This window comes from Melospiza melodia, chromosome 5, assembly GCF_035770615.1.
Source record: "Melospiza melodia melodia isolate bMelMel2 chromosome 5, bMelMel2.pri, whole genome shotgun sequence".
Taxonomy (NCBI): domain Eukaryota; kingdom Metazoa; phylum Chordata; class Aves; order Passeriformes; family Passerellidae; genus Melospiza; species Melospiza melodia.
The window spans coordinates 32,194,396-32,711,824 of record NC_086198.1 but is presented as its reverse complement, the minus strand read 5'-3'; the positions used below and the strand labels follow the sequence as shown (position 1 = coordinate 32,711,824).

The window sequence follows — 517,429 nt, the reverse complement described above, 5'->3', positions numbered from 1 at the left end:
GGAATAAACCTGTGGGTTACGCACAAGGCATTGTGGCGGGATCCGAGGAGGAGATACAAGGCAAGCAGGTGAAACCTTGCTTTCAGATGGTTTTGGAGAAGTGTCCTCTACACCTGCAGCGTTCCACAAGTGAGGAATACCGGTGCTTTCCCTTCCCACAGCCGGTGGCTCCTGTTCAGCCAAAGACATGCCAGGTGTTACAAAAGGCTGCCAAGGCGTCAGCAGGGGATGGATGTAGGGACACGGAGCCGGAGGTGGGACTTAAAGGTATTGGCTAAATCCCCACGCAAACGCTACTAAGTCGTTGTTAAAGTAATTAGCAGGTTGGAATAAATTTAGCATCTCCCTAATGCGCTGGAAATCATGGTGACTTTGGAGCCTGAACTTCCCAGGACTACTTTGAGCTGATGGCACCGGGATCCGGGAAGGCTGATGGGATGACAGGCTGGGACAGGGCATCCGTACCACTTTTGCAGAGGAATAAATGTTGATTAGCAGCTTTCCAACACCTCGTGCTAAAGAACGAGCTATTTTTGGAAAGGAACTTGAGTGAAGCAGCAAATTCATTCTCTGCTGAATAAGGGGATCATTTGTTTTAATAGCAGATTGCTCTGTTAAGGAGACAGGGATTTTGTTGAGGATTTATGACACGGTGCCACATTTAAATGTGAGTGAGTGAAGGTTTTCTCGGGCAAAAAGGAAGGCAGGAGTGTAGTGAGCTCCCGTGGTTAAAATTTGGGGCTAAATTAGTGTCCTTAGTCATTGGAACCACTTGCCTAGGGATAGTGAATTTGTCTTAACTTTGTTATTTTAAATCGCTTTCCTGATGTGCATATTGTAGCTTCACCAGCTGTTCGGGGTTTGTTTTCGAGGGAAATTGTCTTCCCAGAAATTCTTGTCATATGTGGGAGATAAGGCTCTCTGATTATAGGGTTCCCCCTGGCCTTAAAAGATTTGAATGTAGGCAACAGGGAAGAATTCCCCCTCGTTCATTATCCTCCAGATGACGTCCGAAGGGCACTCGGGGATTTAAAACCCTGCGAGCGGAGGGTGGGATATGAGGACAAGCACAGCTGTGGGATACCCGCGTTTCTCTAGACCCGGGTGTATCCCTGCGTTTTGACACTTGGAGCCGAAGGGGGAAAGTGCAGCACTCCGCTGTCATTTAAAACAAAAGCCCCCCGGGTTCAGCACGGGAGGGGTGCCGTGCAGGAGCCTTGTGTGTGTGGGGTGTGATCGCGGGTGGGGTGTACCGGGGGTGTGTGTGTGTGTGTCGGGGGAGGGGGGGGGACGAGGCGGGTCCTCCGCCCGCGCCGCCCGCCGGCAGCCGCCGATGTGTCCGTGAGCTCATCCATCGGCAGCGCGGCCGCTGCCTCCCGCACCCCCCGCGCCCCCACCCACGGCTGCAGCGGCCGCCAAGGTCACCCGCGGGTCCCCGGCATGGTGGCGGCCGCGGGGGGCTGAGAGGAGGCGGGCGGCGGCGGGAAGGAGCCGAAGATGGCTTCGCCCGCGCCCCCCGCGCCGGGAGGCGGCCCCTCGCCCCCCGCCGGCCCGCCTCGCCTTCGCCAGGTGGGTGCTCCCCGGCGGGCAGGGCGGGGGGCGAGTCCCCGAGCGGAGCGGGGAAAGGGAGGGGACGGAGCCCGCGGCATGCGGAGGGGCGCGGGAGGCAGGGATGCGAGCGGCCCGCAAGTGCATCGGCAGTTTGAGGTGGGCAGGTGGATGGTGCAGCCGGGGATGGTTTCTGTTCTGTTCAATAAAAAAACCACTTCCATAACAAAACCACAAATGCCATCCCTATCCCGAAAGCATCGCAGGCAGCACCTGCCCAGGTGTGCCCGCACCGTCACACGCAGAGGGGAGCGCAGGCACGCGTGTGTAACTTCACAGTGGTGCAGCGCGGTGCGTGTCGTGCTGCATCACCGCCGTGGCAGCGCGGCTCCGAAGGCATGAATAAAATCTTAATTAATGTAATGCTGCAGCTTCCCAGAGGCTGCTCCCGCTCCAGCTGCATGCAACGCTTTTCCGCTGGCATCTGTCTCCGCGCAAGGCGGGAGCTCCGCTCTTAGCGGCGGCTGCTGCATTAATTTACATTTGGAATGGGGAAGTTGGTCGCTGGAGTTGTTTGACGTTCTTGGCCCCGGCTGGGTCGGTGAGGCCGAGCTGCTGCTGGGTGTCTGCGGGGTTCGTTCCGTGAGCCCCATGGAAATGGGAGAGGCAGGAATGGAGGGACGCGGTGCCCGTGTGTTCAGTTTGCATGTTCCTGCTAAGGCTCTAATGCTACGGCGGTTATTAATAAAGAAAATAAGGTCAGTAAAAGAAAAGCTGCTGTAAAGGAGGATTCCCCGTGCGTAATCAGATTAGTGTAGTATGTATGTACTCAAACATAAATCCAAAAAGAAATCCTATCCTACTGTTTTTTCCCCCTCCCATTTTCCTTGGCGGTAGCGTTGATGAGGAAATCTCAGGAGTCTGGAGTTGGGACAGACATCTGAGAGTTTGGGGGAATATTTAAACTTGTCAGTCCCTTACACGCAGGAAGTTTGGGCTGGGCAGCTCCAGCAAAAAGGCCTTTGTGTGGGTGTGCTGATGACTGGCTGCAAATGGCACAAGAACAGCTGCCCCCTCGACCCGAGTATTTTGGCACTTCCTGTTCTGTTCCCTGCTGCAAACCAGAAGAAAAAGTGATTTTAGTTCTGAAGTTTGGTTTTAGGAGGGTGAATGACCAGTCAGGATCACTCCAGTTTATTGAAACCTGTAGTAGGTGTGATCAGCAGGATGAGAAGTGCTGAGGATGGAAAAGAAGTTCCAGGTAGGGAAGGAAAGAGTTGGGGATGAGGACCCCAAGCACTGGGGATCCTTATTGAACCTGGCTTCTATTTGCCTCTAACTTGGTGTGTGTGCTCACTGAGTCCAGGTAAGCAGCATCCTTCCAAGCAGTGACCAGGTCCTTTGGAGACAGCTCTTTTTCTGTGATCCTCTTTGTTTCAGTTGTTTCAGACCTTTGGTTTGCTCCTCAGCAGCTGGGAAACACAAGGTTACCAATTATTTATTGCTGCATGTCCAGCAGCAAACTCAGACTGCTGCGTTCTCCGGAGCGTTCTGAATTGGCCTCTCACGGGGTTATTCATTTTGCATGAGGAAGAAACGAGCGTCCTGAACTAGTAGGCAGAAATTACTCATTAAAAAATTGGCTACTGTGGTTGTTTTACTGTCTTCCTCTGCATTTTGTCCACTCTATGTTTAAAATTATTTTTAATTGCATTTAAAAAGGAATGACTCATCGCTCATGTTTCTCTGAACTACGGCTGGGGTACAGTCTGGTGTTCATTTATTTATTTCTTTATTTAAATTTCTGCTGCCCTTCAATAAGACATCATACACACAGCTTACTGGGTGACCTTCACAGGACTGGGAAACTCCGTAAATAAATTCCCAAAGCCGCTTCAAACTGAGGTAAAGAACACAACACTGGCAGAAGTCAATCTGTTTTCCTATAAATCATTACCAGCCTCCCACTTTACCAAGCATTTCTTGCATCCTTAGGAAGGGAGAAGAGTACAAACAGAAGGGAAGTGAACATGTCTGTCTGAAGCTGTTGTACTGACTTTTGTTATCACATTGCACTTGTTGTGATAATGCTGAATGGAAATTGATATTAGCAATGTGCCGAGTTCCCGTTACACGGGTACCTTTGGGAGATCCTTGAGGTTAGTCCTGGCTTGCAGCCTGAGAGTAAGACTCACTGAAGGAGTTGTTTGAAACAAATTGGTATTTGTGGAGTTTTTACCATGTCTCTCAGTCCATCTAAGACATCTTTAAATGTGCCTTTTATTTGAAATATGTATTGAGGGCTTTTGCAGAACTGAGGATAATGTTTACATCTGAGAACCTGTTTTAGCAAGAACTGCATTTTGCCTGAAACACCTGTGTTATTACATATTAATTGGGCTAAAGGTACTGCAGTCAAGGTACCAGTGGCATTTGTGATATAAATCTTGATCAAGAGTGTACCGTATAAAAGACCAAGCTGTTGTAAATTACATGATGGAGACCCTTGTATTTGGAATAGGATGGAGGTTGTGTCTCTTAGCAGTAGGCAAGTGAATTATTTCTACTGTTTTTCCTTTTAGTTGTCAGTGCTGCACTTGTCAAAAAGAAATTTAAACACTTCTCACAATAAAAAATGCACTCACTTGAATAAAATTTGCAAACTAAATAGTGTCTTGCATGGGAATGTGGTAACTCTTGGGTACTGCTCTCCCACTGCACTTCTGAGCATGCAGGGGTAAATCAATGATCCTAATCCATTTTCTGATATGGAAAGAAAGTGTGCAGGAGTGTCTTCCAGAGTAATTTAACTGATCTCTGGTGAAGTTCCTTATCATGGAGCAATGTACATGGTAATTGTCCTGTGGTCTTTATTGATCCCTTAAATCCCTTTATTCTGTCTAATTTTCTTTTGGTATGACATCTGTCTGCCTGCATGTCCTTTTCCTGTTCCAGCTTTTTTTTTCTTTTTTTCTTTTTTATTTTTCTTTGTTCTTTTTTTATTTTTTTCCCCTCCCTGAAATATGGTTTGAAGTATTTGTAAATCCAAAAGGAGGTGGATATTTTGGGGATTCCAAACTTGGAGTTTGGACTAAGAATTTAAACTGGAGACAGAACACCATGGTGTCCAGATGAAGAGTGCTGGAGTGGATGTGGGAAGATGCAGAACAGAGCTCCTGGCATTCTGCTTCTCCAGGGGTGTTCATGTGGCAAAAGGGCCCTGTGTTGTGAATCCATCCAATTCATCTCAAATCCTACAATTTTCTAGCCTGTCAGCTTATATGAGCTCTTAATAGATGTGTGTTAGTCAGTATGAAATCTGCTCCTAGACCTTGACAAAAATCTCTTCCTCAATCAGTGTGGGACTGCAGGAACCAGTTTTCTTATTTTTATTTTCTTTTCTCAAGGAGTTTCTCTGTAACTCTGCTGAATTTTGCTTCTTTTATGCTGTCTTTGATACTTTTTTTTTTTTTTTTGCTGAAAGCTACTACAGTCTTAGAGGCTGTTCACACCACAATGACTGTTCATCTGCTACTGTTTCTGCCTTTTCTAATCCACTGCCCAGGTTTTTCCCTACTGCGGGATGTACTTTGTCCCCTACTAACATTTGGCAAGACTTGAGGATATTTTAAGCTTCTCTTTCATGGGTGATTTAGGCCAATGCCTCTCCCAGCCTCTTTGCTTTGGACAGCATGTTGTTCACCTCCACGTCTTTGCTAGTGCTGATTCTACTTCCATAATTTCAAAAATTTGCTTTGTTTGAAATCCACATTTTCAAGGCTCCTTTGAACTTCAATTTGATTTAAGCTTATTTTTTGTTTTACCTTCTGCCACCCTAAAGAATTAGAAGTAATTTTTTGGCAACTAGAATGGCTTGAAAAATCAGCCTAGTGAAGCACTTGCTTAGTAAAGCCAACATCCATCAAACTGAACATTTCTATTCCACCCATCCCTGCCTGCCATATCCAAGGGAAAAGGCTGCTAGAAAATTTCTTCCCCTTGAACTGAACTGATGAAATATAAAACATAATGAACCTGCTGCATAATGGATGTGGCCTAATGTAGGAAAAAGTAATTACAGTTAGGACACAAATGACTACGTGTGTTGAGACAGCATATAAAAATTAGTGTGCTACGGTGTTATTTGGGTTGCAAAACCAAGCACCAAGTAGTTATAAACTAATAGAATTTAGGCATATGAAGCTTTACCACTTCCATGAAAACCCTGTTAGCTACCAGCAGTGAAAGAGAGAAATTAAAAGTTTTCAATTCGTATTCCCATTAGGTCTTCTGTGGGTTTTGCTGAAAAACAGTGGAAAAGCAAAATAAAAAAGGGGGAAAGAAAAGCAGGTTCAGGTGGGTTTGCAGACTAAGTTAATTTAGTAAACAGCTTCAGCTGCTCTGCTGTTTGTGCCAGATCAGCCCAGGTGGGACGGGAAACAGGCAAGCTCCTGCAATTACAATTGCTCCCTGGCTTTCTAAGAGGAGCAATGGATGGGCTGGGCAGTTTCAAAGGGGCTCCATGAGCTTGGGCAGCTGCTGCTCCTTGGGTAGGGCCTTTTCACCCAGATTGGCAGCACCTGGAGCTGGAATGTTCCAGAAGCCAGCACCGCCTCAGTCGGGTTGCTGGGCTCCTGCGAAGCACAGGTAGGGGCTTGCTCTGGCCTTTAATGCTTTATTTTTATTTATTTTCCATATTTATTTGTTGTAGAAGTGCTGAGGGAGCAGGTTGAAGTGAGGGTTGTAATTTGGTGCTGATTTGTGTGTTAGTTCTACTTTCTTTCTGCGTGAGGGGTGTTGAGGTTGTTGGTAGGTGTTCTGTTTTAGATGGATTGTGCCCTCAGGGAAGAGTAGAGGGTTTGACTGTTGGGTTGTTTGGTTATTTTCTCTTTTGTGTGGGTGGTTTTCTATTTTTAAAATACTTTAAATTTCTTTATTTTTTTTAAATTTTCCCCACTTTTTCTTGGTTTTGTTTTTCTTCTGTTTTTTCTTTAGTTTCTTTTTTCTGATTTTTTCCTTCCTTTTTTTCCTCCTTTTTCCTCAAAAATTTTTCCCCTTCAATTTATTTTTTTCCCTCAATTTCTTTTTTTTTTTTCCCTCAATTTATTTCTTTTTTCTTTTTTTTCCCCTCAATTTCTTTTCTATTTTCCCCTCAATTTGTGTTGGGGGGCAGGAGGGGGCTGGCCGCCATTTTGTGTGCGAGGCCCTGTCTGCCATTTGTTGTGTGGAGAGGGGGCTTCCCATAATTTTTTGTGTGGAGTGGGGCTGTTCATCATTAGGTTGTGGTGGAGGGGCCTGCTGACCGTGTTGTGTAGGGTGAGAGCTGCTCACCATGTCGTGCAGGGAGGGGGCTGCCCGCCATGTTGTGGGAGCTGTAGTGAAGCTGCAGCCACTGCTTCTGATTGGGGTGCACTGGGGTGTGAGAGCGAACAAGCAGCAAAGGTTGCTTTGACAAAAAGCAGTGACTTGCCCACCTCCTATTCTAGAGGATTTGCTTATTAAGCTGTTAAATATTGAAGGAGTAGTACTTCTGAGTAAATGAAAAGCTGGAAAACATGCAAAAATGCCCACACTGTCCAAAAAGCCTCAAAATACTTGGTGAGTGTTTCCGTGCTGGACACTGTGCGTGTCTGCTGGAAACACAGCCTGTTGCTCTTCATGTCTGTAGCATTGTTGCCTGTAGAGGCGAGACCTTTGTGAAGTTACTGTAGGGCTTTTTGCAGTCCTATTGTTCAATGAACGTTATACTGTGCTTGTATTTGGTGTCTTATTATGAAGTATTTATTGCAAAGTTGTTTTTGCAGAGGGCTACAGAAACTACAAGAGGTTGTTCTCTGTCTGTAAATGCTGCCTGGGAAATGGGTTGTAGAATCCTTCTGGCTGAGTGTTAATAAGGAATTGACTAACAGAGTTGGGAAAACACAATATGTTCTGTTCTGTCTGTCCTTTCCCTTTTATCCTTCTTTCTCAAGTACCTGATTGTCCTTACTGGCATGGTGAGTCAGCTGGGAACACAGAAACAACTGTGGTATCCAGCAGGATGCAGACTTCAAGATGTAACTGTATTCAAAAAATAAAAGCATTTAGGGAAAGGAGAGGGGAATGTGAGCTAGAAATGGTTGTTCATTGCCCACTGGAGATTTAAGAACTTGGGTGGGCGAAGCAGGTTGTATCCCACATCCATTGTTGATGCACAGATAGCTCAAGGTTTGCTATTGTGCATCTGATTGAAACGGTCTGATAAAATTTCTTCTTAAGAGCTTCAGGACCAAAAGTTGCATCTTGCTCACTGCAAGCGTCAGAAGTAATCCTGGATGGAAAAAAGGTTTCAGGGGTATTATTTGTTGTCTCTGCGTATGCAGTTTGGTTATTTACTTTGTCTTTTTTTTTTTGCTTGGTTTGGCCACCTGGTCTGGAAGCATTTTGATTTATCTGCAGAACTTGACTGATCCTGAAGAGAAGTAGGAGCACAGGATATCATGGGGCAGTTCAGACTTCCTATAGTAAAGGAATCTTTGTTTATGAACAAGGATTCATTCAGCAACATTGCCCTACACTAAATGTTGGGTGTTTGCCATATTAATGCTTTGGGTTTAGCTCTGCTGGTGCAAATGAAGGTGCAGCTGCAGGAGATGAAACTGCTGACCTGTCTGCAGGTTCTCTTTGAGTGCTGCTTTGACCAATTGTGTGTTTCCTTCAGCATTAAAGCTGTGCTTGCTGAAAACTGGTGAGAAGCTTTATGAAATGCATCCCTTGCTTTATTTAAGATGATCTGGGTGTTTGAGGGTCGTGTTTCTGGGGTAGAAAACAGGCTTTGCCACAAGCAGCATGTGTGTGAGGAAATGGTGTGCAACCAAAAGTCCTGTCAATCTTCCAAAAGTTGTGAGAGGTCCTGGCATAAGTTGTAAGCCCTGCTGGAGAACTTGAAGCTGATGGGATGCTTACAGCCATCTGATGGATGGGAATGCATTTCAAGCATTCACACTGGCTGGCTTTGAGCGGGTGACACGGTGCTGTAAATACCCTTGTCGTTTATCGTAGGTCAGAGGGCGAAGTGTTGTTTTATGAGCTTATCTCTGAAAAGATGGAGGATGTCCAGACCTCATTCATCTTCTGCACTGTTTCTAAATGTTGTGGTTCCTGTTTTTCTTAAGGGGAAAAAAAAAGTAATTATAGATTCTTTGTGTATCTATATGTGTATATTCAGAAAATAGCCAACTGAGGGCAGTTAGTGTTTTACAGCTCCTCCATACCATCACAAATAGCTTGTACCTAAAATGTTTGAGTTAAAAACAGCACAACCGCCCCCTCTCCCTGAATGCGCTCCCACACATGCAACTCTGAGGGGAAAAAATAAACTTTGCTATTAATTGCAGAGTGCTTGCTACGTGATCCAAGCCAGTAACGGCTCTCGGATCCCACGAGCAGAACCCTTCTGAAGTATCCTTTGTAGGCTCTGTGAGTGTACTCAGAGACGTTTTTGTTTGTAGTTCTATCTTCCCAAAATCTGGCTTTCCCTCTCCTCTGGGTGTGGGACGGCTGCCAGCAGTCAGTGACCCGCGGCCCCCGCTGCTGCTGGGCCCGGAACGCGCTCCGGGCTGCAGCGGCACCGGGCGATGGAGGCTGCCCTGCCCTCGGATCTGCGCCCGGCGAGGGTGGCGGGAGCTGGCGGGCCTTGGCCAGCAGTGCACCTCTCGTGGCGGCTCTCAGGAGCTCTCTGGGAACTGGAAAACTCGGGCTTGCTGGATGTGAATAGCCTGGCCTCGGTTCAGGGCAGTTTTAGTTCCTGCCGGGAGCAGCAGCTGCTCGGTGCACTGGAGCCAAAGCCTGTGGGCTTGTGCTCAGGGGCATCACGTGCTGCATGTACAGCTCCTGTAACACTGCAAACTCTGGGAATTTTTAGATCCGGAGCGTGTCACTAATAATTTAGTCTTAGATTGATTATAAATAGCTCCTTGTATCTGAACCTGCCCTTTAATGAGGCTATTTCTGTCACAGTTGGAGGCTTGCACTGGAAATGCTTTACCTGGCATCCCTGCTGGGCTCTTTGTTGTCTTGGTGTGTGCATTTTCTGTTCTCTCCTGGCTGGCTAGTATTTGACAAGGAGGATGTTCGAAATAATTTTAAGCTTTTTTTTTTTGTGTGTGTGAACACTGTTGGGATGTACCTGGAAACCAGAATGTAGAGCTGATGCTGCTTAATCTTGCTTGAATTTTTCTGACTGTGGTTCTTTATCAGGGACCAAGAGCACACATGATTTGTCAGATGACAATAATTGATGAAAAGATGCCATTGCAGTCCTATTTTTACCCCCTATGCCAAGCAAGTGTCAGCACAACCTTCTTCAGGCTTTACTGAGGGCAAGAACAGGCTGTTCCCAGGGGTCACAGAGTGCTGAAAGCGATGGATAATAGACTTTCTACCTGCTGGGTGCGAGCCTTGCATAAGCAATGTGCAAATTTGAGGCTGTAAGTTTCACAATGGCCTGTTTTGAGTTGATAGATTTCATGTGTATTTGTTTGCAAACAGTCAGCATGGTTTAGGAAGGTGCTTGGAGCGGGAGCCCAGGCTTCTGCTATTTGAGCACTCATCCCATTCCTGTTACAGGAATAGTAAGCTGTTATGTGTGTCACTTCACCATTAGAGGGGGAATTTCATATTCAGCAAACCTTGGCTTTATTTTAATCATCCCAATGGATCACTTGCTGAAGCAAGCAGAAGCCCCAAACAAGAAACTTGATTTTTAAGTTCTTTATTGTAAGGATGCAATTGGAGAAAATTATTTATTTTAAAAAAAGGATGAAAAGAACAGATGATCTTAAGTTTCTGTGACACTAAAATGACAAAGGGTGAAGCCTTATGGTTCTCAGAATGACAGGTGGGTAAGTCAGAGCAAGCAGGGAGCCAGAAGAGTTGGGTATAAATATATAGAAGTAAAATTACCTCTGCTAAACTCCTTTTGGCTCCAGTTGCTGCCAGTTCCCCTTCTGTTTGTTCAGCTCGAAGAAGGGAGTCTATATTTAGTAAGGCAAATGTGTATGAAATCTATATCAAAGTGTTTTGTGTGACAGGTTTTGGAGGTGGTGGTGGTGAGATTTGGTACAAGGTGCAGGCATTGCAGAAAATCAATTGGTGCTCTATTTTTATAACATGGAACTACTTAATCAATGACATACTCAGCATGGGCTAATGAGTGATGACCTCTCATCCCCCAGTCTAACCCTGCTCTTGGCACTCATGTTTGAACTAAGCTGTTGCTGCTCCCTTGAGGAAACCCTTCACCACTGGACAAACCATTGGCAATGGTATTTTTAAAAACACCTGATTGGTGATGATTCAGTGCAGAGGTAAGGGGAAAACCTTGGCATCTCCAAGAGTGGTGCTGGGGGTGAAAGAGAGCTCTGATTATCTGTCATGTGACCTGACACAGCCTTTGCTGCAACTAAACTTAGTTTGGTATTCTGTGCACCTGTCAGCCTGCTTCTGGCTGTGCCTGTTTGGGAAGGTGCACACAGACCTAGACCTTTACCTGGAGCTGCCTCCCACACGTCTGAAGGGCAGCTGCTCACCTCTTTGTGTTCTGCTGAGGGAAGTTATCCAAACCTCTCTAAGGAGCTGTCCTTTGGGGCATTGGGAAGCTCAGCAAAGCCAGTCTCCACTGCTGCTGTCCCATGGAGCTTTAATTTGAGTGGTGTCTGTGGGGGCTTTGGCACTGAGCTTTGTGGGGTGTGTAAGTGCAGTCTGCCTCTCTTCCCTGCAACAATTCCCACTCAGAGTATGGCTGTATTGCATCTGTGATTTCTCTTTCCCTTTTCATCAAGGTTTTGCAGACTGGAGAAAATTGCTGAGCAACATTGTAGGTTTTGTTTTGTTTAAAAGTGAGTAATAGAATGTCATGATGACCGTGATCCTAATTATGATCTATCACTCAGAAATCCTGGAAATGCCATGTTTTGTGAAAACAAGCTCCTAGTGAACCCTCCAGCAGTGTTGCTATGACAAACCAAGCCCAGAGCATAAAGCAGTTGTCTGCCCAGTCCTGCTGCTATTCAACAAAGGTTTGAGCTGGTCACCTTCGTTTCAGCTACAGCTTGAAATCCTTTATTTAGGCTTTGCTGCTTCTGCAGAAGTAACAAAATCTGTATTCACTTAGGGACAGCCAACTTCAGGTCTGTGAAAAGAACAGATTTTTAATACTTTTCAGTTAAGTTCTACTTCTGAAATTCACTGCCAAGGATTATTTAGAGTAAGTGAGTTGATGTTGCAACACAAGGTCTTGATGTGAACTGAATGCATGTAAGGGGTTGGAGAGGTAATACTGTATCAATATCCATCATCTTGGTTTTTAGTTCAGATGGATTTTAAATAAGGTTTCTAAGGCTTGTACATGCAACCTGAGGAATTAATCTGCAAGTGCCTGGTGGCTCATTGTTGCAGAATATATGCTATCTTTGTTCAACCATTTCCAAGAGAAATTATTTTGTACTTGACACAGCTGCTCACTTGTAGAATGTCCAGTGTTGTAAAAAAAGGCTATTTCATGTCTTATTCCAAAGAGAAACTGCCTTTTGTTGAAAGATAGTTGAAGGTTTCCATGCTGTCCTTTTGCTGTGGCAATATGTGTTTTTCAAGATCTACTAGGCAGCATATCTATCATAGACTTTGTAAAGAAATTGTGGTGACCCCTCCTGACTTTTATTTTTCCAGTGAGATAGCAAGAATAGCACATCATGACACACTTTACTGGAAGCAAAAAATAGGAAAATAGTGGCTTAAGGTAGGTACATTCAGAAGAAACATTTTCATATTGTAGGAAACTGAAAGGGTTAGAGCATGAAAAGTAGGTACTGAGAAATCAAATACAATAAAAATTCCTTACTAGGTATGGGTGGTTTCTAGAATGTTTCTTAAGTTCTTGATATCTGTAATTGGTATATTGACTGTACTTGTCATAAAATAACCCTGACCTAAATGCAGTTACCAATATAGATGTGTTTTCTTTGATATAGGAGTGAAAAATAACATCATCTTCTTTAGAGATGACACAAATGTGTATTCTTGGTCCCTGTTTGTAGGCAGATGGAATTATGTATGGCAGAACACTTTCCATGGTAACATAGATTATGACAGCTGAGCCATTGACTTTTTTATACTTAAGATCGAGTGGAAGCCACGGAATAATCATAAAAGGTAACACTTCTCCTGCATTTTTAATTCTGTTAATGATTATGTATTTCACTCAGAACACATTTAATGTATAATTTATACAATTTATGCACTACAAGTAGCACGTTTAGGTGAACATAAACATGCATATAGAAACCAGTGCACATTTGGAGAAATCCTTCTCTTCTAACGTGAACACACTGGACAAGGATTTGCTCTTGGCATTTTGTGCTGATTTTCCATCCCTCCTGTGGCTGGAAAACCTGTGCAAGTGTAATTGTATCTCTTGCTTGTAACTAAATATCTCTGTTAAGGATTCTGGCAATAGTGAAAGCACTGTTGCATCTTGATGCATTGGTTACATTACACTGCTCATTGGACTGAGAAATTTTTCTGCTGTGAAGCTGGAAAACACATGTCAAAATTTTACTCTGGTGGCTACAACAGTTGGAAACAAGGTATTGGGCAAGATGGGTATCCTCTGTTCTCTAAGTGGAAGCTGCAGGTAAAGTTACTTTTGTCTTGATTTAGGCAGCTTTTTATTTGTCTGTGTCACCCACAGGAGATAGAACACAAGTCAGCTTTTAAAGGGCAGATCAGCATCTATGTCAGTTTAAAATAATAATAAAAAAAATTTAGAAGCCTGTCTCAGGTTTTTTGAGATGAGTTGTCATCAGTCATGATTCCCTGCCATGAGCACTCATGTCTTGCCTTCTTGAGGAGGGAACATCCAGTAATCCTGTTTTACCTGACAAGTGCCCTGCTCAGCTGGCATTGAGCTCTGGTTCCAAAGAAAACAGCCTCAAACCAGCTCTGAAACGTGGTGTGGAGTCACAGCTACACCATCTGTGACCCCAAATGTGGACTCCACAGAGCTGCCTTGTTTGGGTTTGCTTGACTTTCAGAGTGCAGGGATTAAAGACCAGTTGGTGTTACCCTGAATATGAGGGGAAAACCCCTACAACTATTAAAATAAACAGACCCCCAGCCTGGGTGCTGCCATCAGAGCCCACTCTTTGGCTGTGTTGCCAGACAAACACTTTGCTGTTGTGTGTTAGTAGATATGACAAATATTTCACTTCCAACTCCAAATTTACATTGTTGGGATTGCTGATGAGGAATTTGGACACCAGCAGACATGGGAAATGCTTGTGTTTACCCAGATGCACGAACTTGAGAAGAAAAGTCATGGAACTAGCCAAACATTTGAACAGTGTACACATTTCAGATATCCTGTGTACAAACATGTTTGTGTATCATGCTGTCCTCAGGTTTTTAAATGCCCTTGCAAAGGAAGTACTGTAGTTAAACACCTGCACTGGGTCAAGAGCCCTGGGCAAGATTGCCTGGCTTGTGTAGCTGGGCAGTCTCTGAAGAGATAACCCAGTAGGAAAAAGCCCACCATGTTCAGTCACTGAGCTGCAGAATTATTACATTGGGCCCTAAGTGCTTTTTAATTCAATTTGGTTTGTATTTCTTAAGCTTTTTCATATGTTGGGTATTGTAAGTCTTTGTTTACTGTATGTTTGCCAAAGCCAGCAAAGTTTGGACCTGTTAATAGACCTGTATGCTAAGAACTCTTAGATACTGAGATCTTAAAATTAGCAATGTGTTCTTCATTGTTGATAATTTTTTTTTTATCTTGTGAGAGGATGAATTTATACCTATTGGAGACCAGATCTGGATTTCCCATGTCTCTGCAAAAGCTTGTCAGGCAGCCTGCTGTTCACTCACATAGAGAAATTTGCTAGAGCTGAGGTAAGGGTGTAGGTTTTGCTTTCAAACAGCTGCATGGCAGTTTGTATCCTCACTTCTGGAATTGCCCTGCTGGATTATCAACTGCTTGCAGGCACAGTTGTGTTGGAAGTGTGGTTAACTTCAAGGTGCTGCTGGTGAGATGGAGAGGTAAGATCAAAAAAATGAGCCTTTCATCCTGGTTTCACATGTATTAATGCATCAATAACTGAGATACTGGGGCAGCTTTAAGTCAGTTTTTTATAGCTTTTTAAGAAAAATAAATATACAGCTTCCAAAATGTCAGTAGCGCCATTTTCATACTGATTGCACTGTTGGGGGTATTGCTGATTCTACAGCTTTTGTGTATTTTCTAGACATAACTGTGCTATTGGCTGTATTGCTTGATGATTACAAAACCTCAGCATTCAATTACTCTTAAAAAGAAAAATCAGGCAGTGACTGAGAATTTCAGCAGCAAGTCCCAAGCAATATTATTTTGAATGACTGGTCTCCCCCACAGTGGGAGAAATAAACAGGATGCTTGGCTTAAAGGGCCTTAAACTCAGACCTGACTGTGTCAGCTCTTCAGCCTTGTGTTTTGGGTGACTGTGGTTGCCTGTTTGTTCCATTTCCTACATATTTTGGGCCAGTGTTAGTGGCTGTTATGTAAATGTGTCCAGAGGCTGAGTTCTATTTAACCAAAGATATTTCCAGTAATAGGGTTGTTTTCTTGAAAGTGCCTGGCTGGCTGTGTTTTTATAGAATGGTCTACCAGATAAATGAAAATAGTTTTTGAAAAATGCACTTGAGCGGTAGGCCAGCCCTCCATACATGTGTTCCTTCTTTCAGCCAAAATGTCAGCAGAGAAGCTTGATCAAAGCATTTTCCTCTGGGCACATTGAAAATTGTCAAAGATGAGATACACTATCAGAAATTTTATATTATTATCAACCAGCAAGAATTGTTGAGAGAATGGAGCATATCTGGAGCTGTTGACCTTGGTCTAATGGGAATCCATGGGAATAAGAGCATCTAGACACAACTTGTTATGGAAAGCATTTTACTCAGAGCTTTCTCTTCATTAGTCACCTAAGAATTCACTGCAGACAGACATTTCCCATACACATTTTCCTAAGATGCCACTTGTGTTGCAACTTTAATGTTCAAATAATTCGGGCATCTCCTAGAGCAATTTTGATGGCTCCAAAGCTGCATTTCTTCCTCTTATTTCCTTCTAATGCTTTAGCAGTGTGGTTTGGAAGGTGTTTTTGTCAGGGCACAGCCTTGAGTCATGCCAGGCCAAGATGCTGACAGATTCTGATAGTCTTTAAAACTGAGACTAAAACAAACCTGGGTTTTGTGAGCATCAGCACTGGAAACTCAGATGGAAAGGTTAGGGTTTTAAAAAAATGATGCCTTTGAGGTGACAGCCAGTTAACTTGCTCACCATAAGCATAAGACAGAAATCTGGGACTTGAAGGCCTCAGAAAACTGTTTTGGTGCTATCTGTAACTTATCTGCTTTCAAGTCCAAAACCTATGAAACTCTTCTTTAAAAAGTAACTGGTAAAATTTTCTCTAAAATAAATGTGTTCTGGTTACTGTTTTTTGCACAAACCACTTGTTAAGAGATAAATTACAAGCATTGAGTGAGGCAATACTCTTCACAGAGGGGGCCCTCTGTGAAAACTGCATTTAACTTAGAGCAACAGCAAAAGGGGATAATTTTTGTACCTTGGGGAAGGCCCCTTTTATGGGAAATTGAAAGACAGACAGGAGAGAGGTAAACAAAACTGACAGTGGGAAAGAAGCAAAGAAAAAACAATGGAAGGCATCAAAGCAATTGGAAATGAAAGCAGAACACTTTGAGCTTTGTCCAACTGTTGACAAATTGCAGCCCAAAATATCTTGCTCATACATGAAAGTGTAAACATTTTAAATGTACTCTTCTTTTATTAAACATGTGTATGAAGGGGTTAGTTTTTAATGAGCAAATATCTGAGAACAAAAGTGGCTGACTTCAGTCAAAAAACCCAATTCCTTTAATTATTTTTTTCATGGGATGAGTGAAAATGAAACTGGTATTTTATGTGTGTTCTGTGCAAAGTATTTTTTTGAGATTTTGGGATGAGTTGCAGAATAAAAATTGTCTGCTCATCACCTCACTGCTGTAGGTATCTTAGAGGCAGCAGAGCATGGGCTGTTTTGGCTGAGATTGCCAGGTTAGTACCTCTGCAGTGTATCTGATTCCCAGGGAGGGCATTTGGTATCAAATGACACAGCAGATAGCAATTCCTCAGTTTTGTTTCTTCTCAGGTATTATTTCAGGCTACAACTATGTAAGATCTGATTTTCTCAGTCTAAAATCTGTACTCTCAATGCATACTGGTAACATGCATACCTTGCAAATTTTGTGGGGGGAAAAAAAGAAGCACAAGTATTGAATTTAGTGGGAAATCTTGTCCTAAGGCTGTCCTACTCCACCTTCATAGGCCAAATGGAGATTGTTCAGGAGCAAGTGAGAATGGTGGGGAAGTCATGGATTGCCAGCCAGTTTATTTCCTCAGTGTAAATAGAGCACGTGTTTTCCATCTTTGCTGTTGCTTAGTATAGATTCTCTGCCTGGGAATACAGAAGTCAAAATGTCTGATGTGTGAAGTGTTTGCTGATTTTCCCAGGGATATGCAGAGCTGGCTCTGGGTGACTGCTTGCCCTCCCTGCCAGACTCCTCCATGGATGGCTTTGAGCTCATCCCTGTTTCCAGCCTGTAAATGCTCGCTCTCAGTGCTGCACTTGGCCTTTAGGAGACACTTGAGCCCTGCTGTGTGTGCTCCCCCTGCCTCGCTCCATGCCCTTGGACAATTACAGCCCAACAGCAAGTGCAGCAGAAAGGGGAAATATTCCAGATTTATTGTGGAGTCTGAGCTTGTGTTTTCCTGAAACAGGAGCTTTCTTCCAGTGGTATTCAGCAAGTGGCCTTTCTCACAGGAACTGTGCCAGAAGATGGCATTGCTGTACGCAGAGCACTCATCTCCATTGCAACAAGTCATTAGGAGGAGTGGAAAAACTGCAGCCTCCAGCCCATTAGACTGAGTCAGGCTGTCAGGAAATGAGTTCGCCTTCATACTGCACGTCAAGGACGGTTCCATTAAAATATATAATGTGCAAAGGTTGTTTTTGTTTCTAATTGTTACTGTTTAACAAGAAGCTTTTGTTTCGAAGTTCAGATTCATCTATAGGTTGAGGGGGTGTATCTCAATACACTGAACTCTTTTTATTTTCAAGTGGGAGAAGGAGACACTATAAAAATCCTCCCTGTTCACACTGCCTCCTGCCAGCGTCTTACTCTTTGACTTCAGGCTCTCCTCATTTTCCTCAACACAGTTTTTCCCAGCTATCCCTCAGGTGCAGTGGGAAAAGTATTTTCAATGAATTTTGTTTGAGAATGGCCTATGAGCAAGAGTAAGTAGCTCTTGGTGCACTCTGCAGTGTGTTTAATCCCAGAAGATAGTAAGCATCCCTTGTGGGTAGGTGAAAGCCTGAGGAAAAGTTGTACTCAATTAGGGAAAATGTGATTTTTCCAAGTTTGTGCTTTATAGCATATTTTATCTCAGTGAGTGAACACTGTAGCTCTGATTTCCACAGGCCATAGGATGAATTGATGTGATGAGACTACAGTTTGTCTTGGGGGAAAAATCAGAATCTAAGTTTTTCTGGATACTGTAGAGTAGATGCAGTCTGTGGATCTGTGCTGGTGTAAGGATTACAGTGTGGTGATCTCTGGGAATGCTGATGGATCTCCCTGTTGTGGTTCAAGCTCTGCAGGGAATTGCTAGATTTGTTGGAAAGCTGCTTGTTCCTGCTGAGAGCTTTGGAAAAAGACTTAGGTTAGCTCATGTTGGTGGCTGAACTGCAGGAGACACCTCCTTCACTTGTGGCCCTAATGCTGAACAGAAATGCACAGAAATTTAATTAGGAAGACATAATGCTGGAAATGAACCAATACCAGAGAGCTTCCTTTTGCCTGCTCTCTAAATGAAGTTAGATTCCTTTACCAGTAAGGCTTTGAGGGGAAGGAAAGGGAAAGCAAAAAACAGTGGAAAAACAAATTGATAGAGTGTAGAGCAATTGTTTGAAGTCATCCTTTGAAACAAAAAATGACTCCCCAGCATCCTTCACGTGCTAATTTGGCTGTGTGAGGTTTCCTGATGGTTTTCCATTCAAAACTGGTAGATTTTAGAAGCAGAAGTCAAGTACATAAGCACTCTCCTTTTTCTTTGCTTTTCCCATTACTTGGTCAAAGTGATTCTGTGGGATTTGCTTTGGGGTTAGTGATAGATCGCTAAGGTGGAGACCCAAATCTGTGGGTAGATGTTATCTAGTCCTCCCTGCAGGTGGAGCCTCCCCTGGGAGCAATATGGATCTGCTTCTATAGAATTTCTGGTCCATCCGTTCAGGAGCAGTTCCTTTTGGGAAGCATCTCCTGGCTCACTGCTGCCCTTGCCTTTGTGAAGTAACTGTCATGGAAAGTGCAACTTAAAACCCCCCAAATGTACCATGTTGCCTTTGAAACACACAAGGCTCTGGTCTCCAGTCATCCAAAGCTGTGCTGTAGCCCTGGGCTAATTGCACTTGGCTCTGCCTGGAAGGTGTCAATTGTCCTTCCTTCAGTGGTTTAGGAGATGGCCCACAAAGGGCTTTTCTCACAGCTGGCCTTTGTGAACTTCGATCTGAAGAGATCGATGCTGGAGAGAATATTTTTCTTCAGTAGCCTGTTGCTGTGCAGACAACTTATTTAATGGTGAAACATTCCTAGCAGGAGAAAACCTGTCATGAAACAGCAGAACAAGGAGCTGTTTTGGCCACTCCTTTTTGTTAGCTAGGTAAGAAAGACAGTTTAACTCCATATTGGACAAGGCATTCTGACGCTCAGTGGATATGGATGCATCTTTGGGCAGTAAGGTGTCACTTTAGCTTTTTATTGTGGATTTTTAATTTGAGCTGAGTCACAAGTGATCAGCCTCTGGCTTGAGCTCAGTTCTGTTCTGCCTGTGGCAAGGCAACTGGACTGCTCAAATGTCAGAAAATGAAACATGGAAGAACAGCTTTCATTAGTGAAATGACCTGCTCCCTCTAAGAGCTGCTTTGACACCCAATTTACTAAGCAGCACTGAAATATTGCTGCTCTCCTCCTCCTTCCCAAAGCTCCAATGCATGTGTATATAGATGTATTTCCTTAGTAAAAAACTCTCCTCTTTGGCTGTGCTGGGCCTGCTCCAGAGTTTCTTTTGCACTTGGGATTTGCTCCTATGTAATTCCAGAAGGGGTTAGATTTGAAGTGGGTGCAGTATTATGCTGAACTCTTTATGCAGTTGGAGCTAAAAGCACTATTGATTGCATTTGCTATGAATGAAACAACTTAGATGTATCTGGAAAATGAGAGAAGGAGGAATGGAGAAAAACAAATGAACGTTTCATGCCACATATTTCAATGCAGCAATTTCCTAGCTTTCATCATTCCTGAGTTCCTTGGTGTTGCACTTGGTGTGTGTTTTGTGCTGCAGGGTTCAGAATGGCCAGCCCCATCAGGCTGTGCATACAGCCACTGCTTGCTTTGGTCTCAGAATGATCTTGTAGGTCACATTAGTCATTTTATGTCAGATGTGAAAACATAATGTAATTAATTTGAAGGGGGAGGGAATGTACAGAAAAAGATCTGTTAAGGTAGTGTTGCTGGATTTTATTTTTTAAACTTCATTTACAGTTTTAATGGGAGTATTGGGAACTGTTGAATCTCAGTGTTGGTTCCAGACAGCACTGACAAGAGCTGTGTACAGCTTCACAGAATGGCTTCTTTCTATTTTTGCATTTCTCCATATTTCCTGTTCTCTTTAACCCTGATCTCCTGATGTTTTGCAGCACATCAAAGACTATCTTGTGTTTCTTCTTGATGTGTGGGTTAATATTTTCTTACTAAAATTATCAAACCTTACATGGCCGAAACAATTGAGGCTTCAATGTGTTTGCACGATAAGATTTTTATATGCTTAATTATTGAGCTTTTTTTAGCACAGAGCACAGCTATGGAAAATATCTGGTGCCCTTCTTTGTAGGTTCCCCTTACTGCACTGAGGAAGCCCTAATATTGTAAAAGCATGACACTTGGTCTGTTCCATGTCTAAGTGATGGTAGAATAGGAGGAGAATGAGGTGTTAGCTGTGATCTTGGAACCAGCTGGTATTTTCTGAATGCCACTGTCCTCATGCAGCTGAACATGTCAGACCACATGAGTCAGCACATGGAGCTGTTGCAGGAGGGGTCTGTGTTGTGCTGCATCTCCCTGAGGTGCTGACATGCTGCTTGCTCTCTGCCAGCCCTGTGCCATGACATGCCTTTCTTTCTGTCCCTAGTTCTCTTAGCCTCTCCTTTTCCAGGATTTTGCCTTTGGATGTCCCTTGGAGTACTGGCTCAGACTTAATTTCTCACTCCAGCTTTGCACCTCAAACAGGTTGATCAGCCATGAGAAGATCTGGGGAGACCTTCCAGTACCTAAAGGAGCTCCAAGAGAGATGGAGAGAGACTTGTCATGAGGGCATGGAGTGAGCAGAGAGAGGCCAGACTTATGCTGGATATTAGGAAGAAATTATTGTCTGTGAGGGTGGTGTGGCCCTGGGTGGAGCTAGAGGCAGGACCAGGTTGCTTCCCAGAGAAGCTGTGGCTGCCCCATCCCTGGCAGTGTCCAAGGCCAGGTTGGACAGGGCTTGGGGAAGCCTGGTCCAGTGACAGCTGTCCTTGCCCTTGTCAGGGGTGCTGAAAGGAGATGATCTATAAGATCCCTTCCAACCCAAGCCGTTTGGTGATGCTATGATTATTTGAGCATAGCTGTACTCCCAGAAGTATATGATCATGCAGCAGTAAAGCACAATTAGCACTGTTTGCTGCCCCCAGTGTGGCTCAGCAAAGCTGTCTTGAAGCAGCTGCTTTGCTTAGTTTCCCCTTTTCCAGGCACAGCTCGGTGCTTGGTTTATCCATAACTGGCCAGTCCCAGATATCCCCTCTGTCCATTCCTGGGGGAAGCGGGAGAGCGAGCACAGCGCTGTGTGTGCGCAGTCTGGCTCCCCATTCCGCCCCGCTGAGAGCCGAGCGCGGAGGGTGCCCACGCAGGTTCCTCCCCCGCCGCGGGCGGAGGGGCGGCGCGGGGCCGGGGCCGCCTCCCCGGGAGCCGCGGAGGGCCGGGAGCCTCCGCCCCGCCGCTCTCGAGTGGGCGGCCGGTCCCGCCCGTGGCCGCCGCCCGGCGGGGGCAGCAGCGGGCTCCGTGCCGTCCTGCGTGCTCCTGTGCCAGATCTGGCGTGAGCGGGCTCGGACGTACCGAGGGAGGGGACAGGGAGGGCTCCCTGCTCGGCGCTGTCACGGGCGGGGGGCGGCCGGCAGCGCCCGCGGCTTGCGGCAGCACCGGCGCTCGGACGGGCGGCTCGCTGGGACGCGGAGCCGAGGGAGGAATACACCCGTAAGTCACCCGGGGTCCCTGGCCATCCAAGAGCCCGTGCGAGGGTGTCGTGTTTCGTGCCTGTGGTTTGGGTGGTGGGGTTTTGTGGGTTTTCTGTTTCCCATCGGTGTTTGTCGATGGCAACCGCAGAGCTTGTCCCGCGTATGGAACTGTGAAAATGTAAATATCAGGCAGAGATTATAGAAATTTGTGTTTTCCATCAGAAGCAGGAAGTCTGCCTTTTGCCAAAATAACATGTCAGGCAGACGAGGGGATGGGCTGGGAAGCCCCCGTTCGTATTGCTGGGTGCAGAGAGAATTGTCTGTGCCATCCTACAGCCGGGTAGTGCTGGTAGGCACAGGTGCTCTTGCTGCATCTGTGGAAGAGCTGCATGGAAGGGGGGCTTGCCTCAGCTGTGCAAACTCTGCCTTTCTGCAGTCATCAGGTGAGAAACAGCAGAGGGAGATTGGTCAATTTTTTCTGTATCCTCTGTAAAGAGCTGTCCAGAAAAAAATTCCCTTCAATGTTATGGGAGGGGATTGCTAGAGGAGATGGTCAGGGTTTCTGGTTCTTGTCTTGGAATGAATGAGGGCTCAGGGGAAGGCAAATGTCCCCAGTTCCTGAGGTTTTCTCCCTTCCCTTTCTTTCTCCTTGAGAAGCCTGACTATCAGACATGCATGCTAAATCCTTGTTTCCTATTTAATTTTCTCTCATGATATAATCAAGCAACACTAGTGAGCATTTCTGATACTAAACATCTGAATGTAGAAGCTGTTCATGTCTGCTGCTCCACCAAAGGATTTCCAGGCTCCATTGGCAGCAGTGCACAGATTGTGACTGTGCAGGAGCCAAGGATGGAGCCTAGACTAAGGCCCTTGGGTGTGTCACCTCTTGAAAAGACAGATTGATTTAACCTTTGCTTTTCTTCCCACCTTCCTATCATTTTGTACAGATGAGGAAAAAAGGTGATACCAGAGATGTTAATTAATCTTTCCCATTTTACTCTTAGTTATGTTCCTCTATTTTTGTTTTTGTTGGGGTGTTGAGGAGGGACAATCCATCCTAAGAACATGCTTCAGCAGCCATGAGTCACTGTACATGGATGGGGTCGTGTCTGTGAAATTCCCCTGTTGCTGTTTGCTTTCTTCATTTTTCTGCAAAGCGGGCTTGAGCTTTGAGGAGGTGTTACTGGAGAGTAGGATGTTGTAGCTGCTGGAAAATGTGTGTGTGAATCTGTTGCACTTTTCACTCCAAATCCTTTCCTTTTTTTTGGTAGCACAAGATGGGAGAGTGGGCTGGTGTGGAAGAGCAAGGAAACACTTTTAATAAGTTCTTCTGCCTTTCTGTTTGACTTTGGTGCATTGTGCATCGATGTTACTTCCAGAGTCTGTGCTCACAGAAGGGCAGAGCCGTGCAGAGGCTGGCACTGGAGGCTGGTTATTGCTTGAGTTAAAGGCTAGGCTAGTACTGGTACTAGTCAGGTTAGCACTGGTGTTCCAGGGCTTCACCTGGTGGCTGCTGTGATTGATAAAAAACACTCTGCTGACCTGGATAGATTTTTGGATCAGCTTCCCAACTGCCCATCTGGATAATTAGGGACTCTGGATTTCAGCAGGCTCTCCCATTCCCAAAATTGTTTCTAAATGTTTAAATAGGAAAATCAAGTCTTACCTTTCTGTTATTTTGCTAAAACCCAGTAAAAAGCTAAGTATGGTTCTATTATAAATCTTGTTTAGGGTTTTGCCAGATTATTTGGTTGGCTTGCATCATTCTGCCTACCGTGGCAAACTGTGGGCATTTCAGTGGTGTGGACACAATTCTTGACTTGTCTTTTCATTCTGTGCACTAAGCTATACTGACATGGTCAATAAATTATCACTTCCAATGCTTCTTGGGTGTTCTCAGAGTAATTAGACCCCTCCTGGCCCTGCTACATTGGTACCTCTGAGGAAATAAGAAAAGCCTCTTGTGACTGGTGATGTCCTCTCCCATGGAGTGATTTACTCTGGTACCTATATGACCCTGTGGACTCTGTAATGAATGGGTTTAAAGAGCTGAAAGCAGTATTCTGTTGTGCTCTCCAACAGCTTAAATCAGGGGTGGCTTCACTGTAATTTGTAGTCTTGTGGATCCAAGGCTGGAGTCATGTTAATCCATTTCGGAAGCAGTGGGACGGGAGCCAGTTCCCAAAGCTTTTTGGGGAAGGTTCTGAATGTAAATCATGACAAGTCCATGACTAGAAAAGAAAAATGTGGCTGTCAGATCATAATGCTTTGGAGGAATAAATGCCATTTAAAGTTTAGTAAATTTTGTGTTCATGAGTAGCTCTAGTCTTGCACTGCTCTGCAAGCTCTGTATTTGGGTCTCTTTAATTGGTGTCGCTCGGGCATAGAGCACGAGCAGATATCTTGTATAGTAAACAAAGCAACAGATTTAAGTTAATGCTAATGTGTTTGCAGGCTGAGCCAAAAGCTTTTCAGGGTTATTATAACGTGCTGGGCATACAGCCCATCGATCTAAGTGTCTGGAGGAGACAAAAGTTATGGATTGACTCATTGTACGAATCAGCTCATCTGAAAGTCAGATTCTGCTATTTGTTGCCATCAGTAATTTAGTCGTATTAAGTACGGCTGAGGACGGGTGGCAGTGTGGCCGGAATATTGAGATGGGATTTCAGAGATCCCAGGAGAGCCATTCCCTGCTTTGCCTCCACAGATTTCCTGTGTGACCTGGGGCAAGTCATTAAATGTTTCAGTAGAGTAGGGTGGTACCGACTGCTTTTTCACAGGGTGTGTGAAGATTATTGGGTTAGATCCATTTGTGAGGGGATCATATAAATCAAAATACAATATCAAGCAGCACATCTGAACAGTGTGTGCCTCGTACATAACTACACAATACCTGGGTCTGTAAGCCAGCCTGTGTATGTACTTCATACTATAATATACTTACATGCCTATGTTTTAATTTTGGCAATAAATCCTGTGGGGCAACTATGAGAAAAGCCTTTGTTCATTGTCAATTCCAACCTAGTGTTCTGAGACTGTTCCGGTTGTTAAACGCAACATTGAAGTTCGTTGTGTACTGACAATGACAAGATAATGCAGGCTCTGATGAGGACTTAAATATGTAATTCCCATGTGCTGGGGATAACGGCATGGAAACCTCTCCTGCAGCAACTGCTGCTGATGGCAGTCCAAAATTATTTGTGTATTTCACTTTGGAAGATTTAACTCCTGAAAGTGGCGCAGTCCCATTCATTGGGAATGCTAGGCCAAGTGTAAAGAGTCTGGGCATCTTAAATTATGTAAACTCTGATCCTTCAAATTAACACCTATATACAAACTTAGATTTTAAGCTTCACAACCTCAGCCCTACCTTAGAATAAACCAACAAGATAGTGGGATCTTTGGACACCTGTCGTCTTGGATGCCAAATATTTGTGTTCCATGAACAACTTCATCAAGGCTGGTTTAACTACACAGAACAAAGTTCTTAAACTCTGGTACAGCAGTTTTAATTGTGTTAGCCATCCTAAATGGATGATGATGTATAGCAACTGGTCAGAGGCTGCTAAAGGTGTTTTTTCATATTATATAACAGTTATAAATTAGGGTTTTACAATCATAAACAATGCATACTGGTCATGTAAATATGTTTCCTCACTTTTTTATTGTATCCATTGCTTTTCAGCACGTATTCCCACTTTGTCACAAAGCTCAGCCTTGTTGGCTATGGGCTGCCGCAGAGGGAAACCTTCCACTTGGAATGGGCATTTTGAGCAGGAGGTGGGATGGGTGTGGGTCTGTCTGAGTGCCAGGCCCCCAAAAGCCCAAGGGGTGTGCAGTGTTGAGGCTCCCCCAGCTTCCTCAGCAGCACCAGCTCTGTGGTGTTTTCCCCTTGTGACAGGCATGAGCTGTGTCTCCCTTCAGATGAGTCTGCTGTAACCATTGTTCAGAATTAGTTTATTTTTTGATAGGGCCTGTTTGGAAGAACATCAGAAATGCATGTTTGGTGCTCCATGTTTTTCTTGGCTAAGTTTCCAGCTCTGTGTTTTTCTTGGTTAAGTTTCCTGCAGAACACCTGTTCCACCTCCAGACTCACATTTTGCCTTCCCACCCCAACCAGCACCTCTTCTGCATCCCTTCTTCAACCTTTGCAGTGAAAGTGGATGATGGAACTTGTCAATTGACCACCTTCCTGTGCTGTTTCTTTGGCTTTCATCTGGGCCCACGGGTTAAATTCCAAAGACTCTCATATCATTTGCTTCAATTTAGGTTGAGGAAGTCTTTTCTTATTAAATGATTGACCTGAAAATTATTTCCAAGTTGCTTCTAAAACTTAATTTCAATGTCTTTTAGAATATCTTCATCCTCCCCCACTCTTTTGATTTTTCCTGAAAGAGGCTTTCATTTTAATTTTTCCCCAACTTTGTAACAAGGTTTGGAGAGAAGAAGCAAATAAGTTATAAAAATACCTATTTATATTTAAGAAATTTATGCATACACATGTACATACATCAGTAAAATAGAAAAATAGAAAATTTGACTCACCACCTCTTAGCTCACTCTAAAAATTCCTTTTGGAAAGTAAGGGAGGGAGAACTTTTTAAAACAAGCAACATACATCATTATTTTAAAAAAGGTAGTTAATCAAAAATGTTTTCTACCATGTTCTGGAGTCTTGAAAACTGTTTATCAAGATGACTATTTTGAATGTAAAGCCATTTTTCACATGATAAGCAAAAAATAACGATCCCTTGGGTTTCTTTTTACTTACAGTGCACTGATGCACCACTCACTGTTAACAATAATTGAACTCTATTGGGATTTTTATTTTGTGGCTCAGCACAGTTTTGAGGCTGTAGCAGTCCTACAGCTGTGTTCCAGTTCCTGAGCTCATAGATGGCAGTATATGTTTTTACTTGTGTAAAAAAGTAGGTATAGTCCCATCTGCTGTTTGAAGCTGTGGAGAGAATACCTAATGCTGTTTCTTTGGTTTTCTCTGGGAAAGGATGTAGGGCAGTGGTGAGATTTTAGCACATGGAGATGACTTAAGTCACTTGTGGCTTCACAGTTATAATCTACCTAGAGGGAAACTACAAAATCAGCTGCAAAGGAATTTAATGTATTGCACCTTGTACACAAAGTGCGGTTCTTAGCATGGTTTTGATCTTAAACAGGAAGAACCTATTTATGAGACCTTCAATTTCTATTTATGTCTTCAACAGAAAGTTGATGACTACTAGAAATAAGTATTTATCCATTTTTAACAAGATTAATTGATTCAGGAATTTGTTTGTAAGCAAATAAATCAATGTTATGCTTTGAGCTGAAGCAAACATGTCATCATGAGCTCTTTTGATTTCTCAGTCATTTAAAATAGTGACAGTGACTTAGAATCTTAATTGTGGGCAGTTAGAGCCCTGAGCAGCACAGCAGCCAGGCTCATTTCACACCACACTTTGCTTTGTGGATGTGATACTCAGAAACACAAAACCATGCAGCCTCTTGCCTGCCTCTGTGGAATTCTCAGCCCTGCTGGATGCTCTGTGTGCTTCCCCCCATCACCTGGGGGAGTGAAGGGTGCGGGGTGGAACTGCTGAGGGCGTGCTGCAAGGACTGGGCTCGGGTAAATGTCTGGAAAGGAAGGTGGCACTGAAGATGTGTTCCATGGTGCTCCTCAGATTTCATCAGCATGCTGCTCTTATTCAGAGTGACAGCAGATATCTTTATAAATGCAGTTAAACCCATTAATCCAAGTTTTCTTGGTGAGACTTGTTTCAGTGAGGCACCTTCCTTGCCTCTTCCCCTGCTGTAGGTGCTCACCACTCCCAGGTGTCACACATTCATTGGCTTCCTACAGCTGGCACATCAGGTTCTTGACTAGATATTATTCAGGAAGATAAAGCATTCCAGGTCTGTCTTTTCTTACATAAAACAGGTTTTGAACAATTGATTGAAAGGCAATAGGTGGAGTGCACACATGGATGAAACAATTATTATGTATTATAGAAGAAATTATTGGTTTAATTTTGAAAAAAGAGGGTTTTTTCCTGGGAGATTAGCAGTGTTCAGCTGTCAGTGTTCCGTAATAATATTGGGTAATTGTGTACAAGCACTTAAAAGGTTTCTATTTCTAATCTCTGAAATGACTCACTGATAGTACAGAGCTGAGGTACTGGAATTCCTATGCCGCAGTGTGTGCCTCTGCAGGAGATGGCTCCATTTGTCCCAAGGCATATGAAAATATCCCATCTTTTCTGCTGCGATTTCCATGCAGTGCTGTAACTGTGAGGGAGAGTATAATGGGGGATCCCCTCTTAAATTACCTTCAGGCCTCCTGCTGTCAGCCCAGCACAAAGCACATGGGCTGAGGGGTGTCCAGCAGAGAAGTGTGTGCAAGCCAGGAATGGCTTTCAGGGCCTTCCTGCTGTTCCTTGCCTCTTTTTCTATCCCAAGAGAATGGTCATGGTGTAGCAAGTAAAAATATCTTTGACACCATTGAATTTCACAGACCTTATCTATTGTTTGTGAGGAGTTTTTGCACTGCTAATTAACACAAGGAATTACATTGACTGTGAAAGTGTTATTGGAGGATAAAGCAGGGAAAAGGTGATGTGCACGTGTGGCCTCTCTGTCTGATGGAAGATGTGCAAAAAAGGGAGGTGAATCTTCCTGTGTCAGATTAGTGCTGGCACCAACCCTGTGCTCTAATGGTGGCCACAGCACTTTGCACTCAATGCAGTTGTTTGCAAATTGTCCATTTCCAATAGCTGTCTGGATTTAAAAGGAACTTTTTGAAATCCAGGATGAAATGTGAGGAAAAACATCTTAGCCATGGTTCTCTTGACCTCCATCTCTTTTATGGAAGCTAAACTTGATTATGTCTGTGCACAGTTGCTGTCTAAAGCATTTTAGTCCCTGGCCAGCCCCCTGTTTGTTGTCCTGTGGCTGGAAGCCTCTCATCTTATTGTCCTGGGCCTTGAGCCCTGGTTGCTGCAGCATCACCAGAAGGAAGGATGGCTGCAAGTTTTTACATGCCATGTATCCATCAGATTGGGTTCCTTTTTTTGTAATCATGTAGTTAGGTGGTTTGACTGGTAGTCTAAAGCCAGAGTTTAATTTTGCTTTGTTTTTATTTAAAGGCAAAAATACATTTGGACAGATTGGTTATAAAATCCTGTGGGAAAAAAAGTTTAGAAACATCTTAAGACTGACTTCAAGAATTACTGAATTGTAAAGCCGCTGGATCTTAGGTGATGTGAGTTCTCATCCTATGAGTTCTCATCTCATGAGTTCTCATCCCATTTATAGGATGGTCAGCAGAGAGAGGGAAGGGATGGCAAACCTGTTCTGTGAGAGTTTTCGAGGTTTCAAAATTAGGTTTATTTTGTTTTCACTTCTTGCTGGTAACTCAGCACTAAGCTGTGTGCTTGGGAGTGTGTTTGCTCTTACCCCTTAAGGAGTTTAAATACAGTGCCTCTACTTAATTCTCAAAATGAAGACCTAGATTTAGATATATCTGTGTGTATATGAAGATAAAAGACAAATATCAATACAAGAAATTATATGGGGAAAAAAACCTTATCAAATGATGCTGGAATCACCTCTCTCTTCAAGTGTTCATGGCCACTACCCTCATGTGACCTACTTTTTGGAAATCACAGCATTCTTCTGTGTGCAGCCTGTGAGATACAGCCAAACATTTGTGTTGTGCATACAATAAATATTGATAAAAAATTGCCTTGTACTAAAAAATGTAATGGTGTTGTGGTGACCTTCCCTTTTAAGGAAATGAAGGAGAGAAAATCTGAATATAATAGGGAATGATACAGTGCTATCAGTCCATCTTCTGAGATTGTCCCTGGTCTGAGTGACAGGCAGTAATTGATGTGCTCTTGTTGCTTTGTCACCTCAGCTTATTTTCATTCTAATTATTGCCACCTGCCTGCTCTGACTGAGCCTTTGGTGTGGGTGTTGGGATAGCTCCCGAAGGCTGTGCAGGCTTCATGGCATGAAATACCCTGCCATGGATGAGAGGGACCTGCAGAATTCTGAGTTACTATGGAATATCTGAGCTCTGCAGTGGAAGTCAATATATGGATGTGCTGCAAACTATTTAGGGCATAACTATTGAAAATGTGTTTTTGATCGTAATGCTGTGGTCACTTTGGCATGAGAATGCTCTATTCCCTGAAGACCTGAACTGTAATATTTTCCAGGTCCTTAAATATTACATTTTAGCAAAGATCTAATTGAAAGTAATTTGAAAATGTTTCTGCTAAACATTAGAATTACTTCTGTAAAACTGAGTCTAGTATTCTGATTGAATTGCTGCCTGGATTTGATCATTGATGTAATTAGTGCCCAACACAAGCAGTACCAAATAGCAGGTGAGCGTGAAATGGTAACATTTTTTTGTTTCTTTGTTTTTGTTAGTTGAATTTAGTTAAAAACCAAAACACTGCAACACAACATTGGAATTTACATGTGATAAACAGAATTTGCTTTTGTTAGTTGAATTACTGGCAAATAACAGTAATTTCTTACATTTTCACAGCATCATCTGCTGTTAATTTACATCCTGGTATTTCATGTCCATGTTAATTTAATGCTAACGAGCATGTTGGTAATGATGGCTGTGGCACAGCATATTCAAGTGCTTTATTCTAACCACAGTGTTCAGTTTCTGAAAAAAATCATAGTTTTCTGTGCTTAATTCTACCCCTCTATTTGGGTGCTTGTCATTTGCCTTTTTACCCATTTTAGGACTACAAAATGTAAGAATATCCTTAATATAGGCAACTTTTTAGTCTTTCCTGAGAACAAAGGAAAGCGAGTATCAGTGTTCTGCATTAGCTAAAAGATTTTAGCTCCTGTTTTTGATATTTCTTCAGGCAGAATTAGCATAGGAACCACTGAAGTCTGGAATCCCACCCACCTGATGCAAAGATTCTGCTACTGACTGACAAAGTTTTTTGAAGGGGCAATATATTTGCAAGGCATTTTGTAAATTAATATATTGATTTCTATGTATGCTAAGCTGCTGTTACAACTTTAACTTTTGGTTTTTTGATGTAACTTTTGTTTTCAAGTGCCTGTTCTCTGGCCCATTGTACACCTGGCTACTAGAATTATAGATATTTACAACCTTCTGTGGCAATAGGAAAAGTTGTTTTAAACTAAGTATAAAAACAGGTGGATTTTTTTCAATACTCAGGGTTGTTTGTGTGTGAACAGCCAACACTGACTGCACTGATTGTTTCAACATCAGGGAAAGGACTTGCACCTGCCTTGCCTTTGCTGCCCCAGCTGTTTATGGCCCCAAATTCCTTAAGTCAGTCTGACCCACCACAGTGCTCTTCCTCAGTTGCATCTCCAGCAGCTTTAAAAGGCCTCTCAAAAAACCAAAAAGGCAGAAAAATGGGAAATTGAAAGGGAAGACAGGCATTCTGCAGAAGTGAGGCAGCTGGTTTCCAACAGGTTGGTGGTCCCATGTTTGTAGAGCTTTTGTGGTCAATTTTAGCATCTTAAGATACCGACTCGTGCTGTGAGAATCAGGTGAAGTGTTTTCAATTAATTACTCCCAACCTACTGCTCTTAACTGGGAGAATCTTTTATAGACCAATGAAATATTCAGAATTGCTCAAAAGATTGAGACATGCAGTTGCTACTCATGTAAATGGGAGCTGTGTGGGCTCCCTAATCACTTAAGTAGCTTTGAAAAATACTTGTCCTTGATGTTTTTATTTCTCTGCTGTAGCCAGTGTTTATAGTGTGCTTTGAACAAGATGAAAAATTGCTTTTCACTGTTCTGAGAGCATATCTGAGAGTGTAGAATTGCCATTTTGAATTAAGAGAAACCTTATGTTTCTCTACAATAAAAATGTTCTCTATTCTTTAAAATCAGCATGAAATATTAATTTAAACTGTCAATAAATATTTAAAGGTGATGTGAAATTTTCATGCATTTTAAAGGATAAAATTAATTAAAACATTGTAAGGACTAAAACATTGTACTGAATAGAAGAGTTGTATTAAAATCTGTTAAATTCAGATTTTAGGTACTTGGTTTAATTTAGTGAAAAAAGCAGGAAAACAGGGGGATTTCTTATTAACCCTTTGATTTCTGTAACCTGGGATTGGGACATTGGTTTAAGATGCAGAAGACTCAGAATTGCTGTGATCTCTTGGGAAAGAATGGAAACTTTGTGGTCATTCTGTCAGGACTCTCTTCTTGAACTAAAGTCTCCTATTTTGGTGCCTTGTGTCCTCAGAAGGACACACAAGTACTTGTGATCTTTGCATGTATTAAGATTATCCTGTATGTTCTGTGCTTTTATTGCCTGCTGGAATCAATCACCTTTTGGCCCTCAGAATGAGGGAGGTGCTCAGGACTTGGGAATGAAACTCCTATAAGATTTCTGAGTATCAAGAGTTATTAAACAAAGAGCAACTGTTAATTTTAAATTAAAATGAATGTTGTTTTTAAGAAAAGGAATTCAAAGAAAGATGTCTTATATGACAGACATACAGTCATTTGTGTTTTTTTTTTACATTGCAGAAAGATGAGATTTGATTATTTGGGTGGGTTTTTGTGTCAATACAGATGAGTAATTAAAATTTTGAAACACTATGGAAAGCAGCTGTACTTCAAAGTCTCAGCTGTTTCCACAGTGCTGAAAAAAATATGTAAAAATAACTGAAGGATAAATATTGGGAAAATGGGGAATGTGTTGTAGAAGAATATCCTCCATTCTCATTTTTTTATAGCGGCTCTGAAATTGTGTTCTCAGTTGTATTTTTGTCTGCAGTGTTAGTGTAAGAGGAGATTCTTTTAGATTTATTCTGTATGGATGCTTGAAAGATTTTGAAAGTGTGAAGTAAATAGTGTATTTTTGGGAAGGGGGAGTGGAAAATAAACACTGAATGCAAGTGAGTTTGGAGGTGTGCCTGCCTTGGTCAGGTTGGTTGGTGCAGCTGGTGACTTAGGTGGAACTGCTCCTGGTTTCTGTTTTTCAAGGGAAATAAAATACTGCAGCTTTATTCCCTCTGGGGTTTATTTGGCACAGTGCTGTTCATACTTCCTGGCCTCCTTTGCCCTTAGTTGCCATCTTTGCTTTCAGTCTCCCCTCACATCACTTTCCACTGAGATTCCCCAGTGTTTGGCCATGGGATTTTGGCTTCCATTCTGAAGAGGCTCCTGAAATTCTACAAAACCTGACCTGACTGCAAATATTTATAATAGGGACAGGAGGAAAATAAAATGCTTCCTGTATGCAAAGGAGACATGTGGTTGCAGTTGTCAGTACCTTACTGAGCCAAGTCCTGCTCTCATGGATTCTCCCATCCCATATCTCAGTTCATGTCTTGCCTGGAAGATGTTTAGAGGGGAGCCTACTGCATTTTTGGGTATTGATGCCAATTTACTATTAACATCTGGAGGAAATTCAGCTTTCAGCTTCAGTTCTTCTCCCCACTAAGCTGACCACTATTATCTTCTAGAAAAAATCTTCTAGAAAAAAAATTTCAGGAACTTCAAAGTGGTTGATAAAATTTTAGAAAGATCTTACATTATTAAGTTGAAAGAGGCTTACAAATTACTATTGTTTAGTACTGCAACAGAAGTGAAGTCTACTGTTCAAACACCAGGTCAGGCACCTGAGCCATGATAAATAATCTCAGTCAAATGGTTTGTGTTAATTTTTCTGCATGTTATGTAAAAATTCGTAGTGCTAATTTTATTGACTAGTTATTATTTCTATGTCTTAATATTCAGGTAAAGCATCACATTTAACTTAGAGAAACATCAATGCAAGCCAACAGAGAAACTTTAAATTTTTGTCATAATGCACTTTATTGTTGTTGTTGCAAGGGTAAAAATAAGTGGGAAATTTGGCTGCTTTTCAGTCTGAAAGCCTCGAAATAAATCAGTATTATGATTATCATACTTTGAGTATCCTGAATGTGTGTTGTGGTTGATGTGCTCTGCTCATTCCTGAGAGTGCTGCTTAATGCAAACTGCACAGCCAGGAGCAGAGGAGCAGCAGGGCCTGCTTCTGCTGACAGGACAGCGTTTGCTGAGCACTGCTGGGAGGTTTCACCTGCTTTGGCAGGAGATTTCCAGTGGCAGCAGGATCACACCCTCAGCCCTGTGCTGCTGATCCCCTGACTCACCTGCTGCACAGCTGAAATCAGAGATGTGCCACTGCACGCCTGAAGCACAGCAGGTGTTAGCCTTGGATGCAAGTGAAGCGTGGAGGCAGTGTCACACGAGAATACAGGCATCTGTTTTCAACTTCTTTGAAGTTACATTAAAATTATCAGCTCTTCAGTGATTTTCTGTCTATCTGGGATACATTAAATGACAAAGCATTTCTGAGGCAGTTCTGGTATCTCTTAAGATTCAGTATCTCCAGCTGGAAATCAAGAATAAGCATGTAAGAGTTGCTGAGCCTGTTGCGTTATAAATGTGAGCACTGTTTTGGTGGACCAGGGTTCAGAAGCAGGACAGTCTGCAGGTGCAGTGAGATTGCAGGCACCTGAATGCTGCATCAAGTCTTTATAACAGATTTTTTACACACATGTTTTCTACAAGTCACTTCTGCGGAGTTGCTTCAGGTGTGGAGGCAGATATCTACTGAAATGAGTTAAGTCTATCAAAATCTGTACAATCACCAGCTCCTGTTGCTGCCTTATCTTCTGGATTAAGGATTAAATAAGTCTAGATGGATGTTGGTGCCTATAGGTGGTAAATCTTAGCTAACATTTATAGCTACTGTCCTGCTTGCAGCCTCATTTAGGGAGTTGAAGGTTATCTTCCTGAGTTGATCAAAATATCCCCCCCCCCTCCTGACTCAGCAGAATTTGAGGGCCTGCTGCACTCTGACAAGGCCCTGTTGTGTCCCAGTGGCTCTCTAATTAGCGGAAAAAAGCAAGTGGGAAATTCCTTTAGCACAGTTGGAGTGAGTGTTGGAACACTTCATGCAAGGCTGAGCTCCAATTCATGGGTGCACTGCAGGCAGCTCTCCCTCCCCATAGGAATGCCCAGGCCAGGCTGTGCCATGCTGGAGAGCCTGGCTATACCAGCACACCCTGTGTGAAATACAGACACCTCTTCCTCTGACCCCTGGCAGCTGCTCAGGCACATTAAAGCTGCCCCTTTAAAATAATGAAGGGAATATCAAGGCAGCATGATCAGTGCTCACTCTCTTGGTAACTTAGAGTATTTTGTTTCCTGCTCTCTCTCTGGAAAGCACCAGCATCCTCTTTGCAAGGCTTCATGATGAGACCGTCCTCGGGTGCTGTAAATTGGCGAAGCCTCTAAGATGGGGCTGCTGTTTTTGCACTCACTGTTGGAGGTTGGAGATGCTGCAAGCCTCTGAGCTGATTTTTGCATATATGGCTTCATTCTTTTTCTTCTGAGCTTAAGTTACCTGTGGAAATCTTCTGGAAAGGCTTGATCATTCGAAAGGATAAAAAGAGTATAAAATATTATCTTGGTGGCTATGTAAAATGATGAAGACTTTCTTTTAATAGTTTGTTTTTTATAGGCTTTTTTTTTTTAGTGTGACATTATCTAGGAGAGGCATATGCTTTGTAAGACTATGTTGGAGGATTTTCACTGCAGTTTGAGAACAGTCATCCATTGTAAATAGTATCTGTTCACATTCAGCAATCAACTTGCAAAAAAATTAAGTGATGCCTATTATTCTGGAAATGGAATTATGTAGGGATAGAGCACAGAAGGCATGATCCTCTGTGTTAGTGACATTTGAAAGATTTACATGGAGATTCACTTTATGTTGTCAAAATTTTCACAGCAGTGCTCTTGGCTGGAAGGAGCATCCTGCTGGTCACTCAGGAACAGTTATTTTTTGGCTGAACTGCACTGAAAATATTCTCTTGGGTTCATTTTCTTCTTCTCTTGAGATGGCCCCTTGTGCATTCACAAAGATGCACTGCTGCTACCCACACAGACTCTCAGAGAGATAAATCCAGCTTTTGTCCTGCAGAATTCTTTCAGCCTGGCACTGACAACGCTCCTGGCCGCATCTGATTAAATCTACTTCCCTGCCATGCAACATGACAAATGCTTTTGGTTCAAGTTGAACGGTAAAGCTTTTGCAAACAGGAAAAACAGTTGTCAGCTGTCACTGTTGTGGGACCAAACACACTTTGTGCTACAACAAGCAGACAAAAAAGCCTCTGAGCCGTACAGCAGATCAAATGGGAAACCCACTCAGGGTACATCCAGTTCTATTAACACACGAGTGTGTTTTTATCAAGACTTGTTTAACAACACAGGGGAGAACATCTGTTAGCAGTTGGCAATAAGGAAAAATACTGTCTTTTGCTCTCAAGAAAGCCTAGACAATGCCATGTTACAGGATGCTGTATCATTTGCAAGATGGGATATTTTGAATTTTGATGCTTTGCTTACAAGTGTAGCTTTTCACTTAATTTTTTGCAAAAATAATTAAGTATCTTTAGAAGAAAAGCTGTATTGAGGGGCTTTGACGAAAGCTCTTTGGTGGCTCTGCTTCAGAAACAAAAATATGAGTGTGAACTGAGGTTGAAAATGACACCTGGGTCTTTGGCATGGTCCTGGCTATTGAGTTTCTTGTGCTCTCTGAGTTTTATTCTACCACTGAGAAATTGGGATATTTCTGAGTCTATGCTTCTAAAATTTTATTCCTTGTTTTCTTTGAATACATGAAGAAAGGAGTGTAATATACTAGCTCTTTGTTTTTCTTAAATGACTGTGTAGGAATACATGGCTTTTGAATTGGAGTTTGTTTGGGACTCTTTAATCTGGAATATTGTAGGTCAGCCTCAAAGCTATGCCCAATTTATGCTTAATCTCAAACCCAATGGGCATCTTATACTTCACACAGAAAGTGCCATGCCCACTGCAGTGCGTTCTGGCATTTCCTTTTGGGGCTGTTCTTAGTCACTGAATCAGTTTTTAACTAGATACAAGCGAAGTCTGACTGCTAATACAAGCCTCTGTTTTAAAACCAAGTCAAGCAGAAAAGAATTTCTCTGTGTGTTTTCCATCCCATTCCCCATTCAGATGTTTCATGTCTGGAGGGTGGAGAGGGAGCAGCCCCATTTTTGAGTTGTGGCCACCAGTCTGAAGTTTGCTTCCAATTGCCATCAGTGCTTCTGCACCATGGCCCTCACCCTTTACACCTCCCCAGACTGTAAGGGAGCTCTCCTTCATCAGGCTTTTCATACTGAACAGGGAAATGTTCATCCAAAGTGGCTTCATCCTCCAACTGTGGTGTGGAGCCTTCCTCAGGGATGTATTTTTATAACACATTAATGGCTCAGTAACTGGTGAGAGGAATGAAAAGCTTAGGCCTGTCAGCTAAAAGGGCATTACAAGGCCTCTTTGGTCCTTAATATAGCAAGGGCATCTTAATGGCTGGCATTTCTTCTCAGCTTTGTGACTTTCCATTCTGTTTATTTTGAGCTACAGCTGTTCAGGAATTGTTAGAACTACCACTTTTGGGGGAATAATGTAAATGAAATAAAAAAGTTGTTTCTGCTATCACCCCCTCTGCTTTGTGAGGTGCTATCCCTCCCTGCTCCCCTAAAATCTCTTGTCACAGGCCAGGAAGGAACTTGCAAGTCTAGCAAGGCTCAGTAATGAAGACAAATTTTTTCCCCCCCCGAGCCACATTTACAATCTGCTTTCTTTTAAAAAAAATTAGATCCGTATCTTAAAATTAATTAAGTAAAAGTCTGTTAGCTAAAGCCTCTTGAACACGTAGCACGAAAAATAGGAAGGACGCCAAGGAGTTATGACTGCTGAGATAATTTCATCTCTCAAGTTGGGGCTCCAGCCGTGTGTCCTTCAGCTCAGTTTCCAGCCCGTCTATTGACGTCGGAAGCAGCTTGGCACCCGGTGAATGTCACGGTAAGCCGTGCTGTCACTCTGTCCCTTGTGATGCTGGGAGCACGGTCAGCAGAGGTCGTCTGTCCTGGGAGAGACGGTAACAAGATCTTCTTGGGTCACGGAGCAAGGAAGCGCTGAGGTGTCTCAGAAAATGTGTCAAAACTCATAAGTGCTATAAACTACCTAATCAATAACTGGGAATTGAGTTAGCGGTCATGGCTGTTAGGAGTTGTTTGAAATGCTCTCAGTGTGTGTATTTATGGAGGACAATTATCTAATTACTGGCCATTAATGAGTATCTGTAGTCTCTAAACCTGCTCAGGGAAGTGAGGAGTGTCAGATTGATTGATTGTTCCCTCAGTTCTTTGTCTCTCCTTTCTCTCTTGTTGAGGATCACAGGCCAAACTCTGCACTCTGTATCGTAGGCAAAGAAAAGCTGTGTTGCACTACCTGTTGCTCTCTGTGTGGGATTTGTGTTGTGACCCGACAGCCAGCTGCTGCTTCCCCCTCAGCCTGGAAGCCAGATTGTGGGAGGGATCGGGGCTGCAGCAGGGCAGCAAGGCAGATGGAGTTTTTTGCTATTACACATTTTTACTGCCCCATCTTCTATGACTGGGTAGCTTTGTGGAGATCTCCCTTTGGTTGTATTTCCATTACTTATTAGCTATCTCCCTTTCCCTAAGGGATTTAATAGATTACTTTGCTGCGAACGCCTAGATTGACTTCAGAGGTAGCTTGGATTCAGATATTAGTCTTGCACTTTAGTGCTTTTAAGAAGATTGCTGTAATGGCAGTAAATGAAGCCAATACAAAATACTGCATTATAGCTTTATGTAGGTAGTGTGCATATGTATAAAAAGGTATATTGAGTTGCCACTGCACCCTCAAGATTTAACTGGCATTTGCAAGACCATGAGTTTGCTGTTAACATAGAACAGCTGCAAGAGCACAGTGGATTTAAACTGTTCAAAACCTATTAAAATCTCTTTAGTGGTCCTTAGGCTTAGGAGGAAGAGAGAATAAATTACTGTTTTGACAGAGTTGCTAGTCTTAGAAATAGCCCTGATGGCTTCAAAGAGTTTGCAGAAGTGGGCTCTGAAATGTTAAAGCTCCAGTTAGATGTGAACAGTTTTTGGGAGGATGTTTTAAACTGATAATCTCGAGATGCACTTTGCACTTAGCCTGTCACAGTGAAGGGTCAGTGCTGTCAGTGCTTTAGTGGTTGGGCACACTGGGACTGGCACCGTCCCTGCTGGTATTGCATCTGTGACCGAGCTCTCGCTGCTGTCCGGGGAATGTGCACAAAGGCAGCTTTGTTCCCTTCTCCTTGACCCCAGGGAATCGGTGCATGGCCAGTGTGCCCAGACCATTTGCTGCAGATCAGGAGCTCACTGTGCCGCTCTTGAAGAGCAGGATGCAGGGGCAGCCAGTTTGCAAGTGCATGAGCACACAAATACATTAATATTGTTTAAGTTTTAGGCAATGTATAATGGTCTCAGGATACAAATGGAGATTTATATTCCATGTTTACTGCTCTGCAGGATTTAATATTTTACTTTTTATGTTAGAAGTGGTAACCAGGTGTGGATTTGAACCACTGCAAATGCTTTAAAAACTGAGCTGTGCTCAGTTAAATCTCCCTGGCTATGGCTTTGTCTGGAAATATGAAGCAAAGGTTCTGTCAGCTAATGCATCCCTACTCCTATGCATCTGATGCCAATAAGAAAAGTCCTCCATACAGCTCCACCAAGGACCATCCATTCAGTCTCTAAATAAAATTACTCTCTCTTCTGGTAGGCTGTTGGTTTGGCTTTCAGCCTGCTCTGGGTTAATGGCTTTTTGAAGTGACTTTTGAAAAGCAAACCACAGTGTTGGCTTCTTGCATGAGGCTCCCTAAGCAGATGCAAGGGCCTGGCATGGAAATCAAAGAAAGCAGTTATTTGGTGGATGTGGGATGAGCCAAAGCACTTATCAGGCATCAGTGGAAGACAGCAGAACTTGACCAGTCCCTGCTGACTCTTGGAATGAGCACTGTGAAGACAAGGCAACTTCTTCATCTAATTTGGGGGACACAGATCCTGAAGGAAGGAGATTTGTCAGCGTTTTGCAGAGCAGATGGCTGTATATTGATTTGGAGGAACTATTTTCATTTCAAGTCCTCTGCAGCAGCAGGAAAAATGTGATTTCAGTCTCCTAGCTATATTTATATCTGTAACTGGTTGTTAATACAATTCTGGTCAGAGTTTGCAGGATCATTTCTTTTGTTAGGCAGACGGGAGACAGCTTCATCCATTAGTGCTAATCCTATTTCACGGGAAGCTCGATGTTTAAATGTTAGACAGATTTGCTCTCTGATTGACAGTAACTATTGCATCTTTGTCCCCCTCTAAAACTGGAGGATAAGCATGGATAAAGGTGGTGGTATGGCACCTGCTACTGGGTATTTCTGGAAGGAATTGTTTGGGATGCCGAATGAAGTCTGAACAGCTTTTACTTTGTGGTTCCTGACTCTGTACAGCCTGAGATGCCTTGGGTTGCACAAAATGAAGGCTGTTATGTGGGAGAAGTGGAATGGGATTCATTATCTGCCAATGAGTCACCTCTTTTGAAGTCTGTCTAGTCATTGTTTTCACTGATGAAAGAGAAACATACATGTCAGTTGAAGGCTGTGATCCCATCTAGATTGGCAAAGGACAGCAGAAGGATGGGTGTTCCTGCTGGTTGATCTTAAGGAATGCCAAGGAGTGCTGGACTTCTTCATTTTGTCCTTTCTAAAAGCCCTGGGCAAATGGCTCAGTGTAACTCTTGCCAAACGGCAAAGCACAAAGGTATTTTTCCTCAGAACTAAGTTTTAAATGTAGCACTTGAAGTTTAACATGTACTTGTTGTGGACCCTCACAACTTTTTAAATTCCAAAGCAGGCACTGAAAAAAAGTCAAGTGTTGATTATAACTCAAAATTCCCTGTGGAAGGGGTATGTGGATAATCATTACAAACTACTGTAGGAAAACTAGCCATGGGAGTGCCTATGATCAACAGAATCAATTTTTCTCTTTTACCATGAAAATTATGCTTCCCCTTAAAAGAGAAAGGGAGGAAAATGAGCCAAACCTGACAACTGGCATGACTCATCAGATAATTCTAGTCAGATGGCAATTATACCTTGAGTTGTCATTTTAAGGACAAGAATCTATAGTAGCACATGTTAAACCCAGCTCAGTAACTCCTGTAGCTGAAGCACAATGGTGTTATGTATTCTGAAATGGGTTCATATCCTGGAGAGCTCTGAACTGTAGCTGGAGCTTAGGCTGCCCTTGAAAAAGGCTAAACTTGCACTTGCATAGGGACTAGAGGAGCAAATTGTGCTGCTTTGAAAGAGGAGGATAATAAGAGATTTGCCAGGTTGAAAAAAACAAATGTTCATTCAGAGGCATCACAGAGTAGGCTGACAGAAGGTAGAAGCAGCAGAACTTGTTCAGGAGATGTCTGAATTTGGCAGGGATTTAAAATTCAGTCTAAAATAAAGTTAGTTGCATGCAGGCAGAGAGAATGTTGAGCCTGTACACTCTGTTCAGTGTGAGCACATTATGGGAATAAATGGTATTTCCATCTGAAATTCGTCAGAAAGCCTGGGCAAGCTTAATGCTGGAAAATAAGGAGTTTAAAGAAATTCCCATGAGTTCTTCACTGAATATGAAAGGTATTTGATTGTTACAAGTTTTACCTGCATTTTTATAATTTTCAACTTGCGTTGGTTAAGAAATCATCTAAAAAACTGGCATATGGCAAAAGTGTTGGTATGGATGAAATGTGAAATGGTTTTCTTCTCTTTTGGGATATAGTTTTGATAGCTGAGGACCATTTCAGTCTGTCATACTATTTATAGGATGTATTGTAAACTGTTACAATTATCTGGAGTATAGAAAGGCAATAATGATAAATGCAGTTCAGTCATAGAAGGGTGCTGGAAGGTGTGTGGGTGAGAGAAACAGGAGCTGAGGTTCCCTTGAGATTGGCAGATCCTGGCACGTGTGCTTGCAGCCCAGCCTCCTGTGCGGGCTATGGGGGAGGGCAGTGCCACCACCCAGACTGGGCTCTGGGTGCTCAAGGAGCCTGCAGGGTCCTGCTGCCAGGCTGAGCCACAGGTTTTTCCATCTGCTCAGATCCTAGGCAGGAGCTTGGGGGTGAACAGGAGAGGACAGGACCTCTAGCAAGTTCTGAACTCACACCTGCCTGTTTTTTCAGGTTTGGCAAGATTTTACAGAAAAGAGATGCAGTGTATAATGGTGTAAACCCCATGTTTCTGTGCAAGTGAATGGTGAGCCTGCTGTGCCTATGTTGCCCTTGCTGTTCCCAACTGGAAGATGCACTTCTGTTATGGTTTGGGATATAGCACTGTCCAGGGTGTGCTATCCTGGGCTCCATCTGCCCAAAATATGTTTTGCCAGTAGCTGCTAAGAAGTTGCACAAATGTCTGTACTGAAGACTGCATTTGGGTTCTTCTGCTGAATGTTTTATGTTTTCATTATTGTGACTGCAATTATGAATTTTTCCAGCGTAAATGCACAGAATATGAAAATCAAATTGTTGAGGGCATCAAGTAGCTTTTATTTAGAAATCACGTACGATGGAGGAAAAAAAGCAAAAAAGATCTTGAATTCAATTACGGGATGCTTAGCTGAGGCCAAGTGGGAACATGTCATCTAAACTAATAAAACAACCAAAACCCATTATCCTAGTTGTCTTACCTAAGTTAGAAGCACTGAAAATTTACTGGGGAGCAGTGGAGAGGAAGATTTATATTCATGATACATCTGAGAACATGGAAAATTAATGTATTTTTTCCTGTTTGTTTTTTTTTTTTTTTTTTTTTTTTTTTTAGGTAAGTAACTGAAGGGGACATGAAGAATTGACATTTAAATGGCCAGCATGTTGCAAAAGGTATTTCCATTCAGATTCAATAAGAAATGTGCAAATAATTAATCTGAGTACATATTTTATGAGTATTTTCCTCCTTTTTTCTTTTCTTTTGCTCTATTGAGACTGTCTTGGCAGAGGAATTAATGAACCTGGGTCCAGCTAATTGACTGAAATTATTTTACTTGCTATAAAAGTAGTAATAATAATAATGGGATGGTGATGATGAATGAAATATTTGTCATTCTTGAAATCTCTTTTTGCACTTGTGACCACTGGAAAGTCTGCTTTACATGCTGATTATAAAGTGATAGATGCATTGCATCTGATTTCTTAGACATGATAGCACTAAGTAACTGTAAGGAAGCAAAACCTGGATTTGATCCCTAAACAGCTCCTTGCTTGACAGCCAGATGGATATGGAGGTATGTGAAGCCTTATCTTGCATTGGGAAATAATCTACATCTGTAAATATGCTGTGAACAAAATGCTGGAGTTTCTGCTGGTGCCACCCCCACAGAAGCACCAAAGAAAACCCAGCTCTATTTCATTTGCAGTGACTCTCCTGCTGATGATTTTTTCACATGGCTGATAATTGATTATAATTCTGTGGAATGCTTGTTGTCATGTTGCTCTCTGTGAAATCCCTCAGGAGGGTGGAGGTTGATGGGAGAGCCATGGTTACAGAGAGCAATTCCTGTTAATTCCAATTAGGGATGGTAACGCAAAGCTCTTTGGAAGAATACTCACAGAGGTTAAAGGAAGAGGATTCTGGCTTACAAAAATGTCAGTGTTTCCTAATTATTTCCATTAGAGTGAAAGTTATACTTAATCTTTTTGACAAAAGGGTGCCAAGAGGAAGATAGACCTATTGATTAGGAAATGTCTGGGGACAGATGCAAGTTCTGATTTCAGTGAGGCAGAACAGAGATTTATCCCTGAATTTCCTGCTTCTGAAAAGATTATGGAGTCTAATGGATTCTTATCTGTGCTCCTTCCATCAATTTTGAGTTTAAAATCCCAGACTATATTGGACACAAAAATTAAGTATTCTCTGACAAGATTTTTGGCTGAAAAATGCTGGTTTTGCCTTTTAAAGACTTTTCACTGTTGGCTGCATGGAACTACTTTATCTTTCTCTGCTGTTCTTCCTGGTTTTCCTTTGTCTGGTCTTGGATTTAGTTGACAAAGAAACATCTGGGAGAAACAAAGGCTCACCTGTAGCTGAGTTAGTGACCTGAATTAGGGAAAATTTTGGTTTAAGAGCAAATGTGTCCAACTCAAACTTTGTGCTAAATTATTCTGATTTGCATTTTAAATAAGAAGTATTTTGAAAGATGGGGTACAAACATGTTGCAGCTGAGCAAGAAAATAAATCAATTTGTTTCTTTCCTGAAGCTTGCTGCAGTTATACTGTCTCACAGGTCTTTGTGAACAGAAGCCCAGATATATCAATGTGCACAAGTTCTGCTTTTTATCAGTGAGTAAGTGCCTTTGTGGGAACTAAAAGGTCTTTTCTATTCCCCAGAGAGTTCCAAAACATCATTTTAGCCTTTGAAAAGAGAAAGTTCTTGGCTGACGTTAAAACAAAATGCTGCTTGCTGCTTGTGGCCACTCTGTATTTTTTTTTTTTTTTTTTTTTTTTTTTGAGGAGCCAGACTTTTAAAAAACCCTTCAGTTATGAAGGGGAGGCAAACCTTGCAGAAATTTGGGAATGAAGGAGAAGCCCACAGTGCAGTACAGTCATTGCTTTCTGCACATGGTGTTCTGAGCACCAAGAACCCCTGGTTACTTGGAACTGATAAAAATTTATATAAAATCAGCAGTAACTACTTGTGCACTAGTTTTATATAGCAAGCAACAGTACCAGATCTGGTGCAAGGCTTACTAAGTGCCTCATGTATTTGCCAAGTGTAAAATGAGTTCAAGTTGGTCCTGGCTACATTTATGTCCCATGGGCTACACTAGGATACATTGTAGGGAAACAGATATAATGGTATGAGAAGATGGAATTAGAGTGATTTGTTTCAGGCAATTTAGTTTATTACATTTGACATCTTATCAGGTCTCTGAAACATAACTAGAAGCTTTCTCTTGGAAACATGTCATGTCCTGTCTATCTTAATGACCATCAGTAGCTGCTGTAATTATCTACCTTCTATCAGAAGCCAGCAGAGACTCTGCTGCTGAGGAATACAAAATTCCTTTATTTTTTTCATGGGAATATGAATATTATGCCTTGGTAAGTTTTCAGAGGTCATCTCAGTAAACCAGGCATTGCTCTGTGGGCTACCTCATCACTATCTCGAGCAATATTGATTCTTGAAGTATAGATTCATTTTTGTTTCTCTGTTTTTAGTTGGGACATTACATTTTAGTCTGTTGAGCCATATGTGCGAGTGTGAGCTGTCAATAAAGGACTTTACCATCTCAGTGTCATGTTGTCACTTAATTCAGATAAAGGCCAAACAACATGCTAGGGTCAGGGATTCACAAAGGTAGGTCAGAATCCTCTAAGCTTCCAGGTTCTCTAGGAATCGTGCCTTGCCTTTAACATCACAGTTTCTAGCCTGCATGATCATGGAGGTACCAGTGGAAACGTGGACCGTGTCCACACGGATTTCTTAAGAGGTAGGTGTTCTCTTTTTTCCAATGTACTAAGGAGCTGTTAATCAAACTTCTTTGTGTGTGTATCTGTTTTTATATCCCAGATGAAAATGTGTTTATTTGCCTTTGGTGGGTAACAAGTTCTGTGCTATGCAGCAGGGAAATGCTGCTTTGTTTTTTATTCTGCAAACTTTTGATGAAAGGCACTTGTGCATTTTTGGCACCTGGTCTCCCCAGCTTTCCATGGAGCTGGGCTGCAGGACAGGTGTTCATCCATCCTTTACTTTTTGGTCTCTGGCTCCTCTGTAAATAGCCACATTTTTTTTTTAGCAGTGATCCTGAACCGGGGAATTGCTCAGCCCCTGATAAAATGCTGAGAGAAGCAGTATTTTTTCCTGGGAAAACTGAGGTGACTGGATTGGGGGGTTTAACGTCCAACTTCACCAGAGAACTTACTGGGGGTCTCTTAATATCATTTTTAGTACTGGAGAACCGAAATCTCTGTGAATAGTAACTGACTGGCTGGGATCTGCTGACTGGGAGATATTTATTGTGTCTTATGATTTACATTGTGTGTTTGCTGTGACTTTTTGGTTTTTGAAACATCTGACACATTCTATAGCTTGCCAATATACTACTCATATTGATGCCAGTAAGCATCTGAAAAGTGATTTTATTTTTGTAAGGACAGGTAGTGGTGACATGTAGGTAAAGAAGTTGTCCCAAGAAAGGAAACTTGTTTTTCCAGACACTGAAGAGCTGATCTGTTTACCAAATATTCTTGAGCCTGAGTTGTTGTTTAACCCAAACTGATTCTGAGTCATTGGCTGTTTGATTGTGTCCCACACTCTGGTAGTGGCATTTTTTCCTTTAGGTAACTCCTTTGTCATAGTAATGAAAAAGGCTGTAAGTGGAGGATGTGTGTTTGTGTTAAGATTTTTATTTTTCCAGTGAGCAATGGAAATTTAAGAACTGTTAGAAGGCTCTTATGTTGCAGCTTTATAATATTTTTCTGCTTTAAAAAAATAGATGCAGCACTCAAAGATTTTTTCTTTGCACACATTGAAAGTGAAGCTGCATCCTTATGTGAAATGTCAGAAATGCTTGTATGTGCAAACATATTTTTAAGTTCTCTCTAGATATATAATCATTTATAGTTGTGGCTCTTGTCTGCCTGTTTGGATTTTCTAAGGAACAGATATCTACATCTGGAAAAAAAAGCAGGATTGCATTTCACATTAAGTGGTGTTTTTGTTGGCAGCCTAAGAGGACATGAAAATTTAAATGGGCATAATGAATAAATTGCCCTTTGACTTTAGGCTGTTCCTTCAAAACAAGAGTGGAATGGTGTGTGGTACGTTTGCACTGCTTTTTGCCTTTGTGTATTTCTTTGTAAGGGGCTCCGTGATTTTCTCAGTGATTAATTTAATCCATCATGATCTCCCCTGTACTACAAAAAATGAGGAAAAGCTTTATTTTTATGGCAACCAAAATGAGCAGAGAGAAATCAGGATTGTTTACTTTTTGCCTTCTTGAGATCTGTGAGTACAAAATGGGAGAAATTCCAGAGTCTCTATGAAGACCTGAAACAATTTCAGGTTTGCTATTGATTTTCCCATGGAATGAGCTGAGATGCTGGGACAATTAGCAGCTGAGCTGAATCCAGCTGAGGACAGCCTCTGCTCCAGCAGCAATTGAAGCTAATGGGCCGTGAAGGCAGGAGGATAATTCCAGTGTCCAGCACCAGTGTGCAGCTAGAGCCGCACCAGAAGGAGCCGAGGGCTGAACGCCGCTCGCTCACTGACTCAGAGCTCGCTGCTCCACAGGCTTGTGTAGCCAGGCTTGAAAACTGCTTCCACTTTAGTGCCTGGGAAGGAAATGAGGGTGGAAAGCAGCTTTTGCTCAGAGCAGTTACGGTTTAAGAAGCAGATTGTGTGTGGCTCTTTGGTGGCTTGTTCTCTTCTGATTGGGGTTTTTTCCTTTTCTTTTTCTCTGGGCGTGAAAATAGAAGGAAGAAGTCACTTAAAATAGGCTAAAATCTCCCAAGGTGACTTTGTTTAAAAAAGAACCCAGAGTCTAAATCCTGTCAAAGTGTCTCACATGGTCCTGAGTTTTCCCACAGCCTGTTTTCCAGACAAAAAGTAAAACCTGACGTGTGAAGCGTTGACTGCAAAGAGCAACAGGTTGGCTGCCAAAATTTTTAATCTATATTAGCCTTTCTGCCAAAATCTTATTTATTTTCTTTTACCACAAGCATGGCAGACAAAAGGATTTTGTTTTTCCAGTGAGAGAATGGGTAGTTTTTTATCAGTCAGACAAATTTCTTACATTCTGTTTATAAACATTTGTTGAGAAAACATTCCATTCTGATGCAGCATTTGCAGTTTCTTTATTGTGCCAGAAGAGATGAAAGTGTAGGCCTGGCCACTTTGCAGAGCTGCTTTTAAAGATATTCTCCTGATTTTAATGTTTCAGACAATCTCAGATAAGACACAATGCAGAATATTGTTGCTTTTGCTTTTCTCCATCCGTGTTCCGGTGCTATTTCTGGCACAGGTAGAGGTTGAAGATGGGCCAAGGTACACATCCTTGCCAGGGTTTCAAGCAGCACCAAAGATTTGGGAGTGTCAAATGTCATCCTTTTGAGCCTGTGCCTGCTTCTAAGTGTGTTTGCGCACGGCAGAATTTTCACTTAAGTCTTTAAGTGCCTCTTAAAAATGTACATCTAATCTTGTGGCAGTCTGAGTGTTTCATGCATGCTCTGCTCTCTCTGAAGATTAGTTTCATTGGCTCCATTTCAGGAGTCAATGAGAAATCCATTGGAAGTGAGATTTGCGTTGAATACAAGTGTTAATGGTAGAAAGTTTTCCACAGACACCATTGAGGGCAAATGAGGTCAATCTCATCACTCTTTTTGCTGTAATGGATAGGCCTGGGTTTTTTTCCTTCCTAAAGTATCAGTGGCATGTAGTTAATACATCTGTTCTCATAAATCATTTGCTTCTTTAAGCTATTCTACAATGGCATGAAATAATAATTAAAACATTATAATACCCCAAATTTTTCTATTAAAAGTGAACCGAAGTCTTCCCTCCAGTTATACTTTAGGTTAGGAATGCAAAGCTTTTCATGAACTGTCCAGGTAAGCCTTTTGTGTACTCCTCCACCAAATCCATTGTCCTGGTTTCTCTGGGAAGGAGGAGAAGGGCTGGTGTGTATTGTATATATTTAAAAAACACTGTAAACCTGCTCTGTAGTTGTCACAGCCACCAATGTCTCTAACACCTCTAGTAAGAACCCTGCATGGCTGCAGAGGTGGGAACCCAAAGGTAGAGGAAGGGAATTTGATTTCCTTTCTGTGCTTGAGCCTTTCAGCTGAAGAAGCTGGTGGAAGCTGGGCTGCTTTGCTGCCTGCTCTTGTTTTGATCAGGCTGTAGCATCACAGCAGTTTGTCTCATGAATCTGTAGCCATGAGAACAAATTAGTATCTGCTGTAATGGTAATTATGTTAACTGAAATGGTCACAAAATGATAGGGAGGAAGCTGCATGTATCAAAGCTGTGCAATCAGTATTCTCCCCAAACATTTCTAATGAAAAGAAAATATCAGTGTGTGTGTATAAGTATATCTGCATGTGAGTGGGTGTAGAGTGTGTAAGTGTATGTTAAATAAAACAAAGTCCATATTCATGATTTGAGATTAGCAAATGCTAATGAACTAAGAAATTCTCTGAGGGGAGTCAGCTGATGTAGCTGAGTTAAAAACTCAAGGCCCTTGGATAAAACCCTGCCTGGGTAGATAATAGACACTTTCTGCTACATTTAGCTTTTTCTCCTTAGACATAAACAGCCATTTTTTAGATGGGCATTTGGTACAGACTCTAAAGAGTCTGTTTGCAGTTTGTTGTAGAAGAGATTTTTAATCAAATGCAAATTGTGGACTGAAATCAGAACTGCTCAGGGCCTTTGGAATGCTGTAAAGCTGAGGTTGGTGGTTATGGAATTTCAGAGAGCCTTCAGCTGCACCTTCTGACTGAGGACTTCCTTGGGGGTAAATGTGAGGCAAAGTGCAGTGGAAGGGGCTGCTGGGATCCACATTTAATACCTGTTCAAGAACAGCAGTTCATGGTTTCTGGACTGATCCACTAGTCTTCCAAAAGCTGAAATGTATTAGCAGCTGGAAAACCTGAATTTTGCTCAAGAATTTGAAAAATACTGAAGCAAGACAGTGTTGTGGGATCCTCTATAAATAATAGTCAAGGTTGGACACATATTCTAAAATGTATCAGAAACAGAACAGAGACTTCCCAAGGAAGGCCTGCACTGTCCAGCAGAACACTGGGGGTGTTTGCAGGGGAGGAAGAGAGGATCCTCCTGTTAAGAAAAAGGTTAATAATGTTTATTTATATCCTCCTGTTAGAAAAGTTAGCTGGGAGCTGTCACTTGCTCCATATCTTCTCATAACTCTGCACCAATTTTTCTGGCTGAATATTGAGCTCTATGGTGGCCAAAATATTATGTAACACTTCATTCTCAATCCTCTTTCAATGTTGTTGAATGCTGTTTTAAAGATTACTTTGGTGATAGTATTGAAACCATAAATATGCCATTAATTATTGACCTGTTGCCTGCTTTGTTCTTCAGACAGGCTGAAAACCTGCAATGAAATAAATTTTGTCTGGCCATTCAGATCCAAACCACATTTATCATGCATAAAAGCTGCATTTCAGGATCAGACCTGAGGGTCTGTTTCTCAGTGTTATCTCCTCAACAATATCCACGGCCTGGTTCTTGGGGAAGATCAGCAACAGGGGGAGCATATCTGATACTTGCCCTAAATAATCTCCTGGCCTCCAGCTGGTATTGTCTCACGATTTCCTGAGCTGGTATTGCCTCTGTGATTTAATCACCCTCAGTGGTTTTCTCTTTCACTAATTTGTCCCTCCTTGAGGTGAGATAACTCCTTACCCTGGGAAAATTCCTGCCACCACCTGTTCTGGCCACTGGGCTGGGACATGCGAAGTCTGCTCTCCTAAAATATAGGATGTGTTCTTAGGTTAAGGGAGAAGAAATACAAAGCTTAAAGAGGAGAGTAATCATATTACAGAATATGAATAGTTATTGCTGCAGCTGAAATATTATTTTGACTGCAGGCATATGGTCAAGAACAAACCCAAAGCATTTTAAAAAGAGAGTACAATGTACCAAAGACAGGAATCCTTATCCAAATGACGAAGCATTTTTGTCTTGGCAGTATTTGACTGTTTGTCTTGTCAGTTCTCTTGCTCTCCTAAGTATGGCTTTATTTATAAAATATTAGATTTCCAAAGGAAGCCATCAGGAAATGAATAACTGTAGTCACAGCTGGGTTTAAAAAGGGAGGATAAAATAGGAAGCTCCATCCATTTTGTGTGCTGAGTGATGCAGGACTTTTGTAAAAAAAATGCTATTGATTTCATAACACAAGACTTTAACGTACTTGATTTTTTTTTTTTTTGGCATTACTTGTTTCTGTCTTTCATTTCAGATGTTGCAGATGATTTTTTCCCACTATTTTTGGGCACCTTCCTGATTTTAAAGTAGCTTTGTTAAAGTACAGAAACTTAGAAAATTAATAAAAAATGGGGGATTTGGCCTTATTCCATGGAGTCACTTCCCTTTGGGTAGGTCCCTGGTGAGGCAGGGCTGCTCAGTAGAACATTCCATCCTATTTCCCTCCTCACAGTACACCCAGGAACACCAGGACACATCTGGGCTTTAGGATACTGTAGCATTTAATGTAAACTGGGGTTATAGAGGCCTGTGACTTGTTCAGTTTTGGATGAATTCTCTTGGGCATAGCACAAAACCTATTTATCCCTGATATGGCAGCCAGATTTTTAAGGCTGTGCTCCAAAGCATGAATATTCTACAAGTTTTCAGTGAAAGGGTGATGAGAATTTTCTTAAAATAAGCTGTTCTGCACATGCAGTTTTTTTATAGGCGTAGACTCTCAGCCTGAGATAGATGCCAAGCACTGGGAGGGTTTTAAATTTGGTATAATAAGAAGCACAATGCCTGATGCTGTAAGTCACTGGACAGTCTGCAAGTGTTGCTGTTTGCACCACAGCAGTTGCTGGTCTAAGAATTTATTCTGGTTTGTCCAGTCCCTAGTCAGGGACTTCTAAGAAAATGTTTTTCTGTTCTTTAAACAATTTCTACTTTAATTGCCGGTGGGTGGAATTATGAAAATGCAGAGAGCTGAATTGATGTTGGAGTAGTTCAGCACATCATAGTATTAAATTGCTGTTAAAATAAATACTGCCAAAAGCATCTGTATATTAAGAGGAATTGAATTTGAGTCATAAGTGACAGTATCTTTGCTTTAAATACAAGTCCAGATATTTAAGTAGCATAGTGATTCTTCCATCACTTAGTATTCCTTTAAAACTCATGCTACTTGTCTTTGGGATATTCTCTCAAAGCTGAGCTGCTCTCTCCAAACATTATATGTATCAGTTAGGGGGTTATTTTGGTTACATTGTTGGGATAGAATCAGCTTGAAAATTAGGGCTTTTCAAGGTTTGGGGGGTGTGTGGTTGATGACTGTTAAGCTTATTTTCGGCTCTATGACTGTTTTCATGACCTGTCAGTCACTTATAACATATTAAGAGGTGTGGACACAAAGAATTAAGAAAAACAGTAGTTAGGAGTTATTAATCTTTATTTTTTCTTAAACCAAATGTCCTTTGTACCTGTCTTTAAACAAAATAAAAAAGCTTAATTAGTTTGTGCTGTTTAATGTACTTTATACTTGCCAACCACCAAAGAACAAACTCTTATTCCTTATTTCCCTCACCTAAAGTCCCATATTCATGTAGTTGCAGTGTGTAAGAAGCAGTTAAGGTCCAAAGCATGCCCAAATTGCAGTTTCCAGGGGAAGCAGGGTTATTTCAATGGGACTGAAGGGCAGCATTTCTCTAACAAAGGCCAGTGTTCTGGAATGAAGGTTATAATGGCAATGGTGGTGCCCTGCCAGCCTCCTGGAGAGTGGGGGCATGTACTCTTGTCACTAAGCCAGGCAACAAGCCAGGGCAAGAAATAACATTGAAATAATTTTCTTTCTCTGTGAACCAGTCAGGAAGCTGTAGCTGGGACAGCAGTGAAGCAAAGTTATTTAAAAACACTGATAATGAAGACATTTTAAGTGTTGATTGCTCTGTTATGTAGCTTACCCTGTAACATTGTTTTAAAAGAATAGCCAATACGTATTTAACAGTTTATTTCCTGTTACACTTGAATTGCTTCTTTTTGCTCAGTAATAAAAAGTGATTAGTATTTAAGCAAAGTAGACTCTTACATTCAGAAAGTGTCTAGTAATAATTTTATTAATTGCTGCTGAGGGGATCATTGTGCCATGATTTATTTTTTTTTAATTCCTTAATCTCAGTGGAGGAAGAGTGTTTATCAGACAATTTCTATGCTAAAACCCCTGAAATTATAGCTCCTGAGAGAGATTTCTTTACTATTTTGGCAGAAAATGAGTACCTTATGGTGGCATTTTTTTATATGTTCATTTTCCCTCTGCTGCTTGTTCTGTGTGTCTTTTCATGGCATTTAAAGGGTCAGTTGATAAAATCTTTGTTTAATGACTGCTCTCAGGTACATGAGGCAGCTTCACATGATGCACTGGAATGTTAAATAATTTGAAATCCCAGTTTGGTTCTCTTTGCTGCTTGAGTAACTTTGGATGATCTATATAAGTCGGGAAAGCTTTTTAGGCTGTCAGATAGCTTGACTATTTCAATTTGCTTCATTCTCTTGGTATTTTAAAGCCTGATCTTTTGCAGTGCTGGAGAAAATGATGAGTCTAGCAAGAAGTTTGCTCCTAGGATCCGTTTAGTGGTGGGTGAGCAGCGACCAAATCCGAGGCTGTATTTATAGCTTGATGTTTGCTCCGCTCCCCAGCCAGCAGTACAGGCCAGGAATAACAAAATTATTATAAATATAATTATTTTATATATAACCAAATAATTTCCAGTCAGCATGGTTCTGTGGGCTTTAATTTTGTGTGGTTTATTAGGGCAGATTGGGGTAGTTTCAAACCCTGAAGGGCTGGCACTGGTGTTCAGCTGTGGGCAGTGTCTTGGTGCAGGTACTGTTGCTTGCTGGGCTCCAGCAGGGAAAGGCAGGGCAGGAAAAAATCTGTTGTACTGCCATGGTCATGCTAAGAAATGCGTTTATTTCAAGAGATTTGAAAACAGGAAAATCCATGCAGAGCTTGAAGGTAATAATAATGCCAAGTCAAATTTGAGAAAAATTGCTTTCTGTGATGCAGGAAGATCAGTCATTGCTTCTCATGTTAAATGTGGCAACTTGGGAATATTGCACATGTGACACCAGTGAAATTTTTTCCCTCCTCGTTGTTTCATCCTGTTTTATTTGTCTCTGTCAGAAATGTGGGGGAATAAGTCCAATCCTATTTGCCTTAAAATCTCTTATCAAGGCACTGTGTGCCTGCTTCACCTCCCTTTGGCCGAAAGAGGGAGGTCTCTGCCTTCCTCAGTGCCTCCTACATGCTTATAATGGAAAAGAGCATTTCAGAGAATCCCTATGCATTTGGGAAGTCTCTACAAACCTGTATGGAATGGCTCTTTCTGACTGAAACTTAAAGGCTTGGCTACAAACTTGGCATGAGCCAGATTTCTCTGTGGTTACCTGGTTAACAGTCAAGTGCTACACCCAAGTATTCTTAGTCTTGGAAAGAGTAGGAGGAAGTTTTCCATACAGGGGAATATTATTGTATAAAATGTAATGACACTTTTCCACTCTAGCTTTAAGATAAGTGCTTATAATTTAGCTTTTCAGCTGGAGGAGGTACATAGGTTTATAATAACTTTTTATGGACAAGCTACACAACCCCTCTGTTCCCTGTAATTTTCTGATAGATGCAAGGAGCCACGTAGGCAGCACACTGAAGTGCTTGTGGAAGTCTTGTAATTATGTCACCTACCTGAGGAGAAGTGGAGACTTTTTACATCTGCTTTTACCCAGGAGTGATGCAGCTGTAAGAAATGACACCTATATCATGCTGGGTTTTCAGCGGAGGTACACAGCTCACACACAGGGTGTGTGCGGTGGTGAGAGCGAGCATTAATTGGGAATCAAGTATCTATGGATTTAGAGGAATAAAAAGAATAAAGGGGATGAAGTGTATAGGGGCTTGGGTCTGGTGCTCTATTGCCACCTTCTGCTCATCCATCTTGCCACTGTGCTCGTGATGCAGCACGTGTTGCACCTGGGAACTTGCATTAGGCATGACATTTGATTTTTGTGTTTGAGGGAAGCTGTGCCAAAAGGAAATGTCAGTTTCTCTTCTGGATTCCTGAATGCAAAGCCCTGCTGAGATAAGGCAAGGAAAATATCTTCCATAGCAAAATGAATGATAGTTTTCATCAATTTAAAAACTAACATATAAGCCTTTTCTCTGGCACAGGGCAGCTCAGTCTGATTTCCATTACCTTAAAAGCTCAAATCACAAACTGAAGCATCAATATTTGCTTATTGCATTGTGAATTGCAGAATCTGGGAGTAATTTTTAGCCTTTGGATGCTTTAATAGGGAATAGAAGCAATTGTAGAATCAGAATTGATTACTTAAAGTGCATTGATTTGTTCTGAAGATTTCTACTTGGTCTCTGGGAAGTGTTCCCCTGAATGTTTACCCTTTTGGCATTTATGACTTATTCCATCGCCTAAACACTGACTTTACAGCCTACTGTTCCACTAGAAACTCAGGAAGAGAGAAATAGAAAATATCAGCTCCCTTGTGATGCTGCTGGTAAAACTCTGTCCATTTTAGAATGCTGGACATAACGTGCTGTTTAAATGATAGCTGAAAGGCATATTCATTCTCTAGTAAAATTCAGGGTACAGAGGGAGCAGAGGAAACTTGATGATGTTCCTAACAGGTAATTTTAGCCAGAAGAACTGGATAGGAAGGGAATCAGCCTTGAAACTTGCCAGACTGAGATCCACAGAAGGAAGCAGGTGTATCATCATACACTTGTTGTTTCTTCTTCTTCCCCTCTTTCTTAGAAGCTATAAATGGCAGGTTCCTTTTGTCTGCTCAACACTAACTCGTGTCTGCAGTTCATGAGGATAGAGAATTTGAAGTCAGAGTTGTGGGACAAATAAGTCCAGCCAGCTATCAGGGAGTATGTGATATAGGGCAGAATGGCAGATTCCCAAATGCATTGTGTTTTACCTTTGTTTATAAATAGTGCAAAATAACACAATCAGAAATTGTGATTACACATCCACTTGTTGGGGTTATTGTATTAGTTTTCATACTATGACAGTAGCATTTTTTTCAGGAGTTCCTCCTTTAGTTTTCATTGTTTTCCTTCTTGGGAAATTTAAGTTTGGCATTTCTTGGATGTCAACTTCTATTGTTTTATTTTGATTTATAGTTCACTAGATAACAGCCTCATCAGCATCTAGTTGGTAATTTGAAATGATCTTCTTAAGGCGTAAGAATTGCAAATTGGATTGAGGCCAGTGTAAAATAACTAGGGGATCACAAAGTGTCATTTCAAATTTTGTCACTATCTGTATTTTAGTACCATTAAAAAATTCTGTTGTTTTCCAGCTTAGTATCAATAAATGTATTTAAAACTTTGATCTGACTTGCAACTATTCTTCAGTAAGTGGTTGTTGCAGAGTGTAATGATATCTTGACATTTAGTCAAGCTTTGACATTTTCTGTTAGAGCATATTAAACCTTCCTTCATGCAGGTGCATTTCAATAGAGCGCAGCATGACAGAGGGTCACCTTTGCTTCTGATGTAACGTCTGCCTTTTAGGCAAGAAAATAGCAGGATGGAACTTGGGCTCTGTCTGGAGCTACAGCACGTGTCAGATGCTTCCAGGGACTGGAACTCCCAAATGCCCTGTTACTTTTTGGGTTTTGTGTAACACTAGTTTTGTGCACTCCAATGGAGCCAGTGCAATTCAGCAGAAGCAGGAGAGTTTGTTAGTTATTGTCTGCTTGATGTGTTGTGGTGATTTCTGTGGGCACATTGATGTCAAGTTGTTTCATCCAAGTTGTCAGAAAACTGCATTGAGGCCTCCTGTCTTTGATTGTCTGCTTGGGCACTTCCACAGGGCGTATCTGAGTGATTCTGGAAAACTTCCTTGTGATTATCTAGGCAGAACAAATGGGGATTTCAAGTTGCAGAATCTTTTTGCATCATATGAAAAAAACCAAACCTGTACATAATGAAATTCTGCGAACTACTTTGGGAAAAAGTTTTTGTCGAGGAAGTAGAGGAGATAGAGCATCAAAAGCTCATCAGTACTTTGGCTGTTTCTGGGAAGCTGAGTGCTAGCTGATGTATAGAAAATTTGCATATAACTTGTCTGTTTCAATGTGTGGGGCATTCTTTTGTATTGAATTTGCTGTACAGATGCACAGAACTGGATTCTGCTGTTTTGTTTCCATAAGGAGCTGGTGAGGATGGTTTTTCCCCTCTTTATGTCATAGAGGCTGATCCCAGCTGCAATTTTGTGCATGGAGAAATCAAAGGTCAGATGAGGGCGTGGTCTGTTTTTGCCAAAGAAGTGTCTGTGATCTGCAGAACAAGATGGTGGCTTATAATGGGAACTGGAGTGAGGAGCTGGCTGCTCAGTGTCCTGGTAGGCAACAAAGGAAAAAGCAGACAAGTGGAGGATTTAGCAAGTTCAGGGGCTGAACTTGCCTGGAACTTTAGACTGAGTGCCTTAATCCAATTGCTGTGCAGATTCTTAGGGTTAAAATTGAAGGATGTTCAAATGGCCTGCTGAGATTAAATTAATCACTCTTGATGTTCAGATGGATTTAAACTGCAAGGATTTAAGCCTGCCTGGAGCTCTGTGTGTAGCTCTGCCTTCCCTCTGGTTTCCTTCAGGACACACTCTACCCCGAGCACTGTAGCAGCAGCAGTCACATGTGTTGTTCCTGTGCTAGTTTACACTGGATGATGCTCTTGCACTGAGGCTTGGAAAAGATGTGGTTTTTCTTGGTTTGGCTAATAATGTTAACTTCTAGTCTATCCAACAGAATAGAAATGTCCTCAGGATACTGGTCAGGGATAGCAGCCTTTTAGGTTGAATCAAGGTCCTTGTGGAGTGAGGGACAGAGCTGTTGTGTATCAGCTGCAGAATGGAACATCTGCTTGGAGTTTTTGGATCAGCCGGGGCCAAAATGCAGCAAGTTTTCACCATTTATCCAGGTTTTATTTCAGTGAGCACTGAGGTAACATTTCCCTTCGGTGGAAATGGTGGAATGTCTTTTGCTGCTGATAAGAAACACTGCCAGAAAGCTTTAAAGGACTGTGTGTGTCTGATGGGGGAAGCTCTGGCAGTGGAGGAGTCTGAACTGCACCTCAGGTCTTGTCACATGTGCACCAGGTTCCTCAACAAGTCATGGTTGTGTTGGGAGTTAAATGGCCATTCCTGCCCAGGCTGTGTCCTTCAGTCTCCTCCTGTGCTTGACTCTTCTGGAGCTATTTCCAAGTGCAGGGAAGAACAGGCTTCCTTCAGTCATCTTTGGACAAAACAAGCTGTGACAAATGGGTAGATGCATTAGAGCTGTGTTTGACTTAGGAGCATGGAGCTGGGAATTGAATTAATCAAGGAAAAGGGAGAAACACCAGAAATGGAGGAGGGAAAAAAGGTAGGAAAAGGGTGAGGAAGAGTGAGGCAAGATAAGAGAAAACAAAGGAATAAAAAAGGTGTAGGGAAAGGTTGACCAAGGTTTGTCCTGCTTGCCAGTGCATTGTGGCAGGAGTTGAAGGTGCCTGGGATAACTGTGTACCATATCCTTACATAAAAGGCAAAGGCAAATTTACACTTTGGAATAATTTGAGGTTTGCTGTGGTATTGGAATCTTTTCCCAAGCTTTAGAATGTTCCCTCAGGTGAAGGTCAGTGCATCCTGGTTAAGTGATAAACAGTAAACTTCCAACTTAATCTGTATCTTTGGGAAATGTGCTTTATGGATAATGAATGAAAGAAGGTCAGCAGGAAAGTGACCATGGCAACTCAACTGCCATCAGCTGTTAGAACACAAACCTATTCCCTGGTGTTTTAGCACGAGCACTCTTCATTCTGTGTGAGGGAAGGTCAAGGAAATGGCTCCCCAGTTTCACAGATGTGACTCCTGACTTGATTGGCAGCGTGGAAAATCATGTTGCAAGCTCTTCTGGGCAAGTAGAGAAATCCATTAGGAGACCCTGTGTGTAATGGGGCTGTGTACAAGTGCTCATCTTTTTATTGTGTCCCAGTGGCCATTCTATGTCTATAGCTGTGAGTTTGGCATTCTTTCCAGATGTTCAGGTACCACAGCTAATGGCCAGTATTAGCCTCTGTTAGAAATAAGTCAGTGTTTGCTCTTGTACAGATCCAGTGTCTCTTCAGCCACAGAGCTGGCATGTTCTAGCGCAACATTCCAGGCCCTAGGTGGATTCCCAGCTGTCAAAAGCACTGATAATGAGTCTGCAGGATCTGCTGAGGGCAGGGGAAGAATGGAGCTCCATGATTTCATTGCTCTTTTTACTCACAGAGAGCACGTGCTTTATAACCTCCTCTCATCGATACTAATGCCTGTGGAATCCCTTTGCTGCATTAAACCCCAGCCAGCTGAGGAATGTCCCTTTGAGGCTGCAGTAGCTCAATTCACAGCCTGGCATTAAGCTGTACATAGTTTCAGGGGTCATAATCCCAACATATCTCTGCTTTTCAATTTCTGTGCAGTTCTAGTCTTTAATTGAAAAGGAAATGTTTTATCCTTAATTGTATTATTGCTCCTTCTTTCCTGTCCAAATCTCCTGCTGTTCTTTCTTAAGTGTCAGCTTTTAGAATTGAAAATGCTGGACTTTTCATTCCAGTAAGTGAATTTGTAATGATCTTGTAGTTGTTCCTTACATGATAACTTCAGTTGTGTAAGCCAGGAACATTGTTTTCTGGGAAGTTGATGGCTTCCCATTCCGTTCTCTCTGCACCATCACTCAAATAGATGTAAGGAATCTGGTGAGATGATGTCTTACCTTGTTCTGTGGAGCCTTTTCCACAAAAAATATGGGGTCTGCTCCCACTCTGTTTAAGTTGGTAGTAAATCTGTGATAACCCAAGAATGTATATGGCCAGTGACACTGTGTTAAACAACTTTGTGGTATGAAGTGATGCCATCCAAGAATGGCATCTTTCCCCTTGCTTTTTAAATTATGAATAGGCAGTACTGCTGGATTTGAAAGGAAATTTCTGTGAATTTATTTAATTAAAGATACCGGAGGCTTACAGAAATGCAAAACATTTTATATATGTTAATTTGTAATTAATTAATTATTAATGAAGTACTTATATTAACAAACCACAACTTCATAATTTTTTAATAGGATTTATTTTATTGGAGGCTTATGAATTTCTGGGTAAACCTTATGGTCAGGAGCTTGCTTGCTTGCTTTCATATCTTTATTACATTAATTTTCCTCTAATAAAGATTTTTCTTCCCCTCTCCTTTGGCAGCATCTCAAGTCCTTCTGGGTAAGCCAAGATCTGCTTATTTGGGTTATTTGAGAGCAATGTAGGCCTCATTTTTCTTGGTTGCTGGTTGGGAGGGAGCAGGAGATGGCTGAGTCATTTTTCAAGAGGAGTCCTTTTGTGTATACACTGATCCTTTATGTTGCTGTCAGACATTTGATAGAAGAATTGACTCATAATATTTTGCACTATTAAGGCTCCTGACACATTTTAGAAACATTATCTTAGTGTTGTTGAAAGCTGCCTGCCAGCCAGTCCAGTTAGCAGGTCTGTATAGAATTAGCATATTGGGTGAAAATACAATAACTTTAATCTGTTAGAATTAGTTTCACCACAGCAGTGATGCCAGTCTTTTTCTCTCTATACTCACACAAATCTAAAATTTGAATGTGTTTTTTCCCATTTTCTCAATAACATATGACCTGACATGGCTGCAAATTATGGATCAGCGAATCATTTGGTTTGCATTTCAGAAGTGTTTCACTAGTCATGTTTTACATGGGTAAGATTTGCACACAGCTAAGAGTAATGTCCTAAACCCAGATATTATTTGCTTTCTGGTTGTGCAGAGGGGATCCTCTGAGGAGAAATATTTTTAAGGTGCTGGAATTCATTTGTCTTATTCACTGTTTTGTCAGGCTAGATGTAGATCTCTGAAAATCGTGAACATGTGGCCATAGGAATGACTTTTTTTGCCTTAATTATATTTTTGAAAGGTGTAAGTGCATCTCAAATTTATGAGAAGGTATCAGTGGTGATCAATATTTGCCAAGAAGAAAAACACATGCTTTTTTTTCTGTGGCAGCTGAGCTGAAGTCAGTGCTGACGTTCTTGTTTACAGCATGTCATCCTAGAAACAGACTATTAAGAAGATTCCTTGTTTTCTTTCAAGTCATTTGAGGTGTTAATTGTCATGTACTCCTGATTTTCTTGTCTTGAGATAATGGAATTTAATCCTAACATGAGGCTATGGCAAGTACAACCCTGAGATGCTAATGATGCCATATTCTGTCATTACTGCTTGGAAAATTATCTGCAGAGTTGTCCTGACCAGAGAAGTCTGATGTATCTGTTGTTTTGAAGAGTGACTATTTTTGTTACGTTCTTCTTCAATTTTTCTTTTTGCTTTAGATTTGTGTTTTTCAGCCCCCCTCGGTTTGGATGTGAGACGTGCTTGGTGGGAGGAGGCAATGAGAGGAGACAATGGCATCTGCGTTCCTTGCTAATTTTAACCTCCAGCTATCTTCCCTCTCAGGATGCTCCGTGCACACAGCAGAGCTCGTGGGCGAATAGGGAGCAAATGATTTTCCCCAAGCAAACTAATTATACGCCAGACAGAAGCGATGATGCCAAAATGACTGATCTCCCTCCAAAATCATTCCAGAAGCTTTTTTCCAGCTTCCAAGGCAGAGTAGGAGTCTCATAGGTAGTAGCTGTGTTAATGGAAGCTCTGGCAGAATCCAAATAAGTATGACAGGCCTGAGCCTTTAGTGGGTGTGTGCTGTGTTAGCGCTGCAGTTCATTACTTGAGATTGCATGTTCTGTGGTACTCATTCCACACACCACGTTCCTAAATTAGATGTGCATTTTGAGACAAGCAGATAAAAGCAGGAATCGGTTCTAGGACTCTCATACCTCTGTTTGCAAGTGCTCTGGGTATGTAAGTGATTATAGCTGAGGAGGACAATTTTCAGTAACAATTTGCTTGATGAATGAGCCTCCTTTCTTGATTGCAGATTGTCTGCAAACAGATTGCAATTTTAAGAAACTTGTTTGTTATTAATCATAATTTTGTGTGTAATAATGCCCCCTGCTCCCATGAAAATTGCTGTTGATAGTGAGATTTACTTTGTGGTCCTAGGAGGATGCTGAGAGCAAACTCCTCAAAATATTGAGTCCATGATAATCCAACAGCAAATGTGGGGAACACAGTTGGAGCAGAATCATACAGAAGTCATGGTGGGGATGTTTGCATGTAATTTTTTTCATTATTTGTTCAGCTGTAACAGTGAGGGAAAACTGACACCATCTAATAGCTGTCCTAATAGGCAGTGTAAAATGAGCCTGAGGGGCTCTGGGGAGCCGCAGCAGCCGGATCCTGTGTCTGGGATCACCTCCACAGCTCACAGTAATTGACAAGCCCTGCACAAGCCCTGCTCCCTGCACAGACCCAGCAGAGCAAGGCTCTGGACTCTGAGCTGTGTTTTCGTGCAGGGCTTGGTTCTTCTCAGAGTTCCCTGGGGGAAGTGCTGCTCAAACAGCACACAGAGCTGTATGATGCCACTTCTACTGCGCCTGCTGTTATGTTCCTAAAAATGTTCTGTACTTCTTGGGTATTGGTATGGTGTCCTTTCTTCTTAGCCAGCTCTCCACAGGCACTGTGATTCTATTTTGCTACTTTCCAGACAGAACAGGACCAGTGTCTTTTCTGTTCCATTTGTTTGGTGGGGCTGGGAGAAAATGCCTGTGATTAGGGTCAGCTGAACAGCCTGGAAGGTTTCTGTTTACTGGGACAGCAGATAGCTCTGGTACAAGCTTCCAGGCTGGCTTTGACTTGGCCAAGCTGTTACAGAAGTGAACAGGCCCTTCAGTTCTGGTCTGATCTTCCTGCTAGGGCTGCTGACAAAGGCTGTGTTTGTACGTGTATTTCTTATGACAGCTCCTTGTCTTGGAGGAATTAGAGAGAGATCCCAGCTTGTCATGGAATAACAGCCCTGTCTCTGCAGTGCTGAACGAGCTCTGATCCAGCTCTCCTTGTTTGGGCAATCCTATAGCCAGCTAGCAATTTACTGAGCCTTTGTGCCTCTTCCTGAAAACATGAAAAAATCCTATTCACATATCAGAATGGGTGCTGTCCAAAGGTAGATCAGGAAATGCTTTATTTTAGTTCTTTCCTTCACAGTTTGGTTTGCCACAATAGACAACATGAAGTGTAGACTGGAAAGAGGCCAGGAGACCCATCTGCTAAGAAAGAGGAATCTTTATAATTAAAATCCAGTCGGCAGAGCCTAGGGATAATGGCATACCTTTCCTCCTATGAATATTTTCATGAACTTTGCCCATCTGGAGAGATTCCCTCAGTGCCCTGCTAAATTGTTTGTGTGGACACAAAGGAAAGAAGAAAACATTGAAGGATTGCTGAAGGTCAAGGCATTTTTGTTCTATGCAGGTATGTGATTTAATGCCCTGCAAGTTGCATCTGAGAGGAAATTTCTTGCTTTGGTTGCTGTTTTCAAGTTTTTGGCAACTTTATATAGAATCAAAAAGAGCATTGAAACTCTCCTCCTGTGGTGACTACTGTTGTGTCCATCCCCCCTTTCTACATTTCCAATGTGCTGGCTCAGTGTTATCCCTTTGTTGCTCTTTAGTTTTGATTTTTACCTTCAAGCAATTTTGTGGGTAAAACCGAGGTGCATTGGAGCAGTGGAGTCTTTGTGTGTGTGTTGGGAAACTGGTGCAAATGGAGATAGTTATTAAAAGAAATAAAAATGGGTATTGCCATGCATATATCCAGGTCATATACAGACAAATTCACAGCAATGCCTTCTTTTTTTATTCAGGACAATTAAATATCTGTGAAGAGGGATGTTGCACAAATTCAGTGAGAAACAAACATAAAGAAAAACCCAACTGATATAACCTTGCAATCCTACCCTCTGTGACCTCTCTTTGTTGTAATTCTGACTGCCCTGATTCCCAGTGCTCATAAATATTCCATTACATCAGCAGCACAAAAGAAATTCCCTTGTAGCATTTCACAGAGAGACCAAGTTTCTTATTAATTTTGCATAAATAATATTTCTCCTGATGCTGAAACCTAAATGCAATAACTCCTGAGCATTGTTGTTTGGATTGGCTTTGTTGGTTTCCTTAATTTGTAGGTGGACTAAGGGGTCTGTTAACTCCTGGGGTTCCTCCGTGTGTCCCTGTGTTATTAGAGCAATTCTCTTTTTATTGCTTTGCCTTTTCACTTGCAGCTGAGGACTCAGGGATCAGCTAGAACTTAACCTGAAGTTTAAAAATAATAATTTTTTTTAAAAAGGGGGAATAGAACCACAGCTGTAGCAGAGTGATTTCTAATCTCCTCATGCTAAGGGATCAGATCCTGTCGCTGGAGAATGAAAACAGCTAATCAGCCCCCAGCTTGTGTCCTCTTGACACTTGCTCTGTTCCAGGGCTCTTTTATGTTCATATCTAGTCCTGCAAGATTGCTTATGAACAGGGCTCTGACAGGTCTCTGCTATTTCACTCATCATGTGGAGAGTAATTACACCATTAGAGGAGAAATAAAATAAACAAGTGATTAAAAACCCATTTCAGAGACCTACCCTGAACATTTTATCACTTGAATGTTTGATAGAAGATTTGAAAGAGTTTCTATTTCACTTTGGTCTGATTCTGTTTTCATCTTTGTTCTCTATGTGAAATAATGCTGTCACTTTATGACCTTTTAACTACCATTTGCTTTGGTATTTTATCATATGGTTTCCCCTTATGTTTTTGTCTCATTTCATCATCACACTGGATGAAAAGAAGGTACTTAGGAAGAGTTCTAAACTATTTTTAGCTCTGGTATTTTGAGGAAGTAACATTTATTTCAAACTTGAAAGTTGAATAAAAGAAATCTGTATTATATTCAGTAGCATGCTTCCACTCAGAGAAATTATGAAAGTTAAAAAAAAAGAAATAAATGATTGAAAGTGTTTTTTGAAAAAAGTTCATTAAAAATGTTCTTTCTAGGTTATGTTTGTGAAGAAAACAAAGGAGTAGAAATAACTTTGATTAATTCATTGTGTATCACCATTTTCCAACTGTTTGGTGAGCAGGCTTGAGGCAAACTTTAAATGTGGTGTAGATTTGTGCTGAATTACCAAGGAGTGACTTAAAAGACAAGTTAATTGAAGATGACATTGGTTTGAACTCTGTGTTACCACTTTAGCAGAATTGTAGGGTTTTTAAAAAAAACTGGTGTATCCAGTAAGTAAATGTATGTATTGAAATGGATATACAGACCAAACAATTGTGTATTTGGGAGAGGGTACTTAGAACATGACTTACCTCTTCTTGCCCACCTTGTGAGCTTTTCAGGTGCCTGAAGAACAAAGCAATATGATACTTTTAAATGTCAGCAGAAAAAAATCTGATATGTTAAGCAGTCTTTCCACCCTGGGAAAAATTAATTTATCATAGAGCACTTAGATTTGCTCCATTTCACTGGATTTTAATCCACACACTTTCCACTCTACACTGAGCTGTGCCGTGAGCTGACTGGAGAAAAGTCATGGAGCTCATAATTTGTTTTAATTTGGAGCATTAGCACAGGCCAGTATGTGAAAGTTGACCCCGAGTTTGACAGCTGAGAGAAACAGATGTGTTAAAAGCAATATGGAATAACAAGATTGAAGAATGTCAACTCTGACTACACCACAACATGCTGTGCTGACCATTATTTGTGTTCATGTTGACGTACATGCTCCAATAGGAATGTGTAAAACCAATATAAATTTGCTTTTTGCTATTTGGTCTTTACACTTGTGTAAGATAAATGAAGAATTTGAGAACACAGTTTAATAGATGTGCCTTTCTATTAGAGCTCTCAATCTCAGTATGATAAAGCATCTCGCTGTGCTGCTGGAGTTGGGTTTTTGAGTTTATTTAAGCTCCTGGCTGCCATTCATTTCACCTGTCAATACAGTTTGTGCACTGGCATATGCCCAGTGAGTAGAGAGACAAGGCATTGAATTCCAGCCCAGCAGTTTCTAACGATTTTGGAGCTGAGAGCCCCTACCCTGAGGGATTTATAACAATGCACCACCTAAAGATTAGGTCTGAGAGGTGGAGTAGACCCAGTATTAGGGCTGCCTCTGAGTAATACAGGTGTCCCTGAATTCCCATTGTGGCATATTGTTTGGGACACATGATTATTAGAATTAATTAAATTAGAATTAGTATTATTACAATTAAAAATTAAATAAAAAGCATTTTCTGAGAACAGATTTATGTATATTAACTCTGCAAGGCTGTGTGTACTGGCTGCCTCAACCCAGCAATGTAAACAACTATAAAAACAGGGGGAAGAAAAGTAATACAGCTTTAGTTCAGTACAAGATCATTCCAGAGGGGCTTGAGAAAGCTTAACCTGTTAAGTTTTTTTTTGTCTTACATTTAGGAGATTTGAGCCCAGGCCTCCAGCCTTAACCTAGTGGAATAACCATCTTGTCACACATAGTAGACCTTGTTTCTGCATGGAAGAGCAATGCTTTCTAAGTTTTGCTCCTCAGATTTTAGCAGAGCTTAGAGGAGGGGATTGAGTTTCTCTCTTTGGCTCTCTCTAACACATTGAGCCTGTGGAGGGCACAGGGGTGCAGCTGTCAGGAGGAGCTGGGTGATTTACCCACCACCCACCACAGCCTTTTCTCTGCCCTCAATCTTTTCCTCTGCTCTGTTGATGCTCCCACTCAGCAGTATTAGATGCTATGTAGTGGCATTGTATAAAAACTCTTCTTTTTTTGCAATTTGAAATGTTGTTAATCTACTTACATTTTCCTATGCGGTATATTTTTATTTTGTGTGTTGCTATTTTATAGGTTTATTGTCACTACAAACAAACCCCTGTTGTTCTCTTTTTATTTTCTCTGCAAAATTAACGTGGGCTTGCCTGGCTTCTGACAAGTCATTGAATTTTGTTATTAGCTGTGCATTATTGATATCTCCTAGGCTTTTGTTGTTCTGGATTTTTTTAATGTGACCTTACACACTTTATATTGATGTTCATCACTCCACTTTTTTTTCCTTGAGAGTTCTTAAGGTTGTGAACTTCTTGAAGTAAGGATAGTAGAAGAGAAGAGAGGGTCTCTTCATGCTTGCAGGATAGTTACATTATTGTTTTCATATAGATATATTTTATATAAAACTCTGAAATTAATACTTATAAATTCATAAACTTCCAATAATATAAAAATTGTAACAATGTGGTGTGTTATTATGAGTATTTTATTCATAATGAACTAATTAATTACAAATTAATATAGAAAATATTCTGTATCTCTCACTGTCATGTCATTGGCCAAAGAAACATCAGAATGAGATTTGCTGAATTTGAGGAATAAGTGGTTGGAATTTGTGTATTTTTATGCCATATCTTATGCCGTGCTGGTTTTAACATGAATAAAAAGTAGCTTGCACACGGCCCTCCCCTTAGGAGGAAGAGCCATGGCAAAGCTTGGAGCATTCCACAGTGTAGCCAATTTGGACAATGCTTTAATATTTGGAAATGGAATTAATTTTAGCTGGTTACTCCTTTTGGCAGAATTAATGAACTGTTCAAAAGGCTTGTGGATGTGGCACTTGGGAACATGATTTAGCAGTGGCCTTGGCAGTGCTCAGTGAAAGTTTGTCTTGTTCATCCTAAAGGGTTGTAGGATTCTATCACCAGAGGGTAAATCAGTAGCTATTGATTATGGCATGTACCATGGGTGGATAACAAGCCCAATAATTAGAGGTGCTCTCTGTTTGCAGGAGGGATCATTATAGCAGTGCTTGTTCTCACGATCTCAGCTTAGGTTTCTGTTTTCCAAGCACCTTGGCTTTGGACTTGGATGGGAATTCCAAAGTTCAGTTAACACCAGACTAGAATGGCTAAAATAATGTTGCCTCATAGACATATTTCAAGTAAAAAGTTTTGCAGGAAGATTTTTTATCAATGTAATGGACTAATTAGAAACGAGTAAATTGCATCCTTGACCTAGTTCTGTGGAGCAGTGCAAATTTAAGTTACACATCACAGAACATGCTGGCAAACTTGGCTGTTGAAGTTTTAGCTGGAAATTGTTGAAGTACAGCCTGATCAGCCTTCAGGTTATTTATGTATAACTAAAGGAGCCGTCCTTTGACAACTGACATGGCTCAGGATCAGTTCAGTCTGCAGTGAGTGGAGTACTGGAAAATAGCTGCATTTTTCTCAGGAGTTACTCTGTGTTTCTGTGATAGCAAAATTTCCCCCTGCTTTTAAACAGCATTTTCTTCCCTGAGTTCCCTGCTGCAACTCAGTGGAAAGAGTACATCAAAAATAAAAGGAATAACATTAATGTGAATCTCTCTCATCTTAAAACCACCAGGAGTTCCCCATTAATATGTACATCTCACTGCAAGGAAAATGAAAATTTACTGAAGGAGTCTTTTGACCCAGTCAAATCTCATGTGAACCAAACCTGGATATACTATATCACCCACTCAGCTGTATTTTCAATGAGCCTTTTCAATGTCTTGAGGGAAATTCGAGTGGGAAGAGGAAGCTGGGGGGAGGGTGACCAGGGCCTAACACACTGGATGAATTTTTTTTTTTTTTTCCCCTGCACAGTTCCTTAAAAGAGCTCCATCTTAGGGCAGGGTAGGAAGGGAGTTCCGCCCTGTGGCAGAGATGTGATCCCTGTAATCACAGTTAATACCCACAAATTAAGTATTGTCACCTTTATTGGCTTACTGTATTGAGTTATTAGAGTCAATGAGCCCTGGAAAGTCAATGGGTAAGCAGAGGGAGATTTGGTGAGACTCTGGCTTAGTATGGATCTAGGAGGGAAAAAGGCTGGAAGTGCTGGGACAGGAGGCCTCAGATCCTCTCTCCTTCCTCACTATCTGAGGGGTGCAGCAATGGGGTCTCTGCTGACCTGGATTGCAGTGGCTCTGCTGTCTCTGTGTCTGAGCTACCCCTGCCACGAGCTGGCAGCTCAGCAGGTCCTGCCTGCAGGGCATCCATGGTAAAATAAAACCAACATTCATTGGCCTGGTGACAGGTTTTATTCATTTTCTACTTAAGTTCCAAGCAGAGCAGCAGGCAGCTTCCTAGGCACAGTAATAGACACTTATATGATTCCTGTGACCACATGATTAGCTGTATAATTTATTACCAAATTTTCCTAAATATAGTATTGCCAGTAGTAACCAATTAAAATAATCAGAAACAGTGGCCTGGTATGAGGAAACAACAAATCCATCATGAGGACTGAATTGCTGTTAGGATTTATGCTGTCTGAGTTATAGCTTGTTGATGTTGATAATAGAACTAGTGAATATTCTCATTACCAAGTATTTTATGGAATAGCAGTTATGTGGCTTTTGCTTGCCTGGTGGGATTTCCCATATAAAGAAAATGAAAGGCAAGACACTTTTTTCCCTTGAATGTATTTTATTAGTAGTTGGAAGTTTTAAAAATATTGCAGAAGTGCTGAGTTGTCTTTCAGATGTTTATATGTGGTTTAATAAGCATATAGCCAGTCTCCTGAGAATTCATTTCATACCTCCTCTCTTCAGGGTTAGTCTTTCAACTTCTTTTTTAGCTTTGTAAACCTCTAATTGTTCCATACAATTATTGTTATTGTCTGATTTTCTTTGTCCTTCTGACAAGTGTTTCCATTTCTTACTTCTTCCCCACTCCTCCTGTCATGGCCTCAATGCTTTGGTTTCTCCTTGGAACCTGCCTGCTCCATTGTGCCATGGCCATGAGCCTCCCCAGTGCCTAGGCCAGCACTGCATCTCTGTTATCTAGGAGATTTTAGGGTAACTCATCTACATATGGGTAAAATCTTGGCCTCTCTCAGCTATGTAGGGCATATCCCAAAAGGGTTTTCATAAAAACCTTCCTGTATTTGTATATTTATTTATTGACTTTAGGTTAGAGCTCAAGGCTTAACGGCTCCTGAAAAACTGACATCTTGAAAATTAAGATGCACAGAAAAAATACCATGTAAAAGCCTGGAGATAACCCTGTTATTTCCCTTTAGTTTTCTGGGAAGCATAGTCTGAAAATAAGTGTTAATCAGGTGCTACAGGATAGGATTTTGATTTGGTTCCTTTTCTTTTAACTGAAGCACTCTACACTTGCATCACCATCCCCAGCTGCCTGCACAAAATCCAATAACTAGGTCACTTACTGTCTTTTTACAAACATGGAATGTCCAGGGAATAAATTTCAGCCTTCTGTCCAGTTTTAAATATTGATTCCAAGTTATAAGTCTATGGAGAAATTCTTATGAGCTCTATACCTCTTATTTTATTACAGCTTAAGGTTTGTGATAGTAGGGATAAAACTTAACAACCCGAGTCTGTTTCTTTGCTAACTAATAACAGATGGAGCTACATTTGGAAGTGTGTGTGTCTTCCAAGGCAAAGCATGAAGCTGTGCAGGTTTGCAGGATCACACTCTGAACATGGTCCTAGAACCAGGCACTGATTTTCATGTGTGAAATGTTAAGGTAGAGAAGGAGCTGGGATTGCTGGATTCATATTCAAAAAATTCCAAATAACCTTTGATAGGAACAGCATTGTCTCGCTGTGTCACGCATGAATTGCTGAAGGTTTGAGAATCTTCCCTTCCTGGTTCTTCTCTTTTGCATGAATGAAATATGCTCTAAAACCCCTGGGGTGAGTGGTAGGCCTGATGTTGCCATCCTTTGGTGGGTGGAGCTGGGAGAGGGACAGTGGTCTGGGCATTCTGAGCCAGCAGTGGGTGAGGAGAGAGCAGGCACACATGGGCTGGGTGAGGAGCAGTAGCAGCTCTGACACAGGACAAAGGCGCTTTGTTAGGAAAAAACCCAACAGAAAACAACAGATAAAGAGAAAGAACAAGGCCAAAAATAGAGCCAGGGAATGGTGATTGGATGAGGCATCCCCTAATTACTATTGGATCTTATGGAAAAAAGACTCTGTTCTATAGTATTGTGATAAACAATGTTGCTATATACAAAAGGGCAGATTTAAACTGTGTAATTCTGGCTTTCCTACTGCATGAGTTTAGGGAATTGCAGTCATGATGTTCTTTTAGCACCGTTTCTTTCAGTGTGACATGAGCAAATTTGTTTAATGCACCATATGCTACTGATGGAGATCTCCTAACATTTTCTCACCTTGAAAAACAGAGATTTTTAAGGAGGTTATTGAAAGTTAAGAGGATAACATTACATTGGGTAGACTGTGGTATAATCAGACTTCTTTTTATTTACTAAAAGCACTTAAAAAAGGTTAAAAAAGGGAAATTTTCTGTCTTCAAGGTAGGATCTTTAAAAGATTTCTTTTCACCTATTCAAAATGAAAATGACCAGAATAAATTATGTAAGGGTTCCTCACATGGGGGTTCTGGCTCAGCACCATCAAAGTGACATAACTGTGAAAAGCTGTCAATTGGCATTTCTTTGGTCTTAAGGAAAAATAAAGGCTTGTGTGTATAAATTGGATACTTCAATATATGCAGCCTTATCTTTGATTCCAGAATACATTAAGCCCAGTGGCTAATATGATATTCTCTGTGGAATCTGTTTGATGGCTGCATTAAATTGCAAATACAATAAATAGGTAACTGACCTGAAGCACTGGTATTTCTAACATTTCCCTTTTGTTATCTGTGCTTAATTCTGGGGCAGAAAACAACATCAGTAGATGTCCAGTGTATGCTCAGAGCACCTGCAACTGCAGGACTCTGCTGCTTGTTCTGTGCTGTGGGAGGAGATCTGCAGCCTGGGCTGGCAGGCAACTGCTGAGAAGAAATCTGTGTCAGCTGTGATTTTCCTTTTCTGGACTAGAAAGCAAAATAATCAGCTATATATAGCACACTTGAAAGAGACTGCAAAATCTGTCCAAGTAAATACAACATTGTTGGGCACTTTGCAATGCTAGGTCTTGCCTCTTCCCAGGATCCCTCTGAGAAGAAAAATGCAGGAAATGGAGACATTAAACATTAACTGATATTTAGCAAATTGCCTGTGTGTTAGATAAGCATCTGGCAGAATTCTGTTTATCTCGCACTTGATAAAAAGTAGCAAAACTGAAATGTCCAGGCTAGTCTCCATTTTATACCGGTATTTTGAGGGCAAGCCAGTGTGGTTCTGGAAAATTGTCCTTGGTACATGTTGGTATGGGGTCAAGATCAGGAGGTTTGCCAAGCAGCTGTTGTCCTCCTGCAATGTTTCTCACAAACTGTAGATTTTGTGTGTCAAACTAGGGATGCTTCATTATTACAGCAGGGAACACTCAGAATTCTGTTTAGGAAGGGAGCCAAAAATTTATCACGAGCTTTCTAGTCTAGGAACACAGAATAACCTCATTTAGTGACAGTCTTTTATTCCACATTTGTGGTGTGAATGTTTTAGAGGCCTTAATCTTAGTTGAAACTTGTAATTTACCACAGTGCTAGAAAAAAATGTAATCTGACACTGAGAACATAACTGAAAAATGCCATTCTTTGGCTTTTGGAAAGAGAGTCAACAAAGACCTAAATGATGTTTCTTTGTAGTTTGGTGTTCTTACTTCAGAATGTGCCATTACATAGTATTTTCTGTTTGTTTGCCTGCTGCTTTAAAACCTTCCCTTTGGAAAGACCTTCCTGGAGCTCTGTGTCATAGAATCATTTAGGTTGGAAAAGACCTTTAAGATCAGAGCCCAAACATTAAGACATGTATTAAAACTTGCAAAATCTTTTCTCTCATTTCTTGGGCACGTGGTTAATGTTTTGTAGTGGATTATTTGTTTCAAGCAGATTTTTTATTTTTTGTTGCAGATCTTAGGAGTGTTATGTTTAGTGAGTAGCAGTCCAGAACAGAGCAGCTGGGTCATCAGGCTTTGTGGCCACATCAAATTCATTGCTCTTGGCACTACTGAGTGCTTCTCTTGGTAGCACATCTGGGCTTGGTACTGGCTAGCAGGCCCAAACCTGTGTTTAATCAGCAGCTGCTCTATCCATTGCACTTCCTCCTCCACCTCCACTAGAGTGGTAGCTTCTACTATTCCTTTTTGCACTCCCAGGTGAAATCCGTATACCTTTACTCGCATGAGGAGCTGTAAGTCACTTGGTCCTGCACAGATCAGTGTGAGAACTCAGGCTTTGTTTTGGCTCTGGCGGAGGGAAGCCCAGCCCCAGGCAGCAGTGGCAGCACGCAGCCTCCAGCAGGAAGTGAGGGCGGTTGCCAAACACAGCGTGTGGAGCTGGAGTAACGCAGGTGTTGTGGTTTGCTAGCTCCTGATTTATCTTCAGCTGGCTCTGAAGCCTGTTGGGGTATGGTGTGCCTGGTTTTGTGCAACAGAGGCACTTGTTAATAGTGTAATAATTAACTGCTCCGTTGCTGTGTGCTGTAAAACCTCAGGTGATGTCTTAGATGTGTCCTCTTGTGGTTTCAATTACACAACTTCAGACTGACTTTATCAAATACTATTTTAGCCCAGAGGAAGGATGGTGAACTAGGTATGTGTGTGAAATAATAAGGTGGATTTTTGTAGTCTTGGAACATCACAGACCCTCACTGCTTTCCTGTTTGTGTCCCCAGGATCTGAAAGCATTAGCAGAATAGGTCCAGCATGACCCTGTCCCCTGCTCAGGATCCTGAGGGCAAGTGTGCTTCCCACATCCTCTCATGAGCAAAGCTTGTTGTACTGGTGTATCAGGTACACACCTATGGGCACGGCACTCCACTTCGTGAGCTCATGCTGCTCTGGTGGTTCTGCTGATGGTCAGGGGGTTTTGGAAATGAGGTTACACAGCTCAGCCTTGGAGGAAAGCAAAGAGTGCTGGGGATGGAGAGTTAGGAGCGGTTGCTAAGAATATCGAATCAGCCTGGGTCTCTATGGCAACAGTGTTGCCAGGATGAGAAACTTTGCCTGCAATCAGTCTGAATTCATAAGTACCAGGGTCTACCTGTGACGCACTGGGAAGTCAACCTCAATTTTCTGATCCAAAGGGTATCTTTTATTAAATCCTTAAGGATTCATATTCTCTATGTGCTAAGTAGTCTGGTACAGAGACAAAAGAAAGCATCTGTGTGAAGTCAGGGAATGCTTGAGGGGCCAGGTTAGAGACACATGTGCGAAAACAAGCATGTGAATAATTAGGTTGCATTTGTGTTACTCCTTGGCTGGATGTATAAGTTTTTCATTCCAGGTGATAAGATGAAGGAAGTCCCTCTTGGTTTTGGGCCAAGGCTTGTTTCCAGCTACAGATTCCTTTGGGTCCTTTTTATGTTCAGTCTCCTTTACTAGTTTATCACTGAGAGATTTGGGTTGTGAGTAGGGTGTGACAATAAGCACACAAACTGTAAGAAATTGTGTTGCTTCACTGCAGATAACTATTCATACTGCAATTTAATTTCACAGACAAAATATGAATGTTTAAATCTGTGATGAATATGAAGCATGTCTAAATCTGTGTCTGTGAAAGTTAACTTGCTTTTTTTTTATTATATGACACTGTAGGCTAAATTTAATCATAGCTGGTATGAATTAGTGAGTGTCCTGTAGATTAAGCAATTACCTAACTGGTCAAGTATTTCACATCTTGTGATCAATGCACTCTGCTATGTTATGCCAGTGACCTTTCATTGTTTACTGGTACATATTCTCAAAACAGAGGATGCAGATGCATCTCTCACCCTTTTTACACATAGTTTTTCTTTCTGTGTCTCTTTTTGCTTGTTGGGGATGGCCACCTTTCTAAGACACATCTGTCTGATCTGTCAAGATCTGGTTGGTCAAGTCTGTGTGGTGCTGCAGTTGTGAGCTGAACAGCAGGGAACAACTGTGAGCAGCCCAGTGCCTTGTGGTGGGCCTTTTCTGTGCCAGCTCTCTGGCTTTGCTCTGTGCCAGGCTCTTGTGTCACCCACAAGAACTGACACTTGTTTAGTCTAAAAAAGTAGCCCAGGATTTATGGAGGGTCCTGTTGAAAGCTCTTATAGCAAATCACAGTTGAGTGCATTGCAACCTTTGGTCAGGAATGGCTTGCAGGTGGTTTGATGAATGCACAGGTCAAGACAAAGACTGACTGCAGGCAAACAGCTCATGGTGGCAGAGCCTTTCATGAAGTTAGCTTATTTACAGGTGACAGATGGAAACTGCTGCCCAGGCTTGGTGAGAGATTGGTGTAATTCCCTCTCAGGTTTCAGGATGACCATAAATAAGAGCATGGCATCTAACCTGAAATTTAAAATTATTGCTATTAGTTCTCTAAAGGCCCTGTGTTATTTGAGGTATAAAAAATAGCTTTTAAATCCAAGTGGATTTTCTTTGCCTGGTGATAGGGGAAGTAGGTGAAGTAATGACTTTGCCTTGGCTTGGTGCTGTTGGGTACACTTAGCTCTTTGAAGCAGCATGTGCTGTGGAAATAGTAAAACAGAGGTGGAAGGGCTTGTGGGAGGAATCACATTTACAGCCTGCTGTTGAAAATCACTAGTACAACTTATTTGTTACTAATAAAACACAAATTTTCCTTAATTTAGAGCTTCCCAGTCTTCAGTACAGGATTACCCAGTTAAGGGTAAATATGTGCTCATGTTCTCAAATCTATATTACTTTGGGTTACATGGGAGTTTCTCAAAAAGGAATTAATCACAGGCCCATGTATAGAAAGATCTTTGGTAAAAAAAAAGTTTTTCTTAATTAAATGCAAGGGGAAAAACCATCCAAGGCTGGTGCAACTGCCTTTTCCCTTATTAATTTTATTCCTATTCACAAATAATTCCTGTCGGCACATTAAAGGCAGCTGTTGGACACAGCCTTGATGATGAAATTTTCTTTTTTTGTGTGTGATGAAGGGCCAGTGTTAAAATATTTTCTTTGCAATATATAGAGCTGGTGGTGGTTTTCGCTTGGAAGCCTTGGGGCTAATAGGGGGATGGGGAAAAAAAAGGGGTATGGTGATTGCTTTGGTGGAGAGATGCCCAGGTTTATTGTAACTAATACTGTAGGAGCAGAGAGGGTTTCTGCTGTGTTTTTGTTTCTTCATTAGATGAGTCATTATTAGAAGGTGCCCTAATGATAAATTAATAGAGAGTGTAGATTAAACACTCCCAGGAATTCTTAGTTAACTGTCATTTGACCAGCCCTGCAGAAAGCTTGTTTTCACTGAAATCCTGAAACTGAAGAAGCAATGATGTAAGCCCTTCAAAGGCTAGAGAATAAAAGGGGATTTTTTCCACCCTTTAATGAAAAGAAGCTTTTGTTAGGGAAGGCAGTGCTCAGAGTGTCCTACAGTGTCTGGGAGCAGGAACATGTCATTCCTTCCTCTCACTGCTGCCCCTGTGCCAGGCTGCATTTCAGTAGGTCATGCCTGAGTGCAAAGGGCTTAATTTTGCACAGTGCAAAGTGCATGTGAAATTGGTGTGGATGTTCACAGGGACTGTGCATTTCTCTAGGAAGAGAGGCTCTGCTGGGAGCTGTGGATGATGCTCTGTGCAGGGAGAGTGGGCAGGACCTGTTTTGGCCACTGCCAAAGTTTCCATGTCAAACACAAAGCTTTGCTGTGTCACATGTGCTATTCTTTCTGTAGTTTTTCTCTTAAGGGTTTGTTAGAGAAGTGAAGGCACACAAAGCAAGCATCCAGCGTTCTAGAAGTGAGGAAACCAAAAGCACTGGTGCAGTTATTATAATAAATAAGAATGGGGCTGTATGTGCTAGGCACTGTATGGATTTAGAACAACAAGCGCTCCTTTTCCTGAAGAATTTTGTGCCTAAATGGATGATTCATACACGAGACAACAGAAGGCCTAGAACAAATAAATTGCAGGAGGCTTGGTAAACACTCACAGTGTGTTATTATTAATAAACATACATATATATACCCACACACATATATATTTTGATACAGTTTAGCTAAAAGGGGAATTGTGAAAAGAAAACACAAGAGAATGGAATGAGGGAAAGAAGGGAAGAATTTGTAGGGGGAAAAATTATATGTAGGACAGGAGGAGCTAGATATAAGTCAAAACACTTGAAATTACAAGCCAAGGGAGGAATTGCAGCAGACAACTATACAACTGTTTAGAAACAGGGTGCTATAATGTGGGAAGGAAATATCAAGGCAGTTTTCCATCTTCTTGAAGGAATTAAACTTTTTCCTGTGTCCCTGCAAACCCTGACCTCTACAGCCTTTTTTCTGAAAGAATTTGTTGGGTTTGTGTGTCCCATACTTTTCTGGAGGCTATGTTTTTAAAGTGTATGATGCTCATGGAAATGTGCTGGAGAACAGCACCAGTTCTAGGCTGGCCCTGCTGAGTCTCTGCATGTCAGTGTGAGCCACGGCTGTTCAATGCCCCAGCAGAGCTTGGGCTTCCTCTGCCTTCAGTGGAGCCAGGCCTACTGCAAGTGGATTTTCTTTCAGGAGCTCATCCTTTTCTCCAATGTCAAAATCCCTGGATCCATTCTTCCTTAAAACACTGATCTTCTGATCAGCTTGACCTTTGCAGCTGTGGGCACGGAGGCAGACCTGGTTTATGATCTGAAGTGCTATTGATTGGAGAGAGCAGCAACAGAAAGCAGCTCTGGAGGGAGATCCTGTTAGAATATAGAGCTGGATATGGGAGAACTGACCTGACAGTGGTTTTTGTGTGAGTTCATTCCAGGCCTCTAATAACAGCAGTTTGTATCTCAGTCTTTGGTGTGGTTAAACTCTGTGTATTAACATGAGATAAAAATATGTAGTGATAATCATTTTATCTGTATTTGGGATCCTTCTCCTTAGTGAAAGGACTTGAAGTTTAATTTTCCTCTTGTGTTAAACATCAGTCCTTGACTTCACTTTTAATAAGTCATATAACTTATGAAATCATAGACAACAATATAAAAATGTAAAGTTTGCCTTCACGTATGGTTGATTCAACAGATTACACTAAGCTGTAGGGATGGCTGAAAAAGAAGAAATAAAAGCCTTCACCAAGTCATTGTTTAGTTTTGTTTAACTTAATATATGCTTTTTAAAGTGAACACTTTTACTTCTGTATTAGAAGCCCTGTGTGAGATTAATGGGTTTTTCTTGTTGATGGTAATATGCAGCTGGAGTAATGCAGTCATATGTGTTAAAGCCCAAGCTAGTTTTACATTTTAAAAGTAAAATAAGCCCAATTCTATACTAAGAGATGGTGTTTACCAGTTACTTTTCACAATTTTTCACCATAGCCTTTATTCCATTCTGACACATTACCTAGGTTTCATGCCAATGTCAGCAGTGCAAATATTTCCATTAAAAATGAAAACTAGAAAGAGTCACAAAATTGAGTTTTTGTGTTTCTCAAATGTTATCAAAATACAGTGTGTTTTTCTAACATTACAAATACTGCAGGGAAGGAACAAAAACTCATTATCAAGTGAAAAATTAATGAAAGCTTTTCTACTGGAACAAAGTCTGCATATTTGACATTAGCTTTTTTAATGTCTTCATATTTCAAATACAATTCTCTGTCTCTGTGCTGAGAATCTGCAAGCAGTTGTGGGCATACATATCTGAATAATGTTTGTCTTCTTTGGTAGGTAGCAAACCTGTCTTTTGACAACCAATGAGGCTTATTTGCTGTGTACTTGTTTTTGTGGAATTGAAAGTCCTCTTCTTGTACCAGGTTTTGATTCCCATCCTGCGCAGTAAAAAGCGAGGATGTGTTTGTGGAAACAAAGAGTGAAAAAGCAGTGTGAGACAAGATGTACATCTGCTGCAGGAGGAAATTCATCCAGCAGATGAACAAACTGGTTCTGGCTCTGCTGGAATCAAGAAGCCAGTCAGTAAAAAGATGCCTAGAGTGAGTGCTGTGACTGTGGGCCAAGCCTGGGCTCCCTGGTTGTTTTTGTGCTCCCTCATGGCTAGGGATCCTTTTGATCCCTTGCACGGTGGTTTTCAGGTTGTTTTGACTATTGTGCTTTCAAGTCTGCTTTAGACCCTTCAAATAAGAGCTTATGAAATTCATAGTAGGTTTCAAAGTATGGCAGGGAAAAATACTGCTGAGTTTTCTCCCTCTGAAAGGCTTATCAAAAAGGAAATGAAAACCTATGGTTGCCACTCTGTGCACTGATTTCTGAAATGACTGCAAACCAGACTGGTTCTCCTGTAGCTAACTGTTCCCAGCTGTTGTTTCACATTCCAAATTTTATGAGTATTTTTGCTGGCAACAGGAAAGATTTTCAAGTCTTTGCAGGATAAGGCATCCATTTATTTTACATAAAATGTTTTGTTTATCTTTCCTTATTATTCTGCATGTGGAAGTCTTGCCTGTGTTTCCAGAATGAAAATTTGTGATTGCAGTTACAGAGAGGTAAAAATAATCAGTTTCCTAAATGTTCTATTCCCTCTGATGTTTTAAATCAGATTGGGTTTCAAAATTCTGTGCTATTGTAGCTGGAGAGAAATGCTAAAGCCACTCTGTACTCTGTCTGTGCTCATTAAGAATCCTGACTTTAGTGCAGAAGAGAAAGAAGCCATTATTATTACATGTCTGTTATAAAAATACAGCAAAACAGATACCAAATGTATACTGTCTATTTCAGTGAGAACTACTCTGTGGTATTATAATCCAAATTTATTTGCTGCCTGTTGTGTCCTCCTGTTGCTGGACTCCAAACGTTTCAGGCTTTTTCCCAGATAATTGCATACGTTAATTGCGGATCTGGAAATAGTCTTTATAACCCACAGTTTACAGATAAAAGATCTTTGTACAGAGTTTTCTGGATCCACCCTGAAGTTGGGTGCAGTTCATTTATTTCACCAGCTTCATGGTGTCTTATCAATTATGTATGAGGGTAGACAGCCTTCCTTGGGTTTATTTGCTTTCCTCTCTATTTTCTTTGTTTCTTTGCACCAGTAGAAAAATTCCTGTTGTGCTTGGACTGAGCCCAGAATTTTTCCCTTGTGTCTCAAGGTCAAGTGTAGCAGAGATTCTTGTGGCTGCAGCAGCACTGTCCCTGTGCCATGAGGCTCTTCAGGTGGCCTTGTTCCTTCCCGGATTTTATTTCTAGAGACTTTCAAGTTGGACTTTTCACTCTGCTCTAATACCACCAGAAATGTGGCAAGACAGTTACTATCCCATAGTCATGTTTAAAGAAAAGTTGACAATACTTCACAAGACAGAGGTGTTCTAGAGGTTTTTTTTTCTAATTGACAAAGACATGTATGATTTAGTAAAACATTTTTGGTGATAAATAGTTTGTTACCCAAAAATGTGATTTTTTTTTTTTGAAAGCTATTTATAATGAATAAGTTTAGCAAATGGTTTGGAAGCAAAGAACATATTTGCAAAATGATGAACAAAAATAGGAAAGGAGAGGTCACTGTCCCTGCTCTTGAGTTAATGTAGGTGTCAGCAGAATAATGCTTTTGTGGGCAGATGAACTCTTTTTGGATGAAGGATGGCCTCAGCAAACCAAAGGTGTGTTTGAAAGAATATTTTGATAACATTTTCTTCCCCAAGTCTGTTTTGTTGTTACCACTGTGTAGTGAAAGGGTTTTCATCACACAAACCAATAACTTCTGGGAAGCTTTTCAATCCTACTGTCTGAGAACCAACCCAGGTTTGTGCTCTGTTCCTCTATCTCCCAGAGCAGGTGTCTCAAAGCACAGCAATTGTGAACTTCTTTATGGGCAAATTTATCCTACATCATGTACACATTTTCTAGATGACCTTCATCTTCCAGAGCTGGGCAGATGAACATTTCTCCAGCACTGTATTTGTGTTACTTTAAAAATTATTATTATTTTCTAAACTGCAGTGAGCTTGTGGTTCTCAGCAGAGGTGTTGCTCTTCCCTGTGATCCGCCTTCCTATTTTACACAAGATGATTTCCCCAGTAGCTGAAATGATCACATAGAGTAGGTTAGGTAATCTCCAGCACCTGTGTGGGCAGCAGTGACACCATCACAGCTTCTGGGGAGAGCATTCATGGAGGAAGATGATGTGAAAATCATCTCTGGTTGCTGTGGGCTGTGGCTCCAGACATGGCAGTCTCCCAAAGCTGGGGTCCCACACCACCCCCAGGCTTGGCTCTGGAATAAACAGTAGTCCAGAGACTGTCCTTGCTCTTCACTGTCAGAGTTTCCTATTGAGACAGAGTTAAAAATGAAGGCATTCATTGCTTTGGCTTAGGGTGCTGTAAACAGCAAAGTGATTCTAAGATCAAATGTGCCAAGGCTGTTCACAGTAGAGTGTGTGAAGGAAGGACCTGTTGGAAAGCAGAATAGACAGTGTAGCCATTTCCCTTGAAAAATTTGGGGCTTTTTGCTTTTGTTGGAGTGATTCATCCTGTTACTCACTGTGGGAGTGTTAATTGCCACATGGTAAGAGCAATGTCACCTTCTTAAGGTGAATCTGAGAGAGGCTGGTAAGTGCAGCAATTTTTGTTGAAGGAAGTGTCAGCTATGAAATATGGTCTCTTCCAGCATGTTTCCATAATGGAGCTCACTATTGGGCAGCATGTTCTGATGCTAAGCTGATGTTTTTATTTAGGACTCATCATTGGTTTGATTATTAAATATAATTTACTTGTAAATTGTTCAAGATCTTGAGGAAGTTCTGCCTATCCAATGTAACTTTGAAAGCAGGAACAGCATTTGTTTCATGCTGTTTAAGAATTTGGACCTAAAAACATTTATGGTTTAAAGATGATTCCATCAAGGTAAAAAAACTACAAAGAAATGATGTGCCATTGTTATACGCTGTAATTTGCAGGACAGATAAACTTAGAGGCTGCTGTGGGAGGTTATTTTATAATTACCCCCTCCAGCATGCATTTTAAGGACATGGTGATATGTAAAAGCACTTAAATGTGATGAAATGCTTCACTGAATTGAAAGATCACTGAACGTGATGCTTGGCTGAGGACAGAGCAAAAGGGTCATCTCAAACTCAATTTCTCCTGTGTCATTTGCCAGAGCAGCCTCAGGACTGGGAGAGATCTCTTGATGGCCTTGGATGGCCAAGGCACATCCACAGAAAATCCCAGCACAGCCTGGGCCTGAGCTTGTCTTCCGTCCAGCACTGAGGGCCTAAACAGTTCTGCGCACTGAGTGTCTTATTTGAACACAAAGAGAGCATCTTCTAGCTCCTTTTTATTTTTTTTTCTAATATTGTGAAAGTGGTTATTTTAAAAATAGTTTTTACAAACTACAACACCTGTGGGTGAAAATAAAAAGGAAGCGACTCCTATTTTTTAAATGTGTATTTCATTAAGTACATATTGGTACAGTTCCAAAGAGAATATTTTCTAACAAGATGGATTTTCAGTAGAAGAATGTCAGCCTGATGAGCTGAAATGCTCTTTTACAGTAAGGGAAGAACAAATTCTTTGTTAAACGATACTCCAGTTTTTGTTGCTAAATATATAGACATGCAGTTTTTCTCTGGAAGTTGGAGGAAGTGTTTTTTCACTCAAGGCAAGAAACTGTCCCAGATATTTAACTATGACACTTCAAAATGGAACATTGTGGCAGGAAAAAATGGGGTGCAGGGAGATGCCAGTATAGTGAGGCACAGAATTTGCAGGTTTTAGGGGGCAAGCATCATTCAAGGTCACAGTACTTTGTGATTTCTCCTTGGGCCTGAAGAAACAGGACTATGGAACAGCTTGAAGGAATGTGTGATGTAATAATGATAATAATTAAAAATAAAACCTTGTGAAAAGTAATAAAATCTTCTAAGAGATTGTGACTTAGCAGAAGGTCCCCACTGCTGCACAGAGCTCTGTGCTGTCAGTGACCACTGTGTGGATCATTTCCTTGTCTTGTGGGTGGACTCAAACTGCTGCTGTGTTCTGTGCTCATCCTCCTCTCTCGCCTTCACAAAATCAGGTTGTAGTGACTTGCACTCGGCTATGGGTATATGACACTGCTGGAGTGCTAGGGATTGGTTCTGGTGATGCTTGCTAACAGCCAAAGGAGCTGGTGTCAGTGCTGGATGAAGTTAGAAGAGCTTGTGATTCGTCTTGCCTGTGGAATATATATTTTCAGTTAATTAACCTTTTCTTTTGCTTCTGAAGTAATTCTTGCGAGCCCTTTCCTGTTTTGAACAGCTTCCTGATGATGGCTTTGGCATTTGCTACCTGAGAGATGAGATCACTGAAATGGCAGGGGCTGTCAAATCAGGAAACCTCACTCTGATCCTATCCCATATTTGAGTCCTTACTCATTGTACATATATACCTGTACACACACACTTCAGAACTACACTGGAAGGAGTTAAGGCAGAGTGCAGAGTTAGGAGAGGCTTTTGCAGCCTCTGTTTGACCCAGTCATGTCCCAACATAACCATACAGGCCTCAACTGCACATGCCCCTAATACTTTTTCCACAGGTCCTGCTGCATTCGATGAACAAACTAATGATACACATTTAATGAGCAGCTACTCCACAGCTTGTTTCCCACTCATTGCTCAATTTGTGGCCCCAGGCCTTATTTAGAACATGTTGTTTAAACATCCCTTTGAAGACAGAATTATTAGTCCCTTGGGGCTCATCTATCGTGCTCATCAAAGTCCTATGCAGTGTGTGGAAAAGAATTCATTTTCATTATGTTTCTGTTAGGTGAAGAGACACAGTTATTCCTGTTCAGTGGATGGAATGCTGAAAGACAGGGAGATAAATACTCAAAAGTTTTGAGTGTTTGGGCCCTTAGTTGGAGAAAACAGGGATCTGGGTTTTTTTCAAGTTAGTGTATTTCATCTCATTGATCTGATGTCGGAACTGTCCTTTTGGCTGTGATTATCTCTGAGCCTTTTTAACCCTTGGAGGAAAAGATCACAAGGCGGATGAGGAGTGTCCAACAAAATGAGAAACTTTGTGTGAACAGCTTGTTTTTAAGCACCTGTCTTGCATGAAGCATGAGGAGGGGACAGATGGAGCAGCATGGGTGCTGTTACCTGCTGTGCTGATGGGTTGCTCTGGCTGTGAAGACAATGTCCCATTGCTTGTCCTACACCATGTATGCCAATTTCTCTGAATCCATCTGCAAATCAGGCAACAGATGCCCTTGCTCTGAATCTCCTGTGGATTCCTTAGTGTGGCCATCTCAGCCCTGAGAGCCAGGTGGCTCTGGTGAAGGAACTGATATGAAATGATATGATTAGAGTATATAAATCAATACAGGTGCAACTAAAGTTACATGGGTGCCTTTGCTGCTTAGTGTTCCTTGCTTCTGGAACAGTAGACAACCATCTGTTGACCTTTTCCTGCCTGGTTTAGTAAAATGTTAGCTTTAGGAAGCGCTGACTCTTCTGTCCATCTCCCTTTTTCCATCCTCCAGGGTAATTACTCTTCCTGTGCCACCAGTACCATTCCTAGACTCAGTCCTGGTTCTTCTTCTTTCCAACAGTGTTGGCAATCCTGTTACCCTCTTGGTGTCTTTTTGATCCAAAACATGTGGATATAAAGCCTTTAATAGCTCAAGTCTTTCAGGTGAGCATTTCAAATTCATCTTGAGACAGTATCAAAAACCTTAAATTCAAGAAATGAAAATTTGATCAGAATATTTCACAAGAACAGGAAAACTTTACCTAGTGAGAGAAGGTTCTGTATAGGAATCATAACTAACAGCCACACCTATAGTGATGGCAACCTTAGAGGCTCTATTGAGTACTTGGCAAAAAAAAAAAAAGAAATTATGAATTTTGTTACATTCTGCTAAAAATGTTGCATTTCTCTTGTAATTTGTGTATGCTAAATAATACAAATGCTGTATTTTATCAACCCATGACACAAAGCTCTTTTCTAATTTTCCTTTCTGTTGTAACTGATTTCAGATTTTGTTTCTGGTAGTCTTTTCTTTAGCAGATGAACACAGGAATAAATTGTCAATTCCTTTACTCAAAAAAAAAAATATTAACAGTTATCAGAAGAAAAATAATTGAAGGCATAAAAGAAGAATGCTTTGAGCTAGAAAGTCTCCCTGCAAGTGTCTGGTTACTATAGCAATCGCCACGGAGCACGTGACCAGCATGGCAATTGCAGGGGACTTTAGAGCCTTTTCTCTTGCCCAGGTTTGGTGTCCTCTCAGCAGAGGTGCTATGTGAGGTCACATCCCCACAATCCTGACTCCCAGATGGATGGACAATGCAAAAGATCAATTTGCGGCTCCCACTGGGCAGAAAATGGCGCGTTCAGTTGATGGATTTTCATTTGTTTGATCTGCAGAACGCCACAGCTGAGGGCAGGATTTTCTCCTCCGTGGTTCAGCACGTTTTAAATCTACTTTTTGGCCATTGTTTGTGTAGCACTGATTGCTGTGTATGGGTTTTGTGGAGCATTTTGTGCTAAGCGGGCAGCCCTACTTCTGCAGAATTTGGCTGATAATTTTAATGTGGGAGTACAGCAGAGTCCCAGCAACTCAGAGGTGTTAATATTGAGGGACAAAGTCATTTAGTGTTTCATTAAAATAACCCATTGTTTTAAAGTTAATTTTTTATTTTCACATTTGCTCCCTGTGTCTAGTGAATGTAGGAGCTTGGCTTCAATGGGGAGAAAAAAATAGAGGACACTCTTTCTGGAAAGGATGTCCAATTTGCATTCTGCATGACTTAATTTTTTATTGGATATTGCGAAAGGTAGCCTCTGATTCCTTGCAGCATATAGCACTGCTGACATGACTTTCACCAGTGTTTAAAGGCTGTTGAGAATCCCTCTAAAACATGTTAAATATTGATAGTTCCTTGCTGCTTTCATGGAATGATGCTTTGCTAGAGGACAGAAGCAACAAGGAATAGAGCCAAGTCATTAAATATACATATTTTAAACACATATACAAGTAGCTAACAGTATTAAACTCAGATGTTAAATTTTCATTATTTGGAATTATTTAGCTTTGAAAGAAGAACCTTTTCTGTAATCCACACTTTTTCAGTATGACTGTATGTTGTCATCTGTGTCAGATGTGACTGATGATGACAGGGTACTACTCCCTCTTGTCCTTTACACAAGGATGCAGAGACATCCTCTTTGTTTTGAGGTTGCTATCAGCAACAGATACTCCTGCGAGGAAATGAGTCACCCAAGTGTGTGTGGCACAGAAATGTTTGCTCTCCCTGTGCTGTGTGGGAGCCAGTGACGTCAGGTGTTTGTGCTGTGCAGGTGTCAGGGGTTCATCCCCTGAGACCCTCTCCAGCCTGGCACAGGCAGAGGGGCTCAGCTCCTGCTGTCCAAGCACAGGTGCTGAACTGGAGACTTCTGAGGAACTACTTTCTTCAGAAATAAGGAGTAAAATGGGGCTGGGATTCCTCATTTATTGTATTCCTACTGGTTTTCCTTTTCAAACATGATTTGTTGAAACATTGGAAGGACATATCAGATGTATTTCCTAGAAGTTGGCTGCCTGTTTTTTGGCTCTTCTGCTGTCCTATTACACAGTCATGGCTGTGTAATAGAAATCCAGATTAAATAAACATCACCTTGTTTTGTGTTTTTGATTCAAAGTCTGTAGCATTCCAGTACTTAAACACTTTTTCTATAAGGACAAGGAATAGGAGAAATGGCTTCAAACTGATGGAGTGCAGGGTTAGATTGGCTGTTAGTAAGAAATTGTTCCCTCTGAGGGTGGTGAGGCTCTGGCTCAGGAGGTTGCCCAGAGAAGGTGTGGTTACCCCATCCTTGGAAGTGTCCAAGGCCAGGTTGGATGGGGCTTGGAGCAAACTGATCTAGTTGAAGGCGTCCGTGCCCAAGACTGGGGGATTGGAACAAGGTGGTCTGTAAGAATTCTGTGATTTTTAATGGAAAGCTATCATGGGGTTGGCGGAATCTGCTTATTAGCAATTTGTGTTTGTCCTTTATATATTGAGGAGGGGAAAAAAAAAAGGAGCACTTACATAGCCATGTGTTAGGATGCTTATTTGGGTGATGTAAAATGTTATTTTACTTCTTCATCAGAATAATAATTGTTCAGATTTTTAAATATAATTAAATAGATGCATAGTTTATCTCTTTGCTGTTACAGCTCAGTTTAATGACTCAGTGGTAAACCATAGGCAGCTTTTTCACCCTCCTGTGCTTTACCGTGTTGCTGCTCTCTTATCAGGGTGGGCCAGATGGCAGCTGAGGTTCACCTCAAGGTAACCAGCAGAAACTCCTGCCGTGGTGGGTCGATAAAATCCCACGTGATTTTCTGTGGTGCACTGCTGAGTAGACACAGAGCACTTAGCACATGTGGTATTTAGAGGGGGCTTTATTATAAGCATTGAAGGGACTGAGAGAATATAGGTGTCACCATTTTAACAATTGCAGTATCTGCAATTACTCAGCTGGAATAGCTGAGTATTTTAATGCTTTTAACAACTACTATCATGTGACAGATGCAGAGGGTTTGCTTTTAGGATAGGCCGAGTGGAGATGGGTCTCTGGAGATCACAGTCCACTCCTTGTCTTGGGCCATGCCATGTAAAATGTTGAGTTTCTCTAAGGATTAAGAATTCCTAGTCTGGCTAGGTAATATATTTGTTTACTTAAAAAGTGTTTCTTTACTTGCATTTCAATTTGTGCCTGTTGCTGGCTACCACTGAGAAGAGCCTGTCTTGGTCTTTACTCTCTCCCATTTGTATATGACACACTGATAAGATACCCCTGGTCTTCAGTTTCCAAAATGTGAGTGTGGCAGTGTCCTGACTTGCTGACAACAGTCTTTCAATGGTTTTTATATGTAGGTAGTACAGGTGCAGAATATGAAGTAGAATCTGGACCTAGAAAGAGTGTGTGGTTCAATTAGAATATAAAGTTCTAATTTTCGTTGTGTAAATTCTGACCATTACAACAAACATCTTAATGGATCTGCTGCTATTAAATTCATCTGGAATTGAGCTGGTCTTGTAGGATTACATTTTTAATTGCAGAAGCCACCTGGAATGCTGATATAGGGAATGACTCTGGGAAATCATGTCAGACTGATGGTATAGACACGGCTGAGGTAGTGATAAGCCTGCTATCTTGCCCAGCAGCAGTGACCCAGCTGCAGCATCACACTGCTTGGTGCAGGCTGGAGCCACCTGTCAGCAGCTCTGACAGGGACACTCTCCTTTGCCTTGGGTTTACATGGCAATAGCAATGAGTTTGGGAGCGAGGCTTTGGAAAATACTCAAGCAAAACTGGGCAAGGAAGCCCCTCTGACTGCACTTAGTGAGTTAAGGGGATTCCTGTGGTACCACTGCCCTGAATGCTCACGTACTGCAGTAAGCTTCTGGCAGTGCTTCAGAGAGAACGGCCAGCACGCTGCTCAAGGACCTTGAGGGAGCTGCTTCACACCTCTGCATCATTTATTTTCAGCTTTGTACAGTAAATTTAAGCTGGGGTGAAATTCCATTGATGAAAGTTGTCTGAAGAGAGGTAATTGTGTGTTTTTAAACTGTTACATGAGGCTGGGGTTCAAATGTGGGGTGGATTAAGGTGAGCTAAGCAGCTGGACTTAGGTGAAATGAATACAGACTGGAAACAACAGAACTGATGGGATATATCCATGGGAAGTCTCCACACACAAATCCATTTGCTCACCTAAACCCTCATTCATGGGCACTGTCCTGTCATAAATCACCAGCCCTTGCTCCTGGTTCTTTGGGTGCACAGATATGGTTTGGACATCTGATATCCTCTTTCTAAACTGTTGAAGGCTGATCAGGTATGTGACTGCAGCCCTGTTTCAAGGAAGTTAAAAATTGCTTTCTGTGTAATTCCCTGGGTTGGAAGTTTATGTCTACATATTTTTTTTCAGCTAATAAATTTTGTGAAGGAAATAGGGCACACATGCTATAATTTTTTTCCTAACTTCTTTAAAAGAGCATGAATGCCTTCAGCATTTCTGACTATTTAGGAATTGCTTGACTGTTTGGGCATTTCGGAGGCAGTTTGTGTGGTTCTTAGGGCTGATTTTGTGTTATTAGACCTGTTGTCAGTTGACAACTGCTGTCACTCCCTGGCTGGTTAGGTTGGTTTGGTTTCGTGCTGGATTTCTGGGATCATGGGAAATGAAGTGTACTGATGTGTTGTTACTGAGCCAAGAGCATTTGTTGTCTTTGTCTACACCTAAAGCTGTACTGCCAAAGGTGAATGCCCAGGATCTGGGGAGAGGAGCTAAGAGTAGTTCAGGTTAATAAGGCTGTCATCCTTCAGCCAACTTGTACCTGTGAATTTGGGGTGGATTTGTAGCTGGAATACTTGCCACAACAGGCTTTTCCAGTATTTTGTTTGTGGGCACTGTCACACTGTACCCTTGATTCATCAGGGAGCTGTGTGACAGTGCAACTCCCATGCCCTCACAGAAAAGATGGAAAGGTCAGGTGAGAAATGTGGAAGGAAATTGCAAATCCTCAAACTGTGTGTGTCTCACTCCTCCCTCACACCTTCCAGCCTGCACTTAGCACTGGCTGCCTCCCTGGAGTGCAGCCCTTTTGCTCCTCACAGTGACTCCCAGAGAATTCTTCCTTTCAACAGACATCAAGCCTTCCATCATTTAAGTCTCTCTGGAAAATCTGCTCATTTCCTGGCTATCATGGAAGTCTCTGGCAATACTGTTTCCTTATTTTTTCAGTTTGAAGACTGAAAGTAAATAGAGAAATAAAAATATAATAAAAAGGCCCATCTCTAGGGACAGAGGGACAAGTGATGGATTTGGCAGAGTGAGATAGTTTATTTTTCATCCCCTTCACATCACTGCAATATCACGCCATCTTTGGGTTTTCAGAACCATCATGCATGATTGTTAGTGACGAGAACCATCAGGTATAATTGGCATTCACATCATCTTTACTCTCAGAAATAGCAGTGATTTAATTTTTTAATACTGCAAGAAACATTGTAAGAAGAAAATAGATAATACATAATTGCCACATACCCCAAGAATCACTAATTGGGAATAAACAAATGTCAGGCAAAGATTGTAAATGGCATAGTTTGGTACGAGAAAGGGCTGGGCAGGGGGATTAATCTGTGCAAAAATTTGATTAAAATGAGAAATGGGAGATGACCGCTCTCTTTAAAATGAACATCTGTGTTTCTAAATTAGAAGAATAGCTGCTTCTCTACAGGTTCCCCAAATGAATTCTGTGGATGTCTGACACTGATAACAAATGACTGTTGTACGTCTTCCCCAAAATCCTTGCTGTGACTGTGATTGCAGCTCTAATTATGGCACAACAGATGCAGTGTTGTATAGCACCCGCCTTCTTCAAGATCTGTAGCTCCCCTTACTTCTACATGAGTTTTCTCATTTTAGTCTAGAATTTACTACTGCTCACAGTAACAATGCAGTCGCTCTCAAAGTGAGGAAAAGAAGAAAAGGTTTTGATGTTGTTACACTGCTCACATTGTTGTTGTGCTGCAGATGTTCGTTGTGTTTGCAGACAGCACGATTGTGGGAGAGTGAATTCATGCCTCACTGCGTCCTTTCCACTTTCTCCAGCCTCTCCTCTGCTGAGTAAGCAGTTAAAGGGAGTTTTTTCTTTTGTTTGGGAAGGAGGGCGACTTACTTGGGCTGGTTTTTTCAGTTGGAAGTGGAACAGTGTAAATCTTTTTTTTTATTTAAAGCGTTCATCAGAAGAAATAGAAGAATACATTTGCATGTGAATGTTGCTGTGTTGTTCTTCCAACACAAGGAGGAGGTGATTTAATTTAGTAGTACAAACTAACGCCTTGTGTGCTGTGTCAACTCGGCTGCCATTGTCTGCTTTGGTAGTGACAGTGAATCATCTCTTGGATGTTACAGTTGTGGTAAATGGGCTTGGGGACAAGGAAGGTGTGTGAGCATCATCTTGTGCCGCAAGGCTACCCCATCCCTGGAAGTGTCCAAAGCCAGACGGGGCAGGTTGTCCTAAGCTACTGGAGGGTGTCCCTACCCATGGCAGGGGGCTGGAACTAGGAGATGAGCTCTGAGAGTCTTTTCCGACCCCAGGCACTGTGTGATTCCAGCAGCGTTTCTCCCCCGAGGATCTCCCCCTCGCCGGGCGCGCCGTCCCCGCCCCGCCGCCGCCACGGCAACGCCGCCGCCGTGTGTGTGCCCGCCCCCGGCCCTGCCCCGGCGGTGCCACCCTCGGCTGGGGCTGGGCGCGGAGCCTGCATGGCACGGCACGGCGCCGGCAGTGCCGCTCGCTAGGATGAACGAGGAGGCGGCCCAGAAGAGCGACGGCGGCGAGAAGTGCAACGGCGGCAGCCAGCGGAGGAAGAGACCCAAGAAGGTGGGAGCGGGACCGGCGGCGCAGCCGGGCGGGGCGCGGTGCCGGGGCTCCTGCAGCCCGCGGGGATGCTCCTGCCCTGCCTCCGCGGGCGGGGGGCTCTCCCCGTCTGTTTCTATGCCGAGTCGAAAGCGTTGCGATAAGCTAGGCGGATGGCTGAGCCGAGGCGGTTTTCTGTGCTTTTTGTTCTGTTGAAGTTGGTGTCGTTCGGCGGTGGATGCTGCTCAGCGCAGGTTTCCCTCGGCTGCCCTTTAACAGAGCGGGTGGTTTGTTTTGGCAGAAGGTGGTATTGGCTCGTGTGCTGCCACACATCCCTTTTCCTTCGAGCTAGAGAGATGGAGGTTTATGAACCTTTGGTTTATTTTCTGGAGACGTGTCTTAAGGTCATATTGTAAACAGTATAGAGAGATCCATTGCTGGCCATCGTAGCATCCGTGGTAATTCGGTGATGCTAATGACAAATACCTGGGTAAAAATGTGAGTTAGTCCAGCCACACCCAATTGCCAGGGCACTTTCTCTGTGTGTCCAGTCTCTGTCACAAATGGTTGATTTTCAAGGTGTAGCCTGCCATACCCACTGCTTCGACCCCACGCTTGAGGTAATCTCTTTTTAACGGCTTTGTGGCTTTAATTGCAGGCAGCTATTTATTTCTGTTTGGGCTTTCTCTCCCCTTTAGGAGGAGAGATGCCTGTGGTGCTGCATAATTATGACATAAATGGGTTTACCCTTAGTCTGCCTTCCCCTTCTTTTTTGTCAATTGCTATAACCTGAGTTATCACACTGAAATGTGACGGACTGCTTACAGGATGAAGAAGAATTGTTTAATCCATACACAGCATACACTGATGAATTCTTCAGTCCCTCATTTTGCATAGAATTTGCATTTTAACCAACACTGTTCATGAGCAAGACAAATTGTTACAGATCATAATAACACGCAGACATGTGTTCGGGGACTTGTGTATGGGGTTGGACCTGGTAAGTAAAAGCTCTTTTGCAAGAGGTGATGCTGTTAGGGCCCTTTTTATCACAGAGGGGAGATTCTGTACCTACAACCACAAGGGAATGAGGGAAACCAGTCTAAACGAGAATTGGAACAAAAACACCCTTACCCCACCCCGTTGCGCTTGGAGTATCGCCTGGATCCCCACACAGTGGGAGATTTTATATAGCATCTTGGCCTTATATTTGAGCAGAATCTAGGAGGAAAGAGGATATCTGCTTTGTGTCACCTCTGAATTTGAAAGGTGTATTTGTGGGGGTATGGAAATCCATATAAGGAAGCAAGAATCAAAAGATGAAGTGCCTAGCCAATGTTTTAATTGCACTGTTGGGTTATCTGGAAACAATATCGTATTAGGAGAGAGGTTTTGAAGCTTGAAGGAGTCAAAGTGGGAGTTTGGATTGCTTCTTTTTTAATATCTGTGTTTGTGCTTTCTTTTTTTCCTGTTGTTTTTCAAGTAAAGTAGTGCACAGCCTTTCAAGGTTGCGACAACTGCCAGATGAATGCTTGGAAAGCATCTCTTACATTGAGTTTCCATATTCAGAGTCTTCCAACAGCTGATTCATCTTCATTTTTCAAAAGCATAATAAATCCTTGGATATCTTCTCTTACAACTGTCAGTCTTTTACAACTAGAAAATACTAATGGGGCATTTTCAGTTGACAAGTATTAAGCCAAAAATATTGTTAATCTCTGAGGTTGGATGCACTAGGTGTTGGTGGCTCAGATCTTATTTTAGATAAGCTCTCACCAGTCTTCACCCTTAGTGACTTCATGAGGAAATACAGCTAGCTGGGTTTGGTATTTCTTTTAAAATTCTACAAATTTTTCTGAAAACCTCAAAATTGGTAACTTTCTTGATGAGGGAGATAGACCCTGGAATAGCCAAGAGTACAAGAATTCCAGGTTGAATTCCTCTGTGTTTTGACGAGGTAGGCACAATTTATTTTGGGAAGGGAGACAGAAGTGCCATGTGCAAGAGCTCCAAAATCCCAAGTAATGTAGCCTGTTTTCAGGTCCTGAACTACTTTTGCTGAACAAAGCTGCATTGCACCAGCCAATATGCCCTCTATCTGTTCTGCGGAAGTTGATCCCTTTTGTGTGGATAATTAAATATTAATTGAGCTAGATGAGTTTGATCTATGTATTGGGGGAGATGGAGAGTGGCTCTTCTTGGATTCAGCATTGAGCTGGATCTTCTGTGTTCCAGGAGGGTGTCCTGGCCAGGAAGCCAAGGGTGATTTTCTCTAATTTTGACCTGTACCCCTTTAAAAAAAAAAAAAAAGTGTGCGCACTTTAAAATAAGAAGGCTTCAGCTTTGTCCTTGTTCAGGATGGGAAAAATCAATTTTTTTGGTTTGCTTTTGATTCTATGAAAATCAAAATTTTCATGGAGTGGGGAAAATTGCTACTTATGCAGAGCCAAATTTAATCCTTGTGCTGATGGTTGTGGCTTTGTGTGTTCTTGTAAGTGGGCTGCCTCAATAGGTTGGTTAATCCAATGGTAGGGTTGTGTCCAGTTTTCCTGTGTGTTTTGCCCCTGTGATAACTGAGAAATGATCAGATTTGTGCTTCTGGAAAGAAAGTCCATGTTCACTCAGTTCTAGTATTGGAGAGCAGAGGATGCAGTCATGGACAGAACTTGTTCTGTGGTTGGTGTAACTTGATGGAGATTGGTGTTGAAGGGGTAATGCAAGTGAGTGCCCTGGAGTTTGTAATACATTCGTGTTTTCCTTCTGTCTTTTTGCCAAGTCTATGGCAAAGGGGTCAAGTACTAAATTCCTAGAATTCCTTTCAAGGATGCTTTTTTCATTCTAGAGTGTTTCAGGTGAAAACCAGCTAATGTTGGTCATCATGTGAAAAAGGAAGCATGTTCCTATATCTAGTACTGAAAGCACTGAAGGTAAAGAGACTTCTCGGAGCCAGAAGTTCTTCCTGAGCTTACAGGTTGTTCATGAATCTCACTGATGGATCAATGCAGAAATAATCCATTTTGGCTTTTTGCAGAATTCTAATCTTGTTACTTATATTGCTCATTCTTTAAGGAAAATTAAAATCTTGGAATCAGACCCATAGTGGAAAAGACTTGCAGGAAGTTGTAATCTTGATTTAAAGGAACAGAAATGAGACTTCCTTTTCTAACCTAATTGTAATTTCCTCTTTTAAATAAAATTGGCTGCATTATGTGAAGTACTTCCAGTGGAAGCTGTATGCTTGCTAATGGAATCATTACAGTGTACAAGCTAATCCTTTTAATTAATTTCAATTACTTAAGACTTTTTATTCCATGCATAAGGTAATTAAGACATAAGGTATTTTGGAATACAAGTATCATGCTGGTCACTTAGGTTCAAGAACAAGAATCCCAATGTACACAAAACATGCAGAGAGGGATTGCCAGGAGAATGAGCCTACCCTACAAAGAATCCAGAGGAGCTTGTCTTTAGTGTGCTCAAGCCAAGGCAACCTGAGGGGAAAAGGAAATGAGGCTTCTCTGCAGCCTTCTAATAGGTTTAATCAGATAAAAAGCCAAGAGAAACTTAATTATGTATGAGATATGATTTCTCTAAAGTACCACTGGACTGGATTCAACTCCTTCGAGGAGGTCCCTCTTGCTTCCATGTTTCTGTGCTTTCCTCTGTGTCATTTACAGTGTCATAATAGTATTACACAGCACTCTACTTGGTGGTAAATGTAGCTACTTAAGTATTTTTAAATACGTGTTTACCTAGTTATTTCACTCTTGCAACTACCAAATTTAGTGGAAAATTGAATGCCATCAAAAGAAGGATTTGAAGCAGTGACTATCTCTCCTGAAATTGGTGTGGGGACTGGTAGGACAGCAGTTTCAGTCCTCTGGGTGGTGTTTGCCTGAACTGCCCTCATTCCACACTTACAAAGTCCCACTGTGCCTTCCCTTGTTGCTGCTCATTGCCCCACTCTGCTGTGATTACTGGTGACAGAAAAATAGCTGTGGCTCATCTGCTCTTGGCTGTTCTGTTTGGTGATCCAACCAGAATGAAGCCAGTGTGCCACCTGAGAGAGAGCACATCCTCTAGCTTTAGAGGAAAGAAGGTTTTCCTGTGGTCAATAAGCAGTAAATTGAACAGGCAGAGAAGAGCTAATGAGGAAAACCACAGGCTTTTCTTTCTTTCAGCAGTAGATATCTAAAAGACTTTGTCACAAAGGAAAACTGGTAGTTTGAAGTTAACCCAACTCACTGGTGTTCAATCTTGCTAATTTTACTGGTAGCACAGCTGCTGGAAGGTCTTATTCTTCTTTCAGCTGTGGGAGAGAACTGGAACTGCTTTGCTTTCAAAAAAGCTGTAATCCAATTTACATTTAAGTAAACAGGCAGATAGATGGTTCTAGAATTTGCTCTGTAAAGAAGAAACTACATAGAGAGGAAAAAACCAACTTTTTTTTAAGTCAAGGACAGGTTTGTTACGAGTGTTAAGAGTCAAACCTGCTGTATTGCTCAATGTCTACCCTGTGCTTTAACATGGTTTGCACTATCATGCATCTGATGCAACTCCACTGCTATTCTTGCGTTATTGAAATCAGGATTTGCTTGTTCCCTTTGCCTTTTATTCCTATCACGAGTCTTCCAGCACATTTTGTGCCAGGTGTAAAACTAAGATTGTAGCTGCAAATGCTTTGCTGTATTTAGCGCTAGTTGCCATGTGTGGTGGTAACAACCCAAAAATGATGTGTATTTCTCCCACTATGGGATAGAATGCCCCACCTCTGTGTCTTTGGTTGCATCAGCAAACACTCTGTGCTCCCATCACAACAGCTCCATGGTGAGTGACACTCTGGAGAAATAATTTCCATTTACTTAGAGCAATGAGACAGGGAAAATAATTGTGTGCTAGAGCTGAATATACGAACTCTAGAGCATTTTGTGGCTTTGTGGTTGTTTTTTAGCATCATAGAGTGTGTAAGACAGAGTGCACACGGTCTGGGCCCCATGGCTGAGCCTGGCTTTTCTAGGTCTGTATGTTCCAGTGTAAGCAGGTCATTTCAGCCATTACTCTGCTCTACAGTATCAATGCAATCAACAATGAACAAGTCTTAGGTCTAACACAACCACTTGGAAGGCTAACTTTGTTAATTATGGCCTTGAAAGGTAAATTATATATATTGTTTTAAAAATGTTCTTGTTTTTGTAACAGAGTAATGGGAGTCTGCAAAGGGAGGGAGTTGTTGTAGTGTACCAGCAGATTTGTGCCAGTGCTGGGTTTCACAGGTGAAGTCTGTGGGGGTAACAAGGAGGAAATGATCTGGATCAGTGGTGGCTGTTACAGGGAACGGTGTGGCTGGTTGAGCCTGCATCCGCCTGCTCCCGATTTATCCTTCTCAGCTCTTGCTCATTTTCACCAATGTTTGGCAAACATCAAGTGAGTCAGAGAAGCCAAGTCCCTTCTTCCCCAGCCAGCTTCCCTTTCTCCCTGCAGGGTGCCTGGGGCCGGCAAGTATTGCACAGATTGCATCGCACCCGCGCATCTCGTAGCCTTGTCACGCGTTCCTGCAGTGACAGGGGCTGAGCTGGGCTTAGACCCGCCTGTCCTGCCTCTCTGGGGATGTGGGGGCAGCTATGTGTTCTCTCTGCCCTCATGGCATCCACCTGTCTTACCTGGCTGTCCCTGTCAGAGCTGCCGTGGTTTTGTGGTGCCGTGTCCCTGCCTGCACTGGCCGTGCTGTATTGATGCTTTTGATGACATCTCTGGCTAGGGATGTTTTTTCTCTCTACAAATTGAGACTGACATATGTAGCACGTAGATATTTAGGTTAGGCACTGGGAGCCCTGGAGCTCTGAAATGCAAGGAACAGAGGGAGGCCAAAAAATACTAAGATAGCCAGAGGCTGTTCCATTCTCATTTATTTTCAGGAATTAATTATATCAGAATCTTTCCTAGCTGATTAAGTAGGCTTCTTTTGTCTTAGTGACAGAAATTGCTGAGCTGAAAATTTGAACTTCCTGTCATTATGCCTCCACTGTGTAGGAATAATCCAGTATTTCTGTTTTCAGTAGAAAGTTGCAGTACTCTTATTCATTCAGTGGGATCCTAATAGTTTTTCATTTTCTCATTTATTTCTACTTCATTTAATTGTTCTCTGGCACCAAATATAGAAGGGAAAAATATTTTAAAAGTAGACGGAGATGGACCAATGTTTAAGGCTCCCTCAGAGCAGTTTATAAAATTGTGTGGGAGACAGTGAATTACTTCAGGTCAGTTTTGATAAAAAATCATAGTTGAAAGGCCATGCAACTGATTGTGAAATTCATCTTTCTCTATTTTAAATATTAATTTGGGGGATGGAAAATGTAAAAGGTAAAGACGTAATACTACACAAAAAAGGCAGTGTATCGTTTTGGGCATTGCGAGTCAGTTTGGGAATTGGTTTGTCTTCTTCAAGCTTTCTTGAAATAAAATGTTCCTTGGGCATGCAGCAGTCTAGGGAGAGCAAAGGTAGGCACCAACACACATTATCACCTCTTCTGTGCTCCTTCCAGCTGGCTGCACTTGGGTTACAAGCAGGTGCACAATTCGTAACCTACTTCTGTTTTCTCTGGATTTAGCTTACACACTCATACACACACACACACTAATTTAGCCCATGAATGAAGTGCTCTCTGGGGAGTAGGATCAGCTCTGAAGGAAAGGATAGAGTAAATGGCAGTAATTGCAGTTGGAAGTGATTTTCTAGGTTAAACAGTGTACAAGTTTCTGCCACAAGCTGAGTGGTTCAGAAGGGGTTGGTTGATGTTATTTGTTCCATTCAGGCTTGGCTGCTGTGCATTTATGTTACACTATTACTGGATCTCAGCAAGCAGAGCCTATGGATTTCAACTGGCACCCGGAATGCACAGATTCCTGTAACACTACAGCCTCATGATCAATTAAATCTGATAATTGCTCCACTCCTAGGGGTCCTTTATAAGGCAGGGCTTGAAGTGTGTGTCAGAGTAGTGGAGGCAGCAAAGAGCATTTATGATAGTTTTGAAGAACGTGGATGGAAGTGGGAACCGGTGTTTATAAACAATTTGCACCCTTCTATAGAATCTCTTCCTATATTAAAAATTGTGCTGCTTTCCTCTGATCGAAAGACTGCTAGTCTTCCTTTTACAAACCTTTTAGAAGTCTAATACATCTGGCAGCTTTCAGTATCAGAGAGCAGATGTCAACCTAGAAATGTCAAGAAACAGTGGTACTTATTCATGGCGTGAGCTATTAGAAACCTTGTCTGCCTGTGCTGGTGGGGACATGGGTATGATCTAATCAGAAAGTGAATGAATGGGCATAAACACCAGGACAAGGAGGCCCTGGGATGTGTGTGTGCACACTTGGGTGTGTGGTGTGGTGCTGTGTCCCAGCCTGTTTGTGTTTTTTCCCTGAGCATGGCAACAGAACACACTGAGCTCCAGTCTGTGCTGGAGGTCACCCTGGGTTGGGTACGGCCAGCGGGGCCCTGCTAGCTGGGGAGCTGAGCTCTTCTTGCTGTGCACCTCTGACAGAGCAGAGAGGGGTGAACATGAGAAACAGTAACTCTGGAATGGGCACAGATTTTCCAATCAATCTGTGATTCATGCTCATTAGCTTTGAAACACTGAAGAAAGGCGCTTTATGAGCTGGCATTTCCATTTGTGCTTTAACTGCTTTGCCCAGGCTGAAGATAGAATGGTGACTGCAGCACTCATGAAAATAAGGGGAAGAGAAAGAAGAAAACATGTTCTGTGCCTTGTCTAAAGGTCACTGCCCTGGTTAGAGAGCACGGCCTCCCACTCAGCCCTTGGATCTGGATCTGCTGTTAGCCTCCTATTTGGTATGAAATACAGGTTAGACGGGTCAAGTGTAGAATAATTTCCTTTGGTAACTGTAGGCACACAGCTGATGGTAATTTGGGGTGGGGCTGTGGTTGAGCCCATCCCTAATGGGCTGCAGCTGTGCAGGACAGGTGAATAATATTAAAAGTAACGAGCCATGGAGTGCCCAGGGGCACTGACCAATCACCACAGGGAACAGAGGGCACACAGGTGCAGTGCATGAACAAGAGGGCATAAAAGGTTGGGCTAAAGAGCAAGAAGGAGCAGATACTTGCAGCCTTCTGAAGTGGCATGATGTTGCTCTGTATGGGCGGATGCTGGAAACCTTTGGAAACTTTATCTTGATATTCCCTGTATCATGGCCATCCCCACTGTGACATGTGTTGTACCAGGTAACAGTTACCCTCAGAGTTGGGGGGGGGGGGGGGGGAAGGTGTGAATAGTCCTTCCTGTACTTTGTATTCCCCACCTGAAAGACTAGCCAGCCTTTTGTTGTTGCATTCATTTCCAATTAATGTCTTGTAAAGTGCAGGAGGTGTTTCTCAAGGAAGGCAAGGCCCTTGCAGAGCTTGCAGCCACTGCAGTTGTGTTTGGTGGTGTAAGTGTGTGCAGGCTCGTGGTTAATTATACGTGATGCCGTGTGTTGGTAAATGCCTCTCTCCCCCCTGCTCATCAGCAGAACTGCTTTTTTCACAGCCACATCCCCAACAGAAGCAGCAGGCGATGGCTTTCAGTTGGAAAACAGCTGCCAGGAGCTCATTATGCTCTAACATACACTTTAAGAGTCAAGATTGCTCCTTTGCAGAAGGAACTTACGAGTGTGGCCCATTCCAAATGTGGCTGACAGCAATTAGGATAGTGATGTACAGCAGGCCTTTCCTAGAAATCATTGTAAAGCCCAGGTAATATCTCTGAACAGAAATAATATGGTCTGGATTGTACTTATACAGCACTTCTGTATATGGTATCCCAATTTCTTTTAGTGATTGAGGAAAAAAGTCCAGCTGCAAGTCTCTCGTGCACATTGTAGTTTCATCTAAATGGGAACCGGATGCATTTCAAAAACCCAAACCAAACAATTGCTGAATGTGAGTGGTAAATAGAGTTAAAGAAATTCACCTTTTTGATATAACCTAAGTGATGGAGATATGGTTACAAACTGGTTTGGTATGAGTTGGAGTAAGGGAAGCTTCATGTGTTGGATGTTGATGCTGGAACCCATAGTTAAGGGTGATTCACATGAAAAGGCACATTTGAACTGGGATCTTCTTTTCTTTTGTCCTACCTGTCCTCTTGGGAGGAATAATGTGATTCTGAATTTTATTTTATTTTGTTTTTCCTGAAGGAGGGAACAAACATTTAAGCTTTTACTGAAAATTTCTGAGAAAATGGATGTAGTTGATCACCATGAAATAAAAGCTGTAGTTAATACAGAGGAGACCGAATGCCTCAGATTGCAGTCTTAGAAGCCTCTGAAGTCTTATAGTCTCCAAAGGCCATAACGCAGCTGTGGCATTTGTAATTTTGTTTAAAAATAAGTTCTGAAGGTGATCAGGTTATGGGTTTGGGTCTTAGTGTTCCAAGCCTGAGGCCACAGTTAGACAAATAGTGTGAGGCAGCTCTGCCACCAGGTGAATGCTCTTCCTTGGAAGAAGGGTCAGAAATTCATCTGGGTTTGAGCTCCACTCTTCTGCCCTGTACAGCATATTTGGGGGGGGGGGGGGGAGGGAGGGAGGAAGGGATGGAAATGGGCAGCAGAGAGTATAGAGAAAGGTGAAGCTGATTTTTTTGTGAGGGTTTCAGTGCTTGACTAGATCATCAGGGAGAGGTTTTTTCACTATTATGTGCTTATAAAACCCCTTTATTGGTACAACTTGAAAAGCAGGTAATGATTTAGTGCTTTTTTTCTGAAAATGTCTAAAATGTAATTTGCAGAGTGTGATTTACACTGCTGTAGTGCTTGGTTTGACCATGTGAGATTGGGCTGCCATTCTGATGGTGGTGATATTAATATGAACTCATTTTCTCAAACAGCATTTTTCATTGTTGCAGCTAATGTGCTTTACAGGAGAAAGTTGGTATCACTGCAGGCAGTTACTTTGCAGTGGTTTGCCTGAGGCAGCCTCAGGTGCAAGTGCCAAAACAAGGCTGAGGATCCGATGAGGATCCTTCTTTTTAAAACCCTGCCTCTTCTCTGTGCTCTTCCTGCCCTTTAGTTGTCACCCAAAGACCTCCTGAGCCCAAAGTCTTTTCTCAGGGATTACTCAAAGTATTCAGGAACTCATTTGGGTTGGATGTGCCATAGACCCTTACCTTAGCTGTGTTCAGATAAAACCCACAGTTTATTTTTAGAACCTGAATCAAAGGTTGCTGAACTTTATGGAAGGATTTTATTAACTTCAGTAATTTTGACTGCTTTTTAGTGGCTTTGGGATTCATAACATCAGAAACAAGTTGAGTATTTTCTTGTTTACCTTTGATGTTTATGGCTACATGAATAACAGAATTAGGACTGATTTTCAATATACTTAGAATTTAGAATGATAAATTCTGAGTCCAGGTGTTTAATCCTTCTCTGGAAAATTTTTCCTTGTAACCTAATAAAATTACTGGCTGGTTTTATTGTTCTAGTAATGACAGCCATTAGTCTATATTGGTGGTTGTGGAAAAGATCTAGTACTACCAGTCTGTGTCCCAGTGTCTGCCATAAAATCCAGCAGATACCTGTGAAAACATGCAGCTTCTTCTCTTCCTGAAACATTTCAATTCACCTTTAAATTCTAAAGGCAGTTCTCAGCTATGACCTACTGCATCTCAGCAGTGAGGGTTGGGTAAGTCCGTCCCATACTGCTTTCAGGTGGTGAAATGTATAGGTGGATTATTCCAGGTAGCATTACAAGAGTTTCTTCTGGAGAGAGTTATTTTCACTGATTTTTATTTTATTTTTAAATTGTTTTTTCTAACCTTCAGAGTTCTGTTTCTCTGGTTTCCTACAAGCCTCCCAGTACTGTTGGAAATCAGGATGAGTTTCTGGCAAATCAGTTTGCGTCATTGTTTCCAAAATGTGAAGTTCCTCTTTATTGTGCTTTAATCTGAACACCCTGGCATTGCCCTGTTAGATCAGACAGAGCCCCCATGCTGTGGCAGGTTTGGAAGGTGATTTCACTCGGGCTGTTGCGCTGGTCTGCACTGCTGGAAGCCTTCCCCAGAGTTTTGCTGTGCAGGCAATGCAGCCTTGAGGGTGATCGCCGAGGCGGCACATCCACACAGTGCTCCAAGGACAGAGGGAGGGGACATGAATTGTGAGATTGTTGGGAACAGTGGCACTTGGGACAGATTTCTCTCAGTGCAGGAGTCATGTCCAGGGGTAAGGACGATGTCATTGGATGCATGTGCTGACAGAGAATACAGTTAAGATTTACTTACTGTCACATGTTTTTGGTGTCCAGAATTTCAATCTCCTGTTGGCTGTGGTTCAGAGCAGTGGGGTGGGCAATGCAGGCAGTTATTAGTATGAAATGAGTGTGGAGAGGATGAGCTGCTGATAGAGGAGAACTACAAACAAAATTCTGGGTGCAGAAAGCCCTTACAAACAACAGCAAGGATTATTAGGGGTTTATTCTGTTTTCATTACTTTTTGTATTACAAAGTATTTTGGGAGAGAGGTGAAAGAAACATAATTTCTTTACATAGATCTCACTCAATCTCCATTAAAGTTGATCTGAATCTTAAGTTTGGCCTTAAAGGTTCAAATGGTTGCTGAAGCCCTTTGTCTACTCCAGCCACTGTCACTTCATGCAGTGCTCAGGGGATTTTTTTCTTAGGTTGTTAAATGCCTTCCATGTATCTGTCTCCTCAAAAAAAGAACTATTTCTTCAGCTGTTCTAAATCAAGAAATATTTCTGTAGCCTCTGGGAACTTATTAACTGCAGGGGTTTCACAACTGGATTGCTGGCACGTAATATTGTTGTAGTGAAATAAAATGGAGGCTCAGAAAATTATGGAAAGGTTTTAGAGAAAGTAATTGGAAACCCAAAAAGGAATAACTTTTGGAAAAAGAATTGTGTTTTGATTCTAGTAAATACAGGGGGTTTATCAGCATCTCTCTACTGTATAGATATCATGTTGAAAATGCTCTTTATCACCCCTTTCCTTCATTTCTTCTTTTGATATTTTTACAGAATATGCCTAAAACTTCTGTCTCACTGGCCTTGGCTGCCAGCCAAGCATTTTGTTCAGAGTTTATTCAAGCTCCTGTCCTTATGCCATTGGCATTGTCACCCCTGTGCAGGTGCTGGGCTCTCTAAGAGGGAGTGTGACAGCAGGCAGTGGCAGCCTGGGCATGGCCAAGATTAATGAGAGCAGCTTCCTTCCCCACCACCTTCCCTGTCTTCAGCAGAAAAGGTGCATTCCCACACCTTGTCTCCTTGAAAAAAGATCTCATTTTGGTTTAGAATATAAAGAAATGATCCCTCAATGACCTGTGCAGTACGTTTTCACAAAACTTTCAGTGTGGGAGCTCGACTCGTGTGTCCTCCTGGCACTGGTGACAGGAGTTTCAGCTCCTCCACAATAAGTGCTATATTTTCAATCATTCTTTATTAAGCCAGGTGATGTTGTATTTTGAGGCATGCCAAAGAGGGCAAAAAACATTGGACTTAATTTAGACTGCTGCTTTTAAAAAGTGGAAGGCTCTAAAGCAGCATGGTATTTTAGCTCTTTTGGTGTTTAATGAGTAGATAGTTTGAGATATATCTAATTCTCTCTCAGGTTCACTAGTTTTTTTCTATTTCTGTGTTGGAGCTCTCAAGGTGTTATTGTTCAGAGTAGCTTGGGCATGACACTTGAGCTTCATGACATCTACTCTGTATTTGCATTTGTTTATTAATTTGAAACCCTATACATATTTATTTCTTGTAGTTTACATTTTAAAAAAGTAATTAATATTTAAAAGCCTGAAAGAGTGTTTTCAGAAGGGTTTGTATCAGTTTGGCTGCATTTATTTAAACATTCCTAGGTCAGTATGAGCTTGTGTCACCTCAGAAAAGTTTAGTTGAAGGTGCTAAGAATGTTCAGAGTAACCTGCTAATCACAGCCAGTTTAAAAGGATGTTATGTCCCTGAGACTTTCTTAAATCCCAGGCTGCAATCTTATAATTCCCTTTGGTAAAAGGCATTTCAGGGCTTTTACTGTGCCATTTTAGTATGAGTAGTGCTGCTTTTAAAGTGAATCTTGGAGATAAACTCTGTTCTTCATTAATGACTTTTGGAGTGAAGGAAGAATGTACCCATTTTAGTAATTATTTGTAGACAAGAGGTGGAGGGGTTGACTTCAGATGGTTGTAATGGAAGATACAAATGAGGAAGGCTGAGAAATGTTAAGACATAATCAACAGTTTTTCTAAAAAACATGTTTAGTGTGGGGATGGTGTGTGTCTGCTTTTTTCCTGTAGGTGCATATGTGCATCTCACAGTGGGGAATTTCAGCTTTAAATAAGCATTTCTCTCTGTGCAGTACTTTAATGAACATTAAGACTATCAGCTCCGTGGTTTACTGAGATAAATTTTAGTAATTTGAATAACATGTACAGAATTAGCAGGAAATAATTTCATATAATTTGATCCAAGCTCTCATGTTTCAGACTAGAAAGACCTACTTTCTCACTAGGCTTTTAAAAGCATAACTGGTTGAAAATTAATGAACCTCTGCTACTGTCTTTGATCTTTAAGGTCCCTTCCAATCCAAACCATTCTATAATTCTGTGACTTGGTTACACCCTCTGTGTGTCAACAAAGGAGTGGGAGTAGGTTAACAAAGGGATGGTTGATTTTTATGCTGGAGGACAAAGACCACTTGAGATTGTACCAAAATTCACCTGACAAATTAGTAGCTGGTGTTTGAAAGGTACCAATCCCTGTTTTTACTGAAATAAAGTAGAAAAAAACCAAAATGCAGTGATTTTAAAATTAATTTCATACTTTATCTTATCTATGACAATTTCTGGTTTGTATGTTAATTTCTTGAAACAAGTGTCCAAATCAAAGACAAATCTTCATGACTCAGATGTACGTTGGAATTAGCATTATCTGCAGCAGGCTTGGAATTTTTTCCTCTGATTATTTTCCTCTGAAGATTTTTTTTTGCACAACCAGGCAATGCTTTTGAAGAGACAAATGGAGTAAGGAGATATCTCTGTTTGTATTGGAAATAACAAGTAATGTAATTAGTAAATGACTGCATGAACAGTAGCAATTAGAACAGAAGAACGTACGAAATGTGTGAGTGCAGAGCTGTATTTCTGTGTCATCTGCACTGGCAGAAAACCAGAAAAACTTCACTCAGATGGGTAGAATTGTTGACTGATCTGTTTTAAATTTTTGGTCTAATTTTACCCAGCTTTGATTTTTGGAGTTTAAACCAGCTTTTGGGCAGTGTGATAAATAGGGAAAATCGGAGTCCGTCTCCTCCTCTTCTCATTGAGGGTGCTTCCCAAATGTGTTTTACCTTCCAAGCTGTGGAAATTTCTGCAAATCCAGTATCTCATCTCCAGCACTTACAATTCAGAGATGCATAGCAAACAATAGGAAATAACCTTATTTTTGTAGTTTTATCTCCCTCTATTCCATACCAGTTTGCTTATGCAGGTCTGTTTGAAAGACCTTATTAAAAAAAACCAAAACACCCACCCCAGAAATTGTAATCTATTTGACATGATAAGGTTCTTAACAAATTGACTTTGTCTGCTCCTTGTGGTCATTATTCCCTTTATGTCAGGGCTACTCCATTGTTCTGGAAGCCCTCAGTGTAGCTCTGTGAAGGTTATCCAGTTTTCCCTGTGATGCAGTCACAGGAGCCATTTGCAGTTGCAGTCCCGGTGCTGCTGAGCCACGCAGATGTCACCAGGGCCACACAGCCAGAGCAGGGCTTGTGGGAGCGTGACAGTCACTGGGTACTTGGGATCTCAAAGGGCAGAAACAGTCCTGGCCAGGGCAGCAGGGTCTTGCTCAAAACCTTTACCCTTTGACTGGTTAAATTAAAAAAAAAATTGAAGTCTTTTTCTAGGTATCAAAATTTTGGTGGATCAGCCAGGAACTCTTATTTCACTGGTGTCTTCTGGATAGAATCATGGAGTTATTTAGGGTGGAAAACCCTCTAATATCATTGAGTCCATCTGTTCCCCTAGCACTGTCCAAGCACAGTCCAGCACTGTCCCCCACTGCTAAACCATGTCCCAAATGCCATGTCTGCACATCTTTTAAATCTTTCTATGAACTCTCTACCACTGCCCTGGGCATCCTGTTCCAAAACTTAACTTTTCCTTTTTTTCCCCCTCTCCTTTTCCTTTTTTCCTAAACTTTGGTAGCAATCACAAAATGCAACCTTTTGCTGCTTTTAAATTTTAACTGTTTTCCACGGTTTGGTTAGCAACCCCTTGACTGCTATTGTTACTTATACCTTCTGAATAGAAGAAAAAGAAAGGAAAACAAAGGCAATCAATATTAGTAGCAACTGCTGGTACTGAGCACAGCCAGTTTTTCAGTATAGGAACTTTGTCCCTAAGCCTATTGTCACTCCATCATCAGCAGTTCCAGTCTCTTGAGATTTTGTCACCTCAGTGACACGGCAGGGGATTATAGTAATTAGCCCAGTCTTTCAGAGACAGCTATTGAGACTCCTGGAACAGCGTGGCCAGCTTTTGGATCAGTGATGTCACCACCCTGGGGTGGAAGACAATTGATAAGATGCTGTATTGTAAGTGATCAAATGGGTCTGAGAGAGGATGGAAATGATATGGAAAGGAACTGTCCTAATTACCACATTCCTGCTTCTGTAGGACCATTTCCAAGGACAGGTCCTCACCAAGCTCTCATCAGCATGATTTCTTTGGCTTGTCCACCTAATAGACATCAGGTGATAACAGAGGGCTGACCTTTGGTGCAGTGTGATTTTAAAGTAAAGCAAAAATACGTCACACCAGTGACAGCCACTCAGGCTGTGACATTTACAAATGAGTTCCTGCTCTGGAGCTAACTAGAGATGTACCTTCACCTTGGAATTTAATTTGGAATGTCATGTACATGTATGTAAATCATATATATGTATTTGTAGATATGTTAATTGTGTGATAAATACAAAAAATAGCTGGATTATGCACCTTACATCTCGTGGTGTCTCAGCATGTTTACTGCAGCCAGAGGCATCATTGTCCATGATGTGACATGGTAGTTCAGTGGAAAAGTGTGGGAATGGTTTTTACACTTTTTTATAGAGATGTACTGAGTCGAATCAAGGTAGAACATCACAGCAGGTGATCTAGATCAGGTTCATCAGCCTGCAGGTGAGCTGACTCCCAGGTTGGGTGGCTGTTTACACCCCAGTGCAGACTGCTCTCTTGAGTGCTGCCTGGTGCTTAGCATCCAAAAATAGTTTTCGCTTGGGGATTTTTTTTTCCCATCCCCAGGTTCCTCATTAATTTTGAGTCCTGAGTGACAGTGATTGTTGTTTTAAATGAGAGTTTTTTCTGCAGAAGTGTTTCAGCAGGGTGGAAGTTATTTCTTGTGTTTTTCTCTCTCTTTTTCCTTTGCTCCCCATCTATAATAAGCAAAGGCAACTTTTGCAGTGGAATCTAGATATTTTTATGATCTGCTAAGATGCCTCATCAAGAGTGTTGTACTGACAAGCTATTATGCACCCAAAAAAGTTTCTCTTAGAAGTTTTTTGTAACCACAGACAGATGTTTTCAGTGCAAGTTACCAAAAACTCTGCTGAGATTCTATGGGGAGTTCTTTGATCTAGTTCCACACAGGCTGCAAATCCCCATTGCACGCACCCACAATTTGCTTCTCCTTCAGCACCAAAAGCCTCACACTCAGATTGGTTTTCTGGCTTACCTGGGAGTGTCAGGCTGGAGGCAGGGGTAGGAAACCAATGATTTGGGGTTCTGTTCTGAGAAGTGCTTGTTTCTCTCTGTGTTTGGAAGAGCTGTCAGTTTGTTGTGCTGCTGGAGCCTTGGACAGGCAGCAAGAGGTTGTTTACTGTAATGAATGACTTGCTGTTTTTATAATATTTACCCTTGATATTGGAGAATCAGTATGTTTAATTGTTGCTAGATGGAATAAATAAGTTGAGTGCAATTCAGGCTAAAAGCAGATAGGGTCTTTAGTTATCTGACTTTCCATTAAATTATGTTCATTGCAGGGAAATTGGACCAGGTGACCTTTCAAGTCCCTTCCAACCCAAACTGTTCTGTGATTCTGTGGTTTTTGTAGGATTTTCTAGAGCTGTTGAGTCCCAAGGGAAGAACCCAGGACCCAGCAGTGAACTGGGTCCCTAGGTAGGGACATGTATTTTGAGCATCACAGAGTCTCTTCTCCACCTCCATGGGGCTGACAGCTCAGTACCCCGATGCTGACTGCTACAAAACATTCCTGTAAATTAGAGGGGTTATCTGTTAATCAGATAAATTAACTGAAGTGATCCCACACCTGTTGCTAGAGATACAATACAAAATCCATGTGGAATACTGTTATTAAAAGAGATGTCTAAGTTTCAAAAACAGCTCTGGGTGGTTCCTTCAAAAAGTGTAAGAAGAGTCAGAAGATGCATGCATTTAGTTTTTAATTTTACTTTTCGATACTATATGTGTGTTTCTGAGAAATTTTAAAAAAAATAATATTGGCTTAAAAACAGAACTAAACTGACTTTGTGTCCAGTCACACCACAGAAATCCTGCAGAGACTGAGCAATGATACTTTTGGTAGATCCTGGTCAGCAGTTCCACTGCTGGGCCATGCAGTATATCACAGTTAGAAAAAGTGGTTATCATGGTAAAAAAGATTAATTTGATTTCATTTGCAAAATGTGAGGCTTGCTCTTTCTCTCCTGAAGAACTGGGCCACGCTGAGGTCACTGGAGTGCGTGTGGGTGTCCTGCCATTCATGGTTAAGGTAAATGGGCTTAGGCAATGTGTGTGTTAGGAAGCACTTACCGTAAGCCAGCTCTTCTGGGCAGGTTGTTTATTCCAGGTGAGTGATACGGCTGTGCACAGCCTGTGCTTGACCTGCCTGCTTTGGGACTGGCTTTAATTGAGCTCTCTGAGCTCCCATGTCCCTGATTACTGGGAAATAGAGTTTTCTCCTTGCTTTTTGCCGTGAGACAAAACTGTCTCTCTTCCCCACACTCTCCTGGTTTACAAAATGGTGCTCACCCAGAACTCCCCACTTGTAGGGAAAAAACACTGGGTCATTTTCACTTGGCAAAATATTAGCTTCTTATTTTTCCTTTACAAACAGGATTCCTGCTACCATCAGTGAAAATTGTAAGGAGATTCTCCAAAGACTTCTAGGTCAATGGAAGCCTTTCTTTGCCTTAGTTGGATTTTAATTTATAAGCATGTAAAAGAGATAAGAAATCCCTAATTATAATTTACTAATGCGTTTTAAGACTCTTGTTACCGGAGGCTTCTGTAGAAATAGAGTTTAATAAGAATGGTAGGGCTGCAAGAACTCATTTTCTTCTGCACTGAGCCCTGGGTCAATTAGAAATAAGCCTACTTATCTATTGTACTTTACAACAGCCCTGTACACCAACTGTCTTGTTCTTTAAACTCTTTCAAGATGCCACTCTTTGATGGATCATCATCCATCCCAACATTTGCAGAATTGGGTATTTCAGCCTTCGGTGGGTCCATGACAGGACAAGCAAACTCCCTGTTAAGAACAGGGGAGGCAACATCCTTCAGAAATTTCTGCATCTCTCTAATGCATTTTTTCACTCTGATCAGTGATTAATTCAGCAGAGGTTTTAGGTCAATGTGAATACTGATGTCTGTGTGTATAGACAGACAGAAAGTGGCTTCTATGAGTAAAGAAAGAAGAATATTTAAGACAAGAGAATCCAGACTGCAACAGAAGTCTAAATCAGTATGTAGTATCCAGGAGGGTTTCCAGGAATTGCATGCCTTTTGTTAGGGGGGAAAAATAAAAAAATGTTGTGTTACTCCGTCTCAATGTAGCAATGTGTTTTATGATGTTTCCATAGCTTAGGCTCAGATAGCTCAGGCTGCTGGTAAGCAAGTGGGCAAAGCCAAGGGAGAAAAGAAATGTAGCCAGTTTATTGTACTGTATAGGTGTTGCAGTAAGTACTGTAATGCCTTGGAATGTGTGGATGGAGGGGAAACCCACTTTGTTCCCCCACTTTGAGAGCAAGGGGGAAAAAAGGGTGGTGGGAAGTGGAGGTTACTGCTAAAAAATTCATCTACATGATGGTAGGTGTGTGAAACTTTGGTTTTCTATTTTTATCTGTGTGCATTAATACAGTAACATATCTGGTGTCAGAGGTTTCTTACTTTTGTAGGCATATTTATCTGCTCAGGTTGTCAGAGTGCTTGGCAAAACCACAGAGAATGTACCGCTCTACACATTTTTACAGAATTTCAATATGTTTTGCTTGAAGAAAAATAGAAAATCAGCAGATGAGCCAGAAAAACCCTGCAAGAGTCTGCTCCCTCTCGTCTTCTGGACTGCTGTGTTTACTCCTTATCCTATACTGGTGTTTGTTGCGGGAGGCAGGTTTGCAAAATTTGTAGGTGTGGCACACTGACGTGGGAAAGCGTTTGGTGCGCAGGTCCTTGGAGTCTGGGAATCCTGCGAGCCTCTGTGGCACATCCCGTGTCAATCCCGCAGCATCGCAGGCTGTGTTGCCATGGGGACCGGGGCTCTCCGCAGTGGCAGTGACGATCCGCCCTAACGCTGCCATCCTATCGCGGGCCCGGAATGAGCCCCGCCGCTGATCCCTGCCGGCCCGGCCGTGCCCTGGGCTCGCAGGCTCCTCCTGCCTTTTGTCCTGCCTTTGCTTTGCAGCCGAGCTTCTGGATGGTCTGCAAAACACCAAGAGCTGCCTGGAGACATCTGTCAAAAAGCCAAGGGGAGGGTGGGACAGGGACACCCTGGGGGGAATAGGGCTGGGAGAAGGGCAATGGGGAAATATTGCTGTGGGGCAAGGGCAAAGCACTGAGGAAGAGAGATGGTGAAGACTGCTGCCAAAAGGCATAAGGAGATGTCAGTAGATGACCCTTGAGTCCAGGAGCTGATTTGGAAGGCAGATGCCAAGCTGGCCTTACATACAGCTCTTGCTGATGGGAGGTTATTCCCTTCCTGTATGTTTTTTAAACTGTCTTATCTAAGGCACATTGTGTATTTCACCGTTCCTGGATGCAGCCTGGTGCAGGCACAAATGGTGACACTGCTGATGCTGGCTGGTGACACAGTTGTACAACAGCATTTCTGAGCATCCAGACATTCCCAGGAGTAAGTCTGAGGACAGTTGTGCATAAGGATGAAAAAGTGCCAGAAATAAGGGTGTGTTCTCATGCAGACCTCTGGTGGTGACACTGTGCTCTATTTTTCCATGATAAATATGACTTTTACAGCGCACAGCTAGACCTGAGTTACACGTGAGTTTAATCAGCAGCGAAGGGCAGTGTTCTTGTTGGGCTGGTTTGGAAATGGGATGTCCAAGATGAGGCATCATGAGGAACAGAGCAAAACTGCACATTTAGGCAACTGAGCACTGCCCTGGAATTGTGGATTCTGACTTTGTTCTACTCAGAGGTCCTGTACTGCTGCTCACATCAAAAACTTGGCTTATCAAGGACAGCCAGCAGTTATGTGTTCCCTCCAATTACAGCTTGGCTTGTGATTCATGGTCTACCTGGACAAATTCTGAGCATCCATGGTGGCAAATGAAGCCCATAGAAGTGTCACTTTTGCAGTACAAATGCTGCATATAACGAATGTATTGCGGAAAATAATGTTCAAAGTGTTTCTGGTTAATGCAGACAAAATCAGAGAGTACGTTTGGCCTTATAAATTGAAGATGAAGTGCCTTTCATGTCCCAAAGCTGTGCTTGAAAATAAATGCATTAGTAGTTATTACAGATGTACATATATATATATATATATAAAAGAGGGAGAACTACAGAAAGACCTATAAGGGAATTAATAATTTAATAATCAGAAATCAGATTTATCATTCTGAATGGAAGCCATTCTGCCCCCATTGGGCATCAAGGAGAAAATAACTGCTCAAAGCTGTTTTTTAAGTGTGTGCTGCCTGGGCCTACTCACTGAAGGGGGCAGAGGTCACACGAATATGTAGTGAGTGATCCTTAATTACAGGCTGTCTCACAGGACGGAGTGTAATGGGGCTGAATAAAGATTATGGTATTAATTAGGAGTTTTTTAGGTTTTGAGAGCTTGTCTTTGCAACCTAAATGTTCTTACACTGTGCACTGTTTTATGCACATGTATGCATGCCATGATTGTAAAAGTGTGAGTCTTCTAAGTGCCTGTATTAATCTGTAAGAAATAGTTATTAATAACAAGCTGTTCTAGCAATACCCTTTGCAGTGAAGAGGTGCATGTGTTCTTTGGATCTGATATTCACCAAGATTTTTTGTGGTGCAATTGACTCCCTGCACTTGCTGAAAAGCTCCCAAGAAGGAACAGCCAAGAGCAGCTTGAGGGGTCTCACCAAGGAGCTTCGTGGCTCCTCATGGCATCATTTTGCACAGTGAGCACTGAGTGTTCAGCTCCCAGATCACAGGGGTTAATTTCCTATTTGAGCCTGTCCTGATGAGGAGATTGTTGGAACTCAGTACATCCCCCTGGGTGTTCAGAGTTGCTGGAACCCCTGCTGGGGGCTCGAAGACCCTGGCACTCAGCCCAGAACACCTGTGGGTTCGATTATGACCACGGAGCAAGTTGCCAGCTTTGTACGAAGACCTGAAAGCCACAGAAGTTTAAGTAGTGTAATAATAAAATTATCACTGGGTGAAAAAGTAGGTTTTGGGGATTTTTAGAATAGTGGTTTTGGGGACAAGATGGAGGGACTTGGGCGTGTCCAGCCTATCTCCATCTTCTGCTGTGATGCTGGCACTTTGGGATTGGTTTAGAATAGAAGTTCACTGTCTAACATAGGTGATAGCTATTGGAAAGTGATTGTAAACATGTTATACGTAGTTTGTAGTATAAAGAGAACAACACTGCCCCAAGGGCAGTCAGAGTGCCGCTGGCTGTCCTGCTGAGCAGACCTCGGCTGGACAGGAGAAAAACTTTTATAGATAAGATAAAATAAACAACTTTGAGACTGAAAACTGAAGAAATCCAGTTCATTCTTCGGATGTGTGGGATGAAACAGTTTTCACGTATCTCGGGGCTGCAATAACCGGCAAACTCCTGAGAGGAGATCAGAGAAGAGAAATGGTGCTAGGTGTGCTTCTGTGCTTCTCAAAAGGACAAGGATTTAGTGTTGTTTCTCATCTGGTAGCATTTTCTTGCACAGCCCCCTCATGCTTCTCCTAGGCTACAGGTGCATCTTCCCCCACATGTCTCACCTTGAGTGCATTTCTGTGTGGTGCAAGGTTAAGTACCTATCTCACCATTTAGGATGTTGTGGGAGGTGAGACCACACGTAGAATCCTGCCAAACACATTTTTGTTGCACAAATTCCATTTCCCAGCATAAGAACAGGTTAAAGCAGCAAGAGTGAATCAATCTGTGAGAAGAAATAACAGGACAGAATGGCAATAATCAGGTTTCTTGTACTCTCTTGTACAGACTGGCAGCTGAAGTCACCATTCCTGCACGCACATGCAACAGTCCCCTTACACATGGCTGCACAGCAGCAGCTATCTGAGATCATACGGAGCAAAAGCCAGCAGGAGACTTTGCAAAGGTTACTTACTTCTCTGTCCTCGCTGGGTACAGTTTTCTCTCTGCCTCTGGGGGACGATGAGCTTGTGGAAAACACTGTTCTCCAAGGCACCTGTGTTTATGGCAAAAACCAACTTGTTTTGCATTTGAAAGATTTGTCCTTCCTGTGTGTCAAAAGGGATTGCTAAATCCCAAAGGCATTTCTGCGGAGGGCTGGTGAGAAATCCTGTGTTGTTCTCTCCCATGGGGAAACTCTGTGCACTGTGTGCAGTTACACCATAGATTGTATGATGTAACCTCCTCCTATGTTGAACCACATCAGAGCAGCAAGTTTGGAGAAATTAGAAAGGTATCATGGTACAAAAAACCAAGAGGCACTGTGCTCTGTCCTGGGTACTGCAGAGAGTGGTGGAAGCAGAGAGGTTAATCTTAAATGCAATGTAAAATCACATATGTCAAGGTCATAGGAGCTGTTTGTGTCTGTGTGCACCTCTCACACTACAATTAACACTTTAGGGTCACTGTAAGGGATGGCTGCTGTTTCTGGTTGTTGTAGTGGGAATTGTTTGGACAGGAAAAGCACCTGTGGAGCCCTGGGTGGCTGTTGCCAGGCAGAGAGAACTCTGGGCAGTAGGCAGGAAGAACAGCACCACCATTCTAATACCAGGGAGTCAGGGCAGATTTTCCTTAAAATTAGTTGTTAAAATACTTTGGGTATCATTGTAGAATCATGGAATAATTTTGGTTTGGAAGGGACTTGAAAGGCCTCTTAGTTCAAACCCCCTGACATGAGTAGGGATGTTGTCAACTACATCAGGTTCATCATCAGGTCTTCTCCTTAGTTTTACAGTAGTATTTCTGTAAGGAGGCACTCAGGATGGTTTGCTGTTCTGTTTTCCTCTTCCTGCTTGCTCCAAAGTGGCAGAACACAAACTGGTGGCACCTGTCTGCCAGGGTTATGGTAAGAGGAGAATGGGATCAGTGGTTGTGGCAGTTTCAGGACAGCAGAATTGCCATTTCACTGCTCTGGAAGAGATAAAACATGGAGGGCACCCTTCTCAAGAAAAGCTTAAAATTAGTGGCAAAGTAGTTGATTTTTTATTTGAAGCAGTAAAAACCAGTTGCCCAGTGGACAGCTCTTTATTCCTCCCAACTGCATTGAAGTATTAAACAGTATTGCCTGTGTCAGAGCCTGAGAACACAGCTCAAGGCAGAGTGAAGTGCTGGCGCCCGGAGATCAGGCGCCTGCTTTTCCTTAGACGGGCAGAGCCGAGGCGGCTGGGGACAGACAGGGCTGGAGTGCCACCGTGTGGTGCTCAGCACCAGCGTTGCCAATACACTCGGGGAAAACATTTATTGGTGGGGAAAAAAACCCCAAGTATTAAGGAAACCTTTCCTTTCTCCTTGCTTGGCTCTTTCACTCCTGGCTCCTCTGCACTCCTGCAGTAGTGCAGGGGATGCCGAGCTGTTACAGTGTTAGTGGTTCCTCTCTGCCACACCTTCCCTCTCCTCAGATGTTGAATTAAAGACTGATTTTTGTTAAGAAAGCCCTCTGTTGTGTATCCTTGTGTCCTCAAGGAAGAGAAAAGATGCCTAAAGGAGGGGAAGGGACTTGTAAATCCTGTCTGCTGGCTGGTTGCCATTACAGAGGGGTGAATCCTAGGGATTGTGTTGTTCTACTTAGGATTTTGAAAAGTTTGCAAATGTTTCTCTTCAGATTGGAAAAGATGATGTCTCAGGCTATCTCTGCAATGTGGAATGATGGACAATGCAGTGACCTTGAAGCCAGCACCAACAAAGACCAGATAAGCATGAGACCACAAGGCTACAACTGAACCCAGCGGAAAGATGAGGCACAAAGTGCTGAGGTGCCTTTGCTGCTTTTACACCTGACCAGTGAGCTCTGCCATGGGGATGTGTTGGCTGACTCAGTGCTCTGGGAGCCTGCTCCATTGCACAGTGTCAAATCTCTGTCAAAAGACTGGTGGTTGTGGCTTTACTTGGAGATTTTGGATTCAGAGAGGTTTCTGAGGTCCCAGATGAGTATATTAGTGCTTGACTAGTCTGTTCCTTCTTTTTTGGGAGCTGTTCTACTTTACATAAATAAGTGTTTTAATTGGGCCATTAATTCATTGAGGTGATAGGACACCTGGGATTTTAAATCTAGGTTTCTCACATCCTTGGCAATGTGTTAAATGTTAGCTAGTGTGTGTCTGTGTTATCTCTCACTGCAAAGTCCAGCTTCTGCCTTTTCCATACAGGCCAGTTAACTCCTACAGTGAAAACTCATTGTGGGCAATTGTGCCAGCAGCTTGTCTTGAAAAAAATCCTCTGTCTTGAAAGGAGTTCTCAGTCTGGCAGCTCTGTGAGCTAGGAGGGAGGATCACCTCTATTACACACTCTGCTCTCAGGTGCATGAAGAGGGCAGAGTAGAATTGAAATGCTGTTGTAATGCAGTACTGGCTGTTGTGGAGATAGAAGCTTCTTTGCTCTTTGCAAGAGCTTGATGATGATAAACTGAGGGAAAGCCAGGGATGAAGCATGTCTTTGGTCTAGATTGAGATGTTTTTGTCTGTCTTTGTAATATTAAGTCTCCACTTGCTGCCTTTAACCCTTTCCAATGCAGAGCTCAGCCTTAACCCATGTGAATGAATCATTTGCCCTTTTGCCACGTATGTACAAATGGTATATCCAGCTCAGATCTGGACCTCTGGCAGCTGAGGGCCTGCTTTACTTAGATTTGTGCAGAAGTATTTCCAGCCCAGGTCCACCTCAGTACACAACCAATTTAGCTCCAGTCAGGCAGATGTCTGATTTCCAAATGAGAGCATCTCTTTTGTGACTTCCAGAGTAAGGACAAGGAAATGGGTAAATTGCCAGAGTCTTTATTCATCATTTTCAGTGCTGTTGTCTTGGTGAAATGTGAAGTCACTGAGTGTTGTAGGAATAGTGATGAACACAGCTGAGTTCCAGCGAGGCTCCCAGTTACATCAGGTCTGTCAGATTACAGCGTGCTTTTGCAAGGAGGTGTTTTTGGTAATGTTCTCTGCAGTGCATTTTCATGTCTTCATAATAGTAAGAGGTTGTTTGGAATAGTGGTTCAGATAGCTCCCTTTTTGTAAGGTCTTTATTCCCAAGGCTCCTGAGAAGTCACTGAGTGTTTTTCAGAAATTGTTCTTGTTAGAAAGATACTACTTTTCAAAAGTGAAGGTGATTAATCTCAACAGAACACTGCCTCTGTTCTGTGAATTGGGAGCCATTCCTGTTAGTTGTTTGAAAAGACATATTCTTCATCCTCATCTTCCCCAGGAAGGAATGGAAATGGAAGGCACTTGAGGAAAGGTTCATGGTAATACATACTTTGTGTGAGATGTATCTGCTGATTCTGGGTAGTGCTTTGTTTCACACAGCTGAAGGTGTACTGGCATGGACAAGCTCTTAAACCTGATGAGTTCACAATGAAAGAAAATACTGTGCATCAAATACATATTTCTGTGTGTGTGTCTTTGAGGAGTTTTTCAGTCTATGATGCCATAAACACAGACCTGGAAGCCAAAACCTAAAAATTATACTGCAGTATTACTTTTAAGAAGGACAAGGAAAAAGCCAGTATTTGAAAGTGAGATTTGCATTACACTTTTAAATCATAGAAGGATAACAAGTTACATCCTCTGTGATTTCTGAGGAATCTGTGTATTTAGCTGACTCAAAAATTCCTTTTAAAATTTGTACTACTTAGGAAAGTTATTTGTAATAGGTTATGAAATGCTTTGAAAAGGTCACCTGGCAGGTGCTTGCTGAAGAAGGTAAAGGATGGCTCAGAGACCCACAGAAGCTCAGGAAGGACGCAGGGCCCTTCAGCAGTGCCCTGTACCCTGGTCAGAGGCCCAGGTGTCTTGGTGGATTTGCTGTTGAGATCTGACTTTCTGGCTTTTTTCTGTCATGCAGGGAAAAATGTCTTCAGTTCTGCTGCCTTGGGTGTTTGGATCTTCTCAGGTGCTTCCTCTAGAAATTCCCCAGTAGTCTGTTTGTTTGGACTTCACAGAAATACCAAGGATTTCACAGTAGTTGTGCTACAGGGAGTGTCTTGTTCTGTCTCACCCTAAACCAGGGCTGTGTTTCAGCTATCCTAAAACTTTGTGCTTGGGCTGCTTTGAAGCTGAAATATCTGTCATAGGGCATGTCAGAATCGTGGCCAGCAGTCAATGCAGATGGCTGTTCCCCTCTGCTCCTCTCCTGTGAGACCCCAGCTGGATCCTCCAGCCCTGAGGGGCCGGGCACAGGAGAGACTTGGATTTGTTGGGGCAGGCACAGAGGAGGCCATGAAGATGCTCAGTGATGGAGCAGCGCTGCTCTGGAGCCAGGCTGGGAGACTTGGGGGTGTTCAGCCCAAAGGGGCTACAGGACTGCTGGAGGGGGGCATGCAGGGCTACAGTAACTGAGAAAAGGGTGGTTTTGGAGTGAATATCCAGGAGAAATTCTTCCCTGTGGGGGTGCTGAGGCCCTGGCACGGGGTGCCCAGAGAAGCTGTGACTGCCCCAATCCCTGGAAATGTCCAAGGCTGGGTTGGACGGGGCTAGTGGAACGGACTGGGGTAGTGGAAGTTGTCCCTACCCATGGCAGGGCATGGGGCTGGATGAGCTCTAAGGTGCCTCCGACACAAATCGCTCTGTAGCTGTAGGAAGTGTGAATCCAAGGCTGCTTTAGCCTGGCTTGGCCAGGAGAGGGGGATCGTTTGCCATCCATTCCTCGGGCACTCCTGGTGGGAAGCACAACGCGGATGTGCTTCCCGTGCCTCCATGTTTCCAGCAGAAACCAGCCCGTGCCGCCGGAAACACATCTGCCTTGCTTAGATGTACAAATCTGACTTTTCAGTGGCTGCAGGGGGGACCAGGATGGGTCCCTAGCGGTTCCTGACCCCTCGGCTTTGCGCTCCTGATGTTTCCCTCCGCTCCTGGTGCATCCCCCCCCTCCAGGCGCTCTCCAGGGTCCTGGGCTCTCTCCAGGGTGCTGCACCAAAGGCCCGAGGGGAGCACACAGCGCTCGGCCTTGGGATTCACTCTGTAGCAAATTCCGTTCGTTCTTTTACGTCCTTTCCAAAGAAATGCCTGCTAAAGGCGCCGTTTGGCTGTGTAAATGGAATTCAGTATTCCATAGGCAATAATGCTGTGTCTGTACTGGTTTGGTCACACACTGGGACCACTGAAATTATTTGGTGGGGGAAGAGACTCCAAAAGTAAAGGAATCTCACCCTCTTTGCTTGGTGAGGTAAAGTGGAAACCATCTGGCTTAGAAAAAATGTTCTATGCATTACTGTGTTTACTGTGGCTGATATTTGGGGTGTGTTTTAGATAGTGTCTGGGATCTTTTGAGAATCCTTAGTGCAAAATGTTATCCTCTGGTTTTATAAACAACTAGCAGACAGGTCTTCTCTTGTTAGAAACAGTGGGAAAATCCATTTCTGTACATACTAAATAATAATTGTGTAAGTGGCAATCAGTCAAGCTTTTGATTTGGTCGCTGTGGGTGGGTAACCTTTGAATTCGAGGCAGGCAGAGCCCGTTCAAACATGAACTTGTGTTGCCTGGTCCAACACTGAAGTGCAGGCACACTACTACACATAACAGCAAGGTTGCTTAAGCAGAGCTGATTATGTGCAGCAGCAAGGTTGCAACTGAAAGGATTTAAAGTGGATGAGATGTGGGTCACACTGGCTTAAGGCTTCCGGGGGCAAACAAGTCAGTTTTCCTGCTACAAGCTCTTGCTGCCCTGGTGTAATTATTTTTTCATATATTTCTAGTTGATAAAATTATATTTATTTACATCACCCTCTTGGCTTTGAGAGAATAGAATTCTGTTTACAACAGATCAACAGATGTTTCTGTTAACCTCTTTATAATACACCCAGCACTGTAGTTCAGCCGCATTATTGTAACAGGATGATTTGTGAATGAAATAAGCTACTTCATCAGGGAGGTCAATTGGGTTAGAATGGGGAGCCCTCCTTTTCACTCCTCAGGTTGGTCGTTGGCAATATTCCCCTTGTTTTTGGGAAAACAAGGTAATAGAAACTTTTAAATTACAAGTGGTAGGATTGATCTGTCGGGGACACAAGTGACATATATGCAGGTATCTTTCAGCGTGAAACTTGCTTTTTGTCGCTCTTTCCCAGATAATTGCCTTTAAGCTTGAAAGTGTGTTGTATCAGGATGCAGGGTTAGAGAAGGAGCATTCCCTCAGGCTGTTGGAGTACTTGTCTGTGGCACCAGGTGGCACAGGGGGAGCAGCAGGCTGGAAGCAGAGCCCAGCAAGCTCCCCTGCTCTGTGGTGGTGGCTGTGGTGACATTCCAGGTGCTGTGAGTGCAGCAGGCACCAGGCTGGGAAGCCGCTCCTGCAGCAGCTGGAGCCCTGCCCCTTTGCAGCAGGTCCAGCCAGGTAACTGCAGGGGTGAGGGAATGCCAGGAGTGAGCCTGGGGAGTACAGTCTGCCCTTTGGGAATCACACCCAGCAGGTCTGAAGAACCTTCACAATGGTCCCTTGGATCCTTTTTGTGTTGCCAGCAGCTTCTGCCCTCACAGGGCCAGAACCAAACACAGTAAGCAAAGGTGAAAGCAGGTAGGGCAGGGAGGAAGATGGGAAGGCACATTGCAATGTTGGATTAAATGATCAAGGTCCTGTTCCCAAACCCGTTGAAACCAATAAAATGTCTGCTGTTGCCCTTAGTGAGCCATTGCAGGAGGCCCTGTTTGACTTAGTTAGAATGTGACATCAATATTTTCAATCAATATGAAAACAAATACAAGCGGAGCAATAGTTGGATGCAACTTAGGGATCATTGGAAAAGCACAGGATGGGTGTGCTTGCTAGAAATACCTATCTGTATTTTATTTAGGATTCTGATGAAACAAACGTGCTTCTTGAATTGCCAACTTGGATGCAGGTGGGATACCTCTACCTCATAATTGGGGTATTTCTTTAAACCAGAGACATCAGCCTCTGCAGGGCCTTTCTACATCATTTTCTTGGTGTCAGGGAAGTTGTTGGTGTATGCAAAGCCTTTCTTTGCCATAGCACAACTGGGGCAGTAACAAAGGCTGACTGTAAGGATTTTCATGATTCTATAATGGGAATTGTCTTATCTTGGCTCCTTGCTGGTCTGTAAGCACTCACCTGTGGCAGTGGTACTTTGGATAATTAGTTGAGCAGCAGAACTTGGCCTTCCTATGTTGTGGGTGCTGGAAATTCAGGAAGGTTCAGAGAGAGGCTGCACAAGTTCCTGGAAAACAGCTGGTGTGGATGGCTGTGTAACTGGAAATGCCTGGCACAGATGCTTAGGAGTCTGAAACAACCAGAACCTGCTGGAGTGCTTGAAATTATCATCCATGTTTGTCCTTTTCTACTCTTTGTTAGGTACCCAATTTTGACCCCTATTGGAGCCAGAAGGCTTTGGTCTTATCCCACAGTGACTGCTCTTATTTTACTAGAAACATATTATCTCATTTTATTTGTCTATGATATAGGAAAAATAATTTTATAAGAGCAGATGACCATTTTCAGTAACTCTCCCAAGATGAAGGGAGCTAAGCAGTGTCTCTTTTTCTCCCCGGGGTTAATTATTAGTTGCATTTAACGTTTGTCACTATTGAACTGAAGACCTTCAAGACAGAAACCTGCTCTCTGTGTGTCGGTGGTATTTGAAATGTTGCTGTATCATCTGTGATATATTCTTGGTGATGACCACTAAAGGTGGCAGTGCTGTGATCTATACTCTGGTGGTCTGACAGAAAAGAAGGGAAAGATGTTAAAATTGGTCTGATTTAGGTCCAATCCTACCTCAACTTGCCTTTTTTCATTTCTTTGGTATTGCTTGCTTTTCATTTAATAAGATAGATATACTCATGGTACAGAACAAGTCAGGACATAGTTTTATATATCATCTTCTCTGTTCTAGTTCAGTGTCACTAATTTCCAGCACAGAACTTTGAGAAGACCACATTGGTTTTGCGTATCGAGTAAAATAAGAATGAGAGAATGTCGAGCTTTTTTTTTAAACCTTAGTATATTTTCTCTCAGGAAATATGAGGAAATATAAAATGAAACCTATACAGCATGGATATGTGCTTGCTAACTTACTTCCAGTGTTATTGTACCCTTAGAACTACATACCTATAGGATAACTAGTATGTGACTAGTAACTAAGGGTCTAGGTTTAAAGAGTGAGTGAGACAGGAGGCAATTTATAACTGTAGCCTGTGCTTCCATAGTTAGCTTTGTGCTTTTACTTTCTGCAAGGATTACTTTGCTGCTTTTCTAGGAAAACATAGTCCTGTAAGTACTGAAATGGCTGGGTATGCTAATACACACAATCCCTAGGAATACTTTTAAATAGTTGCAGAGGGAAGGTCTTTACCTGTGCTTGTGGGTGGAGGTGAGCTAATTCAGTGAGCCAGGGCTCTCTGGTTTCCAGGCCACTCAGAGCTGTGTGCCCACCTCCAAGCCTGGCCTAACCTGTCCTGCCTCTCAGCAAGGAGCAGAAGTTTAAATAGGTGCACAGTTCGTAGGAACAGGGATGATGGTTGCTGCAGATTTTGTGAAATACCTTGTGCGTGCACCTGTGCAGTATTGGCAGTATTGTGTACAACTTACACAGGGCATTGCTTTGGAGGGAGCCTAGTTCCCTTAGAGAATTATAGCCTGCCTTGTCCAAATGGGTTTGCCATGACAATAGACAAAATACTGAGTTGTCCAGTTTTCATCCTGGCCAACTATTGCCTAGGACAGCCTTTTCCAACTTTTAGCTGTTTGAAACTGGTTTTGATTTCCAGGCAGTTTCCTGAATATTCTAGATCTTAGAACTGGAAACAGCAGTCTCCATTCTGGCTATGAAGCTTTCCCCACTCCATCAATGCCTCCCTTTTTTTCTGCATGTTTGGGAACAACTTGGAGTCACACTTCCTCAGCATGGCTCCCAGGCTTGGTTTTGTTTTTGCACTACCCACATGATTTATGTGGAGAGAAGCTCATTTTTGTGAGCTGGACCCCTGACAGTAGATATGCTTCAGGGGAGAGAATCACTTGTGTACATCCTCTCTTTTTGTACTCAATTACTGCTGGGTTTCACCCACTAGGTTTTTATAGACTGCAAATACTGATTTGCTCAGCAAACCAAGTCTGTCTGCCTGAAAGCTGGCAGGTGAAGCCTAGTGCTGGTCACAGCTGTGGCCATTGCAGCCCTGCAGTGCCAGCCCTGAGTGTCTCAGCTGGTGGGGCAGGCCAGAGAGCAGAACCTGAGGACTGTGAAATCAGCACATCAGGTCAGGAAGCTGATGCTTAATGCCAGCTTGGGAACAGGCAGACAGGAGCTGGAACCCCAGTGCAGCATCCCCATCTTGGTGTCTCAAGAAGGGGGAGATCTCTTAGTGAGGTTCATCACTTGGAGGCTGCTCCCAGATCACACAGGGCTCTGGACATGCTGAAACCTTATGGGCTTTGTTATCCCAAATGGGAATTTGTTGAATCTCACGAGTTCTGTATTTCTACATCCTGAGCTGAGGATGACACATGCATTTCAGAGAAAACCCACCCTTTTTCTGGAGCTGTGTTCTTCTGTTATTGTGCATCTGCCCACTCTCCCACTCCCCTCCCACACATGGTTTGTGACAGCATCGCTGTATGTTCTGCTCTTCTCATGTAGCACCTCCACAATACGTTTTCTATGTTTAGGGGAAATTGCTCAGTCTCCATTTTTACTTGAAAATGTAATCTTCAGACTGATGTCTGCAGAAGAATTTGTTTATCTTAGGATCTCTATCCATAATGCGATGATAAGCCGGTTCCTTTTTTTTTTTTTTTTTTTTTTTTTCAGGAAAATATGTCTAAGAATATTTCTTTCCTGCAGCAGGGACATAAGCTGTGTCAAATATTGATACTTTATGTTCTTCTCCCCAGACAAGATATACTCTTTCCAAAATAATCTATCAAAAGTAACTTTTTTTTTTCTTTCCTTCCATATTTTTATGTCTCTTTAAGGTTAGGGAGGAAATGTTTGTGGTACATAGTAGTGAACTCATAGAGCTGCCCTGAAGTTGTTCTTTGCCAGTAATCCTAAAAGAATATTTGCTATCTTATTTCATTTTACTGGGCACCAGTTGTTCAGTTCCAGTGTCTGATGTTTTTCTCTTGTGTGGCCTGGGTTAGAAGGTACATCAAGTCCTTGGTTAACTTGTAAGCAAGTTTTCTGAAAGAATAATAATTTGATACTGAGGTGATGAGCCTGTGTGTATCAATCATCAAAAGATGACAAATTGTTTGATAATAATGACTGCCATAAACCCTCCTGTGTATCAAACCCTACTGTGTGGACTATGTTGCAGGATTTAAACTTTTAGTGGCTTAGACACCTTGAACCATGGTCTGGGGAAATCCTAATCTGGGGTTTTTAAGTGTGGTGGCTTGTGATTTGGTCTTATTTTTAAACTTATTGTTTAAGATCCCATTAAGAGGTTGGAAAGATATGAGGAAAGTTCAGTTCTACACTACCAGTTGTTAATTTCTGGTTTAAAAGTGATGGTACCTGTGAGGTTCATACAATGTGAAGAGGACAAGGCATGCCAGAGTCCTATCAGGGATCCCAATCTTCCCCCTTATTCTATACCCACGGCTGCCTCCACCTGTCTCAGTGCTGTGGTGGCTGTTACTGCAGCCACTTGTGTTTTAGCCATAGCTTTGTGTAGCCTAGTTTTCTACAAATGGAACTACTGGGAGAAAGCCTGTACAAACAGAGGAGCCAGAAAAAGCTTGGCTGACACTTCCTGCCCTATCCCATGCCTCCTTCCACTAGGGAAATGTGTTTTGGATTGAACGCACAGATCACTGGCTCAAATGCAAAATAGATCCCTGTTTTAAAGATGCTTTTATACTGCTCTGTAGTTTTCATATGTAATCCTTTGTGAAAATTTTGTCTGTGATATTTTTAAAATGAAGCCTTATAGTAACTATAGAACTCATCAATGAGAATTAGTTCCATGGTGACAATCAGTGATCCTGCTTCACATGAACTGGGGACCACCAAGTTCTGTGGGGTAGTAGAGGGCAGTGTGAGGCGGGAGTTCAGGCTGATCTATGAGCTGCTGTCACATGAGGAGCTCTCAGGATGTCTGTCACTTGTGGTGGGACTATGTTACAGAGGAATTCATGGTGCATGGCTCTAGGGACCATTCAGTACAGTACCCTGAAGTCAGGGGATGTATTGCAGGGGGGAGCTTGACTCAGGGAATTGTTTCTTTGGTTTGGTGGGGTTTAGTGCTGGTGTCAGTGAGCTGCTGCATCCCTGTGGCTCTGGGGTGGTGACTAAGCCAGGGATGCAGACGGCTCTGCTGCATTGGGGAGTCCCATCCTGCCTCCCCCTCAGCACCTGCCTGAAGAGGCTGGAGCAGTGGTGCTGGAGGGAGTGGAGTGGGATCGGTTGTCTGCTAGCAACCAATGCAAAGCCTCTTTTGATCTACCCGGGGCCTGTTTTGATGAATAAAAGCTTGATGCTGATAGTGATAAGAGTTACCCGAGCAGGTGGGGGCAGAACTTTGATGTGCTGGTTTAGCTGGGCGTTAAGCAATGAGGAAATGACAGACCCATCTGTCTTGGATATTAGTGCCAGTAATTGGTGTTCCATACCCGAATGATATTTGGGGAACGGGAGTGACTAAGTAGAGACATATTGTCACTGTCTCTCTTGGTCGCTGCTGGTCTGCAGGTACAAGCAGTGTCCATCTTCAAGGCAGGCCGTCAGAAGCTGTTTAAGGAAGTGCCTGAGAGCAGCTTTTGGGGTTGAAAAACAACAAGCAGCGCCCCTGGCATTATTTTTCCTTTAGTGGGGTTGAGCCGAGCGGGGCAGGCTGAGCCCAGATTACGCTGCGTGCTCTGTCTGTCCCTCCTCGCTGCTGAATGCAGCTCTCTTGATGCAGCCTCACGTGGCTGCAGAGAGGCACAATGAGGATTTGAGCACTGCCAGCCCTTTCCAGGCGTCTCTCCCACTGCCTGCAGGTGAGCAGGCTGAGCCTGGGCTCTCCCAGCCCCGCGCATTTCCCTCCCGGCTTCCTACGGACCGCCTCGGCAGTGAGGGAGGATCGTGAGGAGGAGGAGGGGAGCAGCAAGGCGTGTGCCGGGCTCCGGCACAGCCGGTGGCAGCAGCAGCAAGTCAGTAAGTCAGACTGCACCATTTTCTTCTCACCCTGCGTGAAGGCGATGTGAGAAGCTGACGGGAGCTGCCCCCTCCCCCTCTCGCTGGGGATGCTGAAGTGAAGCCCTCCTCCCAGACAGAAGACGCAGTCTCTCTGGAGGAATCCCAAAAGACCTTCCCAATTTGGTGATGTGTGTTTAAAGGCCGATTTTCCTTTTCCTTTTTTTTTTTTTCCCCTCCCTGTTTTTTTTTTTTTTTTCTTCCTTCCCAGCTGAGTCTGAAGCCCGCCTTCTCTTGCAGGCACCGCCAAGCTGAAGGGCTTGCAGCCTGCTAGGAGGGATTTTCTGGCTGCTCGCGTGTGTGTGGCTGCGGGCACTTTGGCACCCTGCGTGCTGGCCACGGCTCTGCTGCTCCCCAGCCATGGGTGCTGCAGGGGCTGGGGCAGAGCCGTGACCTTTCCTGGGCTGCTCGAGGAGGAAGAGTGGATTACGCCGTGAACTTGTGGCTCGCAGCCAGTGCCCTTGCGGAAAAAATAAATCACCTGGATAGCCGCGTGTGCTGGGGACAGCTTCCTTGGGGCTGGGCTTCTCCTCGCCAAAATGGCTCATGCGGCCGCTTCCATTAAAAAAGTTCGGGAGTCTGAAATCGAAGAGAGGGAGAGAAACCTTGAGAAGGAAAGGAAAAGGCAGCGGAAAATCTCTAGGGCTGATCGGAAACGCAAGGTATGAGGGGGAAACCAGCCCCCTTCTCCCTTTCCCCCCACCCTTCCTCTGTCTGTGCAGCACTTGACAGGTGTTCACTGCCATGAGCAATGCTCTCCCCTTCATTTTCCAGACCTTTCCCATCACATTTCCCTTTTGCATCCCTTCCCATCTCCTCGGAACCCTGCTGTGGTCTTAGCCCATCTGCAGCGAGATTAAAGTGCCGCCAGCCATGGCAGCCCACAGTCATGCAGGGAACATGCACATAAAGATGGCACGCTGGTATCTCCACTTTCACCTTCATCCCAGAAGGCCTGGAGCTCCCTGCCATCGTTCCCAGCCAGGTGCTCCAAGCCCCTGGCTAATCTGGAGAAGTTCTCCAGGCAGGGAGGTGGCTGTGCTTGTGCTTTGCAGTGCCAAGGTGCATTTCTCTGCTTCACAACAGCATTTCTCCCCCATTTCCCATTTTTAGTTCCACTTCCCACCTCCTCAGCAGTGCTCAGTGCTCTGTGTAGGACCCGCCTTGGGGTGCTGGGAGCATCAGCTGAGCTGTGTTGCAGTTTTTGGGTGTCAGAAAAAGGATTCTGGGCTTGCCGCTGTGATTCAGTGTATTTACACTGCACATTGCAGGTATATTTGTCTAGGCAGGGCCTGGCACACAAGTCTGCAATTTGACGGGTTTGCCTCTGTTACTGATGGCAATTTCTAGTTTTCTTAAGGTATAGCTCTTTAGATGGTTCTGATTTTGGAGAGGTTTCTCATGTTTTATAATTAATTGTTGTTTTCCTTCTGTGTTAGAGGGAATATCTCTCATTGTCTTGGGATGAAAAAATAGAGAACAATAAGAAAATCAATAGAGATTATTTGTTTGCCCAATCACTCTATAGTTTCCAAGGACACAAAAAATACAATAGTGGTGAAAATACTAAAATGAAGGTTCTGTTAATCTCAGCTTTAGGAGTGTGATACATGGGGAGTGCCTGTGTTAATGCTTTCTCATTGCTGTTTCTTTCCTTCCATCTCTGGATTCTGTGGCTTGTGATATGCATTAACCCATTCCCTGACACTGCGTTTTTATCCATTCTTTGTGAATTTCTCTGGAAGGGAAAATATCAAGAGGCAATTCCCCCCCTCCCCTCTCCCCTTTCTGCTACATTGCATGTAAACACAGATATCTGTAAGAATAAATGCCTAGAATTCAGCCATGTAATGTTTGAATTTACAGATTCTTTTGGCAGATCTCTAGAATTCAGAAGCCATCTGCTCCCTTGGCATACCTGGGCAGTTTTGAATTTGTTTTGCATTCAGTCTTAAGGTTTTTTTATATTCTGAACTGCATGGCTTAAATAAAATGACAAAGGCCATTTGATGCCTTTGGGACCTCTGGATGTGATCTCCATGACTTTTCAAATGCTCACTTTGAGTTCATTAAGTCACATCCAAATTGTCTTTATGAAAACCAGGAATGTCATTTCTCATGGATGCAGTGTCTGGATGCTGGGCAGGGCTGCTTGGAGCAGATTGTGATTACTCTCCTAATCCCTTAAATGGGGCACTGCAGCATAAGGTAGTTTTTGTGATTACATTTTTGATTGTGGAATCCTCTGCAAAACAGCCTTTTTAAAAAATGTGCTTAATGTGTAGATGTCCTTGCTGGAAGGGCTTTTTTTCCTGTCTGCCCAGCACCCATCTCAGTTACTTAATTGCAGCGTGCGTTGTTTTTCCCGATTGTCACAAGTCCTATTTCCTCAACGTGTTTGATTGCAATGCCTGTTGGACTGCTTTAATTAAAACTGGATGGAATTAATGCTGCCCCTCCTGTTCCCAGAGTGCAGCATATCCTTGGCTGCCAGCAGGCAGGCTCAGGCCGCATCCCTTTTGGTAACCGTGTGTGCTGATGCAGGCTCCTCACCAGATTGCTGGATCCAGGGATCACCAGCAGGCTTTGCTTAGGAAACACAGGGAACACTCCAGTGCTCTGTGCCTTTCCTCCTTTTTAATATTCCACCCCTGCTCCTGGCTGCCTTCTACTGCGGCTGTACCTTGCTGTTACATAAACAAGTGCCTGGCTGCACCCTAAACTTGCCTTCAGTCAGATGGTCGGGGGTGGGTCAGCCTGGGCTTTTCCATCCTGCTGCTGCTGCTGCTGCAGGAGGCACACAGCAGCACAGCCATGAGTTGTTTATGTTTGTATCTGTACATGCCCGTGCTGTGCAGGGTGTAGAGCAGAAATGTGGGTTTGTATGCACACCCATCACACATACCAACCCACATAGAGAATATTTGCTACGTACAGTCTTTTTATTTAATCATCAGTTGAAGTGAGGTACGTATCTGTGAGATATTTATGTGTCTGTCACTTTAATTCCTGAAGAGCAATAAATGGTTTTACTGTGAAATGGGATTATCTCCTAGTAAGGGCCCTCCCAGTTCTTGTTGACTTTCTTGGAAAATGGAGGCTAGGAACAAATTAGGTGTGCAGGTCCGTGAGAGGCAAAATGCAAATGAATATATTTTTGATTGCTCTCAGCGCTTGCAGTGTTTCTGGTTGGGGAATCTGGTTCCAACTTTGTGATTTGTTTGAAAGGCCTTACACTGCAGTGAGTGGATTTTCTCTACAATGGAGATCCATTTTGTTTGTGGAGGGATCATTGGAGTGGGGGAATGTGTCAGGTGCTGTGGGCTGTCTTTCCCAACCCTCACTTGGATACGTGCTGAGTGCACGAAGCGCTCGTTTGGCCTCATGATAGAAACTTTTCCTGTGTCCCTGGAACATCCTGATTATGCAAAAGAGGATAAATGAAGGGCCATGGCTTTAGCTCTTCCACTCTGGCAGGATGCTGGGCATCTGTTAGTACCATGCCACGCTTCTCTAGGCTCCCAGGGATGCTGCAGGGCGTGGGCTCGATATTCCTCTGCCTCTTGAATGTTTTGCCATGTGACCATCACCTGTCTGGGAGCAGCACTGCAAACTGGCTGCAGCTGGCTGGGACCAGAACGTTCTGAGATGTTGTCACAGCTGCTGCCTGATGTAGCCCCGGGCCCTCACAGGCCCCTGGCCAGCAGGAGCATCAAGCTGCTCACATCCTCTCTTGGCCAGCCTTAGTGGTTCTTTAAGGATGAACAGAATAATTCCATGCTCAAAAACTGGGAAAAGGAGTTTGCACACTGAAGACTTTCTCTTGTGTTCTTTTTGAGATTGACTCATTTGATTTTAAAAACCAGTTGACAAGAGATAGCTCTACTTATCTTGCATCCAAGTTGGAAATTTTCCCTTCTATGCAGGTCTGACCTTTTCTTGCAGTGTGTAAGGGTCCTGGTGCAAATGTGTATGTAAACAGCCCCCCACCTTCTGAATAATTATATGGGTACCCAAATATGTCAAGAACATTAAAAACCAGGTAATAGCACAGCAGGTGAGCAGCTTCAAATATATGGATTTTATGGCAATTTAATTCCATTTTGCCTAAATCCAGGATACATAAGGCCCAGCTCCACTGGCCTCTTCATGCCTTTGGAAAGAGCTGCCTGTGGCTCACCTTTTGCAGAGTGAGGCAAGGGAACCGGGGTGGTTCTGTGACGGTCACTCACTGAGTCAGCAGCCAAGCTGGAATTACAGCCTGGGAATCCAGCTGCCTAGCCCCTGGCTCTATGTAACACATGCTTGCTTCTCCCTGTCTAAAGTACTTCTCAAAGCAGACACAGCTTCCTGTTTCTGCATGTGACAAGTGTGGAAAAGATTTTTGAAAACCCACATAAATCCCAAAGAAAAAGCCTGTTATAAAAATGGATTCTACTGCCAAATGAAACTGGTTTTTGAATGTTATAGATGTGGTTAGCTTATGACTGCTACCATTTTGCCATCAGTCATGAGGACAGTTTGACATCTGGTCTGTACTGGCAGTAGTTGGGTCTCTATTTAGTATTTTAAAAAGGTTTAAATAACTTTTATACCTTTTTTCAGGCCAGATTCATGAGTGCAGCCTTCTTAGCATAAAATGTTCCACAGCATCTGGAATATCCATCACTGTTTGCTAAAAGAGATTGAGAACCAATGGCATCAGGTGAATTTTGTCCTTCCCTTGACACCCTAAGCACAGCTGAAGCTCACAGAGAGCTACTGCTGGACAATACCTGCAGAAAGACAAGGATGGAGGGATTCTGCTGCTTGCAGAATTCCAGTGTGTGTGGGGAAGAGTCAACATCCACTAAGTGCTTTCCATTATGAAGATGCAGGAGACAGGAAATGAGTTTGCTTTGTTTTACCTCAACAGCAGACATTGTTTCATATTACCATCTCCTTTTTCACAAAAGAAGAAAATAAGAGACTTCTCACATTCTAGAAAATGTTGTCAGATTTGTCTTAAATCCAGGCCCACTTGAATTTCAAGCACATCTTTGGCAGGGAGGGTGGGTGTTTGTTATTGGGTACATGGGCTCTGCACCGAGGCCAGCAGCCCCACAGTTCATCCCTTTGGAAAGGGCCAGAGTTCAGTGAGGAAAGAGGATGTGGAGCACTAAGGAGTGCTTGGTGTGCTAGAAAAAGGCATTCTGAGGAGGAGGAAGTCATGCAGAGAGCCAGTTCTTTGCTCTTGGACACTCTTGTGTGGTTCATGGATGCCAGCCACTATCTCACCTGGTGTGAACCTGCTGTGGGATCCCTGTGGAGTTCGTGTCAGGATAAGGAAGGGAAAGAGTTTCTCACTGCTTGACCTCTGTGTGCTGGAGCTTTCAAGGTTCACTGCAGCTTTAACCCGCTGTTCTTTCCTTAGCACTGAATATGTCTTGTCTGTTCAGTTTTGTGTTCGTTGCCTTGGCAAACGTCTCTGTGATTCACTGGAGTTTCTAGATGTTTCAAATGCCTCTCCAGCCATGAAAAAAAACCTTTTTGGTGTTTTGTAATGGAGTGATGGAGTGTTTGCGTAGGAGGTGCCTATTCCTGATGCCCTTTGAGCATTTTCCTTCTGTATCTCAAGCTAATATTTTCCTTGTGGAGCTATTTCTGGGCATGAAAATAATACCTTGCTGGTTTGCTTCCTTGTGAAGTGGAGCTTCTTTGGATGACATTGCACTTCAGAATAGATTGGGACTTGCTGCTTCATTTTCTCCATATCCTGTTTGAGGGGTGTGATGTGCATGGGCACAAATACACGGTGTTCTGAAGAGAAGCAAGATTGATGATCTCCAATTCCCTCGCTTCTGATGGGAAATGAGCAATTTTCAAGTTTAAATTTGCTAACCTTTATGTTGTTGTCTAATCATTCCTTGATTTATATGTGGTATTTCAGTTAATTTCCTTGGTAATTTTTGAAACACAAGATTTATTCAATCTTAATAAATCATATGTAGGCAGTATTTCAAAACACAGATAATTTATCTCAATGTGGTTTTGGTATTGTGGGTGACTGTGCCTCTTCAGAAGTTTAAGTTGAATTCATCCATATCTGGAGTACTGGGGAAAAGATTAACAGGGTCTGTCAGCTCTATTGTGTGAGACACTGGATGCAGGAGGAGGAAAATGTGTTCCTGGAATGCTAAATCCCTTTGCATTGTAAAGCTTGTGGGTGCAGTCCAGTGTCATGGCAGACGCTTTGGATTTTATAGGAGCATTAACTCATTATGTGATTGTTTCTAAAAAGTTATGAAAGTGTCCAAAATGCCCAAGTTTCCATCTCTCCCTTTGTCTTTATCAGTGAAAAGAACTTCTGCTGAGCTTTTAAAAGAGCAACCGAGAGAGAGGAGAAATGTCACCACCTGCCTACAGTAACTGTCCACCTATCCTGTCTCTGCAAATTTAACTTAGCATGAATGATTAAAAGAAGTTGAGAGAGCATTTGCACTGTAGGAAATTGTAGGAAAGCATTTGCGTTGTAGGAAATCATCCATGATAAACTTTTCTCGCTTTGGGAATGGATTTGTTGACCTCCTTGTGAAATGTTTTGTGTCCTTTAAATTCATTACTTTTCCTGCACCACTGGAAGAATTATTATGTGATGTTTGGGCAGCTTTGTGTTAAACAATTAAAAAAATGTTTAATGAGGATGTCAGATGTTAAACTGTGAAGTGTCAAGTTTTTGAAATCTGGCTTCTGTAATTTAGTCCCTCAGGCTTTTCCACTGAACTCCTGGGGAAAGTTTGGCACCTGAAGTGAGAGCAGCATATGAGCTCTGGGTTGATAGTTTAATGGGGAAAGCTGGAGCCATGCCTGGGGGATGTATTGCCAATCTATAGTGCATGCAGAGGGTGGGAGCAGGAGTGCTGCCATTCAGGCACCACCTCCTTCCTGAGATGGTGCCACACACTACAGCTGGCAGGCTGATGGATTGTCACACTTTATGACCTGGCTCTGCTCACAAAACATCTTCTGGGTTACTTTTTGGGAATGAAGGTGCTACTCTCAGGTTGTGTAAAAAAGAATTCCTGTTCTCTGGGTGCAGCTCCTTTGTGCACTCATGGTACTGGTAGTTTTGTTTGAACATCTGATGAGCTCTTCCATACATCCTGATGAATGTGCCTGTTAGCAACCTGTCTTTTTAGCCTTAGACAGCAAAAATCAACTTTTTTCCCCTGCTCACTCCATGGAGCTGTCCAGGTAGGTTTAGATATTCCCCATTGTGACACAGTTATATGTAGTATTGGAGCATATAATAGGAATTACTGAAATCTGGGGAATGTAATTAAGTGAATTTCAGGTGGTTCACACAGGTGGTGCTGTTCAAGGGTTTTCCCTTGGGAATTGTTTGTGGAAGTCCCATATATTGTAAATATATTTAGTGTGTTGCTTATAGTTTTTCAGAGTTGCTTCAAAACCATGTTAATGCTCATTTCTATGCTAAGGCCTTCCACGTACGGATCGATACAGATTAATTGCTAGCTGCCTTTTTATAAGTGACTGAAAACAAAGGCTGCAATTAAAAAAATGTCTGTAATTACCTTCTATTGTTTATGCTAATGAAGTATTTAGCATGTTAACCTCCCCAAAATCTAACAGGTTCATTAGCTGCTTAGGGCTTTGGAAAAGAGACATTTTGGGGGTGAGCCTAAGTAGACTTCAGAGTACACATTTCTGTTTAAGGTCAGTTTTTTGTCCTCCAGCAGAATCCTTTTCTGATGAAGATAGGATAAGAATGAGCAGAAGGAGGAAGGGGAGAGAAGTAACACAAGATTTTAAGTTACCCTGTTTGCCTGTGCTCTCAAATAGCCCAGTGAAACTGATTGTCTGGGTCAGGAAAAACTCACAGTGCTTCATATTTAGCAAATAGTAATGGGATGCTGCTCTTGTACATGACCTAAAGAGGGGTGTGGCTTTCTTTTGCCCTGGTAATTTAGATCTGCCTTCTCTTTATTCCTGTATGTGAAATAAGGCAGCATTGACTAGTGGTGTTCACCCAAAATGAGTGTAACTCCTATTTCCCCAGGCTGGTAGAAGATTATTTCAGCCAATAGAACCATAATTACAAGCCTTTCTAAGCTGTTTTAGGTTGAATAATTTAAGCTTATTTTAAATTATTTACTATTTCTGGCCTGTGCTATGGCAGGATGTCTAACAGAGACATGTCACTGCTCAAAACCAGTGAGGCTGGTCCAAAAGGAGACTGGAGCAGACAAAAGCCACTTTGTGCCTCGCTGCTCAGGCCATGATTTACTGGGGACTGCCTGGACCCACTGGGGCCTTCTTGTTCCCTGGCTTCATTTCTTTTTAAAGGCACCAGTGCAGCAGAGAGGATGAAATCACATGCATTGTGTTGATTTTAGTCTCACTGCTGGAGCAAGAGGAGGCAGTAACTAAGATATGCCAAAAGGCCCCCATACATCAGTGGAGAATAGTTAAGCTCAGCAAACCTTTTCTATTTTTGCTGATGAACAGGGTGCTGGACATCAAAGCTACCCAAAGAAAAATATTTGTTGCTGCCATCCATATTCCTAGGCCAGGGAGACTCAGTTCTGCTTAGTTAATTCAGGTAACAGTGCAAGTTATCTCTGTTTTAGCCTCTCCACAGGGTGTCCATGGATTTAATATCAGCTCTATTTAGTTACTGCTGGGAGTCAGGGAATCACAGAAGGGTTTGGGTCAGAAGGGTCCTTAAAGCCCATCTCATTCCACTCCCTGCCATGAGCAGGGGCACCTTCCACTGGACCAGGGTGCTCAGGGCCCCATTCAACCTGGCCTTGGACACTGCCAGGGATAGGGCAGCCACAGCTTCTCTGGGTGACCTGTGCCAGAACCTCCCCACCCTCATAGGAGAGGATTTCTCCCAGTTATTCCATCTGGTCCTGCCCTCATTCAGTGTGAAGCTGTTTCCCCTTGCTATTGAAATAACACTCTTGCATGATATACATTAAAACCTCAAAACTTTATATAACAGCAAAAGGAAAATCAGTAGTTTTCCAAATTATACCTATTTATCTTGTTTGTGGAAAAGCTTATGTGGAAAGTGTTTTGGTGGTGTGGAATGACTTAGCAGGATGAATTGAACAAAATCTAAAATGCTGATGTGAGCCTTAAATTGCCAAGGCAAGCTGCTATGTGCAGAGCAGGGTGGCTTTCATGAGCATGGATTTGTTTTGCAAAATTTGACATTTGCTGGAGACAAAAAGTGATACAGATTAAAAAAATATTTTGACTGGTCAGTGCAACTGCTGTATCATAGTTAAATTTTCCTGGGGAAATGCAAGGAGACTCCATAGCAACTAGATGAGATGTGTGCTATATTCTCCATGCTGCTGCTGTTTTTCTTGGGAGAATCCAGCCATCCCCCACTGCCCCCACAGCCCAGCTGGGCTTGGCAAATGGCAGCTGCAGCCACTGGCCACTGTCTGCACCAGGGGTATTTTTAGGATCATGAAAAATCCCCCAGGTTGTATTTTTTTCCTTTCTTTTCTGGGTGAGGACAGCACAAAGCCTGCAGTACTGTCTGAATGGTAGACAAACCACTCAGGCACTCCTTTGGTAATAATTGATGTACTAACCTCTCCTTTCCTGGGATGCAGGTGTTAGCTGGGTGCTTCAACACAGCTCTGTGCACCCTCAAGTGGCGCAGGCTGTTAGCCTGGTGAGTGATGAGGCCCCTGAAAAGCTTTCCCAAAGAAGTGAAAGCAGAAATAATTAATAGCTGTGCCCAGAGCCAGCTCTGCATTGCAGCACGAGTTCTCCCAAGCCTAAGGAAGTACGTGCTTGGCTGCCTTCCCCGGGTTTCTAAGGAAGCCCAGCACTGGACCTGTGTGGTTCGGGGGTTGCTGGTGCTCCCGGTGCCTGCGGGGTGGCACTGCAGTGCCGGTGGGAGGGCAGGTGGGATGCATTGCCCTGCAGAGCCAGCACAGGGCTCCGTGTCCCTCCCAGTTCCATTTGTCCCTGCAGCCCTGGAACAGAGCCCTGCCACCAGCCTTGGTGGGTTTGCTCTGAGCAGTGCTTGGGAATTCATTAAAGCAGAGAAGTGAAGGAAATTGTCTGAGGGCAGCTTAGGAGGAACCAGTCGTGCTACAGCTGCTGAATATGCAGGTAGTTGTAAAGGTTAATTAACACCGGTTTTCTCTTTATAGCCATCATCTGGCTGGGTTTAGCAACACACATTCCATTATTTTGGGCAATAAACCATCATTATGTTGTAGTCTCTGCATAGTTGTAATAATGATCATTTACCCAGAAGTGTGAAAGACAGGAAGGAGTATTTTATCCTTTTTAAACCAACTTCAATGTGCAAGCTTAATGATACAAAAGCAGAAGGCTTGAGAGGAAGCAGCCTCCTTCAGGAAGAGTTGTTTGAGATGGAGAAGGATAATTTATAGATAGGGAACTGTAATTAAAGGTTATAAAGGAGCACTTGGTTTTATAACACCATATATTATAACCTTAACTCTTAATATAAGTTAACCCTGAAAGATTTGCCAATCATTTCAGGAGATTTAGGTTTTTTCCAGATGATTTCAGCCAGGAGATAATTCACCTCCTATTACATAACCATCTTAGTGATTTATATTTTCCAATGTAATTTTTAAACATGTGTGCACTTTCTGTAATACAGCTCTGTGATTGAAGGACAGATTATGTATGGTGGGAAATAATGTCACGCAAATGTACCTTGAGGTCCAAAATGTTCTTTACGTAATTCTTAGGTTCTGTGACCCCTCCTGTTCAAATCACCCCGTTGTTGGCACGAGGAGAACCTTGGTGTTCTGGCACTATTTATAAATTTAATACCCATCTAAAAATAATGATTAAAATAAATAGAGAAGCAGAAAGCACTGGAAAATCCCAAATGGAATTGGAGACAAATCTGCAAAGGCAGAGGGGTAAAATGAAGGTGGTTTTTCCCAACAGCTGGAACTCAAGATGTCCATGTGCCCTTTGCAGAGCAAGCATGCTTCCTTGCAAAGCATCTAGTGCATTCTAGCCCATCTGAACAGAAGTTCTAAATATTCTTCTCTGGTTTAACTTTTGACAGTCATTTGCAGCAATTGAGGTTGTTCCAATCTATGATCCTTTCAGTTCTGTAAGGACTATCTGCAATATGTTTTGCTGTCTATTTTATCCTGTAATCTCCCATTACTTCTTAATATATGGGACTAGGAGTAATGCCTTGAGATTATTAATACAGAAGCTTGGTGGAACTTTAATCTCCTCAGAGATTGTGGAGGTAGGAGACCCCTGTTAGTGAAAAACAGGGTCAGAGAATGAACAAAAGTCTTCCCTTCCCAAGTGTTGCTTCAGGGCATCAGTGTCTTTGTCTTGGATATTTGTGAAAGTGTTAAAAAATTAAAAATAAGTGCTTTCCTGCTGTGCAAAGACAGTGCAGCATCAGGTGGTGGTTGCTGATCAGGCCAGAAAGAGTCCAAGTTTTGCCATGTAGGAGTTGTCAGACCCTGGAACAGACTGCCAGGGCAGTGGTGGTGTCACCATCCCTGGAGGGGTTTGAAAAATGTGTGGATGTGGCACTTGGGAACATGGATTAGTGGTGCCTTGGCAGTGCTGGGGGAACACTTGGATCTTGTCCATCCTAAATTACTCCATGATTCTGTGGCTGATCAATGAGGCTGTGGCTTGTAGAAAATCTGGCTGACAGATCTGCCATGGGGTTTATTTACTTGGATTTTCATCCTTGACTGTTCTTTAGTGCTGGAGGGAGTTGGAGCAGTGAGGGAGGACCTCCTGGCCTGGGATAAACTGATCCTACTGTGATCCAAAGGCCAAGGCCAGGCTCACTTCAGTGGGTGCTAGAGCAGCCTCATGGAGAATGGATAAGAATAGACAAATACTCATCTAATCAGACAGCTGCTTCCCCTGGGGTGTTGATATCTCCCCACAAATGAGTCATCTCTGCAGTAATAAAGAATTTAGTTTGTCACTGTGAGTGCAGCAGGACTTTTGGAGCTCCCACATAGGACCTGAGGTCTTTCACTTAATATTCATTTGGCCCGGGAAATGGTAGCCTCTTCAAGTATTTTATTATACAAAATTGCTTTACTTTAGAGCATCATTGCTTAATAGATGTGCTTTTACTTATCTTGGGAGTTTGACTATTGTTTAGCTTACAAATTCCTTTCCCCTCCCCGCCATTATTTTTACTCATTCTGAGTGTAAATTGCAAATTCAGATTATTTTTACTCAATCTGATGAAGTCCTGAGATGTGGGGCTTGATCAGTGGCTGCCTTCATGATTTCAGGCTGAAATTTTGCATGTACTCTTTCACTTCATCAGTGTTGGATTGCATTGTCATATGACTGCTTTAAAGGCACTTGTATCTCAAATACAGAGCTTACTTTGCTGTTGTTCTGACAGATCATCTGGATTGAGTTCTGAAGCTACAAGTTGGTAGGAAAGAATAAGTACAGTGCTGCATTCTACAAAATAGGGAGTTGATTCCAATGAGATGGGAATCTTGGTTCCTCTTCCCTGTTTTTAAAAAATACTTATTTACTGTAGTACAGACTGAGGAGCAGTATAGAGTTATTTTTTCTGTTGATGAGCACTTAAAGAAGTCCATGGGACTTCCCAGCCCAGGCAGGTTGTAGGAGAAGGTGCTGCTCTGACAAAGGAAGGGTAACAGGAGGCAGGTTGGGATAGATTGGAATCTATTTCTGATCTTGCCTATAACCTAATAGGAAGTAAATGAATTTTCCATTCCATGTCATTGAAATTTTACATATTTCTGTCCAGTTGGTCTTGGGAAGATGCTGTCAGAGAGGAAAGATGGAAATCCAGTATTGAGAGAAGGTGTTGGAGAAGGGAGTGATTTGTGGAGGTTCTGACCTATTTTCCATCTTGTCACTGCCTTGGGGCCAATTTTTGATGTGGGGCCATGGAGGCCAAATAAATGAGCTGTAACAGAGACAGAGTGGGACTGGCAAGAGGTAATGCAGATGGGAAAAGGTACTCCCAGCTGGAAGAGGCTGGATGGCCTGAGGGATGTCATTCTCTGCTGCTTACTTGAGTTCTCCTGCCTGTCTTGGGCACAAAGTCCTGAGACTTTGTTAAGGATGGGTGGGGAAGTGGTCATGGCCAAGGGTTCTCTCTCAGTGCCTGGGACATTGTAGGGTATATAGGAGAATTCAGTAGCATAATGTATTTGGTAATGATCAAATGTTACAGTTATAATTTAGCATAAAATTTCCAATAAATGCTGTAGCCCTTTTCTTGCCATTGAAAATTTGGAAAGAATATTTAGTACATTTTTGATGCAAGTAAATGCAAGATTATTTAGTAAATTTTTGTGTTTCTTGCTGGCAGTAAATCTGTGGGTTTATGTATGTTTGGGATTTTTGCTGGTTTGTCTGTTTTAACTGAGCTCCTTTAGTGGACCTTACTCACACCTAATTTTGGTTCTTATGTAATTATGCTTTTCTTAAAATTGCATTGTTGGGTTTTGAGAGAAACCAGTTTTTCTGTGTGGATCTGTTCACGCAGCATGTTCCTTTCCATACTTATGACTTGCAGGCAAGCCAGATGAGTGTTGTTCGTTAGTTGTCAGTTCAGAGGTACCAGATTGAGAAGGGATAACTCCTGTTTGCAGTGCAGTTTAAATCTGGGCTTGTGTCCCTGAGGGCAGTTGTTGTGTGAATCCCATCTGCTGGCTGCTACTGAGAACTGCAGACAACATGTGAAGGTCCTCCTCTTTGACTTCAAAAGTTTGTGGTTTTTTTTTTTTTTTTTGGTGAAAGGTGTTGTTCTGTTCCATGCTTCCCTGAATTTTCCAATATTTTATCTACAAAGCTAATGTTTATTTGATTATCTCTTTCTTATGTGTTTATTTCTCATAAGAATGTGAAGTTATTAAAACCTTGGTTACTTTGCCTCATGTTTAGCAGCCATAGGATGTGCACCATTATTGTGCATCTGGCAATATTATGACTTAGGAATGGCAGCTGGAGAAAGTTTTACAGCATTCTTAGGATTTCTCTGCAGATAAATGGCTCAGTTTTGTCATTGTGCCTTTCTTGGGTCTCTCTAATTTTTAGGCACTGCCGGTTTTAACAACCCTGAGAGACTACAGTGCCCAAGCACTTGCTTTGTCAATTGGTCATAATCTCCCAATTCCTAATTTATTCGTTATTCAGAACTACAGCAGAATTTGATGCAGATTTGTTTGCAGACTATGTGCTCTTCCCGATGACCTTTGGTGCTTCTATCAACTTTATGGAGGTGATTTGGTTTTTTCCCCAGGGTGGCAGGCCTTAAGTAGTTGATAACAGATGTGAAGGTGTGTTTTCAATCACTAGATCTCAAATTGTCTATTTAGAACTGTGTGTGTGGCTGTGATAATGAAGTTCAGTCTCTTGCTCAGCAGACTTATTTGTTTTTCATGCTATTCTGGCCCTCGTTTGGATGATGTATGTCACTATAAGGCACAAATTGCTTGCTTACAGAAACAAAAATTCTTGATTGTACTCTGTTAGAACCCTTTTGATCAGAGGGAATTGCTTTTGGAAGATCGGAATCTTTTATTTATCATCTACTGCAACTCTGTCAGTGCGGGAAAAGGCAAAATATTAGACAGGAGTGATACAAACCCAAGCTTTCAAGTACTGTTTGTTGACATGTGACGAATAGAGCAGATAATTTTTTCCTTTCATGGCTCACTCTTTCTTCAAAAATTGGGCAGATGAAGCCTTTGGAGCTTGCTCCAAAGTGGATGTGTGTTCATCTGTACCAGAGCCTTGTTAAAGGCAGAGACTTGGAGTCAGTAATGCTGCATTCTGTTTTGTTTTACCAAGTAGCTGACAGTGCCATTAGCTGAGCACATAAAACATGGATATGATATTGAATAATAGAAAAATTGCAGTTTTATGGCTGCATTTCAACTAAATGTGGGTGCACTAGGCATGGCCAGGTTGTTTTAAGCATTGGTACAGGTATATTCAGTGTGTGTGTGCACCTGTACCTAGATCAGTATGCATTAACTCAGATTGGTATGGGAATTGGGGCATTTGGTTTAGTTTATTTTCAGTGGCACAAATATTCTCTTTATGTTTCTAGTTTAACCATCAAGAGCAAGTCATTAAAGCAAATATTCAAGATATAATGATTTTCTAATGTGAATTATAGCAACTCTCATTTCTAACAGATGTGTTTAATGGGCCCCAAGATAACAGACAGGCACAAGGTGCAAAATAACACAGAAACCAAGTAAATGAACTCTGGCTTTTTGCTAAAGAACCTGTGAAGAACCACGTTGTATCATTTACCATCAATGATGCACCATGACAACAGCCATTGGTACAATGGGTGAGGAAAAGCTCAAGTCGGGGCGCAATACTAACCAAAAGTACGCAATTCTTTGAGAATTCCTGAGAATGTGCTCTTTAGCAAAGGAAAAAATTACATATTTAACATTGATATTTCATTCCTCATTGAATTAATTGATTCTGTTAAGCTTCAGTAAAGGAAAAGTTGCAACACATGGCAAACTTGATACATTGTATTCTTATGTATATGAGGCTAACTGTCTTTTATATGTTATACATGAAATATGTGGTCCCCCCACAAACTGATTGTATATTAAAATAGGCAATATTTAATTTTGAAAGTTGTGTCAAACTCATAAGAAGTCCAACAGAAGTGAGAACTTCAGAAGCCTCTGCATTTCAGCAACAAGAGCTTGGTAGACTTGGGTTTTTCAGAATCAGCAGTGAGCTCCTGCTGATGTATTGAGAAGAGAAAACTGAGTTACTTTCTTGGAAAATTGAGGCTTTACTTGATATTCCAAATTCAGAATGTGATAGCTTCGCAATATCCTACAAGATGGTTAGAGGCAGAATTAGTATCTGGTCTGTGTTAAGGAAGAAAAATCAGAGCTAATAAAGGGCCAGAGATTTGGTTTAGATTTAGACTGATACAAATAGCCACCAATTATAGCTTAGTGCCACAGGAGGGTATAACAACCATGAAATATTCAAAGAATGCCTTAGTTCTGTTGAAATGAGCAAAAAAGCTATTTTGGGCATGAGAAGCAATAATTTACTTTATACCTATGTTGACATGTGTGGCCCAGAACTGCATCTTAACCCTTTACTCTCAGGCTAATGTTGAATGTTTCTCTGTGCATTGATTTTTAGTGATTAGGCAACAATGCCTGTAAGATTTCCCTTGTGTTGCTCAGTGTTTTGTGTTAACGTGTGCCTTTCATTGCCCGTGAGGTGGAACGAAGGCTGAGAGAGAAAATAAATATCAGCTGCAATTTTTGTCAGAAAAATAGGTGATACGTAAACTCCTGCGAGGGCATCTCTGTGAAATCTGGGGTTGTTTTTGCCTTCTTGTGCCACACCTGTCATCCAAAAGCTCCTGTATCTGTAAAGTAAGGATGTGTTTTATCTGTGCAGTGCTGGAGGCTCAGGTGCCTTTTTGTATTTATTTCATACTTTCCTATCCATGAAAGATTTTTTTCAGGAACTGTAAGTTCCAGTGTCAACAGGATCTGTAGCTGCAGTGATTAAATCTCAGGTTATCTCATTCCTTTTTTTCATAGTGGCTAAAATATATATGGTGCCACTTGGATTAAGAGCTGTCCAGAGAGGATCATTAGGCTTAATGTGTCAAATGATTCACCATCAACAGCAGAGCAAGTCTTCTATAAATGGCACAAAATAGATTTTTGCAATTGATTGTACTCAAAATATTTAAGTCAAAGAGGATTTTTTTTTTTGCTAGGTTCTCTGGAGCAGACAATGGCCCCTTTGTAAAGGCTGCTTAGGCTTTGGGAATTGCTTATTGTGGTCTCTGTAACCAGAGGAAGAAAAGGCTGAATTTTTGGGAAATAGTGATCTCATCAGTGACATTGTTGTAAAGCATAAAGATGGACATAAATGATATGAAGTCATGATTCATCAGAGTTTGTCTACATGAGCTCAAGATCTGACCCCAAATAATTGCTAGAAGCAAGTGAGCTGTGTTGTACTTGACCTTCCCATAGAAAAATCCCCAGGAGTGAAAGACTTCAAATAATTTCAAAGTTCAGGGGATCTAGAAGTATATAGGTCCCAGTGCAGTCTCTTTTCTCTGTCTCTCTCTCTCTTTTTTTTTTTTTTTTTTTTAATTACTATATTTAACCATACAAGTGTCATGGGGAATGGCTCTCTGGGGAGAGATTTAACAATAATAAAAGTGGGGATTTATGTTGCTAACAATTGTTATTTGCCTTGATACTTGAAACTCTTCTCTCTACATTTTTGCTGGGTTTTTTTTTTTTTTCCTCCCTTTTACTAGTAATGGTAAAAAAAAAAAAAAAAAAAAAAAGATAAAGAAACATTTATCCTGACAGCAGAGCAGTTTATCTTCTGTTGCTGCCTACCTGGCTGTGTGTGACTGTCCTTAGTCATGTTTTATCTTAGAATACTTAAGCTGTGCCATTCCTGGCATGTGGAATGGTATCCCAACAAATGAAGTCTCCCTCTGGAGATGAGCTTGCAGCTTGGATTTCACTTGTTGGTCTTTGGGGTCTTGGCTGGGATTCTGCAAGTCACTGCAAAGCAGCGGGTTTGTAGCACACTGCTTTTTTTTGATGGCCAGTAGTAACAAACTGAGAGTATCAAGCCATTGCAACATTTACTGTGAGAATCTTCGGGAAAGTTGCAATTCCCAAAAGTTTGCTGAGGGCTTTATTGGTTTGTGTTGCCCTAAAGCTGACAATCATAAATGCTGCAGGCTTAGAAACACTCAGAGCAGAATGTTTTCCCCATTTGGGGGGAAAAGAGGGACCCTGCCTTAGCACCAGTTCTTCAATACGTGGGATACTCTGCTCTCTTTCTTGCAGACCCTTTAAATTCAATTTCTGAAGGTTTCCTAGGTCAGGGAGTAATTGAGGTTTGGAGTTAGTGCTGTGAAAAGGTCTCTTGGGGTGCTGAGGAGGGCTGGGTTTGGTTTCCTCACTGCTGCTGCCTGGGGTGGGTTTGCAGCCCTACCAAGACAGCAAGGAGCATGGGAATGCAGAGATACAGCACCATGTTCCCCCCCACAGGCTTCCCTCCAACATGCACTGTGTTAGGATACCATGCTCTGGGTCTGGCAGGACATGAACGTGTTTGCTTTCTGAGCAATTTGCCCTACAGTCTTGGGGCACTTGGACAAACAACAGTAATATTGTTGAAAGACTCTGGCAGAAAGCTTCTCCACTGTTCTCCCTCTGATGGCTTCACAGATTGTTGCTTTCCACAAGCAGCATTTCCCAGGAATGCCTCTTACTCAAGTTTTCCACCTTCTCCCTGGAGTGGTGCCTTATGTTTTCCAGTAAGTTATTTGCATATTAAATAGCTTGCTCTATCCAGAGATTTGTAGTTCCAGTTTATGTTGGAACCTTGGTTAGATGAACTTTGGTCCAGTCAAGCATTTAGTGGGACTCCTTCTTCCATCCTTTTATTTTGATGACTAAATTAAGAAGTTCTGGCAGTGTGTACACACCTTTTTATTGTCACGGGTGGTGATTTGGAAGAGCTGAAGGGACTTGTTACCAGCTAATTATGGGCAAGTGAGCCTTGCACAAACATTCTGGAACAGTTGCCAAGTGCTGGCAAACATGTCAAAAGGGCAAAAGCAACAATTTAACTATTCTGTGCAAGTGTCTATCCAGCATGTATCCATCACTGCACCTGAGGTGATCCTTCCTGGAGCATTCATCAGCAAGAGACAATTACAGAGCCCCTTAAAATCTACTCAGGATAATTAACAAAAAGGAGAACCCCATCAATAGTGGGGGGCTGGGGGGAGCTGGGTCTCTTGAATCATAACTGGTGCTGCTGTGGAGGGAAACTGAGTGGGAATCAATTGGCTGCCATGGAGAGCTGCCTGCTGATGTGGGCTGCCATACTGGCTACGGATTGAAACTCAAAGGGAAAAGAGTTGGCTGGTTGTTGCAATTCTTTGAGGATCTCTCTGTTTCTGAGGAATTTGGGGCTTAAGGTTTTTAAACAGATGCCCAGCTCTGCTAGGCTTGGGTGTGCAGGGTGGTATATTCTACAGGGCTTTGGTATCTGCAGACGCTTTGTCCCTTCTGCCTCTGCTGTCCCCAGCTGGTCATGTTTGAAAATTGATTCTCAACTATATTTTCCCTTTTGTTTTGTTTGGGTTTTGGTTGTGTGGTGTCAGTGTTTTTTAATTCTGCTCTGAGCTTCTTCTGGATAAGAGGTAGATTCCAACATGCAATCCTGAGCATTGCTTTTAGCCTAATGGGTGCAAGCATGATAAGTAATAAGCGAGATTGTTCTTATTTTCCTTTGGGTTGGTTTGTTTGTTTGTTTGCATTTTTCCTTGGTTTTAAATCATAACTATTCTAAAAGATTAACACCAACCTTAAACCAAATTGACAATAAAAATCCCAAATGTGGCATAGATGGGAGCAAAAGTGATGTAACAACAGATATTGTCCTTTTTGGATACATTTGAGCTCATTTGAAATCATACCCAGGGGACATATCAATCCAAAGCAAGCTCATCACAGTTATAGGCTACATCAACATGAAATACTGTGTGAATCACTGAAATTAAATGGTCATGAAATCTATGCTCATCCACTTTGTCTTGGTTGGTAAATATCAAGTAGATGTTGAATAATAGACTTGAATAAATCATATTTTTGAGTTAGAAACTCAGAAGGCATTGGCGACATTCTGAAATTCAGTGCTTTATGTAAGCACAGTGAGACCAAGCAGGGCAGGGAAAAATCAAACCATTGAAAGGCACGCAGCTGGGTAACTCAATAACCCGTGTGTGCAGAGCATTCCACCCAGCGGGACTTTAACTCTGCGAGCTGGGCCGGCCGGCTCCGTGCTGGAGAGCCGGCCCCCGGCCCACCCCACGCCATTGACATGCATAGCTGGCCTGGTAGGTGTAAAAATAGCCGAGCAGCGCCTGAATTGGAAATGGTCACCGAGCGCTGCCCGCAGTCGCTGGGGTTTCGGGTTCTGCGGGACTCGCCTCGGCTCGGGGGGCCCGGGAGCAGCGGCCGAGGAGCGGAGCACGGGCGGGACCCCCCTCCCGGCCGGTGCCCCGTCCTCCGGGAGTGCCGGGCACCCGCTGCGGGGCCAGAGCCGTCCCCCTGCTCCGAGGGAGCAGAAGAACTGATATGGGCAATGCACCCATTTGCCAGGCTTGTCATTCAGAGAAGGGCTTAAGGACACAGGGGAACATACAGGACTTGGATAGAACTCCCGATTATTATGGATACAACAGTGAAGAAAGTAAAGAGCCTGAAGCCCTGGTAAGTTTGGCTGAAGAAAACAGGAATCACATGCAAAAATTCAGATCAGGGTTGTGCATGTTGCATTTGCAAAGGATGGCTTTGCTCACAACCTTACTGGATAGCTTGCAGTACTGAGGGGTCTGCTAAACTTGTCCATGCAGAAGCTTTGCTTCACTGCCCTGACTGTGATTAAAAAGCAGCTGTTGCTGAGCTGTGCAGTGGCTTCAAAGCATTGTCAGCTACCAGGAGGTTGAGGTATGTGAAGAGAGAACCCTGTGGGTTAAACAAGCCCTGCAATGAATGGGTGTTATCTAGTTATCCTGGTTTGCACAACTGTTAGGAATGATCCTTTGTTGATATTTCTCCAAACTTGAAGTCAGTAGTTTACTTTTGAGCTGCTGCCTGCCCACTGCATATTGTTTTCTGTGTGCAATCGAGACAGAGCCACACAGATCCTCATGTAGATGAGGGTTACAGTGAGTGGGACCAGGCACAGACAAGGGATCCCACTTATGCCACTAATGTCAGCATTTGTGCAGCAAACCAGAAGAAAATCATTAAGATGTGAATGCTTGTGGGTATCTATGGTGAATGAAGTGTCTCTTCTCTCTTTTCCCCTTTATTTCTCATTCTGTTTGAGAAATTCATTAAGGGGCTATTTCTTTCAAAATTGGCAATGGAATTATATTGTGTCAGAACTTCTGGCAGCACAGAAAGATCAGTAAACCTTCAGTGTCAGTGTATCCAAATCTCATGTGGTCTGCAGCTGATGTATACTAGAATTGTTCTGTCTGACCTGGTGGTTTGCACATGCCTCAGTTAGTGCAGTGCAGCTCAGAAGAGCAGGTGAGCTGAGTTCCAGCATTTGTAGGGGAAGAGGAGACCCAAGGCACTCCCAGCAGCAGCTCACAAGGAGTTTTGCATGTCCCAGAAAACACTTTTGATGATGTATTGGATTTCTGGTAGCATATTTTTTTGGCTGGATTTTTCTGAACAGTTTTATGTTGTATTTCACTGACAACACAGCTGGACCCATTCTTCATAGAATCACAAAATGGTTTGGGTTGGAAGGAACCTTAAAGATCATCTAGTTCCAAACCCTCTGAAATAAAACTTTCTTCAAGCTAAAACATGAAAGTAACCTACTTCTTTGGATACAGAGGATACAGACAGGCTTTTTTTCCTCCTACCAAGCAGTTTTTGGTTGAATTAACAAATAATCTCCAGTGTTTGTGATGGGAAACATGCAGTCAGGGGGAGGGCCAGTGGGATTCCTTGGGCTGTGGGGGAGGATGGGCCTGCTTCCACTGCTGAGGGTGGTTTCAGTGTTCAGTGGGCATGAGAGGATCTCCCTGAAGCTGTTAGCAAAGGTATGGAAGACCCTGTGACATAAACAAGCAAACTGAAACAGCTCTCCTGGCACGTCCAGCCTCTGAGCTGCCCTTCGGCATAAGGTCAGCCCTCAGAGGAGGCAGGAGTGAGCAGCATGTGATCTTTGAGGCTTCTTTTCCTTTTCAGTTTTCTGGATACTTTTCATTCAGCCTACGCAGCTTTTCAGAGCAGGCAGAGATCAGGCACTTTGATAATGTCTTTGATGTGTTCAATCATAAGATCTTGGCTTTATGTGACCCTGGTAGGGACTGGACAAGTTTCTTTAGAATGTCTGTCTTGATTCAGGTTTACAGTTCTTGGGGGATTACAAAAGAAAGTTCCTGTATTTCCCTAAGAATGTTTCAGTCTCTTATCATCTTTATGATTCTGTACCAAAAGAGTTAAAAGAAGAAGAGGTGTCTCTAAATTAGAAATGTCAGTAAAGCTTTGTTCTGCAGGGAGAAATTGTGTATCTATTTTTTCCCCTGAACAGGAATATGGTATCCAGCACAGTACCCTGTTGGCTATTATAGATTTCCACTGCTTTTATGTAACTGTAGCCACGCTCCCTGTCTTGGCTCATTAAAAAGAGTTGCCACATCAAGCTGAATATGATGGTTCCAGGAGCCTTGTAGCAGATACGAGGTTCAGAACAATTCAGCTGATATTCAGCCAACTCAGATGGCAAAATTGCTTTGCTAATCTAATCTTGTCTAACCTAAGAATCAAATGCAATCTGCTGCTTCAGAACCAGGTATCCCAGATTGCCTGGGACAGACTGCTCTCTGAGTTGCAGCACAGGATTTTCTTACTGCAGCATTCATAGGAGTTTTTCCTCCCTGCTCAAGATAGAAGTGGTGACAAGGTGGATTTTAACATCATTGTTGCTTTTCTGCAGGTGAGGTTAGGTGAAACTGGTGCCTCTCTCTGCTAGTCGGAGCTGAGTTGTTTAAGGTTTAGGCCTAGGATTACAAGGTTCTTCATTTACCACTTGAGTGTTCCTTTTACCTCTCTGTACAAGTAAGATCTGTGCGATGAGTCTTGCTGAATTAGCAACTGTGGTAACACCATTTATTTACAGCTATTTTAGCCCATCTCAAAGCAGCATGAAATGTTTTTTACTGTTTTATGGAACCAGTACATTTGAATCGATGGGCGATCGGTTAATGGTGTTTGGGTGGGTAGAGCAGTTTGACCCTTTAGCACAGACGGTATTCACACATTTCTTTATTAGGAAATGTCACTTTGGCCATAGGGAATGAAAAATTGAGAGTGATAGGATTATCTGTCAACAGTCTGTCTTAAACTTCACTTACAACCTGGATTTTTGTTAAGCCTGGTTATTATCCTGCTAGATAAGGTTTGAAATGGCATCCTAATTCTATCTAGAGGTGTTCTAGCATTATTACCTCTGTTTAGGAACACCATCAGTGATGGAAACTTGCCATGGAAACCATTTAGATGCCTGCCAAGTTCTACAGTTGTTACCAGCACCTCAACATCTCAATATATGGTATCCAGAGACTGCTAAATATTTGTCCTTCCTTTAATATTATTCAGTTCCCCTAGAGGAGATCTTGGTTTCCTATCAGTATTTAAGAGACTTGAGTAAATGTGTGTGTCAACTAGGAGAACCAAGACTAATCCTGGGGCTCATCTGAAGGTATCCCAAATCCTTACCATTTCAGGATATGACTAAATGATACTTTGTCTCAAATTTCAGCACAAGAAATGTTCCCATTAAACAACAGGATTATACATTTCTGCTTTTTAGAGTAATGAAGAGATTTCTAGCTTTTATTATTAATCAAACTAGAAAATCTTTGATTCTCAAAGCCCAAATCCTGTGATGTGCTTGGTTTGTTGTTTTTCAGGGTGGTTTGTTTTTGTTGGTTTTTTTTCTCTTTATTCTTTTTTAAATGCAAAGATTGTTTCCCAGGTACATTTGAGAGTCTGTTTTTTAGACTTGTGCCGATGATAATTCAGACACCCACACGGGATTTCCAAGCTGGGATTTATAGCAGAAAGTTTGTTTTGGAGAAGATGAATAGCCCAAGGGAAGGACAGGGATTACACATGCCTCAAGTTCAGCTAGTACTGATGCACTGTCCCTTGTTAGAACCCTGCTAACTGAGGTTGCTTTTACTGTAAAATCAGCATGGATTAAAATAACATCTGTCATTTCAAGTACTGCCTTTGGAAGGGACATGCAGCTGGGCAAAAGATTTTATTCCATTCTTTTCCATAGAAAGCTATGCAGTTTTTCCTCAGTTCTCACAAATCCTTCATTTACACAGTACAATCAGCAGCCAGGCCAGTATGGCAAGTTAATGAACGGAGTGGGAGGACTCCTACAGAAGTCTGAGGCAGCTAAGGATCATAAAAGGTTTATAGAAGGCATTTGCTTCTTGGCTTGAGGAAGGGGTGATTTTACATTAGTTTTCTCTTCCTCTCCTGTTGCTACTGTATTTGCCAATGTTGGCCAAATTCAGGAACAAGCTTAAGTGTGCATTTAAACCTTCCCTTTAGCAAATAACTTAAATCTGTTTAGTTTGAGATCAATTAGACCTAAAGATGTGGTAAAAATTAAGCATGGTTTGAAGTGGCTTTCCAAAATATCCCTTTATTCTTTTCCTGGTTAAAAACAAAGCCAAACTGATCAGGCATTTGTGCATTCCAGCAGAGAGAAAAGAGTGGCTGGATGGTATCCTGCAAGCTCTGGAATTTCACAGAGTTGGCAAGAGAGTCAAAGGTGTCAAAATTTAACAAGCAGCCTAAAATTAAAGTAATTCCCTATGAATAATTAAGATTTTTCCTATCAATAACAAGAGATGGAATAGCTGAAGCCTGGCTTTTCCACTAGTAAAAATTAGAAGTGTCTATCAGCATTACCAATTGTTCAGTTGTGTCTGTTTGGAGCAATCTTGGTGCAGGAACTGGTGTTCAGACGGGGTTACCTGGGCAGTTTCCTCCTTCTCCTTATGTTGCTCAGAAATATGTTTGTTGGTATTGTGTAGCAGCAATAAAAATTTTCTTAAATTTCAAATGCATCTTTCTGAGAACAGTCTCCTAAAAAGATATGAAACTGCCGCAGAACTGTTTTACGCAAATCTTGAAACCCCCAGAAGTTGATGAATATATATATGTTGGACTTGTAATATATTTTTTATTTATAATGTGCATAAATCATAAATCACTTAACCTAGTTTATTTTCTCAGCTTCTTTTTTTGCCATAGTTCTTTCCATCTCCAGTCATACCAATGAAAGTAATTTTTTGAGGACACTCTAAATCTTGAATCTTGCTGCATGCAGTGTCTCCTTTGGGTTGCAGCCTCTTTGTCTGACACAAGAAAGCTCTTACCAAGATGTATAATAAATGCAAACAGCATTACCCTTCCCACCTGTTCTGGCAGTGCGTGATTTGGGCTCCCACACATCCCTTAGCAGAGCTAATGAGACAATATTCATTCTGAGGAATGCAGCCTATACTGGAAGGAATCTGGTCAATGCCATCCCAGGTTTCTGGGCCAGGGAATAATTTTCCATGTTTAAAAATGTTTTGATTTGAAATCAAGTATTGTTTGAATCAAGCATTCTTTCTTCTTGTACCTCTTTTACCCACTTGTTATTACAAAATATTTTTTGCTGAAAATATCCACAATCTTCATGGCAAAGTGTGGGGTCACATCTGAAATGTCTGCAACAGCATGGTGAGGGCAACTCCAGCCACAGCTCCAGCTCAGTGCCAGAAAAAGTAGCAACAGTGCCAGCTTTTCCATATCCTTCATGATGTTCTACGATTAATTTGCCTAAGTAGTCCAAGCACCTTAAATTATTCAGGTTCATGATATGTGCTTTAAAAAATATTTTTATTTTTCTGATTTATAACCATCAATATCAACCTAGGGAGACAGACCTTTGACATTTTAAAATAATTAATTACTAGATGCTATTAGCTCCATCTTGGCAGAGAATATTTACTTTGTTAGAGATCTCTTACCTCTGAAATCTTATCTTCCTCTTCACATCTCACAAATCCTGGGATTCTTCTTAACAAATATTAGTTTCTTGTAAGGCCAGTTGTGTCTTTTTCCTGGATAAGAACTTGCTCTAGATTATGAGAACATGATGTTTGTTCAGTGAAAGCTACTATTTTACATTTGTGGGATTTTCAGTTCAAGTATTTATGAAAAAATTCCATACAAACAAAGGTGCACAGCAGGATGAATCTGATCTGAAGTGCCTGTACATGGTTGAATCGCAAAAGCTGAGTGATAAAAATTCTTGTTTTCATATTGAAATAAGAAAATTTGGCCCATTGTTTATCCAGGAATTTAGACACTGAAATTTCTTTAGGATCTGTGATTTAATCTGTCTTCCTTCATCGTTCCCAGTAAATGAAATGAATGAAAACATACATTTTTATGGGCAAAGGAAGTGGCTTTGAAAGCAAAGCACTGTTGTATTTCTTTTCTTTCAGAAGATGAATGTTATTTCATTAAGGGCTGGGAAAATATGTGTCCATTATAGCTGTTATTATCTAATTTAAGTCATTTATCAGTGTTAGATTACTGAGCCTGTGCCGTCACAAGTGGAATATTTAGCTCTCATTATGGCATGTATATCAGAACTGCAGGCTCAGACTCTGCTCTGGGGGTTTAATTAAAAGCTAAACATGTAAGAAACCCTTTGCCTCTTTGCAGTTATTGCTCCTTATTCTGGTGTGATGCCCTTTGGAGATCAGCAGCACTTTCAGCTGAATTTAAAAAAAAAATTCAGCGTACAGTAGATAAAATGTGAGCAACTGATAAACTTGCTGGCAAGTTTTACAGAAAATATTCCATGAGGAAAAGCATTTTATTTGAATTCCCATCTTTGCATCTGAATGCTGGTATGGAGGAAGATTCCTTAATGAGCAAAAATCTGTATGTGAGGAGTGAGTTGGGTAACGGTAACACCTGGTCTGTGCCACTTCTAGAGCTGCACCCAATTAAATGATGGCTGGTTGGAACAGATGGTTCCTGAAATCAGAGAATAGCCAAGCCAACTGGGACAAAATGTAGTGGTTGTCTCAAGGATGGGAGCTTAAACTGACACATTAGAAAGGAGGGAATAAAAAAAAGAAAAATATGTGCTCGCATACCTGCTATTTTTCCATTTGCGTCTTTAAGTACTAAATAGCATCAAGAAACCATGAAAATGTGAGTTTAGAAGGTGCAGCTTTCCTTCTGCCATGAGCTGAATTCTCAACTCCAGGCATTCCCTGGATATACTAACATGATGAGCCAGCACTCAGGAGCTTCTTAATGAGGAAGAGTTCACAAGCTATCAGCATTTTGCTAATTATAGAAACAGCTGTTGTACAAACAGTGCCTCACAACTCTGAAGTTTTTAAATGGCATTAACACCATCACCTACCCCTGCCATATTGATTAATTGTGGCTTAATGCTGGCTTTACCTGCAGTGATAGCACAGGATTCACTTGAACATCAAAGGTTTTTTAACCAATAACAATTTGAGGTTTTTTATTTATGTAAAGCAGGTTTTACTCATGTCCTGATCAGGGACAATACCTTCAAAAGTTAGAGCTGAGTAAATTTTTCTCCATAAAATCAAAGCAGTGCATTCCCAAGCCCATGCTTGAAATGTAAGGCAGAAAGGGTTATTGCCACTCAGATACACATTGTAATATACAAACAATGCACCTTAATTTAACCTATTTGGACATTGGGCTGGAGTTTTGAATTATCTTTATGCCAGCATTCCATCAACAAACTGTGTTTAGTAGATGAGAATTGTTCGGATGCCCATAGTGCTGGACTCTGTTCTCTCACAGAGATATTTCAGATTTTGGACAGACTGGGGTCATTCAACTTACTTGCAGGGAAAAAAACCCAAATGCTACCTGTGGGAATAGGTTTTCTACAGAAACAATTTAAAACAAATATTTGTTGGATAATGTTATGATGAAAGCTATCCTTTGAAAACTGAAGGCTTCTACTCCCCCAGTCTTTCCTTCTTATGCATGAAGCTGGTTTTCACTAGCAAATTTGAATATTTTATGGATTTGGTACAGCATATGATTTCAGGATTTATTTTTGCACTTCTCTCTAAAATGTCTTTGAGAAACAGGCCGTGTGCAGTAAGTGATGTGGTACATTATGCAAAATAGGAAGGGCAGCTGGAGTGGGGACAGAGGAACAAGAAGGGAAGGTCTATTTGATTAAAATACTAATTTCTATATATGATTTATTTGCTGAGATTGCCTGAAATATATGTTTCGAATTCAGGTTAAATTGCAGCAATGTAATTAGCAAGAAAGAGGGAGAACCCACAATCGTATATTCATATAGCCACTTGATAATTTCTTGTATTTCCTTATGCAGTATCTGACAGCTAGGTAGTTATAAAGAAATGTTTGTGTCCATGCTGTGAGTGTACTTATATTGATGTTTTTCACATTGCAGTTTATTTGTTCCTAGTGATCTGACAATTCTTATTTATAGCTGGAATTACCTATCCTCAGTCAAAAGTTCATAAGAAAAGTTAAAATATAGGAGATGTCTACAAGGTCCAATAAAACCAAATATTCCCAAAAGTCATAGGTTTAGGAATGCACCTTTAGTGTCATCTAGTTCCACCTCCTGTCATAGGGCAGGGACACCTTCCACTGTCCCAGGTTGCTCCAAGCCCTGTCAAACTGGCTTTGCACATTTCCAGGGATGGGGCAGGCTCAGCTTCTTCAGGCAACCTGTGCCAGGGCCTCACCACCCTAACAGGGAACAATTTCTTATGTTATCTAATATAAATTTACCTTTGTATCTATATTGTGTACTAGAACTGCATTGCAAACATAATTTCTTTTTAAAAAAGTAGTTAGTGAGGACTTGTCATGCTCTGTCACTGTCTATGTATTGAGAGCAGCGCATTAGAAAAAGCTGGTTAAATCCACAGGTGATGATTTCAACCCATACTATAAAATACCATCTCAGTATTTTCTAATTCCTCACACCATATTCTTATATCATGTCTATAATGTATAGATTTGACTGACCTTAGGGCCTGCATGTACACAGCGTGAAGCTTAATTCTGGCTGCCTGGGCTGAGGCTGGAGGGCAGAGCTGCCAGCTGGGACTTTGCACATTACCATGTTGGCTTTGGGGCTTCCCAAATTACAGGGCACTCATGTTCTCGTGCTCACATGCTGCTGCTGCTTACGGTGAGCTCTTCTCCTGTAAACCTTTCCTTTCCTCACTGGCAGAGTGTTTGCTTTCAAGCATGATCTACTTGTAAAACTGTGTAAAACTCTCAAGAAAACCACTCAGGGGTGTGTGCTTAGGAGGAGGGGATGTGATAAATACCATATGGTGCACGGGACGCTGGGCCTGTGTTTTTGTCTTCTTTCTTGTAAAGAAAGTGCCTTCAAATGACAGTTTGTTGACAGCTTTTCTTCACCGGTCACCAAACTATAAAGATGGATATTGGTGGTTTCAGTGAGAAACATTATGAGGGACTGTGAAGGGGCTATGGGGCATGAGGGCTGTGAGGGGCCATGAGGGGTTATAAAGGGCCATGAGGGCTCTAAAGCACTGTGAGGGGCTCTGAAGGGCCATGAGGGTCTCTGACAGACTTTAAGAGGCTTTAAAGGGGCTGTGAGGGGCTCTGAGGATCTCTGAGGGGCTGAGTGGCTGTCAGGGGCTCAGAGGGTCAGTGAGGGGCCATGAGGGGTTCTAAAGGGCCATGAGGGGATGTGATGGACTGTGAGGGATTCTGAGAGGCTCTTAAGAGACTGTGAGGAGCTCTAAGGGATTGTGAGGGTCTCTGAGGAACTTTGAGAGGCTCTGAAGGGCCATGATGGGCTGTGAGGGACTCGAAGGGGCCATGAGGGATTATGAGGGGCAGTGAGGAGTTCTGAGGGGCTCTGAGAGACTGTGAGGGATCTAAAGCTCTGTGAGTGGTTCTGAGGGGCTCTAAAGGGATTGGTGAGGGGCTGTAAGGGATTGTGAGTGTCTCTGAGGGACTTTGAGAGGCTCTAAAGGGCCATGATGGACTGTGAGAGGTTCTGAGGGGCAGTGAGGAGTTGTGAGGGATCATGAGGGGTTCTAAAGTGCCATGAGGGACTCTGAGAGACTTTTAGGTGTTCTAAAGAGCCATGATGGACTGTGAGGGGTTCTGAGGATCTGCGAGGGTCCATGAGGTGTTCCAAAGGGCTGTGAAGGGGCCATGAGGGGCTCTGAGGGACTTTGAGAGGCACTAAAGGGTTGTTATGGACTTTGAGGGGCTCTAAAGTGCTTTGAGGGGTTCTGAGGGGCTCCGTAAAGGGGCTGTGAGGGGCTACAAGGGGCTCTGAAGGGCCATGAGGGACTTTGGGAGGCTCTAAAGGGCAGTGGTGGACTGTGAGGGGTTCTGAGGAGCCATAATGAGTTCTAAAGGGCCATGAGGGGCTGTGATGGACTATGAGGGGTCTAAAGTACTGTGAGGGCTTCTGAGGGGCTCTGAAGGGCTATGAGGGTCTCAGAGGGACTTTGGGAGGCTTGTAAAAGACCATGATGGACTGTGAGGGATTCTGAGGGGACATGAGGGGCTCTGAGAAGCTGCAAGTGGTTCTGGAGGCCATGAGGGACCTTGAGGGCCATGAGGAGCTCCTAAGACTGTGAGGGGCTGTGTAACAAAATATTTCAAGAGATTACGGAATCTGTTGGAAAAGCTGACAGATCCAGATTCATTGTCTTCTCTGACGTGGTAAGACTACAGGAAACTTCTGCTGTTGTTTACTAGGGGGATTTTGTCAAAATGCGTTTGAATTTGAAGTGTGCTAAAGTGAATAAATGTTTGAGACTGTAGTGCTGACAAAAATGCTTTTAAAAAGCATTAAAAGAATGGGACAAAGGAGAAACTAATGACAACCTATTGAAAAATTAGATTTGGCCAACTGGGAAGGAAAATCTGAGTATTCTCAATTTCTAAGTCTTCTAATCCTTGTAACATGTTGCAAAATATTTTCAATGTTTTGTGGCTAGTCTCTTGTACTTGTATGGGAATTTATATATGAAGCATATGGACTGCTGAAATATTCTTTATGCAGACAAGAAGTTAATGTTCTGAATTGTGATAATTATTCTAGTGTATGGAAAGTGTTTTGAAGTGACTGGAAGTGATGCACACTGCAGTAATTTGATTTTGAGGTAATAAAATTATGATTCAAGGATATGAGAATCTGCTTGGAAAGCATTGCTTGTGTCTTGTTAGCCAGAAACAAATGACATAGAGTTGTGTGGGCTTAGCTATAATCTGAGGTTCCAGCAATAATTGAGATGTCAGCACTTTTAGCTTTTTATGTTATTCTGTGTGAAAGAAAAAAAAGCAATGATTGATTCATCCCTAAGAAGCCTAAGTTGTAGATGGTAATTTGTTGCATCATTCTTTCTTAACCTTTTAAAAGTATAAAGCTGATGATTGTAGTTTTGCTATGGTAAATGATTGTTGTAGTAGTAAAGCAGGAAAAAATGGGGAGAAAGAATTGTCCATTATTGAGGGCAAAGGTGCTTTTTCCAACCAGTGTGTCCAGTTTTACCCCTCATGCACTCAGATATTTGTGGTTTGTTAATGTTTTTACCAAGACATGATTTTTTTCAAAGATACTTAAATATTAAAACATAATTTGATGTCTTTATGAGCATATCCTGATCCCAGGAAAGGATGTGCTCCCATAGACATATTTTTGTCTTGGCATGTAGCACAGTTGTAAGGAGGCTGATTTTGATGACATCCATCTGTTGCAGATTAAAATAGGTTGGAATCGGGGATTGTGAAGTGAGTGATAAACAGGGTGGCTGAAAAAAGTATTGGAATGGATTGGGCAAGTGAAATAAGTGGCTGGAAGCGGGAGGGGTTTAGGATATTCTCATGATGAGAAGGAGCGAGTCCCAGCCCAAGGGAGTGCGGGCTGTCCTCTACCTCTGGGCTCTGTTTTGTGTCACAGACAAAGGCAAGAGGGCTGAGGTGTTCCACGTTCTGTTGCTTAACAGTACGTCCCACAACCTGGCTGAAAAATGAAAGTTTTTTTTCATAGGATTTCTAAATTTTTTTTTTTTTTTTTTTTTTTTTTTTTAATGAGAGTAGGCAGTTTAGGGGTGGAAATGTTTGCAGCATGATCCTGGATTTGGATACTCAGCCTTGAGTACTTCATCCGCTTTGTTCTAAGGTTAGCTACATGTGCAGTGCTGCCCACTTTGAGCATAGGTATCTAAAAATAATAGATCTAAATCTGTAAATAACATTTATACACATCTATAAACAACATGCATAAATACATAAATAATACAGAAAAAAATATATATAAAGAGATTATATATTTATATGTAATTCTCCAGAAAACTACAATGAGCAAGTTGATGCATTTATGTTTCTCTTGTTGACAATATCAGTTACTATGATTTATGGTTGTTTGGGGTTTTGGGGTTTGTTTGTTTCGTTGGTTGGTTTTTTGGTTCTTGCTAAATTTTGAATGTCAGCAATTATTGCTCTGTTTTGCTCACTCTGACAGGTCTGCAGTTCTTTTGTGCCATTATAGTCTAATTTAAATATGCTAATTAATGCAGATACAATTCAAATTCGGTTGTTTCACGGCTTTATTCTCCTGCAGCATAAAATGTGGAAACCTTACACCACTGATGAGGTTCTGCTCTGGTTTAAGCAGGGGCTAATTGGAGAATTTTTTTCTTCTCTTTTTACAGTCTGACAGCAATGCAAGCTTTCTCCGAGCTGCCAGAGCTGGCAATTTGGACAAAGTCGTGGAATACCTGAAAAGTGGAATAGACATTAACACCTGTAATCAGGTAAGATATTTAATGGACACAAGCTTGCAAGAGTGAATTGCAAAACACCTGGGCACTGTAGAGATGTGATTTAGCTCTTTATCCTGCTAAATGTGACATGCTCAGCCCATGGATTTTCCTTAGCCGTCCCACGTGAAGCCCCTGATCCCCTGAGAGCTGAGGTGTGGGAGTCTGAGGCTTCCCCTGTTGTTTTTGTGAGGTCTCAGAGGGTAGGTAAGCACTTGAGTGGATGTAGTTGTAGCTGCCCAGATAATTTGTGCCCAAGCAGATTAAAACCTTGGCAATCACCTGCACTGGCAGTGCAGTTCTGGGTACTCTCAGATGGCTGAAGGGGTAGCCATGGGCTGTCACCTTGTTCCACAAAACTAAATGTGTTGTTATCACTGGTCAGTAATATCTACAATATAGCATAAAAGATACTTAAATGTTGTACTTAACATGCTGTCTCTCCTTTCAAGAAAGTTATAACTGCTGTAAAAGTACACTGTTGAAGTTTCACCATTGATGTGACTGTAATGTGACACAATGTTTTGGCTTGGCTCTTTTGTAGCTCTGTCATATAAATCCAATTACTTTGGCTTCATAGCTTAGGGACCTACGTTTGCAGCGTTTATTTAAGTGACTAGAACCATCAAGTTTAATAAGACTCTAACTGTGACTTAAATATGCAAGTAAGTGTCTGCATCAGTTCTGGGAAGTGTCTTGGCTTTCTAGTGAAACAACTGCAGTTTCTTTGATGGGGAATTTGACAGCTCAGGCTTTTATGGTGCCCAGCTTTCCCCTAACGCTTAGCCAGATTTGATCAGAGTAACCACTAACTGGACAGTGGTTATGCCATTTGGAAGTAAAATCCCAGAATTGCGACCACTGTTTCTTTTTTTTTTTTTTTTTTTTTTTTTTGGTGGGGGAAGGGGGGTGTGGAGAAAAAAAAACCAAAAAACTAACTGGGGAAATCAGGAGTGAAATAATCTAAAATGTTTGGTGCTCTCACCTTCCCTGCTGAAGCTGCAGATGATTAAAGAAAGCATGTGTCAAATGGAAGCTGGGGCACAGGAGTGAGAGCAGATCTGTTGGCTGTGCCAAGGAATTTAATGATGAGGAGAATAAGAGCTGGGGCTTTTCATGTTCTGCTTGTTGAAAACATACAGGAATATTCTCATGTTACTGTCTAGGAGAAAGTTTCCTTTAAAATACTTACTGTAAAGGAAAACTTGTTGAGTTTTATGGGATGTGACCTGGCAAACTTCAAGTTTCCCAGTTAGAAGAGAGTAAAGCTAGACTCAAGTTCTTGTGTTCAAATAGATCCCGCAAGTTTTCCATCTTTGTTATAAGCACCAATATTGACAAAGAGATTTACCCCCAAGACAGAGCACAGTTAATATGATAATTACTTAGGAACATTACAAGGTTTTTTTCCCAGTGTTCATATTCTCTTGCTGACTATGGGAGGAATATGGCAAAAGTTGCTGCACATTTATCCTCTGTGGAAAGTGCTTCCCACCTGCAGCTGGTGACAAAGCTCCACTTGTGCCATGTAGGGGAGATGAAAGCTTTCACCATCCGCTGAGCACAACCAAGCACTTCAGCTTCTGGCAGACTCCAGTTCTGGTGCCATATTAAATTGCTTACAGAGGTTTTTGTAACCAAGACCCTCAGTGCTTCCAGTGATTAAGCATCACTGGTGTGTTGTAAATTTTATTGGGAGTGGGAGCAGACTCCCTCTGCTAGAGGTCAGGGAATATTGAGTAAGCCATGGTAGCCTTGAAGTTATTCCTCCTCCTTTGTCTCCTGCTCAGGGTTTGGAAGGGGTGTCCGCGTCATTGTGTTCCAGCTGTCTGAGGGGAGAAGCAAACAGTCTGTGCAAAATGCAGGGGTGTGTTTTATTTTTAGCAGTGAGATATCTCAAGGCTCTTTTAAAAATGGAGCTTTGCATGTGCAGGGTATTTTTCCTCAGTAAAATGCTATTTTTAGATTAGATCTCATACAAGAAAACCATGCATAATGTTAAAGATAAGCTTCCCTGAATGGAGAGAACACCAGGAGATTCTTTCTTCAGTTTCAATGTTTTTTTCTCACATCCTGAGTTTTCAGAGCAATATATCTTTATAGATAATCCAAGTATTTTCCCAGTGTAGCTGTTGCCAAAATATGATGGAGCTTAATGTTTCTGGATATACTGAACACAGAGTAGTTAATAAAACAATTATATAGTTAACAATTAGACATGACTTAAATATGCTTTGTTGAATGCTACCGTCGTAACAAGTTCACCTATTATAGTATTGCCTACTTGAATCTGAATTCAAACACTGTCGTCTCTTCTGAAAATCATAAATCAACTCTGTTTATTTCTGGAGAGAGTTGAAAACATTAGGGGACAAAATTCCCCAATTTTATGAGGGGTCCCTTAAAAAAATCCAATTCCTGGTGTTTTATAGGATGTATAACCAATAGCAATTGTAAATATGTTTCCTTTAAAGCTGCATTTCTATGCTACAAATGTAGTTTTTTAGGATATGGTTACTGTTTCTAGTTAACATAGCAAGAGAAAGCTACTTGGTACTGCATCTTGTTCAAAATGTTCTTAGCAAAACAAATGTTACACTGTGCATTTGTGCAGCCCAAGGTTCCAGTGGAAGTTAGACCCCAGACTGACTCTTCTGAGTTCATCAGCTGCCTGCTGATTTTTGAAACTGAATTGGGAATCCAAAGGCAGCATAAAGTAACTTTTCTCCATCTTGTCTCGGGAGACCTGTCAGTTTTCAGGGTGAGGTCTTGGAAGGAAAAATGTGATGGGCGTTGGCATTAGCTTTGAACAAGTCTTCTGTGCTCCTCTGTGAAGTCTAATGCCTTGAACAGATCAGGGTTCAACTATGAGATTGTTCTGGGGGCCTCCATCTCCAAGGCTTTTTGAATCTCTGTCAGTTTGGCTTTTGCTCTTGCTTTGTTGGCTTCCTTTTAATTCAGCTGGTCTCTATTCCTTCGGTGACAGAGAGGCAGAGCACATCTGTTCATTACTCCCTCCCTCCCTCCCTCCCTCCCTCCTTCCAAGGGGAAAGGCACTGCCTCTCCCAGCAGTGCCAGTTATGGTCTGAAGGAGCACTGCAGCATAATGAGGTCAGCAGCACCACATTTGATGTCACTCTCTAGGTTAATTCAGTTTCTTGACTTCCTAGACTATAAAGCAACATAAAGGGAGAATTTTCATAACCTGATTATGTTTTTCTTTTTTTTCCCCACTGTCCACTTAATTTCTTTGTGATATTTTTAGGAAGAACTTCGACAAACATTAGGACTTCAGAAAGCCATGCCCAGCTCTCTAATGTACCCTTTCCCAAATCTCTCTTGAAAAGAGGTTGCCACATGCACATTTTACTTCCCTGAGAGATTTATTCAGAGGAGAGACTTTGCAGAGCCGTCTGTTAAAGAGAGAAAAGTATTTGAGTTTAACAAAGACTGTGGTACTTCTTTCTAGTTTCTGCTTCTGCTGGTAAAAGGAGTTAGTGCCACCATACAGTGTTAATCACAAAAGCTTTTTAATTTTCATTGTGTTTTGAAGTTATGCTTTGCGATTGGGTGTTATCATAGAACCTTTTCCCCACTTCCTTCAAATACTTTCTTTGCCCTATTTCTATGTTTCAAGTTCTTTATCATTCTCACTAATTCTCATCAGCAGAAGGTGACTTGAGCTTTCTAGGACTGCCAGGTTATTGTCTGTACCTGTCAGTTAGAGCTGAGCTTAGAGGGAAGGGTGTAAAAGCCCACAGAACACTGATTTGGTTGATTTAGAACGTCCTGTGAACTGCAGGTCGATCTGATGCACTGCCAAGACACAGCTTTTCCATGGTGTCAATTGGCTTTGGCACAATAGGGTTAGGTGGGAATGGGAGAAGCTATGGGATCTGGGTGATGTTCCAGAAGGAATAAATGGCACAGCAGGATTGGTGCTGAACCAGGCAGTGATGGAAGAGCTTCCATTGCATGAGGACTGCTCTGTGAGGCAACTGAACACAAAGGCAGAGGTAGCAGGGAATTTTTCTGGGTGATTTCCAGACAAGAGCAGTGTCAGTGACTGTCTTATGGGGAATAGGTGTAGGCTGGTGATTTTTAGGATGTCCAAGAAACCCCTGGAGTTTTCCAGTGCAGTGAAAATACCAAGGGTGGCTCTGCAGGAAGTGGTGTGAGCAGTTAGTGGTACATGCACATTTGTAGCACTCCATGGGACAGAGAGCATTGACGTCTCTGCCTTGGTGGTAGAGGAGAAAGGGAATTGAGGGAATCAGGCACAGCAGGGAAAAAACACTTGTAAAGAACCACCAGCTTGGAAGGCTTAGTATTAGGTTGTTTTATGGGAGTTAATATCACCAAGGAGTCTCCAAAAGAATGGCAGTTGTGGCATATGCAGGCTTTGTCCTTATGTGGCACAGTTTTGCTTAGCAGACAACTAATTTCACCCTCCCCAACTTTTTGGTGGGCAGGGGAGAGAAAAAGGGACGTGTCAGAAACCTTTGTTGTTCTGAACTACAAAAATCCAGTTGACAGGAACGGAGGAGTTGCATTGATTAAATCTGAGATTCCATCATCAGAAGTAGCAGGGATCAGCCACGTGGGCTGGGAAATAATTGCAGCGTTGGTTCTGATTAGGGAGAAAGAGAACAAAAGTTGCTTTAAGGCTTTGGTTGTGCTGGTCCTCAGCATTTAAAGTGCAGGCCTTGCTACTGCTTACCCCAGCTTGCTTTATTTAAGGAATTATGGAGTTTGAATGTCTATAGTTCTATTTTTAAGCTAGAGTTTGTTCCTGTAAGCTTTTTCTGGACCTCAACTATACCTTTTTCTCATGTCTTAATGCATTAAAAACAAGTACTGTGTTGTGAAGAAACTCAATGGATGCAGCAATATCAACTTTCAGGTGCTTAACGTGACATCAACAGATATGTGGCTCAGAGGTAGGAATACAAGTATTTTCAGAGATTAAGCACAGGGACAAGCCTTGCTCTCTCCATATTTTGGCACATAGTAGACTAAAACAGAGGCTTATCCTCATCCTTTTGTATTCAGAGGCATTTATGGGCCATGAATTTTGCAGTTTCTCTGCTGTTTGTTCCTAAAGAGCGAAGAAGTTTAATGACATGTTGCAGCAATACATCAGCTGTGTACACTGTGAGGAGGACAAGCTGCCCTTCAGCTTCCCATGGGAAGTGCTGATGAGAGAATCTGTGAGATCAGATACAGAACAGGTCTTTGTTCTTAAACAGTGAGGAGAACACTGTGTTTTCCCACAAAATACTAGCTCAAAGCTCTCAGCCACTGTAGGTAGCAATTATGGTTTGTTGATACTCAGCTGAGATTAAAAACCAAGAAAGACCAGAGTTTTCTGAAACATGTTCAGCCTGCAAAATATTCCCTGCCACAGACTGTATTCCTCATCTGTGATTATGGTCAGCCTCATTGCATATTTTTGGCTAAGGATTTATCCTTGACCAGGGCATGGCACTACTGCTATCCCTGGGCTCTGCAGCTCCATGGTAAGAGTGTTTCCTCTGGAATAAGGATTTCTGGCTGCTGTAGCTTTTCCCATGCATTGGGGTTTGAAACCACATTTCTCATTAACATTTCCTGACTACCAGGCTGCAGAAGGGTGTTCCTCTGCTTTTGGCAGCCTGTGACCATGGCCTTCCTTTAGTTCCTTTGCTTTTCTACTAGTTCCACTTCTGAATTTGACCACAAAATCTGCCTGTGCTGCTCACGTGGATGCAGAACCAAATGGAGTTCATGCTGAAATGTGTTTGCATTGCTGTGTCTGAAGCTATTGGACAAACTGCCATCAAATACCTCCTGTGAAGTGCTAAGTGCTTTAAAATCCCACTGGAAATTACAGGCTCCAGCTGCCTCTGTGAATGGGCGAATAAAAGCCAGAATGTTGCCTGTTTATTTCACAACTGAAATGATTCTGAACTGCTCAGAGACAAACAAAGTGATAAAAATTCCACAGTGCTGAATTTGCTGCTGGTTACTCAAACACCTGAGTATTGCTCCTGATGCCTGCAATATGGAAACCAGGAGAATGCTGGAGGGAATGGCAGTGTTTGTTGCTGTCACCTGCCTGATGTGGCATGAAAAATACCTCAGGATTGTGAAAAACAGGCTGGCAATTCAGCTACAATAGACTGTAATTTAATTTTTGACTTGGGTGGAAGGGGGATACTAGGAAGAAGGAGATCAAGTTTCCATGGCAGGAATTTATATGAGGTAAAGTATCCTGTTCGTGTTTAATGTGGAGAGGATTTAGATGCTGACTTTCTTAGATTACCTTTTCAATAATCCTCGCATTTATTTAATTAATTTTCTTTTCCTTTTTGAGATTAGAAAACCTTGAAGTTTAGTGAAGACTTGCTCATCAAATATGAGCAGAAGTCCCAGATCAAGGATCAGTTTGCAAGTCAAAGTGATCAACAGCCATTTGGGCCTGTTTGTGCTTGTGGGTTTTCATTTGATACCAGTTATCCCAGAGGAGATAGCAAGGTTCAGGATGGTTACATCAGCATGGAGTAACTCTGATTGAGTAGACACATCCCATGTAAATTTGGCTAAGTCCTGTGATTTCTCAGTATTGATAAAATCTCAGCAGGGCTGGATAAGGTTACAGCAAAGTGAAGCAGAAAAATCAAGGTTTGAAATACTTGGCTCCATGGAGATGCCCAAGGTAGTAGTCTGTGGTAATAAGAAGTTATTAGAAAATAAGCAATCTTTTTGGATACTCACAAAATGCAGTTTGGTTTGATGTATTTGTTACTATGAGAAAAATGTTATGGGAGAAGTTTGTCCCACAGAGCCTCAGCCTAAATAGCCATGTCCAAAGTATCTGACTTATGCAGACAGTCAGCTCAGAGATGTAATAGCATTCCAGCTCCTGAGCTTCTCCTGAGCCCAGGGTGAGGTAGGAATGTGTATCTGATATTTGTAATGGATCTGGCCCTTGTGCTTACAGAATGGGCTCAATGCTCTGCACCTGGCAGCCAAGGAAGGCCACGTGGGACTGGTACAGGAATTGCTGGAAAGAGGCTCGGCTGTGGATTCTGCCACTAAGGTAATTGATGCACATCTCTAGGTTTATCCAATACATATGGCAAATACAGACAAAACCCCAAAAAGTACAAAATAAGAGAATAATGTAAATACTGCATGGATATTTAAACTATTGTTTTTGTTATGGCCTGAGAATTGGCTTTGCTGAAGCTCATTGGTAGTAAATGAAGAGGAAAATATAATTTGTGGTGTAACACAGGGGAAGCATTAGAAGTTTTTAGCAATGTCAGGTTTTCATTATTTCCAGTGGCATGTCCTCCTTATTTTAAGGAGAATTAGTATAGCTCCAAGCAGTAGATTTTTTCAAATCTGTGAAAATCAGTAATTGACTTTATAATATCCAGTGTCTTTTACCCATGGGCACAATGGAAAAAACACCAGTGGGATAAATTGTTTTCCCTTTAGCCTTTCCACAGCCAGGCACACGCACATGAATGCTATAAAAAAACCCTGCTAATTGAAATGATTCCTGAAAAAGGGTAATTATAACTTGTATTTTCCCCTTCCCTCTAACAGAAAGGGAATACAGCCCTGCACATTGCATCCTTAGCAGGACAAGCTGAAGTTGTCAAAGTTCTGGTGAAGGAGGGAGCCAATATCAATGCACAATCTCAGGTATGATGCTCTTTTCCTTTCTCACTTCTAAAAGTTATTTGGTGAGCTCTTGTAAGATCTGAGATATTAGACACTGCTTCTAAACATCCAAGCCTGACAAATCAAGCAAAATGAGGCATTCTCTCATAAGTAGAATAAAAGTAAATATTCAATTGAAGTCATAATGTTCTCATTGTGTGATACAGGAACTCCTGTGGTTGGTGATAGAAAAATTTCTGAAACAATTTCTGGAAGAAAGCTAGGAATTACTAAAAGATTCCAAAGGGTATAAATATTTGAGTGGAATTTGGTGAGCAGTAACAAAGAAAATAATTTCTCAAGGGCTTGATTTTTACCATTGCTTTTTATGGTTACTTTTTGGCTAAAAGTTTGCAGATAACTTACTCTAGGCTTCTGAATTCCTTCCAAATCAGAGAGAATTTCAATCAAAAGTTTGTGATGTACATTTGAACTGGGGAAAATCCCCTTGTCCTGGCAGGAAAATCAACTGTTAAAACTGCCCTCTTATTTGCACTGGCATGAAACTTGTCTGGTGTTCTAAAACACTCCATAGGACAGGGTGGTGTCCCTTACCTATGATTTCCTTTGATTAGGATTAAGAACCATTTATCAAATGAATAATTTGATCAATGTTCATAAATGCTGCCTTAATTATAGCAACTGTCTGTAACTATAAAGGGCTGAACAGGTGGTATAGATGATAAAGAAACTGCATCTTTGTGAAGCACTTGGCTGGTGACATCTTCAAAAAAAAAAAAATTTCCTAGCACTAGCTCCACACCTTGCTTGCCCAGACCTGGGAAACTGGGACCTGGAGCGTTTCCTCTTGCTTGGTGTTACAAATTCACCATGGACAGGGTAAGGTAAGTGGAGAGCAGGAGATTAATAAAATGCTTTACAGAATGAATGTTTGTCTGTTCCTTTAGTACATTTTAAAACAAGAGAAAAAAACTGAAAAATCCTTAAAGTTGCCCAACTCCAAGATTTTAAAAATATTTTCTTTATTATGCTTTTTGCCCCAAAATGATGGAACAACTCTCTCAGGACAGCTGATGGTCAGTTGCTCCCCATGCTCTGTTCCCATTAAAGATGAGAAATGTAGTTCCTTTGTTCAAAAATTTAGCAAACTCCTTTCATAATGAACAAGCTGGATGATTTCTTCATATATTTACCAGCCTTCTTATGTATATTAGAAGAAAAAGTCTTTAATGTTTTGAGCATGGTAAGAGAAATAATTGTTAAAAATAATACTGTCATGAAGCACTATTCCTCAAAAAGTCTAAAAAGTCTTCCCAGATAGCTTTTCCTTATGCTGAAAAAATAAATGAGGTTTTCTAAATTAAAAAAAAAAGAAAAAAAAAGAAAATCCAATTAGCACTGGAATATGTGTTTGTGGATATTACATTTTGTAGTATTCTAGTTTTGAAGACATTTTATTGTTAGCACTGGATGGTTTGTGTAAGGTGCTCAGAGCTGTTAACAGGCATTTGCTACTTGACTTAATGGAATTAATCTGATGGAGGACATTTTCCCCATTACTGCTCACTGGTTTCCTCCAGGCAGGACAGATTGGAACTGCTGGCTTGCAGATGTCCTGCCTTTGTGCCTTGCTGTCTCAATTAAACAAGTCCTGTTGACTTGGCTGGGAGCAGGAGTCCTTAATGTGGTGTCATCCAGCTTTGGGGCCTTTGGGTTGTGTCTTTCTGCCTTGCTGTGCTTTTCCAGAAGAGATGGATGACATGGGTAAAAGCTGCTTCAGGCAGATATTCAGAGGCTCTTGTTGCCACTGCCAAGGGAAACATTCCAGTGGAAGGTGTCCCTTAATTACAAAGTAACTTTTTAATGCTCCATGAATGTAATGAAGCTGATGAATGCTGCCTTTCTGCTCTTGATGTGTCAAGAATAACATGGCATAGAAAATAAAAGTTACAGAGAAAAAACCAGAAACTCTGAAATTGATAAAGAATAGACATGTGGTTTGATAACAGATGAAGCAAGGTTTAAACTACAGCTGGTCAAAAAAAAAAAAAATGAAGTTAGATAGGAAAAAAGGAAAAAGAATGACTGAACAGAATGTGTTTGAGTTCTCAAAAACTTGAGTTTTCTTGTCTGAAAAGATGTCACTGATAAAAAAAGGTGAAGAAAAATGTATCAGGAAAGAGCTCAATTGAGAAAGTGAGAAATGAACAAAAATACACATTATAGGTAAAATAGAACACGAAAGTGAGAAATTATAACTGAAATGCTCAACTTCTAATTTTTACATTTTCCCTCAATTCCATTTTTAAAAATAGGTGCCCTGTTGTCACCCTCAAATCTTTTAGCAGCAGTTGTTGCTATTAAGGGTATACTGCATCTTCTCCTTGGTATCTCTGTTATTTCACACTTTGTATTTTTTAGGCCCCTGTGAAATGCCCTTTGCTGGTAGTGATTTAGTGCCAGCAGAGTAACTCTGGTTGCAGCATCACTTTTTCTTTAAAGAATTCAGTATCTGTCAAAGCCATTCTCATTTTCAGTGATGACAATTTCCCATAGTGACAGAATTTCTTCTTTGAGGGTGAACAGGTAGATAAAGGAGTAGTTGCAACTTGAGCTTGTTCAGTTTGTTGTTTTTTCTTTAGTTTTCTCGATGAAATGGCATAAAAACACTGGCCTTCATCAAAACTTACAAGCAATGACATCTGAAACACCACACTCATTTTCCAGTTCCTTGCAACAGCAAAATAACAGAATTATCTCAGGAAATGCTATTAAACCCACTGAAACCACTGGGTTTACAAACCCCATCTGTGCTATCTGAGGCTGTTAAGCATTCTGGGCTCTGATTTTATAGATTTTGGGTTTCTATTAGATTACTTTGCTTTGCCCTTCAGTTTTATGTTGGCCTTCAGGGATGTTATTTTGTTCATCTTCCTCTTTTAAAAACTCTGTTCCTTTTGAGCTAACATGTCATCACTGCTATTTTTAGAGAAGTAATTTCTATTTTGATGCAAAGCCTAATTGCACAGTGATTACTAATTGAGTGACTCCACTTCCAGTTGCGTGCGTGCCGTTTGGGAGCTCACATCTTCCTGTAGCATGTTTCAGGCAGAGGCTGGCACGAGGGCACACCCACAATGGCCAAAGATCTACAAGATGCTGCTCTTTGTTGGCATATCTCCACCTAGAACTGGACAAGAGTGGAATTTTTTTGGCTCAGTTAGAAGTGCCTCTTGCTACAAATATTAAATAGTAAATATATTTATATAATGAGTATCTATAAGCCCCTGTGGTTGACTCCATACATAGTTCAGTGGGCGGATCTAGACAGGTATCATCAGGTGAAAACTCAATTTTTGTAATTTCTCTCATTGATTTGACCATTATTTTGGTCCTTTGTAGATCTGACCAGGCTGCACTTGTTGATAATACAGGGATGGTGTGAAGGAGAAAACACAGTAGGTAATGAATCCACTGGGGTGTTCCAGGTGTTCCTTTGAGCTTTGTGTTTCCTTGAGCAACAGATGAGGGTCTATCCCATGGACTGATGATTGATGCCATACATGGTGAACTATGTATTCACTTGGGTGAGTGATCCTCTAGGTACTTAGGAATTTCAGTGGGACATTCAGGCGAAGTTTTCAGAGAGCATTGGAATGTTCTGTCTGGCAGACCCATGGAAGTGGAATTGGCCACTCACTTCTGTCACATCCACCCACACTCATGCCCCCATCACACACCTTCACTGAGTCCAGTGTTACCCTTCTTCCACAGCTGCATCATCTCTTCCCCTCAAACCTAGTACTAGTTGTTGCTTGTGCATTAGAAAAGTAACTACTTTTTGTGCTCTTCCTCTCAATGAGATTACATTTCAACATATTGGGAATTCTTACACGACTTCTTGAATTTTTTCCAGGTGGAAGAAATATCACCATATTTAATCAGTCCAACCCTTTCCTTTGACAAATTACTCTTTGTTCCTGTTGCTTTCTCTTTAAGTCATCCTGGACCATCTGACTCATGCAGAGGCATCAGAGATGTCCAAACACTGGGAATCATCCTTCCAAATGTGCTGATAGCCTGACTGCAGCAATCCTTATAACTGAGTGTACCTGCAGACTGTCCCTGCAGCAGTGATGCTGAGCTGTCCAGACCATGCCTTCCTTAGGGAATGGGTCCATACTGACATTGCCAGGATGAGGCACTTTGACAAATGACGAGTGATTGAGGTATAAAGCTGAAAAGTAGAAGGCAAAATGAAGAAATACAATCTGCTCCTGTTTGGGAATGGTAAGGGAACTGTCACACCTTGGAGATACCTAAGAAAGAGGTGATACTCTTCAATGTTAAAATTCCTGCCACTGAGTTTACAAGGGAATGTGTTCCCCATTAGTGCAGTTATGTTTTGACCACTGTTTTGTATAGGGGCCCTCTTGAAAGGAGGAGGAGCTACCCTTTAATCATTAGATTATTTAAAGCGACCCAGATACAGAGAGCAAGGATTAGATAAATCTGATTTTGTTGTTTAAAAGCCCTCCGGTTTCCTTTCCTCGACATCCTGCTCTAAGCGCATTGGCAACACATTAGCCAAGAAATTGTTGCTTAAGTTTTGCCCCTGTTATGGCCACTACTTCCTAGGTCAATATACATGAGAGGCTGTTCTGACTGCTTGAGCTCTTATCCAGACTTCTTATCAGATGGAAGCAATCCTTAGGGCAGCACATTTCCAGCCCTAATGCGTGCTCCCAAAAGAAGATATGAGGGCTCTGTGAGCATCCACGTTCTGTGTTACTACAAAAGCAAAGGGGGGATTTAGGTGATTCTCAGATAAGTGATCGGCTTGTCTCTGTCAGGATGCCCTAGGATTTGCTTTACCAGGGATTGCTCCCCCCATGGGTTGTGAGGATAATCTAACCTTTGGAATGGAGCACAATTTGCTACTCCATTATGACAAAAGGCTTTAATTCCACCAATGGTGCTTTCTGCTTTTATATCAATATATTTAGAGAGGCAGATTTTTAGCTGCTGTGTATCAAGAGGAGTCTTTTAGCCACAGCTGGTCATGGCAAATGTAATAAAGGTACAGACCCATTATTTTTTCACTGGAAGAGAAAAAAGGGAAGAAATGCCTTCTGGAGGATTATATGGATTTTGAGAGATGTAAACAAAAGTAATGCATGAAGAAAAATGAAAAAACCCAAATATTTCAACAAAGACTGAAAACAAACTGGAAATACTTACAGTATATGTCTTAGCCAATTCTTTGACTTTACTGCTATGAAAAGATAAATAGTCCAGATGAAAATATTCTGATTGAAACAAGAAGTGCTTTTTTTCAGTCAATAATACTTATTCTGAGAACATGTTAGCTTTAGGAGGCTGCAGGAACTCAACATGCCATTGGGAAGGGTAAGGGCTCAGCAGACCATCACACCATATTCCTCCCCAGCTGGTGACTGTGAGAACCAGGCAGTGCAAGTGTTGGCCATGTATGTTTATGAGTGTGAGGATGACTGAGCCACAATCAAATAAATAGACACATCTTATTTTTGGTTTTACTTCATTATTGTCCTCCTTCCAGCCCTCAGCCACACAAAATAAATGGATGCTTTCAGGACTGCTTTTCCCTTGCCATGCTTCAGAAGGCAAACCCCAAATGCAGTTTCAGATGGGCACCCTGATTAAAATCTGAGACACTTCCCTGACTAAGCCTTTGGGCCCTCACCTATGCCCAGCATCAGGGTAGTGTTTTCTTGTACATGACCAATCTGTTCTCATCCCATTATTTTCCATCAGTTCCATTTCTATTACAGGCTCCCGTGGTGTAAAAATGCTATTTCCAGAGCATAGAGCATCTTGATTTCTGACTGGCTGTGTTTCAGGCCCTGTTATTACTTTGCTGTTCTTGAGGAAAAAACTGTGATATTTGAAGCTACTGAAATAGAATATCTGTGCTCTTTACATTCAGCATCTGGGCTCAGAAGTGACTTCAACTCACACTTCCCTAGAGAGGGGCCTTGCAGTGGGGAGGCAGCAGGTGTCATATGTGTAGTGCTTCTCTTGGAGTCCTGGGTGGTTCCTCATGAATGAACTTGCCAAGTTTTTCACAGCCCAGGCAGCATAATTTATCCATAGGCTTTGTCATTATTGCTGTGGTGTAAGTATAGAGTGGCAAACACTATTTATATTACTAGGGAATTAGTGGGACAGCTGAAGGGGTGGTGCTATTTTCCATGTAGGCATCTGTGTCACTACATTTAAAAAAGAAATATTTATTACAAATCACTTTATAATGTGTTTTCTCAAACCAGTAAATAATCTTTTAGGGATTTTTTTGGCTGTTGTTTTTTTGGGTTTTTTGTTTAACTGTTTGAACCAGTTTCGGGACGAGCCTCCCTAAATCAAATAATTCTTATCGTGTTCCTGACTACTTGTCTCATCTTGAATCTATGGGACTCTGCAGGCCTCAGCATCTGCCATGTGTCATGGATGCAAGAATTGTCACCTAAATTATTGGCTGACGCTGGCTGGGGGATTTTACAGCAGGTCAGAATAGAGCAGCTTGCTTTCCCCCTAGGGATGTGCCACCCTACATCCAGCACCTCTGTGTGCACAGATACTTACATCTAATCTCTGTGACATCCTCACTAGCACTTTCCAGCTTTGTTATAAAAGAAAATGATAGCTCAGGTGAGTGAATATATAAGGTACTGCTCACTGGGAAGCATGGAGGAAAATTTCTGCTCTGAAAGCATGCAATGTTTTCATCAGAAATCCACAGCATTTCAATTGTTTGTGGATGTATATAAAAGGTGTTTTTACTGAGTCCCTCTTATAATGTGGATATAGGAGTTCTTGATTTGAATATGCCCAGTCTTTCTTCAGAGTAGACCGCTTTCTGTTGACAGTATGGCAAAGTGATATCCATTAGGCACCTTATAATTAAATTATATTAATTTCCCTTTATCTTATCCCTTTATCTATACCCTGATCTTCACAAATTTCCCAGTTGCTGTTAGATTGAATGTAAATATAGATGTCATAGTTCAATTATTTATGAGATTTTAATGAAAGAGTTTATTTTTCATTAAAAAACATCTGTTTTATGGAAAATATATTTTAATGGGAAAAAAAATATGGAGGTGAATAATTGTTCAAGTTACTGCTACATTAAAATGCTGGATTTTGATGTAAGCTAAGAGCAACAAAAAAAGAGACTTCAGAAAATTAACATAGTACCATAATCTATCCTTAATTCACCCTTTTATACACAGAATCTCTCCTGCTCAGATATAATCCTCTTATGAAGTGTTTATTTATAGATTGACTGAAAATAATGCTCTGAGCATAATGCACTGAGCAAAGTTTCCAGAATTGTGAAATTGATGGTTCTATCAAGATGTGTACTTTGAATTTAGTTTGCAGATTGTGTTTGTCACCCTCATGTTTCATTGATTACAATTAGTTTATTGCTTGGATTGTTGGAGGATTTTTCACTGAGTAACAGAAGGGCTGAGGATGGAAGACACCCGTGGGGCTCATCTTGTCCCCTCCTGTGCTCGAACAGATCACCCACAGTTGGCTGCCCAGGAACATCTCCTGGGTTTTGAGTATTTCCAAGGAAGGAGACTCCAAAGCCTCTCTGGGTAACTGGTGCCAGTGCTTGGTGCCCCTCAAAGTAAAAAAGTGATGCCCAAAAGTTTGTTCCCACTTCTTCTGTTATTCTCCTTCCCTGCATAACATTCTCCCCTTTGAGACAGAATAACCTGCTGGAGATATTTCCTCTCCTGTAGAGATTCTGGCAGCTGGGATGAGGGAAGCAGTGCCTAAAGGTAGAACTATTAGGGTGAGGCATAGAAGTCACTGGTTTAGACTGGTGCTGGTGGAAAATGGGGAAAACAGGAAGATTGTCTGTTGTTGAACAAAGATTCAGATCAGGATCTTTCTGTTCTTGTTGAAGTTGAGCAACATTCTGAAGAACAGATAACACTTTCAAACAGGTCTTGAACTTGAAGGTCCCCAAATGATCACGATCTTACTGCATAAAGCACTATTTTAGCACAGGACCATGACACACAGATATGCTAATATGTGTGAGCTGTTTGATGAATAATCTAAGCTTGTCTCGCTCTTGTCTCATCCTTCATGTCAATATCTGTTTTTATTGAGTAGAACTAAGCAGATATCAGCACTTGATTGTAAACCATTGCATGAGATGCCAGTTTTTCTTCTCTTTCCTGATAATCACTGTCATCCAATACAGTCTTAAACAGTTCCTGGAGGCCTATAAAATAATACAAAATAGTTATGTTCATGTGGGTTTATGCTAACTATTTAGTCAAAGGATATGTTGCTAACCCTCATGAATCCTCTTCAAATAGGTAAAAACTAGAGATTATATACCTCTGTTTTCTCTCTTTTCTGTATCAGTATTAAAAAAATATATGGATATATGGATAAAGTATATGGATACAATATGAATATTGACACTGAAGTCCACAGCTAACAACTCAGTACTGCCTGCGAAGAGGAGCCTTAGTTCCTTGAAAGCCTGCCGTGAAATAAAGCTCCACCAAGCTATAGAATTGTGTGATTTTCTCAATACCCTAATAATCCCTCTGCTTCTTCAGCCTGTGTTCTTCATTAGGGCTCGGGGACAATTTAATGATACAAATTCTGAGTCATATATAGACTTGCCAATTTACATTAATAGCTTGAAAAATCATTTGAGAGCTACTCATTTTCTCCAATTAGCCAGTAAATCAGTGAATTTAGTAGAAAGAACAGAGTATGAAATATAATCTGTTTAGTGATAATTTCTCATTCTGACTTTATATTATAGCAGTAAACATCCTGCAGTACACATTTGTGGGGGTAATGAAATTGGAATATTCTGTTCTCACCATGAATACTCTGATGAAACCATTGTTTGGAAATGAATGTTATATATCATTACACAATTAATTTCGATATTTCAGATGATGCACCAAATCTAAACATGCAGACAGAGTATGATTGCACAGCTGAGCTTAACAGGAAAGAAAAATGTAGTTCATTTCTCCTTTTCCAGGTCACAGTCAGTATTCTTTCTTTAATTCTGGACAGTATGGGATCATAAACTGAATGGAAATTTATTGAAATAAACAGTGCTCACCAGTGGCCCAATAAACTTGCAGAGTCCCATTCCACGTGCCAAGGGGAGAGGTCAGTCTCCCTTGCAGTATGGCCATAGAGAATCATTTCCCATGGGTACAGCAGGAGACATTTGGGGACAGTGAAACGAAAGTCAAGGGAAAATGTTTCCTTTAGTTTGGGAAGCTATGGGACTTGAGATTTGACATATCTCTAGAAGCAGAGTAGAGAGCCGCTCATCTAAAAGATGAGAAACTGGGAAGGGGATTTTAGGTGGACAAAAGGAAAGGAAGTGAAGGGAAGGGTCTGGTTTTTGTGGGCGTTTCCATTCAGGAAGTGCAGGACTGGCTGAGAGAGAGAAACTCACTATGGAGGAGACAGATCACAGAAACCATGTGGGGCTGGGAGGAAGATGGAACACCTGGGCTCCAGTGGCCAGGGGAGAAGGAAGAGCTCCAGGAGGGCTAGCGCTTAATCCCACTGGGCACAGCTCTTCCAAGGAGAGCAGGCATATTGGGAATCCTAAAATAGGAGTTTCCTGGCCAAGGGCCAGGACTGTTGCAGTTGGGGACACTGCAATTAGAAGCTCTGAAACCAGAGCTTCACTGAAAGCACACTGAGAAAGCAGACTTCTCCCTGCCAGCAGACAAAGTCAGGCTTGACCTTGCCAGGGGGAGAAATTCAGAGGAATGTTTTCCAGCATGTCTGGTAAAGGCAGTTTTGCACGTAGCTCTTAGCATGTTGTAATTCCCAAAATGAGCCAGATTTCAACAAAATACATACAGTAGTTTCTGACTATAAATGAAGCTTGAAGGAAAACAAAGATACTATGTCTTTCTGTGTGAGAATTTTCTTTCTCCTAATTTCTGTAATTTCAGGGGTGATTATAGCACAAGTGTGATAGAATGGGCACACTCTTCTGGATCTCTGTGTAGAAAAACATTAAGTATTTCATGGTATTAAAAGGTCATGAAGTCATGTACGTGTTGTTTATAGTCTCCTAATCCAGGATTTATTGTCCTAGTTCTGTTCCAGAACCAGGGACTTGAGTTGATTAAAAAAATTAGATTCTTCAAAGCTTTTAAACAAATTGATTTACTGTGGCTGGAAAATTGTCATATTCACCCAATTCAGTCAGTGTGATCCTTGTAATATTCCAAGCTAGAAGGATTTTACAAGTGGCATGTATTACATTTGAAGGATTAGACTTTGCCATGAAAATGCTGATAAGGCGAGTGGAAAATTACTATGAGTTATCCCTCGTAGTTTGCCACATTGGTTCTTTCCGGAGTGGGAATGAGCTGGAACAGTGAGCCAGCTTGGTTACCTGCAGGCTTCTCTGTGCTGTTCCCTACAACTGCAATGGAAAAGAAGCCAATCTGTTCCTAATTCCCTCTGCCAGCTCTTGCCTCTGCCTCTTGTTCACCTTCCCAGTTACTCAGTGAACAGCCTTCCATTATTTTATGCTATGATGGGATCCCTTATCCCCTCCCTGTTAAGAGCTGTCTGAGGAGCAGCTGGGAGACCAGAGCTCCCTGACTCCCCACCTCCTGCCCCAGGAGGGGACATGGGAGAGGCTGGCTCTGTGAGCTTCCAGTTTGCTGCCTGGTCTTTGCAGTGATTTGGGAAGAGGAAGCTTCCCATCAGCCTGACCTTATTGTTAAGAGGCTTTTCTTGGTGTCTTACCTGAATTTTCCCTCCAGCAGCCTTGTAAACTTTGCTTTTTTGTTTTAGTTGTCATGGATATGCAGAACAGAGCTCTTCCCTTTAAAGACTGTTTTCCTTCACTTTGACCTTTCCAGCCAGAACACCACCATTTATTAGCCTGTTCTCAAGGAAAGATGGCTTCCCTAAGGAGATACATTTTTATGCCTGTGCAAGGGTTTTCTTTATTACAGCAGAATGAGCTCCTTGACCAGTGACCAGTCTCTGGAAGACATTTGTGACCTCTAGGGCCTTTTTTGCAGAATTCTTGTCTTACTTATCATTCTCTTTGTGGACAGTTTATTTTCCCAGCTGTAGAGAGATGCTTGTGTTTGTCCCTACTAAATTACCTTTCCAGGTCTGTTGACCATGGTTTCAAATGATGATCCTGTGATGTGATGGACTTGCAGACTATGTTGGTCATATTATCTGTGACTATAAGACTCCATAATTTGAATAATTTCTGAGAATATTGGATAATAACTGACTCCTGTGCAAAGCCACTCAAAATACTTCCCCCCGGTTTTGGCACTGAACTGCTGTTAAGTGTTCTCTGGGTGCCATTTTTTAATTCTGTGTCCCAAGATTGTCAGTGGAAATGCCAGGATATTATGCAAAGCAGCATTCAAATATTTGCTACAACTTTTATGGCAGATATCATATAACATCCACAACATAAATTAGGTTTATTGCTTGAAAAGTCCTCTACATTTGTAAACACAGAGGGAGGTTGTAAAGACATCAGTTCTACAATCTTTGTGTTATCTAGTGACTGAAAAATGAGATTTTATTTCATTAGAAAATTATTAGAATGCCTCCACAGCAGGTTTCCTAGAAAGAATAATATTGGCTTCCCTGAAACAAGGTTTTTGATTATCATTGTATTTGTTTTGATTCTGATTGCTTGTGTGAATGCACAGCCCTGTCATTCAGTGTGACAGCACACAAGATAATAAAAAATCAAATAAATTGCATGTTTGAAGTCTGGTTTATGGTTTATTTTCTAGCTTAAAGTGACATTTCAAGCCAGAAGATTTTGTCCTCTTATGTTACATAGTAATGTACAGAATATTGAAGAATTTTCTAAGGTCTTCTTAGAAATCCTAAAAATTCTTATAAATTATTGATCAGGCAGACAGAATTCCATGCCTCTCTTTCATCAAGATTTTGTAGGTAATTAATTACAATTGTTTTCATTAAATTACTTTATTGCAGAGAAAGATTTTCTACTGTAGGCTGATAGATTTAGAATAAATTTTTAAAATTACATTTTATTCAGAGCAAATTATTTTAATAAATTTAGGTCATTTTAATTTAAGTTTTTAATTAAATGATAACTGAACCTGCTGTATGGTCAGAAATGCAGCTGTTCCTTAGCAAGGCTGAGTTCCTTTATGTTGGATGCTTTGTAATGTTTTATGTATTAGAAGTTTTTCGTAGTATGCCAAGCCTTTGCCATTTCTACTGAGCTTGTCAGAAGGTATGGGCTTCATGGTCTCCAGGGGATGATGTCTTTGCTTAAGTAAATGTAATAAATGGAGGAAACTCTTGCTTTCCTGTCAGCTTTCATAAAACTTTATTGCCAGCTTTACATTCCTGAGCATTATCAGCAAGGAATAGCTGTATTAATAATTTGTGTGTCCATTGCTTCCTTAAAATATGTCAGAAGAAAATGAGTGTGAAAGCCTGGAGAGTTCTCTGGATTTAAATGGCATTGAACATGATTATATTAAGGGAAAAATACAAGGTTGTTCTTTTTACATTCAGTTACAAGAACACAAATGCATTTTTAGCTGTGTATCCACTTGTGGTTCATTATTGTTGGTACCTATCATTTCAACATGACATTATTTTCTCCTGTGTCCCTCCTAGAATGGCTTTACTCCTTTGTACATGGCAGCTCAAGAGAACCACATTGAGGTGGTGAAATATCTCCTGGAGAATGGAGCCAACCAAAGCACAGCTACCGAGGTGAGGGGGTTTTCTCACATTTTTCTTTGCCTGTGTATTCGGATCACTTGAAGTCAGAACTGTGTAGGCTGTCTCCAGAGGGCTTGTCTGTGTCAATTGGCACCAACAGGTCATTGTTAGCAAGCTTTGTTTTCGAATCACAGATTTGTTTAGGTTGAAAAAGATCTCTAGATGGAGTCCCACCATGAACCCATCACCTGAGTCTTGGGATTTCAGTTGAATTCAGAAGAGGTGAGGCCCTCTGTGGTGCTGGGTTCACAGAACCATTTGGGAGGTCACCTACTCCAGCCTCTTGCTGCTGTTCCCTTAAGTTACTCTGAGGCTCTCCTGTGACATGGTGTAACTTGTGAGTGTTCATTATTGGCTCTGACTGGTGTAAACTGGAAACCAAATGACTAACAAGGATTGCATCAGTGAGCTTGGCAGGCTGTTGTTTTGATGGACACTTTATTTCTACTGCTGGGCCTCGTGGGTGTAAATAGGCAGAAGGATGATATTTACTGGGGGTATGGATTGTGAACCTGCAGTAACTCCTGTGCAAGCAGGAGAGACGCCTAAGTTGGAGAGAGGAGACTCCATCTCCAGAGGAACTGAATCCAACAAGCTTCCTTCCACATATGAGGGGGTTTAGGGGCAGTGGAGAAAACTCCTTGGTCATTAGGACTATGCTCATTTTGTTTCCTCTTTCTGCCAAATATTCTTTATTCCAGCCAAGAGAGTGAGTGAATAGGCTCTGTGCTGCAAAGTGTGTCATCTTCCTGTTTGTTCTATGTGTGTGACATGTGAAGTAGCTATAGCAAAATTTCTCTCTGGCCAGAGCTTTTGTTCCTGCTTGTTTTCTCTAGTCTGTTCAGAAACATTCCCTTTCTGGATTGTCTTCACAATCCAGATCAATTTGATTGGATCAATTTGAAATGCTGGTGCATTTATGCTCCCTCTCCTTCCCTTCAAACCTGTTAGCGTTAACAGCTGTCTTACTGTCCTTCCTCTCAGTGGGTACTGTACTATTTGATGACAGCTCATAAAATAATCCCTTCATAGATGTGGTGATCACATTACATGTCAGCTTTCTGAAACACAAAATCCCAAATGATTGCCAGGCAACGAGGCAGAAACACACTCCTTGTGAAGGAGCCAGGTGGAACTGGGGCTCGCCATGAGCCCAGCCCTGCTGCCGCCCACAGTCACCTGCTGGCAGCCAGCTTCCAGCAGCTTCTGCTGGCTAGGAATTCATTCAGTTTACAGGAATTGAGAGGGTGAGATGGTTATAATTCATGTGGCCTCTGAGTGCAGACATTGACAGAACGCACACTGTAGTGCCACTTTGTAGAAGAGGCAGAGAGGAGAAAAAATAAAATATATTCCTACTCCGACCCTGACTCCAAATTTATCTTGTGCCTTTAGAAAGATCAGTTTTCACTCTGTAGCTTGTAAAGTAAAGGCTGTTGATCTCTTTGCTGCTTAACTAGGTCAGTTTTAGGTTCAGGTCCTGCTGAGGGGATGGTTTCCATGATTGCGTGAGTGTTCCTGAAGGAAGGCCTGAGCCACCATCACTTTCATAGGTGCCCAGAGTTCACCTCATGAATAGGATGAAGAAATGGTACATTCGTAAGGTGGGATGACAGCCTGAACTGTGGATGTCACTCAAATACAGGGAGAAGATCCTTCTGTTTAGCATCAAAGAGTGGCCCTCCTCATGGGAGGTGAGGACATGAAAAGCTGTCTCCAACCTTTGGTCAGCCATGCTTTCCAGAGGCAACAGGGGGGGAATGCAGAAAGAGTTGTGTCCTTCTAGAGGAGGGTACATGAGGAAATGGTGCAAATCAAATGGATGAACTTATCTTTGAAGCCTTGAAATTTGCCCTGCCTTTGGATGCATTTCATTTCCTCTCACACTTCTATATGTGCAGATAAAAAAGGAGAGTAAGGGTGAGCTCAGTTTCAGAGTCTCTAATCCAGGATTTGTTCTCATGTTCCCAGAGGCAAAAGGCAAATGCATTAAGCCATTTCAACACCTTATGTAGCCCCAATCTCAGAATAATCTTTACAGTTCAGCTGTTTTGTCAGCTGTTGCCCCCTTTTTAATTCACTGTACAGAATTTAATCTCTATTACAGGCAGAACCCACAGCCGTATCGCTGTTACAATGCACCTACCCACAGCTCGACGCAAAAGGGAGAGAAAGTTATTAGATTACTGAGGGGAAAAATTGCCTTGGCAATTCTTCAGATGTTTCTTTCAACATATGTTAGCTCTCATTCCTTCCTAACTTGGCCTTTATTCTTCTCTCATCTTTCTGTATTTCTATTCCAAAGCAAAGCTGTCCCATCTCTCATGTAATTACAGAGCACCTGTGCTTGGGGAGGATGCATGACCAGAGCAAGGGTTCACTTTGAAATCAGAATGAAATATCTGGTAGCCTGTACTACTTAAACCAGGAGAGCAAGCTGCTATCTTGTTATCATGGATTTTAAAGCCCTGGCCATCTGAGGCACGTGTGGAGGAACAAGACAATTTTAAACTAATTTAGAAACAAACCTAAAACTATGACAAGCAAAGATTGATTTTCTGATATTCTTTTTACAAGAAACATAAATAATGTGAAGTTTTCCTCCCTCAAATCATGTTCCTAAACATGATCTGGATTTCTTGACTCATGATTCATTTGTAACTTTGAACGGGAACAGCAGCAAACACATTTGATACACTTCCTTTTTGCAGATATGTGAGATGTTCATAAACATATTCTGTCTATATTTTTCACATTGACACTGTTCAGTGCTCAGTGAATTTACCAAAAATTTGCTAAAGATAGGCTTTGTAGCCCATTTTAAGATGAGAAGTAATTAAGAGAGATGCTGTAGAATGATTCTTTTCTTGCACTTGACTTAAAAAAAGATTACTTTGAAGTGTGAAAGATCTTTCAAAGCATTTCAAATATTGGAAAGCCTTTTGAAGGTGTTTGAAAGAGTTAAAATATGTTGTGTCTCCAATCTCATGTCCCTGGAGATGGAGTGCAGAGGTGGAAAACAGCTGGGAACATGCTCCCCGGGTCGGTGTGCACGAAGGGTGCGGTGCAGCTCCCCACGGCTGTCCGGCCGTGCTGAGCACCCCTTATTTGCTGCCCCCAGGACGGTTTCACCCCTCTGGCTGTGGCACTGCAGCAGGGGCACAACCAGGCTGTGGCCATCCTGCTGGAGAACGACACCAAGGGCAAGGTGCGGCTGCCCGCGCTGCACATCGCTGCCAGGAAGGATGACACCAAGTCGGCGGCGCTGCTGCTGCAGAACGACCACAATGCTGACGTGCAGTCCAAGGTAACGGGGCGGGCTCCGGGCCCGGGGACAGCACCTCGAATCTCTGCATCCTAACGGGGAAACGGAACTGCTCTGGCGGGGAAGGACAACTTGCTCCACCAGTATTGCCAGTAATACCCATAAGTTTGCGGTGTTAAGCTGCACAGTAATTACAAAGTGCTCATTTTTTCACTTTTTGGTTTGCCTCCTATTTCTTTGGTAACCAGATTTTTCTCATTATTTGCAAACCAGAAGCCACTGGAACGGAAGCAGAATCACTGCTTCCCTATGAAGTAGGATATTGGTTCATTGCCCACGGGAGCATAGATTGTGTTTAAAGTTAATGCATGCTTGAATGGCTTTTCTCATAATTAACAGCATAACTCATTTCAGAAAAAGCAACATAGTTCTTCGTTTTGCGGCCAGTCTTTAATATTGTTCCTCTTTTTCCCAAACCATGCTGCATCAGATGATGGTGAATAGGACGACTGAGGTACCGACATCAACAATTTTTAATTACTCTTTCTGTTACTTATGATTATTTTCACTGCTCTTTGCCAATATTTCCTTATTAGTTAGCAATAGAAGTGAAGATATTATTCTTTTTTTAATACATAGAAAATTCTCGCTCAAAACCTATTTTTATTCATCCTTTGTCTTAGAATTTCTTTTTACTTTTGCCAGTATTGAAGGACTTTTTTGAGAATTTACATCTGTCCAAAGGAGTCTGAAGCAAGTAATGGAGCTAAGAGGATAAAGATGCTTTTTAGCTCAATTTCATTAATTATGAAAATGCACTCACTTGGCATAAGTACATCTGGGTGTCTGGCTTGGTCAGAATAATGGTAAAATTAATTTTCTGTCTCTTACAATAATAAACATAATCAAATTCCCCAGGGTAAAAACTTGTTCAGGGCATCTGCTTCTTTTTACCATTCTTCCTATTACAATCTTTTCCATAAAGTTTTGCAAAGCCCTCATGGACAGTATATATTCAGAATTTACCTGCACTAAATAACACGTTTCTTATATGGATTTTACTTCCACTAAAAATCATGAGGTTGATTGGCTTGGACTGGGATTTTCCCAAAAGATCATTGCCACTTTTAGGAGAAAGAAAAAGTTCCGAGGATGAGATTGTTGTTTCAATACCTGCTTTTGAATAATGGAGTTTCTCTGCTGGTGGAGGGAATGAATTATGGATGCACATGCCCACGGGAAGGTGCTTCCCTCTTGGTGTGTGCACACATGAGCAGGCTGCCAGGAGGCAGCAGTGATGTGAACTGAAGGGTGGCAGCTTCCCTGGGCACCTGCTCCATGGGGCATGCTCTTCCCTGAGGGAAAGGGCAAGGGCTACTGCAGTGCCTGTGGAAGGAGAGCAGCACGTGCTCACATTCCTTTGTTCCAGGAGTAGCTTAAAATGGTGGTTTGGATACCGAGAGGCAGGAAACCCAGCTGAGAGCATGCTGTAGTCAAGAAGCCAGAAGTATTCCTCCCTTTCTATAACTATCAGCAAGATCCAGTCAAATCAGTGTAAAACTCTTCAGGGAAACCTCAAAAGCAAGGCCCTTTCTACTTGAATTACTTATGAGAAGAAAAGCTTGCTCTCTGTCCTAGTTTCTGAAAATTTAATCTTTTTTCATGTTGTTGTCAAGAGATTGTACATCTCATAGCTGGAGCAGGTTTCACCTTCTAGTATTCAAAACAGAACAAATAAAGTGTGGGGTTTTTTATTTATGGGTTGCAAGGTTTCTTCAGCTCCTTTGCAATCCAAATTGTATATAAATAATTATGATTCTTTTACTATGCTACTAAGGAGTTTCTCATGTAAACCAAACTCTTTAATTGCATTTTGAATAATTACTGCTTTTGAAAAACAAAAACAAACAAACAAAAGCCCAATATGAAATATGTTGTCCATATTTCTATTTCTAAGAGGAGTAAAATAAGAGTCCAGCAACTTTTGTGATCATTTTTTGAACCCCAATAAATATACCCAGCCTAAAAGACCCATGTTGCTTCCAAATGGTAATAAGGAACTTGCTTTATTTTCTTTAAGGATGGCTAATACATTAATATTTTCTGTGATGAAAACTGATCTTATTGGCCACTGATGCAGGGGGCTGAGTTGGGGAATGAAAGAATGAAGCACTTTTGATAATCTCCCACCTGTAAACTGACTTCTCTGCCCAAAGGCTGTGCTCTAGAATAGCTATTCACAGTCTGGATAAAATTGCCACAATGTGTTAGTTGGGCAGCATTTTGGACTCAGGCTCTAGTTCAGTAGCTGACCTTGTGTGAGAAGATGTGTGTAACGAGGGCTGTTTCCCTTTGTAGAGCGGCTTCACCCCTCTGCACATCGCCGCGCACTACGGCAACGTCAACGTGGCCACGCTGCTGCTCAACCGCGGAGCTGCCGTCGACTTCACCGCCAGGGTACGGACTCACCCCTTCACCTGCCTGCTTCTAGTGGCCTGCAGAAATGGGGGGGTTTCTTTGGGCAACTCTGAGGCAAGAGCTGAGTGAAGAAAGGAGCAAAGTAATGCTGAAGTTCTGTTGGGATCAAAGTTGTCTTTTTTGCAGTAATTCTGAAAGGTTGTCTCTGTGCAATGTCCTGGAGGCCTTGGGAGTTGTGTAACAGCCAGTATTCCCAGCTGGAGGGAGCACGATCCTTTGGCAGCTCCAGAAAGCTGATGCTCTTATAATGTGTCAGTTCCCTGTGGCTTTTCTGTTTGTTAGATGTACTCTGGAAATTGATGTAGGATTGATTGGCTTTTTTGGTATTCAATATTTGCTATACTGATTGAATTCCATGTTTTCACGTGTTAATCTTTTTCAAAACCAGAAATTAAAGTATATGGCTGTTATGCAAATTCAACAGTAAAAGAACTAATTAATCATGACTACTCTTTTATGGTAAACAACTGCAGAGTTACATGGTCCAGTCCCTTTGCTGTTGCACATTATGTAGTTTGACATGAAAACCTCTGGTAATCTCAACCCAGCTTCCAGGTCACAAGTTTGCTGTTTGATTTTGCCAGACACGCTTTGAATTACCTCAGGGTTCTGCCTTCCAGACTGACTCCCTCCTGCTTCCAATCTGGAGTAGCTGCTAATGTTACCTCTTGCCTCACCCAAAGTGTTTTCAAGGACTTTCAGCCTACACAGCCTACCACTCCTTTATGCTCTTGGCACTACACAAGAAGGTTCCTTTGTGTAGGAGTGACGCATTTGTGTCCTCTGTGTACGTTGCAGTGATTGAAATGCTTCAGTGTTTTGTGACTATTGGCTCATTGGGACTCTGATACATGTTTGTGTATTTGTCTGGCCCTGGGGCTGCGATGTTTGCTGCTTGGGCAGATGCACTGCTTCCTTCATTCAAGGACCCCAAAACAATGGAGAAGGACTCTTGCTTAGGAAGGAATTACTAACTCTAGCTTATATGGTGTGTGCTTAGCTCTGATGCTCTAGCACATTCTTGTTTATTCTCTACTATGTGATGGTCTCATTTTTTGTGATCTGAACCCAAATTCACCCCCATTGCACACCTTCAGATCCATCCAGCTCATCGTTTGTTCTTTTCATGGTGTAGAATGGAATCACCCCACTGCATGTGGCTTCCAAAAGGGGAAACACAAACATGGTGAAGCTCTTGTTGGATCGCGGAGGGCAGATCGATGCCAAAACCAGGGTGAGTCTTTCTATTCCCTGAATATGATTTTGTCCCTTCTGGGGAAGGGACTGGGATTTTCTCCTTGCTTGCTTTTGGGGATTCATTGTGTTTTAATTTTATGTAGACTGTTTTCTAGGGTATCAGACTCAAGAACAGCTGGTATTAGTGACAGTAGGAGGCAGAAATGCTATTTCCTTTAGTCTCCTGCATAACCTGCCTACATCATACAAGAAAAAGCTGATGAAACTGATGGTTTTCAGGGAATAAGCCTGTTATTTGGTCCAACTTGACATGACACAGCACATGTGATGCACAGCAAAAGGAAATGGAAGGTCTGGACTCATCCAAGCCTTTCAGTCCCCTGACCCCTAAATGTCTATGCTAGTTGCAGTATGCCCTGTGGAAGCTCTACTGAGAGAGATACAGAGAGAGCTGATACAGAGGCAAGCAACCTCCTCAGAGCCACATATCTCTTCCCCAGACAAAGTATGGGGTAGTAATTAGGTGACTCTCACTGGTTTCCTTCTCCCTGTTGTCCTATTGAAATGTCACATCATCTCTCTGCCCTTTATTTATGGGTGATTTCACAGTCATTCAGGGCAAAAAAAAATCCCCATCATTTTATATGGGCAGGGTTAAATATTTCAAATGGGATTTTGGAATCATCTGGGAAAACATTGTCACTTATTCAGACTGAGCTGCACAGGGCTCCTTCTTAGGAGCTGCTGGTATTTAGGTAGCTGGTCTGCAAAATTACATGTCCAAGAGATCAAGAGTGTTTTGGAACACAAAATTTAGAGCTGGACATGAGAGTTTTTGTTTAACCTGATAGGAAGGTAGAAGATATTACAGTCAGCTACCCTTGGGGTTGATTCAACCTCTGCAGTTACTTGGATTTTAATTGCATCAACCATTTGTTGCTTCATAAACTTTGAAGACCAGTCATGATTATTGTGAACTCTCTTTGTGACTGTGATTTGGTTTCTGATTATGAAATGATATCTCACTATTTTTCTTTTATTTTTTAAAAACTCCTGCTGATGGAAAAAGCTATCTCCCAGGCAGATGTACAGCAAATCACCCCTGCTCACATTTTCCACAATAAACACCTAAATCTCATGGAGAAGAGGCATGAAATGCTAATAATACCCTTCAGTCAGGATATTCCACATGCCCCTGAGCATGTCATACAGAAATAGTTCATCTGGCCTTTGGAATGGCAGCATTGAATTCACCTATTTCCTGTTGAGTATTTAGATATTCTTCTAGACAAGTTTACACAGATGATTGTGAGGGATGTTTTGGGTTTTATGAGGTCAAAGTGTTTTCCCATCCCTGCTCACCCGCAAACGTTGAGCGCAGTTGTGAATGAATGTGAGAGAACAGGATTTGCCCAACGTAGGTGGGAGGGACCAATTTTAGATTTGTCTCGTTGTCTCTGCTCCCTGCCCTGTGTCAGCTGCTACATGGGCTCAAAATGTCAGTACAGAGATGTCCCTGAAAACCCATACAGGTATCCTAAGGCACACATATTCCAGCTTGCACAGGCTCCCTCTTCCTGTCACCTTCACCTTCTGCCTCTTCCCTGCTCCGGGGCTCGCGGTGGCAGCCGATGGCGTGCGCCTCATGGTGGGGAAGATTCCAGAGCTTTGGTTTTGCTGTCCATGCTTTGTGTCAGCTGTTGATGTTATCTGGGTGTGTCTCTCTTCTCCCTGTGCTCTGTCCACTCACCTCGAGTGCCTGGCTCTGGCTGTGAGTCCGCGCGGCGTGAGGAGGCGGGATGTGCTCTGTCCGTGGCACAGACCCCGCCTGCCCCGCTGCAGTACTAACACACCTCGCCTTCCCTGCTGCCTTCTCTCGGCTCCCCAGGAACTCCTGCCGCCTTCCAGCAGGTCACAGTCACTGCAGAACAGAGGAATTAAAACACTGCGATGTTTCACCGCCAAGTTCTCGTGCTCCACACCGCATCAAAATACACCCTTTAGTTAAAGCAGCCCTGGCTGCTTTCGTTCTGTTTATTTTTAGCTTGCTTTGTTACATGAAATCTGACGCTGCATAAATTAAGATGCAAAAGCTTATTTTAGGGGATTGCAGATGATCTTCAGTACTTCAGGTTTGCAAAGTTAATCTATGAAAGCTTTCTATGTTTGAAAATCTTCCATTAGAGTGATTCTTTAGGAGCCCCTGTGTTGCCTAAAAATATAAATTAAAATGTCTATTCCTCAAAAGGAGTAAATGATGCATTTGTCCTGCTGTTCCATAGTTAATGCAGCATGTCAAAGGAAAACTCTGCTTTCTGCAGAAATTAGTATTTTTATTTTCTATACATTTCAGAATGTGTTTGCTGAAATTTTATCGCATTTCTCACAAAGCCATAAAAATGTAGACATAGTGGTAAATCTCTTGACATGGTACATATTTTAAAATAATATTTTACTTTTTTTTTTGCAAGTCATACCATTTTTCTCAATCAGGTCCTAAGTTTTTAAAATGTGAAATTTAATTTCTTTTATATTACATCCAAAGCAGAAATGGAAACTCCATTCTTAAAATAATAGGATACTTTTATTACTACTATGTGTTAGAAATATTATTATAATATTATATAATAACAAAATATCATCTGTAACAGTAGATAATTATTATATTATCATAAAATACTAAAATATTATTTTAACATATATTATTATATAATATCTGTTATATGTTTTGCAACTTCCATTTACATACAAGCCTTCTCTGGACTTTTGCTCATGAAATAATTAATGAGTAAAATTACCTATCCTAAAATATTTCATATTCAAAATTTTACTCAATCCTATGTTATCTTTACATTTTCTTACATTAGTAACAATTTAAGTGGCATCATTTTATTTAAAATTTTAGTATTTGGCCAAAATTCTAACTCATGCAGATCCTGATGATTAGAGTTAGGGAGTCAGAGAAATTGTGCAGAAATGTGTTCTCTGAAAGATGGTGGAAAGTTTAATTTATGCTTAATTCACTGTCAGGTGGTCAAGGGTAGCATGGCAATTCCCGGTTCTCACTTTGAGGGAAGGAAGCACAGTGCCAGGGGCACGGCATTTACAGTCTTCCTGGAACACACTAAGGATTCTTACAGGGAATTATTGTCAGAATTTAAAAGCAATTTTAGCATGGCCAAAATTCATGTATTTCTATAAAAAGGAGTCTTCATATAATAGAATCATAAGAGTGTGCACCTTCAGAATGTGGAAATGTTGCTGGCTATTACAAGGTTTTAGGAATATCCTTTCTGAATGCAGCTTTTGTGTTATCTATATCATTTCTCTCTATAGATTACATGGGGAAAAAAACAAGAATATGAGATTGTTTTGGTTTTGCATGCTTTTTTTCTTTTAAAATGCTGTTTAATTCACAGGCTTTTATCGTCTTACTGGAATTTCCATTTTTGTGGGAGTAAGGAAACACCCTTCAGAGGGGGAGGAACACTCTCACCTGTCTCAACCACTGAAGCTGTCACACACACACTTTGTCATCTTCCTATTCAATCTTGCCAACATTGAAATTAGATTTTTGTTGCTCTGGGACTTTTCTTAAGTCTCCTCCTGCAGGTTTTCATCCTGAATATTTACAGTTGAATAAAATCCATGGAATGAAGGAGAGCATCCGGTCTTGGAAGGGCAAAATTATTGTGTGGGGCAGTAAGCGTGCTGTGTGCCCGCAGCGTGGCAGCTGGAGCAGGGATAGGCATGGCAGTGGTGGGACAAGGTCTGGTGCACCATTGTGGTTGGAGAAGGGCCACAGAAAGGAGGAGCTCAGCTGGAGCTCAGAGGAGTGGCAGGTCACTCATGTGAATAGGAAAACAAAAGGAAGAAACTGGGCAGCACAACTCAGATTTGGTTGATTTGGGGTTTTTTTTTGTGGGAAATGTGCTTCAGACACCCCTTAACACTCCTTCTGGAAACCTACTGAGATATTATTACTAATAAATCTTCTTTTGTACATCTGTGTCCTGACAAAATAGGCTTGGCTCTGCTATTTCCACATGGGAGTGGATCCTGGATCCAGGATCCAGCAGGATCCTGGCCCTGCCCTGGCACTGTGCTCTGTACAGTGTTTGTTCCTGCAGTAATGCTGCTGTGACATTTTCTCCTCATCTTCTTACATGCACAGAGCACTAATAATTCATTGTCAGCTTTTGCTGTTCCTAAAGCTCTGTCAGATTATAAATATCTAATCACAATGCAGATATTTCCTATAAAAAATTTAGTGGCTCCATATAATGTTTACAAGGGAGTGGGAAGGTATATTGTATGAATTGTCTAAGCAAGTTATCTAGAAAATGACTGTTATTTGGAGTTACTTATGTTACTATCTTAATATTCAAGCAAGCACATGGTATATTTTTTGCTGTATTTTTCAAGTTTGTGCTGTGAATGGTGACCTGGAGGAATACTTTACAGCATGTTTAATTATGGCAAGAGCTTAAAGCAAGAGGGAGGCTCGCCTTGTTCATTTTTAAAGAGATTAGGTTTAGTCATAATGAAAAATGAACAAATTAAATTCCCTTTATTTGTCAGGAAAATTTAGACAATTTTGCATGTTTGACATATGAAATACTAAAACTTTACTTCACCCTTATGAAAATGAGAACATGCAACTGCAGTTTAGAATAATTCGTTGATAATTTGGCCTTTGATGCTCATTTCTATCATTAGTTTTTGGTTGAATGAGCGCTGAATGTGAGCAACTGTCCTGTGAATCTGCCGCCCACATCATTTCCCATTAAAAATCCCTCATAAGCACAGCTTCTTTTTGTCTCTGTGTCTCTGCTAAGCTGAAAGAAAACATTTGTGAAATGACCAAATAATTCATCTTTGGAAGCCCTACAGTTAGGAGTCATGCACAGCATTCAGAATTAATTCTGCAGGTTAAAAATGACCAGTGATTTCAAGGAAAAAAAAAAAGCACAAGTTTTCCTCATATTTTGAGAAGTATTTGAGAGAGAATTAGCATTGATGGAATTTCCTGCCTTCCATGCGCACAGAGGGGATTGCATTGCCATTTCTCAGGGTGACCCAGCTGTTGGTTACATCACAGAGTGAGTTAGGAGAGTACCACATTTGGGAACAGCAGAGCACCAGGTGTGGGATGTCAGTGGGAAGATACAAACATTTAACTCTTCATTCCACACAATCCAGGGCAAGGAGATAATTGTTAAACTTCTCTAAACATCAAATTTCTGAATTTCTTGTCTCCTGACATGGCAGCCTTTGTGTTGATGGGATATCCATTATTTGTGCTTCAAAGTCTGTGTCCCTCTGATCCAGAGCTGGATGTCCAGTCAAGTGATGTGCCTGATGTGTTGGTCACTCTGTGTTCTTCAATTAGCAAAGGAATGACTGACAAAGTACTTAGGCCAGCTCCTGAAGCCACTTTGAGAGCACTGAGGCTCATGGCAAATAGGTAATGGTGCAAAAAAGGATTTATTTGGTACGCCAGTGTGTCTCTTCATGTTGGCTGATGTCAGCTTGTCTGCATTGTTTTCTTTACTGATTCTGCTACTACAACAGCTTTCTCTTTGAAATCTCCCTCATTTTTAAACAAAAGATATTAGCAAAAGAATTAGAAGCATTAAATATACAATAATTTTTAAATATACATTGTAGGGGGATAGAATATAAGTAAATAAAGGTAGTATAGAAAGTAATCTTATCCCCTAAAGAGTTGCAGCCGGGTTAATTATTAAAGATTAGGAGCAGGCCTGACTTTAACAGGCCATAGCTGTAGCCAATAATAAGAAGAGTGTTATAAAAGAGTGGGTTGGTTGAGAGGACCTGGAGTCAGTTGGTTGCTGTAAAAAGAAGGAAGAGTCAGTGCTGAGAGGAGCTGCCTACCAGAAACATCAAGGAGGTACCAAACTCTAGCAATGTGGAACCTTTGCAATATAGTGACAATAGAATTCTTGCAATATAATGGCAACAATACATTATGTTTTCCTCACAGCAGAAAGAGGAAAGGGAAGAGGATTCTGTAGGAGGTCCTCAAAACACCTATGGCAGAGTAGACTAGGATAGCAAAATTCTATCTCTGCTTTGAAAGAGAATTGTAGATAAGAACAAAGAAGAAATCATTGTTTGAAGTTATATAGAGGGTTTTTTTTGTTTTAGCCAGACATTCTTGATGAGTTGATGCACTTCTTAGCTTATATTTTTCTTCTTTTTCTCCCTCTTGGGATTTGTCCTGCTTTTGTTCAAGGATTCATGCAATTTTTCTTTTTTTGTTGTTTTACTAAATAGAGTAACATCAAAGCCACCACGCAGATAAAGAAAGTGAACCTCCCACATTGATTAAAAATGTAGAGCACAAGAGGCCAGAAACTGGAAAGAAAACAGATAAATACCTTCCCTAGAAATGCATTTGGGATATATTCTTACCTTTGTAATGCCAGTGGGAGTTATCTGTAGGAATCCCTCTGGTAATGAGATAGCTCAGTTGGTCATAAAAAGACTGGGCTCAGAGGGCTCTGAAGTTTCAGTGCATAAAAAAAAGTACATTAGTTCCACACAATTCTTCTCACTGACCCCATCTATCAGTGCTGAAGGCCATGAATTCTGTTTTTGGGTTTGATCTTTCACCTGTGTAATTTCAGTGCAACCCTTCTGTGGGATTTAGGAATGCCTCTGACACAGTGAGCACCCAGGCACACTGAACCCTGTCAGTGTGTCACAAAAGCCTCTGGAAAAAGGAGATAGTAAGGGAGAAAAATTCTTCCTGCAGACTTCAGCCCCTTGCAGCTGTGGAGCTTTGTGGTGCTGCTCACTTGGAAAAGGCTTTGTGCTTTGGAAACTGGGCATGAGAGACGCTCTGCTTCTTGGAACTGCCTTTTGTAGGGTGTTATAGGGAAGGGTTTGCCACAATGAGCTTGCAGTTGCAATGGCACTGTGTAGTCTAGAGCTACTTTTAATTTAAAAGTGTAGTAATGCTGGTTTCCTCCAAACCCCCAACAAGGTAAACAGTCCATCTGTGTATGAAGCAGGGTCACCAACTCATCCTTAGTGCCATGTTTTGGCAGTTTTGCTACTTTTTTAGCCTCTGTGGAATTCAGACCTGCATATTGTCCTTTTAATCAAGCTGTTTCTGGATTCCTCGATGGGATCCTTGGAATAACAACGTAGATGTCACACAAGATGAGTGGCATGTCTCAAATGGAGAAGGCTTTTCTTGCAATTAAAAACATTGCTGTTTCACCTTGGTAAAGCCACCTCTGTTGAGTGAATGCTGATGACATCTCTGAGTGTGTGCTTGAACAATTCTGAGGGCTGAGGAGATGAAAACTTGGATTTTCATATCCTATGTGTTACCTTTTTTCTGTCGTTCAGCACTAATATTCTTTCACAACCATTTTTCCAGCCTCATACTTATTTTTCTGCATTAAGTCCAAACTATACAAAAGCTACCTAGAATTCATTCTCCCATCCAAATAGTTCATGAACATATCTTTTGCTACTACTGCTGTGATCATTAATAGTATCCTGAGCGAGTCTTTTGATACAGAATGGTGTTCTCCAATGGAAAAAACTCTTGTGGATTTGGTGGTCTGACAGCAATTTTAGAAAATAATTTTTAGCTCTGTGTTCACCCCTAAATCTCAGAAGTGAAAGATTTGGTTATGTTTCTCTCTTTTTCTCTTGTTTTAAAATCTTCTTTATATTGATGCCTGTTTAAAAGCAAAAGAAAATTCTGGAGCAAATTTTCTGGTATGAACATCACCTGTTTCATCCCTGCATCAAAAGCAATCCAAGGACATGGGTTGGTTCATGGAGCACCCTCAACCCAGGGAGAGGCAATGCTGTATCAAAGCCACGCAGTGGCCAGGGAGGGGAGGAGGCAGTGCACCCTCACATTATCCTTTGAGAAGAGATTTCAGCACACAATGAGCTTTCTCCCTCAAACAGTAACCTCAGAGTGTCCTTTACTGGTGCAAGCAAGAACAGGGATGAAACTTCACACTGTGGAGCCAGCTGCAGTTAGGAGTCAAAAAAGGAGCTTTTTCTCATGTGTGGGGCTGTATTCCTGGCAGGCTGTTCCCCAGAGTGCCAGGACAAACAACTGAGTATGTGTTCATTTGTTTTCTCTCCTTTTCCTTGAAGGATGGACTCACCCCACTGCACTGTGCAGCACGAAGTGGCCACGACCAGGTTGTGGAGCTGCTCCTGGAGCGAGGTGCCCCCCTGCTCGCACGGACCAAGGTGTGTATGGGCTCTGTCAGAGTATGGGACACCTCTGTAACCTTCCACAGAGCTTACAGTGTCCCTGAGAGGACAAGGAAGAAGACAGCAATGTTACTGTCCTCCCAAAGGAGATGTATTAATGGGAAGAATGATCCAAAATAAGGTTTGCTTACATAATCCTTTCCAAATGCATGAAAACCATACACTTGCTTGCCCGTCTCTCTAGTATCAGACTAAACACAAGATGTGGAGTGCTACTGCCAGCACTTCCCTTGTGCTGCTTCCTGAGTCTGTAGTACACAGAGATGTGAAAGCTGGGTCAGTCACTCCTGAGAGGTGATTCCTGGTACATATTTTCTGACCCGTCACATAGAATAATGAGGACAGTTTCTCCTAATTATTTTTTCCAACTATTTCAGAGTTGGAAAATTATTTCAGTGTCTTCTTCCTCACATCTGGAAAACATACATCTAAAATAAATGCATTTCCAACAAGTTCTGTCTCTTTGGTGAAACTAATGATGGGAAGATATTTGTATAATAGCAGAGCCCACTGAGCAGCACCTCACAACAACAAATGTCCTTCTTACATGTACCACAGTCTAAGTGGGGATTACTGAAGCTGCTGTTCTGTTCTGTCACAGAATGGACTCTCCCCACTCCACATGGCAGCCCAGGGGGACCATGTGGAATGTGTCAAGCACCTGCTGCAGCACAAGGCTCCTGTGGATGATGTGACACTGGACTACCTGACTGCTCTGCACGTGGCCGCTCACTGCGGTCACTACCGTGTCACCAAGCTCCTGCTGGACAAGAGAGCCAACCCCAACGCCCGTGCCCTGGTAAAGCTGTCCCACATGGGTCATGGAACAAAGCTGCCTGGTAGCTCTTGCCAGGAAAGTTGTGAGAACTGTCAGCAAACTCCACAGCCTTAAGTAGATGCAGTAGCCACAGGGGTGTCACACTTGCTGGTTACCAGTCCTGTGCCTTGTGTGCTTAGGCCTGGTCATGGAACACACCCCTTGGCAAGTGGCTGTATGGTATGGTATGTCAGGTATGGAAGCTCTGCAGAGTCCCTAAAATCAGAGCAGGTTCTGGCTGATGTTGATGTATACATTGGTGTTTTAATGAATTAATGGCTCAGTTTTCCATACTGGGTGATAGAATACACAATTTCTGGACTTTCAACTGGATTAGTAAGTTAATTGGCATAGGCAAAACATATTGAAAAGCTAATATTTCTGCATTTATCAAATGATGACAGTTTCCTCTATTAGGTGCCATTTTTCTTTCCAAAAAACAGTTCTTATGCTTACAGGACAGCAGGTATGATTCCTTTTACTCACTGATCAAACCATTGCCCCTAACAGTGAGGAAAACATCACATTTGACTCTGGAAACATTTGGAGTCTTTAATGTATCCAAAGCCAGACAAGATTACAATTTTCTCTACTAGGCACTGTTAGCTGGCTGGGAGTTCATGTACCAACATATTGCACTCTGTCAGGAAGAGAAGGAGTCTGTGAACACTTGAGGTTCTCCTGTGTGGCCAGAGTTCTGCCATGGCCAGCTGCACGGGGGGCTTCTACAGAACCCCACTGCAGGGCACTCAACCTTCCCCAGCTTCCTGCCCACGCTAGGACCCACTGTTTTTCTGTGTAGGCTCTCCCTGTCCTTTGCTTCCTTGGAACTGACACTGTCTTCTTCTGCCCCCTCATTTTTCTTGGCTTTTCCATACCCACAAATCCCATAGCTCCTTTGACTTCCTCCTCTTACACTTCCTTTGCTTTGCTTTTTTCAGTGCAGTGCTCACTTGGGTGATCTTTGTTGACGCTGTTTTTGTCCTTGCTTGTTTTTCTTGCCAGTCTTCTGATTACCTGCACTTTGCCCAGCTACTCACAAATACCCCCTACGTCTTCTTTCTTTCTTTCCATGACCAGAAATATATCTTCTGTTCCCCTCCCTCCATGCCTCCCTCCCTGTGAAACATCTGAAACAAAAGGAGAACACCCTCAGGCTGCTGCCTCTGCTCCCTTCCCACCAAACTCATTTTCTCTCCCCACTACCCCCCTCATTTTCTCTCTCCCATCAGGGACTTGTCACCTTTGGCTTGTTGATAGTGTTTAATATATTAAATGAAGCTCATAATTTCTGTTAGTGATTGATTTTTTTTCTGCCTTCTCCCCTCCCCCGTCAAACTGTTCCTCACTTAAATAGAAGAAGCAAAATTAAATCAACTGAGGCAATGAAATTCAGTGAAAAATATGGAAACTTCTGAAACAGTAAAACTCCCTGTGAAATATATTGAGAGATGTGTGGGAGGTAAAATATCAAATGGTTTTGATTATTTCTTTAGAAATCAGAGAAACAGTAATCATATTCAGCAGAGTTCAGCAATGGAATAAATATTATAAAGAATGCTTTTTCAGCTACTTAAAAAAATTGTTAATGTTTGCAAAATGCTTTGGGGATACAAGCACTATGTGAGTTCTCAGCTTTTTTAATGTCTTTATGCTTTAAAGCACCTTCAAATGAACTAGTGATTAACATTTCCTTTAACAGAAGCAGCCTGTAGAACAATTGTTACATGATTATCTTTTCCCATAAACTAAGATCTCACTTCAAGGTTCTGGTTACTACTGGTTGATTGTTTGACAATACTGATGCTCTTCATTAGAAAATTTACCAATTTTTCAACATTATCTAAAAAATGTTACTTGTGCTTTTCACTAAAATGTTCACGTGTGGTAAATAATGTGTTGGTTCAGCTTCAGAGACACACTTAACCTGCATTAACTGTCATCAGACTATCATGATACCACAGCTCAAGGGGTAGTTCTTTATTTAAGGTACATCAGAACGTACACACACATGGATATTATAGCTTAGGGTATAAATGTAAAAATAAATACACACAGGTCCTTAGATTTCAAGTAAAATGACAGATTAAGGGGGAACCTGTAATAAGCACTCTGTTCCTCTCTTTTTCTCAGTTGAAGTGGCTTCAAACTGAAAGAGAGTAGATTTGGGTTAGAGATTAGGGAGAAATTCTCCCTTCTGAGGATGGGGAGGGCCTGGCACAGGTTGCTCAGCGAATCTGTGGCGGCCCCATCAGTAGAAATATCCAAGGACAGGTTGGATGGGGCTTGGAGCAACCTGGCATAGTGGAAGGTGTCCCTGCACATGGCAGGAGGTGGAACAAGATGGACTTTTCCAACCCAAACCTTCCACGATTCTCCTAGGGAGGAACAGGAAATGCTTTGTAAAGGTGCTGATTCTGAAGTGTTCACTGTAATTTCTTCCATTTCCCTTGTGTTAGGCAGTCTTGGGAAGCACTGGGAGTGCTCCTCACAGACGTGTGTGCAGCCCCAGGAAGCACACACGCACACACATACATACGTGCAGTTGGCAGGCAGTACAGATGTGTCTGTATGTGAAGTCTGGAGGTGGAGGGTTCCTTTCTCTCCCAGGCCTGGGAAGAAAGCAGCAGCACTGCTTTGTTGTGCCTCAGATAGTGGAAGATGTCTGTTATCCATAACCTGTTGTGCTTAAAGAACAGCTACTTGTGGTAGCCTAACCCTTGTGCTCCCGGTGTGGCAGCATGGAGCTGCGTGGGAAGTGTAGCTGCATGTTTCTGACTAACACCACTGTCTTTTGCACAGAATGGTTTTACTCCACTGCACATTGCCTGCAAGAAAAATCGCATCAAAGTCATGGAACTCCTGGTGAAATATGGGGCTTCAATCCAGGCTATAACAGAGGTAGCAAAATGTTTCATGTCCTGCAGAAACACTCCTTCTCTGTGTCTCCTTTTTTGCTTTCTTCCTCCTGTCTCTCCTGTCCCACCTCACTTTCCTACATGTTTGATTTGAATGAAGAAGCCCATCCCTTGAGCCGTGCAGAGGAGTAAAACTGCTCTTGCTTTGTTTCGCAGTCGGGCCTCACACCAATACACGTGGCTGCATTTATGGGCCACTTGAACATAGTCCTCCTCCTGCTGCAGAACGGAGCCTCTCCTGATGTCACTAACATTGTGAGTACGGCTTTCACTAGAACCTTCTGCTCAGGACCCTCAGAAAGTCCCTGGTTACCCTGTAGCTCAGCCCAAGGGTCACATTTTAATGGTACATTGTTGAATATTAGTGCAAGTTATTGTAGCACTTTTAGTGAAGAGGGGAAAGCGATGACTGCATGTGTAACAAGCCATCTCTGGTTTCATGTGATCTGCAACAATGCTTAAGTAGGTAAAGTTTTCCTTAGAAACAGACAAAGCACACCAAAACCATCCAAAATGGATTATAAGCCAAATCCCACGAAGTCTGTGTTTCTGTTCTGAAGGATGAAATTCAAGTCCAAATGGCTCTAATTTCTGCCTGCATGACTTCGCTGGCTGCCATGAAATTGTGTCATTTCTGTCAGTGAAAGAGTATGAAATGCTTAAAACCCCAATGATTAAACAAAACACAAACCTGGGAAACTCAGGATGTTCTTCTTAGACAGGAAATTCCAGGAATCGGTGATTAAATCTGAAAAATGTGACCTTTGGGAAGTAACACAAAATGCAGAACCTGACTTACCATAGAAATCAGTGTTTGTATACCAACAGCCTAGTTACCAAAAATAGGGGGGAAAAAAATGAACTAACAAAAACAACATTATCGTTTTCTGAGATGTATTTAGTAAGATATTTTACTGTTTGAATTTGTCAGTGTAAACAAATATTCAACTTAGGATCACCTTGTTATTCAACTTAGGACCTTGCTGTACTTGGGAAGCAGCTTTTTTCAGTACATAAGGTTATAGGTAAGTGTTCCCAGCAGCAAAAACAACAAAAATTTAGTAATCCTGGTACTCATTATTTTTTCTCAGCTAGAAAAATCTTAGATGCAACCCAGTGAAATGGTTAGCGTGCAGAATTGTTAATGTGAATCATTTAAATAGACTTTCCATACTTTGTTATGGAAGCAATCCTTATGTAAGAACTTTATTGATAATAAAAAACCAACACAAAATCCTTGTGGAAGCAGTTAAAAATACTGTGTTACCAGGCATTTGTGTGCAAAGTTTAACACTTTCCAATTTCTGCTACACAGGTGTTTTGGCTTTCACTTGGTAAGCTGAGTTTCCCTGTTGAATTACTGTTTCCAAAACCTAAATTGCTTTGCTAATTCAACCAAAAAGGGTCATTGCAGAAATTTGATCTTTAGAGTATTTTCACACATAATAAACAGCTTATTCTTCAGGTAATAAACTTTATATATAGATGGAATGATTAAGATTTTTAGCTAGAGCTGTGGGATTTTTTTTTCTTGCATACCTACTAATCACAGCTGGTAATACAATGTTAATTTAAGAATGACAAGATAAGTCAACTCCTAGTGAAGAGGGTTTGCTGTAAGTAAAAATCCCTATTAGCAGGCAAGCTAAAGCTACTTCTTTCCCTACGTCTAGATGAGGACAAGAGGACATGATTCCCCATTCTGATGTAAAAGGTCTTGACTAGGGTGCTCATTTTAGCAGTTGCAGTTTAAGTGGTAGTCAAGGGGAGAAAGGCCTTACAACAGAATATTCTCCAGCTCTGGTGTTAGAATTATGAACAAATAACACAAAGAAATGATGGGTCCTGCTGTGTTCTCATTATATAACTTGAGATGAATAGAGCTTCAGGTTGCAGAGCTGTCCCAAGACCTGATGCACCAGATGCTGGTGAGCTGCCCAGGGACTGTTTCAGTCCACTTTGGGACCCTGCACTCAAAGGGCAGAGCCCAATTAAACTAGGAATGCTGTCCTCAAGGAATCCTTATTTCAGTGTTTTTTTTGAAGACCTATGCAAAAAGTAAATGCGTTGAATATTCCTGATCTGAAAATGCTTTCCAATATTTCTTATCCTTCAAATTCTGAGAGCTACAAAAGGCTTGAAACAAGATCGATTCCACAGCCTGGAGACAGAGCCACACTGCTGAGTACAGATTTTACACATTCCGTGTGCTGGCTGAGTTGTGCTCAGCCGTTGCAAGGCCTCTTAATGCTGCCAGCTCCACACAGTGTGCAGGAGGGGACCATCTGGAAAATTATCCCCTTCCATCTTGAGTCTCCTGTGCTGTGCAATCCCTAGAGAGACACAGCTCAGTGTAGTCTCATCTCCCGTGCAGCACACGAGCTGATGCTCTGTTACGTAGAAAGCTGAGGGGCATATGTGACCAGGGCAAGTCTATCTGACAGAATTTTTCCTAAGCCAGGATTTTCATTCTGTCTCTTAGTGCTTGAGTCTTGGATTGTCCAGATGGCAAACCAAGGCATTCCAGGTACAGCCACATGTATTTACACCCTGCCCTGTGGCAGAAGCTGTAGTCTCAGCTGGCAGAAGGATGGGTCTCAGCACCAGCTGTCATGGCTGGGACTGACTCTGGCAACGATCTTTCTTCATGGAAGTTTAGGACATTGAAATGCTTTTGCTTTCCTGCAGCGTGGAGAAACTGCATTGCACATGGCAGCACGTGCCGGGCAGGTGGAAGTGGTTCGCTGCCTCCTGAGGAATGGGGCCCTGGTGGATGCCCGAGCCAGGGTAGGTGTTCTGCTTATAGTGTTTTCTTTTTCTTTTAAAACCATGGCTGAAGGAATCATTCACCACCCTCTTCTCCTCCATGACTCCATTTTTTCTGCTATCACTTCCTATGACTCTGCAAGAGAAATGCATAGGAAGGTGTGTGGGGACCCAGGAGGATGCTGGGCTCAGGGTGGCTCGCTAGCACTAACGACCCACTCGATTTGAGTTGTAGGAAGAACAGACCCCGCTGCACATCGCCTCCCGCCTGGGCAAGACGGAGATCGTGCAGCTGCTGCTGCAGCACATGGCGCACCCCGACGCCGCCACCACCAACGGCTACACCCCGCTGCACATCTCTGCCCGCGAGGGGCAGCTCGACGTCGCCTCCGTGCTCCTTGAGGCCGGCGCCTCGCACTCCATGTCCACCAAGGTAAGGCTAAACTGAGGAACTGAAGCACTTTGGGCCCTTTTGTTGTCTTCTTATTTGATCGGCAACAATCCAGTAGGCTGGAGTGACGTATCGCAAGCTAATCAAATTTCAACTTTGCTGTAATCTAAAATTGGGTTTGGTTGCCACTGAAGCCAAAGGCAGGTTTAAAATGTCCTTGTTTCTCCCTTTCCCTTAAAGGCACAGCTTTTTTTTTGGCAGAATTTCCAAAAAAGAAACGGGAATGGCAATAATACATTTTTTTATGAACAGGTCTCCTTTTATTCTTCAATACCTTATTTACTTAAATAGCAGAATAATTCTGCCCTGTTCTAGCTGAAAGGAATGTTCCTAAAACACAGAAGTCAGCATCTGCCCAGTCTCGTCGAATGCTGGATCTATTTTCAGTGGTTCTAAAATGAGATGTCATGTGACACAACAGGCCATTTTGTCTGGAATTGTGAAATAATTGCTCTCCAGAATCACTAGTGAGTTTTTTAGCCAAAAATGGTACCAATAGATTACTAACAGAGAGATGAATATGTAAGATAGTAGATAGCTGTGAAGAGAATGATGTATCAAGATATCTTTTCCAAATTTAAAACATTTGATAAGTGAGAATCACGTAATTTTCGCTATTTATGATAGTACCCTTGGTTTTACAGCTGGAGCTTAAAGCATGTTTATGAACAATGATGTGTCTTCCAGGGTTTAAAAGACTAAACCAGCAATTTTCAAATTATGATCCATGGATTACTGGAAGGGCTTGCTGTTCTCCTTTTATCCAGCTGTTAAATCAAATTAGAATGGCTAAAAATACACTAAATACTTTCCTAATTTCCCATATTGCTTGATGGCAATTAGTATTGCAGGAACATTCTATAATTATGAATAGGAGAAGATGGAGCCCACTAGAAAATATCTTTATAGACTTGTGATTTGTGAACTGAAAATGTTTGACATTACCCCATATAAACTCTGAGGTGGGATTAATGGAACTAAATGATAATGATAATAAACATTAAACATGACTTATGTGCCAGGCAAATAGGTCATTGCAGCTTCCCAAAATTACTGTCAGGCAGTGGTGCAGGCTGCCACCTACTGTCATACATCCATGAGCTTTCCTTACCAAATTTTTAATTAAAACAGGCAAAGCGAAGGGCTCGTTTTAGCTTCAGTAGAACTTTGTGACTGTATGAATACACAAATGCAAGTACAAAATATTTTTCACCCAACCCTTCTGGAGGAAGGGAATTAGAGTTTGGAGGATTTATCTAATCAATTTTATTGGTGTTTCATTGTTACTGACAACTACTAATGCAGGAAATACTTGTAAAGCTGTCATCATGGAATGAAAAAAGATGCAGCTGGTTTGGGGTGTAAATTTGAAGAAGTGCCTTCATTGCCCCCAACGCAGTGTGTGTTGCTAGTACAGTCTATATCAGATAAAATGTCTGCCAGCCTGAGAGCACATAAGTAGGGAAGAATAATAAAAGGAAAAGTATTTTCTTGTATTTTGCACTTCTCGAAGTGCTTTCAAGAGAGGCTGCTCTTTCTAGGTTCAGTTATCAATTCTGAGGTTGAAGAGTAGGTGCTTAACACATAGTTCTTAGACACGAGATATCAGCATGACCTTTAACACAAACATCTGTGTTTTATCTCCTGGAATTTTTCAGAAGGGATTCACACCGTTGCATGTGGCAGCCAAATATGGGAGCCTAGAAGTGGCAAAGCTCCTGCTGCAGCGCCGTGCCTGTCCTGATTCTGCTGGCAAGGTACTGCTGGGGAAGAAAAAGTCAGAAGCCTTTCCTTAAGGAAGAACTGTGTGAACTATGCACCCTAAGAAGGCTGCAGCTTCTTTTGCATGGTGGCTGTGGCTTTGTTGGGATTGTGTCTCCCCTGGGTGGTGGCTGACTGCTGCTACCCAGCACGCTGAGTTTGGGTCCATGGCAGGAGGGTGCATGGCTGCTCTCAGGGCAGGTGTGTGTCTTTGGCTCAGGAAGCACGGGTTCCATCAAGCTACCTAAATTCCCAATGGATAAACATAGGGACAAAGCCCTACATCCCTTGGTGTGGGTGATGAAAGCCAGCGGCTGCCACTGTGGTTTGCCTGGTGCGCTGCTTCTCCCCACTAACAGTCACCTGCTTGCCATGCCCTTGCTGTCCATGCCCACTGCCTCTCCCCCGTCCCCTCTGTCCCTTGCTCGCCCCAACCCTTCCGTCCCACCGCCCCCGTGTCCCGTAACGCGCTAACGCCGTCGCCGCCCTTGCAGAACGGCCTGACCCCGCTGCACGTGGCGGCGCACTACGACAACCAGAAGGTGGCGCTGCTGCTGCTGGAGAAGGGCGCCTCGCCTCACGCCACCGCCAAGGTGAGCCCGCCCGCCCGCCATGAGGGGAGCCCGGGGGGAGCCGGCCCCGACGAGGCCGCCGGGCCATTTATTACTGCGCAGCGGTAGCAACGGCGTAAAAAATGTATATTCTGACCAGGCAGACGGGGAATGAGCACAAGGGGAGTTAATTTCGAATTAATTTCAGTGGTGTCGTGATATCGCTGCGTCGGTGAGGGCAGCCCTGAGGGGAGCCCTGGCGCTGAGGGGAGTCAGTCCCACCAGAGTTTTAGTCACAGCTGGAAGTTACTTCACTATTGTGCAATGTTAGCAATGACATTAAGCATTTTATTCCGGGGTTAGGAGTGGTGGTGTGGTATCACTGTGCAGGTGAGGGGAGCTCTGAAGGGACACTGGGGAGCTCTGAGGGGACTCAGCTCTGTCAGAGCTTTGGTTGCAGTTGGAAGTCACCTCACTATTACATAATATTAGCAAGAACTTTAGAAATGTGCATTCTGACCATGCACACAGATCATTCCAGGGTTAGGAGGGGTGTTGTGCTATTGCTGTGTAAAGCAAAAGCTGCTATAAGGGGAAAATGGTGACCAGATAGGTGCAACACCAGATAGAGTCCTGCCCTGTGCAAAGCTGCTGATCTACAGGCTTTCGGGAAGTGCTCAGGGATTGTATTGGGAATGTGGTTTCCATGGCAGTGCATGGGAAGCAGGATAGTTTGGGAAACTTAAAAAAATACAGCAAAAGAGCCACAGGACAACCCAAGCAAGCATCCCCCACAGTACCTGTGTGCTAGCACCTGGGATTTTTCCCTCACAATGTGTTATAAAGCAATTAGGAAGTTGTCTTATTGCCAGAAAAGTGCCATTCTTCTGTGCTTAAATGATTGAATTAATCACAAAACCATTCCACTCCATTGCTGTTTCCAGCCTGTGACTGACATGTGTATCAAAATTTCATATGCAAACACATCTCTACTCATGTGCTCTAGAAAAGCATAATGTGATGAAGGGTGTGCACCCATCAGTCATCATGGGCAATGTCACTCACTGTTCAAAAGGGATTATTTGCAACATTGGTTGTACAAAATGTAGGTGTCGAACTCGGACTAATTTGAAGGTATTGGTGGAACAGTCCTGCCCATCCTGGTGAGGGCTGGCTTTGTTCTGGTTTAGGCAGCGAAAATAACAGATGGACAAAGCAACACAACAGCAGGGCCATGTGGGACATGTCTGGCCTTGAAAATTTAATGAACTCTCATCTCTAATAACAGGCATAGCATCAAATAATACTGGTTTATGGTGCCTGACTTCTTAGGCTTTCATGGCTGTTGTGGTAACTTTATTTTCCCTTTTTTTCCTGCCTGGTGTCAGAATGGATACACCCCTCTCCATATCGCTGCCAAGAAAAACCAGATGCAGATAGCTACCACTCTGTTGAACTACGGGGCTGAGACCAACATTTTGACCAAGCAGGGAGTCACCCCACTTCATTTGGCCTCCCAGGAAGGTCACACTGACATGGTGACTTTACTTTTGGAGAAAGGATCCAATATCCATGTGGCAACAAAGGTAACTCACTATTGGAAACAAAGTACTATGGGTGGGAGTATCCAGTAAGATGGAACGTTTGTGTCCGTGGGTGGGTTTAACAACCTGTACTAGAAACCCGAGAGCTCTGGTCTGAAATAATTCAGTTCTCTTACCTGCAAAGGCTCTTTTCTGCATGTTGTTATCCTTCAGTGGTAAGTGAAGTAATTTACTTTCTCTGGCAAATAAGAAAACAATCATATTACTGGAGTAGACTAAGAAAAATTCTATGGGAGACCTTTCCAAATTTTTTTCAATTATTGTGCCTAACAGCTTTTGTACAGAAAACAAGGTCATAAAAAAAAAAACCCAAACCATTACTATAAATCTTCATGGGTCACTGGTTTATCTAGGGATATTTGCAAATCTTACTTATGCAGGTGAAAAGCCTACAGCTTCTGCTCAAGTTAGAATAGAAGACTCTGGTATCTCCTTGCATGGAGTAACTATATTCTGCTAATAGAAACAAGGAGATTTTAATTTCTTCTACAAAATTTGTTCAGTGCTTTGTTCACAGGAAAGCACTGCATGTGATCACAGTGAGCTGTCAGTTAAAGGCTGCATCATTTTCCCTGGCATTTGAATGGGATCTATTTCTGGAGTTAGTGTCTTCATCTGGCTTGTGCCTGCAGCTGTCAAGGTTCCTCTTTCTGTCTGAAGAGTGGGAAGCACTTTTTATTAATGTGATTCTCAGCTTCCCATATTACATTATTGTAGCAAATCTTGAGCATTCATGCCTTAAAATTTTCCTCTATGGTTATGGTGATGTAATTGGTTTGGAGCTGTTTGTCAGCTGGAACAGGAGCAACATTGAATCTACTTTGTTTAAAACCACCACCCATACTCAAAAGCTACAGTCAGGATCTGATCATGTTTTAAAGATGAAGAGGTGGGGAAGTCTAGATTTTTCCTTATGTAAAGTAGGGTTTTATTCTTACTTTTATCTGTTAGTTTACTTACCTGTTATATTCCATCTCCAGGCTGGACTGACATCCTTACACCTTGCAGCTCAAGAGGATAAAGTGAATGTAGCCGAGATACTCACCAAACACGGTGCAAACCAGGATGCTCAGACAAAGGTAAATCACAGAGTGGCTGCTGTCTCCAGTGTGCCAAAGGGTGCTTACCCTTGTCCAAGGAATGTTCCACTGAGCTTGCAGTTTTACTTCTTTGTTCTCCTCCTGTAGCTTGGTTATACACCTTTAATTGTGGCCTGTCACTATGGAAACATCAAAATGGTGAATTTTCTCCTCAAGCACGGAGCAAATGTCAATGCTAAAACGAAGGTAAAGAATTTTCCATTGCTTTGCTTTTGCTCTTTATTCTGAACATGGTAACACAGCACTCCTACATGACATACGTGCTTTAACCCTTGGGAGCTCAAACCATGGCATGGGAGGTATCAACGTGTAGTAGCTGTAATGGAATGCCCTCTGTCTGCTCCATCTCATGGTGTGGTGTTCAGGAAAGAAAAGCCAGATAACTCTGTTAAAACAACACAGATAATCCATTTCATTGGTTTTTCTTTTTCTTATTACTTGCAAACTAACAAATTAAAGTTGGTTCCTGATCTCATTTTAAACCACATGGTTTACACCACTGTAATACCACTGTACTGCCAAATAGCAGGTAACAATACAGACACTTTCAGGGTGATGCCAGTTCTCTCCAATATGCTGGGAGAAGAGTGGGAAGAGTTACCGCTGTTCAGTGTGTGGGTGGGATGACTCTGGGAGAGGAAGCAGCTGTGGTAAGGGAATGTGGTTTACTCAAGGAAAGTTTGGGGTTTTCTGAGGGGAATCTGGCTATGCTGAAATCTGACCAGATACACTGAAATGGGCCTGACTGCCTAAAGCCAAAGTCAGAACAAAGCCCATTGACTTCAACAGTTTCTCCAGGGATAAACTGGCATTTTGTAGTAAAAGCTGTATAATTGCTGAGAATACAAAGAAAGGTTCTGATGGCAGCAACGGTGTGTTGCATCCCAGAAATCATCACGTCACCCTTATCAGAAAGAAAAGGCTAACTCAGGAACTGTAGGGCTCCAGCTTGGTTAATGCTGACTTCAGGCAATTTCTGGCTGCTGGATTCAAGGGGAATGTCTTGGGAACAACAGGAAGCAGCCCACTGAGAGTGTCTTTAAAATCCCATCCAAATCACTGGTTTGTAGTTTGCTTGTTCCTCTGGTCAGCTCCCCTGTCCCCAGCTGGGACCTATGGGATTATTCATTTCTCAAAGTAGCATTGTTTTGTCACTGTGGTCACAACTCAATGTGGTAAGAAAAATCCAAGTAAATAAATTAAAGATTCTGGCCCATCCCTCATGGGATCACCCAAAATCAATGGGCTAAACTCAGGAATTCCAAAAGGACAGGCAACACTGCTAGAAAAACAGCTAGTGAGAGAATTAACAAAGCAGACACTAGTGGGATCCAAACTGTAGCTGCCAAGACATTCAGCTGAGGTATTTGGAGGCTAACTCAAGGGAGAGACAAAATTGTGTCTTTAGGATTAGGTCTCTCTTTTTGTTTAAAGGACTGCTGGGACAGACTATGAATCCATTCACCCAGGTATTTTACTGATTTAGAATAGTTTCATTTAGTCAGCAAGTTTGTATCAGGAAGCAGTTCTCCACAATCTCACACCTAGGGACCACTAAAAATACTGGCAATCTGTCAGCTGGTGTTGTGGACTCAGTTTAAAGAATAAATCCTGGATTCAGGATAGGCATGTTAACGAATGAATAACGCCTGTTGCAGCTTGGGCTTTCACTAGAGAAAGCCTGCAAAATGCTTGGTGCAAGGAACACATGGCTTCTCTTTTTGAAGGACTACACTATTCAAGCAAAGGTGGTGAATCTGCTTTCCACTAGAACCTACAGGAAGCAGTAGTTTTAGCAGTCCACACATATAAGAACTGTATGCGTTGTCAGTATAAGAACTGTAACAGTTCTGGATGATCACCTTCTAATCAGCAGTGCAAAGCATTACTGGCATCTGTTGGTTTGCAGCAGAGATAACTCTCAGAGCATGTTTTCAGAGCCTGCCCCAGGCTTTACCTAAGTGTACAGTGTGATCAACCCAAGGTTTTCTTCCAGTTCCTTCTCTGCCTGCTTTCAAAGCCAATTGCGAATAATTTTGTAAATCAGTTGCCTGACTGGACTCACACAATACCATCTCAGATCAGCCAGCTTAAGCACACTTTGGTTATGTTTCTGTATTGTGTGACACGAGAACAAACCACTGGAGCAGATGAGTATCTTGAACTAAGCCTGTTGATTAAGGCAGACATGCGGTACAAATTCCTAAGTGTAATTACATCTTGGTCCAGCCTCTTGGAGGCAAAGTGAAGCTAAACTTGATTGACATCTGTAATAGGTATATGTTTTTAGCCTTTTTAAAAGCAAACAGGCTTTAATCACTGCTGTTAAAAATGAGGTGTTTTTTTAATAGACTCAGATATTTTAAAGGCAAACCTTGGGCCCTCTGTTGAAAACTAGGATGTGAGAGGAAGAGGAATGTTCTCTGCCTCAGCAATGATTCTATGCCCTCAACCTGCCCCTTTTAACTTTTTTGTTCCTCATTGCTCCTTCCTCCGGTTTAGAAAATATGGGAGAAATGTCTTTTCATGGATTTCCTTTATTGTGAGAGAAAATATTTTTGAAAAAGAATATTACCTTCCTTGATATTTCCATTATTCTGGAGAAGGAGAATTATTATTACTGAAGGTTTATTATTTTTGGGTCAATTGTGTCACAATTTATGTTTGAAATATCTCAAAAGGAGCAGAACGGAGCAAAGTGAAATGTCTGAGCTAATGATTGGCTCTTGTTCTTTGTTTGCTTTTGCTGTGACCGCCGTGGATAACAGAATGGGTACACCCCTCTGCACCAGGCTGCTCAGCAAGGCCACACTCACATCATCAACGTTCTGCTGCAGCACGGGGCCAAGCCCAACGCCATCACCACGGTAAGGCTGACCTGCCACTGCAAACTTGCTTCCCTGGACAGTTCTTTTCTTGCCTTCCTTAGGGCTCGAGAGCAGGCTGTTATTTTGGTGAAAGTATTCCTCACACAGCTGGTTGTCATATGTGGAAATGTAATTTCCTCTGCTCTTCCCTATCCTCTTAAAGTAGTCACATCTGACCTAGCTGTGCCCTAAACTAAACATGAGGCAGAGAAGCAGATTGCTGAGCTGCAGGATCTGGCTGGCCATAGCTTCTGTGCCAGGCTTGTTCACTTTCCCTTTGCCTCAACACTTCTCTCTGGAAATTGGTATCTCCTGGAGTTTTCCTTAAAAATCAAGGGGAGTTCAGAACCTGGTGGTGTTTTTTTGAGGTTTGGTTTAGTTTTGTTGGTTTTCTTTTTTGTTTATTTAGACCCAGATTTCTGTCCCTCTGTCCACTGAATTGATTTCAGGTTCTTAGTGAGTTCACCTCAGTGAACTCAGTGAAGTTAATACCTCCTCAAAGAGTATCAATAGCTCCTGGCACAGCTCATTCTCTGCAGTCAGCCAGCCAGGAACGCGACTGTCCTATTTCATGTTGATGTTGTTACTAGTCACCTCTAATTGGGTAATCATTAGAACACTCCCAGAGTGTCCAAAACTCTTGTCATTCCCTAGAGTGGATCAGTTTTCCCTGTGCCTTTAGTGTGTGTGCTTAAATCAGCACTGGCACCATGTTTGATTCTGGAACAATCATGTGGAGTAATCTTGTGTGAAAGTTATCCAAAATCCCAGTTTGTGCACTGGATCATCAAGTGAGAGACCACTGCAGTCAACTTCTGGGGCTGCTCAGTTAAACACTCCCACTGCTTGGGGTGTTTACCTGAGGGTCTCTGGACTTGATTTCAGTCCTCACACTGGGGCTGTCATGCCAAGGCCTAATCCAAGTCCAAGCAGCCTTAGGGATGTGTCTTTGCTGCACAGTTGGCTGCTTCCTCAGCTACTTGAGCTGTCCTTGTCCACACAGAGCAACTTCTGGCTTGAGATAAAAGAGAATTTCAACCTGAGACATATGGCAGGGAGATATGGGAGTGGTGGATGAGCAACTAATGTGCAAGTGAAGTAACAGTCAAATTATTTGTGCTGTGAAGATGCTAATCTGTTCATTTTGTGTTCATTTGTGCTAATCCACAAACTCAGTGTTGCTTCAGGGTGGCTGAGCTGGACTAATACAGAAGAGTTTAAATTATAGATAACTGAAGTTGTTGCTGAAGAAGAGAGAGCCCTCAGGCTGATAAATCCTGCACATGGTGCAGTGGGTCACAAGAGCAATCACTTCTGTGCAAAGAGTGGTACAGTGACAGTCCATGATTCCACAGGAGACCAGCCTGTTGTCCCTTGGTTCAGTGCAAAAGAGCGTGGAGCAATTCTGTGTAAAACTCTTTACAAAGAACCATGGAACACATTCCTTCCTCCCCTCCCCAAGCTCAGTGACATGGGACTGTGGACTGCCAGTGTTCCAGGAGATGAAATGGGGATAAATAGGTTTAAACTCTTGCTAAATTATTTTAACGTCCTTTTGATGAATGACATGTTATGAATAGTCAAACTGCAAATAAATGTATTTAAATGGAACTATATTCTTCACCCCCAAGCCTTTTGTGGCTTGTATTTGTTAAATCATTAACTTTTGTGAACTGTTAATAGAAGTACATTCTTGTCGTGTGAAGGAATAGGAGTATATGTGGACATCGCAGCTGGAATTTTGTATTCCCCAGATAAGCAATTATACCTGGTCAAGGTGTAACAGTTTCAACTGGGAAGTGAAACTGTAAAAAGCTGAAATACTTTTTACTTTCTAGAAGAGTATTTCTGCAAAATAACCCCCAGACTTATGCAGGCAAGCAGGCTGCATAGTGCAATGTGAGCCCTGAAGGGTTAAACCATACAGCGCTGTAGTATTTGGAATCGCTGGCAGATGTGAGTGTGTTGTGTTACCATGGCAATTGGGGCTATAGTCTTAAAGAAGTTACAAAGACAGAGTCAGATGTAACGGTAAAAAGCCGTGATTTTCCTAGGCTGTGCCTTGTTTTGGATGGAAATGCTGGCTCATGCAGCGTGGAGAGTGATCTCATTGGTTCACATCACAATCCTCCCTCTCTCTCAGCGCTCTCCCCCTCTCTGTTCCCTGCAGAATGGTAACACAGCCTTAGCCATCGCCAGGCGCCTGGGATACATCTCTGTGGTCGATACGCTGAAGGTTGTCACAGAGGAGATCACCACCACCACAACTGTGAGTTGCACATGCATTCAGATGTGGCTCTTCTTTACTCAGAGTGTTGTCTTTCTGCTCTTCCCTCAGGCTCTTTGTGCACCTCTTTCCTTTTCTGTTTTGTTTGGGGAGTTTTAGCTCCCCCCCTCCCCTTCCCTTTCTGTTGCATTTTTGCTACAGTGCTTTGAGCGTATCTTATGAGCATGTGGAAGTGTGTGCACGGCAATGGGCTCCCCTGAGCTAGCGAGCAAAATCTGTGTGCACACCGATGGAAAATAACAATTCAGAGTGAAACTTGTTTCTAGACCTGGGTCTGAGCTGCAAACCCAAACTTTCCTGAAGTTTTTGTGCTGTTGTTTAGATCCTGCCATTTCTCTGTTGGGCTTTTCACCTCTCCTTTCCCATCTGGCCTTACATCTCCACACTTTTGACACTTCCTGAGACTCAATCCTTGCAACATCTCTACGTTTGGACCGCACCAGCCATGGTCTGGAGCCGAACCATGGATGCTCACTGGATGGCTGTGAATCACATCCATCATCTTCTTACTTAAGTCACTTCCAGTTCAAACAGATCCTGTTTTCCAAAATGCATAGGAATCTTTCCTTATGGGCTCAGTTCTCTCAGTGCTCCACACTCTTGGAGTCTGTATTTTGACATCAGGGCTGGTCAACGGTGTGTGCTGAACATCAGCAAGGTGGTACTGCAGCTTTAAGCCAGGAAAAGCTGATCTCTTTGGACACCCTGAGAGGAGAAGGTTTTCTCTTCTTGCACTTTTACCTCCCATCTACAAATGTCATAGTGGGTAGTAAGGGAGAACATTAGAAATTGTGCATAATTTAAGAAATTAGATTTTATTTGTCTTGATTACTGCATTTATCTTGAAACACTGCTGTAAGGTGATGCTTTTTCATTTTATTTGATTTGGTGCTTTTTATGTTAATGCAAGATTAACAGTCTAGAAACCCCATCAGCTCTAGATGACATTTAGGGGCTCAGAGCTGTAAAAATCTGTAGATTACTAAAAAGATGCCACTACTCAGTCATGGAGAGGATTAGAAGAGGAGAAGTCCAAAATCACTTGTAAAGAAATAGAAATATAATTTTGATTTTATTGCATGCTGACAGCAAATCCCACTTGATATGAACGAAGAAAGATGCAATAAAAGATAACATGGCATAAGGTTACAAATAGAATAAGTCATAATTTTTTAATGACCTGCAAAGATCAGGCTGAGTCAGGTTTGGAAGAGGAATTCCGGCGTAATTCCAGAAGTCTCTTAATAAAGACTGTGTGTCTCTGTTGTTATTACTTCACATTCTTGTTTAATCATACAGCACATCACATATGTACGTGCATAAACACATGGGTATCTAACCAGAAGTTTAGGAAAATAAAACCTAGGGAAATTTTTTTGAGAAACTTTAGTTCTTATATTTTTAAGCTTGAGAGGATACCTTTGTCACATATTCTGTGTTGTGTCCTAGCACAGGTTTTTAATTTATTGTTCTTTTCCACTATGTTTCACTGTGCAGCCTTGGACCTTGTCTTATGTAGGTGTTAGATATTTGAAATAATAGGAATTGCACAACAAAAGGACACGTGAGCTATTAACTTTGGATAAATATTTCTTTAAACATTGAGGATCAATGTTATTTTCTACCAGGTCCCTGATGTCTGGGGTTTAGGACTGAATCAAGTACTGAAACGTACTTGCAGGGTTGGCCTTTAGTGCTCGCACAGAAGAGAAATCCGAAATCTTGATCTGTGTCTGCACACTTGGAAAGTCAGGTGGGAGCCCTCCATAACTCACATTCTCCAGCTAGGAACACATCTAACCCTTGTACCTTAGGGGGATGTATGGAATGGTGGTTTTTTGGGGGGGATGTTGATTAAACACAACATAGAACAAGTCCTGCAAAGGAAGGCTGATAGCAGGTGCTCCCTGCAGTCAGGTTCCCCAGATGGTGGGGTTGGTGTGGCCAGGGCTGAGGGCAGTGCTGAGCCTGAGAGAAGGTGCTGTCACCATGGCTACCTCATCCTGTGAGGCTGGGCTGAGCCCTGCATGAGGATGGTACACAGCCCCATGTGTGATTGATATGCAAGTCACTGCCACTCGAGATGAGGAAAAGATCTCCAGTGCCAAAGCCTTTCTTTGCTCTATCTTGGAACAAACCTTCCTCTTACTTGCATTAATGCTGTTATTAGTGGAGCCACATGAATATGTAGCAATAGGGAGAATAAAGTGCACATTTTTTACTTAAAGATTAAAGGGCAATAGGAAATGAGAATAAACTGGGTTTTCAGAGGTTTGCTATGCAATTAAGTTTGGGGCCATTTATACAAACAAGCACAGCCTTCCTGTGGACAGATGAATATATGAGGAGCTTTCAGGTTGTTTGCAGTATGCTGCTCTGACTAAGTCATTCCTGAAAGCATATATGGGTTTACATACCTGAATTATATATTGGAATTATTCTATGCCACCCAGTGAAATCTGGCCTTACAATGAAAGGCTCAAATACAGAAGCCTTAAGTAAACTCTATCATGGTATTCCCACTAAACATAGGGAGTTTGAGAAATACACACTGAGCAAACTTCCATGTGGACCATTCATGGGGCTAGATATAGATTTTACATTTTGAGAGAATTTGATGTGCTATTAATTAAAAAAATTCTAATGTCACACTAGAAGTTCCTTTAAAAACATTAATTCCCAACAGAAGTTGTTGGGATTAGAATTAATGTTTCTTACTGAGTTCAGTGTTCCAAAATTGGCAATGAATACTTTTTGTTCTGTAATGTGCATATGCGTGCACACTCTTTTGAATCGCTTTTCCAAATTTTGTTTCAATTGTCAAATTATGAAGAATTTTTTTTTTCTTACTGCTGAGAAAGCCAGGAAGTTAGTAAAGTATCCTCGCTTTTATGTAAATAGATAATAATATCTGCAAGTCTTAGAGACCAGATTTTTATATGGAGGCCTATAAAGTCCTGAGTGAAAAATAGATGGATGTAGTAGTCCATAAACCTTGATTACCTGGGAGATAAAAAGGTGGACAGTGATCCTCTCTACCTGCAGTTTGTGCTTTTACTTAGCTGATTGTTCAACTCAGTTGTTAACTCTGGTGTCAAGGAGACAAAGTCAGTGCCACCTGAATGACAGCACCTCCCCATCTGTCATCACTGGCCTTGTCACCCTACTGCTGCCTGACTTTTCTCTCCCAGGAAAGCCATGGGGAAAAGTCAGTCCTGGTGGTGGAGCCATTCGGTGAATATAAACTAATTTGCAAACCTGAACATGTGTTCTGCTGCAACAGAAATAATGAGTTGTTTTTACTCATGGGGAAGAGTGAATTTAGGAGCCTAATTAGGATTGCCAGTTGAGGCAAAGGGCATTGTTCTTTCCCTGTACCTCAGGAGGGTAAACTGGAACTGCTGTCAGAGTTAAATAGATTTCAGAAACGTAAAGCAGACTTTGAAAACTAATTTCCGAAGTAATTACACAGTTGGTAACTTAGTTATTTATTAAAGTGCAGTATTTTACAATAAACGAGAAAGCTTTTTCAGTTTGTTAGAAACAGAGAAGGACATAACAAGATCAGGAAATAACTAGTAAGTTTTGTGCAACAAAAGCTGCTATTGACTTCAGTGCTTGATATCAGCAGGCATTTTCCCAAAAGAATATTGCATAAGGGACTCAGGGTTTGGCTGGTTTCATGATTCCTCCCATGAAACGTTTGGCTCCTTTGCACGTGATGTTAGTGTATGCCCGATAGGCGGTGTGTGCAGCAGGGAGGCAGCGCTGCCTCAGCGGGGTTGCTCAGGGGGACACGTGGCCTCCTGGCACTGCTCTCCGTGCCACAGGGACGCTGTGCTCCCGCACTTCCTGAAGGGCCGTGTGCCAGCTGCCCTCCGCAGCTCCCCAGCTCGCTGGGAGGAGCCAGGGAAATGGCTACCTTTTGGTTGTGACCAAGGCAGTTCTGAGCACTGCTCCTTTTGAAGCCCTTGGCATTTTGTCCCCTGTATTCTAGCACACTGAAGAGTTCCCTCCAGACAACTTGCACTTCCTGTGCACTTCCTGTAGTTCCTCTTGTTATGTTCTTCATCTCCTTCTGCAGTACGAATCTGGATGCTAAAAAGATCCATTCTTAATTCAGCACCCTAGCCTGAACCTCACTCATCCTCCTCCTTACCCTAGGACTAGTCTACAAATGAATTCAAGGTGGATTAGAATGAGCAGAATAACAGAAAGTTAGTCTAACTAAGATGGTTGATTTTGACTCCACAAATTATAGCTCCCACCCTACAACTTTCTTCGTCCTACCTCTGCCTAAGCTTCTACTCAGCCTTCACCCTAAGTAGCCCAGGCCTAACCTTCCACTGAACCCACCTAATCTCAGCCCTGCTATGTCTAGAAAGCATAATACTATCCATGTACATTCCCTAGCCATATGGCCTGTCCAAATACAGTTATCAGCCTCCACCATCCTACCTATCCTTATGCTCACATAAGATAAAATTATATTTTAAAAACCCCAACAAACTTCCACTGTTTTCCTACCCTTATGTCTAACCAGAATCCTCCCACTATTCCTCAGTCCATACTTGCTTTGATTCACAATATTTTGTACTTTTAGGTGCACAAGATGTTTCAGAATCTTCAAGCAACTTTTTTTTTTTCCCTCTGATGTGTACGTGCTTGGGGGAATATACATGATTTATGAAAAGGATATAATTAATATGCACTGTAGTCACCTTTTTCTGGAGAGGGGGAAGAAATGTTTCAAGTGATCTGTGTAAATCCTTCACATCTTTTTTTAGTTGAGGAATTTCACATCATAACTTCATTTCCAAATGTTTTACAATTTAATAATTTCCATATGCCCCATACAACTTTCTCAAGCTCTTCTGTAGACATTACCTAATTCATTTTAAAATCATCTTGGAAACATTGAGCTGAATTGTTCTACATGCACCACTTATAAATAAATTTTATTTCTCTGACCAGCTCATTATCTTATGTTTTTGTACTTTTCTACCAGAAGAAATGTTACCTTATGCAGCACTGAGAATAGGAGTTTCTGGAACAAAGATGAAAAAGCAAGTTAGGAGAAGGGGAAACATGTGATGAAATGCTTCAGCATGTCCCACTACTGTCTGTTGAAAATGTCCTGCTGTAGACTTTGCTCCCCTGACTGATGATTCTATCTTTGCAGACTGTAACAGAGAAGCACAAGCTAAATGTACCCGAGACAATGACTGAGGTCCTGGATGTGTCAGATGAAGAAGGTGAGTGATTTGGTAAATTCCTCTTCCATATCATCTATGTAACCTGTTCTATAGGCTCAAGAAGCTGCTTGAATACTCTCACATCTTCATTTTGCTGTGCCTGTAATGAACCTCTCTTTTAAATGATGTAATCATAATGGTATTTTTAAATAAAAGATGCCAAAATTTGAAACCAAGTAAAATCCTGGACCCCTATGTATATTCCAGAAAAAGCTTATCTGAACCAAATTGGCAAATGAGACCATTTCCCAGCTGCAGGCTTTACAATTTCACTGTAGAGCTGTCCCAAAGTTGGCTTTGACCCTCCCATAAAGAGGAGTCCGAGCAGTAAATATTTTGGATCTGTGCCACTTGTATCAGATAGAAATATCCAAGAGTTCTGCCTAATGGGAAACATTTGTGGAAGATGCATAAGGTGGAGGGTGAGGAGAGCATTCCCTGGAGGGAGCTTTTGGCGCAGGGGAGCTCAGGGATACACAGGGTGTGATACAAAGTGACAACACACAATAAGCTCAGCCCTTGGGTTTCAGAGGCCTTTGCACACACAGATAGGAGGTGCATCCCACCACTTAGCTTAAGAATTTCTCTGACCTTCTGGGAGCAGTGATAAGGTATCACACTTTTATACAGCTCAGAATTGCAGAAATGGACTTTTCTAAGGGTTGGCAAGTGACTTCTTAGAAATTTTAGTCACTTGCAAACCCTTAGAAAAGGTTGGGTTTACTCCATTTAGAAATTTTTGCAATATTAATCAATATAAATGCAGTTGGGAGGATTTTCTATGTTCCTTTTTACACCTGAGAGTGTCAATATTACAATAATCCATGTGTGCCATTTTATGGCGATTGTTATTATTTCACACAAATAATTTGTGGAGTGAGTAGTTTCCAGAAGTCCTGGGAATTTGGAAACTCAGCCCACAGGGTTGGTACTTTTCTTTTACAAAGAAAACAGATGCACTTGTGGTTCTAAATGGTGCATGAAGTTAATGGCATCCATTAATTATAAGTGCTTGTATTGCTTTTAGAAATGGGAATTATGCTGATAAATGAGTTACACTCTTGAGAAAATATGATGCTTAGGCTCCAGATGCAACTTTTTGTTTTAAAATGCAAAAACAAACAAGTGTGATTCAAAATAAATTATTTTCTGCTGCATCATGACCAGTGAAATTATTTTGCTACTTTGTCTCTGATTAAGAAGCATTCAACTGCTTGTGTAATTATTATATTTAATCACCTTTAAACAGCTTATTGCCTTATGTTCACCTTGTTTACTTTTCTCCCAGTCTTTTGATCTACCATTGAATCATCTTTAAATCCACTAAGCCTAGTATGTCTTACTGCTTCTACTGGATCAATCCAGTGTGCTCCTTTTTCTCAAACCAATTTGTGTGTTGTACAGCCTTTAAACACTCTGATGAGGAACCCTTCAGTGATGGGGAAGCATGTAGTGGCACAGGTGCTGTTAGCAGGAGTTCATGGAGTAAGACCTACAGACTTTCTCTTTTTGTCTGACTCAGACTGTTATTTTTTCGTGTAGTAACTACACGTTTGCAGAATTTGGGTATCTAACACTGCTTCTCTCTGTTACTTTTGAAGTGTGGTTGACTGTGTGTTTCATGAAGGTGGGAGGAAGAAGGGAAGCCAGAAAATCTCAGATTTATTACCTATATCTTGAGTGTGTTGGCAGAACTTGAAGGGGCTGTCCTGCATGACTAATGCTCTCCTGTGCTTTGAATTAACATTCATTGCAAGCACTCCTAATGTGGATGGTGCTTGTCACAGTAACTTTAAATAGCTGGGGACAGGAAAGCTCCAGAACTTGTTTTATAGTGAGGATGAACCATTTAAGGGTGGGGTAGCTTCACAAGAGGCTAATAGTAAGGTTTCTGTGGTACTGTGTTCTTTGAAGTGACACAATATGTTCTGAAATAAATCCATGTGCTGCTGCAAACCTGCCAGCTGTATTAATATAATTATCAAGTTGAACACAAGAGTACTTGAGCAAAGTATTTCAGATCCCATAGTGGAGCATGTTCATCACTGATGATAAGTACTTTGCATTTTGCTTGGAAAATTGTTATGTTGCATAATTGTACGCTGTCATGTTGTTAATATAGCATTTGTATTCCTAAAACAAAGTTAACATACAGTCTGAGCAGTATAAAATAAAAGACAGTTATCTGTCAGATAGCTCAGCTTGGTGTGGAAGGTCCTGCTCTGGGTAACCTATTTTAAAATATCTTGAATGGACAGAGTGCCACTAATTCATCTTCAATTTTCTTGCACCCTTTTTTGTTTATCTACTGAAGTTTTATTCAGAATTCTTTACTTTTTATGTTACCTGCAAAACAAAATCTTTCTTTTTGAACAGAATCACAGTATATTTTTTATTTAAACTGGCATTGAATCTCTGCATATGGGGATTGCACTACAGATGTGGTTTGTGCAACATGTACCCCTGCCAGCAGAAGTGCTCAGTGTGGATAAAGTTGCACTAAAAACTCTGTAGGTTTTTATCTTTGCATCAGCATTGGCTGTATTGCTGCTGAGTTCAGTTGCTTTAAACCTGTCACCACAAAAGAAGCATTTTGCACCTGAGAGATCCTTTGTGCAGTAAAGGGAAATTACTGCAAAGCCTCTTGGGAAATGTATTTTAATGAAGTCTACAGAATTAGTGAAGTTAAGTGCAAGCAAATATTTTATTAGGGCTGAGTCTGTGTAAACACAGAAGAAAATATAGAAAAGGCAGGAGCCTGGTTTCTTTCTTATTTCCCCATATATTAATATGCACCTCTGTATCCATTCCATGCCTCATTTTTGTGCCAGAAGAGCTGCACAAACCAACCGTGGTTCATCTTTGAGACTCCCATGGGAGATAGTACAGTAAGTGTAGTGCTATAGAGAGAGAATACAACCAGTAAAGCAGGATGGTCAAGAGGTCTCGCTTGTTTCTTTTTGAGCCTCCTCATCACCAATTAATTTTCAAAAGTTGTTGTTTCAGTGTCTGCTTGAGACAAAGTTCTGGCTGCTGCAGAAGTTGTCAAGCTCCAGCCATGCTAGCCCACATCCTCCATGCTTGCAGCACAAACGTTTCACCATGTGGTGACCCAGCCCAGAGAACTGATCTGTCTGAAAATGAATCTGTTTGTCCTGACAAGTTATTTTCTAGCCAGACAACTTTTGCAGGCAGAAGAGAATAGAAAGGCAGAAGTACAGGGTGAAACACCACTGTCAGGAGCAGCATGGCCTGAAATGGCAACCAGAAAAGTTGACTTACACCAAACTGTAATTAGTGCTGACACTGCAATTGCAGAGAAGGGACAGACAAAGGTTGTCATGTGCAAAGAGCTCATGGACAAGGTGTCGGTAAACTACTGCATCGTAGTGACCTTGGATTCCAGGAAGCAGTTCATAGCTGATCCTATATCTGGCTGCATCAGATTTCTAATAAGAAAGAAAATCCCTCACAGTGCTGAAATACAACAGCAAATTTCCTGAGTGCCCCCACACATGGCCTTGGAGTAGCTAATGCTGCTGCATATGTGTGAGAAATGAGCAGCTAAGTCTAGGCAGAATCTACTGTTGTTATGCACACACATAATTCCTCTGAAGAAGCACCTGAATTAGTGGAAAATTTAATTCCCTTTATTAAACCTGGAAGTTAAAGTTGCAGACAGGAATTGTTCTTAATAGACTTAGGTTGCTGTTGCTGCACATTGAAACACAGTAAATTTAGAATAGCACCGCTGAGTTAATTCACTGTCTAAATAAAGCACTCTGTATCCAGTAGTATAAAATGTAGCCACAGAATGCTGATTTACACAAGCAAAGCCTTGGTGGCTTAAGGATGTAGGGGTAGTTTGTTATTTTATTGTTTCTTACCTAGATCCAACTTAGCAACTTCCTAAATACCAAGGTCAAGAACTGGAATTCTTTTTGCAATGGGTTAATAGGCAAGAAAACAAAATCAAGGTGTCTCTCCCTCCCCTGAGGTCCTTGGGAGTAGAAATGCGCTTCTTTGGAAATTTGCTTCACTTTATGCCATTCTGAGTGCTGCCCTGAGCTCCCAACAGCTGGCATGATGATAAATTTTAAGTCATGTATCAATACCTGAAACCATATGTGAAACCCCACTTTCCTGGCTGCCTAAAAAGAAACAAAGTTAAAACATTAGTCAAGCTGTAATCCAGGGAAGCTTCTAGTGTGGGCCACTAAACAGAGGATTGACTCGGGGAGTTGAAAGTGTCCAAACAAAGTGTCAGAGAAACTCTGCAGTTATGGAACATATATTCCATAAAAATTGTTTTTGCCATAGTTGTCCTTTCTCCATCTGCAGCGCTTCTGTGGTGAGCTTTAGACTTATCTGCGTGCTGCAGAGAAAACAATAATTTTGGCAAACCATTATAACTGTATCTGGCTTTAAAAACATCTATTAAAAGCCATTTCTGGCAGTGTGACACAGCTCCCTTTCCTTTATTATTTTATTTTAAAGTTTTCTCTGTATTTTCTCTATATTTTGTGAGAAAAAAATTCCAAAACAGTTCTCATGCAGCAGTTGTATTTTGCAATTTTGCAAATTCATAGATGGCCACTGCAAACCACGGAGCATGCAAACCATCGATGTCAAGGGTTATATTTGTCACAAAGTGGTTAGTAAGTGGTGGAAATGTTCCTGGCACTAATTTGATGGGGAATGAGATGGCAGACGGATTGTTTCTGGCATGATGAAAAAGGGCAGCTCCTGTATTGCCACAAAGCAACCATCTGGTGAGATCTGCTGTGTCAGGAAGCCCTTGGTCAGCTGAACATGCAATCATTTAGAGTTCAACACCTATTTTTTCTCTCCATATGCTAGGAGGTGCTGTGGTTTTGGGGTATTCATCTCAGGACAGGAAGATGGAGGGCACAGGCTGTGGGGGGAGTTCCCTCAGTCCCTGCTGGCTGTTCTGAGATATCTGTGCATGGTCTGGTTACTGTTTGCAGATGTCCCATCACATCAAACACGGTGACTTAGCCCCACTATTGACATCTCTCAGATGAGAGGCCAAAGCTGAAATCAGAGTAGACTTTGGATTTGTTTTTGTTTTTTTTTTTTTTTTTAAGTTGTGGGCATGATGGAACTAGTAAACGTTTTGCCTTTGTTTCTATTATAAATGGAATGTCTGGTATGATTATCATTATCTAGTTTATTTGAAATATAACTTGAAATTCTCTTTACTGTTTGATTAACAGCATTGCCTTAATATCTTCCAAGTTTTCACTAAGCCCTGTGCTTTTTAATGTGACATTCCCAGGAAACAGGAGGCATCGTCTGTCAGAAGACAGGAAACATGAAGTGATTAAATGCATTTTATTGTTTTCTGTGAAACTGTGCCCAGTTTCTCCCTCTTAATGTGGGTTGATGGAATTTTCAAGAGTTTTTGTTGTTATACTGAAAAGATTCGAGACTCATTTTTATATATAATATTTGTGTGTGCATAAAAATCTTAAACCCTCCAAAGTTTACTTAGTTTTAGATGATAAATAATAAAATATTTATTTCTTAGCTGAAAAGTCATCTAGAAAAAAATAGCTTGATTTGCTTTGTGAAAATAAGTATCAAGATGAGCCTCAGTTTGCCCACACAGCCCAGCAAATGAGAAGGCATGAAGCTCTTGGTGGCCTGGGGTCGTGTGGTGTGGCTCTGTGGGTCACACCAAGCCTCTGGCAGGCTCACACTGCAGTGATTTACCAGAGGGAAAATGACGGAAATATCCAGGCAGAAACTGTGGAGAGGAAGTGTCTTGCAAGTGGGAATGAAAAGAAACATCTACACGTTGCTTGGCAATGGAATCTGTTTTGTTAATCTGCTGGGGAAAAGCAAACTGTGACTTCATATAGACAGAATTTCCTGGGGAAAAGAATGGTGGACCTAAAAAAAAAGTATTAAATTTCATTATTCAGAGTATATGGATAAAGGTTACTGTGTCAGATAACAAATGATCACTTAGCCTGGGATTCATTATGAATTATGATCATTCCCATCTATGCAAGTGAGCTTATTTCCAGTTGCTGGATGTTGCCATGTTCTAGAAACATGGATTTTGTTGCTGATTACAGAGAGATCTTGGAATATGGGTGACAGAGCCTTGTATGATGTGAAGATTGGATAGAAGAGAGTTTAAGTTAACCTTTGCAACTGTAAGGCATAATGCAGTTTTTGTCTGAATACATGTAGATTACAATCAAATAGGTGGTGATATTTAACATAAACTGTCAGGCTGGGATGCAGCATAGCTGTGCCCAGAAAACTGAAATGGATTAAAGAACAGAAAGACCACACTTTAGAGCATAGCAAAGAAGCGTGATCCTTGCCAGTGTGTGCAACAGCAAGAAATGTATGAAATCTAATTGATTAATCACCTTGATTTTAATTTTACTTTTCAAAATATCTTGCTTGATGTGCCAGTTTGATTAAATACATTAATTGCTTGTGGTTTGCAGTGTTTCTTGAGTGGAAAATGCCTTCCTGTTCATTGTGCCATCGAGCTGTTAGATCCTGAGGTGCCAATGGAATCAAACCCGTGTGTGTACTTATGGCTTGTGGGTTGATTTGCAGGTGATGACACAATGACAGGAGATGGAGGGGAGTACCTTAGGCCAGAAGACCTCCGGGAGCTGGGAGATGACTCTTTGCCAAGCAGCCAGTTCTTAGATGGAATGAACTACCTGAGGTACAGCTTGGAAGGAGGACGCTCAGACAGGTACTTGCCTGGATATGGAACTTTTCTCATGCTACTTCTGCATGAGAACTTGTTTTGCTCTAAGTGTGTGAAATCCCTCTGTGGGGTATTTCTCTGCTTGGTATGCTGCTCAGAATTTGTTCACTCAGTGTAGCAGCGTCGCAGTCACCACTTGGCAGGAGGAAGGGGTGGTCACCCCCATCTCCTGCTGCCACAAGCAGGGGATGGGTGGACAGGGGCTTTGAGCATCAGGTGAGCTGACATTTTGGAGTGCTTTACTGGCTCAAACTACTAGGAAAGGAGCAATGGAATGAGTCATTCTGCACTGGGCTGGCAGTGAGTGTATTGTCTGCAAGAACCTCCACTCTTTCTGGTTCCTCATGGTTGAATTAGCAGGACACAGAATACTTGTCCTTCTACTGACACAACTATAATAATAAATAATAATAGAAACATTAGTTTGTTCAGTCCAGACAACGTAATGATTTGCCTATATCTAAAAAGTTGAACTTAAGCCTAGATCTCTTTGTGGAATAATAATGCATGCAGCTTTGATTTAAGTTTCTTTTTCTTTTTTTTTTCTTTTTTTTTTTTGAGTGTTGTTATATTCTACAAAAAATATGGAATTCCCTTCCCAAAAGGAAAGACTTCATTAGTGAGCATAAGTGCATAAGTGTAGGCTCAAGCTGGCAGATTAACCCCCACAGTTCTAGTTCAGAATAGCCACCCAGGCATTCCTGGGTGAAATCAGCAATGTCTCCAAACTCACTGCCTTTAGAACTGGGGTGCACTAAAGGGAAGAAAAGGAAAAAAGTTGAAACCTTGGCAACAGAGTTTTGAAGCTACCTCATTTTCCAGTCTTGGTTGTTATCCTGGCAGCATTTCTGAAGCTCAGTGGAATCAGTAGGATCCGTTCTGTTTACTTGAGTAGGCTGGGAATTGCTCCTGGAACAAAAGATGTCAGGAAACAGTTTGGTTTGCTTCACAGCATGTGTAAATCCCATCATTCAGGTCCTGCAAGCCTGGAATCTCTGTTGGTTTTTAGACAGTGAGTCCACTGAAGACAAAGTGACTGTGTGGCTTTTTGACTCTCAGAGGAAGTCTATGCACTACATCAGAATGCCTAAAATCAAAAGCTTTCATTCTCTCAATGGTAGCAATGTTTGGGAATTTTTTAGGTTTTAAGATGTTGTATAGAAATGATTGTGCAGGCAAGTGTTACCCCAGTTTAAGTTAGGCTACCATTTAGAATATTTTATCTTTTAAGTCTTGTCAGTGGATTTCAGTAGATTCTCACTGACATGTCACTGATACGGTTTCATTTATATTGTATGAAAATTATTTCAAGTCCTGTGTCAAGCAAAATTATACTGAAATGCAGCAAAATTCTAAAGGGAGAAATAATGAAAGAAGGACATCTTTCTAACTCCATGATCTCATTTTCTGTCACCTTCAGGTTACTGATTTTAAGAATTTTCACCGAGGCCGCTTCAGTTGTTTTGCATTTCCTTTGAATGTGGTTTTCATTGCATTATAATGACTTAGGTTTTTCAGAAATTTCAGTAAAGCAAGATGGTATTAGCACTCCAGACTCATATGATCTTATACATTAAACAGTTTGATTTACAAACATGTATTTTTCATTTGTAACCATCTTCCCTATTTATTTTATTTCTCTCTCCCCTTCATTTTTCTTTTCCATATGCTTTCATTAGCATCATGCCCAGGTAGGTATTACATAGCATGAACACCTCTTGTCTCTATCTCCTCCTATGGCACCTGTCTCTGTTCATCCACTTTGGAGGCCTGCTGTATGTAGAAAATTGAGTTGGAGAACCAAAGGAACCATGCTGCTGTTGAGAAACATTTTTGAGGTCCATTTTTACAGTGTTCAGTGACCCCAGGGTTTTTTCTCAGCTTCTGAAAGAACATATGCAAATATAGACTGGGATCTAAACAAGAGATATGCTGAACTGGTCTGGAGCTCATTAGGTTTCTGTCTAGGCTGGGAAGTGAGTGTGCATTGCAAGTCTCTCAGTGAGGCAGAGTAGAAACTTGGCATTGGGGATGCTAGTCTTAATTTCTGGATACCACCAGGGCCCTGTTTGGGGCTTAAGGTGAGTGATGTGTGCCTGTGCACACAGGCAAGGCACAGTCTTAGGTTCAGGAGCTTTGCAGCATTCCTGGGTTCCACAGTTCTGTCTCTGGGCCTGAGTGCTTTTGGTCCCACAAGCCTTCAGACATGAGATTTATCAAACACATTAAAGAAGGATCTGCATTTAAGTGTTGGTCTTGTGTCTGCTTTAGGTAGGCTTTTTTATGTTTCATAGAATTCCAGAATACTTATGGCAATAATAAACAATAAATCCCTTGCTCAAGGCGACTGTCATTTCAATCAATACCTTTATTCCTAAGTCTGAGCAGCACATACCTTTTAACTCCTGGTTTGCTCTTCATTGAGCTGGCCCCATGGGGCAGTGCCATCTGAGCTCTACTTTTGAAATTGAGTGTAGCAGGGAATTTAAATATAATTATATATTATATCAGAATATGCAATTTTATTGTAGCTACCTGCAGAACTCAGTAATGAATGTGCCTATCTTGTCTCCAGATAACGCCCAGCTCCCTTTTGTATTTATTAGAGCTGATGTACAGGTACCACACTGTGGTTAGCACTGGGGTACTTGTAGTGGTGGTAGTAGCAGTGAGGATGGACAGGATCACCATAGGGATAACCAGCCAAATGCAGTTCAGGCTTCCTTTCACTCGGTGTCTATCCAGAACGTGGTGTTAGCTGAATAGCAGAACCTACAACTTGGATGGTGACTCTCTCACGAGCATTGCATGGCTCAGCAGAGTGGTTCTGGAAGTGTCAAATATGGAAATGAACACAGGATAATGATGGCAAATGGGGTCTGCTACTGAGGCTTGTTCCTCAATCAAAGAAAAAGTGTTACATTTTGGTTTGCTTTTTTCTCAAGGCTTTCTGAAGTCTGTCTTTGCTTCCAGTTTTGTACAGTCCACCTGGGATGCTGAACAGGCCGCTGGTATAAGCTAATGATAAACAGCACTGATTGTTCTTCAATGTCATACATTTCTAATAAAAATAAGATAACCATTTGCTTCTATAAATGGATCAAAAATTACTGAGTGCACGTAACTATTGTTAAAAAAGGCTGTGGTCTGAATCAGATGATATGCACTTAAAACATTTGAAACTCATGTCTGTAATGACTTTTATTGCTAACTGCTGAAAATGAATTATCCCTTAGAACTCAGTGCATCTGGATAAATGGCCCATTGTTCTGATCCAGCATGTTAGTCATTATGAGCACTGCTCACGGATGTGTAAGCCAGGAACGCAAAACTGCTTCCTTCAGTTAGAGATGTGATATTCCTCAAGGTCTACATCAACATCACAGAGTACATGCACAACATCTGAAGGTGGATGATCTGATTTTAAAAATCACTGTTGTCATAATGCAGCTAGTGAACATAACAAGGAGAAAACTCATGCTATTTGGTAGCAGAAACCCCATTTACCTCAATATGTCCTTCTGTGGTGTTGTATTTGTCGATTTTTTTTTTGCTTTTTGCTGCTGGATACTGCGGCTACATTCTGAGCCAGTGCTTGGAAGCAGCTTATTTACTGCCTTGCACCTCTCATTGCTACAGCAACCAGTGCTCTGTAGAGCTGCGTGTACTTACAGCGAGGTCGGTGCTCATACTGGGGCTGTCTCCCTGCAGATGCTGTTGGCATTCAGAGGAAGGTTCTGTTTTACACGGGAGCTTGTGGCTGGTCACATTTTGCCTTGCTGTGTGTACCTTCCAGGGGACAATGTCAGGCTTACTGCTTGAAGGGGAGGGAGTAGGTCCCAACAAAGCTTCAGAAAGAGTCATTCCAGCTTTTCTTAAGGATGGTAGCATACTGGTTTTCCACAGTTGTTTGCTTGTGTGATGCAGCAGCGAAGTTCTCCAAAGAGCCTTAACAGAAATGAATGCTCTTTGTTATGAGGAAACCATCATGCCACAAAGCCAAATCGAAAGGATTTGTGAGTATATCTAGATTAATCTCTAGGTTTTGCATTTGGAAGCAAATAGGTCAGTGCAAAGGCTTTGTGGCCTGTGGTCAGACAACAACACAGGTGTGCAAAGCTGTGTTTCCCTTGACTGTGCTCTGCTGCCCCTGGAAGCTGCATGGTGTTGCTAATAGCATGCTTTTCTCATTCTCCCACTCGATCTGTCATGGCACCTTTGCAACATCCTGTGTGCTGCTGATGCATTGTTCTGGCACCCTACCAACCTCCCAGCCTGCGGTCCTTCAGTTCTGACAGGTCGCACACGCTGAGCCACGCCTCCTACCTGCGCGACAGCGCCATGATCGATGACACCGTGCTCATCCCCAACCAGCAGGTGAGTTGTCCTGGTTCAGGGCAAATTTGGAAGAGAACCCCTAAAGGGGCTCCTCTAGGAAAGCAGATTCAATCGGCCCCTCCCCCCAACTGGTCTGGGAGAAAATACCTCCTTGGAGAAAAGTGGAAAAAAACTGTTTATTAAACAATAAAACCTAAACAATATTAATCAATAAAACCCCTGGCTGCTCCAAAAGAGATGACCAATTGAGAAAGTCCCCTCCCCAGGTTACAGCTCAGCTCGCTCAGTCTCTGATCAGTCCCTCTGGTGCTGCAAATGTCGTGGCCCAGGCCTGCCCCGGTGGGCCACAGGTGCAGCTGCCGGTGCTCTGCTGGTGTTCAGTCCAGAGCAGGTTTGAACAGGTCCAAAGGAAAAGGAAATAAAAACCCTACAGTCCAGGGAACTTCTTTGCCTCAGCTAGCTAAACTAACTAAAAGCAAAGGAGACCTCCGTCCCGCTGTCTGTCCATCTGCAGGCGACACAGTCCAGGAGCAGGAATGTGGAGGAGTGAGTGCAGTGTCTGAAAACAAACTGCTGCTTCTTCTCTCCCCCCTTCACTCTCTGGAACAAGTCTTAAAGGTGCAAAACTTATTATCCAGCATAAACAGAACAAGACGATTGGAGATAAAAGCATCGTATAGTCAACCCAGGTTTACATGACTAAAACTCATGAAAACCTAGGTTTACATGAGTAAACCTCTCTGAGCCCCTCCTTGCCTGCGGAGATCAGAGAACAGAGAAAGGCTGCTCTGCAAATTGTTCTGATGAGACTGGGTGGTGTAGACTGCTTGGTTCATTTGTATACAAATATCTCTATTTTCTAGGCATATTTAATGGCGTACTGCAATGTGCAGTATTGAAGTCTATTCCAAAAAAGATGAATACACTGTGTGAATGTAGCACAGGGACTGTGTTGTTAATGTTCTCTGTTTTAACTGATGTTTGAATGTTGCTAATAGACATTGTGCTACACATTCAGGGGATGTAATGAACTCATAGCCATTGTCCTAAAAACTACTGTCTTGAAACATGCTTGTAGTTAAAAAAGAAGAGATTTAGGAAATGCCTTCTTAGTGAAATCACAGCATTCTTTCACTGAGACCACTAACATAGGATTACTTTAGGGAAATATTAAGTGTTACCATAAAGGTTTCTAGTATCTTAATGCTATTAGTACTCCTTTGTTTTAAAAAGAAAATGTTTAAATGCTTTAGGCACTACTATGCAAAATACTTTTTTTTTTTTTTTTGTTCAATAATGGATTTCATTGTAGTAAAATGGGGTTATTTTTCTTCCCAAGGTAACAACTCTGGCCAAAGAAGCTGAAAGGAATTCATATCGCTTAAGCTTGGGCCCTGAAATCTTGGACAATGTGGCTCTTTCTTCCAGCCCTATTCATTCAGGGTGAGTGCATCAATTAGCATTACACTACAAAATGAGAAACAGAGTACCTGCAGTGGCACAAGCTTCAACTAATGCTTAACTAGGAGCTGTATTTTAATTCATTGCCTCCTGGAGCTGCCAATAAATTGTTATGATCTTTTAAACTGACAACCAAGCAAGGCCGAGTACCAAGACTATTCACTGAAATCACTGCAAGTCAGTGGGCCCTCAGTCAAGCTCAAGGGGAATGAATGTGATAAATGACAATACACACAGGCATTTGTGTGCATTTTATTGAGACATAAGTACAATGCCTTTCAGTGTTAATAATAATTGACACCAAGTGCCTAATAACTCCAGATGGTCAGCACTTACTGTGCTGGTGGAGTAGTGGAGGTGAGCACCAGCTCCAGTGTTTGCCTTCTAAATTACATGAATAGACAAGCAACATAAACATCACGTGCTTTGCACATATTTGAGCACTGTCCTCATGTCCAACTGACTCCTTGTAAGCATTTGCATTTAGACAAACTCACTGTCATGGCATAACACAGGTCAAAATGCAGGCCCAGCCAAGATCATATTTACAAACCTTATCCCAGCTGGCCTTAAAGTCTGTGACTGCATTTGTTTTAAATGCTCTTCCTTACTGTGTTTTAAGTAATTTCAGTCTTCACACTGAATTCTACATTTGTGTCCTGCCATCAGATTGGATGGGGAAGGTGCAGATGCATTCAGAAGAAACTGGAGTAATCAAAAAGCATTTAATCTCTGTGGGCTGTGTACACAGTATGTCTGAACAGCACAAGGGGAAAGATTATTTTTGTCAATCTCAAATGAGTTTGCTACTATCTTACAGTCTGTATTTTTTAAAACTAGCACTGGAGTCCCATTTAGAATGACAGGCAGTCCTGATCTAGAGGAGGTACAACATTGCCAGATTGACTCATGTGACATAGATGAGAATATTGTCTGTTAGCTGATTGTAGGATAGTTATCTGTGACCAGCACTCCTTGGATTTGCTTCTCATGAGCTCCAAAACTAACAGATGACATGAAAATGCCTAATATGTAAAGTGTGTGTCTGTTTATATATATTTTGGTATGAAAGCTTTAAAATTGCTTTGGTGCTTTATTCTAACCCTAGAGAGCTTACAGATTTTTCCAAAGGATGTATTAATTTGCCCTTTCTGAAAGGTCGGTCTTTCCTGTGATTGCTGAGGGTGAACTAAGTACTTTCTAGAAGAGTGGCACTTATTTATTGGATGTGCAATTATTTTGTTGTTTTCTTTTAAAAAGTGTGAGTGATATTCCCATCTTTTGAGATGACCAGGATGCTAGTGGTAGGATAAAATATCTGATTTTGATAGGAGCAACACTCTCTGCAGCCTTGCATGAAATAGTGAATTTTAAGTCAAATTATGTTCTTCTTTTATATATAGGCACTAAACTGACACTAAATATCGTAAGAAAGAAAGCTTTAATAACAATTTCTCAGCCTTTGAAAAAGACTGTACAACACTTCATTTTTATCTTGTTTAGATTGGTCTGAGTCATAAACTGTTGGGGTGCATATGTTTTCTTAGAAAAGTACATTGACTACTAGAGTTTTGCTTCTAAGACCTTCCTTTAAATCGGAACAGTTGTAGAAGTTCATGATTGCCTCACTCACTCTGCTGGAACAACAAATGTATTTGTGATTCAGAGCCCTGTTGTCAGCCACACTCCTCTCCACATGCAGACACACACTGTTAGCGACTTCTTATGACTCAGCAGCAGGCTGACATTTAGGGCATGCAGTGAAATAGTAGTTATCTATCACGAAAGGAAACTAGTAGAATTTTGAAAGAAATCCTAGATAAACACTATCAGTGGTCCTATGCAAGGGTGTGGCCTTGGTTTTGCTCAAGACACTGAAAATGTATTGAGTTCAGATGGTGTTTTTGAGAAATAACACATCAGCGCAGTATTGGGTGGTAATTTATTTGTCACAGGTGTGGTAAGTTAGTGTTTGTACAATCTGAGGAGACAAATTGCACTTTTCTCCCTGCACCACTCCAGTGGTGAAGCCCAAATTGCTGTAGGGTTCTTACAGATCTCCCATTGTAGGGAAGTGCTCCTGTAGATCACAGTGTAACACCCCCAGGCAAAGGGATAAATTCATAGGGAATGGTTCTCTCAATGTGGAACTTCACACGCACATATTACAACCTTTGCATAACTACCTGAATCTTCTTCCATGTCTGAAGTTTCAGAAGGGAAAAGTTTTTAACCATCCATTTAACTTTTAAATATAACTGTTCGTTCAATATGTTGGTAATTTCATCAGGAAGGACATAAAAGTAAGTTCTTTGGTCAGAGTTTTTTGCAAACATTTTGAAACCCAAAAATATTTCTCTCCTAAGAGATAACACTCTTGTGGGGCTCAAAATCTCAACATAAAAGTCTCCTGGTCATTTTATGCAGCTGACAGTTTCCAGATATTTTCCAACTTCAGCTGAAGAAAAAAGTATTAATTCCTGCACTTAAACTCCCTTTCAAGCAAATCAGATTTTCTTCTTCTCATAGAACTACTTGATCTTAAGTGTTGAACAAAGTTAAGGATCTCTGAGTATGCCAAAAAGTTTGGGTGCTGAACATCCAATAAGATAGAGTTGTATGACTTTACTGCTGAAGTTATGGGATGTCATTTATAATTTCCTGCTGTAATGTGAGAGACAGAACTAGTGCCTACATAAATGCAAATATGCTTCACAGTTTTAGTCTCATACCACACAATATCCTATTATGGAAGAACCTGTGTATTTTTATTATGCAAAAAAAAAAATCACTGAAGTGAAAGATTTGCAGCATTTAGATATTGCTCGTCAGTACCATATTTTTATCTTCCATAAGAATATACATGAATGGTGAAGATAAGAGTGACTGTAAGATTTTTAAAATATCAGTGGTATGCAAAACTATGTTGTTTTCTTAGCTGTGTTCTGGTGATACAGTGGAATTATTTGTATAGATTATATTTCTAAGAATTTTCCTGACAGTTGTGTAGAGTCACAGTAGATAAGAGAGCAAATCTGATGTGTTGTCAGGATCATGGCACTGTGAGGAAGGAGCTTTGGGTCCATGCTATGATATGAACTTGGTATTGTGTTCTAGAGCAAATACACAGCAGCTCTGCAGGTTTTCCAACTCTGACTCACTGTAATGCTCCTGTTTCATGAAAAATCCTGATTTCTTTTATATAATTTGCTGAAGAAGTCCCTGTTTGACTAATGGATGAACACAGTGTGTCATTACTTATATCTTGAAATAAATGACACAGTTGGGATACTATTAGTGAGTTTATCTTGCTGGAAGTCATTGTTTCCATCTATGAAAAGATGAGGGATTGGACAGCTCGTACTGTGATAAATAATGTGAATTATCATTCTTAGCTGCATGTCTGCAAAAAAGGAGGCTGGATCCTTGCTAACAAGGTAAACAAAATATCTTTCAAGTGTTGTATTTTGAATCCATAATATATTTTTCCCAATGTGAGGTTGATTTCCTGGAAATCGTTATGGAAACAGGACCTGGCAGCGACCAGCTGATAGTCATTTCTTAAATCTGAAAGTCTAAGTGATTTCAAATTACGCTGCAGCTTTATGGCCTTTGTTCAGAAAGTTACAATGAGGAAAAAGAGTGAGAGTGTTTCATTAATAGCAAAGCGTGTTAATGGAAGAAAATGGCAATGGAGATCCATAAAATAAAAAGGGAAGTTGGAAAACTAATTGTCCATGTGACATTAAGTGATTACTGAGGGCCTAAACAGGTCAAAATGAGAGTTTGAAATTTGTCATTTTGTAGAACAAAAGGAGGACAAGAAACATGTTGAAATGGAAGGAAGTAGAGGACAATATATTGATAGAGGATTTTAAGGAAAGACAAACATGATTTATTGTGCTATCAGGAATGCTGGCTGGAATTACCTTGGGTGCCTTAGCCTTTGGTATCCCACAGTCCACATTTTAGATGTGGATACCTTAACCAAGCAGTATCTCCCCTTCTCTGCCTCTGAGAGTTTTACTTGGAATCCAACTGTGCATTTTAGGTGTCTGGCTTGAAGTGTCAGGGTGTCCATAGAGAAAGCAGATCCCTCCAGTTTCACTGCTGTACAGGTAGTGGTCTCTTGGAACTGAGGCTGTTTACTTAGGCTTATTTTCCATACTCACTTCAACCTTCCCACCTGTGAGGAATATGCATATATATGTATATGTTCATGTGTTTGCTTTAGAAATCTGTTTCATTTTTCCAGTATTTCAGTATTTCATTTAACTCATTCTTTTTTTTTCCCCCCTTTCTGTTCCTTTTTGATGTTAAACCATCTATTCTATTGCAGATGCTCTTCTCCATGTCTTGATCTTGACAACAGCAGGTGAACTTCTGCATAATTTCTTTCTTTATTACATTGCACTTCTCACCCACCCTATTTGTCCTCCCCTCTTACCTCACTTCAGGATGCTTGAGTGTTTTGTTAGTGCCCATTAGCCAAGAGAAAAAAAAAAATCTAACCAGCAGTAATAGTTATATATAGCATGACTTCTCTTTTACAGTAAGTGTCCACTTTCTCCCATCTGCTTTGGCATCTATAACAAAACAATTCTGGAATTGTTAATAAGCCCACTGCAAAAAGTCTTAACAAAGTTCCTTATACCATCCTAGCTTGTTTTAACCATTGATGTATTTAACCATAGCTTTTCTTTGTGGGTGGCATGGTTTAATATTCATATTTAAAGAAGTAGTCCCTCTCCAGATAATTCAACACAAACCACTGTAATTATTAAATTATTATATTAGTAAGTGGGCTTTTTATCTCGCTTGTCTGTGTAAAAAATTTTGCAGAGCCACTCTCTTAGCCGCATTTTCCAAACTGTACCACTGTATTTGAACTAGTAGATTAACAGCCCACCTTAGTATATCTTATTTTTCATACTACCCATATTTTTTCTGTGATGGTCAGTCAGTGCTTGAACCACTGGCACAGGACACCTGAAGCTGAACCATCCCAAAGGAGGTTATCTTCCCTTGGCAAAATAAATGTTAATTGGCACAGTACCTGTTTACTGCCTTCAGCCTAACCCTAGAAAGGTGAAAATTGCCTTAAATATTAAGCTCTGCAAAATTGTAAAGTGGCCAATTAAACCCCCAAACTACAGACTCATCCTTTTAGGTCATGTCACTGAATTTCTCAGCAGCTGACTAATGCAGTGAAGAGTGATGTCAGAAGTTAATATAGTAGAGGTTTCCTATGTTAGGATCATGTTTTTTGTCCTCCTGGAATGTGAATTTTGCCTTGTTTCTGGATGGCATAGTTACAGCCTGCTGGAAAGCACTCTGAGGTAGTTGAATGACTTTGCTGTTGACTTCAGTGGGAGCTGGATCAAGGCCTTTTTTCTGAGTTTCAGCCTCTCTCCGGCTTCCTTCTCCTGCTGAACACTTTCCGATGGCTGAAGCACCCTGATTGTTTGTTTCTGCTTCTTCACACTGCGACTAACACTGAATGCTGCTATCTCCTTGTTTCCCAGTTTCTTTGATAAATGGACATAATGTGTGCTGAGAAGTTTTTCACTGTGTCTACACTGGGTGTGCTCTGGTTGGAGCTTTGTTCCCTGCTACCTGCCGAGCGCATGTGTGCCTGCCCAGCTGCTTGGGAAGAGAACCCTACCCGAGCCCAGCGTATGAGAGTGGTGCTGGAGACTTTGTCTAGTTTGGTTCTGTGTGTTCCAAGAGCTGTTGCCTGTCCTAGAAAGCCCCTGACCTGCTGGGTTTGCATGGCTCTCCTGGTGACTCTGCAGAATGAGTGCCCCCGTGCTTGCGGTCACGGCCACCTGAAACTCTGCCTCTGCCAAGCCCTTGATGCAACAGGGACTCCTCACAAAGCACACAAGTGGCTTCCTTCACCCCCTCCAGCACTGACACATCCAGTTTCCAGTCTTTGTTCATCCTGCTGTTATCTTTCACATGAGGATAGGTACAGAAAAAACCCAAGTTATTTCCATATTAATAAAAGCAGCAAAGGGAATAACTCAGGCTCCGATCAAAAATACAAATATTTAATGAAAATACAGCCTACCTTTTTGCCCATTCTATCCAATGCATATATTTTTTCTGTTTTTTGATCAAGTAGAAGCCCCAAGAGCTTCCTGCTCTGCTCCCTGTAGAAGGTGTGGAAACAGCCTGAAGGATTTAGGACTAGCGGCCTTCTGTGTGTGTACTCCACCACAAGGCCACGACAGCCAGTGTTATTCGATATATCTTTCGTATGGCAAGCATGTAGCTCTTAATTGCTCTAAAATTGAAGAGGATGACATGGCCTCTCTAATTTATGACTAAGGTTGCTAAATTGAGAAAGAATGGATGATGCTTGAGCTGACTGCTTTGTGTTTAACTGAAGCATGTATAGACTCCCCTGCAGTCTGTAACTGATTCCTATGAGAGAATTGCTTTTGTACTTTATTTTTTCTTTACAAAAAATAAATTTGATTTTCCCTTCATTCTCTTTAAAAGAGAGAAGGTGATGATTTCCCCAAACCTGATTTGTTTCCCTGATCTGGCTTTTATATTGTACTACCATCTCAGTATTGATCCAACTTTCAAGACTGCCTGGGTCACATGTTTGTGTCATGCCTCATTTCTAACAGAACTTTTAAAACTAAAAATGAACCTTACTCAAAGGCTGTCTTAGTACTGAGAAAGATGCAGCTTTAACCTGCAATCTGCTTTGACTTTGAGTCATCACTTAATTTTAAGTTAAAGTTCATTTAAACCCTTTTAGTAACTGGGTTTTTCCTTCTCCCCCCCCTTTGAACTCTTCTCTGCCATCTGTGTTTCTCTTTAATGATCCCTCTCCCCTTTATTCCCTCTATGTATGTGGCTGATAGTGCTGTAGTAGTGTTCCATGCAGCTAGAACATGGAGTAAGGTCCAAGTTTGTTCCTTAGCTTTGGGGAGTATATAGAATGTTAGGGTTATTCATGGGCTAGTGTTAAGCACTAGCTTCTTTTTGGCCATGGGAATTTAGTATGATAAAGTATCACTTCCCAGAGTGATGGCTTCATCTGCCGTTTATCCCTGCTAATCTTTTTTTGTTGAGCGCAATCTCTTCCTCTCTCAGTCACGTCACTTAACAACACTTGGTAACAGAGGTGGAAGAGGAAAAATAATATCTGTGTGCGTGGGCAACAAAATAATTAGTTTGAATTTTACATTTACTCTATATTAGTCATACAATTTTTTCACTTTCCTAAATGCACACTTCAGAAAGCATGTTTTATGTCACGCAGTAGTTTTGTGTGAATTATTTGTGTATTGATAGACACACTCCTTCAAAAGGCAAAGGCTTTTCCGGTCCTGGAACAGCAGTGGCCCCATCCAGATGCCCTATTATGTAGCAAATAGGCAAAATAAGAGGCTGCTGTGATTCAGGAAAAGCTTTCTTATGAATTATTTGCTTCACTCTCTTGTATAGCCAAAATTATGTGAAATGTGCTGATTTAAAAAAGATGAAAAAAAATTGGATTAAATAAGTGGATGAAAAAATAAATGTAGTAAAAAGGTGGGAAAGAAGCAGAGTGGTATAGTGGAAAAAGATGTATTTTTACATTCAGTGTTTGCAAAGCCTGTGTTGGTGCTCTGTCCTTCCAGGATTTTATGGTACTGACTTAAAGCTCAGAAATGTTCCCCTTCAGTTTCTTTCCTTTGCACTTATATTCATGCTAGTTCTCCAAAATCCCTTTTTCCAGCAATTCCATAGAATTCTATGGCTGGGTTTGGGAACTGGCTCTTCCATAGTTAATGCGATAATTGGCACTAATCTTTCTGTGCTGTCTGAATAACAACCTTAGTTCTTCTTTATGATAGAAACAGCTCTTTTTACAGATAATCTTGATAATATCCTACTGGTTTTATCCTACCACTGTTTCTTTGTTATCTTTGTGTCCACCTCCCAGTGAGATTTACCTCTGCGTGTTTTTCCACTCCTTGGAGCTGTGGTTGTTCCGGTGGAGAGGGCTGAAGTGACATAGACTTTGTGATGGATTTACTGACCCACCAGGCACATTCAGTAAACTCAAACTGAAAGAAGGAGTTGCAACCATACTAAAAAAAGAACCTACAAGGTCCAGAAGGGAGATCACTGGGTTTGGATGCTCCCCTTTGGTTTGTATGTGTTGTAGCAGTGAACAGTGGGTTTGACATTACCGAGGCAAGCAGGGAGATAAGCTAAGGAGAACCTGGGACAGCAGGTGACCCAGCACTAATATTTTAGTGATGGACAGCAAAAAAAGGTGATCCTGGTGTTAAAGAATGCAATCCTGAGTATTATGTCGATAATGAAAACAACTTAATCCTAAATAGTGTGTTTATGACAGCTTGCACAATGAGGAATGTGAATGCTGCTGTAATTCAGTCAGAGCTCTCATTAGCTTCTGGGAGTTGTGGGGGAGTGTTTGTGTTGCTCTTAGCAGTAGCTTTAAAATGAGAAACTCTTCTTCCAGCAGTGTCATTGACTGCCTCAAACACATCCATTGTACTGGAGACTTGGACACATTCTCTGAAACATCACACAGAACTGTTTTGATAACACTGCTTCGTGTACTTCAGGGGCAATTGCAGCACAAGCCAAGAGCGTTAGTGCAACAATTGAGCATTTAGTGTTTCTTAAGCTCTTCTTTCATCTGTGCTCTAATATGTACAAAGAATGTATTTTGTGAAGGAAGCTCCCATTTTTCTCAACAAATCCCCAGACAATCGAAGCTGTAAAATGTTTTCATTTTCTTTTTTTCCCCCTTGTTAAAACCACAGAAACACCAACCTCTAAGGAATGAGCTAATGGTTGTACTACCCAGAGTTTTACCCTAAGCAAAGCCTAGAGGTATCTGAATGGCAGTAGACTAGGAGCCTGCATGTGTGAGACAGACTGGCATCCGTGGTGCATGGTGTGCTTCCGACTGGCGCTTGTGGCTCCTTCCCATCGTCCATCTCTGACCTGCACGGTGTGTCGAGTGTTGTGTTTTTACAGCATGTGGAATTCTTGTAGCTGTGTGGACAATGAATGGATGCAATGTTTGTTGCACAGAATGGTCAAGGGGGCAGTGAAAAAATCCCTGTGTTTGTTACTCCTGTTATAAGGGCTTTTCTCTATTGCAGGTCCTTCAGTAGCATTTCTGCGAGTCCCCATTGTGCTGGTTCTTTATTAGTGACTAGAAGTAGGCCTGACACCGTTCTGTCTCATCTACTCTTATTTTCACTTCCAGCAACCTGACATTACCATCTCACACCAGGCATGATCCTGTAATCAGACCGTAAAAAAAAAAAAAATAAAATTGGAAGTAGTTCTACACCTTTCCCAGGTGCAGAAGAATGTCCCCAGTATCAACCTGTTGGTGTATGTGGAGCTACAAAGAATTCAGCACAAGAGAAGTTCCAAACAAAATGAAATGTTTTTATCCCTCTTAAAAAATTAGGAATCAATTATTTACCTTGTGCTAGAAGTAAGCTCCCTGTAGATGGCTTTCTGCATCTCTAGGTTTTCCCAATGCAAGGTAACACAGAAAACCCAAAATCCATAAATAAACCTTTTATATAGTGACCCTCGCTCTTCTCATCTGACCAAACCCCAAATTTGCCTTCAAACCATAACAACATGCTGGGGTTTGTTTATATAAATTGGTGATAACCCCACTGATGGACTATGAATTCCAGAATGAAATTTGATTATTTTTTTAATATCCAAACCCATTTTTCTAAGAAATTATAGTTTATCAAATACCTAGAAAATTATATTGAGAATCTTAAAAAAACCCAAAAAACTAAAAAACCTGAGCCATCCAATTAGAATTGACTTTTTATTTTTGACTCATAAATAATATTTACTTGTGAAGTATTTAAAGAGTGCCAACTTTAAATACAGCTTCTCGCAGGTACAGAGTAGTGACATTTGCACTTTGCAATAGGTACACGTGTTCACATTTATTAATGTCTGCTGGTGTTTTACCAACAGCAGCCCTGTGACATAAGACTTTCTGTCAAGAACTGTTGGATAGCAGTTGCCAGTTTAATTAATAGTGAACTCAGCATGATGTGGTGCTTCCCATGGGAGAAAGGCTTTTTCTCATTGTACCTCTTGAGCAAGAGCTCTATTAACATACGTTTGTACGTATGTGGGACGTAACCGAGGGAGCTGGTGGTGTGCTCTGGGTCTCACTGTCTGCCCTGATTTTGCAGCTTCCTGGTGAGTTTCATGGTGGACGCTCGCGGCGGCGCCATGCGGGGCTGCCGGCACAACGGGCTGCGCATCATCATCCCCCCGCGCAAGTGCACGGCGCCGACACGCGTGACGTGCCGCCTGGTGAAGCGCCACAGGCTGGCCACCATGCCGCCCATGGTGGAGGGAGAAGGGCTGGCCAGCCGCCTCATCGAAGTGGGACCCTCTGGGGCTCAGTTCCTTGGGTAAGGGGGGCCGCGTGGCCCGAAGGGAAACCTTCAGCCTCTTTGTGTTTGCCTTGCACTGAAATGGTTCCTTTGGCAAAGCTGAGCTGGACAGGATCTCTGTAGCACATGGTAACAAACAGCAGTTGTGTGAAATGCAGGGCAGCTGGCAGGGAATGAGTCTCAAAGTTTTTACACCTTTTTTCTTCAACACAGGTATTTCAAACATGGTTAATGTGCTTCCTTGGATATAATTGTTGCTCAGTGTCGTGATATTGGAGTGGGAAAAGACTTTTGCAGCCAAAAATGGCAGCTCATGCTATACTTAAAAAATTAATAGCACTGTGCTGATCTAACCCCTAAATGTGAAGCCTGCTACCTACACAACACAAGGTCCAGGAGTTTATTTTAGTCTTGTGTTGTGATACCAGAAATTTGGACTATAATGGAAGCACAGTGCTGTTGATTTTTCTGGTGTTGAAATTGCTAGATTAAACAGTAGGACAACTCTGGATTTTCTTGGCCATTTCTTCCTTCCCACCCTGAAAAGCCCATAGAAAGATCAGATTTGTGTCTGCTGCTGAGCTCACTTTAGCAATATTTGGCTGAAAGCGGCAGTTTTCTGCACTTTTGAAAATTTGTTTCACCAGCTATTCTGCCCTATCAACTGTGACATCCAAAAGTGGATGACTGAAGGAACCCCTTCTAATGCAGTAGAAAACTTCATTCAGAACCTGTAAAAAAAGTGGCTGGACACACCAATAGTTTAAATCCATTTGGAAACAACTCAGTTGCTTTAAAATCCATTTATAACAGGCAGTCATCAGAGTCACCATCTTTGTTAGTGCTACCACTTATTCTTTTCACATCTTGGTCATTTCTAAAAAGAAGGAGAAAGAAATCTAAAAAGCAGAAGAAATACTGTGCTGTCACATTCAGTCTTCCCATTATCTTTGTCACATACAAATGGATTTTAAGTATGTCTCCCATTCTTTTTTAATGGTTTTCCTATCTGATGAGAGTATCTCCCCTGCAACACAGGCATGTAGTGTAGTTTACTCATTCTCAGATCTTTGTGCCCTTCCTGGAAGCCTTTTCCAAGGTGTTGTGCTGGCAGTGAGATCAAAAATTCACTGTACTGTTTGCAGGGGTGCATTCTAAGGTCCAGATCCTGCTCTCATTGAGTACACGGCCAAAACCCCCATGAGAAAGAAAAGATCCTAAATTAACAAATCTGATTTTCTGATTTGGGTCACCAAATTGTCGTGGCTAGGACGGAACCTTATTCAGTGTACAGCCTAATTCCACTCTGTGGACCAGACAGTGGCACTGGCGTTCTGGCACAAAAAATACATAAAGTTTATTTATGTTCTTTCTTTCACTGCTGCTTTGGATGTACTCAGTAAACTTCATCTGCCTACGGCTCCTCCCCCACTTAATGAGGGAGAAAGCTTGGTCAGCCGAATCCTTCAGCTGGGGCCTCCTGGGACCAAATTCCTTGGGTAGGAGAGACTTGAAACAAATTGATGGATGCTGACCTCCCCATTCTTCTCCTCCTTCTGCAATATGATTTTTTTATGTCATTATGCCCATGATATTGTCCCTTTCTATCATTTGAAATTTTGTACACTTAACCCTTAGTGGACCATTTTCCAACCTTTGTGGTTTGTGGTTTTGTTTTGGTGGTATGTTTGTATCTTTTTCTTCAAGTACTGTGGCCTTCATTTTTGTTTTGGCATGAAATCTTCCTAGTTCTGTGCTTGATGTCTGTAGCAAAGCAACCTGGATTGGGACCACAAAAAAAAAAAAAAGAATCTACTGTAAATTTTAAACTCTTTTTTTTATATCAAGGACTGATCAATCAATAAATTTTATGTTGGATACCACCAGTGTGATAGAACACATGGCATTTACTACATACCTGGTAACCTGTGTGAGTTGTCTAATTAGAGAAGTGTATCTACAAATATCTTTATATATTCTCTCTTATTTCTAAGAGTATGTATGTATATGTATATCTCAATACAGATATATTATATGTACACATATGTGTTGTATATGTGTGTGTGTATATATATATATATATATATACGTGAGTGCATATGCTGGTGCAGATGTTGACTTGTAAGGCAACAAGGCAAATTCTTATCTCTTATACTGCAATAGTAACCCAATCAATTTCCTCAGACTTCCTATATCTCTCCCAGAGTGTGAATCAGGAATAAATTCATTGGAATATATAGAATTACAAAGTGAAATTGGCACAGGACACAATTGCCTCTGAATTGCAATGAAATTATTCTGATTTGCACCAGTATAAGTGAGACCAGAATTTGTCCCACTGTTCCTATACATTACAGTAGATTCTCTTTGAAATGAAGTTGCACAGGTTAACCCAGACAGTAGTGACAAATAAAATGAGCATGAGTTTTTGATGGATTTGCAAAAACAATCACCAAATTTCCAGATAAGCACTATTATCTTACCAAATCTCATTCACACTGTGGAAAGAGGTGAATGCACTTTCTCATCTGTCCTTCAGCACTTACTGGGTCCCTGTAACAATCTAGTCTGTGTTAGTGACCTACTAGTTTAGGATTTTGCCAAAGTATTCCAGCTAAATAGGTAGAATTCCAGGTCACTTTGTAGCAGACTGAATAGAGTTGCTGTTAATCCTGTTTTTCCTCTCTCCCGTGTGCATTTAATGCGCTGTGTTGCTGTGCCAGGCCCGTGATTGTGGAGATTCCCCATTTTGCTGCCCTGCGTGGCAAAGAGAGAGAGCTGGTGATCCTGCGCAGCGAGAACGGGGACAGCTGGAAGGAGCATTTCTGTGAATACACCGAGGATGAACTGAATGAAATCCTGAATGGGATGGATGAAGGTATCCAGTGGCACTTGGTTCCTTACCCTGCTCCTGTGTTCCTTCTGTACCCTGGGTGTAGCAGCTTTTACCATGGTGCTCACTTCCCTTGCTGAAGCAGTGGGGCAGGATGTCTCCCTTCATGAAGCTGACAATAGACTCCAGACTTGTGTTTTCTCCTGTACCTTCTCAAAGTGTTAAACAAAAAGCTTCCACAGCAAGCAACTTTCCAAAACAAGGCAATTATCATACTGATCCTTTCGGAGCAGCTCCATGTGTGGGAGGAAATGTCAGTCATGGGTACTCTTGCTTTTTGAGAGAACAGAATGGCCTTGGGCTGTCTAGGAGCTGCAAAAGTTGTTATTAATTTGTTTTGGGTTTTTTTGCAAAAAACTTCACAAATCCCAAAGTAAACAAGACAACTCACAGCATTAAAACTGAACTCATATTTTGATAGTGTTTTGAAGTTTTGTTTCATTGATGCTACTTCAGGACATAGGTGAGAGAGAAGGGGCTGGAACCAATCCTTTTGCTTGTTTGGCTGATGATTTTGGAGGTGTTGCCAATGTCTTCTGTTTGCTGCCTTCGTCTATCTGTCTGTTCTGTCTTGATTGCTCTGGTTTAGCTGAACACAGGGGTGTGTTTCCTTTTCCCATTATTTCTAGACAAAATTCTTTGCCTAAGTTGCCCAAAACTGTGAAAAGCTTGAGTGCATTTTGAAGGTGGCTGTATTGTTTTTGTGAAATTCTGCTCTTCTGCCCTCAGTGCTTGACACTCCAGAGGAGCTTGAGAAGAAGCGGATCTGCCGCATCATCACGCGGGATTTCCCCCAGTACTTCGCAGTGGTGTCCCGCATCAAGCAGGACAGCAACCTCATCGGGCCCGAGGGAGGTGTGCTCAGCAGCACTGTGGTACCACAGGTGCAGGCTGTCTTCCCAGAAGGGGCACTCACCAAGCGAATTCGCGTTGGCCTCCAGGTACACTGAAGCATGCACAGAGTTTTGGTTTTATTTTTAGTGACAAATCACCTTTTTTGGATGGACAACCAGCACATCCAGCTTGTCGTGTTGTGCCTTACCTACAACACTTACAGTAAAAGTAATAAAAGAAAAAATTCCATGCAGAATCAAAGCAAGTGGTAAAGCTTTGGGTTTTCCAGTTAGTTCAGAGTCTTGTCTATTAACTGTCTATATAACTTTGGGAAGAAATTTTGGTGATTATGCTGTTATTAGTGTCAGGTCATAGAATTTCCTAAATACTTGTTATGAAAGGCATCAGAGAAGTACAAAGTGCTGCAATAATTAAACATGCTAAACTATTATTAAATGTACAGATTTTCAGTATGAATGAACCAGTATAACAATTCACTTCCCACAGAGAGGGAAGTCTTTCCTCTATCTCCATCCTGTCCTGCTGCTGCATGCATCCATGATTTACTTCTTCCGGGAAACTGTGGTTGTTTAAATCCTGGGACTAGCTGAATAGCACCATAAAACAGCCGGAGTAACCAGGTTATCATTTGCTAGTGAATTTAAATTAATGCTGTAAAAATCTGATAAGCAAAAAGAAAAGAGATCGGAAGAAGAGGCAGGCATGGGAAAGTTAAAAAAGTGAGGTCTCCCCTTCTCACTGGCCGTCAGTTCTTCTGTCTGCAGATTTTCATAGGAAATTGTGCTGTTTGAAAAGGTAAGGGGTTTGTGGGCAATATACAGACCCAGTTCTCTACACATCATTAAACTGTTTTCAAGTAACTGTTCTGTTATCTCCTGTTGCTTTGGAAAGGCACAACCTATGCACACTGAACTTACCAAGAAGATTTTGGGCAACAAGGCTACCTTCAGTCCCATAGTCACGCTGGAGCCCAGGAGAAGGAAGTTCCACAAGCCCATCACGATGACAATTCCTGTGCCCAAGGCCTCCAGCGAGGGGCTCATGAACGGCTACGGAGGCGACACGCCCACGCTGAGGTTACTGTGCAGCATAACAGGTGGGATACCAGTCCTGGAGCCCTGCTTGATCTTCCTGAAACTGTCAGGCCCTGGGGCTGCAAAGGCTGAACTGATAACACCCAGGGGAAGCTGGATGGGGCGAGAAGCTATGAAAATATGCTACTTTCCAAACAATTCCTTTATACCAGAAATAACAGTTGTTGTTTGCACTAACAAGACATGTGTAATATAATCACAGACTTGGGGTTTGGTGATTTTTTTGCATTTTCCTTACACTTTGCTTCTTGAGAACCAACATACCTCTGCCTGGCAAAGTAAGAGTAGTGCAGGCTTACTGTTGCAGCTTAGGAGGAAAATACTGGAGTTAAATACTTGACATGGCTCCCAAGTGATTAGCATCTCCTTCAGTCTCCCTTAAGAGACAGAAATGAGCTGCAAGTGTTTAATTTAATTAATTTAATTTAATTTAATGCTGTGCTACAGGGCTCAGCACTTAAAAATCATTTGGATACTTGGTATTTTCAGGGTAAGCCTATCCAGTCCTGCTAGCATTAGTGGAAGACTGTAGATCCAAGGAGAAAGTATATCTGGGATTATTACTTTTTTCACAGCAATTAAAAACTGTAAAGAATTTCTTAGAAGCCAAAAAGTTGCAGATGTGCATGGTTTTGATTTTAGTTTCAAACTTTTATCATTTCAGGAGGAACTACTCCTGCCCAATGGGAAGACATCACTGGGACAACACCACTGACCTTTGTTAACGAATGTGTTTCCTTCACGACAAATGTGTCTGCCAGGTACCTACACAACCAAACAGGACTTTTACAGGAATACTCTCAAATACATGCCTTTGTTCCACAAATATTTTTGTTAAATGATTTTGGTTTGGAGAGTAGAACGAACAGAGAGATTGATTATTATTCAAATTTCCATGTAAACAGAAATCCCTTATTTGGGTACCTCACACATACATCTTGTAAGAGATATTACTTCTGGAATATCCAAAACTGAGAAGTCAGGCAGAAAGGGACTTTAGGTGTGCCAAACTGGGGTCTAGAAGCCTCTCTTCCATACATCTGTTCTTGTAATGAGATTTAACTGCTCTCTTACTGAAAACAGATTTTCATTAAAAAAAAAGAGTAATATAAATGAATGTAGGTATGTATTTTAGTTTGTGTTCATGATGCCTATCACAGAAATGCCCCAAAATCTCCTCCTCTGTAACAGGAGATGCAAACTGTGACACCTGGAAAATATTTTGTCCAGGCTGTGTATTCCAGCAAACAGTTAAAAAAATCATGGATAACTTGCTCATGAAATTCAATGCAAACATTCAGTATCTGGGGCAGTTATTGCTGTTAATTAGGTTTGTTATTTATTGAAATAGTGTATTCAGTGTTAAAATGCAGTCCAACCTCCAGATTAACATTAGGTGAAATACAGTATTAGTTTTTTTATCCTTTCTCAGTTCAGAACGGGCTGTTTTTCCCCTGCTGTTTGCTGATGCACATTTCTGTTGGGGGTAACTGAGCTTTCCACTGTAGCAGCAGTAGCCACAAGAGGAGGATCTTACAGTGCATTCTGCTCAGTGCTGCTGCAGAGGTCTATGCAAAGGCAGGAATTAAAGGCTGATTTAAAAACCACCTGTGGAAACAAGACAGAGTTTGATAGGTCCAGATCCCTAAAACTGTCAAGTCCCCAACAGCAGGGGACTACATGTGATAGCCAGACACTGTATAGTCTTACAATTCATATTTCTAGTAGATCTTTCTTAATCCTGATGATGACAGGAAAATTGATCACTGTTGTTCATGTTCTGTGATACAGGCAGGATTCCATGTAGAGATTTTAATGGGTTCTGCCTCTTCTTTTTAATCCAAATGAATGTTCAAGTATCTACTTTGCCCCAAACATGATTTGAAATGCTGGTACAGTTTAAAAAGGGAATTTTTCATCTGATTTCTGATTCTTTGCTATTCACAGTAATTTTTTTATGTCTAGTTAAGCATTAATGATGGACAACAATTTTACCGTTCATAAAACTAATTCTGTCCAAGATGAGCTTGGGAAAGAGATATACTTGCCATGTGAATTACACTGAAGACTTGGAGGCACAATGTTTGTTTTCCATTTCCTGAGCTGCAGCTTTTAAAAGACTTAATATCTGTTGGGGCCTTTTAGCCCCTGGTGTTTGACAGCAAATCACTGAGGCATCTGGTGGTTTCTCAGAGGATGTGGCCTCTCCAGCTGTAGCCCAGCACAGCATAGTTCTCCCACACAGGAAAAGGAAAGGATCAGTGTGCAGAGCCTTTCTGTGGCACACATGCTTTCCCTCCTGCGAATGTCAGCAGCCTGGGGTTTTGGGCAGTGTGTTTGTTAAGCATTCTTAAGATGAGCACAGCATGGAATTTGCTGCTATTCAGCTGCAGATGAGTAAGCCACACTCCAAAGGTGTGCTTTGGGGTTCTAATGCCATGTAATCCACCGTGAGGAATAACATCCCTACGGATCAGAGCAGCTTTTGAGCTGTCTCTGACCCCTCCTGACTTCCGCCTTCATCCGCCAGCTGGGAAACTTGAGCTTTCCACCCACACAGTGGATTTTATTGAATAGAAATGGCATCAGCTCCAGAGAAACTCAAGTGGTAGCTGGGAAAGAAGGCAGGACGTGTTACTCCTTGGAAAATGCTTGGTGACTAAATTCACATAGGAATAGTTTCTGATTTTGCATGCAGCTTTGCACAGTGGACAAAGTAATTTATGTTCACCTGAAGACCTCAGGTTTTGCTGTTGTATGTAAGGAATTGGCTGCTATTTCCTTTAAGTTGGGTGGGAGACAAAAACCAAAAGTGACAATTCTTTTTTTCTCCTCTGACTTGTTATCTCCCATTGCTCTGGTTGCCAGCTAGTGCTGCCAGGATGGGAAAACACAGAATTTCCTTTCTTAAAACCTTCTCTGCTGATGGCTCAACTCTTCATTTTCTTTTACAGATTTTGGTTGATAGACTGTCGTCAGACACAAGAATCTGTTACTTTTGCTTCCCAAGTATACAGAGAAATTATCTGTGTCCCCTACATGGCCAAATTTGTGGTGTTTGCCAAATCTCATGATCCCATTGAAGCACGGTTAAGATGTTTCTGCATGACAGATGACAAGGTTGATAAAACTCTAGAACAACAAGAAAACTTTGCTGAAGTTGCCAGAAGCAGGGATGTAGAGGTACTGTACAAGACTTTAAGTTTTCTCCATTTTCTACTGTCTGCTTTTGAACCAGTATTTTCCACCTTCTATCTGCCACAAGGACTGAAAAATAATCTGTCAACAAATACTGTCATGATGCAGTATCAGCAGCCATGATAAGATGGAAACTTGGACTTTTGTCAGGTGTAAGGAAAAAGTAGTGAGGAAATCCTATTCCCAGAGGGCAAAGACAAACTCAGCCCACAAGGCTAAAGGGAGAGGGATGGAGCCAAAAATGGTGTCTAAATCCTGACTTCCAGCAACCCCATCAATGCACATCACTAACCAGAAAGGCAGCTGACAGAGATCACTGTTTGTGAGCACATTCACTTACCAAGAAGTTCAAGTAGCAGGTTTGATTAATATTCTGCTTTATGAAAATAAAATTACATTAAAACTGTTGCTGAGCAGGCAAAAGCTTTCCTATGTGGAATTCAGCAAACTGCCTGCTACATGCAGTTTTTCTGACTCTGTCAGCTTCCTTCGAAGGGATGACAAATTGAAGGTGCTTTAACTTACGTGGCACATTCTGCTTAGTTCTGTCTCTTTTCCATGAGAATCCCACCTTTAAAAGAACTGTCCTCGCTGCTTCTGAAGCTCTGACAGGTATCTCTTGTGCAAATCAGCAAGATAAAATATGAGCTTATCAAACTGAATGACAAGGCTGAATTTCTGGGAAGTAAGGATGAGCCACAAATCGATTTGCAGTTTGAATGGAACATTTCCCAAACTGCTGATCTGATATTCAACCATGTGGAGGGGCCGTAACAACAGTGATCTGAAGATACAAGCAGTGCCATTATAGAGAGATTTCAGAGAGATATTTACCTGAAGTCTGCCTTTCAAAAGCTCTTAGGCCTCTGCATATCCAGCTGAAATAAATGGACTCAGTAGGCACATACTCTGAGTTCTGACAGCTGAAGAGAATAATTGACTGTGGTGATGAGGCCAGGTTAGCAAAGTATGCTAAAATTGGAGTCAATCAAAAATCAAAATTAAAATCTAGATTTAAAAGTTTCCCTGGATTTATGACACTGAGTAATATACTGTTGTCATTTAAAGTACTGCACTATTGTTACTAAATTAGCAATCTGGTTGCTTTGGAATTTAATAATCTGATATGTTTCCACACATTCTAGGTCCCTGTACATAACAAATTTTGCAAACGCTGACAAGACCCAACAATTCCAGAAACTGATTTGTACTGTTGTAGAGCAAGAAGCAATTCCAATCACCTCCCAAGGATTAATTAACTGTTTGCTTTTTTTCCTTTCCAACAGGTGTTAGAAGGAAAACCCATCTACGTTGACTGCTTTGGCAATCTAGTGCCACTCACAAAGAGTGGGCAGCACCATATATTCAGTTTCTTTGCCTTCAAAGAAAATAGACTTCCTCTGTTTGTTAAGGTAATGTTGCTGGCTCCTTTTTGGTTATTTCAAGTTATCGCTTCACCATATTTTTTGTGAACAAAAGAAAGCCAAACTACTTAATTTATATAAATTCGCAACTGGAACCTAATTTTATCCCTGTACTATTCCACTTAAAAAAAACTTTTTTTATGAGTAGGAAAATTTGTAAAATAAAAACCAAAGTAAAAACCCTTCATTCCTCTCAAATTAAGTAATGTAGTAACCCACTGTGGTCAGAAGGGCTGCTGTCACTGAGGCACCATCACCACATCTTCTGAGAGGTAGATTAGAGAGCACTGGAAAACTGTTCCACAGACTTTTCCTTCTACCCAGGAATTCCCACTACAAAGAAGAAAACTATTACTGTTATATAAATAACACTCATAGAGAAATGATTTATGAATGGAAACTTCCAGTAAGTGGAGAAAATCAACCCACTGTCACTGTGTTGTTTTTGCTGTGTGCTGCTAGACAAATTTTAAACTTTCTCCCTTCTTACCAGCAATATTTTGTAAGCTTATTTTAATTTACACCTTTATCTGTGCCACTGCCTTCCTTTGGCTTTGCAGATTGCTCACCCTGCTGAATTTTCTACCAACAACATTCAATATATATTGAATACACAAACACATCCATATGTGCATTTACAAACAACAGAGGGGGAAAAGTGAAAACACATTATTTTTGCCTCAGTGGACTTTTTCTCCCCATCTGGTCCCTCCTGCTGAACAGTTTTTGGGAAACACAAGTAGGTCACACAACAGAGCAGCAGGTTAAATGTGTTTCTTTTTCCTGTGCCAGGTCCGAGATAGCACTCAAGAGCCCTGCGGACGATTATCGTTCATGAAGGAGCCAAAATCTACCAGAGGCCTCGTTCATCAAGCCATATGTAATTTAAACATCACTTTACCCATTTACACAAAGGTACTGTGAAATTATACCCAGCTGCAGACATCAGCATTATCATGCAAACAAGAAACGAGGAGGAGGGCAAAACAGGGTTAAAGCTTTGTGGGCAGGGGCTTGAAAAAGGAAAAAATTCCATGCAAGGGCTTTTGGTGTCTTGAGTTTGGTACTCCTTATGCCAGTGTTGGGAGACATCATCAGGTATTTCCTGAGGTCTCAGAAGAGATGAGTGGGAGTGCCCTCAGAGAGTAAACGCTTGTTTCCTTAGAAAGTGTCGGTTTATGTTTATTCTCTGAAAACACTAGGGGTTTTTTCCTTTCCTGGTTGGATTAGAAGCTGCATGCCTTTTAGAGATGTATTTGCCCAAAATGTTGATCATTTTCTTCTCAGCACTTTTAGAATATAGTAAATCTTTATTATAGCATTTTAGCATAATTTTTAAGCAAAGCATCTCAACATTTTTGTGACTTGAAATGGTAATAGTTCTTGAATATTTTAAGTGTTTATATATGCTAATTTATAGGTAAAAAAGCATGTATACATTTAAAGTTTTGGTACAAAAAAGGATCACTAGACATCTAACTTTTCAGTTTGTATTTTGCTTGGTTCTGTAGCCTTTTGTGTTTAAATTGACAGTTCAGTTTTGCTGCTTTTTGTCATAAGAAATCAACTGCAGAAATGTGCTGCATTTTCCTCTTTTCTGTTAAATGTTGTGGGAAGTTACTTTTTCCTATTCTCTTCTGAAAAAAATTGCCTTTTGCCTGCTCTGTTTCCCCCTTCTCTTTTTGCATGGCACTTTGGGACCAAAAGGAATCAGATTCAGATCCAGAACCAGAAGAGGTAATGTTGCTAAATCAGCATGTTCTTGCCTACACACGTTGCTCAAACACAACTAACAGGCACAACTCAGAACTGACCTTAGCTCAGTGCTACAGACACAGCAAAAAGGGCCTTGCACAGACTCACTTTGGGAATGGGCAGACTTGAATTTTGCCTGTGTTAAGATGGCCAGTCTTCTCCATTTATAATATCCAGTAGATGGATATTACGCTTTACTGAGCTGGGTGATGGACATCCAGTACAAAATCAGTGTTAACCCAGAAGTAACAAGTAAAGGTTTAGAATGTTCATCTTTAGCACTAACTAAATTGTATCAGCTGCCCCCTGAGCTCCCAGCCCGGTCTGGCGCTTAGAGATGTTCCTTAAGCTCTGACCCCTACACGGATGAGGAATGTTAGAAAAGCGCCCTCACATTTTGATGGTGTTCAGCTGTTGGGAACACTGTGAGATTAGCCAGCTCCCCAAAGACGATGGACATCTTTCCCATGCACTACACAACAGATTCAGAAGCTCTGTGGCATGGCTTGCAGTTCTCTATTATCATTACAAAAATATTTACCACTCCTATGGTAAATATGACTTCTATTTTTATAGGAAACTAAAGCACAAAAAGACGAGCTCATTGATGGCTATAAGCTTTTTAAACTATTTTTGTTGACTTCATTAATTTATATGTTAATAATATTAATTAGTATGCTGACATAAATCTGGACTGATCTGGAAGAACTGAAAGTGAGGGAAGCTAGGACATGTTAGGGATGCAGGGTAGGCAATGTAGGACAATGTGTGCATCAGAGCAATTCAGGCTATTACAGATCTGTTACACACACTGCTAGCTGTGAGTTGTAATTATGTGAGCCTAAAGGATTGCCAGGCATGTATGAACACGCACGTATGGCCAGGGATTTCCTTCTGTTCAGTGTCAGCTCATGGAAAGGCAAGGGTTTCTAACATCTTGACTGAGACAGCATATTGTATTTATCTTTATAAAGAATAGTTTGAACTCTGTAAACCTTTTCAGCACTTACTAAAACCTTGGGGGTTTTACCATGTATGGTATCTTGTACCAGCAGTACTGCACAGCTGATTTGCATTCTTCACAGTTGTCCTATTCCTACCACAAGTTTGTATAGGAAATTAAAGCTTTAATGCTACTTCTGAGTTTGCAAATTTTTCCAGAGCCAAATTTAAACAACATGTACTGGTGTGGACAAATGCTAGCAGAACTGAAATAAACTGAAATTACAAAGCTACCTCAAAAATTTGCTTCTTCAATTTTCCTGGTCTGAGATTGTGTTCTGTTCAATTCTTTTTTGACAAAGACTGTGTTATCTTTTGAATAACAGAAAAATTGTATAGGTTTTTTGATGTACCCACATAACTCTGAAAAATCAAAAAAGAGGCCTGTGAGGGCCATCACAGCTTCCATTAAAGGTATCAATAGCCATTAGTGGCATCCAGCCCCATGTCATGCCTTGGACAGTTCTGCCATCATTGGTGCACCTGCATTTCATCATCACTGAGCACAGAGGCAAAAATGCAGTTCATGCTCTCAGAATGAATGTGTCCAAGGAAACGCAATGCATGAAACCTCCTGATTGCCTTCCAGATGGACCAAATGCCTTCACTATTTTACTTTAGACAGAAAGAAATAAATTAAGAGCAATGTAACCACACACCTGGTAATGCACAAGTTTAGGTCCTCTATGATTGCTAAGAGCATTTAAAGAAAATACATTGCAACATTTTGCATCTACTGTTGACCATAACTATAGTGAAGTAACCATTTTCTTGGTACTAGAGACCCAAAATAAATTAACTTTTACTCTTATTTTGACTGTTATTTTACTGCTTTTATTGTTATTTATATGCATTCTTGGTTCCATTTAAGTCCATGCATCTCTATACAACTAGCATTTCACCTGTGGCTTCTGTATGGCAATTGTATTTGAAGTTTTAAATCTCCTGATTTTTCCTCTTCCAGGTTGATATGACTTCAGAAAAAAGTAAGATTTTTTTTTTCTTTGAGAATGTTATAATGCAATTTGTATGAGAGATGTTAAGAGAAAAGATAAGCATGAAAAAGCTAAGTTTTAACTGCTATTGCTAATAACATCAATACTTTAAATACATAATGAAAACCAATTTAATATCTCAGCAGCTATCCAATTCAATACAATTAACATGTAAATTAACAAGTAATACAGTTAAAAACCGTTCATCTAAGCCTTTACTTTCCTTTGACATCCCTAGTGAACCTGCTATTGCTATTTTGCTCGTATGAATGCTCATCCCTCCGTTTTTTTTTGTTTTCTCCGTTTGTTGACACACATTCTTGCCTCATATTTGAGACAAATGACAGTATCACTTTTAATGAAAACCTAATGAGGACTCCAATCTCTTTCGTTAATCTCATGAAATACAGCCATGCCAAAAAGTGATACTGTCCAAAGGAATCAGCCTGTTTAACCCTCCCTCCCTTGCCCCATCCTTTACTGTGGTGAAATATGGCTGGAAATCTGACCTGACGGATTGGCACAGCACCAACACCCTCTGTACACACCCAATCAGACTGTGACCATGAGAGACCTTGGGCGAGGGGTTCACAAGTATCTCCTTTATGGGAGAGGCAAATCAAATTAATCTCAACACACACAGGAGTGTCTCTAATGAGAGCTGCTTCCAAATGCAGCCATTTATTGGATCTGTTCAGGAAAAGCATGACATCTGCCTTGTTTCCAGTTTGGAGTGCAACATCTTGCCTCCTCTGCAGTTAAAGTGCAGTGTCTTGCATTGTCCTCCTGCCACTTCCTCACTGCCCACTCTGCCAGGGAGTGTTCCTGCTCCAGCCACACACTGTCTGGATAGCACTTGCAGTTTATTTCCCACTGGAGTTGCATTGCTTCAGGCTGATTAACTCAATTATTGGCCAGTGAAAGAGTCATACATTTGATATTTATGAAAGTACATATTAAAAATTTACAAAATTACTGGCTGGCATTTCAGCATGCACCAGACCATTCATTGTAAAGCAGCAGCACCAAAAGACCACATTTTCAGCACCACAATACCCTGCAGCAATCTGGCTCTAATTAATGTGCAGCACAAATATTTAACGTTTGTTACACTCAGGAGAACAGCGTAGCAAAATGGATCTTTTTTTACAAATAAAGACAGCTAATTATGTGTTGCTTAAGGTCTCTTTATTTGCATTAGTTCTTTGACTTTCACTGGGGTGCTGAAATGTGCAGTTCCATGTGACATGCTACCTTTAAAGGGAAAATGTCCATCTGTGATTCCTAAGTATTGTGTTCTGTTTGTAACTTGCTTCAGTTCTCCAGTGTTTTGTTCTGTTCAAAATCCATTTTCTGCTAGTCCTTGCTGAAATGAAATACTACCAACAGGCAGCTATGGCATAATGAGAATTATCTGCAGCCACCTTCCTGTATATTGATTGCCAGATTAGACAAATATTTCACCACAGTATGTTTACAGTATTTTCATGTACCTTTAATTTATATGAATAATTTTTAGAGCTCTTGTTAATAACCTAAGCTACATACCCAGCAGCATTTGCAACACCTTTGCTTTGCATGGAAATAACTTGCCTTACATGAATTGTACGTATGTGTCTAGTGTGACTGTCTGTGACTTTGGGTTGCCATACATTACATTTTTTAAAACTCTGAAATCACTTCTAAGTTGATTCACAGTTTTTTCTTATTATCTCTCCTTTTCTTCTCTGTCTTCTCTTTTCTCAGTCAGTTCATTAGTTGTCAATGAGGATGTTCCAAGGAAAGGACCATGCCTCTTAAAACAAAAGCCTGTTTGTTTCATTGTGTAGGTGTGAAATCCCCTTAGATGAAATGCCGGTTTGCAGCTGATTCAGATCTCCACATATTTGATCCTATTTTAGATTACTGCAGAATTACTTCTTGCTTTATATTTTGGTCATTAAGAAAAACAAAACTGTTAACCCAATGTTATTCTGACAGTTTGCTAACACTGGCTTTCTCTTAGAGGAAATCGACTTTGAATCAGTTCTAATGCTTTCCCCTTTTTTTCTTGTTTTTCTTTTTATTTAAACATTGATCTGTAACATCTGAACAATCTTGAGATGCCTCTCTTTGTGTAACTTCACTGTGTTTCTTCTGGTTTTGATTTGAAATTTTGTTGTTGTTGTTTTGGGTTTGTTTTAGTGGTGTCCTGGTTTGGTTTGTTCCAGCTTTGATACTGTATGTGTGGTTGTGCTCTAGAGATAAAGTGAAGCAAGTTATTTCCTGCCATTTTCCTTTTCAGTTTTTTTTTTTCCACCCCCTGTTAGCTTTGCTTTGCTCTTGTACCCTCAGATCTTGTGGATCCACCATTCCCAGCCCATTTTGTTGACCTTCCCACCACTACAGCCAAAGACTGTCATTTTCAGTCCTGATTACATTTTCCAATCTCTATTTTTGATTTCCATTTTACTTTCAATGTTTTTCATTCGCATCAAAGATGACGAGACAGAATCTACAGAAACATCTGTCCTGAAAAGCCATCTGGTTAATGAAGTCCCTGTACTAGCCAGTCCAGACCTGTTGTCTGAAGTTTCTGAGATGAAACAAGATCTGATCAAAATGACTGCCATCCTGACAAGTGACCCTTCTGATAAATCAGGCTCCATTAAGGTGAAAGATCTTGAAAAGTCCGCTGAAGAAGAGCCAGGAGAACCTTTTGAAATAGTTGAAAGAGTGAAAGAGGACTTAGAAAAAGTAAATGAAATTCTGAGAGGTGGATCCTACACCAGAGAAGAACATGTTTTGCAGAAGTCCCTTTCCAGACAAGAACCCCTAGAAGAAGAATGGATCATTGTCAGTGATGAAGAAATTGAAGAGGCCAGGAGAAATGCTCCATCAGAAGTCACAGAGCCAAGCCACGGAGAAGTCGGGGTAGACAAAAGGACAACAAAAAAAGGGGAGCCAGACATGACAGGAGCGGTGGATTACCTAGCTGAGGATTTGAAAACAGACGTTTCTCTTCATGAGGGACAGCCACAGGCCTTACAAAAGGAGGTAGTAGAAGAGAAAATGAAAGCTGTAACAGTAAGTAGGGATTCTGAAAAAAAAGGAAAAGAATCTCCAAAAACTGGGAAACCAACCTCGCAAGAGCAACAGAAGGCAGCCTCAGAAGTTAAAAAGCCCCTTAGGCCAAAACTACGAGAAAAGCCAAAGCCGAAGGAAGGCAAGGTACACAGCAGCGGAGAGAAACTGAGATTGCCTAAGCTCACTGCAGATGAGGCACCGGCTGGGGAGCCTGGCCTAAAGGTTACAGGCACTCCAGAGCCTAAAGCTGTGTCCCCTGTTATTGAGGAAACTCCCATTGGCTCAATAAAGGATAAAGTGAAAGCTCTTCAGAAACGAGTGGAAGATGAGCAAAAAGTACGCTCAAAACTGCCTGTCAGAGTTCAGGCAAAAGAAGGCCCTGCCGAAAAGGCACCTAAAAAATCAGTGCAAGTCAAAAAGCCAGTAGCACAAAAAGCCCAGCCACCTGTCTCACCTTCTTCTAAGACAGAGAGACTTGAAGAGACCATGTCAGTTCGGGAACTAATGAAAGCCTTCCAGTCAGGGCAAGACCCGTCCAAGAATATTTCCGGACTCTTTGAACACAAATCTGTCAAGCAGAAGCAACAGGCCCCTGAGAAGGAAACTCCCCGCAAGAAAACAATTCCTTTGCAGAGTGAAACTAAGCGAGTGTCAAATCTCAAGACAGACAAACAGAAGGACAAACCAAGCTTGGTGTCAAAAGCAGAGAAAGAGCCACAATCAAAGAAAGGAAAAACTCAAGTTTCCACCATCGAAACTGCCAAAAAAGCTAGTGGCAAAGACCAAGTAAAAGAGCAGAGCAGCAAAAAGCCAACCCAAACTCTCCCTCCGGTAATGATTGCTGAAAGTGCCAAAGAAACGGCGGCTGGGAAAGGCAGGACTTCTGATGATCAGGGGGATCTTGACTTCCAGATCAGCCCTGACAGGAAAACCTCAACAGACTTTTCTGATGTCATTAAAGAAGAACTGGAGGATAATGACAAATACCAACAGTTCCGACATCTCTCAGTGACAGAGGAGGGAGAGGTTAACTTGGAGCAAGTACTGACCAGTCCTTTTGGTGCTGCTTTTCCCACAGAGTATGGGAAAGATGGATTCCTTCCTGCTCTTTCTCTGCAAAGTGCTGCTCTCGATGGGAGCTCAGAGAGCCTTAAACACGAAGGTGTGGCTGACTCTCCAGGCAGCCTACTTGATGGAACCCCTCAGATCAGCTCAGAGGAAAGCTACAAGCATGAGGGTCTGGCAGAGACTCCCGAAACGAGCCCAGAGAGCCTTTCATTCTCACCAAAGAAAACTGATGGGCAAATTGAAGATGCTAAAGGAGCAGCTCAAGTACACACAACAGCAGAAACGTGTTCTACGAAGGAGGTCTCCTCAAAGGAAGATGAAAAAGGTATTACCGAGAGGCAGCTAGATGCTGTTACTGAGACTTGTGAGTCTCATTCTGACCATTTATCAGAAGAGCATGTACCTCCAGCCTCTGAAGAAGAGGCTGATAAACTTAAAGAAAGTAGCTCAGCTTCCATTGTGAAAGATATTAGCAGGGATAAAGAATCCAGAACCACTGCACATTTCACTAAGTCTTCTGAAACACATGACACTGCTTTAGAGAAAGAAAAAGATGTAGCCTGTGAACGCCGTCTTACAGTTAGAAGTCCCCAGAAATTGGAACTTGCACTTGCTAGCCATGATAGTGAAGGCTTTAGCCCAGTTGCAGATGACTCTTTGACTATAAGTCATAAAGACTCCCTGGAAGCAAGCCCGGTGCTAGAAGATAACTCATCACACAAAACGCCCGACTCTTTGGAGCCCAGTCCTATGAAAGAGTCCCCCTGCCGCGATTCCCTTGAAAGCAGCCCCGTAGAACCAACAGTGAAGGCTTGTATTTTGGGGCAGGGTCCTCTTCCGTCTGCTCATAGCAAAGCAGAAGCCTGCCCAGAGCTGGCATCGGTGCGTTCCAGGATTCTCCGTGACCCTGAGGGAAGTGCCGATGATGACAGTCTGGAGCAAACATCCCTCATGGAGAGTTCAGGGAAAAGCCCTGTTTCCCCCGAAACTCCTAGTTCAGAAGAAATTAGCTATGAAATCACACCTAAAATGGCAGACATACCAAAGTCAGCCACCATCCCTGAAGTCAATGAAGAACCAGAGGAGGATTCGGAAAGTGAACCAAAGAAGAGATTCACCCCTGAAGAAGAGATGTTTAAAATGGTGACCAAAATAAAAATGTTTGATGAATTGGAGCAAGAAGCAAAACAGAAGAGAGATTATAAAAGGAGTTGTAAACAAGATGAATCTTCTGTGGTTGCCAATTCAGAAGCCTCACGGGAGGCTGAAGCATCAGAGCAGACTACTGTAGTAGAAAAAGGCATACCCATGGTGGTGACACCTGCTGCTGAATCTAGAAAGAATTCTTCCTCTTCAGAAAGCGAGCCAGAATTGACTCGGCTCAAAAAAGAAGCCGACTCTGGCCTCTTAATGGAGCCTGTGATCCGAGTGCAGCCACCCTCACCATTACCACCTAGTATTGACTCCAGCTCTAGCCCTGACGAAGCAGGTTTCCAACCCATTGATTCCCAGCCATGCTCTGTCGGGATAGGTGAGGTTAAAGCACCGGGCAATGGTGACAAAGAGGAGCTGCTTATCCTTGGGCGCAGCTGTAAGCCTTCCATGGGCACTTGTCCTTCCAATGGTTGTGCGTCAGCAGAAAGTGCAGAATCCAAATGTTGTGATGGTACAGGTGACTGTGAGATGGTCAGTCCCGACGGCCCTGTCACACGATCTGGGTCTACTCCCTGTCACTCTGTCAGTGGCAGTTGTCAAGAAGAGGTTTACACTGAGTCTTCACTAACAATGGGGCAGTGTGATGCTACTGACAAAGGTGTCAAGCCCGCGGCTCTGTTACCACGCAGTGATCTCATTTCTATGGAAGCTGTGTCAGAAGAGGCAGATGGTCTTTCTCATGGACACAGTACCACAGAGTACTCTGTCCCATGTGATGGCAAACTGGCCGAAGGTTACACCACTGACCATTGTGCTTCGGCAAGGGATTTGGGAAAAACAGATACAGGTTGTGAGACATCTCACAGGGCTGCTCATGCTGAGGAGCCCTTGCCAGAGTATTCATCCCTAACCACTGACACAGGGGAACTCAACAGCTGTGCAGCAGATGCTGCTGACGGTAGTGCTCCGTATATAGTGAGCCCTTACGAAAATGTGTCTTCTGGACATTTCTTCATTGACACTGAAAGTGAAGTAGGATCTGGTAGAAGTCTGCTATCTAGGGAAACCTATTCTATTGCAGAAGAGAAAGATCAGACTGGTGAAGTTCTACTTAGCAGAGACATAGGCAGTGAATATTGCTCTTCAGAGGAAGTGTACATGGAAATAGAGCCCAAACCAGAGGATGGATTTCAGACAATATCACAAGGGTCTCCAACCTCAGAATCAACAAAAATATCTGAATCTGCTCTTGAGGATATAAGAGATGAAACAGAGAAATTTGTGGGTCAGGTTGTCATCACCAGAACCGATGTGGATTCTGACATGTGGAGTGAAATACGTGAAGATGATGAAGCTTTTGAAGCTCGGGTGAAAGAAGAGGAACAGAAGATATTTGGGTTGATGGTAGACAGGCGATCCCAAGGCACAACCCCTGACACGACACCGGCCAGGACACCCACCGAAGAAGGGACACCACTCAGTGAACAAAATCCTTTTCTTTTTCAGGAAGGCAAGTTGTTTGAGATGACTAGAAGTGGAGCCATTGACATGACCAAAAGAAACTACCCGGATGAAAGCTTTCACTTCTTCCAGGTGGGGCAGGAGCCTCAGGAAGAAGTTTCTTTATGTGAAGAAGTGAAAGAAGCAGCAGAGGTGGAATCTTCAAAGCTGAAGGGGTCAGTGGACCCATTTGCACCGTCAGAGTCAGAGGAGTCAGATATACAAGAACAAGATGCATTGAGATATTCACCCCCATCACCTGAGTCTAGTGATAGATCTGAAGAAATGATGGGTGAAGGTGCCAGCACAGGCACTGCAAAAGCAGATCTTAAATCCAGAATTCCAATTAAAATGGGTATTTCAGCTTCTTCAAAATCACCAAAGAAAGAAATTGCTGCCTCTGAAGCTGAGCCCCTCTCCAGAATGGAGACTGACACAGTTGATAGCAGTCAGGTGCCTTGCCCCATCTCTCCTGAGCAGTGTGCGGTAGAAGATGAATTAGATTTTTCTAAAGTCACTCGATTGGTTAGTTCTGAACAGGGTGAGGAATCCCCAGACTCTTCCCCAGAGGAACAGAGATCTGTGATTGAAATCCCCACTGCTCTAATGGAGAGTGTGCCTTCTTGTGAAAGCAAATCCAAAATCCCTGTAAGAACAGCTGCTGCCGCATTGCAATCCTCGCAACAATCGGAAAATGAGAGCCTTTTCCCAGATGACTTCCTGGACAGTTCGCAGTGTGAAGGAAAAGATGACCAAGCAAAACCAAAGTCTAAAATTCCTGTGAAATCCGCTTTCCCAAAAGCTGAACCACAACACTCACACGCGGACATGTCCGTCCGCAAGCCAGAGTCACCCAAGGTGCTCGACGTGACGAGTGCAGTCCCTGCAAAGCCAGACAGCCGCAGTAAATCCGAATCTGATGCCACTAGTCCCATGGACACAAAGACCAAACGTTCCATCAAAGCTAGGAGTTATGCTGAGGCAGAGGCAGAGGCCAGGGAGAGGGAGAGTGAGATGAAGTTTGAGCTAGACTCAGATGAGGCAACAACAGCAAGATCGAAGGTATTTTCTTCACGATTGCCAGTTAAAAGCAGAAGCACTACAGGCTCCCGCAGTGCTTTTAGTCCCACAAAAGAGAGTAAGGACAATTTTTTTGATCTTTACAAAAACTCCATAGAGTTTTTTGAAGAAATTAGTGATGAAGCGTCTAAATTAGTGGAAAGACTCACGCAGTCAGAGAGAGAACAAGAATTAGTTTCAGATGATGAAAGCAGTAGTGCCCTAGAAGTTTCAGTTATTGAAAATGTGCCATCCAGTGAGAATCAGCAGTCAGTTCCTGAAGACATCTTTGACATCAGACCCATTTGGGATGAGTCTGTAGAGACTCAGATTGAACGTATCCCTGATGAAAATGTCCATGACCGTGCTGAAGGTATTTGCCAACGACTGGGATTCCCTGTGCAACGCATGTCATGAATTAAAATCTTTTGTTCTTTGTTTTCTTTGGGGTGTGTGTGTGTGTGCGTTTGTGCACTGGTGTAATGCGTGTGGCATTTTCTTTTCAGCTTTTGGTGGTTAGTTGTGCTTTTTTTTCCCTTGTGAGCTGTATTTGGTTTTTTTTGTCTTGTGTCTGTGTTCTTGTCTGTGAAACGATCTCAAGATTGCAAACCATAAATGCTTACGGGAAGTGTTATCTTAATAAGCAAAAACACTTCTAGAAATATGTATGGTTTTGTCATTAAACTGATTGCTTAGGTCATGCACGTTTTGGCTTTTGACTTTCCCTGGCCCTATTAACCCTACTAGCTATTAACTTCTACTAATAATGAAATGCTTCGGCATCAATTGAAAGTGAGACAGGCAAATTTATAGACTTTTGAGTTGGTACACAATGAGAACTGCAGGAGTTTTAAATAATGAAGTTTTTTATATTCCTTTTTGTTGACAGTCTGTGAGGAAAACTCTGAGTCACCAATAACTCTTTTAGTACACATTCTCTGGTGCTTGGTTTTCCTCTCGCCTACTTGTGTGCTAGTAGTGAGTAGCCCTAATGGAAATCAGGAGCCGGAATGACATGTGCATATCTCGAACCCTAAGCAATTTCCTGATTCAGAGGTGTCACAGTTCACATGTGCATTCAGGGAAAATCAAAACTCAAATTCCACCATCCTAAAATTGGCTTTGAGGATGGGAGGAGCTGTCATTCTCACCATTAGTGAAGTGAATGAGGACTGACGAATGACCATCTGATTTTTCCTTGCCTTCGTTGTTGGTATTTTGTCTCACTCCCCGTCCAAAGGGTCAAAGACACTAAAATTAACAGTTTCGCAAATACAGACCATAATCTGACATGCTGTATGGACTGTTTGAGCTAAACTTGCCTTACAACACAAAGAACATGATCAGAAGCACTGGTCCCGATGAATTCTTCAACCCTGGCATTTACTAAGGAGGCATGGAAAACTATGGCTCTTGACTTAGTCAAAGTCTTCAGCTGGACTTTACAAAGATGTTTTAGAGTAAAATGCCCGGCCAAAATAGGCATAGTAGGTACTTCAGTCCTAGATTAGGTTTTCACATGAACATCTGATTTCCAAATAGAAAAACTAGATAGTCCTATGCTTTTCAAAAAACCAAGCTTTTTGCCTTCATTTTGAACCTAGGGATTTACAAGCTTCACTTGAGATACGCAGCCTGTCCGCATTTAGGCACAGCAGCTAGGAAAAAGCAGTGCTTTCCCTTCTTGGGCTCTCTCTCCTATGGAAATGTTTTTTTAACTTGCAAAAGGCAACTTTCAGCTCTCTTTGACCTTTAGATCAACAGGATGATCAGGAAAAAACAGAGGAAAGACTGGCCCACATTGCGGATCATCTTGGATTCAGCTGGACAGGTAAAGTGCACACTTTCTGCTCCAGAGAGAAAGGAGGGGAATGGTCCACACTCCTCTCATGTTTATTTTGGATGATTTTCTGATTAACTAAAGATGTTTTAGAAAAATATTTCAGAAGCTTATTTTGTTTGGGATACCAAGAGTCCTAAATGGACACCAAAGGAACCTGCTCTGAACAGTCACTTTAATATGGTGCATTTAATAGACTTGAGGCAGCAAATGGTAGCGGGGACAAGTGAAAGTAACATGGAACAAGATGGAAATGTTTTCTCAGGTTTTGGGATTAAACTGTACTTCACAGGCTTTTACTTTTCTTTGAATGAAGTTAGACCAGGGGAGTAGTAGTGGTATTAGCAGACCTCTTTACAGAGATGGATTTCTTTTTCAGAGCTAGCAAGAGAACTGGACTTCACAGAGGAGCAAATTCACCAGATCCGAATTGAAAATCCCAATTCTCTTCAAGACCAAAGCCATGCACTCCTCAAATACTGGCTTGAAAGGGATGGGAAACATGCAACAGGTTTGTCTCGTTATTGTGTGTAACTGTCTCCAGTCTGCTAGCTGAGGTGACAGGTGTGTTGTAATCACAAAGAAAATTTGGGGAAAATTTAGGCTACAGAAAGGATGACCATGGATTGTACTCAATGTTGTTTCTAGTCTTGTCTGTATAACACAGTAACTCAACAAATTTGTTAAAAGGAAAAAACCCAAAGTGCTAGTTTTTATAGGCTGCCATTTGGTTCTTTTTAGATTTTACATAGCACTGCTTCTAAATGTATCTATAATTTATATATGACACCGGGCAGTCTCCTGTATATGTCCTTCCTATGGAGAAGGGAGGGAGTGTTCTTGATTCTTAACTGAGCTGCATGGTGTCCTTCCAATGACACAGATACCAACCTGACCCAATGCCTCACAAAAATCAACCGCATGGACATTGTTCACCTGATGGAGACCAGCGGCATAGACCCCGTGCAGGGCCACGGCACACGCACCTACGCGGACACGGAGCAGTCCTTGGCTTTGGACCACAGTGAAGGTAAGTGGCCCCTGACCCAAACTGCCTAGGGTACCTCTCCAAGCAGCGCTCTGCTCTGAAGTGTTGGCCCAGGCTTATCTGTCTGCTCTCATGACAGAGCACTGGAATCCCATTTTGAAGGCATGGACAGTGTAGATGGATGCAAGCATGGCATCACAAGGGCCACATTTCACTGGGTAGAAGACCTGAGCTTTCTTCAGAAGTAAACACTGTGGCCAGCAACGTTTGCCCAGTTTACCTTGGGGTTTAGTTTTTTGCTTATACGAGTGCTTTCATGAAAGTTCAGAAGGTTGCATTAGAATTTGACCAAGATATTAAAAATGGAAACTACTCTGTGCTTTGATAGAAAATCCCTTTGGATTTGAGTATCCAGGATATTGTAATTCTGTTAGGATGCTATTGCATTTCTTAAGTTTGGAAGTTCAGTGGATTAGATCCAGTGGTTGCAAACTAAAGAAACACCTCCAAATTATTTGGTTTAAGATCCTCTTTTCCAGAAGTGACACTTTTGGGTGCCTAACTCAATACTGAAGCATATTAGACAGCTGCAAACGTCCCAGTCTTGAAGAGAATGTAGGACTAGAGGGCTGTTTGTTACAATTAGCATTCTCATATCACTGCCAAGTAGTTTTAGAATATTAACCTCTCTGTCCTGCTCAAATTCCATACAAGCTTTGTAATTTCCCCCCAATTTGTTCTTCAGAGTTCACTAGGTTTCCAGTGACTATTGTACATAAATGAGCTGCTTCTTCCACCTAGCCCTCTATGAAGCATTTTCATCTTTTTTTGTACAGTTAATTTTTCCAGAAGCAGATAAATAACGGATATGGAGGGAAAAGTCACTAAAATCTGGGTAAATTGAGGTAAATTCCTGAGTAAATGTTATTTTGCCTGTTTCTGTCCAAATCTGGGTATAGTAGTGGCAATCTGGCATGCCTTGGGCTACTCCAAGAGGCCAGGTGGCCCCCAACTCAAGGTGTTCAGGAACTTCAGGTCACGTGTTGTGTCTGGGAATTTCCAATGCACATGGAGGACGGGAAGGACCTCTGCATTCTGGTCAGACTTGTAAGGATATTTCTCATCTCTCTGTCTTGGCAAGGGTTTTCAGCACTGCAAGAGGAAGTGTACAGCTCAAGACACAAGCAGGAGCAGCAGAGACTATCTAGGGATGGCGAGCCAACCGAGCACCCCCCTCTGGTCTCCGAGGAAGACGTGTCTGTCAGTTATTCCCCATTCCAGGACAGTACTCCCAGGAGTGAGGCCGAAGTGTCCATGGCTGAGCTTCTGAGGCAAGCACACAAGGAACAAGTAGAAGCTGAATTCTCAGGGAAACCCCAAGATGTGCCAGGGAAACCATCTGCTTCACAACAGGAATATTTGTAAGTGCCAAAAGAGCAGGATGAAGCCATAGGGAACAGGTTCTCTTTTCTCTGTGTAATGAGAGGATTTTACAGTTGCCTTTGAAACTTACAAACACACTAGAATTTTCCTCCAATTGTGGTTTTCACTTTTTAATCCATGAGGAGGAAGCCTTAAGGCTGAGGGGAGAAAGTCAGTCTGTCACTGTGAGCACAAAGCAATAACTGTGTCTGGTACATAGGAAAAAATTCAGGTTAGTAGAGAAGTGAAGGGGGTTTTATGTATATGTTCAGTACTCATGTCTTGGATGATAAGTGATGACATATTTTGAAAGTAATCGAAATCTTTCTTCAGATTCTGGATGGCTTTTTCAATGGAGGCAATTTTTTTCAATTTAATCATTACTTACAAAACTCATAACTACCTCTTAAGAACTGGACTTCTAAAAGTGCATTTCAGATGGCCAAAGGAGCAGAAACAAAGTGTTACAGAGGCAAGACACAAGTACTTACAGGAATAACACATGATAGAGTACACATAGAAGACCTGTGCAGCAAAAACTTGAATTCTGAGGTGGGGCTGTCAGTGGGGTTGGTGTCATTTGGAATGGAATTTGAAATAGATCATGTTTATTTCTCCACAGCTTCCCTGATTATGTGCCCATGCTGAGACCTCTTTGCAGGGTAGAGTCAGGTATTAATAAGCCAGCAAAATACCAAGAATCCCTACTCAAAGAAGTGATTTTCCTGGAGGTGATTAGCTTTGATGCGGAGATGCAGCTCCCAGCACTCAAAGGACAGCTGAGTCCACCAAATGGACTTAGGGGGATTCCTTTGCTCAGGATGCGCTGGGAGAGATTGTGGGAGAAAATACCATCTAGGAAATCTTCTGTTGCAGTGTTAGGCAAAAATACCAATGCTCCCTAAGGATTTGCATCAGGAAATTAATTTCTTTGAGGAACAGAGAATACTTTGAGACAATAGTGCCAACACTACATGAGAGTAATGAAGACAGGGAAAATTCACTACACTGCAGGTCTGATTATAACTAGGTGGAAAATCAGGGTAGATTTAAATAGGAACATGTAAGGAACATGCTCCAAGAGTAAATATACAATATTGAATGTACATTTGCTGGAATTAGATGTATTTCCTTTATAAATGTGTTACATAGGAACTAATATAATAATAAGTTCAACTAACTTGGAGCAGCGATTAACCATGAATCAGGCTCAACCATAAAAATGCCATTACAAAGAAAACCTGAACCTCTACTAAATTTCTGCTTGCTAAAGCTTCAGAATTCTACATGAAAGTTGTTTTTTCCACTTTGCAGCTGCACAGCTTGTGCTCAGTGTTGTAGGTGCCTCACATCCTTCTCTAGCAATCCAGGCTCTCCCACAAAAAAACCTAAATGGTAGTATGTAGAGATGTGAGGGCACAAGTGAAAGCAAAGCTCTCTGAAATACTTTACAAATACCAGGTTTTGCAGACTTGCATGGAAGGGTTGGATATCCATTTGGAGATTTGCTCAGGAAGATGGGTGGCATTCCCAGACAGACTGCTCTGTAGTTCCTGTCAAGGAATATCAGTTATTTCTAGACTTTGCCGAACAACAGACAGCATAACAATATGAAGTCACTGCCTAATGTTCCATTGCTGGAAATTATGAAGCACTGCACAGTAATAACTCACTTGGACCTGTAATTCACAGTGCCACAACTCCAGGAACAGAGCAGTCCGTGGGAGCTGGAAAAGCAGCGAGCGGAAAATCTGCGCACTCAAGCACAGCCAAGGGAGATGCTCAGAGAGGCCCCCCTCAGCCTCCCTCCCCAGTGCAGAGAGGGGACTCCCCCATCATCCAAGAGCCTGAGGACCCCCAGCTCCACCAGGAAAGCCTCTCTCCAAGGAGATCTAGTCTCGTGATTGTGGAGTCCACTGAGGAGCAAATGGAGAAGTCTGGAAGGGGCTTTGAAGAGGAATCTTTAGAAAAGGTAAGTCAACAACTTTGCCTCAATGTAATTGATCCAATAAACTAATTTTTATGACTCGCTGATTCTTTAAGATAAGAATATTTGTAATTAATTTGCGTCTGGCACGAGTTTTTCCTCCTTCCCTCTGTGGTTTAAGGTTCAGGTAAAAGCTTTTCTCCTGAGGTTTTCAAAGTTGAAGCAAACCCCAGATCCCAAAGTCTAGGCTGGTAATTCTGGTTCTGCTCTACCCTTCTTTGTCCTTTGGCCTATGACAGTTCCATCAGTGCCTGAGAGAGTGTCAGTAACAGGGGCAGAAACAAAAAAAACAGATGTAATGCGAACAAAGTGATACCAGTAAAGCTCATAAAGAAAGGCAAGGCTAGCCCAGAGCAGCATCAGAAATGGTGTGAAAGGTCTCTAAAGTCGGTGAGACAGAAAAGAGACAGCAGCTGTGCATTGCAGAGTACTAAGGATGTACTGGAAGAATGGTGTTTGTGTAGCACACAGGAAGTAAAGAGATACAGAGACAGAAGAGTGAAGAGGATATCAAAAACTGTACAGGGTAGGTCTTGGGTTGTATGAGACAAGGGACTTCATGGCAGCATTCAGAGAGGGGAAGACATCCACCAGCAAGGAAAGAAGGAAACCATATGACTTTTAGTGGAGAACTAAAGTTCCCTGGCAGATGAAGATTTAAGAATAAACAACTTGCTTTGCCCGTTCTAAGTGGAAGAAAAGGAGAAGGCATCCTTGGGTAGGAAATTAGCTTTATAAGCCAAGTTAGAGCAGAGAAGGCGCAGCTGTACTGAAGTAGAAATTGTTTCACCTTTGTGTTTGTTAGAAACAAGGCCTTCTCTCTTGGCTACTATGTGACCAAAAGTATCACCTCTAGAATGAAGGGTTTCATTGCTCTGCCTCTGGGATCTCAGGGAAAGGTGGAATTTCAAGTGTATCAGATGATTGAAAGGGTATCTACAGCAGGGCTCAGTACAGCTGGAGGAAAGCTGTCCTCAAAATAATGTACTGCTTTTTCCTTCTGATTCTTTCACTGAAGTGAAACAACAACAGCAGCTGGTACCACCACCTCCCCTTATTTATTTTCCCTTTTATATTTTTATACTACAGCTATTTCCCAGCAGATTCTTTCCTGCCTCTCTTTGCCATCCAAGGTGTTTGTTTAAACTTCTAATTCTTCCTTATGCAGGATAGACAAGTTCAGCACTTGTTACTAATTCTTCCTGATCTTTCTGAGGCTACTGCTACACTGTCCTCTTGTCAAAACTGTTCAGTCCTGCTGTCTGTACCCTGCCCTCTGTACTTCCCCCTCAGGATTAAAAGGCTTTTGTATATTTTTCTGTGTAATTAACCCACCAAGCATATGCAAAATGTAGGAATTGCAGAGCTGGTGTAGGAAGATAGAAGCTGTAGCCACTGCTAGTGCCACAGACAGATCTTGCTTCCATGCTTCCCCTAGGAGTTAGCAGAGGAGTTAGGTGGGCTGGAGCTCAGCTCGGATGAGGACGAGATGGTCACTACCAGAGTCATTCGGCGCCGAGTGATCATTCAGGTACCGAGTGTTCGAGGACTGCACTGAATGTGCCTGTGCTGCCTTAGGCCTGAGTTTGTGTTGCACCTCAAGCTGGGATGCTCCCAAATAATGCATCTCCACTGGATAAACCTTATGATTACAGTAACACTGCTAACCCCTCTCTAAACTCCCTAGATGCCTCGGTAAGAGGAAGATAAGATGAAGGCTTGTCAGCCCCGAAAACAACAAGGCTGTTATAACAATATAATTTATCTTTGTGATGCTGTGGCATCACTTTTCTGTGCATGCCTTTCTAAGGATTTATTTGCAGAATAGTTTTTTTTCCCTAACATTGCTGGGTTTTTTTCCATTCCCTAACCAATTAACTGATGTTGAAGTGACTTATTTCAAACCCACATGAAGGCCTTGCTTCACAGAGCTTTTTTCTTTGTCATACAGGCTGATAGTATGCCTGAAATGCCACCAGAAACAGTCACAGAAGAGCAGTACACAGATGAACATGGCCACACAGTGGTAAAGAAGGTATTGTCAGTTGTGCCCCCTGCTAGCTTCTTTCTTCCCTGTAAAAGGAAGAAAAAAACATCTACAGAAATGCCGGACTTTCTGCTATGAAGGGGCATGATTCGAAGAGTAGAGAGTGGAAGGAATGAGAATTTCATCTCATGAGAGATACCAAAGTTTGAACAATAATTTAGATTCTCAAAATTGTTCTGTTACAGTGTACAACCTAACAGGATGTATTTTAACTTTCATTTAAAGCCAAGGAAAATTCTGCATAGATCCACATATTTTAGGAAGAAGTTGTTTATTTCTTTTTTTAAAACCCCACCAAAAATCCACTCCACTGCAGTCTTATCTGAGATGTTTGTTTGTTTGCTTGTCTTGATGAAAGCAATGGAAGGCTGGGTCTGTAAAAGTCAGATAAACCCAGAGTCTAGATCTTCAAAATCAGATCATGCTTAGAAGAACAAATTCTGCACAGCATGAAAGTGAAAGGGGAACTTCTGTGCTCTTTTCTTTACCTGACAACTTGGTGCTCCAGGTCTAGGACTTGGCTGAGCTGGGATGGTGGCAAACCCCATCTTCTGTCTTCTGGGAAGACATCACACCCCTTCAGCTGGATAGGCTGTCTCTGGAACCTGTTTAATTCCTGGTAGAATAATAAACCACCCCAGCCAAAGATTCCTTGGTCTCATTGCACAGAGGCGAGTGTGACGATTCTTACGGATAGGTCTGTGCCTTGAACTGTGCCACACAGAGGTTTGGGTCATCCGCAGAGGGATGCACACCCATTCTCCTGAGCAATTTCACACCTTGACCCTGTAATTCTCTTCTTGCTTTGGCCAGCCAGTGCCTCGAGAGCTTTAGCACCAGATGAGTCTCTTGAGTAGGAGATGAGTAATAGAACACAGAGCCATCTACGCAGGTTCTTTGTCACGCAGGACAAAATGCCCTTTGAGTAGCATTTTGACGAATGCTACTCAAATGAGTAGAACAAAGAGGAATATTTTACTGCTACATCTTTGGGGACTAAACTCCATTCCTTCAGGTGACTCGGAAGATCATCCGGCGGTACGTTGCTCCAGATGGCATGGAAAAAGAGGAAGTGCTAATGCAGGGAGCACCGCAAGCCCCTGTCCCTGTGGAAGAGGGAGATGGTTATTCCAAAGTGGTGAAGCGAGTTGTGCTGAAGAGTGACAGTGAGCACTCAGAGGTAGGGTGTGCTTTGCCTGCCGTGGCACAGAGCAGCACCACCCCAGCAGGGTTCTTAACCGCTGCAGCTTAGCGTGCTCATTCTGCCACTCAGTCCTAGAACCCCATAGCTGCAGTAAGTTTACCTTGCTGGCCTGTTCTTTCTTTGAAGAGGCTAAAAACATCTGTGATTTAAAGAAAAACTGTTTTAGAGCCAGGTAATTACATACAGTCTGAAAAGGTAAGTGCCTTCCTGCTGTACTTCACTGTCTGGCCCTACAGGCAATTGGATCAGCACAACCAAGTTGTGAGGGAGGACCACAAGCTGGCAATGGGTGTGCTTTCAGCAATGCTGGGCCAAAAGCAAGGTGCAGCAAGCAGTTATTGGAATTGTAAAAAACATCACGGATACTTTTGCTTGCAGGAATTACTCATCAGAAGTAATTCTTTAGGAGTAAAGTAACAAGAAAGAAAAGCCTTGATTTTTCCCCCCTTTTTTCTATTTTCCGTTTTCTTTTTTAAGATTTTTTTCTTATGTATTTTTTTCCTTTTTTACTCTTTTCCCTTTTTTAATTTTTCTTTTTCTTTTTTCCGATTTTTCCTTTTTCTTTTCCCCTCTTTTCATTTTTTTATTTTTCCTTTTTTTATATTTTGCTTTTTTCCTGTTTTCTTTTCTTGTTTTATTTAATTCTTTTTATTGTTTTCCTTCTTCTAGTTACCTTTTTTCTTTTTTCCTATTTTCTTCTTACATTACTTCCTTTTTATTTTTTATTTTTTCCTTTTTTCTCTTTTTCATTTTTTCTTTTCTTTATTCTTTTTTCCTATTCTTTTGTTATTTTTCTTTTTTCCTGTTTTCTATTTTCCTTTTTCATTTTCCCCCCTTTTTTCCTTTTTTTCTTTTTCCTGTTTTTTTTTTTTTCTTTTTCTTTCCAGTAAGCTGACCTTAGCAGATCTACACTTTACCCTGTGGAGCCCCTAGACACAGCAGTTACTTTGGCCAGTGCACATCATGAAGTGTGGAATTCATCTCCATCTCACTTGTGTTTTCTAACCTTGCAGGTGACCCTGTCTGAACCTGCCATTCTCTCTAGTGCCTCCAAATTCCAGTCCGAGCCAGTGGAGGGCCGGAAAGTCAGCAAGGTCATAAAGACCACTGTAGTGCATGGAGAGAGGACGGAGAAACACCTGGGGGATGCCAGCCTGGCTTCTGATCTTCCATCAGCCAAAGAGGACTTTGAAAAGGTAAAAGCAACTTTTATATATTACAGCAGTACAGCAAGTGTGGCCACAGCCCCAGGGACAAAGTCTGTTCTCCTGGAAGGACCACAGCCAGTGGCCCAGCAGCCCTAAGCTGAGGGTAACTCTGTTCTTATACTCAGCAGTGTTATAAAAATATGCATCTATAAACAATGTTTAGTGAAAGCTGGCATTGCAGAATTAGCAAAGGCACTTGCTAAGACAAAAAGAAAACATCATGCAGGCTTTGTGTGACATTCTTAGAAGTCTTGGGTGTGAGTGCAGTTAAAGTTCATTCCTGTGGAGGTTATTGCAGAAGTGGCTACAGTTAAGCCCCCACCCTGGGTAAATGGATGTGTTCCTCCCCTCCATCCTGTCTCTTGTCCCCTTTATTAGCGTGTCTTAGAAGTTGAAATAAATACTTAAAAACAGATAAATAGATAAAAGCTGTGCAGCAATAGGTGACGTGGGTATGCATTTTTGGGTTTTGTGACCAGGAATCCAGACCAGCAGCCTGGTCCCCTTTTTCTCACAGAGGCCAAACAAGGGGCAAGAGCTGTCTGGTAAAAGTTCAAAGAGACTGCTTGGGAAGGAGCACTTAGCGCCCAGCAACTGTCTCAGTAAATCCACACGTCTGGAGCAACTACTGCAACATGCTTTGGTACAATCATTACTGAAATGAAACTGCCCCCTAGGAGACACTGTCTGTCATGTGTCCACAGGAGGGAGGGATGCTTGAAAGGATGCAGTTACTTCTTACAGGTGCCTGTTCAGCATTTTCTCAGCATTGGGCTGTGTGAATATGAAGGACTAAGGTAGGAAGAGCTCCAGGTGTTTTGGGGGTGTTTTAATTTAAGGTTTATGTTTTCATTGGAGGCTTTGAGCTATACAGGTCACCACATGACAGTGCAAGTCCCTGCTTTGGTAGAGAAAGAAATCAAGAAAGATGATGGATCAGTAATTAAAAGGTTTGGCTTGGCAAGCTGATGAAGTATTACTGCAAACAAATTAACCCAATCACAGGAGTGGATTGCAGTGAGTGCCTGCTAAGCTTTACTTGCAGTGGTACTAAAGCAACGACTAACCTGGCAGTGGCAACGGCATACAGAACACTGAAATAAAGCACTTTGCACACAACATGGGTACAGGGGTTAATACAAAGGCTGGCCTTTATTTTCTACAGTTTCTAAGTTTAGCAAAGTAGCATAATTCTAATTGAATGGAGAATGAACGAATGGCTGGAGAATAGCTAGAGATCAATAAATATCATCATGCACTCTCCATTCATCATCCACCCTCCATCCATCCAACCTTCATTCCTCATTCATCATCCACTGTCCATACATCCTTTCAATCATCATCCAACTCTCCATACATCCATTCCTCATTCATTCGTCATCCAGTCTCCATACATGCATCCAATCATGCTCCAACTCTCCATCCATCCATCCATCCATCCATCCATCCATCCATCCATCCATCCATCCATCCATCCATCCATCCATCCATCCATCCATCCATCCTCCATCCATCCACCCACCCACCCACCCACCCACCCACCCACCCGTTCTCCATGCACTTGGAGGCCTTTCTCTCTAGTTCTAGAAATAAGAGGCAGACACAGGGTGGTAAACAGGGGTACCTTTATGTAAGGATCCTTAAGTGCACTTTCCCTCAGGTAGAAAATGCCAATGATGCGCACCCAGAACAACACATGTACAATCTTTATTGATTTGCTAATTTTAATTAGCATTCATCCATCTATACATACATTGCTCATCCACTCTCCATCCACTCCCTCTCCAATCATCATTCTTCAGTCTCCTTTCATTCATCAACCTTTCTCCAATTGTCATCCATGCTTCATACATCCACCCTTCATTCTCCATGCATCTATCCTTCACTCTGCATCCATCATCCGTTCTCCATGCACTTGGATGCCTTTCTCTCTGGTTCTAGAAATAAGAGGCAGACACAAGGTGGTAAACAGGGTTACCTTTATATAGGGATCCTCAGCTGGAAAATGCTGAGGATGCACACCCTGCATGATGCATGTTTTTATTGATTTTGCAAATTACCGTACCTGACAAGAGTCCCCAACTAAAAGCACACCCAATGAAGTAATGCCCCAGCTCTAGTACCTTCTAAATCCACCCCTCCTTGGATGAGGACTCAGCTTTGTTGATAAAAAGGTATCTCAAAGATCTGATTTCAACCTTGGTTTCTAAGGAATACCAAGATAGCATAGGGGTCCTGGAATTTGTTTTTTCTTTCTGCCGAAGAAAATACTGAAGCTAGGTTATAATAATAGGCTACAAACAGATGTGTAAAGAATACAGAGAATATATAAAATAAAAAGGATGAAAATCCATAGGAGTTGACTATTGCATCATAATTACACCTTGCTGTGCCTTCTCTCCAGCATGTGTAACTCTGCCTTGGAAAAGCCTGAAAACCACGATTCTCTCAGACCTCCAGAACCGTGGCCTTTCTAAGTCAGGTCTCATTTTTTTTGGTTCCAGGACAATACTAAGTAAAGCCAGCACACAGAAGAGGACTGTGATGAAGGACCGCTATGGAAAACATGTTCACATAGAAGAGCTGGAAGACACCCCAGAAGCACTCCCCAGGGATGACCTCCAGCATGACCTCCAGCAGCTTCTTAGGCACTTCTGCCAAGAGGACTGGACACAGGAGGCCAAGTGAGAAGCTGCCGCCCCTGCACAGCGCCACGTGACCCCTCCCATATGCAGCCGTCACCGTCCCTGGGTAGCAGAGCCATCACTGCCGCTCCTACCTCTGCAGCTGCAGTGAATACATTTCTCCCCATCCCAAGTTGCGTTTTGTGCTGTTATGATTTTTCACCCTGTAAGCTAATTTGTGACCAAAGATAGCATCCTTCAGGCAGGATGATTTATCCGCCATGCTGGCGCCCTGTCAGTGTCGCCACTTGTCCCTGTCCCTTTGCTCTGGCGCTCGCTTACCGACACGGCCCTTGCCAAGCAGACTTCATCGACAGGCCTCTTCCACTGACTGTGTACATGCACCGTACAAAGGAGTTGATGTGTAAACTGTAAATAGCAGAGTATTTGAACTCACGAGACTGCAGAACACTCACTGCCCATGGGTATCGTGGGTTTTGAGGTGCAGTGACCCTGCGGAATGGCAACAGATCACGGAATGGCACCACCCGGACCACAGACGCTGACTGGCCCAGGAGGAAGCGCTGCAGAGCTACCGAGTACTAAGAGTTACTGTTTAGAGATCCGGTCTAGGCAAAGGCTGTGTGAGTCAGGCAAAAAGCAGCTGTTCACGTGAATCACAGCTGACTGTGGCCATTAATTGTGCAGTCACCTTCACACAGCCACTGCAACATTTCCAAAAGAAAAAGAAAGAAAACTTCCCCACTAGGTACCCAAGTTGCTAGCAGCTCTACCTGCGGCATGTTCACATATGGTATTCAAGCCTATAGATCTGGACCTGTGGCAGGGTGTATTAAACAATCCTAACTCCGATAGTTTCCCGTTTCCATCGCTGCTTAGCCGACCTCACCGACCAACTGGGGGTGCTTCCTGCTGGCCACTGCACTGTAGATAACTACGGGACAAAGACTTACCCACTATACAAGGAGAATAATTAATTCACCGTGTTTTATCGAGATTGCCTCTTAGCCAATACACGCATGTGGCATTTGAAGGTCAAAACCAAACCCTCCTAGAACCATGTCAGCTTCTTGGCCCTCTTAGCACTGAGCGAGCAGTTTTTATCTTCTAAGTGTTTTTTAAAGAACAAGTGCTCACAATCCTCAGCAGCCGGTTTCTGTTCATATTTTGTTATGTGACTATATATTATATATATATATTTCTAAATTGACCCTCTGAAAACCACATTAGCATGTCTGCACTTTTATTTTCCACACAGGGAACGTAAGGATCTGATATTTTGGGTGTTCTATACCTTAATATTTAGTGGAGGAAGCTCTGTAGGGTTTTAGCATAACACACATACACACAAACATACCAACTTAATGCTTTTAAACAGCTATCTTATTTTTTTAATAGTAGACTCAGCACCAGAGTAAAACCAACCCTCTCTTCTAGGAGCAATCCTTTGTCCAAGCTTATCTGGCCTTCTACAATTATAGGGTTCTTTGGTTTTAGTTTTTTTTTCAATGACTCACTCAGTGCTCAGAACAAGGGCACTTCCTCATTAAGGTAATAATGCCAAAAGCATGGAAACACCTCTGGGGTTCTGGCTTCCCGTGGGCAGAACCAATAGGTGCCGTGCTGACACTTTTTGGGCAGGCAAGAAAAGAAACTTAAAGAAAAAAGTGTTTTGGCAGCCAAATCGAATGAGACCCCTGATGAAACATCTCACAGCGCATCATGGCTTCCTGACTGTCAGAGACAGCACAGGAGGGTCTTCAAGGATGGGGTTCTCAAGAAATGCATTTCTGTTGTGTTATTTGCGGTGCAGATGATGTTCTGTGTAACAGCATAATGGTTATTCACCTCTTATTTTGATTTTTTGCTGTGTTATCAGAGAACTTGAATACTGTGAGAAGAAGTGAATTTTAAGTTGACGAATCAGCATCTTGTTCCCATGGTGATAACACTAATTGAATATATCTATGAGGGCATGTATTAGTTAAAAATTAAAAAGATACAACACTAACAATACATAGCTGCAATGTGTACAATGGCTGATTTAACTAAATAAAAATGTACAAGTGTTAAATGTAGCAATGGTGGCTTGCTTGCTTTTACTGCTGGCATGGTGGGATGAGGGATGGTGCCCGCGCGGGGACCTCAGTGGCACCATCAGAGTCACAGTCCCTCTGTGCCCAGTTTGCTTGCTCGTCACAGACCCAGTTACGCCTCGTCAAGGGCACCACCTAAGCCAAAAGATGCTCTTTCCTCTCTTCCTCCTCCTTTTGCAATGACAGACAACTGTGTATAAACAAGTTCTGACTGTCAGAGACAGCACAGGAGGGTCTTCAAGGATGGGGTTCTCAAGAAATGCATTTCTGTTGTGTTATTTGCCGTGTAGATGATGTTCTGTGCAACAGCATAGTGGTTATTCACCTCTTATTTTGATTTTTTGCTGTGTTATCAGAGAACTTGAATACTGTGAGAAGAAGTGAACTTTAAGTTGACGAATCAGCTGGAAAACAAAGACAGACTGAATTCTCTGCTGACAGGTCATGCCATGGATTACCTGTGGATTTTGTAGCTATAAGCCATATACTCCACACAGTACAGCCTATAACTTCAGGCCTTTGATAGCGGGCAACTTCCAAATCCAGGAGATTTCCCTAAGGAAATAAATCCAAATGGCTTCACCTGCACCTTAAAACCTTCACCATATCCCAGGTCTGACTCTGCAATTGGCACAAGAAGCAGCATTTGAGAACCACCTGAAGCTACAACAGTTGTCAGGTCTCAAAATATCTGGTAAAGAGGTCACTGGCTGTGATTGTCAGTGCAGTGACAACGCCAGAAAGAGCAGCTTTTGCTCTCAGCGTTTGCCGTGTTTTCCAGTCCCCTACAAAGAGCTGGCTTGTCTTGCCAGGCCCAACCCTGTCCTCAGCTGTGGCAGCACCCATAGCACAGTCCCATTCTGCTCTGCTCCCCCTGCCAGCTCTGGTTCCCACCTCTGCCATCAGGAGAGGATTATACATCGAGGAGCCCATCGAGCATGGGGGGAGTTATTTGGGCCTCTGCAGGTAAAGGGAGTAAGGTGGGCTATGAGCAAACACATTTCTGATGTACTGGAAGGGGGTGAGGAGTAACCTTCATTCTATGTGCACACTGCAGGGCTGTGGATACACAGCACTGAACCCACAGCTCATTGCTTCACCTGTTAGAGTCGGCCATTCTCAGCTCGCTTCGTGTTTCTGCAGCAACTTAGGCATAACATTTCATGCCTGAAACTGTCTGCTCCTGCCCTGGTTAGAACCTGTGCACTGTGCACAGACCAGGGCGAGCACAGCTTCCAGGTAACAACAGTCCTACAGACAATCTGCAGCTTTTTAGCTGACTGACCATCCTCTTGTTGGAGATGGGCTCTGTCAGCCAGCATCCTGCGGTTTCTTAAAAGCTAGGGCAGCATCAACTCAGAGGCTGACTCTGCATTCCCAGTACGTTCAGATTCTTCACTTGTAAGGACATGTGTACTGGCTAGGATCAAGGTTTTGCACATGAGGCTGAGAATGACAGTTTCAGACAGATCAAATTCCAAATTAGAAAACACACCTTCCAAGAAACTGCACAGGGAAGAATCTTTCCAGAATTTCAGCATCTCCCAAACAGCTATTGACTTGTTTATATTGCCTTACACAGGCACAGGCAGAGCTCATAGTCCAAATCAGATAGCGGTTTGATACTCCATCACGTTCCATGGCCCTCTCATCTGGATTCGTTTTTCCAAAGCCCTTCTATGCCAGAAAGACATTCAGATGTCCTCGACAATCAAATGAAAGTTTAGCCCCCTTAATTCCCGTTAAGCCTAGCATAGTTTGGTAAATGTGTGAGCCAAGCATGAAAGAGGGTTTGGCCCTTCAAATCAGAGACTCTATTGTTTCCTCCAATGCTGCTGAAATGCCACCGCCTCTGCCCTGGAGGGGACATATAAATGCCACCATAAGCTCTAGGACCCTAAGAATTTGGGCCTTGAGTATCTGAATGAGAAGAAAAATGTGATCCATACAATCAGACACTTAGGAGAAGGATAAGAATTTGATGTAGTAAGTATATAAATGAATTGATTCTTGGTGAAATGTGCTCAACAGCACAATGCTCCAAGGGGTTATTTGATCCTGCAAGGGAAAAGCAGCATTATGGAAGGCCAGGAGTGACACAGAGCAGGCAACTGCAGTGTCTGCAGGGTGTTTTCCAGTGAGAAGACTGAACTGAGTCAAGGAGTGTCTGTGTGAGAGCATCAGCTTGCTCAGAGAGGAGTCACAGTGGTCCCCTCAAGACAGCCAGCTCAGGGCAGAACCTCGGTGAGTCAGCCTGATCTGTTCTGCTTTGCACTTTCTCCTGCCCAGTGCTCTCTGGGCTCATGGTTTCAAGACCAAATTAATGAATAAGTGCCATGGATGCTTCTGGGTCATCTGCTCTACTGTCTGTATGGATCTCCAATGCACACATATTACACAGTTCTCTCTGTGAAGAATTTTTCTAATGCTTCAGGGCTGTTGCTTGCCAATATTCACTACAGGGACATTTTCAGGTGTCAGATGTGGCTGGTTTCACAGCTTCCCAGCAGTCTGAGGTGTCAGTGGGGAGATCTGTGCTCAGCAGCACACAGTGCAGAGCTGTGTGCCCTGCAGAAATGTGAAGAATGCCTGCAGAGCACAGGGGCCGTGAGGGCAGGAGCGTGGGCTGCTCAGGCACACTGCCACTGCTGCCATTGCCCAGTGCCCACCAGCCTCTGATCCCCTGCTGCTCAGGCAGAGCTACAAGAGACAGCTGTTTCTCACCCTTTTATTGCACTAATTGGTACAAATTTAAGGATTACTGATGCTTATTTCAGCATGTTTTGCTGCAGGGACAAACTGTCCTCTTGTCTGTACAGGAGAAGTTTTGATGTATAACACCTTTCACATTGAAAATGCATATTTATACCTCATCTGAATGGAAGTATCAGGAAAAATGACAGGCTATTTTGGAAGGATGCCCCAGCTGTAGCAGGTGAGTCTGCCCTTCCAGGAATGAAGGTAACAATTTCAGTTCAGGATTAAGATCTGAATCTTCCCCAGAACTCTAGGAAGTGACTGCTCAATCGAGGGGAGCTCTGGACATTTTTAAAAGAAATAGAAAATAGGAGACAGTCTACATGACTCACCTGCTTTAAGGAACAATTGAAGAAAAGTCATTGTAAATGGGAAAAAGGAGTCAGGGGATACAGTCACATGGCCTCAACTGGTCAGAGGAGTGACTGAGCATAAAAGGATCCTGTAATGCATTGATGGGTGGTTGTTGTGTGGGGATTGGGAGGGTCTTGATAGCACCTGCCAAAAGTAAGGGAGACTGAGGGTTTTGTATTTTGAAGACAGAAAAATCCATATATATATAGCATGACCTACAGAGAAAGAAAATAGACAAATTATGTTTTATGGACTTAAGAAAAATGCACATCTGAAAACCTTGATTGTTGCCAAGTCACAGTTTTTAAGGGCTGTACAAGGTGGCTGGGTGTGATGTGGTGATTTTACTCTTGCCTGAGCTCTAGTGGGAGTGACAAGCTGTATTGCTGTAGCTCTTTGGGACAGGGCAGTCCCCTCTGGGTCTGCCCTCTAGGATATTTTGTGGCTCCAGGCAGTAAGAATCTGGGTGTACCTCTATGAAGTCCTGTACTATTAAATGGGTGACTTCATGGGTGTGGGTAGGCAGTGACAGCCACGAGGCATGACTAAAGGTGCTGCAGATACTTAGGTCAGACCTGCCCATCCAGCAGTGCCTCATGAGGATAATGACAGTGACACCTGCAAGCTGCTCTCCATGCAGGCAAAGGTCAGCATTTGGTAAGCTCCAGCTCTTGATGTGATATTTAAAAACATAAACTTTAGTGGGTGTGCTGCTGCCAACTTCCGCTCTACTTCTTTTCTCTTCCTTAAAAGCTCATGGCCCAAATGGTGGGTGTGAGGGATTATGGCCTATGGCAGAGCACAAGCCTTTGTGCGATTTTCATTTCTGTGATATATTTCAGTGTCTGAGCTAGTATCTGTTACCCAGTTTCTGCTTTCTGTGCTTATCAGTCGTGGCTCCAGAAGATGTCCTGGCACACAAGTACTGCTGTTGGCACTTGGTTCTGATGACAGAAAATAATCTTGCTAAAGAGTGGGAGGCCCTATGTAGCCTAAATTCAGGTTTGAATTCCTTGATTTGTTCCTATGATCACGCCACCCCTCGGGTAGCATTTGTAATGAGAATGAAAGGATTGATCACTTGTTTTTTGAGTTAAATTCATGTCTTTTCAGATGAGGCTCTCCTTTTGCATTGGAGCAGCTAGCTCAGAAAATCCTGGAAGAATTTTCTGTGCTTGAAGCTAATGAATTGTCTAGAAAGAGGTGTTTGCAAACAGGATTAGGGGTTTTCCTTCTCACTGTGAAACAAAGGAATACTTTGTGTTTATCAAAGTCCTTCCACTGAAGTGCAGCACGTGTGTGTGATGCTGCCATGGCAGCCTGCTTATTGTGATTGTCTACTACAAAAATAGAACAGGAATCTCTGTTTTTCCCGTTAGAGGTTCTCTTCTATCTTCAGCAGTGTGTTTGTTGATGGTTGGAGGCCAAGTCATGAAGTAGCTCAACTGCAACTTCCAATTATTAACCTAAAATTACTTAGTTATTAATCATGCAAGGAGCAGAAGTTTAACAAAGTCTGTAAAGACTCCAGGATCATCACATTCCCTGCCTGCTCTAAAGAAATTATTGTTACCCTTTCACTCAAAAGGTGAAACATTATTACCAAGCTGTGACTTGTTCATAGATTTTCAGGGCATGCAAACTATGCTGATTATGAAAGAGGGAAAAATAATTGTCTCTGTGCATTGATGATTGAATTTCTATGAAAGAGATCAAGGATTTCTGTTTCTTGTAGTTGACAGTAAAGTAGTTCCTGCTCTGTGGCCCTGAGGACTTGTTTCCCCTCCCCACACCTGCTCCCAGCCTGCGGTGACCAGTCCTTCCCAAGTACTCACCAGGGATAGAGCACAGAGCTGGTGCTGTTGGCCAGGATTTCAGGGTGAGGGCAATGGTGCTGTGACTCCTGCGGGGCTGGTTCTTTGTGAGTGCTGTGCTGTCTAAATGAACCATTTCTGACAAAAGCAGGCAGGAGCAGGGGAAGAATCTCTTCCAAGGTATTCTGGGACACTCAAGGAAACACAGCAAGGACACCCAGGTGACAGAGGAGAGGGAGGTCACTCAGGTTCGAACATGAACCATTAACCACAGAAACAGTGATTACAGTCCATATCTTACCTGAATTTGTGCATTTGATCTCATTTGCACTTACACTTCATAAGCTTAGGATTTAAGAGGCCTTTATTTGTTTTGTTCTGTGACTATTTGGGATAATATGATAACATTTCATACCAGAAGGTGGTGGCCACAGCCAAACTCCGAATTTCCATCACTTAACTTATTGTTTCAGTGGATTTCCTTATGGGGATTCAACCTCTCTCTGACCTAAAGGTGGCTTTTTGTCATTTGGTTTGCTTTAAATGCTTCCTGTGTCCTTTGTGTCACTTGTCCAGCGAGGACCTTCCCAATAACTGTGCGGCTCCTTATGCTGACAGCATTTTCTCACTCCTTTGGGTGAGTTCTGGACCCTGGAAAAAGAAAAATCCCTGGGAGCATCAGTGTCAGGAGGGTGGCTGGTGTGTCTGTGACACGTTCAGTGCTCATTAGGCTGTGGCTGCACTCGCGCTAATTAATGGGCACGAGAGCAGCAGGCCGGGTTCGGCCGAGCTCGGCTCGGTTCGGCTGAACTCGGAGCCGCTCGCTGCATTCGGAGCTCAGCTCGGTTCGGTTCGACCGACCCCGTAATGTTCAGGATGGTTCGGCTGATCTCGCCTTGGTTCGGCTTATCTAGTTCGGTTCGGCTGAACGCGGTTCCGTCCCGTTCCGTCCAGTTCACCTCAGCTAAACTGGGATCGATTCGGCAAATCGCGGCCAGAGTCGGCCCTTCGGGTACCATCGGCTCTTCTCGGCCACACTCGGCTGTTGTCGGCTCCACTCGGCCGCACTCGGCTCTTCGGCCGTCCCTGACTCTGCTCCGCGGTGCAATGGCGGCCCGTGGCGGGGCGCCGCTCCCCGGCCTGAGCCCGTGAGGGGACAGAGCGCTGGCACAGCCGCCTCAGCCCGGGTCACCCTGTCCCTGCCCGGGCCCGCGTCCCCCGGAGCGCGCCCTGCAGCGCAGAACGCGGCCTCGGAGCCAGGAGCGGGGCCAATGCCCTCGGCTCGGCAGCGGCGCCGGGAGGCGGCGGGCGGTGCCCTCAGGTGAGCGGCCGGAGCGGAGGGAGCGGGGCCGGGGGCACCGGGGCCGGGCACCGACAGCGGGACGGGGCTGCTTCGGGCGCTGCTGCTGCGGGGGACCCGCTGTGGGTGGGACGGGGCTGTCCCGGCCCTGCGGCTCTCTGGGATCGCGTTCCGTGGAATAAAGCTGGGGCTCGTCCCGGCTGCGGGGGCAGCGCTTTGTTGTGTGAGAAACAAAGTTCACTCTTTAGAATTTTTACACGTTTGTTAAGGGACAAAAGGCAGCGCTGGGGTGCTGGGCTGTTTGCCAGGAGCACCCGGTCACCTTAAACCGTGTTCTCTAGGTTCTGTTCCATTGCAGTGGTGTGTGCATATTCATTAGAGTTTATACAAGTTCAAACAGTCCTTGGAGTTTAGATGTTCTTTTGCTTGGTTTTAACCTTCGTGCCATCTTGTGGATTAAACCAATATACTTTATTTCTTCCTGTGGTGCCATCCTGTTTTATTTTCACTCCCTCGTTATTTGATAACGAGGATCAATAATATTTTCCTTTTTTCTCGGTGCTCTGGTTTCTGTTTCTGTTATCTTGTGTTTCAGATAAGATTGTCCCCAAATGTGGGAAATCACCTAATTACCTTACACCATTTTCTGAGTTCTTTACATGTAAAAGCATTTTAACATTTCACAGTCTCTATTATGCTACAGTCTAAAATAGTATCTCTTACACTGCTATTTACAAAAGCTCTGCAGTGCATACACGAACTGCCAGATGATACTTTATCAGAAGCAGTAGTTACAGATTGTATTCTCTCAGGAGTTCTGTGGTCAATAACACTGTGCCACAGCTAATACAGGAATGGCAGAGGCAATAACTGCATTTGTTATGTTTCATTGTGGGCTGGGCTGGGCTCTGTGTCCCGGGAAGCAGCGGGATGGGGGTCCCTGTGCCCCCCCTGGGTCCCAGAGAGAAGCTGCTCCTGTGGCTGCAGCTGAGGGGCAGTGGGAACCCTGAGCAGTCCTGGTGGAAACCGATGGCAAACCAGGTTTGGTTGGGTTTGGGACTTGCCATTTCCCCTGCTCCGTGTGTTTTGCCTTAGGAAACAGGAGCTGGGCACCGAGACATTTTGTTACCCTAGAAGGGACGAGTTTATTTGTATTTATTTCCTGAGGCACTGGAACGATTTGGGTCTCAGCTGGCACCTGAGAGCCTCCTCCTGTGTCCTGGGTGGGGTGGTGGCGATCAAGGGGTGAAAGCTGGGGCAGGAGGGTGGGCAGAGAGGAGAGCAGTGGCTCTTTGAGTATTGCATCTGGAAAGGGCCCTCAGGTTCCTGCTGGGAGTCCTGGGAACAGAGCTGAGAGTGGCTGAGCAGCGAGGATGGTGCAGCCGGAGTGCTGAGAGTGCAGAGGCTGCAGTGGGTGTTGTCTGCTGCTCTCCTGGTGTCCCATAACCAGTGCTGGGCTGGCACCCGGGCACCTCCCAGGGCTGGACACCCTCGGGGCAGGGGTGGCTTTTAAATGTTTAAATGCTGCAGCACTCCCTCAGATTGGATGGGTGTGAGGATATCCAGCTCTTCCTTAGGGCTGGGAGCGTGGCAAAGGTGCAGAGCTCATGGTCAGTCTTGTTTAAACACCTGGAATAGCAAAATACATTAAAACAGAGACTTTGAGGAAATAACATAGGCGAGTCTGTTGCAAGGATAAGTACAAGCTGTCTTTGTTACAGATCCACACTGCTGGATGTTTTGTCAAACCCCTCTGGGGACAGACGTGTCCCCAAAGGTTCCTGAACCCCTTGTTCCCTGCTGCAGGGCAGGGTGTGAGCCCGGTCTCGGGGCTGTGTGGCTCCTCCTGCCTGGAGCAGGGACAGCCTGAGCTGGGCACAGAGGTTCAGTTGTTGGAGCAGCTGGGGACCTCTCTGTGCCTGGGAATTGTTGTTGCTGCGTTGCTGTCACAGCTGCAGGGCTCCCTCAGAGCCTGGGCCTGCAGCAGCACTTGGAGCTGCTGTGCTGGGCAGGGAGAAGCAGCTCTGGGCTGGGGCTCTCAGTGCCATCAGTGCCCATGGAAATGCAGCGTTGGTTTCACTTCCAGCAGCCTCTGTGCTGTGCCACCCTGGGTGCCAGGGCACAGAGCTGTGGGAAGGCTCCATCCCATCTGTGCCAGGGGCTGCCAGCGCTTCCAGCAGCAGTGCTGGGGCACCAGGGGCTGCCTTTGGAGCCTGGCTTTCACACAGGGTCACACACTCTGCCCTGCAGCATCCAGCTGGATCCTACAGCTGCACAGTTCAGCCAGCAGGGATTGGAGTCAGCTCTGGGGCCCAGAGCAGGTTTGTCCCACAGAGAGGGACTGAGCTCCCTGGGACAGCTCAGAGATGGACACTGCCTTTGGGGCTGATGGTGAGTGCTGCCAGGTGATTGTGGTAAGGGGGAACTGAAGCTTTCTTAGAAAAGCCATCAGCTGTGAGGAGAATCTGTGGAAAACAGGTGCTTGGTGCACTGGCTGGTAGCAGGTCCTGGGCTTTTCTTCTTCTTTCCTTTAACCTGTTCTTAAGAGGACCCCAAAACTGCAAAATCTAAAGGAAGGGGGATGTGGGGTGAAAGTTGCTTTTCATTTTTTGAAGTGTTGCTGTGGATTTTGGTGTGTCAAGTGGCACTACCAAAACAGCATTGGAATAACCAAACTTCAGGACTCTGCACTTCATTCCTTTAATGTGTTTGTGTGGGTGCAGGAAATGCCAAATCCCAAAGCAATTCCATGTCTGTAACTTCAAGTGCAACATCTTTAAAACCAAGTGCTCAGTGTGGGCTTTGCACGTGGATGCAAATGGTCAAAGGCCTTTCTTGTGTCCCAAAAGCAAAAACCCTTTCTCTGTGAGGTTTTGGAGGGGATTCTCTTTGGGATTTCTTGTGATGCAGCATCCCAGGTGTCCCTGCCTTTGTGCCAAGTCCAGTGGTAAAGGATGGAATGGCTGACACGTGGGGTCTGGGATAAAAATGGTTCTGTTCAAATTAGGCAGAGAATGCAATATGGAAAATGAGCATCCTTTTATTGTCTGAAATAGTCAGGAATAAAAATGCTGGGAAAGGACACGTTGATGTTTGAATTGGTGTCACCTCTCATGATAAAACCCCATAGGGACCAATCAGAGCAGAAGTCTGAGAGCTGGGATCCTTTGACTTCCACAGTGGACTTAATTTTCTTTTTCTCCTCTCTTTCAGGGCAGGAAAAATCATCAAACTCCTCCCATCTTTGCCAAAAGCTTTGGTGTTTGGGCAGCCAAAGGCAAGAGGCCTCAGCACCAGGGCTCTGCTGGAGGGCTCTGGTCCTGCCCACGCTGTGGGGTAAGTCAGAGGGACACAGGGCTCCTCTTTTCCTCTCTGCTGGGACTGACTGCCATGGGAATGCCATTCCTGCCAGCCCAGCCCCAGCTGTGTCTGCTGGACAAGGGCAGAGGTGAAGGGACAAATGCCAGAGTTCCCTGGGGCTGAGGGAGCTGTGGTGTTGGCTGTGCCCTGAGGGGCAGCTTGGGCACTGCCTGTGCCCCCAGGACTGCTCTGGGGTCAGGAGCTCTCGGTGCATTCCCAGCCCTGCCAGGGGGGGCAGCTGCTGCAGGGCTGGGTGACAGCCTCTGCTGGGGCTGGGGCAGGGCCTGGCACAGGGGCAGGGCTGGGAGGGTTTGGGAGCACTGGGAGGAGAATGAGGGATGGTGCGGGCACAGAGCTCAGCCTGTGCTCTGTCAGCACAGCCCTGCAGGGCACTGGGATCTGGGAACAGCTCCAGCTCTCCTGGTGCCAGGGATGGGCTCTGAGGGACTGGGCTCACCTGTGGCCTCCCAGGTCAGCAGGGACAAGGGGAATGTGGTGCCAGAGCTGGGCCCATCAGGCTCTGTTTCCCTCTGGGAAAGCACAACAGTCTCTGGGCTCAGGTGAGTTTCCTGCAAGTGCTTAGAAGAGCAATCCAGGGAAAAGGGAGTTCAGGAATTGCATCTGCTGCTGGGAACAATGCCTCAGGCTTGTTAGTTTGTGTCTGTGAGAAGTGGGCTTTGGGCTGGAGACTGAGTGGGAGGGAAGGGGAGTATTTAGAAATGATATCAGCATTTCTCCCAGAACTGGGGTGCAGCAGTGATGGGGGTGGTTGGGTTTGCTCTGGGCCTTGTTATTCCTTGTGCAGTTTTTCAATTCTGTTGCATGATTTACTGTCCAGTATCTTTCTACCAAAAACTGACAGGAATTTAGGTTCAGGGTTAGAACTTAGCTCCATTCACTGCAAATCTTGCCAAGGCTGGGGGACTGGGGTGATGGCTGCTCTCAGCAAAGGTTATTTATAATGCTGTGTCAGATTTCCCTCAGTGCTGGGCAGGAAAGGTGAGGGTTTGGAGCAGGAATTCTGCAAACAAGGCCTGTGTGATGGTTGATTTGTTTTGTTTTTCAGTGAGCCAGGGCTGGCACAGGGAATGGTGCAGGTGCTGGTCTGGCAGTGGAGCTGCTGCCCTTTGGAGCCGTTTTAAAGGTGTGATCATGGAACATTTTGGGGGCTGTTTTCAGCAATCTGGGTTTAGAGCTCCTGTCCCCAGCCCATTGCTAACCCTGACACATCTGCTCTGGTTTCAGGCTGTCCTTGCTGGAGCACCCTGGTCCCTGCCATCCCCTGGGACACAGAGGGAGCCCTGTCCCAAGTGGCTTTGGCACCTTGGCAGGAATGTGGCAGCAGCCCCAGAGCAGCTGGAGGTGAGAGCTGGGTGTGTGAAACCGAGCAGGGCTTACCTGGGGCTGGGGGAAGGGGAGGAGTTTCCATCCCCCCTGGAGCTTTCCTGCTGGGATGGGGCAGCACAGGGAGCAGAATTCATTGTGCCCCTCCCTGGGCACTGCTGCCCTTGGTGTCTCTGCTGTGCCACCAGACCGTGGCACTTTGCTGCTGTCACTGCCACTGCCACCCCACTGGGGCTGTGCCCTCCTGCCAGCCCCACCCAGGAGCTCCAGGGGGGCCTCTGTGCTCTGTTGGGAGCGTTGGCTGGGAATGTGCCTCATCCCTGGCAGGGTCCCTTTGTCCCTGGGCTGCCAGCCAGAGCTTTGGGCTGCTCAGGCTCAGGGCTGGATTGCCCAGGGCACTGAGAGGGAGCAGCACAGGGAGGGTGACAGAGAGGGGCTGGCAGAGCCCAGCTGGCAGCCTGTGCTGGTGCTGCAGGTGGGCTGGGGGCACTGCAGGGAGTGAATGTCCCTTCCCTAAGCAGCCCTGCAGATCCCAAGGGCTCCTGGAGCAGGATTTTATTCCTTACTTCCCTTTGTGCAGATTGAGTCTCCAAAGTGCCATGAGCAATTCTTTGATTTCTCTAGGAGAAAACCTCCCAGCAGAGACAGATTGCAACGGAGGCCAGAGTTGTGTTTGGAGCAGGGAGTGCTGAGAGCTGCATCTGCCTGTGCTGCCACAGCCTGAGCACAGCCTGGGAACAGCCTGGGAAAGGGACTGGGGCAATTTCTGATGCCCCAGTGAGAAGAACACAAACTCAGCCATTCAGCCTGACAGGCCCCTCCACCCAGAGCTCAGCACACATCCTCAGAGCTAAGTCCAGCATCCAAAGGGAAAAAACCCAGAAGAAAAAGGTGATTTATTTTGATTTAAATTTATTTCAAGTTCTTAAAGCCCAATCAACATTTGCTCTTGATTTTGGTTGGGTGAATAACGAGCAGTGGGCACAGATGATGCCATTCATGTAGCTGCAAACCTGGTGTAACCTAGAGGGGATACAAGAACTGTTTGTGTAGGAAAATGCAATGTGAGGGGATGTCAGGGGGAGTGAGGTGGCATTTGTGAGGGAATTGCTGAGGTCATTGAAGGGAGCCCAGCAGACAATTCCCCTGGGAAATCCGAGGGCCCACAGCCAGGACTCTCCAGGGCTGAGGGGCAGCCCTGGGACTCACTGTGTCCTCCTTCCTTGGCAGCACCAGCAGGGAAGGGACAAGAGGATCCCTGTGGGATGAGGCTGGAGAGAGCGAGCAGAGGAGCAGCCTCGGGCTGGAGAAGGGCAAAGGGACCAACATGGTGTCACCAGGGCACCTGTGAGGAGCAGAATGGACACCTGGAGGCCACATGGAGGTGAGGAATGGATGGTTTGGGGCAAAGTCTGAGTTAATCTACAGGGAAATAAGTAGGGGATATTTAGGAGGGAAAAGCTGAGGTGAGGAGTTCACCCACCCTGGCACAAGGTGTGTTTGCACAGGCTGGGGCCAGAGGTGAAGGTCAATCCAAAGCCAGCCCTGCGCAACCTCTAAATCCCAGGATAAGTTGTACAGGCTGCCCACTGAGGGATTAAAACTACATAAAAATGAAACCAAGAGCATTGATGAGATTGCTGGGAATCCCATTAACTTGTTGTCAGAACTCCTAACACAGTTTTGAGCTTTGATGACAAGAATGCATTTCTTTATTTGGATTATCACTGTGTGGGATATGGGGTTTATTTGGATTTTAAAGCTCTCATGGTGGCCCTGACACTGCTCAGGAGCTGGTAGGAAAAGCAGTCAGAGCTCCTGGCAGGCACAGGGTGTTTTCCCCCATAGTGGATTGTGGAGGAATTGTCTAGGACCTGGATTGTCCCTCTGCGTGATGCCACTTGCTGTGATTTGTATAATTCCATACATTTAATTCCCAAAACTTCCCAGCCCAGGGGGTTGAGCTGACAGGGCAGGACAAAGATTGTTCTCTGTGTGGTGCCCAGATTTGGGGTTCCCTGTCAGCTGTGCTGGTTCTGATGAATTATACCCAGAGCCCCAAATTCCCTGCTCCATTCCCACTGCAGTAACCTCCCAGTGCCCCATGGAGTGTGAGCATTCCCATGCAGAGCTGCTGCCTTGGACAGCAGCTGTGTCAGGAGCCAGCAGAGCTTCCAAGGAAGCTCAGCAGCAGCACAGGGACAAGGACAGGGTTACATTCCATAGAACTGGCTGTTTATAACCCTCACCCCAATGGTGTCCCTGGGGTCACTGGACAGAGCTGCCTGGAACTGAGCTGATTTCAGCCCCTGAGCTCCAGGATGGAGAACATCCAGTTGATGTCTAAAGCAGGAGAAGGCAGTGGCCAGATGTGCTCCCAGCCTGTGCTGGGGCAGCCCCTGTGCCCAGGGGGGGACATCTCTCCCTGCAGAAGCTCAGCTCCTTTCAGAGCCTCAGCAGTGGCCTCTACAGATTCTTTTCCCTCAGGAAAGCGATGCACATCCCTGTCTTCAGCACACCTCCAGTGGGACCTACCTGTGAAAGCTTTCCACCACTTGTGCACTTGCAGCTGGATCCTGAAAAACTCCAAACTCCATCCCACTGATTTTCAGCTATCTCTGAGGGCTACTGCCTGGGATTCAGTATCTGTGGGGAAAGATTGCCTTGGCTTCAATGGTGCTGATGGATGGTGGCCTCAGGCTGGGCAGGAGGGAAGGGATTTGGGGTGGCTGGGACATAGCTGGCAGCTGTGGGGGAGCTCTGAACCAGGAATTGCTGCGTGAGCCCCTGTGCAAACGGGCCGTGCCTCCATTCCCAGGTAATGCCAGCTGCTCCTTGGGCTCCTTCCGGGCTCTTGGTGCTCTGTGTGGGCTGGAGCATTTCCACGTGCCTGCTCAGAGCAGCCCCTGGCCCAGGAGCCACGGTGCAGGCACAGCTCCTCCTGCAGATCCCACAGACACGAGGGGCTGCTGCCTTCAGGAGCTTCTGGCTCCTCCTGCCCTGCGCTCCCAGCCCACTGGGACACCCTGAGGGAACACCAAGGAGCACGGCTGGCAGCGAGCAGGAGACACCGAGGCCTCTGGGCCCAGAAACAGCCCCGGCCCCAGCAGCCACCGTCACTTTGAGCTGGCAACGCTCACCTGCAGGAAACGCCCCCTGCCACTCTCCAGAGGAACTTCCCCACGGAGCAGGGTAACCCTCAGGACTTGTCTTGTTCGCTTCTTCCTGGGGAAACAACGGGACATTGTGTGAGCACATTTACAGCTGCTGGGTAAGTCCTGGAAAGGGCAGAAGAATCAGGGTCATGGGGAAGAGTTTGGTGCTGACATGCTGAGTGCCAGCCAGTTCTGCCCTAGAGCCATTGCAGGGGCTGGTGTGTAAAGCAGCATTAGCAGAAGGGAAGGAGCTGCATTTGTAGAGGAGGTCTCTTACTGGCAGCACTCACTCCCATCCCACACAGGACCTTTGGAACAACCCTGGGATTGGCTCAGGTGATTGGAGCAGGGTGCTGAGAAGACCAAAATTCTGTGTTCGATGTGCAGCTGGGCTGGTCACTTCTCAGCATTTGACTCGGTGATCCTCACGGCTCTGGAAATAAAGAACAAACAATTGTCACTGGTTTTTTAACACTGGGGTTTTTTTCCCTCGCGTTTCCCTGGGGCTCCAGTCCCACACCAGGCACAACGGGAGCGGGAGCAGCAACGCCCCGGCCCCAGCGGCCGTCCCAGAGCGGCTGCTCCCGGCCGGGGCGCTGCAGCCCCGGGGGTGCGGGCACGGAGAAGGGGCTGCGGGCGCTGTGGCTCGCAGGGGAGCGCGGTGCTCGTGGGGTTACCGGGCCGGGGGCGCTGCGGGGCGGCGCCGAGTGAGCGGCGATACCGATGGGGTCCCGGGGCCGGTACGGGCGGTGTCCGCGTCCTTCCCGCTTCCAGCCGCGATCCAGAGGCTGCTCCCAGCAAGCGTCGTCCTCCTGGCGGGCATGGCACTGGCACAGCACCGGTTCCTTGCTGCCGCAGCCGGAGCATGCCTGGAGCCCCGGCAGGACTCAGCCCTGCGCCGGCCGCAGCCGGAGCGGCAGCGCCTGTCCCGGAGTGGCTTTTGCCGCCCGCGGCGATGCCGGCCCCGATCCCAGCCCCAAGCCCACCTTGATCCTCCCCCCTTTTCCCTGCTCCGCTTTCCCCCACCCCCCTCCCCCATCGTCTCTCCCCACCTGCCCTCAGTCCTGCTCCTTCCTCCACCCTGCCTTCCCCCCAGCCCCGTTCCCTGCTGCCCTGCGCACCCCGACCTCTCCCCACCTGCCCTAACCTACCCCTCCGCTCCCCTATTCTCGTTCTCCTTCCCTCGCAACCGCGGGGCTCGGGGTGCCGGGCAATAATAAAGCCCTGAGGGCCGGAGCCCGGCGCCCCCGCCCTCGCTGGGGTCCCCCCATTGCAGTGCAACACAGCGCCCCACAGCGCCGGGGCTCCGGCTGTCCCTACATCACACTGGGGGGGTCCTGGGGTGGGGGGTCCGAGTAACAGGGGCCCCTCACTAGGAGGGGATCCCGGGGGGAGGGGGGATGCAGGTCTTGTCCAGTGTTTCTGGGACTCAGACAAATGACCAAGGGGCACTTCCCAGAAACCTGGAAACAGCAGCTCAGCTGGCTGCTTTCAGCCCCCAGAGCAGAGGCTGGGGAGGGCCTTTGGGGGGGAGGGCTGGGGATGAGGCTCCTTCTCCGGAGGAGGGGTCCGATCGCCTTGGTCCCCAAACGTAGGGACACCGGCACGGCCCAGGCTGTTTCAGGGGTCTGAGACAGTCTCAGGAAAGAAAAGCACTTTTCAGCCCCTTTTCCATGTCCAACTGTTTATTGTGCACAGCCACTACAACAGTTATGACTTCTATTTAAACAATAACTTTATGACAATAAATAGTTAACAGTTATAACAAAGTTAATAGTTATATGTAATTGATGACAGTGAGTCATGGACAACTTGGCCAAAAGCCCAGATAACTGCAATTAGCTGGAGCTTTAAAGTGGCTTGTAACAAAAAGCAGCAGTTATTAGGGCAGAGCTGGAAGGAACTGGAGCAGCCATCAACTGCAGCATCTCAGTTCCAGAGCTGGAATGAAGAACACGCCACAGCCAGAGCTGGAGGTTCAGCAAGCTGCACTGGGTAACACCTGCAATTGAAACAAGCAGAAGGAACAGACATCACCTGGGCCCTCAGATATCCTGACCAATAAGTCAGCAGGGGTCCATCAGCAGGAGCTGTGAGCACCAGGAACAGCTCTCGTCCGGTGTCCATCAGCTGGAGCTGTCACAGGCACAGGTGTCCCTGAGGGAGAGCTGAGCTCACCTGCAGCTGCAGCAGGAACCTCTCGTGGCTGGGTCTGGAACTGGTGCACCCCGGATTCCCAGCCAGGTGCAGGCGTGGATGTCCCTGATCAGGAGCTCTGAGCAGCCTCTTCCCTCGGGGAGTGAAGCCAGACCAGGGGCCGCTCTCTGTCTGCACGGAGGTGGCTCCCAGTCCCACCCCTGAGAGCAGAAGGGAGGGGGGGCTCTGCAGGGACGTGGTGCAGCAGCGTCTCCTCTGTCTGTGCACAAAGGGGGTCAGTCAGCACCCCCGGGGTGCACAGCACAGCCCCACACGAGATGCCTGTCCCCCCTCCCAGGCAGGGGCAGCCCTTCCCTCCCTGCTGCCCCTGCTTTGGGCACAGACCGTGCACCGAGGACAGGGAGGCAGAAATCTCAACGGGAGAGCTCAGGGCTCAGCCCCAAAAATGCACGTTTCTGCCCAGAAGAGCAGAGGAGGAGGCACAGATTGCTGCAAGCCCTCTGCTCAGTGAGGGGCACTGTGGGAACCAGCCACCAAACAACACTGGGGCTGAGCCTGGCCTGGCCCAGCACCTTCCCCCAGCCACTCTCACCCTGCCCCAGAGCAGGACTGGGGAGCCACAGACCGTGCTGCCCATCCTGACAAACACCACTGGGCCAGGCCCAGCACAACCCTGATCCCAGCCTGAACACGCCACAGGGCACGTCCCTCAAACAACGCCGAGCCAAGGCCAGCACTAAGGAGCAAATGCCACCGGCCACGAGGGGCCCAGAACAACCAGAAGCCCCCCGGGAGGGGGAGCGGGGCAGGATCGTCCCCAGCCCGTCTGGGACCAGAAGCCAAAGCAGCAGCAGCCCTGATGGCTGCTGATGGTGTGAGGAGAAGCCGCCCCCGGGCAGCTCTGGTGCAGCCCCTTCTCCCAGCTCCCTTCGCAGTGACGGCTCCCACCACTGTCAGGCACAGCTGAATCCCAGCCCCAGTTCCTGTCCCAGCCCCGCTGCAGCCAGGGCCCTGTCCAGGAGCACTGCCAGTGCAGCCCCAAACCACGGCAGGACAGGACAGGCCACACAACCAGAAACCACAGCACAACCATGTTCTTCCCAAGGAACAGCCAAGCACAGTGCAGAGGCACAGCCGTGACCCTGGCCCTGCTGCAGCCTGCTGCCAGCCCCAAAGGGGCCCCCGGCAGGGCCAGCACCAGAACCAGCACAGCGCGTTCCCCTCAGCCATAGCCCGGCACAACTTCCTCAGGTCATGTGCATCGGGGCATTCCTTCCTTCCTGCCTGATCCCGCAACCTTCCCCAAAGCTGCCCAGGTCAGAGCACTCACCTGGCCTCATCCTCCTGTGCCAGCCTCTCTTGGTGCCACGCTGGGGCCGTGCTCCTCACCTGGGCTCATCCTCCTGTGCCAGTGTGCCCAGGGCTGCTCCTGCTGGGGCCGTGCCCAGGCTGAGCCCCTCGGCCAGTCCCCTGTGCTGCTTCCTGTGTGGAGGCAGTCCCTGGTGAGGAAGAGGCTGCAGCTTTGCCCATTGGAAGACAAAGCTTTTGCCCCAGCAGGAGCTCCCAATGCACACCACAGGTCCCTGCAGGCAGCACAACGCAGTGGTGAAAGCAGACCCTGCTTCGAAGGACTGCAGCCGACCCCTGTGCACCCTCACCTGCCCCCTTTCCTTTCCCCGGGGCACTCCCCTGAGCCTCCCTGGAGCTCCTGAGCTTTCTGGACAAACACGAGCCCCCGCTGCCTCTCAGAAGCTTCTCCTGGGCCCAGGGCGGGTGCAGAGGCTTTGCCTCCTCTCCCTCCTCCTGCCGTGGCTGCAGGCCCCATCTGCCCCTTCCTTTGGTGGCTCTGCCTCCCTCCGGTGAGCCTGGGAGCAGGGACCCAGCTGTGCCGAGCCGGGCTGCCCAGGCACGGCCGCTGGACAAGGCACAGCTGGCTCGGAGACAGGGACAGTCAGGAAAGCCTTCCCCAGACTGACCGAATTTCACAGCAATGACCCGGTGGCTGCAATTGCTCCATCTTCTGCGAGACCCCATTCGGGGAGGGTCCATTTTGGGGAGCAGTGCCGGGCAGCCTTCTCTGCAGCTTCCTCGCAGCTGAACCCCTGCGAGTACGTTTGGAAAACACTGGTGTAGGTTCCAAGTTCCAGAGCACCCTTGACTCCCTTCTCTGCCATGTCACACTTTGCCGCGGGATAGGCCCCAGGCCGGGGCAGCCCTGAGCTCCCGGCACAGCCCCGGCACGGCTGCTCCTGCCCCCGGCTGGGAACCGCAGTTCGGGACAGCCCCGAGGTGGGAGAGCACGTACTCACCCTGGGCCCGAGCTCCGGAACGCCTCGTCCATGTCCGCAGACACCCAAAGGTCTCCCCAAGCGCACAGCGCAGCCCGGAAAGGGCGGGGACCCCGGCCCCTTTGCCAGCAGCCAGCCCCGACCTCACGGCCGGGCAGCGTCCGGCTCCCCGTTACAGCCCAGTCACGGCCGCGGGGACCGTGCCCGTCTCCCCGAGGCGCTGCCAAACCACAGCCCCGCCAGGGCCCCGCCGCCCTCCCAGAAAAGGCCGCGGGGCGCGCACGGCTCCGGCCCCGGGCGGGCGCTCCGCCCCGGCCCCGCCCCGCAGCCCCGGCCGAGGCGCCCCCTGCGGGACGCGCCCCGGTACTGCAGGCAGCGGCCCCCGAGCGCATCCCAACGCAGCCGAGCCGGTGCTGCGGCCCCACGGCGGCGCTTCCCGAGCTACGGCTCCCTGTGTCCCTGTAGGGCCCTGCCCGCTCCCGGAACGGGACCCGTGTCACCCACCAGGCAGCCAGGTTTGGTCCCTGATCATTCCCGGTGAGAAGCGATCCCAGCTCTTCCCCGTTCCCGAACGGCCGCTGCTGTCAGAGGCCCGGCGTGGAGAGGGGGCAGCCGAGCCGCATTTCACACCAGACCAGTTCCTATCCGGAACCCAGCAGCAACACACGGGTGTCACACCCTGCAGCCCGCTGTGATGAAGAGGCTCATTCTGCAGCATGTTTTATTGCACAGGAACACGATCCTTGGTCGATGCTTACCTGCAGAATCTTTATTCCTTCCTGTAAGCAGGTCGATGGAGCCAGAGGCCTGGGGCAGCACGGGGGCACTGAGCCAGCTTTGCACAGAGCAGCCTCCTCTGCCCCCAGCACAGCAATGCCTGCCGGCAGATCAGCAGAGGCCGACATGCCAGGCAAAGTCCAAGTGCTCCTTCTCGGGGAAACATCAGCAGCTCTTGCTGCCCCTGTGATGCTCCAGAAGAGGCTCTGGCAGAGCTGCTGTGCTCTGCACATGCCCTGACAGGCTCGTGTTTTTCCTCTTTGCTGAGGAGTGGTCTGAGCCAGTGAAGGGACTTGGTCCTGATCCCACAATGACCCACTCTATCCCAGACAGACACCCCTCATATGTGCTCCAGGCAAAGCACACCCACTCCTTACTGGCTTCTGGCAGGGCACAGTGACCAGGAGGTCACACAACAGCCAAATGTGTGTCCTTGGTCCCTTAGGACAAATGTGACCACACACTGCCCAGAGCAGCCCTTGTGTAGCTGCACTTTGGGACTTGCTGGCTGTGAGGGCTGCAGGGCAATATGGGCTCCTGAGGGCAGGGAACTCCCACTCCTTGGTGTCCCGCTGGACCAGTTCTGGATTAACGACTCAGTGTCACCTCTCAGGGCACTCAGGGACTCCAGAGTAAGGGACAGGCATGCAATGAAGCCCCTACTGCAACAAGGCAGCCAAGAGGAACATTGTGTCTGCAAGAGCTGCTCTCAGCTTTAATTCCTACACACACACAATGCACTTCCCACAGTTCCCACCCTTCCCAGGGAACAGCAAGCGCTGCACCACTGTCACCAAGATGTCTCCTTTCAGCTCAGGCCCGGGGAACAGCAGGCAGAGCACAAGCCAAAGGGAAAATGACTTCCTAATCTGCTTTTCTTCTCCTTGCAAGAAGCCAAGCTTGAAGTAGACATCAACTGGCTTTCCCAAGGATTATCAGGCAGCCTGTTATCTTCCTTTACCATGTCCAAAAAATCACCATTCCAAGCTGGAGTTCTCCATGACATGTAAAAGCCCAGCAGTCACTGTACTGCAAAGGCTGCTGTGCAAGCACTGGGCTTTGTAAAGGTACCGGAGCCTGGGCACTGCCAGGGAATGGGTGAGGCCTGTGCAGCACCCAGCAGGTCACTGCTGTGTGACAGAGTGACAGAGGCCTGTGCAGCACCCAGTAGGTCACTGCTGTGACATCCCTCAGCTGGCCTGGCATTTCCTCTCTTACCTGCACTAAGGCCATCACGCCACCTCCGATGCTGATGGAAGGTGCTCTTGAACAATCTGAAATACACAAGACTTCGTGGCACGAAAGCAGGTCCTGGCTGACCCTGTGGAGTTTGAGACATCATTATCTCCTGCCCTTGCCCTCAGCCCCAGATAACATGAACTAGCACAATTTATCTCACAACTCAAGGCACCAAGGTCTGAAAGCTGCAGGCCCTCATTGCTGGCACAGGGGATCATGTTTCTCTGGAGATCTCTGGAGATCAGCACATCTTGTAGCTGTGGAGAGTGCTCCTCTGAGTTTTTGGCGACTCTGGGACTTATACAGGATCCAGGTTTTTCATTCCAGCATTCCAGCTCACAAGACTGTATTACTTTTCAGTCACTTCCTAACTGCCTTTCATCAGGAAATATTACAGGCAAGACATGCTTTTAACAAGACACAGCCAACAGCAACTACCAGGAACTTTAGAGATTCCATGATTCAGCCACACCTTATCTATGAGCAGTGCAAGAATAACCCTTTTACCAAGCTTTTTGGGTAACTGCCAACAAACACAAGAAGTAAAAAAACAGGAAACTGGGGGCAATCACTTCTGCACCATCAAAACTCAATGACACTACAGTGGAGAGTAAGCAACTCTAGTCTGTTTTTTTAAAGACAGCTCAGCTCACATTCCTCCCAGCACCACTGCAGTAACCGTTTAAGCTGTATCCTGCAGCCAGATGCTGCAGCCTGGCAGGGTGTGGAGGAATCCTGGCTGGGACACGTCTGGGAGGAGTCCCAGAGGAGTTCACAGCCTCCCTGGGCCACACACACACACCCCAAGGTGAAAGAAACCACCAAAGTCAAACACTTGAAAGCACACGGTGCTGGGCTGCTGCAGCTTGCCACTGTCCCTGGCCAGGTCAGCAACGATGCTCTTACAATCTTTTCTGTGAGTGAGGGGTGCCAGGGCTCTACAGCCACCTGCATGCAAGAGAATTAGGGACATGGATAAATGCTGCAGACATCAGTAGTTTATTGGCATGTTTAGTCAAAACACATTCAGAATGGAAACTTAAAAGTAAAAATACTTTCCACCTGCAACAATGAAACTAGAATCTACTAGCATATAATGCTTGACAAGTTACAGCAATAAAGATGGTAATCCACTGTCTTGAATACCTACTAAAGTCAAGATGGTCAGCCAAGTTTGTTGAAGTAGAACCGTAATGACAAAATACTCCCACCATTCACAAATCAGCGACTAACATTTATGGTCAGTGAATCCCTTCCTTTGCTCTAAGAGGTACATTTACTATTGAGAGGGTCAAGAACACGTAAGAGTCCACAGTACAGCAGGTGAGCTATCACCATGTAAACTTCTCTGGATGATGTTCCAAGGGTTCGTGTCACTCAAACAAGAAGCAAGCCAAAAAGCAGAATGGCTCAGGAGCTCTTTTTACTACTCAGTTTCTGTTGTCAATTATTTCCAGTGCCATTTGCCATACAAATGAATTAGGTGGCAGCAGAACACCACAGCATTACAAAAGGAAAAAAGAACCTCCAGGCTACACAAACCACACTGGTGGCAAACTGCTAACTGATGACAGCAATTTGTCCGAGGGCTTCAAACCTAAGGAGTGGAGCTGTGTGGCAAGCAGTTCAAGTACTACAGATTTCCAGGTAACAGCTGAAATGGCAAGACCTTCAACAAAAAAACTGAAATATGAAAATGCCAATTGCTAGAAATGTGTCCCAGAAAGGAAAGTGTATGAAAATAGTGCAAGACTTACCATGGAACACAGAAGACCTCAAGTCTGGGAGAGAACAGACACAGATGCCACTTCCCCTTGCCTAGCATATCAGAAAAGATGAGCAAAATCCTCCACATTACTCCAAACCAGCAAATGATTGCATAATCCAGAGCCAGACTGCCAGGATGTCCTCCCTGCTTTTGCTGAAATTGCCTCTCTTCTTTAGCTTGAAGCCTTCCACGTTCAGCAGCAGCTGTTGGCGGTCCCACCTTTGCCCGGTCGCACGCACAGACACGCGATTGCTCTGAGCCCGGAGCCATGGCTCAGCACAGGGCCCGCACTGGGCCTGCCCGCACTGCCTGCTGCAGCGGCGGCTTGTGGCAACGTGGGACATCAGCCACCCACACCTCTCCACAGAGAACCCATCGGTCACACTGCACAAGAGCCTCCTTTCTATCCATAGGGCCAGAGCCACGTCAGCGTCAACATCAGCTGAGTTACGTGCAAAATGAGTACAAGTTTTTAAAAAAGTGCAACTGGAAAATGCAAGAACGTAAGAGCTGCTGTTTAGTTCTCTGAAATTGCAGTATCCCCGTTTGATAAGCTCACCCTCACAAAGGATGCTTAGGTCTACCCATTATGAGCTGGCCAGAAGCGTCCACCATTCTCAACTGACTTCTGAAATTCAGGTCCAAGAGAGATTAGAACTCCACTTGCTTTAACTCTGACACTGATTAAAGAAAAGAGACAACCTGAAAGACAAATTGGATGCCTTCATCCTCCCTTCCCCCCCCACTGCAAAAAAACCAGGCAAACTTGTTAATTGAAGAGCAAGGTGGATGATCATTTTAGCAACATTTACTCATTGAAAGATACTGCAATTTTTTAAATACAATTTTCCAATTATTTAAATGCTTTGCAGCCGCTTGGCTTTGCAGCACAGTACTTCATACACTATACTGTACAAAATCACCAGCAAGACTGGAATGATGTATTCATAGAAGGCACCATCATGCTTATTACATTACCAGAGAACTCAAATACAGTCAAGACAAGTTTCACTGTACAACGCTTCTCGAAGGGGGAAGGGGAAGGAGGAGTGTGTTGAGCAGCCATCCCTGCACTGAAGAGGGGCAGATAGAAAAATCTGATGTGAGCTATCAAACTTGTTGCATACTCAGGGCTACGACTTGGAAACTCTTGGGTTCTGGTTACAGCTAACTGGACTCCTTCTGGAACAAAGGTGTAGTCTTATTAAGGTTTGTGTGTGTACAGAGGTTGGTCACAGCAAGCAGAGCAGATGCCCGCATCGTTCCCCAAGCTATTCTGAGTAAGAGGATGAAGGTTTTCCCTCCGATGCCTCCTGCAGCTGTCAGTATAAATGAGTTCAGAGGACCCATTAGTGCATTTTGATGAGTGCGTAAACACGAGTTTGTTTGGAGCCGAGTGTTCTAAGAAGGAAAAAAAAAGGCAAGCTTCTCCAATTGCACAAATTGCACTATTTGTGTTTCCAACAGTAGTAGGCAGAAACGGTAACACTTACACAAAATGTGCAGCAGAGGGTTTTTGACTGAAAGGACCTGAATTCTACTGGGCATGTCCTTTAGTTCAAATTCTGTTGCAGATAGTTAACTGGTCTTTTCTTTTCTTTTCTTTTCTTTTGTTTCTTTTTCTTTTTTCTTTATTTTTTAGTCTTCAATTCTCCACGTATACATTTATAAATTAAGAGTGTGATTCCTGTTGTGAAACTGGGGAAAAAATGTCCACCTCAATTTAAACTGGAAACCAAAGGATGTTTTCACATCAAAGAAATGATCAGAAGGGCTGTGTCACATTCCAAAGCTAAAAAAAAAATTAACAAGAATGCAAACACGATGGGTAATGTACCACTGCCAAGACTGTCTGCCCACAGTGGAGACTTCAGCGACGCTGTCCAGTGAAACGGCCTTCCATCTGCCCGGTTCCTCGTCCAGAGCCAAGTTTCTGTGCCATGCCACCCCGTGGAGGAGGTCCTCTTCCGTCCCGGTCCCGCATCATGCCGCCACCCACTATCCCGCGGGGCCCCCCCGGGCCTCTCTCATTGCGGCGGAGATCCCTGCGCTCGTCGCCGCCGCCACGCGTCTCCCGCTCGCGAGCGGCTCTGGTTTTTTTCTCTTCCACGTTCAGGCGCACCTCCCCGCGGAACATTATGGGCTTGTGGGGAAAAGCGGTCAGGCACACGTTAGTCACCATGGCACTAAGCCCCTTCCATGCAAGGCACACGAACGCTCTGCACTGGCTGTGGGCACCAGCCCTCCTGCACGTGCATGCCCAACTCAAACATGACCCGTTCGGGGTTCCCTACAGCATGCAGCCTTAGCCCTGTGGAATGCCATTCTTACATTCACTTGGGCAGCCAAAGAATTAAAGTGCTAGTCTCAAGCAGAAGCAGCGTTGTCTTTAGCCTCTTCACTGCCAGCTTTAGTCTTTCCACTTCAGGGTCCAAGTTCCTGAAAAATTGCTCTACTGGGTCTCACTCCCACACCATAGAAATGAAAACCACTGCTTTCTCCCCTCCAGCTCGTCAAAGCAAAACTGCAAGTAACCCTGCTCCCTCCTCTCAACCCCAGGGTGCAGAATTCAGAGAGCCATGTGATGCTCTTTGAAAGGTCACCTGTTCCAATTTCAGCTAAAGGTTCTCTAAAAGTAAGTTCTGAGCTCTGTATGGAGCACTTGTGTAGAGGTAAAAACACCAAATTCCACATGGTGCAGTTTGAGAAACACTGGCAAAGTTTTTAAAGCTACACAGCACTCCTGACAGAATGGCTATGCCAAAACTGTTTTTCTTTGATCTGTTTTTGAATGCCAGAGCCAATGGTAATGCAAACTAGGATGGCCCAGAATACTTGTTTAGGTTTAGGCCTTTTGGTCCATCCCTGGAAGGGGATACGCAGTACCCAATGCCAATACTTACTTTTGCAACTAAAATTCGCTGGACTGGCTCAGAATCGTCAAACACCACGAAACCAAAATTAGGCAGTTTTCCTCCCACTCCCTTAGTATTTATGCGAAGTTCTACCACATTTCCAAAGCCTGGAGAAACACAAGGGAAGAGACACTTTATGAAAACCCACAGTGCCAGCTCTACCCTCTGCTCGTTCCAGACATCTGTAGTGTGGCTCTATGTCACAGCTTACCCATGTAGTCCAAATCAGTGTTACCTGACTTTTTAACCCAGCTTTCCATTCTAGTCCCTGCAGCTGGAATCGCTACTTACTCATGAAGAACTCTTTCAGTTCACTCTCATCAATATCATGTGGCAAGTTCCCAACAAAGAGCTGGTGGCTGTCTGGATAGCGAATTATCCGACGATTATCCGACTCGTTCTGCTCCATGTCTCCCCTTCCTACCATCAACACAAAGAAGAAGGTAAAACCACTGAGGTTAAAAGATGTGTGTAAACCTGAATGAACACATCTAGGGGCAGCAACAAGCATATTCCCTCCAGCCAGCCTGGACTCCAAATCATGGTCCCTCATTTCTGGCTGAAGGCAGCAGGCACAGGCAGTTCACGATCAGCCAGGCAGACACAGGTACACACAAGGCCTCAGCAGACACCTCTCCTTCACTCTTCCCAAGCAGTCACACAAGCTCATCCACGTTACCTGGCCGAGGTCCTCGTGGTGGAAAGCCCGGTCTTTCCCTGGGACGCTGCTCACGAACGCGAGGAGGCTGAGACTGAGCTTCAGGTTTAGTTTCCACTCTTGGCTAAAAGAGGAGAATGTGCATTATTTAACACCGAGCTGGTAAAAAAAAAAAAAAAACAACAAAAACCCCAAACTCACAAAAACCCCCACAACACAAGACATGGGTAAGTGGCATGCACAAAACAAACTCTGGAAGATAGACATCGGTGTCAATGTGTTTGGGAGTGTTTTTTTCACCTGTCTAAATTCCTCTGTACCAATCCAGGACTGCAGTGTTCATTTATCACTGTTAAAAGGTGCAAAGCAAACATCTCTCAATCAGAGCATCTCCCCAAAACATGGCTAAGGGGAATTTTCCATGTTTGACAGGGCATTGAGACCCCACTGTTCCATTATTCACAAATCCCTCAGCCTGACTTAAATTGTAGAGGGCATTAAGCTTCCTCAAGCCAAGCTCAAACTTCATGGATTAGGAAGTAGTCCAAGATGAACACAAAGAGACAGACATATCAAAGTTCTGTCCAAGTCCCCAAGGAATTATTTCCCTCCAGTGCAGAACAGCTGTATGAAAACTACCAAAAAGAAGGAGGAGAACAAAAGCCCCTGGAAATATTTCCTGAAATTAGTTTCTACAGACTACCTCTTAGGATCTGATTCACCTTTCCTGATGTCAGGACCATGATGCTCAAAGTACACCCTTCATATTCAGGTACTAGAACACCCATTCCCATTTTTTGCAAGCTAAAAATTTACTTTATGAGAAATAGACAGAACAATAAAAATGTTTCTATGCAGACTACTGGTCACTGAAGCAATTCCCAACATTTTTTAAATTCCATTTTTGTACAACAGTTAAGCAGCTGCTGGTTTGCTGGGTTCTTATCTCAAAAAACAAAATTATCCTCAGGAGCACAAAAATACACAAGTAGCCTGCAAGTAAGATTAAACACAAGGTGAACAGCTATAGGCCCAGACTGCTGGGGAGAAGTAGTTTATATTAAACATCTCCCTTATTTTCCTTTAAGGACTCAGGACAGCTGGCAGCTCCAGACAGAGCACTTCCCAGGGGAAAAAAACCTGGATTTCATGTGCAACATGCAAGTGTTACACACCCGACAAATGTCTTAGCCCTCCTGTCACTTGTGCTCCATGCAGGTAGGCATTAGTCTGTCCTTACAACACTTCTAGAATCACTTTTTAAAAACAAGCTTGGAAAATCAGTCTTCCTGTTAAATCTAGCTCCCTTCTATTTTGAGAGTCACTGGAGCTCCTCTGCCATCTTTCACTTACATATCCTGAGAACATCATAAATTACACCTCAAGAGCAAAACTTGATACCTTCAGACCCCCATTTCTTGGATACTCATGGCTATCAGGCTTAAACTCCTGCTAAGTCACTGATGTCCTGCTGTTAAATCCCAAGTATAACAGCAACCTTGAACCTGCCTGCTTTGTGTGCCACTGATCTTCTCAGCCAGCACACAAACAGCTGATCTCTCTGGTTGTTTTCTAAGGAGTCCCATCCTTTTCCACAGAAAAAGGCTGCCTCAGTGCCTCAAGAGGAAAGCCCTTGCACAGAACTCTGCTCCCCAAAACACTGCCACAACTGGCAGCACCACAAAATCAGGGCTGCCATTTGCAGCCCAAGCAGCAGCTCGTTGCAACTTACATCTTCCAGCATGTCCCAGCAAGCAGAGTGGATGGAAGGACACTGAGTAAGGAGTTCAAGAAACCCCAATTACCACAGGAGCCAAGAATGCCACAAACCTCAGCCTAGCAGAGCTTTGACAGCCATTAAAGAAAGGTGGCTCTGTCTCTTCTCTTCAGGAGCTCACATGGGGAGGGGAAGGGACTCTCCCCAAAAGACAAGAATCAGGCCCTACCTACCCCTGCCCCTCTGCAGCTCTATGACAAACAATGCAGTAATAAAAATGGGAAGTAAAAGTAACTGAAAATGCTATAAGCAAAAGTCCTAGTTTATCAATGTAGGCAGGCTGATTTCTAATAATCTACAATTAGAAAAAGAGCAAGAAATGCTGACCTGTTTCGCTCCACAGCTGTAAGGAAACAGCCCTGAACCAGTTTGTATCCAGAACAGCCCATGTGCAGTCCTTTGAGGAGTTAACACTACAGGGGCTGTATTTTTAACTTAATAGTGGGGAGGGGGGGAAACTGGAGTGATGCAGAGAAAAGAGTGAGCAGAGCAGTTATTTCTCTGTAACACCACTGACACCAGCTACAACAGCATCTCAAAGGAGCCACTCACCCACCCACCAGGGCATCTTCTGTCCTTGTTTACATGCACAGTGTCTGGCACTAATGGATCCCTGAAAATAGGAAAAAGCTGCTACTGATTTGAAGCTCCTTGTTCAGGTGCCTTTTCTACCCCACTTCTACACACTGTGTCTAAAATATTTTCAAGAAAAGGAGCTCAGAACTGACTAATTCCAGCTACAGAAGAGCTGAAATTCCTGCCCTGTCAGTATTGTTCAGAAACTTCCACACACCATTACTTAAAACACAAAGTCAAAGATACAGAAATCAAAAGGCAAAAAGCCCAACAAGCAACAGAGGCAACACAGAGGAGTTTAAGGGGACATATATAAACTATCTCCTGCTCTCTTGGACAGATCACTTGAAATTATTTTTGCAGCCATATTACAACCATCCACCTTTTCTGTGGCAAATAAATTAAAACCAATTTTGGCTTTTTGTAAGGAAAATCTATCCTGCACTAGAAAACCCAGTTTTTACAGGTTAAATACCACCTAGGTATTCAAAGCTGATGAAGACAGCAGACTTCCCAAATCATTCCATAGCCTTTATTTGATGTCCTTGATAGTCCCAGCAGACCAGAAGCAACACCACATAGGGTGTTGGGTTTTTTTGGTTAATTTTCTTACATTTTTCTCTTTTTCTTCCCTGTTTCCTTTTTAACATGCATTTAAAGCGTGAAGGCTAGTCCTAGACAGAGATCTCTGTTACCACAAAATTGAGAAGAAACCAGAGGAACAGCTGTAGCAACACAGCTATTCTACTGAAGATTGCAGCCTCACACAAAGGCTGGACAGGAGCAACTCAAGATACAGCACTCCGGCACACCCTGTCAATGCACGGGGTCAAGGACATATTTTCTGGTTTGAGCACTTTCATACAGATGGAGGAAGCTGAATTGAGAGTCTCAGAAGGTCTCACACCACCTTGGCATGAGCAGGACATGAGTTGCCACCGGGTCAAACTCGCCCTCCTCACCCAGTGAACCTAGGAATGGGAAGATAGCATTGTCCACTCAAGGAAATGAGAATCCTTCCATTCCTCACACAGTCATAAGTTGGTACAGGGTTCTGTGATAAGCTGATTATCCATGGATAATGAAATCCAGCATAGTCCTGTGGATGTTAGCCTTACAAGGCAATCTTGCACCTCAGAAATGATACACTCTCTTTTTACTGCTGGGCCACTTCCACCAATGCCCTTTTCAAACACACTTCAGAAAAGTAACATTTTGTTGGGAAATGGTGTTTCCCCTTTAAACCAAGCCATTAAGTTACATTAAGTTAAGAGTGATTTCCTGTTTCCACAAGGCCAGATTTTAACATTACCATCACCCAAAGTTCCACCAGTTACACGTTCGTGGCTTTGTGACAAGGAGGTGAGTGCATTAACATTTAACACACAATTAATTTGTGCATTTTAAGTCAAACAAGTTGATCTGTTAATTTAAAAAACTGAAGCAGTTTGCAGAAGTAATGAGACAATCCAAGGTGTTCACAGATGGGTTACCTGTGAGACTGGTGCTTTAACATGGGGTGGAATTCCAGAGGAAGAAACAGTACCACTAGGAGGCAGGTTTTTACTGGTCACTGAAGCCCAAGAGAAAGCCTGCAGGAAATGCAACAAACCTAGGCTACTAATCACGGCAAACCACTGACATTCCTACAGGGAAACTTGGCTGCTAAAGACACACTTTTGGTTCATATCTGACTATTAAATAATGGTTGTGCAAGCATACAATGGAGGTACAGAAGGGTCTGCAGTCCCAGCTGTCTGTGGATTCCAATGGCATGGAACAAGTGTGTACTGTGCCCACTATCGCTACTTGAGTGAGCCCCGTGCCCTCAGCATTCCCAGACAACTGCTTTCCATCACGTAACCAAACCTAGGGCTGAAAACCCCGTAGTGTTCAGTGTCTTTTGCATGAAGAAAGGGAGCGGATGCCTGAAGTTACAATCAAAAATGGAGAAGAGAAAAAGGACTGGAAAAAAATATGGGAGACATGCTGGAGCTAGAAAATGACCTGTCTCCAGCTCTCCCTGGCTGCTCCCAGCACTCTGCAAGCCCGCTGGGTTAACCACACCAGAGACCAAAGGATGCACCGTGTGCACTCTGGTTTCTAAGATTAGGCATCCTGCCTCCAGGAGACACTCAGTGCCCCCACATTGGTTTTGAACCTAGGCTGCAGCAATTCCACAAGCATCAGTGTGTTCCATGTATTTTCAAGGAAAGAGCAGCGGTTCCCATTGTATGAGATTTTTGGCAGTGGTAGCCACAAGTCTTTTCTTAACATGTTAACTGCACAATTAAAAATGTCTACACATGCATATACCCACGCACACACTTTACAAGAAGAGCTTAACATCTACCATAGGTGATGAGCAGCACTTAAAAATAACATTTCTATTTTAGTGAAACTTCACATTTTTACAAGTTCAAAGGTCAAGCCCAGTTGTTCATACAGCATGACACTAAAGAGAGGTACCAGTTTAGGCACCCAAAAAGGCAAAGTTTAAAGGCCCATCCAGTTTTCATCTGCACTTAGTAGCACAGATGTGACCTGTAACTAACCTTTGGTGGTTCTTGCGGTAGCGAAACAGGTTCTACAGGAGGTGGAGATGGAGATTTCTCTTCTAGTTCCTCAAGGGTCTTTTCTTCCACTTCAGCTTTCAGCTCCTCAGCTTTTGTTTCAGATTCCAATTCTGGCTCAGGTTCATGAGAAGATTCTTCCAGTGCCTCCTCTATCCCATTGCTACAACAGCCAAATGCATTTGATGAGCTTATCAATTGTTTTGCATTTTGGCACATTTTGTAAGCTGTGCTATGGCAACAGCCCTGCTATGAAAAAGATCGCTGTGTCTCCATTTGCTACAACGGGGTCTGTACGTATACAATACAGTGGGAAGTGAAGCTGTACTCCCCTGCTGGGTACAAAACCAAATTTTACTTCCACTGAAGCAAAGACATTTCTACAGTTCTCTGCAGAGAATCACACAGCCTTTTAATATTGGAGAAGAGGTGCTCAACTCAAGCACCACTGCTTCTAAAAGAACACGAACACAGTGAGGACCAACGGACGATTAAGCTACACACATAACCAAAGCCAATTCTGGAATGAAACCTACTGTTCCTTTACCAAAATGCTACACAGCTTCCTTACCAAAGCAGCTGTGAGTCCCATTTACAGAAAATCATATGCAACAACTTCTGTGCTCTGCGTGGTTGAAAGGTAGGGGATCTGTACATCTCTCTCCAGCCACCCAGAATGCTACCTTATCTCCAGTCACCTCTGTCTATGCAGCTCCAGCTGCAGGCCACCACTGCCCAAGTGACTCTATGATGATCAATGCCTTTACAGCCCTTTTCCAAATGACACAGTAACCCCAAAACAAGACCTGACTTTGTGCTCTCAGGCACCCAAAACTGACTGCATTATCCTGAGCAAACCCCTGCCAGAATCCCACCACTTTTCCATCATATTTCTCATGAGAAGCATTAAATGACTTGTGTTTAGTATTACCACTGATGCACTCAGCAGTATTGTCTAGTGATGCCATATATGTTTTTTTAGTAGGGGAACCAGAAAGTCAGATCTGGCCATCCTTACACCACTCCTATGTTTCATAAAAAGCACAGGGTTTGGTGTTGTTTGTTTCTTTGTATTTGTGGGCAGTTATTTGGTTGTATTTTTCTTACAAAACCATAAATATGTTTTTTTCTTTGATCTGGCTTAGATTTGCACACACTCAGAACGAAGACCCATTTTTCCAAGAAAGATGAACAGCAGGCTTTCAAAAAGTACATCCTTCTCTTAGCTCCAAGTGATCCCCAAATCTGAGTAACATATCAAAATATCCCTGCTCAGTTCAAGGAGTTGGACTAGATGACCTTTAAAAGGTCCCTTCCAACTCAAACTAGTCTGTGTTTCATCAACCATCCTTTTGTTAACGTACCTGTGACCTAAGTCACATCATACCAAACCTTCTGTTCCAAGTCTGGATTACAAAGATTCCATTAAGTTTGTACATGCATGGGGGTGGCTCCCTTTTCATCTCACTTTTGAGACCAGAAGTGAAAATAGCTAACAAACATTAAAGAATACCCCATTTCTTCTCTTCAATAAAGAAGGAATGTCTCAAAATGATGTAATGTTAACACAGATCCCTAGTAAAGCTAAGTGAATTTTCCTAAACAACCAGTTAAATCACATACAGAACCTAAAGCCAAAGCAATTCTGTCTGTGGTTTTTATTAAGAAAGCAACTTCATATAATAAAAAGGACTTCTTACGTTACAGGATGGTTTTCATAATAAGTACTGCTTGCATTCTCTTGCACAGGTTCAGGTGATGGTTGTCTTTCCTCCTGCTCTTCTTCCACCTCTTCCTCAGATTCTGACACAAAAAAATCAACCTGTCATCTCTTATGGATCTCCACATGCATACACAAGCCGCAGCAAAATAAAAGCATATTAAGTTAGCAGCAATCAAAATAAAGCTTCACCAAAAAAACATGGTAAAGTGAGCTGCAAAAAAAGAATGGAAGAGGCTTCCTCTCAGTCAAGAGGCTGGGCTGTTTATGATTTACACAAAAAGAGGAAGCCAGAGGCATATTACTGCTAGGAAGTTCAGGGAAGAGGTTTGGGGCTCTTTTAAAGCAGCAGGTGCTTTTCATATGGTGGCAGTGAAAGAGAAAAATTGCACTATTACCTCATAAATCTCAGTGCCTCAGACTAAGAAGATGAAGCTCAAATACAAGGATGATTGCCTAAAATGCTTTGTTCCACAGAAATGAGATAAACAAACTCGAGAAACCACCTGTACACATGTTCTGGCTACACTGTAATTTGCTGTGTCTCATTGAACAGAGGGGAAAAAGCCCAACTCGGGTCCATTTCAGCCCAAAAGTAGCAATGAATTACTGAGTGGGAGGATGACATGAAAATGAACTATGTGTCATACCTGAAAACCAGTAAAGACTTTTCTTCAAATTGCACACAAATTTGACTGACCACAGAACACAAGTGTGCCTGCTGCAGCTATGGCAGCAGAAGTCCTGCTGCTCACTGCTTCCATTCTCTGTCAAGCCTCACCCTCTGTGAGCCATTTCAGCCCTTCAGGGAACACAGCACTACTACAGGACTTCATTTTCCAGAACATTTTGGACCACAGAACTTCAGTAACACCACCTCTGTGCTCCACAGCAGGCAACACAGTTTGCATTCCAACATCTCCACAAACACTTCTGGCAGCTCTGCACACAGAGAGAGGAACAAGAATGACACAAACCCCACACACGAGTCCTTCTCACCTTCATCAAGTTCTCCTTCTGAATCCCCAAATACTTCATCTTCGTATCTGAAGATATCATTATGGACATAGAACTTGTTTGGAACAGATCCCTGTAAAAGAGGAACATGCAGTGGTTAGCATACATGGAGTATCAGCAGACAACCCAAGGACGGACCACAGACCTAAGTTTTGGGGTAGACACTGACACTATGCAATAGGACTATGTCACTGAAGTTATTTTCTGAGCTGTTTTCTTTTTCTCTAGGCACACAATTGAACAATAGCTTCTGCCCAACTGAAAAAGGAAGTCTGAAGCAGAATAAAATCTGCTAATTCTGCTAAGTCACAGCAATCATAGATTTTAACTAAGTGTACAGCCCCTGAATTTCATTGAGGAATTTCAATTGTCTCTACTACAAAAACTTTGCAATGAAAACCCTGAACTTCCACAGGGTGGCCATACGCTTACAGCACTGTGCAGGGAAACAATGAAGAAATTCAACATGAACCTAAAACATTACTCTCCAACCACACATTAGTTCGTGATGCAGCAGGGGGAAAGAAGCAGAAAGAACACAAGACACCTTCTACCTGTGCACAGCTTTGCTCTCACCAAGAGCTAAATGTGAGCAGTAACTTGTGCATCCCATACTCCCCTTTGCCATTAGACATGAAACTACACCACTACAGCAGAGATTTGATCTACAGAGCTGAATCTTGTTTTTCAAAGAAATTATTAGTGCCAATGGCAGCTCCCAAATGCAAGCTTCAATTTTCTTTGTATTACTGCTGTAACATTTCAAGTCCAAGGAAATAAAACAGCTCAGGATGGGTCCAATACACTAGTTTCTCTGCACTCACACACTGTGACACATTTAATGGTACTCTCCAGACCAAGTTTGAAAGCCAGATCCTATTTTTTTTAGATCCAGATCCTATTTATTTTTTAAAGCCTATCCTATTTTCTGTCCCAGTATGACAAATGGTAGCTACAGGTGAGGTCAGATTTTTCCACCATTATCTGAAGTGTGACACAATCTCACATATCCTTACTTCTGGAGCAAGCACAAAAGTCTGCATGAACTTCCTCATGGGCTGCCCGTTGTTGGACAGCTCTCCCATGACCTGCACGACCACGCCATCGCTCAGAGTGGCGTGGGCATCCACGTGACGGATCTTGGTGTGGCACTCACTGAACTGCAGGGACATCACCTTCTTGTGGATCTCCTACAAACAGACAGACACAGTTCAGCTGCACTGAATTCTGTACAGAGCTTTACACCTTCTACCTCGCTGAGTCTCAACTAACCCCAAAAGAGCACTTCTCTGAGGCTCAAAACATACATACAGGAATCAACAAGTGAGAACAAGTGAAAGAGTGTTCTCTTTCACTGAGAACAGTCTTCCTGAGCTCTCTCAACTTCAAATCTGAACTTTTTCACTAGGATTCAACTGTTTCTCAGAGTAGTCAAACCATTCATTTCTTCACATAGTTATGTTCCACTTCAACAAAACTCTGCTCACACAAGAACAAATGAAACTCACAAAGATCAGTCCTTTCCTGAGGAACTACTGCTAACTGAAACAAGATACATTTGTAGCCCAAATCTATCAGGACCTCTCAATGTTGTTTCCCATTCTAAAGGTATATTCTGCAGCCCAGATGCAAAGCTGAAGAATCAAACACAACTGCCACTGAAGGCAGAAATAAGCAAACAAAACCCCTCAAGCTAACGAATTCCTATCTGTCTCTAAACAGGAAACAGTATCACAATCCATTACTCACCAGGCAAGAAAGTCAAAGTCACTGGTGAAGAAAAAACCTTGTTTATTCTGAACATTAACAAGGATTACAGGACAAATTTTAATACTCACAGCTTGACCATACACTGCTTCTTGTGGTTTCCCACTGGCATCCAGTCCTCCATGAACATAAGAAGAATTCCTGCCATAAAACCTGCAAGCAAAGAGATGTAAAAATCACAGAAGTGAAAAGATAGAGCCAAATCCAAAAAGAATTTTAGCCAAAAGTTGTAGAGCTCAGTACTTCACAAATTTCACAGATTCAAGAGGCTCCAGAACAAACAAACTTAACAGGTGTAGCTGCAAACTCCTACATCAACCTCAAACTTTGGCTTGCTTCCTTTAAGGAAGGTGGCCTCTTTGGCTGGAAGGTTCCTCACCCTCAGAAGCCCCTGCCTTGCCCAGCGAGGTACCACCCTCCTGCCACTCCTCTGAACGCTCTTCTCTGCACAGCCTTGGCCAGCAGTGAGAGAGTGGTTTTGACATTTAACTCTGTACACTCACTCCCAGTATTTTTCAGATATTTCAGAGATCCTTTGGCACTTTCATTCCATTTCCAAATTTTGAGCCTACAATTTTCTGATTTGATTTGGATTATTACTGTCAGCTTATAAAGCAGGCGACAAATGTTTTATATTTTCAGTACATTTATATTAATAGAAAGAAACATTGTATCACCCTGTGTTTTTATTTAGGAGCATGCTTTGCCTTGGGGGTGGTAGCCGTGAGGTACTGATGCTAATATGCACCTTTATTATCCACCCTTGTATGGCTTATAGGAAATAAAGCTGTCATGAAGTACCTTGATGAACTCAGTGTCACACAAGAGTGGCAACAATGGTTTGTTCTACTGAACTTAGAAACTCTTTTTAGTCCTACTATTGTGGAAATAAAAGCCCGAGACTTTTACTCCCTTGACTATGTCCAGGAAAGATTCTGGGAAATATTAGATTGTTTTCTTTGGTACCAACCACAAAATCATGACTTTGAGCATGGTCCAGCACTTCTTAACAGCAAGGAAATACAGAAACTTAGCTGAAGCAGAGCACAAGCAGATAGGAAAACATCTTTCCTCTAAAACATTTCCCTCTAAATGCCACAGCAATCTCTCTGAAAGTCAGCAGCTCTTACCAAGGGCCTTCACAGGGGACCAAGAGTTTCAACTTGTTTTTAAGGAACTGCTCAAAGTCTCTGGGTGGCAGAGCCCCCAATTAAATGGAATTAAAGACTTCTGGTCAAGGGGCCAGAAAAGCCCTACAAATTCAACTGAAATGCAACAGGCTTTCACACATCGAGTAACACCCCTCCAGAGGGCCAATTGATCTGTGCTGCTCCTGAGGCCTGTGCAAGCTTTAAATAATGACCAGCAACAGGATCCTCTGTGCTCTTCTCAAGCTTTTAGTAGGATGAAACAATAGCACTTGTTGCCCTAACTCCCTCACTGCTGCAAAGAGCACATCAAGCACCAGGACACCAGGGAAACCCAAATCTTTCTGTGGCAGAGAGCAAGCTACTGTTGAGACTAACAGCAAGATAAAGAGGAAGCATAGGACGCCCTCCCTGGAGAATATAACTCAGAAGAAAGGTGCAGCCAAAAAACACAAAGGCAAATATCCATATCTGAGCCTGAACAGAAGAAAGGGGCAGCGGTGGCAGGGACTGCAAGGGGCTAGAAAACATTTCACACAAGCAGCTCCAGAACTGAGTAAGATTAAACCAAACCAAATCAAAACCTCTTGGACTCTTCTCTGCAGAGGTAGTTAAGAGAAATTCCACAGCTGCTGTTGTGAGCGACACTTGTGCCACCTCTCAAGTGGACAGAGAATGTCCCTGAGCAAAGAGTAACACCTGCAGCACCAGGGCACATGCTCAAGAGTATCTATCCATCCTCCGCAGGCATTTCTGCCATCTGTCCACATTACCATTTTATCCCCTCAGAAGCAGCACACTTTTCCACAAAAGAAATAACCTGATAACATGCCCCACATCCACATGATCTGACTTGGTTCTAGAGCCTAGGGAGTTAGCAGTAAGATGAAAAAGTTTTCCAACAGCCCAGAAGTTAGCCAGGTTCCTTTTCTCCCATCCTCAGAAACAAATGTGTGATTCACATCAATCAGGACACGCTTTTGTTCCCAAACATTATCATTTGGTGAGTGCAAGTGTTACCTGTGCAAGAAGTCAGGAGCTTTGTTTAGCAGGGTGTAGTACTGTCTCACAAACTCCCGCCCTACGAGCAGGGGACTTGGCTTCTCCATCACCATTTCTTTGGTACTCAGTGTCAAACGCTGGAAGTGAAAACATTCATGTTACTTGGAAGGCACCCCCATGAATCACAACTTCCCCATAAAAGGATGAACATTGTGATATTAGGATTGAAACAGTTATACATACAGGGCCTTAATTCACTAGAAAATACTCAACCAATTCAGGACAGCTTCTCCCACCTCTTTTGGAAAAACAATAAAATTTCAGTCTATTCATATATTACCTTGATGAAAAGGGAACAATGGGTAAAAAGTCCCTTACAGAACAGGTGCTTTGAAAAACATAAAAAACCACCCTGAAATGAACAAACAAAAACCCTGTTAAAATCTCCTGCACCATTTACTTATCCCTTTGGCTGATGAATGTTTTCAAAGCCCAGTTCAACAGCCCTGCAAAGCAAACAGGAACACACTCACTAAAGGCAGCTGGTAGCTCTGCTTCAGAAGGTTACTGTCACATCTGTGAGATGAAGCCAGAGTACCACTATGAAGTAACCATGTGGGCTGGCTCACACTCCATGAGGACAGGGAAGGAAACTTCAGTGCCCCAGAGATGACCAAAGCCTCAGGTACTGGTTGTCCAACCCAACTGCATTTCACTTTTGTCATAGCATCTCCTAAGTTGGAAAGGACTTCCAGGGGGCCACGTGCTTCCACCTGCTATGCTCCTACTCATCCATACTGTCCTACAGATCATCCATGTCATAAAATAATCCTCAGTACTCTAAAACACTTTTTAATGGCTTGCCAGTACCCAACATGTTGCTTTTGCCAGCTCACTTAAGACTATCACTGTCTGTGATCACAAAATTCCCTCCAGTTCTCACACAGATGCTTAATCTACTTTCTCTCTCCAAAAATTACTGTGTATGCAAGGAAACAGGCAAAGAAGACCAAGTCAAAAATCCAAGTTTCCAACTTGGGAGGTAATCCTAGAGTAAGATTTTTGCCTTTTAACCAAAATAACCTTGACCCATCAATCTGAACCAAGGGCCAAACAAAAGACTGTTTGCAATTACAGGCAGACAGCACATAAAGCACATGAAGTGAAACTGGGAGAAGAACCTCAGCTTAGGAAGGGCCTCTAATAAAGGCAGAAGACACACAGGAACAATGCCATGAACAAGTCAGATCCTGCATCATAACTGAACTCTGGAGAAAAAAGCCCACATACTTGGCTCCAATAGTTTACACTTCATGGACAACCCAAATTACCTCAAGCCAGTAATCCAAGCCACAAGACAATACCAAGAAACGGCCCCAAATACAGTTAGTCAGGAATCACAGCTGAAACAAGTCTCAAAAACATGCAGGTAATGCACAAGGCAAGGCCTGAAACACAAGTCTTGAACCTCCAGATGACAGGGTTATCCAAAATCCTACCATAATACAGGGGTTTTAAACAAACCCTTAGATATAAGTCACCAAGACTCTGGAACACAGCATTAGTTTTGCCTCACAGGAAGCCCCAGAGGAAGTAATTATGCTAATGAGACACAGAACCAAATGTCAACGTGCATGGATACAAATCCCTTACAGAACAGGTGCTTTGAAAAGATAAAAAACCACCCTGAAATGAACTAACCAAAACACTGGAGTTCGGTTTTTTTTCAAAGCAGGAGGAAAGGAAAGAAAGCAAAATATGAATTCTAGGAATTCTACTTAGAAACCAGCCTTAAAAAACAAGGACATCTCCCACATTCTACAGGTGAGAGTATCCTTTTTTTTGTTCCTTGTCTCACAGGCAGATGATGAACACAAAACTGGTGACAGGATCTACACCCTGAGCACCTGGGAGAATACACAAAGATGGAGCCTCATCAGGATATTCTGAAGAACCTGTCGAAAAGCAGATGATGGCCACCACACGTTCTTATGAATATAGCAAGAAGCAAAGCATACTTGTTAACAAATTTCTGGCATTCCTCAATGAAGACTGAAAATGTCTCAGGGTACAAAACATAATAATCTGTGACAAGCCATTCCACTACAGGAGATCTGTATCCCACTGCATCTTGGCTTCATTGGAAGCTGTCCTATTTCCTCGCCCAGCACCTCTTCCACATTTCACGTGACAGCACCACGGTGCTTGACACACGTGACACCATCACTCAGTTTTAGAGGATGTCTCAGTACGATCCTTCACTGGTCTCAGTGTTATTTCCTCTCATTATTTCCTGAAAGATCTGAATAGGGATAGCAGAGCCTTAACGAACTCTTTGGGTCTCCCAGGTCATTAAAAGGCAGTGAAATAAAATCAGAGGTACTCCTTGCTAGCAACATGGGTGCCATGAAACCAGGCTTTCCAAAGATTAAAATCTCCACATGTCCCAGTTAGTACAGCACCTCCCTGAAGTCAAGGACCCAAGCCTTAGCAGGCCCAAAGGGTTTGGAGGTAAACACACCAGTGAAATTTAAGCCCAAAGTCAGGGCATGAGCATCAGCAATTCAAACAGGCCAGATTTCCAAGGAACAGTATGTCCATGGATTGCCAGGTACCAAGGGAAGTCCCACTGATAGCAACACTATAAAAGCTCCACTTCCAGTTTCCACCAGCACACACTCAAGAGTCAGCGAACAACAAACTAAGAAAGAAAACTCAGAGTGCTCTTCTCAGCTGAATGTCATGAGCCACACTCTTATATCAGCCTGAGCAGCCATTGAGAGATGAGAACTTATGGCTCAAGGCACTCAGGTACATACTAGCCAGAAACAAAATACTGTTCTTAGTCTGAGATCCCAGCACTGAGGTGGCACCCACCAGAAATCAAATACACTCATCTGCTGGCTCCCTTATGGTACAACTGTCCTGTTAAAATAATCCCTGCACAATGGCCAAAACCCAAAAGCCAACTGGACAGGGTACCAGGAACAGCCAGGCAGCTGCTGCTCAGCCACAGGCACTCCTACCTACATCCAGCTGACGTAATAACTCATGGACAAGGTTTCATTTCCACCTCAGGCACTACTTCTGGTTCCTCTGTTACCAGGAAGGCACACTGGATTTCCAGTGCTTTCCTCAACCAAGGAGAATCAGGAGCCACACAAAATATTTTGCAGTACACTCACGAGCTGAAAGGCACAATGCAACATGGAATCTCTTTCTTCCCAAGGCTCAGAGGTGAGGAACTTGATTCCAAAACTAAAGAACACACACACACATGCCAGTGAAGCACTCCTTGCCACTTCAACTGGTGTGACTCAAGTTTATAACAATAACTTCAGCCTACAGGCAGGATTTCTTTCAGGAGAACAAAAACAATGAGAGAACTGGCACAGAAAGGAATTATTTGCTATGTGCAGGCAAAAATAAGCAAACAAACAGAAGCAGAAAAGATAATTTCCTCCAAAGAGCAACTGCACAGTACTGAAATTCACCTAACACCTTCCAATGGCCATGACAAATAAAGCAAGGAATCAGCCTTTGCAACAAGGTGAAACTGCTGAGGGCTGACGAGATGAGGTACAGCCCACACGGAGACAATTGTGTTGGAGCACGTGAGAATCAACTACAATCATTTCTCAAGTCCACACTCCAGCAAGAGCATGCAAAATCATTCAACCTGTAATCAGCTTTATACACAAAATTTTATTAAGCTGTGTTTGTCTCTTGTTTAACTGAATGAAAAAAAACAAGGAGAAACCAAACTCAAATCGTCATCCATTAGTTTGCACTTGGGCAAAAGAAACAGAAAACAAACCAGAACAAAGCTGAACTGAATTTTAACAGTAGCTGAAGAAAGCATCACCTCAACTTGAACATAACCTCCATCCAGATAAACTTCTAAGCTTTGCCAGAGAGCTTTAGGCTTCACCAGTTGTTTAAAAAAAAAAAAAACTATAAGCAAATAAAATTTTGTTTTATTGGCAAGCAAACTTCATCTTCTGAACTAGTCATCCATAGATCAATTTGTTCATAACTACAGGCACACAGACACCAAGCTATCATTTTACAGAAATCAGCAACAGCATGGCTTGTTTGTACATCTATAAGCTTGCAACTCTTGTCCAAGTCGTTAATCAGGTTTGAATACACCACTTAAAATGAAAATAAATTTGAGAAAAATGTTCTTGCAAATCAGGAAGATGTTCCCCACACAGCGGGCACACTAAGCAAAGCCACAAGGGACTCGGTGCCACCTGGCACACCTCTGGAGCTGAAGGACAACAGAAGGGAAGGGGACAGCAGCTTTCACAATCCTGGACACGTTTGTCCTGAACCCAGATCAGCAGTTTCAATCTGCATTTCTTACAAGCAGACAAGCAAAATCTAATGCCATGCAGGGCGCGCTTGCTCCTGCAATCCATAAGCGCACCTCTGAGAAGCCATGGGTGCCACGCCTGGAACAAAGCTGAAATTCCAAACCCATGGCCCAGGAGGCCCAAGGCAGGGCATCCCACACACTGCCCTGGCAGGTGCCCATGGACAGGCAAAGCAGCACAAACTGCAAGGGAAATATCCTGCAAGGGCAATGAGAAGTCCCAGAGCACACCCCAGTACTGCCAGTACCACCCCTGTACCATGCTCTGCAAGTCAGCACCCAGAGCATCCTCCATCTGCAGCAAGGACCAGGAGCCCTGTGTCACCTACCAGAGTCCCTTTGCTTCATGATCTCCTTTGCCTCTGTGCTGCATCCTGAACTGGCTGAGCTGAAGGCACAGCACACAGCTCTCTCCAAGCAAGCTCTCCTCAGAGGCTGCTTTAGTTTTGGTTTGTGCTTGGGCTTTTGGGAGGAGTTTAACAGCACCCTGTACCTTAGGCACACAGCTGTCACAGGGCACCATCCTCTGGGCAATTTAGCTGTGCAATATTGGCCCAAAAGGGCCAAGCCCCACCCAAAGAGCAATAACAACAGTGATCTGCTCTGGGGGAGCCTTTCCACTTCTGTGTCATCACCCAAGACCAGGCTCAGTGCCTTTCTCCTAGTGTCTCATCAGATACATCTATTAGTCTGACATACCCATCTTCTCATGCTACTTGAGTTGCAACACATTCTTTATTTGTTAAACGCTCTCAAAAGCAGCGGCATGCAGCGCTACAACTACCACAGCAGAAGATTCAAATGCAACACTGTGCTTTAAGGTACGGTGGTTCCTCACTGTATTTTCAGTGCTGTGAAATAACCTTAAGCATGGGAATAGATGCTGAATTTGAAACCTCAGTTCCATATTCCTTTACATTCAGAAACACTCATATTGACATCAGCAGTTACATGGTTGATGGACATTTGGTTTTCTCTTCAGTTAAAGCCAGTTTTCAGAGAAAAGATTTATGAAAAAATCACCAAATACAGATCATAATCTCACACAGCAACCCCACATCTGCCAAGCAGACGATTCTAAGAACACTTCCAAAGGCAAACCAAGATGATGTTTCTGACATCCAGGCAACCAGGGTTCACAAGAAGGAGGAATCCTTCAGAATGACAAGCTTTCTAGGGGAGGCATGGCCCTGTACCCACACCCACAATGGATGCAGAAATGCCTCCCGCACGAGAAGTCAAGGCCAGAAGTAAAGCAACACCAGTTTGTCAGCAACCACTTCTCAGCTCCTAATCCAAGCTGACAAATCCTATGCTCGCTTGCAGTGCTACAGTAACAGAGCCATGTTACATTCAGAACTTGGGTATAGAGCGATATAACTTCCACTACTTCTCAACTCTTCCCAAGTACCTTGGGCATCTTTACACTTCTTTCTGCAGGAAGGAATGCAGATCATTTGTGCACTCAACTGAAGACCACAGAGAAAGGCTTCGGAGCTGCCAAACCAGCACGGAAGGCCACAAAAACAACATCCATACAACTGACTGAGACTGTCTGGTTGAAACTAACAATAATGTCATATGCTCTCCTTCCCTCCTGTGATAGTCCTCTTATGCAGTGGTAGCTGGAACCAAGATCAAGATCCAGGCTCACCCAGCTACCCAAGGGATTTAAAAAATTTGTTGTGGAGATGCTGCTGGGCACCCACACTGCAACTGCGGTGACCTCCGAGGTGGGCGGCAGAAGCCTGAGAACCCAATGAGCTCAACTCAGGTGACAAATGAGAGCAGCTCAGAAAAGATCTACTCAAGGTATCCAGCTCTGCAGAATAAAAGGAGCTCACAACAACTTCTGCAGTATCACTCCATGTGCAAACAGAGCAGCCCGGGTTACGACTGAGGAAAGGGGAAGCGCAGAAAGGTGAGGTCTGCAGAGCTGGGGCAGCCCTCACAACCAGGTTGCCACGGCTGGGCTAACTTGTAGAACTGAGGGGCCCGCTGAACCGAGGGTGGGGAGCTAAGGGAGCTTCAGCAGCACGACCGAGGCCGGCGCAGCAGCACCCTGCCTATGCCAAATCCCGCGTACCTCTGGAGGCCCCTGCACAGGGATCGATCCATGAAATGAGACAGGAAGCGGCGCCCGCAGGGCCCAACATCACAGCCAGCATCGCGTAACGCGGGGCTTGGGGGCGCTTTTCCCCGGCCTCCCCGCGCCGCCCGGGGCGAGGCGGAAGAGCCGCCAAGGTGACGGCGAACAAAAGCCGCCTCCCCTCCGCTCCGAGCCCAGCCGGGAGCCCGCGGCCGGGGCGGGCAGCGAAGGGCAAAGCCGGGCCCCAGGGCGCTGCCCGCCTCAGCGCCCCAGCGCCGTTCCCGCCGCTGCCCTCAGCCCGGCGCGCGACGCTCCCGCCGCTGCCCTCAGCCCCTCACGCGCCGCTCCCTCAGGGCCGCTGAACGGCCGCCCCCGCCCCGCACACAAACACAGCCCGCGCCGGGGCCTACCCTGCCCCCCGCCCCCCACGCCGCTCACCTAAGGGACAAAAGTCTCGGGGCGCGGGGCCGGAGCGCGTTTTCGCCCACGCCGCCGGGAGCAGCGCGGAGCCGGGCGCGGCGAGCGTGTCCCTCGGGCGGCGCGTCCCGCGGCGCGGGCAGCACAGGGCGAGCGGGGCGCGGCGGCGGCGGGGGTGTCACAGCCGGGCGGGCGGGCTGGGGAGGGCGGGCGACCGCGGCTCCCGTGCGTGCCTGCGTGCGCGCGCGCGCCTGCGCAGATCCGGGAGGCGGGCGGGGTAGCCACGGGAAGGGCGGGGCGTGCCCCGGCGCTCTCCGCCAATCAGCGGCGGGCTGGCGCGGTGACGTCAGGGGCTCGCGCGTATTTACCATGGCCGGGATGGAGGCGCGATCCCAAAGTGCGCGAGCAGGGCTGGCTCCGCTCTTTGCTCCTGCCGTGCCTGTTCTCGAGCGTCCTTCAGTTAGAACTTTACAGCTTCTCATGGAAATAGAAACGCTTCCGAGTTGTGCTGGAATAAAGAACTATCCGTGGTTGCAGGTTGAATACCAGATAACTCCTTTACTGGGTGGCAGAATTTGTCCCTTGGAGTGTATTGCATCTCCAAGAGGACAGTTTGAGTGTGTCAGACATCGCTTTTGGAAGCAGCTCACTTTGTTTCTTGGGGTTGTGTATGTGAGGATGCAAATACTGAAATAAATTCTGGCTTGTGGAGGAACCTGGTGTTGGTTGTTTCCTGTTTTCTTGCCAAGGACCAGAATCTTGCTATGGCAACTTGAACATATCAGGTGAGTTCTGCTGTGTGTCTGCCCAGAATGGGCCTGGAATCCTCACTGTGGGGAAGGGGAGGAGGAACCATTCCTAACCTCTGAATATCTCAACACCTTCAGTTTAGGAGGAAGACTTTTTTTCTTTTCTCTGCCTTGTTTTGCAGCTGGTGGGCAATGAGGTGTAGGAGCATCTGGGCCTTTACAAGGGCTGTTGTGAGTGAGCTCCAGCTGGGCTTTGTAGCACTGGCGTGCTGCTGGGCAGGCAAGCAGTCGGGGATGCACAGCTCGGGCATGCGTGACTGTGGTCAGTGAAGCTGGGGCTCTGTGGTGACTGCAGACTGGAGCTTCCCTCCTTTGCATCTGGAAACTGCTGACATGGCTATGGTTGCTATAGGTGCCTTGTTATTTGGTGACCAAAGCCGACTGAAGGGCTATTTGTTGCCCAACAAATTAAAATCTCTCCGGACCACGTGCTGGGTGGTTAATTTCATTCTGTAGTTGATAAGGAAAATGAAATCCTCAAAGCTCTTGATTTAAACTGTCATGTGAGAGAGCTTGTCTCCCTGGAATGAAATGAATTGATCGTATTGGCACTTTCTGTGCCCATGTGCTGTGGGTGCAAGTAAAATTGCTTTGGCTGGATATGTAGAATAAGCCAAGCACTGCCAAACCCTACCAGAAACTATGAGGAGGGTACCGTCAGACTGGCAGCTGGTATGTGGGTGCAGTGCCTGAAGGGTTTGAGGTTCTGGTCCTTGGCTGTTGCTCCTCAGCAGGAATTCCAAATATGTTGCAGTAGCATCCCATGGGGGCATTCAGCATCTGGAAGCAATTTAAGAACTTCCTGGTGCTCTTGGACTTGAAACATCAGTCTTATTTAGGTAAGCTTCTGATTCTCACTGAGGTGACTCAGTTTGAGTAGTGCTTGGACCTTCTCTTCTTATAGTTAAGGGTAGCTATCCCCTTGCTGTTTCTTCATTAGAAATGAAAGCAATTTCGGAGTTCCAAGCCGGAGCGTTTGCTTAGGGGTTGTTGTGGATGCACAGACGCAGGGGGAGCTGTGTTAAAGTTGTGTGCTTTTTTTATTCTCGGTCTGCTTAACGCCCCCAGCCCGTGCGGATGTACTGTCCGCCGCGCGCTGCCCCGCGATTCGGGGCTGTTCGGGCCTGAGGAGGAAGGCGAGCGGCGCCGTGGGCCCCATCCCGGTCGCGCGGAACGCGGCGGGCCCGGCTCGCGTGCCCCCGAAGCGGGCCCCGCCCCGGCCCGGCCGCGCCACGTGGCAGCGCAGGCGCGGCGGCCGCTTCCTTCGGCGGGGGGAGCGGCAGCGCCGGCCGCCGGAGCCGCCATGAACTTCTTGCGGGGCGTCATGGGCGGCCCCAGCGCCGGCCCGCAGCCCTCGGGAGCCGACACGGTGAGTGGGGGACGCGGCCGGGCTGGGGCAGGGCCGGGCGGCCGCGACAGCCCCGGCCGGGGCCGCCCTGTGGCCGGCGCCTGCGGTGCTGCCGCTGACAGGCCCGGGTGGTGCCTGGTGCCGGTCGGGGCCGGAGCCGCTCTGCCGTGCGGCCCGGGCCGCAGGCGGGTGCCGGGGGGCTCCCCTGCACCCCCCCCCCCCCCCCGGCTTATCCCGTGTGTGTGTTATGCCTATCCTTCCAGATCCAGAAGCTCTGTGACCGAGTCGCTTCGTCCACGTTGCTGGATGACCGGAGGGATGCCGTACGTGCTCTCAAGTCTTTATCCAAGGTACGTGGCCAACTTCCTGAGCAGCAGCGTGAATTTGAATTAGCTTTGTCAGGTGCTGTTAAAAAGGCTTTGTTCGGTGTTTGGGCTCGACCATTAAGCGTTTGTCTGTTTTCCAAACAGAAATACCGGCTGGAGGTGGGCATCCAGGCTATGGAACACCTGATCCACGTTCTCCAGACAGACCGGTAAGCATCCTGCAGCTGCTCTGCGCTGCTGGCCTGACCCTGCTGTGCTGCTGACGCAGCATATGCACACCTGCTGCCCTGTACTGACAGAGCTGGGAGGGAGCTGGCTTTCTGACAACTCCTCTGCCACCTTGGCTTTTTATGCTGGTCCATGTCCTCAGAGATTGTTTGGAGGTAAAAAGAACAGAATTCCAGGAACCAGGATGAAGGACAGAAAGTGAAGGTACTACCAAAGTGTGTCCTAATGCTTCTTAGGGCTATGTTTGCACTACACCAGAGAGGCGAGTCCAAACAGATCCTGTTAACTAAATGCACTGTTTGGAATAACCCAGATCAAGCTGTTGTTGGGCAAAAGGTGAGCTAGACAGAATTAAGAGAAAAAGAGTCAAGTCAACAGGGGTGTGGTTTTGCTCATGAGTGTTAAAAAACAAGTTGGGTTGAGGCAAATGGGAGAGCAGGACTCTGAGGCTGGGGCAGATGGCATGAGTCTGAGTGTGATGTGTGGACTGGAATTTAATACTTAGACAGTCCAGTGCTTGGAATGTCTTTGTCATCCATCCTTGCAATCACTGCTGTACCTGACAGTGCCCACATGTTGTACTGTAGAACCTGTTTGCAGTCCTTGGATTTAAGCCTCAAATACTGCACATACTTGGTATATAGGTAGGCAGATGTATGGGGATAATCATTCAGTGTGGATTTGAACATCAGGCTGGTCAGTTTGTATGAGCCACTTGTGAGCCTGTGAATACCTAGCTGTGCATCCACTGGAAGGAGGAGCATGTCCTTTGATGGCAGTGCTGAGGAGAATTAGGAAAGCTGCAGTTCAGTGTCTGCAAGGCCTCCTGCCCCAGTTATGGATCTAGGATGTGAAACTCCACTGATGGAGGCCTTTCTTGCCTGGCCAGTTATGCCAGCTAGGAGGAAGGTCTGAGGCTGCTGTCTAGGCAAGTCCCTGTTATTGCTTTCCTGTGGGCTGGCTAGTTAAAATTGAATGTCTCACCTGGTGTAAACAGTGAAAGGAAAGGTTATAGGAGTAGCTGTCATGGATGTGGAGGGAAAGCCCTTAAAGAAACTAGGTTAAGGAGCCTACTTTCATCCACTTATCTGCTCTGAGGGCAGATTTGAACTTTGAGAGGGGAGGTGGGGCTGTACTGATCCTGTTGAGAAGGACAGGAACTTGAGGCTTTTCAGTGCTTTTGGGGCTCCAATTGATACTTTAGAAATTGTGTGCTGGGGTTCTGTGCACATTTTGTGTGACTCAGGCTGCAGTTGAAAGGAAATAATTAAATAGATGGGGGTTTTTTTTTGAGTTTTCAGCTGAAGAAATGCTGGCTTTGGGGTATTGCTGGAGTCATTTGCTATTGCGTGTTTGGTGGGGCGGCACAGGAGCTGGGACAGTTTTTGGTTGCTGTGGCTGCTTGGAGACAGAGTTGTAGTCTCTGTGTGTGATCAGTGCAGTGTTACTTGTTGGAGTTCCTGGTACTGTTTGCTGTCAGTAATGGTAGAGGCGAGGTTTCCTGGACTCTCTCAATGGAAATCCAGACCAGTTGAATTGATTGTGGTTAATAAGTGAGTTACAGGCTCAGCTGTCCCTCAGCTGTCACCTAGTGTGGGAGGCTGCTGGTGTGACAGAGGCTGCTGTTTTGGTGTGTACCCATAGGTCTGATCTTTGAACCTTTCCAATGTCCACCTGAAATGCCCTGAAGTTTACTGCAGAAGGGGAAAATGCTCTTTTCAGCCTGTTGTGTTTTTTGGATTTTGCCCTGCAGCTGCTTAGGAAGAGAGGTGCCTTGTGCTGGAATGTTGCCTTGCACAAAGGCTGCCTCTCATGGATGCCTGGGAAGTCTTGTTTCTTGAATGGTTTTTACTGTACAGTAAGAGCTGGGCAGTTCAGCATTAACAGAATAATCAATGGGATGTGGGATGTGCTGAACAGCAGATGGTGGCAAGGCAGTGAACAGCAGAGGTGGGATGCTGCTGTCCTCATTTTGTGCTGTCTTTCAAGCAGAGAAACAAGGCCTGCTTTTAATCATGTGTATGTTAAATGTGCTTATTCTTTTGGAGCTGCTGTCATTTCCCTATCCAGAGATGTTAACCCACCAAGCTGCAGCCTTGCTTTTCAGCTTTCCAAGGAAGGCTTTCTGTGTGTTTTCAGGTGTGATCTGTTTAATTTCTATGAAAAGGGAAGTGTAGACTTTGTGGTAGTGTGTTGAAGAACAAAAAGGGCAGTGAAGGGAAAGCATGAGCAGGCTGGAGGTGTGGTCATACCTGCTGGATGAGGCTGCTTCCATGGACTAAGAGGGTAGGTGGTTGTTCAGGCCTCTGCTGTAAACCAGCCTAGCAGCCTCATGAAATGCTCATACACCTCTGCTGTGGAGGCCTTACTTGGAATGCCTTGGAGATCAGTGTGAGTAAGTACTTAGAAGCTGGAGTGAGAGACTTTTTTTTGCAGTCTTCTTTTCAGATGCTTGATAGAGTCATGAAAATGCTGTGAGGTGTGTCCTTCTGCACTTGGATACACCTTTCTCTGTGGTTTTAGCCTTGATTTTTCCTTTTTTTTTAAATCAACTGATTTCATTTTCTTTTGTTTTAAGAGCAAGAAAGCAAGTAGCAGAAATGTTGATATAGTTATATTTTGTATTGTCTTGGTTGTAGCGTAGGGTTTAGAGATGGTTCAGCCTTGGTAATGCAGAAGGAACAGGTATTTCCTGAGAGACATCTGGGTGTGAGCAGGTGAACTAATGCTTTGGGCTGCCCTGCACTCCTGGGCATGCTGGAGCTCAAAACCCTGTAATAATTAGCTTTAGTGGGTTTGGTGACACAGAGGCCGCCTGTTTGTCAGAATTCACAGCTGCATTCCCTGCAGCTCTGAGGTCTGACTCTGGTTCTGTCTGACAGTGTAGCCGGGAGGGTCCCACCTGGGAAATGATGAAGCTTGTCTGCATCTTCACTGGGTGTTCTTGTGGCAAGTTTGAAGTATTCCTAGGGGTTTCTGCTGGAACAGGAGCAGGCTGGAGGGAGTGACTTGGAAAATTAAAGATGCACCTACAGTGAAGAGTCCTGTGGTCATTTGTTTTCACCAGACTTCTGAGACTCACCTGAGGGAATGGAACTGGTAAAAGGAGCTTGACCCTGTTCAGGGAGCAGGTAGCTCATGGTTATATGGTGCTGCAATAAATCTGTGCTGCTTACTTGGCCCAGTGCTGCAAGGGGAACTGCCTGGCAGGAGAGCAGTGTTGTAAGAGCAGATGGAAGTAAGTCATTAAAGACAAGTGGTTCTTTCATTTGCAGTTCAGATTCTGAAATAATTGGCTATGCTTTGGACACACTCTACAATGTCATATCCAATGACCTAGAAGAGGAGGAGCAAGGTAAGCCCTTGTAGTAATAGTTGTATTTAACTGTGGCACTGCTTTCTTTGGTGCTTTGTTCAAGCTATCAGCTGTAAAACTGATTTACTAATGCTCACCTAGACCTGCTGTGTTATTGTATATAGCTCTTAAGTTAACACTAAAGATCTTGTAAGCAGCTTGCATTAAAGTAACACTGGATCTCTTGCTTATAAATTAAAAAAGACTTTGTTCTCTGAATAGCCAGGTTAGAGTGGGGTAACTTTTTTTCTAGTTTGTAAATCAAGAATCAAATCCTCTGCTGTTGGGAAAGGACAGTTCTGGCTGTTACTGCCAAATGAGACATTACCATCTCCTGACTTAACAAGGATTTTGAGATGTGAAATCTCAGGTACCTGCAGTAAGGTGCCACATATAAGTGTGAAAAACTTTTTCAACCCTGCTATGGCAGTGGATAAAAAGACTTAAAAAGATTCTACTTGTCTTTGTACTGCTGGGCTGTGAAAATCCATGCCACTCCTACCTGTTTGATTTTTTTGAAGGCCATTAAACTGGTCTCCAAGGCCAATGAATGTTATTTTAAGCCATGTTTCAAATTGTGCTTGGCTTTCTTTTCCATGTTCCTCCAGTTCCCCGTCTTGATTTAAAAGTTTTAGAACAAGATCAGGGTTTCATAGCACTGGTGAATTCATGTTTGTGGTAGAGGCCTTGATCGTGGACTGGAGGAAAGTGTTGGCAGGTTTTTCCAAAGAGCTCAAACTTGTCCAGTTGGAGTTGTGTGAGAGATGACCAGGGTTGTGAGGGTTATTGGGGTGCCTCAGTTTGACCCCTTCCCTAAGAACTTCCCACAGGAGTCCAGCTGCTGTAGGAAGCTGGGATGGCTGCTTTGCAAACCTGAGCTTATGCTGTAATTGGTTGTGCTGTGTGGAAAGCTGTTCAACTGGTAAACCTGTCTCTTGTTTCTTTTTATTTTATCTGCACTGCCAGATGACTCTGAAGGTAAAAGAACCTTTACTTGTATAATATGGCACTTAGTTTTAGCCCTAGTCACTGCTCCTGCTGGTAACACTTGCTGCTGTTTAAAAAGGACACTGTAGGAGCTTGCACTGGAGCTCAGGGAAGGAAGGCATTTGCCTTCTGCTCTATCCTTACTCTTCGGAGCTCAAGTGTGTTTCCAATTTGACTTCTCCTGTGGTTTGGCATGTTGAATGCCAGCAGATCCCCAGAGACTGCAGTGATGGTAAATTCCTGGTAAGGATGTGGAAGGTGTGCAGCCCCAGACTGGTAGGATTCTAAGAGACGTAAGTTGGTGAACAGAGTTTGTTTGCCCTGGAGCTGGACACCAGTGCATCAGCTGTATGGGAGCATCCTTCACAGTGTCTCTTTTAAGCAATGCATGTTAAAATATTCACAATATTCACTTCCACCCTAGGTTACCACTAATGCTTTGCATGTTCTCTTTTTGAAACTGATTTTATTTTTTAAACTAAATTCTAGTCTGCGCTGCTTGGTAGTGAATTGATCTGATCTTACTAGATGGAAGCTGCTGGCTTCATTGGAGATAGCCCTGGGATTGTATAGATATAAGGAACAATTAGGGGTAGAAGGCTGGTTGCAAGATCTCTGGTGTAAGTGGACAATAGTTTGCCTTTGCTATTTAGTTTTTTATTAAACCTACTAGAAGAAATACTTGAACAGAGGAAATGTGATTTGGCCCTTTCATAGAAGAATCCTGAGCTGGAGTAAGGGAAACCAACTACAGCCTGAGAGAGGCTGTGCAAGTTGTGTGTGCTGCTCAGGGGTTGCCTTAGCACTGGAGCTTGTGCAAGGGCAGCAGCTGGCAGCAAGATTGAAACACTTGCTGTTTGCAGCTGAGGGTGGGACAAGGTTGTTCAGCTCATGGAAAAGTCAAAGTCAAGTATTTTGGCTGAATTTTGATGTCAAAATGTTTAGGTTTTCTGGACTCTCCTTGGCCTGCATCCAGCTACAGGATGTGCAATCCTTGTGTGATTCCCGGCTGAGTTGCCTCTTATTCTACAGCAGCAAGTACAGGAGCTGAACTTGTGTGGAGTTGTTAACCTTAATTTCTGTAAATGAATGTGTTAGTTCAGGAATGGCCTAGAGTTAAGACCCTCAGCTTCAGGCAGGTCACAATAGGACTTAGGTCCTGTTAGGTGCTGGCAGCCTGGGCTAGAGCTATTCTTGCACACAGTCAATCTTCCCTTTTAACTGTTTTTGTAATATATTGTAATTTCTACAGCTAGAAATTTAAAGCAGAGTGGGTTTTGCAGGAGAAAATCCCAAGTCAGAAATTGAATTGCTTTACTGTTTTTTTCTTTCTATTAAAACCAACACTTTCCCTTTGAGTTAGAATTGCTCCTGCTCAGTTTTTCAGCTTAATTATGTCAACCAGTAGTACCTACATGCCCCTATTTTGTGGAGCAGTTATGTAAATTGTCACTCAGCCTAGAAAAATAGCAGTGGTACAGAGATGTTGCTTGCATGGGGTTTGTTGATTTTGTGGATACTTTAGGCTTTGTTTTTTGTTCATGCAAGTGATGCATGAAAGAAATGCGTAAGACGACTCATGTGCTAGCCCAATTCTATGTAACTGGAGGGTGAAGAATGGGATGGCACTCAATTCCGGCACATTCAAAATCAATTCAGATTCCTAGACTGAGAGGCTGTGATGCTTGGGTGACTCTTCTTTTCCCTTCCTGATGTTCAGGTCTTTTTCTATTGCTAAACGCAATAGAGAAGGATGTTTGGGCCAGTTAGCTTTAGATATTTATGTTCCTTACCCTTCAAGGCTCTTGGTGTGACATGGACTTTGCTTTTGCCTATCAGTGTAGGTACTCATGAAGGGCTGCTGTCTTGGCTTAGTGGAGCTATATGGGAATGTAACTGCTGAGATTCAAAAGCTACATTTAGAATAATGTAGGGGTTTTGTGAAAAGCTTATTTTGGTGTTTGTTTTGAGAATAATTCAATTAACATTTATAACAGTGACTGAAAATTTTCTGGTCACCCATGGCCTTATTTTAGTAAGAATAAAAATCAAAGCTGCTGATGTTGTTCTAGTTGTGTTGCAATATGTTGTTTTTTACTGTTACAGAAGAAAACTCAGCAAAACAAGTGGATGATTTGGGAAGTCAGTTCACAGAGATTTTCATTAAACAGCAAGAAAATGTCACTCTGCTGTTGACTCTGGTGGAGGTGAGTAACTGAGTCTTGTTGAGGCTGCTAATGTAGAGAGCCATGGTTTTGTCCTGGTGAAGCTGGTGTCAGGGGTGAGGTGTGCCAGCATTCAGTCAAGGTGGGGCTGGAGGTGAGTCAGGAGTGACCTGGATGAACACCACTGGTGTAGCTTTTAAAGCAGGGGGTCATGGAGGACAATCACAGAACCATTTAGGTTGGAAAATGCCTCCAGGATCATAGTCTAACTGGTAACCCAGCATCACTATGTTCACTGCTAAGCTGTGTCCCAAAGTGCCACATTCACGATTCCTTAACACTTCCAGGGATGACTCCACTGCTGCTCTGGTCAGTCTTTTGAAATTTCCTTGAATAGCTAATCTAAACTTGCCCTGGTGCACCTTGTGGCCATGCTCTCTCATACTGTTACTTGAGAAGAGGGTTTAGTTACTTAATTAGAAGGAATAAAAGTTATTGCTCTTCAAACAGCAGTGGTTGTCCCTTGCACAACAACTACTTTTCAGATGATGATTAAAGCATCAAGACACAGTTATGTCTGAGATGCAGTTCAAGTGGAAAGGATAACTGCTTTCCAGCAGCATGATATTTGACTTATTTTCCACTGGGTTTGTCCTGATGGACTGCTTTTTACTTGGAGCTGTTAAAATTTTTGTTCCCAAACTAAGAATATGATTGTGTTTGAGAGAGAACAATACAATACTCTCTTCTTTTTTTCCCTTTGCTTTGTAGTCCAACTTCAGTAAGAAACATGATATTCTACTTTTCCTGTGTGGAACCCATGTCATGCTTTGAGCAGTATGAAGGAAGTGCCAGTGTATCTGAGTTAAATACTGAGGAGTTGGTTACCTAATGTGCTCCTTCCTATCCTTTCAGGAATTTGATTTCCATGTTCGCTGGCCTGGAGTGAAGCTGCTGACATCTCTGTTAAAGCAGCAGGGGCCTCAAGTGCAGCAGATAATTCTGGTCAGCCCCATGGGTGAGTGCTTGAATCCACTGCTGATTGATTCAGAGCTTGATGCTCAGCAGGCATGGCAGAGGCCTGGAGGAGTCTCAAGCAAGGTGTCCTGAAGACCTCAGCCTGGAAAAGCTGCACCCTTTCCTGTGTATATTTAGAAATGGTTCCTTGCAGGTGTGTCCCGCCTGATGGATTTGCTGGCAGACTCCAGGGAGGTGATCCGCAATGATGTGAGTACAGGGGCTCTGCAGGGCCCTGGCATCCTCAGTGTCAGTGCCTGAGGAGCTGCTGCCCATGGGGGGTGTCCCTCTGATCCTGGCTGAGGATGATGCTGCTGATTCAGCATCCTCACAGCAGCTGGGACTTGTGAAAAGCAATGGAGTTCTATTAAAACCCAGCTTTGATTTCTTTTCTCCTCCACCTGTCAAGGGAGTCCTGTTGTTACAGCAGTTGACCAAAAGCAATGCGGCCATACAGAAGATTGTTGCCTTTGAAAATGCCTTTGAGAGGCTTCTGGATATCATAACAGAGGAAGGAAACAGCGATGGAGGTACAGCGGAATCTAAGACTTAATCTTGTCTTTCTGCAACTGTGAGCTGATGTTGCCAGGCTTATCTTAGGGGTGGTTGGAGCTTGGTCAGTGGGTAAAAGGATCACAATTTACAGACTGCTTGTAACAAAATAAGCAAGACCAGATTGACCAGGTAGCTGTGTTTCAGTGTCTTTTGAAAAGCTAGTGTACTTGTTTAAAACACCAGGTCACTCCTCTGAGGGTGCAGGAGTTAGTGGCTCTTGCTTGACCTGGGCTTGTTCTTGTATCTGCCTGGAATGGCAGTGTCACATGTGTGTGCTGCATTTGTCACTTACCCAGTTAAGCATCTGCATTCTTCCCACGAGATCCTTGGATGCTTGGAGTGGCTGGAAGTAACAGCTTGCTCAGTTCCTTCAGCTGCACCAACAACTTCAGTTTTCTGGTCAGCTTTTTGAGGAGTCAGTCACCTGTTGGGAGGAGAAAAGAATTTTAAAAAGGAGAAAAAAACATTTCAGCACCTGAGGACTTGGTTTTTTCACTAGCAATATGTGATGCATTTACTACAGTCTATTTCAGTAGCATGACAGGTTGCTGTTCTATGACCTTTCTGTGGGCTGCAGGAGCAGTTACTGCTTCTCTCCCAGCTGTATTATTCTAGGTATGTTGGCATGGGAGTGTTCAGAAAACTTTTGATTTCAAGCTGCTATTTTTAGGCAGGTAATATTTTTAGGAGACTTGTTATGTAAATTCCTGTGTGCTAAGACTTCTCTGCTTTCCCCCTGCCACTTGTGTTCCTCTGATGGGAGGAGCCTTCATCTGAGTGTAATTTGAAAAATAAAAAGTAGATTAGAAATAAGTTGAAGATGGTAGCCAGTAATTGTAGAGAATGAATATGTGAGCCTGAAGGAGGTGCTGCCTTGGAATCACAATGGAGTTCAGGACAAACTTTGAGTACATTTCATAGGGGCAGTGTAGTCCGATTCTAGAACAGGTGAACTTGGGCACACACAATGATGGTGAGGTTTTGTTGGCAGTTGTTCCCATTTACCCACTTAACTGATATGAGCTGTACATGCTTTGGGAATTTACTTTGGACTTGGGGAAGAAAAACAGGTATGGGTTCACAAGGTTCATAGTTATTGATCTAAGCCTAATGTGTGTTAAGAGTGAAGAGTTCAGAAATGTGTGCTCTGTTCTGTCTAGAACATCCTCAGTGTATGGACAAACTAATTTGTTTCCATGTGGTGTATTTTGATTCACCATGTGATACTTTGTCTCCTCAGGCATTGTAGTAGAAGACTGTCTCCTCCTGTTGCAAAACTTGTTGAAGAACAATAATTCCAATCAGAATTTCTTCAAGGAAGGTTCCTACATCCAGCGTATGAAGCCTTGGTTTGAGGTTGGAGATGACAACTGTGGGTGGTCTGCACAGAAGGTCACTAATCTTCACCTGATGCTGCAGGTAAGGTGCTGTTACAGCTTCTAATTACCACTGTCAGCTCTTGTGCAGTGCAAAGTGTCATGTCACCACTGTGAGATCCAGGTGTTCAGCTCAGAATTAGCTACCAGTGCTCTGGAGCTGTGCTGCTTTCAGCACAAGCCCTGTCACAGGTGAGTGTGTGATGGCTGGCATGCCGCATAACTTGATGTCACTTGCAATGTAACAGATTTAAATTAAGAACATAATTAGGGGTGTTCTATGTAAAGAATTCCCTGGTATAAAGCTGAAAGCCAAGCAGCCATAGGTAGCAATAAAATAAACATTCTGTTCATTGTCTCCAGTGTCCATTTTTAGAAGCAATTCTGTTTGACAGTGAAACCCCAAATAAGTTGGGTTTTGCCTTCAGAAGGTGCCAGGCTCTGTTCACATGGCCCTGACATGTTTCCTCCTCTGCAGCTGGTGCGGGTCCTGGTGTCCCCCACGAACCCTCCTGGTGCCACCAGCAGCTGCCAGAAGGCCATGTTCCACTGTGGGCTCCTGCAGCAGCTCTGCACCATCCTCATGGCCACCGGTGTTCCTGCTGACATCCTCACGGAAGTAAGGGGACTGGAGGGGAGGGAGGGATCAGCAGCTGCTGCAGAGGCTCACTCAGTATTTGCTAAGCACCTCTTTCATATGCCAGAGGTGTCAGCTTCCTCTGTGGGCAGCTTAAATGAAGAGTCATTTACGTTGAATTTCTGGTGTCCTGCAACCAGGAAGGATTTGGGTTTGCCTTTTTTTTCTTTAGATTTCAGCATTTCCCAGAGCAGCTGAATTGATGAATGACTTTTCCTGGTTTGGGGGTGGGTTTATTGCTGTTTTAATTTTTTGGGAGAGTCTACAGATATTCTAATTTGATAGGTTACCAGTAATGAGGGATTTTAGCTTCTAGAAAGCCCTGCTAGCAATGTAGGTGAGGGATTTTTCCCTTGATAAAACCACGTGCTTCGATTGAGTGTGGAGTGTGGACGCCTCTATTGCAGTTGATAATTTCTTAAAAGGCTTCAGCTTTTCACTTGTTAGAGATATGCAGTTTAGCTGTTATTTTGCTGTCATAGAGAAACTGATCTGGCATACAAAGTTAAGCTGGAGGCGACTGAGCTTTGTGTCCCTTAAGCTTTGCTCAGCATCTCTTACAGCTATTAAATGCCTTGATTTTGTGCACACTGGTTTTACTTAAGTCTCTGAGCTGAGACTTTGTATGTGCTTTTCAGTACTGAACTGTCAGGGTAAACTGGAGTAGTGTTGTAAACTCTAGGTGGTAGACCATGGCTCAGATTAAACATGAATTTACCTTTCTTCTCTGCCCTTTCCCCAGACCATTAATACTGTGTCAGAGGTCATCCGAGGATGCCAGACAAATCAAGACTACTTTGCCTCTGTAAATGCACCTTCTAATCCACCAAGGTAGAGGAAGAAAAGTGTTTTAACTTTGTTAGAGGATAAGGTAGTGGTATGGGATTCCAAAAGATTTCTTTAATTCCACACTTGGAATTATGATCTGGAGTAATGGCCTCAGGTTCATATAAGGTGTGTTGGCTACAGCATTAAGGTGTTGGGTGTGTTTGCAGAGAGATGAGGCCCCCAACTGATGTTGTGTGGCACCTGAAAAACAAATTAACAATGACCGAAAAATCCTTCATCAGGATGAGCTGCTGTTGCTGTCAGCCAGAGGACAGCCTAAAGAAAGGGAAAGGAATAATCACTTATTTTGTGTATAAATAATTGAAAACATATAACACCTTGGGTTTTAATATCCTTGTTTGAAATAGTAATAAGTGTAGTGGTAGGCCCCAGTAGCTTTCCTTATCCATGAAGTAGATCCATATTATGTACCTGCAGCTGTTTTCATTCTCAGTGCAGTTCTCAGCTTTTCCTTGCTGTCCCACAGGCCTGCCATAGTAGTGCTGCTGATGTCCATGGTGAATGAGAGGCAGCCCTTCGTGCTGCGCTGTGCTGTTCTCTACTGCTTCCAGTGCTTTCTGTACAAAAACCAAAAAGGACAAGGAGAAATCGTCTCCACGCTCCTGCCATCCACTATTGACGGTAGGCCAGGGCAGCATCTCTGCACGGGGTTCTGAGCTAGCACCTGTTCATTCACCACCTGGTGTCTCGTGAGGGATTATTTATCTGCTGTTCAGTGACTGGTCTGAGCAAGGTGACTTGGCTTAGATTTGTCTAAAATGTAACTAGTTAGGTTTTTCTGTGTTTTAGCTGTATTGTCTGAAATATTTTCTGTGGCTTGTGTTAACCCCCCTTGTTCCTCTTGGCCATTCTGGTAGCTACAGGTAACTCTGTGTCAGCGGGCCAGCTGCTGTGCGGGGGCCTCTTCTCCACGGACTCGCTGTCCAACTGGTGCGCAGCCGTGGCGCTGGCCCACGCCCTGCAGGAGAACGGCACGCTCAAGGAGCAGCTGCTGCGCGTGCAGCTGGCCACCAGCATCGGCAACCCGCCCGTGTCGCTGCTGCAGCAGTGCACCAACATCCTCTCGCAGGTACTGCCCCGCTGCGGCTCCGGGGACAGGCACAGGGGCACTCATGGGCAGGGCATGGCATGGCAGGCACACAGCTAGCAGCAAATCTTACTTTTCCATCACATTACTCCTTGATGCTGCCCGTTCTCAGGTGGTGCCAAAGCATCCAGGTCTTAGCCTTGTCCTTCAAACCAAGTTTAACTGGCAGAATCCCCACTCATGTTTTTTGCTGAAGTAGTGCCTGTTTGGTGTTTACCCTGAACCTGCTAATTGGAAACATCATGAAAAAAACAGGCTGTCGTGCATTGATGGTTGGCTTTGCTATGCAAAGATAAAACTTTTCTGAGCTTGTTCAGTATGTTAATACCTGGCTTGGGAAATGTTAAGTGAGTGAAGTTCACCTCCTGGCCCGTGCCTCCTTGTGACATTAACCTGTGTTAGAACCACTCAGGGAGAAAACCAGCTCCCTGCTAGCAGGCTAACGCTGGTGGCAATTAGACTTCTTTGCAGGTGAAAGTAACACTGGAGTTTTGAACTTGATCCTATGACTTTTCTCCTGCTGTAGCTAAAAATAGCCAGTATTCATTTTTATCCTGTTCCTGGAATTTTTGTGTAAGGTAAATTTGAGTCAGTAGAAATGCTTGTGATTCTTCAGCACTACATGACAAAAGGGACTTGGATATGGGGGGATGTGTCTGAAATGTTGCACTGGAAGGTTCTCAAGTAATCTGTGTGTAACTTGCAGGGTGATAAGATCGACAGACGGGTATGTATTTTTTGGCACAGCTTGTGCATTTTCCTGCCAAAAGCAGGCCTTTCCCTCTTGTCTGGGGTCTGCTGGGGAGAATTTCTTTAACTGCTTTTTGATGTGTTTCCACTTACAGCTTTGTGTTGCAGTGGTTTGGGTTTTCCCTGGCATAACAAACTCTTGGTGCCTCCAGGGGAATCTCTGGGGGTGCTCCCAAAACTATGGGATGTGTACCTTGGGCAGCACTGGTGCTTTCTTTCCTGGGGGGTCACACTAATGGACCATCTGCTCATATAATAGGTGGGGTTCCTTCTAAGGAAAACTAAAACTGTTAGAAACAGTGTTTCCTGAAGGGCCTGTAGTAAACAAGGGTACCATCAGAAGTGGGCATATGCTGCTGATGTCCTTATGCTGGAGGAAAAACCATTTAGCCTGCCTAATTGTGAATAGCAGGGATCTCGTTATGAGCACGTGATCCCTGCAGAGCTGTTTGGTTTCCAGGCTGTTTATTAAAACACAGCTGAGTTAGTTATTGGCAGCACAAAAAGCAAGTATTTCTGCTGTGGAAATGTTATTTTACCGTGTTGGTCACAGGTCAGTGTTGTTACTAGCTCTGAACTGTGGAACAGCAACCATGGGGGGCTGTCATCTGTCAGAGTAGGTGTTATTATCATGGTATGTCTAGAACACAGCTGATTTTTAGAGAGGATGTTTAGGACTCTGTGAAAATCCTTGGCAGAGCACATCAGTTTGACCTCTGAACAGCAGGCAGGCTGTAGAATAAATGTGATTTGCAGCTGCTTCCAGCATATGGGTGTGCTGAAGTGGGGGGCTGCAGAAACAAAGCTCTGTGTTTCTCAAGAAGGAAGGGCCACAGGTAGCAAGGCTGGAGAAGGTTGAGGTACAGCCATGTGCCATAGGGCCACTGCCAGTTACAGGGGTTATTCCCAGTGTGCATGGGCTGGCAAATCCTGCTGGGACAGCTAGAGCCGGTGTGTGTAAGTGGGGGAGGGAACACTTTCCTTGGTTGCCATCTGAATGTTGACTGTTGGAAGAAATGGGTGCTTGTCTGAGCTCAGCTGGGCCCAAATACCTGCTGCTGAGACACAATTGGTAACAGCTGATTTGGAGATGAAAACTAATTTTGTCTGTCTAGGATAAATAAAAGGCTGCAGTTAGTGTTTGCTGTGCTGGCTTAATGTACATATAGTCTGAACCAAAGGCCATTACAGGACTATTGTTCTTGTATTCAAAATAATACTAGGAACACCTGGCAGTTTTAAAGTCAGCAGGCTAGGTCTTGATGATGCAGGGAATCCTTGTATGACTAAATGTGCACCTTGTTCCTTCATGTCACCCCTGTATTAAAAATGCAAAACTAACAGGTTATGGTTTTATATTGGTGCTGATGTGCATTGAGTAATATTTCACACCTGTGTGGCTTGCTGGTTTGCTCTGAGAACAGTTCAATGTGACTGGTTTGATCCTTGTTTTATCCAAGCATTAAAGCTGTTCAGTATAACTAACAAACAGGTGTTTAGAAAGGCATGACTTGGACTTTATGAAAAAATAAGGTGGAAGTAGGTGAGTTCTGATCCAATACAGCTTGGTTTGTATTTTAGTCCTCTCTGTGGAAAGGTAATGACAGGGGTGTTTATTCTTCACAGGGCAGCAAAGTACAGACCAGAGTTGGACTGCTGATGTTGCTTTGTACATGGCTGAGCAACTGCTCCATTGCTGTCACCCACTTCCTTCACAACCCAGCCAATGTGCCTTTTGTATCCTTTGGCCTGCTGGCAGAGTGGAACCCCTGCTTAGCCAGAGCTGGGTTATTCATGGTCAGCTTAAAGGTTTGTCTAGGTCACTTTGTGGGGGTTCTGCAAAACAGAAAATGCCCTGGGCCAAGAGACCAAATCAGCCTTTAGCTGCCAGTGCTCTGTGTACACTGACTTGTGTGTAAGATGCACATACCAAAGCAGTGTGGAAAAGAGTCTCAGTCTGCCAGCTAAGCAAGTTCTCAGTGCAACAAGCCTGTTGGTGTTATTAGTGTGAATTAAACTTACACTCAAGAGGCAAGGAGAATGCTTTGTACTTCCATGAACTTCCCTACTTACTTTTCAGGGAAAAACTAGTCAAGTGCATGAGCACATAAGGCTAAACTGCCACCTTTATCTGCACTGCAAGTGTGCTCTGGAACAAGTAAATCTCTCAGGCTAAACAGACAGCTACTGAGAAATTTATGGGAAACCACTGGTCACCGGAGTCCTTCAAAAGAGGAGTTAACTTTGCAAGGATTTTGTCAGCTCTTTTGTCTTGCTTCCTAACAAAGCTTGGGTTGGTGTGTAAATAAAAGGGAGTGTGTACAGGGAGAAGTGTTACATGTGTTGTGATTATGAACTATCTCCAATATCCTTATCAAGAGTTCCAGCTCACAGGGCAGATAGCTGAAAACCTTGGGGAAGAGGAGCAGCTTGTCCAAGGCCTGTGTGCACTTTTGCTTGGCATTTCCATCTACTACAATGACAATTCCCTTGAGAATTACAGGAAGTAAGTATGATGGAGAAGTAACAGGACTGCAGGTAAAGGTTCTGTGAAAGGCACATAGTGGTTCAAGAGGCTTTGAAGGGTGACAGCAGGGGGATTAAGACTTGAGACAGATGAGTTCTTTGCAGAACTCACCTTGATACAATGATGGATTCTCTTCTTGTCTTGTTGCACTGGGATTGATTTGTCTGTTCCTTGTAGAGAGAAACTGAAGCAGCTGATTGAGAAGAGGATTGGCAGGGAGAACTTCATTGAGAAGCTTGGCTTCATTAGCAAGCATGAACTTTATTCCAGAGCTGCTCAGAAACCACAGCCTAGTTTCTCTAGTCCAGACCACATGATGTTTGACCATGAATTTACAAAGCTGGTGAAGGAATTGGAAGGTGAGATGTTATCCTCATTTCTCTAGGTTTTATCATGTACTGATGGATGAGCTACCCACCATGTTGTGTTACTCCTGAAAGTAGTGTGATAACACCAGAGGTTGTGGTAATAGCTGTAAGTAATCATATAACCAAGTTGCAGTTAAAGTGTTAAGTGAAAATACTGTAACTGGATTACCTGATTCACCATTCAGTGAAATGATGATCAATAGATTGGGTGAGTTAGCACACTGGCCTAAAGGTGTTGACCAGTGCTCACACAGAAACTAAAGTACTGAGCACGTTCCATAGTCATAGGAGCTTCATTTGTTGAAGTACATAATCCAAACAGTTGCTGTTTCTAATTAATAAATCAATGCTGAAATTCTTGGCTTGTTAGGAAATGGACACTTGCTTTAGTGTGTGCTTCACGATTGTCATCAATCTAACATGTCACTTGTGTCCTGTTTATTAATATTCATCTCAACTTAAATCAGTCTAGAGAAAGAAAAATCCTTAAAGCAGCAATGGTCAAGATGGATTTGCCCAAGCAATTTCATCCACATGTTGCTCTTGCAGACTAAGTCTTTAACTTACTTGCAGAATGATTTGGGCTGCAGCTGTAGTGGAGCCATAGTGCAAGTAGAGCACAGCTTTTTTTCTTAGGAATTACTCAAAACACCCATTTACTTATATGGGACAGAGAAAAGCAGTAAATGTGCACACTGCAATAAAGTCACCATTTCTATTAAGCCTTTGTGACAATCCCTGTTTCAATGTGCAGGCTGAGTTTGTAATGCAGTGACCTCAAACTCTGAGACTGGTTTGAGGACAAAGATGTGAACTGAGCTCTAGTTGAAAGAAACTGTTTTTGACAGGTGTCATAAGTAAAGCAATTTACAAGTCCAGTGAGGAAGACAAAAAGGAAGAGGAGGTCAAGAAGACATTGGAACAGCATGACAACATTGTGACTCACTACAAAAAAGTCATTAGAGAACAGGTAAGAGGGAGCACAGACATGTGCCTCTAAAAGCTGTTGGTTTTGTCTTCTGGAGGCACTGCAGTGCACTGCAATCCCCCTTGTTCCAAAACAAGTAACAGGGATTCTAGCAATGCAGAAATGCTTCTAACAACACTCTTGTCAAGATTGAGCTGAAATGTCAGTGTTTGGAACACTGGTTAAGGTCCTTTTTTTTGCCCTTGCACCACATGCTCTTACCCATGTTGGGGTGTTCTCATTTCATATGAGGAATTGGAGAACTTGCAGCTCTTCAGAGATGCAATTCTGACTTCTGGGCTCTTACTTGGACAGATGAAATGGGGCTGAATGAAAAAATGGTTTGTTAGTTAAGTTTGGCTATACCTGCTGGGATTGGACTCTCAAAACCTTTTTCCAGGGGTAGCTAACTTGTGTGGTTGCTGCAGCTTAGATGGAGAAGTAGAGGAACAAAGCTAATTAATTTAAACTGCAAATGGGAAACTGAAGCAGGTGCTCTGTGTTCAGAGATAAGAGCATGGGGTACATGAGGCATTAAGGATGCTTTGGAACTACCAGAGGCTTTACTAAACATGTCATGTGTAGTTACCATGATTTCTTTCAAGACTCCTGAAGTAGTAGACAAAACAAATGCAGGCTTTGGTATGCTAGATAAAAATTACAATCAGCCACCTTCCCACCTCTCCATTTTTCCTGCTGTTATTGGTGTGATAGGCTGCTGCTGTCTTTGCCAGGTGTTTTTTCTAGCATAGTTTGCTAGGTTTGCAGGGGGCTTTTCTGGGCAGTACTGGGTGGTGGAACTCAGGTTTTGGTGTTTTCCTTCACCTTCCTGACAGAATTGTATTCAAGAGTTACTAGTATAACTATGTATATGATTACTGTATGTATCTAGTATGGTGCCTCTTTTCTTTCACAGGACCAGGAGCTTGAAGAACTAAAGCAGCGAATCAGCACTTTAACATCTCAGAATGAACAGCTCCAGGCTACAGTCACACAGCAAGTGTCCCAGATCCAACAGCATAAGGACCAGTACAATCTCCTCAAAGTACAGCTAGGTGGGCTGCATGAGTGACAATATAAAATCATGCTTGTGCAGAGATGTGGCTTCTGGCAAACTGCAGCAGAGCTCCAGCAGAGACAGCCTTGCAGTTGTATGAGCTGACCCTTGCTGTGAGAACTGCTGGCTGCCAGGGAGCTGCTGGCAGAGGCTGCCTCTGCCTCGGGGCAAGTCAATCCAAAGCAGTTACTGCCTGTCCACGTTCAGAACATGACCAGATGGGCCCTGGAGTGGGCTGAAGTTTGGGTCTGGAATGCAAGCGTGAGCTGGGGAAGATGGTCTGGCTGATGTGCAAGATGAAGCCTGTTACTGTCACTAGAGAAATTGCTAATTTAGTGTGTAAATCAGGGCAGTATGTTCTCCTTATCCCAGGGTCAAAATGCCTGATAAGGTATACATGACATGATTAAAAATACCCAAACAGCCTTCATCATTACTTATGATGAAAAACATGAATCAGTCACCTTCAGAGTTTGTCCATGCCATTATTTTTGATGAACAGAATGGCTGAAGCAGCAAGGTGACACACATAGCTGAAGGAATGGCAAGAAGGGCTTGTGGGGCAGGAGCAGGATGGGTAACAACTACTTTGATTGGTCTCCTGGAAACCAAGTTAAGGAACTGCTTGTCTGACTTTGGTTGTAACCTCTTGCTGTTTAGGAAAGGACACCCAGCATCATAATTCCCATGGTGACAAATTGCAAATGAATGGCATTCAGACAGAAGAAGTGAGCAAGTTGAAAGAGGAACTGGAAGAGTGGAAAAACAAGCATGAGCTGCTGCAAGGGCAGTTAAAGGAAAAGGATTCTGTGATAGAAAAATTGGTAAGTGCTGCATTTGCACTGGTGAGAGCTCCTTCCGCACTCACCTCAGAGGACACAACCAGCTCCTCTCAGTAGAGAGCTTTGATGTGCATTGCTCAGCCTGCTTGTAGTTCCTCTGCTGGGAGTTTGGTAATACAAGAACAGCTATGACTTTTTGCCAACACGACTACATTTAGAATTCTAGTACTAAAGCTGATTTTTTCCCCATCTTTCTTTCAGAATTCTTCCCAGTTAGAGATGGGAGCTACAGAGCAGTCTTTACAGACCAGCAGATTTGGTGGCTTGGAGCACAGTAATGAGCTACAGAAGGTGAACTTGTGGTATTTCAGTGCAGCTGAACAGGGGTGGTGGCTTGGGTTGGGAAGAGAGCTCTAGTCTTCAGGGAAGAACATTGATTCCTGAATGTGTTCCTGTTTTTCATCAGACATCTTTGTGATGATCCTAATCTTGAAGCATCAAGTTTATGCCTCTAAAAATTAATTGGTTGTTTTCACTAACCAGGTTTGAGCCAGCAGAAGACACTTGCACTGACTTGCAAAATGGTTTTAACCAGTACAGAATGTATGTTTTAATGTTGATATGAGGTTAGATGTATTAGATGTACAGCACAGAATAAAGAACTGGACCTTCAGTTCTTTAAGGTAGCTGTTGCTCAAGAAATACCTGTTGGAGTTCCTCTGTTTGGAGAACTAATGGTGCCTGGATTACCCAGGCACCATGGGTTTGTGCACTGAGAGGGGCACTGCAGAGGACACCAGTGGCAGTGCAAGTGGTATGAAACACCTTTACAGAAGTGACTGAGGCTCAGACAGTGCCTTGCTGGCCATTCCACAGAAGAGGGGCTGGAAAAGCAGGGTGGACAGTGCTGTGTGTTGCTGTCCAGCCTTGTCAATTAAGGGAAAAGCTGTTGTGGTCTCACTGAGGCACCTTTCCTGTTACATTTCCTGGTGTGAAGCAGTTAGTCTGGGAGCATTTCACCTTAGGAAAATTTCATGTGAATATGTTGTTTTATCAAATTAACTGAGAAGTTTTGTCTCTGTTTCCCAAAGGAGTTAGAAATGCTCAGGAGTCAGTTACAGCTACAGGCTGCGGAAATATCCAAGCTTCAGATGGAGAATCAAAAGCTACAAGTGATGGTACTGGTGAATTAGTTCTTTCTTGTGTCTATGGGACCTAAATCTTCAAGACTTGCCTTCCTGCTACTGTCTGTAGCTACTTTCCTAAACAAAGCTCCTTTTAAGTGCACACATCAGCAAGTGATTCCAACAGTGTTTCAAATTAATTTATGAGTTACCCAGACAAATCCTTCATGAGCATAGAGAGCACTTTTAGTTTAGTTAGTTCTCTCTGGCACTAGTTTAAACAGTTATAAACTACTGGCTGTTCCAAGCTTAAGCTCTAATTAAAGTAATAGCCTTTGTGAGACATGACTGTGATACCATACACATGAGAGAGATCATTATTCTTACAAGCAGTTGAGGATAGTAATATGAAGGTTGATGTCTAGTTGAAGGGCAAATGATAGGGACATCTGTCTGTGCAGGCCTCCAAATGCTGCCGAGGTTTTTTGGCTGTGAACTGAACTGATGAGGCAGTAAAGCCTTGTGGCGATGTAAATCTGTCTTCAAAACTAATAAACTGCTTTAGAAAGGGAATGTTGGGCTGCAGAGCCTGAACAAGTTGTCTGAAGGTGTTCCCCAGACAGTTCCACAGCAGAGCTAACAGCTAAATCAGGCTGCAGGAAGAGGGGCCTAGAAGCAGCTGACAAACAAGTGTTCAATGTACACAGGGTCTGGGAGAGGCAGACTGAGCTGCTGGGAGGGAAGATGCCATTGCTCATGTGCTGCCCATGTGTGCTTGTGACAGTGCCTTTGGAGCCAGAGGTGTGTCCTGGTGTCCCTCCAGCTGTCAGGCCACCTTATGGCCATCCTACATCCTACTGCTGCCTTCCTTAGAGGACTGGCTTAAGTGTGCTCCAACTGGGAGGCATTGGTCTCAAATTTGTGCCATATGGCAGTTGTAGCTGACAGGCAGCTGCCGCATTTTGGAAATGACTTTGTGTAGGGCTGGCTGAGATGAAACTTGCTATTTTTAGTAGCCTTATACAAAGAACTGCAACTTCAGCCTAATAAATTGGATGTTTAGCCTAATAAAAAGACTTCTGTGGCACTAAAACTCCCAAGTCTATCAAGTGCAGCTACTAGGAAATAAAGGTTTTGCTTTGTCTTCTTGTTTGGGTGTACATGTGTGTATGAGTGTGAGACCCAAGGAAGCACAGATCTGTTTGCTGATGCCTTGCAGCATGGGGTGTATGTCATCACCATACCTTGGCTATGCTGTAAAAAGAGAATATGCTTCTAAGAAACTGACTCTGTGATGTCCCAGCTTGCTGTCTTAGTATATGCAACACTGAGAGAGAACTCCTTGTCCACAGAACACAGCTGCAGATCCCATGTTAGGAGACAGTGGTGCACCAGCAGCTATGAGCTCAGAATTGGAGGCACGACTGGAGCAAGAAATCAAAGAGCTGAAGGTGGGTAATGGGTGAACACCAAACCCGGCCATTGGATACTCAGCCTTGCATTAGGAGGCCTCTGCAGTAGCCAGGGCTGGGGCAAGTGGTTTGTTTCATCAGCATCCTCAGGCTCTGGTAGGGAAGCTGGATGTCTCCATTTTTCATATGGGAAATCAAAATTTGTCTGTCTTTAAGGCCTTGATAAGGACAGTCTAGGGTGTAGCTTTACTGTGACAGAGACAGTTCAGTAACCACTGTTAATATTTGTTCCTGCTTTATCCAAGCTATAGTAGCTTGTGTAAGGATGTGTGTGTGTGGGAACAAGGCCACAGGAACCAATGGTCAGCTGGAGCTGCTGAAGGTTGTGTACAGGATGTGTTTGAAGGATACAGGGCTTCAGCTTTACCTGTGCTTGTATTGTGATGTGATGTGGGATTTCCCCTGTTGCCAGAGTCAAGTCAAGGCCCTTTCTGAGGAGAAGGAATCACTGAAGCAGCAGCTGGACTCATCCACTAGCACAGTTGCTATATTGCAAGACAAGAACAGTAGGCTGGAGCGAGAAGTTGCAGAATCCAAAAAAGAACAGGATGATCTCCTGGTGCTGTTGGCTGACCAGGATCAGAAAATATCTGCACAGAAGATGAAACTGAAGGACTTTGGTGTAGCGGTAAGCCAAGGAATGGACCTGGGAAGTTCTTGGGTCTGAGACAGGCCTGGGCATGGTAATCCTCAATCCACAAAGTCTGGGGATGCCCCTTTCTATAGAGGCAAGTTAAATCCATCAGTTACTTTATCAACTACTACTGCAGCCATCAGAGAAAGCTGACCACTGCCTGTTGTCCCCAGTGGTCAGACACTTCTCTCTTCAGCAGAGAAGTAAAGAACTATGGACATGGTAAGATGACAGTTGCATTTAATAAACATTAATTGATGTGGCATTGTTGGTTTAGGTTATCTTTAAGCTTATTTGCACTCAGCATATGTCTTGCCTTCAGTAGGTTGGATCAGAATAAGGGGTATTACTGCTCACAATAGATCTTGTATTTCAGGTTGAAGATGAAGATGATACTGAATCTGGAGATCAGGGGGATGAAGATGAGGATGGAGATGAAGAGGAACAAGATGAGAATACTGCTGTGTGTTACCAAGAAAACTAGATTGCATTGTTTTTGGGGAGAAGTCTATTACTGGTATACAAAGGAAAACATCTGCTTATGGGAAGCAGATGGGGAAATGACAACCATGGGCCTAGTTCTAAGTTACTCAAGTGTTGGAAAATCCTTTGTACTAGGTAAAGCAAACAGAAATCACAGTTTCAGTTCTACATGAATACCCCAGGTTGTACTTGTTTAGAAGTTGCTTCACACACTGTTTCAAGCAGGGAATGACAATGTTGCTGCCTTGGTTCATTGTCATTGACGGTTCTGTGCATTTGTCTATGGTTTTAACTTCCTTGAGCTCTTAACATAATTAAATACAGAAGTATTTGGTTTAACATCTCTCACATGGAGTCATTCCTCCTGCCTTCAGCATGGAGCTTCAGTGTGGTTTGTGGCCTCCTCTCAAGAGCAGTGGGAGGCCCAAGGGTTGGTGTGGCCTGTGCCAGCCCAGGGTCTGGCTCTGGGGGTCCAGGGGCCCTGCACACAGGTGTGTGCCTGGACACTGCCCTGGCTGCACTTGGCCCCTCCTGGGGAGCCACCAGAGCTCTGCTAACACGTGGCAGAGGTTTCATTGGAAGCTGTGCAAGAGATACAGCCTTGGGGTGAACAATTGCTGTGGAAAACCAAGACCAGTACACTCGAGCTAAAGTGCTACTGAGTCAGCATAAATCCAAGTTAAAATCTTATTGACTACTTCAGTAAGGAAATGAAAACTATGATTTATATAACTTATTGGCTCTTTATGAGTAAATAAAAGATGAAATTTTAAAAGAAAACACAATGGTAAATGCATCAAATTCTTTTTTTTTCTTTTTGGTAATAAAGAGAATGTCTACTTTGTCCTCATTTAATTCTCTTGTCCTAACTTAACTGCATACATTTTAATATGTGTAAGAACATCTACAATCAGTCTATGCTGATAGATGAAGGTAATAACAATCCACCACCTACTGTTTACAAAGCAAAAGGCATGTGAGTGCTGCTTTGGCCTTACCTCTAGGGCACTGGCTTATCTGGCAGCCAGACCTGGACTCTGGTCCAGATGGCACTCTGCAATGAAGTTTTTGTTGCCGTCCTCTGTGGCGTTATGCTTAGGAAGTTCTTCCTTTTGGATGCAACTTCAAAATGTTTAAAATCATAAGAAAGGAAGGAAGAGATAATGAGGTGGGGGGGTAGAGAGTTCAGGAGACAGACTAACTGGTTTGAAACAGGTTGTAAAAAAGCCTGTTCTAAATGCCTTTCCCAATTAGAAAACCTGTTCTGTGCATTAGTTTATTGCACCATCCTAGTGGTCTGTCTTCCTGCTCATAGGAGACATGTCTGGTGATAACTGTATTACTGTCAAAGGGAGGTATTCACTTGTCTGCATTCTTGGCTGTGTCATGCAAAGCAGATTTCTTCTTAGTTCTTTGGAGTCTTTTCTTGTCCTTTTGTGACTGGGCTATCATGAACACAGGGGCCTTTTTCACACTCTGTACAGTGTTCAGATCCCTTGCACAGGGTCTCTGTCAAAGCAAGCAGCTGCTGTCAGCAGGAAGGGAAATCCATCACAGATTTCTCCTTTGCTTGGTGTGTGTGCTCGCATACAGAGAAACAGTAGGAGGTGCTGAGCTGCAGAGAGCACCAGGAGAGAAGAGCAGGAGCAAGTAAGTGATGCGGGTGTGCCCAACAGCACAGCTGGGGCCTAAACAGCATCTCCAGACCAGGCAGTGCAGTCCCTTCACATCCACCCTTTCCATGATGGGTTTCCAGGAGCAGTCCTGTGCTGCTCAGTCTGAACACGGGAGGGCTTTCTCATTTCTTTAAGACAGGTGCTACACAGTTTTCTGGACCAGTTGTTTGCAAAAAAGGGATTTCAGGAAAGCAAAAGCAGCCTGACCTGTGTTACCTGACCTGTGTTACTGGCTTCTGCCAGCTGCTGGTCTCCTGCAAGCTCATAAACTTCCAAACCCTCTTTATTTGTGTGAAATTTTTCCTAGAATTTATTTTTGACAAAGCGCTCAGCAGTGCATACAAGCCTAAGAGGTAGTTATTTTAGTGAATACTTTACTAGAAAGATTGTCTCCCCTTCTTTAAACCATAGGAATGAGAAGAAGGTTGAATGGGGAGAGACTGGAGACTAATTGAAGGGGAAACTGGTAGCCAGCCAATCAGCCCTGGCCTGTGTGGCACTGGGTGAGGCAGGTGTGGGGGTCTGTAGAACACAGCTATCCACAACAGCCCTTGGGACAGCTGTCAGTGCCATGAGTGGTGGTTGAGGGGGATTTAATGCTGGCAAACACCTCCTGGGATAGGTGAGGGGCCCCTGTACCCCTGCAGTGTCATTTGCCATTGTCCCTTTGCAGGGTTCCTCCCTTAGCCCCTATGAGAGCTGGAGGAGAATCAGGACCTTTCCTGCTGTTCCTCGTGAGTGCCCAAGTGTTCAGCAAGCAGCACCTCCTTTAAATAGCATGCTGATTGGGTTACCCCAGCTTTGTGCATTTATGTGCAGATGGACAGCAGCAGAAGGACAGCTGCCACCAAACAAGAGCAGAGCCCCTGTGAGGGGCCAGGTTTGCACTTTGCTTCTAAAGCCAAGCTCTGCTGTGAATAGATTGCTCATTAGCTGCCTGCCCCTCTCAGCTGCTCCTGAAGATGTGGCTACCATGTCAATGGATCCATTTGTACCTCACACCTGTGTGGCATTGCTGGAACACACAGCATGGAACAGCCTCAGTGTGTCCCTTTGCAGAAATGGCTGTGGGGAAGTGGTTCCTACAGCTCCAGTCTCTGTGATCACCTGGTATGCTGAGCCAGCTAAAATGACTTCTGAAAACCCACAGGGCCTCTCTGTGGAGGCAGATGGTGAATCTGTCACTAGACATATAGTTGTGGTACTTCCAAGCTGCTCTTTGCAAATTTTATAACTCTGCTGTGCAGGCTCTGGATTTTACTGTACATATCCAGCTCCTTTTCTCCATGAAGCAGGTGCTAGAACATGACATTTATTTGAAATGACATTTCAGAAAAAAGAACTGGGTCTGAACAAGCTTGTGATCATGTCTTATCACTTCTATAAGAAACCAATAACCTCATGACACTGTTCTTGATAAAGGACATCCTACTGGGAGCAGATGGTGATGCAATGGCTTTGCAATGGCATCAGCTGAGGCTGATGTGAAGGTCAGGCCAAGGCTGAAAATACCATTGGTGCAGCGTTGTGCCTTGAGGCTCCCAGTGTCACTGCTGGGCAAGGAGGGGCAGTCAGGGGTCATTAACACTGCTGGCAGGCAGCACTGCTGTAGCAGACCCCAGGGCAGCCAGCCCTCCTGCCTGCAGGGAAATGCTGCAATCAGCAGCGCCAATCAAGAAGGGATGTGGCTCTTCGGGCTGCTGCCTCTACACACGGGAAGGTCCTTGAGAAAAAACGTGCTCTGGGGTCAGTGTTACAGAGTGGCCTCACAGCAACCCTGGGACAGCAGTGACAGATGAGCTCAGCACCAAAGGCAATGAATGAGCCCTGCTCACAGTGAGACCTGAGGCACAGCACAGTGGGACCCCAGCCGTGTCAGCAGGTGCAGCCCCTGCAGCCAGATCCTATCTCTCTACGTGACAGACACACAGACAGACGTGCTTCCCAGGGGCCAGGGCTGGCACTGAGCACACAGCTCACAGCAGCAGCCCCACACTGCAGGAACGAGCCATTGCTGACTCCCCTCTTGCTGTGCCTTCATTTACACAAGGGCAGGACAGCCTGGCTTTTGACTGAGTCCCTGGCTGTGCCTCGAAATGTCCCGATGAAAATGAGCAGAGCAGCACGGGTATGGGCCTGGCTCTGCACTCCCTGCAACTCAGGGGTGCTTGAGGGCATCCAAGACAGCACAAGAGGACTACACAGAGTGGGAAGGCTCTCATCTGAGTTCCACCACCAAAGAGGAACTCCCAGAGCTTCCCTGACAGTTTGTCAGGTGCAGCAGCGCTATAGGCAATGCAGGAAATTCTAAACACCCCGTCTTACAGCAGGGAGCCATGTGATGATCCTGAGGAAGGCAAGTTCAGCATCCACATCAGGAAACCAGATTGTTCGTGGGCTTCTTGGCTGTGCACTGGAGCCATGCTGGGGCCAAAGACAGAGCTGGTGCTGGTGCCCTTCTCAATCATGCTGACCCCAGATTTCCTAAACTGAGACCAGTCCAGCAGGTTTGCCCCAGGCTGCGTTCTCCTCCCAGTGGCTCGGGGACATGAGTGCAGCTAGGAGGCAGAAAGCTGCTAAGGTAATTATTTAGCCCCTGTTTATCCCCTGGCATGTCTCTGTATCCATCACCACCTGCCACTGACCCTGGGAACGGTTTGCTACCAGGGGTCCTAGTTTGCCAAGCTCGAGTGCGGCCACCAGGTGTCAGGCTTTACTCACGGATGGATCAAACCCAGGCGGCTGCAGGCTGGAATGAAAGCCTTGGGATGCGGAGGTTACATGAATGGAATGGTTTCCAAGCGAACTAGATGGCTGCTTTTGGTTTTAAACAGAGCTGTCAGCAAACAGCTATAATACAACTTACTCTCTTCCTATCTAATCCTGGTAATCCTCATCCTAAAATAGTTCTAGCAGCTGGCTCAGTGTCAGGACATAAAACAAAGGAAAACCATTTTCCGAGGTGGCTAAAGCAAAGAAGACCTATTAGGATGCCTGGTGATGAGCAAAAGGGCAAAGGGCTTGTGTGGCCTCTCACAGCCACAAATGAGCACAGGAATATGAGGGGTTACCAAGGGTCTGACTTACAGGATCTGCTTGTGGTAGGAGACAGTTTAGGCCCAAAGCAGCAAGTGAAGATGGCAGGCAGGGCATACCAAGGTGACAGCAGCAAGATGCTCCCATGGAGGTTACTTCTTCCCTGCTCCCTCCCAGTGAGCTGCCCTGGAGAGGGCACAAGTCCAGGGGCTGCTGCAGCAGAGGCAGGGACAGAGCAGGCTCTAACACAGTACTTTTAAGGGCAACTGCTCCTTTCTCACTAGAAATGAATGAGGTTGTGTCAGCCTGCCAGATGTACAGGCATATGCCAAAGGTAGAGTGGAAACATGCCAGGCTCACTCATCGCTCCAGGAAATCCGCTTGGATAAGAACAAACTTTCTCTGTTGTTTTCTTTAAAACCTCTCAGACACCTACACTCCCCTTGTCATCATCTGTCTGCAGCTGATGTTATCTCACACGCTATGTGCTTCACTGGGAACCATGGGGGCAATTGTGAGGCAAGTAATGCAAGGATTCTGCTCTGAGCACCCTCAGCTGCAGGCACCCCATTGCTCCCTGCTCATGCTGGCAGCACCCAGCAAGATGCTCCCCTTCCTGTGAGAGGGAAACAGGCAGCCACAGGGACTGCCACTTGCCCTCCTTTATCGTGTGCTCTGCAGTGTCTGGCCTTAGTGCAGCTCTGTCAGGCGCCCTTTAGCCGAAGCTGAGTACTGGTTGTGCACTCTGAGGCTGGTTGCATCATCCCTACAGTCCTGACCTGGCCACCCAAAGTCGAGTGCCCCTGCCCAGCACACAGAGCGTGTGAGTGCCTGAGCTGGGCCCATGCTCAGGGTGAAGTGCTCTGATGTCACTACTGTGGGACTTGAGATAATTTCCCGGCAATGTTTCATGTACACTTGAGTCACTCTGCCCTTTGCTCCAGAAATCTCCTGCTTTGACCTCAACAGAGGGCAGAGAAGAACAAGGGAGAAATTTCACCCCATTTCTGCTTTTACCCTTGCATTTCGGCTTTTACAATGGGGCGGCTATGCAGAAGTTTTCTTCAACCTTCAACTCCTGTTTGAATGTTCCTGGTGGTGCTCCCAGCTCCTCATCAGAGGAGCAGACTTCTGATTCAGCAGATAACGTGACTGTCATATTCCCTCTTCCCTTGTGCTTGGGAATGCAACAGGACATTAGCCAAAATATTTGCTTCCCAGGTACACACTGTTTAACCTGGCTACAAATACTTGTTACTTGCAAATTTTTATATTTCTTTTGGCTGTATTTCCCGGAAGAATGTCTCAAATGAAGTGTCAGGATAACAGGATGGACGATGTAGCACATTCGTCCACTTCTGAGAAGATGAGAGAATGAGAGCAGCTGTTTCCCAAAGCCCCTCCTAATGTGCAGTCCCCTCTGCCAGACTCCTCAGGAAAGAAAGAAAGCCATGAAAATCCCCATTTCAGATGGCTTCTCTCTCAAAAATGTGACAGACCAAGAGACCAAAGGGCAAAGAAAACTCAAGAGGAATGCACGGCTCTGCATGGCTTGCTGGCAGCTGAACAGAGAAAACTTGGAAGCTGTGCTTCCATGTTGCTCCCTTTCTTTCTATTTGGTTTCCCTTTCTATATTCTCAAGGTAATTTTTGGCAAAACAAAACTGAGCAAACCTCTGGCCTCACAGCAGGCAGAGGAAGACACAGACAGACTCAGCTGCCAGGACAGATCCTGCCAGTTGCAGAGGTAGGCCTCACTCCCCCGGTCATACAATTAGAAATGAGTTAAACATGCAGCAGGTGTTAATGGGAGGCACAAACCAGCTGGCAAACCGCAGGCCTTGGAAAAGGTACAAACCAAATGCAGACAGGAAATCCCCCACCCAGCCAGGACCTGGAAGCTGTCTACACCTGAAGGAAAAGCAACTGGACGATTTACTTTAGACTGATTATTTGCAAATGACTGGATGTGAATTACGTTCATTCTTAGTTCCACAGTGGCGTTATCAAATGAGTGAAGAACCAGCCCTTGCTATCTCCTGCCACCGGTTTCCTCTGAGGAGTAGGCTCTCTGCAGACCTGCTCCTGACCCCCTGAGTCACTGCAGCATGACGCAAGCGTCAAAGAGGAGCCCTGCTGCCATCCAGCCTCTCTCTATAGCTGGGTCACAGTCTGACACAGGGCACTCTGGACTGGCTGAGGAATGTGCTAAGGGAATTAAGTCCATGAGCTGCAAGGAAGGTTAAATTTATTGCTAGAACCAGAGTGGGATGCATCAAGGACTGCTGCTTACATAAAACATGTTTGCTCCCACCTTTACTATTCCTCCACAGAGATCCAAGATTTCACTTCTTTCTCTGTGGAAAGATTACAGGGCAACACCTAGAGGTGGGTATTTTATAGATAAGGCAAATATGGACAAGGCTCACAAGGAGGAAGCTGGTTGGGACAACAGGTCCATGCTTTTCTCCCTGGCATGCCATTTCACTAGGCCTGAATCTCTGCTCGAGCAGCACAGCTTTTCTGAACCCCACTCATGACTTTGACTAGTCAATTTTTGATTTTCTGATTCCCACCCTTCTCCTGCCCCAGCATGCCCCCATTAGGTCACACTGGCTCCAGCCAACTCCACACATATTTATCTTGCAGAAACAATCCATCACTTCCATTTTGTGGTTTATTGACCTTCTCCCATCTAGCACATGGCTCCATTAGGGTTTGTTGTGCTACATGACCTCCGTGTCCTCATGGAGACACTGCCATGGCTCCCAGCTCCAGAGCAGCACCAGCTCCTTCAGCTAGGCCCTCCAATACAGCAGGGAAGGACCTTGTCACCCCACTGGCCAGCAACTCCTTGGATCCACAGGGATGCTTTTGTTGGGAAATGGGAACTCATTTTAACTGTCTGCTGGCAAAGGCAGACTGTGCTGGGTGAACTGTGGAGTTCTTTGACTGGTGCTAGAGATGGGACACTAAACTGGTCAGAGGGACACCCAGCATACACACTTCCACATGGCATTATTTCAGCTCAGAAACCATTCACTGTCAATGAAGGGAAAAGGATAACCCAAGGCTTTCGAGGGAGGCTCTGGCAGTGACAAGCTGCGCTCCTGAAAGAGCTATGAGTTTGTTATCTAATTCTTAGTGTACCAAGGGAGCATATTTACATTGCAAAGTGTTCCTCAATTAGTAAGTATTTTTAAAGCTTTCCAAATAAACTTCAAAGTAGGAGCACTTCCTTTTAGTAGGGAATGGCTGGCTACGAGTGGGAGCTCTGAATGTCACCATCTAATCACTTCCTTCCTGACATCAGGACTCTCCCCACAGGTGGGCTTCTCTTCCCTTTGTTTCCTACCAGAAAAGCCTCAAGAAATACAAGAAGGCTGTGGGCAGGGGCTCAGAGTGGGCTGCTTATCACCTCTTTCCCACTCAGTATGACTCCTTCCAGAAGCAGGACCACTACAAGCTGCATGAGGCTTGGCAGCCTGAGAAAGCTGTGCTGCTTCCCAGGGCACAGCAACAACCACAGGCAAGGAAAATCAGACCTTAGGGAGGACACCCAGGGGCTCCTGACCTGCTGTCCCTGTACCCACCACATTCCCCAGGGTCAGGCTTAGATTTCCGGACACATCCTGGTTTAACTGGACACAGTGCAATTCAGAAACATGTGTCTTTTGGAAATATGATTGACCCTCTGAAACTGATGCACCATGAAGCTGAACTTAAGAAAAGCAACAATGCACTGCAGATATTTGGGCAATTTCCTCTTGGCACATAATTGCTTGTTTTCTGAACCCCAGTATTCCTTCCAGTCCTTCACAAGGGGACAAGTGACTTAAACTATTTTAGATGCTTAGATCCTTTCTGCAATCAAGGTGGATCAACCAGATGTGACAGAATTCCTGGTGCTGCCATCTTGAGCCATGCCTTGTGTGACCTACTCCTCCTAGGTGCCGTGGGCACACGTTATCAGCTCCATCTATTGCAGACATCTCAGAGGTCCCTCCCTAGCACAGAGGATGCTTGGGAAATGCAGGATACCAGGCATGCTTGGGAAATGCAGGATAGCTGTCATTGGCTGTTGAGGAGGAGGTGAGGGAAGTCCACTTCGGCAGTACTTTTCCACTTGCATTCCCACCCAGGAGATGGTAACCAGGCTGATGGGACAGAGGTCAGATATATCTTGGAATGCCTCAGTAGTTCAGTGATGCTAACACTGAGTTATGCTCAGGTATGAGAGCTCTCAGGTGTTTCTTCCTTCCAGAAAGCACCTCCCATTATCTAGGGAATGATTTGTATCAATAGTCACTTGAGACTCTTTTCAGTCAGCAGTACTTTGTAGCTTTTTCCATGGCTGGGTAGGAGCAAAACTCCAGAGTGTCAATTTCCAATAGAAGAGGAATCCCAAAGAACATGAACTTGTTGTCTCAATGCAATTGCTTTGTTGCCATAACGTGTTTGTTTCAATTTGACAATGGTGACAATACCTTTTTTGTCAAAAGGAAGTAATGATGTATTGCGTATGGGATGGTAATAAACACAACTGTGCAAACAAATTTCAACACAAAGAAATCAATGAAAATTACAGGTATCTTTTGGAGTTATGATAAGGGTAAGGGAGCAGTCCCTCTGTAAAGGAAAACTGAAGGCAAGAAAGAGGGAGAATGCTCTGCACAGGAGTGTGGTTGGGAAGTCAAAAGGCTGGCTGATGAGCAGATGCACCCAGCCTGGGCACCACTGGTTCTCGGGGCTGAGGATGTCAAGGATGTCTGGAGGCCTGGGACAAACTGAAGGCTTTTTGGACTGTGACCTACTGGAACAAGCCAGTCAGATTTTGATCCATTGCAAAAGAATCCTGGAAAAGTCTCCTCTTGTTTAAATTTGTATCACCACTGCAACAGCAAAGGTTAACTAGGAACTTCCCACACTAATCTTCAGCTCCTGAAATCTTAGCCTTTCAAAGTTAGCATTCCTATCTGACCCCCTTCTGTGGTACTATTATAAAGAACATAGAGTTACATATACAAGGAAATCACTCCATCCCCTGCCTAAGAAATTGTGACATATAAGCAAAAGAGCCTCCAAGCAGAGCATCTGAGTCAAACTTCACTAAGTGGCTGTTCCTCAAAAATTCCATTTCTCATAAATATTTTCTCCTTTCATTTCCTGTGTGCTACTTGTTACGTTAATTGTTTAAGTCAAATCACCGTGTGGCAATTGCTAAGATAGGGAAGCTGACTGTAACTGCTGCAGGAGCAAGAGGAACTCCGTGTATGAGAAGGACAAGTAAGTGAAAATGGAAATCACTGATCTGGCAAAGTGCAAACTGGTAAAGCAATAAAAAGTCCTGTCCAACTGGCAATAGCTCACTAGCTTCAACTGGCCTTTAAATATGGATGAGAGACCTGCTCTAGGAAGAGTTTTTTAAAGACCAGAGGGCACAGGTTTGGGCTGATGTGGCTGTCCATGACTCAGGGCCTCTGAGGTCATTCCTGCTACTGGCATGAAAAGAAAGAAAGGGTAGAAAGCTCACGTAGGACCAAGGCAGCTTCTCACTTAAAATGAGTGGGATGTCACCCACTGGCCTAGAGGAAGGCAGTGGCATCCCAGTTGCCCCTGCATGCCTGCAAGCAAGTTCAGGGGAGACACCATCCTTAAAGTCCCTCCTTTCCCTCTTGTCCTCAGGAGGTTAAGGGCCTTTTCTCTTGTCATGCCTGCTCCCAGTGATTTCCCTTCTCCCTTTTCCATGAAGCAGCATTTTGTCCTCAGCAGCCTGCACAGGCAGCATCAAAGGAACCTAGGGCAAGCTGTGGCCTGTCCCTGGAATGCCATACACAGGCAGAGGGAGCAGAGGGAGCAGACTGAGCAGAGGGAGCAGAGAGAGCAGCGGGAGGCACACAGGACTGACCTGACTGCTGGAGGCAGGGAACTGCAGAAGATAAAATGCACCTGTTTTATTGAAGGCATGTTTACAGCAAGGATCAGATCCTGCCTTACTCTGCTAAAACCGTAAAGTGGAGTGGCTTTTCTGGAACAGCTCCTCAATGGGCTTGTCCAAACAGCAGCCAGGGAACATCAAAGGTAGAAGCGATCATCCACAGATAAGCACCCCAACTGTCTGATCCTGAGCTACCCCCAGGCACAGCTCAGCATCTTGTCTGCCCGCGACGAGCTCTTCCCCTACAGCCTGTCCTCGTACCAGAGCCTCTTCCCATGGTGACTGCTTTATACACATGGCAGAGAGCTAACTGAGTGCCAGTCAGCAAGTTCTGACCTCCAAAGAAAAGAAGTCCCTGAGTGTGGAGCTGTTTGAGGAGAGAAGGATGGGAACACAGGATTGGGTCAGTGCTCGAGCAAGGGAGCCCTCGCTGCAGTGACCCAGCCATGGTGGGAAGTGTGTTTGCATCAAGCATCGCTCAGTAATTATAGCAACAGATGACTGGAGATCAAAGTGCTTCTGCGAATGATGTGGCGAAGCAAATCGATGGAAATCTGAGCTTTGTTATCTTTGGATCTGTATGTAATGCTGACTTTCTGTCCAGCTTTACCCTGCCTCGGGATAACATCTCTGCTCTGGTGCGGCAGCCCCGGCCCAGGCAGAGCTCCATGCAGCACTTGGCTCCATGCAGGCTCCTGCCTCCTGCCGGCAGGGATGGCAGCAGGCAGGGTGGCCCTGGGGACAGCCTTTGGGGCCTGGTCCCCACAGCGACTCTCAGTGCAGAAGGGCAGTTTGCTGTCACGGTGAGTCAACAGAGCCAGGTGCCCGGCTGCTTTGTGCTGACATGCCGAGGTGCTGCTGCTGCTGCTTCCAGGGGCTGCCCCTCCCTTTATGAGCACCCAGCAGGCAGCTGCTCCTCCGCTGGATGCAGCCCAAGTGCTCTAGAGACAGCTTCTGATTCAACTGCTCCTGGCCTTGCCCACCCATAAAGACAGATCCTAGAGAGGGCTGGACAGGAAGGCCTCTTCCTTCAGGGTGACATGGCCCATGGAAACCAGGGCTGACCAGCACATGGAAAGGGGACCATTTGCCAGACCCTCTGAGTATATCCCATGAGTACCCTTCACCTAGACTGCATCTGTCTCATCTGCTTTCTGTCACATAGGCTCCTATCTGCTTCTATCATGTGCTTATCATGAATTTTGGAAAGAGGTAATGACTTTGCTAAGTTGCTAAGCTCCAGCTGTTGCTACACCAAGTGTTCTCTTGGTGCCATGGATCGGTGAGTGCTCCATGGGTTCCACACGCTGGTCTCCTGTGTGGTTGCACACTGGCTCCAGACATCTGTCCTGCATGGTTTCTGGCTAAAGGTGTTTGAGCCACAAGGGGCAGAGTGTGGAGAGAAGGCCAGGGTGGTTCTGGGTTAGGTGAAGAGAACAAATCCTGACTTACAAAGTGTTCCTCAGGTGTCTCTGACACAGCCTTGATCTCTCTGGGTGACCTCTGTTGCTTTAATTTGTTGTTTTAATTCCACAGGCAGTGCCTCCTGCACAGTTATCACGTGGCAAGGAGGCCCACATTGGATAAAGTTCCAAGCTGCCTCCTGGGACTAGGCACCAAGGCCATCTAAACATGGGACTTCCCAAATCACATCAATCATCTGGGTTTTTCCTGGCTTATGCTGAGAGGCTGTGCTGCTCCTACCTGCTTATTTCCCAACAGAGAAGAGAGGCTTAATTATTGGGTTGCAAAGTTCCCAAGGGTCTTATGAATATTGAATTGGAAAAGTGATGTATCATGACATATTAGACCGTGATAAATTGTTATCCAAAAATTTGTTGTAATCCAGGGGAAGTCTGCCCCCCAAACCAGCTACCCAAAGTACATTGTTTTGGTTGCTGTCATCAAAGTCTACAAGATGAACAGGCAATTCATTATCATTTTGAGTAGTGCTTTGAAAGTTATCATTTGAGCTTCTTAAAAGGTTAATCTTCTGTGCCTGGGATCCCCATGAGGAACAATTAGAGTATCCTGTGGTGAAACACTGGATCATTATTAATGAAACTTGTGCTGCCCTGGAGTTTTAATTGACTCAAGTGTTTAAACACATGCCTGACTTACAACATGTGGGCATTCTCATTCCTGACACAGGAGCTACCAATGGTTTTCACACAATGCCAAGAAATGTTAACTGTTAAAACCATGTTTGACCATTTATTAACCTTAGTTCCTCACATGTCGTATCCAAAATCCCTCAACAGGGAGAGCTGAGCATTTAATGTGCCTGTGAGACAAAGCAGGGCTTTGAATAAATTTTTCTTTCCAGTAGGACTTAAAGGAAGAAATGTGTGGATTCTGTCAGGGCAATAGGTACCCAGAATTTTTGGGTTTCTCTGAGCCACCTTCAGTTGGGGTCTGTAATATCAAGAACTATTTTTGCCAAAATTTTCAAGATGGGAGCTAAGCTTTGACATTTTCACATGAAACTAAAATATCAGGATGTTTGGCAGTGCTCACAGCAGTGATAAGCTGTATGAGGGCTTCCATCTTTTGCTCACATGCACAAGGCAAAGGGAGGTTTGCTCATTATTTACAGGAAGTCAGGATTTGACATCAATCTGTTCCCTCATCATGCCCTTGCAATTCTTCTTTCCCACTGCAAGTTGTCAGATGGAGACAGAGAGGTTTGAGGACCAGGCCTGGTGTGCTACCTGTGTGTATGACCAGGACCCAGCTGCATCTCAGCTCCTGCATAGAGATTCCCAACCACTCCCTCACTCCTGGCTGGACTTCCTGGGCTGTGTGTTGGAGCAGATGCAAACTTCTTGCACAGAAAGGCACAGACCTGGCTGGATTTGGATTTAGCGGGAGAAGGACTACAGGGAGCAAAGCACTGGATGCTGCCAATGGCTCTCAGTGAGGAGCACTTAATGCAAGTCCCATCTGTGTCCCTGTTCAATGTCATGATCTAGGAATGTAGCTACTGCTCAGGCAGTTGCCAGCTGGCCACAGCCACTGCAGGTGTGTATTTCTTTATTTGTTTATATATGTAAATCGAGTCCAAAGTCTCAAATGATTAAGTCATGCAATGCAAGGCATGTGACAGAGTGGTTAATAGTGAGGGGTAGACAAGGATGACAGGAGGAAAGCATTGCAAAGTGGCAGTTGTGAGGTAAATCATACTGGAATTGGGTAACCTGGTTTTAGGGGAGAGGTTGGAAAGGAAGGGCGTAGCACAGGGAGAGCTCTTTTTTTTCCCCCTCTGGGAAGGGTGCTAATCCTCAGACTTGGGCCCTGATTTTTATTTTGCATCTGCTACTGCAGGGCTGATGTGTGCCCACCAACCTCAGTGAAGAGGGCCCTGACTGACAGCAAGAGAAGCCTGAAGTTATTGGGGCTTGCTAAAGATTTTGGGACATGCTCACAACACAAGCAGTGGCTCTCCCTCTCTCTCCTTCTCCCTCTCCTTCTCCTGGCCTCTCTGTGGCACATGAGAAAGGGCAGAGGGGTGAATGAAATGGGATTGTCTGCAGATGGGAGACTGTCTGCTGGACCCATGCTGGATCTCCCAAGGAAGTCCTAACCTGAGTGGAAAATGCCCACTTGAGCAGCAGCTGCATGTGAACCTGTAATTACCTCTGCCAGCACGTGTCTCTGCAGCTGTGTGCACAAACAAATACCTTGTCCCTGCATTGCTCCTTCCTCACAAAACACTCCTTGGTCCTGCTCTTTCAGAAAAGAACAAAACATCTGGTCTGACCCTTGTGGGGGGGAGTGGGGACCTCTGCAGGGACTTTCGGGAGAGCTGTACCCTGACTCACAACCAGCCCTGTGGCAGACATCACATGCTGTTACTCCCTAGCAGTCTGCTGATGTTATTTATCACTGTTGCTTTGAGGATATTTATTTCCCAAATAATTGCCAAAAAAAAAAGGCATTTCATGTCCTTTGTGTTCTCAGTACCAAGCATCTTACAGACAATTAGCTCATGATCTGCCAAACAAAGGGGACAAGGGACCATCATGAAAGACAGACATAAAGCAGCTAGAAAATCAGATCTGGAGAGGAGAGCAGGACTGTTCAGGGGAATCATTACTCTTATACTCAAAATTCTAAATAAGAACAACATTTACTGAGCTTTCAGGCTCACAATCCCAGGGGACAAGGAAAAGCTTATTTTACATTAATATATATGTACATTGCAGGTTCTTGTTGGTGGCTACTGTCACTCAGAGACTGTTTATGGCACAGCCTCATGCAAAATACCACAACAGCCAGAAACTGTTTCACCTTCACCAACTGTTGGCTTGGTAGAAATTAATGATTTTCATTTTTTGCTATGAGTCTTTTTTCATTTCTGAAGTATGAGTTTAATACAAAAACAGAATGAAGAACTGGAATACAATTTCTGATAAGCATGAGTGTCAAATTTTACAGGCTGCTGTGGCCTGTACAGTTTTGCTTTATTTGTTTGGTTTTTTTCCTGAAGGGATTTCCAAACTCTTAAGCTCAAATTTTCTGAAGTTCTGAAGTTTATTATGAGTCCATAATAAACCAGCAAGGTGATGTGAAATATGTTAAGGACCAAACTTGTGTCCAAATCCAGTCAAACAGAGAGTAAGTGGAGTGCAGGCACTCAGCAGGGATGCATACTGACAACCTGATGTGATCCTTCAGCCAGGGAAGCTGGGGCAGGAAACTAAGTGCTGGAAACTGGAGTGTGATAAATTAATTAACTGGATTACATAAGGTGTTAGTTTGCCATGCCAGTGCCTGGACTTGATGCACTGAATTACTTTCCAGTCCTATATTCCTACACAAAAATACTTATTAAGTCCTCTATGAAAAGTGCTCCTTGATCTCCCCGGATGTTACATGGATGTGGCACAGAGGGGAACAATCAAACTGTCTGCATGCAAAGTTTGCTTATTAGATATTTACACTAACATCACAATTTACAGGACTGCTGTCTGTAGATGCTGACCTGCATTTTGAGGTTGGATTGAAGGCATTCACTCCAATAACCCATATTAGCGTGGCCATTTCCTTGCTAGATACCCTTGGCAAGTCTGCCCTAGAAAAGGAGCCACTCCAGATCTAGACAGATGCCAAGAGGGTTGAGCAATGTGCCCCTGGACTGCTGTGCCCTGTCATCAGGACGCCATATATGATTCCATGCAATTACCAAGGCCTAACACCCTTGTGGCCCTTTGGACTGACAGAGGCCTTTTCCAGAGCTGTTAGACAGAGGGCAAAAGTATTTTTTCCAACTGGTGCTGTTTGTTTTTCCACTGTGAACTCCTCCAGCTCCCTGGTGTCAAAACACCTGGCAGGGCTGCCGTGTGGTGCTGCTTGTTTGTCCTGTTACTCCCAAGCTGTGGCGGGTGGGAATTTGGCTGGCCTGGGGACGCGAGCCACATCAAACACGGGGATGGTGTGACTGCTCATTCCCTCCTGGCACTCAGGCAGCTCAGGGCTCTGGGGAAGATCATCCTCCCAGGAGATGTCTCTGCACCAATGGGAATGGTGGGAAGGATGTCCATAAATGATATGGGGTTGATGTGGGGAGCACAGTGATTCTGGATAACAGCACCGGGGCAAGAGACATCCCAGCCCATGGTACTGGCTACACATGAGGTTCTACAAGTCAGCTGTGAGCCTGAGGGAAGAAATACGAAGTAACCTTACAGGACTGAAGTGCTACATCCACATCTGCATCATCAGGTTTGGTTGCCCTCTTCTCAGAAGGCCCACAAACTCAGCCCGGTCAGCTGCAGCCCCCACTACTGTACGGCCTCACATAGAGAAGCATCTGCAAATCCAGTTCTGTCCCTAGAAAAACGTGAGTGGAGCAGTGGTACAGACCATAGTTCAGGGTGGAAACTCTTCTCCCCAAACCAGCTGCAATTGTTTGTTGTGTAATGGTGCCAATGAAGTTTTGTAACTCTCTCACGCACCAGGAGGATTCATTTGATCAAAAGAGCAATTTCACTTTTGGGCATCTACCATCCATCAGAAATTCCAGGCCAGAGCTTTAAAGAGCAACTAATAACTTAGGATCTTATGACTGCTAAACATTTCAACTGAGGCACCTCACCAGGCATGCAGAGCCCTCCTCTCCAAACCTCTTCTCTCAGAACAGACACCAAAACTGTGTGTCACCCCAAGAGCCCCTACTGAGGCTGTGATGTGAAGTTAACAGTTGTTCAAGATGAGGTACAAAAGGTCTTCCTGAACCAAAATGTCAGCTCTAACCCCCAGATGAAGATCTCTGCCCAGATCCCTTCAGGCATGCACCTTCCCTCAGCTGTGGGACCACATACAAGCTTTAGGTGCAGCGGTGCCACAGGCACGAGGGGCAGAGCCCAGGAACGCTCAAGGGCTGTGGCAGAGGCTACAGGTCCTGGCAGTGCTGACAGACTTATGGCAACACCAAAGCACAGCCACTCTCAGCTTCGTGCCAGGCTCTGAAGCTCACACAGGGTTGAGCAGTGAGGGTCTGATGGAAGCTAGCTCTGTTTTGGACATGCTTTGGACAAGATTGGGCTTTCTTTGTGGGATCCTGCAGATGGTCCCTACAGGGCACACCTAACTAAGCAGCTCCAAGAACCTTCCATCCAGCGAGACTGACCCTGTTTGGGAAGTGTGATTCCAGTGAAGCTTGACAACTTTTTGACAGTTTAAGTCTTTAGGTAAGCTCTGAAAACAGCATCCTACCTCCCCAGAACCCATCTTGAACTCTGCTCTACACCAATCCCTAGCAAAATGGTACCTGCATCTGTTCTACCAAGGCATACAATCAGTGACTCACTGTCACAATCCTTATTCATGCATTTATTGCCGAGATAACTCTCCATTAAGCTAATGAGTCATTCCTTTACGCCCACCAAATACATAGTTTGAATGCTGCTGATTTCTGCTCTTCACAAATCAGAAGGACAAGAAGAACAGACAAGAGCCTTGATCCAGAACATCTGCCTCTAGTGGCAAGCTCCAGGAATTCAAGGGTTTCCATGTATGTCAGCAGGAGCAAGCAAGGCTCCAGTACCTTCTCCAGACAAGCACTGGAGAGCTAATGCTGCTTGGTGAAGTACCTCACACCAATCTACTTCTAGAGCCTTTGCAGCTGGCAAGCCTCTACTTCTAAGGGCTTTGCAGGCCTTGGGTGCAGAGGACTTGATGGCCATGTTTGAAGCAGCTTTGCTGAGATGTGCAGGCAGCTTTATTCCAGGCATCACTAAATTTTAACCAGAGCAGGAGATAAAATATTTAGCATAGCATTAACTACATGGATGCACAATCCATGCAAACTTTTCCAAGGTATTAAACTAAGGACTTCCAGGTGTTGCTAGTTGGATAACGTTTTGAGTCATTTATCTTTTTACATGCCTGGTGTGGTCCATAACAGAAAGCTGTAGCTAAATGCTCTCTTTAATTCTTTCAGCAGTGCTTTGCAGCTGAGATGAGCTGCCTGAGCCTTGTAAATAAAACAGGTGACCAGAAAAGTTCCACTGGCTTTGCCTCTGGTTGGTGCAGCCAGCACAGGCCAGGTGTTTGGGAGCAGCCCTTGGTTTCACACTGACCTTCCCCCTGCCACAGCAGGGGTGCCCTCAGACAGGGCACTGACAGCTGCTCATGGCAACTGCCAACCGGTTCAGCTTCTTGGGGCTTATCACCCTGTTTGCATAAACACTGGGATCAGAGCAAGAATGAAGGAAGCATGGGCTGAGCTTTAGAAAGGCTTTATCCTACAGTTTTCTTATCTGCTTTACTGTCTGTCTGTCCCTCCATGCCTGTTTAAAGGACTTGCTTCTCAGGAACTCATGAGCCCAGGTTTCCTCTGGATTGGTGTCTAGAGCTGGAGCCTGCAGGCTTTCTGAAGTGAGCTTGCAGTTCCATCCAATGTGGCTCCCTCTCTGGTCAGTTCAGCTTTGAATCCAAGGAGACTGTTCTGCAAGGGAGCAGGGAGTAAACCAGTCCATATGCACTCACAAGGAAGCAGTTTTCATGGCTCCCCTCTGCCTCTGGAACTCCAGAATCCTCACTGGACTGCTGGAGCTTTTGCAAATATTCCATGTTTCTTTTTCTAAACAACTAGGCACGTATTTAAATGCTGATCTCTTTTTGCTAGACACTGCTGGTAATTCCCTGAACTTGCAGAGGATCCCATGACTATCACCTCTGCTAAGCAAAAAAGCTCTCCCATCTGTTCAAAAGGGGAAGGATGTAACATTGACCAATATTGAGAAATGTGTTCTCCTGTTTCAGAGGCAGCTATTGGAATGTGCTTGGTATTCAAATGATAACTTACACCTGTAGCAACTTGCTGAGTGATGCCTTGAATCACACTGTGATAAAGGGATGTGTTTGAAGTTTTTGAAGGCAGTACCTCACTATCAGTCCCTTTCAGTGCTGTCACTCAGAGCTCTGCACTCTTGCCTGTGTCAGCAGCTAGTCACACTAAACTTTCCATTCATCTGAATCTAAAACTCATCTGGGCATACTCAATCATTGATTAAAAATGGGCACTGGAGAGAACAAGGAAAACAATCTTTTTCTCAACACGTTATGTTAACACAAAGAGCACTGGGGTGTGTTCCCCCATGAATGTGAGCTGCAGACCAAGACCCTTCCAGGCACCCCATGAGCCCAGTGCTGGCCATGTTACCCAGATTTTGGGGTGTTGGTTTAATTGCTGCTGCCACCAAGCCTGACAGGGGAGCACTAACATACTCACTGGCTGTGAGCAGGCCTGTGACTGCACATCAAAGCTGATCCCACCTCAGAGCATCAGCCAGGAGCACATTCCAGAGCAACAAGAGCCCTGCAAAAGGTAGCCAGAGAACTCTGTGCCCTCCAAACCTCCCCACCCACTGCCGACTTCCATTAATTAATTCACTCTGCAGCTTTGTTCCCTTATCATCATCCTCCCAGCAGCAGCACGAGAAATTGTACTTGCAACAGATGCCTAAATCAGATGATCCCAGGTCTTTGCAACTTGAATCAAGGGTGGGAAACTCACAGCTTTGTGGTGATCTCCAATTCATTCATTATACAATCGGATCTTAATTGCTTTAAGAATGTGATTCTAGTAAATCTGGCCTCTAGTGCCACTCCTATTAGTCTTCTGTTGCTAAATCTCTGCTGCTAAACACAGTCAGTCCATCCCTTGAAGTCTTTTTTTTTTATTTCAGTGGGCTCTGAAGTACTGAATTATCTGTAGAAATTAACACCATGTTCACCCACCCTATATTTACCCACTGAATGGACAGGCACCAAACCCAATTTAGCTGTTCCCAGCAGCAGCAGTTTTCAATAGTTCCTGGGGGAGTCCTATGCTATGAACAGGTAATATAGAGAAACACCCTTGGGTTGCTTTTGAAGGTGATTCTTCATTAAAAGAAAACACTGCATTGAGTAAACTCATTCCAAAAATCTGCTATCCAAACACAATAAGTCTAAATAAAAATACAGTCAAAGAGATTGATGCCACTTGTGAAAACTTCAGATCCAAGGGACCCTGACTGAGATCCTTCCCTCCAGCAGTGCCAGCTGGGAAACCTCAAAGGCACAGCCAGGTGTCCCCAGTGCCAGCTCTGGGGACTCAGTAGGTGGCAGTCTTCACCTTGGCTTTGCAGAGATCTGTCACCCTGAGAAAGGTGCTGGGGGATCGCTGGGCACAGAGCACACTGACCTCCTGGACAACTGAGAGGTGGGCTGGCTGCAGCTGACAGCCCAGGAGGTACTGCCTGTCTGACTCCAGTGTGCTCCAAAGGATCTCTGTGCACAACCAATGAAATTAAAAAGACAAAACGAATGGGTTTGGCAATTTGGAAGAGATTTGGATCAGCAGAATCACTGCTCATTCATAGGGTAAGCAAGAGGGAGCAGTGTAGTCTTTAGTCTTTCCCTATTTTTAGGGGGCAAATTTGGTACAGGGATGAAAATGAAACCCATGAGAGTTGTGTTTTGGGACAGAGACAGGTTGGGCAAAGAACAGAACCCAGCAGAGTTTTATGCGGATATAACTCACAAGCCCACAAAGAGGGAAACACCTTCACCATGCAAGTCAACATTCACTCTCTGAGGAAGGTGGAAGGAGAAACTAGGGGAGTGGGATCTGACCACAGAAGAGGTGAGACAGGCTCCTGACTGTGAAGGAAATTGCTGATTTCAGCCTGCCTCCTCCTAGAGCCAAGAACAGGGACCAGCCCCAAGGGAACAGTTTGGTGAGGACCAGCATCCGCCACCTGAGTAGGATAGGGCTGAGTGAGGGGGCGGAAGCCTCTTGACGTGGTACAGCTGGAATGGCCCAGCTGATCCTAGCCTCGGCCTTTGCATCCCTGCAAACCCAAGGTGTTCCTAAGCACTGTTGTTTTGCGCTATGATACTGGACTGCTTTCCCAGAGCTCTTACAGTTTCAGGCACTGTCAAGCTGAAAATGAGAGGAGAAGCCCCTGCTAATAAGAGAAAGCACCCTGGTTTCCTCAGTGGATACTGACAACACCTGCCTTAGTATTTGGCGTTATGCCCACTTGCCTTTTTCCTCCCTCTGAGTGAGCTTGAAAGAAATAGCAAGCATATTTTCCCCTCTCACCCAAAGGCAGATATATACTCATGCTCCTGCCATTCTCTCACAGCATCTTACATAATTTATCATTGTTTTTGGAGAGATGCCAAAACAAGTCTGAAGGAATGTGTACAAGATCTACCAGAACAGGGTTTCCCCGTGTTTCTGACACTATAATCCCCTTATTCAGAGCTAAACCAATAGACTCAGACCTCCTAAACTGAAAGCTTTTGCCAACTCCATCCATTGCCTTTAAAAACAAACAAGGAAACCCACAAGCTCATGCCCAGTTATTACCATGAAAGAGAAAACAAGAGACACAAAGCAAAAGAATTTGCCACATGCAGCTCAGTAAGTGCTAAGTCCATGAGTGAGGAGACACTTGTCTTTGTTCCGTGTAGTCAAACATGTCCTAATCTTTAAAACACCTTCACTCCAAAATTGCAGCTGATTGCTTAGTCACAGGACATTTGCTATTTAACCAAGGGCCTTTGCTCAGGCCCCAAAGTGGTGATACTGCTAGACCATGCATTCAAGAAATGGGCAGGGTTTAGGGAAGAGACTTCTGTGAAGAGCTGCCTGAAGTTAACAGGGGTGGTAGGACTTGCCTGGGATCCCTCTATTGCCACCACAGGTTGAAAAACTCAAAGCTGCAACTCAGAACAGGCTCCTCACAGTGAGTGCCAGGTATGGAAATTGTGGGGTGTCCACTAAATGCTTTGGCAATCAGCTTTGGGGAAGGTGGTGATGAAGGGCAGAGTTCCCTCCATCCTTGCAGTGGTCCAGCCCTGACCCCCCTAAAGCAGAGCAGTTGGTGACACCAAGTGACAGAATGTGGCTAAGGCCAACAACACATTTATAATAACAGCTAAATATCTATCTGGAAAGACTACTATCACTGCAGGGCCTAAAGCAGGTCATTGGAGAAAGGCAGACCTGAGGGGCCATGCTTACAGCACGACTTTTGGAAGATGTTTCTCCTAACCCAAGGGGAACAGCAAGAAGCAGTGGATCGACTCAGGGAATCTCCTCTTAGCATGATGTGGCAGACAGCCTTTTGTGAACCCCTGAGTGCCTAACCTGCTCTGGTGTTTCAAAGACTCCCCTGGCTATTCCTTCTTCCTTAAATCTCTACAGACATCCCAAAAGAGCCCAGGGTCCTTGGGTGGCACAGATCAAGTTATGTGTACGCAGCTAAACGTCTGGCTATGAAACAGGAATGCTCAGGCTTGCAAAACACTGTGAGAACGCATGAATGAAGTCTGCAGACTTCTTCCTTGTTCCCAGTTTACTCTGGAATAATAGTTTACCCAAGCTCTTCCTGATCCATATCCACAGATCAGCATTAGGCTCAGCACTGCAGCCTGGCATGCAGACAATGGGGCAATTTTCTCCTCAGCACCTCTCTCTGACAGCTGTGAGGATGTCGTGGCTTCTCGATGCAAGACGGCAAATCTCAGGCTGGTACTGGCTTTGAGTCACTGCCTTTCAAGCTGGAGCATCTGGCCAGCTGTTGGCCCCAAAAGTGCAGTGTCATTTTCCAGAGCAAGTGTGGCTGTTCTGTGGTTTCTGCTGTTTACATGCTTGAGAACCCCAGCTTCTATCTCCTGCTCTCGTGTCTGGCCCAGAGCATCCTGGGAATCTCCAGTGGCATCTTGCTGGTCCCAGCCACGGGGCTGGCCTGGGTTCCTGTGTATGCCTGTTCACTGTGTGCCCCATGCACAGGCTGCCCCTCAGGCACAGGCTGCGTGCAAACAAAGGAGTGACCCACCTCTGGGTGCCACCCAGGGCAAGGCTGTGCTCACACACATTGTCCTGATGCTAATCACTCGCCTTTGATCCGGTTGCCTTTCAACTGCACCTACCATCTTCTCCCTGTGCTCCTCCACGCTCCCAAGGCAGCCCTGCACAGGTGCCAGGGAACACCGTAGGAGGAGCCACATCCAAGCAGATCACAAATCTTAAGCCTTGGCCAGGATTTTCCATGGGTAATTGAGGGGGTTTGTGTTTTGCACCAGTGAAGTCAGTACTAGTTTGTGTGCTAAGTCCCTGGCTGCATCACTGCCCAGTCTGGACACGCACAAAGTCCTTGGTGAGAGCAAGCACAGCCTCTGGAGAGACAACACAAACCTGAGACCCAAACCTCATGCCTGCCAGCCCCAGATAACTGAGGCGTACTGTGCTAGCCCAAAAACATGTAAGAAATTCAGTCACAAGAAATCAATGCTAATTTCTTGACTTGAGTGATCTATTAGAGGCGGGTAAAGCTGCACTCAGAGCCCCTGCAGATCCTTCTGCCTTCTTCTAAGTGTATTTTCAATATACCAGTATCAGAAGTATTAGTATTTGACAGTAATTTTCATTTTACTCAAAATAAGAATTTAATGAGGTTTCCATGGTAGGTTATCTTCATGGTCTGGGGATTAATTTTATTTTGATTTTTAGTTAGTAAGTTTTAAATAGTTGCTTTTGTCCCCTTGATCCTTATATCAGGCTGGATATCACAAGCATTTGGGAGATATTATTCCTAACCAGAACCCAAATTTTACTCCAGAGGCAGCTTTATTTTTTACTTTTGAAAACCAGAGCTGAAGACCAGAACCCTTTTCTGGGTTTGGATCCAGGTATCCACCAGAGGACCAAAGTACACAGGGCCTCTGCTCCATCTAACTCCCCAAATTAATCCAAAGCCTGTGCAGGCTGTTTCTAGGAACAGTATCAGTATATGAGCCTTGTAACTCATTAATGCTAATAGCAGTTGCATAATGCACAGCTGAAATGTGGTTGTACAGCTAAGAACATATCCCAGCTACACAAGGTACCATTGCCAGGAAAAGTTTTTAATGGGCAGCTTTCCTTGCCACTCCAGCTGAATTTATCTTTGATTATAAATGCTCTGGAGAGGCCAAATTTCCAGATATCAAAAAGTTGTGCTGCCAATTCTCTGCTTACATGCTGCATGAGCAGCCACGGTCTGGAAAGAGGTGTGAGCTCACCTTGTCATTGCTCTCTGTGCAAAACCTCAGGAGCAAAACGTCAGGAGATGTCCAGAAGGGCCTCGGTCAGTCACTGCATCTAACTGAAAGGGAGCTCAAGTATCAAGGATAGCACAATGTCTTCAAACTCTCAGGGAGCTGCAAAGCATGGAGATACAATGGAAACCTCAACCTTTACAAAAACTGCTATAGCCTGGTGTGCTGCACACAGGTGCAGAGCTGCCTTCTTTCATATTCTGCAGCTTTGGTCAGTTCCCATCACCCAGAGCAGCTGTCTCATCCATAGCTGGCTTGCTATGAGAATGTTAATATGTCTTCTTAAGGCTCTCTTTCTCCCCCTCTGCCAGAGCCTCACTGAAATGCCCTTGACTGACTTTTGATAAAGGATCTTTGCACCACAGTTCAAATCCAAGGCCGGCTGTATCCCAGGGCCATCAGGTAACAGCCAGTGGAGCTCTGTATGCACAAGCAGGACTTAGCCCTGAGTTTCTATAGCAATCAGCTTTCTACTGCCAGCAAAGGTGTGGCTGGGACACAGAAGTGGGTCAGGAGACACTTGTCTGTGTCTTGACCCTTGAGCTGACCGTGCCAGCTCAACACAGTGCAGCAACTACACACAACACAGACTTGGCTGCTCCCTACCTTCCCCCTGTCTGGGGGGCTCTGATACCACTGTGGTGCCCAGAGGGATGTGGGATTTATCCTGCCCTCCACTCTGGCAGAGCCTGCCTTGACTGTGGACCTTGCAGGGGATTCTTTGGCTCTGATGACACTGTGGTGCCCAGAGGGATGTGGGATTTATCCTGCCCTCCACTGTAGCAGAGCCTGCCTTGACTGTGGACCTTGCAGGGGATTCTGCCACACATGTGCCCCTGAAATCAGGGCTCATCAGGAGGTGGCTCCCCAGCTTGCCAAGCCTTCCTGCTCTTACTGCCACCATCCTTTTGCTCTGGAGGCCAGGGTTTTGCCCAGAGCCATAGCAAATAGTGTTTGGCTGTGTTAAAGGTTGCTTCCTCCCAGTTTCTGTGCCTTCTGCAGTGTCACTTCCATTTGGAAATGTGTCCTGATTGTAACTGAGTGAAATGAATAACGAGGCTGAATTTAGAAGATGTGGGGCTGCAAATTTAAAACAACAGAAAATATGAAATAAATCTCAATTCCCTGCTGGCACATATAGGCAGTATGAATAAACATTATAACTATGTGAATAGCACACATATTCATCATATCCACATCCTGGGAGCTGGATCACCCTCTGAAACAGCAGGCAGAGAAGTCTGCTACTCTGCAATAGAGGGATGGTGCTTGGTAAATTATATAATTCATTTAAAGTCACACTGCACAGTAACATCATTTTCGAAAATCATATTGTTTGGCCCTCCAAAGTGATTCCCAGAAGCTATTCCTGCGAGGAGCACACACCCAAGGCAGTCAGAATTTCTGGAATGACATTCCAGTTGCTCAACACCTGGTTATGCAGATAGAAGAGAAAACAGAGCACGCCTTAGCCAGTATAATAGATAAGGGTGTGAGAATCCAGCTTGCTGGCTAGCACATGAAAGTGTGAATGACCTCGCCCCACGTCCAGGATTACTCAAGCCAGAGGAGATGTCAGTATCAATACACACATCTTCCTTCATAGTCACAGGACTCTCCTTGGTGCTTGCTGCTGCCCTCAGATCTTAACCCCAGAACAGAGGGAAAGCACCGTGCCTGTTGAACAACAAGATTGCAAAATTCTTTGCTTCTGCAAACCGAATTCAGAGAAGGACTAAGGAAATTCTCTTTTATTATTCCATCTACTGGAAGACCTTCCACCTCCTCAGACAAACTCACCTGCAATTAGAAGGAGGTCAAAGTAATGGGTTCTCCATTTTCTTCAACATGAGACTCGTGGCTTCACTGTTTCCAGTGGTCATGGGAACCGAGCATACCTCTTCTGTCCCATGGAATGACTGGGATACCCTCACTAAATACAAAGCAGCTCCTCTGGCTCAAATACACTGAGTGTATCCAACTTCTTTTTTATTAAACACCTAATAGCTTGAAGTAAATACCATTTCCATCTGTGTCCCCAGTATCCCCAGGTATCAATACACATATTTATTGGTTTTTATCTCAATGTCAATTATTGACTATTAAGAGCCTTCCACAAGAAGGCTGTCACACCAAGCACTCCCAATTCATAGTGAACCTTCATTCTGCCTCCTTGCACAAGTGCCTCATGGAAGATCTCAAAGTATAGGCTACACCTGGCCATGCCCAGAACTTTCCTTCATCAGTTTGCTTTAATTGAAGCCAGTGGCCAGACTGTTTACACAATCGGCAGGTAAACATCAGTGAAATCCACAAAGGGCTTCATTTGACTTTGTGCACAAAGTCTGTATTGGTAAGTACAACTCATGTTAGATAAAAAAGAGAAAAGGAGGTGAGAACAAAACATTTCTGTAACAGACAGATGTAAGACCCTGACCAGCTGAGGAAACTCCCTTGGCCAGTACTAGAAAGCCCCACTGAGGTTTTTTAGTGTTCATCAGCCAGCTCTCTACCCAGAAAGCAGAGCAGAGGATTAGTGACCAAGGGTGTTCCTTTCATCAAACCTCTACCACTGAGAAGAGATACATTACCAATTCCTTGGATTTAAAATGGAATAAAAGACATGAGGTCAATAAGAGGTTTGGGTTTACCTCAAAGCACTGCTGTGCCTGTCAGCTGAATGAATGAGCTTCCTTCCAGTATCACTTTGGTTCTATGTGCTTTCTGGGAATGGCACTGGTTTCCAGGCCTTTCAATATTTGCCTGCATGACCAATGTGTTTTCCCTCCTGCTCACGTGCACTGCTAACGTACTTTCCCCAGGAGATGGAATGTTTGCCATACCAAAATAGCAACTAAATGAATGAAAGTTCAAGCAGGGCTATAAATAGAAAGGGCACCAGATTTTCACAGTGTACATATGAGCTACTTCACACCCACTTCCTTTTGTCTGCCATTAACTCTGAGATCTGAGGCAGAATGACCTTTCTGCACTTTGGAAGAATGAACAGCAGAACAAATAAGAGACCAATCTGCTATGAGGAAGTCACTGAAGTGCTGTGTAGAAAAAATGGATAGATAGATAGATAGATAGATAGATAGATAGATAGATAGATAGATAGATAGATAGATAGATAGATAGATAGATAGATAGATAGATAGTGCTATGCCCCACAACCAGATTTGCCAAATAGTAAATCTAAGCAAGACTTACAGGGAAATCTGGGGATGACTGAATGAACTGCTTTGAGTGAAATTTCATTCTGCCTGTCTTTCTTTAGCCATCCTTCTCATGCATGATGTGTAGCAGAGCCAGAAGTCAGCAAAGACACAGTGGCCCTGCCTGATGGAAGCCAGCTTCTGAGGCTGTGGGTTGCAAGGGAGAGAGAAAAACATGTTGTGAGTTGTAAAATAGGGCACAAAAGTTAAAAAAAGAAATTACTTTTTATTTTTTTAAAGGACAAAACCCACTTTTCCTACCAAAGGCAGAACACACTGGCACTATTCCAGTGCTGCTTTTCCATGTAAATACATGACTTCTCATATTGCCACAAGGTTTGTTTAGGACAACTATGGGTGGGAAGGAGGGGGTTACAAAAGCAGAAGGGGTGGGGAGGTGCTCCAAAAGGTTGTGTGAGCTCAGGTCTCAAAGTTCACAAGACCTCACACTGCACTGCATTTTCCTGTGCTCACCCTGGACCTGGCTAGAAGTTGTCTTGTGGAAAGCTGTTACCAGTCAATAATTGACATGGAGATAAAAACCATACAGACTTGGAAGAAAGCACCTGAGTCATGCAAGGTTAGATTAGGCTGCAATTTACTATTTCTAGTTTCAGTTATTGGACACCAAACACAATCTCACTAAAAAGAAACACCTGCCCCATATGTAACATTTTACAAGTAAAAATGTAACAAGTTCACAGGTTGGGTTTATTGTGGTTTCAGTGTGCAATATGAGAAGTGTACAGATAAAGGGAGCCTTTTCTCTGTTTATGGAGGTTCTTTGAAGTTTGCCATGTGGGACACTTGGCCTGTTGGGAGTTTCATGCTGTTTCTAGGTACAAATGCAATAACTGAGTAATAGAACAAAGTATCACAACATGTTTCAATGTGTGTCTCATCTGCTGAGAACTCCAGACCATTTCTGCACAGCTGTCTGAAGAGAGCTCCCAGCTGATCCTTATAGTTTTGCTCCTTGCCATGGAGGTGCCTGTACTTTTTTTTTCCACTTTAAAAATGCTGAGGAAATGAGATGGAAATGCTGACAGACCAACTTCCTGCCTTTTCTTCTGAGCAACTGGACATGCCAGATATTTGTGCACTGTGCTGAGGCTGACTAGAGGTGGGGCCTGTAGCCCTCCTGTGATCCCCTGCTGCATTGCCACTTATTATTCCTGGGCCTACATTTACCTAGTCAGATGCACAGCCAGCCTGTTTTCTCTTTGGGCCATTCCAAAACACTCCTAAAGGGAAGGGCCTGAATGAGAAAGGAACTCCTGGCTGTGTTTAGAAAAGTGCTGCAGCGCAAAGCTGCTTATGCCAGGAGTTGCACGTCTGTACACAACGTGAGCAAGGAAATAATCTGTCTGGGAAGATGCTGCTTCACATGAAAGCATCTGCCTGCAGCTAGATACCATCAAAGAGCAGATCTGTGGATTGATTTTCCCACTATGACATGTTCCATCTGCAGAGCACTCAAAAGTTCTTTTATTAGCTCTGCTGTTGTTCGAGGTTGAAGCAACAGGACAAAACAGCTCAGGAAAAGGCACTCAGCTCCCAGCACTGCCCCAGAAGCACTGAAAGTGCCAGGATGGGGTGGTGGCAGAAGCAGAGCCACGGTGCAGGGCCAAGAGAGTACCTCAGGAAATGCTATGAGCACAGACAGTGGGAGTGGTGATGTCCAGTGCTGGCAAGTGCATTTCCCAGTCTGTGTTTTTGTGGAAGTCCACCTCATGCTCTGGGGACCAAGCCAAGGGTCACCCTCTGCCCCCACAGATCACCTCAGCATGGCACCAGGAGCACTGCAGCTGCCAGCACTGAAAGCTGGCACCTTCCTTTGCCCTTTCTGTCTCTGCACTTGGGCTCTGTACATGCACAGGCTTGTTTTAATGCATTTTTATTTTATTTGCAATGATGTCAGAGGCAACCTTTTGATGACTTATGACCCACAGAAGGCTAGGTACCACTGGCTTATGAAACAATGAAGGAAGAAGAAAGTCAGGAAGAAAGTTGGAATAACATTAATTAAATAAACTCAGCAACTAAGAGGACAGAAGTGGCACATAATTTCACAGTGAGCTGCCACAGATGTTTCAGGAGGGGCCAGTGAATAAGGGAGGCTTTCAGAGTACCTAAGGGATTTGGACCCAGCAGAATATGTTTCCTAGAGCTGAGCCTGTATTGCCACATCAAACATTTTTGGGCCATGGCACGCAGCATGTCAGCTTGCCAGGGACTGGGCTCTGCCACAGGATATGTGAAGACTGCACAAGGTGGTCTCAATGAATCCTGGGAAGAACCACACAGATTTGTATATCCTTCTTCAGAAATGGATTTGACAAGATGAGCTGAACAACATATTTGGCACAAATGTGCTTTTATGTCCCCAGCCTACCAGAAAGCCCAATTAGAACATTATGCTGTTGAAATGCAGTCCCTTACATGTCAGAGGGAAGCTCTTTCTGGGCCATTCCCTGCACTTTTAATTGATGGGAGAGGAATATGTTGCTACCCAAAAGCATTTCCTACTGATTCACTTCTCTTTATCATCTGATTTACAGGTCTGATCTTGACTTTTCACCACACCCAGATCTCCCATTGACTTCAAGGAACAGGGCTCTGTGGGGGCAGTGTGAAAGTCACCCAATAAAGGTTTTCAAGAGGAAGCTGCTGAATTCATTAACACCAGAATTTACATAGGTCTAAAAGATGCCAGCAGCTTCTCTGTGGCAGTGACAAGCTGTGTCAATGGATGGAGCAGCAAGGTCCACATGTTTGCAGTGACAATCCATCCCCATTCTGGGCACGGTACAGCACATCCACTGCCTGCTCTGCCTGCATCTCCCGCGCTCCCAGGAGTGAAGAAGCTCTCAGAAACATTATTTGTGGCTCATGCCAAGTGTACAAGCTCACTGCTCCCCTCCACAATGATACCAGAAGCCATCACCTCTTAGAGAAGCTGGAACACATTACAATGATTTCATTTTCTCCCTGAAGTATTTGCCACAGACACCTAGATAATCCTCAGTTCAGATCAGAGACTTCTTGTGTGAGATGCTCCATAATCACGGGAAGCATGAGCTCCCTTTGGAGAGCAACAAAACACAGCACTTACAAAGGGCCATGATGCAGTGCAGACAACCACAGGCAATGCTGCAGTAAGGGAAAAGGTGACCCAGACCCTCTCTCTAGGCCCTGGTCTTGGAGAGGCACTGGGACATGCTGAGGCTTTGCCAGCTGCACCCTCAGTAAATGGTACATCCACAGCAGAGTGGTCTTGTGCCTAGATAAACCTAATACTGCAGTGATTAATTATAAACACTGCTTCTGTAACATTGGGATGGGAAGAAATATTTTCCTTCTGCTAAGGAGAAAGAGAAATGACACCTTTGAACAGCATAATTTGTATAAATTACTGGGCTTTTTACCCAAGGCTCATCTGCCAAGTTCTCTTGTTTGGGAGGAGCCTGCATGTGTTTTGATGTGCAAAGCAGGATAAAGGATTACCATTATTAAAGGGCTTACAAATTGGGCAGGCAAGCCCCGGGTGAGAGGTCGCTCTGACTGTACAAAGCAAAGTTTGAGCTGAGTGAGGAAGCTCGGGTTTGACTGAGAGGACAGGGAGAAGAGTTTTGCTCTGCAAGACTGCAGGTCTGTCTGTCTGCAGAGAAACCAGCCTCAGGCCCTTGGTTTTGTTCTGAGTTTCTCACTGCCCATTTGCAGAAGGTGCTGGGCATGTGTGACAACAGAACACATCCCACCTCGTGCTCCTCAAAGTCTCTCTGCTACAGAGAGGAACTGGAAACAAACTCCTCATGCTGTGGGGCTGGGGAGGGGTCAGGAACAGCAAGACAGCTGTCTGAATGACCAGGGAAGCTTCAGCTGTCCTTCCCAGAGGGTGACATCTCCCTGGGATGGAGGTGGGTCTGCAGCTTCATTTGCTCCAGAGAAGGAACCCTGGACAGACACATGCTTGCCCTGGGTATTGGGCTGAAGGCTTGTATCATAATGACAGGAATGACACTGGGTTAAAGTACATCCATGTGGCAGCCTAAAGGGATGCCCTTAGGAAAGGATCCATCCTCGTGCCAGAGAAGACAGAGCTAGTGAACACAGACTGGGGTGCCTGCTGAACTGCTTGGAGCCTACTGCTGCTCCCCACATCTCAGGCTGACACTGTCACCAGCTTCAGGGGGGGTGGGAAACACAGGCTCCAGACACAAAAGAGAAGTGTCATGAAACAAAATCAGAAAGAGGAATTGTGTTCCCCAGAAGCATGAAGAAGGGCCTAGTCCAGCACTTCCTAGAAAACAGTCTGTAGCGTCACTGGCTATGGTGACAGTGCTCTTAGAGCAATTCCCCCTTTTTACAGCTGCAACTCCAGCAATTATATGAGACTACCACTTCTCATTTTAAGGAAGGAAAGAAAGAGAAGGGAAATACCTTGGTAGCCCACAGGGTTTCAGAAAGATAGAAAGATATTGAACTGTTTGACCCCGAATTCAGAAGGATTAGCAAATAAAAGCAGTGCAAAATATTTAGTCTGAGATACCATGTTACATCAAGTTTATACCAAGCCTACGGGTTTTTCAAGGGCTTTACTTGTGATTTCTGAATATGAGGGTTTAGTTACACTGTGCTGTAAGACAGCCATGCTTGTTGTCCTAGAAATTTCCTATCAAATACACTTCATTTACAAGCAAAGAAATGCAAATGTAACTTGTGATTTGAGAGTCCTGACTCCTTACTCTTTGGCCCAAGCTGTGCTCTGGCAGCAATAGTCTAGACAGGACAGTTTGGGAGGGCAGCTTTTACTCAAGGCCTCTGGAGGAGCCTGAGGTACACCTGAGCTTTTGATTCCCATTCAAGCTCTTGTGCTCAGCCCCTACCTTAGCCCAAACTAAAGAGGCTTCATTCAGTTTTTAACTCCTCCTCTTTGCGAACTTCACCCAAATGTCTTCCTAGAACAGAATTCCCTCTGCCCTTAGATACTGCTGTTCTCCAAGCTGCCAAAGCTTTGCCTGTTCTTCCTTTGCAGTTTCATCAGACTGTGGCAGTAAACCCCAAAGACCTCCCTAGAATTGTGTAGCATGGTGCAGCATAAGTCTCCCTCCTCCTTCACAGTGTCCTGCAGAGGAACAAAAGGCCAGGAGGAAAATAGAAGGTATTAAGAAAACCCAGTTGTGCCACAATGTGCTTTGATAATGGGGTACTATCTTGAATCCACTTGCAGTCTTACCCATCCCATTGCTCTTTTTTACCTTCAGAACTAGGGAACTCAAAGGTGACACATTTTAAATGGCTGTAGCAGCAGGACAGATGAGGCCCCTTTCACTTGAAAAGAAGCAACTGAAGGGAACATGCTGGGGCTCTGCAGTGAAGCAAAGAATGTGAAGAGGGAATGATTTTTCAGTTTGTCCTGTAATACAAGAAGTAGGCAAAAAATAACTGTATTTATGAGACTGCAAGTGTGAAATGGAAGAGCTGTTTCATCCAGTGATGTGTTCTGAGCCTGCTGCCTGAAAGAGGTCACTGGAGCCAGCATTTTTTCACCTTTTTTGTCCACCATTTGCCTGTGGAACACACTGCCACTGCCTGAAGTGAAAATCAAAAGTATAAACTGGTTCAAAACCTACCTGAAAGAATTCAAAGACAGATCATCAAAGTCTAGAGGACATAGTGGTGTGAATGTAATGCTATTGTTTCTGTTTTCTCTTTTTTCCTAATTATTTTCCTTTCTTAAACCTATACACCATCTTCTGGGCCACAGAGGTTTTCTGTATTAGACCTGGGCTTGAAGAGATGGCTCCTTTTCTTTGCCTTTCAGCAACAGGGTATAACTACATTTCATCATAGTTAGGAGTTAACAGTGAGGTTTTAGGATGTGATGAGATGTTTTTCACCACAAAACATGTTTCCAGGTACCAGAAAGCTTGGCAGGATCATGGACTGACAACAAATAGAGAGAATACATTGTCCCAAACAGGTGGGCTCAGCCCCAGAAGTGTTTCCTAAGGGTTGCAAGTTTTTCTTTGTTCATTGGATCCTTCTTTATTTTTCAACTTAGTGTATCTTGGATTTCAAGTACTGCAGATCACTATAAAGGCATGTGACCTTGTCATTGGAATGTGCTTGGTTCTGGATACATAAACTAATAAACATTTGACCACTGTCTCTGCACTGGAGAGGCCATTACCAGAAATGATCCATGGTACACACGACACCCATGTCCAGCCCAGGAGAGAGCTGCTACCTGCTGTGTGGCAACACGGCTTCCTGTGCAGAAGAGGGCTCTCACAGACCCACCAAAATCAACAAGGATCTTTGTTAAGTTACTAATTTATCTCTGTTTCCAGCACCCCTACAGAGCAGTTTATAGTTTGTGAAATACTAAATAAACACTGAAAGACACTTTGGTTTTACGTCAGTGACATTAACTCTTCCTCATCCCTTGCTCCCCATCACTGTCCCATGGGTTTGCAGAGATGGGCCTCGCTTTAGGAAGTGATAAGAGAGGGAGGAAAGTGCACAGGGAGATTGCTTGCCCCAGGACAAAACTTGAAATCCTCCAGACAGGACAAGGAAGTAGCATTCCAAAACCAAGAAAACCTCATAAGACCCTCAAGTGTTTTGTGTGAGGCAGTGCTGGAAAGCAAAGCTGTTCTTTACCACAGCAGCAAGAGAAATGGGAGTGAGGGAAGAGCTTTCTGCCACAAATCAGCCACAGGAGCTTTGTGAAGGACCTGCAATGCCTGTCCTACTTGAACAGCTCGATGCAGCAGAGAAGCCTCATCAGTGAGAGGAGGGGACTCGATGATGCTTCCCTTACCTGCTGAAGGACAAAACAATCCACACATTCACAGGGAGGTTGTGCCGTGGCCACGGGGGCAGCTGCGGGTGCTGCAGCCCTGCAGCACTCAGCACGGCTCAGTCACTTCACTACTGCAGTAAGAAGGTCCCGCTGGCAGGAGGGAAAACACCCACAGAGGTTTTTCTGCGGGGAAGCAGGTCCTGCAGTGCGCAGGACAAGCAAGAAATGCAGGAGGTGCAGTACCAGGCTGGCTGTGCTGGGGCGCTGCTTCCCAGCACAAATCCAAAAGGTCCTGGCAGAAGGCAGCAATCCCTCGGCGAGAGTCAATAGAGAAGGAGCAAAGGCAGCTGAAGGGTGCAACCTTCCTGTCAAGGTCTCGTGGCTCTCAGGTGAGCATGAGCCTGCTCAGCCAGAAAGGTAGGAGGGAATTAGAGAGTGCTTTTACTTTGCATTTGTTGAACAAAACAAGCAAACCCTAAAATGACTCATTTATCCACAAAATGCGAGGTGTGCAAACAAAAGAAACTGCTTTGTTTTCACTGGAAGGCCAGTAGAGACCTCTGCACAAACAAACATACATGAAGTAATGCCAGATCTCTTTTTCTCTTTATTGCTATGTCACAGCCAAGATTATTACAGACATCTAGGAAGCTTCATTGATACCCTGGGTACTTTGCACCCAGCACCACAAGTCTGATGTCTAATTTATTCTACATATTCAATGCAAAACCTACATGTTGATCTGACAGGTGGTTTTGGTTGCTATGTATATCAATACGTTTTGTTTATGCTCCGCCAGACTTCCCAAATGGTCACAGAGCTGTGTGGATCGTGAGATACAATATGGAGAATATGGAGACTGCTGGACAGGTCGGAGGTTTCTGACAAAGGTCACTTTGAAGCATCTTGGAGCACCAGGCACTTACTCTACCTCCTTCACCATCCTAAGCTAATTAGAGGGAATAAGAGATGTTGCTAGCAGAAGTCTAAAGAAGGATGGGAGACTAAAATTCATGGTTTTGTCTCCCCTCATAGCTAAGCAGAGATCCCAAATCTTTGTTTAATCGTTCCCTGGGTGCACTGTTCAAGGGCCTCTTCCTCCCTGTCAGGATGAAATAGCTGCCCTTGCTGCCCTGACATCCCACAGGTGCTGGGAGTTGCAACACACTGCAGAAGCCAGCACTGAAACCCTGGCCCCTCTGATGGTATCACTGTATCAACAGAAGAGCTGGAGGTCACACAGAGGAAGGGCACCACAGCCTGGGAGGTCAGCAGCTCCATGACACTGAGAGGTGGCTCTGGGAGAGATGAAACACTTGAGACCCAAGACCAGCAAAACAAGATTTGGAAGCAGTGCTTTATCTCAGGCAGGTGCCCAGATCAGTGGCCTGCAAACTGGGTCCTTTTCTCTCCCCTCAGACTCTTCTGCTGGAGCTGCCCTTACCCATAGGTGCCCAGTGGTCTATTTTACCTCTCCACCTCCAGAGCCCAACAGAGCTGCCAGGAGCAGGACAGCCAGCACTGTCCCTGCTCACTACAGGACAGGACCATTCCGCTCCTTTCACAGACGTGGCATTCTCAGGAGACCGTCTCCCAGTCCAACTGTTCCTCTCCACTAACACTGAGCTGAGCTGAGGGGAACACTTCAGATACATGTGGCCCTGGTTTGAGGGAACATGGCACAGCTTGCTCTAACAAGTTACCCTGGGGAGTGACCCTGAGCCTCTCTCAAATCTCACACAGCAGAAGCACCTCAACAGGAGAGGAGACGTAGAAATGGCTCCTGCTGCCTTAACAGTCTGCAGATAAACATGTCCTCAGCAGGAACAGGAGGCAGCTCAGGCCTCAGTCTGCACCTCACCAAGGACATTTTCTTGAGGGCTGACTGGCAATCCTTGCAGCCACCACCTGTTGCCTAGAATGTGTTGTTCTCGCTCGGCTGTACCAGCACACTTGGTAGTACATTGGAGACCAGTTACTACAGTGTGAAAAAGTGATATTAACTGAGATTAACCTAGAGGAACATCTGCTACAGCTGATACGATCCAGGCTAGATTTAAGAACCAGTGGTTTGGAAGAAGTCTTTTCTAGGGTGGACCAAATTGATCCTGACACATCGTTTGACTAGTGTCCAGGCTTTTTCAGTTCTGTCCCCCTGGGACAATTCACAGCACTGCCAGACAAAGGTATGACTACTTGAGGAATGGCTCAGCAGTCTGACACAAGCACCCTCACCCATAGTGTTCATTCCCAAGCTGTACGGACTGCCAAGCATACCCTAGACTCACCCCAGAACTGGCTGTTCACAAATCTGTCCAAATAGGGCCCTTAAAGAGCAATAAAATTCATTTATTTGGGTACCCTTTAGAAATAGCATGTCTGTACAGCCCTCATTTGGCTGTCCTGTGTGAATATATTATGAAACAGACTCATTACACACACAGATAAAACTGTGTTTTTGCCTCCTTTCCTACACAGGACAGGGCCTGCTCCAAGGATGAATCAGAGGAGAGCACTACTGTCTGCAGCATCCCAGCTTCAATATCTGTTGAAATGGGACAATAGTGTGTAAGTGAAGCAGGAAACTGTAGGAAGAGGAAGGATTAAGGCAACCAATTGCTGCCCTGAGGATCTGGCTGCTCTCCTGCCCTGCTGTGCAAAGAAAAGAACCAGAATTGCTGAGGGTTCCTCACTAAGAATGTGTGCACTTACCCCTTTTCTGAATGTCCATCTGCGCAGCCTTGCAGTGGTCCTGCAGAAACACACCAAACTCGGACACTGAAAGGAAGGAATGGGTTTGGTTTTAAGCTTAGTGTGTTACCAGCCTCAGTTTAGTCTGCACTACATGGACCAGCGTCTCTGAGTTTTTCAACAAGACTTGCCAAATACACAACTATCACAGGGGTGGAGGGCTCAGAAAAGCTCAAGAACCATCTCATTGGTTTAGTCTGCAGGGTACCACTTGAAGGGTGGATTGCAGCAAGGCCTCAAGACACATTCACATGGAAAATGAGAGAACTTACACCAAAGCTGTGTGTTTCTCACTAGAGAATGAGAAGGAGAATCACTGGAGCATCACAGGCCTACAGACAGCCAGACCCACCTGCAATTTAGGTTGCTACAATAGCTGAGGAAGGGAGTGTTTTGTTTAACTGTAGCCAGGGTTACAGTCACCTATAACTGCACACATTTCCATTGGGGAGTACTGCTGGGGTAACACAGGTTTCCTTGCTGCCACAGGCCTGTTAAAATGCAGTACAGTTATTTAGTGCATTGGTGACAGCGCTCTCTGGCATGGCAGGCCCTGTGTGGGCTAGTGTGCAAAGTGAAGTCACCAGAGGTTTATGGGAGCAAGGATTCCTGCTGTGCTCACCTACGTAGGAAGGGCATTGGGTAAGAGGTGCTTGGCTCTCCAGTTGCCTAAGCACAAGGAGACCTACATTCCCCACGCCTGGAAACAGCCAGCCCCAAGAGCCTCTGCAGAAAAACCCTGCAGAGCTGAGGGCAAAGCACCCAGTGCCTACAACACTAAGCTCAGTTTCTGTTTTAAATGGGGAGTTGAATTTATTTTATTTTGGCATCTTCAGCTGGAATTTCCTGAAGCCTTAAAAAACACAAGAAGATGACCAGCCTGATTTGTGGCTTCTTCCTGGACTCTGTCCATGTTGAGGCTTGCTACGGAGTTAAGGTGAGGTGAACGGCCAATGCACAGGGGTGAAGGATACACTAAGTAGAATATAACAACTTTATTACAGCAGTGATCCATCCAGGCAATGAAATTACTGCAAGTGGTTAGTTCTTTTCAGTGTCTTTAAAGGATAACTCCTTGAGCAGGTGCAAGAGAGTGGGCGTAGGCTTGCCCCACTGATGTCAGTAGGAACACCCAGCTTCTTTTGAAGCATCTCCTGTGTGGAAATGCTCCTCTGCTCCCCTCCTGGGAGCGTGTGAATTCTCAACAATCCAAGCTGCTGTTCAGCTGCAGAGGTGACTGATTTACACAAAACCGGATAGCAAGAACTTCCTGAGATGACCCTGTTTTGTGAGGAGATTCTAATCTCATGACAAGTTTGTCTAGCCAGATAATGACAGTAATTAGCCAGGAGGCAAGAAGGTGGATCTAGGTATTCTGCTTCATGAGTAAGAAGGATGTTTTATGGCAGTGCAATTAGGAGGACGATGGAAACTGCTAATATGCTCCAAAATGGAGCTGGAACAAACAGCACAGTGCAGAGGACTGCACTTGGGACTCCCCAGCCTGCTCTCCTCCCAGAGCAGAAAGGCTCAGTAAGGGAGAGGTCATTTTCTGGAATAAGACAGTGCTGAACCCATGCTGGCATTTGACACCAGCAGCATCACCTTTATCATTTCTCCTGCACAACCCAGTGTCTGAAACATGGAAAGTGGGACAAAGAGGAGCAGTGTAATAAACTAATGCCAGCATTTCAGATATTCAAATACAATTTGAAGTGGATCAATGCACAAATAGAAGAGGCAGTCTCTCAGTAAACACCATACTCATTCTAGGATATGATAGGCTGAAATGTATCCCTGCAGTTCCTATTCTGCTTGCTAGGTGCTTGCCGGCTGCAGCAAGGGCAGACCTGTCTTATCACTCATAATTTCCAGTCAAATATTTGCAAAGTGCTTATACACGGGGTAGATAAGAACCCACAGGAATGGAGAGAATAGAGTACTGAGTTCACAAGTGAATGTATTTTTTTTTCCTGGAAAAAAGGCTCTTCATAAAGCAAAGGTGAGGCATTCCTTGCAAATGGGTAGCTCTGGTGGTATCAAGTGATGCACTTTTGTCTTTCTGGGGTGCTGCCAGACACCCTGAAATGATAGAGTGGAGAGGAATGTGAGATTTCCCCCTTTCATCATAATGGTTACTTTGAAGCCTAATTACAGCCATTTAACCAGCAGCCTATTAGCCATGCTACTGCTGATGGCTGCACCGAAATGCACGGCCTGACAGGGAGCTGGCTGGGCAGCTCAGACATCCCACTGGAGTTTGGGACGGGCATGAAGCAGCAGCAGCAGCTATCCTGGGCCTGGCAGCCCCTGGCATGCCTGCCCCAGGGCACTGTGGAGGACACGAGCACTGCGGGACACACTGCAGTGGGACCCACTGCAAGGTGATAGCTGATGTGCCACCGAGGCCAGAGCCTGGTAGGGACCCCACGGGGCTTGGCCACATCACCTGAGAAACTCTGCAGCACAGGATTGTGACAAAGGATGGCTGCAAGAGAAAATAAAACCAAGAGGCAGCACATCAGTTGTGGTTCCTCCTGAAAGCACTAAGAGGCCCTGCTGATCCTCTGCTGCTGCAGGGCACCCTGTAGAGAGATCCTCACCACTTCTGTGGCTGTGACAATCACAAGGCCTGGTCACATTTGGTGCTGCTTTTCTCTTGCAAGGTTGGCCCCCTCAATCATGCTTCATGTTTCTGTCTCTTTGCACTCCAAAAACCAGGCAGCTCAGCTTAGACCTTGAGTGTCCAAGCACTTTGCCCTTACCCAGGAGAACTACAACTGGTATCCCACCTCTAAAATAAAGGCCTAGCACGATGATGTGCCTTCAACAGTGGTGAAGAAGCAGACAGCTGAGAACACTCTCTCACAATCTCATCTTCCACTAGGAGTTACACCAACTAATTTCTGCATAGTTCCCCATGGTAGCTGGTGGGCCACCCAGTACCAGATACTCACCTGGTGTAACTAGAATAGCTGTGTCTACGGGAAGTCTGAGGGGGATATTCATGAGCTGCAGATGTGACACTAATGAAGGTCCTGTGTCTCTGGTCACACTGTAAGGTCGGTGAAACCAGCAGGGTGCTACTCTGGCTATAAAGTGTGGCAGTTCAGCTGCTCTGTGACCAAGCGAGACACCCCTGCAGCAGAGGCAGGATCCTCTGAAGGCTGGAGCTGGGAGCTCAGGCAGGAATAACAACAGCTGTCCCAATACACAGTGCTCCCACTTGTGAATCAAAGCTCTGGCTAAGACCCTCTCATGTCCAGACATGTTCCATTCTTATTCTTGCAGACATAATATGAAGGCAAGTTTCCATCTTTTTTCAAGTGCATCTTTTTTTTTCCCCCTCTTGCAATGGGAGAGGAAGACAAACTGAAACATGCACTTGCTGGAAGACTGGAAACAGGAAGGTCTGTTTCATTTGCACATTCCCTATTCCTAATGAAAAGGAGGAAATACAGATCACAGACTTTTATTTCAAATTTGGCATAAAACTTTGCCTTTGAGGCAATGTCAAATAACAGACTTCACACTCCTTGGAATTAGGCTGATGAGAAGTACAAGGCAAAGGCTCACTTCTGGGAGGATTTAATTTAGTTACAGGTCCCCATTCAAATCTCCTCTTTGAGAAGCCCACAAAAATAGCAGCAGCAAGATATTAAAGAATAACTATTTAACATAAATTTTACTTATAAAAATTATTTCACATAATTTTTACCTGTAAAACATATCTTCCCTCCTTCAGCCTCACATCATGGGGAACACGCCAGTGTTGGGGAAAAGCAATTCACTGAAATATTTTCATGGAAAGAAAATAAGGTGTTTTTTTTAAATTATTGTTTTCCCCTCTTCTGCTTTCCTCCCCTTATGTAATTTGGCCTCATTTTGAATTTTTTCTGGTCTTCTGCTATTTATACTGGAAATTGAAACAAGGACACTCAGCTATAAAGAAAAAGTGTGAAGTGAGTTTATGTTTTAAATTTGAAAGAACAAAATCAACTTGAACCATCCAGTGCACTGTCATGGGCCTTCTAACAAAGTGATTTGGCCCTATGTCAGGTGTGTGCACAAAGGTTTTCATGAAAGAAGTGTTTTTGTTAGACGTGTTACCTTATTCACTACAGTTATGCTGGTCAAAACTATCTTATTTATCTGACCCATCTACAGCCAGAGAGATAAAGGATTCTACAGAAGGATTAGAGTTTCCACATCCAGTGGGAGGAAAGGAGGCTACATGGACTTGACTGAGAAACGAAAGGCTACAAGCTTGCAGGGAGTGACCATGTAGATCCTTCCTCATTTGCAGTGGGATCACAGGAAAAGTTTCACTCCACTCCTGCCTTGAGAGCAGTTGTGCACAAGCAGCATCTGAGCATAACTGACTCTGCTGCTCCCATAGGAGGATGTGGTGACTCTTGTCACTTTGTGAGCTGTGCTCTCTCTAGGGTGGACTGCTCCCGCCATGTGAAGTGAAATCCCTGCCTTATCCCCTGCAGATACACACCTGATATTTGTGCAGCGACCAACACTAACTGGAAGCTGCATGAAATTATTCCAAATGTGTCATGCTGGCATTCAAAAGCAAGTACTTCACATTATTTCTGTTCAGTTTCCACTTCATGAGTGCCACAGTGTTGGCATATTTATTTGGGAATTTATAGAGCTACAGAAAGGGAAAAGGTCTAGAGATCGATTGCCTGCTGTCATGCTAATGGCCATGGACAACTGCATGGTCCTGAGATGAGAAACTGCTCTGCAATGTGAACTGAACATCCTCCTTGGGGCCACAAGCTATTGGAAGTCTTGATCCACAGAACGCAGTCTTTTATTGTACATGAACTGCTGTATTCTGGCTACCCTACTCACATCCAGAGGCATCTCACTCCAGCTGGCTTGTCCATGCCAAGGTCCCAGCCTTGGGAAGGGCTGGTTCCACACCTGGGAGGGCAGGGCAGGGATGGCACCATCCTGCAGCTCAGCCCCAACAGCCACTGCAGGGAGCAGCTCTGCAGCGCCGCTCTGGTATTCACCTGCACCTTCCAAAGTGACAAAGAGGAATATTGCATTTGATCTGGAGGGATGGCACCCATACAAGTTCTGTCTAACTACAAACAGCAGTCAGCATCAGCAGTTTCTAAAGACAAAATTGAGTTTGTGTGGCTGCACTATCCTGAGGACTAGACAAGATGTCCTTCCTATGTTCCTCCTCTAATACCTCAGAGCACAACTCTCCTCTCTGAAGCAGCTCATCAATTTTCATCTGATTTGGTGTCTCACAACTTAACAAACATCTAAGTGAAAACATGCTTTGGAAGGTAAACACAAACATCCCTGTCCAGCAAGCTGAAACAGAAAGATCCCCAGGATTTCAGTAAAATGTTGTGATAATCACCATATAATTGCAGGAAGGTTTAGACCCAGTGAAAGAGCATTTCCTGAAGTTAATTCCAAACAAGCTGTTATTTGAGCAGAGGAATTAATGAGTTCTAGCTCACCAAGTGCCTCTGTCCTTTGTCCCTTAATCTCTCCACCACAAAAACCTCTGCCCCTGTGTCAAATGTAGATGAAATTAGTCAATGCCTTCAAAAGTTATTAAAGAGGAGACTGATAAATGATGAGACAGATAATACACTCGTGCAGGCTCACCTCCTCCAGAATCCAAATGGATCAAAATGACCCACACAGCTTCAGCCCAGCCTAGCAATTATCACTGCTCACAGTAAATAACAACACAATATAAACAACATAAATTCATTTGTATGTAAATATGACACTGGTGTTCCATGCACAAGTATAATTCATGTTGTTGAGGCTATAATCATCCAATTATTGATTTTAATAACTATTCCTCCTAGTGATATAGGATTTAAGTCTGCAGGGAGACCTTCCAGCTCCTACAAGGGCTCCAAGAGGGGAGAAAAGGGACTTTGGATGAGAGCATGGAGTGACAGGGCAAGAGGGAGCGTCACTGTCCATGGCAGGGAATTGGAACTGGATGGTCTTCAAGGCCCCTTCCACCTGAAACCATTCTGTGATTTTATGATGTTTACTAAGCCTAGTAAAGACTACATAGAGGAAGCAGTGACCCAAAGTTTAGAATTAAACAACAGAAAAGTTTCTGTGCCTGGCCATCTGCAAATAACACACAATGAAGCTCTTGTCACAAGCGGCACACGGACCTTCCCCCTGTACTGGGGCATTGTATGATGAGTTAAGTGACATGGAGTCACATATAAATTGTTCCCTCAGTGAAATTTCAACTAAAAGAAACCCACCCAAAATGAGATATTTTTCTGAACAACTCCCATGCCTGAAACACCCAGATCATCAGCACTAGGATACAAGTATGTGGTTAGAGAGTAACTTCAATGATCTGGCTTGGCAGACCCACAAAAGGCCTCAACAGATCTGAAAATCTATCTCAATAGATCAGAATTTATCTGCTCCTAAGCTACGATTGCAGCTCCTGGCTGTGAAACCACCCCTCTGTGTGTCTGCTCTACCAGTGGTTGCTCAGAGGGCTTGTTTCACAGGATTTGTTGTAAAAAGCCTGCATGTTCATACCCTTCCCTTTTAACATGAATCTAGAAGCTCTCATTTATGCACTGCTATGGAAATGGTTGTCATGATTGCAGAACTGTGACTTCCAGAACAGAATACAAAGGAGCAGACATCCATCAGTCTGGCCACTCCTGTAATCATCACACAAGCAAATTTCTAAGAGTTATACCACAGTTTCAGAGTTCTCAATCAAGTTTTTATAGCTGAAGTCACTGAATTGTGCATTGAGTGGGTTATTTAAAAGCACATTCCTAGCTCCAAATACCTGAGCTCAGGAAAATGTCCCTGTTTGCACATAATCCAGAAGAAGACCCTGGGGTTTTGTTCTACTTGACTCTAGCCAAAGGCTGGTACCACTAATCACCTCCCTGCTGCTCATGTTAGCAGAAACTTCTGCCCAGGTACAAGTACAGGCAAACCTTGGGCTGTACACAGCACAGCTGGCCTTGGCCTTTCCTGCTCTAAGTCCCTGCCACATGCTGCAGTCAGGCCTGAGCCAAAGCCCTTTGACTAAAACAGGGTTTCTTGGGGCTTTCTGAGGCTTGCCTTTCGTGTGCTCCACCTGCCAAGGAAATGCAAACAACATTTGATTCCCAGTACCAGGTAATGCTGCCCTAACACAGATCAGCCTGTGTGCATTCAGAACTACAACAAGTGGAGCTATTTGTCCTCCTCCAAGCCTCATTTGCTGGCTTGGGTACTGTATTTCCCTTTTCCTGTCACCCATGCAAGTGTTCACTCTGGTGGCTTAAGTAAAGACAAGCAAGAGTAAAGAGCATGAACACCTCTGCATGAACTGCTCACAGTGCCCAGGTGAAAAAGAGCCCTGAGTTCTCAAGAAGAGGAAGGTAAAGAAATATTAAGGCCAATCCAAAGAAAGATCACACAGTCAGGAATGCTGATCTGGGCCATTCTCCCGTGCAAGCACTTAGGTGTGTTTACAAAGGGGGAGACAGTCCTCCTAGGGCAAGAGAGCAAAAGGGGTAGTTCTTAGGGTATGGATATGAAACCAGCATCTGGCAGCACAGGGAATCTACTCCTGTGTCCCAACACAGCCTCTGGGAGTAACTGCATCCTTGCTGCACAGCAGGCGTGTTACTCCAGCACCAACACCTCTCTGCACTCTCATCCTTTTCCTCTTCCAGGAAAGAGCTTACAGGACAAAGATGATTAATCTCATTTTGCAAGCACAGAAACTGAGGCAACAAGGAAGCTGAAAGGAGTAATAAAACCTATGCCAGCCAGTGGGCCTGGCAGTTGTGCTTCCCCTCCTCCAGAAGGTTTTTGTGCATGGAAAATCACAAGCATGAACAAGGAGCACTCCTTCCAAGTGCCAGGAGAGAGGATGCTTGGATTTCTCACTCCAACATGGGGGAGCAGCCCAAAAACACAGAGCAGTGTTTAGAAGAAGTCTAAAGAAGTTATTGGAGTCAGCTCTACCTGTGATCTTTATCTGAGTCGGCTCTGATCTCCCCACTCAGCCCCGTCTGCGGGGATGCCATGCACCTCCACCATGCCCTCTGGGAATGAGCCCCCAGCTGCCAGACAGCAGAGGGCAGGCAGCAGGAACGGGGGCAGGTGTGTCTCTGGCACAGCTGGCCTCGCTCCCTCGCCCAAATCAAACACCAAACCACGCTGCACTTGCAGCCATTATGAAAGGAAACAGTCCTCAGGTCAGACTGCAAGGCACGAAGGCTGTAACGTTCAGCTTCTCTCTGTTTTGCTTATTCTCCTCTGTTCAGAAATTCTTAGTGGTTATAAATGTAAAATCCTTAAGTTTCAGCAGCTGTCATTGCAAATGCAGTTCTGCAGATTCACAAGTCATTCTTCCACAAAAATCACAAACTGATGAGTTTGGAAAAAGAAAACAGGTGTTTTCCCTTTCTGAACTTTTACCCAACAGAGCAAACTAAGCCACTGGATTTTCTGCTGGACTTTGCTTTAACTGAATAACATGGCAAGTGCTCATTCCCCTCTCTGAACTCCATCATCCCTAATACACCTTGGAGGGCAACATTTCTGACTGAGCCCTGCCAATCCCTCTGCAAGCTACAGCATGGGAACATGTGATTTTGGGGACCCTATGACTGCTGTGGTCAGGTGCCTTGGGTCAGAGAGGATAGGAAGCCACATAAAGCAGTGTACTGCTGTGGGAAAACCTGGCTTAATATTGACTTGCACTGAAGTGTGTCAGGTTGGGGTGAGTGAGACACAGCAGTCTGTGCCTAGAAAGGCAGCGCAGCTGAAAGAGAATGACTTGACTCCAAAAGCTGCATCTGAAGGAGACACATGGATCTGTATAAATGGGCCTTCAAGAGAGGATCTTAGTAAAAATATGAAATAGCACCTAACAGCTAGAAATACAAACACACAGGCAAGCACTTATGTAGTGATGCAAGAGCTGATGGAAAAATCAAAATGGAAAAATGCGGTTTCTTCAGGCTGAAGTGAGAGAGGAGCAGCTCTTGTCTTTCCTGTGCTAACAGTGCTGAGCTGTGCCTTACAGCATGTCCCAGCTGAGGATCCACAGAGCAGCTCAGCCAGCATGCTTAACCAGATTTTCCACCACACCTTTGGGCTGCAGCACACTGTCATTATATCATGCATGCCTGAAATATCTCAGTAAGGACAGGATAAAGAAACCCAGGGACCTGTTCCTGATTTTGTTCACTGGAGCTAGCAACAGCTCTGCCAGGCTCCTGGGGGCTGTTCTGGAGGGGTGAGGCTGACCAGTCCCCACACACCTCCCTGCTCATGCTCTGTAAGCAAGGCCAGCATCTTGGCAGAGGAGCAGAAGCATGACAGGGCAGGAAAGTGTCCATGCTGTTACAGGACACACAGGGCCTTTCCATCCCCGGGTTCAGCTTGTGACAGAGACAAGCCATGTGTGCAGATAGGTGAGGGAGAGTGCATGCAGGCATCCTGAGATACAGAGGTGCTACTGCATGCAAATCCCTTGCAGACATTTCAGATTCAGAAAGAGAAAATAGCCTAAAGCCTGGACAACTGCAGAGTCCTTGGCCAACACAGAATCTACTGGGATTGGGAAAGTAAAACAGCAACAAAACCCACACATTACTTGCAAGTAACTTCAGCAAAGTGTACCTACCTGCACAGCTCAGGTAGGTCCCAGGGAGCCAAATTCCTGTACACAGACTTGCATTTAAACAGGATTCCACAGCCTGCCTGCTCCATCACCCACACTCCGAATGGCCTCTCACTTCACAACACATTTCAATAACTTAGGAAAAGTTTTGGGTTCTTCCCATTCACATGCAAAGGGGCTGAGGGTTTCACAGCTCATTCTTTGCCAAGCCCCAGCCCCAATTACTAACTCATTCTTCCAAGACCCACACAACCTCTCCAATGGAAAAGCATGGGCCCTGTCATTAATATTAGGAGATCCTGGCTTACACTTTCCTCATTCCTTTCTTCTGAGTAAGATCTTCTTTTGCAAATAGACAAGGGAGGGAGAGAAGAAAAGGAAGTCAAACAACTGCTTCACTGCCTCACAATATGTTAATGTTCCCAGAATATTTGTTTGGGGTTAGTTTGAGCCCAATCAAATGGCTTTGCTTAACCAGGACCAAGGCCTTATTTCCACCTGAAGCTGGGCTGACACAGAGCCTTTGATGTCCTTCTTGCAAGACATTTAGACCACTCACAGCTGTCTGTTTGCAGTACTGTCAAAAAAAGCCTGGCTGCATAGTTTAACCCTTAGAGCAGAGGAAGGTCAGGCAGCACCTCAGCAACATTGACATATCCAGGTTAGTACAGCATAAACTGAATGCTTTGGCACATACAGATGGAGCTTGCTTGTGCACAAAACACCTTCTCCTTCCACTTCCTAAGTTCAAGCCAGCACAAAAGCCCAGCTTCTGGGCTGCACGAGAGCAGCCTTGCACTGGCAGTCAGAGGCATCATTCCTAACTCTGCCCATCTCTGCCGTCTCCACCTCTCCACTACCTTACTCCTTTTCTGTGGGCTGGCCTTACAATGCTTGTTTTTGCTCCACCTCAGATGGACTCATCAGGTGGCTTCACCAAGACCATACCAACTCTACTTCTGCTTTCCCTACTTTTCAGTGGCACCCAGTCCTGGCTCAGAGTCTTGTTATATTTCCTCCACACCCAAACTCATGGCAGGTCCTCACTGTCTCCTGCTGAAACCAAGAGCTCATTACAAACTTCTCCGGTCCTCCTAGCTGGGCTTGGTCCTCTCACTCTCCACATTCCTGGAGTACATCATAAAACCCTAGGGATTTGCACACAGACACACCACAGGGGAAACAAGGAAAAAACAAACATGAGGATGCAGTAGGCTGCAAAGTGTCCAAATGTGAGTGCAGTTAACTACCTGTATTCCCCTGCATCCCCCACAGAGAACAAGGACTTCATGAAATGTTGCTAATATTTGTTAGTAAGAGCATGGGGCCCCTTCTGCAGCCATGCTGAACACTTGTTTCCAATGGGTATCTGTTAAGCACTTACTTACACTGGAGGTGAGCAGAGCTGCCAGATCGTGCTGTCTCTTACAGTGGTGAGACATCAGTGAGTTCACAGGAGGTGATGGCACCAGATCCACAACTGCAAAGCACATTTTCAGAAGTCTTCAGCATGGCCCAACTCTGCCCTGTGGAGATCAATGGGGAAACACCACAATTAGCGACTTCAGGGTGTGTTCCTGGCTTTGGAAAACCAAGTGTAGATTTCAGTAGGACTCCTGCTGTCATCCATGAAACTTGGACCAAACGAAGTGGTTACGCTGCACCTGTATTTTGCCTTAAAGGATCCCAAACTATTTATAGTCCCTTGCATTGTACTTTGAGGTGTGTTTGGGTGGGTAAGCAGCAAGGACAAAGCCAGGCACCTAGGTCACCTCACTGAAAACAAAGATATCTTCATTAATTTGCAGAGGAGAGGACAAGCAGGCAGGAACCTGCATACAAATACGTGGATTCCCTGTCCCCACCGGGCATCCTGGAGAACTCTCATCTCACAGTAGTTATTCTCTTGTGACCTCAGCCAAGTGAAAACACTTCCAAACACAAAACTCCAGGTCAAACAAAATGTTATCTTTTGTTCAGAACAAATAACTCTGTGACTGATTTTTTTTTCCATTTACAGGAAATGAAAAATAACATTTAAAACCTGATCATTTAAAAAATAATTACAAGATTTAGTATTGAAAAGACTGAAATTAGACCTTACTGCAACATTTCTTTTTCCCTGGACTAACTTCCCAGATGTGCTAGACAGCCATTGTGATCAGATGAAAGGAAAGCAGCATGGTCCCCAAAAAGCCTCTCACCTGTAATCACAGTCAGACCAGCAGCCACGGTTACTTTACTAAACCGGGTACTTTACCAATAACCCTCACTGCTGATCCTAGGGCAGAATTTCCCCTGCAGTCTCCCCATGTGAGATTATGTGCTAATCATAAAAGACAAACAACGCAAACATTATGCTCTAAAACAAACACAGAAGCCTTCAGATCACACCCATTGTTTCACATACCTGAACCTTCTCACGTGAACTTCGCTGTCTCCCTCAGCCACGTGTGCTGACAGCAGGGAGGTCACTTGGGGTCCTTGCTGCTAGCCCTGAGCAGCACAGCACACCGGCTCTGCTCCCTACAGGTCTTGTGGCTGCCATTTCTAATTTTGTGCCATGTCCCAAAACTGGAAAAGAAGAGAAAACCCAAATGGTACTGCTAATATTGTACAACAAAGGGAAAACCAAACAAGAAGACCCCAAGCCCATCCCTCTCCACCACAGACTTTCCAGAGTGATACCCAACAACCTCTGAGATCCCCCTACCTTCAACATCCAAACAGAGGCTCTTGCAGCAAAGGCCATTCTGAGAGGTGCCTTGGATCTCAGACATGCTTCAAGATGACAGTGGAAAGAGATTTTTTTTGTTGTTATTTATGCTAAAGGACTATGAAAAGCAGAAGAGGAAAAGTCACTTCTAGATTAACTGAAGCAAAGCGAAACAGTCAGAGCAGCTAGCGCACAGTAGGTGCCACTGATTCCCAGGGTTTCCACAGTTTGTTCCTCCTCTTCTGCTGCAAAATGGTGTCCACGCAGAATTTCAGGTGTCTGGATATTTGCCCAGGATTTCTAGATGTCCTACAGGTGAGTCAGGGCACTAGTTCTTCAGAAATCACAGCCATGTCTGCAACATACATACAAACCATCAGCCAAGCTATCAGTTTCTGAGTCACTGTGAGAGACAGTACCTGTTTTATTTATGTGGCTCTCATTTGAGTGCTGGAGTCCCTTAGAAGCACAGTACTGAGGCCAAAAGAGAAGCCCAGGATCCCACCCCTAATAGTGCCTGAAAGGAAGGGGAATGGCACAGCACCAGTACAGAGCACTGGACCAAAGGGCCTACACCATTCAGCATCTGCCATTGTGTGTCTCAGGGTCATCCGTACTTTGGTCCCTGCAGCTGGTGCCTTTTTCTGGAGTTCTCCTTTCAGTGGCTCTTTGATTTTAAAGCCGTGCATATTCCAAGCCAATCCGTACTAAAAATAGGATTCCTTACTAAGAATGGCAGTAGCATTAATCACTTTGTGCTCCGTTCTCATTTCATGCTACACTGCCACGCCTTCAGCTGGAGGAGTGTGCTGCAGTAATCATCCACAACTATGTGCTTCTGTGAGCAAGTTTTGAATCTTTGCCATCGTTTGGAAGCTCCCACCGTTTTTTCTTTCATGTGCTAATAGAGTTCAGTGGCTTATCTCCTTTCGAATCCTCGGGGCACGCCTCTTTCAGACTGTACACTGACAACCCAACCAAGTGGGAAAAAACAGACAGGAGATAGAGCAGTCCCCTTCCTCCCCATTGCAGCTCGAGCCAAAATGCAGCTCTCAGCTGAAAGGGATGCTGTTCTTACTTGCATCCAGGAGGAAACAATTTGCTCTACTGGGAAGCTACTGCATCCTTTGGCATGGACTCCCCTGCAAGTGCTCATCAGTTACTATCAAGGAGGCTTTCAGGCTTTCCTAGTGGGAGGGACAAATTTCCAGCTCAGTTTCAGCAGATGCTAAGCAGATGCAGGGTATCCCCCCTCCTCCTCAGTATGTCTGGAAAGCATTCAGGAGGTGGGACATATCTCTGGGCAGGTGTAGTTTCATACTCAAACCTCCCTACATGGGCGTTTGAGGATTTTTTTTCAGCTTTCTTTTGCATTTTACACATCACTTCCAAGTGCAAGAACAGGTTTCATCCTGGCCATCTATGACAGGAGTGCAGCCAGTGCCAGAGCTGACTGTCACTTACTTGCTCTGATAAGGGGTTAAACACATACAGGCAAACCTGGGCGTATGTTCATAATACAGGTGGCAGTGATACTTTAAAGGAGGCACCTTTCTTTGTTCCCTTAATGATTCATTCATTGGGAGTGTGGGAATTAACCTATATAAATTTTTGCTACTAAGTAGATACACCTAGATCCTGAAATAGTGGATGGGTGCGAACCAGTTGCAGAGCCTCAACACATTGTCCTGGTAGCACAGAGAGAAACAAACCCACAGTGGCAGGCTAGGAATAGATGACTGCATAGCATTTCTCAGAGCAAATTCCCTTTACCTCCCATTTTCCAGTGACTCACCAAAAATCCCACAGGGCTGCAGGAGAGCTGACTGAGACCTTCACCTGGGCTCTCTCTTCTGGGGGCTTAACTCAGGCAGCTGGGCCTTTGTAATGAATACAGCTCAGGCCAGCAGGCAGCCATACTCTGGTTGCAGCAGCACTGGGAGGAAGGATTGCATCAGGAAGACAATACGAACAGGGAGGTCGGCTTCCCAAGCCTGGCTCAGTGCCTCCTTTGTACACTGCAGCTCACACCTCATCTGCTGGGAGGTGGAGAAGGAACAGTTCTGCATGGAAGGCATGTCACTAATGGAGAATATGGCTCTCACCTGGCCAAAAGAAGATAGAAACCTTTCTGGGAGGCTATGCAGAGCAGGGTCAAATCTCCAGACAAACTCTTGTACTCCTAGTATTTTCTGATTCTGTTGGAAAAACCTTTAAGCCTCAATAGTTGATCAGCCTAATACTGCTTAAAGGGGAGAGATTAGTACTGGTTTATGCACTGGAAGTTATAAATTCCATGAGCACCATGGAGCCATGCAGACTGACAGAAGCACGAGGCAATGGTCATTGCCCTGCTGCTGATTTCCTACAGCTTTGAAAGGAGGTCACAAAGCACTCCTGTTGCAGGTCTTGGTTGCTCAACCTCTTCAAGAAAGGCTGCACAGGGAGAAGTCTCAGACACTGCAAGACACTGCCTACACCTTGCTGGGACCTCCAGCCAAACATCCCTCACCACAACAGCCAAAAGCACACAGCTTTGGATAAAAAGCCAGGAATAGCTTAGAGAGCACTATCCTGAAGGAGACAGTAAAGAGGTCCTGGAGAGGCATCATCACCCCATTGCAGTTGAGCCAGGACATGAGAGCAGTGCTGTTACACTAACAGGACTCTCAATGGCCACAAATTAATCACAGCAGTTAGAAACGTGCAAACAGACCTGAGGCTCATGAGATATCCTGCAAGCGTCAGGTCTTTGTGCCAAGGATGAATTCCCCACTCAGCTGCTCTGATTCTCTGGGAGAGTATAGCACACTTCATAGATCTGACCATGGGTGCTGAGAAAAAGAATCATTAGAAGTGTCAAGTATCAACAATCTCAGCTTCTTAGGGAAGAGAAAGCAGAAGGTCAGGGTTCCTTAGGAAACACAGGGCACATGTATTGGGGGGAATAGCTATACACACACACAGTGTCCACAGAGAGACACAGCAAGGAAGAGCAAGAGGTACCAGGAGGCTACAATCTAAGCAGGCTGAAACCTTCCCAGCAGAGAGAAAACCACCTCCAGTGCATCTTTCATGCCCAGTATCCCCGTGCTTGGTGCCCCCAGTGGCAGTAGCCATGCCTCTGTGCTGCAGTGAGCCATGTGAGCCCGGCAGACACGCCACACCAGGTCATGCAGAAGGTGTGTGGGCACAGCAAGCCAATGCAAAGCACTCTCTTGTGTGGCATATCCTGTTTCTCCCCAAGACATGTACAAGCCACACTCAGCCATGCTCGTGGGTGATACCATCTGTTTAATCACTGCTCTCTACAGTGCTACAAAGTCATCTCAGATGCTTTGCATTGGAGTGAGCATTTCCAGCAGTCATTAGCAAGGTAGGGGGGTGAACAAGGAATTGTCAGGCTTCTTTTTGCATAGGTCGTGGCTTTAGTTAAGAGCCTCCCCTCAAGCCCTGCTTCCTGCTCCCCTCTCCCCTGGTAACTGTGAGTCTCCCTGCACCTCACTTTGGGAGCTACTGTACAGGAATATTTCATAAACAGGCCTGAGGGTTTGTCTGCTGCCTGTCCTACTTCCTTCAAAGCACAAGATATCAGCTGGGCTGGAATGTCAGCCCATATCCTGCTCCTGTGCTGCCTAGATGAGAGACGGAAACTTTGCTGCTGTTGCTGACTTCTCACTCATGATCCCTGGTTCCCAGCTTAAGCCACACTACAGCTGGCAGACAGATCCCCCAAATCATGACACTGACTCAAAATTAGGAGAGGAAATAAAGTTAAGTCTTGCTATTTTCTGAAGTCTTTATAATAATATTTAGGTCATACACTGAACTCTATCACCTCCATCCCTACTGGTCCTAGGGGCCATCAATGCCCTTGCTCCAAAGAGGTACATGAAACTTCAGGTTCCCAGGCCATGCCTCCATGTCCTTTGTGTAAATAAGCCAGTCCTTTGTGTAAAAAAGCATCTCAGGGACTGGCCCCTGAAGGGAGCGCCTCACAATACCAGGCAACTGTACACACTCAGACCTGACATGCACAAGGACAAGTAAAAAACACAAAACTTCAAGCTCCCACAAAGCTTCACACCAAAACACTGTTCATATAAAAGACCAAAAGCTACAACCGTTTCCTCACTGAAGCACCATGGCTGATAGAAAGGTTCACAGTAAAGTCACAAGCACTGATAACCCCACACAAAGCAGTCGGTCTGAGACAGCCCTTCTGAAAGGCTGGAGTGCTTTCCATAAAATTATCTGCAGCATCAGCTGTTAATCACCACAGACCAATTGATCTAATCTTCTACTAAACAAGAGCCTGGCTCATCCTTGTTTTGATAGATACTAGTCTGTGACAGTCTACAGTTAAGGCAGTATGGCTTGACAGCCCTTTTGTGCTGTTTCACTTATCACTTCACGCTGTCCTCAGCTTGGGAGCCCAGGGAAAGGTTCACCTTCTCTGCTTTTGCCAGGTAACAGCTGCTCTACTTCCACAATGGTCAGATCATCCAGGTTTTGGTGAGGTAAGTAGATGTCCTTGCAGGAGCTCTTATGGGAGGAGCTTTGGAAAACCAGTTAGGCCAGGTGCTGCCAGCCCTGGGAGCATTCCTGCTCCCATGCTGATGCAATGGATCCAATCTCCTGGCGGACCAGCTGGCTCCTTTCCAAAGAGCTCCCTCCAGACTGGCTTGCACACCGAGCCCAGGGGATGGCTGTGATGAAATGTGGGGATCGAGGGGACAAGAGGCTTTCCACCTTCATTAAAGGTGGGAACACTTGATGAAGATCATGTTGTTATTAATTGGCTCCTCCCAAGAAGGCTGCCTTGTTCTGCTGTGAGTTTACCATTCTGTGGAGCATCTCCCCAGCACCAGCAAGGCCATGGATGTTGAATCATAGTGTTGAACCATAGTGCAATCACTTGGGATGTCTGAGTGGGATTCGTTTGGAGACTCTTGTGCAACACTGGCGTGAGACAGAAAAGCAGAGTTATTTCAGCGGCAACACTCACTCTACTCCCACTCAGGATTCAATGTATAACAGCTTTATGTCACATGCTCTGCACCAGAACAGGGACTGAAACACATCCTGAAGATGAAACAGCTTAACAGTGAACACTGTTTAAGTGCACACAGAACCAGATAAAACCAGAAATGAGGTTTCAGCAGAGAGAAGGATGCAAACTCAAGCCATGTGCTCAAACAATATTCTCGAGGCACCAACAAGGTCTCAGTTACCTATGGATTCCTTCTGAATGAAAGATCCTTTTGGCACAAGCCAAGATCATCTCAACAAAAAGAATTATGAAATGCTTTAGTCATGTCTTTAAGCAGAACTTTTCAGACTCCAGCAAAAAGATGGGATCCTCTGAACATGCTGTTTTCCTTTAGTTCCCACTAAATCCATGACAAAACCCAGCTGATGTTCCTAGGACCCAGGTGAGATAGGGCTGACGATGACCAAGCACCCCACCATCACTGTTCAACCCCTGTACCCACTGCTCCTGTGACAGTTTTGCTAACAGACAGCATTGTTGAGTCTTGCACTAGTTGCTCATTAGCATTGCAGTAAGTGATTTCTTATGTAAATTGGGTCAGCCCAGAGGAAAACCAGTTCAATTCCAGTCTGCATTGCTGGGATGGACACAGAACAGATGAGAAGTGCTAATGTTCTCTTTTCCTTTTTCTTTTTTAATAGAAAACCAAGGACCAAGCATAAAATCAGTCATTGCCTGTCTTCCACTATAAGCAGAAATCCCCTCACACCTGCAGAAAGACCTTCCCAAATACAAAATTCCACCATCTATCTTTTTGCAGGTACTGTCACCAAGCCTGCACCTACAAAAGCAGTTTCTGGGTACCTAATTAGAGGCTTGAAAAACCAATGAGCATTTTTGTCTACAGACATCATGTCTTCTTTCAAATCTTAATTTTATCTTGTAAAGGCATGGCTACATAGCTAACAGCACCACATCTTTGCTATGTCAGGTCTCATAACCTTGTAAGATTGTAAATGTGACCGAGAAAAATGAGTGTGCAGGCAAGCTAAGGGGATCATTTTCTTCCTGTTGCTGCTAAGGCAACCTCCCCAAAGGTCTGTGAATGGTTTCTGGCTTGATCCCTGACACAGCACTGTATCAGCTTTCCCTCTAGTCTCTCCCCTGGTGCAGAAAGGGAAGAGAGGCTTCCTGCTGAGCCTGCCAAAGGCCCTGGAACTGCTATGCACTGGCACTTTGATGTGCACTTAGCACAGGGGTCATTCCTTAATACGCCTCAATAGGCCTTAGTGTTCCTTGCTATGCCTGTGGTAGGAGAGAAGGGGCTCAAACCCTGTCCCGATTCTGGCCCACTTTGCTCGACCCTGCTACCCTATCCTTCCACCTCACTCCTCTTTCCAGCTGAAATCCCAACTGCTGCTGTCTTTACCAGGCAACATGCTATAGTACTTCCCTGGAACACCACAGGACCAACACACGTCACTACTGCGCGTGTCTTTGAAAAGCTTTCATCATAAATGAGGGGGACCAAGACCTGACAGAACGTTTGTTGCCCTAAGCCCTGGTTTGGTTTGGCTGTGCTCTGCTCCACCCAGGAGGTGTCTGCCTTTCATCCCCAACAGTAATCATCCCCAGGCATGAGGCAGGGAAGTGCCTTTTAACTGCAAGGAGCCAGATACGGTCTGAAAGCAATGCAGACAAGTATCAATGGGAGCCATACTAACACTGTACCTACCCAAATTACACTTACAAGTTTCATCTGAAACTCTTCACCTGCATTTGCTGTGTGCACCTCCAATAATTTCTGAACACAAATGACACTAAGAAACATTAGGGCAAACAAGGCAAGAAAAGGGTGGTCTTATGTGTAAAACCTGGGACAGCTACCAGGTTCAGCCCCTATTCAACCACCAACAATTCACATTACCATCCCCAGCAGGGATGCAAGGAGAGGAAGGGAGACCTGACAAGACATTGGCCTGTCTGAGATTTTGCTGAGATGCTATGACCCCGTTGTCATCATATTGCAAAGCTCCCATACCTTCTTGGTGATTTCTCACAGGCAGCTTCCCACAGCACTGACTCCTTCTTCACAGCACAGCCAACAAACTCCAACTCTCTTCACAACCAGCTAACCCACTCTTTCGTAGCACTTGTCTTCTTACTGGACACAGCTGTGGCCTATTAAGGGCAGGCCAGTTCCTAATGTTTGGTGATTAGTACAGCTGCAACTCCTCAGGTGTGAGACTACCTTCTACACTATTTTCTTACACTCTATCCCCCCATATGACCCTGCACTGACAAGAGCTGTGGATGCTGTAACAGAAACATTTTAAAATATATTCCTCACTTTAAACTTCTAAAAGTAATTTCTGTTTCTGGGGTTTTTTTAAACTTGTTACCTGCAGTGCTGAAAATATTTCCTTTCCTAAGCAAAAAGAATCTAACTAATGGCACAACATCAGCAGCACTTTTTTATCCTCTGCAAGAACAGCAGGTTTCCAGCACCACCCACAAACCAATCCAGCCTCCGACTGCCGTCTGATGCCCAAATGCAAATTCACTGCAGCAGTGTAAGGAAAAAGCACCCAAAGAAGGAAACTATTTTCCAAGGTCTGGAACAAAGCATCAAAAGGCAGGAACTCAAATGCAGTTATAAGTGATGACAGTCTGACTTTGGGTGCATGGTGCTGGAATGAGGGTATCATATCTGGGTTAAGACATATTGGAAATGCTGGATTAGATTGGACTCCCAGGCTATTTAGCTTTGCTTTTTGTCCCAATATACAAAGAGAGCAGACTGCATTATTTCAGTCAAAAAATGCTGAGCTGACAACTGGTTTTCTGAACCATATGCAAAAAGATACATCTTAATGACACAAAAAACTATAAATGAAAACTGTTCTTTCTCAAAAAAGATGCACTGACAGTCCTCACTAGGAAAAGGCACTTTGAAATAATTTCTCTAATTAGGACTTAGAATGTGCTACCTCTGAGGACTTCTTTGGCTGAAGAAGGCACAAATCCTGCTTGCTTGGCTGTGGGCCTCTAGAGAAAGCAAACAAAAGCTGTTTCCCTCTGACACTCTCAGGTGTAGCTGCCTCAGCTGAGCAACTCCCGAGTCACAGACAAAGCCAGACCTGCAGGAAACGAGGATTACTGGCTCAGGAAAGGTGTAACCAGCAGAGGAACGATAGGTATGCACATCTTTACTCACAAAATGGGAAAGCAGCTAGGTTTGCTTACTAAGGACTGTCTGACCCTTCTGCCCACTGATCTGTCCCATGTGAACAGTCCAAGAGCAACAGCAAAAAGCAGCCCTTGCTCCTTGCACATGCTCACTCTCTGCATGCAGCAGTCACCAAGGACACACAGCCATGGCTCCCTATCCAAGAACGCCTCAAGAGCCAGGTGAGTGCAGCACTGTTCTCTGAAGCACAACACACTGTTAGCACATCAAAAATCCCCTCCAAAGACAGACAAGCACCTGTCCCAGCTCACAGCTTTGCTTTCAGGCGTGCTTGCTCAGGGAGTTCACTGAGGCATCAGTAGTCCTATACTTGTAGCAATATACTTAACTACAAGAACACCCCAAGTCTTTTAAGGGCTCAAACCTTTACAACAGTTATTGGAAATGGCATCAAACAACTCAAATGTGGGTGAAGCAAACCACTGCACAGCTACCTGGCATTACTGACAGTCCAAACACCTTTACAGACGTCCATGTACATCTGAATTTACCAAGGAAAACTTCTTAAGTTCAGACTAGCCCCTGCTACTGCTCTGAGAGAAAAGGGGCATCTTGGGAGGTGGGCAGGAGGAGGGAAGCCAAGTCCAGAAGCAGACAGGAAGCTCCCTGGTCAGAGACAACTGCAAATATTCAAAAGGTCCATTAAGTGCACAATAGATAACACCCTGATAAGCTATCGTTCTTTCTACAATAGTCACAGAGAACAAAACGTTCAGGAGAGACAAAGCAATTGTGCAACAAGGCATGACCATCACATTATCCCTGGATACTGATCTGGATATCAAAAATATCTTGCCAAATCAGCCCTGCGTGCAGAAAATTGTGCAAGCACATCAGGCCCCTCCCTCAGGTCCTACCTGAAGCAGCTACAAGTGAGAAGGACACAGATGTGCTCCTCTCAAAGAAGCATTGTCAATGGAAGGCCAAGAAAAACCTGGAGGCATTACTTATTAATAAGATGAGCAACCAGAAATCCAGGCATTCTCAGTGAAACCAAGGTAACTCCACGGTGAGGGGAGGAGGTCAAAAGCCAGATGATGTATGTCCTGAAGACTAGACCTGGCTGTGCAGGATCAACAGTAAAAATTATCTTTGCCCTTGCCTTGGAGCAAATCAGATATTCTTGTCACACAAGTACAGCATCCTTGGACAGCAAGAGACTTCCAGACACACAGCTCCACCCATTTATTGTGGGTTCTTTTAAGTAACCAACCCACTGGACACTGCAGGTCTGGATGGTGCTTGTGCATCACACTTCTATTCAGAAGCTTGTAGCAGGCTGTTATTAGTCAGGACCATAGTAGAAAAAACACATAGTTGCTGGCCAGAACTTGTAATTGATTAAAGCATAATGAAGGGAATTTTTACTTTCTTACATACGTCAGTTTTGGATTTATAATTACCCATGCCATCCATGGACAGTGAGATTTTCCCTCAGTTCCCCAAACACAGAAAGCAGTTCTGAGTGCTCAACAAGCTACCACAGGGAACATTGGCAGCTCCCTGCCCTGCATGAGACAGCATCATCTCTCAGGCACAGCAAAGCTCTGCTAGCAAGAGCTACAGCAGTGCTGGATGAGACTGACCAAGGGCAAAGCACAAACAAGAACTCTACAGTAGTGTTGCTGGCTGCACAACCTCCCAGAAAACCTGGCTGTAACCTAAATCCTTAGAGGATAAAGTCTTTTATGAAGTCTGACCTCTGCTGTTGCCACTCCAGTTCCCAGCTCCTTACTTGCAGAAAATACTCTCCAGCCCACTCAGTAATCAGGGTATTAGAAGTACACAACAGATGGAATCTACAACTTACACTGGTAGCTTCACTCCTGTCAGGCTTAGAAGCTGGGCAGGAGAGAGGGAGAACAGCCGTTTCCCACACTAGTGCTAATATAGCTTAACAAGTAAAAAGCTTCTTACTTTCCCCAAAATGGTGACCAGAGAGAGAAAAGTTTCTGGAAAAGAGTCTAATGGCTCTTAAAAGGGAGTTATAATCCATCCCCAGTCTCACTAGGCCATGGCTTGGTTACCACTGAGATCAAGCTTGTTTACTCCAAAGCAAAAAAATCTTGGCATGACTGACAGAAACACCTTTTCTTGCCAGAGCTCTAATAGCAAATGTCTGTGGAAAAGCCACTTGGAGAAATGCTGTTTACTTTGGTAATGAAGCAAGTTCCCTGGAATGAAGTCTTGCAATCTTCCCAAGAGGTGTTGCAATACCTTACCTGTACCTCAGCTACATACCATACAGGCTGCTCTCAGAGCCTGAGAACTCCCTGGTGAGCCCAGAAGGCCAAGGCACCTCAGCAACTCCAGGCAGGACTGAGCTCTAGTCCTACACTGGATACACCACCTGCATCCTAATTAAAACTGATGGCTGAGGTTTTTCTTCAATTTGAAGCAGAGCTAAGTCCCAGCCATCAGCACCTCTTGAAGATGCTTATGAAAAAAGGGCCCCAAAACCATCTTCTCCATCCCCTTCTTTTTAACTGTATAAAGTCAAACTCTCCTCCTCCTTGAAACTTTTTATTTAGGCAACTCTGAACTTAAGACCCCAGCTCATTGCCACAAGTGCTTAGAGGGAACATTAATACATAGCTGGACTAATAAACACCAAGGAAGAGAAGAAATTCCAAGCAGACAGTGGAGGCCAAGGCTCCCTTTCTGCTCAGGGAGTAACTGGCCTGAGGCTATGCTGCTTTTCCTCATTTATTTAAGACCAGGTTTCAAGCTGCTGTCCAAATTCTCTCTGCACAGAGATGAAAGGCTCTTGCCATTCAATATTCCAGCTCTTGACTCAAGTGCAAAGGGCTACATCTGCTCAAACGTCAGTTTGAAGTTTGGCTGCCAAGGAGACAGCTGACTTAGCCTCACAATAATTCAGGAACTAGATTACCTCTCGTAGCTGAATGAAATGGATTTCTTACCCAAACAGGTACTTGCATTTGTACATTTTGTTTACAAACAGTTTGCACTCTTGTAAGGGCACCAAGCCCATGCCTGACACATGGCTGCAGTTCCTCACAGAAGTACTTTGTGCTCCCAAGTGTTGAAATTCTTGCTTTGAGGAGAAACCAAGCTCTAATTTCAAGTGTTTACATGTATTCCTGAGAGCAAGAAAAAAAATCTTACCATGATTAGGTTATGTAAAAAGTTTAATTATAAAATAAATAAGTTTGTTATGGAAACATTAAATATTAAATACAGTAATAAATATTTACACATTTACAGATACAACTTGACAATTAATGCTGTTTCTCTGCTACCAGAAGATTTCTGCTCTGTTTATACAGAACACAATCACTCTTCCAAGAAGAAACTGAACTCAAATAATATTCTGTGCTCAAAACTGCATGGACAGTTAAGAAACCAAGGACACCTGGGTCAGAAAAGACTGAGGTAAGATGAGTTCTTCACACCTGAACGTAGAGCACAAGAGACAACTGCTTGCAAAGCATCAGTGCCTGAATTAAATTCTTCAAAGGAAAGGGTTCTTAGTAGTCAAGTTAAACTGATGAGATCTGATGTGTTTTATATTTAAGCACTGCTTAAAGCAGCAACAAGTATCTGTTTAACAGAAGTAGCTTTGTGTTTAGAAGAGATGGATCCAGCCTTATCAGTTGGTTGGAGCATGGATCTTTTCCTTTAGATGCAAACCTTCAGGTCTTGCATCCACTGTCTCAGCATCCTAGGAAACAAATCTGAACTCGGGCTAGCACACACGCAAATGGATAGCTCCACTCACACCACGAGTCCCACACAGCTCGGAGGGATTACTTCCACACACACAGCAACAGAGCCCAGGTGTGGCTGACAAAGATCTGTCACCAACGCCCTGCAAGTCACAACTACAGATGAAGCTCTTGGAAGCCAATATGGACATGGAGCACAGTGACAACAGAATTAGGTTTTTCATCCACTGAGGTCTAGGGAGAGAAGCCATCCCAACCTCTTTCCCTTTCTCACTTTTGAAGAGGGAAGGAAGGGAATCTCCTCCCTTCCATCCAGTCCTGAAAGCAGCAACAGGTTCTTCCCCTTAGAGTTAGAGCTGCCAAAGGAGAATTGCTAAGAGAACAAAGTCCATCCACACAACAGCCAAGACTGGAGCTCTAGCATAGAGAAAGGAGGCTTAGTAGCAGTAGTCTCCAGCAGGTCTTGACAGCAGGTACTGCCCCCCAACAAGCCAGCTCCTTCCACATCGTTGTGCCAAGATGCAGTAATAACTGGTGTCCTCAGCAAGTGATTCAGCAGCAAGTGGCCTGTTGACATCTCCTTGCAGCAGCCTCTCTCTGGATGAATCAGGGCTTAGTGGCAACAGCTCCAGCCCACAGTGTCCAGGTGGATGTGACAGGTAGCCAGAGGTACCCCGCAGCTTGGCCATGGCCACTTCAGAATTGCTCTGTAACAGGCAGACCAGGCACATTAATCAGCACCCGAGACACAAGAACCCTGTGCTAGCACCACGGCAAACCACCAAGCAGCTAAGGATGTGCCCACGCCTGAGGGCACTGCCAGATACTCTTCAGCTTCAAGAAAGCTTTGAGCAAAACCCTCCAACTGTCACTGGACAAAGCTAGCTGACATGTGGCAAAGCAAAACTTGACAAGTCAGCTGGAATTTTGCAGGACTATCTTGTAAGGCTTCCTCCTCAGCTCGTAGTGTAACTCCTTTCCAGTAATGGTCCTTGAGTCTGCTGTTACTTACGCCTGGCCTCAGAAAAGACCAACTTGCCTGCCCAGTAAAATCCACTAGATCACTCCCAGAAGCAATCCACACATGCCAAGGAGCTTTGGGCCTCAGTTGCTGTGACAGTATGCAACTTGACTGAGAGGCTATCTGTGGTGCTCACAGAACTCGCAGCTTCCTTTTGATCCACAGCTTCTGAGCACCAGAAACTTCCTGAAACTCTCCTTGCAGGAAAGATATGAAAATGCTCAGTACTTTTCCTCTAAGAGGTGATGATGCTCTAGCACCATCTTCCATGACTGAAGTCTACCACTGTTTCCTGCACTACATCTGCCTCTGTCCAGATACTCAGGACTTCCTCTTCATAGCTCCACTTATCTCAGTAGAGCTTCCCATCCTCACTTGGTCTTTAACACGGCCAGAAATTTAACAGAGCTGTTGAACAACTTGTACAATTCAAGGTGGTTTTGAGAAACCAGAAAACCAAGCCAGCTGCTCACATGTAACTTATGTGTTTCAAGACACTTGGAGCACAAAAAGCAAACACTAGCTTTGCAAAACAAGCATGCAAATCCCATACAGCCTGGAAGGACTGAGAGGTGTTTGAAGTCAGCATTCATACCTGCTTTCTCCCCATTTACACACCAACATTGCCATTTCTGTTTTCTTGTCGCAGTTTTTTCCTTTCTTCTTTCTCTTCATACTGAGGACACTTTTTCCTGACCCTGTGGAATTATGGCATGTTAAGAGATAATTTTGAACCCTGATGCACATTCGGTTGTCACCAGCTTCCCTATCCTCTGCAGCATTTGGACTCATGTTCTGTGAATCCTCAAGCAACTCCTTGGCACCAGGGAGTTTCAAGCAAGACAAGTTTTTAAGCATTCAGCATCAAGCAGTATGTGCTGGTAAAATCAAGGAATCTCTGAACTAGATGTCAACACTTGTGCCTCACAGAGACTGAGCTTCTTGACTTAAACCAGATTAGGGAGCAAGATGAAGAGAGGTTATTGCTGGGACTGAGCAAAGCAACAGGAGACATTCTGGGTGACAGATTTCCTAGTGGCTTGAGCTTATATCTGCAGAGACTACACTGCCTTCCTCGACTCCACAGCAGAGCCCTGCAGGCTTCAAATCTAGTCCCTGTCCCCTGAATACATAATAAGGAAGCCCCTTACTGATTTCTCCCAATTTCTCCAGTGTTTTTTAGTGATTACTCCCAGCAGCTTCTCTGGGTGAGAGTACAGATTAGCGTGCATCCACCTTGTGAGAGTTCAGAACATGAAGCAAATGCACTTCATCAACTACCAATAATCATTTGCTCTTAGAGCAATACAGAACTGGTTACCTCTCCTAGCAGCAAGGAATGGGGCAGTGTTCAGAGAACAAGTGTTCATCCCAGCATTCCTCCAGTTCAGAGTTAAATATGAAGCAACACTGAAATGACAAAGCGTACCTTGTTTCCTGAATTGCAGAAAAAGGTACAGCACGTACCCAACTCAGATGATGTGCTTCATCTAGATCTAAAATTAGACTGAACCTTGGAGTTACTATAATATCCCAGGCCCTAACAGTGCTGGAGCAGCAGTAAGAGAACTGCAGGACTGTTTCAGTATTTCTGTTTGTTATATGGTTTGAAACAGGTACCAAGAAAAGCTCTTTGAATTAATTCTCACCAGGACTCCAGATTCTGACAACCCACCACACTGAACTGCAGGAGCTGGTTCAGCTGAAATAGTGCTTCCTTCCTATTAACAGCAAGCAGAATTTGGGACCAGCAGCATTTGCCTCCCCACTTGCTTCCCCTCCAAGTGCAGGCATTTAAGCCCAGCAACATCCATTAACAAATGGACTCAGAGCACCGTCTCATACCCTCCACCTGTGCATGCAGCTGTTGGCTAACAGCCATGCACGAGGCTATCGCATTGCTGCTTGCAGGTTTCTCCACCAGGATTAGGGAACGCAGTCCTGTGTCAGCATTAATGCTCCTCCTGGGCTTCCTGCTGTTGCTCTGCAGCACTCTAACTACCCTGGCTGTAGCAAGAGCAGGAAGGCTCTTGGTTTACAATGTAAGGGTCACAGACCTTGCTTCTACCTTCCAGACATACCCAAGCTGGGATAAGAACCCATCCTTTCCAGCTGCTTTTCACAGAGGTAACTCAGATGAGACATGCACATTCAGGTGTTATTGGGCACAGGCCCTGCTCACACTTAAGGAAGACAGACACCAAAGAGGATAATACTTACTGCACTATCACAATGATAAGTACAGTAATGAAGCTGATGCTCGAGAGCAGCACAGCTACCACTACCAGCACAGTCTTTGAGTAGTCTGCCACATCATTCTTCCTTTGAGTCTTCATGAACTGTTCACCACAGCGCTCACCAAAAAAATCCTGATGACACCTGCAAGTAAATATTAACACAAGTTCTTATCAGCTCCTGTGCTGTCTGGAGCCAAGGACACCCACACATACTCAAACCTGACTTAGACATCTTCTGAGTTTCCCATGAATCTCAAGGTGCTCACTTCAGAGCAGGTTCGTGAAATGCAGTCACTGCTCTAGCACAAGGTTTGTCAGCATTTCAACAAGTCGAGATTAGTTTGGGTGTGATGTTCCAGAAAGACACGCCTTTTCATTCTTTTGGTTTGAGTTTATGACCAACTGATGAGTTCAGTGGCTTGTTATGCATCTCAGATTCCATCATCACTTAATTTACATGGCAGAAGGATTCTCAGTCAAAATACTGCAGGAGATGGACCTATACCAAAATGATACATGATTTTTCCTCTGAGCCCTCAGGTGCCACTGGCTCATGGCACTGACACCTAACTCACAAGCTATAAGTAACTTACTTGCAGGTCACCATCTGGAGATGTTCTAGGTAAATGCATTCTCCATGGATGCAAAAGTTTTTGTATTCCATTTCACAGGGAGTCCCTTTCTTCTTGTTTTTCCCTCTGTTCTTCTTCCTTCTTGATTTGCCAGCATTCTTCTCCCCCCCCCTCTTCGCTGGCTTGGGTTTAACCACAGGTTCCACTGAAAAAAGGACATGACGCCTTGGTGTAAAAGTGCTAGAAAGCACAATTCTGAGAAAATTGAATTGAAGAATTTGATGAGAGCCAGGAGGACCACCACCACAGGAGAATCTGTGACCAGGAAGCACAGGATGCAAGTGAGAATGCTGCTGGGCATCTCACACCCAGCACAAAGGCAGCAAGCTCAGCAGCACATTGAAGCACAACTCTGCTACACTTAAGTCCTGTGCCATGCAGACCAGAGCCAGAAGAAGCAGATGAGCCAAGAGCCACCAAAGATGAAGAGCAGCAGAGATGCAGGACTGCAGCATTTCATAGCATAAGACACTTGAGATTAACAGCACAGTTTCAAGCAAAGGCCTGTAAAGAACAGGGAGTTCATGCTGAGCCCAGCCATGCTCTAGTGTTACATGGGCACAGGTACAAGGTTAATAGCTCCATTTCTCTAAACTCTCCATTTGCATCAGTGATGAAAGGCACTGGAACTCGCTACATAGTCCTGGGCACTTGCCGAGGCAAAGCAGCTTGCAGTCCCGGTTGGCATACTTGTTTCTCCTAAACAACCTGCAGTGCTGTCTTCAGAAGGAGAGCACTCCTTTCCAGTTCTCCTGCTTTGGGAGAGATGCTGAGCGCAGGGAAGGAGTGAAGGCCAGAGTCCGCGACACTCAGCCTATTTACTCTGCCGCTTACTGCTGCCCCTCATTATCTCAATTAACACAAACCTCTAGAAGAATGTGGTTTAAAATCCTGGTGACTTAGTAGCCCTTGCATTGAGGCAAGGGCAAACAGGTTCCTTTCACTGAGGAGAGCAGACCAGCCACTGACTGAGGATCAGAAGCTCCAGAGCAGCCCCATGCAGCAATCCGAGTTCAACAGCACTAGTTTGAAATAACTTGGCGCAGCAAGAGCCCACCCCCTGCACTGCTAGCCCTAAAGCGGCCCTGACAGTGCAACACTGCTGCTCAGGAGTAACAGTTACCCCAGGGATTTAAAAAGGCCCTAGGAAACAGCAAAGCTATTTACAACAAGCTCCAGTTTTGCTCTTGTGCTCTGAAGACCTGATGAAAATCATTTTTGGGTGATTAATATTTTACCCACAGCTCTGTGCATACAGGCAATCACCACAATAGGGCACAACTGGATCTAACTACTTCCTAACCCTGTATTTCTGGTGCTGAGAGCCCATTCAAAGAAACAAGGTGTAGCTCACTGTTGTCTAGACAGCTGATCATTTTCACTTCTAGAGCAACAAGCCTGGCTTGAAGTTACTTAAAAGCAAAAATGCCTTCAGCAACCAGAAGTCTGATTAAAACCGTATGAGCTATATTAATATGTAAACGAGGTACACAGCTCCTGCAGCAAGGTTTCCTGTGCCTGGCAGTGTGAGCTCACTGCTGACAGTCAAAGGCCCCTGTTCTGTCCCGTCTGACTTGATCTTTAGGTTCGCGCTTTCATAATTGAGGCCACTTCCCTCCCTCCCTCTCCCAGGCTCAGCTTGTCAGCTCGATCTCTGTGTCCCTGTCTGCAGGCTGCACGGCCAGGAAAGCCATCTGCAGCTGAATCATAACAGCTTCAAGGTTTAGCCACAGATAAACCTCACGCCAAGCAGAAGAGCTGGTCTACAAACCAACCACCTTAGGTAACAAGTCTGGTTTCTGTGCAGTTAAGACAGCACTTCAGTCATCAAGCCAGTAGTTTGACAGGCTAAACTGCTTGACAACACCGACAGGCGCGTTTCCCCCAGAGATCTTCACAGGAAACTTAAGCACAAGTCCACCAGTTCCCTCAAGTGACCACAATGAGCATGGTCCCACTTAATTTAATAGGTCCTTTAGTCACATTCAAGTCTCAGGGTGCTTCTGCAGGAAAATCAGTAGTCAGATGCACCCCGGAGGCAACAGGACCAGCCTACTCACACCTACTGAGGTTCAAATCACTTGCAGATACCTGGCTTGTACTGCAACTACACTCAGCCCAGAACCAACAAAATGCTCCCGTTCCCACAGTAAGGCAGACTGCTCAGATCTCCTCACAGCTCAGCAAGCAGGCAAATTACAATAAATACACACAATACCTATTGACAGTGAAGCACTGGCCTAAAGATGTTTAACAAACTTTCCTGTGGCTACTTAAAGGATTTAAGTGCCTGCTTTCCCAACAAAATTTCAGTTGACTCCAACCCAAATAAGCCACCATCAGAAATTATCCAGAAAAATTCTTGCAGCAAGACAGACAACTTGATGTAAAACAAACCTTTAGGGCCAAACAGCACCTAAATCTCCACTGATAGTTCTACACTAAGGAGGTGGTCACCATCATCCTGTGAGGTTTATCAGGAAATAAAGCTATGCACAGTAAGCTACCGGCTGGCCTGCAGCTTCCACTCACCCTGGGCACATTCAAGCTAGGTTTCCACCCCGACAGCTATTTCTAAAGCAGCAGCTTCAAGCACAAGCACGTTTTTGCTCCATACTCCACGAGCTAAGCCCAGCAGTGTTTACAAGAAAGAAAAGGCGTAAGTTGGGACTCGCAAGTTGCGAGATCCCAGAGCCGCCGACTCACCTCGGATCAAGTCGTCCACGATGTACTGGTGAACGGGCGGCGCCTCCTCATACTCCTCCTCATCCTCCTCATAGTCAGGACCCGGCACGGGCTCGCCCTCACGGCTCCCGGCCTCCCGCTCCTCGTGCCGCCGCGGCTCCGTGGCGTTGGGCGAGGACCCGGCGGCCGCACGGTTCGCTTTTGAAGGAGGGCAAACAGCGCAGTGAGCAGGGGGACAGAGGGGTCGCCACCGAGCGCGGAGTCCCTCACTCGCCTCAGGGTCCCTCACTCGACTCAGCGCTTTCCCGCCCACGGCCGCGGCGCGAGCCCCTCCTCAGGCGCGAGTCCCCCGCCTCAGGCGCGAGCGCGGTCTCGGCCGAGTCCCGATCTCCCCCGTCCCGTCCCTCACGCACCTGCTAGCACGGCCAGCGCGGCCACCAGCACCACGGCCCTCATCGTCCGTACCCGGGGCGGGAGGCGACAGAGATACAGAGAGAACGGGGCAAAAGGAGTCGCCGTAGCACAACAGGTACCGGCGGCGCGCAGCTCTCCATGAGGAGCCGCCTGCCGCCGCCGTCCACTTTATGGGCGCCTGGAGCTGGGGGCGCGGACGTAAGAGGGGCGGGGCCGAGCGGGGCGGGATCGTCCCCAAAATCACAGAATGACAGAGTCCCAGAGCGATAGAAGCATACAATCTCCCAATGCTTTTTCGTTGGAAGGGACATTGAGTACCACCTCGTTCCAACCCCTGCCATGGACAAGGGGATCTTCTAAAAGACCAGGTTGCTCCAAGCCCCGTCCAACCAGCCTGGCCTGGAACACCTCTAGGGATCATGTACCCGCAGCCTCCCCGGGCAACCTGGATCCCGCGAGTCGGAAGCGAGCCGGGTTATTGCGGACACACCTGTCTGCTCCTTGCTGTCCCCGCATCTCCCACAGGAGTGTTTTCCGGCGATAAACCCGGTCATCAACCCCCCCCCCTTCCCCCCCCCCCCCCCCCGCCTCGCTGGCTACGTCTCCCTGAGCGGGGATGAGTAAGGGCTGAGTAAGCGGTGGCACCCACCGGGCAGGGACAAATGTGCTCCTCGGGGGCACTGCGACTCACGGTTGCCTCGGAGAGCTCCCTGGAGGGCACCTCCTCATGGCCACCTCTCCGGGCTGTTGTAGCACCTGCTCAAGAATCCCAGAATTACCAAGGTTGGAAGACAGCTGTAAGACCACCGAGTCCAACCTCAATGCAGCACTGCCACTGTAACCCCTAAAACCCTGAACCACATTGCCCAGCACCAGATCCAGATGCGTCTTGAACACCTCCAGGGATGGTGAGTCCACCATATCCCTGGGCAACCTATCCCAGTGCCTGAGCACCCAAACAGCAAAAAACATTTTTCTAGTATCTAATCCGAGTCTCCCTTGTCTCCTTTTAAGGCCATTTCCTCTCGTACTCTCACTGCAGGCACAGCAGAAGAGACTGGGGGCTCCACATCACTACAACCTCCTTTCAGGTGGTTGTAGCGGGAGCTGCTGCTTTGAGAGGAGAAGAACTGGGACAACATGAGAACCCAGAGAAGCCCAGAGGGTCGAGGATGAAGGGAGTGGTGTCCCCCTGCTCCGGTCCCACAGCACAGCAAGTTAGGAGGGCAGCTGGTGGCAATGCTCCCCTGGGAAAGGAGGATCTGGACTTTTAACTGAAAGAGGACAGCATGTTACTCACGGCTCAGGAAGCTGATGGAGCCTTTGTTCAAGGTGGCAGGGGTCAAAGTGGTTCAGTCACTGAACCTTTTCCCTTCTTCAATGGGCACACATGATATGTGGCTCCCGGTGTTTTTGCCATGTCATACCAATCCTGAGAGGCAATGCGCAAGACGTCTGAAAAAGAAGATGCTGAATCAGTCGCTCAGATGTTATGCTGACACAGATAGCTCCAGCAAACCTTTGACAGCCCTTTTGTGCGATTGAAACTGTCTGAAACAGTGGGCAGGAGCTGACAGCTTTACTTTTGGGGGTTTTGTCATGTTTCCCCTTCGCTGCCTGTCCTCAGAGGGACAGCAGAGAAAAGACAAATCCCACTCATTACTGCAACCCCATGTCAGAGAGCTCTGCAGGCAGTCAACAAGCAGGTCCTGGGCTATTTGGGGGACAGCCAGGGGCTTCAGAGGGCTCCTCCTTTCCCCCTTGGACTGGAGTTCCTTTCCTGCAAGACCTCCGTAAGTCTCAGTGCCTGGAGTTCACAGAGATCTTTTGCATGTGAGGGGAGTTTCTCCAGAGGCAGAGACTTTGAGGTTTGGAGTTTCTTCTGATGAAACATGGGGTTGGTGATTTGAGAATGGCAAAAGAAAGGTTTGTCAGCCAGGAATCCTCCCTCTCTTCCCCCCTCCTGCTCTGCTCAAGGCTGGCTTCCTCAGCCAGGCACCACAGCTTCCCCCCCAAATTTTTCTTTTCTTCAGCTGTTAAAACAAAATATTTCTCCCATTTTTTTTAATCAGAGATTCACTGGAAACATTTAAATAATTTTTTTAAGTCCAGTCTGAGAAATATACTGAGCACTGAACACTCCTGCCCCGTTTGCTGCACTTGGCAAACTGCTGAGCAATTGGAGGAGGCTTAGCGGGGAGGGGGGGGGGGGGGGGGGAAAGGTTGCATGTCCCATCCCAAGTGCAATTGCCCGTGTTACCTGCTCTGTTTAGAGACCAAACACTGCATATCCAGCAGCTGACTCACCATGTTCTCTCTCTTCTCCAGTCTCCAGCTGATAGCTCCATCTCACTGACGGCCAGCAGCCAGGAATTTGGCTTGCCATGCTTTGAATTGGTCATTTCATCAGCTTCCTCCTGCTAGTCCTCCCTGTGACCTTGAAGAAGAAGGGGTGGCCTGGCATCAACCAGCACAACTCCTCAGAGTCCAGAAAGTGCAGCAAGATGGTGATGGGCACCCAGTTACTCGTGGAGAGGTTCTGGTAGGGACATCAGGGGAGCACTTCCCAAATGGCAGCCGCCTGGCCAAGCCCTGCTTGGCTGTTTCTTGGAGAGAACATCCTCCAGAGCCACACATTTCAGGACATTCTGGATGGGATCTGCCACAAGCCCCAGCTTTTCTGTGTGCTGTGAGGAAAAAGACACTAAGCCTGGCCACTGCTCTCTTCCAGGGCTGGAAGGACATTTGGATTCTGTCCCCAGGATGAACTTCCAGAAGGTATCGCCAGGCATGGTGCAAGGAGGAGAAGCCTTAAGGGGGATGCAGTGGGCAAGCCCCCTGGGCTGCCCCACTGCAGCAGGGCCTGGGACTGAGTTGCTGGGGCTGCAAGGGCAGGGCTCCCCTTTGGGAAGGCGCTGGTTCCCTATGGATGCAGAGTGCCACCTACTGAGCCACTGCTCGCTCCCGGCAGCACCAGGGGTTCTCTGGCAGCACACCCAGGCTGGAGCTGCTGCTCAGAGAGTCCTTGCTCTGGCTGTTCCATGGGGCTAGTCCCAGGGGACAGGGAGCTGTCCCAAAGGCTGGGGAGCCCCAATGGGTTCAGCTTACAGATGAGCAGGGAATCTATGCAAGGGGCTGCATGTTCAGCACAGTTCTTGGCACCTGCCCTGAGCCAGACCTGGTTTTCCATAGGCTGGCAGTGAAGGGAGACAAGATGGGCTCAGGAGCCTGGCCAGTCCTCCCTGGGCCTTGACAATCATTTTGAAGACTTTCAGCACTGATTGGGCTCAGACAGCACCTGGCAGCACCCAGTGCAGGTGACATTGGTGGTGACATCTCTTTGTCCCTCGGATCCCTGTCCTTGTTTGCGGAACAGGGGGTGCCAGCACACAGCCATCACTTCCCAGCTGTGCCATGATGATCCAGGGCATAGGCATGGGCTTGTGGAGGAGCAGTGCCGCCCATGCTGACAGCTGCTGGGCCTTGTCCTTGGCACATCATTGCTTCCAGGAGAGTCTGAGTGCCTGCTGGGATCTTATTCACTCTCTTTACTTTTGATAAAACCCCTGAGAAATGCGTGAAGGGAAAGGGAGTACCTGAAATACCATCCCATTAATGTTCTTCACTGACATCAAATGTTTATTTTGCAGGGGTGGGCAGAGCTGACCTGGTGTTTGAACATGAGTTATCCTTTCTCATCCATCCAGCTGAGAACAGGTGGGAAAGGGTAATGACTCAAACCAGAGCGGTGTCTGTCTGGGAAGCTCACCAGACTTTCACTTCACTTGTGAGCTGCAGACACCACTATCTGCTGCTATCAGCAGCTCCCTCACAGGCAGGGAGGGAGCTTTGAAGTGAGGCATGTGTGACTCCGGCTCCTGCTGATGTAAATCAAGATTGCTCTAATAAAGAGCATGCAAGTGCATAGCCAGGGTGTTGGGGAAGAAGGGAGGGAAAGGCCTGGATATTGCCTTTCTGGATATTGGTGGAGTTTGTTGACCTCTGAGACATGCAGGCATTGAGGTGGCTGTGCCTCCCTGCCGAGAAAGCTCTCAGCAAAGAATCCTATTCCTAAGATGGTGACTTCTCCCTGTGCTCCCCTCCTTCCCTGGAGACCTGACTGAAGCAGGGGTTGCAAAACATGTCCAGAAAGGGGAGAATTTATGCACTGTTCTCCCAGGAAAGTCTGCCCAGTGCTCTGTACTTTCCTTCACATTTGAGCATGTCTTTTGGAGCATGTCTAAGAAGAAAAAACAAAAAGAACAGAATCTGCTGGCCCTATGATGACAAGATTTTGTGGAATTTTCTGTCACTTATATTAATACAAATGGAAAAATGGTGCCTTTTTCAGGTCCCTCCTGAAAATCAGGCAGACAACATCAGCTCCAGGGACCCAGAGCACCCCTGCTTAATCTGATGAAACCCGCAGCAGTGCTAAGGAGTGTGATGCTACCAAATGACACCAGTGGGGCTTTACACTTGCTTTCCACAGGCTTTCCTGAAAGGCAGGCAGTGGGGAGCACAGCCTGATCATTTGCAAAATGCCCTGTGCCATGCTGTGGCTGCAGTCACTGCCTCTCACTGGCACTAGGCAGAGTTCAGCAGGACATGCCCAGCGTGGTTTTGCTTCAGGGGTGCTGCAAGCCTGCCCAGGACAGCCATCCCGATGCCTGCTAGGAAGATTTTTGGGAAGTTGTCTGCTGTTAGCACACTGTCCTGGGCTTCAGCTGCTCTGTTTTTCACACAGTGTGCACTGAACAGCTCTCCTTTGACCAAACACATCCTCCAGCACTCACCCACTCGTTTTTGTGCAATAGCTCAGCCTGTAAATGCTTGGGGGCACATCCTGACCCCAGCAGTAATTTTAAGGGCGTGAAGCCGGGACTTGGATGAGGCAATACTGGATTTACACTAGAATGGGGAGCTGCCCCTCAGCTAGCAATCTTCTTCTCTAAAATACCACATCCTGCCATGCTGCACTGAAAATTGCTGCCCTTCCTTCTATTTCCCTGAGGCAATTGGCAGGATTGTCCCAGGACTCTCTGAAGAGGGCAGGCTCGTGGCTATCCCCACATGCAGCCCAAGCCAGGCTCCCCAGTGGTACCACAGGGCAAAGCCACCCTGCTGGCACGCCTGGACAGAAGGGGGAAGGTGCTTTAGATAGGAATCTCTAAGGACACAGAGGCTCAGCTGCTGTGGCCAGTGCCTACACGCATTTACCTGACAACATTACTGTAGCCCTTCACCTTCAGAATGATAGTGCTCCACCTGCAGTGCACATTATTGTACATATTCAGCTTACCACACCATTGTTAGATGAGGAAAATCATCCAGTCATGTCTCTAACATCTCCATACTGCAGCACAGAACAGTGCCTGGCAGAGGAGAGCACCCAGCTCAGCACCTCCCAAAGGTGCATGGAACCACTGGATCATTCTGCACGGGCTCAAGAGGTCCTCATTCTAAAAAGAAGAGAAAAACATGTTAAAATGTAAAGCGTGTTCAAGGTAGCAGAAGCTGTGTGACAACTGTTCATTGAGTTGGGAGATCTCCCAGCTCAATCCCAGGATGCACTAAATTGGAGACCAAGTGTAGTTATGAGGGCAGGGTGGCTGCTTGAAAAATGATGCCTATACTTGGGAAAATAGAGGTGGTCTGGCCCAGTGTCTTAGAGACTGAGCTGAAAAAGAGTCAGAGCACAAACCTCCAAATTAAGAGAAGCCTCCCCAAAGCAAACTGCCACTGTCTGGTGGTAGAGATGGAGTGGCAACAACCTGGGCCTGCCTTTAAGGGTCTTGGCCATGGAACTCTGGCTGACTTAAAGCGTGTTGGTGCTGATGGGAGCTGCAGCAGGGATTCTGACTGAGTTTGTTATGTCCCTTTCCTCACCTTGGGGTATGAAGTCACCTGGGAGATGTCTATCACAGCTCATTTGAGAGCACAGACCCTGTGAGCAAATTATAGAGTACTGCCTGTTTTGGGGAATGCAACCCCACGTAAGGACTGGGAGCACATGACAGAGGCTGTGATGTTTTCCCCCTACATTGCACATTATTTCCAGTTGTGTCCAGAGCAGCAGAGAAATAAAGGACATGTGAGGATTGTTTGGGAATTTTCTCCTGGAAGCGCAGCTTCAGTCTTAGCCTTTTTGCTTTGAGATCTTCCTAGTGCCTTCCCACTGGGTGCATCAGGTGGTGAATTTTCTTCACCTATTTGAAGTCATTTGGTATGTGGAGAAAGAATGAATCACAGGAGAAGCCTACAGCAATTAGCAACTCCTTTCCTCTCACCTTTGCCATAGCTAAGTTTTTTCCCTAGCACAAAGGCCAGGCAAGGCTTCCTACGCACAACAAGGATTACGTAGATCACTCTGGATTTTGATTTTTTTCACAGGCCATGAGCAAGCAAAGAAGCTCAGGAGAACACTCCATTTCACAGGCATGTTAGTTATGCTCCCTTGGAAATCCCATTGTTTGCTGGTGGTGCCTGCGTTTGCTGTGCCCTCGTGACTCCAGCTGCCTTGAACCGTGCCAGGGTGCCAGCAGAGGGGCATGAAACTTGGCAAAGGAGAAAGGTGCTGCTGGAATCAGTCAGTCCTGGCAGCTGGAGTGTTCATGGCAGTTCAGTGAGGGCTTTGGAAACTACTTCCCTCTGTCAGCGGAACATGAGCAGGGAGAGCACCTGGTGCCCCCCTTCTCCACATGTCACCTGGTGCCCACGTCGCCCGTGTGTCACGTGTGTCCTGGCAGTGTGGGGCCAGCGTGTTCCCAGGATGGGGCTGCTGAGACACCGCGTGAGTAAGGGCTCATTTGCATAAAGATTGCACACTCATGCTGCCAAGGAGGTTTCCTAGGCACAGGCTCATTTCCTCCTATAGGTGGGTTTGCCTCCATGCAGGAAAAACCCTATTCTTGAAGGCCTTGGACAGGGCCCAGGTTACACTGGCACGCCATGATGCCATCCTGGCATGTTTGGGTCCGCCCAAGCCCGACTGCAGGAGGCACATTCTGCACCTCTGGAGCAGAGCCCAGGATTTAAAGACATATTATCTTAACATGCACAAAATAAGCATTGCAGCCAGACAGCCATTTTTCCCTCCCATTAGCAGAGTGGTGGCAAATAAAATAAAAAACCCTTAAAAGGAGCTGAACTGAAAAAAATGCATAAGACTGTACGAAAACTCAGAAATGGTCCTACAGTGACAACATAAGAATCACATTTCAATTATCCTGATCCCTGTGAATGGCAAATTCTTCATTTCATAGGTGTTAGGCACTACATGTGAAGCCACAGAGGAAGTAAACACATTGGTTTGGAAGAAATTGAGAGGAGGAGAGCTGCTGAGGGCTCTCTTGGCCTTCAAAAAGCAGCCTTATGCTCGATCTTAAAATGCCTCCACAAAGGGGAGGCATGCTGGCTTTGTCCCAGCCCCACTGCCGAGCACAGGGTCCTTATCCTCCCAGCGTGCCTGTGCCCATAGCCCTGGGGGTATCCCTGCAGCCCTTCCTCAGAGGCCAGTGCAGGCTCCCAGAGGTTTTTCAGCCTGAAGGTCTGTGCCTGTGGGCTGTACCCACCTCACTGCTGCTGTGCTCTGTGGCACTGCCAGACTGGCTGGTTCCCACCAGGCCATCCCAGACCTCTGGTGTGGCAAGTGGGACACAAAGGCAGCTTCTCCCCAGCTCCTGACCTCTGCTGCTGGAAGTGGTGACTCCACGCTGTGCCAGGGGCAGAAACCTGCAAAGGAGACAGACAGACAAAGCATCAGAGAGGGGAGGCCAGGGGCCAGCCTTCTCTGAGCTGGGTCAAAACCCATGCCAGGAGAGACACAAGATGCATTTCCTTGCCAGGAGAGACACAAGCTGCATTTCCTTGCCACCACAACTGCCAGATGAGCACCGTGGCAGTCAGAGATCCAGGTGTCTGTCGGTGGGCTCAGTGTGTCAGGGCTGGCTGAGCTCACTGCCCAAACCCTGGCAGGGCACGGTGGTGACTCCTGCATTCTCAGACCGTGAGCCTGAGCAGCTCCTTTGGAAGGTGATGAATTTGCAGGAAGGGCAGCTGTGGGGTGAATAAAATCCATCACAGACCTTGGCATGGCTTCCAGCCTCTGCCAAAGGCAGGCTGAGCTAAGGACTCCTGCAGAAGTCAGGGATGAGGCTGACAAATGCTCTCGGTGGCTGCACAGCTCTGAGACAGCTGATGCTCACCTTTGCTTTGCAAAGATAGGGACACTTTGCCAAAAATGTCAGGAAACTGAGTCTTGCATTAGTGCTTAATCACTCCAGGTACAGGTGACAACTTTCCAAAGAAACTCTGCATTTAAGACCAGGACTGACCAAGGCCATGCATGTGCCCCTTTGGGAAGTGTGGTTTTCCAGCTTCCATTTCTAATCCAAAACCCATTATGCTAGAAATATTATTATTTTATCCATGTTGGGGGTGGAGGTGCTCCAAATTTTGCATTAAGAAAATGCAAATAATTTCCACCATAATTTCCCTTATTTCCACCCTTTTTTTGGATGCACACAAAAATATCAGTATTCCTAAGCTCAGAACGTTCTCTGCCTTTTTTAGGATGAGAATAAACCACTGCTTTTCTCCAGGAAATTTCCCAGCTTACTCCCCCATGGCCTGCCATAAAACAAGGCAGGGAGGCTGTGCTCCCACCCTCCTCCGTCCCGATGCCCGAGCCCCACGGCGGCCAGCACGGGATGACGCTCCCGCCAAGAGCTGGGGATCCGGGAGTGTAATCTTCCAGGTGGCCACTAGATGGGAACGAAAGCAGCGCTAGGAACGCCACGGGACGCCGAACCTGTCAGGAACACCAGCTGATAGACAGATTTTTTTCCTCGTCTGTTTGATACGAATTCACTGAAACAAAACAACCTGTCCGAGTTGGGAAAAACCAAGTTTTGACCAATGATGAAGCAGCTGGAATGATATACCCAAGCTCAGTTATCACAGCAGAAAGAAAATCTAAATCAATAGGTGAATGTGCTGGGAGAAGAAACAACCCTGAAACTGATTACTAGTCTGATTTCTGATATTTGCCCTTCCCCCTTTAAATGCTCCACTCCTCCTGGTGAGCATTTCCAGGGGCTGGAGGAGCTGACCCCCAGTGAGCTCCATGTGTCTGGGAGGTCACAGGTGCTCTGATTTTGTGATGTACTGAGTCCTGGCTCCTCCAGACTTGGCTTCTATATCCCTTTTGCTGTCAAAACCCTCACCATCCTTTCTTGCTCTCACTGCAACTCTATTCTCTGATTTTCTGTCCTCTTATTACAACTCCTCATTCAGGTTTCCATTGTCCCCCTCTCAGCAGTGATCTGAAGGCTTATTCCCCTGTTGTTGTGTGAATCTGGATATCCACTCCCATCAGCCAGTTTTCTTTCCTAAATTTAGCCTCCATTTCCCTGTACCGCACAAATGCCAGCAGCTCTGGGAGAGGCAACTGAACTGATGTCTCTTCCTCTTCATGTGGCTTTTCCAACTTCCCCAGCTTCCCATTATAATGAAGGCCATCAATAACAAGCCCAACAAACCAGACCAGAAAGAGCCACTGTCACAGGACCATTGGGAACAAATATCCATGGAGAAACGGGGGTTCCAAATTGTGCCTGGTGTCTGTTCACTACCGTATCTCATTTCCTAAATTCTAGCTGGATTTTCAAGAGGCTGAAGCCCTCTGGTGACAGGGTCAGAAGGAAAAGACTAGCAGCCATCAGGGTAGGGCACAGAGATTTCTCAATATTTTTTGATCAGCTTTCTTAATCTCCAAGTTTGCTGGGAAATCTTTTAATCATATAGGATGGGATTATATCATGGGAGTGTTGGGGTAATTTAGGTTTGGCACTGGCTTTATTAAAATAATGATGTCTATTTGTGCAAGACTAAAGTTCTACATTTACTGATGAAACACCTTCCATCTATCCTTCCTTACGTCTGTCCTTTCTTCCCTTCTCCCATCCGTTCATTGGTCTATCCACCCATCCTTTCTTCAGTGCAGACACAAAGGATGACTGCCACTGACCCGGGTCAGATATGCGATGAGTACATGACCCGTGAGTCTTCCCAGCCCACTTAAGCTCCTCTCTCCTCCCTGAGCCCCATCCCTGCCCTTCTCACGAGCAGCCCCGGGACGAGGTGCCAGATGCGCTGTGCAATCCCAGGCTTGCCTCAGCGAGGACAAGGACCATTTGTCCGAGCGCCCCCGGCCTGTGTGATGTAAGCGGGACACTCAGCGAGGCTTCCTGAGCTCCGCGGCTGACGCACTCCCAGGAGAGCCGCTGCGGGATTGCCCAAGCCGGCAGGCACGCCAGGGCAGCAGCCTTGGAGGCAGCAGGCTCGGCTCTGGAGCTGAGCACAGCTCTGCCCCGTGGGCTGCGGCTGCACAGAGCCCTGCAGGGGGGCTTTGGAACGCTCGAGCAGCCAGAGACACCGTGCCAATGGCAGTTCCACCTCTGGTGCCTCGGCACGGCACAGGCACTGCAAGCGTTTGTCCCTCAAGAAGTGATGAGGTGGTAGGTGGCTTGCGTTGCTGTGAGGACTCACACTCTGATCTCTGCAGTTCTGTGGTTGGTGGCTGCTTTTGGAAAGGTCTTTCTTCTAATGCTCTCTTAAAACAAGTCAGCCATGTGGTGACCAGGGGAAGCAACACCAGTGACATCTGCACAAAGCCAGAGCATTTTGGAGGGTTTACAGTGAGCCTTCACACAAGCACAATCCTTCTGCAGGACACCAGGAAGGAGTTGCTGCTGTTGCTTTCTAGGTCAGACAGCCCCAGGCCTGAAAACAAGCATCAGCTGGCATTTGCCTGAATCCCAAGAGGCTGGAATGAGTTTCAGATAAAACATACAGTCTTGTGGGCAGGAATCCCAGGGCAGGGTTACAAAGAGGGCAAATCTGGGATGAGTCAGGTTTGAAAAGGATGGGAGATGTCAAACAGAGCCCCCCTGCAGCTATGGGAGCTGTGGTTGCTCAGTCTTCCAGAGAGCTGCCAGAACAAATGTCCTGGGCAGAAACCCTGCACAGTGACTTGCTGGTGACCCTGAGGACAGGCTGATGGCCACCTGTCACCCACCTGTGTGATGATAGGTCATCAGCTGGGTTTCTCCAGCACCAGCCTCTCGTCCCTTTCCACCCTCCCACACTCCCTGTGCTGTGAATTAGTTTGTCACAGGCAGGGAAAAACTGGCCTGGCCTGTAATACTCATGCAGCAGGCAAAGCCATTGTGTCAGGAAGGCTTTGGCAGGGCCACCCGGGAGACACACTATGGGTGCTCTCACCGCAGGAAAGAGGCAGCCAAAGGTGACTCTGACAGTGGGTGGTGCAGGTGAGGAAGAGCTGCACCAGAGGGACAGAGGTGGTGCCAGCAGAAACCATGGAAAGAATGAGGGAGGTTCATTCTCAGAGGCAAATTATTTGGGGTGTGTCCCCAGGACCCGGCTGTGTGGTTGCTGGACCGGCAATCTCCGTCCAGCCAGCACAAGCTGTTGAGGTGGCAAGCTGGTATGTGGCCCTAAGTTCTGCAGTTTCTCAATCATGTGCAGGAGTGAGAAAAACACAGGTGCTGGAAGGGCTGCTATGGGCTGGGAGTCGGATGAGCAACAGGATAGGTGGAGAAAGCCCAAGCCAGAACAGGACAATCAGCTGAAAGTCATGACAGATAAAAAACTCCAAACAAATCCTACACAGGCCTGAAATTGGACTGCTCCTGTTAGATGTGTCTGACCAAAGTATAGGGCACAATAAATGCCAGGCTGCTGCTGTTATTGCACTTGTAACCTTCTGCAAGAGCAGCAAGGGGTGTGTGGGTTTGAGAAAGATTGATTTGCAGCTCCAGGGGCTGCTCAGGTCCCCTTCTGGGATTCTCCTGCCAAGCAGAGCAGAGGAGCAAAAAGGTCAGTGTTTGGGGGCCAGGCCTCTGGGCTGAGCTTCTCCAGGAGTCCAGGAAAAGTTTCTGGAGGATAAACAGGGACAGGCCAGAGTAGTTCACAGGCAGGCAGGGAAGCCTCAAGGGGAAAGGATGTGTCACCACATATCCTAACTGGGTCACAGCAAGAATGGAAGGAGGCTCCAAGAATCGATTTTTGCCGCATCTTCCCACTGGGAAAGGCTGTGTAACAACGAGGCTGTGGCTGGGATTGCCATTAGCTGTCACCAGTTAGGCAGTAGAACAGGTTCCTGTGTCACAACCGGATTACAGGAGAAGGAGAGAGGAAGTGAAAAGCTGAAGGGCAGCTAATGAGGGCCCTGTGAGTTAACCCAGTTAACTGGGAATGACCAACAATCCTCTTCTAGTTCAATGCTGAGGGTCTAGAAGGAGCAGGGAAAACTTTGCACAAACCAAACTCATCTTAACCACTGACTGACCTGGACTGGGCTGGGCCAAGACAGCCCTGTAGCACCACCAACAATGAGCACTTAGGTCACCTCAGGAGGTGGCAGAAGGTAGCCACAGGCTACCTGCACAGACCCAGCAGGGTGAGCATAATCCCTACAGGATAACCCACTGTTGCATAAGCCAAGGGATCACCCATCTCACACCCACCAAAACAGCCTGCCCAGATGTCTGGCAGTGACCAGGAATGATGTAAAGGTTGGGCTTTTTCTCACATCTTCTGAAAGTGTGAGAAGGGATGGGATTAGCAGGGATGATTCAGGTGCTGCAAGAATCCTTCCTGTTCACAGAGAGCCAACACCTGGGGTTCTTCAGCTAAACCTCAGCAGGCTACTTGATCACTGTTTTAGGCCAACAAAATATTTATGGCCAAACTCAAAAATTTTCCTTGCCCTGCTCCAAGCTGTACAATGGATGCTGTGGCAGAAACTCTATGGAGAGGACTTATGCTGGTTCCAAAGCAGGTGTCCTGCTGTAGCTACACTCACACCCTGAGCTGCCACATGTTCATGTGCTCAGCTACAGAGGCTTATCAGCTTGTGCTACTGTGCTACTCATCAGGCTTGTGCCTCCCTGCTGAAATCCAAAATGCAGACAGCACACCCTTCCTGAGGGTATGGATGAGACAAGATCCCTGCTGCTGTCATGCAGTCCATGTTGGATATGCTGCACTAGGAGCTGTCCTCTGAGACTTCCTACAGCTGTGCCAGTTAAAACTATCCATTGGAACTAAGGTGAATTGACACAATCATTAATAGCACTGTGGTTTCTCTCTCCAAGAATAACTGCTGAGGCCTCTAAGACACTGCTCAGTCAAGCCACGCTGGGTTTCACTCTGACATCACAGGGTCCAAGCATTAATCCAGCATTGCCAAACCCACCAAATAACCCATCTCCCCAGGAGCCACATCACTGTGTCTGTTAAACCTCTCCAGGGATGGGGCCTCCACCACTGCCCTGTGCAGTCTCTGCCAGGACTGGACAGCTCTTAGAGAGAAGAAATTTACCCCAATATCCAATCAGTACCTCCCCAGGCAGAGCTTGGAGAGGTACTGATTGGATATTGGGGTAAATCAGTACCTCCCCAGGCCATTTTCTTTTGTCCTGTCCCTGTTCCCTGGAAACAGATCCCCTGACCCACCCCTGCAGTCAGGGAGCTGTGGAGAGATGGAAGGTTCCCTCCAGAGCCTCCTTTTCTCCAGGCTTAGCTCCCCCAGCTACTTCAGCTGCTCTTCCCCAGAAGTGTGCTCCAGACCCTTCCCCACCTCCCTTCCCTGGATATGCTCCAGGCTCTCAATATCCTTCCTTTCATGAGGATTTGCTGATGAAGATACGGAACAGGACCGGTCCCAGGACTGAGCCCTGGGGAACATGCCCAGTGAGGGGCAGCCAGCTAGAGGTAACTCCATCTACCACCACTCGCTGGAATCAGCAGACATTTTGGCTTTGTCTAGAAGTTTTATTTCAAGGAATACAATTGCTTTGAGTATATTCACAAGAATAAATATAAAATTCTTCTCTCCAGAGCAAGAAGATGAGTTTTTATAAAAATATATCTCTATCCCAAAGAACCACCTAGGTGGGATTCCCTTTAGGAAATATTTAATAAAAAAATAAAACACTGAACATAAAATGCTTGACCTATGCTTATTGAATCACCAAACAATTGAAATTTTTTAAAGGTTATAAATATTGTAAATATTATTAACAAAAATAACATTTAAATAGACGTGTAGGTGGTAAGTCCATCCAGATGAACTGAACACTGCAGGAAGCCACAGCTTCTCCTATAGGGCACCAACTTCCTTGTATTCACTGGCGTTTGTCTGTCTCCTCTTGCTGCGGTACCTGGAGTAGAAGACAGAAATGTCAGTTCTGGAAAGTCAGTTGCTTTTGGGGAGTGATGGGGAGTAGGGAAAAAGGAAAAAAGCTGTACCAGCTCCTCACATTTGTTTAAAATCTCTAGCAGCTGGGCTCTCTCTGTCTGTGCTCATTTCCAGGTCTGACTTCACTTGAATGCAGTCTCCTTTCTCAACTCTTCACTGACAATTCCACATCTGCATTAAAGTCTTCCTGCTGGTACTAGGCTTGTCTTTGAGAAATCCTGCTGGTTACCATCTAGCTGCCTACCAGATCTGGGCGCTGAGCTCTCCTTCTGGACTTGTTTCATCTCCCCAGCTCTCTGACAAATGCTTACCATTAGTTTTTAGGCTGTAGAAGGATTCTTGCTGCTTTGGATCTGTTCATGGAGAAGGGTATTGTCCCCCATAGTAAAGCTGATAAGGCAGTGCTCATGATGTCACACTCACAATAACCTACCAGATCAACAAATCAGCTAATAGAAATTCAACTGCTCTTCTGCCCCTGATGTCAGAGGGAATGGCATTACCAATGAAAGAACTAGAATTTCCCTACTCCCTGTCTGCTCTCTCCTTGAGCTCAACACACCCTCTAAGCCAGATAGGAACCAGCCTACAGAGCCCCAGAGTGAGGGTGAACAGGCACTGGGAGTGCTGCTGCCTGGCCTGCAGCCTGGCCTGTGCCACACTGCCAGCACGCTGCCTGCCCTGAGCGCCTCAGGTGCAGCTGAGTGGGGCTGTGTGCGCAACTGCCCAGAGAGTGAGCTGCTCCAGGCTACCTGGGGGGCTCAGAGGATGCCTGCCACCCCCAGCTAGCCAGCCTCCTGAGCCACCAGGAGCACGAGTCTCACCTTCTGCAGACGTAGTAGGCGGCGAGGGAGAGGGCAGCGAGGAAGAGCAGGACCACGATGACGGTCAGCGCCACGTACTCCTTGCTGAGGGGCTGCCGCACCAGCTCCGAGTGCACGCAGCGCACCCCCGAGAAACCCACGTCACACCTGAGGGGACAGAGGCATAGTCACACATGTGGCACAGGAGTTACACCTCAGCAGCTCACAGAGCATCCCAGGTTGCTGGCCAGCTGTTTCCTCAGGGACCAAACACTTTAACTGATGTAACTCAAGGCCACGTGGCCCTAGAGATGACTGCAAATTGTTCAGGTAAACGAGTAATACCCCTAAAAATGCCTAAAGCATCTTTATTTCATAGGTTGGATCAAAGGAGAGACCTTGGTGCTGTGCCTGAGCTCTGGATCTCATACTAGTATAAATACAGATGGACAGGGAAGCACATCAGAAAGAATGTCCCAAGTCTAAGCTGGGTTGGTCACTAATTTCAGGTGTCTGAGACTCTCAGAGATCACTGGAGGCAGCACATGTGCTTAACACTGCTTTAAATGCAGCTAAGCATTACAGACGTGGTGCTCCTCTTCACTTTCTTGTGAGCATTTAATACTTGGCTGGATTGCTGTTTCAGCTAAGTGTCAATGGCAGCCAGAGCAAAGTCCACCTCAAAGCCCACCCCAGGGAGACCTGCAGGATGAGTGGGGCCTGTCCATACCTGCAGTAGTGCTCATCCAAGTCCACGATGTACACACACTGCCCATGGAAGCAGTAGTCCTTCATTTCAGGCTTGCATCTTGTTATCCCAACTTGGGCCACACGTGGGCTGTTCTCTGTCTGGACTGCAAAGATATTTCATTAGCGCCTCAGGATGTGGGCAATGCTTCTCAGAGAAAAATGACTCCCAAGGGCACCTCAGTGAGGCTGCCAGCCCAAGGAAGTTGGGAACCAAAGGCCTGGTATTTACACAGAGCTGTGCAGTACTTACTGAGTGCTGTTGTGCAGTTCTCCATTTCACCAGGCCCACATAACGGGATCACTGTTGTGCCCAGGACTGCTTGCAATAGGTAACCTAAAAGACAATAAAAACAACAGTCAAAACTAGATGCATTTTGAGTTAATTGTTTAAGCTGCTGTAGTAATTAATGCAAGAAGAACAGAAGCTTCTCATCATGGTAGGAAAGACCTGTAGTTGAAAGCTGAAAAACTACAGGTCTGAGTGATGTGCCGCCTACATTATATAAAGCAGCCAAAAGAAACATCTCTGAAATGCAAACTTATAAGGCAGAACAAAAACCTGGTGTCTGTGACCACCTCTCGCCCACACTGTGGGCAGGAACAGGCTTGGAGAGATTATGGGGAGAGGCAGGAATTAGGCCATTTGATGATTGTGTTAGGTTTCTGACTGGTCTGGCATGCCACCTGTGCAAGGGAAATAGCCAGGCTTCCACAATTAGGCATGACAGTCCAGCACTCATCACAGGAGGAGTCCTTTTGCTGATCAAAATCAAGATATCCTTGACTCACAACAGCCCACAGGAAGAGAATTCCCTAGGAATCTGCAAGTCAGTGCAGCTGGTGACTCAGCACACCAGGTCAGTGCTGAGCCAGGCTCAGCACCCCACCACTGGCTTCAGAGACCACAAACTGCTCCAGGTAGGCTTAACACAAAAGCTGCTCTTTACCAGCAAATAACTTAATCAGCCGTCTCCTTGCTGAAGACAGCTGAAGGGCTGGACAGTTCCTGCACTGACTCCTTTGGAAGTTCCTTGCTGAAAGGCCCGCTTGCAAAGCCACTAACACGAGATACCAAACACTCCTCATCTGCCCATGGGCTTGGAGAGGTTACTGACCACTTTATGACCCTGGGCCACTGTTACCTAGCAGAACACCAGAAGAAACAGGCACAGCTTTCAGCTGTTCCAGTAGTTAAATAAACATTTGCAAGCAGGATTGGAAAGCCAGCCCAGGTGCCTGTAGTTTTACAGTGAGTCCATGAGGAATAGTGAATGTCTGACCCATGGAAATGAAATCCACCTGGCTAAAACTCCTGCTGTGGTCACAAATTAACCTGCTCATGAACTGCTTAGTCATCAGCCCCATTCCACGGAAGTCTGTAATTTGTGTCTTTGGGCTGTTTGCCTCTATTAACTTGTCAGGTCATGCATGTCTAATGGAGGGAGTGTGCCTCCATAATTTCCCGATCATTCTAATTCAACTCCAGTTATTAGAAAGTGTCATTACATCTCAGGGTTAAATCTAGCAGTGGTAATTTATGGGTTTCCGGCACCTCATCTACTTCTGGGCGATAGGTAGGCTTCCTTTATCCTTCATTCCAGCTACACACCAAAGCAGCAGGAATATCTAAGAGGGACGGGGCTTCTTCCTGTGTTTGCATTTTTAAAATCATCATTCCGCCTTCTTATCTCCCTCTGCAAAGTTAATAAACCAGATTTCCACCAAGCTCTAGAAGAAAGAACAAAGCCCAGGTCCCTCAGAGCCAGAGCAACAGTAACAGGTCCATGATGCCAGCACCTATACCAGCTGGAGACTCCTGTGCCTACTGGCATGACTCAGCAGGACCTGCCTTTCCCTCCAATGGGGCAGGACATGCAAGTTTACTTTCAGGGTGGGATTTTCTTTTTTTAAGTAGCAGTGTGCTCACTGTAGATTGCCTCAGCAGCAGCAGTTTAACATTTCTGTGAGGCCCATCTGAGTTGCTAAAACATAAGTTCAAGTGTGTGAAAGGAGAGCCACCAGCTGTCAGACAGGCAGCCCAGGGATGTGGGGTCCCAAAAGATGCTGGAAAAAGACTTAGCGAGCCAGTTCTTCTTCCCAGGGACTAGGGGGACATTTGAGGAGTGCTCCATGGACTAAGCTGCTCCCTTGTAAGGGAGGAGCTATGGTACAAGACAGCAGTGTCCGACTAAGGACACATCATGTCACCGAAAGAATTAAGGACAGAAATGAAAAAAAGTCAAGGCTACACCTGCCAGAGGTATCTGAGATACCCACTTGTTAAGCAGATGGATTAAGCCAGCTGAGGATCTCATGCAGCCTACACATTTCTGTCACAGTTTGCTCACTTCCTTGACCTGGGCATAACCCCAGCAGCTGCTTTTTAAGCTGGAGTTCTCAGTTGGAGACTTAGCAGAACCTGGCTTTCATATTTGAGAAAACTCCAACCAAAAGATCCATGGAAGAGGCAGGTTAGCTCTCATCTTGGCTCCAGAAAGGAGCATGGCTTTCCAGTTAAAGGCTACAAGTCAGACATCTATGGGGCACAAATTAAAAATAACCTCCTCCTCCAACACTGCCCAAGGGCTTTCCCAGTCCCAGCCATGTGCAGGTGCCTCCTTCACCTGACTGCAGACTCCAGGGCTGGAAAGGCTGGACTGCAGGTGTGGATATTTGCTGACACCCAGCAGTATTTGCTGCTTTTGGGCAAAGTTCTTCCTGTTCTGCACTGCTCTGTTTTGCCCTTTCCCCCGTGCACATATTTCCCCTCTGACATCACCGGGAGGATAAGGGATCCGCACACAGCGCTGGCAAAGGAGAGCCTTTCCCAGGATATTTATCAGATGATGCATACTAAACACAGCACCTGGGAGAGGTTATATTTTTATTCCTTCACTGTTCATTAAGCAAACACAGGGTACAAGATAAGAGTAATTAGGTGGTGGATTTTCATCTGTGTCTTGCAGTAATGTGAGTGTTACAAGTCGTATTCCTACATCATAATCCCATCCAGCTTCACAGGTATTCCTGCAAGGTTTACACTGACAGCACTCACTGGAACAGGAATAATGCTGCTGCTTACTTGTCCTTCCATGAGGGAAGAAAGGAAAATAAGGGCCAGTGACCAAATGCCTTCACTTCCTGCAACCTCCATCAGAGATTACCTACAAGGCTTAATCATCAGTTTTCCCACTGTGAGCCAGCTGTAGTTTCCAGTGGCAGGATGACTGCTAAGGATGAAGGATGCACAGGCAAGATACACTCAACTGAGGACTGCTCTGTGGAGGATTTACACTTGGGGAACTGTCAAGTTTCTGAGAGCTCAATCATTATTTGAGTTGCCTTCATCTGTCACTGAGATTGCCAGTCCTGTACTAATTCACCTGAATGGTGCTACCTCCCATTTGGCATCTCTATGGTCTCTCTGCCACAGCAGCAGCACCTATACCCTCCCCATGGGCTGCACTTCCAAAGCAGAGGTGCCCAGGTGACACACACCTGAAAGATCTCAGCCCTTTTTAACTGCAAAGACAGACCAAGGTGCATCCCTACCACTTGATTTTGGACATCCAGGGGATGTCTTAACTGTCTTCTGTCTTCTTTGGGCAAACTAAGCGGGAACATGGAAGCTACCCAGTCTGTCCCACTGGCTTTGTGAGCATCCCTACTACCACTGTTTAATTCCAGAGCCACAGACTCACAGCTGTGGATGTCCAGGATCAGGTCACAGCAGCTCTAAGGCAGCCCTGGAAACACCAGTCTATCATGGGAAGACTGGTGCTCCAAAACTGTTACAGGCCCACAGGATCATCTTCAGCATCGTGCCAGGACTTACCCTTGGGCAGAGATAATGCAGTTATGTGCACCCCATCATCCCAGTAGTGCTCCAATCCCTCTGGAGACCTGCACACCACTATCTTACTCAGGTGCTGCCCCTGTGCCTCAGCCACACTGCTTCCCAACTCCTGCATGGGAGTGAGGTCCCTATGCCACAAAAGCAGCAATCCCTTATGACTTCCAGCCAGACACATTGGCCACTAACACTTGCCCCATCCTCAGATGCAGCAGTCTTTATGCTGAGCCAGTTTGCTGAGAGCCAGAAGAATGTGACACAGGAAAACATAAGGACAGCAGGTCCTGGAACTGTCCAGTGAGTCTGAGGTCCAACTCCTGCCTTCCCCTCTGAGCGAGCATTACAGGGAGCACAAGGGGATCAGTGCCGAGACTCCTGCAACAACTCCTACAAAAGGCAGGTCCCCAGCTTGTCCCCACCATCACCATATCCACATGTGGCTGGCATAGCACCGTGTCCCCTCAGGAGTGAGAGACATCTCTATCTCACCACTCCCTTGCTGCTGTCTCCAAGCCCACAATAGCCAGGAAATGAACCTGGCAAGGAGACTGTCACTTCAGTAGGGCTTCAGCCATTCAGCAGGGAACCTCCTCCAGTCTGGCATAACACCAGTTCCAGTCTTCCCAGAAGCATCAAGTTCTGCTTACAGTCCTGCCCTGGGAGGGGAAGGCAGTAAAGTGCTCATAGCAGTTGTTATGATGGCACCTAGCTATGACTAACCCATCCCTTACTATTAGATGTTGTGCCTGCCCCGGAAACAAAGAAATTCATATATAGATCCATGAAGACATACCAGTTCCTACCAGTGTCATTTTTGTGCAAAGCATGGCTGACTCACAGACTACAAGACGTTTAGCCTGCTGTCCTGACAAGTGAGATGCTGTGCAGCACCTGCTCCATCAATTGTTATGGAAAGACCCAGCTAAGAGGAAAGACACAAACTCATACTGCAGTGGGCTCAGAAGGTGAGGAAAACATCTGTCCCAAAAGAGAAGTGCTGGGAACTGAGTTTGTCCATCAACTATGACCTCGAGCCCAACATCCTGAGTGCGAGAACATGCTTTGTTATTAAAGCAAGGTGTGAGTGTGCCAGGTCTCAGGACCTGCTGCCCACAGAGCTCAAGTTGCCCAGCAGGGTCAGCTCTCAGCAGTCATCACCTGTCACTGCCAGCACCCCATGGAGGTGAGTGACAAGGATCAGCTCTTGCATCACAGCACACCCAGGCCCCAGGACTCTTGATGCTCTAAGGATACACGTGTTCACTTGAGACTTTCAGGTAGCTTATGTCATACAATGGAGTAACACACTCCCAGCGAGGAGGTGGAGAAGTGTCAAGCAGAAGGAGGCCACAAACTGTTTTGTTAAGATCAGGAAGTCTCTGCTGCTGTGAGGATTCACCCACTGAACTCACCCAGAGCATGGCCCGGGAGAAGGCAGCAGGACCAGGCTACAAACAGGACAGGTCAAGGTGAAAGGGAAAAGACTGCACTGAGAGCAGAGCTGGTGAGAAGGGAAAGAATGTCCACCTTCACTCAGTCACAGGACACACCTGGGCATCACATAAGCAACAAAACATCCTGTAAGAACACACCACAAAGTGTGCTGTGTGCTCCACTCCTCAGCTCATACAATCCACCCGGGTACACCTGTCAGCACCCGGGACTTCATCTCGGAGAGAAACCCATCAGCCTCACCTGAAGGCAACCTGAACGTTATGTTCTGACGCAGATATTCCAGCAGCCAAAGAATGTCCCTGCCCCAGGACGCAGCACCCGATGCCCTCCCAGCCCTTGCCCGCGGGAACGGGGACCTCGCCGCTTACCGAGGAAGAGCAGCAGGCTGCGGGCCCACAGGCAGCCGGCGTCCATCGCCCTCGGTGCCCGGGGAGCAGAGGAGGCGGCAGGAAAGGAGGCGGAGGCGACGGCGGCGGCAGGAGCGGCGCAGCGGTGTGCAATCGCCCGGCCGGCCGGCAGCACTTTTATGTGCCCACGCAGAGGCGGGGCCCGCAGCCGTGACACACAGCCCGCCCGGCCCGGCGGCTCGGCTCGGCCTCAGCGCTTCCTGCCCCCCGCCCCCGGCTGCCCCCTGCTCTGCCCGCGGGCCGTGCCCCGATAGTGGGCAGCGACAGCACCCCCGGCCCGGCTTGTCCCAGCCATTTGCCCGGAGGAGGGGGCAGCTCTGCCCACTCCGGCCGTCGGCTGGTGCCCGGGTACATTAGGTGTTCCTGGTTCCAGCCAGTAGCACTGCAAATAGTACCTGGGGCCGTAAAATTACCCGAGCCCTCTGAGCAGTCTAGCCCATGCGCTGACTTCCCGGGGCTGTGGATGCCTACGGCACAACCTCGGGACCGCTGCCTCTGCTTGCTTTCAAAGCATCCATCCACGTGATGTTCGATGGAAAGAGGCCCTGCAGACCCAGAGCCAGCTGCCCAGGTAGCCCCTGCCAGCACACAAGGGACCACTGGGCCATTGCATTGCCATGAACAGCACCTGTGCCTAAACCAAGGGTTGGGAAACACCCCAGGGTGGGCAGCTGGGAACTTGCTGGGCGAATCTCCCACCTCCTGGCATTTCTGAAGTGACCCTCAGCAGCTGCCAGGGAACCCCGGAGCTAGGGGCAAAAATGGCTTATTAGGTTACAGCACAGGTACCAGGAATGTCAGCACCTCACCTGGCACCTGGGCTGGCCACAATGGTCTTGAGCTCAGGGGATGTGTATGCCATGTTCCCCCTCAAGCCCCTGGCTCACCACAGCCCAGCAGCACCACAGTCCAGGCAGTTCCTGGAAGCAACATCTCTATCAGTTATAAGATCCTTGAAAGAGCAGCCAACAGCTACTTTTTAAAAAAATCCTTTCAAGCATCCTGTTGAAGCCCATGCACTTTGTTGCTATATTAGGCAAGACCTCATTCAGCAGTTACATCCCACCATCAGATGAGCGAGGGATCCCATCCACCAAATCCCTACTGCACGCATTTGCCTAAAATGTGAAGTGTGTTTCATCTCAACAAGCTGCTGAGAGCAATGATGGTTTACTCCTTTTCCTTTTAAAGGAGAAATCATCTTTCCCTGCCTTACCGCTCTCCATAAAGGCACATCGATACCCAGTTTATTGTGGCACTGATAAGCCTATCTCACATTGAAAGGAATCCGAGAATTGACACTGAGCTGCACTGCACCAGCTGGTAACTCAAGTGTCCCTAGTTTCTCTGTTTTATAAGCAGTTATTGATACTAGTATTGAAGAGAGGTAACTGTAGAAGATATACTGCAGATACTGCAGAATCCAGACATACTGGACACTGCAGAATTCCATATTTCACAACTCTGTTCAGAATGCAGTTCTAAGGAGTGAAGACATTCATTCAGGGGGTTGCAATAGATCTGGTACTAACTAATAATACTCCTTATTTTCGGATCATTTTCTTAGGTCTACAGTGGCATGGAGATGCTGAAGTGAAAAAAGGCAGTGTGTTGCTACAGAATTGTGTGTCAGCACCACTTATTAATTACCTAAGTGGTATGAGAGTTGGCAAGATAAAGTAATAAAGCTCGGTGTGAAAGTAGCATTTAGAAGGATGCCCTCCCCAGCAAGTGGTTCATGATACAGTTGGAATCTTTTTCTAAGTCCCCTTTTTTCCCCTCTAATGAGTCATGCCATGTAGATGGTGTCTTTTTTGATGCCGCATGACTGTTTTTGTTGCTTCCTTAATTTGTGCTGATCCCCCTTATTAAGGATTTTATTGTCTGCTCTTTCAGGGATCATAATGAGTAAAGGAAGGAATTGCAATTATTAGCAACCTGTTTCTGTGTGTGGGCTTACAGATGTCTTAAAAAGCAGCATCACCAAAGAACTTCCACTTTATAATTAATTTTACCCTTAAATTCCTGCATGATTTATCCTCTGAAGGGCAACGTTTAATTATAGTCCTGTACCGGTACCCAGATACCAAGTAACGCTGACACAATTGGAGCAATTCATTGGAATTTCCTCTTTCAGATCTGAATATGTGGAAAACAAGTATCACGGATACATCTTTGTTCCACCTTTCTGTAATGTGCTTTGTTTCACAGCGCCTGATTTCGCATCCGGCATCCCCGCGTGCAGCTTTCACCATCCCCTCCTCCACGTGGATGATGCCTCCTGGGGTAAGGCTGGCACGCACCTTAAGAGCCAGTTTTCCAAGAGGCCTTGCAGCATCAATGGGGTCATTGTAAGGCAGGCTCATTGCATCCCACAGGTGCCGGTAGGAGCGACAAGTCTGTGCAATGCTGGGAGGCAGTGCTGGTTGGGCAACAGAGCATCACGGGTGCATCGCCGCTGCTGCTGGCCTCGATTCCTGCCGGGGTGAACTGGCACACCCAGGGCAAGGCACCCCGGGATCTGTGCCCTTTGGCACCCCACCAGTGTGGGGTGCATTCACCACCCCTGAATGCTTTGACATTTCGGGATTTTTTTCTTTACTAAGTGTAACAAGGATATGAGGAAGTACCTCAAGAATTTGTGCGAAAGAGTTGCTTGCTTTTATTACCTTGCACTGCCTTAATAACCACCTTTAAAAGAAATCTCTCTTTACAAAGTACAGAGGCTCAGCTGAAGTCCTTGTTTCAGCTTGTCTCAGTCCTTGCTATGTCTCAAGCATTCACCTCCCCCTCTGGGACAGAGCAGCAGATTCACAGCAGTGATCATTTCCCAGGTACTGACTGAGCCTTGTCTGTCAGTGTATCCATCAGTGATGAGGCACTGCACTTTCTATGAACAACATGCCCTTTTTGATTTAAAGAGGAAAAAACACAGATGAAATGTATATTTTTCTGTGGCGACTCGCTGTAGAAGAATACATGTGTTCACAGCAATGAACAGCCACTTTATCTGTGCGTTTTTACATACTTAAAACCATACATGGTGAGTGTCTGTACCACTTACTTTAGCTGCCTTCTGTAGGGTTTGTACCTGGTTTTACGCATTGCTGCTGTGGGCATGGACCTGCCTTGGTTTCATCTCCTGAAAACAAGATAAATTTGCAGAATCAACATATTTTCTTGCTAGAAAGTACTTTTGCAATGGAAAGAAAATCATTCCTAGCCTTGCACTGATGCACTCACCACTGTTCCACACAAAGTAACAAAGAGCAGCAATTTTGTAAATTCTTGGGAAAATCATCCAGAATTTTTCAAACAGCATGTACATCCGTTAGCAGACTTACATAGAGCAAACTTTCATTGCACAAAATGAGAGATGCTCAAGAAATACTCTCAGAAGGTCAGACATCAACTGGAATGCACTTCAATCTTGACAGCACTTTCATTTGAACTACACAAGGTTAATATAAAGTTCCCAAAGGGATATAAAAGGCAAGTAGATGTGCAATTGGAATCACTCTTCAGCGGTGGGCTTTGCAGTGCTAGGGGGAATGGTTGGACTCAGTGATCTTAGAGAGCCTTTCCAACCCAAAAGGTTCCATGATTTTGTGAAAATCATAAATGGTAAAAATCTCGAGACTCATGGGAACATGCCCTTAGGACAAATGCCCTAAGAAGGGAAAGTATTTTTAACTGGAATACGTAGACGCAACTGGCTGGAGGAAATGGAGTAGAGAAAAACCTTGAGCCAAATTACTCCGTTTAAAGGTCAGATTCAAATTTGCCGTGAATGCGAGGGATGAATTAAACAACCACTCTCTCCTATAAACTATGAGAGTTCAAATTCTGCACCCAGGGCTGAAAGTGGCCAATGCCTCTTCCTGTAAACACAGCACAAGGTCAAAGTTACTGGACAACTAAGATGTTGTGCTATTAAAAATAAAGAACAATTCCCCAAATTCACTGACTTCTTTACCAACTTCTTGGGTCAGCATTAACCAGCAATTTAAAAGAGAAAAAAACACCCAAGCAGCTAATTCTCATCCATCTCAGAAGATGGCATTGAAAAGGGAGACAGGTCTCCCAGTTCATGCTGCATTCCTCCCTAAAGGGCAGTTTTTAAAACTTCATTCTCCTGGCTTGTATGACTTTGCCATTACTCTCCCCTGGGCAAATCCTAAATGCCTCAACACATCTCACGGACAGCAAGAGCTTCTTAATGCTCAGCTGGTGATTTCCCTTTCCTAATTACAGCCCAGTGCTCCATGCTGAGTGATTTCTTAGCCTCTGAGGGGTTGAAGCCTTTCTAATTTGTGGAGTCTTTCCATGGTTTCTGCCTTTACTTGGTGATAAACAAACCCATGCCCTTGCTGAGAGTGGTATCAAGCCAAGTCCCCCCTGTATATATTAATTGTTTCTCCTTGTTTTGGCTGAACTGTTTACAACAATTACATAGAACAGAATAATAGAAGAACAAAGCCTGAAACAAAGGGGATTTCCCCACAGCAGTTATAGTAGGTTGCAAGCAAGCTGGGAGAACATCAGCCCCTTACCCACGAGTCCTGTGTGCTGTTCTGTCCATCAGCAGCTCCTTTGAGTTTATTAAGTCATCTCTTCCACAGAATTTCTTGTTCTCCAGGACAAGGATTAACCACTGAGAGGCAGAACACATGCAGAGGTGAACACTGCCTTCTCTGACAAGTCACCATGTGCACACAGGGGAGCATCATTCATGCCTCTGATCAGTGGCCAGTAGAACTGAAACTCCTACATGGCAGGATGCCCCTGGTGGATGACCATATGGCCCACCCACCCGATGGCTCTGCCCAGAGACGGACATCCCCCTCAGGACAGTGAAATGATGGCAAGCCTACTGCAACAGGGAACTCACCAGCTGCTCTCAGGTTATCTGCACAGCAGTCTCTCCTAGCTGTGGGCTCTCCATCTCGACCTTCCATGCCTCTCCTGCACCTCCTATCAGGACAGCTGGTGCCAGCCTGGGGAAGACAAGAGGAAGACACTGTCAATGAGAAGCGCACACCTGCTGAAACACAGCACCAGCCTCTAAGGCCTGTGCTAAAGCCTGACCAATATGTGCTGCACACACACCATAAGTAGAGCCCCTGACTCTTCACTGCTCCATCTGGGAAGCCTGGCTGTCACAGGCCTCAGCTGCATTGGCTTCAGTCCCTTTGGCAAGTTTATTTTGGCCCTTGATAAATATTTTGCTGTTATACCTCAAGCATATATGAGCAGAGGAAGGGCTGACTAGCAGGCTGTTCCCTGCCTGCGCTGGGCCTGCTGAATCCAAAGCAGCACCGAGCTGTGACTCACCCCAGGCCCTGCTCCACCACTGGCACTTCAGCTGTCCACAGACTCCACGTTTTGGCTGCAGCACAGCAGTGACTGTCACCTGCACGCCAGCCATGCACACGGGAGCTGGGGCACCCTGGCAGGAGCAATGTGTCATTAAGGATGATGGAGTAAACAGCAATCCACCTGAAACCAGCTCAGCCAGCACATGTTCCAGAAACCAAATTTAAGAAAGAGCCACAGGTCTCTGGTGTATTTGTTTGGCCTGGTAACCAGCACTAAGCACTGTAGCAGATGCACTTATTGGAATTCCCCCATCCACTAGCATTATGGGACACTCCCACTACTGTTCTGATAATTACTGTTAATCATTACTGTTACTGAAGTGACCAAAAAAAAAAAAAAAAAAAAAAAAAAAAAGGAAAAAAAAAGGCTGTGAGGATCAGGCCTTTATTGTGCTGGCTGTTGTCATGCAGAGGTGATGAGACAATCTCCCCTAGGGAGCCCATAAACACAGGTGCCCAAATCATTGATGTAGTCATGTTTCAAACTAGGACACTGTGGCCCCCAATGAAGATCTCCTACAACTCCAGCAAAAATAATCCCTCCAGCTCACATCAGCTGGGAGCCAGGCTGGATATTATGCTCTCTGCCTGCGGGCAGATGCAGGTAGAAGGGAAAGAAGCTGATCAGGAATACCTTGATGTAGCAACACCCAACAAGACATTTCCATTCGGTGTTTTCCCTCACTGGGCTCAAACTGCTATAAAATCCATATTCTTTGATCTCCAATGAATTCAATACCACCAACTCTTGAGAGTCCATGAGTCACGTGGTACGTGGAAACCTCTGGGGTTTGGTTTGGGAATGACCAAGACTACGTGAAATCATCTAGTCACCCTCTCCTCCCATCAATGGTCTGAACATCATCTCAGGTATCCAAGTCTCCCTGGACACCGTTCCTAGGTTACACACAGAAGAAACGGATTAATCAACTGGGTACTGACTGGAAGCCACAGGGAAGGACTGTAGGCCTCTGTGGGGCTGAGAAGGGCAGGGAGAGCTCCTGCACAGGTGGAAACAATCTGCCTACAGTGCTGATTTTTTCTCTCATTTATGCAGGTCAGGCTGCTGTCAGCTACCAGGAAAGGAGACAGACCCCAGTTCTCTGGTCAGAGCTGGCTGTTTTCCAACCTATCTCAAGAGTGCAGCCTGGATTCCTCCCACACCAAAAAGCAAAATAAAAGGTGTTCAGTGCCTGCATGTTTCTCTGCTCTCTCAGCAAGGAGCTCTGGGTTTGCCCAAAGGCCAAGTGGAGGCAAAGGCCCCAGCCCCAGGGAACTTGTCCATCTCTCCATCCACGCGTACAGGGGGTGCTGGTTGTTTGAGGTGCAAGTAGGAGATAGGACAAGGCAGGAATCTGCCATGGGATGTCCTGGGGGGGAGGTGGCAGTGGCTGACTGTGCCACTTCCCACATAACTCCTTGATGTGGTATCTACACATCCACCCCCTCGTCCTCGTTCCTGCAGCTTAGTGTTATTTAAGAGAGGCAGGAGATTTCCTTTATGACACCGGGAGCGCATGCGTGTAAATCAAGTGGGACAGGACAAAGGCCAGGGCTGGGCTCAATTAGATCAGTGATGCTATTAAATTAGCAACAGCACTGAGCTATGGCTGGCAGTTCTTGATTGATTCTCCTGCAGGCAGGGTCTGTGTCCTTCAGAGAGGAAATGAAGGGCTAGGGAAGAAGGATGAATTGGCCAAGGCTGCCAACCACAAATTTGGTCTCTGAACCTCATTAAACTTCTGAACAACAATAGTTCCTCTAGAGGATTTTCAATAGACATCCCTGAGAACCCCTTTTTTGTGAGGCTGCACATCAGATGCTCAGGATGAGACACTTTTGGCCTCTGAGTTGCAGCGTGCCTACAGCCGAGGTCACCCCCTCAAGCATCACACACTCCCTTTCCAGCTCCACACCCAGATTAAGCCTCCCCGTCCAAACCTCCAAATCCATCACACAAGCAGCCTGACATCAGCCTGAAGCCCATTAAGCCAGCACAGGAGAAGATCTGTCTCAGGTGAAACATGCCAGACCTGAGAGCCTGTCCAGAACACAGCTCTGCTCTTCTGTCTCCACCCTGCCTCCTCAACCCTTCCCCCTCATTTTGTTCCCGTAACAGTCCCCTTTGTGAACCAAGAGAGAGATTTCCAGGAAGAGCTACAGTACACAAAGCTCATTACCCATCTTTCCAAAGCAGCCACTTTAAAGGGCGCACAGGTTAACTAAACTAAACCAGAGGTCTCTCTGCAAGCCCTTTCCCAGCATCTCACACTGCACCTTATGCAACGTGCTGTGCATTGCTGAGCATGTTTAATTACAGCACAGCAGCTTTGATGGCCGTGCCACACCATCACAGTGCCCGCTGCGCTGCTCATGTCAGAACTGCCTTTTACGCACGTCTGAGTAACAGTGGAGCCTCTGGGCAACGGCCTTCGATTGTTTACATGGCTCCCATAAACAGGATATCACCCATTTGTAAATATCCTGTCAGAAGCCCCTCAGCTGCTGATGCATGCCTGTCTGCAGCGAGTCTGCCTCTCTCCCCTATGGCTTCACTGGTAACATTGCACAACCCCTACTGACCACGCATTGCCTCTCGTGGTACATACCAGGACTTCTACCTCGTGGCTTCTACAAGTTGTTTGTAGAGCTGGTGCACTTGGAGAGCGCTTTCTGGGGAATTTTAAGTCAAAGGAATGATACATTACTGTTGGCATTATTTTCCACAGGCTTATGCTGTGTAGCTCTCACTCAGGTAGAGAAAGCCAGGAGTTACATTGGTGGAATGCTTGCTGCTACATTTTACCTCAAGGTAGGGGTTCTTTTTCTTTCATATAAACAATCCATTCCAGCTAAACAAAGAAAGTGACACACAGAGAAAAACCTAAATTTTCTTGTGAGTTTCTTCAGTGTTGCAAAATGGGTTTTTTTGATGGTCAATAATTAGATACCTGTCTGTAATCTGCAAATTTTCTGCAGTAAATCCAAATATAGCTTTCAAAAAGAAGTCATAACACCTAACTCTTTTGTTTTGGCAGTGCATCTCAGGACAGAACCTCCTAGCAGAGCTAGAGAGAAGCTCAAAGTTCCCTGTCAGTCAAATACTTTATTAAAAGCAAGGCACACCTCTCCTGGTTGGCTCATATTTGACAAACTGGGTAGCCAGCTCTGAGGGATGGAGGAATTGCTTTCATGCAGAGGGAAGCTCCAGCTTGGAAGAAAACAGAAGAGCAAGAACTACTTGAACTCTTGGTGTAGAAGCAGAAGCACCGAGTTTAGTCACCACTCATTCGCATGTGAACAACCCACTACTGGGAGTATGCTGATGGCAAGAAGTCTGACAGGACATCCCCAGCTACAAAAACAAGCACCTTGAAGAACTGTAACTCCAGGCTACAATCATGGTAGCATCAGGTCAGATGCCAGCAAAGCATTCAGCTACTTCCCCCTGACTTTGGCTAAAAGGACAAGACTTTTAATGCTATGTCACAAGCCAGAAAAAACTAGAACCAGTCTCATTTCAGTCTGATTCCCAGCATAACTTCAGTGGCGTTCCCAAAACCTTCCCAGAGGGACACCATTTTCTTCTCCTCTGCTCCTGTGAGTGGCACAGACTGCTCTGGTGACATCCCTACTGTCACCTGCAAATGTCAGGCCTGTGTTACACCCCTTTAACCCATCATTAGCACCACTGGGACAGCAACAGCCGCACCTGCAATAGATGTTCACTGGAAAGGAAATTATCAGGAACTGGTTTTATTTAAAACAAGGGGCAAAGGAAGCAATGTCAAGTCCTGACCCCACTTGTTCTAAGGTATATCACTTTGTACCGCACTATGAACTCAGCTGGGATCCAGATTGCTTTGCAGATAGAGCAGGAGGAAGCTGTAACTTACACCCACTACAAGTGTACCTACAGCCAAGGAGCCAGATAACTAAATACCCTCGGGGAGATATGAGAGGCATTTGAAGCATAAAGATTGCTTACCTTTCCCTCACCAGGTAGGCAGATAAACACAAATGCCTCTGTTCAATAGTGCCTGACAGTCTGATGCAAGCCCTCAAAAGCAAAGAAAATTAAGGCTTAGAGTAAAACATGGTGCAAGGATGTGCATCCCCAGTGACAGAACACTCCCCATCATCTCCAAAATAAGCAGTTCCAGAGAAGTGCACCAGTTGGCAGAGGTCGTGGGCCCAGCAAGTGTAGGAGAGCACAGGCTGGTGCTTGTGTGCAGGACAGGCAGCCTGTGTGTTCCACAAGGGCATTCCCAGTTTCCCAGGTGCTGCGCCGTGCTCCGACTTTCAGTCACGTGGCTGCCAGGACACACACAGCTTACTGCATGCTAAGGGAGGGTGGGAGCAATTGGCTTTACTGCTCCTGCCAAAAGCCTCTATTACTGTATGTTATGAAAGCTCTGGAGAGGCAAAACATTCCTAAAACCACTTTATTAAAATTAGTAACACCCGAAACTCCCCCCAGTTGTTTATGGATGGCAGGGCGGAAGGAGGCAAGGAGCAAAAGCAGAGGCAGAGAAGGCTCCGCTTTCTCTGTGGCGTGACAGGCCGAGGGAGGCTTTGGATCATTTCAGCTGGATAATTTCAGCTGGCTACTGCAACATTGTCTGCTTCCCCCAGAGGTCACACTGGGAGCAAGGCTGCATTTTCATCTACAGATGCAAAATGTTAGGTATGGACTAAGTGCTGGTTTACCATGCCCCAGCATCTCTGAACTACCTCCAAAGGCTGTAACACTTTCATCCCCGTGGCATCCTTGTAGCTATCTGGATATTTGTGTGATGGCAGCAGGGAGGCAAGCACAGGGTCTGCAACTTATCTAACACGTGCAGAAGTAGGGACTCCTACCTCTGTCCCTGTGCTCCACTCCTGCCCTTCTCATGGATCACTTCTTCTGTGGATACTGAGCCAGAGCAGCACTGCTGCCTCCCAGGCTCCTCTTGCTGATGCTGCAGTCCTGATCCATACTGCAGAAGGCAAAGTTAAATGTGACCACAGAGAGAAATTCAGGTGTGGAAAACCATCAGGTCATTATATTCCCATGCCATGACTGCTGTCCCCTGCATCTCCTTCCTCCAGGACAGGTCAGAATGTCTGCACGGCAGGCTCAGCCCAGCAATCCATGCTATTCCCTTTGCTCACCCTTAGCACTGGCTAAATCCGTGTTTGCTCCTACCTGGCGCCCAGCTAGCTTCTTGCTTTACAAGAGATAGGAACCACATTCAGTCCAGCCTCTGAACTAACAGGCCACCTGAAGCAGATCAAGCTGCTTTTGCACCATCTCACTCTTGGTGATATGTGGAAAGCTCTGCTTGTACTTCTCTGGCAGTGGGTTGCATTAAATCACATGGAAGTGTAATTTGTCTTATTTATATTAATTGTAATTCCTATCAATTATCATTTTTGCATTCTGCACAGGACCATAGACCCTAGGGGAATTTCTGTGTGGATAGGGCTGGACAAAAGTTCTGGTGCAGAATAAGAAGATTGAGCAGGCCCTGATCTGCACCTTTTGCATACAGACCTGCCCCCTGTGCCAGGGCAGAGCCCCCCACTCCAAACCTTCCACGGGCCACAGGAAGGACAGGGCAGGGGGCACAGGGGCTCCAACTCGACCCCACAGTGGTGGGATTTGGGTTTCCCTGAGTTCTTTGAAGGATAATGGAATGCTTTCTGCAGGGCTTTCTGCATATGTACTGATCTGCATGAACCCAAGCTCTGGGTCAACAAAGATTATTTTTATGAGAAATAAAGACTAACTTGTTGTTCAACATTACAGAAGCACCTGATATCTACTAGGGCAGAGCCTCAGCTCCTCATCAGCACAAGGTATGGTATGCACATTAAAGTCTGAGATTTTTTATCAGACACATAGAGGGCACTTCCGGTCAATATTTGACCATGCTTTTCCATGTCACCTGGACACTGATCACAGAAAATATCCTTTGGCATAATAGGAATTCAGCACACAGCTTAAGTGCTGAAGGAAGGATGTGCAAATAATGAAGCAATGCACAATCCTAAACAAATGTACTCCAATGTTTGGAAGACAAAGGGAACTAGTTTCCCATCTGTGTCATGTTTTCTTTCAATGCACATACACAGGACTACTTGTATTGACAGAAACAGTCTCACTTCAATTCACTGAAATTATGGACAATGCACAGTCCCCAGAAACCTCGTGGCAGCCCAGGACTTGAAGAGGCTTTACCCAAAATGTGCCTACGTACACACACTGGGGCCAAGTGCCCCTGAGTTTCCTCCTGCACCCAGGGTTTCTAACCTTCAAGTAGCATTCAGAGTACATGCTGTTACTGTTGTCTTACTGTTGTCACCTTGGCTTGTATCTCTCACCTTGTTCTTGATTATCATGGTTCTTCTCACTCAAGAAATCACCACAAACAAATAGGAATTTTTAAGAATCCCACAGCACTCAAAAGTCATAAACACCTAAATACCTGTGGACTGAAGGCAGTGCAAGTAGCCTGAGTCTGCACCCTCTGAAGGCAACAAATGCTTTATTACAGCCTGCAGCAGGGCTTGGAGTTAGGCCAGAACTGACTGGGAAAATCACAGAGCCCTACTTTATGATTGTCTTGAAAAGCCTTCAGTGGAGCCATTCCACCAGTACATTTCACAAATGCTTCATGGTTTAAAAAGGAATCAAACCAACCCTTACTAGGAATCACCTTTACAAACCTTTTGAAGTCCTTTCAGGCTGCAGTTTGGATGTGGCACCTGAATTACACAAGGACACCTCCTCCTGCCTGGGAGGCACCTCTTTTGGGTAGACCAGGAAGGATGACCCTGAAAGGAACTCTGCTGGGCCAGAAGGAAAAGGTCAGGGAGGAATGCAAGGGGACACCCAACTGGGTCAGGGCACCCCAAATTCCTCACTGTCATGCTGAGGTCATGGACACTTCTGTGCAGGTCTTGGAGTGTGTGTGTTGGTGTAAGGTCGTGCCCTTCCACTGCGTCACTCTCCATTCTTTCTGGGAACAATCAGGAAGAAACTCCGGGTGTTTCTTGGCTCCTGCACACACTTTTCATGCAAAGGGGAGCACCTAGCCCATAGAGAACATTTTTTTCCTGCTGTAATCTTGATGGAAAACGTTGTTAGTGATGGAGAAAGGAATTCAGGAGACGGCTGAGAAGTGCCTGAGGGAGAACTTTCATATCTATTTGCACAAGACACGTCGTGAACATGCCACCAAAGTCAAGAGAAGCATTAACAAGGCAAGGGGAAAGGGCAGGAGAATTTCCTTTCAGCTCCTTGGGAGTCCTGCCTGTGTTCCAGGGCACTGGTTTGCTTCGGCAAACCTGGACGACCTGAAAGGGCAGTGTAGCAGTCATCCATCCTGAGACACAAGGCAGATTAAGCTCCTGAACTACTGTGTCAGAACTACAAAGACTTGCACCCAAAAACTTGGTACCTGAGATGCTGAGTTTCCAAGAATCACACAGACAAGGTCACTTGGAGGCCCTCATTGAGTTTGCCTGTCGGAAGAGCATCCCTCCAAGAAACGCCCATGAACATGCAATGCCCTAGCCACTTAAAAATATGAGGAAAAGCAGAAAAATGTCAGCCCCATCTTGCATGTTCTGGCACGGCCTTTAAGCGAAGGTCCCTCTCCCAGCCCGTGTTTCTGACTCATCCCGCCCAGAGGCGGCAGACCAGGGATGCACTCAGGGGAAGCGCTCGGGTCCTCCCTGTGGCGAGGCTGCCACAGCTCCCTGCAAGGCCCCGCTGTGGCTGTGTGGTCATCTTACTGCAGGGGTTCCATACTGTTGTCTCCTTATCACAAAAGTTTCAGACCTTCTTGGTGCTTTCTCGTGGGCTGCTCCTCAGAGCACTGACTCTTTCTTCTTCACAAAGTGACCACCTGACTCCAATTCCCTTCTCAACCAGCCATCCCACTCTTTTATAGACTCTTCTTCTCACTGGTTACAGCTGTGGCCTGTTAAAGTCAGGCCTGCTCCTAGTCTTTGCTAATTAGCCCAGCTGCAACTCCTTAGGGGTAAAATTACTTTCTACCCTATTTTTATTTTCTTATATTCTATCCCCCTGCATTGCCACACAGCCTCTGAATTCGGTGTTGGCACCTATTAAGGCAGCTCCTGGAACAGTGTTTCCGGCCAAACCCACTGCTGGGCTCTGCCGAGCAGCCAGCACTAGTCAATAAAATTCCATCCATCGCGGGATTTGCCATAACAATGGGACACAAACAGACAGCCTTACGTACTGAAGTGATGTCAAACAAATTAGCTTTGCCCGAGTTACTCAGACATTCCTGCAAAGCTCAGCCCTGTCCTCTGGTGTCTCAAGCCTGGCTGTGCTGTTTGCCAGAGGGAGCTGTGGAGAGGCCTCTCTGCACAACAGCCTTGGAGAAGGAGGAAAAAGGAAGGTTCTTGCATTCCCTGTGCCCCCCAAAAAAACCTGAATAACAATTATAAAAAGGGCAAAGAGCACAACAGATTTATGCAAAGAGCATAACAGGGGCAATGCTGCCCTGCCACATTTTGCTCAGTCCTAGCCAGGAAACACAGCTGGCATTTGAATATCAGGTATTGAAAATGCAGTAAACTGTGTTTCTGCTTATTAAAGGACAAAACACCTTCATAGAAAGGCAAAGAAATGGCACTGGGGAATCTATACAAGGAAACTTCCTTGCCAATACCAACCAGATAAATTCAACACGAAGTTTTGATTAAAAATTAGCATTTAAGTGACTTGGCCTTAGACATGGAATCAAAACCTCGTCTTTGGGTACCTTTAACCTTTTTATGAACTAGAAAACTGAGCCCAGAGCTAAGGCAGGTGACCATTCACAGATGGCCCTAATTCCACAATGGGGCAAAACCCCCAAATCATCAAATGGAAAATTCCCCCAGAATGGCTAAGCAAGACATACCTCAACTACCAAGTTCAGCTCATCCCAAACTGCTCCAGAGAATAAGCATTTAGAGCAGTTTTAACCCTAATTTGTCTGTTGAAACTGTGTCTCATGGGCTATTTTTATGTTTATACTTATGAAAAACAGAATTAGAATTTTAATTTGACTCAAGCAACCTCTCATTTAGAGGTTTGCTTACACACAGGCCATGGGCTTTATACCAAGTCAAACCCTGCTCTCAACCAAACCCAGCCTGTGCCCCAGCTCCCAACCCTGGCAGCCACAGAGAGGGAGGGAGCTCTTCCCTGCACAGCCAAGAGCCAAAGGGCCTGGAGCAGCAGAGCTCGCAGAGCAGCCCAGTGAACAGTCCCCTCTCATGCACACCTCCTCCAGCTCAGCCAGGTCTGCTGCTCACAGAACCTGCTCTCCCTTCCACTCAGTTCAGCGAGAGTAGGAGCAGCCCCAAGTCTAGTCACAGTACAAGATTTTATTGCTGTCATGATAATTAATGACTACTTACACTGAGATTTTAATGAGTACCTGCACTTTTTTGCCTTTGTTCCTCAACTGGGTCATAAAGGAGGAGTCCCAAGCGGTTTCCTGGATTTGCAGTACAATAGGGACCTCTACAGGCGTTTCCCTTCTCCAAGCAAAGCTCAGGATAGGTAAGAGCAGCCACACCAGAGCTCTGTGACACACAGACCAGGGAGCAGCCAGCTCTGGGTTCCATGCCAGCATTCTCTGAAATCAGCAGGGCTATGAAGACCCTGCCTCTGACAAGGCTGGAGCTGACTGAATCCAGCTCTGACTGAATCGGAATCCTTCAGATTATTTATCGTGCACATTGTCTGCTCTCTAACACTTACACTTTGCCATGATACTTTTCAGATTAGCTCTAAAAGTTAAAACACAAATAGTAAATCTGCACTCATATCACACAAGAGAGAACTGAAATGAATATTCAGAAAGAAATTCTAGCTGTTTGCCCTCAAACTTGCATGTTACCAAATCTGACCCATGTTTCCTGTCTCTTAACACTTACTGTGTTACTGATCTACCCAAGCACCATTTCTTAAAAGAACTCACAGAAGAATAATGAACATCATTCTCAAAGCCTTGCTTCCTAGGGATGGTCTAAAGGCAATCCATTAAGAACTGCAACCTTCAGGGGCAACAGGAGTTATTCTGAACTTAATTATGAACCTTGTGGGATGCTACAGTGTATTTCATGGACCAGAAATGAAACAAAACATACAACAAGTACAAAGAATTACAAAGCTCTTCTGCCAAGAGGAATATGATTTTTTGGGTTGGTTTTGGGGTTTTGTTGGAGGCGGAGGGGAGAGTTGGAGTGGGTTCTTTGGCGGGTGGGGGGTTCAGTCTTGTTTTGGGTTTTTTTGCATGAAGTTGAGAGTCACTTAGAAGCAATTAGTTTCACAGCTGGTTCTTAGTGCAGGATTGCACTGCTGCAGCAGCACCAATGAGATTTGTACTTTTACTGTAAGTGGGATGGAGAACAAACCCTGGTGTGTCATTTTCCAAATATACTGTGGGCTACTAAGAATAATAGAAAACCTCCAAGGAAAAACTGTCTCTTACCTGTGTGCCAGCCACTAGTGTGCCCCAGCCAGCAGGAGGGACAGGGACACTGTGCACTCAGAGCATCAATTCAATTCCTTACACTTCCCTCCAAAATCAAATCAAATGTCTTTAAAGCCATCTTGTCCCCAGGCTTACATCTCAGTGTTTGCAACAGACCTTGCTGGGATCAGGGAAACTTGTAGGCCACCCACACAGCTGAGCAGAAAATGGGAGCTGAATGCAGGGAAGATGTTCCAGTGGCAGCCCAGCACACCTGCACAGTGGCTGCAGATGCCAGTGGAGCAGGTTCAGGGCTTGGTAGCTTAAGGGCAACCCAGCGTGAGAGATGTGCTGCAGCAAAAGCCAGTGTGGTTCCACCAGCCTGGATCATTCACAGAGCAAGTGCTCTGTCCTTGAGAAAGGAATATCCTGGTCTTTGATGTCTCTGTTTGCCGCCCCTGCTAAGCTGCTGCCTCCCACAGCTGAAGCAGCCCTACCTAAAAGTCACATAAAGCAGAAGCTCCTCTTGAAATGACAGTTTTTGGCACGTGCAGCTGGAAAGGGAAGAAGAAGCTTACGACTCTCTTAATTATGCCACTACACAAAGAGTAGTGAGCCTGATAAATGAGCTAGGAAAGATGATCCTGATCCTCTGACAGGCCAGTTCTGCAGGAAATTCAGCACCGTAAGCAGCAGCACACCATTCCAGGCTGGCAGCATCTGTCACTTATCAAGGAAGGGCTCAGCAGGGCTGACTCCCTGCAGCAATGTGAGGCCATGCAGATTCCCTCAGCCCAAGTGCACCGTGAGTCAGTCAGGCAGCCATGCCTCACACACAGCTGGGGCCTGCTCTGAGGCTGTGCTTCTGCAGGGTGGGCACACAGTACCCAGGGGGTGAGGAACACTGTGCTGGAAGCCATGACTCCACTTGGAAAAAAGAGAACTAAAATAAAGCAAGCACCTTCTTTTCCTTCCTGCCTTGCCTTCTTCCCATCGTCATCTTTCTATTTTATTCTCATGCTGTCCTGACACCAAGTCTCATTTTGCATAGCACAGGCTTACCTGGTGCTTCACCTTCCACTTCCACTGGCAAAAAAATACCAGCAAACTCTCACTTCCAAAGCCTCCTTGGGCCTGAAAGACAACTAGAAAAACATTTCACTATGTAGTCTCCTGCTGAATTGTGGCCCTTAAGTAGACCTTCCTTTTCACTTACGAGTAACCAAACCTGAAAAAAATCAGAGTATGTTGCTGTAGGTACAAAATGGCTCACTGCAATGAGTAAAACCAGTGAAAAGGCACTTGCACATATTGCAGGGCACCTGCATGGCCTCTGGTACACAAGGGGTGTAACAAACATCAGTAAGAGAACGTGCAATCAAAATGCATCTCTCCAACAGTACTCTTTGGGCAAGGTGAAGTCCAGATGTTCCAACTCATGCCCTTAGAACTTGTGTGCCAAGTGCACAGACCCCCTGAGGCAGTTGTGTAGGGTGCGTGTCTGCTCCAAGACAGCCTCTGCAAAGGAGAGGGGTTGGTCCTTGGGAAGTGAATCCAACACCAGCAGTGTGAGCACGAGAGACAACTCACTGGGGAGAGGCAGATTCACTCATGTGACAAAAACCCTGAGGCTTTTCATCCTTTGGATATTCAGCTCCACCATTTTCTCCTGAGACCAACAAGCAGGATCTCTCACCTGTGTTTTCCTAATGACATGCACATCTTCCGTTTCCATGTGAGATGGGTGAAGGGTGTTTTGCATTTGTGAGGATGTGCAGACTAATTTATACCTAATTGTCCTCTCACCACATATGTGTGACACAAAATGACAGGGCCACTACCAAAAGCTGACTTGAAGATAGTCACGAGCACAAGTTACCCAGCAGTGGAACCTAAGAAAAGGTCAGAAGAATGGAAAAAAGGAAGCAGTGCAAAGATTTGAAGATTTGACTGGAGATGAAGAAGACAAAAAGGCTGAGGGATGAATACAATGGTGTCAATGTGCAGAGGAGTGGTGTCCATCCACTTCTCACCAGCAATCCTTTTTGTGTGTGCATATGCTGCTTGCTCCCTCTATTACACGGGATTCCAAGCAGTGTGTGATGTGCTGTTTTATTTACTGGTATCACAGAGCCAAGATGGCTCAGCTACTGATGAGGATGCCCACATGAGAAGCCCCTGAACTTCAGACTGTTGACATGCCACACACACCTTTACCCTTTCAAACCCCACCTTTCATACACATTTCAGCATTGTCACTGTAGTCTCACAAATACACGGGTTTTTTCAACCAAAAACATGCATCCCTCTTGTAAAAATTAACTCACATAACCAAAAAACTGAGCTTTCAGCAGGGCACCTGAATTTTGGAGCCAATATGACTCCACAAGACTTCAAAGTACCAATTGCCTTTCGCTGGTAGATGGCTGAGCACAGCAGATGAGTCTACAATGTGCAACAGCTGAAATGAAAATGTCTGAAAGCCATCTCTGGTCACATCAGCATGGCAAACACTCCAGCTGTCTGTGAGACATCCCAGTTAGTGCCATCATCTTCAGAACCAATTTTCTTCCCTTTTCCTTGAACCAAATCTTTGTACCTTACCAACTCTTTGTAGATAAGATGAATGGAACCAAGCATCCAATATGCAATCTGTTAGTCCAGGGTGGAACTGAATCCCTAAAATAATTTCTTATTTGAGTGGTTACAATGTCCCCATAATGTGCAAATGGAATGGAGAAAGTCTGTTTCCTGGGAAAAACTGTAGTGAAGTTTCATATCAAAATTCCAGCTTCTCTAGGAATTCAAGTCTTGTGCAGGAATTAGGGTGCAGCAAGGCAATGATCTGCCTGAAATTCCACGGAACTGAGGACCTGCTGTAGGATGTTTGGGAAGCAGACAGTTCTTTGTCACAATCACACTCCACAATCCATTTTGAGAAAGGCATCCTGTTGCTTTGCTTATGAAAACAATAAGAACATGCCATGCCCAGAAGTGTCATGGTCTGATTTTTCAGGAGAATTGCCTAGTCTCTATATTTTAATTTAAGGATGGTTTTGAGAACCAGACACTTTCCTCAGTCCAAAACATTTGTTGTCCTTTATGGCACCAGAAGCCCATACGTGGCCCAGCCCACCAAGGGTAACCATTGGGTTGGGAGAGGACTGTTTATCCACACACAGCCAGCAGACAACCAAATCAGAACCCAAATGGTTAGTGGTCAGCACATGATGTCCAGAATACAGCTCCACTATGAGGGAGGTGGTGCTTATCCTCCAGAGGAGAAAAAAAAAAGAAAACAAAACCAAACAGAACACAAAAAAGACCAAAGCAGAACACTGTACGAGTGCTTGAAATGACTGAAAACAGCTAAAACCAACCAGTCCTTCCCCCAGAGCAAACACTAGGCACAGGACAGTGCTGAGATGCCTGCAGTGTCCTCAGCTGCTTGGGCCTGGGGACCATCCACCCTCACCCAAGAGAGGAAGTCTTTCTTCAACCACACCCAGAGCCTGTCAGTGCTGCAGGAGTTCCCTTGGCACGCTCCTCCGCCATTTCCTCGGGCTCATCTCCTCAACAAGGCTGGGGCACCTGTCCCATGGCGCGGGGGCCTTCCTCCTCAGCAGGCAAACCGGTGAGAGTTCCAGCACAGGGCTTCACAGCGCCGTCTCACCCACACACACCTTGTAGGGGGATTGCAGTTTCCTGCATCTGAAGCAGATACCAGCATGTGATTTGCATCAGCCAAACCTGAAACTGCAGCAGCCTGCACAGAACCAAAATCTAGTCCCCTAACTCACTTGGGTAGCCCAGAGGAGCCCCACAGTTAAGACAACTGCACCACTGGTAGATCAGAAATCAGAAGTATAGAGAGTTAGTTCCTTGAAAATCACACCACAGATTAGTAGCAGGTGAAGACACAATCCCAGTGCCCCTAAAACTCTGCCCACTGAAATTCAGATCAATGTAATCAGAAGACTCCAGATTTCCCATACCTCTTTCTTACATAGCAGTAGATGATGGCGAGTATTCCACTGGTCAGTATTCCAATCCCAATCCCCACAGCAATGTAGCGCTCATAAGAATTATGTGCATATGAATTTAGTGTTAAATGTTCACACCTCTCTCCATTATAACCTGCAAGGCACCTACAAAATAAATACACATCACGCAAAAATCATTCAGAGCTTGTGTATTTGAAATAGAAAATGAAACATTAGTTTCCATCAGTTTCAAACAGATCACAAGAAGTCTAAACAAGGAGGGGCTGAACCTGCTGCTCACTCAGAACCTCTTGCCTCTACCAAGACTACCAGTTGTCCCAGTTTATCTAGGTTAAAGCTCACTTGAGTACCGCAGTCACAGCAGCAACACAGTCTAAACATCCCCTGGTTGTGCAGGGTGTGGACCAAGAGCACTGTGCTCTGCAGATCCTCAGCTGCTGTTATGTCTCCAGAGGCCAAGGCTGTGCACTAAGCATCCTAGAGAACTATAAGGACACCATGGTTCTGGTTGGTATGGAGTTGTGGAATAAGGCAGTTAGAGCTGATATGTTGGAAGGTGCTGTTCCCTTCTTAATACTCACTGTGAACATCTATTGATTCCTCTACTACTAATTCCAGTACCAGCTGTGATTTGAGATGCCACCATTGCAGTGACCCACAAAGCTGTGAATTCCCCCTCTCCCTTCCTCAGTTTTCCACTAGCACAGTACTGCAGCCTTGTTTGCAGTCCTGAAACACCACAGCACTCAGGTCTGTGACAAAGTTTAATCCTGCAAATATCTGACTGACACTGTGAAGCTGCACATGCAGCACATGAATAATCAATGCCAGTGCCATTTTTGAAGAAGGGTATAACAGGCAGCATTCCTTACTTGCATATGGGCTTCCTCAGTTCACTGTGGAAGGCGCAGAGCCCATTGATACAATAGCTGTGATGCTCCTCAAGGCAGGTCTGCATCAGCTTCAAGAGCTTTGGCTGCTCTGAATAATCTACTGTGAAACAGAACAAAGTCATGTTACTTTTAGAACAGAATATTGTTTGAACATATTTTCACACCCGGAGCAGAACAGACAATGTGCAGCAAACACTCCGTATGTCAATTTACTGTGTGGTGTCCCGTGAGCTGGTTCAGTCAAGCACTGAACAGAGCAAGCTTCCCAGACAGTCCAGCACGGCTTTGAGAAAGCACTAACTGCAAATAAATCATCTGCTCTTGAGCAACATGTACAGAAATTACTATGGGAGATTCACACAGGGTAACATCAGCACTATCCAATCTGCAATGCAATCAGAAAAACTTCCCCAGTAATAGCAGGGGTTTAGGACACAAGGAGAGCACTGAATTACTCTCAGTATCCTTCCCAGGCTGGATTCAATTAATAGCTAATTTTTCCTTGTCCCAAGACAAACTATTGCACTTCTGGTGCTCCTGCCTATCAGCTCTGGGTGAAGATGAATGGTGGGACTCCTCCCTCCCCTCCCTTCTCCATGGTTCAATGTTAGCTGAGTGTCCCAGGATAGTTTTAAGCTGCCAAGACTGCCTGGTTGGTTTAGCTGTGCAAAAGCACAGTCCAGGCCAGCAAGGTTGTGAACTTGTGCTGAATTCTACACTACTGTGTCAGCAAGCACACTTCTCACACAGAAAACACTATCTTATTTCCTTATTCACAGTGGTTCAAATGGGAATAAAGAAGTCACAGGAACAGGGGTGCAGCAGGTGAGGAGAAAGCTCCAAAGCTTTGCCATCACTGCAGGCATCTGTTCCAACTGGTCTCTCTACCCAGTTCCAGGAATCACTGGTGGGGTGGGGTGTCCAAGCAATGACTTGCTATTTCAGGGGACTGCATCAGGGACAGCTGAAGATGATTTCCTAACAGAGGGCATGTCAACAGCAGCTTTCAGTTACGACCACAACAAAAATAACATCTTGCAGCAAGGTGACAAGGTCTACCCAACAAAGGTGACGCAAAGGTACAGCAAGCAGAACCCTTCCTCTCTGACTAAGTGCAGAATCAAGGTCTGGAGATGGTATATAATCATGGAATCATTGCCACACACACAAGCCTCAAGCCTCCTTGAGGGCAACTTGTGAGCCCACCACACACTTTTCAGGATTAACAGCACCAATCCCCTAAATTCCCAATCAAATTCCAGTCTGAACCATCTAACTGCAGGAACCTCCTTTGTGTGCTCCTCTAAGTAGTTTTTGAGGTTTTTCTTCTTCCTCCTCTCTGCAGCTTTATCCGAGGTGACAAGCAATGGCAAACAGCTGTTCTCACTAGAGCAGCTCAGCTTGAGCTGTGAATGATGTGGTTTGGACACCCAAAAGGCATGATGCTATCACTGACACTCAGATCTAACAATTCCTTTGAGAACAGTGTCTCTCAAACCTGACAGAATAACCAGACTCCCAGCTTAGCATGAGACCTAGAGAGAACAAGTGACAATTCAGGTCTGCTTGAAAAAATGACACCTTGGCTTACTGCACTTCCTCAGAAAAGCTACAGAGGTGGGAGAAGCATCCCTTGTTTCAGAATGAACTTCTAATGGCTGAGAAAAGGGCATCTTAGCCATCCTTCCACAGAGAAAAAGTTACCAAGTTTCTCTTCACACTATGGGACCTAGAAACACAATGCAAGTGAGGAAGTTGGTGCTGGCTAAACAGGAGTTTAGTGTCCAGCTCTGGCTCTTTTTGGGCTGCTTCTGGGAAGGCTGCTGACAATCTCTGGAGACAGGCTTGTTGGCTAAGAGCAGAGTCAGCCAAGGACCAGGCCTTAGTGGGACAGACTTCAGGAAGGAGTTAAGAAAGGGCAGTTTTCAGGATGAAAAGACAGATTTTGGGGCAAGAGATGGATGACCCTACTGGCTGCACAGGAGAACTGTACACTGCTCTCTGATGAGGAAAGCACAAAGGAAAGCATGTGGGCAGCAGAGCTGCAGGGCTCAGCATGCCAAGGAGATCCAGGGTGCCAGAGACTCTCAACAGCCCACTCTGGTTAGGTCTAAAGTACCTGCAGAACAGCTACCTAAGCTTCACAGGGAAGAGTTTCAGAAAACAGACAATGGCGCATGCACACTTTTCCCAGGAGCCTCCTCAAACACTCAGGCACCAACTGTTTTGAATCACCATTTCAGCACAAAGTGCACTGGAAAACCACTAAAAATATCCTTCAATGGGAGACTTCAGCCAGCATTTCCCACTGCCCAAAGTACTGCTCTTCTCCTAGGCCCTGAGAAAGTGTCTATTGCACAGGTTTAGCCTTTCATTTCCATTTCTTCCACGAGGGGAAGAAAGAAAATAAACATGAGGAAGGTACAAATTCACACCCCAGAGGCACAAAATCCCAAGCCACCTCTACCCCAACTTTGACCAGATGGATTGCCACATCCCAAAATCTCTCCTTGCTCATGCTAGCTCTGCCGAGAGGTGGCAGACTTCCACCTACCCACACCTGCAGGAAACCTGGCTTTGCACAGGCACAGGAACCCCTTTCCCTGAGCGCCAGCGTCATTAGAAAGCCAGGTCAGCCCGGAGCAGCAGCCTGCCTAGAAAGCACTTGAGACAGACCAGCACATTCCTTCTTTGCTGTCAGGAGGAACAGCTTGGTCCATTGTGGGTAACATCACCTATTAAGTCCACACACAAAAATTCCGTGAGCTAATTATTTTGACATTGCAAAAGCACAAATTACCTCTGAAAGAATGAGTCTCAAAAACAAAAAGGATGATTTCCTAGCCTGCCCCAGAGCATTATGTTAATTCCTATCATACTGCCCGCCTAGATCCTAAACAAGCTGTTGAATAAACAGGTCCATGTGCCCTTTCATGTCACATGAGGAGAGAGAAACATGCCATGTAAGCACTTGACAGCTGCCTGCAACTGAGTCATTCAAAGAGATGCACCTGGCAAGACCTGACATGAAATCGGGGTTACAGGTACTTGGAAGCCTGGGCTTGCCAAAACTAACAGACTGGCAACAAAAGGAGTCAGCCAGTAAGACCATGACAGCTCAGTCCACAAGTATGGTGCATCAGGGAGGAAAGGCAGTGGGAAGGAGGAGGCAGGGAAGGGCTCAGTCCCAGCTCCAGAGCCTCCCTTACTACCTTTGAGTGGAATTCTCTTAAAGGAAAATGCTGGTGTCCAGTTGACTACCACAGCTCCAGCTGCAACAAAGGTTCACAGACTACTGCAGACATGGCTGTGACCCTGTAAATAAGCCTCCTCTTCGTTGAAACATGACCCATTGCTCCTGCTTTCTAGAAACAACACTAACAGGGCACTTAACAAGCCACAGGGTATTTCCACTTCATTATCCTCCTGTTTGCTGTGTGCAGCTCAGCAAGAATCATGTCACAGACTAAACCAGACCACAGTGCTGCACTGATAAACCAAAGTACTGTGGTCAAAACCCAACACCTTACCGATTTCACATGCATACAAGTGTGTGTATCCATATTTTATGTGTATATGTATAAGGAACCCACACATACAGTATGTGTGTGGATGAATGTATATGTAACACTCTGCCACTACAAGAGACAGCTGGACTTGTTATGAGAAAATAATAAAAAGCTTGTGGATCTACTAAAAAAGGCTTGGAAGACGTCCTGTGATGACTTAGAATTGACAGATTATTTGTATGCAGGTTTATATGCCTTTCAAAGTACAGAGACACTAAAAAGTATCACAGTTAGATTCCTCTCCTCCTTTACTGACCTGCCAAAACCTCATTCCCAGGTGGCACAGCTCCCCAAAAGCAATGACATCACCAGCATCTCAGGTAACATCAATGCAGCTGGCAGGATAAACACTGCTCTGCTCTCAGAGGTTGGCAGGTAAAAGAGCCTGAGTTCACATTTCAGTCAGGAAAGAGAAAGGAAGAAGAGAGAGCCAGCACTCAGATGAGAGCTGTGAAAACCCAGACAGCCAAAAGCAAAACTGCAACAAAGACAGAAACTACTGAGTAACAACTCATGACAGGCATTGCTTGACGTTGTGCCTGTTCCTTCTCACTTCCGCGCATTCAGGTGCGTGCTGAGGACAGACAGAAACCAAGCACCAGGTGAAAGTAACAGAAATTGGACATCAGCCTTAAAATGTATCCTTCAAATCATGACTAAACTTGAGTTCAATGATCCTTCAGCTGCTCATTGCTGAGCCTATCCCAGCTGGGTGGCAGCCCTTACTCCAGAGAGGCTTCAAAGGCTCCATGAAGAAATCAGCTTGTCTCACAAATCCCACAGTGTCCAAGGGATGGAGCATCACAGATTTTGGTGGAAGTTTTATTTTGTTGGTTGGGTTTTTCCCCCAGTTGACAGATTAACAGAGACAAACAGAACAAAAACCGAATACCTTCAGCATTGTTTTTTGTCCAATTAATCCGTAAGTCCGTGCTGAGGGATGAAACGGTAATAGCAGACTCTTCACTCAGTGCCCCCATTGCTGTGTAATGCAAATAGATGCTTACTGGAACAGAAAACTCAGTGTATCTATTCAAGGTTCATTTCACCCAGAAAGCACTTCATACAAACCCCAGAGAAGGCAGCAATATAATAACAATTCCTTTAAAACACTCTTGCCTCAAACTTCCTTTTAACACAGCGTAATTATGATTGTGGGACAACAAATGATGGCTTGCAAATGTCCCAAAACACAAATCCATCCTATTTTCCATTCTATTATCCCGCACAACTTACAGCATAGATACATGTAGCATAGTACAACCTTACACCTATTTACCAGTTCAAGTAGCTTATTTTCAGAGTCTAAATTACACCCCATCAGTTAAAGTTTCATCCAGGTTTTAAATGGCTGAAGTAGCTCTGCTTCCTACATCTCTGCACACCTCCCACCCCACCACCTATCTCAGAAGGAGAAAGGCTTTGTTTCCGTTTAACAAAGCCTGGCACCTCACAACACAGAAAAGCCTCTTCCAAACCTACCTTTCAGCAAAATATAGATTAGCATTCCAAACGCCATGGCAGCTGCTTTAACACCTTCTCAGGTCTTCTTTCCAGGTGGCTTGCTTGCTGTGCTTATCTGTGCTCCCGTGTTTTCTCTTGCACTTATACTCCAGGAAGCGTCATCTCCTGTTCTCACCAATCAAGAAAAGGTGCATCTGGTAACAACCTAACCCCCGGGGCAACCACACATTTATTTAGGAAACTGCTATTATCTTGCAATGGCATCAGATTTTCTTTTGAAACCCTGGTTTCCTATTACCTGTGGGCATAAAGGTGCAGTTTTAGAGCGAGACCCAGAATCTGACAGTGCAGAAGAACAAAAAAAACCAGCCAAACAAAGGTGAGCCAAACAAAACACAACTGCAAGTGTGGTGGTTTTTTCTCCTCATAATACAGGTCCTGTATTACTTCCAGAAGGATATTCACCCTCAGGATGCTACACTGGAATTCAAGTGCACCCTCAGGATGCTACACTGGAATTCAAGTGCAGACACCAGTCCCTGCTCTGCTCCCCTGTTCCTCCCATCTCTCAGTCCCTGCCATCCAGAAGAGGAACTGCGGGAATAGCTAGTGCCGAGATTAGGAAGCGATCAGGCACAAAGATAATGGGATGGTGTTCTTCATCAGTGGCTGCCAGCGGGAGGCCTTTGATCCCAGGCCCTGCAAGCCCGAGGGCTGTGCTAATCACTTTCCACTCAGCCTGGCTGTGCACAGCCCGGGAAGCCAGGCAGCCCACTGGCCGGTGCCAGGCCTGGGATTGCTGGCTAGAGCTGCAGGGCACAAGTCCAGACCTGGCCAGGCACAAGCAGTGACACAGGCTGAAAAAGCAGGTAAACTGCTGCCTCCCATAGCAGCAGAGCCCTTCATTTCTGCCACAAAAGCCCATCTCCGCCTCTCCAAGAAGCGACTGTGCTTAATGCAAACACTCATACTTGTTACATAGTGTTTGCAGGGTCTCTAGAATAGACCTCTCAAACATGCTTCTTGTACTAAACCACTCTCCACAACTCCAAACACTGTACAGCTTCCTTGGTCACAGGCAGATTGGGACAAGTAGGACTGGTCTCTGTGAAGGGTACTGATGTGCCCAGACTAGAGCAGTTAATTGGAAAATCCCAGTTCACTAACACACTGAGACATCCATAACCTGACTGACCAAAGGAGCGGTACATGGCTCACCTCAGCAACAACTCTCACTTCCTCAACTGTGAGCTCCAAGCAGCAAAGACATTTCACAATTTTTAGATTTTAAAACCCAAAGCCTTTTAATAAGTGCCTTGGTAACTCCAATCAGCTCACATCCTCCCTCTCCATGGCATTCTCCTCAGTGATCTGTAGGACTACATTCAACCACTTCACGTGTTCAGGGAAAAACACAAGCTAGTTATGCATATTTTAATTATGCCCTTTCCTGCTCATGGACTGCATTCCAGGAGGTTTTTCCCTTCCTTTGCTATCCTGAATTACTGCATGCCTGCACACTGATTGAGTGCGACTTGCACACTCCCTGGACGGACAGGAGTGTTTATGCCTACCTGGATAACCTCTACTATCAGTCCCAAGCAGGGATGAGGTTGGTGAGCCTTGCTTTCAACATTCAGCTGCACAATGGCAGCTTAATCTGGCCTGAATCCGAGGGCAGGCTTTGTCATGAAGCAGCACAGCGGGTGCGGTAGGCTGGGACAAGGCTGCAATGGGCAAGGCTGTGCTCTGTCTGCCGCAGGGTGCTTGTTCTTGGACAAACCTTGACCAGGTCAGGCACACCAGCCTGCTTTCTGCGTTGTCTAATGGGCCCTTCCCTCTGGATGTTCTCCCAGCAGAGAGCACTCTCATGGAAGCCTCCAGCAGCTCTGCAGACAGCATGTAGTGGAGCCAAGCCCAGGCCCCACAGGCTGTGCTGTAATGCTAACGCAGCTTCCATGGGATCAAGGGAAAGGCTTACCATGCACAGTGACCTGCTTGGAGGGCATGACACAGGCAGGCTCACTCAAGGAATACAAGTACCGTGCCTTAAATGGCTACTCTGACAAAAATCACAGAGATGATCACAGTTAAACTGAAGAAAACAAAAGCAGTGCAAACAGATGGACACAGCAATGATTGAACACAAACAAAGGAAGAACACAACCATGCCCCAAACCACATCAACAGCCTCCAGCAAGACCAAGGTAACAGCAAACAAGTTTTATTCCATCTTTCAGACATGGGTTGATGAGTCCAAGTACAGTCTCCATAGGTGCCTTCATCCTCCTACCACTTACATTACCACATAAATTTATATTACCACCTACATTTAAAAAGACAAGCATCTGCACCATTGGCATTGTATGTTTAGCAATAATCCTGTCAAACTTGTGCAAAGACTGTGCTAGAGCAAACTCAAAATCCATCACAAGAACAGTGAGCATGGAAAGGATGCTCCACCTTGACTTATCACAGTAAAGACATTTTCCCCTTTAACAGCAAGGGAACTTAACCACAGTCTTTTTCCTTCCCCTTCCAAGTTAACTATAGCCCAATAGCAAACACCTATGGCTCCTGATGAAAATAAATCAGTAATCCTGGTGCAGATGTAGACATCCTAACTGTCTACCAGTGCCTTCAGTGGGAACATCACCATGCACACATTCAGCTGAACTGGCATCTCAGCAGTAACTGTTCTAGATCCATCCAAGAAACAGCTTTGGGAATAGAGGCACACTGATCTCATCCCATGTGCTCTTCTCTAACCAGCAAAATACTGTGGCCATTGAAGGCAAGGCTTACAACATGGATTAAAAAAAGCCCTCTTTATGCAGTTTTGAAAAGTAAGAGAATAATTAAATGGCTTAAATATTTCATGAGGGATAAAGCTTTGGTTTTCTCCTCCTCTTGATCTCCTGCCACACATACATGTTGTACATGTAGAGAAGTTTTAACTACATTCCATTCAATTCCAATCAATTTCATTCCATTCCGTTCAATTTCAATCGAATTCAGCCCAATCAACTGGCCAGGTTTGAGGGGTTTTTATGAGATGGCAGTATTAGGCACCAAAACAATTTGCCCAGACATGGAAAAAAATTAACTCCAGTCTCAATTCTAGCTACTTATTCATGCTTACCTCTTGCAGATGTTTCAAGTCAAAATTTCACCAGCATTCAAGCTTGACTCTTTTAAAACATTTACTGCCTGGCCACTGCTGGCTCTACTCGTTCAAAAAAAGTATTTAAAGATCCTGAACTACATCCAGAGTGCTTAGTGACCTCAGAACCCAAACCATGTATTTGAAAGATATTCAGCATGTCTTAGTTTTTATATTGTTTGAACAGGTCCCAAGTGTTTACAGGACCTTGATAACTGCCCCAATACATAGGTGAAGTTGTAATTTATGCTTCATTCTTCATTCTCCAACACATAATTGGCCACCACCACCAACATACCTGTGTAGGCTGCATTCTCCAAGTAGATTTTGCTCACAATAAGTCAGTAGGAGGAAAGACAAAGTATCTGAACATTTTATAAACCATCAGATTTAACATACCTGACATGTAAAAATAAATACAAGGTAGAAATAAATATATTTATAGTAAAAAATAAGTGTTTTGTGTATCAATAAATAGAACAACCCAGATTCTTCTTCCAAGGTAACCCATTTGCTCTAGTAAATGAGCTTTTTAGCGACCAGGAGTGTGTTCTTCAGAAGCATTGCAACAGTCATAGGTCCTACCCCTCCCGGCACCGGAGTGATAAAGGCAGCCTTCTTCTTCACTTCTAAGAGAAAAGAGAAAAAGGCAATGACTAAGAACACTTCCAAACCTTTTTTCCCCACATATGCAGGAAGGGCTGTGACTGGCAGGTACTGAAGGGAAGGGACCAGCCACGGCAGAAGCTTGACTGCAGCCAGGGCAGGGATGGAACGGGGCCAGCATCGGGGCTGCAAGGTTCTTCTCCTAATGCGAATGTATCACCCAGGGCTAGTTCTGGGCCAGGGCTGCACAACCTGTTCCAGCTGATCTACCTGCAGCACCTTGCCCTCTCCCCATGGCAGCACAGGCACTCACACAGCCTGTGCTCAGACAGATGGAATGTTAATCCCAAGGAATTCTTTTGGTAAGGGGCAATTTCTGCCCATGTGACACAGCTGACCAGCTGTCCCAGGAACATCTATGTGACAGGTGGTCAGGATGAGCCCAGGAGAGCAGCATGGATGTGCATCACCCCCATCTGTCAGCTGGGACACTGCACCTCCAATATCCAGGAGGGCTATGGAAGCTGGGGATGTCATTCTGTAGGTAAGGAGGTGACCCCCCCCAACTCTGTGCTCCTGAGGAGCAGCACGCAGAGCAGGAGATTGCTGGAACTACTGCCATCCACAGCAGAGCAGCAGCCAAGTCACCTAGTCAGCCTCTGTGCCCCACGTGACAGAGGGCAGACAACCAACACCACAAATGGTTTCAAGCATCAGCATTTTTAAACTCCCCAATACAACCTTTCAACCCTGCTTCTCACATGTACAACACCTGTGTGGCCTTTTACTCCTTTTTCATTGGTCAATGCACCTCAGCATTCCCTGCTCATTTTCCTTTAATGATGTTCACCTGTTTTACACAGCTGCACCCCATTAGGGATGAGGCTCCAGCCCCACTCCCTCAGTCCCATAATCTGTTCTCCTACACCACGAGCTATAAAGACACCCTGAGATCATGGAAAGAAACTTAAAACTGGAGAGAGAGAGAGAGTACAATTTTCTGTTTGATTTGTTTTTCTGATTCACACTATAGACAACGACAAGAGTTTACTTCAAGAAAAAAAAAAACAATTCTAGTGGCAGAATTCCCATTGCAATTTCAGCCATAAACACTCCGTTCCTCCAGAAAAGACATTTTTAAAGATCAGTTTTACTAGGGTGCCTAGGTTAAACCAGGATGCAAAGGGGCAGGTTCTTTGTGAAGTATCACAAAGGAAAATCTTACCAAAGTAGCTCCAACCATTAGTCATGTTAGACTATTGAAATTCAGTGTACACTTTGAGTGCATTTAAGTTAACCTGTTTGTATGAGGAATTCATACAACACAGCAATAAATCCTGGCTTGATCTTCTTATCTACTGTGCAAAATGCCATTGATCAGAATTACAGGCTGTTGGCAATGGAATTCTGCTCAACTTTGTAGGAACTCACCTTGTTAATACTGAGAGTCAGGGTTTTTTAGGGCACCACCATGAGAGGTTTTTTGTTTGTTAGTTTGGGGCTTTTTTTGGCTTGCTTAGTAATAAGTTCTTGGTAAATCATTCACCACTTAGAGAAGCTTTGCTTTTTCAAAGACTCACACAGGAGACACCTAAGCAAGCATAACTGACAGAAACACATTCAATTTCACTGAAGTCCCTACAGACCAGACTCTGCCTGCCTATCAGAAGATGTTAAGAGACTGAAAACTAGGCACCTGGCTTTGGAACAAACAAGATCACTTGCTACTGCTTTTAGTGTATTTATCTTGAATCTCTGGAATCTATGTGGTGCTCAACTGTCAGGAATAAGGTCTCAAAAAATATTACAAAGAATTTGAAAAATTGGACACTGGGGGTTTTGGGAAATGATATTCACTAGATTTGAGGAGCCAGACATAAATGAAATTAATAAAATGCTGTCTGAACGTCCCCTATGGCAGGGAACTCATGAGAGCATTTACAAAGTTAACAGCAAATATCTCACTGAATTAAAGAACAGAAGATCAACCCTCATTGAAGAGAGCCGGTAAATACAACCAGGAAGGTTTTAATTGCCCTGTTGACTGGCACCACCAGATATACTCTTAAAACATACGGAAAGGAAATCAGGCTACAATGTGGTTTTTCTTCAGATGTAAAATTCAACAAATTTAATTAAGATATCATATGACAGTTACTTCTCAATATTCTCAAACACAAACAATTGACCTTTTTAATAGTAATACTATTTTGAAGTACATACCATTTCAGAATGGTGCTTAGAGTTAATACAGTTACTATGAGTTTTCAGATTAATGTCATAATTATTGAAATGTACCCGCATCTGAAGAAAACACAGTCATTCACACAGAAAATACTGTAGGCACTTTAAACTGAAATATGATGGTTTTCATGGCAATGTTACCTACATCTTTTTGTGGTGTTATTCAAACTACTCCCACCTGACCTACAAAGAGAACAACCCACAACCAGACCTTGTCTTTCCTCAAGAAAGGCTTTCAATGCCTGTCAGGTCACTATCAGGTACAGCACGCATTGCCTGTGGTGTTAGTAACCCTACCCAGCAGGAAACACGCAGTGCACTGTTTTCCCAAGTTGTTGGGGAATTCCTCTGCCCATATTATACCATTATGGAAATCCCTGTGGAGGGGCGTGGCAGAAGCCAAATTTCTTGTCAGTTAGCATAAAACCACCCAGATAGCTCATGCACAAAAGCTGATCCAGATTTTGGAACACTCAGGTGTCTGTGCTGGGGAAATTGCCATCTGATAAGTTTCCATTGGTAAGAGTAAATACAGATATGGTGAGTGCAATTTTCCAAGATGAATGCCAGCAACCAAAGGGGGAAGATAGCTTGGCCTCAAAAACATCAATAGACTTTCCTGGTCAAGTGAAATAGGCCCAAGCACAGTTCTCAGACACCATGTAAATGTGTGACTGATCTCATGTAGGCAGGTGAGCTAGTGTGCTGTCAGTTCCATCAGGTCCTGCTTCTGCTTCTCAGGAATGAAGTAACTTTCAGTTACTTCAAAGTAAAAAAGTCCACAGCTTTTCTCCTGCTTTCTCCAGATGGGCCCTGGTCTCCCAGGCCTTCCCCTGACAATCTGGAAAATGCAAATCAGACACCTATGGGGGAGGAGCTGCTGTTTTGCAGCTTCTGTAGAACCTTGAAATCTTCCTTTGATTCTTCAGAAGAAATGAAATGTAGATTGTTTCCTTGAAAAACAGGATCCACTGCTTTGGAGACAGCCCTTCATTCCTAGGTTCCTTTAAAGCTGAGGACATCAGACACCTAATAGGGTTAATCACACAAACCAATGGCAAGTCTCAACCTGAAGGCAGTTCTGGGTCCTGTGCATCTGCATTAAGTGATGCAGAGTAATTCCTGCCTAAGCACTGTTTCCACATGGCTTTACGAGTCCCTGTAAAGCTACACCAGATCCCTGCAGCACTGCCCAAGTGTGAAATCACATGCTCAGCAGCCACACTAGATATCCCCTGTTCTGCTCCACATGTTCTGGGATTCTTCTCACTATGCACTGTGGGACACCAACCAGTGAGCATCTACCCCATTTCTCAGAGTTCCTGCTTTTTCTCATCCTTGTTTCTCTTATTTGTAGCTATTTTAACTGCAATATAAAGGAAAACTAAGGAATTCTGGTGCAGTGCTGGAATTCCAACAGTGTGTATCAGTGACACTGCTGAACAAGACCCTCTTCTGTGCAGGAGAACCTTGACAGGCCATGCAGCAGCTCACTGACCCCAGTTAGCCAGCAGCCTTCTGGCTTCTGTCACAGCCTAACACCAACCTTCTGATTCATTCCTTGCAGTCATGGAGCAAAACAGGCAATGGTTCCCCTAAGGTCTGCAGGGCAGCGATGTGGTGATGTGATCACACAGACTGGGCTCTTCTCCATGGCAAAATAAACGCCAGATCTTTGAAATCAACTGAGAAAGGAACTAACTAAAGTTACAGCAAAAGCACCTGGAACATGCACATTCTATTTCCGTGACCACTGTTTGGGAAAGCTGCACAGGGAGCTAGTTTGGAAAAGATTCAAGGAATCAGGAGCAGCCTGTAGCCAGGCAGGTACTGCAATGAACGCGGAGAGGCAGCAAACACCGTCAGATGCAGTGGCTGTCACAGAGGCCAGGTTTCCTGCATACTGCTGCCAAGGCACACCTGAGGACCACCACTTCCACCAATTAATTGGATTTGAAGACTCTGGTGGGTAATCCTATTCAGAGAAAATGCATAATATAGGCCCATCACCTCAGATCACATCAATCACCTGTTGGAGCTCCCTCTTCTGCTCTGCAGCACTGGCAATCCCTCCCTGCTCATGGTGGGACCAATTCTCCACAATCTTTCACACTGTCCAGTCAGAAAAAACAGTTCTCATGTGTAAAGCCCTCCACTCACATCACAACTGCATCACCTAAAAAAAATCTCACACAAAGGATACCTTTTCTACATAGGCATCTAATCAAGACCTAACAATCAGCACTGCTGTTTGTCAAAAATCTAGAAGGAATTGTAAAGCAATACAAGCATCTTCAGTTTCATTGGTATTTCCAGTTCCACTTGCAAAGGTGAACCACTACTGCAGCGTGTTAGTAGCCTGCTCTACCAGTTACTCCTGGAAATGATGCTCCACCCAAAAGAGCTGTTTCAGCTAAATCTTCTGGGTAAGTTGTTGCTTTACTTCATGTTCCTGGTCCTTGTAGCCCTCCTCCTCCCTTGGCATTATAGTTGTGGCAACAAAAGCGTATAAAACAGGGCCAAGTGCACCCACACATGCACTAGGCTGCTCAGAGAAACAGATCTCCCTTTCTGTAACTGAAACTTACTGCCCAAAAGCAGCTAAAATGGCACTGGGGATCACACAGGGATGCCACTGCTTCTCCTCATTCCTGGCACTTCACTCTTCCTCCTGATGCCTCCACAATGGAGGACAGCCACTCTCCGGAGCATAGAATACTTAACATAAGCAGGGATTCTCCATACGCTGTGGTAGTTTTACATGAAGAGTAGCACATGCAGTTCCATTTATCCCTGCAGTATCTGGCTCTTTTAGATACCTGGGAACCACACAGTAAACTATTCTGGACCAAACAACAACTGGTTTTTGATGTGCACGCAGTTTGGAGTGTCAAAATAAAGAGGACACATGGGGAAATAGGAAATCACAAATACTGCTTACTAAAGGCATTCTGTTAATTTCACAAATGTGTACATTGAATTTAACAATGAAAGACACAAAAAAGAAATTAAATGCATCCTTTTGTTGTTAAAAAGATAAAAATAAACTTAACTCTCTCACCCTACCTTGCAGAGATTAGAAGATGGGATCCAAGTACTTGCAAGATAAGCAACTGAATCAAAACACCTTCCACCCACCTAATAAAATTAATTTCCACTACAGGAACATTTCAGCCAGATGACCTGGTGAAGGAAGATATTTCCCTCTAGTTTTTGTAAACGAAGTTTGAACTCTGATTGCCCACTTAAACCTCTCTCTCTCCACAGCCGGATTTTTCTCCTGAAGTGGATGAAGAGACAATACATACTGGTGGGCTATGTGATGTTACACAGGGGCCACATCTCAATACAGCCATTTATGTGCCTAGCCTCAACCTGCAAAATCCATTTCCACTCAGGCTTAAATAGAGTTCCAGCCAAGTGATCAAACAGGGGAAAAGGATAAAATTATTTGCTACACAAACTTGCTGGCTTGTTCCATTTCCTAACTGCCAGATCAAGTACTTGCCAAGGATGGTTTACTTGCTAGTCTTCAGAACTGTATACACTGGGATGATTTTTGTTGTTGTTAAAGATTCAGTGAAACTTTCACCGATACCAATGAACCAACAACAGCTTCCCTTTGGCAATGCACAGAGAAATGATACTTGTAACTGCAGTGGCATAATCCAAGCTCAAGTTCCTCCCGCTTTTTTGGATCTTCCCTCCCCCCAGGTGAAATCTCAAGAACAACCCACAGCAGACATGATGAGACAGATACAGCACATTGCTGAAACTCTGAATCATGGCCTTGCCACTGAATCTACACCTTTATTGCAGGCACAAGGTCCCGTGTTTGAAGAGAAATAAACAAGAAGGATGCAGGTTCACGTGAAACGTTCCCAAAGTTACAGCTTTTGTACTCTACCTGCTAAAGCTAGCCAAATACCTGGAAACTGTCTGTACTTTAGTTCAGCTCTGAAAACAGAAAATAGAACCTTTTCTTTGTGATACCACAAATCCAAGCAGGATAAGGGGGAATTTTTTTTTTTTCAAGCTGTCCTCCAAAAGGTTTCTTTTCCTGGAGCCCTGTTGCACACATCCAGTTACACATTTCTAAACACATTCCAAGACAGTCGCTCAGCTATACTCATGCAGGTAATTTCACAGACTTTAACAGACAGGTAACATGCATGATGAATAAAAGCAGCAGGGAACTAAGGGAGTGATGTAATTAGACATACACACAGCTGGCTAAAACCATTCTGAATATAATTAAGCTTTGAAACATTATGCCAGCCAAGATGTTAATAACTGTGGAAAAAAACCTGTGGTGATTTTCATACTTATCAAAACAAGGAACTGTTGAGAACCATTAATAATGTGGGTAAATGCTGTCTAAGCTTCCCACACTCAACCCCGCCAATAAGTGCAACAATCCTGCTATTCCAGTCTGGAGCTCCTCCAGAGCAGAGATATTTAATCAAGTTACATTGTGAACTTGCTCTGCAACAAGTTAAACATAAAAAGATCAATATGTAACAACAATTTATCTGTTAGGCTTGCCTGGACTAAGATGTTAAGCACTTTAGACGAGCACACATTAAACTTTAGCATAAAGCATATTTCTAAAGCCAAGTTATCATTTTCACAGACAAGTGTAGAGGAGGAGAACAAAAGGAGGCTTTGAGAAGCTGTGGTTTAATAACAGTTGCTATGAACAGCAGGAGACCCTATGCTTGAGAAAGAGCAGAAATTGTTTTCATTGATTACTTTTCAAACATTCCACAAACTGAAAAGATTAAAGGAACTGGACACAAGCACCTTCTACACCAGTGTCAAAGAGCTCATCTGTGTCTCTTAGGGGTTGCTGGTACCTGTAATTAAAAGTGACACTTTGTCTCCTAACTAACAAGCAATTTCTTAATAGCAGATAGATTTTTGTTCTTATTTAGTAAACACATTATAAAAAATTCCTGAAAACAGTCTTGTTTGAAACACCGCCTAGTCCAAAAACTTACCATGAGTAAATGCTATGAACTTCAATTTATTTATCCAATGGATTTATATAAAGTGTGTTTCACTAACCTTCAAAGTCCACATCACCAACTAATTTGGTTTTTCCTGTAAGAGGATCATGGATATGGTTGATGCCTACATCAATCACAGTTGCACCTTCTTTGACCATATCAGCTGTAATCAACTTTGGGATACCTGGAATCATAAACACACATTTCACTACCCTGGCCAGGCAACCTGAAGTTATCACTTTTGAAAGATATCAAGGAGTGTGCATGCACAGCTATGCATGCACAGAATAGAAATCTACAACACTGAATATTTCTTGGTACACCCCACACTGAACACAACTATTTATCAATTGCACACTGTTTGTAACTACTACTAGAGAAAAGAGGGAAAAAAAACCCACAAAAAACATCCCATCAGAAGTTGTGCCATGGGATTTGTTTTGGGTCAAGAAACACACTCAACCAGTAGGCAATTTCAACTGTTACAGTAATCCCAGCAGACAACACTGGTCTTCCGCAGGGACAACAGACCATTTCTTGCTCTTTACAGCAATTTGGGAGACTTCTGCACTTGTCCTGGGAGACCCACCCTGGGCACCGCAAACTTTATGGGCTTCTTCATCTCTGTGTGGGGTCCTGGAGTAGGAGTATTTGGCTATTGAAAAATTCCACCTGAAAGAGCCACAACAAACCACTTCATCTTTTTTCATATGCACTATATTTCTCCAGCACATTTAAATGTGAAACTTCTTGATACTCATCACAAATATGTGCTTCAGTGGGGACCCAGAAAACCTAAAAGGTCACTTCAAAGTCTAGCTAATGAAATGTATCCATGGCCCTATAACTCCTGTCAGGAATTTCTTCCCTACCGTGCAACCTCCAACTTTCAGTAGTGGGAATTTCCAAACTAAATATTACAACTCACCTTGCTTCTTGAGCAATGCCATCAGCTTTTTGTTCTGAAAGCAATGTTAAACTACCTCCAAAAAGAGAGTCTGAACTCCCCTCTCCCCATCAAAGCAGCTTTCTCTCAGGTGGGGAGAAAGCAAAAAGGAAAAGAAACCAAATCCATATGGGTTGAAACTGCAGTTTTTTGGAGGGAAGGGCTGGTGTACAAGGCTATGGCTCCATGTGCAGTGCTGAAGCACTGACACAGTCATTTGGATACAGACAGTACCAGGACACTCCTTGCTCTCCATTTCTCACTCCCCCATAAGATACTTGCTTGAAACTCTGCTTCTCATGTTGAGCAAGCCAAGATCTCAAACTCTTTCCTACCCTGTTTGATAACATCTGACTGCATCTCCTTCATCCCAATCTGATGTAATCCATGGTAACCTGGCTGGTAATTGGATAATGCTTCAGCCTTATGGGGGTAAATGATCTGTGTGTGATAGGGCTGCAAGTATATTAATGGAAGCTGCACAGTTACATGCTTTGTAAAATGGTTTGATAATAAGCCAAATACTTAATAGCAACAAATGAACTAACCCCCAAACCAAATGAGTATATCTAGCTACTTAAGCCTGCTTTACATACCAAGTAGGAAGGGATAAACATTAGGGTAGGTTTTCCTAAAATGCACTCACTGAAGAATATGGAAAAACTTTCCATTGGCAATTTTTGCAGAAAATGATGAATCACATTTTAAACAAAGGAAAAACAAGGCCCTACCTAATCTGAGTTTAGATGCAAGAACTGTGAATTTCCAAGGAAGCTAACCAGAATAAAAGATCTGATCAACCAGCACTTCTGACACAAGAAGACCACAGATCATGTCCTGAGGGACAGCACAAGCAGTCCAAGCAGAAGTTCATCTGAAATTTGACACAGTCACTACTTTCCCTGTTTATCCCCCCTCCAAAACGTGGCAGGCAGATGAGCCCTGTTTCTCTCAGCAGACTGGAAAGCCCAGAGAGCAGGAGCAGCAAGCTGACTGGCTCCAGAGTCCTGCTGCTTCCATCACAGCCTTGCCTGTCCTGAGGTGGCTCTAGGAGCGCTGCTGGCTAAAGCTGCACTTGCACTGCTGCCATGGGGCTGGGCTGATGGCAAAAAGAACAGACTCCATGGGATGTCTGTACAGGCAGGGAGTGCAGGCCAAGAGAGGTAACCCCTGTGGCGAGATACAAAGTGTCAGGTGTGCTTAACAGGAAACAATGCCTTAGATAGAAATCCAAAAGCTGTGTGGTATTGAAAGAAATTTTAGGGAGGGGCAGGCTGGACAAGAGCAGCCTGTTGGAATTTAAGATGCAAGGAGTTGGGTAGGAATAAGAAGGAATCAACTGCATGGATAGTTACAATCCAAATCAGGAAAACTGGTGCCCCAAGCCTGGGGGCAAATGAGAGACAGCACACAGAGCCAGATCTTCTTACTTTCAGGAGTAAGAGAAAAGAAGCACCTGATTTGAAGTACCATCAAAACCATGAATGCAAGTGAACAGGAAAGCACTCAGAGGTGGAGCACCAGATCAGAAGGGACTCACTGCAACAAGTCACCAATCAGGAGCCAGGATGCAGATGGCTCTTGCAAAAGTACCACACAGGAAAAGGAACCTTGGTCTTCCAATGCAAGCACGTACAAAAAAAGCTCTCTTCTTCTGCACATATTCTGCAGTGGCCTGCAAAAGCAGCTGTTCCAACCTGGCAAGGTACAAGTTGCAAGAAAGGTAACACTTACTCAACAGATCACCCCATTTCCGGGGAGTGTGTGATCCCACAGGTAAAATGTGCACAGTTCTCATGTAATAAAAGGAAGCTTGAAGTGATTCCACCTTTCTAAAACACAACTTTCCCCAGAGCACACACCAGGGCAGGGCTGAGTCCTGTTTGCACAACCTGGCCCCAGGTTTTTTCATCATTCCAAGTATATCTCAAGTTGTGTAATGAGTGTTGTATCATGCTCCTGTTACAAATTATAGAAGGAAAATAATGTGAAAGGTAAACATGGCTGAATGGCTACCAGACCATTTAACTCCAAGCATAAACAATGACAAACCATGTCCAGCACAGAAATCAGAAGCAATGATTAAACTGGAAGCAGTGAATTTGGATGAAATGCCACTGGTTTATTTCCAGTTAGCACACCATTGCTGTCTTTTATTCACAGTGGTGAATTCTGGTCAGGCCCACAGTTGAACAATTAGATGTGGGATAAATAAGTTGTTTCTTGATCCTGGCCTGCCAGCGAAGTTAAACTCTGAAGGCAAGGGCATCTCACTTCAGCATGAAGTGACAAGTTTTAGACAGGTACCTGTCTGTCTATTTTCATCTAGAAAATACATAAGGAAGTCTTGGGTCTTCAGGATGAGAAAGAGGGGGAAAGGGAGCAGAAAAGCGGAAAGACAATCCTCTTGTAGTCCAACAAAACAGTACAAGAGAAGGATGATACCCCTGAGCTGCAAAGGGACCCAGAATTTTACCAAGGTCATACTAAGTTGGGTCACTTGATTTTTTTAAAATTAATTTGTATTCTACTTCAAATACCTATAAAGAAATAAAAAAGGCCACTTAGAAGCAGAGTTCCTTTTGTTTCTTTGGGACAGATTAGTCAAACCCCAAGTATTTCAGTTTATGTTGCTTTAAGAGTACAGACACTGCTCTTTCAGTCCCCTTCCTCTAGGCAATTACCACTGTCTTTCTCTTGACATGATAACTGTAAAAGAAAAAGAGCCTCAGCCATTACTAACATTTACCCAAACCTCCAGTTAATTTGGCAAGGTTGGCCTTAATTCTAACAGTGGTGGAATGATACTGTGGGTTTATGAATGCAGGCTCCAGCTGATTTAAAGAAACCCTCCTGTCAAAATTTAAATGACTCATGATTTTTCCATGGCACAGAGAATGTTTTAATTTACATAATTACACCTGTATAAACTATGCACTGACTGGTTCCCAATCTTGAGTTCACTCCAAAGTCTCCCTAAGGGAAAGGTGTCGCATGTGACAAGAAGCAGTTTATGAGTCTGCAAATGTGAAGGGCAAGAACAAAGAGCCAAATCACTTGCTCTTCCTACAGGGAGAAATCCTACCTACTGCAACACCCTCAGCAAGCACTGATTATTCAGTGAAGTGTGAAACAGCCAGTGCCACAGACACAGACTGCAAAGTCCTCTTTTCAGAAGGTTTGAAATACTGCAATTGGAGCATCAACACCAACCAGCATTACCTGCAGCAACTATTACTATGTCAGCAAGCTGTGTATGGATCTTGAGCTGCTCTTTTGGGGTGTATCTGTGAGTAATGGTCACTGTAGCATCACCTGAAACAGAAGGGAAAAGCAATTAATTGTCAGATGTAAAATACTATAAAAAGCACAGCATTTACCCTCAGGCACAAATTATTTACTTTGGTACATTAACAACAGAACAGATGATCAGATTTATCTTGGGATGTGACTTTTAAATCAGCATAGGCAGAACACTCACAAGACTTGCTGCTCACACATATGAAAAAACATTTGTTCTTAAAAGTTCTCACAGGATGAATTCATTTATATACTTCCCTTCCATGGGAAGGGAAAACCTTCCATGGCTTTGTTACATTCAGTGGAGCTCCACAAAACAAACCCAGCACAGAAGCCAGTGTGTTTTACCAAGCTCAATGTGTAGAGGGTGCCACATGTCTCAGCTATTTGCCACACACAAAAACTTCAACACAAGACCATCAGTAGAAGCACAAGAAGCACACATAATAAACTCTCCTGCTAAGACATGAAAACCCTTGTGATGTTTGATGGAGACACTGAGGAGAGACCACAACATGAGCAGTCACAGGGAGAGGGTCCAAAGGCTCATACTGCATCCAACAGCAGTGTGGTATTCCCTTGAAGGCTGCCCAAGCAAGCAGCAGAGAGAACAGCTCTCCAAGAAGACTGCTGCCAACCCTTTCTGTAATTATTTTTACTGCAGTGTTCAGGTGTTACATACCCCCAATCTCTGCCTTCCACTCATCACAGACACCTAGGTTGTGTTATTTGCAATTAAACTGAAACCTTTTGCCTTCTCGGACATGACCATCACATCTGCTTCCTTTGGAATGTGTCTGACTGGTCTAATCTGTGCCTCTCTTTATCTCTCTCCGGCATCTCATCTTCAACCTTTCTGTGCCCTGGCTTCACTGCTCTCTCCCCTCATTTTTTATGCCTCTTCTTCAGGCTCTGCAGTGCACATTATCTCCCCAAAGACAAGCAGATCAAAATATTTGCAGATGACAAAAACAGAAAAGTACAGGCTGAAAAAATTAGAGGAGTCTTCCAATATCTGCTTTAAGCAAAAGAAGTATGTCTCACCCAAAACCAAAATCATGACTCAGCATAAAGGTTGAGAAAAGCCAATGGATAAAAACCAAAGTTACAAGGTTATCTCTGAGGAATAAAATTGGTGCTAATTTGTCTGTAAAGTTTTAATGTGTCTGTAGTCAGCTCCTGAAACCAAGCAACTGCCTTCACTACCAAAAATGAAAGGAGAAAAAAAAGGGGGAAAAAAAAAAGCCCCTACCTTGAGAATAGCAGTCCAGAAGCTTACAGACACCTCAGAAAGGGGAGGTTTTCCATTTATTTGTGATCATGCCCAAACAGAAAATAAACAACTACTTTTACACTGCTACTTCTGCTGAAAGAAGAGGAATATATTTAACAATTAAGATTCCACATCATACTCCCAAGCCAATTCCCTAGCTTACAAAACAGAGATAGTCTCTTGACCTGCCTACACGGAACAGTATTTATTTTGGAAGGGGTTCACATAGCTTTTCCATCTGATCAGATATTGCCACCTGCAGGACATGAGTGCATCTACATATGAAACATCACAAATTATGACATTCCCCAACTTGTAATTTTTGTTCATAATCTAGAAAGAAAACCAGCCAAAATGCACAACAAAAAGTAGTACCATGTATACCCACCCCTTGCATCATTTCTCAATTGTAAAAAAATTAATCAAATCAGCCCAGTTGATGAAAAAACCTCTTTCTTGACTGATAACCTGAGAAAGTTTTTTCAGCATCTTACTGTAGTTCTTCTCTGGTCCCTATCCTCCCAAGTTTCAAAAAATGAAAAAAAGCTGAAACCATGGCCTGGCCCCTCCTTCCTTTTCACACACCATCCAGGCCAATTTCTCACTGCTCAAAGCAGAAATTAAACCCAAATGCAGAAGATCAACTTCAAGGAGAGCCCCATCTGTGAGTCAGGGAGGAAAACTCCACCAGATTACCCCAAATACAGAATTATTTACCATCATATACACAGCACATAGACACTTAATGCCATCTCATTATCAGAGGAGTACACATTCTTTTGTTTTCTCATTGCCAGCTGTTCTATACTGTGTGCCAGCACTCAGCAGACTGGAAAACTATGAAACTACCTGAGAAATAAATCCATTTCTTCAGATTAGGCAAAGAACTTCCATGAGTTAACTCTTTCTGTATCCAGGCTCCAGTGTCAGCAAGGGACTATGAAGATTCTTCTGTCCCTCCACCAAATATGTGACACACCTAGAACCACTGGCAATGCCCACAAGCAGGGTTTCAATCAAAGTCTTCTGACATATCAGGAACCACAACTTTGGCAGAAGACCATGAAGCACCACAAAAACCTCATGGATTGACCCCCCAAAACAAGCTGCACTACCAGACAGTCAAACAGGAACTAGAAAGCCAGGATACAAGACAACAAAACTGAGCCGTGGATCCAATCCACTCAAAAGCTGGAAGCTGCAAACAGTATTTAGTTACAGCTAGAAACTGCTCATGCAGCTGCTGAGGGTTTTGCAACAAGCTGCTGAAAGCATCACAGGTCACTAGGTCCCCTCATTTCCAGGTGGGAAACGTGTAAGTAGTTCGTAACATGACCTTGTGTTCTACCAAGCCTACTTCAAACATCAGCTGCACTGCCAATAACAAATGTCACCCAATATTTGCAGCAAATGGCAAAAATGCTACTAATTTCCGTGGGAATGAGGATGAGACCAGAACTATGCAGCAATGGTAATTACAATCCAGGCACTGAGAGAAGTTCCAAATAGCAACTTTCCCACAGAGGCTGAATGGAAAAAACAACTCTATGATTAGTATAAAGCTTTTAGTGTTTTATTATATTAATAACCGATTTCACTCTGCTCCAATTAAACAGGCCTGGAATTAAATGTCCACGTTCACCTCATTTGTGGATACCACCACAGCAGTTTCTAACATCAAAATGAAGCAGCAAAAGAGCAGCATTCTATCTAAGCTATATTTGTTTTAATTTCTACAGCACCATTATAGCAGCACATGTAGGCTTCTGTAATTAGGATTCCTTAAAAATATTTCCACCACAGCACTCAATTTCCAGGCGGATATAAACTCCACTGCAGAAACACCCCCCAGGCCAACAAGTAATCATGGTACTCACGCTGTAGAGTTCCTTGGTTGGTCATTCAGGTACTTTTATAAGCAACACCTCACTGACATAGCACAACTCAAGGGTCATGCCACACCTTTTTGTTTATTCATACTTAAATCACTGTGTGTACATGTAGGCATATGTGTACATGTGTGCTCACTGGTGCATGACCAACAAAATCAATATTGAACAAGCATGAGGGTAAGGCATATAAACAGCTACATTGTAAAAACATCACGGGAGCCTCTGCAGCTCTTCAAGGCTACCCTCAAGGATCACTTGAAATAGTAGCTGTTTCAAATGGAGGAAGAAGTGATGACTTAACACCAGAAAAAGTCAAGTCCAGAAACTGCTCTCCTGAGAATAAGGCAGGAAATGTGTGAGCAAATTTATTTTCTTGGTCTGGTCAAAAGTATTCAAAAGTGTGGAAAGCTTGCTCTTAAATCTGAGTCCTCTAGCCAGCTTTATTTTCAGGACTTCACAAATGAAAACATTGGGATAACATTCCTGGACTTACCTCCAGGCCTTTCATGCTCTCCATCAGTATGTAAAAGCATTGAAATAGGCATTCCAACATTTTTGGATCTTCCGGCTACAAGAACATTTTTTCCAAATGTTTGTATTCCTTGCAGGGGAAAAAAAAGTAAAAACTTATTTTCCAGTATTTTGATATATCTAAACCCTTCTTCTCAATCCCCACAACAGAATTATTTATGGTTGTGGATTGCTGACATCAACACGACTTGAAAATCCACAAGGTTTAATTTGAGGGATGAATCCACAAAACTTTCAGCTTTCACCTCAGAGAAAGAAAACTGAGAGCTCATTCAGGGTACCTGAATCACCCTTAGCAAGGACTTAATTTCCTCAGTCCAGCCACAACAGAATGTCTACCAGTAAGGACATGTACATTGTAAATAAAAAATTACAACTATTGAAAACATATGCATTTTCCCCCCTTCCAGTACTGAATTAAGTGCTCCCATTTTTTGTTCTTGTTTTTCTCCCTTCTCTACAAGAGCTTACACATCCCCATCTTTTATTTGACAAATAGAACAACAACAGCACCAAAAATTTCCTGCAAAACTACAAAACCCAGAAAGCTACTGAAGTGTTCCACCAAATACTACTGTCTACACTTAAATAATAGCTGTGCTAATGGCACAAGTGGCCATCTACTTGGCAGCTCCTTATTCAGATTAATACTCTAAATGTTCGTTCTTCAATCAGCCCAACGCATTTAGAGAACCCTGACCTTTTAGCTCACACCTGAGTTGATCCCTTGTTCACCTCCCAGGACAAGAACAGTTCCAGGAGAGGAGCGTCTCTTACCTGTCCGTTTGATGATCTCCCAGACAGCAGCAGCAGTGGCAGGGATTATGGAAGGCTGATCCAGACACAGCCGCCCAATGTTCATGATATGGAACCCATCCACATCCTTCTCAGGGGCGATGGCATTGCAGACTGTCCGCTCATCTATGTGATCTAGGAGACACACAGCCCTCAGCTACAGCTCCTTCCCTTGTCAGGTGCCATCAATGCATCATCACAGCCCAGACCTGGCCAGGGTAATCAATTACTGCTCTTGATTGAGCCAACTACACTGCCCCTAAAGGCAGCTTTACCTTTTCAAACAAACACTTTACTGAAGATTAGGTTAAGCCATTTGTTACAGTGTTGATACAACAGACCCAGTATGCAGCTGAGAATGAGGACAGTAACTATTAGAGGAAACATTCAAGGAAGTCATTTCTGCAATGTAGAATTCTTAAAACATGGAATGACTCAAAAAGTCCAACTGTAGTAGGAGTCCTTGTAAAATATATGTACTATGTAAGTGGCTGTGCCCCAATCCTAGTTGTTCTAAATGAGCTACAGCTGTGATGTCCTTAACTGGGCAGCAGCTGTGGCTCATGAAGGCAACTGGGATAAAAGGGGGTGGGCTTTCCAGTCAGGGAGAGCCTTGGAGGAGCCCTGACTGTGAAGGAACAAGCAACACTGCTGAGAAGAACTGCTCATAAGGTACAGGACTCTAGAAATATAATAACAGCAATATGAGTACAATACCCAACAAACCACAGGAGAACAGTTACATGCATTTTTCTACTTTCTAAGCCCACAGAGGACACACGAGCTAATTTTTAAACAAATCAATGGAAATCTGAAGCTGAAGTAACTTTGAAGGTCTAGCTTTCCTATTCCAACAATGCTTTTTTTAGTCAACTGTTCATCAGTAGGACCAAAACATAGTGTACTTCATGAAAAAAGCCAAGAAGACACCAAACTGTTTGATATTGGTGATCTCAAAACACTAAATATGGCTTAAATGGCATTGCCTGCACAAATTTTGTATTCTTATGTACTCATACTAAATATTTTTCATTTGCACTGATACAAGACAGTTCTGTAACTGCTTAAAGCTTACACAGCATAAACATTAGTACTGATTATGGAAAAAAAAAAGTGTTTGCCAGAGCTCTTCCTGCAGAGTTACAAACCCAAGCATAAACCTGGAATACATAACACCACAGAGGAACAGCTCCACAAAACATCCCACACTAATCCAAAAAGCAAACTGTGCTTAAGACTGACCCACGGCCTGCTGAGAGCCCCATAATGGCACTGACTGACCCAGGGCCTGCAATAACCCAGACCTGCTGAAAGCTTTTGTCTGGGAGAAAGGCAAGCTGAACCCCAGAGCAGGTAGACAGGGCAAGAGCCACTGACCCTCTATGAGTTAATGACCTGTTTGTTACTGAACCTCCTGGGAATTTGGTTGTTCCTCCCCAGCACCTGCAAGAGTGAACCAAACTACTTTCCCCTAAACCCAACAAGTAGGCTGAGGGTTTACAATTTCCATCTCAGAGCAATTGCTTTTTGCATCCCTTACATGACTCACAACCTGAACAGAATCCTGCAACTGTGTGGCAAAATGTCCCAGTGTCCAAGTCAGAACGCACTACAGGAGGTTTAAAAAAACCAAATAAAGGAAAATAAGCATCAACAAGGAAATTCAGATGTTGCCAGTAAAATATTTTAAAGATCTAAACAGGATGTTTTAATTTAGTAGGGTTTTGTGGTTTTCCATTAAAAGGAGGTAGATAATTAAAAGATAAGCATGCTGTAGAACTTAAACCATACTAATCTCCTGTTGTAAGATTTCCAATTAGAAAACCCCTACAGATAAACCAGGCTGCTAAGATTTACAGTTTAATTCTCCACTTTATGATGAGAGCAAGTTTGCTTTTGAATCCTAATGAGAAAATACTGCAGAAATTAAGATATTAAGTACATTGATGAAAGAGTCTCTCAGAACTGAAACTTGCCTCACAGAGACTGAAAGCAACCATAACCCTGTTTTCATGTCAACTTGGGAATTAAAAAGGAAAACAAAACCAAGGAAGAAATTTGGAGTAACCTATTAAATGGCTTTTGCAAAAGAACTTGTTACCCTTAGGCAAGTCAGTTGTTCTTCCAACACAAACTTGGTAGCCATGTTTTTCCTTGTGCCTAGGATGAGCAGAACACTGCTCTGAAAAACACCTCCTCCACACTGTCTTTAGCTTCCCAAAACCTGACAGATAATGGACACAATTATGTTAAAGGAAAAAAAAAATCATGTTTTACATGGATATTTTCAACATTCAAAATTGATTTGCAGAATTCCAGAACAGGATTTACAGTACTGGGAGGAAATGCTGCTGCACAGCTGGGGACAAGTGAGCTGTGAGCCAGAGAAGAAGCTCCCACATGCCTTCTTAATTTCCAGAGGAACAAAATTTCTTAATTATCTTACTGTCAGTCTCATAAAACATGAGCTGATACCCATACAAATTTCCTTGCTGTCATTACAAGCCACTCCCCATGCCAAGTTACTCCCTGCACTCCTCCTCTCCCTTTTTGGCTGAACTTGCAGGACTACACTGGGCATCACTGGCCAAGCATTTGCCCACAGAGAAACTCCTATTTACACAACAACTGCCTCTGGTGCTAGGACATGGAAAATAAAGGCTGCTTTTCAAAAGGGAAGAGTATTGAAAATAATAACATAGCACAAAAGGCATTTGAAAAAAATACTGCATGGATTTTCATCTTCTGTCCCAAATATATTAATATTTTGTGGCCCTCTCCCAGGCAACTCAAACCAATAAAAAAGGAAAATTTCTAGAAAACTATCCGAAGAAATGCAGTCAAAAGTGCACAGAAAATAATTTCTCCTGAGTCAAAGATTAAAATCCTCAAAGTTAAGTTGCCCCAGCTTAAAATAGTGCAACAGAACAAAGCTATTTCTGATTCCTTTTTTAACCCAAAATTGATCAAAAGCCACACCTTAAGTAGTTTACTGCAGAAAAGTCCCAAACCCCACACCACAACCTCAGTTCTGGAATAAGCAGCCTTCAATGACAGAGTTTTCACAACTTCTGAGCTTTGTCTCCTTCCATTACAAGGCAAATAAAATCTGGAAAACAAGCTAACTTAACTTTTAACCCTTTAGTTTATTAAGTTCCTTTGAGGAAAAAAACCCACTTAGCTGAGTTATATTGTTATGGAATAACAATATAACTCACAGAAAGAGCTTACTGAATATTTCCAGTTCACGAGAAACCGCACATTTTACTTTACTATACAGACACTGCAATATTGACAAAGTTCTGCTATGGATTAAATTGTTCTAAAGCTCTTCCTACCACAAGCAACAGCTATGCCTGTCTGATAGATTGGAGAGAGGCTAATTAGTCTTCATGTAGTTATTGTGTCACTGGGCAAGAATCTCCAAACAATTGTAGGACTAATCCTTACTTAAGGACTTGAGCACTTCAGTACAGAAGCATCAAACAGTTCAACTGACACAGCTAGAATTATCATCATGCTTTTTTTCTTTCCTCATGTTGACCAGGTTTAAACTCACTACATTTTGAGACTAAAAGAAGTTCTGAACTGTGCACTGATGAAAGCAGACTTTAGCAACCTGATATTCTCCTGATAAATGCATTTCTATGAGTAGTACCTAACCATTCCCCTGAGTACCCTCACCAGCAAGACACATGACACCTCATTTTTAGGGAACACTGGGAGTCCAGTGTACAAGCCTGCTTCCTTTGCTACAGGCGTCATACAGGATGATTCCCATCCCCAAGCTGCTGGTGCTTCATCTTCTACAGTTCTCATGGCTGCAATTAAACTCTGGTAAATACATCACCTGCTGCTGCAAATCTCTGTCACTGGGAAAGATGCTCCTCCAAAGGAAACTGTCCACATTCCATCAGCTCCTACCTTGAAGGCCAGGACGTGGCTCCCGACTTGTGTTATTCTCCCACCTTGTGGCGAACTTATTTCACTACATGGCGCATTTTGGGCGGCTTTCGTGTACCGCCAAGTGCAAACCCTCCTCACCATGAGCACTGCTGTTTATTACAAACACAACCAAAGCATTTTTTCCTTCATAACACTCAGTTTGGCTGTTTTATAGATAAAAAACATTTTCAGTTTAGTTCTTTATTTCTCTGCAAGTTTCATCCCTGCAAAAATACCACTTGGCCAACTACTCCCCAGTGATATTTCAGTGAGATTTTATTATAAATTAAAAGAAGGTAAATAAAACCCCAAAAATTTAGTCAAGGCTTTTTAGCACAATGCTCACCTGGAACATTAGGGCCAACAATGAAAACAAATGGTGAATGTTTAAGGCAAAACCTGGAATCGCTATGAAAAAGGCTATAGCATCACCTGCTATATATCATAATGCTGCATGATATAGAGAATGAAAGCATAAAATTCAAGGCAAAGCAGTGCAACAATCGCAAAAAAATAAAGAAGATAAAACTGGATAAATTAAGTGAAATGCCTTGAAACACCACTGTGACAGATCATTAAAAAAAGACAAGTATTACATATGGAAGTATTTTCTTTAAAATGAACTGCATACTCAACAAAAAACACCTCACCCAACCCTTCCTTATGCAGATCCTCTTTCAAGACTTTCTTATGGCCGTAAGGTACACTTGCAACCCAAAACTATTCAACTCTTTCCTCTTATATGGACCATGTAATATAAGGAGTGGGACAAAGATGTCACACACCTGGGAGAGGCAGCTGAACTAATAAGCCACTAACTCTGGAATCCTTGTTGAGTTTTGCTGTCATATCCAAGAGCTCTTCCTGTGAAATGTCTTTAGGCCTCAGTATGATCTCACTAGAAATGCCTGATAAAAACAAAAGACAGAGGACATGTCAGAATAAGAATACAGAGTGATCAGCTTAGTCATTTAATTCAAAAATCAGTCTGATTCTTAAGAACTGTCTCCAAACACAAAATGAAACTTGCAGCACCCATTCAAGTCACATTAAAACTACTTTCTCCATACATCCATGCAATGCCTTAGGTGCATCAGAAAACATGTGGAAGAAATTAGTGCAAAATTAAATTAAGATACTAAGGGGATTCCTCCTGCTTTTTTTTTTTTCTCTTTAAAGCTTACTAAAGGAACACTCATATGACATACCCGCAGCTGCAGCTGCCTTTATCTTGTTCCTGACATAGATGTGACTGGCTGGATTGTCTCCTACCAATATGACAGTGAGGTGAGGCCTCTGGTTGCCAGCAGATATCCACGATTCCACGTCCCTTCGAACTTCTTTCAAAACCTGGTGTGCAAGCCTTGTCCCTGAGATAACAGCTGCTTCATCACTACAAAGATAAAAAGGTACACAGTACTTAGGGCTAAAATTGCATCAGGAAGAAGGCACCTTCAAGTGTGTACTCTACCATTTTCAACACTCCCAAATGTTTTGATTCATGTAGTGGTACTTCAATTATTACTTCAAACACACTAAAACACTACAAACCTACCCGGGAAAAGAAGTGCTTTCCCACTTATCACAGTTGAGATGGCCACAATACACAAAGTATCACCATACAATTTCAGAAGGCTTTCAGCACTCATCCATACACAGTGACACCATAGCTCTTCAGATGACTCCATGCCCTTACCTACACAGAGTAACAGCACACAACTCCAGAAGGCTGCAAGCCTCTGCTCTTTCTTATTCAACCTTTTACACCCTCTTGTTTATGCACTGCACCTGTGTGCCCTCTGCTCCCTGTGGTGATTGGTCAGTGCCCCTGGACACTCCATGGCTGTTACCTTCAACAAGGTTCACCTGCTGCTCACAGCTGGAGCCCATTGGGGATGAGGCTCAGCCACAGCCCCACTCCCAATTCCACAAACTGTGTGCCCACATCCACTTTCTTACCTGAAGAGTGTGGATGTGCTATCAGTGCACGTGGAAGAGAAGCTCACCATCCACAACTCATTTCCCAACACACACAGCCAGCCATGTAAATGTATATGAACTCCTGCGTTTTGGAATAAAATATGAGGATGGTCTTACTCCCTTAAGTTTTACTTTACCCATTTCCCTCCTCAAATTTCCCTAAAAATTGATTTGATGTAGCATTATTTACACAATTTTTTGTCCAAGCCTCAAAGAGGTAGTTCTCATTTTTCATAGCTGATGGGAAAGGAGTCAGTACATAGCACTTCTCACATCTGTAAAATATAAAAATAGCAAATACTGAAATATGTTGATGCTTCTTAGGTTTAGAACCTAGATAAGTCCTTTGATGGCTATATCACACAAGAACTGCATGAACAAATAAATCACTGCCTGTACAGAAAGCTTACACTGCAGCAGGCTATTCAAGACATTGAAACTAAGCCATGAATAATTACTATTGTAAATTTTACACACATTAAAACATTGACCAGGTGTTGGCAAATGACAGGTTTAATGATAGATTTGTGACAGATTTCATGACCAAGTTAAAATGACAGACTTAATATGTGTCACTGCACCATCCTGTCCCACTGTTATCCCACCCACACAGGCATGCTCTTACTCTGAACCCACCATGGATTTACCACAGAAAATTCTTCTTGTTTATGAACCCAGTGACTTGCAGGCCATGACACAAACTAAGATCTGCACTGCTATTTTAGATCAATTTGTACTCCAGAAGCCCGAGATCACATCTCGCATCACAACAGGACATGTCCCACACCCCATAAAAACCTCTGGAAAATTATTAGTGCAGGGACATCTATGTTTTGCAGAACTGGAAAAAACAGTTACTAGCAACGTAGCACAGAAGTAGAATATGCACTGGTCCAGAAATACAGCTGTTTCTCCCAAAACTGACAGAATCAATACTCAATACACAGAACATCCAAGGGTCAGACGCTTATTTCAATGGCTGTTCAGCTCACTGATCTTTTCATTCTTGAAATCACAAAGACAGTGCTCTCAGCATCGGCACTTGTGACGTGCTGAACCTCTAGTCAGTTTTCAGACAGGTCTTAACACAATTACATGTTCATGAAAAGGTTCATAAGCAGGAGCTCAAACAGACCCTCCCCCGCAGACCCAGGCAAGAGCTCAGAGCTGCAGTGCTGCAAAACCAACACCAGAATCCATTTGCAGACAGCACAATAAATTAAATGCAGGGGGTGATTATTGTCAGGACACTGATCCCCAGTGCTACAAAGCATGCCCTGTTTGCCACTAAATGATGAATATACACGGCAATTCTGTATAAATCCCCTGACAGGCTCTTTAAGGTATCAGGAGCAAGCAAACTCGCAGACTCCCCTCAGGGAGGGGGCAGGAAGGTCACATAGCGAGGGGTTTCTTCAATTTCAAGGGCACCGCTTAAATCCCCAATGTATCACCAAGGCCAGGGCCACGGCCCGCTCGCCCCCCGCTCTCCCGCTGCTTCTTCCCCATTTCCCCGGGAAGAACCGCGGAACTCAGCGGGGATCGGAGGGCATCCGTCCCGAAGGGCGATCGCGGGGGGCCCGAGCGCGCTGATCCCTCAGGCGTTTCCCGCCCTTTGGACCCGCCGCACAATGAGGGGTACGAGGATGAGGAGGATGAGAAGGAGGGAGGAAGGAGAATGACGAGGAAAAAGACCCGATCGGTGCAAGGTACCTGGCGGCGCTGCGGGGGAAGCTGCTGGCGCTGCGAGCGAGGGCTCGCCACCGCCTCAGGGGCGCCCAGCCCGGGCGCAGCAGCGCGGCAGAGGAGGCGGAGGAGAGGGACAAGGCTGTGGCGGCCGCCGCCATTTCGGTCGGTCCCCACCGACGGAAGCGGCGCCGCAACCAAGCGACGGCAGGCGGGGCCACCGCCGGCACCGGGATCGCGGCCAGAGCGGGCGGAGCTCGGGGACTGCAGGAGCTGAGGAATCTGCGTGACAGGGATTTGGAGCTTTAGGGTACAGCAGGAGCCGCGCAAAAGATGCCCCAAACATGGGCTTGGCTGCAGCCTTTGGCTCCCGTGAGCTGCTGTTCCCGTCGCAATTTGGGTTGGGCAGACACAGGGCTCCACGGACAAGCATCGCTGCTGCCCCTTATAGTTATTCCCTGCACCCCCGTGTTTTCTGAGGGAAAAACTCAGGGAATCGCTTGCAGCTTGCATATTGGTGACTTCTGTCATGTTCAATGGCAAATTTTATAGTAAAAAAATCGCCTGTGCAGAGCGGAAGGAGCAAACAAACCAAGATCTGAAATAGCATTTAAAAAGCACGCCAAAATAACAGCACTCCCACTAGCCTACTGACAGCGGGAAAATTCCTTTATAAAGCTGGGAAAAGCTTTGGAAGGATGTGTCAACTTAGTGAGGCTTCATATTCTGCTATGGTCCTGGCAAGGACTCTGACGAGTTAAATGTTTCCAAAAGCATTGTGGCTCAGGTGCTTCCACAGACAATGTGCATGCTGGATTTTAATGGCTTGCCCTTTCTAAAATATTATTCTTATCAAATTATACCCTGGATAAAAACACGCCATTGTCCTCCCACCCCTCAGCACCGCCCGTCCCTCAGCATCTCCCGTCCACCGCTCACCCACTTCGGCTGCTTGTCCCGGCCCTTCCCCTCGTCCCGCGGTTGCGACCCCGCTTCCACCTGTGGGGTCCGGCCGACATGGCTGCGGCCTCCTCAGGGCTCCTCATCCTGCTCCACGCTGCTGCTCCCGGCCTGGGCGCCGCTGAGGGGCTGGGGAACCTTCCTTCGCCTTCCTCCCGGCGCCCCGGGCCGGCTGCAGCGCCAGCAGCGTCCCTCGCAGCGCCGCCAGGTACGCGGCGCCCACCGGGGAGGTTTCCTGCTCGCTCCTTCCTCTTCACCCTCCTCACCCTCCTCGTCCCCCTCACGCTGAGGCGGGAAGCGCGCGGGGGGCAAAAAGGGCGGGAAACGCCTGAGGGGACGCCGAGGAGCATTTGATCAGTGTTTGGTGAGGGGACAGAACGTGGCACAAATGTCCTGGTTTTACTTTCAGAAGACGCAAAAGTTCAACCAGGGAAAAGTAGAGACTTTCAAATTTCAGGCACAAACTTTGTGCTGTTAAAAAAAACCCCAAAACCAAAAACGAAAAAACCAACCAGATTCAAAGAGTCGGGAACTCTGCAGCTGTGGGACATTAATGCTACAGCGTGTCTAATTCCCACGCAGAATATGGTAATATTGCGAAGGTATAGAAGGGAATGCCAACAATATGTGCATAACTCTTTGGAGTTTATGCAACTTTCAAGAGGCTTTGGAAAAATACACACACTTTCAATAAGGAAAATGCCACGATCTTAGAGAGGCTTATATAGGTGACATCAGCAATGCAACACGTTTGCTGAACTTTTAATATGAAAAGCACATTGAAAATTGTGACCAGACATAAATTTTCTGGGTTTTTTTTAGTTATGTGACTGACGTGGAGAGAAGTTAGTTTCTGGGATTGTCTACAAATGAGTGTTATCCCAAATTTTTAAATCATCTGGTCAGTGATCTATCAGAACCAAAGTCAGCTGAAGAATGGTTTGGCAAGTGACAAGAGGACAGACATAACAGGTATGGGGATTGCTGGGAACTTCGGTGTGGGTTTGATTTGTTTTAAATTCACAAAGACATCTTTTGTTGACTTCAGTAGCAGCGCTAATTTCATCTGCATACCCAAGTAAAAAAAAAAATAAAGTGCTGGGTTTGTTTTGATGATTTGTTATCAGAGAAAAAGAACTTTAATGTGTGATTTTCTTCCCCCCCCCCCCCCCCCCCATATAATAGAATAAGCTTTAAGGTGAGATCCTCATGAAGATCCCCTTACCACACAGAATTTGTAATGCGTGCTTAGACTACACACTAGAATTCTTGGCAACATCTATAATTCTTAATCATTCTTATAGAATAACCCAAAAGACAAGTTAAACCAAGTTAAGATATGTCAATCCAGCTTAAGAGAAGCTGAAAATCCCTGTTCTCTTGCCTAATGATGAAAACCAGTGAAAAAGTCAAAATAGCACACACTTCTGCAAATATCTGACAGAATTTGGAGACTGTCACTATATAGAAAGAATTGTTACTACTTCTAGTAGGAATAGTTATTACTGTCTATCACTTATTTTGTAATATGGAAACTGCTATTTCAGCTAAATCAGATTGTTACTACTTGAAAACATGCATGAAAAATGGGTCTAAATGATCCAGTAATATTTGTGAATGGCATTATTAATGTTTATCGCTGTTTTTTCTGTTATTACTTTCTAAAATTATTGCTTTTCTAATGCTATTTTCACTGTTATTACTTTGTAAAAGCAGTACCAGAACCTTTGTGCCGCGTTCGGTCCCCTCACCAAACACTGATCAAATGCTCCTCGGCGTCCCCTCAGGCGTTTCCCGCCCTTTTTGCCCCCCGCGCGCTTCCCGCCTCGGCGTGAGGGGGACGAGGAGGGTGAGGAGGGTGAGGAGGAAGGAGCGAGCAGGAAACCTCCCCGGTGGGCGCCGCGTACCTGGCGACGCTGCGAGGGGCGCTGCTGGCGCTGCAGCCGGCCCGGGGTGCCGGGAGGAAGGCGAAGGAAGGTTCGCCAGCCCCTCAGCGGCGCCCAGGCCGGGAGCAGCAGCGTGGAGCAGGATGAGGAGCCCTGAGGAGGCCGCAGCCATGTCGGCCGGACCCCACAGGTGGAAGCGACGTCGCTTGGGGACGGACCGAGAGATCCAGGTGGCGGCTGAGGGACGGGAGACGCTGAGGGACGGGCGGTGCTGAGGGGTGGGCGGAGCTGAGGGCGGGAGAAGCTCATCCTTAAGGTAAATCTCCGCAGTCCGTAGGGGAGCTTTGAGAAAACCTGTCTGCTATTTCTTTTTCGTGACAAGCCGTTTCTGCAGAGGGCAGAAGAATCTGCTTTTTATTTCTGTTGAAACCCTTTAAGTGTAGCGCCTTCATTTGAAATGTGTTCAGCCGCTTTAATCAAATAGTAGTGGTTAAAACCCCCAAGCTCTATAATAATTGTTGCTGTCTTGGAGGGTGATAGCTTCTGAGTGTGCTCTTTTTGTATGGAAGAAAATAGTGAGCTCAGGTCCACGGAACAAGGTGTTTGGCTGGGTTTTTGCAGAAGTGTTCCTCTATTTTTGATGTTAAATGGAGTATACTTTTCAAGGAATTTTCCTCCCTTCCTAGAGAAGTCTTTACAAACGACTGACATGTTATTCAGATGGTGACAATCATAATTTTTGATTGTCATAATTTTACCCTTGCAGAGTAAGCATGTTTATTTTCTCCAAGAAAGCATTTGGCTCCATGGTCTGCAGCTATTGAGAACTAAGCAATTTTCTAGTCATTCCTTCAAATATTTTATAAGTGTTTTCAGTTCATCGAGCTCATTACCAGTTAGTACAAAATATGCTATTTACTCAAAGCTAGAAATTTACATGGAAACCAAACTCTCTTTTCAATTCCAGGACAAAAAACATACAAACAACCAAAAAACCCAAACCAGCCAACAAAAATAAAAACAAAACAAAAACCCAAACAATTTCAAGTGTAAAACATAGTTTTAAGTTGCAATGATAGGCTTACTGTGACTTTGTACATTTGACTTATCTACAGGCCCTTATGTGAATGCCTTAGGGTGCTGTGAAGATTAACTTTATTCATGCTTACCATCTTGACAATTTCAAAGAACGGATGATAACAATTCTTGGACCTCATGAGGACTTTAACAACCTGGGAGGCTTTTGATGTATCCTGTTTTACTAACATTTTTTCTTGGGCAATGTACTTTCCTGCTGAAAACTGGGTGGGAGGCAAAAATCCAGAGTTGCACAAGATACTTCCATTGCTGTTTTGGTTGATTAACTTGCATCTGAAGAAAAACATATGACACAGAGCACAAGGGAAGAAGTATAGAAGTTTTTTACTGAGCCATGGCTTTCAAAAAGAGCATATTAAATAGGCATCTATTGCTGCTGGTAAATTATACTTTTCAGTTTTTGAAAGAATCTGGTTATTGTTAGTGTTTTAGTCACGGTCTTTGGTGTGTACTGGGCAGGAAAAGTGAAAAATCTGCCCTGGGATTTTGTCAAATGTCTGCTGCTCTGGTAAAGTGAAGCTGTGCGTAGCTCTGTCTGGGCTGTTCCTGAGACAGACATGGTGTAACAGGGCAATGTGGTCATTTCAGACAGACACCATTCCCTGGGGGAAAGCCATCATGTGTGCAGACACACTGGAGTTTGCTGAGAGGTGGCCAGGGCAGGCAGGACTTTCTCAAGGTTCTGAAGAGGGAGCAACAGTCTCAGGTCACCTTTAAATGGCAGGGGGAAAAAATCACCTTTTTATTTTTGCAAGGAAAAAAATGTGCAAGGAAATTCACAAGGAAACAGAAGAACATTTCATGCTCTCTACTCATGGGTGTGTAAAGGAGACAGATTTCCATTACCTTCATTTGTCTGTCCCGTGTTCTGGGGATGAGCCAGCTTTCCTCAGGTGTCACAGGAGAACACTCATGACTGCCCCATGTCAACAAGGCCACGATGTGGGTGTGCTTTCAGATAAGGTTTTGTCGGATTTCATGTGGATTTCATTTCATTTCATTTCATTTCAGTAGATTTGTCACTAAACAAGTACCATGTACCTAGTGACAGAAGAGATTGTTTGTCCTGGAAATGTGCACTAAGGAATCCAGACAAGGGGATTCTTGGCTTTCAGAAGTGCCAGAGATCCTTGTTACAGCTGGGACCCGAACCATTTCTCTTCTGGAAACAAATTTACTGTTGCAAACTTTTACTGTTTCCTACCATAGCAAACGCTGTTAACTCCTTCCCACCCAGCAAAATGCGTTTAACTTTAAACACAGCCCACTTCAAGGTGGGCTGGAGAATAGCAAGAATGGAAATTCCTGCAGATTGCAGGGGTGTGCCTGGGTTCCATCCATCCGTCCTGGGGTTAATGTCTCTTCATACCAGCAGTTCAGATCAGCTTCACATCAGAGGGTTCAAGTGATGTGCCTCTGAATCTAGAAACACGTTTGCTTGGCACAAAGTGCCCCTGACACTTCAGAGAGAGCTGGTCTGCAGGTGTGTCCAGGAATCCCAGGGTACACAGAGGTCGCTGCTTCCCTGCATCCCACTGGCCCAACTGACACAGGTACACAGCTCCAGTTAACATGGAATTCACAAAAACCTGGGATGTTTTTCAACAGGAAAACATTTTTATTGCATTATATATTTCATTACATTATCATGAGAAATCCACCTCTTTACATACAATTTTCCAAAGCAGAATAATGAATATTAGTTATTCTTTATGAGTCGTGACACTATGTCATACAAGTAGACATAAAATGTCTAAGTCTCTCCAGAACATTTACTGTTCCTTTAGATCTTGTGCATAAATACCAAATATTGTAATGTAAACTCATTTAAAAACAAACCAGCTAACCAACCTCAACATTATCTGGTTAAAACCCAAACCAGTCATGGCACAAACCCCCATAATTTCATAGAAATTATTAAATCCTTCTAAGTATTGAATAGGGGAAAAAGACTTCAGGGGCAAAATTTGTGATTTCACTAGACAGCACATTGTGCAAAAAGGTCCAAGGCATTCTGTATTAGAGGCTGGAGAGTTGGAGTAGGAAAAAGAGATTCAGCAAAACATTCTTGCCTGAACCAGGTTTTATTCCCATGTAATCCTGGACAGGCACTGCAATGTTAAGTGCCAGCCAGCACTCTTGTTATTCCTGATGCAAGGATATCGGCACAATCCATTCAAACCTCTCCTGTCACACTCTCTGCAGACGTTTACAAAATCATCTTCATGATGCATTCATCTTCTTTTCAGATATTAATATTATATAGGAACTTATTGGCAAACAGAATTTGGTAAGAAGGAGTTTGCACAAAGGTGGAGCAAGTTCTGAGAAGGCTGCTGAGAGGTGTCCTGCAAAGCTTCCACTGTCTTATCAAATGGATTCAATCATTTTGTCTCAGTCAATAAAACCATACAGAGGATTAGGCAATAACAACTATGAGGAGAGGGAATGAAACATAGAACATCTGATCTACAAATCCATCAAAACTAGAGAGTTGAGCTATTGTGTCCTCACAGCATCTGTTTCCTGGGATCTTGTGGCAAACAGGTAACTTCATTCCAAGGTGTTCCCTTCATCACTCACAGCTTGTTGGCTGAACTGCAATAGGCAGAATTCAAATTGTAAAACCCGCCAGGAAGTTTTTCCATAAGTTTTTTTTTTGCATACACCAGATAATAAATCCCATAAGATGTGTGGAAAAGATGCCTGATGGTGATGATGGAATGTACTGTGGCTAGATTTGCAATTAATCAGGCATTTGTTGTGGATACTCTCCCTAACAGCCTGCTGGGTTGTCTCTTCCCCACCACAGAAGCCACTTTCTGGACACATTTTTGGAGTAACTAACCAGATTTCCTTACAGGAATCAATAACAGAATGTGGCTCGTTATTCTTGTGTTTAAGAAGGTAAGTTTGGTTCCAAGCTTTGGTGACAGCTGGCCCGGCACGTACCTACGGAGGATCCTGGTGACCAGGAGCTTGACCCAGGGAGCGATGGGGTCCAGACAGATCGTCAGTCCCTGCTTCGTCGTGGCTCTGCGGGCGAGACAGGGAGGGGGTGAGGCCGGGGCCGGGGCCGGGGCCGGGGCCGGGGTCGGGGTCGGGGCCGGGCACTTACATGACCTCGGGCACGGCGCAGTGCGGCCCCTCGGCGAGGAACTCCAGGCGGGCCAGGCGCCGCGGCGGGATCATCTCGGACACGGTCCGCACGCAGCGGCAGCGCAGCTCCCCGGCCAGCGGCGCGCCTGGCAGGCGAGAGGAGCCTTCTGAGCCTCGGTTCCGGGGTCCCCCGAAACCCCCGGTCCCCGGACGGGCCCGGCCCCCCGCGCACCCCTGCCGAGGCCCGGCCGCGGACGGATGGGTAACCGCGGCTCGGTCGCTTACCCTGGCACAGAGCGGCGGCGGCCAGGAGGAGGAGGAGAGAGAGGTACGGGTTCATGGCTGGTGCTGGCGGCGGAGAGGGTGCAGGAGCCGGCGAGGCGGCCCCCTTTCCCTCCCGTGCTTTTATTCCCGGCCGGGAGCTGCCGGGGAATTTCCCGGAGTGTAGCCAGAGGGCAGTGCCCGGTTGGCCCCTTTCCACCTGTGGGTGTATGCAGCTAAAGGAGCAGGGCGGAGAGAGAAGAGCGACCGTTCCCGGCACAGCGGCTGCTTTAGGTCCGGGAGCGAGGGAAGTGTGGCACTGCGCCGTCCCGAGAACCGCCCAGCGTCTGCTGGGACCCCATTCTCCGAAAGGAGCGGCGGCTTTTTGTGGGAGCTCTCCGTTAGCTTGCCGGGTGCAGGGTGCTGTGCCAAAGGGGAATTTGGGTTCTGGAGGTTGCCTTGCTGCCGAACCATGTGCAACCACGCACTCTTACTCAGTGGGCATTGTTCTCCTGAGCACCCCTTCATTCACCTAGTTTTTGAAAACCCTTTTTTCCTCGGATTTCCATATGTACACTCTACTACTGACAGCCTTCTGTTCCACTCCTTCACATACAGAGGTCACTCTCTATCTTCATTCCTGTCAAGGCATTTTGCTGAGTTCAGTTATAAAGAAGCAAAATGATAGTTTCCAATGAGCTTTTAATGAAAACGAGATACAAGTTTTCTACATTTTATTTACACACAGGTTTAGATCAGTTATGGTAAGCACACTTTCTTTTGTAATAAGTTTTAGTACAAAATAGAATATTGCACTTTATTTGTCTTGGTTTTGGGTTGGTTTGTTTTTGGGTGGTTTTTTTTTTAGCAAATCTGTTTTCTTGCACAGACTTTTGTGAGCATGAGTGGGGTTCAGCAAATCAATTTGTTCCAGGATCAGGCAGCCGTGTGTCTTGCCACATTTGCCTGAATGCCTTAGATTAGAAGAACTGTCTGAGAACAAAACCAAGTCAGGACCCAAACCAGATAAGATACAGTGTATAAAGCAGTCCTGAAAAGGGATTAAGGAGATAGCAAACTGATGGGACACAAAGACTCTCATTCCTGGGCTCCATCATCTACAGCTCAGCTGTTTCATACAGCTACTGGCTTAGTCCCTCAGGAGATCAGCCCTGCAGGAAGATTTTATATCACAAGCAAATGGTGATTGACCCATGTTATCAGGAAATATCTAATGACTAGTTTGGACCCCTATCCAGATGCAGTTTGGTAACAACATCCTTGGGAGCATCTGGCTTTTAGCTTGGTCTTAAAAGGAAGCTACATGGTCAGCTTAGGGGCAGCCACTAATTAGAAACCTTCACTGAGATCTCTTGAGATGATGGAGGTGGAATCACCATTCCCTCCAGGTTATAGCCACACAAGCCTTGGACTGGGAGTTCCCCATATGGTTGTCCCAAGGAAGTGCCATGTTCTTTGCAGCAAGAAGGATTTGCCCAGCTGCAGCAAACTGAGGCAACAAGCAGGTAGGATGGTGCACAATCTGCTCCAGGTCATTGCAATTATCCTTGGCAGATCCAGCTCAGAGTGATGTGGGGAGCAGATCCCTCATTGTCACTCGTGCACAGTCAGATTACACACTGCTCTTGGACAGTACACATGAGTAAGGACAGCTTACGTGACAGCACTTGGCTTTATGCTTGCATGACTGCTAACAAGAACTGACCCATCAGCCTCATTCCACAGTGGTTACTGCTGAGGAAATTCCAGATGTCTCCTGGGGTCTGGAGTGTGAAGCTGTTTTTAGACACGGAGCAGCAATGTGTGAAACTCTGCGGCCAGCTCTCCCTGAGAGCAGCAGTCAAGTCATGGACATGCTGTGGTGCAGCAGATGGTACAGAGCCTGGTCCTCTGACTCAGGGCTTGCACAAACAGGCCTGGAACAAGGGAAATGGGTGTCTCTGGAGCTATTTCAACATGCAAGACCATCTGCCTGAGCAAGGCTTTGTACCTGCAGACTTCAGATTGCTTCTAGCTCCCTTCTGTGGGGAAATGTGAGTAAGATCTCTTCAGTCTAGATGACAGCAGCAACAAGGCTGAGCTGCAGAGTAATTCTCTTCAATTGTAACCTTTGCCTTGCTTCCCTTCACCACCTTTGACAAAATGCCTTTAGCAAGTACAGAAAAGATAGGGAACAGACAGCATCACTTCAGAAAGCTGAGTTTTTCCCTGCCTGCTGCCCTCTTTCATTATAGATGTTTGCCATGCACTGAGTGCAGGTGGAACAAATAGAATCATGAAATGGCTTGAATTGGAAAGAGACCTTGAAGGTAATTTTGGATTAAGTTTAAATTAGTTATTTTAAGTTGTGGTGTCAGTGCAGCTGGGACAGAGCTCACCACAAGGTTTGTATTTGCCTCACTGAAGTTCCCGTTCAACTCACCCAGCTCTTTAGCAGAAGCTGCTGTGTGAAGATACGCCAGGATTCTGTGATTCTGTGAAATCTCTCAGTGTCCTTAGCCTGGGTCTTGGGGTTACTGGGACACAGAAAGCACTCCCAGCTCAGGCAAGCCCAGAATAGGTACATAAAGACAATAAAACTTATGGCTCAATTGCCTTCACATTATCCAGTCCTTAATTCATTACATGCAGGAAATGATTTGGCTCCTTTGTTTCAGACTTTGGCTGTGTGCCTTTCCACAGCAGGTATTTATTTGGCTTGGCACCTGTAGTAGGAGCCATTCACTGGCAGCAGGCCCAGGAGAGCTACAAGACAATTAAACAAGAGATGTCTCACTTCAACAAGTGAGGACTTCTCCTAAGTGCACGAGAATTACCTTGGAGGAGGTGTCCCAGATATAAGACTAAGGTCAACTTTGATCATGGCCTAGAAACCATTTAACATGGCCAATCTCTGAAGGAGCAGTCTTATTTCCTCCAAGGTTTTTATTAGGAATGATTTATGTTCTGATCTGTAAAATGTCGAGTCACTGCTACCTAGTACAGACTGAAGTCAGAGGGTATGGACTGCTGATATCCTCTCATCTTCATTATGTTACCTTTTTTACCTATAGCAGTATGTTTCGTAGTATTCCCTGTCTATATGAGGTGCTGGTCCCTAGCACCTATAACTCCTCCTGTGAATCCAGCTCTGTCATGAAGTACAAACATATTTGCTGGAGGCAGAAACCAAATTTCAAGCTACAGTTTTGTGCAAGGTAAGTTTTATATCTATCAGATGTTTTACTTCCTTCAATTTCCCTGTGTGTTTCTCAAGTTTTGAAATGTTTCCAGTCCATAGGCCCTTGAAAATAATACCAGAAGATGTAAGAGATAGAAGTATCCTGGTGTTCACCTTGTGTCATGGAGAACCCCAGCTCCATTTTGCCAGCTGCATTGGGGCCCGCATCACATGTTTTTGTGTGCTCCTTTCTGTAATACCTTTTGAGATGTGAAAATTCACATTTAAAAAAATTATCTATAGCAAATGATGCTCAGTATCTTCCTGCCTGCCTTCCTACATCTTCACCTAAATTTAACATTCAGGAGCCCTCAGGGATTTTTTTCCTTTCACCAGAGTTAGAGGTTTTTCACCTGTGCGCACTGCTGGGAATCAGAGCGTGAACATACACACACACACACACCCCCTGTTGCTAGCTGAAAGGAATGTGTTTGTATTACTCAGGCATTACCTGGGCAAACAGAACCTGTTGGCTCTGAAATCCGTGTGTTTGGCCATCATTTCTGTTTTTCAGTTTCAGGTGCCAGCTGACCTTTTCTGAGATCATTGATGGGACTGCAGAGACTGTGGTTTCACTGTCACCTTACTAAGTGGGACTCCTGGACACACAACAATTCCCAAAAAGTGAGTGACTGGTGGTGGATTCACTGGTTCTGGTATTTTACACCTAACATATAAGGAGACAAGAGGGGCTTTATTTTGAGTTTGGGACCCAACTCTTTAAGCAATTTGATCTTACCTCTGCTGAGGGGGAAAAATCTCCTGGCTTTTTAGTGGCAGGCATGATCCTGGACAAAGATTACAACTGTGTGACTCCTTCCACCCCCACAGAATTGTTCAATTGATAAGCCTTTGAGGTCATCACAGCTTCTGAAAGGCAGAAAGAGCTCCTCTTGGCCTTACCTGGAGCAGAAAATGCTCTTCATCCTACGAATTGCCTGCAGGCTTTTGTCCTTGGGTCTGTGTGAACTTCATAACAAAGATTTCAGTCAACTTAGAAATTATCTGTTTGGAAATAAATACAATAAAATTTGTTCCATCTGCAGAGAGTTGCAAGTAAAGAAAGTATGAGTCGCTTAAAAAATGAGCTATTCAACCCAAAAACCCCAATTCATGGTCCCAGAATCAACATTCCCCCCAATATGGCTTGAGGCAATTTCAGTTTTTGGACTCAGTGGAGCTGAGTAATTTTTGGGAGCGTGCTTTGAATAGTTGTGGTCTTTTGCTTAAAGTGATGGCATCACTTGGGAAAACAGTGACACGAGACATCTGACCACAAGAAAATGGGAACACTCTTTGGAATAATCACAAAATATTTGAAGTCTTCTCTCATGACCCTCAGACTTCAGTCCTGTCTGTTACTTTCGTTGCTTGTGTTGCAATGAAGGAAAAATGAAGAAGTCATACTTGACTTACACCCTAGGTGACACTGAAGCTGCCATCTCAGGGAATGCTTCCTTACAGCCCTTTGGGTGCCATGTGCAGGTTTAGTCTCCAGAGTACTTGGACTCTGTAGTAAAATGAATTAGATTGTTCCTGGCAACAAAAAATGGCTGCTATTTGTTGGAAGGAAGGAAAAATAATACCAATGAATTTGCTTAATTGGTACTGAATTATCCAAAATGGCCTAGAAAGCAGCAAGAGGGACATGCATCCTTTCAGCTTGTTATAGGGAGGTGTTTGGAGAAGGAGATGTTTGGAGGAAACACACAGGTAACATTCTTGGTAAATGTGATCACCACTGAGTTTACTGTCAATGGTTTTCTTCCCCATTACCTTGTCTTTCTTTCTTTTTTCCCTTCCTTTTTTAAAATTTCCAGATAGTGTGATTCCAAATTGCTTCAGTACATGCAGGGTACAGGACTATGCCAAGACATTGTGCTAAAAGCTGTGGCAACAAACATGAGGAAAGCATTTTTTCTTTCTTAAGAAGTAAGAAATTAAAATTGCTAATGAGTGCTGCTGTCAGGAGTAAACTGAGGTGTCAAGAGAATAAGCAAGCTAGGAGCATTCCATGAAAAACTGGCTACTGAAAAAAAGCAACATTTGATTTCATTGAAATGCAGCATCTTTACCTTTGGTTTTCTTCTAGACAGTGAAAGTCCCCATAAAATGAAATTGATCAAGACATTGACTGAAAATACTAATTTCAATTAGCTCCAAATACTATTTTGATGTGAGCTAAGATTATTTTAATTTAGATGAACTTTGCCCTTAGCTCTTGAAAACAAGCTTGAATTTGACAAAATCATTGCCTTCTAATGAGGTTTTTTTGGTTTGTTCAAATCTTCATTTTTCTAAGGGAGCACTGTTCCACCAGCAGCCTTTTCATCTGGATGCCTTGGCTTGTATTCCTGGTACACACCATTTGAAACAAACCGCACAGGGTACTTTTCATGCATTTTCTTCTTTTTTTAATGGTCATTTTAGTATCAGAAGACCTTGCATGCTCTCCCTCATCCTTTCCTCTAAGCAGGAATAGTATTGTGAGAACTTTTCAACATGGAAATGACTCCAGCATTTGGCCCGCCAACAGGTCAGGTGTGTGCAGGTGGATTGACAGCTCTTTCCCGTGTTCCTTCCTCAGCTGAGTCTCCTGCTGACCTTGGTGAGATTGGTGTATGCAAAAATCTCTTGGGTTTTCCTTGGTGGTAACAAGGAGTGGGTGAAGCTGCAGTGTTGAACACGAACCAGCTACAGCAGAGCCTGTTTTCTTTGGCTCTTCTCATTGAGATTGTGCTCAGGGTGAGCAGTGCTTACGTCAGTTGCTTCTCTTTTGCAGCATCATGGGCTTTGCTCTCAGAGGCAAGCACCAAACAGAGAAGAAAGCAGAAAATGAGGAACTGATGGAATTTTTGACTACAGGGGTGCAGTAAGTCAGCAAATCTAGATTTATTTGCTTTATTACTGGTAATGTCTGGTTCAGCAATGAACGAGCTGGGTGGCTATGCATTCCTTCATTGGTTATTGATAAGTCAAACACAAAGCTTTCAAAGAGTCGGGATTTTTGACAAATCATTTGCTCTTCACTGTTTGTATTGAGTGACTAAGTTCCTTTCACACAAAGGTCTGACACCTGCATGGACAAACTCTTACTTTTCAGTAATAGCAAGAAAATGCAGGGGGTGTTCCAAGTTCAGCTCTTTGGTCCTTTTCTGGGCTTAGTATATCTTGCTTCTCCTGTACTTTTTGCACACATTCTCATTCCTTCAAGAAGTTCTGCATCAAGTAAAAAAGAAGCCCATGTGGTCCATGCTCTCATTCACATGTCCTGTCTCACTCTTCATAAAATCTGCCACTGATGCTTTAGACACACTTCACAAAGAAATGGTGTTTTAAGCTTTTGCAATTTTATTAACATTTTGGCTTTAGCACAACAGCTGAATTCTGATTCTCCTGTCTGCTTGCAAACTTGTAAAAAGTGTGACCTTGAAAACAGAAGAGGAAAAGAATTGTCAGTATTTTAGAAGTCTCCTTATCTCAGTGCAAACATTATATATGTCTTTAATAAAACAATCAGGCTAAGAGAGTGGACTTATTAATTTGCTTCTCTTATGAGCTATGAAACTTTCATCATTCTGGAAAATTATTTCAAGGAAAAAGCTAGAAATTTTGAATCTTAGGAGTGCAGCAAGAATGTTATTTCATGCTTAAAAATTATTTTTGTATTTAGCTGAGTCAGAAAAGCTGCTTAACTCTCCTCGAAAACTGAAGGCTCTTTTGGAGGTAAGTTGATTCGAATATGTTCTCAAGCCACTTGCCTAAGAACTTTTTTATAAGGTGTCTATGTATCAAAATGTTTTCTGCAAAAGATAAAAAATATTAGAATTTTCCCGAGTTCACCTGTCCTCTAGTAAGGAATAGGAGAAATGGACAGACTGATACTGGAGTTGCCAATGTGCACTTTGGGTGGTGCAGTCTTAGCTTCACTTTTCTGCTAGAGTTCTTGGCTGAGTCAGTGGAGATGGGTTCTGGGAAACCTAGTGCAACTCTTTTCTTTCAAAAAAATGTTGATCACGTACCTCATGAATTTGAACTTCCATGGAATAAGATAATTGGGTGTATCAGAGGTTGATGCTTGTTAAAATAAATTACATTTGTTAGTGATGAAAAGTTATTCAGCATAGTTATGTTGAAATCTGCCCACAGAAGCTTGTAGAGACGTCACACTGCTGCCTGTTTCATGAAAGGGCACAGGAAACAGTATCAGTGAGCCTGGTTATACCTATAACCTTCCTGATTCTTCCACAGAATCTCCCTCTCCAGAATTCCACAGGGATTGTGAAGTAGTCTTTGCACTGACTGACACCAATGATTGTTACTAAAAGTAATTTAACTGCAGGTAATATAAAAGTCATTTTTCATGACATTTTCCAACAGCAGAGATCTCAGGCTTATTTTTGTAGGTGGCAAAATTCTTGTTTCACCTGTGCACTCAGAAACAAAATGCCTATTTGCTGATCCCAAAGTTTCCATGGCAGTTTGTGTAATTTCCAAAGGATCCATTTCCTGTAGAGTTGCTCATGATATCTTGTTATAAACAAGAATAAATTCCTGAAACAAATCTGCAATTTAAGTCCATCCTATGCATAATTTTCCTGGTAAAATGGGGTTTTCCCTTGTTAAGTGATAAGAGCATAAGAAAAACAATCATTTTAGAATAGGAAGCAGTCCATAACCAAAAGCAAGTTAAGCACGTTTGTCACCTAACACAAAACCAGGATGTTTATGTTAGCCAACATTATGTTTATGTTAGCCAATATTCAGCACAGACAGAGAAATTGGGGCCGAGAAACTCATGTTTGCATTCTCTGTACTTCTAAGGAAGAGTTAGGAGTATTTTTCAGGGACTTTCCAGTATTTCTTCTCATGACTTCCTCTATAGTTTGCAGTGTTTATACATTTGAGAGAAATATACTTTCATTATTGCAAGGACAGCAATCATAGACACTTGAGGAGACAAATTGCACTTCATACAAGAGCAGACCTCCAGCAACCAGGCATTGGAAGGGGAGTTTGAGGAAAGAGAAATGACAGGAGGTCATGGCTTGGTCAGTTGATAGTTGCCACTTCTCTTGCCCCCCAAATTAACCTGTTGGTGCAAGACGAAAATAAAAGTGGTTTGAAGGGAAGGTGAAGTAAAGGGGCCAAGAGAATAGCAGAGGACAGAAAGGATATGTAAACACCTCTGCTGCATTTCATGACGTGGAAGGCACTGAAATGAAAGGGAGGTGATGAATGCACACAGCAGCTGGAAAGTGGAATGGTCTTCTGACAGTCTTGTAGAAAGACAGTTAAATGCTAAATGAAGTGACCGAGGGGAGCAGAAACTTTCATGGGATTGGGAAAAGGAGGAGATGGACAAGAGCATGTAGTTAGCTGCAGGGAAATCTCAGGGTCCATCCTTTCCCTGTGGTGCAAACATCTGACCCTTAATCACCTGCTGGCCAGCTGCCTGCTGTGTTACACAGACATGCACATGTACCCAGACAGACACTGACTGCAGGCTCTGCATGTCTCCAAAGTGTGCACTTCTCCCCCGTGGCTTCTGCATGGCCTGATAGCTGGAGGGCCACAGGACACATTGTTTAAAGTGGCAGAACTCTTCTGGCTGATGCCAAAATAACAATGGTGAAGGAGAGGACTGGCATCAAGCTTACTGAGAAGGGTCTTCAAGAAAAAAACAAGCCAGAGACAGCTGTCTTATTTTATGATCACAAAGTTACCCAGCAAAAATCTCTCTGCTGTTTTATTACTATCTAGATTATAGATAAAAGTGAGATAAGAGTGTACATCCCTCAAAAAAACCAGTTATACTCTAGTTATAAACAATAGTCTTTAAACTTATGCCCTTTCTCTCTTATTCCCTGTTTCCTTCTGGGAAGTTTTTAAGAGAGGGAAGAGTCATGTGCTCAGCACACTGCATATCAGGGACCAGAGCAGGAAGCAGTTGTTACACCAGGACAAGTGCTTGCTCTTTGTATGCCCAAAGTAAAGGTGGCAAATCTCTGTTTTGATGGTCAGATAGTGGCCTTTTGTTGTAGTAGTTACAAGTGTGAGGCGGAAGTGGACACTTAGTGGTGTTTGGGCATCTGGGAGTAAAACTTTTATCTGCAAGGGAATTAAAGAAGGGGCCTTGCCCTAGAGCCCACTAGTCCCCATGGATTGGGAACAGCCTGAAGAGAGGAGAGTGAGCTACTTAGCCCACCTTAAGAGTCTGTGTTAGTGTAGTCAGGAGTGCTAGGCTTCCATAACAGGGAAAGTTATGGCACCATGGACTTAAAAATTTTCATTTCAGTTTCAGAAATCAGTCTGGCAAAAATAAAGTAGAATTTTCAAATAAAGCAAATTAAGATTTAAAAGATCAAGCAGAAAACCAATTTTTTTTATTTAAAACTTTTAATAGTACATTTTTAGGAATAATTACACTCTCATAATCAAACTCTAGGTATGTAAAATACAGTTTTTCTGTTAGCTGATGGAGTAGCTAATTAGACATAAAATCAAGTACAGAGTAATGAGATTGTGAATATTTCTCCACAAACAGATATCAGGAATGAAAAATCCAGTAAAAATTAAATAAATTATAACTTCTCTTTCTTATATAGAAACTGCTCAATAAATACATTTATAAATACCACGGAAATCACAATCCATAAATACCAAATAGAGCGTTCCACATTCTGTAGGTTAGGTTTTTCAAGCGAGACATTACAGTTCACAGTCTGGCCACAGGCTGACTGTGGTTCAGGAAGCTGTTGTTGACACAACATACTGGTGCGCTCCAGGGGAGCAGGAGGATTCATCAGTTTGCTGGTGAAATAGCAAAATGATCAGGCTTAGTGTGAGTAAGCTGTGCTGCAGGTGCATTGCACCTCACTGCATATGTTTGGCTCAAGTGGCTGCCGAGGGTTCTCCATGTCCTTCAGCAAACCACTTTTCCTTCAGTGTCAGGGCAGCATGTCCCATGGACAACACTGACCAAAGTGAGACTTCCTTAAATACACACAGTTAAATAAATAGATAAATAAATAAAACCATCCAGCATTAACATCATAACACGGGTGCAGCATGTGGAAGATTGTACACTGCTTCAATGACGCTCTTCCCAAATATTTCTCTTGACTAAGGAGCAGAAGCAGTTCCCAGATTTTTTCTGTCCTGGCGTTTCTTAGAGAGGAGAGTCAGAATTTTTTTGAGCCCTGTTAAGAGGTGAGAGAAGAGGATAATTTAAAAGAAGGTTCAAGTTACCACTGCTTAGCATAGCACAAGCAGTTTAGGGTGCGGGGTCTCTTTCCCATTCTTTGTGCTGTCTTGAAGCACAGGGAGAATAAAGTTGATGTTTCGAAAGCAACTACTGAAATCCCACTGTGTGCATGCCTGGTGTACAGCTGGGAAAGCTCTGCAGCACAAGCTTCTGCAGTTCCTCACAGCAAGAACCTCACTAGCTTAAAAATAGCAACTAAGTAAGGGGAAGATGACTTTTTTTAAGCCTTATTTTTCAAAGGGAGAAAAACACTTTTGTACTTCCATGCAGACAGAGTTGCTGGTAGTCAGAAGTTTAGTACTGACTTATCAGCTTGAGCAAGGACCCTGAAGCACAGCCAGAAAAACTAAGACTGATTCTATAGTTAAGCAGGAAGCTTCTCTGTTCTTTAAATCTGGTTAAGAAAGAATGGGAAGTATCACCACAGAATCCTACAAACTGGCGTTTTCTGGGAGGTTTGCCACTCCGCTGCCCAGACAGAAAGGTAATGGGACTTACCTGGCCATAATTGCCTTTACAATCAGCTGCACCCAGGGAGCAGTGGGCTCCAGGCACACCTCTTTGCCATTTTTCAGAGTAGCTCTGCAAAACAGGGAATAAAGAAAAGTCAGGAAATTACTATATGGATTTATTTTACTCACAGAATGTAATCTTGCATTTTTAGATCAGATAGTATCAATTAATCCCAGCTACTCCAGGTTAGATTTGGCTGTTTTGCTTTATACAACTGAAGAGACCAGAACCATCCAGAACTGTGAGTCTTGTGTCTGCTCTCAAAGCAGACACACATTCCCAAAAATCTTTCCCTCTATATATGAATACCTGTTTCAGATGTATTTATGTTACTAAAGCGTTCTTACACAATTATTGAAACCTCCAGTGGTGAAAAGGTTTGTTTGAGCAGAATAAAAATTTTAACATTTTAGTTCCTTTGCGCTGTTCAGATCAGGTTAGGCTGGTTCACTGTTTCCCTAAATCTGCTTACTGGAATTCAGTTTTTCTCCTTGAGTCTGCCTGCCTAATAAATGCAGGATTCAAACTACATCATTACCTTGTATACTAAGAGCTGACAAGTCCATGGATTCACATTCTACTACTAGAAATATTTCATATGTCCCTGACAGCTGAACAATGGTCAGTTCAGCAATATGTAAGGTCATAGTGATGGTGAAAAACAGGGTGTTTCACTTAAAACTATCCCTCCCAAAATAAAAGCCAAGTCTGGCTGCATGAGGTCAGCATGCTGACTGGTGCCTGTGAAGCCTGAAAGTCCAGCAGCATGGCAGCAGTGCAGGGGAAGGGGAGGGGACCTCTTGCAGAGCTACTTACATGACTTCAACGTTCTTGCAGTGGGGGCCGCTCTGTGTCAGCTTCACATCCTGAATGGACTTCGGGGGAATTAACCCAGAATGAGTGGCTATGCACTGGCACCGCAGCTCGGTTCCCATCCTTGCCAGGGTCCTCCCTGTGAGCACAAAAGGCACATTGGGGTTTGGCAGGTGCTCCTATGGTCCATGTATCAGATGTAAAGCACAGCTGCTCTATTGTAACCACATTCTCAGTTAAAACACTGCATTCGTCCAAGCTGCCTAAATCCTCATCTTATGGGGAGGGTTACTTGGGTTCCAGGGGAACTGATGCCCAACTACATTGGAAACTAAATTAATTAATCTTTTAAGAATGAACCCACATATTTTGCAGTTACTAACCATACTGACTGCACAGTATGGTTAATTGCATTGTTTTAATATCTGGATAAAAAATCTTGGCCACTCTGCAGAAGACAGAGCCCTAGATTTTGTCATTACTTGGAGGTTTTCCCATGTTCTGTGTTCAAATCGTTTGCTGTCCCTTTCCAACTATGTATTACTTGCTTGAGGCAGCATGGTCACTAAGCAAAAAATATGAGATGATAAACTGTTATTTGTGTGGGAAGGGAGAGAAACATTAAAGCACTCCAGAACAAAAATCTGTCTCTAGCCACAGAAGAACCTGTCTCTAGGTTATACACTTCAATAGAAACAGAAATAAAGCAAATGCAAGTTGCACCCTTAAAATATTTCCCACAAGATGTCAGTAACTCTTCAGTCTGAGGTCTACATGGTAGATTTCTGACTGAAGAGAGGTGCTGAAAATCTCTCAAAAGAGACTAACTTAGTGAGACAAATAGAAAGGTACCCTGCAAGGACAAGCATCTCAGTCGATGCCTCGGCAAAACTGCAGCCAGGGGAACTTTGGGAAGCTTTACTTACCTTGAGACACAGCTGCTGAGATCAGGAAAAGAGCCAGGACAGCTACGAGTTTGCTGTTCATGGTTGGACAGGAGTTTTTTGCTGGCCTGTTTAGGTCTGGTTCTGTGAGCTGGAGTCACAAAGGGTTGTTGATTCCTGCTGTGTGTGGGGACTGTTGATTCCTGCTTATATACCGTTTTGTGCCCAGCCTCTGTACTCTGCTGGCACAGAGATTGCGTTAGAGGAATTTCCCAGATGCAGTAAAAATGAGTCACATGACTATTGTGAAACTTCTTCCTAGATGACGAGGAATTATTCTGCAAATACAATTAATACAATGCATTAATTTATTAAAATATGTCTATGATAGTCACACATTCCAATTATTTTGGTAGACTTGAAAACTTTGTGCTTTTTCTAAAGCATATCCTTATTTAATAATGCAACTTTAGAATGGTTTCAGTTACATTTATCAAAACAATATTATAATATATAATATAATAATAATAAATTGTCACTTATTACTATTTTCTTCAGGGTTATAACTGTTCTTTGTAGATGTATCAGGTCTATACTTGAGATACTCAATTTCTTATTCCCACTTATGGTGACAGCTTCTGCTTACCTGATACAAGCCACCAGAGTGGAATTCAGGCAGTGCTGAAATTACTGAGAAGCTCTTTACTGAGTCATGATTTTACCTCAGCACTATTTTGACATAAAATATTTTAGTTATTTTCTTCCTCTGTTCAAGGGGCATGGTTCAAAGTAAATTCATCACTAATTCTTTGTGTCTAATAAATGCTGCAGTATTCAAAGCTTTCTGCTGGAAGCAGATGCTCAATTCTGAATGGATTTGAAAATCATGCCTCTACTTTTCCTGTTACACGTGTTAATGGATGATAAACAGAGGAAGCTTTATATGCAAGCTAAACAGCATGACCTGCTGAACACAGCTGATTTTGTTTCCTCCATAATTCCAGACATATTTAATAAGCATTTTCTGAAATCTTTTCAGTGACAGCAACCCTAGGTCCTAGCAAAGGGACACAAGAGTGAGAGCTATGACACTGTACAGAGTTTTCTGTTGGGGATCCTTGTTGTATGAATGCTGAGCTTCTCTTTGCTGTGGCTGGGGATAATAGTTTGCAAGGGAGACAATTCCAAGGGAGGATGGGGTCAAATGCTGAGCTTTTGCTTGTATTAAGATCTGTATTTTCAAACCCAGTTGGAATGTGTGTAATTGGGAGAAAGCCTTCTGTTTCAGTGCAGTAAAAACACCGTCCTTTTGACATGATAACTTTTGCTGCTTGTAGTCTTAAGACTCAAAGCTTTGTGGTTTTGGGATCTGTGGATTGAATGAGGCACTTCTCCCCAAATCCGGGGGCTTCGTAAAAACTCAATCGTCTTTAGCATGTAAAGCATTGCAGTTTATTTACAGTAAGAATGTTTGTTTGCCCATAATTTATTGTAGTTTCCAGTACCACTTATCATTAACTTGATAAGATGAACTTTGTGATAAAAATTAATTTGTTTCCGATCACTGCATGGGCTATGCCAGAAAACGATCCAGCATCTTTGTCTCTCCTAACTCTTACTGACTATTAAGTTGACAAAAGATACTGACTCCTGATAGTGCTGCTCCTTAGCTGTGTCTCTTAGACAACTTCAATGAAAAATACATTTACTTCTCTGAAGATGTGAATCAGGAGAGCGTTTTGCTAGGAACTTAGGGTTGTATTTTATTGCTGATGTTCTGTTATGATGTATATGTTTTGTGGTTTCACTGGTGCCAGATTGTAGATGTTGGAGTTTTAACCAGTTTACTTGGAAGGTCTTGCTGGTTTTTTTTTCTTTTGAGTTCTCTCTGCATGTATGCATGTGTATGCACACACAGGTTAAATTAACATTTGATTTGAGATCACACTTTTCTTAGTTACTACTTGCAGCCTTATTATATAATTTTGATGTGTGCTGAAATGTTATCAATATCTGAGGAAATGAAAGAGAATTCCCCTTCAAATCCCCAAGTGAAATCAGTGAGTGCTTGTGCTCCTGACCACCAGGCTCAGCTATTTCCTGCATGTGGCAGTAATGGATCTGCAGAAATCCCCAGGGCAGAACTGAAGCCAAGAGCCTACTCCACCTATGATGAGCCCTGCCCTGAACTAAGAGTGAGTATCTGTCTAAAAGAGCAAGATGTTTGTAATGGAATATAAATCCCTGCACTTTTTCACCAAAGTTGCAGTTTCACTGGGACTGTGTGAAGGGGGAATAAGAGAGACAATCTGAGGTATGAAAACGTTGAGGCATGAGATCGAGCCCAAAGGCCAGGCACTCCTAGGCTGTGTTTCTGGGAGTGCTGTGTTTTGCCCAAGCTCTCCCTACATCCCTTCAGCACTGTGCCCAGGATCTCATCCAGGCTTTTGTCATGGCAACTGTAAATCCATTATGGGATTGTGGCAGCTTGTTTCCCTGCCAGCCATCAGAGATGACTTGTGCAAATGGAATTGCTGCTCCTTTGGAAGGATGGCGTCACTGAGTGAGCTGATACTGCCGCGAGCAGAGACCTTCCTTCCAGGCTAAACCCTGTAAAAACCACGCTGGCAGGGAACAAAACAGCGCTTACACAACAGTCTGACTACTGAAAGACTGCTGAAAAGGAAGCAAATAGCTCCCGTGCCTATGTACTAAGGCAGGATATAGCTTGTGTTCCCCATGTTGCAGGATGGAAACTAGTGGTTTGTTATGACTCATCAGCTTGTCTAATAAGCACAAAAGTCAAAAGGGCATCTTTAGGATCTTGACCGGGACCCGTTAGTCTTTGCATGTAGCAAAGGATGACCCTGCACAAGGGACACACTAAGGGAGATTCTGGTGTACTGAGGCTGAGCTTCAGTCCATAACTGTTTGAGTTGCTCCAGGGCCAGAGGAATGCTCCAGCTCCTGAGCTGATAAATTTGCCCTGAGAAAATTAAGAGTCTGTCTTGTTTTAGGCAAATTCCATCCTCTCCCTTGAGAAGTTGTGCAAACAGACCCAGAGGCCCAGGAGGCCAAGCTTTCCCTGGAATGAGGTTTCAGCTGGTCTGTCAACTCCTGCCTTCTGTGTGTCCTCTGTTCCAGCTACAGTTGTACCTAGGGAAAATCTCACTCTGGCCTCTGAAACTACCTCCTTTGCCCTCAAGGGCCTTGGCATTCAGCTGCCATTCTACTTGAGCTGCAGAGAGCTGAAGGGACAAATACAGGAGCTGGGAAACAATCGCTTCCGCTGCTCAGAAGCTGTGCCCAGTGTTGTGCAAACACTTGTGGAAGTCTGCAATGAGGCAATGGTTAGGGAACAGACACGCAAAAAGCAAAATATCTGCTAGACATCAGAATTGCTATAGGGGGAAGTGATAGCAAGGAAAGGAGAAAGGTTTAGGACAGCTTGTGGAGTTTTTTCAAACTTCAGTGTTTAAATATAGATGGTTATGTAGCCTTAGTCAGATCACAGCAAGTGCTGGACTTTCCTGAATCCCTCTGGAATCACAAAGTAGCAGCACAGCTTTTAGGTTGATTTGCCTTTTAATGTATGTATTTATAAAAACAATTGTATGTTACTGCATATTCATTTTTGATATGTGTTTCAGCTGTGCTTGAAAAGATTCAATTCTGTATTGTAGCTTCCACTTAAAAAATTGTTGTGCATTCCATGAAATGCTTCATTTGCTCTAACTCAACATGAAAATGCATTGAAAATATTAATATAAGGTGTAAAGTAATACAAGAAAAGGATGCATTAGTATCACCTGTAGTGTTAACATAAAATGCTAGAAAATATTAACAAATATACCTACTACAAATAAAATTTATCTACGTGCTATGAACAGAAGAGATACTAAGTCCACCTAGAGAATTGTTAGGCACCACCACCTGGGCTTTACCTGCCCTATAAGGCTGCATTTATTGCTTATCTTGCATCTGCCCCTCATCAGCTTGGCCAGAGGCATTTTCTGACTATGGAAGTAGGACCTGGAAGTGGCAGGAGGAAACACATGGTGAGCTTGAAGAAGTTTGTGCCAGGAGCTTTTGATTAAATTAGAGGCGGTCAGTGGCCATAACACACATCACACCCTCATCTCTGACTCTCATAACTGAGATGTGTTTGGTGTAAAAGCTGTAATATGTAACTTTGATGATCCAATGGATCTCAGGCTGATGGACAGGTAAAACCTTGCTGCTCCCCAAAGCCTGGTGGTGCAGCTGCAGGAAGGAACAGTGGAGGTGTTCAGTCAGCTCATGGATTCACATCTGAGTCATAAGATGCTTCCACAAGGGGGCTGCTGGGGGTCAAACTTCAAACCCCACCGCCCACCCTGGGGCTAACAAAACCGACCCCCACAGGGCACTCATGGCATTTTTGAGTCCTCCATCACTCTCACCATGTGTGCCTATCTGATGAACGCTGCTAGAATCTGCACTTCAGTGCTTTCTACCTCAGAAATCAGATTTATATGGCCAGCCATAAACAGTGTGAAGCAAGTCACTAAGACAAAACATCTTTTTGACTGTAGAAAAAATTAGCAATAAATCAATGGGAATTGACACATCAACATTAATGTTAAGCCATATAACCATTCTCCATGACCCTGGAAAAGCACCACAGAATAAATATGTAAGCTGCAAAATCCTTTTATATAACAAAAAATGTGGTCTGTTAGGGTGTCAGATAGAACATGGTGCTCATAATGCCAAGGTCACTGGTTCAATCCCCATATTGGACTTTCACATAAGAGTTGGACTTGATGATCCTTCTGGGTCCCTTCCAACTCAGACTAATCTGTGAAATAACATGAGAGAAAAATATTGACCTAATATTTTCTGTTATATTGAAGTAAATAATGTGGTTTTTTTCTTTGGAAAGATGACTTCTAAACTTCTCTTGGTATATATGTGTATGTGTGTCTTTCTGCCTGCATCTTCCTGTCTGTGAGTGAAAACTGCAGCACAACAAACAGAAGTAACAAGAGTTATGTAGTGTCTCTATTTTTAGCTGCTCCCTTCTGAAAGCCCTGAGCTCGCAGTCTTTAGCCCGAGGCTTACAGTGACTTGGAACTGTTGATGAGACAGGAGGTATTTCAGGTATCAGCCCGTGCTTGCTTGCGCCTTCCTTACACCCAGTCATATCCCATTTAGTCACTTACTCTTCATTCCTGATCTGGTATTCCTATCGTGCACCCAGCATCCCCCCTGAGATCTCTCTCCCGTGTGCTGAAGGTCAGCCTAGAATGTTTTACTTCTGTAGGAGTTCTAATTTTTTTCCTGTGTCAATCACTTTGGCTACTTCCTGCAGGGAATTTCTCCTAGTAGTTTGTTGCCTAATCAGTGACTCTCCCAAGGTCCTTCTGCAGTTCTTCATAGATAAGCCTTGTTTTCACATCATCATTTAGCATCACCAGAGTACTTCAGCTCATGGCAAATGACCTTCCCAGATCCTGTGTGGGATGGCCAAACCTACCAGGACCCCACACAATGTGGTATAAGAATCCATGGGTGATGTCCCTTCATCAATGAAAATTGATAAATTGATCTTTTCATTCTGCCCTTCATTTCCATGTATTCATCTGTTACTTATCCACTTCCAAGACATGTTTCTTTGCCTCATTATTTCCAATGTTTAGTGAGGGCTGTGAAAGCGTTTCAGAAAGGCAGTTTGGCTCTGCCTGTGAGACCTGTCACATCTGTCCATACTGTCTTGTTTTCATCTTCAAACTGCAACAAGTGTGTGAGAGATGATTTCCTTCAAAGATACAGAGATGCTTCTTTATTATGTGTTTATTCATGTGTTTGCTAATTGTATCCATTCTGTTTCTCTTTCAGTCAGACCATTTAGGGGTAACTAACTTCATCTTGTTTATTCTCATCCTTACAACACTTAAACACTTCCATTAACCTTGAGCTTCTTGATCTATCACAGACAGAAGTTAAGAGAGAGTGACAGCAAAGAAAATAGCATGAATCAGCAACCATCTCAGGGAAAGAAAAATAATCAACTGTAGTGATTATTAGCAGAGGGGGCATTCTCATCAGAAATTATGGCATTCTCAGCAGCAATGCTTTCTCTCATTTCACATCCTTGGAGAAATCCAAGGTTTATTCTTCCTTGACTTTTCTTTGACTGGTGACTCAACATTGTCCCTGGCCCTGTAATTAGATTAAGTATAAAGTAAATTCAGAAATTAAAGAAACAATTAATATTAATACAAGCTAAGGGAGAGCAGTAAGTGCTCACCTATCATTAATTACTCATTTTTACTGTGCCAACCAATGGACATTTGTGCAAAGAAAAAAAAAAAACCAAAACCAAAACTGTTCCTGCATGAACCTCTTCCCACAGAAAGAACTTTCATCTGCCTGTGTGCAAAGTAGGGATTTGATTATCCCTGTCTTCAGCAGTGAAAGATCTTGGAAATGCCAGCTGTCTGTCTGAATTATACCCAGAAAGAGGAAGTGAGTTTTTGAGACCTTGGTTTTTGGAGGTATCAAACACACAAAATGTGCTGTCTGTCAGCAGATGTTTAGGGCCTTCATAGCCATGGCCTTTTGGGTTATTTAACACACCAGGAAGATATCAAAGGAAACTGTTTCGCTCCTCAGACATGTAGAAATATTGCTTTAGAGAGAACCGATAGAAAGAATCACCTATGCCTGAAGAGGGTGAACATTTGCATGCCAAGAATTTAAGTAGCCTTCTAAAATGAGCTTTTAGGTGCAGGTGTTCCAGGAAAGGGAACAGCTCACCTGGCCAGCAGAGTCTTTACAGCGAGCCAGATCCAGGACGCAGCGGGCTCCACGCACACTTCCCTGCCATCTCTCAGCGTTGCTCTGCCAGGAAAGGAGCACAGGAGTTAGGGCCAGGTGTGTCCCTCACACTTCTGCTAAGGGCTGCAAATTTCTCTTAGCCAGTAGATGAAGGACTTGTTTGGTTTTGTCTTATGTGTTTGGGGGTTTTTAATGAATGATGTCAGTACAGGTGTTTATGCTATAATCTTATGATGAACCTAATGGATTTTCTATTTGGTTTCAGTTCTCTATCTGGCCACTCTTTAGCAGATCTTTCGGGAACTTAATTACCTTTAAAAGTATTTCTTTTAACCAAGCCTGGCTTAAATTACCAATGCCTAGTGAGGTGGAACAGGATGCCATGCAGTGCTGCACAGAGGGTATAATTGTATAACCATTATTTGCTTAAGAAACCATAGTGAAAGCATAAAAGCCTGACAGAGCCTCTCTGTTTGCTGACTGCACTGCTCTGGTTCCTGTGAATAGTTCCAGGAGTGGTTTTAAATGAAGCTTACTGTATCTTTTGTTTCATACCCACATGGAGTATAATCCAAATTCCCCACTCTTCAAACAGGGAAATGCTCCATGTGAAATTCTGACACAAGAAATAACTTGGGGCCTTTCAAACTTTGCCACAGGCAGAGGAAACCATTTTAATTCATGTCAAGAGGATCAAGCTTGTAGCTTTGATTCTTCAATGTCTAAGTTATTAATTGTGCTCTGTGTTGTGGGAATCTGATTCTCCCCTCTGATGTTCTTCATAAGTAAGATGACAGAAAGAGAATTAAAATACTGTCTGGAAGCTGCTTGTAACACTGGCTGGGAAATAGCTTATTCCTTTGGACATAAGGCCTCATTCCTGATACTTGATGTCTCTGAGTCTTGCTAGGGAAACATCCTGCCACTCAAAGTACTTGAGTAAAAAGGATGAGAAATGCCGGGTTGGTTCCTCCTGTAGGAAGCAAGGTGCTGTTGAGGAAAAGTGCTCACATGATTTCCACATGTTTGCAGTGAGGTCCTCTTTGGCTTAATCTCACATCCTGAATAGTCTTGGGAGGGATGAACTTGGAATGAGTGCTTATGCAGTGGCATTGGGGGCCTCTTTCATCTGTCTTCTCCAGGGCCTTACCTGTGGAACAAAATTCTGTTATCTCTGGATACATGAACAGTGTTTTTATTTGCCCCCCTGTAAAGCAAACTGCATTCTCTCCTGTAGCCTCATTCTTGTTTCTCAGACACTCAGATTTGCTGTGTGCTAAGATAAAAGTAATTGCATCTGCACAACACAGCAACTGCGTTTTCAGAGCTGTTGATGTGCAGGTGCATTTGAATTTAAACTTGGATTGCTAAGGTTTGGCCATGATCATCTGATCATAGCAGATAAGATATTCCTTATTGTTTCTTGCAAACAGGATAATTCTTGCTCTGTCATCAACCTGCCTACTAAGAATAAAATTGCAAAAAGGATAGAATTGTCAATTGTAAAGGAAGATCTTTATTGACATATTTAGGGGAAAAGGTCTTATTTTAATTCAAGCACTTATTAAAATCTAGAGACAAGCATATATTGTAGCATAGGAATAAATCCATTTGCAGACAGAAGCATATTTTACTCCTGGAAACATCCACAGCATCCTAAGAGGTACAAATGATCCTTTTTGCTTCTGAATGACAGTTTACCGAGGATGCACTTCTCTTGCAAAAAGTCATCGTGGACATAGCATAAGCCCACTTGCATTTGCATGTGTATACTGATTAATTGCTTACATGATTTTTAATAAATAATTTTCTTACCTTCTGACCCTGCCATTGAGACCAAGCAGAGAACCAAAGTGACAGCAACAGATTTGCCATCCATTGCTGTGCAGATTTTCTTCTTGACAGAGGTCCTGCTCTGGTGCTGTTTCCCATCAGGTTTTATACCTGAAAGGTGCACTCCCAGCAGCCTGAGTGCTGAGAGGTGGGTCTGCACATGCAGGTTTCCTAACACAGGAGAGCGTTGCATAAGAAACCCAAACTTCTGTACAGTCCATTCAGTGGCACTTCAAACTTTCCTGCCTTTTGCTGCTGTATATTTTCAATTATTCTTTAAATTGTTGTTATCCATCACTTTCTGTTTTCACTTCTTCATGGAATATTGACATTAGTCAACAATGCTAAACTTGCACTTGGAAATCAGTGCAACATTACCAGACGTCTCTCTGAGCCAAAATAAAGAGACTTTTCCCCTCCTCTGTGCATATAGAACTTCTGTTCAGCTCTTTGCATTATGCTAAAGTGCCTTGTGCACAAACATTTACCCAGCATAATTACAAGAACTTTTCATCCCAATCTTGCACACTATATTTTGATATGAATTGGATGAAATTATTTGGTCAGTGTTTTATGAAGACAAGACTCAACTAGTTTCTCCTGCTTTCTGAAAGGATTTTGTCTTTTTCAGTTTGGCTAAAGGGATTTAGATGCTTTATTCTGTACTGAGAAGTCTCTTTAGTCATTAAGGAGGAAATGATGAGCTTAAAATGACTGAGGC

The 517,429-nt window shown here is 44.1% G+C and overlaps 9 protein-coding genes and 1 long non-coding RNA gene across 32 annotated transcripts; 2 read left to right on the top strand and 8 right to left on the bottom strand.

The window, feature by feature from the left end:
* The first annotated feature begins 90,715 nt into the window (after positions 1-90,715).
* On the top strand, positions 90,716-275,702 carry ANK2 (ankyrin 2). 14 transcript variants are annotated; one of them, XM_063156863.1, is made up of 52 exons: positions 90,716-90,841; positions 158,036-158,137; positions 165,126-165,224; positions 165,740-165,838; positions 178,526-178,624; positions 181,755-181,940; positions 182,389-182,412; positions 184,257-184,355; positions 185,512-185,610; positions 193,728-193,826; positions 194,452-194,649; positions 197,470-197,568; positions 197,742-197,840; positions 200,274-200,372; positions 200,587-200,784; positions 202,461-202,559; positions 203,058-203,156; positions 204,503-204,700; positions 205,699-205,797; positions 205,906-206,004; positions 208,587-208,685; positions 210,856-210,954; positions 216,155-216,227; positions 217,632-217,712; positions 222,831-222,975; positions 227,265-227,367; positions 228,668-228,771; positions 232,185-232,226; positions 233,129-233,164; positions 239,013-239,237; positions 240,620-240,718; positions 241,943-242,097; positions 242,842-243,053; positions 243,859-244,063; positions 244,726-244,822; positions 247,016-247,244; positions 248,546-248,671; positions 249,476-249,598; positions 250,391-250,420; positions 252,405-252,426; positions 254,915-260,656; positions 262,040-262,114; positions 262,503-262,634; positions 263,007-263,153; positions 264,253-264,532; positions 266,226-266,505; positions 267,959-268,051; positions 268,472-268,555; positions 269,583-269,747; positions 270,785-270,967; positions 271,838-271,929; positions 273,484-275,702. In XM_063156863.1, the coding sequence occupies exons 1-52, from the start codon at positions 90,761-90,763 to the stop codon at positions 273,665-273,667; spliced, it is 12,036 nt and encodes a 4,011-aa protein (XP_063012933.1). In that variant the 5' UTR covers positions 90,716-90,760; the 3' UTR covers positions 273,668-275,702. The 14 variants fall into 14 exon arrangements, with proteins under 14 accessions (XP_063012933.1, XP_063012941.1, XP_063012940.1 ...); XM_063156865.1 differs by lacking the exons at positions 90,716-90,841; positions 217,632-217,712; positions 232,185-232,226; positions 240,620-240,718; positions 254,915-260,656 and adding exons at positions 145,755-145,943; positions 224,670-224,681 and having other exon boundaries at positions 227,280-227,367; XM_063156871.1 differs by lacking the exons at positions 217,632-217,712; positions 232,185-232,226; positions 233,129-233,164; positions 240,620-240,718; positions 254,915-260,656 and adding an exon at positions 224,670-224,681 and having other exon boundaries at positions 90,718-90,841; positions 227,280-227,367.
* A 21,539-nt stretch (positions 275,703-297,241) lies between these two features.
* G3BP2 (G3BP stress granule assembly factor 2) lies at positions 297,242-320,195 on the bottom strand. Of its 2 annotated transcripts, XM_063156860.1 has the most exons (12): positions 320,092-320,195; positions 313,205-313,323; positions 311,108-311,189; positions 310,286-310,459; positions 309,252-309,342; positions 308,233-308,335; positions 306,515-306,695; positions 305,453-305,551; positions 301,628-301,730; positions 301,240-301,368; positions 300,937-301,055; positions 297,242-300,176 (listed from the first exon to the last, which is right to left on the bottom strand). In XM_063156860.1, the coding sequence occupies exons 2-12, from the start codon at positions 313,297-313,299 to the stop codon at positions 299,904-299,906; spliced, it is 1,449 nt and encodes a 482-aa protein (XP_063012930.1). In that variant the 5' UTR covers positions 313,300-313,323; positions 320,092-320,195; the 3' UTR covers positions 297,242-299,903. The 2 variants fall into 2 exon arrangements, with proteins under 2 accessions (XP_063012930.1, XP_063012931.1); XM_063156861.1 differs by lacking the exon at positions 305,453-305,551.
* A 1,961-nt stretch (positions 320,196-322,156) lies between these two features.
* Positions 322,157-345,312, top strand: USO1 (USO1 vesicle transport factor). 6 transcript variants are annotated; one of them, XM_063156855.1, is made up of 26 exons: positions 322,157-322,248; positions 322,491-322,577; positions 322,698-322,762; positions 326,057-326,136; positions 327,103-327,114; positions 329,230-329,330; positions 330,204-330,306; positions 330,460-330,515; positions 330,715-330,835; positions 332,101-332,279; positions 332,715-332,855; positions 333,616-333,704; positions 334,189-334,343; positions 334,586-334,791; positions 335,516-335,536; positions 337,186-337,296; positions 337,947-338,065; positions 338,264-338,445; positions 339,303-339,424; positions 340,338-340,476; positions 341,139-341,302; positions 341,522-341,611; positions 342,352-342,438; positions 343,737-343,835; positions 344,269-344,484; positions 344,867-345,312. In XM_063156855.1, the coding sequence occupies exons 1-26, from the start codon at positions 322,183-322,185 to the stop codon at positions 344,972-344,974; spliced, it is 2,919 nt and encodes a 972-aa protein (XP_063012925.1). In that variant the 5' UTR covers positions 322,157-322,182; the 3' UTR covers positions 344,975-345,312. The 6 variants fall into 6 exon arrangements, with proteins under 6 accessions (XP_063012925.1, XP_063012924.1, XP_063012926.1 ...); XM_063156854.1 differs by having other exon boundaries at positions 334,580-334,791; XM_063156856.1 differs by lacking the exon at positions 327,103-327,114 and having other exon boundaries at positions 334,580-334,791.
* Positions 345,313-405,764: 60,452 nt separating this feature from the next.
* AREG (amphiregulin) lies at positions 405,765-413,350 on the bottom strand. Its single transcript, XM_063158085.1, has 6 exons — positions 413,308-413,350; positions 412,916-413,092; positions 410,171-410,354; positions 409,561-409,719; positions 407,936-408,038; positions 405,765-407,026 (listed from the first exon to the last, which is right to left on the bottom strand). Exons 1-5 carry the CDS (start codon positions 413,348-413,350, stop codon positions 407,951-407,953), a joined length of 651 nt encoding a protein of 216 aa, XP_063014155.1. The 3' UTR covers positions 405,765-407,026; positions 407,936-407,950.
* Positions 413,351-413,994: 644 nt separating this feature from the next.
* LOC134418486 (uncharacterized) lies at positions 413,995-415,707 on the bottom strand. The gene is made up of 3 exons (XR_010027790.1): positions 415,616-415,707; positions 414,609-414,763; positions 413,995-414,064 (listed from the first exon to the last, which is right to left on the bottom strand). It is a non-coding gene; the product is annotated as an uncharacterized LOC134418486 (long non-coding RNA).
* Positions 415,708-427,147: 11,440 nt separating this feature from the next.
* Positions 427,148-434,933, bottom strand: EREG (epiregulin). The gene is made up of 5 exons (XM_063156853.1): positions 434,825-434,933; positions 429,399-429,482; positions 429,129-429,252; positions 428,420-428,566; positions 427,148-427,557 (listed from the first exon to the last, which is right to left on the bottom strand). The coding sequence occupies exons 1-5, from the start codon at positions 434,868-434,870 to the stop codon at positions 427,497-427,499; spliced, it is 462 nt and encodes a 153-aa protein (XP_063012923.1). The 5' UTR covers positions 434,871-434,933; the 3' UTR covers positions 427,148-427,496.
* Positions 434,934-444,672: 9,739 nt separating this feature from the next.
* Positions 444,673-488,224, bottom strand: LOC134418484 (bifunctional methylenetetrahydrofolate dehydrogenase/cyclohydrolase 2, mitochondrial-like). Of its 4 annotated transcripts, XM_063156852.1 has the most exons (11): positions 488,059-488,224; positions 485,574-485,758; positions 485,151-485,273; positions 480,403-480,555; positions 479,588-479,695; positions 475,852-475,944; positions 471,742-471,867; positions 460,090-460,179; positions 455,608-455,728; positions 454,727-454,879; positions 444,673-454,442 (listed from the first exon to the last, which is right to left on the bottom strand). In XM_063156852.1, the coding sequence occupies exons 1-11, from the start codon at positions 488,190-488,192 to the stop codon at positions 454,388-454,390; spliced, it is 1,341 nt and encodes a 446-aa protein (XP_063012922.1). In that variant the 5' UTR covers positions 488,193-488,224; the 3' UTR covers positions 444,673-454,387. The 4 variants fall into 4 exon arrangements, with proteins under 4 accessions (XP_063012922.1, XP_063012918.1, XP_063012920.1 ...); XM_063156848.1 differs by lacking the exons at positions 444,673-454,442; positions 454,727-454,879; positions 455,608-455,728; positions 460,090-460,179 and adding an exon at positions 462,870-464,453 and having other exon boundaries at positions 488,059-488,218; XM_063156850.1 differs by lacking the exons at positions 444,673-454,442; positions 454,727-454,879; positions 455,608-455,728; positions 460,090-460,179; positions 488,059-488,224 and adding exons at positions 462,870-464,453; positions 486,325-486,424.
* Positions 488,225-493,578: 5,354 nt separating this feature from the next.
* LOC134419017 (interleukin-8-like) lies at positions 493,579-495,414 on the bottom strand. Its single transcript, XM_063158016.1, has 4 exons — positions 495,360-495,414; positions 495,094-495,220; positions 494,928-495,011; positions 493,579-494,573 (listed from the first exon to the last, which is right to left on the bottom strand). The coding sequence occupies exons 1-4, from the start codon at positions 495,412-495,414 to the stop codon at positions 494,555-494,557; spliced, it is 285 nt and encodes a 94-aa protein (XP_063014086.1). The 3' UTR covers positions 493,579-494,554.
* A 9,542-nt stretch (positions 495,415-504,956) lies between these two features.
* On the bottom strand, positions 504,957-508,304 carry LOC134418483 (interleukin-8-like). The gene is made up of 4 exons (XM_063156847.1): positions 508,096-508,304; positions 507,173-507,308; positions 506,342-506,425; positions 504,957-505,778 (listed from the first exon to the last, which is right to left on the bottom strand). Exons 1-4 carry the CDS (start codon positions 508,154-508,156, stop codon positions 505,748-505,750), a joined length of 312 nt encoding a protein of 103 aa, XP_063012917.1. The 5' UTR covers positions 508,157-508,304; the 3' UTR covers positions 504,957-505,747.
* A 5,566-nt stretch (positions 508,305-513,870) lies between these two features.
* LOC134418482 (interleukin-8-like) lies at positions 513,871-516,845 on the bottom strand. Its single transcript, XM_063156846.1, has 4 exons — positions 516,691-516,845; positions 515,887-516,025; positions 514,855-514,938; positions 513,871-514,257 (listed from the first exon to the last, which is right to left on the bottom strand). The coding sequence occupies exons 1-4, from the start codon at positions 516,752-516,754 to the stop codon at positions 514,182-514,184; spliced, it is 363 nt and encodes a 120-aa protein (XP_063012916.1). The 5' UTR covers positions 516,755-516,845; the 3' UTR covers positions 513,871-514,181.
* Positions 516,846-517,429: the final 584 nt, after the last annotated feature.

Bases quoted from the DNA above. Each gene is read 5' to 3' on its own strand.
- ANK2 (XM_063156863.1), top strand. From the start codon at position 90,761: ATGAACGAGGAGGCGGCCCAGAAGAGCGACGGCGGCGAGAAGTGCAAC. The intron at 197,841-200,273 runs GTGAGTACGGCT...GCTTTCCTGCAG, and splicing joins CTCCTGATGTCACTAACATT to CGTGGAGAAACTGCATTGCA. The intron at 262,635-263,006 runs GTTTGTCTCGTT...CCAATGACACAG, and splicing joins GGATGGGAAACATGCAACAG to ATACCAACCTGACCCAATGC.
- G3BP2 (XM_063156860.1), bottom strand. From the start codon at position 313,299: ATGGTGATGGAGAAGCCAAGTCCCCTGCTCGTAGGGCGGGAGTTTGTG. The intron at 310,460-311,107 runs GTGAGTATTAAA...GTCTGTTTGTAG, and splicing joins AAGCAGTGTATGGTCAAGCT to GAGATCCACAAGAAGGTGAT. The intron at 301,369-301,627 runs GTAACGTGGATG...TGTTGATGGTAG, and splicing joins ACCACGAGGACCTCGGCCAG to GAAGGGGAGACATGGAGCAG.
- USO1 (XM_063156854.1), top strand. From the start codon at position 322,183: ATGAACTTCTTGCGGGGCGTCATGGGCGGCCCCAGCGCCGGCCCGCAG. The intron at 322,249-322,490 runs GTGAGTGGGGGA...CTATCCTTCCAG, and splicing joins AGCCCTCGGGAGCCGACACG to ATCCAGAAGCTCTGTGACCG. The intron at 341,612-342,351 runs GTGAACTTGTGG...TGTTTCCCAAAG, and splicing joins ACAGTAATGAGCTACAGAAG to GAGTTAGAAATGCTCAGGAG.
- AREG (XM_063158085.1), bottom strand. From the start codon at position 413,350: ATGAGGGCCGTGGTGCTGGTGGCCGCGCTGGCCGTGCTAGCAG. The intron at 413,093-413,307 runs GTGCGTGAGGGA...CTCCTTCAAAAG, and splicing joins CGCGCTGGCCGTGCTAGCAG to CGAACCGTGCGGCCGCCGGG. The intron at 409,720-410,170 runs GTAAGTTACTTA...ATTTACTTGCAG, and splicing joins CTCCAGATGGTGACCTGCAA to GTGTCATCAGGATTTTTTTG.
- EREG (XM_063156853.1), bottom strand. From the start codon at position 434,870: ATGGACGCCGGCTGCCTGTGGGCCCGCAGCCTGCTGCTCTTCCTCG. The intron at 429,483-434,824 runs GTAAGCGGCGAG...ATTGTCTTTTAG, and splicing joins CAGCCTGCTGCTCTTCCTCG to GTTACCTATTGCAAGCAGTC. The intron at 428,567-429,128 runs GTATGGACAGGC...CTGTCCCCTCAG, and splicing joins TTGGATGAGCACTACTGCAG to GTGTGACGTGGGTTTCTCGG.
- LOC134418484 (XM_063156852.1), bottom strand. From the start codon at position 488,192: ATGGCGGCGGCCGCCACAGCCTTGTCCCTCTCCTCCGCCTCCTCTGCC. The intron at 471,868-475,851 runs GTAATGCTGGTT...TTATGATTCCAG, and splicing joins CATAGTAATAGTTGCTGCAG to GTATCCCAAAGTTGATTACA. The intron at 455,729-460,089 runs GTATTCGGTTTT...TCTGTTTCACAG, and splicing joins GACAAAAAACAATGCTGAAG to TAGATTATTCAGAGCAGCCA.
- LOC134419017 (XM_063158016.1), bottom strand. From the start codon at position 495,414: ATGAACCCGTACCTCTCTCTCCTCCTCCTCCTGGCCGCCGCCGCTCTG. The intron at 495,221-495,359 runs GTAAGCGACCGA...CTCGCCTGCCAG, and splicing joins CGCCGCCGCTCTGTGCCAGG to GCGCGCCGCTGGCCGGGGAG. The intron at 495,012-495,093 runs GTAAGTGCCCGG...TCTCGCCCGCAG, and splicing joins TGCGCCGTGCCCGAGGTCAT to AGCCACGACGAAGCAGGGAC.
- LOC134418483 (XM_063156847.1), bottom strand. From the start codon at position 508,156: ATGAACAGCAAACTCGTAGCTGTCCTGGCTCTTTTCCTGATCTCAGCA. The intron at 506,426-507,172 runs GTAAGTAGCTCT...CCTGTTTTGCAG, and splicing joins TGCAAGAACGTTGAAGTCAT to AGCTACTCTGAAAAATGGCA. The intron at 505,779-506,341 runs GTAAGTCCCATT...ACCTCTTAACAG, and splicing joins GTAAAGGCAATTATGGCCAG to GGCTCAAAAAAATTCTGACT.
- LOC134418482 (XM_063156846.1), bottom strand. From the start codon at position 516,754: ATGGATGGCAAATCTGTTGCTGTCACTTTGGTTCTCTGCTTGGTCTCA. The intron at 516,026-516,690 runs GTAAGAAAATTA...TTTGTTCCACAG, and splicing joins CTCAATGGCAGGGTCAGAAG to GTAAGGCCCTGGAGAAGACA. The intron at 514,939-515,886 runs GTGAGCACTTTT...CTTTCCTGGCAG, and splicing joins TGCAAACATGTGGAAATCAT to AGCAACGCTGAGAGATGGCA.